Below are 513,216 nucleotides of genomic sequence, written 5' to 3'. Positions count from 1 at the left end.
CACCTGCAGCCCCCGCAAAGCCCTTCCGGTGGCCCTGCTGCTGCTGCTGCCAGAAGAGCCGAGTCCATCCGCTGGGGCTGAAACCTTCGGAGCAGGGGGTGGCCCTGGACCCCTGCTCCCTGCGCCGGAGGCTGGAGGCCCTGGCGATGGACAGGAAGGCTGGAGTGAAGGGTTCAGGTGAGGTGACGCCCAGGGCTCAAGGGGAGTGCTGGGGGAAGGAGGAGGCATGCTGGGAGGCCAAAGGCCTCAGAGGAAGCAGCAGCCTGTCTTTGGAAGACAGAAAGACTCACGTGTTCCTTCTTCTATCACATTCACAGGCACGAAGGATTCCACCACGAGCCTACCTCGGGTCCACGTTGATCAAGACTTTGCCAAACTGCTGGACGCCATCACGGCGTTGAATAAATTGCAAAATGCCTTCTTGAATTAGCTCATTCAAGACCCTGAATAAAACATCTGTGCCCAAAATAGGAGGCTGGGAGCAAAGTTTTGGGTTCTGAGTGCAAACTCTGCCCAGCAACAGCGACGTGGCGTTTCAACGTGTGACTCTGAAGTAACCTCACATGAGTGTGACTCATCTCCATCGTTTGTATGCTAATATAAGGAAATCCCTTTAGATTGTTCGGGGCCAGACCCTGCAGGGCGTTCACTTGCTGGTTTCTGGTCTTTCTCAAGAAATAAAGCTGAGTTGTATCCGCCGAAGGTCTGCGCGTCTGATTCCACTCTGAAGGATAAATTGGCACAGTCCTCCAGGGGAACGAACCTCTTTCTGCCATTTGGGCAACAACGGGGTTCACCCAGCAACTGAGAACTGGAGAACAGGTACATGTAGCTTAGTAGGGTGACCATATTTTGGAAACCAAAAAGGAGGACAACATGGTTGCCCCCCAAGGGGGCGTGTCCAGTACCAAGGGGGCGTGCCCACCCGAACATAGCCTTGGTCACATGTCTGATTTTACAGCACACATTTAAGACAAATCTGTTCTACGTAACATCTTAATATTAAAATCACTGAAATAAAGAACAAGTGAGAGATTCAATGTATCTGAAATTAACTTCACTCACTCCTACTTTTGTAGCTTTTGCTGTACTTTGAAGCTTTTGCTATACTCTGTGTGTTACATTCTCCCTTTCCCTCAAATATCTTTTCTGACTGTATCTTCACTCATTGCAAGCTGCTGTTGTTGTTAACAGGGTTTGCTACTGGCCGGCCGGATGGCTGGCTTTTTTTAATTTCAATTTTTTAAAAAAGCTTGTGTATGATTGTCACAAGTTTCTCTACTCTAACATTAGGGTGGGTGTTGTGGCAGTGAACACCGCTTGGCCCATTCACTCTTCTCCCTTATATACATTAGCTTGTCAAGGCTTGTGCGTTGGCACCACTTCGCACATCCAGACTTTGAACTCCTGTCTACTTCCTGCACAAACATGCGACTCTGAGACCCTCTTCCTAATGCCCCGTGTTTCATGCCAGCACCATGGGGCTAAGTTACAAGAGATGTCTTTGGGTTGTCTGTGCAGCCTCTGTTGTCTCTCACTCTAAGTCATTGCAGACAAACCAAAGCCTCCAGCCTCAAACAATCTCTCTCCCTCTCTCTCCCCCAAAGTCTCCCAATGGTCCAGCTAGGCTGCACACTTGTGGCTCGGGATATTGCTTATTGCAGGTTATTGCTTGGTCATGTCTGGTGACTCTTACATTATTATTATTATTATTATTATTATTATTATTATTATTATTATATCCCACCTTTTGCCCAATACTTTAAAAACCTCTGCCACCAGCCGCCTCCACCTCCTCTCCTTTTGCACAAATTTGATGCACTCTTAAAACACTCTGTGTGGCAAGCCAGCCTCAGGGCCAAGCTACAGGTGCATCTGGGTTGCCTTCAGCCTCTCTCTGCCTTATGCCAGCCTGCCAACATTTCCAGCCTCAAATAATTCCCCAACCCCTCTCTCTCTGCCAAAGTCTCCCAACGGTCCAGCCAGGCTGTGCACTTGTACCCTGTGGCTGGGGGTAGGGCAACAGCTTATGGCTTGGTGCATCCGGTGACACTTGTTTTTATTAAAAACTCCACCGCCAGCCGCCTCTGCCTGCACCAAAACTAGGCTCTGAGACACTCTTTAAAAGGCTCTGTGTGGTACAGCAGCCTCTCAGGGCTCAACTACAGCCATCTCTGAGTTGTGGCTTCAGTCTAACTCTGTCTCTAAGAGATATGCCAGCCAGCCAAAGCCACAAATCTATCTATTTTTCTCTGGTATGCATTTCAAATGTTCTGCATTGCATCCCAGCAGTGCAGTCAGAGCCTAGCTCACAAGTGTACAAAGTGAAGTGGAATAGAAGTGGTAGCGAAGCAAAGCAATGATATGCCAGATGTCAACATTTGCAGCAACAGGGCACCCACAAAGAAGAGAGCCTCTCTCTCGACTGGCACCCTACTGTTGGTCGTGAGAGTTTTTCTCTAAAGATGACCCTTCATCGCTCATAATGTGGAAATTTGAGGGAAAAGGCCTCTGGCCCATTCTGTTTTGCCCTGTGGGTGGCTTTGACTGACCTCTCCTTTCCCACATTTTTATTTGTGGATGCCTTGCCTCTGCTGAGCTCCAGGTACCCGACTGCACACCAAATCTGCAACAAGAAAGGTGCCCTGCTTGCCCAGCACTTCTTACCTAAAGACTGGAGATCCCCTTAATGCCAAGGGCTGAAACTGCTCAATATGCAATACCCCAAAGAGGAGGCTTGACAACCTGAGTTTGAAGGATATGGCTCCAGCAGTTTTAAAACACAATAATTTTAAAACTTTGAACTTTTAAAAAAATCCTTAAAAAACAATGAACAGATTTGATTCAAACTTGGCATGGCTAAATCTCTCCTTAAGAGCTATCATGGTGCCAACTTTCAGCCCTTTACCTTTAAAAATGTCATTTAAAAAAAATAGTTTTAAAACCTCAAACTTTAAAAAAAATCCTAAAACTCAATGGATGGGCAGATCTGTTTCAAACTTGGCATAGCTAACGTCCTTGTTAAGAGCAATCAAGGTGCCAAGTTTCATCTCTTTATCTTTAAAAATAACATTTTTTAAAAAATCCTCAATTTTTTTTAAAAAATCCTAAAAATCAATGAACAGATCTGTTTCAAATTTGGTATGGCTAAAGCTCTATCTAAAAGCTATCATGGTGCCAACTTTCAGCTCTTTATCTTTAAAAATGAAAGTTTAAAAATAATAATTTTAAAACCTCAATTTTTTAAAAATTCCTAAAAAATCAATGGATGAACGGATCTGTTTCAAATTTGACATGTCTAAAGCCCTTCCTGAGAGCTACCATTGTGCCAAGTGTCATGTCTTTATCTTTAAAAATGATGGAGTTATAAACATTTTTGTTAATTCCTATTAGAGCTCTTTGGAAAAATCCGGATTTCCTCTCCCCCTCGTGGATTTGCCATCAAAAACCCGGACAAATCTGGGCAAATCCGGTCATATGGTCACCCTAACAGCAAACATGCCTGAGCTAGCTAGCATACAGATACTGGCCTACAGAGGCTGATGCTGTTCGACAGGACACCCTTTCTTATTTTAAAACCATGCTGTATATAGTCAGAGGGCAGGCAGCCATGCATATACATTAGAACATAAAACATGTCACTGCAACTTAGGGTGCAATCCTATGGCAATGCCTGTGCGCCTCCAAACCTGTTTGGAGGCTTATGGGCATCCTATGCAGCAAACTTCACCCCCACGCTCCTCTTGCTCTGCATTTTGCTGCACATAATTGGTTTGGTAAGAGAATATAAAAGCAAGTAAACAGTTAATGAAAGTAATCAGAAGGGCTAAGAACATCGCAACAAATGAAGTAACTCTAATTCAATCTTGTGGAGAGTATAAATGCATGCTTAGGGAGAGACAGCTTTTTTTGGTATTAATTGGAAGGCTTCAGGGCCTAAGCTGTCATTGAGAGGAATGCGCACAAACCCTGAAGCATGAGACATGGGCAGGAGGCAGAGGTGTTAAGTTAATGATAGTTCTTATGTGCAACTCCAATCATGCCTGAGGTGTAGATTTCAGTGAGAACTTTGGAGGAATATGAGTTCACATTTATTGGATAATTTATATCCTCCTAATGACCTTTCCAAGTGGCCACCCCTATCTATAATGGGAGATCCTTCAAAATAATTTTTTGAGGAAGACCTTTAGGACTGTTTCCAGGATCACCAGCTGCCCCTCTTAGAATGAACTTGGGCTGCCATCTATTGTTGCCTCGACTGATTTGCTCTTCCCTCCTTTATTGGCTTACACTGAATAAAATGCAAGATGGTATTATGTCAAAATTGTGTTGGTTGCAGCAACAAAGTAATACCAGTTGGGCAAAGAAATGTCAGAAAAAGTTGAGGAACTATAGCCTAGCCACAAAAGAATATATGAGTATTGGTCACTATGCCTTGAGAAATGACTAAAATGCCAGTGAAGATAGGGTAATTATAAATTAAACACATTTTTTTTCAACTTGGTGTGCCTGAATTAAGAACCACTACTCCAGGGCACATTATTTCCAGATCATGACTTTTCCTCATATCTACAGGGCCTTTACAGAACTCAGGTTTCAGGAGATGCCTTCTGCCTATCTCATGGAGAGATACTTAGGCATCCCTTTGACAGAATGGAAATGTTTTTTACGGCTGTGTTTGGGTTGAAGATCGAGTTTATTCCTTATTGTTCTGTCTTGTATTTAGGCTCAAGGAGAATATTCTATATTCACCTGTGCCACTCAGATAAAACTTCACAGGATATAACGGTGCATTTATTGGAAGATAATGAAACTCTTTATTACCTATATGGTAGTATTATTTGCTGAAGCTGCTAGGAAATTGTGTGTTTTTTATTAGTGGTTTCAATAGTTCTTAATTTCTAATTTCAAAGTATTGTCAATACAACTGTTCAAAAGTGGTTTGCATTTTATATTTTTTGTTATACTATCCATCAAATACTATGCACCAAATAACTCTTGGCTAAATGCAATAAAGATGATTGACACTGAAATTGGATCCCCATTCCCCTGGGGCCTGTAAGCTCCTTCTAGCACATGTCATTGGCATACACCATCTACCGAGGCCAGAGACTGATTCTAATTTGTTAGGATGAAGTCTGCACTTTTCACTGTCATGTAGCCAAAATGCCACAAGGACCGGCATTAACACTTACAAACACCAGTAATTTCCCCTGTAACTCCTCTCTTTGGCTTCATCTTGTTCTTTGCTGAGCCCTGGCAGTAAATGGAAGAGCTATCCCAGGTGCTAGAACCATTGAATTGCATTTATAATATGTTTTACTGCTAGAGTAACTGTAAAACAAAAAGATAATAAATAAAAAATTGCAATTGTAGTACTGGGAATACATTTTATTGTTATGTTCAAAGCAAACAAAAATAATTCAATTAGTAGCTAAAAAAAAATCTACTAGCATGCCAAAAGGTCACAGATAGATTATCCATGGCAAGTAGAGTCGGCAGGAGACAGCACACAGCACACTTGCAGCTGGACATGGGGATTGAGGAGGAATGAATTCTTAGTAATTGTTATGAAAACCCCACATCCCATCTAGACTACTCAGGCATCCCATTGATTGAAAACCGCTGCCTTAGAGAATGCCTCTTTTACAATCCCTCAGGCCAGCTTCAATTATCCTCTCTGACTTGTTTGCACAAAGTGAGAACTATTTTAGTAAAAAGCAGGGCTTTTACAACAACTGCCCCAAGGCTGTGGAACGAATCCCCCACCCCACTAAAATATGTAATACCCTCTTCCTTATATCCTTTTATTATCCCAGGTACCTCTGTATCTCTGTATTTTGTTTTACAAGTTCCATGTAGGAAATTTAACATCATGAAAATATTGTTTTAGAGTGTCATCACACGAGGGGAAATTGCGTTTGCTTACCATCGCTTCTCCACTCGTGCTTTTGTCCTTCATTACTTCCTCTCTTGAAAGAGGAAGTAAACAACTTGTATGTGTGGCCCATTCAGTGGGCTGTTTTGATTGCATTGCTTCTCCTGCACACAGCAGGAGATAGTGGCAAGTTCCGTCTTTAAATATAAGTCAGAAACGTACTGGATCTTTTTTTGTGGCGCGAAGGCTAGAAGGAACAGGAGGCAGACAACATTGTGAGAGGGACCCGCAAAAATCCATGAGTGCCCAGTAATGAGCATGCAATAAGATGGAGCTCAGTGTAAGAGTTGTAATTACAGTTTATATTTTTCCCACTGAAAAACTTCTACTAGTCCTGGCTCTAGTAAGGGCATCTATTTGATTCACATGTTATGTTTCCAAGAGTACACCTGAAAAAACATAATATATGACACTGCCTGAAATCTATGGCAGGATCTCCACTACTGCTTTATAATGGTTTATAACAGTACTGACAACTGTTGAGCCCCATGACACACTTCTTATACCATTTTCAAACCACTTTCAAAGTATTATATCCTGCTTGGTGTAGTTCTAGTCTATATCTGCGCTAAAAGAAATTTGCTAATCTAGGCATTGAAAAATTGACAACCTTTTCCCATAAGCCCATGTCTGCTGTGTTCCACTAAGGAGACATTACAGGGATGTGAATGGGTCATCTTTGAAAAAAGATTGAAGCACTTAATCCCCAATTCTGGCTGCAAAACAGACAGTATCAGTGTTGTGGGGTTGTGCAGTGCACGCTGGAGCGTATCTGAAATGGCACCAACCTGCAGAAAATGGTCCTCAAACCAAGCTAATTTCAATGTGTGTTTCAATGCATCTTTCAGGAACATCATGGTCCTATTGCTTGTGTGCTAGGCATGAACCTGGATTTAGATTCCCCCTTGACTGCAAGCTCACCTTAGGTAAGTCACAGGGGCTATTCACACAACATGCTAACCCACACTTAGTGGTTGAGTGTGGGTTGTTTTAAAATTTGGGTTGTTTGTTGAACTGTATTGTTTGAATGCAGCATGTTTTCAACATGGTGGGTTATCATGTTGTCTGAATGCAGCCACAGTCTCAATAAGCCATCTAAATAGGGAATAATAGGCTGTGAAGCCCTCTGACCATGAAAGACAATCCAAATAAAGGGACAAACGAGCTATTTGCATTGCCTGGATGCTGTGAAGGCCCTGCTCTAACATTAATTCCCTTTGGTTAATGAGACAAACCAACAGGAAAACCTGGAGGAAAAACATGTGTTTTCACCATGATTTACTCAGTGTGGAGCCACAAAGCCACTTTTCCAGCTTGTTAGTGAAGCTGCCTTTTTCTCTCTTGCTTAAAGCCTGCCCTTTTCCATCCTAGATTAGCAGACTTCTGTGGTTCCAATGATGCAAAGCTCGGGGTGCCTTTTTTCACCAAGGCCCTCTGGTCAATTTGTTGCAGCATTCTGTCGTATCTGCTATAGTCCTTCTTCCAGCGGGTCATCTTCTTCTGCTGGTCGTGCACAAACTTCTTTTTCATCTGGTCAAATAGATTGCCCATCTTCCTTTTGCTGTCTTCGATGTGCCTTACCTTTAAGTGATTAATCAGATAGAAAGCAGTTGCATAGATAGAACCCAATGATAATTCAAATGAAAAGGAAAATAAAGTGGCCTCCAGGGCATGTTTGGGTTGTGATGAACGTAACAGGAGCCTTGTTGGAGCAGACTAAGGCCCATCTAGTCTAAATGTCTGTTTCCAACAGCAGCCAGCAGCTTCTTTCAGGTATTCATTCACAAGCATGTCATAGAGATGATGACCTGGCCCTTGATTGCTCCCTGGCTTCCTAGGCAGAGGATTACTGCTTCTGCACATGGAGATTTTGGCTGTCATGGCTAACAGCCATTACCAGACCTGTACCAAAATACTGATTTCTGCCCCAATCTAATAAGGTGTTCCTGATGCAGGAGCTCTGATGCATGCATGGACCTTGTCTCTTCCATATTTCCATGGAGGGAGCTGATGTGCAAGCACATGCCATTATGAACACAGAGTGCCTCTGTCCATTGAAACAAATGGGTCTCCCTACACGTAAAGATAAAGGAAGCCCTTCACACAGTGCAGAGTTAAACTATGGAATTCAGTTCCACAGGATGTGGCCATCATCAACTTAAATGACTTTGAAAGGGGATTAGACAAATTTAGGGAGCATAAATCTATCATGATGGCTGCTGTCTCTGGATACCAATGTCTGGGAAATAAAAGCAGGAGAGGACTATTTCCCTTGTGTCCTACTTGAGGCCTCCCAAAGAACATCTGGTAGGCCAGTGTGGGAAAACTGGATGTTGGAATAGATTTATTTATTTATTACATTTATATCCCGGCTTTTTTCCTCCAAGGAACCCAAGGCGGCATACATAATCCTCCTCTCCATTTTGTCCTCACAACCACCACCCTGTGAAGTTGGTTTAGGGTTGCCATACGTCCCAGAAAACCAGGAATGTCCCGATTTCCAGGAGATTCTGAAATGTTCTGACCAGTTGGGCAAGAATCCCAGATTCCTGTTCCAGCTGGCCGGAGAAATTCTGACCTCCAAAATGGTAACTTGAGCCCAATCAGTGGAGCAGCAGCAACAGAGAAAAAGACGTATCAACCTGGTGCCTTTTCCAAAGCATCACCGCTCCTCCACAGGCTCATCTGAGTCACTCACTGTGACACCTTATTGCGCCTGCGGATGCATAGAAGAGGAACAACAGCGAGGAAAGGCACACGTGCTCCCTTCAGGCTACCTGAGTCCCATGCAATGCAAAGGAGTTTAGTTAGTTGTGGTCAGAGCTTTAGGGTAAGTGCAGGGCGGAGCTGCTGGGTTATTTGTGGAGGACAGGAGGGAGGGAGGGAACGAGTGGGGGACGAGGGGGTGAAGGAGAGGAACGGAGAGAGGGGAGAAAGGAAAGTCACTCCCCCAAAAAACCGCCCTTCAAAAATCCACCTCCTTGGATTTGGGTTGCAAGCCTCAAGCCTGTTACTTGGAAGTAAGTTGCAGTGAATTTAAGATGTCTGGTTTTACAGTTGTTGGTGTTTTAATTGAAAAACTGGGCTTTGCAAAAATTGGGCTTTCCCTAGACCTTTATATATTGCTCATTTAAAAAAAAAAAAAACCACCACTCCCCCACCACCACCACCAAATTGTTCCAGTTTTGTGGATTCAGAATATGGCAACCCTAGGTTGGTTGGGCTGAGAGTCTGTGACTGGCCCAAAGTCACCCAGTGGGTTTCCGTGGCCGAGTGGGGACTACAACCTGGATCTCCGGACTCCCAGTCCAAAACCTTAGCCACTACACCACACTGGCTCCAGCAGGACTCTTCTTATGTCCTTATTTGCAACACTGTGTGGGTAGGACTCATGCAGGGAGGTTCAAATGTAAGCCATACCTTAATCTCCTGCACTCGCTGGACACTGGTGTTATCACGGATGATCACCTTAGAAAGATGACTCTTGGGTAAAAACCTTCTCAAAGCAACATCATTGCCATTGAACAAACTGAAGGGGAGAAAGTCAGCTGGTTAGAATTACAGCTGCTAATCATTCTTCTGATCTTCTATCTGCTATTCTGATTTGTAGGCTGTTTTAGTGTGTTGTATTTAATTTTTTTTACCATTTTCCTCTCTCTTTGTTTTTGTTCTTATATTGTTGTAATCTGCCCTAGAATCAATGTTGATAAAGGGTGATATAGAATATTTTAAATAATTAGAAATAAAAATGCCAATGACAAAGGAAATGGATGAAAGGGCATATTTATCTGTGAATAGGAACACAACCTAGCCAGAGATTTGCTGTCTTGACTAAATTTTTATCCTTGCAGTGGGTTGCTAGCTTTGGAGGATTCCAAAGAGAAAAAATTAGATGTTTTCTTCTTGTCATTAATGCACACACGGGATCTGCTGCAGAGCATGCATAATAACCCGAGGCCTGCATTTAAGAGACTGTGGTGTTGTTTTAGGATAGCACACAGCCATGTGCCGTCAATAGACTGCCGTGTAAATGCAAGCATATCCACCCTGTGTGGTGAACGGAGCATTCCCCTTCTAGGAAGGTATCATGGAGGTGGCTGGTACGGTGCTGTTTTCTGGGGGTGCATTCATTGAGGTAGACTGAATGGGTGTATATTAGTTTCCCACTTGCTGCACAGAGGTGCTAGCCATCCCAAAGCAGAGAACAAACCTCTCTCTACCGCTAATTGAATGCCTGCTGCCAACTCATTCCTGGGCAGTGCCGCACATGTGAAGTCAAGCACCGTTAACCCAGGCAAGCTGAGGGTGAGCCCTAAGACACCTAGGGTTGCCATGTTTTCCCTTTTGTCCCCTTGTCTCTGATCCAGTGCCACTAACAGCAGCCTGGCATGCAGAAATTGAGCAGGTGAAGCTTTTCTTGGCACAAAGAGAAGTCTGCTTCAACTGCTTCATTTGGGTCTGGATGCTATTACGAAGTGACAGGAGCAAACCTGGTGAAAAGGTGGCAACCCTAAGGATACCCAATTCTGCAGCATGCCCACACAATCTTCACAGAGGTAAAGAAGCACTCCCTTCAAAATGGAAAGGCATGCTCCATACGCTCAAAGGCACATTGCCTGTAGGTCATTAAAAAAAACCCTTTCTCCTTGAGAGAAAGGAATTCTACAGATGTTCAGAAGCATTCAGCTCAAAGTTCCAGAATTTTTACAAACAAAGGCTGGCATCACAACACCAAATCTATCTGTGACTCGGAGCCCTACCACCAGGGACTTGTGCCTGGTCCACAATCTCCTTTTGATCGTGTCTGTATGGCTGATATCTCCTCCTGCTTCCTGCCCACTTTCTTACTGATGCCGCCTCATGGCTAAGAGTCTGAGTTGAGCATAAGGAAGCGCCTGGTTCAGATCTTGCATGGTAATTACATTGACCTACCTTGGACAGCCATGTTGTAAAGATTACAAGAAAACAACGTATACGAAGCGCTTTGAACACTCTTTAGGTGTTGGGAAAGCATTGATTTTAAAAGGTAAAAACAACTGTTTTGTGTGTGAGAGAAAGGATTCAGATTGGAACTCTAAACAATTCTAAACATCTAAAAGCCTCTCCCCAAAGTTGCCTTGAGACTTATATGGTGCAGAATTATTTTCTTCACAAAATATAAAATCACCTGCTCAGTCCACTCCACCCACTTTGTATTTTGGGAAGAAGTTGTATTATTTCTTTATTCTTTTTATGAGTTGTTTATTTATTTATTATTGCATTTATATCCCGCCTTTTTTCCTCCAAGGAACCCAAGGCAACTGTTACCCAGAGGACCTTTTCTTCTGCTGCCCCCAGACTGTGGAATGGCCTGCCGGAGGAGATTCGTCAATTTGACAGTCTTTTAGCGTTTAAAAAAGCAATAAAGACTGATCTAGTGAAAGCAGGCCTATCTAGTGAAATTTTAGAATGTTTTAAGGATGTTTTAAAGATGTTTTAATCATGTGTGGTATGTTTTTAATCACTTTTTAACATTTATTTTATATCATGTTTTTATAAAGTTTGTTTTATACTTTGAATGGTTTTAGTTTTTGTAAACCGCCCAGGGAGCTTCTGCTGTTGGGCGGTATAAAAATGTAATAAATAAATAAATATATACATAATCATCCTCCTCTCCATTTTTATCCTCACAACAGCCACCCTGTGGGGTGGGGTGGGCTGAGAGTCTGCGACTGGCCCAAAGTCACCCAGTGGGTTCCCATGGCCAAGTGGGGACTAGAACCTGGATCTCCCGACTCCCAGTCCAACACCTTAGTCACTACTAGGGTGACCATATGAAAAGGAGGACAGGGCTTCTGAATCTTTAACAGTTGCATTGAAAAGGGAATTTCAGCAGTTGTCATTTGTATATATGGAGAACCTGGTAAAATTTCCTCTTCATCACAACAGTTAAAGCTGCAGGTGCTCTGCTGTCTTTTAAATCTGGTCACTCTAGTATAGCTCCTGCACTTTAAACTCTTATTTATTTATTTATTTATTTATTTCACTTATATACCGCCCCCATAGCCAGGGCTCTCTGGGCGGTTTACAGAAATTCTAAAAATTTAGAATTTTTAAACTTGTGATGAAGAGGGAATTCCAACAGGTTCTCCACACATACAAATGACCCCTGCTGAAATTCCCTTTTCTATGCAACTGTTAAAGATACAGGAGCCCTGTCCTCCTTTTCATATGGTCACCCTAGTCACTACACCACACTGGCTGTATAGCTGAAGCTTTCAGGCCAACACATATAATAAAAGCAAACGCCATTTTAAAGCAGCAACAACCTCTGACTCCTTTTTTCAGGGGAAAAAAAGAAGTCTGCACATGCTCAGAAGCACACTTGCTTGTACGGTTTTGCAAGTCCCCAAAACGCGGCAGCCCTTATGTGTGCGTGGAGATATCCAAGAAAGGAGAGAGGGTGCCACACCCAAGAAGCCCCCATCCCATGCACAACCACGTGGATGTGATGTTTTCCCACCAGGTGGTCCCTTCAGCCTTACCTGAAAAGCACCAGCACCTGGCTCACACGGGGCTGGAAGAAGGTGACGGTGGGGTCAGGAGACTCCCGCTCCCTCTCCATTGCACATCCGCCTGGAAGTCGGGCCGGGCCGGGCCAGGCGGGAGGGGAGAGTCACAATGGCCTCGGGCCTTCACGGTTGCCCTGGAAACCGCCGCCGGGCTTGGAAGGTCGCTGCAGCTCCTGAGGCTGCTCGTGGTGGAGAAAGAGCCACCCCCGCAGGAGGCGTCGGGGGGTGGGTGCGGGGTAAGGAGCTCTCCCCCTCGGCTTGGGAGGAGCTAAATTGGGGAGGGGGCACACGCATCTCCAAGGTTTGTGGGGCGGGATGAGAAGGGGGGAAGTATCAGCCACGTTGGCTGAATGGAGCTTCCAGGGACAGATGCAGTCTACCAAACACTTGGAGATGAGGGGCAAAAAACAGAGGAGGACTTATTAACATCATCAGTGCTCAGGGTGCTTGACCAAGTGCAAGCAGAGAAGCCCCTGCCCCAAGAGGCGTACAATTCTTTGTGTTCTTCCAGTTGTGGGCTCTCTGGAGGCATCTGGCCTGCCGCCAGCCAACTAAATCAGACTTCCCCAAACCTGGCGCCTTCCAGGTGTATTGGATTGGCAGGGAATGATGGGAGTTGCAATCCAACACGTCTGGAGAGCACCAGGTTTGAGGAAGCCTGGATAAAATAGACTAGGGTGACCATATAAAAAGGCGGACAGGGCTCCTGTATCTTTAACAGTTGCATAGAAAAGGGAATTTCAGCAGGTGTCATTTGTATATATGGAGAACCTGGTGAAATTCCCTCTTCATCACCAGAGTTAAAGCTGCAGGAGCTATACTAGAGTGACCATTTTAAAAAAGGGCAGGGCACCTGCAGCTTTAACTGTTGTGATGAAGAGGAAATTTCACCAGGTTCTCCATATATACAAATGACACCTGCTGAAATTCCCTTTTCTATGCAACTGTTAAAGATACAGGAGCCCTGTCCGCCTTTCCATAGGGTCACCCTAAAATAGACCCTTGGCCTGAACCAGCCATGTTTGTTTGTTTATTTATTTATTTATTACATTTATATACCACTACGTAGCAGAAGCTCTCTGGGCGATTTACAAAGGTTTGTTCAACATTCTTTACAAATGTTGTTCTTGCTTGCTACTGTGTCTGTTGGCAGGATGGTTGGACAGGCAGGGTTGTGAGGAGCCAGTGTGGGTTGGAGATTGTGATCATGAGGGGCTGTGGGAAAGGGATGCCCTGAATGAGCATAGATGCTCATCACCACCCAAGGAATTCGTATGGAATAAATGGGCAACAGAAGTCTGGATAGCCTTGGAAACAGGAGGGTGGGCGAAAAGGTTCTCCAGACAGATTAAGAAGCGTTCTTCGGCTGTTATCCCATGGTGCCGGTCTTCTCAGGGAAGGGAGCGAACATGAGCAGTGGAAGTCAAGAACAGAGTTCCTCCCCCACTTCTCCAGCTACTAAGCCATTTACTTAATTATTATTTTATTATAGGCTGATTATTATTCTCATTCTTGATTATATAATGCCATTAGAGAGGGCCTTTTCTGTGGTGGCCCCCCAATTGTGGAACAATCTCCCTGACAAGGCCTGCCTGGCGCCAACGTTGTTATCTTTTAGGCGCCAGGACAAGTCTTTTCTCCCAGGCGTTTAGAAATATGTAATTAGCCTGGGTTTTTGTATGTTTTTGTGGTTTAAAATTGTATGTTTTTGTGATTTAAAATTTTTGTATATTGTTTTTAAGTGTTTTTATCCTATGTAAACCGCCCTGAGCGCCTCGGCTATAGGGTGGTATACAAATGTAATAAATGTAATAAATAATAATTCAAGGAGCTGTAAATGGGAAGTGATCCCATTTTATCGTCTTAATAAATTGTGCGGCAGGTTAGACTGAGAGACAGTGACTGAGCCACCCAGTGTGCTTCAGGGCTGAGCAGGGATTTCAGCCCAGATCCAACCCTATATACCACAACAGTGCAGGAAGAATGGGCCTGGGAAACTTTTTGGAGTGGGCTATTTCCTCACCACCGTCCTTTCCCCGGGCGGGCGGGCTTCTGGCTTTTAAAAACGACTTTAGCTGATACACTTTAAAACCCACATCGTTTACATCAGGGATGGGCAAGCCGCAGCCCTAGAGGCCGTATGGCCTAAAATGGTAGCAGCTTCAGCTATCCTAAAAACACTCTTTGGCCGGTTATTCCTGCACCATTTTTTTTCTCACAGCTGACAGCAGGTGTTCTGCTCATTTCCCCCTTCCTGTCTACAAAGTCGTTAGAAACAATACCAAGACTATGCAATTCAAGATGCAACTCAAGTGTGTAGGCGGCGGGGTGTGTGGTAACCCTGGGTTTTCTCTCACAAAGTTATTCTTTTGTTTTCTTTCCTTTTCAGGAACTCCTCACAAACTTCCATTTGGCAAGAAAGTCAGACTTGGAGGCATGTGAAACTCCTGTGGAGGGCGTACCCTAAAAAGGTACCATTCTGCCTCAACTGCTAATCATCCTGCTGAACTTATCATTGTAGAGAAGAACGTGTCAGGAAGCCAGAGATGGTTTATTAGAAGAAGTGATGGGCCCGAAGTGATGCCCATCACTGGTGCAACGAGGTCTTCCTAAGTGTGCTTGAGCCATGATTTGCCCCTATTTTCAGCACTACTGCCAACACTACAGCTTATATCCTATGCCAGCCTTTTTCTGCATAGGATATAATCTGGTGCCATCGCTGTCCGGATATATTGGACTATAACACCCTGCCTGTGTTGGGGGTTGTAGGCCTAACACATTTGAGAGGTACTAAATTAGGGAAGCCTGGTCTATGTAATCTATACCATGTGGGGCAGGATATAGGAAGTTGAACATTGACCGAGTGTCCTTATACAGCTCAGCAGTTCGAAAGGGGCACTGCCTGCTTTCAGATATGCTATCAAAACATGTCCTTCCTGATTTTAAACGTATCAGTTATAAAACTCCCAAGTACTACAAACTGTAATGATGAAAATGCAGCTCCGACTTGTGTTCACTCAAGTTTTAATTATCCATTGGAGGAATGAAATAGTTTTATTCTGGGAGGGGAAGAAATGTACCCACATTTACAGCTTTATTTGGGATGGTTCTAAGTTTTCAATTCCTTTTCTCTTTTTTCTTCCTCTTTTAGACATTATTAAAAGACCACATCTACGATGTCCAAGGAGAGATCTTCCTGAATCGGTGTGACTGAGGGCTACAGTAGATATCAATGCTGTGTGGCCAAGAATTTCTACAGGTTCAGGTAGAGGGGTCTCACTAGACAACACTGTGCTCACAGTGACATTGTATCAGCCTTGTGAAGAACCATTATGACTCTTGCAGGTTTTCTTCAAATCCTTTCCTAATAATTCTCTTTTCCTACTGTCACTGATGAATCATCTGTCCTTTGGTTGAGGAATCAGTCGACAGCCCTAAAGATCCTCAACTGTTAAATCTGAAATTGCAATTTTTCTAGGAAAATAAAGGAGAGAACTGAAATACTTAAGATATTAGAAAAGAGGCGGAGGGAAGCAAAAGCGGTAGAAAATGATTTTTTAGAGAAATTCATTTGATACATCATTTGGGAGGAGTAAGGTCCATAAGAATTTTCCTTTTCTTTTATCTCCCTAAGCATAGCGAGCAAGAATGATGCTTTCCATTGTAGCTGATGTTGAAAGTTCGCCTTAATGAATACAGCGTTTGGAGCCATCCCTATCCTATTCAGGCACCCGTCTGTCTACGGCCTGTCCCGGATCACCAACAGCCTGTTCATCAGCAATGGGGAAGCCGCCAACAATAAGATGTTCCTCTATGCCAACCAAATCACCACTGTCATTAATGTTTCTGTGGAGGTGGTCAACACCTATTTCCCAGACATTTACTACATACACGTCCCCGTAACGGACTCCCCCGCATCTCGTCTTTACGACTTCTTTGACCCTGTAGCCGATAAGATCCACGCCGTGGAATTAAACCAAGGCAGGACGCTGGTGCACTGTGTTGCAGGTGTCAGCCGGTCCGCCGCTCTTTGCATAGCCTTCCTGATGAAGTACCATACCATGTCTCTGGCAAATGCACATGCCTGGGTCAAATCCTGCCGTCCTATCATCCGGCCAAACATTGGCTTCTGGCAGCAGCTCATCCAGTACGAACAAAAACTCTTTGGGAAAACCAGTGTCAGGATGGTCCGCTCTCCGCTGGGGGTGATTCCAGACCTCTATGAAAATGAAGTCAGAGTAATGATCGCCTTGTGACAATCACAGGGCTGGTACTGTCCAGCCGTACCACGCATGTTGAATCAATATGAACATCAACGCTAACATTAGTTTGAAATGTGTCAAACTCTGTGCAGCGCATAGCCTTGCAAGGAAATGGGATTTGTTGATAAGGGGATGGCTCTGTATGGTTTCCCCCCCCCCACCATATAAATAAAAACAACAAAAATTAGAAAAAGATAAAATTAGGTCTGTGCCTCATTTGTGCCCGGCTCCAAAATAAATCCTTAGAAAAGTTGGAAAGCTTAGTTTTGAAAGTATTTTTGTGTGCTGCAACAAAGCAGAGCCATGGAAGGAGCAGTCAGGTGCAGCAGCCCCTTTGAGGGATCTCAGCCTTTCTCTGAATTTTTAGTGTCCATCAAAAACAAAAAAAATCCACCAGCACTTTTTCTTCCAGAGATATCAGGCAAACTGTGCAGGCAGAATTTCTGCCCTCAAATATATTTCCTGCGTAGAAGGAAATAAGACTGGTCTTTCCTTCCAATGTTTGGTTTGCGCATGAAACTAATCCATGGTGTGGTCTGTTTAACTCTGATTTGTCATTGTGTCCATTTATTTATTATTTATTTATTACATTTTTATACCGCCCAATAGCCGAAGCTCTCTGGGCGGTCCATGCCCATCCCCGCACAGAAACCATGGTGTGTTAACCAGCTCCAGGCCATATGTAGAAGCAATGGATCAGTTCGCACAATTGCCACGGATCGTCATGACTTACTTAATCCACAATTCACCACAGCACCCACTGGCACCATCCTGAACATTCAAGCTGCAACTGCAGCTTGTTGTATCGTCTGAATCCAGCAGGGGTAGATTGTGCAAAGGTTAACAACCCTGGCATAACCCTAAAACAGTTCAGATGACACAATAAGCTGCAATCCTAGCTTGAATATTGAAAATGGCTGCCCATGTGCAATGCAGCTCAACATGGTTTAAGCCACAGTGGGCTGTTGGATCATGCAAACAGGCCCATGGTTTCTTGTTGGTTTTGAAATGTGGCTTGTTTAAGCTATAGCTTTTCATGATGTCTGAACCAGGCTTATCTCTGGCTTGTTTGTGCTAAAACAGAAGCGTCTAGCAAAATCAGCCAGAAAATGAAGCCACTCTGAAGGCAGGTAAAATGGCAAAAGAGAGAAACAAACCAGAAATAGGGAAAACGAGCCATAGTTTCTTTGCTCTTCTACAAGACAATTCATGGCTAAAGCAATAAATCATGGGTAACATAAACCATGGCTTAGCGTTACATATGAATGTAGCCAATGAGTGGAGAGGCATTAAGATAATCGATTGACACGGCACTTACTTTTATTAACATCAAACATAGTAGACCCTTGTATTTAGGTTTTTTGCATTGACAAATGATCCCCCAGTATTCTCTTAGCTACCTTACGCCTCTCATATCTCTGGCTATGGGCCTATGGCAAAGGAAGATTCTGGCCAGAATTCAAGTTGCAATCCTATAGACCTGTACCTGGGAATAAGGCCAGTTGAACACAATGGGGCTAGTTTCTGAGTAAACATGCATAGGATTGCACTGTTAATGGAACCCAAACTCTGTCTCTTGAGGTTGATGCTTCTTAACTCAGGGGCGTCAATTCCAGGGGGTGTGCTCAAGCCCCCTCCAGGATTTCCCAGAGGGGGCAATGCCCCACCAGGTGACCTCAGTAATCCCACAGCCTGGCTGGCAACAGTGCATATCCTGAATGTATTTCTCCTTGCTGCTTTGTTTACTTATCTACCCTTCATTGTTCCCTCCAGCTAGCTATAATAAATTTGTTTTAATACATACAAAGAGTTTGTTGATTTTTATCTTGGGCTTCAACCTGGATGGTATATTGTATAGGACTATGGATGGTGGGGTAATGTTATGATTGAAATGTAATTTTTTTGTTTAGTCCTGGTTATTTTAATATGCGGCTTTAAACACTGTAGGATCCATTGAGGAAGGATGGTTTCCAGAAATAGAAATATATACATAAATGTAAACAAATAAGCCTAGTCCATTTCCCAGGTTTAACCCCATGCCCCCACCCCAGAAATTGAGAAGTTGCATTCCTACAATGCACATGTTTTTGCAAAGAAATTCTAAATATAGGGAAGAGTGCTTGGAATACATTTAAACTGTGTTGTATTAGGTACTTCGCTAAGTATCCCGTAAAAATAAGAGTATTTTGATAAACAAAAAGATTAGAGTCTGGTTTCACATAGTTGTCTTTAGTCTCTCCAAAGAGACTTCTCAGCCTCTGTGAAATCTTACAGCTTAAGAGATAATTCTCTGGCATTTCCCAGCCGTGAAGCAATTCTCCAGATGTTCTCACCCCTCCATGAAATAGATGACTGCAGAAACTTGGAGGAGAAAAAAGGATCACGTTTGTCTTGGCAGAGTAGAGTCCACACAGTTCAGCCAGAAATTGGCACAGCTGGCATGATAATAGCTACCCTGGTATCTCACAGGATCAGAGTTTCCAGAATGCACCTGACAAGGGGGAAAAGAAAAGACCATTAATAGTGGAATACATGGACTGGCAGTGCTAAGCAAAAGAATTTGCAGACATTTAGAGGATCATCAGATGGGGCGGGGGGATCGCGTTTCCCTACCGTCACTTTGCCTCTTGCTTCTGTCCCACAACAGCCGCTTCCTCTTTCTTCACACTCCTAGAGCGGCACTTGCTCTTTTCGCTGCTTTGTAGCCAATGTGAAAACTCAACTCAACCAATGGAAAACTCCACAGAGCCCTCCACACAACACGCAACACAACGGTTGTGCAGGGATTCTCTTCTGCACCGTGTGGATATTCTGTGTGAAGTGTTTTCCAAAAAAATCCTCCACCGTTGTGTGGAGTTTTCCCGCCAGACAACACATCTCTCAACAGTCATGTAAAAACTCCACCGTGGAGTTCTAAAACCACCGTGGAGAAATGTGTTAGCTGAGCTGAAGGCTCCTTGTCACAAAACCGAGAAAACTGCTGCTGGCCTTTAAACACACGGAGCCCCTTTACGTGGGGTAATATGGACTTGAACCTGCAGTATTAAACTTAATGGATTTAGACTTGATTTTTAAAATCTGTTCCGCTGAATTTGGCAGTGCCTGACACCCATTTAATTCGGGGGCATTTATAGTTTTAATTGAGTGACTTTTATTGCAAATTTGTTTGTATATTAAAATAGAAAGGCAACATCTAAATATTTTAAGTACTTCAAATAAATCAGATTACCTCAGGCTCCTGCTTCACCTCACTTAGGCAAACTCCACAGACTTGGCTGGGTGCTAGATGAGGAACCGATAAGCAAGGATCGCTTCTAAGAGATCGCTCCGAAAGCTGTAAGTTCTGTTGGCAGAGTCAATGGGAAAAAGCCAAATACTGAACCTGTCCTCTCCTCCACAAGCAAAATCGGTGACTGTAGGCACTTGGCAGGGACCATGCCTCAAAGTTAGAGACCATGCTTCGCACACAGGAGGCCCCGCGTTCAAGTTCTGCAAAGTCTTCCTCAACAAAGCCCTATGAAGAGAGACTGAAAGAACTGGGCATGGTTAGCCTGGAGAAGAGAAGACTGAGGGGAGACATGAGAGCACTCTTCAAATACTTGAAAGGTTGTCACACACAGGAGGGCCAGGATCTCTTCTCAATCCTCCCAGAGTGCAGGACACGGAATAATGGGCTCAAGTTACAGGAAGCCGGATTCCGGCTGGACATCAGGAAAAACTTCCTGACTGTTAGAGCAGTATGACAATGGAACCAGTTACCTAGGGAGGTTGTGGGTTCTCTCACACTAGAAGCATTCAAGAGGCAGCTGGACAACCATCTGTCAGGGATGCTTGAAGGTGGATTCCTGCATTGAGCAGGGGGTTGGACTCAATGGCCTTATAGGCCCCTTCCAATTCTACTATACTATGATTCCATTGGGCCTTCCCAATGCATTGGCCTACACCTCCCATCAACCCCAGCTGGCATAGCCATGTAGACTGTGGGGTGGTTGGAGTTGGAGTCCCACACACCTGGTGGCATGTCTAGGTAAGGCTAGGAAAGACCCCTGGATTGCTACAGGGAAGACAGTACTAGGCTAGATGGACAAATGGTCTTCAAGGAAGCTTCCTATGTGTTTGTGGCAAGTGGATGACAGTTTCTGTTCCATAGTCCATTGGCAATAGTAAAAAAAAAAAAACTCCACCATTGCGTGGAGTTTTCCCTCCAGACACCACATTTCTTAACGGTGGTGTAAAAACTCCACTGCGGAGTTCTAAAACCACCATTGAGAAATGTGTTGTCTGAACTGAGCCAGTGGAGCTGGTGAAAAAGAGGAGCAGGAGACGCCACGGCCTTCTTGCTCGGTGAGGAGCAATGGCAGCTGGTAACCATGGTGTGATTGAGAAGGTCAGCTCACTGAGGGTGCCTTGGCCAAGGGCCCTCCAAAACCTGGAGCTGGCACGGCCTTCCAAGCATAACACTGCCGTATGAGCTGCAAAAACCATCAACCTGTAAAGCATGAAGAGCTACAAATGGTGATTTGCATGAATTCCGAACTCCAGTGATCTCTGCTTTGTCAAGATATTAGCCATTGCGTTGCACCTTCACTCAACCCAAAGTAAAACAGAAGTGAGAGAAGAGCTTTTGATGGCTCAGAGGCTTTACTCTGGAGTAAAGTGTGGATTTTGTTCCTACTCTTTCACCGCACAGTTATATTTATGGAACAGGCATCATTTTGACCCTGGGATCTTGGAGTGATAGAGCTTTATCACACTAGCGTTATACTGTGCAAACACTGCAAATTGCGTGCAAAGGACTCAGAAGTTTTCAACCTTATAATCTGCTTTTATTGTGAAGTACTCTGACGTTTTCCAGTTTATACTCTGCTTTGACTGTGAAGTACTCCCATGCATCCTGCTTTAATTGTGCTATAAAGCCAAAAGACCCGCCCTATTTTGCTACTAGTTTTGGAGCGAATCATTTGTTGTTCTCCAAGCGGCCACTGGGGGCGCAGGAGCAGGATTTGATACTCTTAAGCTTCAAATTAAACAAATGCTTACATCTGCGTAAGTTTTAAAGATAAAGACATCAAAATTGGCACAGTACTAGATATGAAGGAGAGCTTTAAGCATACCAAATTTGAATCCAATTGAGTCATTCATTGATTTTTTATTATTTTTTTACATTTCCCTTCTTCAAACCCTTTTCCTGGTATGCAAAGGATCTTAGGAGCGCTGCCGCCCGGGGTGTGATTTAGCTAATCTGGTGTAAGGATCTGATCTTGAATCTGCCCTCTAGAAATTCTGCTCTTTCCAGATTCATTTGCCACTCTGCCACCAATTATAAGACTATTCACAGACCGGTAAACATCAGCCAATGTCTGCCTGCTTCTATGATAACTTCAGTTCCCATCTTAGCATCCTTCTCACCCCGTTGCAGTCACTTCCTACACAAGTACCATTTGTCTCCTTGTCCCTGATTCTCTCTTCAAACCACGCCTTCCCTTCAGGTCTACTCATTTTGCACACAGAGTTTAGAACCCCTTACCAGCAATTGGAACACAGAATGACCAAGCACGAGAAATGCCAGTAGATTATTCCAAGCTAGGTCCACATCACGCAAAGTCCGCTGCAGCAGTTCGCTTGCTATTTTCCGAGTCTTCATCCCATCTTCCAAGCGCTTGGAGATCCGGTACACCTCCGACAACCCTGCACCCAAGAAGAAACCACGAGAGGCGTTGCATCCAGACGACTTGAAGACAGGAGTGGGCAAACAGGAGTTCTCCAGATGTTTTGGACTTCACCTCCCAGCATTCCTAACCATTGGCCGTGCTGGCAGGGGCTTCTGGGAGCTGTAGTCCAAAACATCTGGAGGGCACACACTTGGGGAAAGCTGCTCTAAGACCTGGCTTTGAGGGATCTGTACACATACAGCAGAATCAGGTGGGAATCGGGGGCCTGAAATGGTAGAACGCACTGTACTGTTTGTAGCAGGTGGGACGCAGGGGAAGGCAGGCTTAATGGTGAAGCGCTGCTTTGCATGCAAATGGCCCCAGCTTCAATCCCCAGTATCTCCAGACAGGGCTTCAGAAGCAGGTGGTGGTGGGGGAACTGTCTGAAACGCTGGAAAGCCATTTTGGGGTAGTGGCTAAGGTGTTGGACTGAGAGTCGGGAGATCTGGGTTCTAGTCCCCACTCGGTCATGGAAACCCACTGGGTGACTTTAGGGCCAGTCACAGACTCTCAGCCCAGCCTACCTTACAGGGTTGTTGTGAAGGTAAAAATGGGGAGGAGGATTATGTACACTGCCTTGGGTTCCTTGGAGGAAAAGGGGTGGGATATAAATGTAATAAATAAATAAAGCTACTGTAGACAATCCTGAGGCCAGGGCCGGTGCCGGTGCTACCATAGAGGCCACTCAGACAGCCGCCTAGAGTGTCGGTAAGGGGGGTGCCAAACGCCGCACCCGGAAGCCGCTCTCCCACAACGGCTCTGAGAGGGCGGCTTCCAGGCACGCCGTTCTGAAGCCACCCGCCCGCCCCAGCGTCCTGGCTTCGCTTCGGCTGGGCGCCCACCCAGCCGAAGCGAAGCCAGAATGCTGGGGTGGGGGGCAGCTTCGGAACAGTGCACCTGGAAGTCGCTCTCCCAGAGCGGCTTCCGGCTGGGCGTGCCGTTCCAAAGCCACCCACCCCACCCCAGTGTCCTAGCTTCACTTTGGGTGGGCGGGCGAGATGGCACCCTGCGCCTAGGTACACTAGGGTGGAGGTGGGGGGTGAAAGCAGTTCACCTGCCTAGGGCACAAAACAGTCTGGCACCGGCCCTGCCTGAGGCAGATGGGGCAATTAATTGGCTCAGGAGAAGGCAGCTTCTGATGTCATGTTCTCATATCTTAAAAGCAAAGCAAACAAACAAAACCTGCAAGCAGAGAACCAGCAAAGAAGGCTGGGCGAGAGCTTCTTCCAAATGCGCTAGTTAACAGATTGTTTTGTTTTAATTAAAGACATCAAAATTAATTGGAGGAAATGTTTAACATAAGCATTCAAAACTGGCACTCCCATCTGTAGCGGAGTCCTGGGTTCAAGTCCTCACTCGGCCGTGTCACTCACTGGATGCTCCTGGGTCAGTCACTGTGTGCCAGCCTAACCTACCTCACAGGGTTGTTGTGAGGATAAAATGCTAGGGGGTGAGGTGGCAAGTATTATGTACTTGAGTCCCATGCCGGAAAGGCAGAATGTAAGTGAAATAAAGGTTTTATCTCTGTAGTTCTCATCTGTTGAGTTCTTTGGTTTGTAGTAACCTCTTGCCACTCTACATAGAAGTTATAATAATTATTAGCATTTATAAATTGGGGGGGGGGGCTTCGAATGTCCAAAGCACTTCACATATATTATCCCAGGAATTCTTATATCTTGGTACTGGAAGCAGAACCCAACATGTTTGGAATCTCAAAGTGTGTGTTGTATGTTTTAAATCATCCTTCTGACACTTTACAGCTGCAAAAATGGGTTTGAAGAAATTGCGTGAGCACACTTGGGGAAATCTAAGGAGACAACCAATAATGCTTCTGTGCTAATCCATTCATTTCAATGGGGCTTCCTTGGGAGAACATGCCTGGTGGATTGGGCCGTGCGTGTCGGAGATGTCCCTCTCTCATTCTGCTGCTACCCTTTGACTGCAAACCTAAATACCTACCTAGGAGTAAGACCCATTGAACTCAATGGAACTTACTTGTGAGTAGATGTCTATGTGATTGTGCTGGCAGCAGACATCTTTTTTCAGGGCTTTTCTATACCTGCCACTTATCCTGGGGTGGTCACAAGGTCATCCCTGTGCATCCAAATGACGCACAGCTGATCCCGGGGTGAACCAGGGGTGAGCACTTAGTTCTCCCAGGATAGCTGGGACTGCTTTTGTCCCGGTTTTTCTCACTGTCTTGGGACCATCCTGAGCTCTGTGGGTGGTGTGGCTCTCCCTCCCGGGGTCCTCCCCCTTCCCCATGAGTAGTGGGGCTCAGGAAAGGGGCACAGAGCTGTGCAGGGGGAGTCCGTGGACATCGAGGGTGAAGGGGAAAGCATTTCTTGCCATCTTTGGGATGGCGCTCGGCGTCTTCCAGTGCCAAGTTTGTTGGTTTGTTTTATCAACAAAATCATTCCTTCATGCAGGATCGCAATTGCGCAAATGTCTCCTCTTTCAAAAAAAAAAAAGTCACCCCAGAACGTCCCTCTTTACTTCCGGGACAACTCGCTGGCGCCTGAGGGATGATCCCAGAAGTGGAAAACTCCGTGATCATTCCTCCCCACCCCACAAAGAGCTGCAAGTATAGATGAGCCCTTAGTGTCTCCTGGTAGGGCTGTTTCTGCTACATCCTTTGCGATTCCATCAGCCGTAAACTTATGATCATCACACTCTTATCGTGGAGTCAGGACTCTCGCCCAAAAAAGCAGCTGGGACATTCATGCTCACAGATCATTTGTAAACATCCCAGGGAAAATAAGAGGAAGAGAGCACATTCCATGTCTACGAGATCCAGGAAAGGGAGACAGAAGAGGCCATGGCACCACCGGGTCTTTATTATAAACATAAATCTGTGCTGTACCCAAGATATACGCAGTCCCTGGAGCAGACAGCAACACTTCACTGCACACAGACGGGTGGCTTACGCCTGCCAGGATTTCATTGGCCTTCCCAATTACCTGCAGAAGAGACAGGCAGAAACCAGTGACCAGAGTCCTGCGGGAAATCAACTGGGCCAGCGTCAAGGGTAATAGGTACATTGTCCTTGGAGACCAGGAAATTCAAAACGCTCCTGAAGAAGGTGGCAATCCCTCCGAAATGCGTAAAGCAAAATAAATTTATCGCTGTTCTGAGCACTGGAGTTTGCCGCCTCCTTTGCCATTGCAACCTGCTTGTTCACCTGCCTCTCACTCTGCCCAAGACAATGGTGGTGGTGAAGAGGCGGAGCAGGGGATGTCACGGCCTATAGGACGAGGAAGAAGATCAGGTGGTGGCAATGGCAGTGAGAAGGTAGGGTCGCTGCGGGAGGGGGCCATTGAGGTTAACTTGCTCAAACGTCCTCCAAAACCTAGAGCGGACAACGGTCATTGCTGCGCCAGACTCACCTCCTGGCCGCAAATATGTCTCTTTCAACAACATATTCTACTCTCTGATGGGCCCAACTAGCACCGCTTGACCTGTTTCATGGGCAAGGGCACAGGGAGTCTCACGCATCACCGCATGCCTGCAGCCGTGTGCAAGGATCTGCGGATTGTGGCACTGATCCAACATTAGCATTAGGAGAACGACGAAGTGAGAAAAAGGGGCTGCAACTCAGTGGCAGAAAGAGCAGCGGCGGCACAAGCAGGAAGTCTTTGTAAACCAGTCAGAGAGTTTTTGGCTATGGGGCGGCAAATAATAATAATAATTCATCCCAAATGTTATTGGCGAGATCTCTAGTTAAAAGGAGCAGGTGAGCAGGTGATGGGGAAAACCTTCCTCTACCATAGACCTGGAGAGCCAATGCCAGTCAGAAGGGGCCAGACTTTATAGATGTACAAAACTACGCATGATATGGAGAATGTGGATAGGGAGACATTTTTCTCCCTCTCCCATAGAACCCAAAGGGGGCATCTCATGAAGCTGATTAGTGGGAGATTCAGGACAGATAAAGGGAAGAACTTCTTCACACAGCACATAAATGATGGAACTCACTACCACAAGATGTGGTGATGGCCACTGTGGCGTTACACCCCACAAGTCAATTCCAAATGTATGTCTGCAGTGTGTAAGTCTGTGGTTTTTAGAATGTTGGCCTGAGTGGGCGGAGTTAGAATGTCTTGGGAGAGGGCAGGAGGGATATATAAGGGATTGTGAGTTCTTGTTCTTGTTCTTGTTCTTTTCAGGAAAGCTTTTCAGGGAGACTTGTTAGGTCCTCTTAGAGTCTGTAGTGCTCTCTGTATTTATGGTACTTAAGTTCTGGGAAATTTGAGAGTCAGTGTAGGGAGTGGTGTCTTTAGAGTGTGGTGTGCACGTAGTGGAAGTATATTAATCAATACTGATAATAAAGAAAGTTCAAGAGTGATTGTGTGAGAAAAAGGAAAGCGCGAATGTGAATGAGTGACCGGATTGTATGGAAGGTTTCAAAAAGGTTTTTAAATGTTGTTATTTGAAACAAAGCTTATGAACTTTTAAAAATAAATTTTGATTGTTTGTTTTAAAACTACCACAAAAATCCCACGTGTCTGTTTGGCGTTTATCATCTTAAGTTTACACATTCAGCACCCACTCTGACAATCATTCACCTAAGCAGATATAACTCACAGCGCATTATTATATAAATTAAAATCCATTCTCCATTTTAAACCCCTTTCTCCACATAGTTTGGAGGAAGGTGGACTTTATCCCTTGCCTCAGGCGTATCAAGCGGTGGTGCTTGGCTTGAGCAGGGAGTAGCCTCGGCCGGGTCTGGTGTTCAGAGCCTGTGTCGCCCCATAAGGAGTGGTGGCAGACGTGAGGTCTGGTGTTCAGAGCCTGTGTCGCCCCATAAGAAGTGGTGGCAGACGTGAGGTCTGGTGTTCAGAGCCTGTGTCATGGCAGCCACCAATTTGGATGGCTTTAAAAGGGGGTTGGATAAATTCCTGGAGGCAAAGGCTATCAATGGTTACTAGCCCTGATGGTTATGTACTACTTCCAGTATCCGAGGCAGTAAGCCTTGCTGGGGAACATGGGTGGGAAGGTGCTGTTGCACCATGGTCCTGCTTTATTGGTCCCTGGCAAACAGCTGGTCAGCCACTGTGTGAACAGAATACTGGACTGGCTGTTACCCTTGGTCTGATCAAGCAGGGCTCTTCTGATGTTCTTATGACTTCCCCAACCTAGCGTCCTTCAAATGTGTTGAACTGCAACTCCCATCCATGCTGGCTGGGAATGATGGGAGTTGTAGTCCAACACATCTGGAGGACACCAGGTGTCCTACTTTTACTACATCAGACTCTCAATGCAGGGCTCATACAAAAGCAATGCAATGAAGCCAGCAAAAATTCCATCTGGCTTCTGTAAAATGAGAAGGAAAGAAGGGCACATTCTTGTCCTCATCAAGCAGCAAAAGGACGTGGGACAGCCCTGGAGGGAGGGTTTTAGAAAGTTTTCTTGGAAACCTTCCTGTCAGGGCCGGCGCTACCATAGAGGCCACTCAGGCGGCCTAGAGCGCCAAGCTAAGAGGGGCACCGGGCACAGCGCAGCACTCACGTGCGTTGGCTGTGAGCCGAGCTGGCCTGAGGATTCAGCTAGGCCTGGGCGGGCGAGATGGCGCCCCACACCTGCCCAGCTGAAGCGAAGCCAGGAATGCTGGGGTGGGGGTGGGGCAGCTCTATGTTCGGACTTCCGGAACGCGCCCGGAAGAGAGAGAGAGACAGAGAATGTATGGGTGAATGGGGTGCATCATGGGGTCTTTGAGTGAATGCATGTGTTCATCCGTGTGTTTGTTTGGAGTAAGTGATGCTGAGTGTGTGTGCGCGCACGCGTGTGTGAGTTGGGGGGATGATTTGGAGGTGATATTCCTATTAAATAATGCATTTTAGACCCATAGACGTTCCTTTCCAATTTGTTTGATATAATTGGCATGACGTATTTCTTGCACTTTAAAATAAATTTAGCAGTTTCAAGTTTTGTGCTTCTTATTTTTTCCAGGAAACATATGTTCTTAAAAATCAAAGTTGGCATTTTTGGGCGGGGTGGTGGTGAAAGTAGCTCACCTTGCCTAGGGCGCAAAATAGTCTGGCACCGGCCCTGCTTCCTGTGCAAGGTACTATTTCTCCTATTGCTTCTCTCTCTCTCTCTCTCTCTCTCTCTCTCTCTCTCTCTCTCTCTCTCCCTCCCTCCCTCCCTCCTTTACTCTAACAACTCTTTGAAGACCCAGATACTGGAAACAGAGAACATTATGCAAGACATAAACAACATTTTCTTGCCGAGTCCAAAAAAGGAGTTGACCCAAATACAACCACAAGCAGTAGGTGCAATTACAAGGCCTAACCAGCAGAGGGAGGAAGATTACAGCCAGACACATCATTACATAGAAAAGAAATTAATAACCCTGCAATCAATGTTAAGGGCTTTATGTCCATGAAAAAAATAAATAAATCATGGCATAGAGAAGACAACAAAGGATATACACAAAGAATGGAAAACAGGACATGAATTGAATTTGAAAAAAAAGTAGAGAAGGGGGGGTCACAACTGCGGAGAAGACACACATTAGGTGGACAGATGTCAACATGCATATTGGTTGTATGCTGTTTTTATTCTGTGATTGTTGTGTTTTAATTGTGTGTGAATGCATTGGTTTTATTATTGCTTTCATGAAGTTGTATTTAGGATTGCAAGCTGCCTTGAGTGCCATTTTTCTTGGTAGAAATGCAGGGCACAAATCAAATCAAATAAATTAATACATTTTGTAAGGAGAAGATAGGAATTGAGTAGTTTAGGACACAACCCTATGCACGTTTAGACAGAAAAAAAGGTCTACAACTCCCAGCATGGCATGCTGAGAACTGTAGGCCTTTTTTTCTGTCTAAATATGCATTGGATCACACCTAAAGGTGGATATATGTGACCTCCTTCAAAAGAGGCAGGCTGTGACTAAATGCCACTTATTTGGGTGGCTGCAACTGCCTGTGGGCTTCCCAGAAACATTGGTTTGGGCACTGTAAGAAACAGATGCTGAACTGGATAGACTGTAGGGTGACCATATGAAAAGGAGGACAGGGCTCCGGTACCTTTAACAGTTGCATAGAAAAGGGAATTTCAGCAGGTGTCGTTTGCACTATTCCGCTATACCACAGGTTAGGGTTATGTAGCGGGGTGTGTGTGTGCGGGGGGAGGAAAGGAACTGCTTTTCATCCTGGGCTCAGATATCAGTTCTGCGATGCAACCAAAAACAGATACAACAGATTAACAGGTTCGTGTAGAAAAGCTCTAAAGCTCTAGAAACTGTCTTCTCTGTACACAGGCACATATTTAAGTTAGCAGAATGGCCGGTGCCCAATCTGGAACCCAGTGACAGAAACAACTGCTTTATGGTTAAGGCACAGCAAACATGATTGATTCGTGCATTTCACAGCACACCTGCAAGAAGCCAAAACGCAGTCAAACCTGAGCTGGAATATGTAGATAACAATCGATTCGTGGAAGAGGGAGAAGAAAATCTCTGAAGCAGTGGCTGGGAGACCAAGGAGCCAGAGAACTGGGTGGCTTGGAGATGAACAGGGAGGCACGTTACCTTATGGATCTGCTGCAGGCATTGCATCAGATGGGCAGTCTCAGAATCCATCAGCCTTGACACCCTGGAAATGAAGAAGTAGTAAGGTAACAGAAATTGCATGGCATTGCTCAGCCAGCATCATCATGTTTTCTTCTGGCTCTGTCTATGGGCAGTTCATATAGGCATGTAGCAGCTGAAGCTTTATTTAGGGTGACCATATGAAAAGGAGATCAGGGCTCCTGGATCTTCAACGGTTGTCTTGAAAGGGGAATTTCAGCAGGTGTCATTGCTATGCATGCAGCACCTGGCAAAATTCCCTCTTCATCACAACAGTTAAAGCTGCCCTCTTTTGTATCTGGTCACTCTAGCTATACTCCTGCAGCTTTAACTGTTGTGATAAAGAGGGAATTTCACCAGGTGTTGCATGCATACCAATGACACCTGCCGAAATCCCCTTTTCTCTACAACTGTTAAAGATACAGGAGCCCTGTCCTCCTTTCCATATGATCACCCTAGCTTTATTGCTATCCCAGGAAATCCTTTGGCTGCTACATTTCTTTGTGAGAGGCATTTATTAAAGGCACAGAAGCAAAGTTCAGAGGAGAGCAGTTCCCCAGAAGGAGAAGATACTTGATCATCCTACAAATTGAAAAGGGTGAAGATTTTTCCAGTGTGCATGCATGGCATAGATTTGTAGTAGAGTCCTGTGGCCCTTTGGAGTGGACTGTGGCCCATGATAGTTTATGCCACAATACCGTGCCAACTCCATGTTTTAGGGGCCCTTGGGAAAGACACCCTCAATAGCCCCCCTCCCTCAGTGAGCCTGTCTTCTCACCACCATTGTCGCCAGTTGCTATTGGTTGGAACAAGCAACTTGCAATGGTAAAGAGGGGAAGCGACTCCAGGAAGGTCTTGTCAGTGGGCCCTGTCGGTTGGGGGCCCTCAGCTGGTGCCCCTCCATGCCTATCCTTGACATCAGCCCTGCTGCAATTGATTTGGAGGTGTGTCAACCAGTTCTGGATGGGGTTACACTCCCCCTGAAAGACTGTGTTTGCAGCTTGGGGGTGCTCCTGGATCCATCGCTCCAATAGATGCGACGGCCAGGAGTGCCTGCTATCAGCTTCGGCTGATACGCCAGCTGCGCCCCTTCCTAGAGGCGGAAGACCTAAAGACGGTAGTGCACGTACTGTTACTTCAAGTCTCAACTTCTGTAATGCACTTTACATAGGGCTACCTTTGTGCCTAGTTTGGAAACTAGTTCAAAATATGGCAGCCAGGTTGGTCGCTGGTACACTTAGGGGTGACTGTGGCGTTACACCCCACAAGTCAATTCCAAATGTATGTCTGCGGTGTGTAAGTCTGTGGTTTTTAGACTGTTGGCCTGAGTGGGCGGAGTTAGACTGCCTTGGGAGGGGGGAGGAGTCATATATAAGGGAAGGACGGAGGGGATTGAGAGGACTTTTCGGGGGGACTTGTTAGGGACTCGTAGAGTCTGTAGTGCTCTCTGTATTTATGGTACATAAGTTCTGGGAAATTTGAGAGTCAGCGTAGGGAGTGGTGTCTTTAGGGTGTGGTGTGCACGTAGTGGAAGTATATTAATCAATACTGATAATAAAGAAAGTTCAAGAGTGATTGTGTGAGAAAAAGGAAAGTGCGAATGTGAGAGTGACAGGATTGTGTGGAAGGTTTCAAAAAGGTTTTTAAATGTTGTTATTTGAAACAAAGCTTATGAACTTTTACAAATAAATTTTGATTGTTTGATTTTAAACTACCACAAAAAGCCCACGTGTCTGTTTGGCATTTATCATCTTAAGTTTACACCTTCAGCACCCACTCTGACAATCATTCACCTAAGCAGATATAACTCACAGCGCATTATTATATATATTAAAATCCTTCCTTCTCCATTTTAAACCCCTTTCTCCACGTAGTTTGGAGGAAGGTGGTTTTTATCCCTTGCCTCAGGTGTATCAAGCGGTGGTGCTTGGCTTGAGCAGGGAGTAGCCTCGGCCAGGCCTGGTGTTCAGAGCCTGTGTCGTGGCAGTGACCATATTACACCAACTCTAAAATCACTTCACTGGCTGCCAATTAGTTTCTGGGCGAAGTATAAAGTGTTGGTTATTACCTTTAAAGCCCTACATGGTTTGGGTCCAGGTTACCTGTGGGATCGCCTTCTCCCCTACAATCCACCCCGCACACTCAGGCCCTCCGGGAAGAATTTACTTCAGCCAGCAAAAACTAGATTAACAACTGTTACACAGAGGACCTTCTCTTCTTCCGCTCCCAGACTGTGGAATGGCCTGCCGGGAGAGATCCGCCAACTCAATAGTCTTTCTGAATATAAAAAAACAATAAAGACTGATCTCTTCCAGAAGGCCTACCCAGTTGAATTTTAAGATGTCTGGCTGTAATTTTAATAATTTATATGTTTTAATCAGTCTTATGTATTTTATAATATTTTGTATTCTATGTTGTTCCCTACCTCGATCCAGAGGGAGAGGCAGGATAATAATAATAATAATAATAATAATAATAATAATAATAATAATAATAATAATAATAAGTGTCACAGGGCTCAATGTTTTTTTCCTCCACAGCTGGAGATAAACATCCATTCCTTTGTGGAAAGAATGCACGCTGTTAGGGACACAGTTACAGACAATAGTTGAAAGTCGGCAACTAAGTGAAGAACTTTCCCCTGACCGTTATGAACCACAATATCAATGCTAACTTCCACAACAAAATATGTGGTTTACAAGTATACCTAAACCCCAACACTTCCTTTTTCTTCTTCCTTTTTCAAAAAGGAATTAACCACAACTTAATATGTATAGCAGTGCCTATATGCCACACCTTCCAGTGATATTATCCTGAATTTCACTCAGCAGTGACACACACACACACACACACATCTACAATTTCACACACAAAACAAGAGGAAAATCCGCAGTTCTGTTAGATTCCTAACAAATCCTCTGCTTACCCAGTGTGATCCAAGCAGCTGCCCACAGCTGGGATACGTGGAAGAGGCAGCTGCTGAAGCCAAACCCTCCTCGGAGGAAAAGGGGCCGACCTGGGAGTCGTCAGATCCTTTACCTTTGCAGAAAGGTTGCTTTGTGCCACTGCAGAGTCACGTGACCAAACCTAGATTCCAAGCAAGCAGGTTTTCCCACTTGAGTTCAGTTTAATCTCTTGGAGTCATCAAGTGCCAAGAGCTCATGATATGTGGGGTTTAACACAACTCAGTACTCTTAGTGGGGCAGCAAAAGCTGTAGCAGCTGCAGAAGTGTTGACACCTTTTTTTTTATTATTGGCCTGGATCAATAATTATTGGCTTTAAAAAACTGCCTGCCATGAATTCAACAGGTGAAGACTTTCCTGGCACAGAGAAGCTGTGATAGGGAATTTCAGTCCCAGGAGAAGACCTTTTATTATTTTTATTTTCCTGGGCGTTTTAGTTTTTCAGTTTCTGTTTTAAATCGGTTACTGTGTTTTAACTCTTTGCTGCTAGATTCTCTTAGGTTATTTTTTTAGTTTTTATGCTGTAGTTTTAAACGTTTGATATTGCCTTTTATCAACTTGTCTTTTATCATTTTAATTGTTGTGAACCATCCAGAGAGCTTTGACTATTGGGCAGTGTGAGAAATGTAATAAATAAAAATAAATTGCTGCACCCAAATTTCTGCTTGCCATAAAACCATCATCAAACTATGGATTTTAGGTTTTATTCTTCCTCATGGACTATTCTTGGGTTCTTTTTTAGCATCTTTCTTTTTCAGAATAATGGCAGCAATGCAATACCAAGCATTTAGAAAGTAGTCTAATTATAATCAGTGAGACTTACTTTTGAGTAAACTTGGGGAAGCCTGAGCTGTAAATGGGCCAGAGTAATCTTTGCATAAAATCCTTTTCAGAGGCTGAGCTCCAACAACATGCTAATCAAGGGTTGTTTCCTTTCTTTTCCTATTACCTACCCCAGTTGATTAGCGTGTCATCCGAACTCAGCCAGAACTGATCACAGACATGACTTTCAGACACAACAGAGTTGCCAACTTTTTATTCTACCTTTGCTCATCTGTCTTTGACAACAACTGTGAAGAAATTAAGCAGGTAAAGGATCTCTCTGATTGTCTATTTAGGGTGCAATCCCATGCATGTTTAGCTACATGTCCCTGTTCTCCAGTTTTCAGTTGCTGGTGAACCCCGTTGTTGCCCTAACGGCAGAAAGAGGTTCGTTCCCCTGGAGGACTGTGCCAATTTATCCTTGAGAGTGGAATCAGACGCGCAGACGTTCAGCAGATATAACTCAACTTTATTTCTTGAGAAAGACCAGAAACCAGCAAGCGAACGCCCTGCAGGGTCTGGCCCCGAACAATCTAAAGAGATTTCCTTATATTAGCATACAAACGATGGAGATGAGTCACACTCATGTGAGGTTACTTCAGAGTCACACGCTGAAACGCCACGTCGCTGTTGCTGGGCAGAGTTTGCACTCAGAACCCAAAACTTTGCTCCCAGCCTCCTATTTTGGGCACAGATGTTTTATTCAGGGTCTTGAATGAGCTAATTCAAGAAGGCATTTTGCAATTTATTCAACGCCGTGATGGCGTCCAGCAGCTTGGAAAAGTCTTGATCAACGTGGACCCGAGGTAGGTTGGTGGTGGAATCCTTGGTGCCTGTGAATGTGATCGAAGAAGGAACACGTGAGTCTTTCTGTCTTCCAAAGACAGGCTGCTGCTTCCTCTGAGGCCTTTGGCCTCCCAGCATGCCTCCTCCTTCCCCCAGCACTCCCCCTGAGCCCTGGGCGTCACCTCACCTGAACCCTTCACTCCAGCCTTCCTGTCCATCGCCAGGGCCTCCAGCCTCCGGCGCAGGGAGCAGGGGTCCAGGGCCACCCCCTGCTCCGAAGGGTTCAGCCCCAGCGGATGGACTCTGCTCTTCCGGCAGCAGCAGCAGCAGGGCCACCGGAAGGGCTTTGCGGGGGCTGCGGGCGTCACAGAGCCTCCAACAGGATGGACCTTGTCCGGCCGGAACAAGCCTCGCAGCTTCCTCAGCCTAAAAGAGAGAAGGGGGAAAGTGAGAAACGGGCCTGGCCATGGGAGAGGAGGGAAAGTCTGATTAGGCTGAGAAGCAGTATATAAAAATCATACTCACATCTTGAAGGATGCAATTTTTCTTCCAACCCCTAACTCTAAAACTAACAAACAACACACTCCAACTCTCTCTAATTCTCAAACTCACTCTGTCTCACTAATAACTCTCTCTCTCTCTCTCTCTCTCTCTCTCTCTCTCTCTCTCTCCTCTCTCTCGCTCTCTGTCTATCTCTCTATCTCTGTGTCTGTCTGTCTATCTCTCTGCCTCTCTCTGTCTCTCCTCTCTCTCTCCTTACTACCCCACAAAGACCAGCTTTCGCCAGAGACCTCTTAAGGCCATCCAGGAGGGGCACCTGTCACAATGGAGGACATGTCCCTGTTGCTTAGCAACCTTCCTCAGCCAGGGGTATTGGTGGGTTTTTTTGTTGTGTGTGTGTGTGTGATGATTTCACAAGGGTGCACAATATTTGGCTGGCCTCCTTAGCCGGGCCTGTTTTGGGGCCATGTGGACTACTGGACATGTTGTCTGCTCAGAGGGAGCTTCTCCAAGTGAAGCTCTCCAACCAGCTGTGGAGCTGACTGGGTGCCTTCCTTGCAGGGCAGGTGGTCATGTGGCTTTTGGGACTCACCTGACTCTCCTGGGATGAATTTGACAACCTCTTCCTTAGAGGTCTGAGGTTCAGAACTTCTTAACAGTATCAGCTGCAGCAAGGCTCTGTCTTCACTCTCCTGCCTCCCAGTTTCTTTCAGTCCTTCCAAGCTGCCATCTAGCACTTTTGAAAACCCCAAATAAATAATAGTTTTCCTGAAGGACAAAGGATTCCTTCCTTGAATTAACTTGCTTCATAGTACATGTTGTCTCTAGTGCTGGTGCCCATGTCCTGCTTAGGAGGTTGCTCGAAAGACTGCCTTCACCCGTATCAACCTGCTCACCTGTTACGATCAGCAAGAGAGGCCTTATCCTTGGCCCACCTGTGGAAGTACTTGAGCGGAAGTGGGAGGCCTGCTCTGCAGTGGCCCCACATCTCTGGAATTCCCCCCTTTTTGTGTTATGAATATCAACAAAACAGAACAAAATACATCATGAAAATGGGGCAGGGGCGGACACCCATTCATTACGTATATAGGATTATCGTCATTTTCCATCATGTGCACCATTCATTAAAAAAGGGGAGGGGGAGTTATGCAAAGGTTTCGAGAAAAGCAGACCAGATATCCACGTATTTATCCACTTGCAAAGTTGTGTCTATTTAACACCCCTTCAAAAATTGATAGTTATTAGGTCCTTGTTCCATTGCATGATGGGAGGTGTGGATTTGTCCTTCCAATGTGATAAGTCTTTTGGCTCTGAAGATCCATCTGTGCTGACTGAGTGTTAACTTCCAAGAAGCCAGTAGGTAATTTAGGAGGACCTGCACATTGTTCCGTATTATAGAGTGTTTCAGTACAAAGTTCATCCTTATTATAACCTCCTCCCAAAAAGGGGCAACTATGGGGCGTTTCCAACCCATATGAGTTATAGAAGCATTAGATGCATTAAATCTCCAACGATTGTGCAAATTAGACAAACCCTTATTGAAAAGGCGTTGTGGAGTCCAATAAACCCGAAACAAAATGTTTTGCTGAATAAGACGTAACCTGAGATCCACAGAAGCTTCAGATATAGATGCTAGGGCAACCGTCCACTGATTAGGCAAGATATGTTGGGAATTTCAGCGTAGCAGAGTTTAGAAAAACTTTGTTTAAAGAAATACTCACACCAGAGTCTCACTTCAGTACAGAATTTTACTGAGATATAAAACAGCGTTTTCCAGTACATTCAGTTTCTTCATACACAACACAGTTTATCATGACATGTACATCTCCAAGTTCAGACATGATTAAAATTACGACTCTTTATATACATTTTCATATCTACATGACTCATGCAATTGTCCAGTTATTCAATTAGCTGAATCTTCACTTCTTATCTGTGACCTTTCCAGATTCTTCATGAGTCACCAGCACCTTTCATGGCTTTATGCCCAAGTCCAAGTCCACCAGGGCTGTAACTAATCTGTGGATAAATTTTGTACCTCAACAAGATAGAGCACTCCAATTCTCTATTCCAATCCAGTCTTAAACAATGGGTATCATATTTACTTATTGCTACTAAATACTTACATATGGGTTGTACATTGATGTGTCAGTTCAGCTGTTATAAGTATTTCTAACAGTGTTGGAGGCTCTGAAGCTGTAAAAGCAACTGGACCAAACCTAGATTCCAGCAGGTGTTGCAATTGCAAGTATTGCTATTGAGCCGTAGCAGGTGAATTATTTCGAACACACAAGTCTGAAAAGGACAAAAGCCCGTCATCTGAGCCTATGAATTGATCCAAAGTAAAAATCATCTTATCCGTCCATGTGCTCCACAGAAATGCTTTCCTTCCAATTCTTAAATCTGGGTTTCCCCATATAGTCAATTTTGCATGAGAGAATTGACCAAACTGTACTTGACATGATATTATATGCCATGTCTCTCTAGGCGCCAAAATTGTAAGGGGTGTGTGTCACTTATTCTGACATGACGAGAAACGAGTGCTATCCATTTGGGAAGAAGTTCTAACCCTCAGGCTTCCAGAACTGGCCATGGTGGTAGTTCTGAGGGAGCAGAAGAATTATACAAGCCAATAGGCACATTATACAAGCTAATAGGGAAGCCCGATGATACAAAGGTAGGTCTGGAAAGCCAAGCCCACTTTCCTTAATTGGAAGCTGCATCCGTTTCAAAGATGTTCGTGGTGGGGAAGAATAAATTGCCATCTGGTGCTCCTCCATGCCCCCCCCCCCCCCCCGGTCACATCAGGCTTTTAGGAAAGCTTTGGAAGCCTCTACCTCAGTGGTTCCCAAACTTTTTCAGGTCACCGCCCCCTTGGTTCCACAAACTCATGCCCAGCGCCCCCCTACCCTACACTATAAAAATCATTATTCAGAATAGTGGTTTTCAACGACCCACCAAGGAAGATAATAACAATAAAATTTAAAACAGTAACAATTAATTGAATACTTTATTCAAAATCCAATTGGTGTGCCCTGCCATGCTGGCTGCAAACAGAGGCGTTTGCTCTCTTTTCCCTCCCTCCCTTGGCAAGCCTGGGGCGGGTGCTTCCCATTTAGAGGGGATTCTAGGAGTTGAAGGACTTTTTTCTGTCTAAACATGCATAAAATTGTGCCTTTAACTTATGTCACACTAGCATGAATACAGGAATCAAATAGGATTTCCTTCTTCAGTGGAACACACTTACTTAGGAGTAAGCACCATTTTGTTATAGGAAAGGATAATGTATTTTAATTAAAAAATTTAAATAATTATCTGCCACCTGGTACAGAGTTTTCCTATGGAAAATCTGGATGGGACTGAAGTAGAGGGGCACTAATTTTACTGTACTTATTGTCTTTAAATATGGTTAAATATCCCACAGTTACCTTGCTATTCTGTTTCTACAATTCATTTTCTCCTGTCTTTTCTTCACCCTCTCTTCATTTTCAGGCTGAATCCCATGCACATTTACCTCAGAGTAAGTTCTATTGATCTCAGTGGGGCTTACTTCTGAGTAGACATACTTAGGATTGTGTTGCAGCTCTGTTTTTATGGTGACACAAGATACACACATACCATGTTTACCAAAAGAACGCTTGAAAAAAGGGGGTTGGACACCCTGAAATAAGCAAGGGCAGATAGGAATGGTTTCAGCAAGCATTCTGGAAAAAGGTGCTGCTGAATCTTCTTTAGCCAGGAAGGACCTGGGGAATTGCAATTCTCTCTCCCTCCCCCTTTTCTTTTCTCTCCCAATCCTGTTGTAGTTCAGATTTTTTGGGGGGTGGGAGCACACACACAGACACACAGCATCTCTCTCTCTCTCTCTCTCTCTCTCCAACCCCCCTCCCTCCAAGCCCCCCCTCTCTCCAACCCCCCCTCCCCCCAAGCATCACAATAGCTGCCGGGCTGATTAGGACAGGAGGGCAGCAGCTCAGAGAGAAGATGGCCCCAATCTGCAACTCCTGACAGGGGAAGGGAGCCTGGTGATAACTTGCAGCAGCACAAGCAGTCCTGCTCCCCACCCAGCCTGCCGGCTGACTGCTGTTCTTGGCAGCTGCACTGCCGCCCGCCGTCCTCCACATGCTCCTTCCTCTCAGCCACATGGCTGCTGCTCCCACCTTGTGCAGCAACTATCGCGAGAGGTCTGCTGGGGCAGCTTGTAGGAGGGAGCATCTCTGGCTGAGGGAACGAGCGAGCTAGCAGGCGGTGGTGGCTCCAGCAGCAAAGAAGCCCCGGGCCCTCCTAGGCAGGAGAAGAGTGGGCAGAGCAGCTGAATTCGCCGCTGTTTCCTGCTCTGCTGCCTCCTGTGGGCGCTTCCCCCACCCCCTACTTCTGGTGGGGCGCTGTGGGCTTGAGATAGGAGGAGAGAGCGGCTGCGGGAGTGAGAAAGTCCTTCCTGAGCAGGAGCGGTGTGGGGAGAGCGGCTGAATTTGCCGCTCTTTCCTGCTCGGTCCCTGGGTTTTAGGACCTTCTAGAGAGACCACCTCGAGCGCCCCCCTGCCGCCCCTTTGCCTGTTAGCGCCCCCTGCCAGCGCCCCCCTGCCGTCCCTTTGCCTCTTAACGCCCCCCTATGCAATCCCACCGCCCCCAAGGGGGCAATACCGCCCACTTTGGGAACCACTGCTCTACCTGGAACCTAATGGCACCCGTTTAGAGAGAGGAACCAGACAAGGAGATTACCAAACTGACCAAGGTGGAAGATCCAGTGTAGGCAGGAAAGACCCAAATGCCCTGGATCCATCCATCAGTCAAGGGAACCTCATGCAAGCAAGAACCCCAGCAGGGGAAATCAGCCGGGCCCAAACTGCACCTGAATGCCCACTTACAGCTAGGATGACCATATGACAGGGAAAACCTGGATTTGTCAGGATTTGAGAAGGCTGGGAAATTAGAAAATTTGAAGAAAAATCCGGATTTTTCCCATCTTCCACAGCCAAAGGGCAGCTCTACTTTAATGGGAATTAACAAAAATACTTATAACTCCATCATTTTTAAAGACAAAGATGTGAAACTTGGCATAATTGTAGCTCTTAGGCAGTGCTTTAGCCATACCAAATTTGAAACAGACCTGTTGATCCGTTGATTTTTTAGGATTCTTTTAAAAATTGAAGTTTTAAAATTATTTTTAAAACCATTTTTAAAGATAAAGAGATGAAACTTGGCACCATGATAGCTTTTAGGAAGGGGTTTAGCTGTACCAAATTTGAAACAGATCCATTGGTTTTTAGATATATTTTTTTAAATTGAGGTTTTAAAATTATTATTTTTAAAACTGTCATTTTTAAAGATAAAGAGATGCAACCGCTTCCCTTCCACTTCACTTTGTACACTTGTGAGCTAGGCTCCGACTGCACTGCTGGGATGCAATGCAGAACATTTGAAGTGCATGTCAGTGAAAAATAGATAGATTGCAGTTTTGGCTGGCTGTCATATCTCTTAGAGACAGAGTTGGACTGAAGACACAACTCAGAGATGGCTGTAGCTGAGCCCTGAGAGGCTGCTGTGCCACACAGAGTCTTTTTAAGAGTGTCTCAGAGTCCAGTGTTGGTGCAGGCAGAGGTGGCTGGCGTTGGAGTTTTTTTAAAAAACAAGAGTCACCAGATGCGACCAAGCTATAAGCTGTCACCCTACCCCCAGCCACAGGGTACAAGTGCACAGCCTGGCTGGACCGTTGGGAGACTTTGGCAGAGAGAGGGGGTGGGGGATTATTTCAAGCTGGAGATGTTGGCTGGTTGGCATAAAGCAGAGAGAGGCTGAAGGCAATCCAGATGCACCTATAGCTTGGCCCTGAGGCTGGCTTGCCACCCAGAGTGTTTTAAGAGTGCATCAGAGTTGAGTGGTTGTGCAAGAGGAGAGGAGGTGCAGGTGGCTGGTGGCTGAAGTTTTTAAGGTATTGGGCAAAAAGTGGGATTATAATAATAATAATAATAATAATAATAATAATAATAACAACAACAACAACAACAACAACAACAACAATGAGAAGGAGAAGGAGAAGGAGAAGTAGTAGTCACCAGACATGACTAAGCAATAACCTGCAATAAGCAATGTCCCAAGCCACAAGTGTGCAGCCTAGCTGGACCATTGGGAGACTTTGGGGGAGAGAGAGAGAGAGATTGTTTGAGGCTGGAGGCTTTGGTTTGTCTGCAATGACTTAGAGTGAGAGACAACACAGGCTGCACAGACAACCCAGAGCCATCTCTTGTAACTTAGCCCCATGGTGCTGGCATGCAACGTAGGGCATTAGGAAGAGGGTCTCAGAGTCGCATGTTTGTGCAGGAAGGAGACAGGAGTTCAAAGTCTGGATGTGCGAAGTGGTGCCGACACACAAGCCCTGAGAAGCTAATGTATATAAGTGAGAAGTGTGAATGGGCAAAGTAGTGTTCACTGCCACAACACCCGCCCTAATGTTAGAGTAGAGAACCTTGTGACAATCATACACAAGTTTTTCTTAAAAAAAATGAAATTTGAAAATAAAAAAGCCAGCTATCCGGCCGGCCAGTAGCAAACCCCATTAACAGCAGCAGCAGCTTGTAACGAGTGAGGATACAGTCAGAAAGGATATTTGAGGGAAGGGGAGAATGTATCACACAGAGTATAGCAAAAGCTTCGAAGTACAGCAAAAGCTACAAACGTAGGAGTGAGTGAAGTTAATTTCAGATACATTAAATGTTTCACCTGTTCTTTAGTTCAGTGATTTTAACATTAAGATGTTATGTAGAACAGATTTGTCTTTAATATGTGCTGTAAAATCAGACATGTGACCAAGGCTATGTTCGGGTGGGCACGCCCCCTTGGGGGCTGACCATGTTGTCCTCCTTTTTGGTTTCCAAAATAGGGTCACCCTGGGAAAAAAGGCCTGTGTGCTGACTAGGGCATGCTGGGAATTGTAGGCCTTTTTTGTCTAAACATGCATAGGATTGCACCTTTAATTGCTTTCTGTCAGTCTGTTTTTAAAAGCACAGAAGCAGGTCCAGAATGAAAAGGTGGCAACCTAAACACCAAAAGCTGGACTAGAGTTTTGGCGTGTTTACACTGCCTTTAATAACTCAGACTTTAGTCCTACAGAAAAGGCACAGAGATAAGCAAGTAAAATTATTTCCAAATTAGGAAACACCTAAGATGGTCAGGTCTGTTATGTTTAGAAAAAATGCAGCCAAGGAGGCTGGTTTTTATTTCTCTCTTTTTGCTGCTATTTTAGTCATACATTCTGTAGTTTTATTGTATCGTTTTAAATGTTCCATTGTAGGGCCGCCTTGGGAGTCCTCGCCCTGAAACACAAGTAATGCAGTAAGTAAATACATGATGCAAGTAAATAAGAACAAAGATATTTGGGCTGGTGCAGCAGTGTCGTATTTGTTTGTTCGTGGTGCCAACTTTTCCCCATGTGTGACTTCCGTTGCTGTGTGAGGCAGAAGTTCAACAGGTTCAGCTTTCAGCTGCAATGAGGATGCCCTGCACTAGTTCATTTGCTAGGGTCCTTGTCCCATGTCCCCGTCCCCCACCGGTAGTGTTCTGGGCCATTACCAGCCACATAGCAGACATGCGTGGTGTTTCTTGACCTAAAATGCAAAGATGAAGGAGACATTTCTAGTGGATTTTGTGCCATAATTATAGCGTTAAAGACACCGGGCCCTTGCTTGAGGTGGGGGGGATGGGGAACCCTAGAACACAATGTTCCCTGTGCAATGAAAAGTGCAGCTCTGGCAGCATCATGCCAGCAGGGTGTAATCTTGTTAATCCAAATTAAGGGGGAAGGGTTAGGGTAAGCAAAACAGATTCCTTCTCTGGGCCTCTTGCTGAGGAATCAGAAAGATGCAGATCTGACTGCATGGAAAAACCTAGTCAATTAAAGAACAAGCCGGTCTGTAATTAACACGGGAAAGGCAGCAGCGCTTTCCTGGATGATCTAGTTGAACATTGGGGTGCAGCCATTAAAGAGCTGGGCTTCAAGCTGGAAAAACAGAGTTCACCACTGCCATAGACTCACCCTGTGGCTTTGGGCAAGTCCCTACTTCTCTGCCTCCTTTAGCTCAAATATATAGCCAGTGGTCAAGTCCTTTAGTCACAAGCCCATGAGAAAACAAGCAAAACCAGTTTAAAAGCAAGAGAAATCTGTTCCTCAAACTTCTTTGCTTATTCCTGCCTTCCTCAATTGGATGCTCCCCAGACTACAACTCTCATCATTCCCAGTTGTTTGCAGGCTGAGGGTGATGGAATTTGTAGTCCAACACATCTGGAGGGCACCATGTTAGGGAAGGCTGTTTTCTTCTATAGAAAACAAGGTCTGCTTGTGCATATGGATGTTTATGCATGAGCTTGTTTCTCATGCACGGCTAGGGTGACCCTATGAAAAGGAGGACCGGGCTCCTGTATCTTTAACAGTTGTATAGAAAAGGGAATTTCAGCAGGTATCATTTGTATATATGGAGAACCTGGTGAAATCTTCATCACAACAGTTAAAGCTGCAGGAGCTATACTAGAGTGACTAGATTTAAAAGAGGGCAGGGCACCTGCAGCTTTAACTGTTGTGCTGAAGAGGGAATTTCACCAGGTTCTCCATATATACAAATGACACCTGCTGAAATTCCCTTTTCTCTGCATCTGTTAAAGATACAGGAGCCCTGGCCTCCTTTTCATATGGTCACCCTATCACGGCTGATATATTAGGTTGCCAGCTGACTCCTCTAAAATAGTCAATGCTGCTTCTGTGCTTTTCACCGCAGCGTGATCTGCAGACATCAGTCAACGGGCAAAACGTTTTCAGAGCGCAGAGAGACTTTTTACCACCAAATAAACATCTGCAGCTCAAAGGGAAGTTAAACAGTACATGAGCCGAGGCATATTAAAGATTGGCAGGCCTACTGAGCGGTATAAAAATGCAATCAATAAATACATATTTATATCCAGCACATATTTGAAATGGTGTGCAGTGAGAAATGAGGAACTTTGGCCAGGGTGGCCCATTTTGTTCTCTTTAACAGCTGCCTGATAGCAAGTGAAGTTTTACCTGACTTTCCATGTCATGCCAAGCTTGTCATCTTAACTTGTACATGTCAGTCTGCTGTTAAAGATAGATGAGTTAGGACCAGTAAAAATGGGCCACCCAGGGTCAAAATTCTTCATTCCTCACAGCACTACAAATGGTGCTGCTAAAGGGGAGGGGAGCAAGGTCAATCTTTTTTTAAAGGAAGCAGCCCGTCCGGGTTGTGGTGTCTTGCTTACTCACTAAGGGATTTTTGTTCCTGTTTCACTGAGCACAGCATCTTGTTTTTGAATTAGTCAGTGTTGTGCTGTCTGCCAAAATTTGATTTTAAAAAGCAAAAACCCAAAAAGAAGCCCCACCACTCTGTGTCCGTTAGACCGGTTTTGTGTTCTTTAATTCCCTACAGCGCATGGCATACATCATTACACCGTTTAGGCCGAAAAGCCTCAACTTGAGTTTGCTCCAGGCTGCTAGAAACCATGGGCAGCTCTGCCAACTAGCGGTTGCCATAGCAACTGGCTGTGATGGGCAGGAATAACAAAGCCAGCTTTTGCCTGCTTTCTTTGGCGGTGTGTGTGTGTGAAGCAAATACCTTTGGGAATTATCCTTCATCAATTTTCTCAATCTTCCCTTGAAACACCGGCTGTTTCTAGATACTTCCCTTCTGTGTGGTTTTTTTTTTTTTGCAAAGGATCAGCGATAGACACAGGGGTGTCCTCCTGCGTCATATATTCCCCCCTTCCTTCCCCTCCCCTCCCACTGAGGTCATTCAAGGACACAACACTCAACTAAGACAAAAATAGAGCTTTATTCGAAGGGCAAATGCAATCGGAGATGCTGGCCCGGCCTCGTTGTGCTCTTGTTACGACAGAGGTTCAGCTGGGCATAGCCACCGGCGTTGCCTGCATCTTGTAGCAAATGGCATGACATGTACAGTTCGCAAAATAAACCGCCAAGCTCTTGGGTTTGTGAGTTTTTGGCTGGCTGAACTATTGTATTACTGCCAGGATTGTGCATGGCTTAAAGAAAGGGGTAGAAGTGGTAACGATGGAAGCATCAATTAAAAAACAGGCTGGATGCAATCCTAGAAAAGTCCAGCCCTGTGCAAGCGAAAAAGCACCAGAACCCACGTGCTACTAGTGATGGTGAAGCCTCTGCTGCCTCGGTTCCCTTTTCCAAGGGAAAAGGGAAATTTTTCCCTTGGAAAAGTTTCCAAGCGGTAATTTTATTTATTTCATTTCTATTACACCTTTCCTCCAAGGAGCGCAAGGTGGGATACATGGTTCTCTGCCCACCTTTATCCTCCCAACAACTCTGTGAGGTTGACAGCTGAAAGAGAGAGTTTAGTTCAGACATAATTATCTCAGCTTCATAAACCAGGGTTAATGAAGGCCTATATGCTCTTCCCCTCTCCGCTTCAGTATTCCAATCCTGGTTAAAGTAAACCACGATTTCTCATTACATCTAAAACAGGAAATTACAGCTTCATGACAGTTCACTAACCAGGATCTGAAACCATGGTTTATGTAGCCATGATCATTATGTCCAACAGAGTGACCTGGTTTAAAGTCAGACAGTGGGCTGATCTCCTTGATCCTAACAACTACATCACAGAACACTTTGTGCTTTATGGACAACTAGGGATAAGGGAACTAGTTACACAGGCCTCAACTCCCACTCTAGAAATCTTGCGGATCCTTAAGATAAGGGAGGCAAATTTTCAGGTAAGGTTTCATACATGGTGATGTTGCTGCCTCCTTTCTAGACACACCCGAGGAGCCTAGAAGCAACAGCGTGTTCCTCATCAGAGCTGAGGTTTTTTAAAAATCTTCTCCTACACCAGTTTCAAGGTCCTGGCAAATCATCGTCCCTTTTTCCAGAAGACAGGGCAGCTGCCTCAGCCAGCACATTTTGGGTGCCATTATAGGCAAGAGAGTAGACAGCAGATGCACCTGATCCTTTGGCTTATCCAAATACTATTGTGAAATTCCTCATCCCATTTCAGCGAGAATTGCACCGAGGAATGTCCTTATGCATTGTATTAATGGACAGAAAGGGGTGCTCTTTGGATGTTCACCTCAGCCATAAAAGTGTCTAGGGCTGACCCCAATTCAAACCCTTCCCCCAATCACCAGCACATTATTGTTAAAAAAAAAAAGACTTACATTCTGGCAAAAAATGTTTGGCCCTGTGTACCCAGTGCTGTTGGAACTGGCAATCTTATTCATCGGTTTACTTCCAAACATGGGCTTAGCTAACAGCCCTTAATTTCAAATGGGACTGATTCTGGCTAAACTGGACTGATTCCAATCTAGACTGATTCAGTCATTAACTTTCCTCCTATGCACTAGTATGGAAATGCATACATCCACAGCGTTTCACCAGTTGGCTCCATCTTCTATAAGCATGAAGAACTGAATGTCAAGTAAACTTCATCATAATGACAGTGAGCTGACACTTGTACTTCTTCCAGACGTTAACCCATGTGGGGAAAAGGTAATGTGTGAAACAGACCAACCAGCACCATTAAAGGGGGGAAATGAGAATAAACTTCGGCAGGAGTGACTGAGAATCAATCTAAACTTGCATATAAATCACAACACAGGATTCCATTTCAAAACTGCAGCACTGAAATCTCTCTCTCCTGATGAAAACATCTCCCTACATGTACAAAACCAGGAGTATTCTTTAATAGGGCGAAGGGAATTCACATGTGCAGCCTCACCCCCACAGTCTGAAATGGTCGGGTTCAAGGAATTCTGTGCCATGAGATTTTATGTGCATGTGCAAATTGGCCCTTACTACTTAAAAATGGGCTGTACACTCTCTGCCTCCAATATTATTTCACTCTGTGGAGGACAATACTGACCACGCACACCCACTATTGTGGGTTTAATGAACGCCATTTTTAAGAGGATGGCTGTAAACACATCTGTGGGGAAAATGCACTTCATAATGCATCACACAGGCCTTAAATATGATTTACTCCATCTATTGAAATAAAATAGCAAATGAGCACCCAAGGCAGGCGCTTTATATATTAACTTCAGGATATGAAAATAATAACGGATGTGGGGGGTGCTTCCAGATGAGGCTTTTATTGTGCAGACTCCCTCCCTCATTCATGGAATTTTAAAGGGTCTTGAGACATTGTGGTCTTCCACTCATAACTGTCCTATGTTTTCCCCAACATTTCTTCCATCTTTTTTTTCCACTGCAGAAAATCCATGAAGGAAGAAAAGACAGAATAACGGCACAGAGCCTTCCAAGGGTTAGCGCGAAGATCCCACTCCCATCTGGAAGCACCCGAGTACTCATAAGCAATTGTGCTCACTCTCTCTCACACGCACACACGCACTCACACAAACACGGTCCATGGGGCTGCTATGCTCTGTCCTGCAGAGCAAAGTAATATCCATCCCAGTGGGTGACCATACACCATCCATCAAAGGACAGCAATGGCTGTGTGCACAACTGCACCACAGATGTGCACGCACATGCAGACGCCTAAGTTACTCCATCCAGCAGAGGGCAATAGCGAAAAAAAAGTAAGATACAATTGCACTACCCTCCGCCACACCGGCTGGCAGTAATGAACAGAAACCGACCCACCCTTTCCCTGGGTGAGCAACCCTTCATCGACCTACTGGGGCTGTTCTACATGCCAAGTACAGTGGGATTGAATGGGATGTGTGCGTGGGAGCTCCGTCTAAGGAAAAGGGGAACTCCATGCCACTTTCCTTTCGTGGTCATCAACACTACAATGCCTTCAGGCTGCCTTACAAGCCGGGGGCCAGGCAGGGACTAACACAAGAATTGGCACAGCCGTGTGGCTTGCAAATGTCAGAGGTAAAATACAACACACCCAATTCCCAAAGTCATTTTTAAAAAGAAAATGCCCCACGCACTAGCTTAGTGCCAGGACCCTTCTATGAAAGAGCAGCAGCAGCCCATGTCAACCCTGCACAGGGTTTAGCTACTGCCACTCCAGGAAGAACAATTTGACTAAGACGTCAAAAGCCTCTTCTTCGCCACTTACTTTTCCATAATCCAAACTAACTTTCCAAATATTTATAGCCCTTAACCTAGGAGCAATGGCAGTTGGTGCCAGAGAGAGCTGCTAGGATACCTTTCCCCAACCTGGTGCTCTCCAGATGTGTTGAACTGCAACTCCTATCATACCCAGCCAACGGCTATGGTGGATGGGAACGACGGGCATTGCAGTCCAACACATCTGGAGAGCACCAGATTGGGAACGGCTGTGCTAGGCATCTCTTCTGCCACTCAGAGGCTGCGTGGTTGGACCGTCTCCTACGCTGGCAGGATTTATTTTAGAAATCTGGGGAAGAATTCAAATATGCAGCTCACCCCATAACCCCCAGCAAGGAGCAGAGATGCTTCCTGGGGCCCTAGGATAGCTCTTCCCCATTTTGCGGAACAACTTGGGGCAACTTGGGGTTTAATTATCTGGGGAGGAGACGCCTTCCCAAAACTTTTCCGCCAGTTGACCTTGATGAGCATCGCTGCGCCTTCACCCAACAGACCAAAAGGCCTGCTGTGATATACAGACGGCAGTGGGAACCGCTCCAACCACCTCTCAGGGCCGACAGAGTCCTGCCTCATTCTTCCTTGGCTCGGCTGGCCCGCGAGCGCCAGTAGGCAGCAATGCGCTCACAGTGATGATACAGGAAGACCCCCGAAAGGGTGAGCGCGACGCCCGCGTAACCCAGCAATGTCAGGTGGCTCCCAAAGAGCAAATGGGAGAGAAGCAGGTTGCCCACGACGTTGAAGTTTCCCAGGACATGGATGGTGAGGGCGGAGGTCAGCGAGATGACGGAGAAACTGGCCAGGTTGTACAGCACCGAGCCGAGGCAGCTCAGCAGCAGACAGGCCCAGAGGCTCCCACCATAGGCCAGGGTGCCGTCCCAGGCGGGACCGACCTCCAGCACCAGCGCCGCCGCAAAGAGGATGCAGAAGCTGGGCAAGGAAGTGAGGCACAGCAGCGTCAGAGGGTCCAGGCGCTCTTCCTGCAGCAGCGTACCTGTGGAGGAGACATGGGTGTCAGAAGAAGTCCAATTGGAACCCAGTGCTGAGGATGTAGAAAGGAGGGGAGGATCTTTGAAAGGGGGTGTTTGAACACTTTCAGGAGCACATGGGTGGGCGGGTGGGGGTTACTGTTTATAGTCAGTTGTCAATGTATAACAGCCCTCACTCTCTTATTCCGTTCATTCCAGAGGTTGCCACAAGATGATAATGGCTCCCAGAAACAATGGAGGCTCACGTACCCCTCCTTTACCTCAGGATAAGGGATGGCACTAATAATATCAGGATCCCCTGGTAGGTGAAATTCTGAACGGAAGGAAGCTCAAGTGACGGCTACACTATGGACCTAAACCATTTAAAGGAATCCTTCCCTTTTCCTCACTGTAGTCCTGTGAGGATATCTAATCAGGGATCTCACTAGGGATCTCGAACAGAGAATGCCTAGGAGCTTCACACTACAATTCCCAGGCTCCTTCAGAGGAGGCCATGACAGTTAAAGTGGCATCTAAGGTTAATATTGGTCTGTACCGTATGGATACTTTCAGCAACTGATGAAGGATTCCCATCACTAGTCTGGCTGAAACAACCAGGTCCATGTGGATAGAGAGATTCTCTCTCTCTCTCTCTCTCTCTCTCTCTCTCTCTCTCTCTCTCTCACACACACACACACACACACGAGAGAGAGAGAGAGAGAGAGAGAAGCTTCTGAATCAAGATTGATTGATGAATTGAGACAGAAAAAATAAAATTAGTTGAGCCTTACCAAAGAAAATGGAGACGTGGGCTGCTAGATCAGCCATGACTTCCTGACGTTATTATTGCTTCCACATTTGGTACGTGGGGGTGTTTCATAAGAGGGGCTGCTCTTTGCCCCATTGGTGAGACCAAGACAGCCAGAACTTGAGTGGATATCAGACATCAAAGGGAGAGTGTGTGTTTTCTCCCCCCCTTTGCTGGCTGGTCCCCATCCCCAATGCTCCTCTGGCCAAGAACTGTACCTCATGAGGACTAGCGCATCAGCAACTTGCAAAAAAACCCAGTGACATCGCTGAGAAAGCTGATGGCTGGAAGCACCCTAAATTTCACCCCCATTTTTTTTGAAGAGGGACAATAACCAGAGGCAGGACTGGATGTCTGTGCCCCAACTCCTGTGAAGGTAGGATGAAAAGGGGCAAAGCAGCCCTCTCTCACCAGGAATATAGCCCTTATGCCTCTATTCACACACCTAGCAATTTCGTGAATGTTTTTGGTAGTTTGATGAGTAAATCGCAGGTAAGATGGAGAGCTCATCTGGATCAGGACTCGGTCGGGCTAAAGTTCCTGCTGCCACCACAGCACTGATCTGGATTGCCTGCGTGCACCCATCTTCTTCTTCTTTAGTTATGCATTTGCTAATTGCATGAATAAGGGCACAGTGAGTTTGGTCCAACCGAAAAGCTTCTTTAAGGGTGTATCCAAGGACCCACTCTGCTTTATTGCTGTTAAGAGGCTTTTTAATTCATCTGGCTGGTCTCTGTGCTGTTCCCTCCTTCTGCCAGAGCGCACTGGAGTGTTGTTGTTGTCTAAGTTTCTCTCTCTCTCTCTCTCTCTCTCTCTCTCTCTCTCTCTCTCTCTCTCCCTCCCAACACACTCAAGTTGAAACAAGGCCTTTCCATTTCCAAGACAATAGTCTGGCTAAAGATGAAACCCTTCCCACTGAAACTCGCCATGCAAAGATCTAGCATTCCGATATACTCTATTCAACGCTTTAACATTTAGCATATGAATGGAACAAATAAATCCAATTGGATTCAATCACTGGAACTGGTGAGATGTAACACTTCTGCTCCCCAAGGAGGAACTACAACTTTATGCAAAATAAAGAGTAATTATGCAGACAGACTTAATTTACATGATTTCTTCACAGTGTAATCAATGGAGAAGGCAGGGATGTAAACAGATCACCCAAGCCTCACCCTTCATCACTGGGAATCTTGTTCCCAAGACATACTTTTCGCCCACACAGTTTTAAGTATATCTCAGCACTCATGAGGCCTAGAAACTTAAAAAAGATAAAATGAAGAGAGCTAAGATGCCTAGGCACATTTCATATTTCTCCAGCAACGTGGCATACATGCAGCCCTGAAAGCGACTTACTTTGCTGTATGGACTTCAGTCCGCGGAGGAAAGTAGCAGCAAAGAGGAAGCAGCAGCCGGCTTGATCGAAATGCACCTCCCCGATGATGCTCAGGGAGGCTCCCAAGCAGATGGGCCCCATCGCCGCGTACTGCAGCGGGTGGTGGCGTTTGCCCAGCAGCACCTTGGAGAGGGTCAGGGTGAAGAGGGGCGTGGTGGTATAGACCATCTGCGCAAAGTCCAGCTGGACGTAGTTCAGGCCCAAGTTCCCAAAGGCCACGCTGGCGCAGAAGGTCATGCTCAGCAGGAAAACCCTCACCTTGGCTTCAGGGCTGAGGGCGGGGTCCCCGGTCTCGCCGTCCCGGAGCCTGGCCAGGGGTCTGCCCACCACCACGGCCGTCAGCATGTGCAGGGAGGAGAGCAGCACCGGGTAGCGGAAATTGTGGATGGCAAAGATCCACTTGTTCAGGCTGGACATGGTGGTGCCCGTGGCCAGCCAGACAAACACCGTGGCCACGAGCGGCAGAGCATGCAGAGACCGGGCGAGCGGCCCCGGCCCCCCGGCCCGGCCAGGATCCAGCTTCTGGGGCGAAGGTGCCCATCCTCCATCGGCAGTGTTCATCCCTGCTTCATTTCTCCTCCGAGAGGGCAGGCACATGGGGGGCAGCAGCCTGGCACAGGCGGGAACAAGGCCCTTTGCAGACAGCTCTGGAGACACCAAAGACAACGCAAGGGTGGCCTTAGATCACCGCACCTCTGATCTGGCTGTAGCCCACTCCCTTCTGGCAGGCCCCGGTGCCCGCAGAAATGTCTCAGCCCACTGAGTTCTCCCCCTGTCTCCTTTCCAATGGATACGCCTAGTGACTCACCGGGATCGGATTTCCAGCTCGAATGGCTTTGTAGGTTTTCTCCAAGGGAGCCTGGCACTGATGGAAAAGAAACCGCAGGGCGTTTGGAACTCGGGGCGGGGGGGGGGGTAACACCTCCCTTTCCGTTGGAAGGGCAGCTGTGATCTCAGCTCCTCTGCATCAGCTCTGACGGGACAGCGATCCAGCAATCCCCTGGGACACACCAGGGGTCCATCTGATCCAGTTCAACAGATGAGACGACCGGCGTCAGCGAACAGGCTGTGGAGGTCTGCTGCTTCAGTCCTCGGCCGCCCTCCCGACATGCTGATCTGAGGGAGGCTGAGCTGCGGCCGGCTGCCGCCTTGTGCGAATGGCCATGTGCAAACAGACCCGGCAGGAGCAGCGGAAACTCTGATGGTTTGCCGGTTGACGCGAGGCTCCTCCCTCCGTGTAGCCAGGGAGTGCACCGACGGCAACAAAACATCAACAATCGATCATGTGGCCGCGTCCTTAAAGTGAACACGGCCGGATAACCGGAATGGTACAGAGGGGCGGTCCCGGGCGACTCATCGGCGGCTTGCTCCCCTGGGATTAAGGAGTGCAGACTGCAGGAAGAAAAAGACAGTACTGGTCAGGAGCATCCTAAACAAACAGTCACCATGGAGACGCCAAAGCACTGTGCCAGCATCCCTCCTAGCAAGGGGCCACCACAGTGGCAAAAAACGTCCCTTTTACAGCAGGCTGGGAAAGGCTTCCCTTGTGCCAACGCTCAGCCTGTTTTCAATGGCGGGGCTCTACGCAGGGCATGCCGAAACAGGAAGCAATGCCTCTGAGCTGGCGCAGAGTGCATTCCCCTTGCTTCTGATTATCAGAAAATCCCCACACGTCCAGGCTTAAGCGGGAACAGACACCCACCCACCCTCAGATCAGCAGATGGGCGTTTCCAAACAGATGCCTGAGCTCCAGTATCTCTTTGTTTAGAAATTCGGCAACAAAACTGAGCCAATCAGCAAAGAGAATTGGTGGGTGGGTGCGTGTCCCCAGGTGGGTGTCCCCCAACAGGAAATGGGTTCCAGAAGGTAGACTGCAAGTACGGAAGGCTGCAGGTATGGAAATCCCTACTTGCTTGCCAACAACAGCGTCCCAAAACCTGATGGCTGATTCACACACATCTTTCATGCTTAAATTTATTTATAAATAAATAAATAAATAAATAAAAGGGTTCCTTTTCTCAGGCAAATATGCAGAAGCCAAAACCACGTCGCTGCTTCTGTTTGAGCGGCTGAGAAAAGTGTCTCATTTAAATCCGAGGTGGGCAACCCACAGCCCTTTGCTGCGGCCCAACGAGTCCCACCTGGTTTTCCAAGCAGCTGAGCTAATAAGCCGGGCTTGCGGGGGAAGAACCATTGTTAAAGCGCTGGGGACGAGACCTGTTTCATCCCACCCGCTCTGTCCTGAGTGATTCTACCACTATGGCTATGAGATTGCTATTTTCCGATTGCTAATAGTGATCTCGGTCGGAATTACTGGGGGGAGATTTTAAAGCCCCCCGCCCCCAGTGACCCCCTCTGTAGAAAGACAAACCTCATCCGGGGATGAGAGAGGTCCCCCCCACCAATAATTCCATCTCAGTAAGCAAAATGGAGAGGTTTAAACCTCCCCATCTTTCCCCTCTGAAATGTGTGTGTGCACGTGTGTGCATTTTATGGTTTTGATTGCGCACTGCCCAGAGAACTTCGGCTGTTGGACAGTATAAAAATTATTATTATTTATTTATTTATATAGCACCATCAATGTACATGGTGCTGTACAGAGTAAAACAATAAAATAGCAAAACCCTGCCGCATAGGCTTACATTCTAATAAAATCACAATAAAACAATAAGAAGGGGAAGAGAATACACCAAACAGACACAGGGTAGAGTAAAACTAGCAGTATAAAAGTCCGATCAAAATCAAGTTTTAATAGCTTTAGAAAAAAGAAAAGCTTTTCGCTGAGCTTTAAAAACTGCAATTGAACTTGTAGTTCACAAATGTTCTGGAAGAGCGTTCCAGGCATAAGGGGCAGCAGAAGAAAATGGACGAAGCTGAGCAAGGGAAGTAGAGACCCTTGGGCAGGTAAGAAACATGGCATCAGAGGAGCAAAGAGCACGAGCGGGGCAATAGTGTAAAATGAGAGAGGAAAGATAGGAAGGAGCTAGACTGTAATAAAATAAAATGTAATAAAATAAATAAATGTGCATTTTGGTGTGCACGCATGTGCATATCCAGCCCATAGCTGCCGCCCTTGCACCAGCAGCAACTCTCGGGGCCAGAAATTGTGTCCGCCCTTGATTTAAAGGCAGGGGCGCCATTCACAACAGATGCAAGGCACCCAAGAATCTGTACCGCAGGACAGGAATGTGTGTGACTCAAATCGGTCTGTTTCTGAGCACATTTCAAAAGGCATATTTCAGACTTTCAAACCCCTAAATGGCTTGGGACCCACATGCCTTTTAGGCCACCTTTTCTTGCATGAATCTGCCCAAGTATTAAGAGAAGCCGCAGAAGCCCATCTCCAGTAACCCCCAGGCACCTGATTTATTTATTTATTTATTACATTTCTATACCGCCCAATAGCCGGAGCTCTCTGGATGTGAGGCATTTGTGGTGAGCAGAGGCAGGGCCTTTCCTGTGGTGGTGCCCAATTATGAAATTCTCTCCCCAGGGAGACTTGCCTGGTGCCCAGCCCAATTTCTTTCCAATAGCATATGACGGTCTTTTTATTTTTCTGGGCGGTTGTTTCAAAGCATGTTTTAATGCTAGAACATGACCTGCTGTGCTGTCCAGCGTCTCGTACCACAACATGACACGCCTATCCTCTTCCACACTTGGCCAAAATAAAAGTTATCTTCCAAATGTCAATCAGAGCCACATCTTAGCTGCAGCGTAGTAAGGCAGCCTTCCCCAACCTGGTGCCCTCCAGATGTGTTGGACTGCAGCACCTATCATCCCCAGCTAACATTGGCATAGGAAGGAAACAGCATAGAAAAAAAACATGATGTTGGAAAAGGATAAGCTGAACCCATTCTCCCTGATATAGTAGTTTTCTACACGCAGGGGGAATATTCCCCGTGGGGATACAGTAAAACACACAACCCGAAAACAATGCAAGAAAGTTTTACAGCACAATCCAATGCATCTTTATTCTAAGAAAAATTCCACTGTGTTCAATAGGGCTTAATCCTGAGTAAGTGCATTTAGGCTTCTAGCCATGCAGTGCAATCAAGCCTCCTATGCATTTTTACTCAGAAGCAGCAGAGGCTGGTGGGTCCAATTTTGGTGGGGCTGTGAATCCATTCTGGGTTTCAATCAGAACCAGCCAGAACTCTAATGGAGCTGTCCAAGGTGCAGAACCCAATAGGTTCAGCATCTTGGATAGCTCCTTTAGAGTTTTGGCTGGTTCTGACTAAAACCCAGAATGGATTCACAGCTCCACCGAAATCAGAGCCACCAGCCTCCAATGCTCAGAAGTACATTCCACTAAATTCAATGGGATTTACTCCCACATGGGATTGCAGCCTTAGTCTTGGGAAGTGTGGAGCAGTGGTTAGAGTGTTGGACTGGGACTGGGGGACCCATGAACTCAGCCATTAACTCCACTGGGTGACTTTGGGCCAGTGACAGACCTGGTTCACATGTAGCACCAATTCCTGGGTTAAACAACCCAGGAATTGGTGTGGCTGTGTGGGAGCAACCACGTGCTTTCTTTCCTGATCCCAAAACACTTCAGGAACGCCTCCTTCCTGAGTTGCTGTTCTGATACGCAAACCTGACACTCTGGGTTATGCAGAGTTAAACAACCCAAACCCTGTTCAGACAACACACTAAGCCATGGTGGTTGTGCATTTTGAGCTAAACATTATTGCTTAGTGTATCGTGTGCACCATTCCTAACCATGGTGGTTACGTAACCGAGGTTTAAACACGCTCGCTAACCATTTGCTGCAAAACATTTAGTGGTCTAATCGTGGCTTAGCGTGTTGTCTGAACAGCCCCCCCCTGGTTTTAACCCAGCAAGCCAGAGTGTCAGGTTTTCACCTCTGGATAACCCAGGGTTGTTTTCTGATCCTGAAAGAACGTGGAAGCCGGTGTGAGTCAGCACGCTCGCTCGTCGCTCGCACTCACAAACAACCCCTGGTTTGTTAACCGTGAGCAGCTTGATCGCGTGAACCGGGCCCGAGACTGGCATCCTAACCTGCTTCACGGGGTTGTTGTGAGGATGGAATGGTGAAGGATCCTGTCCGGCCGCCTTGAGGCACGGGTGGGCGATCAAGGCAAACGAAACACTCCGTCATTCAAACGGCCGAACCGCACACTCGGGCTGTGCCGGCTCTCGACGAGGACTCGCGTCACGTCTGAATCCGCCCTCCTTGCCTCTCCTAACCTTGGAGGGAGGGAGGGAGGCTGCGGCGTGATCAAGGTGACCCTTACCTTCAGCCGCGGGGCTGGTCGGTGCTCCATCGCAGGCAGCAGCAGCAAGCGCCCCCGAAGGAGGCCAGGCGTGGCTCGGTCGTGGCTGTCGCCTGGGCGGGCCGCGCTGCACCCGGCCGGCCTCGGCTGCACGGGCTGGGCACGCGACGTCCACGCGATCCACGGCCCCTACGGCTCCTTTTTCCAACAGGGAAATCGGGGCGGGGGGGGGGCAACCCTGCGGCGGCGGCGGCGGCGGCGGCGGGGAGAAGCGCGACGGCTCTCTTGCCGGCTCCGCTCCTTCTCGATCTGCCTGCCAAGCCGAGCGCCGGGCGAGGAGGATGCCCAGAGCCCGAGCGGAGCGCTGCGCCGGCCAACGCGCTGACGCCCCCTCGTGGCCGCGGAGGAGATTGCGCCCGGCGGAGCGCGGGGGGCTGGCCCGGGCATCCACCAGGCGCAAAAGTGCGCTGGTTGCGCCGCCGCCGCCGCCATCGCCGCCCACCTCCACGCAGGGCCGGTGCCAGACTATTTTGCGCCCTAGGCAAGGCGAGCTACTTGCATCCCCCAACCAAATTGCGCGGAAGTCCGAACGTGTGCGCGGAGTGGAGAGCTGGGACTGGCTCACTTCGATTTGGGACCGAGCCGTCTGGAATTCACCGGGACTTCCGTGCGAACGCAACCTGGCGTCCCGATCCCCTCCGCACGTTCACTGGGGGAATAAGGCTTCCGAGTAAGGAGGCATAGGCGGATCAGGCCGCACTGGTGCCTCCCGGTGCAACGCTTTCTCGGATGCCCACGCGCGCAGGATCAGGAAGCAGGAGAGTTTGCCTTGCGAGGAATCCACAAGTCCCTAGCTTTCCTGGGGGAAGGGAGAGGGAGTCCCGCTTGCCCGCCTGCCTGGACATCGCGGCCTGTTTGAGGAGAAGAGAGGCAACTTGGTGCCCTTTTCTCGGGAGTAAGGCAGAGGCTGGCTTGAGCCAGGGTGAAGTTCACCAGGTGCTTTTTCTTCTTCTTTTGGCGGCGGCCTCCTGGCTCTGGCAGGGCGGCTTCCGGGTGGCTAGAGTGGCTCTGGGAGGGCGGCTTCCGGGTGGAAGTCCGAACGTGGAGCCGCCCCACCCCCACCCCAGTGTCCCTGGCTTCACTTTGGCTGGGTGGGCACGGGGCGCCATCTTGCCCGCCCAGGCCCAGCTGAATCCTCGGGCTGCACCGGGCCGGCTCACAGCTAACAATGTGCGTGAGTGCTGTGCTGCACGGCGCCCCTCTTAGCTTGGTACTCTAGGCGGCCGCCTGAGTGGCCTCTATGGTAGCACCGGCCCTGAATATATGACACTTTGGAAACGGTTTGAAACCTGTATCTGGAGTGTGTCCTGGGCCCCAACAGTTGTCACTAGTGTTATAAACCGTTTTAAAGCAGTCGTGTAGATCCTGGTGTAAGACCCCAATTCAACTTTCACACATCACATCTTCAATCTCCTCGACGTGTTGGAGAGGTGGTTATGAAAAGGGTTTTTATCTACACGTGTGGTGGGATTGCAAGTTCTGGGAAGCTGTGTTTAATAGAATCTCAGAGGTCACAGCTCAGACAATCTTGCCTGCCCCAAGTCTGGCTGTGATGAACCTGGACATTTCAAACCTTTTCTTATTCATAAAGCACTTGTCATTACGCTTTTGGTGGCAGCACGCTTAGAAATAGCCGAACATTGGAAAGACTCAAAGGGGCCCACGGTTACTGGATGGAAAGGGAAAGTGTGGGATTTAGCCCGTTCCGAAAGATTAACTTACTATGTAGAGTTTGGTCGGGCCAACTCATAACGACCCTTTTGTAAATATTTGGTCTCCTTTTATCAATTTTATTAATGGTTCAGCAGGACTATTAAATTCTCGTTTATCTGGCCTCCCCATGACTGTAGATACTTGATAGAAACCTGTTCTGGTCTTGTATTGGTATTTGTATTTTTTCCTCCCCCCTGTAATGCAAAATGATACTTTTTTAAGTTTATTTTTTTTCTAATAAATGAATTTTTAAAAAATGGGACTTCAGTCTCATTCGTTTTAATGTCTCAGTCTCATTCGTTTTAATGAGACGTCCCATTCATTTCCATGGCTCTACTCTTAAGTAGCATTAATAGACTATCTTTAGTCTGCAGCAGCAAAACCAAAGGCGTTTCAAAGACAGAGAACAACGTGCAATGGTAACTTACGATTCATGAAGGAATTGATCATATGATCATCAGCTCACCTTTGCCAGAAATTGAACTCTATTCCTGTGGTTGGAATAAGGGGGTGATAGGGAGTTTATCACATATGATCATCAGCTCACCTTTGCCAGGAGTCAGTGTGATCACCCAGCATTTTGGGAATGGCAAAGGGAGTAATCACGGCCTCTACTTTTCTGCATCTCAGTTTTGCATTTCAATATGTTAATCCACTCACCATTACAACACTTTGTCAATGACAACGGGTTAAGGTAATTATCACTATCTTTCCTCTTTTTTTTTTTGCATTTTAGTTTTCTCTGACAACAATGTCTGCTTCTCCCCTGCAGGCAATGTGTATATAGTTCTACCAATTTGAGGTTGATCCTTCATGCTTCTGATGAAGTGGACAGTGTCCATGAAAGCTCATGCTAGAATAAATAAATAAAGTAGTTCGCCTTTAACGTGCCACAAGACTCTTGTTGTTGTTTTTAGATCTCTATTGGCATGCATTATTTATTTATTTATTTATTTATTTACACAAGCACAGAATCTGCCTCGCTTTGCACCAACCTTTCCCCAACCTGCTGCCCTTCAGGTGTGTTAGACTGCAACTCCCATCACCCCCAGCCAGCAAGTATCCATTCTAGAGTATCCATTCTTAAAGAACTCAAATATGAAATTGCTGATCTTCTAACAAAAATATGTAACATGTCCCTAAAGTCAGCCTCTGTACCACAGGCCTGGGGAATGGGCAATGCAGTACCAATTTTTTTTAAAGGGATCTAGGGAGAATCTGGGAAATTACAGGCCAGTTAGCTTAATGTCTGTTTCTGGTAAATTAGTTGAAAGCTGAAAGCTCTTTTTCACTGCTGAAAAGCAGTAAGCAGAGCTTCCACAATGAATGTTGTGTCTCACTAACCTTTTAGAGTTCTTTGAGAGTGTCAAGAAACATGGATGGGGTGATCCAGTAGACATTATTTATTTGGATTTCCAAAAGCTGTTGATAAACTCCCTCATCAAAGACTCCTGAGCAAATTTAGCAGTCATGGAATAAGAGGAGAGGTCCTCCTATAAATCAGGAACTGGTTTAAAAAATAGAAAGTAGGAACATGTAGTAAATTCTCCCAATGGGACCATTGCTTTTCAACTTGTGTATAAAAGATCTGGAATGAGGAGCGTGCAGTGAAGTGGCCAAGTTTTCTGATGACACCAGATTACTTAGGGTGGTTAAAACAAGAAGGAAATGTGAAGAGCTCCTAAAGGAACTCTCCAGACTGGGAGAATGGGCATCAAAATGGCAAATGTGTTTCAGCGGAAGAAAATGGAAAGTGAAGCATGTCGGAGCAAAAAATCCCAACTTCCAAGTATAACCTGATGGGATCTGAGCTAGCAGTGACTGACCAAGAAAGAGATCTTGGGGTTGTGGTGGACAGATTGATGGAAATGGGGAAAAGGCAAATTCCATGTTAGGTTTAATTCAAAAAGGTATTGAAAATAAAACTGCCTTTATCATACTGCCCTTATATAAATCCACCCTGCGACCACACTTCGAATATTGTGTACCCTTCTGGTCGCCACACCTAAAGAAAAGATATCGTAGACTTGGAAAAAGTGCAGAGAAGGGCAACTAAAATGATCCAGGGGCTGGAGCATCTCCCCTCTGAGGAAAGGTTCCCAGAACTGGGATTGCTCAGCTTGGAAAAAGGGAGGCTAAGGGGAGACCTGATAGAGGTGTACAAGATTAGGCATGGTATGGAGAATGCGGATAGGGAGACATGTTTCTCCCTCTCCCATAATACTAGAACCCAAAGGGGTCATATCCCATGAAGCTGTCTGGTGGGAGATGCAGGACAAATAACAGGAAGCACTTCTTCACACACAGTGCGTAGTTAAATTGTGGAACTCACTACCACAAGATGTGGTGATGGCCACCAATTTGGATGGCTTTAAAAGGGGGTTGGATCAATTCCTAGAGGAGAAGGCTATCCATGGCTACTAGTCCCGATGGCTCTGTGCTATTTCTATATGCTATTGCCTATGCACACCGATTGCTGGGGTCCTGGGTGGGAGGGTGCTGCTGCACTCATGCTCTGCTTGTGGGTTTTCCACAGGCAGAATGTTGGCCGCGGTGTGACCAGAGTGCTGGGCTAGATGGACCTTTGCTCTGATCCACCCAGTTCTTATTCTTCATCATTTCTTGTCCATCCTGACTCCAAGATTACCGACTAACCAAAGAGAGAAGCTGCTCAGGTCACTTCTGTGCCTTTGACGTAGGAGCTGATTCTTGTATGTAATGAGCTGATTTATTTATTCACTGATATTTATGAATCACATAGATTAACAATAGTGTTAAGCGATGTAAAAACAAGACTTTATACGGGCAGTACAGAAATGTAATCAATCAAATATAGAGGACAGTTTTACCTTCCTGGGAACGCTGGTTGGAAAAGTTATGTTTTCATTTGGTGCCGAAAAGTCAGAAAGGTTGGTGCTTTCATAATTTGTAGTGGTAGGAAGTTGCAGGGAGTAGCTGCTACGACACCACTGGCCCTACTCCAAGCCGTGATGGGTCAAAATGTTGGGCAGTACCAAGAAAGAATTTCCTGATGAGTGCAGCAACTGAGCAGGAAAGTAGGGGATCTGGGAATCTCTTAAGTATCCTGGTCCTGAGTTGTTTAAGGCTTTGTAAATACCCAAACCTTAAAACACTCAGATCCTGATCCTACAAACCAGGCTGAAGAGAAGGGACTGCAAGAGTTTTAAATCAGAATCAGCATACAAATCTATTATATTATTATTATTATTATTATTATTATTATTATTATTATTATTATTGAAGATTTAGATTTTTGCTGTCCTCCTCCCATGCAGAGTATCTTTAGGTATTTTAACCTCATGATTTCTAGCAATAGACCTGGCAGGACAACTCCTGGTTGGCCTATAACTTGGTTGAGAAAGTTTAGATTTTCTGCTGGCGGTAGTCGGTAGAGCCGTCTTCCCAATCCCATCGAACCCCAAATTTCACTACGGCGGATCCCTTACTGAAAACTGGAAAAAAGGCAGAATCAGACACAGGGGGGGGGGCCCTCAGAAATGGATGCTCATTGCAATCTTAAGAGATGACAAACTTGAAAGGAAGGAAGGAAGGAAGATGATTCACATGTTTATTGCTAGGTTTTAAAACGTCACACTCTTATTTTGTCGGTCTTGTGACTTTATAGTCTGAAATCCATAATTTTGTTTCATTGGATTTGTCACTAATGACTCAGAGTTCCCGAGCAGCGCAGGGGTTGTTTGAACAGCAGTGTTTTAGAGACACCTGTGAACCAGGGTGCGATTAAAAGGTGTGCCCTGAAGTGCCTTCTGTTATTGGATACATCACAGCAGCACACACAGCACTGCAAAGTCGACCTACTAGAGCTGGCAAAATGTCTTGGGATGGACTTCCAGCGGCGTTTCATTATGAAATCAACATTAACAAAACTGAGGCTCTGTGTCTCTCTGTCCAGTGGTTGCGTTTTTTCCCTTTGAGCCTGGTTTGAGCAAGCAGTTGCATTAGAGGTAAGTGTCCATCGAAGATCAAGATTCTAGTCCTCATTGAAAGACATGAGAAATAGATCACTTTGCAGTCATCCAGTGGCAACACAGTGCATGTTCCTGCAATTGGTGGCGACAGCAGTGTCGGCCAGGGAGGCCGGGGTTTGCCTCTACCATGGAATAAACCTGAAGATGATGTTTTCTCTATTTCGTGGAATGTAGTCAGCAATACCTGCAAAAAGTACAGACAAAACGCAAGTTTCTTTATGCAGTCTGAGTTTTTCTCTAGCTCCTTTCCAGAACTTTGCGCATGCTGCAGCTATGCAGGAGTACAGAAAAAAAAAGGGCAGAATGTGAATCTGGGCATGGAATACAATCCTGGTGAACTCATTCATTTTTATTTTTATTTTTTAAAGTAAGTTTCTAGCCCTTCAAGGTTGCAAAAATATGCTTGGAAATCTCAGAAGCCAGAGAGGTAGCTGAATAAGGTTTTCAGTAGCCGGGGTGGAGCTTCTGTGAAAATATGTAAATATAACTCCATCAGCATAATTTTTGCAGGGCATAGAATTGTTTCATTATTTATTTAATGTTTAAAAGCCAAAAATTGAGCTTTTCTATTATCTCGGTAGTCTCCTTTATACAGGCCTGCATATTTAATATTTTCTCCTTCAAAGGGAAACCAGATTCTGCACCTCTGGTCAGTAATGCAACTTCAGCAAATTTGGACAAGGTTTATTTGACATCCTCACCCTGCTTCTGCTGGGATTCATGAACTCTGTAAGCCCCCCCTGGAGTCCTGTCCAGCCTGCCTGTGGTTTCTGAGATTTTGACAGACATGGCACACTTATCCTTGGAGCCAACATCAGAATCTTGGTCTTTTAAAATAAAAGCCACGGTTTTTAAAATGCCGACTACTGCGCCAGAAGCAAACTCACAGAAGACAGAAAGCCGTTAGGTTTTAAGTATAAATGATAAGGGTGTGTAAAAAGCGGTTCTGGGTCACTGTTCCACAGCTTTGGAGCACAGAGTAGCTTCCAGTGCGATAAGTTGCACCAGCAAGTGGATATAGGAGTACATGCACTTGTCCTTTTGGGACTGGAAATGTACGATGTGCAGGCATTTCTCCTCCCTGCGTCTGCTGAAGATCTCCTCTTGGCATTTCAGTGGAAGCACGAACAAAGGGAGGCATGTGAAGCAGAAATGTGAAACACTCAGCTTCCCTGGTGCTATGTGCAACATTCAAGCCACCTTCAGCTCCCTGAAGGGATTTCGAGTCAGAATACCATCTACAGGCGATGGAAGACCAGCGCCGCCTCTATTCGCCCGCCCTTCTACAACTGCAACATACGAGCACCGAAACTGATAGATGGTCCAGCGCTCACCATCGTGAGAATCTAAGCTTTCCCGTTCAAAAGAAAAACCACAGTTCTTCTACCCCCGAGGCAGGGCTGGGAAAAACGGCAGGCCTCCAGATGTTGCTGAACTGCTGCTCCCATCATCCCTCATACTTGGCCAGGTAGGGATCATGGGAATTGGAGTCCAACAACATCTGGGCGCACACAGATTCTCCACCCACGGCCTAAAGAATAGGGCTGAAGAGGATTTGAAGTGGACGTGGGGGGGGGGGGTTGTTTCGTTTAGTAGTCTTCGGAAGCAGCGTTGCTAATTCAGGCAGTGCCTGCAGACACACAAGAGCCCCGGGGGGAGGCAGGTGGTCCTCAGTGTTGCGTTTCCAATACTCGCCTTCCCGCAGGCTGGTGTTTGGGGCCCGGAGAATCTTCCAGTACTTGCGTTCTCCTTTCTGGGCTTTCAGCCCCATCATGCTGGTGAGTAGCGGGCCGGACAGGGTTTCCTCGGTCTCAAAGCTGTTCAGCAAAAGTGAAAGAGAAGCCGTGTCAGGAAGTGCAGGGCGACAGGTCAGCTTCGAAAGCCACATTGCAGAGAGGGGCATTCAAGGCCCCCCTGTGCAGCGGTGCTGGGTCAGTTATACGACGCAGCCGCCGATTCACAGCCACCGCAGGGCTCGGGAAGTTACCCCGACATTTTTCTTCAAAGCAAGGTCACCACGGCCCTTCTGCCGTGTCACCTTGCTCCGGGGTCAAGCCAGGGGTGGATGGCAACCCCTGATTGGTTGCCGGAAGCCGGGCAGAGGGCAGGGTTGTGTTAATTAACCTCTTGAATGCTACTTTAATTCACCCAAATTTATATCCGAAACTGCGCATTTGCGGAGGGAGCTTTTATCCTTTACTTTGCTGATGCGTGGCTGTGCATCTCCATTTTATAAAAGCAGAGATCTTCTGTGTTCCCTGACAGTTTGCTCTAATGGGGAGGGGGCGCTCTCAAAGGGAGAGTGTGTGTGCGCGCGCACACACCCACACCCACCAGTTTCACCCCCATTCCAGCAAACTGTCAAGGAATGTGCGTCAGCAAAGTAAAGGATAAACGCTTCCTCCACAAATGCACAGTTCCTCCCTTCAGATCCTGCCTTGGGTAACTTGGGAGTTTTGCTTCTTCTCAGCACAGTGGACATAATGGGGGGGGGGAGCTATTGCTGCTCTGCCCCCTCCCGCACCTGGAAGTATGTTTTTCCCAGCACTGAAAATCTGGCTTTTAGGGACAGCCGGCTCTGCCATAAAAGACTGACAGTCAACCCATATTTGCCGAACCCTTCCCAGGAGGTGCAGTTTTATTTACTGTTTATCGCTCGTTTAAATGGTGCCAAAGCACGTTTCTGGTATTAAAACAGCTTAAACCGGAGGTGCGAAAGTCTATCAGGCTGAGGACCGAAGTCAACTTCAGAGAAATTCTCGGGGGCTGCGTTCCAGAGGCCAAAGAGAAAAGTGATGGGGCCAAAATGCAAAAAAAAATAAAAATAAAATTAATGGAAGGGTATTGTAGCTTAAAGCCTTAGGAGAGGCATATTAATGTTTCGGGGTGGGGTGGGGGACAGCAGGGGTGCGTGGCTGTCTGGGACCCCCAGAGGGCTGAATTAGAACCCTAGGAGAACCAATTTGGGCTCTGGGCCTGAGCTTCCCCACCTCAGATGGGGCACAGTGCTGTACCCCGATAATGTGAAATATATAGTTAGGCAGTGCAGGCTGGTGGCTCCGATGCCAGTGGGCCAGTGAATCTGCTCCGGGTTTCAGACAAAAGCAGTCAGAGTTCAAACGGAGATCTCCAAGGTGCGGAAGCGTCATTAGCAGCTCTTTCATAAGGCTTTGTCTAATTTGCCTTATGCTGGTGGAGGTTGCAATGCAGCTCCTGCTTCTTTAAAGCCTGTGCTTTGGCAATGCCCAGTAGTTGCTCCTTCCTAGGAGGAGGTCATGAAGTGGATACATTTTGTACTGGAACAGTCTTTTAATAGGCACTGCTGTGCGCACCCCTTTTAAAGTACTTTACCTGCTTCATGGAGATTAACAAATGGTCAGTGTAAAGAGAGTCTCTGCTACCTTTTAGGAGCTAAAAAGTCTGATATGACAACACTGGAAGGAGAAACACCTGCCTAATGCAATGGATTGAGCACCTTACAATGCTTTCATTATGAGAACAGGAGGCATATAGGTGCCACCTCCAAATGGATACTTATTGGAGTATTTGGTCTACTTTTGTTGACGCCCATGTATAACGGCTAGAAAGCTGTGTGCCTTTCATACAAGTTCATGTACGTATATTTTTTAAAAATGGGGGAAGTGGATTTTTAAAAAAAATGTGGGTGCCTGTTGGAGACCCCTGGCTGAAGGCAAGCTGCCCCCTCTCAGCCTCAGTTGCCTCATCTAATAAGAGGGGAATAATAACACTGCCCTACTTTATAGGGTACTATGTAGTCTGCAATCCTGTGCCTCCTTACCTGAGAGAAAGCCCAAGTGAACTCAATGGGGCTTACTCCTGAGTAGACACTCCCTGTTCAGCCCTCTTCTCTGGACCCCCCTTCCCTTGGCCAGTCCCATTCACACCCAGCCGGAGTCAGGCAAGATGGTGGCCCCACCTGAGTGGCTTGTGGCCCAGCTTCCTGGCAGCCGTCAGTATATCCAACAAGGAGGCGCCAAGGGGGACCTGCAGGAGCTGTTTGTACAGGTGACTCGTGGAGTTCTCCACAATCAGACGGACGCTTATTGGCTGACTTGGCCCCCTCGGTTTGGGAGACGGAGTGCCAACTTCCAAGGAGTCTATGGAGGAGGAAGCAAAAGATCAGCTTCCAAACCAGTTCACGGTGAGGCAGCGTGGTGTAGTGGTTAGGGTGTAGAGCTGGGAGATCTGGGTTCTAGTCCCCACTCGGCCATGGAAGCTGGGTGACCTTGGGCCAGTCACAGTCTCTCAGCCCAATCTACCTCACAGGGTTGTTGTTGTGAGGATAAAAATTGAGAGGAGGAAGATTATTTATGCTGCCTTGAGTTTCTTGGTAGAAAAAAGGTGGGATATAGATGTACTAAATAAATAAAGTAAAAAATAAATTTATGATCATCTTTATATTATTTTTCTTCTCCTTCTTTTGACCTCCTCCACTTCTGTTCCAGGCTGACCTCTCCATGTGAGTCTCTTCTTCATCCTCCAGCCTGATTTTGACCTGGCACCCCTGCCTCTTAATCTCAGCACTCTGCACATGCTCAAAAGCACCCTTTGTTGTCGTTGTTTTACTGCTGCATTTGAACCCATGCCAGAAAGTCCCCAACCCAGATCTACTGGGACCAGTGTTATCAGTTCTGACAGGCGGTGGGTCTCCAGGGTTTGGAGGCAGGGGTCTTTCCCAGCTATACTGGGAGATGTTGTGGATTGAACCCAGAGCATTCACAAAAGCTCCCTCTTCTGATGAAGTTCAGAAACAACCATAAATTCTGGAGTAGTTATCATCATTATTATCTGCTTAATAGTATTACTCTTGAACTAAGTTCTATTATATATGGGTAAATATATAATAGACCACATCACGCCAGTCCTTTTCCAGCTTCATTGGCTGCCAGTCCAGGTCTGGGCCCGATTCAAAGTGCTGGTATTAACATTTAAAGCCCTAAACGGCTTGGGGCCAGGCTATCTGAAGGAACGCCTCCTCCCATATGTACCTGCCTGGACACTAAGGTCATCCTCAGGGGTCCTTCTCTGCGAGCCCCTGCCAAAGGAAGTGAGGCAGGTGGCTACCAGGAGGAGGGCCTTCTCTGCTGTGGCACCCTGTCTGTAGAATGAGCTCCCTAAGGAGGTTCGTTTGGCACCTACATTATATGCCTTTAGACGCCAAGTGAAGACCTTTTATTCTCCCAGCATTTGAACAGTCTATAAATAAATTTTAACTCGGTGTTTTAAATTTGTAATTTTGCATTGCTGCTGTTTTTATCTGGTTGAGCTTTTATATTGTATTTTATATTATGGTTTTATACTGTTGTTTTATACTTTGAATGGTTTTAATTTTTGTGAACCGCCCAGAGCGCTCCGACTATTGGGCGGTATAGAAATGTAATAAATAAATAAATAAATAAATAAATCTCTACTTTTGTATGAGCAATTTTGCTGCTGAGCCATTGTGAATTGTAATCACTTGCAAAGCAACTAACCATGGCTTTGCATCTGTTTAATGGCGTGACTCTTGACTTCATTCATTCTTGCATCTGTATTTGTGCCACTGTCGATACTAAGAGACCTTGGGCATGTCTACCCCAGCCCTATATCCCGTGATCATTCCTGCACATCCAAATGCCATACAGGGGATCCCGGGAGCAGGGAGGGACAATCCCTCTATTTTCTTCAGATAACCCATCAGTGTAGAAAGGGCCCCAGTAAATTGAAATTACTTGCAAGGTACAGTTCTACCTGTTCCACCCAGTTGTTTGTCGTGCACATTTTAAAAATATATTTCAATCATATTCTCATTCGGTCTGGAGCAATATTTTATTACTCTTACTGTGGCTTCTTTAAGAAAATCATTCACAGCTTTGCGACTCCAGAGTCTGTCCTCTGCCTATTTGGATGGGAGGTTTATCAAAATCCCAACTCACCAATGATTCTACATCTGTGAGTCCAGTGAAGTTGAGGATATTGAACGCTATTTACTACGCTGCCCCCTTTACGAGTCCCTAAAGTATAAATTTCTCCATCATACCCTCAGCTCTTTGTCAAATAAACCTTCTTTGGATCAGATTTGTACATTGCCTGCAGGCAAAGGTGTATATGAGCATCATCACATGGGGGGGAAACGACGTCATGAGAAGGACCTGCGAAAATCCGTGAGTGCCCAGTAATGAGTGTGCAAAAAAAACACTTGTCTGATGGAGATCTATATTATGACCCAGGTTTCAAAATTTGCCCTACCGCCGGAAAATTAAGGGCCAGGCGTCATTCTGTACCTTCACATTAATTAATGGGGAAGGATTGTGGTTTTGTTGCCATTGTTCTGGAGGGGAAGTGTGATTTTAACATGTGAATTTATTTATTTATTTATTTATTTCATTTCTATACCGCCCAATAGCCGAAGCTCTCTGGGCGGTTCACAAAAATTAAAACCATGAAGAGCATAACAAAACAACCAACAATTTAAAAACACAAATACACGAATTTAATTATTATTTGTGTATTGTTTTTAAAAGGGTCTGTTTTTTATTGAATTTTATTGTTCCAGTTTATTTGGAATTGTGGTGACCTACAGCTTTGAACAATAAAGATAAATAACAACTTCTACCTGTTCCAGCTGGGGTTTTTTGTACATTTTTAAAAAAATATATTGCCATGGTATTCTCATTTTTGTCATGTTGGCTGCGTTCAGACAACACAATAGTCAACGGCAGAGTAATAATCAACTCGACGGTTGTTTATCTAGGGGGTACTCCCCACACAACATGAGAATAACCAACCATGGTGTGGATTAGGATCAGTGTTGAGTTGACTATTAGTCCATGCTGAGTTGACTCACTCATCCCCCGCCCTCTGCTCCCTTCAGTCCTCCTGCTAGTATCCCATCAGCCATTGCTGCCGAAAATCTATCCTGCTGGCTGGACTAGAGCGGCAGCCGGTACTTTGACCGCTCTTGCCCTGCGACTGTATGGCTGACAAAATAACCAACGGTGGTTCAAATAGCCAACTCTGCCCAGCGCTGGTTATTTGTGTTGGTTATTTCAGCCAAATAACCAATTGTTGGTTAAAAAAAACTCCTGCCACGCAAGACGATAACCCACGGTGGGTTAAATAACCAAACGTAGGCTATTTAAACCATCATGTTGTCTGAACCCAGTCAGTGAGGGACCACTCAATTGCTTGGTGCTCTTCCCAGAGGGCTTTCCTCCTTTTTGCCTTTGGTAGATTGAACCCGGAGCATTTTGCATGCAAAACAGGAGCTCTGCTACTGAGCCAAGGCCCTTCCCTTCCCTGGGCCCAAAACTAAGGTGACCATATGAAAAGGAGGACAGGACTCCTGTATCTTTAACAGTTGTATTGAAAAGGGAATTTCAGCAGGTGATATTTGTATATATGGGGAACCTGGTGAAATTTTCTCTTCATCACCACAGTTAAAGCTGCAGGTGCCCTGCCCTCTTTTAAACCTGGTCACTCTAGTATAGCTCCTGCACCTTTAACTATTGTGATGAAGAGGGAATTTCACCAGGTTCTCCATATATACAAATTACACCTACTGAAATTCTTTTTTCTATGCAACCGTTAAAGATACAGGAGCCCTGTCCTCCTTTTCATACGGTCACCCTACCCAAAACAGAACGCTTGCCTAGCTGGAGCCGATCCACACAACCCAGCCTTGCAACCGCCTCCTCGCTGCCTCCCCAGTACCTCTCCCTGCGTTGCACTGCAAGCCGGCAAGGTCCAGGTAGCTTTTGCCGTGAAGCACAGGCAGCAGCTGAGACATGATGAGGCTGTTCTTGAATCCTCCCTGCTCCAGGCTCCGAAGCAGGGCAGCCACGCCGTTGGCACACTTCGGCTCCCGGCTCGACCGTGTAGCAATCAGAAACTGCATCACCGAGAGATGGAAAGGGCATGAGAGAGGCCGGGGAAGGGAGCTGTTCCCTCACTCTGATATCCATTACGCTGCTAAAGGTGAGGGTCGCAGGACATGGCCTTCCCCCACCCAGGCTTACTCTCAGGTAAGCAGGCACGGGATGGCAGCCTACGTCATGCCCTGTAAACTAGGCCACTGTTATTATCCCTCTCTTGTAGATGGGGCAATGGAGGCTGGGAGCGGAGGGGCAGCTAGCCTTAGGCAAGGGATCCCCAACACGGCACCCATGAGCGCCATAGAACTTGCAGGTAGGCAAAGGGGTTTCCTTCCCCCCTCCTCCTCCTCCCTCCCCATCCCCTTTCCTTTTGTGTCATGTCTTTCAGATTGTAAGCCTGTGGGCAGGGACTGTCAAGAAATACTTTTGTAAGCCGCCGTGAGAGCCTTTTTTGGCTGAATGGCAGCATAAAAATGCTTAAATAAATAAATAAAGGGGTCTCCGACATGGTGCTGGCAGGCGTCCAAATTTTTTAAACCCGCCACGAAATAAGGAAATGTGGCAAAAGCAAAACTGCGCTCTTCACGCACTGGATTATTTATTGCCATTGCGTCTACGGACCATACAGAGGAAACCCCTCTGGATGGACACCAGTCATCTCACCTGCACCGCCAGGGGGCTGCTGTAGATGTTCCCAAAAGCCCCCTCGGAGGTCTGAGCCCGTAGGATCTTCTTCTTCAGTCTGTTGACCACGTGGTCCAGCTTCGGCGCTAGTTCCGGCGTGTACCCGGTGGCCCGTTTCAGGCAGGCAAAGGCCAAACCTGCCATGGCCTCCGTGTCTGGGTGAAGAAGGGCAGTAGAGGGGTGGGGGATGTGGCAACATTTAGAGCTAGAGCCTGGGAACGACCATCCATCCAAAGCGCATGGATAGACCTTGGGGAGGCGGCTCCATCGTCGTGAGAGTCTGCTCTTCGCTTACGGCCGGCATGGCCAGCTCCAGAGGGCAGCAGAGTGGGGCCCTGAAGCCAAGAGCAAAGCCACTGGGGGGGGGGGGGGTCTGAAGAAGGTGGGCAAACCCTTCTACTGAGTCGGGCCCTGGGTCCATCTAGCCCAGCCTTCCTCAACCTGGGGCGCTCCAGGTGTGTCGGACTGCATCTCCCAGAATGCTGGCTGGGGCATTCTGGGAGTTGTAGTCCAACACACCTGGAGCACCCCAGGTTGAGGAAGGCTGATCTAGCCCCATACTGTCAACACTGAGAGGCAAAAGCAAGGAAAGGAGAAATCCTTAACAAACAAGAATACAATGCTCAACAAAAAGTTAAGGAGATAATGAAACCATAATGTTTAATATACTAATTGTTTGTTTGTTTATTTGTTGTTTCAACCGTCATGGTCATATAAACTTCACACATGCATAGGTAAACCCACAAAAACTTTACAATACAAAGGAGTAAAATACAAAAAGATACTAAAAAGGTTTTCATTAAAAGGTGCCCACAAATTTGTAAAAGTTAGTTTTAATACAAATAATTAAAATAAGACATTAAGAATTTACATTAAAAGGGCCATAGATGTATAAAAGTTAATACTACTTCACCATATTGACCTCTATGAATGTTCTTCTCGATTTTTGGGCAGCCACCAGCAGTTTGGAAAGGCTGAAGCCCGACATATTTTCAAAGGGAGTGACACTCTATACCACACAATTGTGGGAATTGTAAAGTTAGCCCCAGTAAATCTTCAGGGGGTACACAGCAGTCCGTATTGGCCACTGACGAAGACCCTTTGTCGAAACGCATTTGGCCTCTTTCTATGTGGTTTTAGCTACACATTGGTCTGTGCAATATGTTATTGCACTTTTAATGCAATATCATTGTTAATTTTAATTTTATATTTTTGTATATTAAACATTATGGTTTCATTGTATATATATCCTTAACTTTTTGTTGAGCATTGACACTGAGTGGCAGCCATGGCTCCACAGGGTTTGAGGAAGGATCCTTTCTTGGCCCTACCGCAGAGATGCCAGGAATCGAACCCAGGCCCTTCTGCATACTCTACTCCTGAGCTACGGCCCCTCCCGTAAAGGCACCAGGTGCATTCACAGTTCAACTGAGCAAAGTCTGGCATTCATTTTAAAACACTCACTTTGAATGCATAGGTGTGGGCGAATTAGGGCCTGGAATCTCTGTTTGGGATTGTTGTGATACAGAGACCCGGTTTGCAAGTAAAAAAAAGCCACAGTTTGTCTTGAAGCCAGAAAGGTCAGCGGTGGCCAGTCCTCAAAACCATGGTGATGGTGTGAGGTTCCACTCACAGCCACCTGCTGTGTACCTGCTCAGGTGGGAGCAGCCTCCGCAACAGACTCAGGCTGTGCCAAGCTGGTTTTAACCCAGAGGAAGACCATAGGCGTACATATGGGGTGTGCCGAGTGTGCCCAGGTGTACCCTGATGTGTCTGGAGTATCCGGAAAGTGTGTATTTCCCCATGCCACTCTACCTTGTGTTAAGAGGGCCTTTAAGACCCCGATTGGAGTGGAGGAGGAGGTGCACTTCCCAGAAGCCCAGGAAAGTGTGATTCCTCCCCGCCAACACTGCTCCAATCAGGGGCTTAAAAATAAAAAATAAAATTCCCTGGCTTCACCCCCTAATGAAATGTGCAGTGCATGCCTATGGGAAGGACCATCAGTTTTAAGCCAAGGAAAGCAAGTCATCGGGGAGTCAGGGGCGCAAAGCCATTCAACAGCCCCCAGACAGCTTCTAAATTGACATTCGCCAAGAGTAGGAACGTTTTTGTAAAACGGATAAAAAAGGCTTCCCTCTACGTCATAATGGGTCACCAGAGAGCAAAGAAAAACAGTCGAGGTCTGGAAGGTTTTGTGGAGAGACTGAAAGAACTGGGCATGTTTAGCCTGGAGAAGAGGAGATTGAGGGGAGACAGGATAGCACTCTTCAAATCCTCGAAAGGTTGTCACACAGAGGAGGGCCAGGATCTCTTCTCGATCCTCCCAGAGTGCAGGACACGGAATGACGGGCTCAAGTTACAGGAAGCCAGATTCCGGCTGGACATCAGGAAAAACGTCCTGACTGTTAGAGCAGTACGACAATGGAACCAGTGACCTAGGGAGGTTGTGGGCTCTCCCACACTGGAGGCATTCCTGCATTGAGCAGTGGGGTGGACTTGATGGCCTTTTTGGCTCCTTCCAACTCTACTATTCTATGGTTCTATGAAATGTGCCAAGCTGGCTCTTACCCACAGAGAGCCCACGGATGTGCCGAAATTTGCTCTGCGCCTCCGCATGCAGGAGCTTGTCAATTACACGCTCGTTGATCTTCTTGCTGTGCACACACAGGGCCAAGACCCCCAAGCTGTACTGGTAGTAGTTGGTGACGGGGTGGGCAATGCTCTTGTTGTCTGAAGGCAGAAGGAGACGGCCAACAGGTAAGCCCTTTCTGTGCACAGGGACTCCCTATCTATTCCTTTCCCCGTTCCAGGCCAATGATCTCTGCTTTGGGATTCAAGAACTTATCCTTTATGTGACCACCAGTGTGGTGTAGTGGTTAGAGTTTGGGGCTAGGACCAGGGAGACCCAGGTTCAAACCCCCACTTTGCTATGAAACTCTCACTGGGCAACTCTCAGTGGGTATCTCTCAGCCTGACCCACCTTACAGGGTTGTTGTGAAGATACATACCCAGGCGACATTTACTATATTCAGAGGAGGCCCTGCTTGTCATTCCGAGACCAAGAGAATGCTGTCATGATTCAGCAGCGGGGCCTTCTCCGTAGTGGCACCCACCCTCTGGAAAACCCTCCCTCGTGTGGTTCAGGAAGCAGAAAATGTAATATCTTTTAAACGCCTCTTAAAAACATATCTCTTTAAACAAGCCTTCCCTGGACCGCAATTTATTCTGACTTTATGTCATTTTAAAGTTTTAAATTGGATTTCATGGTTTTAGTTGTAAACTGCACAGAGAGCCCTGGCTGTTGAGCAGCATAAATATGTAATAAATACATAAATATATCAAGAGTTTGGATGAGAGAACCATGAGGTCCTTCTTTATTTTAAAAGTAAAATAAATAACTAAAAATCAATAAATGTCAGGCTACCATTGCTATGACCCAGCAATAATACAGACAAAGGCAGCCTTGCCATGGTTATCAATGGTCTGCTACACAAGTAATAGAAGGCAGTAGTTATTAAGTAATACTATATAAGGGGCCAGAAGGCACACAACTACTCCAAACACCAATAAAAAGTGATAATTATCAAATAACCCATTTATTTACCATTTATAAAGATATGTAAAACAAACTGATGTGTCTCAAGGTGGTTAACAATCACGATGTTGGATACTATAATAACCAATAATATATACCATACATGAAAGAGTACAGTACCATACTATTGAGAAGAAACCCTGTTTGTGTATATATATTATTCTGATGGTGCTGTCTCAGGTGCTAAGTGTTTTAAAAGTCTGTAATATTGTTGAACTGTATTATAATTGTATTTCATGTATGGTATATATTATTGGTTATTATAGTGTCCAACATCGTGATTGTTAACCACCTTGAGATACATCAGTTTGTTTTACATATCTTTATAAATGGTAAATAAATGGGTTATTTGATAATTATCACTTTTTATTGGCGTTTGGAGTAGTTGTGTGCCTTCTGGCACCTTATATAGTATATCGATGGTCTGCTGACATCCAGGCCTGACTACCACAGTGTGTTGTATGTGGGTCTGCCCTTGAAAATTACTCAGAAAAGCTAAGTTTCATATTCTGAAATGTTAGGTTCATTTTATGGCGGTGAGATTGTTGATGGGCCCTGGCTGCTCGGAACATATATTAATGATATTAAAAGACCTTCAGTGGCTGCCAGGTTCCTACTGGGGATAATTCAAAGTGCTGTTTTTTAACTTATAAATCCATATATGGTTTGGGACCAGGGTACCTGAAGGACGGCTGAGTCCTGCATTAACCTGCCTGTTTGCTAAGATCTGGATCAAAGGCTGCAGGAGCCTCCACCTTCAGAGGGGAGTTGGGTGGTGGCAGAGACAGGACCTTTTCGGTGATAGCACCCCAGTTGCAAAATGTTCTTCCCAAGAACACCTACCAGGGCCAACTTGGTTGTCTTTTCAGCACTGGGTGTAGATGCTTTTATTCTCCTGTCAATTTTATTCTGCTGTTCCTTGTTTTACTACTGTTTTTAACGACAGTCTCTCTTTCCCCTTGCTTTGACTCCCTGACATGGCTGGAATCTCCATTTGGGATTGTTCTGATACAGAGACCCAGTTTGCAAGTCAGAAAAAAAGCCACAGTTTGTCCCAAAGCCAGAAAGGTCAGCAGTCGCTGGTCCTCAAAACCGAGGTGATGGCGTGAGGCTCCACTCACAGCCATCTGCTGCGTACCTGCTCAGGTGGGAGCAGTCTCGGCAACAGACTCAGGCTGTGCCAAGCTAGTTTTATACCAGCATGAAGTCCAACCCTCAGGGTGGTTCAAACCCAGGGGAAGACCATAGGCGTGCATATGGGGTGTGCCCAGTGTGCCCAGGCACACCCTAATGTCTCCAGATCAGCTGCTTGTGGCACAGCCCTGACAGCCCTGTGCTTCCAGGTGACCCCTAAGCACCCTTAGACATCACTGCAAAGCAACTCCACACTGTCACTTTGGCGCCTCCTCCGGTCTTACCTATCTGCTTCATTTCCTCCTCCAAGTGAAGCTTAAGTTGGGTGACCAGCTGCTTCCCCGTGATGGTATTCATGTTCTGGCACGCAGCACGTAGTGCAAGGAGGTTAAGAGCCAGACGGCCTGTCCCAGGATGCTCCTGGTAGTGGACTTCGGAAGGAGGCCTGGACCAAAGCAAGTCACACAACCACACCATTAGCTCTTCCTCTGCTGCCTGACTGGGACGCCCCAGGCCTTGTTTTGGCTACAATTATTATACTCAATGGCTGAGTTCATGCAAAACAACAACCCATCATGGCTGGCAAGCTGCACAGCCTGGTTTGTTTCACAAACGAATCACAGTTGGTTAGTTTGTGTGTCCGACAGACGATCAGGCTTGCCGTGGGTCATTCCCCCTTCCTTTCCCCTTGGTCCTCCATCCAGCTCCAGACTGTGCAGCAGAAACCGTCTTGTCTGCTGCCAAGTCCCCTCTCCCCTCTCTGATCACGAGGCCAGTGGCAGTCGGAACATTTTTTTTAAAAAAATGTGTGCAAAACAGGGCTGAAAAATAATTTTAAAACATTTTTTTGGCCTTGCTAAAGTGTGCAAATGTCCATAATTGTCGTTGGGCTTTTGGAGTTGCGCGAATGCGCAACTCTGACTGTCCAAAACAGACAGGCTTGCCTTGTCCACTAACTTGTATGTTTCAATTGTCAAACATGTGCAGGGTGATAGCACCCCAGAGTTTTATTGCCCTCACCCTTGAGGTTGCCCTGTTTTGAATCCCCACTTGCCTGAGCCCCCAGCATATCATTTTCATAGAAAAGTACAAACCACCCCCTTTTTTGGGAGTTTTTGCCTTAGCTGCTGCTTCATTTGACAGCTTGTCATAGCCATACTTCCAAGAAGAGCCCAAAAATTCCGGCAGATGTCAACCATCTCTGCCCCCTGAGGCCCAGGTGGCCTTGGTGGCACGGAGTGCCTTCGACAAACTTTGTTTGGTGGCCCAGCTACGCCCCTATCTGGACAGGGATAACCTAGCTTCAGTTGTCTATGCTCTAGTAACCTCCAAATTAGATTACTGCAACGCCCTCTACGTGGGGCAGCCTTTGAAGACGGTTCGGAAGCTGCAGCTTGTGCAAAATGCAGCGGCCAGATTGATAACTGGAACAAGGAGGTTTGAACATATAAGACCGATTCTGGCCCGCTTGCATTGGCTGCCTATATGTTTCCGAGCCCAATTCAAGGTGCTGGTTTGGGACCACAATACCTGACGGAACGCCTCTCCCGACATGAACCTACCCGTACACTGCGCTCAACATCTAAGGTCCTCCTCCGAGTGCCTCCTCCGAGGGAAGCTCGCAGGATGGCAACAAGGGAGAGGGCCTTTTCAGTGGTGGCCCTCTCCCTTGTTTTACCTCCCCGATGAGGCTCACCTGGCGCCAACATTGCTATCTTTTCAGCACCAGGTCAAGACCTTTCTCTTCTCCCAGGCATTTAACAGCATTTAACAACATATGATAAGTTTGTTTGTTTTTTAATGGACCCCAGAACTGTTGTTGTTTAAAATGGATACTGTATCCTGTTGTTTTTATATCTTTTTGATAGTTTTAAATTTTATATACTTTTTTATAATGGCCACAGTTTTTTCACTTTTGTAAATCGCCCAGAGAGCTTCAGCTATGGGGCGGTATATAAATTTAATAAATAAATAAATGAACGAAAGAATTTTAGAAATTGAAGCCTCCACCGAGAGCAAGTCTTTGTAGAGTTAATTGGTCTTCATGGCCCATTCAAGGCCAAGGGGGTGTCTATACGACGCGGTTTTGTAGCTGCTTCCCTCAAAATGCCACAGCATCGCTGCTGCAAAGCGGAACTGATAAATATAGGTGGCGGAAGGGAGCATGGGCTATCAGGCCAGAAAACCACAGTGCCAGGGGCCATTCAGTTCATCAAGCCCACCTCCTGCCCGGTGTTCCTGTGCTTAGTCTAAATGGCGGGGGGACGGGACACACACACAATTGGTCTTGGATCTGCCCCCAGCAACGCCCACTGGGTTTAAGCCAAACCAAGGCCACCACCGTCAGATGGAGAAACAACATGGTAACCTTGGAGCAACCACCACCAGAAAAATCGCAGTTAAACCACGATGGCCCCGTTCAGAAGACACCTTAAACCACGGCTTAACCATCATGGTTAAAGCCCTGGTTTAAGGCGTCCTGAACGGGGCCACTGTGAAAAAGTGCAGTTTCGAGGGCAAAAGCTTACGTGGCTGCAAGTTGGGGGCTGCATCATATAAGCCATGCAGCGCCACTGTGCAGCCACTACAAGGTTATAGACACCACCCAAGTCCCTCCCACCCAAATACTTTGCAGGGGCCACATGTCAGCAGTGAGCAGGGCCAAAAGTGATTGGGGGTCACCCCTTCTCCCTTCCTGCCCCACCCCCCGCTTTCCCTCTTCCTCGCCATCCTGTCAGCTTCCAGAGAAGGGGACAGGTTCTTCTTGCCAGAGATGTAAACTGACTGCTTACAGAGGGCTTTTAAAATTAAACCAAAGGTCCAGGTTGCCCACCCCAGATATTTAAAGCTTTTCCTCCCCCCCCCAAGGAAAAAGGGACATTACCAATTTGGCGACCTGTAATACAACCCTGTAAATGTCTACTCTGAAGTAAGTCCCACTGAGTTCAATGGGGCTTACTTCCACGTAAGTGACTATTGGATTGCAGCCTGACAACCAAGGGAGATCAAACAAAATACTTCCCATACATTTCAGCTAATTCCCACTCCAAAAAAACTTTAAACACCCCCTCAGATGTCCCTTTTCTGCTTCTGCCCCAGATCAATTCCTCTGCCAAACTGGGCTCAATTAGTACTTTGTTTCTGTGGGTCGGACCTGCTGGCGTTGGACTGAAAGGCCGCGTGTAGTCTCTGGAGGTACTGGCTCTCCCTCGCGAGGCTGTGGTCATCAGAGAGGCGAAGGCCCAGGTAGATGCTGGGGTTTAGCTCCTCAGAGGTTTCTGCCACCGTCAGCTTCAGGAGCTCTGCGTTCAAAGATCTGATGGCTTGAGAATTTCCCCTGGGGATTTCTTCCATGTGTGTGAGAGAGGTAGAGAGAGATGAATGTAAGGAAGTTGCAGCAGAAAAGGTCAACTGAAATGATCCAGGGGCTGCAGCACCTCCCCTATGAGGGAAGGTTACAACAGCTGGGATGGTTTAGCTTGGAGAGGAGGAGGCTAAAGGGAGACCTGATAGAGGTGTACAAAAGTATACATGGTATGGAGAAGGTAGATAATGAGACATTTTTCTCCCTCTCCCATAATACTAGGGCCCAAATGGGGTCATTGAACAGGGGGTTGGACTCAATGGCCTTTTAGGGACCCTTCCAACTCTACTATTCTATGATTCTACCCCATGAAGCTGACTGGTGGGAGATTCAGGACAAATAAAAGGAAGGGCTTCTTCACATAGAGCATGGTTAAATTATGGAACTCACTACCACAAGATGTAGTGATGGCCGCCAATTTGGATGGCTTTCAAAGGGGGTTGGATAAATTCCTGCAGGAGAAGGCTATCAATGGTTACTAGCCCTGATGCTTATGTGTTACCTCCAGTATTCAAGGCAGTCAGCCTGTGTGCACCAGTTGCTGGGGAACATGGGCGGGAGGGTGCTGTTGCACCATGTCCTGCTTTGTGGGTCCCTGGTCAGCAGCTGGTCAGCCACTGCACGATCAGAGTGCTGGGCTAGATGGACCCTCGGTCTGATCCATCATGGCTCATATGTTCTTATCCTCAACAAATAAGCTCATCCTAGATCTCAAATGACCCAAGCAGCAGAATAAGGTGAAGAAGAGGAAGAGGCACTGACATCCAGAGGTGGTCAAAAGGACCGTTGGAGGGCAAAGCAAATTGTTAATGCTCCTCGATATGGAATGATGAACTGCAAGTAGAAAGCTAGCAGCACAGAAGCTGGTTGGGAAAGGTCCTGACTCCTTAAATGTGCATATATATATATATATATATATATATATATATATATATATATTTGGTCTTTCTGTTTGTTTACTTGCAGGGAACTTTTGTATGTGCTTTGTGAGGGAGCGTTCAAAAAGGCCACCCTTAAAGTCTTTTCAGCTCCAAGTGAGGAGTTTTTTTGTTCACGGGGCCTTTTAAATAACTCAGCCGTCCCCAGCATGTTGCCCTCCATACATGTTGGACTACCATTGGCCATGCTGGCTAGGAATGGTGGGGCTTGTAGGCAGAAGCACCTTGGGGAGCGCCTTGAGACTTCTGACTGGTTCCGGTTGAAACCCGGAGCAGATTCACCACCCCACTGACATTGGAGCCACCAGCCTCCACTGCTTGATCCCTGTATATTAGCTCCAGAGAGAACAGGCCTCTGTGTACCAGCTGCTGGGAAAGATGAGTGGGTGGGGTGGGGTGGGGTGGGGTGCTGTTGCACTCGTATCCTGCTTGTGGGCTTCCCAGGGGCGTCTTGTTGACCTCTGTGGGAGCAAAATGCTGGACTAGAGAAGCCCTTGGTTTGATCCAGTGCCGCTCCTCTTAGGCTCTCATGAATCCAGAGCAGGAAAAAGTAATTTACAGACAGGAGAGCTCTGCCAAACAAAGAGTGTTGCAGTCTTCATCCTTACAACAATCCTGCAAGGTAGACCCACGATGGTCCCATTTTCTGGGTGACAAAGTGAGGCTGTGACCCTGCAGCATCTCTTTATTTATTTGTTGCATTTATATCCTGCCTTTTTTCCTCCAAGGAACCCAAGGCGGCGTACATAATCCTCCTCCTCTCCATTTGATCCTCACAACAACAACCCTGTGAGGTAGGCCGGGCTGAGAGTCTGGGACTGGCCCAAAGTCACCCAGTGGGTTTCCATGGCCGAGTAGGGACTAGAACCTGGATCTCCTGACTCCCAGTCCAACACTTTAGCCACTATGCCACCACATCTCTTTAATCTACTCTGTGTTTCCAGGACCAGGTAGACAACTTTGGCTCAGAACTTTGTGGCTTTAACATCTGTCTACCATTCTGATTCCAAGAGTGGTTAACCAAAATGCCACTGGAAACCCATAAGGAGGGCATGAAAACACCCCCACCCACCCACCCACACCCACCAGCTTCTGGTTTTATTGCCTCTAGTATCTGGTAGTCAAGAGATATACTTCCCTTGTACATTTAGCTGTTGCAGCTAGCAATGTTTGATAGACCAATTCTCTTCTTCCATGTATTTGTCTCAGCCTCTTTAAAAGCCATCTAAGCTAGCAGCCATCGCCACATCTTGTGGCAGTGAGTTCCACAAGTTAATGATGTATAGCCTCCCCCAGCCTTGTGCTCTCCAGATGTATTGGACTACATTTTTCACCATTCTCAGCCAGCAAACTGTGCTGCCAGGGGATGATGGGAGGTGCAGACAAATATATCGGGGAGGACGCCACAGGTTGGGAAACGGTGCCGGAGAGGAAGATAAGCAGACTTACCACACTGCTGGACTGAGCCAAACAGGATATGGAGGAGGAGGAGAAACACCCAGGGCCACCTCGGATCCATGCCTGCAACAAGAGCAAAGACAGACGACAAGGACGCTGACCGGAGCTCTAGGAGGAGTCCAGAGACCGATCCAAACAACCTGGCTTCCACCGAGCTCTGAAGCCCGTCTGGACAAGATCACTGATTAAACTAGAGAAATGTCCCGACTATGGAACTTTCCCGAGGCACATGAGCTGACTTGGCAAAACAGGAAGGACTTTGGCTGGATAAGAAAGAGGCACTGACCGGGAAGACCTAGTTTCCTGCTTGTTGGTGCTACACATTGCATATATCCAACCCCACAGGTTTATCTCACGCACGCATATCTGGTGCTTGCCAGTTGCAAAAGCAGAATCCTCGCCAAAACCTTTCCATCCAAGGGTCGAAAATGCTTCCCCAGTCATCCTAGAACAGCATTCCTGTCCCTTTAACGCCTGTTTGGTAGGTAGAAATTAAACTGGAGAAGCTTTTCCAAGCAGCCATGAGCTCTGATGTTTCTAAATTGAGGAAATTAAGCACAACTTCCTTTGCCAACTGCATTTTGAATTATATTATTTATACAAAAAAAACCCCACACCATTTTGCTTTCTTTCTCCGAAGGAGAAGTTCAAAGTGGCTAACGAAGTGCATGAAAGTAAAAAAAAATAATTTAAAAATCCACTCACTGAAATAACAGAACAAACAACAAATTACCAGATAAAAAACAGCCTGTTGTGATGAGGAAGGAATTTCTCCAGGTGTTGAATGTCACCAGTTGAAATTCCCTTTTCTACGCAACTGTTAAAGATACAGGAGCCCAGTCCTCCTTTCCATAGGGTCACGCTAGTACAGGGGGAACACACCTGGAGAATTGTGGGGGCTTCTGTCACTTTCTTGTGTTGCACTGAAATCATGCTCCTCTTGATAAATGTCATACTATGACCTTCTCTTATGTAAGGCAAGAGATGAGCATTCAGCACATTAATTATCTCTTTGTTAATGAGCTTGAGCTGATGATACCACTAATATAAGATTTTCCAGAAGAAAAGAAAACAGCAACGGGCATGCAAACCAGAGCAGACAAAGGACATTTTAAAAGAATTATTCAGATTCTTGGAGAATAGCTCTTTCAGTTATTCTAAGCAAGAAAGACTCAAAATATAGGAGCACTGTACCTGCAAATCTTGCTTGGGTGCCTGCAAATGCACAAACAAGCTGTTGCCCTCACACCCTCCCTGCAGGTTTCCCAAGAATGAACAAAATGGTACGATCCAGAAAGGCAATTCTTACGTTTGTGGAGACTGAACAGGATTCCTCTGCCTTTAATAAAGAGGTGCACATCCCCAGGCCTTTAGGCCAAATCTTACCCACCTAGGGGTCCCAATCTGACCCCATTCATTTCCCCCCAAATGCATAAAATCATAGAATAGCAGAGTTGGAAGGGGCCTACAAGGCCATCTAGTCCAACCCCCTGCTCAATGCAGGAATCCACCCTAAAGCATCCCTGACAGATGGTTGTCCAGCTGCCTCTTGAAGGCCTCTAGTGTGGGAGAGCCCACAACCTCCCTAGGTAACTGGTTCCATTGTCGTACTGCTCTAACAGTCAGGAAGTTTTTCCTGATGTCTAGCCGGAATCTGGCTTCCTTTAACTTGAGCCCGTTATTCCGTGTCCTGCACTCTGGGAGGATCGAGAAGAGATCCTGGCCCTCCTCTGTGGGACAACCTTTTAAGTATTTGAAGAGTGCTCTCATGTCTCCCCTCAATCTTCTCTTCTCCAGGGTAAACGTGCCCAGTTCTTTCAGTCTCTCTTCATAGGGCTTTGTTTCCTGATCATCCTGGTTGCCCTCCTCTGAACCCGCTCCAGCTTGTCTGCCTCCTTCTTGAATTGTGGAGCCCAGAGCTGGCGCAATACTCTAGATGCGGCCTAACCAGGGCCGAATAGAAAGGACCAGTATCTCACGTGCAGTTGGTGGAGAGTCCAGCCGTACATCAGTGGACCATAAGAAAGAGAGAGAGAGGCTACACACAGGACTGGAACCAGCTGATCCCTGATCTACAAGGCCCCCAAGAGAGAAAGAGGAAGGGAAAGGCAGAACAAAATGTACATCACCCTACGCTTACGCTGCTCAACCACGCAGTTGGTCTCTGGTGCACCTCTTACCAGATGAAGGTGCTTTAGGCTTGCTGGGGGAGTTGTAGGACTTTTTTCCCTGTCTAAACTTGCGTAGGAGTAGGAGAGCACCCTTAGGTTTCAATCCTATGCACGCTTTCCTCGGAATAAGTCCGAAAACACATACGCTTATCTATAAGCTAGCATCCAATCTGACAGAGGAAGGAAAGGAAGGACAAACCCAGCTGCATCGATGCAGCCCTACCTCCTGGCGTTTGCAGTGGCTTCCTGTCCCAGGACCGGGTCTCTTCACTTCCTCTTGTTTCCCCTTTAATTACAAAGGGGGTGATGGGGGGGGGCTAAGACCAGCTTTTAGAAAGACAGTCTTTCTCCCCCTACTCCCCAGAGGCAGAGTGTGGTGGGGGAGAGCCTTTTTCACTCCTGTTTGCTTGGAGTCACGTGATGCCTTTTCCAGCTGCTGAAGTCAGCTGTTCGCAGGCTGTTTTGTTTCGATAAAGTTGAAGAGAGGCCAGGCTAGAGTTCTGGGCCGAGCTGCAGCAGTGAATAAATGGAAGAAGCAAAGGGCAATAGATTGCTTTTTAATCACTCACCGAGAATGCAAAGAAGAAGAAACACTGAACACCAAATAACCTTTGCAGCCTTACTGACATGTTAGGTCTCTTCCCTGATCCACAATGGAGTTTATCTGAAATAAACAGAATTATATCGGAATACTTATCAGCTTATGCACATGCTCGACCACAATTTGCTAGTCTATAAAGATTCGTTCACGGTGTTCACACTCCGTAAGCATCTGTCATTTTGATTCCACATGGTTGCTATTGGCAAGTATCTCCGTTCAAATCACAGCTTCCAGATAAGAGGTACTAAGGTCATGAAAGCAGGGCTGGGCAAAGCTGGTCATAGGCCCAGGCCAGGTGGGAAATGTAGGCCCCATTTCGAACTGCTCATTAAGTATTTTTTAATCAGTTCTAAATACATATGAACTAGAACGATTTATAATTTTGTAATTTTGCATTGCTGCTGTTTTTATCTGGTTGAGCTTTTACATTGTATTTTATATTATGGTTTTATACTGTTGTTTTATACTTTGAATGTTTTTAATTTAATTTAATTTAATTTTAATTTAATCTGAACCACCCAGAGAGCTCCGGCTATTAGGCGGTATAGAAATGTAATAAATAGATAAATAAAAAAGGTAATAGCAAGCGCTTTTATTCAAGATGTATATAAGATATCACTTCTTCACATTCAGAAATGCTTTATGTGCTTTTCTTTGGGCTAATTCATCAACAACAACAGAAAAAAATCAAGCAACTTTGCCTTGTCAGTGTTGCCTTGCTCATTCAGAGGAGAGCTACTTTGTAACAAATCTTTACCAAAAGGTCCCCCTTTGCCTCTACCAGGAGGATTCGGAGTAGGCTTTATTTTATTTTTTTAGAAACAAAGAATCGGATTTCCTCACTGAAACAAACCTCTAATGTGTCTGTTTCCAAAGTGCAGTTTACTCACAATGACTGTGCGACACACATTAGAACATCTGAACATGTGCAAACTGGAGATAACATGTTTAATTATCAATTAGGTCTCTATATAACAAAAACAACAGTCTTGTGTCACCTTAAAAGCTAACACATTTTTATGGCATTTTTTTTTTTACAGCATAAGCTTTTGTGCACTCAAGTCCACACCGTCAGATGTGTGAAACTTTATCCTAAGGTGACAGTTATTTACACGGACACTGCAGTGTCCAGGTAGTTAAAGACGGTGAGTAGAGTCTGCTTTCCGCCATTACAAAGCAGTAATTGTGGGGTGGGTCATTCTAACGTTCATAAAATCGAAAATGTTTCAACAGTCTTGCTGAAATTTATATATACACATGGGCGCAGAGTTAAAATGTAAGATGTGATCTTTATAACATAATCCTAACCAGCTATATAACACATGTGCTAACAACATGTTGCTAACAAAAAGAGTCTGTGGCATCTTAAAGGCTAACGGTGTTTTATTATTAAGGCCTGAGCTTTTGTAGGCTAAACCTACTTCATCAGATGCAGGAATGGATACAAACAAGACAGAAAAGTCAGTTACAGGCAAATAGAAAGCAAAAATTCAATTTGAATTTAAAGAGACAGCTACAATATTTTAAAAAAAGAAATATGAGACTTGGACTCTACAGAATTCTTTTTGTTTTTATACTATGGACTAACACATGTGCCACATCTGAAACAATTTGCTAGAACATAAAGATGTATTCATAATGTTCACCACTGTGTTTGACTACTGCCATGGATTGTAACGACAGAGCTAGGTACATGGCATAATTTCCAGCAGGCTGAAGCAGTGGAAGATAAGAGAAAAAGCAGGGATATTCTACCAGCCCAAAAGAAATAATTTCCCCTCTTCTCCTCCCCCATCCGTTTTTCCTTTTGTGTTGTGATTTTTTAGACTGTAAGCCTGCAAGCACGGATTGTCTTGTTTTTACTGATTGTACATAAGTCACCCCAGGAGATTTCTTGGCCGAGGATAAAAATGTAAATAAATAAATGGACTATGGAACTCAGTATCACTGGGTGATGCAATTGCATCAGGTACAAATGGGCTTAAGGCAGTCTATGCCAACGTGGTGCCCTCCGGAAGTGTTGGACTACAATGGCCCATCATTCCTAGCCAGCAGGACTCCAGCAATTTGCTGGGCTATTTGGGGATGATGTGAGTTGTAGTCTAACACATCTGTGAGGTACCAATGTGGTGTAGTGGCTAAGGTGTTGGACTGGGAGTTGGGAGATCCGGGTTCTAGTCTTCACTCGGCCATGGAAACCCACTGGGTGACTTTGGGCCAGTCCCAGACTCTCAGCCCAACCTACCTCACAGGGTTGTTGTTGTTGTGAGGATCAAATGGAGAGGAGGAGGATTATGTACGTCACCTTGGGTTCCTTGGAGGAAAAAAGGCAGGATATAAATGCAATAAATAAGCTTCATAAACAGTTTGTGCTGTAACTCAGGCCTTATTTCATGTAAAACATTTTTCCAGTTTTTAAAAAAATTACAAAAAAGAATAGCACTGCCAAATACATCAACCCCAACACAACTATAATTCATTATCTCCCTGTTGTTGGCTGGGTGAGAGCTCTGGCTGGCAGAACAGCTCACGACACTCCTGCAATATAGTCCAGCGTTAATATTGCAAATGAGAGACTGAGGCCGGGTTGGATCTCCAGACCCGAAATTCACCGTACAGGACACCTCTCAGGTTGCAGCAAAGGCCAAAGGACTTAAATTGTCCCCTCTGCTCTCTCCTTCCAGGCCAAATCCTACGTGCTATTGGATGCAGATGCTTTCTGATGCGTTGATTTGCATGCAAACCGGTTACGCTTTTATAAGTTCTAAGATTAAAACCAAAAAACCCCAAAAGGATTTTCCCTCGAAGTAAGACCCCACTTAGAAAAAGCAGATAATAATAATAATAATAAATTATTATTATTATTATTATTATTATTATTATTATTATTATTATTATTATTATTATTATTAGGTGGCGCAGGGTGGACATCAGAGCAGAGCTAAAGTGCTAAACTTCTCTATTACTTTCTGTGGGTAGCTCTATGAGGCCGGACCAAAACCAAGCTCTACAAGACCCGGAAGTTAAGCCCTGAGTATCACTCTACTTTTTCTACGTCTAATATAAAGCTTAATGTCTTGCATACGAAGGTCTTTCTATCTCTCCAGCTCTATCACGGTCAGCCAAGCCCCCAGCATGCCCCGCGTTCCTCAGCTTCGCTTCATAGGGTCTTCCTTACAGCTGCCTCCTTCGAGGCGTTTAACACTATGCCTGCTCAGAACAGCCGCCTCTCGTTGTGATGAAGGCAACGAAGCAGCTCCTTCGCCGCACTCGCTCTTTCGGTGCCGCGAAGGCCGGCTAATGTAACTCCCGGCCTTCGGGGCCCGTTCAGGCATCAAGGAGAACACACCGAGGGGGCGGGGCGGGGGCCCTGATGACGCACTTGGGGGCGGAGTCTATTAGGACCGGCCAGCCAGAGGCTCCACGTGGGTGTCGGCAGTGCGGAAGAAGCGGCGGCTGCGGCGGCGTCGACAACCATGGGCGGCCTGGAGAAAAAGAAGGTACCGCGGACCTCAAGAGAGCCCAGCCCGTGCGGGCGTTGCGCTTTGAGAGGGCTTCTTACGTTCCTGTGTACAAATGCACGTGTGAAAGCGGGGACACGCATCTGGCGAGTTTACTAACCACGCTGCGGCCTCCCGCGTGTCTCGTGGCTTCAGACTCGTGTGAGCAGCTGTCCCATTCCGGGGGTCAGCTTCAGAGGTGCCCCCTCCCAGGGAAGCTGGGGAGACCTTTACGGGCCTTTTCCGTGATAGGCTTTCAGGGCGCGAACCTCCGCGTGTTTAGACGGAAAGAAAGTGCTACAACTGCCAGCATTCCCCTGCTGGGGGGGCTTCTGGGAGTTGTCGGACTTTTATTCTCCGTCTAAACTAGGGTGACCCTATGAAAAGGAGGACAGGGCTCCTGTATCTTTAACAGTTGCATAGAAAAGGGAATTTCAGCAGGTGTCATTTGTATATATGAGGAACCTGATGAAAATTCCTCTGCCCTCTTTTAAATCTGGTCACTCTAGTATAGCTCCTGCACTTTAACTGTTGTGATGAAGAGGGAATTTCACCAGGTTTCCCATATATACAAATGACACCTGATGAAATTCCCTTTTCAATACAATTGTTAAAGGTACAGGAGCCCAGTCCTCCTTTTTGTATGGTCACCCTAGTCTAAACAGGTGTAGGATTGCATCCTTAGGCTTTCAGGCTCTGTTCAGACGACATGCTTAAGCCATGGCGGTTAAGCATTTTTAAAAAATTTATTTTTATTATTTATCTATTACATTTCTATATCACCCAATAGCCGGAGCTCTCTGGGCGGTTCACAAAAATGAAAACCATTCAAAATATAAAACAACAGTATAAAACCATAATATAAAATACAATATAAAAGCGCAACCAGATAAAAACAGCAGCAATGCAAAATTAAAAATTTAGAACATTGAGATAAAATTTATCTGTTAAAATGCTGGGAGAATAAAAAGGTTTTCTCCTGGCATCTAAAAGCATATAATGTAGGTGCGAAGCGAACCTCCTTAGGGAGCTCATTCCACAGCCGGGGTGCCACAGCAGAGAAGGCCCTGCTCCTGGTAGCCACCTGCCTCACTTCCTTTAGCAGGGGCTCGCGGAGAAAGACCCCTGAGGATGACCTTAGGGTCCGGTCAGGTACATATGGGAGGAGGCAATCCTTCAGATAGCCTGGCTCCAAGCCATTTTGAGCTAAACATTGTGGTTTATTGTGATGTGTGAACTGTTCCTAACCATGTTGGCTTTATTTATTTATTTATTTATTACATTTTTATATCGCCCAATAACCACGGTTGATACATGCTCACTCACCATTTGCCACAAAAAGGCCAGCTTAGTGTGTTGCCTGAACAGGATCTCAGCTTGTGCTGTTTTAAACCTGTTACTGTATCTTAATCCTTTGCATAGCTGTTAGGTTTTATTTTGTGTTTTTACTTTTATTTTGTACTGTAGTTCTGTATTGTATCTTGCATTGTGTTTTGTGGTCTTAATTCTTGTGAACTGTCCTTGTCCAGAGAGCAGTACAGAAATGTACTAAATAAGTAAATAAACTAATAAAATACATCCATTTATGGGATGTATTTCTTAAAAGACGTTTGCCTGGCACTGCCACTGTTGTCTTTTAAGGGGCAGGCAAAGGAAAATGTTCGTTTCCCAGGCATTTGGGCCCTAGGTATGGCCCAATTGTTGCGGGCTGCTTTTGTGGTGCTCATACTAGGCGCGAGTGGAGAGATGTTGTGTGTTGCCGACGAACACCTTTTGTATTTTTTTTTATTTGTACTTAGTTTCTCCCCTGTTATACTATAAATCTCTGTATTTGTGTAAGTCACTGTGAGATTGCTTTTTGCTGTGGGAAGTGATGTATCAATTTCATTCTTTTTCCATTCTTCCATAATAATAATAATAACTACTTCCAGGAGGTAGCCGTGTTAGTTTATTGCAGCAAAAACAACGGAGTCTTCCAGCCCTTTAAAGACCCGACAGATTTATCCTGCCATGAGTTTTTGTAGAGTAAGGGCCGCAAGTAGAGACTCCTTGTTCAGGGAAAATGTACCTCTGAATATCAGATGCTGGGAATGTGCAATATATGAAATACCTTGGCTGGCCCATAGCTCAAAATATGCACAAAGCAGCCCTCACCTGCGGAATCTCACGCACATCTCTTAATACTTCAGTCGCCTGCTGTGGTCAGGCTATGTGCTCTGTTTGAGTTTAAGTCAAAGAATGGCAGATATTAACCTTTGTGTCCTTGTTCCTCTCCACCCACAAAAAAGTATGAGAGGGGTTCCGCCACTAACTACATCACCAGAAACAAAGCCCGAAAGAAGCTACAGCTGAGCCTCGCAGACTTCAGGTAAGGAAAGCTGCTGGTGTTTACTGGCCTGTTGTGGAAAGTTGATACCTGTTTGGGGAGGGAGAGCTTGAATATCTCAGTGACGCTTGGGATAGATGTAGTGCAGCCTTTTCCAACTGGGTGCCCTCCAGAATTGTTGGACTGCAACTCCCATGATTCCCAGCCAGCATGGGATGATGGGAGTTGTAGTCGAACACATCTGGAGGGCAGCAGGTTGAGGAAGACGGTTGAAGTGGGTCTGTGTGCATGCACATACTTGCACACTGCTGGGTCCCTCTCAACACAGTCATGTATTTATTTATTACATTTCTATACCGCCCCACAGCTGAAGCTCTCTGGGCGGTTTACAACAGTTAAAAATGGTAAACATTAAAAAGTATACAAAATGTAAGAACCATCAAAAACATTAAAAACAACAGTATAAAAACAACAGTATCCATTTAAAAACAACAATTCTGGGGTCCATTAAAAACAAACTTAATGTTGTTAAATGCTGTTAAAATGCCCGGGAGAAGAGAAAAGTCTTGTCCTGGCGCCGAAAAGATAACAATGTTGGCGCCAGGCGAGCCTCATCGAGGAGATCATTCCACAGTCGGGGGGCCACCACCGAAAAGACCCTCTCCCTTGTTGCCATCCTCTGAGCTTCCCTCGGAGTAGGCACTCGGAGGAGGACCTTAGATGTTGAGTGCAGTGTATGGGTAGGTTCATGTCAGGAGAGGCATTCCGTCAGGTATTGCGGTCCCAAGCCATGTAGGGCTTTATAGGTTAAGACCAGCACCTTGAATTGGGCTCAGAAACATATAGGCAGCCAATGCAAGCGGGCCAGAATCGGTGTTATATGCTCAAACCTCCCTGTTCCAGCTATCCGTCTGGCCGCCGCATTTTGCACAAGCTGCAGCTTCCGGACCATCTTCAAAGGCTGCCCCATGTAGAGGGCATTTGAGGGGGGATTCTGAATTAGGCTAATTTGCATACGGTCATTTGCATTGGAAGGTTTTCAGGTTGCACTGGTAAAAATTCTGATGCCCTAGAAAGTGCTATAATTTAGCACGTTTATTTTATTTGTAAACAAACCTTTAAAAGTATCTGGTGTCAATGTTTTGTCCCTTTATACTACAAATCCTTGACCTACAATATTAAAAGGTGGGAAACTGAAGTACACTTCATGTGTTTAAATGTTACATCCTGTAGAATTTTGTATGGAATACTTTTAAAAATTTAAAGTCAGTAGCACGTACTTTTATGCTGTTTGGGTTTAAGAAAAAACAAAACAAAGATACCGAAAACCATTAACGCACCAAGGTTGCAATCCCGTGCATGTTTAGGCCGGAGAAAGTCGTACAGTTGCAGCAAAGCCCAGCCAGCCAGCTGCTGTGTGCCAGGTTAGACCGTTTAGCCCCAGATCATCCCCTCCTGATAACAGTTGTTCTTCAGGGTCTCCGTCAGGGATGGTTTTCCCCATTAGCTGCTACCTGATCCTTTAACTGGAAATGTTGGCATTTGGGCTCCCCCCCCCCGCCCCCCCACGTGCAAAGCCAAGCATGGGCTCAAGCACCCAATGGCAGCAAGTCTTCACTGTACGAATGGAAACTTACATGGGAGGAGCTAGAGCGGTGCACATTGTAAACATCATTAGGGTGGAGGCAAAACCTACCCTCGGTCCCCGCGTGGCAAAAAACCATGGTCGTTCTTGGTCATGCCGCAGGTTGAGAAACATTAATATAATAAAGCAGGGTGGGCTGAGTTCAGGCTTGCGGGATCTGTTTTGTTGAGTTCTGCCAACCAGAGCCAACAAAACGTAGCTCAGAGCAAAGTCAATTATCTACTGCAATCCCTGAACCAAACACCGGCAAATACACACATCTAAACAGAGTTACCAGAAAATAGGGATTCTTCTACCAACACTCTAAAACCGGCCAGCAGAAGGCCTGGTCAAAAGCACCCCATTAGTACTCCTATTTTACAGAGCAGGAACACTGAGGCTGACAGATAAGCAATTAGCACAACATCAGCCAGGCCAGAGATTTTCATAGAAGAGGGAGTTAGAAAACCTTAGAAATCTAATGCAAATCACCCCAAGATCCTGTCAAAGATAAAAAATCCACTTTGGTTTTAAGGCAACTCTTGTTTTATTGAGCTTAATCCAGCTGTATGGATAAAGTCCTACAGACAAAGAACTTCTCTACTGGTAGTGTGAAAAGCAGGTATATTTATACACAGCAGCATCTTAACCAATTAGCATTCAGCAAAATTCTAAAGGAAAACAAAGACAGATCAAAGAAAACTTCTTCATTATACTCACCAGGTGGCCCGTAACCCTTCTGCCAAAGTCAGATTGACCTGGATGGTCAGTCCTCCTTATCAAGCTAGCTTATTTTCTTCTACTATATCAAGAGGTCTTGTCAGTTGGGAATTCCAATTAAGCATTTCTTTGCTGATACAGTAGCTTTAGCAATACAGCACATTCAGGCACATACATTATCCTAATCTCATCGTGCAGTTCACTCGCAAGAACCAAACTACACACAGAGGCCTACATACAGAGCAGGTATTATCAAGGCTTGAGGCCTTATTTTCCCAATCCCCATTTATCTTCTACTTATTATGCAATAAGACATAGCAGATTCTATCTCAGTCCTGGGCTAGATGGACTCTGGGGCGTCTTTTCGGCCCTGGAGGTGTGGCAGCACCTATTGATCTGGGATAGATTAGGAGCGAAGATCTTTCTGCCTCTTCTTCCCTGAACTTGAAGCCACCTGGAACCTCAGCGGCAGGGGAAAGGGCAAGCCCGTCAGCGGTCACGGCTCGTTGTTCTTCTTTTCCAGGCGTCTCTGCATCCTCAAGGGCATCTACCCCCATGAGCCCAAGCACAAGAAGAAAGTGAACAAAGGATCCACTGCCGCTCGGACTTTTTACCTCTTGAAAGACATAAAATTTCTCCTCCACGAGCCCATCGTCAACAAGTTCCGCGAGTACAAGGTATCAGGATCCCGGGGAAACCAACTCCCAGTCTGAAGCAGCAGATTAATCTCTCTGCATGGGAAGTTTAAAGGGGTGGGGGTTTTTTTGGGGGGGGGGGGGAATGGAGGAAAGAGTTATCCAGGTCTTTCAGGAACTGCTGCTTTTCAGCCATCGCCCACCATGTTGGTTGTGACGCTCCCCACCCTCTTGCTTTAATTACTCGATTCTGGGTGCTCTACTGCTCCCGCCTCAAGAGGCACTAGCCGGCAGCCTTCCTCAACCTGGGGCGCTCCAGATGTGTTGGACTGCACCTCCCAGAATGCCCCAGCCAACTGGCTGGGGCATTCTGGGAGTTGTAGTCCAACACATCTGGAGCGCCCCAGGTTGAGGAAGGCTGCGCTAGCGAGACGTATTGCATGCCTGGACCTTAGATCTGTTGAATCGGTCAAGTGAGTTCTATCCAGCGCAGAGTTTGTTAAGCTGTTAGTGTTGCTTGTGCGGAGGCAGGCACCAGTCCAACATCAGCCCCAGTAGGTTAGGCACGGGTCTGTCCTATTGCAGAAGGAGGAGAGGGACCCGTGGAGTATTGGAGGACAGCAGGTTGGGGCATGGAATTAGGGGCTTGCTGGCAGGGAGCTGGCAAGCACAATGGCACTGAACCCTCTCTCTTCCCAAGGTCTTCGTTCGCAAGTTGCGCAAGGCGTACGGGAAGAGCGAGTGGAACACAGTGGAACGGCTGAAAGACAACAAGCCTGGCTATAGATTGGACCACGTTATCAAGGAGAGGTAAGTGGCTACTAGGAGCAGGGCTTTCTCCGCTGTGGCACCCCGGCTGTGGAATGAGCTCCCCAGAGAGGTCTGCCTGGTGCCTACACTGTACTCCTTTCGTCGACAGCTGAAGACCTTTTTATTCTCTCAGTATTTTAACACTGAATTTTAACTTAAATTTAAACGTTACTGTTCTAACTCTGTATTTTACTCTTATATCAATTTTTGCTGCGTGGTTTTATCCTGGTTGTGCTTTTGATACTGTATTTTGTATTTGTGTTTTTAACCTGTTGGTTGTTTTATTATGGTTTTAATTTTTGTGAACCGCCCAGAGAGCTTCAGCTATTGGGCGGTATAAAAATGTAATAAATAAATAAAATAAAATAAGTGATGGAAGGCCCTGGACGAACGTCACAGAGCAGAGATACTGGGGACTTAAGGAGCAGGGCACAGCAGGAAGCTCAGCGGCCTTACTGGACCATAATAATAATAATAATAATAATTAATAATAATAATTTCTTACCTGCCTCGCCCTTTAAATCAAGGCAGGGGACAACATTAGTACAACAATACAGTATAAATCAAATACATAAAATTAATTGAAAGAGCATATAAAACCAATACAATATCAAAATAACAATCAAGACATCTTAAAATTCTTGGTTTAAAATTCATCTGGGTAGGCCTGCCGGAAGAGGCTGGCCTTTAAAGCTGTCTTAAGCTTGGAGAAAGAGTTAAGTTGACGGATCTCCCCCAGCAGGCCGCTCCACAGTCTGGGGGCCACAGAAGAGAAGGTCCTCTGGGTAACAGTTGTCAGCCTAGTTTTGGCTGACTGGTGTAAATTCTCCCCAGAGGACCTGAATGTGCGGGGCGGATTGTACAGGAGAAGGAGATCCTGCAGGTAACCTGGACGCAAACCTTGTAGGGCTTTGAAGATAATAACCAACACTTTATACTTTGCCCCAGAAACTAATTGGTAGCCAGTGGAGTGATTTTAATGTTGGGGTAATATGGTTCCCCCTAGATGTACCGGTGTCCAACCTGGCTGCCATATTTGAACCTGTTGAAGTTTCCGAACTAGATACAAAGGTAGCCCCATGTACAGTGCATTGCAGAAGTTGAGCCTTGAGGTAGAACCTTTAGACGTAGCTCTTCTACCACCCTCCACATATACAAGGATCTGATGTCCTTGACTTTCCCATGGCTCTTTCTTTCATATCATAGAATAGCAGAGTTGAAGGGGCCTACAAGGCCATCGAGTCCAACCCCCTGCTCCATGCAGGAATCCACCCTAAAGCATCCCTGACAGATGGTTGTCCAGCTGCCTCTTGAAGGCCTCTAGTGTGGGAGAGCCCACCACCTCCCTAGGTAACTGATTCCATTGTCGTACTGCTCTAACAGTCAGGAAGTTTCTCCTGATGTCCAGCCGGAATCTGGCTTCCTGTCACTTGAGCCCGTTATTCTGTGTCCTGCACTCTGGCAGGATCAAGAGTGCACCACCCTTCCCTCTAAACTAGCAATGCAAGGGTCAAGGAGCTTTGCAGCTATAGGAGAATGGCTCTTGAGCTGGCAGGGCTCCCCCGCCCTTGAATAGTTGAATGGTGCTGCCGTGGAGTTTGTAATGGACTTTAGGCAGAAGCTACATGAATCGTTTTTCTGCCTTGCTCTTCCTTTGCCTGTGGGGGCTGCAGATACCCGACCTTTGTGGATGCCTTGCGGGATGTGGACGACGCCCTCTCCATGTGCTTCCTCTTCGCCACCTTCCCCCGCACCGGCAAGTGCCACGTTCAGACGATCCAGCTGTGCCGCCGGCTCACCGTGGAGTTCCTCAACTACGTCATTGCCTCGCGCGCTCTGCGCAAGGTGAGCAGGGAAAGCCCCTTGGGAGGTGTGGTTACAGGCGGTGCTGTTTCTTTCAGATTGCTTATTGACTGGGTTGGCACAGCACACTAACCCACACTCAGTGGTTGAGCATGGGTTGTTGTTGAACCGTGGGTTGCTCGTTGGAACTGTGGGTTAGCGTGTTGTCTGAACCCACGACATTTTCCACAGGGTGGCTTGTTACCCATGCAGTATGGCTGATTTTTCTCGAACAAGCCACTTTGAGAACCTCTGGTTTGTTCAGAGTGGTTAACAAGCTACATTGTGTGGTTAACAAGGCACCCTGCGGAAAATGTCATGCGTTCAGACAGCACACTAACGCGCGAGTCAACGAAAAAACCAATGGTTCAATAACAGCTCACAGTTAATGACTCAGTGTGGGTTAGTGTGTTGTGTGGACAGTCCCAATGTATAACAAGAGGATAACAAGGATGTCTAGGGATGCTGGTGGCCATTTCTCACCTGCACACAGTATCCATTCTCTTCCATCCAATCTCTTCACTGGCTTCTGATCCCATATAGAATTCAGTATAAGCTTCTTTTGCTGACATTCAAAGCGTGTCTTGGTCTTGCACCTCCTTATCTTTCCTCTCTCATTTCACTCTACCATCCCCCTCGTACCCTCCGTTCTTCAACTGTTACGTTGCTCTCCCACCCAAGAGTCTCTATCTCTCTTGCCCGGCTTCGCCCGTTCTCTCTGGCCGCCCCGTTTGCTTGGAATGCTCTTCCAGAGCAACTGCGTACCACGAGTTCCATGGTAGGTTTTAAAACGCGTTTGAAAACTCATTTGTTTTCAACAGCTTTTGGTATTTTAGCTTGATTTACTGTTCTCATTGCTATGATTATTCCTTTATTCCTGTTTTGTGTAACACCTTCCCCCCTTCATATGTTTTAATGTGATTTTAGGTTGTAAGCCTCTAGGCAGGGTATCGCTGTTTTATTTGTATATTTTGTACAGCACCAAGTACATCGTTGGTGCTATATATATAAATAAATAATAATAATTAATAATAATAATAATAGGGGGCGGAGCTTGGCAGCCTGAGCGATGGCGGGTTTCTTCTGAGGCTCTGAACGGCGCTTGCCGGAAAAGGCAATTATCTCTCTTTTAACGGGCATAAATCTTTGAGCAACTGACAGAAAATGATTATAAAACCAACAGGAGCCGGGAAAGTGGAGAGAAGGGAGGTGAGATGAACTATGATTAATGCAATGTCTGTCTAAACGGCAACTTTGTCAAAAGTGAAAGTAAAGTAAACGCTGACTCTGACGCAGTTTAAAAAGAAGGAATTTACGCTTGCTGGACATTGATTTGTGTTATAACCTCTCATCTTTATCTCATATGGGAACGATTGAAATGCTGGCTTTCTAAGGTTGAAGTGGTTGACTGGATTTATTGGCGTGGCGAGAAGGGGGGGTGAAGGGGCGAAAAAAGCTGCATTTGGCATTCGGTGAGGGAGATGTGGGATGCTGAGAGACTTTGAATGATTAAATCTGATCCCCTCTAGTGAATGCTGTTGTGAACTGGATCTGTCCCCCCTCCTCGTGAAGAAGGAGCTGTGAGTGCTATATAATAGAGAAGCCAGCATAAGTTGCTAAGGAAGAGAGTTGGACTCTAAGATTTATGCCCTACCCAGAAGGGACCCATGCCCAACGTTAAAAAAAAGATCAAAAGTTGGGAAAAGCTTAATATACAAAAAAAGAAACCTTCAAATCATAATTTGGCTTACCTCTCCTTCCTGGAAAGTACAGCCCCTGGAGTTGAACAGGAAGAGGAAGATATAGACCCAGTCTCTTTGGATACAATACCAAATAAAGAAGAAAACATGGCAGAAGGGGGGAACGAAAGTGGTAGTAACCCTCCCTCTTTAATGGAAATCAAGGCTATTATAGCAGAAAATAACATTATTATTTTTAAAAAAATGGATCAGCATATGAGTGAATTCAGAAAACAAATGCGTACTATTGCGGTTAAAGCGATGGAAAATTCGGATAAGATCAAAAAGATAGAGGCTAAAGCGGATCTGGACCAGAAGAAACAAGAGGCTTCCGAAAAATCAATTAATATACAATTTAAAGAATGGGAATTGCGTTTGATTGCCGTGGAAGATCAATCTCGTAGATCTTCGCTTCGAATAAAGCAGCTGAAGGAGATGCAAGGAGAAGATCTTAGAGAAATTATCGTGAACTGGTTCAAGGAGCTGATACCTGACATACCAATAGATGGATCGGATCTGGACCGAGTCCACCGTGTGGGGGGGCAAAACTACAAAGGGACTAGAGACATACTGGTGAAATTTGGCAACTATTACAAAAAAGAGCAAATTATGAAAGAATTGAGATCTAAGGTTCAGATACAGTGTAAAGGCAAACCAGTGCAAATTTACAATGATCTTTCTCAACGCACATTAAATTGGAGACGTAGTCTTAAACCAATAACGGTAACATTAATGAAGAATAAAATTCCTTATGCATGGGGTTACCCGGTTTTTTTAAGATTTACATATGGGAGGAGGGAACACAGAGTAACCTCATTGGATCAAGGTAAAGATTTGCTGAAGAGGCTGGGTCTGGATGGGGAAGCAGATGGGGCTGGAGTGGGTGGGGGAGGGAATGAGGCTGGGACATCTGGAGAGTAAGAGAATTGTTAATTATGTTTGGAGATAATTGCAAATAAAAATGCTAATATAGAAACCTGCCGGCCAGGCACAGCACTGCCTCCCCCCTCCCCCTTTAAAGTAGATGGCTGGAGTACTAGACTCACGGGGATATGGGGGGGGGATTAGAGTGGGGGGGTGGGGAGGGGGGGAAAGTAGGGGAGGAGGGATCGGGGTAGGAGGGTGGGGGCTTTATGTACGGAGTTTGTGTTTTTATGTAAGCAAGTTTGAATTGCTGAGCACAAGGGATCGGAAGAGATTTCAAAAGGGTGACTATGGATAAAAAGATAAAGGTATCAACACTCAATGTTAAAGGTTTAGGGGCAGTCGTGAAAAGGAAGAGAATAGAACAAATGCTAAATAAAGAGGGATCAGATATTATAATGATCCAAGAGACACACCAAGGCTCCGAGAATTCGAATATGATAAAATTAAAGTGGTTAGCCTATTATGAAAAATCATTAGGGACATCAAAAAAAAATGGAGTGGCCACTTTGATTTCAAAAAAAAGTGGGTTTATATTAGAAGAAGTAAAAAAGGATGATAAGGGTAGATATCTTATGTTAAAAGGTAAAATTGAGGGAAAGGTTTATACTTTGATTAATGTTTATGCCCCAAATGAGAGGCATAGAGAGTTTTTTATAAAGTTGTTTAAAGAAATAGAAGAATTTAAGGAGGGGTATGCTATATTAGCCGGGGATTTTAATATGGTTATGGATAATAAAAGGGACAGGTCAAATCCCACTAATGCTGAAAAGAGGAACAATATGACTATATTGAATAAATTAGTAAAAGAAAATGATTATTTAGATTCGTGGCGCTTACTTAACGGGAATAGGCCTGGATTTTCATACTTTTCCCCAGTTCATCATACATACTCCAGGATAGATTATATATTTGTTTCAAAAGACTTTGCAACGAGGATTTGTAAAATGGAAATGGGGGTAATAAAAGTAACCGATCATGCCTTGTTAAGTTTAGAATTTACAGTTAAGAAAGATTATAAAGAGGCATATAGATGGAAGTTGAACACAAAGATATTGAAATACAATAAAATAGTAGATAAAATTCGGAAAGAACTGTCGGAGTCATGGGAAATTAATGAAAAAGGAGGAACAGCTGGGTCAGTCATTTGGGACACCATGAAGGCTGTAGCAAGAGGAATCTGTATTAGAGAAACATGTAGTTTAAAAAGACAACAACGTGCAGAACAGGAAAAGTTAGAGATAGAAATTAAAAACTTGGAGGAAAGATATTGGCGAAGTAAAGATAAATATAAATTAGTGGAAATACAAGCTAAGAAGAAACAATTAGAAAACTTAAATATAGAAGAGATTCAAAAGAATTTAATGTATATGAAAAGGGAATATTTTGAAAACAGTGATAAGAACTCGAGGTTGCTTGCCAAGCTCACACAAAAAGAAAAAGGGAGGAATGGGATAGAAACGTTGAAAGATAGCCGAGGGAATTATTGTCATGCAATGAAAGCTAAAATAAAAATTTTTCAGGAATTTTATCAGGAATTGTACAAGGGTAAAGAAATTCAACAAGAAAAGGTGGAGGAGTATATTGGAAGGTTTATAAAGAAGGAAATAAAATCAGAATATAAGGAGTTAATGGAGTCAGTAATAACTCAAAGAGAAGTTGAAGAAGTTATTGATAAGTTAAAAGTGGGTAAATCACCAGGAGCAGATGGTTTGGGTCCAGAATATTATAAGGTCTTCAAAGATTGTTTAGTTCCAAAATTAATGGAACTTTATAATAGGATATTATCAGGAGAGAAGATACCTGAATCATGGGAACATTCAGTGATAATTCTGATCCCAAAACCAGATAAAGATTTGACTAATCCTGATTCTTATAGACCTATTTCTTTAATAAATCAGGATGCTAAAATTTTTACATCTATTATGGCCAAACGATTAAATAAATTTTTGGCAGAATATATAGGGGCAGATCAATGTGGGTTTGTGGTAGGAAGACATATGCATAATTTAGTGGGTAGAGTTTTAAATGTAATAAATGTAATAAAAAAAGCAAATATTAAGGCAGGTATTATGGCATTAGATATTTTTAAAGCTTTTGATTGTGTGAGCTGGCAGGCACTAAAGAGTATTATAGATAAATTGGGATTTGGAAATAAATTTAAAAATGTAATAGAACAGCTATATTCCCAAAATACGGCGGTAGTGGTGGTAAATGACGGACTTACTGAAAAGATACGACTAGCCAGAGGAACAAGACAAGGATGTCCGCTCTCGCCGGTCCTTTTTGTAATGGTTATGGAAGTTTTGGCGAAGGCACTAAGGGAGGATAAAGAATTAGAAGGAATTGGAGAGGTAAGGGAGATAAAGCTAAACATGTTTGCGGATGATACTTTATTGACCATTAAGAATCCATTAAGAAAATTAGAAAGAATTAAATATCAGTTGAGGGAGTTTGAGGAAATTACAGGGTTAAAAATAAATTGGTCTAAATCAGAGATGATGTTGTTTAACTATACTAAGAAGGAAGAAAAGGATTGGGAATTTAAGGGAATGGAATTGAAAGTTAAGAATGAGATTAAATACTTGGGAATTAAAATTACAAAAAATCTAGAGAATTTAGAAAGGGAAAATTTAACGAGGTTAAAGAAGGAGGTACTAGAGAAATTGGAGAAATATAAAAGATTAAATTTATCTTGGTTTGGGAGAATAGCTTTGATAAAAATGAAGATATTAGCTAAAATTAATTTTGTATTTAGGATGCTACCTATAAAAATATCAGAAACCGAGATAAAAAGTTGGCAAAATATTATTAATAAATATTGTAATGGAGAAAAGAGAGCAAGAGTGAATAAAAATAATTGGTGCCTAAGCCAAAAAAAGGGGGGAATGGGTCTCCCAAACATAAAATTATACTACGTAGCAAATAGATTAAGACATGTTGTAGAAGCAATTATGGGAGTAGGAGATTTATATTGGATGGAAGAAAAAAACATAAGTAAGGTAGAGATGAATCTGGAGAATGTTTTTTTTAAAGATGGAGGAAGAAAATGGGTTGGAAGTATAGATAATCCACTCCTGAGGACTCAATGGGAAATTTGGAGCAAATTTAAAGGGAAGCTGCTTCCGAGCAACTCTCCCTTAGCACCGATAATAATGTTAAAGAATTTCCCAGAGGATCTAAAGGGTAGATTATGTAAAATACTAAAAGAGAAAAATAAAATAAAATTAAAGGATTGGGTAAGAGATATTAAAACAAGAGAAGATATGGAAAATTTGTTAAAGGAGAAGAAGCTATCTTGGCTAGAATATGGTCAATTAGAACAATGGAATAAAAAGTGGATTAAAGATAATAGAATGTGCAGAATGATGACGAGGTTTGAAGAATTAGTAGTAAGTAAGGAGAAAGGAAAAGGAGGTAGTATAGTTTCAAAAGGATTAATGAGTGAAATATATAAAATATTGTTAGAGAAGGAGTTTAGAGAGAATACAGAGAAAATGATTTGGGAATCAGATTTGAAGATACAAATAGGGCGACAGAGCTGGGAGGGACTATGGAAACAAAGAGTGTTGAGAAGTTTATCAGTAAGAATAAAGGAGAATTATTTTAAAATTTTATGGAGGTGGTACCTAACCCCGGTTAGATTGAACAAGATAAGTGATCAACATTCAGCAAATTGTTGGAGAGGATGTGGGGAAATAGGAACGTATTTACATATGTGGTGGCAATGCAAATATGTACAAAGATTATGGAAGATGGTGTTTTCAGAAATTGAAGAAATAGTGGGAATGAAAATAGAACAAACACCAAAAATAGCATTGCTGTCACTATTTGAAGATATAAAGTGTGGAAAAGGAACTATAGAGCTGATATCGAGTTTGTTGGTTGCAGCACGATTGTTGATAGCTAGGAACTGGAAGATCCAAGGGGAATATTCTATTGAGGAATGGTATAAAGTAGTATGGGACATAGCCATTAATGATAAACTGACATGTAATATTAAGTGGAGAAAAGGCGTAACTAAAATAAATGAGTTCGAAGGAATTTGGAAACAGTTCCTAGTGTTCGTGTTTACTAAGGGAAGTGGGAAACCACCATCAGAAGAAATGATTAGATTTTGGACTCAAGAATGATCCCGAGGTGGGGGGTGCACTTTTATGTTAAGAATGGAAATGTTGTAGTGTGATAAGGCATATGTAATAGTTTTTGATATTTGTACTCAACAATTATTCAATATGTATGAAGCAGATATTTGATGTATTTTTTTTTCTTATTGTGTTGTTTCAAATATATTTTGGAAATGTTCATTTATGTTTATATAGTGTTGGAAATGAATAAAAATTATTAAAATAATAATAATAATAATAATAATAATAATAATAATAATCCAAGCTCTCGGTTACCTTCTGCGTTCCACCTGCTGAGCTGTTCCCTCTGCTCTCTTTTCAGGTGTTCCTGTCCATTAAAGGCATCTACTACCAGGCCGATGTGATGGGGCAGCTTGTCACCTGGATAACGCCGTACGCCTTCTCACACAATGTGAGTACCAGTCATTTACCCTCTTCAGCACAGGCATGACTTCCTGCGCTATGTTTCCCCTGTAATCGTGCCATCTCCCCTTGGAAAACAGGCACATCCAACTCCATTTTACATCAAGGTTGTGTGATGGCCAGTGTTGAACCAGAGAGCTCCTGGTGGAAATATTCACACTCTGCACAGGGATGGTGATAATGATTGTTTGTTTAATTTCTATACGGCCCAATAGCCGAAGGTCACTGGGCTGTTCACAACAACTTGCAAAAAATACAAACCACAACATTACATAATACAGCATTATAATAAAGCATCATTTTAAAAAAATTAACAGGCAAAATTTAAACAGCTAAAATCAATTTCAATGAGCAATTTCAGTAATAAATCTGTTCAAGATAGCCCCATCATATGCCATTAAATGCCTGGGAGTAGAGGGCAGTTTTAACTTGGTGTTGAAAAGGTGGCCATGTTGGCACCAGGCCGGCCTCAGTGGGGAACTCATTTCATAGTTGGAAGGCCACCACCAAAAAGGCCCTCTCCTTTGTTGCCTCCTCCCGAGCCTCCCTTGGAGGGAAGGCCCCATATGTTGATCATAGTGTCCGGGTATGTTCAGGACAGGAGAGGTATTGCAGTCCTGAGTGTAAGGCTTTATAGGTTCAGACAAGGCTGAGGGGAGACATGTTAGCACTCAGAAAAATACTTGAAAGGCTGTCACACAGAGGAGGGCCAGGATCTCTTCTCGATCCTCCCAGAGTGCAGGACACGGAATAATGGGCTCAAGTGACAGGAAGCCAGATTCCAGCTGGACATCAGGAAAAACTTCCTGACTGTTAGAGCAGTACGACAATGGAACCAGTTACCTAGGGAGATTGTGGGCTCTCCCACCTGAGAGGCATTCAAGAGGCAGCTGGAGAGGCATCTGTCAGGTAGGTCTTAAGGTGGTTTCCTGGACACGATGGCCTTAGACGCTCCTTCCAACTCTACTATTCTATGAAAAACAGCACTTTGAATCAGGCTCACCTCGGAAACATACAGGCAGCCAATGCACGTGGGCCAGAATTGGTCTTATACACTCAGACTTTCTGGTCCCAGTTATTAATCTGGCTGCCACATTTTGTAGAAGCTGGAAATGTTTTGCTCAAGCTGTAAATACTGCAAATATATCATATGTGATTGTGACTGCGGGCCAAGTCCGGCCTTTGGGTTTCCCAGAAGGCCATGCACCCACCAACACCCACGCCATGCCTCACCTCCGACTCCCAAACATTTCATGCTTAGCTGGCTTTTGCACCATTTTCCCTTTTCTAAAAAGCTGAAATGCCTTAGTTACTGATCCTGTTCAGACGACACGCTAAGCCACAGTGGTTAAGCGTTTTGAGCTAAACTTTATGGCTTAGCGTGTCGTGTGAACCGTTCCTAACCATGGTGGCTCCACAACCATGGTTTTGCCTTCTGCCCAACCTACTGCTGGAATTTGTCCCCTGAGAACTTCTCCGAAAATGAATTTGGCCCTCAGGTAAAAAGGGCAGCAGCCCTTCTGCGCTATTATTTATTTATTTTATTTATTTATTACACTTATATACCGCTCCCATAGCCAGGGCTCTCTGGGCGGTTTACAGAAATTCTAAAATTAAGATAAAAACAAGTATACAAAACTTAAAATTCTAAAACACAGAAATACTGTGTAATAAAGCATTAAAAACCGTTAAAAAATTAAAAAAACTAAACATGTGGGTGTTTAAGATGTGCCGCCATATGCCTGGGCAAAGAGGAAAGTCTTAACCTGGCGCCGGAAAGATAGCAGCGTTGGCGCCAGGTGAGCCTCGTCAGGGAGATCGTTCCATAGTCTGGGGGCCACCACCGAAAAGGCCCTGTCCCTTGTTGCCGCATCTCTCTCGGAGTAGGCACCCGGAGGAGGACCTTAGATGTTGAACGTAGTGACGTCGCGCTACGTGACGTGAGCCTGGGAAATAGCCAGAGAGCAGGATAGAAATACAATCAATGGATGAAACACTTTTGGCTTCGCCTCACCCCAGTTGTGGCTACGGTCTTGGTCCAGCAAGGTCCCTTCTCCACCTCTCTCTCCCCTCTCACTTGTTTCACTTCTCAACCGGCTCTAGGGGAGGGAGACGCCTTCACCCAGAGGTCCCCGCTGCTGCTGCTGCCATCAGCTTTCTGGAGATTTCCTCATTAAATAATAATAATAATTAATATTTATTTATTTATTATTTATTACCCGCCTCTCCCTCTGGATCGAGGTGGGGAACAACACTAAATAAAATATAATGCATAAAATTAGTTAAAAGAGCATATAAAATCAATACAATATTAAAAGAACAATTTCGAGCATCTTAAAATTCCTAGGTTTAAAATTCATTTGGATAGGCCTGCCGGAAGAGACTAGTCTTTACAGCTGTCTTAAACTCACAAAGAGCATTAAGCTGACGGCTCTCCTCCGGCAGGCCCTTCCACAGTCTGGGGGTGGCAATAAAAAAGGTCCTCTGGGTAACAGTTGTCAGCCTAGTTGTGACTGACTGGAGTAAACCCTTCCCAGAGGACCTGAAAGTGCAGGGCAGATTGTACGGGAGAAGGCGATCCCAGAGGTAACCTGGACCCAAACCATGTAGGACTTTAAAGGTAATAACCAACACTTTATACTTTGCCCGGAAATTAATTGGCAGCCAGTGAAGTGATTTTAAAATCGGTGGAATATGGTCACCCCTAGGGGTACCGGTGACCCACCTGGCTGCCATATTTTGATCTAGTCGAAGTTGAACGGATTAACTCCATGGCTTTCACTTGGGATGCATCCTTCTTTCTGCTGTTTGCCTGGAAAGAATTTGGGCGTCTTGGCCAGGTGCCCGGCTCCCTTTGCATGCTGACCTGCCTTTGTCCTTGGCGTTTGCCTGGATTAGCCCAGATTCCCTTAGGTTGAAAATCATTAACCTCTTTAAAATCAAGGTGAAGGTGACCGAATTAACGATTGACCCCAGGCGTGTTGCTCTATTGCTAGGAGCCGGTATGTGGCCGTTTATATGGACACAGATAGTTCTGTTCGTTTATTTGCATAACTTAACTGTCCTGTCATGCCTCAAAGCAGCTTGTGGTAGTAACACACCCCACCAGGCTTGTTAATAGTTACTTGAATAATAGCCTCCGCTCCAGCTGGGCAGGCAGGGAAGCATCTTTGAATGGGAAGAACGGATTTTTCTTACTTTCGGGCCACTGATGTGCCCTGAAAGAGCCTGTAAGAGTCTGTAGCTTAATGGTGGAGTGTTGGCTTTGCGTGCAGGAAGTCCTGGGTTCAGGCCTCAACATTGCCGCCTAAAAGGATTTTGGGTAGCAGGGCTGAGAAAGACCCCGGCCAGTTGAATTGGGCAGGAACATTTTCCCACTGCTATAACTTCCTGCAGAAGATGTTCAGCTTTGATAAATGCAGGCTTTCATAAAATGAATTAGTAGCATAAGAACTATACACAGTGCAAGTCAAATTTGGCAACTGAAAGGAGAGGAGGTAACATCCAGGCAAATCCAAAATGTAAAGTTTTAAAGGCATGAAATAATAATTTGTTTGAGTATAACATTTTAGCCAGACTAAACGGCCTTTATTGTTCTCTCCTCCCCATCAAATATTTCAATTCAACTACATTTGGCTATTGGAAAAACTTTATGTAAAAGTGAAATGGCATGCTTTTTAAAATTCTGTTTATGAAATGCAAGTCAAATAGTCGTACTAAATCAGTTCCCCAGCAATTTAGAGCAGTGCAAAACTTTCCAGGGGAAGAATCAGATCCAAAACGTTCTGTCAAACTCACATCCACTGACTTTCGCTTTAAGTCATGCTGGCGGGAGTTGCAGTCCCAACACATCTGGAGGGCACCAGGTTGGGGAAGGTTGGCCTACAGCCTTGGCGAACCACAGCCTGTCTGTGCAAGCAGAACAGGGCTAGATGGCCCGGCTGCCTGGCTCCTTATAAGGCGTCTGCTTTTGTGGCACGTTACTTGATGCTGCTTTATTTATTTTATTATTTATTTATTTATTTACAATATTTATATACCGCTTCCCGTTCAAAATTTTGGAGCAGTGTGCAAGATAAAATACAATAAAAAACAGAATAAAACACTTTAAAATAGATTTTGTGAACCGCCCAGAGAGCTTCGGCTATTGGGCGGTATAAAAATGTAATAAATAAATAAATATTTTAAAAGAAGCAAAGTTAAAAGTGAACCGTGACTGATCAATAAGGAAAGGCTCCCTGGAATAATGACGTTTCAGAAGGCGCCGAAAGGAGTACAAAGTTGGCGCCTGCCTGACCTCCAGAGGCAGGGAGTTCCACAGGAGGGGGGGCCACCACGCTGAAGGCTCTTCCCCTGGTGGACTCCAATTGGAGGATGGGTCTGTGTGGAACCGCCAGGAGCAGAGAGCCTCGGATGACCTCAGTGACCGGGCAGGTTGGTAGGGGAGAAGGCGCTTTACATACCAGCCCCATCATTGTCTGTTGCTACCGGATGCTCCCTGTGTGTTTGTGGTGCTGCAAATGATTAACGTCGGTGCGTGCAACCAGCAGGCCACGGGGTTTGCAGGTACATATTTTTAAGACCGTAACACCTTCTTTGTAACAAGGTCTGACTATAATACCTGGCGTCTCCAATCGAAGCGAGGAAATAAAACATGGAAATGAGACCATTTTTTTTCCTTCCTGTGCCATAAACATGAAGATGAGACCTTGTTACCCTTCACCTGGGATGACATTTGTTATCACTGCTACATTTCTAGGCACATGCTTAGGGTAATTATGAACCTGTAAGTATAAAACCCTTTCATTTCATTTCTGTATCACCCAACAGCCAAAGCTTTCTAAGTGGGTGACAGAATTTACAACTCAGAATGCAACATACTAAAAGCATAATGTAAAACCTTGAGCAAACAATTCTTTTTAAAAAAAGAAACACAGTTTAAAACAACTAAGAAAAAATAATAAAAATGTGGGACCTGATCAAACAACTGGCATTAAAAGCTCTGTCATATGAGTAGGAGTAAAGGAAGGTCTTAACCTTCCGGATGGGGTTGCACTCTCTCTGTAGGAGCAGGTTCGTAGCTTGGGGGTTCTCCTAGAACCATCTCTGTCCCTTGAGGCTCAGGTGGCCTCGGTGGCATGGGGAGTGCCTTCTACCAACTTTGGTTGGTGGCCCAGCTACGCCCCTATCTGGACAGGGATAACCTAGTTTCAGTTGTCCATGCTCTGGTAACCTCCAAACTAGATTACTGCAATGCGCTCTACGTGGGGCTTCCTTTGAAGACGGTTCAGAAGCTGCAAATTGTGCAAAATGCAGTGGCCAGATTGATAACCGGAACCAGAAGGTTTGAACATACAAGACCAATTCTGGCCCACTTGCATTGGCTGCCTATACGTTTCCGAGCCTAATTCAAGGTGCTGGTTTTAACCTATAAAGCCTTACACAGCTTGGGACCACAGTACCTGAGGGAACGCCTCTCCGGACATGAACCTACCCGTACACTGCACTCAACATCTAAGGTCCTCCTCTGAGTGCCTACTCCAAGGGAAGCTCGGAGGATGGCAACAAGGGAGAGGGCCTTTTCGGTGGTGGCCCCTCAATTATGGAATGATTTCCCCAATGAGGCTCACCTGGAGCCAACATTGTTATCTTTTCAGCGCCAGGTTAAGATTTTTTCCCCAGGCAGCTAACAACATATGCTGAGTTTTTAACTGTCCCCAGAATACTTGTTTTAAATGATATTGCTGTTTTTCTGCTTTAAAAGTTTGCTTATTTGTTTTTAATGTTCACTGTTTTTAACTTTTGTAAACTGCCCAGAGAGCTTCGGCTATGGGGCGGTATAAAAATGTAATAAATAAATTAACCTGGAGCCAAAAAGATGACAGTGCTGGTGCCAGGTGTGCCCCAGTGAGGAGAGCTTTGCACAGTTGGGGGAGAGGGCAGGGGCTACCACCGAGAAGGCCCTCTCCCTTGTTGCCATCTTCCGAACCTCCCTTGAAAGAGGCACTCAAAGGAGAGCCTCAGATGTTGATCGTAGCAGAAGGGGCAAATTCCTATCTTGTCAGAAGCAATGCAGAGCCTTGGAGGAATTAGTCTTTAAAGCCTAGGACCATAGGAAGCGGCATCATCCCAAGTCAGACAATTGGTCTACCAGTCTCAGTATTGTCTATACCACGGGGTGGGCAGACTTCAGGCTTGTTGGATCTACTTTGTTTGGCTGGGGGTGATGGGAGTTGTGTTCCAACACATACGGAGGGTGCCTGGTTAGGGAGTGTTGTTGTAGGTCTAGCCAGCCAGCACAAGGCCTTTGGGAAGTCCACTCAGGCAAGAGTACTTTTCCTGTGGTTGCACCCCAGCGGCTGGTATCCTGAGGTTCACTGCCTTTGCACATGGAGGTTCCATTTCTGTTCAATGTGTGTGCATGCGCACGCTGTGACAGCGGTGAAGAAGGTATTTAAAATTTCTGCATGGACGTAGAATTGGGAGTTTATAAAAGCGGGGAAGCTTGTGCATGACCCTATTGCCTCGTTGACTTCACTGACTTCTTCCAGCACCCGACTGATGTGGACTACAGGGTGATGGCTACATTCACCGAGTTCTACACCACTCTCCTTGGCTTTGTCAACTTCCGCCTCTACCAGTCCCTCAACTTGCATTACCCCCCAAAGGTGAGTGAAGTAGCCGGGGGCAGGCAAGGGATCCTCACTCCTGGAAGGAACTATGTGCATAGTGTGGTGTAGTGGTTAGAGCGTTGGACTGGGAGTCGGGAGATCCGGGTTCTAGTCCCCACACGGCCATGGAAACCCACTGGGTGACTTTGGGCCAGTCACAAACTCTCAGCCCAGCCTACCTCACAGGGTTGTTGTTGTGACGATAACATGGGGAGGAGGAGGATTATGTATGCCACCTTGGGTTCCTTGGAGGAAAAAAGGCGGGATATAAATGTAATAAATAAAATAAATTAATTAAGAAGACTGGAGGGCGGGGTGGGGATACTAGTAGGCCTCTTGCGTTGGACTCTTCTTTTGCGGCTGCAGGAAAATGCATCACACGGGTCACACCAACCAAGTGTCTTCCAGATGTACTGCAACTCCCATGGCCAGTTCCAATGGCCATGCTGGCTGTGGATGATGGGAATTGTAGCGCAACATCTGGAGGACACCTGGTTGTGGAGGCATGGCATAGAGCAATGCAGAGGAAAGCAGTTGAGCCTGGCAGAACAGTGTAGCCGGAGGCCAGCCAGAAGGGGCGGTAAAGGAGAAACCGAGGCACAGGGCAATGGTGTTGGCAGGGAGAAGGGAGCCAAGGGCCGGCCGAGGCGCCTCTGCATGGGACAGTGGAGGTCAAGTGGGTTGGGGGTTGAAGATGCTGGTGAGACTCCTGGATGCTCTTTCCGAGACCGTCTCTGCTTTCTCCCTGGGTTTGTCCTTCCCACCCGCAGCGGCTGCGAATAAAATGGACGCAGAGGGTGGGGGAGCATGGTCTTGTAGTAGCACCCTGGAATAATGTTTGTCCCAATCAAGAGTTGCTCTGGAAAAAGTTAGCGGAGGAGAGCGGCCCTTCCTTATTCAGCACCCTTGTCCTATTTGTGTCTTAAGATCTTGCCCTGTGCGTGTAAGTCTCAAGTTAAGGAGCACCTGGTGGTGCAGCTAGAATTTCTTTTGTTTATTAATTAATATATTTGTTTTCCATGTTTTGGTCTAGAAGAACACTCCCCCGCCCGGACTCAATTTAAAGCATCCATTTAGGAGCAAAAATCTTTGGCTGTTTCCCCCCCAAAAAATTCCAAGGGTAGTGGTGATGTCTTATTTGGAAGCAGAATTGTGTCTCTGGGTGTGTGTTTCTGCTTGTCAGCCAGGGCGTGCACTTCCCCACATGCCTTTATGGCTGTGATTTTTGCTGCCCTGGCAGGGACAGGGCTCCTCAAAGCTGGCCACGAGGCCTCCAGGTTCCTCAGCCCTCTTCTAAAGTGATGTCGGTAAAAGAAGAGGGATGCCGACAGGCACACAACTGCGTAACAATTCTAACAATGTAATCAAACAGTGGTGATATACAGAGTCAAAATAATGACTTCTATTTTATATAGCGCTCTCAAACAGAACAATTCAAGTATGCAAAATTATAAAGATAACAACACAAGGCAAAACAAAGCAATAATTGCTTCCTGTAAAACCTTGGCAAGAAGATATAACGACAGACTAATATACTGTGTTATTAATTATGACAGGATTCCGGTTATCTATCTTTTCTCGTTTCGTCAGTTCATTTCAGACTTCCTCAGACGTATATTCTTTCACTATTTTTTCATTATATAATAAATAATTTATTAATAACAATTTTTTTTCATTATTTAATAAATAAATAATGTTTATTTATTAACATTACTTAAGTAAATAAACTGGCTGGGTGACAAAATTAACTTTCAGAACAAACATCCAAAAAAGAACGTTCAAAAAGTCACACCCTTTTATGAGGATTTTTTTTTCTTTTTACAAACGTTACATAGATGACATATTTTTGATTTTTTCCAGTGAATCCAGAGTGCAAGAGTTTTTCAGATGGATTAATACCATTCACAATAACATTAAATTCTCTTTCTATATGCATGAATCACAGATTCCTTTTTTGGACACAATGGTATACCGTGAGCTAGACAGGTTATTTATCAAAGCGTATACCAAACCAACAGATAGAAATTCACTTCTACATTTTTCATCTCACCATTCACCTCAGTTACGAACTAGTCTACCCTTTGGACTTAAAAGGAATTCTTAAAAGGAATTCTAAAAAGGAATTCTTCACATCCTGAGGAATATGCGAAGACCAAATTGTTGATGAGACAGCAACTCATGGACCCAGTTCTGTCATCAATAATGCAGAGAGGAGAGCGGTCATGGTTCCATGGGCGATGTTGCTGCAGAATCAGGAGCCCAATCCTGTAAATAGGATTACGTGCTCTCTTACTTATTCGCATTTGGCACATGCAATTATGAAGATACTAAAGAAGCATTGGCACATTGTAAGGCATTTACCAGCGTGTGGTGCTGCACCTCAAATCGGATTAAAACACACTAGTAATTTGCGAGATCTATTGGTTCATTCTGACATTGATCCACCCCATGCTTCAGCCAGTACGGTATATTGTCATTTTAAATGTGGGGGATGCTCAGTCTGCACACTTACGCCTACAAACCAAGATATTTGAACACCCCAGAGACCAACGGCTCTTCAAATTGCATCACTTTTCTAACTGTGCAACCAAATGGGTGATTTACATAATCATAGAATCATAGAATAGCAGAGTTGGAAGGGGCCTACAAGGCCATTGAGTCCAACCCCCTGCTCAATGCAGGAATCCACCCTAAAGAATTCCTGACAGATGGCTGTCCAGGTGCCTCTTGAATGACTGTAGTGTGGGAGAGCCCACAACCTCCCTAGGTAACTGGTTCCATTGTCGTACTGCTCTAACAGTCAGTAAGTTTTTCCTGATGTCCAGCCGGAATCTGGCTTCCTTTAACTTGAGCCTGTTATTCCGTGTCCTGCACTCTGGGAGGATCGAGAAGAGATCCTGGCCCTCCTCTGTGTGACAACCTTTTAAGTATTTGAAGAGTGCTCTCATGTCTCCCCTCAATCTTCTCTTCTCCAGGCTAAACATGCCCAGTTCTTTCAGTCTCTCTTCATAGGGCTTTGTCCTTGTGGGCTTCTTTACACTGGCAAGACCTCACAGAACATTCGAATACGCATCTTGGAGCACCGTTCCAAATTAAAACATAGAGTAGCAGATGCACCAGTGGTTCTACACTTCCTTGAAAAGGCTCACGGATATGATGAATTCCGTTTTTTTGTTATAGAAAGAATATATCCGCACAAAAATAATTGGAATAACCATGACAACATTCTTTTAAGAAAAGAAGCCGAATGGATCTTCAAACTTAACACAGTACATCCTCATGGCTTAAACGTTAGCCTATTATTATAATCTCTTCTTGGAAAGTGAATCCATGATTGAGCATCAACCTGCATTAATTAGGACCAATTTGGCTTGATTGAGCATCAACTTTCATTAACACGACTATGGCAGGGACTGTCAAGAAATACTTTTGTAAGCCGCCATGAGAGCCTTTTTTGGCTGAATGGCGGCATTAAAATCCTTAAATAAAATAAATAAATACTTACTTGCTATGTTATTGTTCCTGTACCTTTAAGCCTCATATATATAATACTAATGAACAAGCCTGAGCGAGATCAGCTGATGGACCGTTTCTTCGCTGCTTGGAAGCTAACGAATTTTCAACCGGGGCATAAGGGTTGATGTTTTTAACTCTCCTCCGTAGTAGGTCTCCATAAATTCACTAGACAGCTAAAGAATTCTTCTTATTATGTAGAAAGTATTTCCCTATCTGGTAGCTGGAAGCAACTTAGGGAGTACTATCTCTTGTCGGCACCCCCCACGGCTCTTGACGGCACGCGGTGGTGAGTGCGTTTGTCCACGTGTAATCCATATGATGGAATCTGTGTGACTTTTTGAACAATCTTTTTTGGATGTTTGTTCTGAAAGTTAATTTTGTCACCCAGCCAGTTTATTTACTTAAGTATTGTTTATTTATTGGCAGACGTGAAAAAATATACGTCTGAGGAAGTCTGAAATGAACTGACGAAACGGGAAAAGATCGACAACCGGAATCCTGTCATAATTAATAACACAGTATATTAGTCTGTCGTTATATCTTCTTGCCAAAGTTTTTTTGTTGTTGTTGTTGATTTGTTCAGTTGCTTCCGACTCTTCGTGACTTCATGGACCAGCCCACGCCAGAGCTTTCTGTCGGCCATCGCCACCCCTAGCTCCCCCAAGGTCAAGTCTGTCACCTCCAGAATCTCATCCATCCATCTTGGCCTTGGTCGGCCCCTCTTCCTTTTGCCTTCCACTTTCCCTAGCATCAGCCTCTTCTCCAGGGTATCCTGTCTTCTCATTATGTGGCCAAAGTACTTCAGTTTTGCCTTTAATACCATTCCCTCAAGTGAGCAGTCTGGCTTTATTTCCTGGAGTATGGACTGGTTGGATCTTCTTGCAGTCCACGGCACTCTCAGGATTTCCCTCCAACACCACAGTTCAAAAGCATCTCTCTTCCTTCGGTCAGCCATCCTTATGGTCCAGCTCTCGCAGCCATAGGTTACTACGGGGAATACCATTGCTTTAACTATGCGGACCTTTGTTGTCAGTGTGGTGTCACAGGAAGCAATTACTGCCTTGTTTTGCCTTGTGTTGTCATCTTTATAATTTTGCATACTTGAATTGTTCTATTTGAAAGCACTATATAAAGTAGAAGTCATTATTTGGACTCTGAATATCACCACTGTTTGATTATATTGTTAAAATTGTTACGCAGTTGTGTGCCTGTTGGCATTCCTGACATTTGATTATTATCAACTGCAGCCCTCGTGTGTTTTGGTAAAAGAAGAGGGCCAGCTGGCCAACCTCAGGACAAGAGTTCTGCAGCCTGGGTGCCCCAGATGGACCCTGCCTCTTATAAAACCCCAAACCCAAGGGCCCCACAATAGAGTAGAGGAAATGAAGATGGAAGCACGTGGGCAGGTTCAGGTGGGGCAAAGGCGGTCCTTGAATTGGTGGGAAGATTGATTTGGAGAGAAGCTTTGACTTGCTTGTGAGGCATAAAAAGGAACAGACTACCCCAACGGAGAATGGGAAAGGGGGGAATTAGACAGATCCTTGAAGATTCCCCCTTGTGCTTGGAGTGTGTGTTAAATTCATGCTGAGGAAACCAGACCATCTCCGTCTGTCTGTTTCTTAGATTGAAGGCCAAGCTTCTATAGAGCTGAAGCCGGAGGATGGCGAGTCCTACGCCTTGGAGTCAGAGAGCTACATGGAGGTGAGCATGCCGGGAGTGGAGGCTGGTGGCTCCGATGTCAGTGGGGTGCTGAATCCACTCTGGGTTTCAATCCGAACCAGCCAGAAGTCTAAAGGAGCTCTCCAAAGTGCACCTCCACTGAGTCCCGGTGTCCTGTGCTGCGTGGATCTTTAGTGTCATGGCTGTACACCTCTGATTCCGCTCCACAGCCTGCCCCCAAACTTGTTTCCCAAGGGAATAAAGCTAACACCTTCCTCTTCTGTTTCACCTGCACACTTGAGTTCAGCCTTCGCCCACCCTGGTGCCCTCCGTATGTTTTGGGCTACAACTCTCAGTATACCTGACACTAGTTAGCCCCAGGATAATGAAGCCTTTGTTAATTGCTGGTCTTCCTTTTCTTTTCAGAAACTGTCAGCTCTCAGCGCCAGCCTGGCCCGAGTGGTAGCATCGAACCCAGAGGATGAAGCAGAAGTGGATGAGTTCCCTGTGGAGGGAGTAAGTGTTCCATGTGGGATCCCAGAGTAGGGGAGGGGAAAGATGCCCCACCTTTAGCACACCTGTGCCTGGGGCCTGCTGCAAAGTGCCTTCCTACTGGCTTTTCTTGGGAATGTGGAGGTGAGTGGTGCGAGTCACTGCTGCAGTCCATGGTAAGGGATTGAGAGGGCAAGTCCAAAAGCAGGCGATTTAACTGGAATGGTTGCTAGTGTTGGGTGATCCCTTTCTAGCTTTGTTGTTGTTTATTCGTTCAGTCGCTTCCGACTCTTCGTGACTTCATGGACCAGCCCACGCCAGAGCTTTCTGTCGGCTGTCGCCACCCCTAGCTCCCCCAAGGTCAAGTCTGTCACCTCCAGAATGTCATCCATCCATCTTGCCCTTGGTCGGCCCCTCTTCCTTTTGCCTTCCACTTTCCCTAGCATCAGCCTCTTCTCCAGGGTATCCTGTCTTCTCATTATGTGGCCAAAGTACTTCAGTTTTGCCTTTAATACCATTCCCTCAAGTGAGCAGTCTGGCTTTATTTCCTGGAGTATGGACTGGTTTGATCTTCTTGCAGTCCACGGCACTCTCAGAATTTCTAGAATTTCTTTCTAGCTTAACTTAGAATAATTTGGAAGATCAGAATAATTTGGAAGATCATGTGATAGCCTCCATTCCTAATGTCAGTTGTCTAGCCAGCAAATAAATAAAAATTCTTCGTAGCTGAACCCATCTTCCCAATGGCTGTAAACTTACATCTCAAAGGACTCAGCCGGTTTGAGCCAGTCAGCCCATTACATATATAAAAAAATAGCTTGAGTTTTTGGGTGCATATTGGAGGACAAAAAAGTGAAACAAGCCTATTCAGCAGGGTGCCAACTTCCTGGATGCTCTAGGTGGCACAGTTCAGCGACATCAGCGTAGTGGTGTCTGTGACAGGTGACAGCCCTATTTCAGCACCACAACCATGGTTGAATTCAGAACTAGACTTTTAAGAGCTAGACAGTCAAAGCCTTGTGCCTGGATGAACAGATCTGTCTGTTTTGATTTCTCTTACATTAGAATGTTTTTAATCTCCAAGTTCTTCCCATCCTGGAAAGAAGAAATTTATGAATTTTGGCAAGTTGTTAATCAGAAAAAACAAAAGTCTCACCCCGCCCCCACATGGGAGATTTAGTTCTCCTGAGGGCTGTGGCCAGTTATAGCACCCTTGGGAGAACTAAATCACCCGTCAGCCTTTGGCTTGGGCTCTGGACTGCTGTTACCAAGGGCAGTGAAGGATATCCCACTTCTCTTCTTCCTGTCATGTCTAGCCCTGCTCCCCCAGTTTGGAAGAAGGTGTTTCAGGTAATCAATCAGAATCAGACTCTGAAGTGGGAGCGAAAGCTCTCACGAACTCTTCACCAGCTGGTGGTGAACTCTCCAGTTTATCTTGTCAAGGGCAAATAATACAGTCAGAGGGAAGCCAACATTCTTCCGAAGGAGAGAGCACCGACAGGTTAGCCGATCTTAGAGTACCACTCAGGCTAAAACGGGCAGAGCTAAAGGAAGGCAAGAGAAACTCAGCCTGGCTCTCGTCCCATCAGAAGCTGCCTCAGAACTAGTCTCTCTGAAATTAATGTGTCTAGGGAAAAGGCTTTCCATTCTTCTTGAACAGACAATTGTCTCGCTTAGTTTGCATAGTTTTGCCTAGGAGAAAGTTCCAAGAAATTAGACTCTCTACAGGCAGGAAGAGATGTTGATTGCTTAAATAAAACTTTGTGGATTGCTTAGCAGGCCTCGTCATTGTCTCCCAAGAAGGCAGGAAGTTTTTTGAGAAACATGACACTTCCTGTGTTTCACTGCTGCTCCCACAAAAAAATGGGCGAGGAAGCTAGGAATTAATTCTTCAGTTTGGATTTTAATCCAAGCTGGGGAAGAACTTTGGGGGTTTCTGAAGCCCACCCCTCCTTTTGACTTCTCTTCACCTCAGCTGTTGATTTCCAAGCTCAGGATTGGGGACTTTCTCAGGTTTCCCTAATTATAGTGTGAAAAAAAGAGTCACCACAGAAACTGGGCCTGCCTCATGGTGCTTCCCTTCCCCCCCCCCCCCCCAGGAAAGCACAGAACAACAGGAGACCCGGCAGAAGGAGCAGGAAGCCCTGGAGAAGCAGAAGAAGCTCTTTGAAGGCTTGCGCTTCTTTCTCAACAGGGAGGTGCCTCGGGAGACTCTGGCTTTCGTTATCCGGTATGTACAGAGCGTTGGGGCTTGGACCTTTTCTCTTGTGGATGGTTCTGGGTAGTATGCAAGGGTTGTACCAAGCCTTGGTAGCTTGGCTGCGTTTTGGTGGCGCGTGTGTGTGTGTGATTCTTGAAGGTAACAGAACAATTTAGCAGGAAGTGGAGAGAGTCTGTTTGCAAGGGCCTTGACTTGGGACAGCAGAACTAACCCTGGTTGTTGGAAGTTAAACTCTTCCGAGATAAGCAGAGTTAGAAGCGTCTCTCAGCAGGAATGCAGCAATAGACTCAAAAGAAGGCTAAGAATACTTTGTTTAAGTTAAAACAAAGCCTTTACTGGCATAGAAGTTCAGTTGGTTAAATCAGTTACAGCTTCACAAGTATACTCACAACGTTCATATCAGTTACACAGCAGCAGCATTACAGATGGGGTAAAGATGGAGGGTAAAACACAAAACACAGTCATATATATAGGGCAAAAACTGTACAGTCATCCCAGCCACTAATTGACTAATTGAAAAATCGTCTCATGCCAATAATTCAATAATTGTCCAGCTGTGGTCTTGACATTTAGAAAGCATTTCTTCATATTTCTTTATGCCATTAGGCACTTTTAAAACAATGGAATAAAGTAAAACCAGATCCATTCCAGGATCCAACACTGGTCTCATTCTTTTATTTTTTTATTTATATAGCACCATCAATACACATGGTGCCGTACATAGTAAAAGAATAAAACAGCAACGCCCTGCCACATAGACTTATATTCGAATAAAATCATAAGAAAACAGTAAGAAAGGGAAGAGAATGCACCAAATAGGCACAGGGGACACTAAAACTAATTGTGTGAAAGTAAGAACAAAGTCAAGTTCTAAAAGCTGGAGAAAAACGAAAAGTTTCCAACTGAGCTTTAAAAACAGTAATTGAACTCGTGGTCCGCAAATGCTCTGGAAGAGAATTCCAGGCATAAGGGGCAGCGAGAGAAAATGGACCAAGCCGAGCAAGAGAAGTAGAGGCCCTTGGGCGGGTGAGAAACATGGCATTCGATGAGCGAAGAGCACGAGCGGGGCAAGAGTGTGAGATGAGGGAAGAAAGGTAGGAAGGAGATAGACTATGACAAGCTTTGTAGGTCAACAGGAGAAGCTTATATTGGATTCTGAGGTGAACTGGGAGCCAATGAAGGGATTTCAGGAGTGGAGTGACATGGTCAAAGCAATGAGCCAAGAAGATGATCTTAGCAGCAGAGTGGTGAACAGAAACCAATGAACTGATGTGAGAAGAAGGAAGGCCAGTCAGGAGAAGGTTGCAGTAGTCCAACCGAGAAATAACCTATGCATGAACAAGAGTCTTGGCAGAAGAGACAGACAAAAATGATCGAATCCTGGCAATATTATACAAGAAAAAACATCAGGACTTAGCTACTGCCTCAACATGAGGAGTAAAGGAGAGTGAGGAGTCGAATATAAAATCAAGAATATGAGCTTCCTCAACTGGAGTAAGTGTAACATTATTAACAGCAATAGAAAATAAAAGATGGGGGGAAGGATTGGGAGGGAAAACGAGCAATTCTGTCTTTGCCGTATTAAGTTTCAAACGACAATGAAGCATCTAAGCCGAGATACGATCCTGAACGTCAGGAGAACGTTCCGGAGATGAAATCTGTATCATCAGCATACAGATGATATTGGAGGCCATGAAATCGAATAAGATTGCCCAAGGACAACAAATATAAAGAAAACAACAACGGGCCAAGCACCGAGCCCTGTGGAACCCCAACTAAAAGGCTCAAAGGTCTTAACTAAGAGCTCAGCTTCCATCTCATGCAGACTTTGCATGGGTAGCTAAGATTGTGTGTATACATTTCTAGCCCATATGAAAGCAAAGCGGTACTTCTTTGTTAACTGCATATGAGTTAGTACAAAATAGTCCATTATTCCACTCTCCTTTACCCTGTGTTCCAAGCCTCCTCCCACTATATAAATAAATAATAATAATAAATAAAATAATAATAGTCATCCTCAGGGGTCCTTCTCTGTGAGGCCCTGCCAAAGGAGGTGAGGCAGGTGGCTACCAGGAGCAGGGCCTTCTCTGCTGTGGCACCCCGGCTGTGGAATGAGCTCCCTAAGGAGGTTCGCTTGGCACCTACATTATATGCTTTTAGACGCCAGGTGAAGACCTTTCTATTCTCCCAGCATTTTAACAGTCTATAAATAAATTTTAACGTGGTGTTTTAAATTTGTAATTTTGCATTGCTGCTGTTTTTACCGTATTTCTTCGATTCTAAGACGCACCCCATTTTTAGAGATGTTTATTTGGGAAAAAAGGGCATCTTAGAATCAAAGAAATACTTCCCTTACTGCCCAGCCAACCTCCTCCCCCCCTCCGCGCTTTCTTCTAACGGTTTTGTCCTTTTCTTTTTTCCCTCTGAGAGAAGAAACTGCCGTTTGCACGGGAAGAAGGGGGGAGGCGTTGAAACAAAGAGTAAACTTAACTCTCCAGTCCCGCTCTTTACTTGTCTGTGCACCAGGGGACGACGACACGCGAGTAAGTCCCATGGAAATCGATGGGACTTACGAATAAATTTGCCTAAAAAAAACCCTGGCGCTTACCCTCCCAGCTCCTCCTCACTCGCATGGCTCGAGGCTGCTGCAGGAGCTTCCTCTTTTCCTCTTACCGTATTGCTTCGATTCTAAGACGCCATCGTTTCTAAGACGCAGTCCATTTTTAGAGCTGTTTATTTAGGGGGAAAAGTGCGTCTTCGAATCGAAGAAATACGGTATCTGGTTGAGCTTTTATATTGTATTTTATAGTATGGTTTTATACTGTTGTTTTATACTTTGAATGTTTTTAAATTTTGTGAACCACCCAGAGAGCTCCGGCTATTGGGCAGTATAGAAATGAAATAAATAAATAATAAAACTAAATAACCAAGGAGACATGTACTTAATGTATATATTTACAATCTCTTATTAGGGGGAGTGAAATAAAGCAAAGAGAAACCTAAACAAAAAACAAACCGTGCTGAAGATAAGAGTTTCTGGAACTAGGGAAGCCGTTCATAGTCTTCCATGACACTAATCTTTAGTTGTTTCCCTCCCCCTGAACTAGCTAAAACGAGATTTCAAAGCAGGGGTGGGTAATGTACAGTCCCTGCTGCCCCCCCAAATTTACCTAATTTTTTTTGGGATGGGGAATGTTGTCTGTATTTATTTATTTATTTCATTTCTATACCGCCCAATAGCCGAAGCTCTCTGGGTGGTTCACAAAAATTAAAACCACGCGGAACATAATAAAACAACCAACAATCTAAAAACCCAAGTACAAAATACAATATAAAAAGCACAACCGGGATAAAACCACACCGCAGAAATTGATATAGGATTAAAATGCAGAATTAAAACAGCAAAATTTAAATTTTAAGTTAAATTAGGTGTTAAAATACTGAGAAAATAAAAAAGGTCTTCAGCTGGCGACGGAAAGAATACAGTGTAGGCGCCAGGCGGACCTCTCTCAGGAGCTCATTCCACAGCCGTGTTGCCACAACAGAGAAAGGCCTCCTCCTAGTAGCCATCTCCTAGTCTGGAGCAGCTACTTAGTGCCGAAAGGATCAAAAATAGCTTCTTTGTAGGCTGTTTTGACCCTTTTGGGTGCTCTGTAGCTGCTACAGGGGCTATTTAAAATGTGTTATTTTTTTTCAGAAGGGTCAGGAGGCAAAAAATGGCCCCTGGAGCTCCCAAAGTTGCCCACCCCTATTTTTAAAGCATTTAATCTTTTTCGTTTGCCCAAATTCTCCAGGTTGACTTTTGTTGGTTTTGCTATTCATTTAGATCAGTTCGGAAGTAGGTAGGCACAGAAAACAGGTAGCCCTTCCCATTACTTCTGTGCCTTTGAACTTTGGTCAGTACTTAGGATGAAGTGTGTGAATGATCCCGGGCAAAAGACTTGAAGCACAGCGTTCCAACAACAGGACAGACTCAGCAGGTTGGGTGGGTGTGATACTGAAATGAGTCAAGGCTTCCTAATTCCGTTCTTATAGCATCTCTCTCAATTCACGCTCTCCTGTATGTATCTCAATCTAAAATGTGTTTCTGGATCCGGTTTTTGGTCACCTGCTTGACCAGTTCAAAAAAGATGTGTCCACTCTGGCAGGTGCTTCGGGGGTGAAGTGTCGTGGGACAAGTCCGTTTGCATTGGTGCTACCTACGACGGGACGGACCCGAAGATCACCCACCAGATCATTGACCGGCCTGGTTTGGAGAAACAAGTGATTGGCAGGTGAGAGCCGCTGTTTGTTTTCAGAACAATAGCTTAGAAGCATGCGGTTTTAGACTTGGAAGGGACCTTGCAGGTTATTTAATTCAACCCCCTGCACAGTACAGGAATCTTCCGTCTCCGGTGTTGCCTAGAGATGGCCAGCGAAAGAGAAGCCACTGCCTCTATTCAGCACTGGTTAGGCCTCATCTAGAGTATTGCGTCCAGTTCTGGGCTCCACAATTCAAGAAGGACGCAGACAAGCTGGAGCGTGTTCAGAGGAGGGCAACCAGGATGATCAGGGGTCTGGAAACAAAGCCCTCTGAGGAGAGACTGAAAGAACTGGGCAGGTTTAGCCTGGAGAAGAGAAGATGGAGGGGAGACATGAGAGCACTCTTCAAATCCTTAAAAGGTTGTCACACAGAGGAGGGCCAGGATCTCTTCTCGATCCTCCCAGAGTGCAGGACACGGAATAACGGGCTCAAGTGACAGGAAGCCACCGAGCTTCGTGTGGCGCAGAGTGGTAAGTGGCAGTTACTGCAGCCGAAAATCTCCCCACGGCCTGAGTTCGATCCCAGCGGAATCTGGTTCTCAGGCAGCCGGCTCAGGCCGACTCAGCCTTCCATACTTCCGAGGTCGGTAAAATGAGTACTCAGCTAGCTGGGGGAAAGGTAACTGCGACTGGGGAAGGCAGTGACAAACCACCCTGCTACAAAGTCTGCCATGAAAACGTCAGCGAAAGCAGGCGTCCCTCTAGGAGTCAGCAATGACTCAAGCTTGCAAGAGAGGTTCCTTTCCCTACAGGAAGCCAGATTCCGGCTGGACATCAGGAAAAACTTACTGACTGTTAGAGAAGTACGACAATGGAACCAGTTACCTAGGGAGGTTGTGGGCTCTCCCACACTAGAGGCCTTCAAGAGGCAGCTGGACAACCATCTGTCTGGGATGCTTTAAGGTAGATTCCTGCAATGGGCAGGGGGTTGGACTCAATGGCCTTGTAGGCCCCTTCCATCTCTGCTATTCTATGATCCCGGCAGACTGTTCTGCTGTCAAACACCTCTCCTCATTGAGAAGTTTCTTCTAATGTGTAGCTGAAATCTGCTTCCTTGCAGTTTCTGGAAGAGTAAAAAATAGCCAAATGCAAGGGTGGAACCAAGTAATCTTCAACAATAATATTAGTAAAAGTTTTATTAAAGTGCCAGGTGCCTACGCGTTTGAAACGTGGTTGCGTTCTTCCTCAGGGCTTTAATTATAACGTTCATGCAGTTGTCTGCAGAAGAATTAGAAAATTCTTACCAGCTTCATGGCTGCCAAGCTCCGCCCCCCACGGTTTGCAGGGTTGTTTTTCTGCACAACGGTTGATTATCATGGTGTGTGGCGGGCTCTGTGGATAATTTTCCCTGCTGCCAGAGTCGCAAGGCAAGACGGCAAAAAACCTGCTGCTCTAGCCCAGCTGGGCTCCATCGGCAGGGGAAATAAACCCGTGCCGGCAAGCACTTGGGGAGCCGCTGGTCGTGCCGTCCCTGGGTAGGGTGCGCCACATGTTCCCGGGGATATGCACAGTCCTTGCCACCACAGTCCGCCCCGTGATCCATCTGGAGGTAGGCTCAAGGGGATAGAACGAGCCTCTTTCATCCCCTCAAGCCAATTCCCAAATGGATCATGGGGCAGGGGTGTGAGGTGTGTGTGGGGTGCAACGGGTGTCTCCCACAACTGGGCATACAACATCCAACCATGGGGGAAATTTGCCCATACCGGGTGGGGAATTGGACACAGGGGAATCAGACGTGCAAGCATCCCTCCTGCCCCTTTTGCTCTGGCGAATGGGGGACGGAGACGCCCAAGAATCTGCCGTCCTCATCACAACAGCAGCACGGATCCTTGCACACACCCCGTCGCCATCATTTCTGCGTACCAAGCTTGTTGTGCAATATTTTTTGCTCATTCATAAGCAAAAGCTTCCAGTACACTTTTGACCTGAAATGATACAGACTTATCTCTACTCAAATAATTTTTTTTGGCCCAAGAATGTGGCTTTAATTCAACGTTTTCTCTTTGGATACCATCTCCCGGTCAACTTGACCATACTTTTTTTTTCTTGCCAATTACCCAGAATTCATTGTGAACCGACTTGTGTGTCTCTGTTGTTTTTCCTTTAATACAGTCACTACTTTTTACTTATTTACATTTTGAAGTTCTTATTTATTCATCATTAGTATTTAACATTTCCATTTAATAATAAAACATTCCATATGTTTTTAAGAGAGGTGGATTGGCAGGTTTTTTAAACGGTCTTCCCGGCAAGTCCAATAAAGCAAAATCAGCAATTTCCTGAAATCCAGGGCAGACCCATCCAACTTGATATACAGCTGCTTTACACATGTGTCTCTTTTGGCAGTGTGAAAGAGGCGGGTGGGAGGAAGTTGCTCTCTCCTGTTATGCTGCAGGCAAATCATATGGATGGTCCCCCCCGTCCCCCCATGTTTTTGGTCTCTGTGCGTTCTGATTCTCAGGTATCAATTTTTTATTTTTTCAAAATGACACCAACTTACAGACACAATACAAGAGGCTAAAAAACACAAAACACATAAAAAACAAAGTTCTGATTTTCCCCACAGCAAAAAAATGTAGCTATATCTTCTCCTACTCCATAATTAGAAAAATAAAATAAAAATTCCCCTCTTTCTTTTATCTTAAAAGTTATCTTCTTAATCCTTGAATCCACAGATAAACAGATGGTTCTTCGTCGTGGTCTCTGCGTATCACACACTATGGGCTTCTGCGCCTGCGCAGAACCAGTGTCGGGAACTTCAATAGCTGAGTAATGTTTTTGGCGGGAGCCCCGCCCACCATCCTACTGCGCATGTCCAGGGGGTCCCGCCATGCTCTTCAGTTCTCTTTCGACCGCGCTACTACCAGCACATCGGGAGCTTCGCTCTTCCTTAGAGAACATTTAGCTGAGTTCTTCCTCGTATTCCCTTATTTCTTCGCCTTCGTCGTCTTCTCTCTCTCTTTTCCTATAAAACAATTTTTTTTTTAGTTTTCTTCTATTTTTCATCTACTTTTGCTTTCCCTTCTCTATGTCTGACTCTAATAGAGCCCCTTTCAAGAGGTGCCTCTCTTGCAACAGAAAGGTTCCACTCTCTGATGGACATTCATTGTGTTTCCTATGCTCGGGCGAGTCGCACGTCGTCGAGACTTGCCCATTTTGTATGAAACTATCCCGGCAATCTCGCCGTAATAGAGCTGACCGACTTAAAGTTCTCCTTTGGAAAAAGGCCCTCGAAGTGGTTCACGATCCCGTACCGCAGGCCTCGACGTCGACCGCCCACCTATCATCTCCTATCATGGAGCAACAGGCATTATCTGTGGGTAACAAATCCCACACCCTCGTAACAGCAAAAAAGCTGTCAAAGAGGGCAAGAGACCATAAGACGGCGGACAAAGGGAAACAGAAAAAGAAACCCTGTCGAGAAAAGGAGGCGCGTCCACCATCTCGCCCTCCGACTCCTCAACCACAACCATTGCTGTCGGTATCGTCTCCTCCGCCGCCACCAACTTTGCCCCCAGTCCCCTCGGTACCGCCACCTACGGCGTCGATCTCAGAGGGCGAGCTCCGGGGCTCACCACTATAATCCAGAGCCATTCCATTGGTCCAAACAGCCCCCCCACACAACAGCCTTATGAGCACCAGACTTCTACGCAATTGGCTATTCGTGCTTCTTCCTATAGATCGCGATCTGTGCGTCGTGAGTGGGATTCCGACTAACTGGTCCATGCCGAGATCTCACACTCCGGACCGCCGCCGAGACCGAGAGTTTATTAACAAGCATTATCGCCCTCCATACCGCGACCGTAGAGCTCCACGCTCCCCTCGCTCGCCACCACCTCCACCAGTGCCTCCTAGATTCATGTCACTGCAGCGCTCTCTGCAAATTGAGCAACGGCACTAAGACCAGCGGAGGTCACCGTCCCCCTCGGATAACGATTATCGATCGGACTCATCTTCCGTCATGTCGGTACCGAGATTGGTTCCATCACCGACCGACGTCAATACAATGGAACATGCTTCTCCTTCTGATGACACCAACCACTTCACCGAACAAATCCTTCGCATGGCTTCGCATTGATGCCCAACAACCTTCTGAAGAAATTTTGGACACCATTTTTGACTCTGCTTATGCAGATAGCACACCTCCAGTATCCATACCTCTTTTTCCGAGACTCCTCCATACCGCCCGCCAGTCCTGGAAGACACCAGCCGCTCTTGGACCCACGTCCAGACGACGTGAAAGTCTCTATAGAGTACAGGAAAAGGATGCTTCCTTCCTTTTCAATCACCCTAAACCAAATTCCGTCATTGTGGAGTCCTCACAAGGCCGCTCTACCAAGGCGCACATGACACCTTCCGACAAAGAATCTCGCCGTCTCGACGTGATTGGCAGACGACTTTACTCCTCAGCTGCCCTCACTATTAGGGTGGCTAACTACACTGCCCTCATGGCACGCTACCAAATCTTTCTTTGGGATAAAATGTCATCCCTTACATCTCATCTTCATGATGACCAAAGGGAGCTCGCCCAGTTGTTCCACACCGAAGCATCCAAGATCTCTCGACTCCAACTCAATGCTTCTCGTCACTTAACAGACTGCGCATCTAAATCCATGATTGGTTCCATCTCCCTCCGCCGCCACACCTGGCTTTGCGCTGTGGGCCTCACTCCTGAAGCACGCTCTCGAATCAAAGACCTCCCATTCGATGGCGATGGCTTATTTAATTCCACCACCGACGAGGCTATGGATACTATCCAGAAAGCACGCCTCACAGCAAGAAAGATGGGAGTCTCCCAACCCTCCTATCATTCCTCCTAACCATCTACTAGAAAAACCTATCGAGCCAAACGCCGCCGATTTGCTTCCTTTGCACAACGTCACGGTTTCGACCCTCAGAATGCCTCCATCAGAGACATTCTCTTCTTCCTCAATCATCTCTTTGACTCTGGTCTCAAAAATTCTTCACTATGGGTACATCTGGCAGCCTTGTCCACCATTCACCCTCCAATCCAAGGACATTCTGTCTTCACTCATCCACTTGTCAAGCAATTCCTGAAGGGAGCCAAAAATTTGCTTCCCCCATCCAGACACATTACCCCGCAATGGAGCTTGTCTGTTGTCCTAAAAGCGCTAACGGGCAAACCTTTCGAGCTCTTAGCATCTACCAGCCTCCTCCTCCTTTCAATGAAAGTAGCCTTCCTCATGGCTGTCACGTCCGCCCATCGTGCCTCGGAACTCACAGCCCTCCGTGTCGACCCACCATACCTCTCCTTCCACCCAGACAAGGTTACACTTCGACCAGATTTGCAATTTCTCCCCAAGGTCGTCACACCTTTTCATCTCAACCTTCATCATCATCCTTCCTACCTTCTTCAAACAGCCTTCCTCTCCACTAGAGACAACACTACACTCTCTCGATGTTCGTCGGGCTCTGGCGTTCTATAAAGCCCGAACCGAACCTTTTCGAACTACTCCTCGCCTATTTGTGTTATATGGCAAACCTAAACAAGGCATGCCTGTATCTTCACAAAGGCTTGCAGTATGGGTCACCCAGACGATTCGTCTTGCATACCAACTCCAGGGCTTGCCCTTACCTAACCCAGTGACAGCGCACTCTACCCATGCCATGGCTACTTCCATAGCCTTTTCCAGAGGAATCCGTATCCAAGAACTTTGTAGAGCAGCCACTTGGTCCCGGCCCTCTACTTTCATCAAACACTACCAACTAGATGTCAGAGCCAGAGCCGATTCCAGTTTTGGTAGAGCCGTCCTATCCTCACTCCTGTGAAGTCACCGCTTCCAACGAGACTACCCTCCTCCGGTAAGTCAGCTTGCTACTCGCCCATAGTGTGTGATGCACAGAGACCACGACGAAGAAATGCAGGTTGCTTACCTGTAACCGTAGTTCTTCGAGTGGTCATCTGTGCATTCACACAACCCACCCACCATCCCCTCCTAGTCTCGTTGAGGCTTGGAGGCGTGCTGCAACTTCATACCTATAGCATGTGTTTGTCTGCACATGTGTATATGCTTCGGATACTAATGTCTGTATGCACATATATATATACATAAGTATACCCTTCGGTTCCAATTAGCTACGGTCTCAAGGAACTGAAGAGCATGGCGGGACCCCCTGGACATGCGCAGTAGGATGGTGGGCGGGGCTCCCGCCGAAAACATTACTCAGCTATTGAAGTTCCCGACACTGGTCCTGCGCAGGCGCAGAAGCCCATAGTGTGTGAATGCACAGATGACCACTCGAAGAACTACGGTTACAGGTAAGCAACCTGCATTTTTTTTTCTAGTCCCTGCAAAAAGTCTGTAAGAGGTGCGTTCTGATTCTCATTGGCTTCCTTTCCACCCCAGGTATTACCTCCAGCCGCAGTGGGTCTTTGACTCCGTCAATGCCAAGCTGTGCCTTCCGGTGGCGGATTATTTCCCTGGCGTGCTGCTGCCTCCACACCTCTCTCCATTTGTTGCTGAGAAGGAGGGGGACTATATCCCGCCAGAGAAGCTGAAGCTGTTAGCCTTGCAGAGGGGCGACAAACCTGGTAACAAGAACGTATTTTCTGTTTACTTGCTTTGTACCCTGCCTGTTTACATAGGCGTGCGCAGCACATTTAATTAGGGTGTGCAGCCAGGATTTTCTTTTTGAAGGCAAACGTTTATTGAATACTTAATCATAAAGGACATTATTTTTATTCATTCATTTATTATACTGCTTGCCTGACTGCAGGAGGGCCATTGCAGTTGCGGAGCTGGGGGGATGAAGAGACACTCCCCAAGTCCTGGAATTGGTGGGGTGTTGTGGTGACCACTGGCCAGAGGAGGGGCTTACGAGGCGATATTAGCCTTCAGGGGCCCTCCTCGTGGCGTCTTTGAAGTGTGGCTCTCGACAAAGAGGCCTGCTGCTGGGGGTAATGGTGCTCTCTTGGAGGTAGCGGTTCTTCGGCACAGTGGTGGAGTGGCTGGAGGGCAGCTGAGCACTATTCTCGTTGCGTACGGATCCGCCTCCGTATCCCTACTCAGACGCCTCCTCAATTGCTTGAGACATTAGGGTGTGCCTGGGCACACCCCGCACAGCCCTTGCGCATGCCTATGCCTTTCTACCAAAAAATGGCACTTCAGGTAGCTTACAGAGACAAGTAAATGACAATCTGTATATTCTGGGCTGGTGTAAAGCCTTAGACTCCTACACTAATGTGGAGGGTGAGAGGTTTTCTCTGGCAACCTGCCTTCTGAATGTGGTGTTCATGAATCACAATGCAGCGTCCTTTGTTTCTGTAGGAGAAGAGAGTGGGTCAGGAGAAGAGGAGGAAGGTGAAGATGCAACAGAAGGCTCCGAGGAAGAGGAGGAGGAGGATTCTGACAGAGAAGACGAGGGAAGGCTGAAGAAAATGGAAACACAGAGGTCCCAGAGCCAGAAGATGGAAGCACAGAGGTCCCAGAGAAAGGTACGTGGGGAAGTTGGAGGATGTGGGCACATTTTTGTGAACCGCCCAGAGAGCTTCGGCTATTGGGCGGTATAAAAATGTAATAAATAAATAAATAAATAAATAAAATTTAATAAAACCTAAATATTAGAGACCCACAATCAAGAGCTTCAGCCGTCTTTGCATCTGCAGGGATGTGGCCTCTCCTCTTTGGCCGTTCTCTCTCCCACTTGTCTTCCCCTGGTTTCTCTGCAGCATCGCCTCTGCCGACCTTCCTTTCTAGGCCCCTGCTTCTTCTTTTCCCTTTCTAGGACCAGAGTAGCTGCCTTCTGCCTGCCCCACTCTTTGGGCTGAAATCAATTTGTTCAAATGTCACAGGGAGGGTTCATCGCCCTCGAAAATCCTGCAGTGCATTTTTTTGAAAACAAAAACTTTAAAACCTAGGGCAGCATCAGGGCCGGCGCCAGACTATTTTGCGCCTTAGGCAGGCGCGCCGTACTAAAGCCGCCCTGCACCCGCTCTGACGTCTGAAGCTGCCACCCCCGCCCCCCAACCCCAGCGTCCTGGCACTGGGGTTGGGGGGCGGGGTAGAGGCTTCGAGGCGGCGCGCCTGGAAGTGGCTTCCGGGCGTGCCTTTCTGAAGCCTCTGCCCCCCAACGCCAGCGTCCTGGCTTCGAAGCCAGGCGCAGCTCCCAGCCGGGCACTGGCTTTGGAGCCAGGATGCTGGAGTTGGGGGGCAGCTGGGGTGGCGGCGGCTTTGGAACAGCGTGCCCGGAAGCCGCTCTAGGAGAGCAACTTCCGGGTGCGCCGTTCAGCGCCCTCCTTTGCTTGGCGCTGTAGGCTGCTGCCTGAGCTGCCTCTATGGCAGTGCCGGCCCTGGGCAGCATGCAGCTTGTGCCGGGTTATTGAAATGATGAAAACGTACTATTGATCTTCGTTTATTCATGATGTCTATTGCCCCTACTGTGCAGAGCGCTTTGCCATGCTTTAACTCTTCTTTGATGTGTCCTCTCCAACCTTGCGTCAATCTCTGGTTGCCCTGAGAGCTTTTTGCGTTGAGATGTAGCACTCTCTTGCGTTCCCCGCAGAGGCGTCCTGGATCTTTTCAGCTGCCTCTGGTTTTTAAAAAAGGTGGAGAATGGAACTCACTGTTTGAGCTCACCACTTCCTCCTTTCCCAGAACCTCCCTGTGAAGGTGACAGCTGGCAAGGTGCTGAAGGAGGACCAGCAGCGGGTTGTGCAAGAGCAGCAGAGCGAGGAGAAACGCTTAGCCATCATGATGATGAAGAAACGGGAGAAATATCTCTACCAGAAGATCATGTTTGGGAAGAAACGCAAGATCCGGGAGGTACTGGAGTGAGGTTGCCCCTTGCCATGCTGGGCTTGTGCCCGTTTTGCTGTGATGGGCCTTGAAAACTTTGCCAATCCAGGGGGCTGCAGGGCAGAATGTCACCCACAGGGTTGCCACTCAGTGGCTCCTGCACCTTAAACAGCAGCCTGATCTACAGATGTTAGCGGGTGGCGATGCTTGTTTATTTGACCAGTAATTGGATGACCCTACGGAAAGGAGGACCGGGCTCCTGTATCTTAACAGTTGTATTGAAAAGGGAATTTCAGCAGGTGTCATTTGTATACATGCAGCACCTAGTGAAATTTCCTCTTCATCCCAACAGTGAAAGCTGCAGGAGCCCTGCCCTCTTGGCCACATACAAAAGAGGGCAGGGCTCCTGCAGCTTTAACTGTTGGGATGAAGAGGGGTTTTTATCAGGTGCTGCATGCATAGACATGACACCTGCTGTAATTCCCTTTTCTACACAACTTAAAGATACAGGAGCCCTGTCTTCCTTTTCATACGGTCACCCAAACCAATAGATAAAACAGATTCCAGGCCAAGTTCCAAACATTAAGATACACCTCCAAATAAAAATGCCAAGCATCAATAGACAAGCAGCAGATAAAAGATGAAACAGTACTTAAAATGCCTGAGTGAACAAAACCCTTTTTGCATCTGGAAACCAGCAATGTTAGTGCTGGGCAAACTTCCTAAGGCAGTGACAGCCTAAAAATCTTTCTCTTCCATTGGCATGAGCCCTACGTAAGATGGAAGAGGGACTTGGTAGATGATGGCTGTGTTCAGAAGACACCTTAAATCACAAAGATGGTCTCTTCTTGATCCTCCCAGAGTGCAGGACACGGAATCAGGGGCTGAAGTTACAGGAAGCCAGATTCCAGCTGGACATCAGGAAAAACTTCCTGACTGTTAGAGCAGTACGACAATGGAATCAGTTGCCTGGTGAGGTTGTGGGCTCTCCAAAGCTGGAGAGAGCTGATAAGACATTTTTCTCCCTCTCCCATAATGCTGGAACTGAGGACCACTCCATGAGGCTGGAGTTTCAGCCTGGATTGACCCCTCCACAACTTTCTTCCTGTGTGTGGAATTACTGTACGGAATCCACAAGTTGGGGAAGTAAGGGTGGGGTGGGATAGATGGCTTATAAACAGAGCTGGACATATTCATGGGGAGAGGACTGATCTCTCCAAAATTGGTAGGCATGTAGCCAGATTAACCACATCTCAGGGGGCCGAAGTCCCTGGCCCAACATCTCAGGGAGCCCACTGGCTAGATTCCCAGCTTTCAAATAATAATAATTAAAAGATCAAGTCTCTAGCCCTTGTAGAGCACTGGTTCCTCTCTATTCGGCCCTGGTTAGGCCTCATCTAGAGTATTGCGTCCAGTTCTGGGCTCCACAATTCAAGATGGACGCAGACAAGCTGGAGCGTGTTCAGAGGAGGGCAACCAGGATGATCAGGGGTCTGGAAACAAAGCCCTATGAAGAGAGACTGAAAGAACTGGGCAGGTTTAGCCTGGAGAAGAGAAGATTGAGGGGAGACATGAGAGCACTCTTCAAATACTTAAAAGGTTGTCACACAGAAGAGGGCCAGGATCTCTTCTCGATCCTCCCAGAGTGCAGGACATGGAATAATGGGCTCAAGTTAAAGGAAGCTGGATTCCAGCTGGACATCAGGAAAAACTTCCTGACTGTTAGAGCAGTACGACAATGGAATCAGTTGCCTGGTGAGGTTGTGGGCTCTCCCACACTAGAGGCCTTCAAGAGGCAGCTGGACAACCATCTGTCAGAGATGCTTTAGGGTGGATTCCTGCATTGAGCAGGGGGTTGGACTCGATGGCCTTGTAGGCCCCTTCCAACTCTGCTATTCTATGATTCTATGACTTTAACCACGGTGAGTAAGGCTTTTTGCCTTATTCATCATGATGAAAGCCGTGGTTTAAGGTGCCTTCTGAACACAGCCAACCTTAGAGTGCAGGCTGGATGATGCAGGAGTACATGTTCCATCAGTTGCTTGGGTTCCAAGTTCAGGGTTTGAAAGGCAGGCACTAGCCGTTTGAAATTCAGCTCTGAAGCAAATAGGCGACCAGTGAAGCTCTTAAGACTGGAGAGATGTGGCCGGAATTTTGTCCAGCTCAGGATTCTGGCAGGTGTATTTTGCACTGACTGAAGCAGGGCTGGCTGGGAAATGCTGCGAGTTGTAGGACTTTTCTGGTTAACATGCATTGGATTGAGCCTTTACTGTTCTTTCTGGTTGCCCAATCACAGAAGTTCTCTGGGCAGGGTAGAATCCATAAAAACCAAATTAAAACAGAACGAAGTCCTAAAAACAGTTATCAAAATGCCTGGAAGAATGAAAAGGCCTTCACCTGGTGCCGAAAAGAAGTAACGCAAGGACTAGGCGAGCCTCTCTGGGGAGAGCATTCCACAGGTGGGGTGTCACCACTGAAAAGATGTTTTAAGCTACATCTCCCCACGTTCCTGGCCTTTGGATGTGTTGGCTAGGGCTGATAGGAGTTGAAGTCCAAAACATCTGGAGGGCACCAGGTTGGGGAAGAAGGATGGGATACAGGGTCGAAATGGGGTTTACTTTGGAGAGCGGATGCATTGGTTAAGCCCCACAGTGCAGTTCCAGTGGGTCGCTGGAGGCTGTACTGTGTCCATGACCCTGAGTGCAGTGTTGCTGCAAAGCTCCCTCGTGTGCTCTGCTCTTCTGTTTTTGGGAAACCGTCTCCTGAATCTTGCAGACTTGGCTTTAAAGTTCCAAAAGCCAAAAAAAAAAAAAAAAAGACGAAGGAATTCCAGGAAGGAACCCAAAAAAGCCAGAGGCCAAGGGGGTGAAAACAGAGATGTGGTTTATTAAAAATGATTACCAACATGTTTCGGACCCTAAAGTCCTTCCTCAGGGTAATTCAAACAAAAGTGAGATATCAATTTTCTTATGGACCCACGGTCTCCTCAGCAAAGAGAATTGATATCTCACATACATCAAATGTATCAGAGTTGATTTGTATGTGTATATATGGGTGGCATCATCTATATAAATATTTTCTCTTCCTCAGGCAAATAAACTGGCGGAGAAACGCAAAGCCCATGATGCAGCAGCGAAACCAGAGAAGAAGAAAAGCAAGAAGGCACGACGGGAATAATGTGGCCCTCACGCCTCAAGATCTACAAGATGGACATTTTGGGCTGCGTGTTGAGCCTCTCAGCTGGACGTGGGAACCACAGAATTCCCCTCTTTCCCTCAGCCATGCTTCTCCGAGGCAGGCAGTAGGCCTAGTACCTTGGCCTTGTCCACTTGGTTTAAAACAAATCTGGATTTTCCTCAGCTCCTTTTAGGGTTTCCTCATTGTATGATGGCTGACAGCTGCCGCCGCCGCAGCCAATCAGGACACGCTTCGTGGACTTTGGGGAGGGCTGCGACCGCTTTTCCCGTCCGGTAATCTGGTGGGGTAACAGAGAAAGAATGAGCCAATAGGAAGGTGGGTTCACTCGCACACGATTCCTGTGAGGACGGCTTTGTGAGAAGACCCCTTCTCTGTCTGCTTTGGCCCAGAGGATATTAACGAAGCCTAACTGCAATTCCACCACAAAGGACAGTCGCCATTTTTTTTACATGTCACTATTTTCCAGTGAATATATGGGAGTTAAAAACAAAACGAAAACCCCTCAGAACTGTTGCTGTGCTTTGTATATAAATCAACTTGTAAGACCAGCACAAAGGCTCAGGCTGGACACCCCAATCTAGGTAATGGGACAGCTTGGGATAGGAGTAACGTATACATGGTTCCTTCTCTTCTTCTCCCTTTGCCTTGTTTGATTCTAAAGCTGTCCACTAGCTCCCCTCTCTAGCTTGGAGAGCTGCAATAATATATCTTCAGCCCTGCTGCTTCTGCCCTTTGGATTTCAGTTGTAAATGGCGGGATAATTATGTTTTCTTTTATTAAACTGAATTTTGAAACAATGACCTTCGACAGAATCTTTTAACTTAAAGGGATGTCGCTGAGACAGTTAAATGACAAAGAAAATGGACTTTCTGGTTTGCCAGTAAAGGCATGGAAAGGAAGGGATCCCTTCTTAGAATCATAGAATCGTAGAGTTGGAAGGGGCCTATAAGGCCATCGAGTCCAACCCCCTGCTCAATGCAGGAATCCACCCTAAAGCATCCCTGACAGATGGCTGTCCAGATGCCTCTTGAATGACTGTAGTGTGGGAGAGCCCATAACCTCCCTAGGTAGCTGGTTCCATTGTTGTACTGCTCTAACAGTCAGGAAGTTTTTCCTGATGTCCAGCTGGAATCTGGCTTCCTGTCACTTTGTTAGATCAATGTTCTTTTCACCCAAGGACGAGATCCAAACAGCCCTTAAGCACGACTCCACCATTCCAGCGACAGAGGGTTCAAAAGCGCTTTATTGATTAGTAATCAAGGCCTGGTCTCTTCAAAGGGAGCAATCAGACAAAAGACATAGGGAATATGGTACAGTATTAAAACTTTCAAGGGGCAGGGCCCAGTAGCAGCATTAACCAATCAGAACATAACACTGAGGCATAGCTAATTATGCTAAACAGTCCTGTAAACAATACCTTTGGCCTGACAGTAAGTTACAGAGAGTTAACTTCGACACAGACAGCTGGAGCCAGGACTCTTGTTTATATTAGTAATCAAGGATGCAAGGACGCACACAAGGAGACATTCTCATACAGGGCATTATGACATTTTGCTTGGTGTGCAATGGATACTATACAGTTTCCTGTTAAAAATGGAGGTGGTTCTGCTAACAACTTGAGCCCGTTATTCCGTGTCCTGCACTCTGGGAGGATCGAGAAGCGATCCTGGCCCTCCTCTGTGTGACAACCTTTCAAGTATTTGAAGAGTGCTATCATGTCTCCCCTCAATAAATAAATAAATAATAAAGGCACAATCCTAGGCTTGTTCAGACAAAAAAAAAGCCTCCTACAACTCCCTATATTCTTTAGTAGGAGAGGGAGGAAAATAGATTTTATAAAGCCAGGAGAATCTGTTTCCATTTTTCAGAGCAACTGCATATAATTTAATGTTACATTTTAACTCTTCTGTTCAGAGAAGGAGCACTGCTGCTTATGCATGCTTTATTATTCTATTTATTTAATTGATTTAATGTGTAATAAAACAGATTGCTCTGGACTTTATACAATAAAAAAATTAAAGCATAGTAAATGCAATAAAATCACAGTAAGAACATAAAACCAGCAGACATGTGACACAGCATAAAATATAATAAGAGTGCAAAAACTAAAATTATACAAGAGTTATAATTGTACTGCAAGAAATGAAATGCTATGTCTACACACAAAAAATCTAAAGTAATTACATTTAAGAGGGATGGTTTTCATGAGCTATCATTTAACATGACAATTTGGTACATTCATGCATTTGGTACATCGCCTTTCATAGCATGCCAGTTCTGTCCTTGGAAGTGCTCTGGAAGTGAACATCTTTCTCCTCATGGAAATATCACCTGAAGAGGACAATGAACTCCTGTTAGGTTGTTGCTAATTACATCTAGGATCAAAACAGGTCCTGCTAAGGATGGAGTGATTTTTAAAATATGGACCAGAAGAGTTCAGATGATCAGTTCAATGAGATAATGAGTTCACATTTTATTTGTCCACATTATATTCGAATAATATTTTCATGAAGAGTCGAGGCAGATGTCAAATAACTTCGCAGATTAATGTATTATTTTATATGACAGCTATTTGCAGGATGAGTCTTCCAATAATTTTAAAGTCAAAGGACCTGTACACTTAAGTAAAAGTTAGGTGTTCTGTACTGTTACCAATCAGTGTTCAATATCTGGGACTGATTTAGATTCCTACTTTTGGGGAACCATCATTTAGCCGCTAACATGTTGAAAGTTTTTTTTATCTTGTGTCAAAACCGTTTAACTGGGAGCCCATACCAAGGTGAATTTTAGTAATATTATATACTTTGTTAACTATACTAAACCAGAAATGCGCTATTGGAGGATGAAGTACACTTTATCTATTCTACAATTACGCATGTTAAATATATGAATGAATACCTTTATTGAATAAGTCTTCTGACCATTTCAAGAAATCACATAATCATTAAAAACAAACAGACGTTACTTAAAATTTATGATTTAAAATTTAAAAACAATATACAGTTTGTAAATGATACATTATATATGACTAACAGTTAATAAGACCCCACGTATATTACAACATTTGATAAAAACTTATTAATTAATCCATTTTTTCTAATTCTTTTTTCCTTATACTGGCTGCTTTAAGAGTGAAGAGAGCAACCATCTGGGTCACAAAATAGTTAGAACCATGTAAGAGAAAGGACAATTTATCCTTGGCTAATGGTAATCTATTAGCAGAATTCTTTAAGGTAATACTTTGAAATGTCAGTGTAGAAGTATGTAAATAAAGGGAGGGGGTGGTTGGAAATACTGCGACAAAAGCTGGGGTGAGACACCCTCCTACCACAAATAAGAAAAGCCAAATAATTATAAAAACTGTTACTGTTCTTATTGGTAAGTTACGTTACACTGCCTCAAACTACCTTTCTTCGATCCTAAGACGCCATCGATTCTAAGGCGCACCCCATTTTTAGAGATGTTAATTTGGGGAAAAAAGGGCATCTTAGAATCAAAGAAATACTTCCCTCACCGCCCAGCCAACCTCCTCCCCCCCCCCGCGCTTTCTTCTAACGGTTGTGTCCTTTTCTTTTTTCCCTCTGTGAGAGAAGAAACTGCCGTTTGCGCGGGAAGAAGTGGGGGCGTTGAAACAAAGAGTAAACTTAACTCTCCAGTTCCGCTCTTTACTTGTCTCTGCACCAGGGGACAACGACACGCGAGTACGTCCCATGGAAATCGATGGGACTTACGAATAAATTTGCCTAACAAAAAACCTGGCGCTTACCCTCCCAGCTCCTCCTCACTCGCATGGCTCGAGGCTGCTGCAGGAGCTTCCTCTTTTCCTCTTACCGTATTGCTTCGATTCTAAGACGCCATCGATTCTAAGACGCAGTCCATTTTTAGAGCTGTTAATTTAGGGAAAAAAGTGCGTCTTAGAATCGAAGAAATACGGTATGTAACCATATTGTTTATAAATCATAACCTATCACATCAATATACAATTGCATGTCCTAGCTCCAATTTAAAGAAAGTACTTCTAGCCAATTGTTCTATTTCAAAAGTATATATATGTGTGTGTGTGTGTATTGGTGGCGTGTAACATATACATTAGTAAAGCTCACACAAAAAAAAGTACATTAATATAATGAAAACAATTATGCAGCATTTGGTAATAACATGATATTCATATAACGAAAGCAATTATGCAGCATGTAATAATTCAGTAACAGGAATCCGAACCTGTTTCGCCAGAAATTAATTTGCTGCATAATTGGGTTCGTGTGTGTGTGTGTGTGTGTGTGTGTGTGAAAAAGTTAAAGCAAGATTTAAGTTCTGAGTTTTCCCAAAGCACACCCGGTCTGAAGGGCCAGCAAAAGACAGAGAGATTTGAGAAGAATTCCAAAGAAAATGTTCCCACTCCGAGAGACTTTTAACTCGGATGGAGAAAAGGCACTGATATATGTCCCCTTTACCACATCTGATTTGTTTAATTAGCGAAACCAGAATCCTTCTCTCACAGAAGATCCTGTAAAAATGCAGGGGATGTTTGCCTCAAACTTCAGAAGCCATCACCCCACCTGGGGAGATGTGCAGTCCATGCTGAATGAACCAGAGCTAAGAACGTGATACCAGTGAAGATCAACGTGAAGGCATGGAGCCACCATATCCTTGCTAAAAGAACTTGGGCCAAAAGATATAAAGTGTCCAAAGAAAAAGCACAGATTTGTCATTTCATTTTCATTTCATTTCTTTATTGTCTGTAGCCAATGGCCATCACAACATCATAAAACATTATAACATTAATCTGATTAAAACCGTTGAAATGGTAGAACTAGTTAACACGTTACGCAAAATAGAGCAGCAATAAAACACGTTATCTTGAATCAATGCCATACTCTTTGTGTTATTGTCTACCTTACGCAAGGTCAGAATCCAGACCTGCCACAAAAGCTCTCCTTAACTTTAATGCTGCTAGGGCAAATAGGACAACCTTAAGCTTCCAAAGCTGTCTGTGTCTGCCAGCAACCACCTGATTGTGAACTCTTCCGTGTGGCCTTCAAGGAAGTTTAGAAAGGGGAGGATGAATGTTTTTGCCAGGTGTTGCTCAGGCATCAGGCAGAGCTTTTTCATATAAAGAATGACAGATTTATGTACGCGAGCTCTCAGGGAGGGGAGGCCTATTTCTGTTCTTAATAGTGCTCCAGGCATATTGTGTGCCACTGCCAAGAGAGAGCGTAGAAAGTTGTTCTGAATAGGTTCTAATTCATTTTTGTAGTAGGCACCCCATATGGGTGCACTGTACAAAAGATGTGCTATTATTTTGGCAACATAGACCTTTACCGTGGGTTTGACCAAGTGGTGTCCCTTCGTATAGTACAGCTTTTTAATAGGGCCTAAGAGGCGACTGCTAGAGCTTGAAATTGCTTTGATGTGGGCATGCCACCGGGTGTTCTCCGAGAAGTGAAGACCCAGGTATTTGACAGAGCGTGTCTGCTCGATAACTTGTCCATCTAAGATCCATCTATGATGAACGTGTCTCTTAGCAAATACCACCACCTTAGTCTTGTCGTAATTGACAGTTAGGCCCTCCTGTTTGCAATACCCTCCAAGTTGTGTAAGCAATCTCCTCATACCCACTTGAGTTAGTGAAACGAGGGCCATGTCATCGGCATAAAGCAAGGCTGGTACCTTCATCTTTCCAATTGTGGGAGGGAAAAAAGTAGGGGCATAGAGTTTTTGAGTTATATCATTAATATAAAGATTAAATAATAGCGGGGCCAGAATGCAGCCTTGCTTGACTCCTTTTGATGTCAAGATGGGATCAGAGAGGGAGCCTGCTATACCATACCGGATTTTAATGTCTGTATTGGAGTATAGGCGCAGTATAAGGGAGAGGAGGCGCTTCTCGATTGATAAAGCCTGCAGTTTATTCCACAGCCTCTGTCGGTCTATGGAATCAAAAGCAGAGGAGAGGTCTACAAAAGCAACATACAACTTCCTTGGTGGATTATTTGCATACTTTTGTATTAGGTAATTCAGAACAAAGCACTGGTCGATTGTACTATGACCCTTACAGAAGCCAGCCTGTAATGGGGAGAGGATATGAAACTCCTCAACCCATTGTTCTAATTTCTCCAATAGGTGCCTAGTGTACAATTTGGCGGGAACATCGAGCAAACTTATCGGGCGGTAATTGTTAGGGTCCTGAGCGTTACCTTTCTTATGTATTGGGACCACCACGCTAGGTGTCCAACCTCTTGGGAGAGCACCTGTTAAGTCGATTGATGTGAAAAGTGCTGCCAAAATTGGGCACTACCAGGATGGTTTAGGCGGAAAATTTCGGGTGGCAACGTGTCCCCTTCCGGGGCCCTTCTGCTAGTTAGTTGGCCGATGAGACTTATAATTTCCCTTTCTGTGACTGTGGGCCAGGTATTCTGTGCATCTAAGGGCAGACCATCCTCCAGTTCGCTTTGAGCCGACTGGGTTGTATCTGAGGATGAGAACAGATTGCCAAAGTGTTCCACCGATCTTTCCATTGGGATTTGTCCTGCTACCGCAGGTTTAAATTTTTTTAGACCCCTGGCCACCATGTGCCAGAATCGTTTTCCATTGTGTTCTGTAGCAGCTTGTCCTAAATCCTTCCAGAAGGTGGTTGCAAAGCGCACTTTTTTCTGGCTCAATAACGTCTTATATTCACTCCTCTGCATCAAATGCCTTCTGGTGTTATCCTCTGATTTGTCTCTCCTCAAGGACCTAGCTGATTTTACCAGAGCTTGTTTGGCTTTCCTGGCTTCTGCATCAAACCATGAATATGCATGTTGGTTCGTTCTTAAATGTCCGGAGCTTACCAAGAAGGGCCACATATTATCCACTAGGGACTGGTATAGGCCCAGGGAGTTATCAGGATTATTAATGATCAAGTCCCTAGCCTCCATCATATTCGTGCTGTCTAATAATTGCTTTATTTCTTCCATCAGCATTGGGGTCCATCTGAGACATCTCTCACCTATACATGTAGCCTGTAGGGGATGTTGAGCAGTAGGCTGTTTCCCACCCCCTGGGCATTCCACCTCGGCTATCAATGTTAGGTGGTCACTATCCACACGATCATCTAGGAGGAGGGCATAAGTTTTCGCATAGAGGCCCGCTGACATAAAAATATAATCCACCACACTGCCCCCCCTCCCAGTTAAATTAGGGTGACTATATGACCGGATTTGCCCGGATTTTTGATGACAAATCCAGGAGGGGGAGAGGAAATCCGGATTTTTCCAAAGAGCAGCTCTAATAGGAATTAACAAACATGTTTATAACTCCATCATTTTTTAAGATAAAGACATGAAACTAGGCACGATGGTAGCTCTTAGGAAGGGCTTTAGTCATGCCAAATTTGAAATAGATCCGTTCATCCATTAATTTTTAAGGATTTTTTTAAAAATTAAGGTTTTAAATTATTATTTTTAAAATTGTCATTTTTAAAGATAAAGAGATGAAACTTTGCACCATGATAGGATTTTGGTAGCGCTTTAGCCACACCAAATTTGAAACAGATCCGTTCATCCATTGATTTTTTAGGGATTTTTTAAAAATTGAGGTTTTAAAATTATTATTTTTAAACTTTCATTTTTAAAGATAAAGAGCTGAAAGTTGGCACCATGATAGCTTTTAGGTAGAGCTTTAGCCAAACCAAATTTGAAATAGATCTGTTCATCCATTGGTTTTGGGGGATTTTTAAAAAATTTGAGGATTTTTTTTTAAAAAAACTTATTTTTAAAGATAAAGAGATGAAGCTTGGCACCTTGATTGCTCTTAACAAGGACTTTAGCTATGCCAAGTTTGAAACAGATCTGCCCATCCATTGAGTTTTAGGATTTTTAAAAAAGTTTGAGGTTTTAAAATTATTTTTTAAAAATGACATTTTTAAAGGTAAAGGGCTGAAAGTTGGCACCATGATAGCTCTTAAGGAGAGATTTAGCCATGCCAAGTTTGAATCAAATCGGTTCATCCATTTTTTTTAAGGATTTTTTTAAAAGTTCAAAGTTTTAAAATTATTGTGTTTTAAAACTGCTGGAGCCATATCCTTCAAACTCAGGTTGTCAAACCTCCTCTTTGGGGTATTGCATACTGAGCAGTTTCAGTCCTTGGCATTAAGGGGATCTCCAGTCTTTAGGTAAGAAGTCCTGGGCAAGCAGGGCACCTTTCCTGTTGCTGATTTGGTGTGCAATCGGGTACCTGGAGCTCAGCAGAGGCAAGGCATCCACAAATCAAAATGTGGGAAAGGAGAGGTCAGTCAAAGCCGCCCACAGGGCAAAACAGAATGGCCTTTTCCTCAAATTTCCACATTATGGGCGATGAAGGGTCATCTTTAGAGAAAAACTCTCATAATCAACAGTAGGGTGCCAGTTGAGAGAGAGGCTCTCTTCTTTGCGGATGCCCTGTTGCTGCAAATGTTGGAACCTGGCATATCATTGCTTTGCTTCGCTACCACTTCCCTTCCAATTCACTTTGTACACTTGTGAGCAATGCGGAACATTTGAAGTGCATACCAGAGAAAAATAGATAGATTTGTGGCTTTGGCTGGCTGGCATATCTCTTAGAGACAGAGAGACTGAAGCCACAACTCAGAGATGGCTGTAGTTGAATCCCTGAGAGGCTGCTGTACCACACAGAGCCTTTTTAAGATTGTCTCAGAGTCTAGTTTTGGTCTAGAGGCGGCTGGCGGTGGAGTTTTTAATAAAAACAAGTGTCACCGGATGCAACCAAGCCATAAGCTGTTGCCCTACCCCCAGCCACAGGGTACAAGTGCACAGCCTGGCTGGACCGTTGGGAGACTTTGGCAGAGAGAGAGGGGTTGGGGAATTATTTGAGGCTGGAAATGTTGGCAGGCTGGCATAAGGCAGAGAGAGGCTGAAGGCAACCCAGATGCACCTGTAGCTTGGCCCTGAGGCTGGCTTGCCACACAGAGTGTTTTAAGAGTGCATCAAAGTTGTGCAAAAGGAGAGGAAGTGGAGGCGGCTGGTGGCAGAGGTTTGTAAAGTATTGGGCAAAAGGCGGGATATAATAATAATAATAATAATAATAATAATAATAATAATAATAATAATGTAAGAGTCACCAGACATGACTAAGCAATAACCTGCAATAAGCAATGTCCCGAGCCACAAGTGTGCAGCCTAGCTGGACCATTGGGAGACTTTGGGGGAGAGAGAGAGAGAGATTGTTTGAGGCTGGAGGCTTTGGTTTGTCTGCAATGACTTAGAGTGAGAGACAACAGAGGCTGCACAGACAACCCAAAGACATCTCTTGTAACTTAGCCCCATGGTGCTGGCATGAAACGCAGGGCATTAGGAAGAGGGTCTCAGAGTTGCATGTTTGTGCAGGAAGTAGACAGGAGTTCAAAGTCTGGATGTGCGAAGTGGTGCCAACGCACAAGCCTTGACAAGCTAATGTATATAAGTGAGAAGTGTGAATGGGCAAAGCGGTGTTCACTGCCACAACACCCACCCTCATGTTAGAGTAGAGAAACTTGTGACAATCATACACAAGCTTTTTAAAAAAATTGAAATTAAAAAAAGCCAGCCATCCGGCCGGCCAGTAGCAAACCCTGTTAACAACAACAGCAGCTTGCAATGAGTGAAGATACAGTCAGAAAAGACATTTGAGGGAAAGGGAGAATGTAACACACAGAGTATAGCAAAAGCTTCAAAGTACAGCAAAAGCTACAAAAGTAGGAGTGAGTGAAGTTAATTTCAGATACATTGAATCTCTCACTTGTTCTTTATTTCAGTGATTTTAACATTAAGATGTTATGTAGAACAGATTTGTCTTAAATGTGTGCTGTAAAATCAGACATGTGACCAAGGCTATGTTCGGGTGGGCACGCCCCCTTGGTGCTGGACACGCCCCCTTGGGGGCCGACCATGTTGTCCTCCTTTTTGGTTTCCCAAATAGCTACATGTCCCTGTTCTCCAGTTCTCAGTTGCTGGATGAACCCCCGTTGTTGCCCTAACGGCAGAAAGAGGTTCGTTCCCCTGGAGGACTGTGCCAATTTATCCTTCAGAGTGGAATCAGACGCGCAGACCTTCGGTGGATACAACTCAGCTTTATTTCTCGAGAAAGACCAGAAACCAGCAAGCGAACGCCCTGCAGGGTCTGGCCCCGAACAATCTAAAGGGATTTCCTTATATTAGCATACAAACGATGGAGATGAGTCACACTCATGTGAGGTTACTTCAGAGTCACACGTTGAAACGCCACGTCGCTGTTGCTGGGCAGAGTTTGCACTCAGAACCCAAAACTTTGCTCCCAGCCTCCTATTTTGGGCACGGATGTTTTATTCAGGGTCTTGAATGAGCTAATTCAAGAAGGCATTTTGCAATTTATTCAACGCCGTGATGGCGTCCAGCAGCTTGGAAAAGTCTTGATCAACGTGGACCCGAGGTAGGCTGGTGGTGGAATCCTTGGTGCCTGTGAATGTGATCGAAGAAGGAACACGTGAGTCTTTCTGTCTTCCAAAGACAGGCTGCTGCTTCCTCTGAGGCCTTTGGCCTCCCAGCATGCCTCCTCCTTCCCCCAGCACTCCCCCTGAGCCCTGGGCGTCACCTCACCTGAACCCTTCACTCCGGCCTTCCTGTCCATCGCCAGGGCCTCCAGCCTCCGGCGCAGGGAGCAGGGGTCCAGGGCCACCCCCTGCTCCGAAGGTTTCAGCCCCAGCGGATGGACTCGGCTCTTCTGGCAGCAGCAGCAGCAGGGCCACCGGAAGGGCTTTGCGGGGGCTGCAGGTGTCACAGAGCCTCCAACAGGATGAACCTTGTCCGGCCGGAAGAAGCCTCGCAGCTTCCTCAGCCTAAAAGAGAGAAGGGGGAAAGTGAGAAACGGGCCTGTGCAGGTCCGTCCCACGCTGTACCATGCACTGAGCTTCAGCCACCAGAAATCTCTGTGACTGGCATGTAGCTGGTGGCATGAGCATCCTGGGGTCCGCGCTTGACCATTCAGAAGGATGGCCGTCCTGCATCTCGGGCTAATGCTCCGAGGGAAAGTCCTCCTTCCCACCCAGCTTGACTATCAAAACACCAAACATGGCTTCTAGTCCTAGATTTATTTATTTATTACATTGATATACCGCCCCATAGCCGAAGCTCTCTGGGCGGTTTACAAAAGTTAAAAACAGTAAACATTTAAAAAGTATACAAAATTTAAAAACTATCAGAAACATAAAAACTACAGTGTAAAAACAATAGTATCCATTTAAAAACAACAGTTCTGGGGTCCGTTAGAAAACAAACTTAGCGTTGTTAAAAGCTGTTAAATGCCTGGGAGAAGAGAAAAGTCTTGACCTGGCGCCTTAAAGATAACAGTGTTGGTGCCAGGCGAGCCTCATCAGGGAGATAATTCCACAGTTGGGGGTCACCACTGATAAGGCCCTCTCTCGTGTTGCCATCCTCTGAGCTTCCCTCAGAGTAGGCACTCAGAGGAGGACCTTAGATGTTGAGCGCAGTGTACATTTGTGCCTCCTGGTTCGTGTCCTGCAATTCGTGCTGCCGTGGAGCAGGCTCCTTCTCAGTCATGTATCGGACGTCTTTTGTTCATCTTTAGTCCTGTTTCCGGGCCCTTGGTTCTTAAGAGCATACTGATATTTTTGCCCCTCCAAAAGGCCCCAAAGGCCCAAGTGGTGGCCAGTCCTAGTTCTCGAGAGAAACGGTTCCACAAGCTGGGAGCAGCCCAGGAGAAAACACCTCTGCACTTGCCTGGCCAAGAGGCCTCTGTGGGAAATGCCACCCCCGAAATGGACTCTTCCCCGGGCAGGTTCATGGTAAAACAGGTAGCCCAGACAGATGGCAGAACTCCAGCTATTTTGGACGTCAGCTCCCAGAAGCCCCTGCCAGCATGGCTAATGGTCAAGAAAGTTGTGAGTTGAAGCCGAAAGATCTGGAGATTATTTTTTTCTACCCCTGCCTGCATTTCCTGATCTAAGAAGCCCTAGGAGAGGAATCAATTCCTCTGGGTGGGAAATGTGGGAAGCCAGGGAGGCTACAGGCTGTCTCATAAGTAAAGGAAGCACATGGGACCCACAGCACCCTCCTGCTGCCGTTTCCCAGCTCCTGCTATTGAGAGATCTACTGCCTCCAGTCCACAAAACAAGGTAGAGCCATCACGCCTAGCAACTCTGCAGCGCTCTACCTTCCAAAACTGGGTTTCAAAAAACATGGCCACGGGCATCATTGGAAGACTGCAGCACTCAGGAGAGCAGATAACTGTCATAGGCTGGGCTAAAAAGGACCATTTCATACCCTTTCGGAAAGTTGGAAGTTTATCCATTGGTTAGCAATGATACTATTTTTTGTTATTTTTCTTCGTTATTGTTGTAGTTTTAAATAACCTTCCCCATCCTGATGCCCTCCAGATATTTTGGCCCAGAACTACTGAATCCTGGGTATTGGCCATGCTGGCAGGGGCTGATGGGAGTTGAAGTCCAAAATATTTGGCGGACACCAGTGTTTAAGATGTCTCTGGCTATATGGCTTGTGTGCTCAAGGCTGGATGGCTGACAGTGGGTACCCGGGGCACTACGGTAGGATTTTTTAAAAAACCCTTTCAGCCCCACCCTGGGTCAGATGCAGGAGTTCTGCAACAGAGCCAGGGGGGACAGCACTTTGATCTCAAGCCCTTATAATTCTAGATATAGATATATAGATATATACATAAATATACACACACATGGAAGTCTAGATCTCAGCCTGGCCATGGGAGAGGAGGGAAAGTCTGATTAGGCTGAGAAGCAGTATATAAAAATCATACTCACATCTTGAAGGATGCAATTTTTCTTCCAACCCCTAACTCTAAAACTGATGTATAACTTTTTTAAAAAAAACAAAAGTCACTAACTCTATAACTAACAAATAACACACTCCAACTCTCTCTAATTCTCAAACTCGCTCTGTCTCACTAATAACTCTCTCTCTTGCTCTCTCTCTCTGTCTCTCCTCTCTCTCGCTCTCTCGCTCTCTATCTCTGTGTCTGTCTGTCTATCTCTCTGCCTCTCTCTGTCTCTCCTCTCTCTCTCCTTACTACCCCACAAAGACCAGCTTTCGCCAGAGACCTCTTAAGGCCATCCAGGAGGGGGACCTGTCACAATGGAGGACATGTCCCTGTTGCTTAGCAACCTTCCTCAGCCAGGGGCATTGGTGGGTTTTTTGTTGTGTGTGTGTGTGTGATGATTTCACAAGGGTGCACAATATTTGGCTGGCCTCCTTAGCCGGGCCTGTTTTGGGGCCACATGGACTACTGGACGTGTTGTCTGTTCAGAGGGAGCTTCTCCAAGTGAAACCCCCCAACCAGCCGTGGAGCTGACTGGGTGCCTTCCTTTCAGGGCAGGTGGTCATGTGGCTTTTGGGACTCACCTGACTCTCCTGGGATGAATTTGACAACCTCTTCCTTAGAGGTCTGAGGTTCAGAACTTCTTAACAGTATCAGCTGCAGCAAGGCTCTGTCTTCACACTCCTGCCTCCCATTATTATTATTATTATTTATTTATATAGCACCATCAATGTACATGGTGCTGTACAGAGTAAAACAATAAAATAGCAAAACCCTGCCGCATCGGCTTACATTCTAATAAAATCATAATAAAACAATAAGAAGGGGAAGAGAATGCACCAAACAGGTGCAGGGTAGAGTAAAACTAACAGTATAAAAGTCAGAACAAAATCAAGTTTTAAAAGCTTTAGAAAAAAGAAAAGTTTTTAGCTGAGCTTTAAAAGCTGCAATTGAACTTGTAGTTCTCAAATGTTCTGGAAAAGCGTTCCAGGCGTAAGGGGCAGCAGAAGAAAATGGACGAAGCCGAGCAAGGGAAGTAGAGACCCTTGGGCAGGTGAGAAACATGACATTAGAGGAGCGAAGAACACGAGCGGGGCAATAGTGTGAGATGAGAGAGGAAAGATAGGAAGGAGCTAGACAGTGAAAAGTAGGGGTGTGATCCGCTCCGATTAGGAGCGTAGAAGCAGTAGCGGATTGGCCTGCTCCGCCTTACCCAGAGGCGGAGTAGGAGCGGACCGCGGACCCCTAGAAGCAAGGCGAAGAGAAGCGACCATTTTTCGGAGCTCCTAGTTCAGGCGGAGCGCTCCGGTCGCCATCTTGAAAACATTTCGCCATAGGATTGCATTGCGGCAAATAATCGCGGATAACTACGTTCTTTTTGAAGCTATCGTTCTGGAAATTCTTGTGCTCAGAGAGTCGTGGATGGGGGTCATTTTGAGACCACTATCACCTCTCTGCGTCGTGCGGGTCGCGTGCTATATTTTTTTGAAAATTGGGTCAACCGCGCGGCTCAAACGGCGTTTTCGGCTTTTCGCCCATAGGATTGCATTGCCGGAAAGACTCGGGCATAACTGGGTTGGTTTTTAAGCTATCGTTCTGAAAATTCTTGTGCACAGAGAGTCGTGGATGGGGGACATTTTGAGACTACTCTCAACTTTCTGCGTCGTGCGGGTCGCGCGCTAGAAGTTTTTAAAAAATCGGCGGGAAAAATACCTTTTTCAAAGGGCTGAGGGGCAGAATCAGCTCCCGGTCATGATCACATGATCCCAAAGTTAGAGGAGGGCATAGGCAAAACGGGTAACTTGGGATTCTGGGAAACTTCTCTTTCTTCATCTGAATGGACTTTTCCCAGTGTTTTTTAAAACAGTAGCCCTACCAAATGCACAAACACAACCTGAAATCATATACATGGAACCCTTAACCATGTATGTGGATCACTTTTTACACTCCTTTGTTGAGGAAACATCAGCATATTTAAGGGACACAAAGGATTTCATTAATAAAAATGAGGGAATGTCTATTCCGGATCAATCCATCCTGGTCACGTTGGATGTAAATTCGTTATACACCAATATTCCACATGAAGAATCACGCATGGTCATAACAACTGTTCTTGATAAAAGATCTAATCCTCATCCACCAACTTATTTTCTGCTTAATCTTGTGGACATTGTATTAGAAAAAAACTACTTTAGGTTTTTGGACTTCCGGAAAAAAATGGCATTGGAGGCTGTAGTGCTGTGTGAGTCTCCGTGACTCATATAATTTAGTTTAGAGTTTTACTGTTTTATTGACCTATTTTAAGCAGTTTTATTGTTTTACTCTTTCACTTTTTATTTTTCATTGTGATTTATTACGGTCACAGACCAGCAAAATCAACACCAAAACATACAAAGGATAGATAAAAAGTGACACAAAAACAAAATAAAGCTTGGTGACTTGCTTCTCTCAGATGGATTGCAATGTTATTTTTCTAATTTGCATTGAGGTCATGAGAAAGTTAGAGACCCTTTCAGTAATATGGGAGGACACATCCCTTAAACAGATTAACACCAACGTTGTGGGGCTATATCCAGAGAGCTTCGGCTATTGGGCGGTATAAAAATGTAATAAATAAATAAATAAATAAATAAGTCAAACTATTCTCAGAGCAATAGGTCCCAAATGCAGAGAGTAATCGTTTTAACCCAATTCTAGAAAGTGATAACAGTACAGCATAATCAGCATATACAGAAGTAAAGACACCTTGGTGTTGGACAATTTGGGAGCATGGGAATCAACACTACAAAGATAAGAAGCCAAATCATTTAAAAATAGATTAAAAAGAAGAGGGGCCAAAATACAGCCCTGTCTTACACCTCTTGTAACCAGGATTGAATTGGAAAGTTGTCCCTGCTGCCCACATCTGACTTTACTAGAGGTCTGATTATACAGACATCTAATGAGAAACAATAGGCGCTTGTCCATAGAACTTTTGTATAATTTGGACCATAGCAGTTCCCTTGAAACTAAGTACACTTGTTTTTATTGCTCTTATTGCCCTCTGCATTTCCAGCTTGCAGTTTTGCAGCTCTTTGATGTGCTGCCTCCTCCTTTGAACTGCAAACTGCAGTGCGCTTTCTATCAAGAATTTAATTAACACGTGGCAGCTCTCGAGTATTAGTTGCCACTCCTTGAAAGGGGTTTTAAACTTTTTATTAGTTTGGACTTTTTTAGTTTGCTTACCTCTAGGTCATTTGGCTGACTATGAGAAGGAAAAGAGTTTTATCGCCTCCACAAAATGCGAGTAATGCACCCCATGCCAAACAGTGCAAGCTTGACAGTTTTATTGTTCGGCAGCCCCCTCATGCCGTCTCTGCTGCTTTTCCCACAGATGAAATCACTTTGTCTAACAGATATGCTCCTCAGGCCGAGGGACGCTGGCGTTTCTCAAACAAACCGTCCAACTGGCAAATCCATGGAAAACTCCCAAAGTGAAGCTTTTCCCCTTGAATTACTGGCTGAGCAATGTTTCCTAACAGCGAGGACACTCCAGTTGCTATATAAATAAATAATAATAATAATAATAATAATAATAATAATAATGATTAGTTCTAACTTAGAAATTGCGCTTAGCTCCTTAAATAAACTGTTGACATGGCTCCCAGAAAAGCTTCTCAGCCAAGGCATCCAGGCTCAACCTCCACCCTGCCCTCCCCGTTTAGACCCAGTAATCAAACCTCACTGCAATAATGGAGGCCGTTTATCTACAGCCCCCAATAGTGGTCCAGGTATTGGAATAATAGAGCGAAAAAATGGTGGCCTAGTTCTTCAGCCTTGCTCTATGGTTATTGATGTACATCCCCATGGAGGCCAACACCCATTCTGGGGATCGGTTCAAAGTGCTAACTTAAACCTCAAATGGCTGCTAAATATTCAGCCAACATATCTGTAGGCTGTGGAACTACTTTTCCCTTCCCCTGTTTATAAGAGGTACCTATTGAAGTTTTCTAAACCTACCATCCCAAATTTACTAATGAAAGAAAAAAAATTCTGCATACTGTGGGGATCTACCCATCACGGCTTTTTAAAGATCTCCAGGTTAAACCATTAATATCCATCAAAAGCTGTTCTAATTCTATCCTCCAGCCAGAGTTTAATGCCCCTAAACTAAGTAGCAGCAAATCCATGGCTTTTTCAACTGTGGCAACTGAAGAAGTAGATCTACCACACAAAAGCTTTATACCTTCTTCCTGTCCACTGTGTGAAGACCAGCCTCAAAGCATCCAGCAATCTCCGAGCAGGCCCTCCGACTCCTTCATGTTGGAACAGGAACTGTCTCCCGATTCACTTATTTATTTTTATTTATTTATTTATTTATTACATTTCTATACCGCCCAATAGCCGGAGCTCTCTGGGCGGTTCACAAAAATTAAAAACATTCGAAGTATAAAACAACAGTATAAAACCATAGTACAAAATACAATATAAAAGCTCAACCAGATAAAAACAGCAGCAATGCAAAATTACAAATTTAAAACACCAAGTTAAAATTTATTTATAGACTGTTAAAATGCTGGGAGAATAAAAAGGTCTTCACCTGGCGTCTAAAATAGGGTGACCATATTTTGGAAACCAAAAAGAAAGACAAAATGGCCACCCTCAGGAGGCGTGGCCACCCCAACATGCCCACCCCCAAGGCGGAGCCAACTCAACATGTCCGGCCCCCAAGGGGTTGTGGCCTCGGTCACATTTATTTATTTATTACATTTTTATATGCATTATTATTATCATCACCATCCATTATCAGCATCACCAAGAGAAGGAGGAGCATTATTAATATTATCATCACCATCCTTTATCATCAAGGTTATTTTTTTTCAGGGACGTCTTGAAAACTTGCAAATAGCCAGTTTTAAAGTGGCTGAAGCAATGAAGCCCCCCCTCTCATGCTCTAGCCTCCCCCCTAGCCCTACGTCCAAGCCTCTCCCCACTCTTCCTCACCACCCCCATGCCAGGTTAAGGAGGATGGTGGCCTTGCCTCGGCCTACCTTTTCCCACGTTGCAGCTGCCTCCTCCGTGCGCACCTCGTGTCCTGCTGCTGCCTGGTCTGTGGCCGTTCGATGTCCTCCTCCTTCCTTCCGCTAGCCTGGTCCCTGTGCTGCTGCCGGCCCTCTCTCCCGGCCTTGCCCCGCCACATTGTCCCTTGCCACCTCTGTCTTGCCTGCCTTGGTCCGCCACCGCTGGGCCCAGCAAAAAGGAGGAAAATATGGCCGCCCTCAAGGAGGCATGACCACCCCAACATGCCCTGCCCCCAAGGCATGCCCATCTTGACATGACCATCCCCAAGGTGGGCACAGCCTTGGTCACATGTCTAATTCTACACTTCACAATTAAGACAAACCTGTTCTATATACTGTAACATGTTAATGTTAAATCACTGAAATAAAGAACAAGTGAGATAGTCAATGTATCAGAAAGTAACATTTATTTTTAGGTTTTTTTTAAAAAAAATATTTAACAACAACACATAATAAAACATATACATACATAACACATTCCTCTTATTTCTTAGCTATACATTCTACTTTTTAATTCTTAACTCACATTAACTCAATTCTTAACTCACATTAACTCAATTCTTAACCCCCACCCTCGGGATCTTATTCTAATTTCCAAAATTGCTTTTAATCTTCTGGAGGTTTTCTGTATGTTGCTGTATACATTTTAAGACTCTTCCTCCCGATGTACCCAGGGATATTTTTCAGTAGATCTTATTTTTCTTAAAAGGGGTCGGGTGTTAACCAAGAATCTGTGGAAGTCCTTACATGACATTTGCTTATAATTATATTTCACCTGTAAAATCCCTTTCAGTGTCTCCACAGACATCTGGTTCCTTTCTTTAGTCCACTGGGCCTGCATCAATGAGAAAATGCGCTCCACATTGGCATTATGGGAAGGAACGGGGGGGAAAAACTGTGCAATTGACAAAAGTTCGGTATAGCAGCCATTGTTTTTAGAACTCTCAAAGAATTTGCTCCATTTCTGGTGCGCAATCAGTGTTTTGAATTCGTCATCATCACACATGCTTTGTACACATTTTCTCAGTTTTGCACACTGATCGAAGCACTTGACATCATCGATGGGCACTTCCTTCTCTCTTAAGTACTTAATAGTAGGCTCCACATCAGGCCATTTTGGTGCCTCGGTCAGGGCCATCCACCTGAATATCGAGAACTCTTCAAGGGGTCTCATCCACATCTCCAGATATTCAATGCAGGTGGTGTATTGCCATTGGACTTGCTCACAGAAGGAGTCACATCATGCAGCAAGTCCCGCCTTCCGATTTCCCCCCAGGAGTTCCTTAACTTTAAGGGATGTGAAGTTGCTGGCCTCCCGGTCACGCAGGATCTCAATTACAGAGTCCAGGACTTTTATGACTTCCACCATGGAATTGTTTGCACGTTCAATCTCTTCAATGTGTTCTTGGAACATGCTCATTAGTGAATGCATATGCCCAGGGCCGGTGTGTCCATAGAGTGGGGCCACCGCCTAGAGTGCCAAGCTCTGGGGGGCGGCGGCGGCCGGGCGCTGCGCGTGCAGCATTCATCTGCGTGTTGGCTGTGACTGAGGACGGCTGCCTGGCCCAAGGATTCAATTGGGGATGCTGGGGGAGGGGCGGCGCTCCATATTGGGCTTCTGGAATGCGCCTGGAAGCCGCCCTCCGCCCCTGCCCTCTGCTCCCAGAGCCGCTCTGTCCTGAAGAAGCCGGTCTGACACCAGCCACTTTAGCTTATCTTTCTGGGCAGAGTGCCCAGACTGGGAAGCACGCCAAGAAACAGCAAACACAGCAAACTAAAGGAGGTAACTTCTAATGTGTATTGGTCACACAGCTGAAACAAAAATACATAGAGCAATCGTTTGTTGCTTACGCAAAACACACAGGCAGTCCATAAAGCATTCCAGATGTCAGTGAGGGTACGAGAGAGTCACGAAAGTCCATAAAGCCAGTCCAGGTTCCAAAGGGCAGGAGAGAGTCACGAAAGTCCATAAAGCCAGTCCAGGTTCCAAAGGGCAGGAGAGAGTCACGGGGTCCAAGAAGTCCAGAGTCCAAAACAATCCAACAGGAACACGGCACGGTCAAGGGTACACGGTCCAGAGCTTCTCCCAGGCAAACCAGATAAGCTCTGACAATTTTCTGGCCTGCGGACTGCTATCTAAATACACCAGCTCAGCCTCACAGCTGTTCCTTGTTCAGCTGGCGTTTATTAGCAATCCGCTTAGATCGGCGTAACGCCTCCTTCTCTGCCCTTTGCTGTTTGAACGAGGGCACGTGTAACAAGTCTGTTTGCTCCTCTTCTAAGTCTGCACTGGATGAGGCCTCTGCTGGCTGTTGATCAGCCAAGCTGGTACTGGGTCCCGCCTGTGGCTGCTCATCCCCAGAGTCCTCATCCTCAGACAACTCACCATTCCTTACACTACTCCCCTCTCCATAATCCCCTCCTGCCGCCCTAGCTGGGCCTGGCTTGGAAGGGTAGTTAAGGTGAAAGTCCTGCACCAAGAGAGGAGCATGCACATCCCCAGCATTCTCCCAGGAGCGCTCTTCTGGCCCATAACCCAGCCAGTCAATTAAGTACTGCAAACGCCCTTGATGTTTCCGTGAGTCCAAGACTTGTGCCACTTCATACTCCTCCTCCCCATCCACTAACACTGGGACTGGAGGAGCCTTTGACCCAGCATCCGGCCTCACCCCTGCTGCTGGAACCAATAGAGAACGGTGAAACACAGGGTGAATCCGGAAAGTCCGAGGCAGCTGTAAGCGGAACGCCACCGGATTAATCTGTGCTGTTACTAAAAATGGACCCATAAAACGTGCATCCAACTTCCGGCAGGGTCGATGCCGTGGAAGATTCCGTGTTGATAACCACACCCGGTCACCAACCGTGATTGCCGGCCCCTCCTGCCTCCTCCGATCAGCGCCCACCTTGTAGGCCTCTTTGGCCACCTGCAGCTGCTCCTGCACCATGGATTGCACTGCCTGTAATTCCTGCAACCATTGGTCTGCTGCAGGAACCTTGGTAGTGGGCACCACCGCCGGAAACCACCGTGGATGCATACCACTGGTTGCAAAGAACGGTGTCTGCTGCGTTGAGGCGTGCACAGAATTATTATAGGCGAATTCCGCCAAGGGAAGCAACCCCGCCCAATTGTCTTGTTGATAGTTAGAGTAACATCGGAGGTATTGCTCTAACGTGCCATTTGTCCGCTCTGTCTGGCCCTCTGTTTGCGGATGAAAGGCTGATGACATATGCGCTTTGATGTCCAAAACCTGCATCACCGCCTTCCAAAAACGTGCCGTAAATTGCGCTCCCCGATCCGAGACAATCCCCTCCGGCAGTCCATGTAACCTGAACACATTGTCCACGAACAACCGAGCAGTCTCCTGGGCTGTTGGTAACCCTGGACACGGGACAAAATGTGCCATCTTTGAAAAAAGATCGACCACTACAAATATAGTGGTGTGCCCCGCAGACAATGGCAAGTCTGTAATAAAGTCCATTGAAATCACCCGCCATGGACCCACAGGTGTAGGCAACGGATGTAGCAAGCCTGCCGGTCGCCCCCTTATGTCCTTTGCCCGATGGCACACCGGACAGCTCTGGACGTACCGAGCCACATCTGCTTGCACCCTCGGCCACCAAAAGTCTCTAGATAGCAGGTGCAAAGTCTTGTATATGCCAAAATGTCCGGCCGTTCGGCTGTCATGGCACAGCTGTAACACTGAGTCCCTACACACCCCTGCTGGCACATACAAACGACCTCGGTGATATAGGAGCCCGTCTCTTATGTGAAACGGTGCCTTGGCCCCTCCTGCTGCCTGTTCCTGCACCAACGCGTCCTGCCCCTGCACCTGGCGAATCTGTTCCCTCAAAGTCGGGGGCACCTGCGCTGCTGCAAAATGTTCGGGTCGCAGGATCGTTGACCGCACCTCCCTCTCCGTCTGCGCTGCATACTCCGGCTTGCGGGACAAGGCATCAGCCTGGCGATTTTGGGCCCGAGGAATATATTTCAACCGAAAGTTGAAACGCCCAAAAAACAAAGCCCAGCGCTTCTGCCTTTGTGTTAGCTTCCGGGCTGTTTGTAGATACTCCAGATTCCGGTGATCGGTTCGAACCTCTACTGGATACACCGCCCCCTCCAACAGATGACGCCACACCTCGAAGGCCGCCTTTACTGCCAAGAGCTCCTTCTCCCAGATGGTGTAGTTTCTTTCTGGTGGAGTAAGCTGCCTAGAAAAAAACGCACAAGGCAACCACCCCGAGTCTGCTGTACTTGCCTGCAGCAGAACTGCACCTACGGCGACATCTGACGCATCCGTCTCCACCACAAACCGTTTACGTGGATCTGGATGCTGCAAAATTGGGGCTGCTGTAAACCGCTGCTTCAGCTGCTCGAAAGCTACCTGTGCTGCCGGTGTCCACCGAAACCCCGTCTTGCCCCTCAGCAACTGGGTGATGGGTTCCGCCAGAGTCGCGAACTCTGGAATAAAGCGCCGGTAAAAATTCGCGAAACCCAAAAAGCGCTGCACCTCCTTTCGAGTCCTAGGAGACTGCCAGGACAGGACCGCTTCGACCTTGGCGTGATCCATCGCCACTCCTTTTGCAGAGATCTTATAACCTAAAAAGTCCACTTCCGTGAGATCGAACGCACATTTGTCTAATTTTGCGTACAACCTGTGCTCACGAAGTCTCTGCAAGACTGCCTTAACATGAGCATCATGCGCCTCCTGATTGGGGGAAAAAAATCAAAAAATCATCCAGATAAATAATAACAAAGCGATCCAGGTAGTCCCTGAAAATGTCATTAACAAAATGCTGAAATACGGCTGGGGCATTGCATAATCCGAACGACATCACCGTATATTCATAGTGCCCATATCTGGTCTGAAAAGCAGTCTTCCACTCGTCCCCTTCCTTGATTCTCACCAAATTATAGGCCCCGCGAAGATCTAATTTGGTAAAAACCTTCGCATGTCGCAGGCGCTCCAAAAGTTCTGGAATTAATGGTAAGGGGTAGCGGTTACGCACTGTGATGCGGTTCAGACCTCTATAATCATTACAGAGACGCAAATCCCCTGTCTTTTTGCGTACAAAGAATACGGGTGCGCCTGCAGGCGACTTAGAAGGGCGAATAAACCCCTTCTGTATGTTGGTCTCCAAAAATTCCCGTAAAACCGCCAACTCTGGTTCTGAAAGGGAATAAATGCGCCCTGCTGGTATAGAGGCCCCTGGTAACAAATCAATGGTGCAGTCATATGGCCTATGCGGTGGAAGCCTATCCGCCTCCTTTTTGTCAAAAACATCCGCAAATTCAGCGTACTTTGCTGGAAGATCTGCGGCCGCAGATCTTGGAACCACTGCCACGGCTGCCTGCACCTGCTCTGGCCAACAATGTTCTTGACAATAGGGTGAAGCAAAAAGTACTTCCCGCCGACCCCATGAGATATGGGGATCATGCTGCGTGAGCCATGGCATCCCCAAAACCACTGCAAAATGTGGTACCGCTGCCACATAGAAACGTAGGCGCTCCACATGCCCCTGGATCTCCAGCCTCAACAGAGTGGTCTGGTGCGTAACTGGCCCTGATTTTAAAAGTCGCCCATCAATTGTCTCCACCTGCCTCGGCTCTGCCAGCGGCTCTAGTGTGAAATTGTGTTGGGAAGCAAATGCCCAGTCCATAAAATTGCTGGATGCTCCAGAGTCAACCATAACTCCCACTGCACACCCCTGAGCCTGCTCCTCTGACAACGTTGCTGAGACCAGTAGAGGGTCTTTTCTAGGTTCTGCATGAGGCACACCTGCCTCTGCCCCCAAAATTCCCAGGCTAGCGACCCCTCCTAAGCCTGGGAAGTCCCGTTTCCCGACAAAGACCCCTTCTGTCCTTTGGCAGGGCAGACTCGAGCAAAATGCCCCCCATGTCCACAATATAAGCACACGCCAGCCGCTCTCCTTCGCTGCTTCTCCGCCGCAGAGAGACGTGCTCTTACAGCTCCCAGCTGCATGGGCTCTTCCCCAGTACAGGGCGAGACCACGACTGCAGGTGTTGCTGCTGGCTCCACCACTGGCTGTACTCTCCAGCCTGTTGTTCCTTTTCGTGCCAAACGACGAGCTGATAAGCGAGCATCCATCCGGGTGGCCTGTTCGATGAGCAGAGCCAATGATGTAGGTGGTGCTGAGCGTGCCAATTCGTCCAACAGCTCCTCTGCCAGGCCATAACGAAACTGTGACTGAAGTGCACTGTCATTCCAAGTCAGGTCTTGTGCCAGGAGACGAAACTGAGTAGCATATTCAGCCACTGACCCCTTTCCCTGACGCAACTCCCTTATGCAGTGCTCAGCTGTTTCTGCTTTCACCGGATCTCCCCAGATGGCTGTCATCTCTTTCAGAAACGCATCCAGGTTGTCAAGCAAAGGGCTATCCTGATTGAGATAAGGTGTAACCCATTTGCTTGCAGACCCAGACAACAAGGACACAATAAAAGCTACTTTGTGCCCATCTGTAACAAAATCCTCCGGGCGGACCTTGAAATGCAATCTGCAGTTTGCAAGAAAAGTGTCCAGCATTCCCCTTTCTCCGGAAAACCTCTCTGGCATGGTTGCAAAGCATTTACTCCTACGCGGCAGCGGCGGAGGCTGAGAAGGGGCAGCCGTGGCCTGATTTACTTGCACTTGGAGCGTGATGATTAATTGCGTGAGCTGAGTCACCTGCGCAGCTAACTGATTTTGCTGTTCCACAAAGTTTTCCATCCTTATTCTTTCTTAACAGAAAAAGTGCTGGTTTACGTTGGTCAGAGCTTATTCTGTCCTGAAGAAGCCGGTCTGACACCAGCCACTTTAGCTTATCTTTCTGGGCAGAGTGCCCAGACTGGGAAGCACGCCAAGAAACAGCAAACACAGCAAACTAAAGGAGGTAACTTCTAATGTGTATTGGTCACACAGCTGAAACAAAAATACATAGAGCAATCGTTTGTTGCTTACGCAAAACACACAGGCAGTCCATAAAGCATTCCAGATGTCAGTGAGGGTACGAGAGAGTCACGAAAGTCCATAAAGCCAGTCCAGGTTCCAAAGGGCAGGAGAGAGTCACGAAAGTCCATAAAGCCAGTCCAGGTTCCAAAGGGCAGGAGAGAGTCACGGGGTCCAAGAAGTCCAGAGTCCAAAACAATCCAACAGGAACACGGCACGGTCAAGGGTACATGGTCCAGAGCTTCTCCCAGGCAAACCAGATAAGCTCTGACAATTTTCTGGCCTGCGGACTGCTATCTAAATACACCAGCTCAGCCTCACAGCTGTTCCTTGTTCAGCTGGCGTTTATTAGCAATCCGCTTAGATCGGCGTAACGCCTCCTTCTCTGCCCTTTGCTGTTTGAACGAGGGCACGTGTAACAAGTCTGTTTGCTCCTCTTCTAAGTCTGCACTGGATGAGGCCTCTGCTGGCTGTTGATCAGCCAAGCTGGTACTGGGTCCCGCCTGTGGCTGCTCATCCCCAGAGTCCTCATCCTCAGACAACTCACCATTCCTTACACGCTCTAGCAGCTCTAGAGAGAAACGACTGGGCGGGCGAGAGATCCGCCCCTGCGCCTGCCCAGCCGAGCAAAGCAGGGATGGGTGGGGAGGGGCGGCTCCACTCGACACACGTTCATTCAGGCTTCCGGAACGCGCCCGGAAGCTGCCCGTCCCTCCCACAGCTGCAATAGCTGAGGAACACGAGGCGACAGGCGAGGCTTGGTTTCTTCCTCGTTAGCTTTGCTCTGGGACTGCCAGTCTGCTAATAGTAGCCATTGGTCCCCCTCACTTTGCCAGTTCCTTTCTGGCGGTGCCTGAACTTGCTGCAGAGAGGGGCTCTGTGATGTTTTAGCCAATCCTATTAGCTGTATAGTGTTGTTTTTATGTCTCTGATGTTTTAATTTTTTTATATACTTTTGATGTTTACTGTTTTTGGCTTTTGTGAACCGCCCAGGGGCAGTATATAAATGAAATAAATAAATAAATCCTGAATGGTAAAGATCAATTTAGGCTAATGAAGGCAGAGGAGATGGGTGTCCTTTAAAGGGTCTTTAGTGTTAATCCTCTGCTATGTCCTTTTTTGTGTGTAACTTGGTATTTAATGGTATGGCTAAACAGCAAGTAATTGCATTGTTAATTGCACCAAGTTACAGAAAAGGACACAAGCAGAGCACTCAGTTTATTACAGTAATCACAAAATAAGAGAATTGGGGCACAGTAAAGTCTGATGTTTATTGTGGCTGAAGTTTTCATGGTGCGGGTTGTTGCTCACAAAAACTCTCACTGTAATAAATTCAATTTTAAACATTTCTCTTCCCTCTTCATCTCCTTGTGTGTTGTGGCATTTTGGATTGTTAAGTCTGTAGGCAGGATCTGTCTCGTTCTACTGCTGTTCTAGGAGCCTTTTTGTCTAAGGAGGTGGTTAAAAATACTTTAAAGAAATTCTGTGGATTCTAAGGTGCCACACTATGCTTTGTACTAATACCCTCCTTTGGCACAACAAAGAGCCCTTGTGTCAGCTTTTAGATACGAACAGATTGTGGCATAAATTTAGCCTTACATTTGTTAGCCTTTTAAGGTTTCATAGGTTTTTTAGAGTATGCTCTTATAAACGTCTATTCTGAAGAAAGTCCTATTGAGTGTACTCCCAGATAGTGTGTGTGTCTGTGGGATTGTAGTAAAACTGACAAACATGGTTACACGTGGGGTTGCAGTTCATGTGTGATGTGTCTGACTGATGGGTTTTTTCTTCCTTTTTTAATGACTTTTTCATACTGAGCACTAACATATGTCAGAGTAAATATTGACATGCATGCAGAATTACATTAAGACGTAATATAGCCAATTGTTTGCTAAATATGAGGTGATTTGTCAGTACTATTTTGTGCACATTGACTTGAAAGTAAGTCCATTGTTTTAAGTATGACTGCTTTCTGGATGTTGGCGTGCATGTATTTTGTTACGCCTAATTTCTGAAGGTTTTCTGTAAAAAACCCAATGATGTCATGCTGTTGACTGATGCAACTAACGAATAATTGTTAGTTCTTCCTGTTGCCATAGTTCTTTACCTTCCATAGCCAGTGGTGTATATTTTTCTCTCTTTTCCTTTTCCTTTTCTGTAACATTTTTGTCATTAGGTATTGCAATTTCAATGAAGTAGGTGTGGTTTTCTTGGTTGTTTTTGACTGTTTTGTCTGGTTTATTGATGTTACATTTATATCCAGCCTTTTATGTGCTTGCAAAGAGGCCATTGTGGATGAAAATGAAAACATTGTCTTTTCTTCTTAAAAAACATCTCTTCTTAAAAAACAAAGTTGGCAATTTTTCGGGGTGGAGGGGGTGAAAATAGCTCACCTCGCCTAGGGCGCCAAATAGTCTGGCACCGGCCCTGCATATGCCACAGATAGATCTCACTAAAGTCATCCTCAAAGAACTTCTTGAGCCCAGCAGGTGGTTTGCTTTGAGAGAGAAAGAAGGACTTCAAAGCCGGAAACATCTGCAGCAGCCTTGTGATTCCGGGGAATAACGACAGCCACTGTGTCTTGCTGTGAGAAAGCGTCCACAAACTCACAGTACTCCTTCAGGCTCTCAGTTCTTACAGTATAAATACTAAAGTACTGATATATTTTAAAAATAGCAGACTCCACATCCACATCAAGTGTGTCTGCCCCGTGATGTACACAATTGTTCAAAATGTGTGCTGGGCAACCCACACCAATCAGAGTAGTCTTCTTCAACAGCCTTTTCAATTTTGCGAAAACATTACTCCCTTCCTCATCACGCTGTAGTCCACCAAACATAGTATTGCAGTTGTCACCTGTGAAGGCAATGCACTTCTCCAACAAGCCATTCTTCTCCAGAGTGTCCTTCACATATTGGGCAATTGTATCCGCTGTCTCGTTAGGTGTGTTCCTCAGTTCGATGAGCTTAGACTGCAGACCACCATTCTTCCAGTCAAAATATTGTATCACAACTGGAAAGATTTTCACTGCACCATGGTTGCTTCCATCAGTCGAGACTCCACAGTATAGTATGTTGTCTTCTTTTATTCTTTGCAGAACGCTTTCCACTGACTGCAGTGCAAGTACAGAGTTCACAATTGCTTTGGTCTTTGTGCGAGCACTTGAGAACTTCCGGGCTATCTCTGACTCAGGGAATAGTATCTTGAACAAGCCAGAGGTACAATCCATTATTCTAAAGGAATTGTGATGCATCACAGTGTGGAAGGCCATTGTACCCTCCACTGCAGAGACCGCATCCTCAGTTTTGCTTCCAGGTCTCAGAAAGAAATCGGTCACTCTGGCAGATGAGCTCTCACCTCGAACAGCTTTCCTGTGCTTTTCTGACTCAACATGGTTCTGTAAATCCAAAACACCTTTATGTGGAACAGACACAAATGTTCCAGGCTTGCATATAGTGCACTCAGCCTCACTCTCATCTCGACCATTCCTGAAGCCGGGAAATTTGGCCTTTAACTCAGGTGTGAATTTACACTTTCTTTTGGGCATTCTGAAGGTATTTCCTCAAGGTTTTTTACTGAATTATAGACCAGAACAGAATCTGAAAGACAACAAAGTAAGTTATTATTTAGCATCTCTGAATCCCACAACTAAACCAAACTTATTGTTGTGAAATGCAGTCAGAGTTTGGAAAAACTGGGAAAAGAAGGGGCAGGACTACGACATCACCACTGTCTGTGTTTATTTTCCAAACACACCTCTTAAAAACAAAAGTAAGTTACATCACTATCAAAGAAATACTGAGATTTCAGCAGGCCATTATAACACACTTCCAATGACATCTTTGCAGCCATAAAAGCTAAAATCCTTTTTAAAAAGAAAAGCTAATCTAATCTAAGAGAAGATCAATTATATTGAAGAGGCTAACAAGACTGCCAGAACGCAGAATTATGATTGTTTCAGAAGCAGATTAGATTCAACACTCAAGAACATTTTGCATTACAACTGCATCACATCAAAGGAAACTGACCCATAATTATTCTCTTGTCTGAAAAGCCCAGTAGCTTAAAGTAGTGTGATCCTATGAAAAGGAGGATAGGGCTCCTGTATCTTTAACAGTTGTATAGAAAAGGGAATTTCTGCATGTGTCATTTGTAGGCATACAGCAACAGGTGAAATTCCCTCTTCATCACAACAGTTAAAGCTACACTAGCTATAGTAGAGTGGCCAGATACAAAAGAGGGCAGGGCTTCTGCAGCTTTAACAGTGTTGATGAAGAGAGAATTTCACCCTCTTCAATTGACACCTGCTGCAATTCCCTTTTCTACATTACAGTTAAAGATACAGGAGCCCTGTCCTCCTTTTCATATGGTTACCCTAACTTACAGATTGGTTGTACTTCTTTAATACAAAAGCCCTGGAGAACAAAAAGATGGAATACCATATGCACCCTGGAAACATGGGCCAGATTCCAGGCAAAGAGAGAGCTATGGCACATTCTTTCAATTCAACCATCCTACTTTTCTTCATCTCATTTCAGGTGCCATTTTGCCTGGGAGTCTTCAAACTCCTGCATCTAGCTATAAATAAATACATTCATAAGCAGCCACTCTACTGGTCATGCACACTGACATGGCTGTCTTTCTGGACAGGAGCCCTTCTAAGGCAGCTCTTGTCTCAAGTTGAATAAAATGCAACACAAACGACAAACAGCAGCATATGATTAACAGCCATAAAAATCTAGAATGTGGTCTCTAAAATGCTTGGGAGGAAAGAAAAGTCTTTGTCTGACCCTTAAAAATATAACCTAGGTGGCAGGTGAGCCTCTTCAGGGAGGACATTCCATAACTGAGCAGGCCCTTTCTCTTGTGGCCAGCTGCCTAGCTTCCTTTAGCAGGGGCACCCAGAAGAGGGCCTCTAAGGGTCCTATCAGGTACATATGGGAGGAGGAGATGTCCATTTAGATACTCTTGTCCCAAACTGTTAAGGGCTTTAAAAGACTTTGAATTGGACTCAAAAACGTGCTGCCAATGAAGTACTTGGCGTCACTTGATCATAGGGGCCAGTCCCAGTTAGGACTCATCTAGACCAAGCAGGATAGTCCACTATGAAAGCAGTATACAAAAGGCAGGAGTCACACTACTGCTTTATAGCGGTATCAAAGTGCACTGCAGGATCTACACTACTGCTTTAAGGTGCACTGAGAAATGTTGGGGCCCACGATGCATCTACACCAAACACTTCGGAAGTGGCATGAAAGCGGTATATGGTAGGTGTCAATGGCCCCCAACAGTTGTCAGTGCACTTTGATACCGCTGTAAAGCAGTAGTGTGGCTCCTGCCTTTGACGTACCGCTTTCATAGTGCAATATCCTGCTTGGTGTAGATATAGCCCTTAGTAACCAAACAGCTCTTTTTTGAACTAATTGATGTTTCCAAACCGTCTTCAAATGTACAGCATGTCTTTCTAGATATGGCAAGTAGTCTATAAATTGATTGGTTGATTCAATAAATAAGATAGAGAATAACTATTATTCTTGGTGTTTCTATATTAAATGCAAGCTTTTAATTTAGTTCAGGAAATCCAGGCTGCATGTCACCGTGGCCTTTCCTGATCTCTATGCATGGAGCCACCACCCTGTTGAAGCATTTGATGTAACATGTAAACTGCCCACCACTAATTTATACCACTGACATTTCCTGGAACGAAGGACAACAAAAGATTTGCATCAGCTTCCTTCCCATTTACTACTACTAATAAAAACTTCTGTGGCATAATTAGGATGGCTGTATCAATGCATAAAAAAAAAAAAAATCCAGGGCTGCTCAGAAATAACATTTTTTTAAATGATTAGTACAAAACAAGTGAGACCTTCAACAAAATGTGGCAGTATAGAAATGCTCCTGTTCAGGATTCCAACCAAGCAGCTATGCCCACTTCCATGGTATTTTGTTTCATTCCTTCCTCCACCTGCCTCCTCATTTTTCCATCCCCTCTCCCCCTCCCCCCCCGGGCTCCCAATAGTTAGCATTTCATGCTCATGGAACATGATCAGTCCTCAAAGAGGTGCTTCGGAATTCCCTCACCACCACCACCACCACCACCACTTGTATCTCCCCTTTCTACATAAGTGGTGCACTTTGTGATACATAAGTAATGGCACCCACCTCTCCACTTCAGAAATAGAAGGAATGAGGAGGATGAAAAATGACCAGCGCTTTTAGCAGAAAGAGAAGATATAAATGTAATTAATGAATAGCACTGTTTACAATTTAATTGGATGGGGAGGTGAAAGCCAAAGTTGTTCTTCTCAATTTTATAGTTTGCCGAAACATTTCTTCCAAATAAGTTTCTCTGAATTAGAAAATATCCATCAAATGCTCAAAAATGCAACACTTTAATCCCCTCCCTTTGCAAACATGAAGCCACTCAGCAGGAGAAGCAACAACTCAACTGGGGAAAATGTACAGTAGTACAGAAACTTGTCAGCCACTAGACCACCAGGCCCCTCACCCACCTCCGTGGCTGCCAGACCGTGTCCCTCCTCACCGCCTCAGATGCTGCTCCTGCCCAGCCGATGAGCCGCGTGTGTTTCCCAAACAAACACAGAGAAACCCCCGTCTTAAGACCCGCCTTCCTATCTCATCCAATCGGGTCTCTCCTATGATGGAGAGACAAAGGCAGGTCTTAAGCCAGGGGTTTCCTTGTTTGGGAAACGCGCCACTCTTGGGCTTCTATTGGAGTGTCTCGTCCATGGAGACCCCCTCATAGAAGCCCCGAGACCGGCGCATTTCCCAAACAAGGAAATCCCCGGCTTTAAGACCTGCCCACCTCTTTCATCCGGGTCTCTCCTATGACGTTGGCGTCATAGGAGAGACCCGATTGGATGAGGTGGGTGGGTCTTAAGGCTGGGTGCTTCCGCATTTGGGAAACACCCGGCTCTCGGGGCTCGAGAGCCGCGTGTTTCCTTAAACGCGGAAACACACGGCTTTAAAAACGGGTGCTTCCACGTTTGGGAAACACTCGGCTCTCAGGGCTTCTAAGCCCCGAGAGCTGGGTGTTTCCCAAACACGGAAGCACCTGGCTTTAAGACCCGCCCACCTCTTTCATCCGGGTCTCTCCTATGATGTCGACGTCATAGGAGAGACCCTATTGGATGAGGTGGGCGGGTCTTAAGCCGGGTGTTTCCGCGTTTGGGAAACACACGGTTTAAGGCTCCCCCGGCTTCTATTGGGGCCTCTCATTGGTTGCGATGGTGACGACGACCAAGGAGAGGCCCCGATAGAAGCCGGGGGAGCCTTTTTTCCCGGGCAAAGGGGGGGGGGAAGGCCATTTCTGGCCGGATGGGGATTTCCCTCCCCCATTTCCGGTCATGTCCGGGCAGATCCGGACGCTTGGTCACCCTAGTCTAAAAGCATATAATGTAGGTGCCAAGCGAACCTCCTTAGGGAGCTCATTCCACAGCCAGGGGTGCCACAGCAGAGAAGGCCCTCCTCCTGGTAGCCACCTGCCTCACTTCCTTTGGCAGGGGCTCGCGGAGAAGGACCCCTGAGGATGACCTTAGGGTCCAGGCAGGTACATATGGGAGGAGGCATTCCTTCAGATAACCTGGCCCCAAGCCGTTTAGGGCTTTAAATGTCAATACTAGCACTTTGAATCGGGCCCGGACCTGGACTGGCAGCCAATGAAGCTGGAGAAGGACTGGCGTAATGTGGTATCGTCGGCCAGTACCTGTTAGTAAACGTGCTGCCCTGTTTTGTACCAGTTGAAGTTTCCGGACCGTTTTCAAAGGCAGCCCCACGTATAACGAATTGCAGTAATCCAAACGAGAGGTTATCAGAGCATGGATAACTGTAGCTAGGCTATCTCTGTCCAGATAAGGGCGCAGCTGGTATATCAGCCTAAGCTGATAAAAGGTGCTCTTTGCCACTGAGTTCACCTGTGCTTCAAGTGACAGTTCTGGATCCAACAGCACCCCCAAACTATGGACCCGATCCTTCAGGGGAAGTGCAACCCCGTCCAGGACAGGGCAAACATCACCTCACCGGACAGATGAACCACCCGCTAACAGTACCTCCGTCTTGTCTGGATTAAGTTTCAGTTTATTAGCCCTCATCCAGTCCATTACCGTGCCCAAGCACTGGTTCAGAACAGTCAGTGCCTCACCTTGGTTAGATGAAAAGGAAAGGTAGAGCTGGGTATCATCCGCATATTGATGACACCTCAGTCCACATCTCTGGATAACCTCCCCCAGCGGCTTCATGTATATATTAAACAGCATAGCGGATAGGATAGAGCCCTGTGGAACCCCATGGCTTAGGAGCCACGGCACAGAGCAATAATCCCCCAGCACCACCTTCTGGAATCGGCCATCCAAGTAGGAGTGGAACCACTGCAACGCAGTACCTCCAAGTCCCAGCTCAGACAACCTATCCAGAAGGATACCATGGTCGATGGTATCGAAGGCCGCTGAGAGGTCCAGGAGAACCAACAGGGTCGCACTCCCCCTGTCTCCCTCCCGGCAGAGGTCATCCCACAGGGCGACCAAGGCAGTTTTCGTTCCAAAACCAGGCCTGAAACCCGATTGAAATGGATCTAGATAATCCATTTCATTCAAGAGTGCCTGTAGTTGTCCTGCAACCACCCGCTCAAGCACCTTGCCCTGGAAGGGGATATTAGCCACCGGCCTGTAGTTGTTAACATCCTCCGGGTCCAGGTTAGGCTTCTTCAGGAGTGGTCTAATTACTGCCTTTTTTAAAGAGGCCGGCACCACTCCCTCTCTCAAGGAGGCATTTACAACCTCCTGGACCCAGCCGGCGATCCTCTCCTTATTTGATGTAATGAGCCACAAGGAGCAAGGGTCAAGCACACAGGTGGTCGACCGGACTTGGCGAAGCACCTTGTCCACATCCTCGAGCCTCAATAACTGAAACTCATCCAATAAAACTGAGCCGGACGGCGCTCTGAACGCCTCTACTAGTGGTGCTGCATTAAGTGTGGTGTCCAATTCATGACGAATCTGAGCGACTTTATCTTCAAAGTGCCGTGCAAACTCGTCACAGCGTGCTACCGAGGGTTCAACTATCTCACGCCCTGGCCCAGAGTGTAACAGGCCACGAACCACTCAGAAAAGCTCCGCCGGACGACCCTGAGAAGATGCAATACTGGTGGAAAAAACTGCCTCTTTGCCACCCTCACCGCCACAGAGTAGGCTCGATAGTGAGCTCTAGCCCGTGTTCGATCAGACCCAGCACGAGTTTTCCTCTACCTGCGTTCTAGCCGTCTCCCCTCTTGCTTCATTGCCCTCAGCTCAGGTGTATACCAAGGAGCTGACCGGGCTCTGCTCAGAGGGAGAGGACGCTTGGGTTTTTTTAAAAAATTAAATCCTCAAATTTAAAAAAAAATCCTAAAAATCAATGGATGAACAGATCTGTTTCAAATTTGGTATGGCTAAAACTCTACCTAAAAGCTATCATGGTGCCAACTTTCAGCTCTTTATCTTTAAAAATGATGGTTTAAAAATAATTTTAAAATGTCAATTTTTAAAAAATTCCTAAAAAATCAATGGATGAACGGATCTGTTTCAAATTTGGTGTGGCTAAAGCTCTACCTAAATCCTATCATGGTGCAAAGTTTCATCTCTTTATCTTTAAAAATGACAATTTTAATAATAATTTTAAAACCTCAATTTTTTAAAAAATCCTTAAAAATCAATGGATGAACAGATCTGTTTCAAATTTGGTATGGCTAAAGCCTTCCTAAGAGCTACCATCGTGCCAAGTTTCATGTCTATCTTAAAAAATGATGGAGTTATAAACATTTTTGTTAATTCCCATTAGAGCTGCTCTTTGGAAAAATCCAGATTTCCCCTCCCCCTCCCAGATTTGTCATCAAAACCCCGGACAAATCCAGGCAAATCCGGTCATATAGTCACCCTAATCTAATAGACTAATTGACATCCTCGAGGCCAATAATGTTGTCACAGAGGCCCAAGCTGCCTTTAGAAAGAATCACTCCACCTCTGATCATGGTCTGATTCTTTTTCACTTAGCGGAGAAACAACTTAAATTTCTATGTAGCAAACTGTTTGTCGCCTTCATGGATCTGAAGTCCGCTTTCGACTCCATTCCTAAAACTAAACTATGGGAGAAATTAGATATGATCCTGGTGGAGAAAAGACTTCTCAATCTTATAATCTATACAGCGACAGCAGGATGCAAGTCAGATGTGGCACACAGGGACAGCTTTCAAATGAAATTCTTATGTCTAGAGGAGTAAGACAGGGCTGTATCCTCGCACCTACGCTATTTAACTTATACATAAACGATATTGAGGAGGCCCTGTCTGACCATGAAGGACACTTGCCCAAACTTGGCACAAGGAAAATTCCTATTTTACTTTATGCAGATGATGCTGTTATTCTCTCCCGCTCTAGACCTGGTTTGAAACACCTTTTAATGAAATTCTCCAACTTTTGTTTGACCAACGATCTGAAAATTAATTTTGAGAAATCTAAAGTCATGGTCTTTGAAAATAGCTTTTCTCAACGTCAGTGGTCCCTTGATGGGCATATCCTGGAACAGGTGAAAAAATTCTCTTACCTGGGGCTGTTATTCCATCATACCCTGTCCTGGAGTGTCCATAGATCGGCCACCCTTAATAAAGCTTCAGTCAGTTCAGCCACAATAACACGCTTTTTCTTTACTAAAGGGGGAATGTTTATACCGTCTGCCATCAAAGTGTTTAATGCCAAGTCTGCAGCCCAGCTTTTATATGCCTCCAACATCTGGATAGAGGGATTAACATCTGAGATAGATAGGCTACAGACAAGGTTTTTGAGGACCCTTCTTCAACTCCCAAAGTGTGTCCCTAATTCTGTACTTTTGTTGGAAACTGGGGAAAGCTCTCTTTCGCTTAGGGCTTGGTGGCCTGCCTTAAAATTTTGGATGGAAGTTAGTCTTTTTGGGAGGGGCTCAGGTCTGCTTCCATGTCTGGCCCAGGACAACTATGTGAACAGATGGTCCAAGCTTCTTGCCAGGAAGGCAGCTTCAATAGGTCTCTCCTCTTCCCTCCTCCTTAATCTGGGCTTGAATTTTGCTTTTAAATTTGTTAAACAAAGACTGTGGGATATAGCCTTCTGCGACTTATGCACTCGCTCTTATGTTTCTTGCTCTCCCAGTGCATTGCACATTCATTACGTTGGGCCTCTTCAGCTGGCTGACTATCTAAAGAACCTGTTGGTGGCTAAACATCGTATTGCTTTCTCCAAGGCCAGATGCAATGTTTATTCTATTGAATTACTTCAGGGCAGATATGCTGGTGTCCCTTATCAGGAACGACGGTGCCCCTGTAGGAATATGGAAGTGGAGACGATGGAGCATATCCTTCTGTCCTGTAGCTTTTATAATCAGGCCCACCATCTTATGATCACCCCATTGTTGAGTAAACTGTCAAGAAGTTCAGACACATTTTATGTTAAGTTTCTGCCGGAAGATAAGTCCTCAAGAGTAACTTTGGCTGTTGCTAAATTTCTTACAGTGGCGGCCAGGATTAGAGCTCCCTGTGTATTAGACGAAAGTTGATAATAGCTCTAACTGTATGATTTCATGTTTGATTCTTGTTTTTTCATGAATCTATGGATCACAATAAAGAAGTATGTATGTATGTACTTTAGGTTTTCGGATCAATTTTATTTTCAGATAAAAGGAGTGGCTATGGGCAGTCCATTTGCCCCGAGTGTAGCCAATCTGTTTATGGCGCATTTGGAGGATTCTGTTATTTGTAATCCTAATACCAATCCATTTTACCAGGAAATGTTTTTCTATAAACACTTTATTGAAGATATTATTTATTTATTTATTTATTTAGAATATTTATATACCGCTCCCCATTGAAAAATTTCAGAGCGGTGTACAAGGTAAGATGAAAATAAAAACACAATAAAAACAGTTAAAACAAAATTTAAAAGAAGCAATAACAGTAATCCAAGGCTGCATATTAAGGAAAGGCTTTTTGGAATAAAGATGTTTTCAGGAGGCGCCGAAAGGAGTACAAGGTTGGCGCCTGCCTGACCTCCAGAGGCAGGGTATTCCACAGGAGGGGCGCCACCACGCTGAAGGCTCTTCCCCTGGTGGATTCCAATCGGAGGATGGATCTATGTGGAACCACCAGGAGCAGGCCCTCGGATGACCTCAGTGACCGGGGCAGGTTGGTAAGGGAGAAGGCGCTCTCTCAGGTATCCTTATTTTTCTTATTTACAAGGATGAATGCACAATACAGGAATTCTGTAACTGGCTGAATACCATTCACGTGAGTATAAAGTTTTCATCGCATATGGATAAATGGGAATTATCCTACCTGGATACAGTGGTTTATCGAGAACAAAATACATTATATATTAAGTTTTATACAAAACCCACCGATAGAAATTCTTTGTTGCATTTTTCATCATACCACTCACCACGTCTACGGAGAAATTTACCCTATGGACAGTATTTGCGTTTGAAAAGAAATTCCTCAAATCCACGAGATTACATGAGAAGCAGACTGGATTTAAGACATCAACTTGATCACAGGGGTTACCCTATCACAGTAGTCTATTCAGCAGAAAGAAAAGCAGCATTGGTACCATGGGCATCCCTAATATCACATCGGGTTGCTCCTTCTGTCAATAGATTAACATGTTTATTCACTTATTCTCGATTGGTGTATCCCATTATTAACATTATTAAAAGACATTGGCACATTGTCAAGGAACTTCCAGGATGCAGTGATTTTCCTTACTTTGATTTGAAACGTTCCAGGAATCTAAAGGATTTACTGATACATACTGATGTTGACCAGCCCATAATATGAGCGGACGCTACTTTTGGGCATTTTAATTGTGGAAAATGCTCTGCGTGTGCATTGACTCTGGAAACGAAAACTTTCATACATCCTGTGGATCATCGGTGCTTTGATTTGGGCGATTTTTCGAACTGTGCGACTAAAAGAGTCATTTATTTGATTATTTGTCCATGTGGCCTTATTTACATTAGGAAGACGACACGTTCGGTTCGGATGAGGATCTTGGAACACAGATCCAAGATTAAACATCAGATCATGGAGGCACCTCTTGTGCAACATTTTATGGAGATGGGACATGGATGTAATGATTTTAAGTTTCTGGTAATTGAACGAGTTTATGCACACAAATACAACTGGCAGTGTTATGATAATGTCTTGCTTAGAAAGGACGCTCCACAGTGGCCCCACAGGGTCTAAATTCCAGTCTGGAATTTTCTTCTTTCTTGGGAACTTGAGTCTGAGTGGTAGATATCACTTTAAGGACAGAAGTTTCAGTTGGGAGATCTATGCTGTGGTTCATTATTTAATCAACTGAGCAGACACTGGGATAGAAATGTTTTAAATAAATAATAAATAAATAAGGAAATGGTTTTCCTCAACCTATATAATCTTAAGTACTGTATAAAGGCACCGCCTAGACCAGTGGTTCCCAATTGGTGGTCCGTGAACCCCAGGGGGTCTGCGTAACCCACCCAGGTGGTCCGCAGAACCATTCACATATTCACCATTCATTTCTGGAGTCCACTGACAACGAATTCCTACCAGAAGTAAAATATAACACCTGTGACTAGCTTCAGAGATTACTTCCCTGCACCTAATCGTGAAAACTCATGGTTTAGTAGCTGCTAGACTTGCCATAATTTTTTCAATTGTAAACTAGACATTAGTAAAATTAAATTAGTCTTTATATTCCTAACTAAATCATTGTCATTTTTGCATGATAATATCACAATTTTTATGGTCTGCTTTTTAGTATACCTAAAATCCTTTGCTTATTAGGGGCTACCCCTTATTATCTCCATAATTTTTTTTGCTTTGCACAGGTAACTACCATAGAGATAACATTTTTTTCAAAAGTTAGGGGGTCCATGGCTTGGCATTTGAAAAACAAGGGGTCCGCAGTGCTTAGCTAATTGGGAACCACTGGCCTAGACTAACAAGGTGTTGCTCTGTCTTGCAATAAAGGCTTTTGAAGCCAAGCCATCGTGTCAGGAGTCTTGACTAATCCAGTTCCACGACAGTGTGCATCCAAAAATAAAGGGTGCATTCCTATTATTATTATTATTATTATTATTATTATTATTATTATTTTATATAGCACCATCAATGTACATGGTGCTGTACAGAGTAAAACAGTAAATAGCAAGACCCTGCCGCATAGGCTTACATTCTAATAAAACCATAGTAGAACAATAAGGAGGGGAAGAGAATGCAAACAGGCACAGGGTAGGGTAAACAGGCACTGGGTAGGGTAAAACTAACAGTAGAAAGTCAGAACAAAATCAAGTTTTAAAAGCTTTAGGAAAAAGATAACTAGTATTTGTCTGTAACTGTGATGGTTCTATTGTATTTTAAAGTATTGTTTTAATCTATTTTAATTGTGCTGATAAGCTACTTTGAGTGCCATTTTTGGGTAGAAATGCGGGGTACAAATGAAATAAATAAGACAATCCTGATAAAGTTAGTGCCCTTGCATTTCACAGGGGACTAAGCCTGAACGCAGGAAAATTGTAGCCCTTGCAGATCTCAACTATGGCAGAAACCAAAGTAGTTTCCAAGATGCCACCACAGCCTTGTCCTTCTGCTGCTATAGAGCAGACAGCTACTTTTTGTTAGCTATTACTCACCATCACCTTCATACTAACTGAGGAATGGCATACAGATTGGATTCTCACTAGCCTTCATTTCGAATCTCTTTATGGCATTTTAAATGTCCTCAATGAAAAACAGTTTGGGAACTTCCAATTCTCAGATTCTACTATGAAGCTTGAAGCAGGGCATTTTACAAATTATGCAAAAGGTTGTGCTAGAATTCTGAATTTACCACTTCAGATTGCAGGTTATGTAGGGGAATCACTTATTTAATCCCCTCTGGGTAAAACAAAACTTCCCTTCCTGTAATGAACTACCAAATCAAGGAGTAGATTTAGGATAGCCCCATCCCTGATAGGCTAGCTTACTATATGCAGGGAGCTTTTTAGTTGGGGAGGAGCATGATTAAAGGACTCCCTTAATACACACCTCTGCAGTCATTATGGTCTAGAACCAAAGCAAAAGAGCCTGATGCAATGCAGTAGTGGCCACATGCACAAGGTTCTCAGACAACACAAAAGAATACCACAAAAACCCATTCTCCTTCCTCTCTGCTTCTTTGAAACAGCAGTAGTATGCAAACACCACACATATCAAGCAACTGGCACAGTATGTTTCTGAAAAGCCAGCCCTGAGTTCATTGTACTGTCTAAAAGGGTTAAACCAGCTTTCCCTAATCTAGTGACCTCCAGATGTGTTGGAATACAATTTCCATCGTCCCCACATAGTTTGCAGTTGGAAGGCACAAGTTTGGGGACGGTTGCAAAAGCTCCAAGGCTATAAAGGTCATGTTGAGGAGATCCAGAATGCAAAAATGACAACTGCTAATTTCTGGATAAGGACTGTTAACTAGGAATCCTGCGAACAAGCAAAACACGGACTTGTTGAGGTTCTCTGAATTCCACTTCAAAGCTCATTCTGACTTGTGCCTGTACCCGCTGCTTTTGAGTTTTTTAGCATGAAAATCTGAGCACATTTTTATGTACATTTTTCAAATGCACGCATTTTTCTCCTACTGATTTAAGCAGGTTTGCATGCATTTTTCAAGCATCTAAGTATTTTCATGCACTTTTTAAAACACTTGTTTTGTTCCACATGAATTGCATCACAAGCTTAAAAATGTACAGACTTCCAACACCAGATTGCGTTTGATTCCAGGAGGTGCAAACTAGGTAAACTGTGGATGAACTGCAATGAATTTCTCATATTTTCCTACTTCAAATAGTGATGCATCCCATGTGAAGTAGAGGTGCAGAACTGCAGGCCCCGGGGACCAAAACCGGCCCTCCCAAGTTCCCCGGATGGCCCCACCCCCAACTACCAATCATGGTGGTTTCTTGGCTTCTGTGTATTTTATTTCTCTATTCTTTCTGAATGGTGGAAATTCCTCTCTCAAGGCTCAGTTCCTGACAATTGGATGCTTAAACTAAAATATGCTTATATTTTTGGCCCAACCCTATTTGCCTTCAGCCTCACCTATTACTGGAATGTGGTTCTCAAGAGTTTTTTCAAAATGTAATCTGGCTCTTAGGCTGAAAGAAGTCCTGCATCCCTGATGTAAACTATAACAACACCTACATTTTGAAATGCCTTCCTGAATTAATTGCACAGGAAATCTAAATAAACATGATATACTTTTAGTCTCACCCACAAACTCCAACCACTATATGCAGAGATCTTAGAATATTTGAAAGATTTACAAGACAAGTCATGACTTGTATCAAATAAGGCCAATAAATGTATGAAATTGTTGGAAAAACAAATTTTGGGAAAAACTGAAATACACAATCATTGCTCCCTCAAATCCCAACTTTTTTGTTTTTTTACTATTTTAGGAATATGAAATGTGCAACTTAGCACATGAAACAGTAGTACTGTTTGGTATTTATCAAATATAAAACTGTAGGTTCTTTACTCAATGAATAATAATCATAAATACACTCAAGTATTAGAAACGCGGCCACAAGCGGCTGCACTTTAACCATATATTTTGCAACTTTTTAACGTGTATTTTATACTGTTTGTTTTATACTTTGAATGGTTTTAGTTTTTGTGAACTGCCCAGGGAGCTTCAACTATTGGGCAGTATAAAAATACAATAAATACAATAAAAATGAATAAATATATAAAATAAATTGGGCATATAAAAGCTGGAGAAATGGAAATGTTGATAAATACTGAGGAAAACAAAAAATGAAGCTTACAAATAGCCATCATGATCTGGAGAACTCATATTAAGAGGTTGTTCCACTTTCAGAAAAACAGTAGCAGCAAGGCTAAGGTTTTTATATCAGCCCTGGGGTCCCCAACATTGTGCCCAATGTGCCTGCAGACATATCCTGTGATGCCCACCAGGCTCCCTGCCCTCCTCTGGATTTTTTATTATTATTTATATTATTATTATTATTATTATTATTATTATTATTATTATTATTATTATTATTATTATACCCAACAACTTAAAAACAGCAAAGCGCTGACCTCCAGCACCATCTTCATATTCAAGAATGTTTCTAGGCCACACAACAGGTCCCAGAGGCATTCTCAGAAAAGGGTGAGTGGCTGAAGTCCAGCAGTTCAGCCCAGAGAAAGGCAAGCTGGGGGTGGTAGGCGGCACCTGGGAGGAGAGGGTGACATTTTGTTCGCCCAGTTGTTTATCTAGGCGGTACTCCCCACACAACATGGTAATAATCAACAGTGATGTGGATTAGGATTAGTGTTTAGTTACTATTCGTCCACGCCGAGTTGACTCACTCATCCCCCTCTGCACAGCGTTGGTTATTTCAGCCAAATAACTAACCGTTGGTTAAAAAATTCCCTCCACACAACACGATAACCCATAGTGGGTTAAATAACCAACCACCGACTATTTAAGCCACCACTGGTTATTGTGTTGTCTGAACCCAGTTAGGGTTTCTTTGTCAGCAGTTTGCTTTCTGTAAAATGGGTATTTCTGTGCTTTGTGAGGGTGGATTTGCTGGGCCCTACCTCTGCCTTGCACTCAGTTTTTTGGCCATGTTACTTGTCTCTGCATCTCAAAAGTTTGCCATCTGTGAAATGAGAACAGGAGTGTGGGTTCAAAGGAGTTATTTTGAGTTTTGAAGATCAGATCTCACTTCAGCTTTGTACTTAGGTAATTGGGAAGTTACTTTTATTTTAGCCTCACCAATTTGCTTCTGGGAAATTATGGGTCATGCCTACCATTTATTTATTTATTTATTGCATTTGTATACCGCCCCATAGATGAAGCTCTCTGGGCGGTTCACCTAAGATAATGGCAGCCATTATGTGAATGCGCAACCCCCATGGTACCCATTATGTGAGAGCAACCCATGACATATATGGAAAGCTTCAAATGTGCCAACCAGTCAAAAAAGATTGAGGACCCCTGTATTAAAAACTAAGCAGCTATCACTTTTGTTAATATATCATACTGCTTAAACCTATATCCCAAACTGGCTCACCACTCTTCTTTAAAAACACGAATCTCCTACAGAGTATTATTAGTTTTATGCACAAGGGAAAAACATGCTGTTTAAAATTATAGCTAGGATGGTTTCAGCAGAGTGTGTTTTTGCATGCACCCATTGCTGTACATCCTTCAAAGATAGTTATTTTTGATACATCGAAATAAAGCATTAGGATGAACAGAACTCCAGTTTTAACAGCACAAGCAAAATAATCTACACAGCATTTACGACGACAGTGAAGTAGATGTCTGAAAGAAGAACCAATAACATGGAACATGCAGAGATGGTGGCTGCAACAGTTGAAATGTGTCTATAATCATGCTGTTTACCCTTTAGGAAACTGGAAAGACAGCTGAGTTAGATTAACTAGAATCATCTTGGTCCATAGCTGTCATTGTAATACACAAGTTTTATCCATACAACACAGTAGTTACAAAGAGCTCACGAATGGTATCTCAGTAACATGAGTAGCAAACCCTAAATGGCCTTGTTCAGACCACACTGCGAGTTTTGCTGCTGAAATAACAAAACCTAAAGGGTTAACACCATAAATGTAGACAAAATGAACAGCATTTCCCATGCAAAATTGAGCAGGATATCCAAACCTGTACTGGTCCCTTCTACTGTGGAAAGCACAAGACAAGAAGTAGAGGGCATACCATCAGAACAGGCAAGCAGTCTCATGAACTACTCATCCTCAAGCAATAGAAAGGTTTAGAGCTTCTCAGTACTGGTACAAAAGGGAGAAGTAATCCATCTCCCAGGAGCAATGGTACAATTAGCATCTTGCAAGCAGTATTCTTCAGCAATGTCTCAATTGTCATGTGAACCAGTGCCCAAAGTGATTCTTAACATTCAAGTGAAATTTTATTTATGCCATAAATTCCCACCCTCACATTACCTCCAAGGGGTAACAGAAGATCTATTAAAATCATGCCTTCAGCTATTGGGCGGTATAAAAATGTAATAAATAAATAAATAAATAAATAAATGCCTTAAAATTTATTTAATTGATGACAGCCTCCAAAAACATCCTGCAAGTGTATGGGCTGCATAGACTCTCACAAAATGAATTCTTGATGCATTTTGAACCCAAGCATTTTTCAAGGGGAAATGGCTTCTTAATTGTCTTTTATATTTCTATCTATTTCTGCACACACACACACACACACACACACAATATCAATTAGCATAGAAGGTTTGAAACAAGCCAGAATAGTCACAATGTCTTCCTTCACGCACAGCCCAGTCCCAAATCCCCTTTCTAAGGAGAATACCAAATATAAGACAAAATAACTTTTCTTGAATGAGTGAGCAGATCACCCCACTTAATTCTACTTATGAATCCATTTTCCGTTGAGAGAAATACCAGGAATTTCAAGAAGTTTTTTGTCTATGCATTTCATGGTGCTACTGCAGCGTGTGTTTTTTTTGTACCTTTCGCCTAGGGCATGTTGAGGGGTATGTAATATGTGGCGTGTGTGTGAAGAGGGGATCCTAATCTGCATGAGGGTTAATACTTCCAGATTAATCAGGAATAAAAAGTGCAGGTGTACGAATGAGACGGCCTGAGGATGGAAGTGGCTCTGCCGGGGCCCTGCTCGGAGTAGGCCGAGGGGATGGAAGGCAGAGAGGCCTAACTGGCGACTTTGCAAACACAGCTTCCTTTGGGCCTTAGAGCAGGTTTTTCTGGGCAGGGGAAAAGAGCTATTACGGTTGTGATCGAACTCTGTGAGGGATTTTTCTCTCTCTTTCTCCCCCACCCCCTTCTTTTGGGTCTCCAAATCACAATTTGACACAAACTCCCAGTCTGGTTTATGGGGCTCCTGGTGTTCTCTTCTTTTGTTTTTGTCCCTTAATCCACAAGGCGTGAGTGAGGCCTAGTGCAGGGAAAGGTAAACATTGGCGTGGCAACGGGTACCAGCCTTGGGGACGGCATGGTTGGGGAAGCTCAAGTGCACCAAGACGTGGATTTTTGAATGATGGGTGAGTGTCAAAGAGACTAGGTTTTTTTAAAATTATTATTATTTTAAAATTCTACCTCACGGGACCCCAAATGCCCGCACGTGTGAAGCGACATAAGAAGCAGAACAAGTTGGCAGGCCTAGCTCCACATTCCCATACGGCTCCATTTCTGTTTTGTTTTTTAAAACGCTCCATGATCCTGGACATGGTCAACCATAGGGTGACCATATTTGGGAAACCAAAAAAGAGGACACCTAGTGTGTGTGTGGGGAAGCAGCTTTCTGAGTCCTGCAGAAAGTACGTTATTCCCCCGCCACCTTAAAGAACCCGATTGGAGTAGAGGAGTGGAAAGGATTTCATTCTGCACCACCACCATCCACTCCAATTGGGGCCTTTTCTATAATGTCCATGAATGACCCACTTTCCCCTTTAAGACCTCAATTGGAGCTCGGGGTGGGGGAATGATGTGCCTCAAGAAAGCATGTCACTCCCTCCTGCCATGTTAATGGCAGCCTTAAAGAGGAAGGTGTGTCATTCCAGGACATTATTGAAAATTATAGAAAATCCCCCCTGACACCATGGAAAGAACAAAAACCAGGACAAATCCGGGGAAATCCTGACAGTTGGTCACCCTAGTCAACCACCCTCACTAGGGAAGGCACTTCGACTTGTGAGGCCTTTATTTTAAACTAAAGCTGTTTTCAGTCATGGGGCAGCCATCATGAGTGGTCCTGCAAAACAAGTGCAGGTGACCATACCTTGGCTGAAGGGTACAACTCTATCGTGTAACATTAAACAGTGGGAAACAGGTTAAGTGAATAAGGGTGCAATCCAATGATCACCAAAGATCACCAATGATCTTCTTACTGCCAAGTCTAAAGGCCTTTATTCCATTCTTATTCTCCTTGATCTAACTGCAGCCTTTGACACGGTTGATCATGATCTTCTCTTAGACTCCCTTCATGACCTTGGACTTCGTGGCTCTGTCTATAACTGGTTTGCCTCCTATCTAGCGGGTCGCTCTTTCAGCGTGTCGGCTAATGGCAGCTCGTCTTCCTCCTTTCCCCTTTCAGTAGGGGTTCCGCAAGGCTCGGTGCTTGGCCCGTTGTTGTTTTCTTTATACATGCTGCCCTTGGGTAAGCTTATTCAATCTCATGGCCTCCAATATCATCTGTATGCCGATGATACACAATTATATCTTTCATCTCCGGAACTTTCTCCTGATGTTCACGATCGTATCTCGGCATGTCTCTCAGATATCTCAGCCTGGCTGCTTCATCGTCGTCTGAAACTAAATATGGCAAACACTGAATTGCTTGTTTTTCCGCCTAAACCTTCTCCTCATCTTTCATTCTCTCTCACTGTCAATGATGTTACGCTTACTCCAGTCAAGGAAGCTCGCAGTCTTCGCTTCATATTTGACTCATCGCTCTCCTTTATTCCTCATATTGAGGCAGTAGCTAAATCCTGTCGTTTCTTCCTGTATAATATTGCGAGGATTCGACCATCTCTGTCTGTCTCTTCTGTCAAGACGCTTGTTCATGCACTGGTTATTTCTCAGTTGGACTACTGCAACCTTCTTCTCTCTGGCCTTCCTTCTTCTCACATCAGTCCGTTGGTTTCTGTCCACCACTCTGCCGCTAAGATCATCTTCTTGGCTCGCCGCTCTGACCATGTTACTCCACTTCTGAAATCTCTTCATTGGCTTCCAATTCACTTCAGAATCCAATATAAACTTCTCCTGTCAACCTTCAAAGCTTTTCATGGTCTAGCTCCTTCCTATCTCTCCTCTCTCATCTCACACTATTGCCCCGCTCGTGCTCTTCGCTCCTCTGATGCCATGTTTCTCGCCTGCCCAAGGGCCTCTACTTCCCTTGCTCGGCTTCGTCCATTTTCTTCCGCTGCCCCTTACGCCTGGAACGCTCTTCCAGAACATCTGAGATCCACAAGTTCAATCGCAGCTTTTAAAGCTCAGCTAAAAACTTTTCTTTTTCCTAAAGCCTTTAAAACTTGATGTTGCTTGGACTTTATACTGTTAGTTCTACCCTACCCTATGCCTGTTTACCCTACCCAGTGCTTGTTTGCATTCTCTTCCCCTCCTTATTGCTTTACTATGATTTTATTAGATTGTAAGCCTATGCGGCAGGGTCTTGCGATTTACTGTTTTACTCTGTACAGCACCATGTACATTGATGGTGCTATATAAATAAATAAATAAATAAATAAATAATAATAATAATAATAATAATAATAATCCTATGCAAGGTTCAGACAAAAACAAATCCAACAACTCCCTGCATCCCCCCCCATGGCTGGGAATTGTAGGACTTGCATAGGATTGCGCCTTAAGGGATTTAACTGAACGAGAGTGAGCTGCCTTTCTGTGGTGGCATATACTGCTAAAAAAAAAAGTATAGGAGAATTGGATTAGGGACAGATAATGTTCACAACAGTTGAAAGTGGTTTGAGAGTGGCTTCACTTCCCGTCACGTCTACATATTTTTGTTGTTGCTGTCCAGCGCTTGCCTTGGGTTAAATAGGGTTGTGGTCGTAATTCAAATAGATCTTAAAGGTTTTTAAATTTTATTTGCTAAAGGCAGAAATAGGATGCCTTTCTCAAAGCACTTTCAGTTCTCTGGATTTTTTCCCCTCTGTATTTTCGTACAGAATATACGTTTATGAGTAAATGTCATAAGACATTTTAAAGATATTATTATGTTATTGTGTTGTACTGTTGTTTTAATTATTATTACACATCCAAAGCCCCAACTACAATAACTAGAAGTCAAATTCTCAAAGTCAAATATTATAGTTTAAGCCCAAAACAAGCATAGCACTGTTTTGTTAGTTTCATTCCACAACAATATATTGCAGAGCCAGTAAGATGGGCCTTTAGTATAATAAAGTTTTGTAAACGATATAATAAACCATTAGCACTTATGGCATTAGATTTGTATAAAGCATTTGATTGTGTTAACTGGACCTTTTTATTACAATCTTTAGTTTTCGATTTGTCCCTAAATTTATAAATGTGCTACAAGAGATTTATTCTCCTACAAAGGTGCAGGTTCGCATTAATAATTTAGATTCACGGACCTTTCAAGTACAGAGTGGTACTAAGCAGGGGTGTCCAATTTCTCCTTTGTTATTTGTAATGGTAGTTGAGTTCTTAGCTAACTCATGATTGATGGAATAAAGGTTGGTGGATCCGAACTTCTTATCAGCGTCTACGTGGATGACATGCTCTTAATGTAGGAGACCCATTACGAGCTGCCCCAGCACTACAGTTAGAATTGAATAGATCTGAAGTCTCAGGGCTAAGGGTTAATTGGGCCAAATTGGATTTAATATAGAATCACAGAATAGTAGAGTTGGAAGGGGCCTATAAGGCCATCGAGTCCAACCCCCTGTATGTTTAAATATACCTCCAAATTTTCAACTTAAGATATCTAAAGAGCTTGGCATTCCCTTAACAAACAAGAAGTTCAGATATCCTGGTTTATCCTGGTTGTGCTTTTTATATTGTATTTTGTATTTGTGTTTTTAGATTGTTGGTTGTTTTTATGCTCTTCATGATTTTAATTTTTTTGAACTGCCCAGAGAGCTTCAGCTATTGAGTGGTATAAAAATGTAATAAATAAAATAAAATAAATCTGGGTGTGTTTCTGACTAAGAATCTGGGTAAGGCACTGGGAGTTAATTATGGAGTTGTTTGGAAGAAAACTTTAAAAGAAAGCATGGTTTAAACTAACACTATCCTTAACTAGTCGCATAGCATTGGTTAAAATGTCAATACTACCTAAGCTGTCATATCTATTCTCCGTGCTTCCTATCGAGGTCTCTAATCAGATACTTAACTCATGGCAGAGGAAGGTGGAATATTTTATATTTAAGAGTAAGCATCCCAGGACTATTAAGGTGCATCAGTACAGACCTATGTCTGGGGGGGGGGGGGATGGGGTATCACATATTATGAAGCACACCAGCTCCAACATCTGACATCTTTTCTTTTACAAGATGGCCATTTCATTGGGCACAGATACACTTCTTTTAGATATAGAACCTTCTGAAAGCATCCCATTTATAAAACAACTACTACAACAAGTGGCTAAGAGCCCAATATCTACTTTTATGGGACCATTTAATGTTTGTAGACAATGGTTGAATAAGTTAATGCCAAATCTTTGTCCACTACTCGCATTATATTGTCATCCAGAATTTATTAGCAATGCAAGGCAAATCAGGGTAGAAGCATTCAAGAGAGCAGGGCTGTATAGAATGCAGGATTTTTTATTATGATAACGCTAATCTCCCTAGGGATTTGTGGAGAACCCATCTGAAGGCCTTCATTGTTACATGGTTGGAGTGGTGCCAGGTGGGCACATTTATATGACAATTACACGTTAAGGAATGCACCACCCATCCTCTTAAACAGTTTGAACTTTTAATCAAGTCTGCTACAGACACTAACAACAGGTTTGGTGTCTCAACTATACTCCATCCTTAATATATTCCTATACTTCAGATAGGCGGTTGTGAAGGTCTGAAGAAAATATGGGAGTTGGACAGGTCTATCAAGGTAGAGGGTGCAAATTGGTCAAATTTGCTGAGCAAATTCCCATTCAAATCAGTTTCAATGTCAACAAAGGAAACAATGTTAAAGAGTTTGCAAAAATGGAATTTAACTCCAGTAAGAGTGGCACGATTTAATAAATCTAATTCGCAATACTGTTGGAGGGGATGTGGAGAGGTAAGCTCTTTTCAGCATATGTGGTGACATGCTAAAATAAAAGTTTTTTGGGACTTAATTTTTAAAGATATTGAAAAGATAACGGAGCAAAAAGTTATTAAATCACCAGAATCAGCATTGCTAGGATTATTTCAGGAGGAGAATAAAAAAGTTGAATCTAAACAATTAATAGGATTTCTTTTAGTTGCTGCCAGATTGGTTATAGTCAGATATTGGAAAGATTTGGTTGGCGCTACGCTAACAAATTAGTATAGTAAGATTTGGCATGTAGCCTTAATGGAGAGACTGACAAATAAATTGAGATTAGTAAAAGGAACAAGATTCAAAGATACATTTAATAAAGATTGGTATTGTTTCATAGTATACTGTTAGGATTGCACCCGAGGAAGCCTCCTCAGATGAAGAGGAGGCAAACTTACAAGTAGTAGAGGGTGTCTCCTCCCCCACAGCCAGACCAGAGACCGGTGCACAGTTGGAAGGGAGTCGTGCAATGGAGGAGGATGCAGGCCCCGTGGAGGAGCCACGGGTCAGTCAGTCAATCCCTCTGCCTGCCTCTCCTGAGGCTGAGTCAGAGACGGAGGTGGTTCGACCACCCAGCCCCCGCGAAAGGAGACGTAGGAAAAGGGCAGAACAAAGGCAGGGGATCAGGCGAAGTACGCGCCTGCAGAACAGGCACGGAGAAAACGCTGAGCTGTAGTAAGGGGAATGAGGAACAGCTGGAAGCTGGGTGGGGTCATGCTGACAGGGCTTGAAAAGGGGAAATCTGACCGCTGGTCCACTGTAGCAAACACCTTTCGTTCCTCCGGTTGCTACTGTGCCCCACGCCTTACCGTTTGTCTGTGACTTTGGTTTCCTGACCTGGACTGGCTTGATTGACTCTGCTTGAACGTTTATCCCTGGCATTTTGGACGACTGACTTGGCTCTTGATATCGGACTGGACTTGACCTTCGCTTGCTCTTGGCTCCTTGACCCCAGCACCCTCTGTTTGGTTCTTCGACCCGGATCGGTAGGCTTGCACTTCAGAACTTGTCTCTGGCTAGAACTATTGGACTTTACTTAAAGGACTGTGTTTTTCTTAAACTGCAGCAGTTCCCTCCTGCATTCTTGGCCAGAGATTTATGGCTGGGTAATTGGCAATAAAACACTAAAGCAATAAAGCATTCAGCAGAACGCCTTGACTCGTGGCTGGTCATTGAAATATACACAACCTCATCGGAATGGGAGAATAATCCTTTTGTTGACATAATGAAAGATACATCTTTTGTGATGGGTTAACTTATCTTTTTGTTTTTTCTGACTTACAAAAAAAGAAGAAAATGTTTGAGATGAAGAATGATACAATATATATATATATATATATATATATATATATATATATATTGTAATAGATATAATAGTATCATTGGTTTCCTACGAGAGGAGGAGGGGTGGGATGATTATGATTGTATTTTTATTTCTATTTCTGTTTATTATTTCTGTATGTTATAAAAATAAAACAGAGGGGGGGCAGTGTTGATCAACTCAACACTGGTCCTAATCCACACTACAGTTGATTTTTATCATGTTGTGTGGAGAGTACACCCTAGATAAACAAGTGCCACATTGATTATTACTCCACTGTTGACTATCATTTTGTTGTCCAAACGCACATTCTTTGCACAACACACATTTGCAGTGGCCAAATATTATTGTTTCACACCTGCATTGTCATCAGAGTCAAAATATATTGAATTTGACTGAATCCTTTGTACTTTTTTCTTTACTTTTCCCAGGTTACCTTCTCCAAGACAACAGAAGCGGCCATTCTGACGATTCAGTGTCTTCTTTCAAGGTAATTGCTTCAACACATACTTTTAGGTTCAGTGTTTGATTAGGCCTCAGCTGTTAAAGATAGGGTGACCATATGGAAAGGAGGACAGGGCTCCTGCATCTTTAACAATCGTATAGAAAAGGGAATTTTAGCAGGTGTCATTTGCAAGCATGCAGCACCTTGTGAAATTTTCTCTTCAACACAACAGTTAAAACTGCAGGAACCCTGCCCTCTTTTGTATCTGGTCACCAGGTGCTGCATGCATACAAAAGATACCTGCTGAAATTCCCTTTTCTATACAACTGTTAAAGATACCGGAGCCCTGTCTTCCTTTTCATATGGTTGCCCTAGTTAAGTTCTCAACCTAGAATGGAGATGACAGCTTGGTAAATCAGGTACTGGAGCATGAAAGTGATCTCTTTTCTGTTTATTTAGACTCCCTTAATCAGACCTCTTTGCATTCTGAGTAGAAAAATCCAATATTTGTTCCCAAAAATTACAAATGCCTAATATGCATTATGTGAAACTTCCTAATCGACATTACCTTGCTTATCATGTATGTCCAAGTAGAGACCTGAATAAATTTGCTGATGTTTGTGTGTGTGAGATACCGTGTGTGTGTGTGTGTGTGTGTGTGTGTGTGTTTTACATATTTCCTTGTTCATACACAGCCAAACGCACTCTCGCTACTCACTACAGTTCTCATGTACACACACTACATGCACACATCGTTTCCTGTTGTACATAAACAACACGCAAGCTAATAGATGACTCACACTCTGATAATGCTGCCTGCTTTTTTCTATTATTATGAATAGAGTTTCCTTCATTAAATTGCTTCTCAGTTGCACGCAAGCTGATCTGATCCCTAGACCTGCATGCTGTCTTTTTAAAACTTCTGAGCAGTTGGAATGTTCATAAACATAACACAATACCAGAGCACCTAAACCACGGAGTATAGAGGATTGATTGAACCCAGAGTTCTCATAGCCAATAGTTATGGAGGTTTCAAAAATTCCACTTTGAGTTTATGTCCACCACCACTACCCTCACATACCCCTTCTGCCTTTATTTGATTTGGGGGATGCATTGGCAAAACAACTATTTTTCTGCTACTCTCTGTTCTGCACTTAATGTGACCTTCATCTTACTACATTTACTATGTCACAACATATCAGGTTGGATCGAGACCAGGAGCGTCTCCACACGGGTGATTTATTGCATGCTCATGATTGGTCATGCATGGATGTTTGCCGGTCCTTTTCATGACATCGTCTACTTCCGATGCCTTGCCTGCATTTTCAAGCAGGAATCAATCATTTCATTAAACCTCAAAAATGCTGTAATAAGTCAAAATCGTGTAATAAAACAGCATCATCTACTGGCAATAGAATTGAGACATATGGAAAGAAACTGGCAAATACAAGGATGGGGGAAGTGTGTGTATTGTGCCTATTGTTAAACCTGTGAAGACAAAGCCCTGGTAAAGGTGCAGGATTTTTGCTAAATGTGGAGAAGCCCTAAATTAGTTATGCTTAAGCCCCATTAAAATCAATGGGACAAGTTAATGATGACAAACTTAAGTCCCACTGATTTCAGTGGGGCTAAAGTGGGATTCACATCTGGATCCAGCCCATGATCCAAAGCTAGCTTTGATTTGGCAAATGTATAAAGATGTTCTGATCCCAATATATTCCTTTGGCAGAATTTGGAAATTGGTCAGGTGCTGTCAGGCTTTGATGGCTGAGCAAAGTGGAATTGGGAGGCTGGCCATAAATTCCTTGCAGATAAGCTAGCTGATAAAATTGTCAAGGCTAGGAAAGGAAGGAGGGCGAGGCAAGACTGTGTACCGATCTGGGAAGTTTACCGGTTCAACAAAGTAAATTCAATGAGACAGAGAAGAGTCCTTTTCCATTCCAGAGTCCCAAAATCTAAGGAATTCAAGGCGTAAAGGTAAGGGCAAGGCTGAAGGTCTAAGACAGTGGTTCTCAACCTTCCTAATGCTGCGACCCTTTAATACAGTTCCTCATGTTGTGGTGACCCCCAACCATAAAATTATTTTCGTTGCTACTTCGTAACTGTAATTTTGCTACTGTTATGAATCGTAATGTAAATATCAGATATGCAGGATGTATTTTCATTGTTACAAATTGAACATAATTAAAGCATAGTGATTAATCACAAAAACAATATGTAATTATATGTGTTTTCCGATGGTCTTAGGCGACCCCTGTGAAAAGTTGACCCCCAAAGTGGTCGCGACCCACAGGTTGAGAACCACTGGTCTAAGATAAGGCTGGTGAGATCCAGCTTATAGATACGATGTTGTATCTTCAGTGATTATCCTGTAAATTCTGGCTGCTTTTAAGTTCAGCATCCTGGAGCAGCTGCTGGTAATTATTCCCCTGTCTTCTGGAAGCCTTTCTGTCTTAAATGGACCGACACTCACCTCCGTTGCTCTTTTCCATGAAGCCTCCTTCGCTCTGCTGGGTTCAGCAGGGCATTGATCACTATCAGGTAATGAGGACACTGGAGCTGTTTCTGAGCTAGTCCCTTCAACCAGGTCTGCAACCTCTCATTCCCCTTCATCCTTGGAAGAATCTGAGGGAGGCATGACAGGTGCAGTAGAGGAACACAGGGAGGAGAATGTAATTGGAGGCTGTGATGGGTGTTCAGATAGCCCCTCTAGGCTACTTTCCGAAGCTTCTGCTCCTTGAAATCTGGAGGCTTTCACAGATACTTCCAAGCATATTGCCATCACCATCAGGGCTTGAAAATGAATAGTGAAAACTGACAAACTCACATGGATACAAAATTAGACAGTAGAAAACAGTGCAGAATCACAAATGCCAGCAATGCTCTGTCTGTGGTGTTTCTTGCCCCAGCACCCACATTCTCAAGTTTGACTGGATTCTTAGCAGTCCACAAACTGGCTCCTTTCAGTGCAGCTGAACTCTTGACTAGCAGCGGGTTGGAGCTGATGTCTGGTCAATCTGATCAGGAATGCAAAGGCTAAGATGACAAACAAAACTCCTTGGGCCCTTCCTTTCAAATAAAAGATTGCGTGGGCACCCAGCCTGTACATAGAATTTTCCCCATTCCTACCGTATTTCTTCGATTCTAAGACGCCATCGATTGTAAGATGCACACTAATTTCAGTACCACCAACAATTAGTTCTTCTTCATGGTCTCTATGCATCACACATATGGGCTTTGCGCCTGCGCAGAGACCAGACCGGAACCTTCTATAGCTGAGTGGAACGTTTTTGGCGGGAACCCCTCCCCCACGCTACCGTGCATGTCCATGGGGTTCCCGCCCTTACCTCAGTTCTTCTTCGTCCGCCATTGTGCACAGACCTGTTTAACCGAACCTCTAGCGTTTTTCTTATTAACTTTATTCTCTCTTTTACGATCTTCTTCGTTTTTCGATCTTTTTCTAAGACTCTTCTTACTACTTTTCTTGTATTAAAAAAAAAAATATTGTAGATAGTTTTCCTCAGCGACTTCGGTCGCGTGAGGCCTGTATGGCAGTTGAAGCCCCGTTTACGATGTGTGTGAAGTGTGGGGTCAAGCTTCCACCTATTGACGGACACTCCCTCTGTGTCCTTTGTTTGTGCTAAGGCCATATCGTTGAGGCCTGCCATCATTGCATGTCGTTTACAAAACAAACGAGGAAAAGCAGAGCTGACGACCTCCCTCCATCTTGGGGGGAAAAAGCTCTCAGAGCCACGGAGGCTCCTACTATGGATAAAACGGCAGTCAGTAAGTCCGTTACCGACAAAACGGCAGCGAGTAAGTCCGTTACCGACAAAACGGCAGCCAGTAAGACCGTTGATGACCGTTGCACTGAGGTGCCTGAGAATTCCAGAGCGGCTAATAGGGCTCAGATACCCCTAACGCCTGGACGGTCACTGGTGAGTTCCGCGGCCAGGAAAATCTCCAAAAAAGGCCCGGGCTCCCAAATCTTCGACGATCGACAAAACAGCAGTCAGTAAGTCCGTTGATGACCGTTGCACTGAGGTGCCTGAGAATTCCAGAGCGGCTAATAGGGCTCAGATACCCCTAACGCCTGGACGGTCACTGGCGAGTTCCGCGGCCAGGAAAATCTCCAAAAAAGGCCCGGGCTCCCAAATCTTCGATGATGGACAAAACGGCAGCCAGTAAGTCCGTTGATGACCGTTGCACTGAGGTGCCTGAATATTCCAGAGCGGCTAATAGGGCTCAGATACCCCTAACGCCTGGACGGTCACTGGCGAGTTCCGCGGCCAGGAAAATCTCCAAAAAAGGCCCGGGCTCCCAAATCTTCGACGATCGACAAAACGGCAGCCAGTAAGTCCGTTGATGACCGTTGCACTGAGGTGCCTGAATATTCCAGAGCGGCTAATAGGGCTCAGATACCCCTAACGCCTGGACGGTCACTGGCGAGTCCCGCGGCCAGGAAAATCTCCAAAAAAGGCCCGGACTCCCAAATCTTCTTCGGAAATGGAGCGGCGGAACCGGCTAGGAGTCACTCTACTCCTCCTGCCATACCGACCGCTTCGATACCGAGGCCTCCCTCGGTATCGAGATTCCAGCCGCTACCGATGGCTACGGTACCGACGCACCCTCCCAGTCTATCGGAGGGCGAGTTGCGGGATTCGGTTTCAGCGGCCTCTTTCCGAGAGCCTACCAGGCCGTGAGAGGTTCAGGGACTAATCCCTCTACCGCCTTCGGAATGGGATCGATATCGCCCACTTCCAGGGTGACCACCAGTACCCTCAAGAAGAGTATTATGCGCACCCTTCGCTTACATCGAGGGTGTGTCATCTACCGCTGCCTCCACCGCCCGCCCACCAATGTCCACGGTGTCGACGCCTCGACACCGTACCCAGCCATCGGCATCGACTGCCGCGGTTACCACGATACCGACGGAGCATGTGTCATCTACCGCTGCCTCCACCGCCCGCCCACCAATGTCCACGGTGTCGACGCCTCGACACCGTACACAGCCATCGGCATCGACTGCCGCGGTTACCACGATACCGACGGAGCATGTATACCTCCAGGTGGTTACAGTATCCTTGCCTGAAGAAAATTATTCATCGGATTCTGAATTGGGGTTGTCGGCTACTCCATCAATGCCTTCACCATAAGATGAGGTTCATGACAACGACCCTTCTTCCCCTTCCGATGATATGGTCAGATCTTCTGACCATATGCTTAGAATGGCTCAGGCATTAGGACTGGTGATCCAGCACCACATGCTTTAAAGCAAATGGCTCAATTATTCTGGAAAACACCGGCTATGTCTCAAGCCACATCGTAAAGGCTAGAGACCCTCTATCGAGTCTAACAAGAAAATGTAGTTTCTGGTCCAACATCCCAAACCTAATTCGATCGTAGGGAGTCGGCTTAAGGCCGCTCACAGAAGGCACATTCTGCACCCGTGGACAGAGAGGGCAGAAAGTTGGACCTTACGGGCCGGAGGATTTACTCCTCTGCTTCTTTGGGCATCAGCCTACGAGGCTACCATGGCACGATACCAGCTCTTCCTCTGGGAGAAAATAGGATCACTAGGTGAACATCTCCCAGAGGACAAAAAAGAGCGGGCATGAGTCTTCCAAAGTGAAGCTTCAGCCATAGCCAGGCAACAAGTGTCGACAGCGCGACACCAAGTTGACTGCCATTCCAAGTCGATGATGGGACCCGTGTCCTTGAGGAGACATGCTTGGTTCCACTCCGCTAATCTGGCTCATGACACCAAAGCCAGGATTGAGAACATGCCTTACGATGGCGAGGGCTTGTTTAATAGCAAGACGGACAAGACCTTGGACTCTATATACAAGGCTTGCACATCAGCCAAGAAAATAAGTTTCTCTGCTCAGCCTGCCCAATACAAGCTGAGACGGTGAACAAGACCGCCTGCTCAACAACAACAGCAGCGGCCCTACTATCAAAGCCAACAGAGGCAGCAACAACAACAACAACTCCAGAGTAAGCGGCCATATCAGTCTACATTTCAACAAGACAAGCGTCAGCCTGACTTCACCAAGAAGCAGCGACTTTGACTTCTTTGTCCCACGTCCACCTCTCTTTGCGAACCGCCTAGCACCCCATTACCATCAATGGGAGTCAATGACATCAGACTCCTGCGTGCTCACTATCATCAACTCGGGGTATGCCATCGAGCTCAATGTCCTTCCTCCTTCTTCGGGGGTGAAAGTAACGGCGCCATCCTTTCCTCTGCTTCTGGAGGTACAGACCTCTGCTATCGAAGAGAGCCATCTCTCCCGTACCCGCAGAGGAACTCAACCAGGGTTTTTTCTCGCGCTACTTCACGGTCCCGAAGAAATATGAGGTCTTCGGCCGATCATGGACTTAAAGCAGTTAAACAAATTCATCATTCCAAGGAAGTTCCGTATGACAACGGTTACTTTTATTCTGCAGCTCCTACACTTGGACGATTGGCTTCTGGTAGCGGACAGCAGTTGCACGCTCCAGAAGGACATTTCAATCACCCTCAACCTGTTGGACTTGTTGGGTTTGTGGGTCAACGAGGAGAAATCCATCTTGACCCTACATCAGAAGCTCGACTTTATAGGGGTAACTCTGTCGTCTCGAGATGTGAGAGCATACTTACCGTCGACCAGAGCGAACACCTTACAGCAGTTAGCCATCGATACCGAGAGCCGCCGAAAAGTTTCGGCATGGACAACTCAGAGACTATTAGGCTTGATGCAGTCATCAGGTTTGCAAGACTCAGAATGAGAATATTGTAAGCCTGGGTTTTAAGAACTTTCGATCTTCGAAACACTCCTTCGGTAACGATCACGACGGATGCATCGTTGATCGGATGGGGAGCACACTGCGACTCCCTCACAACTCAGGGCCGTTGGCCTCTTTCCCAGAGGGAACATCATATCTACCACCTAGAACTGCTAGCGGTGGAGAATGCAATAAGAACTTTTTCACAATTGATCGAGGGCTGAATCGTCCTGATCGCAACGGACAACACCACAGTAGTGGCGTACATCAACAGACAAGGTGGGACAAGGTCTCATCCTCTGTATCGATCGGCACTCAGGATTTGGAACTGGTGCATAAAGAGAAATACTCACCTGACGGTGACCCATGTAGCGGGCAATGAAAACATCATCGTGGACGCCCTCAGCAGGTCTTTCCACGTCGACCACGAATGGGAGCTCGATACCGAAGTAAGAGATGTTCTCTTTCGGTACTGGAGCCTCCCTGCTGTCGATGTCTTCGCTACCGAAGAAAACGCAGCTTGTTCCAGGTTCTGCAGCAGAGCAGGAAGAGGAAAGCACTCGCTAGGAGATGCTTTCACCAGAACCTGGAAAGGAAATCTTCTTTACATCTTTCCTCTGCTTCCACTGTTGACGAAGGTGCTGGTCAAAATCCAGTCGGACAGGTCGGACTGCATCCTTATCACACCGTGGTGGCCTCGACAGACGTGGTTCTCCACGCCCTTCGACTGTCGGACGGGAATTACATCAGACTCCCGCCGATACCGACACTGTTGTCTTGACACCAGGGCAGGGTTCGACACGCAAACCCGTCGACCCTCAAGATGATGGCATGGAGGATATCATCCACTCCTCCTCTCGTATCAAAGATTTATCTGTAGACCATATATTTTTGGCATCACTAAAGCCTTCAACAAGAAAATCTTATGCGGCAAAGTGGCAAAGATTTCAAACTTTTGCCTTGGAAAACGATCAAGCACCTGAATCTTGCCCTTTAGCGTTAATCCTCAAATACCTACTGACACTTTATCAGCAGGGACTCGAACTCACTTCCATCAGAGTTCACTTAGCAGCTATTACGTCTTTCATCAAGGCATGATTGGTTTTACACCTTTTGTGCATTCAACATCGAGGAGATTTTTAAAAGGGCTTAAAAATATGATACCGACAGTAAAGAGTATCGTTCCACCATGGAGCCTATCAGTGGTGTTACAGGCATTGACAAAGAAGCCCTTCGAGCCCATGGCCTTATCTGACCTTAGGCTTCTAACATTCAAGACTGTCTTTTTAGTAGCCATCACTTTTGCTAGACGTGCAAGTGAGCTTAGAGCTCTCAAGATAGTTGCTCCTTACACTATCTTTCACAAAGATAAGGTTGTGTTACGCACAGACCCTGCCTTCTTGCCTAAGGTAGTGTCAACTTTTCATCTGTCCCAATATATCACTCTACCAGCTTTCTTTCCGAATCCTACATCACCTGTAGAGTCTGCTTTACATACACTTGATGTAAGGAGAACTCTTGCCTTTTACAAGGCTAGGACAGGGAATTTTAGAAAAACAAAGCAATTGTTTATTTGTTATGGGGAGCCTTATAAGGGACTCCCTGTTTCATACCGGCGTCTGTCACGCTGGATTGTAGAGACAATTGAACTTGCCTACTCTATCTCTAAACTAGAACTGGTGAAACCTGTGACAGCTCATTCTACCAGAGCCGTCACAACATCTGTGGTTTTCGGCAAAGGTGTTCCTTTGACAGAAGTCTGTAGAGCTGCAACGTGGTCCACTCCATCCACGTTTGTTAGGCACTACAGTTTGGGCACCCGTGCGAGGCAGGACTGCTCATTTGAAGGACAGTGCTCTCGGAGATCTTCAGATGATGCACCAACCCACCTCCAAATATATGTCAGCTTGCTACTCGCCCATATGTGTGATGCATAGAGACCACGAAGAAGAAATGCAGGTTGCTTACCTGTAACTGTAGTTCTTCGAGTGGTCATCTATGCATTCACACAACCCACCCACCATCCCCACTTGGTGGTGTGAGACTTATAAATGACACAGTTATATGTGGAATGTACTTGTATTTTATTTACACTCATGTTTATGGGGGCACAATGTCGGACTCCTGTAAACTGAGGTAAGGGCGGGAACCCCATGGACATGCACGGTAGCGTGGGGGAGGGGTTCCCGCCAAAAACGTTCCACTCAGCTATAGAAGGTTCCGGTCTGGTCTCTGCGCAGGCGCAAAGCCCATATGTGTGAATGCATAGATGACCACTCGAAGAACTACAGTTACAGGTAAGCAACCTGCATTTCTTTGATTCTAAGAACTAATAAACGCACCCGCGATTCTAAGACGCACCCCGTTTTTAGAGATGTTTATATGGTGGGGAAAGTGTGTCTTAGAATCGAAGAAATACGGTAAGTTAGTCAGGAGGATGGTGGGTGGATTCTTCCTAGGCTCGAATATTTGTGCCTTTTCAGCAGTCCCTGGCTTTTGTACATCCAGCCTTTCTAACTATGTATGTTAAGGGAACAAGAAAAGCAGAGACTGGAAGATTGCAATGGATGAGATCCAGAGACCTCCAAGACTTAATTACATTAGAGGTCCTTTGCTGCATGATGCTTCCTCTATAGAGATCACACAGAAATATTTGTAGCATCACCCATAGGGTTGCCATATTCTGAATCCACAAAACCGGGACAATTTTGTGTGTGTGTGTGTGTGTGTGTGTGTGTGTGTGAATAAGATTTTTTTAAAAACTGAGCAATATGTAAAGGTTTAGGGAAAGCAAGCTATCTAAGCTTTAGTTATCTAACAGCGCAATCCTATGTGTGTCTACACAGAAACAAATCCTATTAAGTTAAATAGGACTTATTCCCAGGTAAGTATGCATAGGATTGCAGCCTAAAGTACTTAAGTGCCTGCAAATAAATAATAGGCAAAGAACAGTTTAAGCAATCAAACAGAAAAAAGACACTAAATTACATTTCTCCACTAGTTCTCAAAAGCTAGAGAAGACTTCATTATGGAGACTTACCACCACCACCCACACACAAACCACCATAGGATATTAAGGATATCAATATTAAAAGATATTTTTTAACCCCGAAGTAGCCATCTACTTCGTGTTCAAGTGGTGGCTCTAGCAGAATATGTAGTGTTCAGTGCCACTAGCTGAAGAGATCAAAATGAATTGTAAATAACAACAACAACAACAACAATGTTGATTTTCTTAGACATATTTAAAAGGCAACACACACCCCTCTCTCTCACACACACCAAATTAAAATTAAGGCATGATCCAAACAAAGTTAAGCACTTTTAAGGCTGCAATTCCATGAATGCTTACCTGGGAATAAGACTCATTGAACACAGTGGGATTTAAGTCTGAGCAAACATGCATGGGGTTCTGCGATCTCATTGGTTTCCATGGGAGAATGTTAAATGCCTGCTTTTCCCTGCACATTTACCTGGAAGCAAGCCCCACTGCAGACAATGGGACTTACTGTGTGTCTACTCAGAAGTAAGTCCCAGTGAGTTCTGTGGAAATTGCCTCTAATTAAACATGCATAAATTTAGGTAGCTAAAAGTGTTTGATAGTAGGTGGATCGTACTGTTATGTGTATATATATAAAATCCAGATGAAAATCTACTTTACTGTATTTTATTCAGTTAAAATGGAAGCTTGCTTTTGTGCTTTGTTGCAAAGTAATGTTTTTGTTGTTTTCTTTTTTAAATTGAGAAATATTTTCCTACACACGTGACACAAGTGTTTACAAGGAAAGCTACTTCACGTTTTGCAAAGTGCAATTTTTAAATTAAAACATCAACAAGTGTAAAAGCAGACATCTTAAATTCGCTGCAACTGACTTCCAAGTAACAGATTTGAGGCTTGCAACCCAAATCCAAGGAGGTATATTTTTGAAGGGTGTTTTTTGGGAAGAGGGACTTTTCTTTCTCCCCTTTCCTTCACCCCTCCCACTCATCCCCCACAAAGCTCTCTTCCCCCACAAATAACCCAGCAGCAAAGCCCTGAGCTTACCCTCAAGCTGTGACCACAACCAGCCAAGCTCACCAAACTCCTTTGTGTTGTATGGGACTCAGGCAGCCTGAGGAGAGCATGTGTGCCTTTCCTCGCTGTTGTTACTCTTCTACACAGCTGCAGGTGCAGTAAAGTGAGTCACGCTGAGTAATTCAGCCTGTGGAGGAGTGGCAGTACTCTGGAAAAGGTGCCAGATTGATGAGTCTTTTTCTCTGCTTCTGCCACTCCGCTGAGCAGGCTCAAGGCACTATTTTGGAGGTTGTCATTTCTCCAGCTGGCTGGACCAGGAATGTGGGATTCTTGACAGACCGTCAGGACATTTTGGAAATGCTTGGAAACCGTGACATTCCCTGTTTTCTGGGATGTATGGCAACCCTAACCCAACAGTCCTTTTAAAGGAGAAAAGCCACTTCCAGAAGGTCAAGTTGAATTTGAAAAGTGAGGGCGGGCAGAATGAGTAAACCCTTTCTCACCCACTTTCCCCCCATTTCAAATCTCTCTCTCTCTCTTTCTCTCTTTCTCTCTCTCTCTTTCTCTCTCTCTCTCTCTCTCTCTCTCTCTCTCTCTCACACACACACACACACACACACACACACCAACCACTTTGCAGGACTCCTCTTTTACAGATGTAAAATGCATCCTTGCCTCTACTTGAAGTTTTAAAGAGTTAAGGTAATGTTTCACACATAATAATAATCTTATAATAATAATGGGGTAACGATATGAAAAGGAGTACAGGGCTCCTGTATCATTAACAGTTGTATTGAAAAGGGAATTTCAGCAGGTGTCATTTGTATATATGGCGAACCTGGTGAAAACCCCTCTTCATCACAACAGTTAAAGCTGTAGGTGCTATACTGGAGTGACCAGATATATTCTGCTGTCGGGGCAAATTCCATGCAAAGTAGGGCTGTGCACAGACCCCCTGATCCACTTCAGAGCCCGATCTTGACCTTCCGAACCAGGCCCCATCTGCCTCGGACTGATCCGGACCTCCCCCGATCCACCTCAGAGCCAGATCCAAGGCAAGATTCGGACCTCCGAATCGCAATTCGGATGCGTTTCGCCATAGAGTTCCATTGGGAGAAATAAACACCTATAAACATTTTCACTTTTCAAGATAGCAACATGAGGTTTTCTGAACTTACAGATGGATTCATGGTTGTCATCTGTGGAAATTTTGAGAATGATCTGTTCACAGGTTTTGTCATAATTAATTTTTAAAGACCGGATTTTTCAAAGGAACAGTTCAAGCAGTCTCCCTTAGCAAAGAGAGAAGGTCTGTGTATTCAAGAGAAGATCAGACACTATCGGTTGAAGTGCAAATCAATCTCCCCTTCATTGTTCTTTAGTGTTGTAAAAGCTGGGCTAGCAGAGCCTGAGGGTTTCAGTCTCCAATTAGCAGTGAACGACTGTAAGTTAGGGACTATTATTATTATTATTATTATTATTATTATTATTATTATTATTATTATTTATTTATTTATATAGCACCTTCAATGTACATGGTGCTGTACAGATTACACAGTAAATAGCAAGACCCTGCCGCATAGGCTTACAATCTAATAAAGTTGTAGTAAACAATAAGGAGGGAAAGAGAATGCAAACAGGCACAGGGAAGTGTAAACAGGCACCGGGTAGGGTGAAGCTGACAGTATAGGGTCAGAACAAACTCAATATTTAAAAGCTATAGGGAAAAGAAAAGTTTTTAGCTGAGTTTTAAAAGCTGTGATTGAGTTTGTAGTTCTCAAGTGTTCTGGAAGAGCTTTCCAGGCGTAAGGGGCAGCAGAAGAAAAAGGACGAAGCCGAGTAAGGGAAGTAGAGGCCCTTGGGCAGGCGAGAAGCATGGCATCAGAGGAGTGGAGAGCACGAGCGGGACAATAGTGTGAGATGAGAGAGGAGAGATAGGCAGGAGCTAGACTGTGAAAAGCTTTGAAGGTCAACAGGAGAAGTTTATATTGGATTCTGGAGTGAATTGGAAGCCAATGAAGAGATTTCAGAAGTGGAGTGACCTGGTCAGAGCGGCGGGCCAAGAAGATGATCTTGGCGGCAGAGTGGTGGACAGAGACCAGCTGACTGATGTGAGATGAAGCAGCACAGAGAATGTGGCTAGTGACCACTAGGGCTGTGCAGGGACCCCCTGATCCACTCTGGATCCTAAGCTGGACCTTACAGATTATAGGCGTTTTTCTTTTCCAATGCATGTCAATGGGGAAAAAAGGGGGTTGACCCAAAATGGCATCCGGAGCTCCGGATCAGCCTGAACCGATCCGGACCTCCCCCGACCTGATTTGGGTCCGAATGTAGGGAGTCCAGATTGGCCTGATCCGCTCCGGATTCTGGGATCCAGAACGGAGCAGAGCACAGCCCTAGTGGCTACGCAAAGCGGAAGAACATAATGCTGGACACCTGTGCAAGCGCTTTTCTTGCGGCGCAAGGAAGACCAGGAGGGGCGGAAGGCATGTGAGAGGCAGACGATGTCATGTGAGCTACCTCTGAGGAATCCATGTAATGCCCAGTAATGAGCATTGAATAAAATGCTCGTCGGACGGAGCTTTCAGATACAAGGCACTTTCAAAATAAAGGATGGTCCTCCGGCAGTTCTTCAAACTGGCCACCCTAGCTCTGCTGAATGGCACCACATTGCTGCAATCATGGCAGAAAAGTAATCTTTCTTTGCCATCATCACTTGTGCCAAGTATTGATGCTTGAGTTTTGCAGGAAGCCAAACTGGAACAGAATCCAGGATCTGCTCCTTGCTAAGAAGCACATTGATCCATGGTCGCAGCGAACTGTGGTGTCGTCCCTTTAAAATGATCTTCCTCGATTACAGGCTGATGGGCCAAAGCCCAGGCCGGTGCCAGCTGCACAATGCCCCTCATTCTATATCGCAGGAGGTGGGGTGATGCATTATGTAGTCCCAGAGGATGGGAACAGGGTTCCGCTGCCGCCACGTGGCCGGAAAGAGCACCCGTGTGAGCCTGGTCTTTCAGCTCCCTTTATGCTGCTTGCTGGAAACAAAGGAGCCAGTGGGCTACCTCTCCAGCAATCCCCGTCTCTCGACTGATGGCGAAAGGGACAATTTGTTTCCGCTGAACAAAACCCCAGTCTTCGTAGATCGAAGATCTGGGAGTGGAGCTTCTCCTTGGCCCCCCTAGGGCACAACATCAGGGTCTGTTAAAAACAAACCCACCCTCTGCTTCCAATGCTTTACATTCCTATGGATTCCTACGAGAGAAAGTTAAGCATGTGCCGGATCCTCTCCTGCTGAAAACCATAGTAGCTAAAAGATTTCAGTGTACGTAGGTTCCACTGTGAGGGCCACTCTGGTGTAAGTCCCTACAGTAATCAAATCCCTACTCAACCTTAGAGCTCAGTGGGTAACCTTTGCAAAACTCTGGCTGAGTTCGGACGACACACTAATCAACGGGGTGTGTGTGTACTGTAATAGAAACAGAATGGGAAACAACTGTTGATTAACGTGTCTTCCGAACTCAGCCTCTATCTCTCTGGGCCCAGCTACGCATGACGTTAAATGTGTCTTTGCAGGTAAGGTGCAGGGTTTTAACAATGGAAATAGCTTCAGCTGGGACCATGAAAGTCATTAGGTTTGCTGCAGGTGGGAAGGGGTGGGATTTAACCCTTTCCTAGGGTGACCAAATGGAAAGGAGGACAGGGCTCCTGTATCTTTAACAGTTGTATAGAAAAGGGAATTTTAGCAGGTGTCACTTGGATGCATGCGGCACCTGGTGAACCCCCCCCTTCATCACAACAGTTAAAGCTGCAGGAGTTATACTAGAGTGACCAGATACAAAAGGGAGCAGGGCTCCTGCAGCTTTAACTGTTGTGATGAAGAGGGAATTTCACCAGGTGCTGCATGCATACAAAAGAACTTGCTAAAATTCCCTTTTCTATGCAACTGTTAAAGATACAGGAGCCCTGTCCTCCTTTCCATATGGTCAGACTACCTTTCCTTTCCTGCTGCAGTCCTGGAGAAAATCCCTCTTCTGAAACGGATATTTGTGTGTTTTTTGGGTGTGTGTGTGAATCCCCCCCCTTGGGGCCAGCAGAGAACGAAAGCTTTAAAGTCTCCCCCTGCACTTGCTGTGACCCCAATCATGAACAGTCTCCACCCACCCCAGCTGAAGCTATTTGCATTTTAAAAACCTATATGTTAAATGCAAAGATGCCTTTAACAGCCCTCAGTCTAACTACCTCATAAGATTGCTCTGAAGATAAGGTGTTAATAATAGCACCAACACCAGGTGTCAAATGGTATTGACATCCCTGTGTGGTGGAGTAAAGATGCATCCTCCCTTTCAGGGATTCATCTTCTAGAGACCATGAGGTCGGAGTGGGCGAAGTAGGCTAAAACCTCCAGAATAGCAATTATATTGCCACTGTAGCACACACAAATAAAATTTGAAAAGGCATCACTCAAATCTTAAAAGGCAAGAAAAGATGGTCATTTCAAAGAGAACAGCACCAGAAACAAGGACAATGACATAGGGACTGTTGGAGTGTCTGAATTTAAGTGGTCATGGGCAAAACCTGGTAGGGTTGTGAGTGGCAGATCCCGGCAGAAAGGGGCATTTCCAGGGGGTATCTTCACGGGGCTGAGTTGGCACCGCATTAACCCAAAACTCCGCGCTTCTGCTCCTGTGGGGTTGTGCTCCATTATCCCCATACAAAGGAGCGAGCGCAGAATTTATATGGATCTAGGAGAGGGAGTAGTAGCCACTACCGTCCTTCTCTGGCTTCTTCCCCTTACTTCCAGGGGGTTGAAGCCAGGGAAAGGGAGACTCTTTTCCCCACTGCGGCAGCACAGGGATGTTCCAGTGGCCATTTGGCTCGCCCCCTCCTCCTGCCCAGGCGGACGGCAACCAATTGGGTCGCCATCCACCCATCCACGCCTCTGATGCAATCCCAGAGCAGTGGCGATAAGACCACGATGTGCCATCCACCCTACACTCCAGACAAAAATGTTGGGGTAAATCCCCAACTTTTTTGCTTCAGAGCTTTTGGGGAAAGCCCCAGGATGCCTGCATAATGGCTTCTGCATCCTATAATTGACCCCACGCCACTGCACACTCATCCCAGGGCTTTTGTCATGTATAGACAGCCCCCTGGCTTTCCAGACCATAGTATTAGTTTCTACCACTGGGAGTGGTCGTTGCTCAATGGTAGTGCCTAAGTTGTCGCACCCCAGAGATCACAGTTTAAAGGATCTCAGGTAGTGAGGTTAGGAAAAACCTTTGTCATGGGGAGCTGCAGCCAGACAGAGAAGTAGCCCTGGGGCTGGGTGGACCAACGACCTGATTCAGTGTAACACAGCTTCAGATGTTTACCGGGCAGAATTCTTTCTTGCCCAAGTAGCAAATGCCTTGGGGTGTTTAGAATCGTGTTGTTGTTTTAAGTAATAAAATAAGTAAAGACAAAATACAAATATGAATCTATCGAAGTAATACTATACTAAAACCATTTAGAGATTAAATATTAAAACATTTAAAACTTTTAAAAGCTATCAGTAAAATTAATAAACAGAACAATTTGTGTGACGGCCACCAATGTGGATGGCTTTAAAAGGGGATTTGACACATTTCTGGAGGAGAAGGCTATCAGTGGCTACTAGTCCTGATGGCTCTATGCTGCCTCCTGGATCAGAGCCAGTATGCCTATGTGCACCAGTTGCTGAGGAACATGGATGGGAGGGTGCTGCTTGTGGGTTTCCCTTGGGCAAACAGTTTGACTACTGTGTGAACAGAATGCTGAACTAGATAGTGGCAAAACCTATGGTGGTTTGTCAGTTATGGTGTAACTGAACACACAAAGGGCTTCTTATTTATTTATTTGTTTATTTATTGCATTTCTATACCGCCCAATAGCCAAAGCTCTCTGGGCAGTTTACAAAACTAAGACAATTCAAAGTATAAAACCATAATATAAAATACAGTATAAAAGCACACCAAAGATAAAAACAGCTGCAATGCAAAAATACAAATTTAAAATACAAATTTAAAACAGCAAAGTTAAAATTAATTTATAGACAGTTAAAATACTGGGGAAATAAAAAGATTAAAGGGAAATTGCATTTACTTGCTCAAGCTTTCCTTCCTGCTTCCTTGCACAATTTTAATGAGTTGAATTAGGTGGTGGATTCACAGTTGGCTACAGAATCAGACTCAAAGAGTACTTATTATTATTATTATTATTTATTTATTTATTTATTTATATAGCACCATCAATGTACATGGTGCTGTACAGAGTAAAACAGTAAATAGCAAGACCCTGCCGCATAGGCTTACATTCTAATAAAATCATAATAAAACAATAAGGAGGGGAAGAGAATGCACCAAACAGGCACAGGGTAGGGTAAAACTAACAGTATAAAGTCAGAGCAAAATGGAACCTTCTCAAACTGGGGAGAGGCAACGAGTGGGGTACCGCAGGGCTCAGTCCTGGGCCCAGTGCTCTTCAACATTTTTATTAATGATTTGGATGAGGAGGTGCAGGGAACGCTGATCAAATTTGCAGATGACACAAAATTGGGTGGGATAGCTAATACCCTGGAAGACAGAAACAAACTTCAAAGTGATCTTGATAGGCTGGAGTGCTGGGCTGAAAATAACAGTATGAAATTTAATAGGGATAAATGCCAAGTTCTACATTTAGGAAATAGAAACAAAAGGCACAGTTACAAGATGGGGGATACTTGGCTCAGCAGTACTACAAAGGAGAAGGATCTTGGAATTGTTGTAGATTGCAAGCTGAATATGAGCCAACAGTGCGATATGGTTGCAAGAAAGGCAAATGCTATTTTGGGCTGCATTAATAGAAGTATAGCTTCCAAATCATGTGAGGTACTGGTTCCTCTCTATTCGGCCCTGGTTAGGCCTCATCTAGATTATTGCGTCCAGTTCTAGGCTCCACAATTCAAGAAAGACGCAGACAAGCTGGAGCGTGTTCAGAGGAGGGCAACCAGGATGATCAGGGGTCTGGAAACAAAGCCCTATGAGGAGAGACTGAAAGAACTGGGCATGTTTAGCCTGGAGAAGAGAAGATTGAGGGGAGACATGAGAGCACTCTTCAAATACTTAAAAGGTTGTCACACAGAGGAGGGCCAGGATCTCTTCTCGATCCTCCCAGAGTGCAGGACACGGAATAATGGACTCAAGTTAAAGGAAGCTGGATTCCAGCTGGACATCAGGAAAAACTTCCTGACTGTTAGAGCAGTACGACAATGGAATCAGTTACCTAGGGAGGTTGTGGGCTCTCCCACACTAGAGGCCTTCAAGAGGCAGCTGGACAAGCATCTGTCGGGGATGCTTTAGGGTGGATTCCTGCATTGAGCAGGGGGTTGGACTTGATGTCCTTGTAGGCCCCTTCCAACTCTGCTATTCTATGATTCTATGATTCTACACGCATGGCGAGAGGCGACTACGTGCTCTGTAATTGAAAACTTCCCCTCCTCTCAATTCTCATAGCTTTGAACGGGACAGCACCCTCTAGTGGGTGTTTTGTAGTGCAACTTCAGCTGCCCACAGTAGGAAATCTCGAAATATTTCAGAAGAATCGAGATATCCAAGTTTTAAATGGAATAACCAGGGGAAGGAGCAGGAGATGTGCAGGAGATTCATGTTACCATCAAAGTGACCCGCAAACTTCCTTCAGTTGACAGTCACCAGTTGCTTGTTTAGAGAAGCCCCAAAGCACCAGTTAATGCAGGCCTGGAGTAATAGGTTCAATATAGCCAGTCCCAGTAAGCAGCCTTGCTGCTCTATCTTGCACTAAGTTTCTGGGCCATCTTCAGAGGTAGCCCTGCATATAATGCATTGCATTAATCCAGGAGGGAGGCTACAGTGTATGGATAACTGTAGCCAGGCTATATCTGTCTAGCTGATAAAAGGCGTTTTGTGTCACTTAGGCCACTTGAGCCTCAAGTGATGGAGCTGAATCTTTAAAGCCCTCTAAGCTAGTGGCTGTTGCCACATAATATCAGTCCGAGTTCCATACATTAATTATGTGTTTCTCAAGGCAGTTAATCTGCTGCATTTACTTTTGGTTCCTTGCAGAATGGAGAGTGGAGCGTTTCCTTTCTTGCTTCCTTTTCTACATGAGGAGCATTTCCTTTCTTGCTTTCCCCACTACATAACTTCTAGGGGGCACTGTGGAATAGTGGAATAGTGCAAATACACACATGGAAATTGCGCTTTCTTTTGCTTTCACAATTAAATGCCTCATTTTCTCTGCTCTCAAAAAATATTGATGGAAGTGCTGGTTAGACACACAAACAAAACTGGAGAATCATGTCGTCTAAAGAACCCCTACACAACTATGAGTAGAGAATGACAAGCGCATGATAAATGACTCCTGTAGAAAAGCCCAGTATTTGTGAAATCCTCTCCTTTTTCACAATGCCTTGCTGATCTGGTGGCATAGAAGTATTTATGGAAGTCTCAAGAAACCCAGCCCGTGCCAATCCCAATGGCTGCCATAGGAACTGCCCCACCTCCCTTTGCTCTTGCCTCCAGTTGGACTGAGGGTACTGCTGCCTCCTGTGAGCCTTGTGCCCGCCTCCTGTAGCCTGCCATTGCCCAGTCCAAGGGCCGCCATTTTTTCCTTTCCATGCTTTGAGCTCCCACAGCGGTAGGCTGGGCTGAAGACCTGCTGGACTTTGCTGCATTTAGCAGGAGAAACAGGGACAGGAAAATCAACAATGCCAGAGACAATGTCCTCATTAATGCGAGTGCTGCAAATTAGCTACAAACGTTGTGTTGTTCTCCAAGCTGAACTTGAGACCCTTGTGAATGAATTCTCTGTTACCTAAAGTGGGAGGAGAGACAAAGCCAGAGAGTCAGTCTGGGTAGCAGTAGCTGCAGTTCAGTCACTGAACACTTTCCTTTGGGGAGATGGTTGGAGCATCCCACAAGCTTCCTGACAGAGAAAGCTCTGCGGTTGGGTGGAGAAATCCTGGCTCTGAGCCTTGGTGAGGGTCCTCAGAGCTGGCAAAGGCTTTCTCAGCTCAAGGTGAGGCTGTTCCACGTTGGAGACGCATCCTGGCGTTTTCCTGGCATACTCTGCTTTGGTGCGGACAGGGCAAAAGAAGGTTTGCCAAAAGGCACTTAAGCCAAGGGAAAGTTGAAGAACAAAGCTGGGGGTTTTATTAGGGGTGTGTGGGGTGGGCTGGGCTGGGCTGAGGCAAAGGGAGTAGGAGGAGTAGGTGGAATGTGGGGAGAGAACTGGGCTGCAGGTGAAGTATAGCGATAGTGAGATTATGTGTAGTGCACCAAAAAGAGCTGGAGAGTGTGTGTATTCACATCTGTGTGCAGGATGGTAAGCAGAATGCAGGGTTTACCTGCACTCAGAGGTATTCTCTCCTCTGTGGTTACTTTACATATTCCAGGCTAGGAGCTGGCATTGCTGGTGTGGGGCTTAGCCCTAGTGAAACTGGGGTCAAACTGAGTCCACTGTGCACATATCTGTGTATTCATTTATTCCTTCATTTGCATTTTCATGCAAATTAGTACTAAATTCCTGAATGTTACTTTTTTTTTAAAGCTTAAAATGAATGCCTGAAAGATATAAACCTATAAATGCAAGCAAGAAGCAGCATGATGGAGTTAGGCAAGGTTTGGGTATGGAATACGTGAGTTGGCTTCAAATCCGCACTCAACCATAAAACACTACTATGCAATTAGCTATCTCTTGGTTTCCCATATCTCCAAGAGCTAATGTGCAAACGAGAAAAGTTGTACAAACTGCATTTCCTCTGGGAAATGTGGTTAAAACTGGCAGCCACTTTAATATAGCTCAAATATTCTTATCTTTCTGGAAGATGCTTTTATAAGGTAACTGGTTTTTCTGGGATTGTAATGTAACTAAGACTGTGTGTGTGGTGTTTGTGTGTGTATGAAACAAGGAGGGCACAGGGTAGATCTTTCAGTGCCTCTTGGAGAGCTATTCTCTGCCCAAGAGTACTGCAGTGTGGTTGGGAGTGTGGATTGCTTTTTTCTTGAGCAGAAATTGGAAAATTACAAGCTCCATGCTAAAAAAGAAAGAAAAGGAGAAATCCCCGGACACCTGACTAGCTGGGGTGCTGCAGGTGCTCTGGCTTCTCTCCCTGCTATGAGAGCCTATTAATGAATAACTCACTAACTGAATGTAAAGTCAATACAAAGGATGGGCAGTGCAAAAGGGCGGGGGAGAGAGAGAGAGAGAGAGAGAGAGAGAGAGAGAGAGAGAGAGAGAGAGAGAGAGAGAGAGAGAGAGAGAGAGAGATCCAACAGTGGAGCCCAGACCTGACACTCCAGATTTGGATGTAGAAAGCGATGCCCTACCTTGTACAATTCAGATGATGATGATGGTAGAAAGCTCCATCTGATGAGTGTTTTATTGCACGCTCATTATTGGGCACTCACGGAGTTTGCTCAGGTCCTTCACGTGACGTCATCTGCCTCCTGCCCCTTTTGGCCTTCCTTTCGCAACAAAAAAAACCCTGGTTAAGTCCGATGTATTTTTAAACACGGAATTCCTGCTCTCTCCTGCTGTGTGCAGGAGAAGCAGTGCCATTAGAACAGTGGACTCAATGGGCCTCATGCTCCTTGTGTACTTCTTCTTTTGAAAGAAATACTTTTGTAAGCCGCCATGAGAGCCTTTTTTGGCTGAATGGCGGCATAAAAATCCTTAAATAAATAAATAAATAAATAACTGAGGAATGAAAACACGGGCGGAGAAGCGACGGTAGGGAGTATGTTTCCCCCGGTGTGATGGAGCTCTAAATCAATTTATACCCCACCTATCTACAAAATAGGCAGCATAATATGGGCCTGGAGTGTTCTGTGTAGTCAGCTGCTAATTTCATGTCCCACTTCTATGCAACTAAGCTTCCTTCCCTCCTGTTGTAACCATAGTATTTGGGAGCAGAGATCAGTGTTGTCTCCACCTTGCAATGACCTTGCTGACTGCAGCCAGTCCCAGAGAAGTAAATGTAAGCCAGTGGCTTCAGGTACGGAGATTTTCAACAATAACAGCCCCACATAGGTTTCTAGGTGAGGTCCCAACCGTAGCCAACAGGATTCCCAGGTCAAATCAAGTGGCCCCTTCCAGACCTGCAGTAGACCATCACTTCTGCATCAGGCCTCGGGATGCAGAGCTACTCTGAAGCCCACACTTTATCCTTTGTGATGGATAAAGAGGGGGCTTGGATTAGGGAGGGCAATGTGTGTTACAGATGGCTGTCAAGGCTACAGTAAGCAAAGCACCAGAGCAAGAGGCTCTTCGAAACTCCAGGTGGTCTCAATTGGGCTAGACAACAAGTCAGAGAGTGGATACTAGCCCTGACCCCAACCTGTCCTCCTTCATCCCTCCCCCCAGTTTGTATCAGGTTCCCAGTTCTTTCTTGTGGGTCATGCCTTCCAGGGGAAGGTCAATGTGAGACACTAGCAGGCAGTGTTGAATGTCAAGCAGGAATAAGGGAGTCTTGTTCCCCAGTTGAGGATCTATTTACAATTTCCATTCATTATTCATCGAGATGAGAATCTCAGCTGCATAATGCAGCCGGCCTGCAGCCCGCATTCCCCCACCCCCGGCCTTCCACTGATGTGGAGAGGGTACTGTTGGGAGGAAGCTCAGTCTAGGACCTTGTATATTCTCTGTACTCCAGAAAAACTCAGAAAACACCGATTTTGGATGCCATTTGATAAGCTTGCAGAGCTTGGATGCTAAATCCGATAGGGCATTTCTGATATTTATGCAACAATTTTGTCAGAAAGCTCAGTGTGTTTCCTGGTCCCCACAAATACCAGCTGCACCAAGAATCTTCTGAGCCATAAATCAAACCAATTAGAAGGTTTCTTCTAATGCTTTAGTGTCTCTAAACAAGCAGGTTACAATAAGCCCAGCAAATTAAATAAGCAACTACAGAATAATAGCGAAGGAATCCTATGCATAAATTAAATCCTATGGTAATGAGCAAGAGGTGTTCATGCAACAATACACTGGGGATGAATATGAAATTCATATTCACACAGACAAGCTGGAGTGTGTTCAGAGGATGGCAACCAGGATGATCAGGGGTCTGGAAAGGAAGCCAGATTCCAGCTGGACATCAGGAAAAACTTCCTGACTGTTAGAGCAGTGCGACAATGGAATCAGTTACCTAGGGAGGTTGTGGGCTCTCCCACACTAGAGGCCTTCAAGAGGCAGCTGGACAAGCATCTGTCGGGGATGCTTTAGGGTGGATTCCTGCATTGAGCAGGGGGTTGGACTCGATGGCCTTGTAGGCCCCTTCCAACTCTGCTATTCTATGATTCTATGAAATCCTAACAGGCCATCTAGTCTTATCAATATGTTGGTTTCCTGTCAGTTCTTCTCAGCCTAGCCAGGGTTGTCCAAAGTTACACACTGCGCTGCTGGTGACAATGGCCTCCTACGGTGGTCATCTTTTGGTTGGTTCCGGAGTGGCTGCTTGAGCGTTGCCATCAAAACACACACATACAGATTCAAGATTTTGAATATGAATAAACCCAATTTTGAATGCGGAATTCTCCTACAGGTACGTTTGGCAAGAATAGCCAACACAAACCACACAAAATGTTGGAGGAATTGCAACCAGCAAGGGTTATATATTCATATGTGGTTTGTTGTTGTTTATTCGTTCAGTTGTTTCCGACTCTTCGTGACTTCATGGACCAGCCCACGCCAGAGCTTTCTGTCGCCACCCCCAGCTTCCCCAAGGTCAAGTCTGTCACCTCCAGAATATCATCCATCCATCTTGCCCTTGGTCGGCCCCTCTTCCTTTTGCCTTCCACTTTCCCTAGCATCAGCCTCTTCTCCAGGGTATCCTGTCTTCTCATTATGTGGCCAAAGTACTTCAGTTTTGCCTTTAATACCATTCCCTCAAGTGAGCAGTCTGGCTTTATTTCCTGGAGTATGGACTGGTTTGATCTTCTTGCAGTCCAAGGCACTCTCAGAATTTTCCTCCAACACCACAGTTCAAAAGCATCTATCTTCCTTCGTTCAGCTTTCCTTATGGTCCAGCTCTCGCAGCCATAGGTTACTACGGGGAATACCATTGCTTTAACTATGTGGACCTTTGTTGTCAGTGTGGTGTCTCTGCTCTTAACTATTTTATCAAGATTTGTCATTGCTCTCATCCCAAGAAGTAAACGTCTTCTGATTTCCCGGCTGCAGTCAGCGTCTGCAGTAATCTTTGCGCCCAGAAATACAAAGTCTGTCACTGCCTCCACGTTTTCTCCCTCTATTTGCCAGTTATCAATCAAGCTAGTTGCCATAATCTTGGTTTTTTTGAGGTTTAACTGCAACCCGGCTTTTGCACTTTCTTCTTTCACCTTTGTCATAAGGCTCCTCAGCTCCTCCTCGCTTTCAGCCATCAAAGTGGTGTCATCTGCATATCTGAGGTTGTTAATGTTACTTCCTGCAATTTTAACTCCAGCCTTGGATTCGTCAAGCCCAGCACGTCGCATGATGTGTTCTGCTTACAAGTTAAATAGATAAGGTGAAAGTATACAACCCTGCCGTACTCCTTTCCCAATCTTAAACCAGTCTGTTGTTCCGTGGTCTGTTCTTACCGTTGCTACTTGTTCGTTATACAGATTCCTCAGGAGGCAGACAAGATGACTTGGTATCCCCATACCACCAAGAACTTGCCACAGTTTGTTATGATCCACACAGTCAAAGGCTTTAGAATAGTCGATAAAACAGAAATAGATGTTTTTCTGGAACTCCCTGGCTTTCTCCATTATCCAGCGGATATTGGCAATTTGGTCTCTAGTTCCTCTGCCTTTTCTAAACCCAGCTTGTACATCTGGCAATTCTCGCTCCATGAATTGCTGGAGTCTACCTTGCAGGATCTTGAGCATTACCTTGCTGGCATGTGAAATAAGTGCCACTGTCCGATAGTTTGAACATTCTTTAGTGTTTCCCTTTTTTGGTATGGGGATATAAATTGATTTTTTCCAGTCTGATGGCCATTCTTGTGTTTTCCAGATTTGCTGGCATATGGCATGCATCACCTTGACAGCATCATCTTGCAATATTTTAAACAGTTCAGCTGGGATACCGTCGTCTCCTGCTGCCTTGTTATTAGCAATGCTTCTTAAGGCCCATTCGACCTCACTCTTCAGGATGTCTGGCTCTAACTCACTGACCACACCGTCTGAGCTATCCCTGATATTATTATCCTTCCTATACAGATCTTCCGTATATTCTTGCCACCTTTTCTTGATCTCTTCTGTTTCTGTTAGGTCCTTGCCATCTTTGTTTTTGATCATACCCATTTTTGCCTGGAATTTACCTCCGATGTTTCTAATTTTCTGGAAGAGGTCTCTTGTCCTTCCTATTCTATTGTCTTCTTCCACTTCCGCACATTGCTTGTTTAAAAATAATTCCTTATCTCTTCTGGCTAACCTCTGGAATTTTGCATTTAATTGGGCATATCTCCCCCTATCACTGTTGCCTTTTGCTTTCCTTCTTTCTTGGGCTACTTCCAGTGTCTCAGCAGACAGCCATCTTGCCTTCTTGGTTTTCTTTTTCTTTGGGACGTTTTTTGTTGCCACCTCTTGGACAATGTTGCGAACTTCTGTCTATAGTTCGTCCGGGACCCTATCTACTAAATCTAGTTCCTTAAATCTGTTCTTCACTTCCACTGCATATTCATTAGGAATATTAGTGAGCTCATATCTAACTGATCTGTGGGTCTTCCCTATTCTCTTTAGTTTGATTCTAAATTGTGCAATAAGAAGTTCGTGATCTGAACTACAGTCAGCTCCAGGTCTTGTTTTTACTGTCTGTATAGATGTCCGCCACCTTTGGCTGCAAAGGATGTCAATCTGATTTCGGTGTCGGCCATCTGGTGAAGTCCATGTATAAAGCCATCTTTTTGGTTGTTGGAAGAGAGTGTTTGTTATGCACAGTGAGTTGTCCTGGCAGAATTCTATCAGCCTATGTCCCGCTTCATTTTGTTCTCCTAGACCATGCTTACCTGTAATTCCAGATGTCATTTGACTGCCCACCTTAGCGTTCCAATCTCCTGTAACGAAAATAATATCTCTTTTTGGTGTATTATCCAGTAGGTGCTGCAGATCCTCATAGAACTGATCTACTTCTACTTCTTCAGCATCTGTGGTTGGGGCATATATTTGGATCACTGTGATGTTAAATGGCTTACCCTGAATTCGAATTGAGATCATTCTATCGTTTTTTGGATTGTATCCAAGCACTGCTTTTGCCACTTTATTATTAATTATGAAGACTACTCCGTTTCTTCTGTGATCCTCTTGTCCACAGTAGTAGATCTGGTGCTGATCTGATGTGAAGTGGCCCATTCCGGTCCATTTCAGTTCGCTGACACCCAATATATCTATATTTAATCTTGACATCTCGCCAATAACCACGTCCAATTTGCCCTGGCTCATAGATCTTACATTCCAGGTTCCTATGGTGTGTTGACCTTTAGAACATCGGATTCGTCGTTCACCACCAGCACCGTTGGCCGCTAGCCGTCCTTAACTAGCCGAAATTAGTTTTGTGGATTTGGTGACAGTTTCATGGGATAAGAGGTTGGGTCTTCTTTGGATTAGGGTGTCCCAACTTAAGGAAAAAATCCTGCATCCTTACCGGAGTTTCTTCTTCTGGAGTCAGTGATGGGGTTCAGTCAACGGTTGGTTATTTAAGACCCCATCTGTTAATCATGTTGTGTGGAGGGATTTTTTTAAATCAATGTTTTGGTTAATTGGCCAAAGAACCAATGCTGTGCAGAGTTGGCTATTTGAACCACCATTTGTTATCGTGTTGTGCGGAGGGCACCGTTGGTTATTTCGTCAGGCACAGAGTCACAAGGCAAGAGCGGTCAAAGCGGCGGCTGCCGCTCTAGTCCAGCCAGCAGGATAGTTTTTTGGCAGCAATGGCTGATGGGATACTAGCAGGAAGACTGAGGGGGGGAGCGAAGGTGGGGAATGAGTGAGTCAACTCAGTGTGGACTAATAGTTTACTCACTGCTGATCCTAATCCTCTCCATGATTGATTGTTATCATGTCATGTAGGGCGTACCCCTTAGATAAACACCTGTTGAGTTTATCATTACACCGTTGACTATTGTGCAGCCTTTCTGTGTTTACTCTGGGCGTGCTACACCATCTTTACACACTGAAAAATGCTGGCGTTCTTGCAAAATGGTTTACTAATGGAGCACCTGGACTGTTGTTTTTTACATTGCTCAGGTGCTCTCCTTTGTGTCTTTTTAGGGATCTGATTGTTTCCCCTATATAAATCTTAGGGCATTTACACTGGATAGCATAAATTAGGGTGACCATATGATCGGATTTGCCCGGATTTGTCTGGGTTTTGATGGCAAATCCGGGAGGGGGAGGGGAAATCCGGAATTTTTTTAAAGGGCAGTTCTAATGGGAATTAACAAAAATGCTTATAACTCTGTCATTTTTTTAAGATAAAGATATGAAACTTGGCACAATGGTAGCTCTTAGGAAGGGCTTTAGTCATACCAAATTTGAAACAGATCCGTTCATCCATTGATTTTTTAGGAATTTTTTAGAAATTGAGGTTTTAAAATTATTATTTTTAAAATTGTCATTTTTAAAGATAAAGAGATGAAACTTTGTACCATGATAGGATTTAGGTAGAGCTTTAGCCACACCAAATTTGAAACAGATCCGTTCATCCATTGATTTTTTTAGGAATTTTTTTTAAAATGAGGTTTTAAAATTATTATTTTTAAACTGTCATTTTTAAAGATAAAGAGCTGAAAGTTGCGCCATGATAGCTTTTAGGTAGAGCTTTAGCCATACCAAATTTGAAACAGATCTGGGGCCAGTAGCAAACCCTGTTAACAACAGCAGCTTGCAATGAATGAAGATACAGTCAGAAAAGATATTTGTGTGTTACATTCTCCCCTTCCCTCAAATATAGAGTATAGAGTATAGCAAAAGCTTCAAAGTACAGCAAAACCTACAAAAATAGGAGTGAGTGAAGTTAATTTCAGATACATTGAATCTCTCACTTGTTCTTTATTTCAGTGATTTTAACATTAAGATGTTATGTAGAACAGATTTGTCTTAAATGTGTGCTGTAAAATCAGACATGTGACCAAGGCTATGTTCGGGTGGGCACGCCCCCTTGGTACTGGACACGCCCCCTTGGGGGCGACCATGTTGTCCTCCTTTTTGGTTTCCAAAATATGGTCACCCTAGCATAAATGACAGAAGCACTGCGACAGGTGGTGAAATATCTATGTACCTGCTAGTCGGAGATTTGTGAATTCTGTGACTTTGCAGGTGTATTTGCAATAGCAGCAGTGGCCACATGGATGGTGGCCCTTGGGCATGTTGACACCAGGTAAAATGCTGGGTAAACCTCTGTCATGTTCTTTAAATTCATTCTTTATCAGTAAATTTCTTATATTCCTGGTTCTTTTAAAGAAGGCAATTGGTTTATTTTGGCACCCAGGGATCTGCTGGAATATATGCCAGTGTCTCCTTATGCTTCCTTGCAGGTGGTTGGTTACATAATCAAATGATAAGCTGCAGTTGATTTGGTCTGAATGTGTTGTGTTCTTTTGTGCTAAAACCTCTGCCTGTGGCTTTTTTTACTGCTTTTTTGAGGCCTTGTATGATTACAGCATAGGGGATACCCTCTTTCTCTTAATTGCAAAGACAGCATCTGGGACTCCTATCTGAAATCAGATGTCTTGGAACAGTTACGTTTTAGTCTTAAGAACTGTCCATATGGGAGGTTATTTCTTAGGGAGCAGAGATGGGAGCTGTTGTATCCCAGATCTCTGGGATCATCAGTGGGTTTTCTATAAATGGAGGTAATAAAATCTTCTCTCCCCTTCTTCACTTTTAAGTCTAAGAAATGAATTTCTAGGGTGTTAAACTGAATACCAAATTTAATGTTTTCATCCTTAGAATTTACCCACATTATGAATGGTTGTAAATCCTCCCCATTTCCTCTCCAAATGGTCAATACATCATTACTATATCTCAGCCATACCACAAGATGTTTCACATATTGGCCCTCTTCATATTCTGCTATGTGCAAATTGTGCTGCAGGCATACAAACGACACCTGCTGAAATTCCCTTTTCTATGCAGCTGTTAAAGATACAGGATATACATTTTAAATATTTTATTTTTAATTGTCCATATATGTTCTTTGCCTTTTCCAATTATGTGATTTCTTTAAAAAAAGTCTTTTTATAAACGGAAGGTTAAAAGATAAGAAGGAGCCTCTTGATTGCTGAGCAAGAGACTGAATCTCCAGCATCCTGCCCTGACTCTTAAGAGTTCTTGGGTAGCAAGGCTAGAAAAGGCTATGCAATCCTTGTAAGCTGGTTTCAAAGGATATTCTAAGGGTGTCATCAGACGGAGGGGGGGATTTTCTTTTTTCCCTACCCTCGCTGTGGCCTCCTGCTGCTGTCCCACAATAGCGATGATCTCTTTACCCGGGGAGAGAAAGAGGAAGCAGCAACGACCACATAGCCCATTCGGTGGGTGTTTTTATTGCGATACTTTCCCAGCACACAGCAGGAAATGGCGGCAAGTTTCGTTTAAAAAAAAGAAGTCGGATTTTCTGGGTCATTTTTTGCAACGGAAAAAGGAGCGGGAGGCGCGTGGGAGGTGGACGTCGCCGTCTAAGGGACACGTGAAAAACCGTGAGTGGGCAGTAACGACCATGCAATAAAACAGTCGTCTGATGATGCTCTTAGTTGACAAGGTGGATGCGGGCTCCTTACAGAAAGTGCTTGTGTGCTGAAGTTTCTTCCTCTAGCCTTAGCTAGCCTGATGGCCAAAATCAGGAGAGCTCCAATCAGAGCCTCCAAACTGCCAGCCGGGCCATTCATTTGTGGCCTCCCAGGCTTCTGCTTGCCTGCTGTGACCACCCCCAACCCTGCTCCTCCTGCCACTGCACAGCCCCAGGACGCCTGTCTCCTTGGCCTGACACAGAGGACAGCGCTGCTGCAATGCAGTCACTCACATCCGCTCAGCACGCTCAGAAAGTAGCAGGCATTTGTTCTGTCCAGCCACTGAGCTTCTGGGGGAAAACTCAGAGGTCTGATTCCTGTGGACTCTTGCTGGCAGTAGGCAGGTGCTGTAGCCTTTTAATGTCTCTTCTTTGCTCCCTGCTAGTGAGGAGGTTGCTAAGCAGATTGTGGGGATGGAGGATAGGAGGCAGAGTATGTGCGGGAGGTATTGTTTGCAAGCAAAGGTCATGTATTGAGCCCTCTAAGCTGGAGGGAAGGAGGGGGAGGGGGGTGAGAATGAAATGAGGAATACCTCAAAAGGAGAGTCTTCAAAGAGGTGAGGATAGGTGGGTTGCATTCTAGAGAGTTGATGAGGGAAATATAACTCAGCTAGATGACTGTAGCAAGGATCTTGACTGGTGTAAGCAAACGCACTGTTGTCTACCAAAGCTATGAACCTGGACATTTAAATTTCCTTCCACTATGAGCTCACGCAGTCACCTTAGGGCAGCATCTCTCAGCATCCCCCTAACTCCCATCAGCAAGACGACAGATAATGGGAGCATAGGTGCAAATACCTTTAAATCCTACAAAAGCCTGGAGAGAAGATGGCAATCTCTTTGCAATGTGGCACAAGAGCGTCCATGCAGCTACTCTTTCCCAGACCATTCCTTATGTTACGTACCTCTGGCTCCTTGCTGATGAGCTGATGGGTCTTTGAAGATTCGTTTAGATGTTTGAGTGGTAGAACCGGCCCTTTATCCCTTCCATATCCCTTTTCTCTCTGTAGTGCCTTGCATGGAAAAGTTTCCAAGTTCAAAACCGGGCGTCTCTAGGGACGAAAGAGCCCTGACTGAAACCCCGGAGAACTGCGGCCAGCCAGTATAGACAGCGCTGATTTAGATGGGATTAATGGGAAAAGGCAATTCCATAGGTCCATTATCTGTCTCTGCTAGGAATCTGGATTGTGTATTCCATTTCAGTGCCAGTCTTCTTCAGTTGTAAATCACTGTTCATCACTTCAAACAGTCCCCGGGGGACGCGGCACTGTAACAATAATATACAGGCTAACCATCACATAAATCACAACAACATAGTGCATACATGCCATTAAAACACAGTAATTCCCTTATCACAACTAAGTGGAGAACCAAATCATTTGAAATTGCCTAATCACCGTGCTATCTTCTTTGCACTGAAAGACAAAATTCTAAATGTTCTATGTTGTTGCTACTGATATCATTCTAAACCTTGACCTACGGAGCTAGCTTCAAAACCATATATTTTACCTTTCATTCGGGCTGAGTTTTGAAAATATGTGCCAAAAGTCCTTCCCCGTGAATAATAAGGTTGGACACAGAGGTATATATTTCTCCTATGAGGGACATTGGACATTTTAAATGTGGCCACCAGCGAGGGAGGAAACAGCAGCCAGGCACCTCTCCAATGTGCGTGGGTCCAGCTCCAGCTGGGAGCCCCCTCCCTCCTACCAACTATCAAGTATTTCTTGACAGTCCCTGCCCACAGGCTTACAATCTAAAAGACATGACACAAAAGGAAAGGGGATTGGGAGGGAGGAGGAGGAGGGGGGAAAGGAAAGCAAATTCAGGCACTACAATCTTAGTTGCAAAGTTCAGTAGTTAAAGCTGACAGTTGGCAGCAGGAGGGAGGGGGCTCTCAGCTGGAGCTGGACCCAGGCACGATGGAGAGGTGTCTGGCTGCTGCTTCCTCCCTCACTGGTGGCCCCTCCAGGGACAGTTGGTGAGAGCCTTTTTTGGCTGAATGGCGGCATAAAAATGCTTAAATAAATAAATAAATAAATAATGTGGGCACTGCAACCATTGCCCTCAATCACTACAGCTGAAGGCTTTCATTAATCTCTTGGATGGACTGGAATATACTCTCAGGTTTTTGCCGACCTGCACGACTGCAAATGTCATACACGTCATTTTGTGCCCATGTCCTAAAATGTATGTAGGACAAACTTCCAGACCGCTAAGGATGAGGATCACGGAACATAAGAATAAGATTCGTAATCGACACATGGAAGCTCCTTTGACTTCACATTTCTTGGATCATAATCATTCTCCAGAGTCAATGCTGTTTTTTGCTGTGGAACACATTAAACAACATCCCCATAAACATGTATGCATTTCAGAACTCCTGTTAAAAAGGGAAGCATACTGGATCTTTAAGCTGGGTTCGATGTTACCCCATGGTCTTGACATCACTAGAAAGAAAAAGATTTCACATTGTTCTCTCTGTTTCCAAAAGAGTCAAATACTTGCATCTGTGGGAAGAATATGATGTACCAAGTAAAAGGCAACAGACACACATAGTTCTAGTTTAAGGTCACTCGCATTGCTTGCTATGCATTCCTTAATAATGAGAACACTAGCGACAATGCACCCACTATTACCCAATGAGACAACGAATGTAAAGGTGACTTATGATTGTATGCACTAACACTTTCTCTTATAACCGAACATGCTACTAAAAAGACCAATAGGGTGCTATAAATGTAATGACGTTGATCAATGACAAATTGAATGCACTTTTTTGATCAAGAGACTATAAATGTTTCAAGTATTTTTTTGATCAGGGTGCTCTGGTTTGATTTGATGCTAGAGTGCCCAATACTGCAGTATTGTTCTAATAAAACTTGGCTAAGTTGGATTCTCGACCCCTTGTGTGTTTATTTATTTATTTATTACATTTTTATACCGCCCAATAGCCGAAGCTCTCTGGGCGGTTCACAAAAATTAAAACCATAATAAAACAACCAACAGGTTAAAAGCACAAGTACAAAATACAGTATAAAAAATGTTTGATTGGGATATACTCGCCAGGGCCAGGACCTGCAAACCCTAATTGAGGGACATCAGTTTTGGTGACCATCGGCAGGAATGCTGAGAAGCCTTGCCTCGGTTTCTCCTCATCGGCTCTGTGTTGTTTTGGGTAGACTAAGGGATCAGCGCGCACCGGAGGATTAAACTGGAGATTGTTTCCTCTGACCATTATTTGCTAGAGCTGGTGAGAGTTTCAAAGGCGTTATGCAGAGAATCAGCTTAGCCAGACGGGGACAAGGAGAGGAAGGAATCTACGGAGACTGGGTTAAAGGGAAGGGGGCAGCTGAAAAAGGTCCACTTGCAACAGGCATCGAGAACAGGTTCCAATCCTGTGAATTGCCTTGGAAAGCATTGGATCAAGGGAAAATAAAAGCAAAAGGAGGTTTGCTTTAAGAGTTGTAAGCTGTCACCCAGAGGTCAAAATGGGAACTGCCCAGTCAAAAGAATGGAACATTTGCAAAAAAATCGCCCAAGAGCTAGGGGAAAAGCTTTCACTTTCTCCCCCAATAGCTGCCAGGGTGAGAAGCAAAGACAAAGAAGCCGTACTAGCTCCATCAAGGCAAGCAGTGGGGCCAGAAGGGATGCCAGTTTTTATACACGTGCCCTTCACCACCCCAGACTTGCTTAACTGGAAGCAGTCTGTAAGTTCAGACCGACAGAACCCCCAAGGCATGGAACAGATTGTTGGCAACAATCTTCCTTACTCATGAGCCCACATGGACAAGGCCTGCTAAGTACCTTGTTAACTCCTGAAGAAAAAAGATTGGTTTTGGATAAAGCTCGAGCCGTAAGCCAACATCGCAATCCTGACAAAGACGTGGACATGTTGTGTCCTAAAGTAAACCCAGGGTGGCAGGCAAATGTAAGCACTGAGCGCCAACATTTAGAACATTATAGAGGTTCGGTGCTGGCTGAGCTCAAAGAAGCTGTTCCAAAACAGAAGAATCTTTCCAAACTCTGTGAGGTTCGTCAAGGTCCAGAGGAAAACCCCTTGTCTTTCTATGAGCGCTTGTGTGATACAGCTAGGAAATGGACAGATTTGGACCCAGAAAAGCAGGAGAATGCAAAAATGTTTAACACGCTGTTTACTGGACAGCTCCGGATATAAGGAGCTGAAAGATTTTCAGCTAGTGAAGTTTCCGAAGCTGGCCCTGCACAGGCGCAGAGCCCATATGTGTGACTGCACAGATGACCACTCGAAGAACTGCAGTTACAGGTAAGCAACCTGTCTTTCTCGACCCCTTGTGTGTTTGTTTGGGATATACACGCCGGGGCCAGGACCTGCAAACCCTAATTGAGGGACATCAGTCTGAATGATAAATGGGACCTGTCCCCCTTTTTTATAACAAGTCACAACCAAGTTGTTACAGGATTACACCCGCCATGTTTCAGCACAGGAAGATGCCACATAAGAATGTTTCTTTAATTTTCAGCTGACAACAAAATTGGCCTTCACTTAGACCTGAGTGAAGATAATTTATGGTTTCATTCCAATTAGATTACTTTTCTACACATTTATTTATTATTTATTATTTAAAGCATTTTTACAGTGCTGCCTCACCATTTCTGGCATCGAGGTGCTTTACAATAACATATATTATTTTCTCAGTATTTTAACACCTAATTTAACTTAAATTTAAACTTTGCTGTTTTAATCTCATGTTTTAACCTATATTAATTTTTCCTGTGCGGTTTTATTCTGGTTGTGCTTTTGATATTGTATTTTGTATTTTAAATTTGTTGGTAGTTTTTATGCTCTTCATGGTTTTAATTTTTGTGAGCCGCACAGAGAGCTTTAGCTATTGGGCGGTATAAAAATGTAATAAATAAATAAATAATAATAAAAAAAACAATTCCATTAAAACCGTCAACCCACATGTGATATATAGCTCTCTGTCCAACCATTATTCATGGGGAAGGACTTTTGGCACACATTTTTGAAACTCAGCCCTAATGAAAGGTACAATATATGGTTTTGAAGCTAGCTCCTTAGGTCAAGGTTTTGAATGATATCAGTAGCAACAACATAAAACATTTACAATTTTGTCTTTCAGTGCAAAGAAGAAAGAATGGTGATTAGGCAATTTCAAATGATTTGGTTCTCTACTTAGTTGTGATAAGGGAATTATTGTGTTTTAATGGCATGTCTGCACTATGCTGTTGCGATTTATGTGATGGTTAGCCTGTATATTATTGTTACAGCGCTGCATCCCCCGTGGACTGTTTGAAATGACAAACAGTGATTTACAACCGAAGAAGACTGGCATTGAAACAGAATACACAATCCGGAATGTCCGTTTTGATTTGATTGATGTTGTTGTGTCACTACTATGTATATTTAGCCCGCATTATCATTTATTTGTTATCACTATTGAGATTTTAATTGTATATTCAGATTTGTAATCTTGACTGTTTACTGTTGTCTGTAAATTGGACTATGGTTGAGAGTTATTACATTCACTGATTAATGTGTAAATACACAATACTGAATAACAGTTTTTGGGTACTCCTTGTTAATGTCCATATAGGAAATTGAACCATATTTCTTAGGTCCTCTTTCTTACCTTCTCTACGTGAGGGCAACTCCCTTTTCTTTTTGGTGTCTGCCAGGAATCTGCCACAAGAATTAACTGCCCCTTTTTGTCCCCCCACCCCACCCCGCAGGTGATCGTAATGATGCACCAGAAGAAGAACTGGAAGTCCATGTGCAAGGGCCTCGTCTTGGGGACTCTCCTAACCATCTTCATGCTGCTTCTCTACTCCTACGCCATGCCACCCTTACAAGTCAGCATGACAGAGTGAGTGAAGCTGGCATCATGGGAAGACTCATGTGCAAGCATAGGCGTGCGCAGCACATTTCATTTGGGCGTGCACCCAGGGATTTTTTTTTTAAAGGCGACCATGTCTTGAATACTCAATCATAAAGGACATTATTTTTATTCATTTATTTATTAAACCCTGTAGACACTGATGCCTTACTCTGTGTTCGGCTTGCCTGACCATGGGAAGGCCGTTGCAAGTGAAGCGGGGGTGGTGGGGATGGGCAGACATTCCTCAGGCCCCAGCACTGGTGGGGCTTTGTGGTGACACTGTCCAGAGGAGAGGCTTATGAGACGACATTCGTCTTCGGGGGCCCTCCTCCTCCTGGCCTCTTTAAAGCACGGCTCCCAGCAGAGCGATACCTTTTCACCCCTGCTGCCAGGAGGGGTGGCGGCAGCAGAGCAGCTGGAGGGCTGTTCCTGCCACGTGGACCACATTTTGGCACAACATGCGCTCGGTATCATTTACATGCACCTCTGTTGATGCGAGGTCAGTCGGCGCAGCTGCTCCAGCAGTGGCCGAGGGGGTGGAGCTCCTGGCAGAGAGGCTCCCAGCAGGGCGATTCCTTGTCATTCCTGCTGCTTGGGCAACAGTGCTCTCTCAGAGGCAGAAGTTCTTCGGCATGATGGCAGAGCATCTGGATCCTCTCCGGATCCGTACTCAATGCCGCCCTCAATCAGGTGCTTATTGCTTGAGGCACATCCGGCACATCCCTTGCGCCCGCCTATGTGTACACCAAACTACAGGCTGTTTACCTGTGTCAACAAGAAAAATCTGAAAAAAATAGAAAAGCACTTCAGCAGATCAAAATTGAGAGGACCTCAGATATCATTAAAGGAACTAGGGAATGGGGTAGATTTTGCCTGACGCTTAAGGAAGGAAAGGAACCTCTCGTGCAAGCACTGAGTCATTACTGACTCTTGGAGGGACGCCAGCTTTCGCTGACGTTTTCTTGGCAGGCCTTATAGCGGGGTGGTTTGCCGTTGCCTTCCCTGGCCGTTATTACCTTTCACCCAGCTAACTGGGTACTCATTTTACCAACCTCAGGAGGATGGAAGGCTGAGTCGACCCGAGCTGGCTGCCTGAAACCAGCTTCCGCTGGGATCGAACTCAGGCCATGGGGAGAGTTTCGGCTGCAAAAACTGCTGCTTTACCACTCTGCACCACACGAGGCTTTCTGGCGCTTAAAGGATAGCCAAGAAAGTGTCAGGCAAAGACATCCATGGAGGGAGTTTCATCATTTGTGTGCCACCAAAAAAAAAAAAAAAAAAGGTTGTCTCTGTAGTAGCCATCAGCCTGTCCTCAGAACATAATGGCATAAGAAAAGGCCTGCTGAATCAGACCACAGAGTTATCTAGATCAGCCTTTCCCAATCCGGTGCCCTCTAGATGTGTTGGACTTCAACTCCCATAATTCCTAACCAGCATGGCCCAGGAGAGTATAACTTGATGTGACCTGAGCTGGCAGTGACCGACCAAGAAAGAGATCTTGAGGTTGTGGTGGACAGCTCGATGAAAATGTCGACCCTGCGTGCGGTTGCTGTAAAGAAGGCAAACTCCATGTTAGGCATTATAAGAAAAGGAAGTGAGAATAAAATGGCCAGTATCGTACTACCCTTATACAAATCTATGGTGCCACCACACTTCAAATACTGTGTACAGTTCTGGTCACCACACCTAGAAAAGGATATCATAGAGCTGGAAAAAGTGCAGAAAAGGGCAACTAAAATGATCCAGGGGGCTGGAGCATCTCTCCTATGAGGGAAGGTTACAACTGCTGGGATTGTTCAGCTTGGAAAAGAGGAGGCTAAGGAGAAACATTAGAGGGGTACAAAATGATGCATGGTGTGAAGAATGTGGATAGGGTGATATTTTTCTCCCTCTCCTATAATAGTAGAACCCAGGGTCGTCCCATGAAGCCGATTCAGGACAGATAAAAGGAAGTACTTCTTCACACAGGACATCGTTAAACTATGGAATTCACTGCCACAAGATGTGGTGATGGCCACCAATTTGGATGGCTTTAAAAGGGGGTTGGACAAATTGTCTATGCAATACCTGCCCGTTGTATTCCAAGGCCTGTTAATGTCCTCCAGTATCAAAGGCAGTAAGCCTGTATTTATTTATTTATTTATTTATTACATTTTTATACCGCCCAATAGCTGAAGCTCTCTGGGCGGTTTACAAAAATTAAAAGCATGAAAAGCATAAAAACAATCAACAATTTAAAAACATGAATACAAAATACAACATAAAAAGCACAACCAGGATTAAAACCACACAGCAAAAATTGATATAGGTTAAAATATGGAATTAAACAGCAAAGTTTAAATTTATAAATAAATAAATAAAATGCTGAGAAAATAAAAAGGTCTTCAACTGGCGATGAAAGGAGTACAGTGTAGGTGCCAGGTGGACCTCTCTGGGGAGCTCATTCCACAACCGGGGTGCCACAGTGGAGAAAGCCCTCCTCCTAGTAGCCACCTGCCTCACTTCCTTTGGCAGGGGCTCGCGGAGAAGGACCCCTGAGGATGACCTTAGGGTCCAGGCAGGTACGTATGGGAGGAGGCGTTCCTTCAGATAGCCTGGCCCCAAGCTGTTTAGGGCTTTGAATGTTAGTATATACTAGTTGGCGGGGAACATGGGTGTGAGGGTACTCTTGCACCGTGTCAGGCTTGTGGGTCCCTGGTCGACAGCTGGTTGGCCACTGTGTGAACCGAGCGCTAGACTAGATGGAGTCTTGTTCCTAATCCAGCCTCAGGGCTCTTCTGATGCTCTTCAGAGAGTTTGCCCAGATGAAGGAAATAGCTTTCTCCTTTGTTGCTCCTCAGCAACTGGTACTGAAAAGTGCTGCATAGCTTTCATGAGTAATAGCGGTTAATAGAGAATTTGCCTAATACCCTTTTAAAGCAACCTAATCTAGGCCATCACCTCGTGGCAGCAAATTCCATAAATTATCTATATATATAAAAGCCCAGACTGCTCCTCCAAGCCAGTTATAGTTTTTGCCCTCTGGCGCCATCTAGGGATGTTCCTCGGAGCTGCAGCCTTCTATGGACTTTCCAAGTTCCGAGAAATAGTTTTTCCCTCTGGCGCCATCTAGTGACGTTTCTCAGAACTGCGGCCTTCTATGGAAGTTCCAAGTTCCGAAGAAAGATAACTGCCAGGAGCTTCCGGGCTAGCAGAGGGGCCAAAACCCACTAACCTCCTCACTAGACTGCTTCTCTACACCAGGGCCGGTGCCAGACTATTTTGCACCCTAGGCAGGTGAGGGGCTTCCAGCCGGGCGCACCATTCCGAAGCCAGAATGCTGGGGTTGGGGGGCAGGGCGCTGCTTCCGGGCGCGCCGTTCCAAAGCCACCGCCCCGCCCCCAACCCCAGTGTGGGACGCTGGGGTTGGGGGGCAGGGCGGTGGCTTCCGAACGGCGCACCCGGAAGCCGCTCTAGGAGACCGGCTTACAGCGCTCCGTTCGGCGTCCTCCTTTGCTTGGTGCTCTAGGCTGCCGCCTGAGCTGCCTCTATGGCAGCGCCAGCCCTGCTCTACACTTGTCATATGACGGGCTTTTTTGCTAGTGCCTTGTTTAAAAGGAATGACTTCCTCTTGTTTGTCCTGACATCCACTGCCCATCCATTTTACTGGGAGACCCCAAGTTTTATTTATATATTTATTTATTGCATTTCTATACCACCCAATAGCCGAAGCTCTCTGGGCCGTTTACAAAATTAATGGGTGGCATAGAAATGCAATAAATAAATAAATAAATTACTAGAACTTGGAGTCTCCCAGTAAAATGGATGGGCAGCAAAAAGTGCCCCCTATCCCCTTTCTCTACACCGTGCATGCTTTTATAAAGACCTCCCATATTAATTAGTCATGTTTCCCGCCCCCCACTAAACTCACCAGCCTCCAAAACTTCAGTCTTTTCTCATTGGGAAGGGGCTCCTGCCCCTGGATCATTTGAGTTGCCCTCTTTAGCATCTATTCCAAATCTTGATTGACAGCTCAGTTGATGTGGATGGAGTTGCCCTCTAGATCCCTTCTTTATCATACTATATTCAACTCCTAAAAACCCCAACGTCTGCCTCCAGCACAACGGGTGGGGATCAGTCCTGAATTATATGAATTATAGTCAAGAAAGGGAGCAGGAGAGGTTCTTCACATATCCCAGGAAAGATCCTCATGATTCACATTTCTTTTCCCAGGGTCCCGATCCCCTACTCGTGCTCTTCCTACCCTACTCAGGTCTGGCTCTCCGCCAATAGCAGCCACAATCCCCTGGGACACAAGTGCCTCCCAAAGCTGGACATCATGTTCATGAAGACCCACAAGACAGCAAGCAGCACCATCCTCAACATCCTCTTCCGCGTCGGGGAGAAACACCGCCTCAAGTTTGCCTTTCCTAACGGACGCAATGACTTTTACTATCCGTCGTTCTTCGAACGCAGCCAGGTGCAGGATTACCAGCCCGGCATGTGCTTCAACGTCATTTGTAACCACATGCGCTTTCAGTATGCAGAAGTGCGCAAGCTGCTGCCAGCCGACACCATCTTTGTGACCGTGCTGCGGGACCCCGCCTACCTCTTTGAGTCCTCCTTCCACTACTTCGGGCACATCGTTCCCTTGACTTGGAAGGTGTCGGGTGAGGATAAGCTGGCTGAATTCCTGCGTGACCCGTGGCATTACTACGATCCCGGTGGGTTCAATGCTCACTACCTCCAGAACCTCCTCTTCTTTGACCTGGGCTACGACAATAACCTCGACCCTCACAGCCCTCTGGTTGAGGAGTATATCCGTGAGATTGATGACCGCTTCCATCTGGTCATGCTGCTGGAGTACTTTGATGAATCTTTGGTGCTTCTAAAGGACTTGCTGTGCTGGGAGCTGGAAGACATCCTCTACTTCAAACTCAATGCCCGGAAAGACTCCACCATCTCCAAACTGACCGAGGAACTGTACCAGAAGGCCACAGCCTGGAACCTCATCGATGCCAAACTCTACCGGTACTTCAACGCTACCTTCTGGCGCAGAGTGGACGCCTACGGGAGAGAGAGGATGGCCCAGGACGTGGCCAGGCTTTCTGAAGAGAATGAGAAGATGAGGAGCATCTGCATTGACGGGGGCCGCCCTGTGGATGCCAGTGCCATCCAGGAGTCCGGCATGCAGCCGTGGCAGCCGATTGGCCAGAAGTCCATCCTGGGCTACAACCTGAAGAAAAGGATCAACAAGAAGTACCGGAAACTTTGCCGCAAGATGCTGACGCCCGAGATCCAGTACCTGACAGACCTGGGGGCCAACATCTGGCTCACCAAGCTATGGAGCTGGGTGCGGAAGTTCCTCAAGTGGTAGAAGGGCCACGCTCCTTGTTCCTGCCCAGCACGTCTCCCATCTGAAAGAACCACCAGGCGCTTCTGTTTTGCTTCCCTCCTTCTTTACGTTAATTGGTTGGACACAACTCATCTTGTGCCACCAGCAAATGTGGGTGCTGGCTTGAGAACAACAAGGAACCAGTGACCTTGACAGCTGAAAAAGAAGGAGAGGAATGACCAGAGCTTCCGGCTGGCATGGGAAGGACCTACTTGCCCCCCCTCCCCCATTTTAGCCAGGGCTTTGGCAGGAGGGAAGTTGAGGTGCTGAAGCATAAGCAGCGTCACCGGTGGTGCAGTGCAGATCCCAAAGAGCTGAGCTAGCCCCGCTGCTTTAGCTAAGAGCCGAGCGAACAAGGACAGGCAGCAGCCCCAAGAAACAGTTGCCATTTTCAGTATTTTGCTTGTTATTTAGGACTTCATTATTGCTTTTTCCCTTCTCAAATTCTGTTTCACACTGTTGGGGACAGCAACCGTGGCAGGTGACCTGCCACCCTGTTTTCTTAATCCACAGATTTGTTAGGAGCATGAGGGAAGGAACTGCGTGGAGGTGTGCGTTTGTGTGCTGATGCATAAGTGTGTGCATGGACGGATGTTCCTTCCTAAAGAAGCAAATCAGCACATGTGCCATGTGGTTAGAACTACCGGGCTGGACAGAGGATGGCCTGGCCGGGCAGCACATTTCTTAATGAGAGTGTGTGTGAGACTTAGACTGTTGTTTCTATGGGCAAATATCAACACCACAGACTTAAAGGCGTTTAAGGGTCATTCCATCTCCTCTAGGAAGGCTGTGTGGAGAGCCTGGGACTTTTAACAAAATTATCAGCATCCTCACCGGATCACATTTTCCAGGATGCTTTGCAGGAAAGACACAACAGTTGAATCCATCTTAGACTGCAGAGATGCCCACAGAGATGCGACGAATAGATGAGCTGTGAAGGTGTGTTGGTCTGTGTGTTTGCACACACAAGCGAAGCTCCTGCACAGGGTGCTCCCTTGTTTGCCTGTGCTGTTGAAATCCACCCCTCAGACGGAATCAATGCAGTGGGTTTTGCTTTGTGGTTGAGAAGGAAGGAAGTGGGTTCCCCACCAGGTATTCACGTCTGCCTCTCTTCAAAACTGCACAAGCCGCAGTGTGTGAGAGACAACAAGGAACTGGAATTTGCACTGACTCGCACAGCACCCCTGTGGACGATCCGTTTCACAATGGCTGCATGCAGTAGATGAATGACATGGTTAACGTTCAGTCATTTCCCTTTCTTTCAAGGAGGGCTGCCCGTAGCAGGCGAGGTCTGCAGCCTCCGCAGCCTCAGAATTCTCTCTAGGGGGAAAAGACGGGCCATGTGATCAGTTCTCAGCAGGCCTGCTTCTTAATCACACTCCGGTGCTTACAAATAACTGACCTGGAGCAGCCCATATGTATGATACATACCACCAAGTCTGGGTGGGACGAATCTGCGCCAGCTGCTCTTAGCAACTGTGTACGTGTGGTTTCATCTGCTTATGCTTCTGTTTCATCTCCTTTGCTCACAAAAGTGCAACGTGTTTATTTTTATTTAGTAGTTAGAAAGTGGCTTTTTAAAAATATATTTGTAAGCAGCATCAGCATTTGAGTTGTTTGCAGATGACAGATGACATGACTAAGTATGTAGCCCAGTGATCGACCCTCAGACACACAGCCCTTCGCTGACAGCCCAGTAAAGTCAAGCTATGCTATGCAAAGGAACGAAAACAACCCAAACCCTCAGAATTGCTGATTTATGTATTCTAAACTCAGCCTCTTGTGACCAAGGCCCTACTGAGATGAACAGTGGTGGACGCTGTTGACATTTTGCTGGAAGATCTCAGGTTAGCATTCTGTGCCCACAATCTGTGTGTGTCTGGGTGTACATATCATCATCCAACTTGAACCCTGAGCCATGTCCTATATCTTTGTGGGCTGGTCCAGGTGCTACAGAATGTAGCCTGTTTGCTTTCGCCAACTCTTGTTTCTCTTGACATCGCCCGAACGAACGTCCTCACTGGTTTGAGGATCCCAAAGTTTCCCTCTTCGAAGAGGAGATGTCAGCCACACACAGCGGGATCTGGTGAAGACTACTGTACTGATAGGGAAGGCGGGTGCAAGTCAGAAAGGAGTGGATTTGTGTGTGTTTCAGTTGCTGCTGCTCATTGAGGAGGGATTTCAGGATGGTTACGATCCATGCAAGAGTTCCTTGAGGATTGGGCAGTGCTAAAGGGACCCAGGTGATCACAGGAAGTCTGTAAGTCAAGAGAGATCCTTATGGGAATCTCTTTGTCAATGAGGCAGCCAGTGAAACAGCAGGAGAAGAGGGAATGGTGAACATCACTCAGGCCAGAATCCCAGAGCTCCTCGCTGGGGGGCGGGGAGGGGGGAATGGACTTTTCCCTTGACACGGAGCTGGAGCAGGTAAACCACCTTTCCTGGTGAGGGTGATCATTTGCCAATCCTCCCTCCCAATTATCTTCCATTCACTTGCTGTTGGGAGAAAGGGATAGGAGGCCCTGGATATGAGTGCCTCCATTAACACCTGATGAAAGGTGGATGTGGTGTCCACTTCAGAGGAGGGTCTGTGGAACCAAGAGATGGAAGAACCCAGAGGCGGATTTGGCTCTTTTAAGGGAAGGTGGCAGCATCTAGGTTCAGAAAGAGCCCATAAAGACTGATGATTTTGACACACGGGTTTCGGAAGGAATCATGCAAGAGATGTATATGGAAGTATGGAAGACTCATGGTCTTAAGGGCGCCCTGAGGATGGGTGTGCTTGTTAGTGGCTCTCGTCCCATTCTCCGTATCTTACTGCAGTTGACTACAGTAGTGTAAAAGGGCACAACACCTGCCTGCTCTGTCCCATGTGTGCCTCTTTAACGTTCTCCATTTGTAAAGATAAGCAATAAAAATGCTATAGTTTTGTAAAATAAGTATAATGTATATTGGACTGTTTTTAATACAAAGATCTTCCAGCTGTTCCCGGTCTTGCCTCTCTCTTTTGTTTTCTTTAACTATTTCAAGTTGGCAGTGGGTGGCAGGGGGGTGGGTGGCAAGACTATAAAGGGCGTTGGGCAAAGGGCGGGGGGGCAGAAGCACAGGGCAGGACGCTGCTCCCTGCCAGAGGAACCGCTGGGAGGTTGCATCCTGCCCTCCTAGGAAGCCGCCATAGCAAGGGTGAGACCAGAATGGCCCCGGGCTTCAACCAGGAAATGATCAGCTACACAGAGCTTCCTGCCCCCCCTCTTTCCCCTTCATCTACCCCCCACCCCACCCACCCCGGGAGCCCTCCTTCGACTCTCAATAGACCTGGGAGCGCAGAAGCAAGAGGAATGATGCTCCCTGGTCTCCGTCACCAAACAGAGAGCCATGGGCCACCAGCCAGGACGCCAGCAACCTGCTCCTTTCCAAGCAAGAGCATCAGCAAGAGCAGATCACCCCAATATTAAAATATTTAAAACATTTAAAATACATAACAATTAAAATACATAATGGAGGTCCAGACTATTCGCCAAAGGCCTGCCAGAACAAAAAGGGTTTTGCCTGCTTCCAGAAACACATCACAGAGGGAGCCAGTCTAGCATCCCCGGGAAGGGAATTCACAGAGCCCTGGAGCAGCCACTGAGAAGGCCCTCTCCCACGTTCCCACCCAGTGTGCCTGTTATGGTGGTGGGACCAAGAGAAAGGCTTCCCCAGAAGATCTCAAAGCACGGGCAGGCTTTGAGATCTTTTGGGAGAATACAGTCTTTCTGATAACCTGGATCCAAGCCGTATAAAGTTTTATAGGTGATAACCAGCACTTTGAATTGTGCCCAGAAACAGACTGGAAGCCGGTGGAGCTGTTTCAACAGGGGAGTTGTATGGCCACCTGTCAACACTCTGGCTGCAGTTCTTTGAACCAGCTGAAGCTTCCAAACACTCTTCAAAGGCAGCACCACGTAGAGCGCGTTACAGTAATCCATTCGGGATGTAACTAAGGCATGTGTCACCGTGGCCAGGTCCGACATCTCTAGGGACGGGCGCAGCTGGCGCACTAGCTTTAACTGTGCAAATGCACTCCTGGCCACCGCCGAAACTTGGGCATCCAGGCTCAGGGCTGAATCCAGAAGTACACCCAAGCTGCGGACCTGTGTCTTCAGGGGGAGTGTAACCCCATCCAGCAAGCTGAACCCCTATTCCCTGATCTGCCTTTCGACTGACCAGGAGCACCTCTGTCTTGTCTAGATTAAGTGTCAATTTATTTGCCCTCATCCAATCCATTACTGCCAACAAACACCGGTTTAGCATAGAAACAGCTTCCTTGGAATTGGGTGGATAGGAGTAGTAGAGTTGGATGTCATTGGCACACCGCACCCCAAAACTCCAGCTAACCTCTCCCAACCGTTTCATGTATATGTATGGGGGACAAATCAGAACCCTGAGGGACTCCACAAGCCAACGGCCAAGGAGTTGAACAGAAGTACCCCAGCACTACCGTCTGGGTCCGCCCCTCCAGGAAGGAATGGAGCCACTGTAAAACAGTGCCTCCAAGACCCATCCCAGCAAGGTGGCTCAGAAGGATACCATGGTAGGTGGTATTGAACGCTGCTGAGAGGTTTAGCAGCAGCAACAAGGACACACTCCCCTTGTCTAGTTCCTGGCGTAGGTCATCCACCGAGGTGACCAAAGCTGTTTCTGTCCCATAACCAAGTCTGAAGCCAGATTTATTTATTTATTTTATTGCATTTTTATACCGCCCAATAGCTGAAGCTCTCTGGGTGGTTTGAAATGGATCTAGATAATCTGTCTCATCCAGGAATACCTGGAGTTGGGAGGCCACTAGGTGTTCCAATACCTTGCCCAAAAACGGAATATTGGCAGCTGGACAGTAGTTATCCAAAAAGATGGGATTCAGGGAGGGCTTTTTCAATGTGGGTCTTGCGAAGGGAGGCATTGACCACGCCAGTTACCCACTCAGCAAAGATCTAATACACATGTGGTGGCTCTCACCTCTCCAAGGAGCCTGTCCACATCATCAGGCTGTACAAATTGAAAGGTATCCAATAATACTGGACAAGTAGGTACCAGAGAGCCTCGTGTGGCGCAGAGTGGTAAGCAGCAGTTACTGCAGCCGAAACTCTCCCCACAGCCTGAGTTCGATCCCAGCAGAAGTTGGTTCTCAGGCAGCCGGCTCAGGTCGACTCAGCCTTCCAAGGTCGGTAAAATGAGTGCCCAGCTAGCTGGGGGAAAGGTAACTGCAACTGGGGAAGGCAATGGCAAACCACCCCACATCAAAGTCTGCCAAGAAAATGTCAGTGAAAGCAAGCATCCCTCTAGGAGTCAGTAATGACTCAAGTGCTTTGCATGAGAGCTTCCTTTCCTTTCCTAGGTACCAGAGTTACATCCACTGGATCTGTAACCAACTCAGAGCGGATCTGAGTGATTTTGTCTGCAAAGTGCTGGGCAAATTGGTCACAGAGGGCTGTTGAAAGGTCTGAATTCTTCATGGACAGATCACTACCTGGTGGGGTTTAGACTTGCTGGCACTCAAAGCCTCTGCAGGGGTGGAGGACTGATTAAGATGGTCTGCCCCAGGAGGCTGATGGATCTTAATGGTTTTCTGATGGCTCTTGGGGATTGTCTTGTTACCTTGGCAGATAATTCTGTTGAAGCCCTGGTCAATCTCTGGAATGGAGAGATGACCAGGGACGTGGACACTCTTCTATCCCAAGCACCTGCCTTCAGATACACACATTTGAACCCCGCTGACTGCAGGACAGGGCACCTGGTCGGGGGAAGAGAACCCAAATACACCACTGCCACTCCATCTCCCTGCCCCCACCTGCCCCCACCCCCAGTACTTGCCAACTGCTGGACAGAGAACCCTGGTGAGCAAAGCTGAGAGAGCTTAACTCCCACATCTTCATCCAACCAGGTCTCTGTGACACAGGGCAGGGCAACATGCTCACCCAGGATAGCAGCGGTTTTCCCATTCACCGACCTGGCATTCGCCAGCAGCAATTTCAACCCAGGGGGGTCTGTTGCCAAGGCCACCCAGGTTATTTGAGTTGGGGGATAGTTTGGGACAGCCAGCACCCCGTTGTTGCACCCTCTCTTAGTAAGCTGCAACTGTCTCCGCCCCCCCCCCCTCTGTATTTCCCTCTGTCCTATATAACTCATTGACTTCCATCACCTCCCTCCTGCTTTGGAAAGCACATATTTATTATGGCAGGCTGGCAATACCCTCACAGAATATTACGTGGAGGCAGTCCTGCAGGCCAAAAGTGGAAACAAGCAGCCCCTCTGGCTCCTTTCGGGCAGGGGGACAGGCCCTCGCCCTCGTGTGCTCCCCTGAAGGGCCACCCCCAAAGGGGCAACCCTCTTTGGTCTCGCCCCTTCGGAGGCGACCCCGTCGGCATCAATCCTGCCCCCACAGGAGTCTGTTTTTTTCTCCCCCCTCCCCAGTCCCCAAACGTTGTTGCAGCTGGGGGTGGGGTGGCTCTTTGCTGGGCCTGAGTCTGTAAGGATTGTAGCGGAGAAGTTCCACAGTCCAGGTAAACCCCCACAAGGCACCACAAGTGGTGTGGTTTTCACAACATGGAGATAAATATGATCAGCTGCTAAGGGCTGCACATTGAGCTGTTGTTAAAGGCACAGCAGCAATGGCGGGTTGAAAAGTTGGCAGTCCTCCCGGCTCTAACAGCAGCTCTGTAGTCACTGGACCACAACTGCTCCGTCCCCCAGCCCTTTTCTCTTCAGCATCCTTGGGAAACTCCTGTAATGATTGACTCTGGGGCTGAGTTCGGACGACAAACTAATCAATGGTTGTTTTCCATTTTGTTCCTATTACTGCCCCCCCCTCCCATTGATTAGCATGTTGCCTGGGTGAGATAAGCTTTCCTCCCCACCCACCCACCCACCCAGCTCAGTTCAGAGCTGTGCTCCATCCTGATGAGATCCAAGCTGCTCAGGAAGAATCCCCGGCACCTGCAGATGTGGGCAGGGCCAGGGGAGTATAAAAAGATGGCCCACAGGTGTGCAAAGATGGCTCCTGCCTTCGGCATAGCCAGCTAAGGGTCCCAAGATGATGCGGCTGTGCAGGAGTTTTTTTGTGGTCCTGGCCTGGAGTTTGGCGGTTGCTGCTGCTCAAAGGGGTAACTTGCACACTTTGTCTGGGTTGAAGGTTGAAGCTGGAAGGAAAGGTTGGTCTTTACCTGGTCCTGATTGCTTCTGTTGGAAATGAGGCTTCCTTATCAACTGGGAGAAGATGTGGGCTGTAAATAAGATGCCGTCCTCCCCCTGCCCCTTTGAAAGCTCTGGAAATAGAGGGAGGCGGAGCCCTTTAGGAATCACGGCATTGGAAGGGGACTCTGAGATCCTCAAGACCAGCCTGCCCCAATGGGGTGTCCTCCAGAGAGGTTGGACTGCAACTCCCATAATTCCCAGTCAGAATAGTAAATGGGAGTTGCAGTCTGACACATCTTGAGGGGGCTCCCCATTGGCGAAGGCTGAGCTAGTTCAAATCCTTGCTGATGCAGGAAATTAGCTGCTGGTGGAGGGAGATTGTATATGGTGTTGAAATAGGCAGAAGAAAGGCCATTGTATGGTACTGCGGAGGCATCTGTGATATTTTTTTTTAGGGCTGTGTGTGTGCCCTTCTCTAGAGCAGCCACAAGGAGGCGTTTATAAGCTTTTGCTTCTGTGTTTAACTGAATTATTATTATTATTATTTATTTATTTTATTACATTTATATACCAGCCCACAGCCAAAGCTCTCTGGGCGGTTTACAACAATTAAAAATAGTAAACATTAAAAGTATACAAATTTTTTAAAAAACATAAAAACAGTATAAAAACAACAGTATCCATTTAAAAACAACAATTCTGGGGTCCATTAAAAACAAACGTAACGTTGTTAAATGCTGTTAAAATGCCTGGGAGAAGAGAAAAGTCTTGACCTGGCGCCGAAAAGATAACAACGTTGGTACGTTGATAACCTTGTTGTTATGTCTCAACCAGGACAAACTGTGATCCGTTCTTAACGAGGGTTTGTTGAAACAAGCCACCGTACCAAGGTGGAAGGCAATGTCTGTCTTGCTGCTGTGCCCCAAACAATCCTTGTCCACCCCTTCCTAGTGGGAATGGGTGGGCTGTTGCATGAGGAAATAGCAGTTTTCCTTCAGCAACGGGCTGGAATGGAAGACCTCGGAGGTCCCTTCCAACGCCCTGATTTTGTTCCATAAAGTAAGTGGGCTTGCCTCTTCTCTCCTGTGGGTCTTGCTTCTGTTGTGTTTGCTTTGCAAAGAGCCTTGTGCAGGGGCCATGTTTCTTACTGCCTTCAACTATGTGTGATAGACTAGAGCAGCCTTCCTCAACCTGGGGCGCTCCAGATGTATTGGACTACAACTCCCAGAATGCCCCAGCCAGCTGGCTGGCGCATTCTGGGAGTTGTAGTCCAACACATCTGGAGCGCCCCAGGTTGAGGAAGGCTGGACTAGAGTAAAGACGGTGGGTCTGAAATTGCCCTGAAATCTTCACGGGCTGAGTAAGAGACTTGAACGCAGGTCTTGAACCCATATTCTGCTGCACCGCAATAATGCTAATGCTGCTTCTTGAAGTTGTTTTGCCTCCTGTCGACAATCTCACTATTGCAGTCCCTTTGGGTTTGCATCAGCCTACGCTAGGGGTATTCGCTGCTGGGAAATCTGATTCTTTTCTGGCTCTGCGAAGTTCTGTGGCGCGTGTGATTTGCTTTGCATCCGTGGGCTGGTTCCCTAAACTCTGGGAACTTTTTTTTAGGGGAAGGTTCTGCAATTTGTGCAAATTTCCAGGCATTTTGCGTAAATTGCAGCCGGCCATAGTTTGAGCATATTGCTCAAAAAATTGTGCAAATTGCTGAACTTCCCCCTCCCACCACCCAAATGTATAAAGTTCCCAGAAAATCCATGAACTGGCTCAACTCGCTGCAGATGGGGTCAGGCGCCACAATTGGAAACGAATCGAAGTCTATGGGGCCGAGCTTAGGAAAACCCACTGAACCCGCCTTGTTGTTGTTTATTCGTTCAGTCGCTTCTGACTCTTTGTGACTTCATGGACCAGCCCACGCCAGAGCTTTCTGTCGGCCGTCGCCACCCCTAGCTCCCCCAAGGTCAAGTCTGTCACCTCCAGAATATCATCCATCCATCTTGGCCTTGGTCAGCCCCTCTTCCTTTTGCCTTCCACTTTCCCTAGCATCAGCCTCTTCTCCAGGGTATCCTGTCTTCTCATTATGTGGCCAAAGTACTTCAGTTTTGCCTTTAATACCATTCCCTCAAGTGAGCAGTCTGGCTTTATTTCCTGGAGTATGGACTGGTTTGATCTAAGGCACTCTCAGAATTTTCCTCCAACACCCCAGTTCAAAAGCATCTATCTTCCTTCGCTCAGCTTTCCTTATGGTCCAGCTCTCGCAGCCATAGGTTACTACGGGCCTATCGCCTACCCAAATGGATTTCTCTGACCTCCCCGGACACGTCTCTCCTTCCTCCTTCAGTGCCTGCCACCTCGGTGCTCTATGAATGCAACCGCACCAGCATCCACCTGGCTGTCAAGATGGACCCTTGGGGCACCGGTCTCAGGCTGGATCCGTTGTACCTGTACCTGGGCAGCTGCCCCCCATCCTTCCAGAGCAACGTCCAGGGCCTCTTCCACTTCCAGTACGACTTGAAAGACTGTGGCTTTGCCCGGCTGGTGAGTGTCCCGGGAAGCCGGCGGCCACGCTGGGTTCGAGGCAGGCTGGAGCTGAAAAGCTTGGGCCCGTTGGGGGCGGGCAGAAAATGCACAAAGCAGGAGGCTGCCGAGTTGGCTCTGCTCTGCTAATGCAGGCTGGCGGAGTCCTCGATTCCCAAACAGCGCCTGCGTAGGCAAGACGGTGCCCTCCAGATGTTTTGGACTACAGCTCCAGCCGGTAGGGATCATGGGAGTTGTCAAACAGAACATCTGGACTGCATTGGATTGCTTGCCCCTGCCCTACGACACATGTATGAGAAGTTGCTTGAGTCATGGAGAAATGCAAAGAAGTCTAAATGCATTTGAAAATGGAATTGCTGCTGGGTGTGAGTTTTCCGTCCGAGGGGATGCGGAGAGCCCAGAAAAGCCTATAGTCTCGCAGGGGGCTAAGGGGAGGGGTTCACTGCCAGCTCCGGGTTTTTGAGGACCCTTGGGGTGGACCCCCTCCCTAGCCCTCCTCCCTCAGTGAGTCGACCTTTGTCTCTGGCTGTCCTTGCTCCTCTTCCTTCTCCCTCCTCGTGGCTGCCGCTTGCTTGACAGGCAGAGAAGCAGGGAGCAAGTAGCAATGGCCTCTCCCGCCCTTTCTCACCACCACTATTTTCTGGTCCAGAGCGAAAGCTCGGCGGAGTTCTGCGGTGTGTACAAATTGCTCTGTGTCTGTGAGCTGAGCTGTGGGCTGTTCCCCAAACTCCGGGAACGTTTTTAGGGGAAGCAAATTTTCCAGGCATTTTGCACAAATTACATACAGCCGGGTGAACAAGCAGGCTGCAATGGTGAAAAGGGAGGGCGATACCAGGGGGCCCTTGCCAGGGGCCCCCCTCCTGGAATGTGGACCCTCGGCCACTGCCCAACCATGCCTGTCCTTGACGCAGACCCTGGGGAGGAGGATGTAAGGCTTTTGGCTTCTGACACAGGCAGGTGGTGTGGGAGCACATCCTAGACCCTGGAAGGGACGGCTGTTCTGTGGGGGTTAATCGGGATCTTATTGTTTGCTCTGGAGCAGCAGGCCATACAAAGGCTCGGAGGGGCTTTTTGAATAACGCGCAAGAGCAGACCTGTAGCAATATCCTCAGTACAGCATTGGTGGCCAGGGGCTCTTGTGGCCTGTAAAACATGCTAGTTGGCATGGAGAGATGTTGAGTGTGGAGCACTGAGTGGGTTTGCCTCTTGGTGCTCGTTCCAGACCAGCCTCCTTCAACCTGGTGCCCTCCAGATGGATTTGACTACAGCTCCCATTGTCTCCAGCCATGGGAGCTGTAGCCAAATGCATCTGGTTGAAGAAGATGGACCTGTAGATGGAGTTATCGGTCCACACAGAAGGCAGCCCTGGGTACGATTATTGTAGGAAGGTAGTTAGTGTTGCAGTCACAAATTGAGGAATACGTTAAGGACCCTGAAGTTCCTCTGATTAAGCATTGGCATCTTGAGGTTAACACCCAGATCTGATTCTGACAGACGTCGGGCAGAATGGTTGAGTGCTCCACTCACTTGGTCTACCAGCCTCCAGCTAGCCAAGGCAGACACTACAGCAGCCCCTTCACGGAGAGGATCAACTGTACAGATTCCAAGTAAGCATTGAGTGGGGGCACTGAGAAAGACACTCTGGTGAAGAGGACTGATGGTGGTGGTTGTTTATTTTAAATTTTATTATACAACCCCCGAAAAAGACAAAGACACCATCAGATGGACAGTGAAAAAGTTACCCAACTGTACACACAAAATACTTCCGAAAATTAGAGAACCTTCCCTGTATAAAGCTCAAACCCTTATTCTTCTCAACCTTCTATGAAAGAATTATGTATAGATGGAGATCATTGTTAATACACCAGATCTTTCCGTAAGTTTACATGAGATGTTGGTATACTGAATTCATCAGTAGTCCTATTAGCGCGAGAAATAAACCGATCCTTACACATAACTTACATTTTCCCCAAAAGTGCAACTGACCATAGTTTGTCCCTCCAACGTATAACAGAAAAAGCACTTTGATTTCTCCAGTTTTGTCTGATAATTAATCTTGCTGCTAAACAACAAAAACTGATCAGGTCTTTATGCAATAGCAATTTGTTAGCAGCTGTAAGTAAGGACAAAAGGCCCAGAGAAGGAGAGAGTTCTAGTGATTGAGTGAGTGTTTCAGCGAAAACTTTGCACCAAAACTAGAAGCCTTGAGGGCAGTGCCACCACATATGACTATATGAACCTCTGCTTTCACAGCAGCAACATTTATCTGGGGGCGTTCTTATCAATATTGCTTACTTTGGCAGGAGTTAAATAACGATTCACAAGTTTGAGATTGTGCTCCCTTAATTTAGCAGGCAGAGAATATAGGGGGGGGTGTCTCTTCAACATTCTCTTAAAAACATTGGCTTCTAGAGTAGCACCCAAATCTTTTCCCCAGTCGTCTTTTATACCAAAAGAGAGGAGATACATCCCAGAAATCAAGGTATGATAAATATTTGCAGCTAAACCTTTTAAGCTGGTTTCTGTAATTAGTATCAATTCCTCAAAAGGAAAAGTCTCCCTGATAATAAGATTGATGTTGACAGTATTAGAGCTGTGTGAGAGATCTAGAAGTACTTTAATCTTTTGGAAAACAAGTAGACCTTTTCCTGAAATGTTGCTGTAAGTTTCAATTTCATTGACTAAGGGTGCACTCTTATGTGTGTCCTGCAACTCCCAGCATTCCCTAGGGAATGCTGGGAGTTGCAGGACTTTTTCTGTCTAAACATGCATGGGTTAGCACCCAAAATGTATTGGTCTATTCAAGAAATATTCTCTGGGCAGCTTACAGAGCAAGCCAAGTGACATGCCGGAACTGGAATACACAAACAATACAAATGCAGAAAAATGACTTCCCTCTAATAGAATAATTGCAATAAGAGAATCAGCTGCTCAGATTAGTGTGTGTGTGTGTGTATTCTAAAATGGCAAGAGCCCACGGAGTTGGCTATGGGCAGTCTGTGATGGTTGCTGTGATGTTGCCAAAGGTATCTTTATGCAACCTGTCTAGAACACCCATCATTTGGGGAAAGCTGTCTTAAGAGCGATTGTGAACCTGAAAGTAATATTCTTAAAGCACGATCCCTGTGCATATTGAGTGTTGCAACTCCCAGCATGCCCCAGCCACTGTCCCAAAATGGTTGTGGACCCTAGTCCAGATCAAGATGATTTGCTGCTGCTAATGTCCACGGTTGAGCTTCTATTCTCCAAGGTCTGACTGCCTTCTCCTGTCTTCTAGGGCAGATCACTTGATTCCTGCACGGGTGTCGTCGGTGACTGGCCAGCTGTCTGCTTCCAGTGTGCTGATGTTCTCTGGGAAGCTCATGAATGGTAAGCCGCATCCAGCTGTTGCGTGAAATTGCAGGACACGGAATAACGGGCTCAAGTGACAGGAGGCCAGATTCCAGCTGGGCATCAGGAAAAACTTCCTCACTGTTAGAGCAGTACGACAATGGAACCAATGACCTAGGGAGGTGGTGGGCTCTCCCACCCTAGAGGCATTCCAGATGCATCTGGACAGCCATCCATCAGGGATGCTTTAAGGTGGATTCCTACATTGAGTAGGGGATTGGACTCAATGGCCTTATGAGTCCCTTCCAACTCTACTATTCTATGATTCCCTGCCTGATCCCTTAAGACTTAGGGACGATTAAAACTCTTATTTCCTAAAGACCTGTAAAGAGCGGGGGCTGATGTAAGGTGACTGCAGAGGTGCGGAGCCACCATTGAGAAGGCCCTCTCTCTTGTCCTCACCAGCCTAATTGCTCTTGAGAAGGGCTTCTGCTGATGACCTCAGGGTGAGGGCAGGCTGGTAGGAGAGAAGGCAGTCTTCCAAATAACTTGGCCTGAAACCATTTAAGGCTCTAAAGGTTAAAACCAGCTCTTTAAATTGTGCTCAGAAATGCACTGGCAGCCAGTGCAGCTGGTGCAGCATTGATGTCACATGAGAAGACCTCAGTGTTGAACAGCAGCCTCCACGCCCACTGCAGGCGTGTTGCATTGATGGAACGTGGGCGGCTCCCTTGATGATGTCCTCAAGGAACAGACGTGTCTGTACACGGGGAGGTAACCTTCAGGTACCTCGTTCCAAAACATAAAGGGAATCCAAGTATGCTTAAAACACATTGGACTCCTGACGACTGAAAGGGGTCCATCTCTGAGTGTGTTGCTGAGACTTCTGGGAAAGGCCAGCCCAAGGAAGGATGCTATCTGGCCGGGCTCCCACACCCCATCCGCGCGTGCTCTTATGTGCTGCCTTTTGTGTCTTTGCAGAGGACTTCAGCGCTCCATCTGACTCAAAGGTCTTTCTCCTGGGCTCCCAGATCCACATTGAGTTTGCAGTGCAGAGTTTCTCCCACCAGCCTCTGCGGGTTTTTGTGGATGAATGCACAGCCGCTGCCACCCCGGAGCTGAGCAAATCTCCCAGGAATTACAGCATTATTGCAAACCATGGGTGAATGTGCGCTGGCGGCCGGCGCTTTGTCCTTTGGAGCACAGAACTGGAAGCGTTGCAGCCCATCCAATAGGAACCATTCTTGACTTCTTCTTTTTTCTTTTTTTAAAGATATATCCCAACAGTCTTCCCCAACCTGGTGCCCTCCAGATGTTTCAGACTACAACTTCCAGCAGTCCTGACCATTGGCCATGCTGTCTGAGGTTGGAGGGAGTTAAAAGTACAAGACGTCTTGAAGGCACCGGGTTGAGGAAGGCTGGATTCTAGATGGCCTGTGGGCCACCCTGCCACTTGCATCAAAGAATTCACTCAGTAGTAAAGCTTTTTCCAGGACGTACTCTTGATTTGTTTTTAAATAGAATCTATTCTAAAAGAGTCCAGAGTTTGAATAAAGTGGGCCCTGGGAGGGATGGTGTTGAACATAAGTTACAGGAAGACAGATTCCGGCTGGGCATCAGGAAAAACTTCCTGACTGTTAGAGCAGTATGACAATGGAACCAGTTACCTAGGGAGGTCGTGGGCTCTCCCACACTAGAGGCATTCAAGGGGCAGCTGGACAGTCATCTTTCAGGGATCCTTAAAGGTGGATTTCTGCATTGAGCAGGGGGTTGGACTCGATGGCCTTGTAGGCCCCTTCCAACTCTGCTATTCTATGATTCTATGCACCGTCCAGGTCTCTCTCTGCATGCGGAAATAAAATGTGGGTGGGTAGACCAGGGAAGAACAGCGGAGAGGCAGGCCCTGAGAACATCCGGCTCACTGGAATGATTTGAGGAGGGCGATCCAGTTCCCAGACACGGAATAACGGGCTCAAGTTAAAGGAAGCCAGATTCCAGCTGGACATCAGGAAAAACTTCCTGACTGTTAGAGCAGTACGACAATGGAATCTGTTACCTAGGGAGATTGTGGGCTCTCCCACACTAGAGGCATTCAAGAGGCAGCTGGACAACCATCTGTCGGGGATGCTTTAGGGTGGATTCCTGCATTGAGCAGGGGGTTGGACTCGATGGCCTTGTAGGCCCCTTCCAACTCTGCTCTTCTATGATTCTATGTTCACTGTTTTTAACTTTTGTAAATCACCCAGGGAGCTTCGGCTATGGGGCGGTATATAAATGTAATAAATAAATTAATTAATAAAGTAAGACTGATCTTGAACTGGAACAAGAAGTCCACCCACATTGTGAAAAGGATGAGTATTTTCCTTTTCCTTCAAGGAGCTTCGGCTGCATCTGTGGCAGAATTAGGATGGGCAGGAAGCAGATGCCAAGGCAGCCAATTGTGTGGGGTGAGGAGGATGTCAGGGTGTGGCTAGCCTCCCTCCCCCACCCTCCACCCCCATCATATAGGAGGAGGGCAATCCTGCTTTGCACCCTGTGCCAGGATCAAGTTCTTCGCCTTTGCACAAACTATGGATTAAATGCCTGCAAGGTTGTGCCATCTCTCATGTGCTCTAGTAGATGCATTTTATCCTTTGGCTCTGATGTGCTTTTATTCCTTGGATTTGGGGATAGGTGTATTGTGGACGGCAAGGTTGCAAATTCCCGGTTCCTCCATAGAAAGTCTCCTGAAGTGATCCATCTCTCTCTGCAGGCTTTTGAATTCGTGGGGGGAGACACTGATGTAAGTAACTGAACTAATAGGAATTGCGTCATCTTTTCCTATGTTGAAATAGCTTTACATCTTACATAACTATATAATTCTCTGATGTACTTTATTTGACCACCTTCCTAGCTTCTGAGACTCTTTAGCAGGCAGGCAGTTAAAACTTGAGGACATAAGAGCCATGCTGGATCAGACCAAGGGTCCATCTAGTCCAGCACTCTGTTCACACAGTGGTCAACTAGCTGTCGATCAGGGACCAACAGCACCCTCACACCCATGTTCCCCAGCAACTGGTGCATACAGGCTTCCTGCCTCAGATTACTGGAGGTAGTACATAACCATCAGGGCTAGTAGCCATTGATACTCTTCTCCAGGAATTTATCCAACCAACCCCCTTTTAAAGCCATCCATCCAAATTGGTGGCCATCACTACATCATGTGGTAGTGAATTCCATAATTCAACTAGGCGCTGTGTGAAGAAGTCCTTCCTTTTATTTGTCCTGCATCTCCACCAATCAACTTCATGGGATGATCCCAGGTTCTAGTATTTTGAGAGAGGGAGAAAAATGTCTCCCTATCCACATCCTCTACACCAGCTTTCCTCAACCTGGGGCACTCCAGATGTGATGGACTGCATCTCCCAGAATGCCCCAGCCAGCTGGGGCATTCTGGGAGTTGTAGTCCAACACATCTGGAGCATCCCAGGTTGAAGAAGGCTGCTCTACACCATGCATAATTTTGTACACCTCTATCATGTCTCCCCTTAGCCTCCTCCTTTCCAAACTAAACAATCCCAGCTGTTGTAACCTTCCCTCTTAGGGGAGATGCTCCAGCCCCTTAATCATTTTTAGTTTCCCTTTTCTGTCCTTTCCCCAGCTCTATAATATCCTTTTCTAGGTATGGTGACCAGAACTGTACACAGTATTCTAAGTGTGGTCACACCATAGAGTTGTATAAAGACAAGTACGATAGTGGCAGTTTTATTCTCAATTCCTTTTCTTATAATGTCTAACATGGAGTTTGCCTTCTTTACAGCACCCACACGCTGGGTAGACATTTTCAGCGAGCTGTCCACCACAATCCTAAGATCTCTTTCTTGTTAGTCACTGCCAGTTCAGATCCCATTGGGTTATACTTGAAGCTGGGTTTCTTTGCCCCAACGTGCATCACCTTACACTTGCTTACATTGAACTGCATCTGCCATTTGGATGCCTGCTCTCCCACCTTGGAGAGATCCCTTTGGAGCTCTTCACAATCCCTTTGTGTTTTAACAACCTTAAATAATTTGGTGTCATCGGCAAACTTGGCCACTTCACTGCTCACTCCTAATTCCAGATCATTTAACAAGTTGAAAAGAATTGGTCCCAATCCCAATTGGACCCCACTATTTACTCCCCTCCATCGGGAGAATTGACCATTTATTCCTACACTCTGTTTTCTGTTCTCTAACCAGTTACTGATCCGTAAGAGGACCTCTCCACTTATTCCATGACTGCTAAGTTTGTTCAGGAGTCTTTGGTGGGAGACTTTATCAAAAGCCTTTTGGAACTCCAAGTAAACCATATCCACCGGATCACCCCTGTCTACATGTCTGTTGACACTCTCAAAGAATTCTAGAAGATTAGTGAGACAGGACTTGCCTTTGTGGAAGCTGTGTTGAGTCTTCTTCAGCAGGACCTGCCCTTCTATACGCTTACGAATTTTGTCTTTAATAATGCTTTCAACCAAAATACCTGGAACGGATGTCAAGCTAACCGGCCTGTAATTTCCTGGATCTCACCTGGATCCCTTTTTTAAAAATTGGTGTAACGTTGGCCCTCTTCCAGCCCTCTGGTACAGAGGCTGAGGTTAGGGACATGTTGCATAATTCGTTAGAAGATCTGCAATTTGAGTTCTTTGAGAACTCTAAGATGGATATCATCTGGGCCTGGTGATTTATTTGCTTTATTGTCAATAAGGTTGAGAACTTCATCTTTTGTCACCACTATTTGCTTCAGTTCCTCAGACTCCCTTCCTGTAAACATCAGTTCAGGCACAGGCAGCTGTCCTGTATCCTCTGCAGTGAAGACCGATGCAAAGAATTCATTCAGCTTCTCTGCAATCTCCCTATCCTCCTTTAGTACTCCCTTAACTCCATTGTCATGCAACTGTCCAACTGTTTTCCTATCTGGTTTCCTGCTTCTGATATATTTAAAGTATTATTTATTGTTGGCCTTGCTTAATCCATGATGGGAGTTATAGGCCAAAACATCTGGAGGGTCACAAATTGCCCACCCTAGTGTATAGGTGTATTGCCCAATCAGGGCAGCTATACTGTTAATGGGCTCTGGTGAATAGGATCATATTATGCCAGTACTTTGCCATCCACAGTGGCTACCAGTCTGCTTCTAGGCTCTCCCATACTTACCTGCACTTCTCTAGGAGACCCTGTCAGGTGGTGCTCCATCTGTGGAATGCCCTTACCAGAGACTCTCACCTGGCATATATATATTCAAGCAGATCCCGCAGGTTTGAAGTCCTCCCACCCATACAAAAGCACATGACTTCAGTAGTGATGCATGCATCCAAAATGTAGCACTCCAAATTAAAAAAAAGGGGGAGGGAGAAAAAACACACAAAAGCTCCTGTAATAGCTAATTTTGGCTTTGCTGTGGTCTCCCTGTTCCAGGTCTACCTTCACTGCCGACTTCTAGCCTGGGATCCAAAACTCCTCACTGACCCTATGAGGAAGGCCTGTTCCTTCCGCAGAGACTCCAACAGGTAAGGGATTGTGGGGAATCACTTTTTCGCACGAGGGATCAAATGAGCAACGGCTCCTGGCTAGCAGGATGTAAAGGACCAATATGGAGAGGCTCGATCTGTGAGACCTGGGGCCAATGACAGAATTGACATAGGTATCCTCAAATGAGGAGGCTTTTAAAAAGGCTCAGTGATGTGCCCCTGTCTGGGCTGCAAGTAGTAGAGGATTTCCTATGTCATTTGGACAAGATGAACTTTTGAGACCCTTCTACACCTGCTCCATCTATTTTCATTCCATATTCCGCAATCCTTCCAGTCGTGCACAGGGCAGCTAACTTAAAATACCCCAAAAAAACCTTGAAACTACAAACATCCTTAAAATTATAATACATTAAAATACAATAGAGGAGTGGAAACTCCTGCTAGGCCTGCACCTGAACTGCTTCCTGCTTCTCTTCTGCATTTGAAATGAGCTGAATTACATGACCACGTGGCCTGTAATTTAAATCCTCCCCACTCATATAGTTGAATGGAAGCAGCGCCCTCTGGTGGTTGTTTTATAGCGCAACTTTCAGAAGAATCAGGTTTTCCTACGTTTATTTTTAAACGGATTAAATGGGGAAAGGAGTGGGAGATGCACAGGAGGGTCACGTCATCATCAAAATGACCTGTGAACTTCCGTTGAGTGGCCAGTCAGGAGCGTGCTGTACATCGCTCATTTTGAAGAAGCCCATGGACGTTTTGTTGTTGTTTGTGAGGACAAATGTGTAATTAAGCATTTGGGCGCATATTTTGGTACTTGGCTTCATGGTCAAATCATCTCCTAGTTGAAAACTGTAGATTTAAAAGAGCGGTTTTGTGTTTGAGAGTTCAGAACCCTTCTCTGTCATGTACAAGTTACTTGTCTTTTAGCCTCACCACTTTGCTTTCTGTGAAATGGGTGATTTGTGACTGGCCACAGCCACCACGGGAAGCCATTTTGTGAACTGGCAAGTCCCTCTCATGGCAGCCATTTTGTGAGAGCATCCACAATGCTCTCAATATTCCAAATGCACCCACCGGCCCCAAAAGTTGGGGACTCACACTATCACCTTTCACTGTAGCGTCGCATGAATGATTCCCAAAATGCACTTGAACACTTGATGGTGTACCTAGATTTCAAAGCTGATAGCCTTTTACTCCTACAGATGGGAGCTCGTAGATGATTCCTCCAGTTCTGTGTGCAGCTGCTGTGATTCCGTGTGCCAAGCACCTGGGTCTCGTCACAAGAGAGAATCCGAAGGTAGTTATCTCTTTGATTCAGGAACAGATCCCTGGAAATGGTCATGACAGAAATGGAATTGGTCTTTCCCTGACCTGTATCTATTTTGTACCAAAAGCCCCCAGGTCCTCATTCCCAGCAAAGCCCAATTCTTCACTTGGAGTAAGCGATGTGAGCTTGGGTAGGTCTGCATCATTCCGCTTCTGAAACTAGAAATTGTCTCGTAGAAGGAGAAGACTGCAGGGCCATTGTAGGTGCAGAGTTTATTTTTATTTTTTTTAATTTATATTTATATACTGCTCCCCACTGAACATTTCGGAGCAGTGTGCAAGATAAAATGAAAATAAAAACAGAATAAAACAGTTAAAACAAATTTTAAAAGAAGCAAATACAGAGATTCAAGGCTGCATATTAAGGGAAGGCTTCCTGGAATAAAGATGTCTTCAGGAGGCGCCGAAAGGAGTACAAGGTTGGAGCCTGCCTGACCTCCAGAGGCAGGGAGTTCCACAGGAGGGGAGCCATCACGCTGAAGGCTCTTCCCCTGGTGGGCTCCAATCGGAGGATGGGTCTAGGTGGAACCACCAGGAGCAGACCCTTGAATGACCCCAGTGACTGGGCAGGTTGGTAGGGGAGAAGGCGCTCTCTCAGGTATCCTGGTCCCACGTGGTTTAGGGCTTTGTACACAAGTACAAGAACCTTCAACCTGGCCCGGTAGCGAATAGGCAGCCAGTGCAGTTCCCTCAGCAGAGGAGTTCCATGCTGGAAAGGGGCAGCTCCAGACAACAGCCGAGCTGCAGCGTTCTGCACTAGCTCCTGTTTCCGGAACAGCTTCAAAGGCAGCCCCACGTAGAGCGTGTTGCAGCAATCCAATCTTGAGGTTACCAATGCCTGTACCACCGTGGCCAAGCTATCCCTGTCCAGGAGAGGCCGTAGTTGGCAAACCAACCGAAGATGGTAAAAGGCACTCCGAGCCGTGGCGGCCACTTGAGCCTCCAGCGACAGAGATGGGTCTAAGAGTACCCCCAAACTACGAACCTGATCTTTCAGAGTTATACTGGGTCAGGCTATTTATCCGTCTAGCCAGGGCCGGCCCTACCATTAAGCAGGGTGAGGCAGTGACCTCAGGTGGCAGATGCTGGGAGGCAGCAGCAAGGGGTTCAAGGCGAAAGCTGAGTCTCCTGCAGCCTACTCTGGCAGTTAGTCTGCTGCCTTCAGGGTCAGTGAAGAACGTTGTCCCATCATTAGTGTTGAAAGCAAATTCATCTGCCAGTCCAGTCAGCTTTTGTACATGGAGTGGGAGGGGGCACCATCTTGTCCTTTGCCTCAGGCAGCAAAATATCTCGTGCTGGCCCTGCACCTAGCCCAGTATTGTATCTGGCTGCTAGCGGCTTGCCAAGGCTTCAAGCAGAGAAGGGACTTTCTCACTTGCTACCAGATTCTTCTGACCTGGAGGCACTGGGGATTCAATCTGGCCACTTTTGCAGGCATTGCAAGGGCTCTACCACTGTGATATAGCCCCTCCCTAGAGCGTTTCTTTCTAATTAATAAGGTCCAGTAAGGTTATTTTCATAAAACAAGTCTCAAGGTGGACCGAAGGTTCCCCACTCGCTTAGCAAAATCCTACAAATGTCCATGGAAGTGCGTGTATCCTGTACCTCTCCTAAAAATAAATGTCACGAGTCCTGTGACTGGGATGCAGTACGATGGAGGCAGGTGGGCGCTCTTCTTTTTTTAAAAAAAATAAAAAATCTGAGGAAATGATCCTCTTGCTCCATTCCAGGTTCTTCAATGGAAGTTGGTCCACTGCAGTCTAATGTGATAGTTAATCGCCTGACGATTCAGAGGTCGGCTCAAAATGCCGGCCGCTACGAGTGGGACGCGAAAAGTTCCTTTGCTGTCAGAAGCCACACAGGTAAGATCAGTAAAGGCCAAGCGACGCTGGCTGGGAAGTCTTTGCATCTAAGGTGCCAGTTTTAAAATGCAATTGCACCAGCTGGTGTGTGAGTGTGTGTGTGTGTGTGTGTGTGTGTGTGTGTGCGTGTGTGTGTGTGCGCTGACAACCAATGGGATCAAAGGTGTGTGCAGCGGGGGTGGGGGGGAGCCAAGCTTTCATCCCCTGGGGGAAAGACCCTCTTAACATGGTATTTGCTGGTGTGTGTTTGTGCATGGGGGAGATTTGCCAATGGCAAAAACCAGCCTGTTTGGTTGCTGTGCTTGTCAGGGGAAACCCTCCTGGTGTTATCCAAGAGTTCAAGGATCTGATCCATCACGTTTTGGAACAGAGCTTTTAGTGTCACAGCACTAGGAGGACCATATGGAAAGGACAGGGGTTCCTGTATCTTTAACAGTTGCATAGAAAAGAGAATTTCAGCAGGGGTCATTGCATGCATGCAGCACCTGGTGAAATCCCCTCTTCATCACAACAGTTAAAGCTGCAGGTGCTATACTGGAGTGACCAGATACAAAAGGGGACAGTTTTCTATACTGATGCACAGCTAATACGAAGATGTATTTACATTTAATGGATTGTTGAACCAGCTCAAAGGCCGATAGTTATCAAGCTACCTTAAAAAAAAAAACCAAACCAGCAAAAACTGGTAGACAGCTTTTAAAAAGAAGGGGATTGTACATACTTGCTTCAGAGTAAACATGGTTAGAATTGGAAGGGGGGCAGGATGCTGGAGGGTCACTGAGTCAGTATTTGGGAATTGGTATCCCACAGAATCCAAAACTATGGGCCAAAACAGACATTACTTTATCTGCACCTAGCAGCTCTGTCTTTTTCTTTTCTTTTTCATTTTCAATCAAGAGTAGGTGCATTGCGTCCAATCCAGGTCTTAAAAGCCCCCCGCCGCCAGCCATGCTAAATTTGTAATCTCATTCTGTTTTGGAGTTATGAAATATGTTAAAAATAAAGCAACTCCAATTTTGCAGTATTTATTTGTTCTATGGAAGCCTCATGTGGCGTAGAGCGGTAAAGCAGCAGTTTCTGCAGCTGAAACTCTCCCCGCGGCCTGTGTTCGATCCCAGCGGAAGCTGGTTTCAGGCAGCCGGCTTAGGTCAACTCAGCCTTCCATCCTCCCGAGGTCGGTAAAATGAGTACCCAGCTAGCTGGGGGAAAGGGAATCACGGCCGGGGAAGGCAACGGCAAACCACCCCGCTATAAGGCTTGCCAAGAAAACGTCAGCGAAAGCTGGCGTCCCTCCAAGAGTCAGTAATGACTCCGTGCTTGCACGAGAGGTTCCTTTCCTTTTTCCATTTGTTCTATATTTGATTTTTCATGCTGGCTGTTCTGATGGGAACTGTAGTCCCAACCCATCTGGAGGTTGCCGGGTAGAGGAAGGCTGCCTTAAAGACTCAAACATCTATCTGTCATGCCTGGAATTGTACTAATTTCCAGAAAGGAGCCCTGTTAAGTCTATTGCAGCAAAATCAGCCAAGAGTCTTGTGACATCTCTTACCTAGGCTACTACTAAATTAGACTGACATCAGCCCTTCTGGGGTTTGGGCACCTATTGAAAACATACCTTTTCCCAGGAAGGTAATCGCGTCCTCTTTATGAAGATTTGTTTTTGTAAGGCACTTAGAAATGGGGATAGTCGATTGAGCGATTTTAGTCACCGACGAGAATCTCCAAACACCACACTGAAGTTTGGATAGCTTTCCCCCCCCCCCCCCTCGTGCTCAATCGTGCCCCATTTCCATTTCATTGGAAGGGAAAACTACGCTGTTCAAACAGGGAAATGCACATTTATTTTTAAAAAGTGCACTCAAGAGTAAAGCATGAAAATGCAAGTATTTTGGGTGCGGAAATGTGCATTTTTAAAAACATGAATGCAAGTTCAGAAAGTTGTGATATTTTCCTGGAAAAGATGTTCTTCCTTGCGTTCGCATTTGGGACTGCGAACGGAATGTGTTCACATCATTTGCGACTATGAATGAATGTTTTGTTTAATTCTAGTTTTAATTAATGAATTAAATACTAGCTCCAGAAGAGGGATTTTACTCAGCAAAGGATTGAGTGCCCCCTCCTCACCTTCTTTGATTCCACTCATAAATTTGTCCATTCCCACCCCAGCTGATGCATGTTAGTACTTGCATTTGAGATGCAAAGACTCATTCGTGTGTACTTTTGGCTCTAATAGTTTTGGGCTCAGGGGAGGGCTTCTTGAGCTCCGCCTTCCCCAATCTGCTGCCCTCCACATGTCTTGGACTACAACTCCCAGAATCCATCAGCTATGTTGGATGGGTGGTTCTGAGAGTTGTAGGCCAACCCACTTGGAGAGCACCAGGTTGGGGAAGGCTGTTTGAGGTCCTCAACTCCACAACAAGGAGACGGGCACTGGGGATGGTCTACAAATGGCTTATACTTGTGGGTCGGAGGCCCACAGCCTCTCTCCCTCCCTCTGCAGTCCCCCCACCAAGGCCCGTGCTCTCCTCCTGCCCATCAGCACAACTGATTAATGCTGCAGGATTGGTGGATGCTGTAGCATCCTTAAGGGATGTGAAGCAGAGTGCATTGGGCATCCATTGGGCCCAGCCAGGCTCCTGATGGTAAGAACGTAAGAAGTGCCATGCTGGATCAGACCAAGAGTCCATCTAGTCCAGCACTCCGTTCACACAGTGGCCAAGCAGCCATTGGCCAGGGATGAACAAGCAGGATATGGTACAACAGCACCCTCCTGCCCATGTTCCCCAGCAACTGGTGCACACAGGCTTACTGCCTTGAATACTGGAAATAGCACCCAACCATCAGGGCTAGCACCCATGGAAAGCCTTCGGGTCGAGGAATTTATCCAACCTCCTTTTAAAGCCATCCTGTGGTAGTGAGCTCCATAGTTTAACTACGCACTGTGTGAAGAAGTCGTTCCTTTTATATGTCCTGGATCTCCCACCAAACAGCTTCATGGAATGTGACCCCATTGGGTTCTAGTACTTTGAGAGAGGGCGTTTGCTTTGGGAGACTGCCCATGCTTCAGTTTCGCTCTAGAGCTCAGGCATTTTGCAATCAGCGTGATCTCGGGCAAATCCGAGGGACACCTTGTTTCGCAGCACCTGCCCTCCCATTGGCGCTGTAGGATCTGAAGCCCTTGGGGGAAAGACAGATGCCCACAAGTGGCCTGAAGCAGGAAGGACGGTGGGCAAGGCAGGGAGGGAAGCCACTCAGCAGCTGAGCTCTGCCCCTCCTATTCCAGCCTTGTGCATAGCGTGGTTCCAGGCAAGGCTTTTATGGCAGCATCACCTTTCCTCATTCGCAGTGTTCTATGGGGGTCCAGAGGTTGCCTTCCGCTTGGAATCAGGGGTGCACCTGGGGCTGGAGGTTGGAAACCCACCCACCCCAATATGGCCACCCAGAGGGTGGCAGACGCTGAGGCTGAGCGCTTCTCTCTCTCTCTCTTCTGGCAGGCAGGAAGCAAAACATGATGCCGCCGGCCGTGGGCGCACTGCTGCTGGAAGTGTTGGTGATTGCCGCGCTGTCGTTTGGCTTCTGCTTCTACAACGGCTATCAGAAGCGGCTCTGCTGCCGCAGCAGGGAGACTGAGGACCCAGTGGCCCGGGGGCTGGTGAAGGCGGAGCACGATTGTGGATGTATTGATGCTGAGATGGACTAAGCTGAATAAAAACGATCCGTAATGGATGTGTGCGTGGCGTCTTTGGGGGTGGCGGGGGCTGGAGTAGCTGGCTATAGGAAGGCAAAGAGCCTTATTGGGCTCAAAGCTTGGCCGGACCCTGCAACCCGGGGCTGACGTCACAGGTTGGCATTGGCCAGGTGTGCCATAACAGACTTTTACACTAGGCTTGTCGTATATCCTCTTCTCAGGCCAAGCCCCACCACTGGAAAACCCGAAGGAGGGTTAATAAAGACTTTTCTTCTAGCTATGAGGGAAACAGGTTTAATTCAGGATCTGCTCTAAATATACTGTGGGTATAATCTGGGGTGGGTGTTAAGGCAGGTAAATAATGCCAAGCTGACACGTGTAATAAATAAATAAATAAATAAATATTTGGTAGCTAACAAAGTAAGTTTGTTATTGAAAAACTTTAAGCAGGATTGAAAGTATTTTTTATTTAATCTAAACTCTCTACACCAGTGGTTCCCAATTAGCTAAGTACTGCGGACCCCTTGTTTTTCAAATGCCATTCATGGACCCCCTACTTCTGAAAATTTTGTTATCTCTACGGTAGTTACCTGTGTGAAGCAATTTTTGGGAGAAAATAAGAGGTAGCCCCTAATAAGCAAAGGATTTTAGGTATAATTAACAGACCATAAAATTTGTGGTATTTGTGATATTATCACACACAAAATGACAATGATTTAGTTAGGAATATAAAGACAAATTTAATTTTACTAATGTCTAGTTTACAATTGAACAAATTATGGCATGTCTAGCAGTTACTAAACCTAAATGTGATGGGAGAAATCATGCCTCTTTTTGTCTCAAACAATCCCTTCCACATCCGGTTCAATGTTTCCTACTTTTACTCTCAAATCTGGATCAACATCAAGCCGATTTCTAGGCTTGATCTTCACATAACAAAATGTCGCAAATGTTTGTTCACAAAGATATGTGGAACAAAAGGGAACTAGATGTTTCAAACCTTCTTCACCTAACTCCTTATAATCAGGAAAAACCGTCACCCAGAATTGGTCCAGTCTATATTCTTTGAAAAATGATTTCAATGAACCATCACAAGTCACGTCAACAAGTGTATCTTGCTCTTCCGCCGACAGAGTTGTTAGTTGTACATCACGACGTTCAAAAGGATTCCTTCTCTGTGAGTTTTCAGGATCAGGTGCGGGGAAGTAATCTCTGAAGCTAGTCGCTAAATCACGCAGGTGCTTTCGCGCATGACGTCACCGTCGAAGCAAACGGAGCGTGGGAGACGGCGTATTTTCTTTTATTAAAATGTGGACCTCACAGAGCTAATATGTGAATGGTGCCGAGGACTCTCTGGGTGGGTTACGTGGACCCTCTGGGGTCTGCGGACCTCCAGTTGGGAACCACTGCTCTACACACTATCCACCTCACTCTCTTTACACCAGTCCTAAATCCCTAGAATCTACTCTTCTTATACAAATAAACAACTCCCCTCACACGCACCCCTCACAAACTCCCGACACTCTCCTTATATACTCCTCTTTCCCCCACACCTATTACATCACAATCCACACCCACTCCGTTCTAACCTTCCCTGCTTTCCAGACATAGTAAGCCAGACATATACAACATAATCAATTGTGGGGTAACGGCACACCAGGCACCTGCCGAGGGTCCACTGCCCATTGGGGGGGACCCATTGACCCGAGAGCCCCATGGAGTTGCTCGACCTCTGCTCTGTGGCACGCTGCTCGTTCGCCCACCTTGCACAAGCAACGGCGGAGACAAGAGGGAAATAAGAGCAGGAGATGATGCTGATGCTGACTTGCTCCCTGGCGCTCTCTCTGCCAAACCAGCAAGACGGGGCAATGAGGAGGCATGAGAACGGCTGCTGACCATAGCTGTGAGGAGGGAGACTCACTGAGGGAGGGGCGCAAGAGAGGCGGCCTTGCCCAAGGGCCCTCAAAATCCTGGAGCTGGCACTGGGGGACCAGGGGCAGAGCCTAAACGGACTCTTTGCCCTGTGGCAGCTGCGAATCGGCGCTGCGACACTCCTGTTCCCTCAGCCCGGCTGGAAGGCGACTTGAATTGGGATTTTCTGTTTCCAGCTGAGCTTAAAAGCTCAGGGCCGGGCCTAGGATGAGGGCCTCCAGTGCTCCCCGTTAGCCAAAAATGCCAGGAACTTTTCCCTAGGAGACAGCCAAACTCTCCTAAAGAACCACAGAGTCTTCTGGTCAGGTACAACACTCCTTTATTCTGAGTTACGTTCAGCTAATCGGGTGTCTCCTTCTAGCTATGCGCCAGGAAAGGAGATCGCACCATTGGTTATTTTGTAGCTCCTTATATAGTAGGGCACAAACAACTTACATACGTTGTGGGTTTGTGTCAGTACATTTCAGCAAAAGCGGGATATAGAACCACTTTGAGCTGCCTTTATGCTTAGCTCATGGGTGGGGGGTGGGGGCGGTAAATGTCAGCTTAGCACCTGCTAGCCAAAGGTTACAGAACAGGAACTTGCTTTCCAAACAAAAAGTTACACAGCACGGGGACTTTCCAGCCGAAAGGTTACAGTACAAAGACAGAGGCCAGACCTACACGTCATTGCGAAGGCACTTCCGTGCGCCTTTTTTAAAGACGTACCTAAAAGAAGCGACTCTTCCTTTACTGTGTGTACTGTGAACTAGGCAGCGCCGCCTGCGGAAGAATCTCTACCCCATTCAAAGATGCCGCTTGGGCCGCTTCCCCCTCACGTGTTCTTCCATTCGAATAATCCCCCCTCCCACCCAGTGGCTCTTCTGGCACGTCCCGCCGCCGCCGGCTCCTCCTGCAAAACACTTTTCTCCCTCGGTGTGTTTGTATTTGCGTTTGAGTGCGCGCGGCGGATGAGTTCAGCTCCTGCCTCTCGCTCTCCCCCACGGTGTCATCTCCCCGGGACTCTCTTTGGTGTGTGCTCGCACACGCGCACGCAAATACAAACACACCGAGGGAGAAAAGTGTTTGGCAGGAGGAGCCGCCGCCGCCGGGACAAGCCAGAAGAGCCGCCGGGTGGGAGGGGGGATTATTCGAATGGAAGAACACGCGAGGGGGAAGCGGCCCGAGCAGCGTCTTTGAATGGGGTAGAGATTCTTCCACAGGCAGCGCTGCCTAGCTCACAGTACACACAGTAAAGAAAGAGGCGCTTCTTTTAGGTTGCGTCTTTAGAAAAGGCGCACAGAAGCGCCTTCGCAACGATGTGTAGATCTGGCCTGAGTGTCGTCGTCCCCACTAGGCTTGCGCCCCAAGTAATGACTCTGAAGGTTCCACAACAGTATTCTTTATTCATACACGCATGAGAGAATACTGAGGAGCCACGCAGGTTCCAAGGCCTACACATGCAGAATAGAAAAGGTGCCCCACCTTTGGGAATATGCTGTTAAAGTACAATATATATATATTTTTACTAGCAAGGCCACCTGATGATTATGAAATGCATTTGTATAAGAAGAAGCCTATGGTGCCACAGCGAGTCACCTCAGCAGCAGCATGTACTGAGGGGCTGTGAGCCAGGGCCTGCCTGCCTCCTTGTAATGGGATAAATGCTCAACGGGTTTGCATAAAGGATTTCCACCTTAACTGCACTGGTACTCTGACGTGCCCCTATAGTCGGTTGAATGTTGAAGTATCTGTCCAACCCTGCTGCAAAAACTCTCAGGGGAATGTACAATAAAAGGGAGAACGAGATCAAATGCTAGCCTACTAGCCCTTGGTAGTAGCATCTCGTGGATCCACAGTGCTCGGGATCCAGAGGCCTGGCTGTCCTGGCGCTAGCGTGGCTGTGCCTGCCCGTCTGCCACGCCCAGGGCGTGCTGATGCTTAGGTGGGGAAGCAACAGCAAGAGCGCAGGGCAGACAGAGCCCCCTGGCCCACCACCAACAAAGCTCCTGCCCCGTGAGATGGGCCCACACGCCCTCTGCCCTCGTGGGGTCCTGGTCGAGAGACGGGGGCACGGTCTGGATGACTTCCACTAGGCAGGTCTCTTGGAAGAGAAAGCGTTGGGGGTTGGCAAATCCCTCCCTCTGACCTTCCTGACCTCCATGCCTCTGAACTAGCAAGGAAAGCCCTCTTCTTCTGCTCCCCATGGATTTTGCCATCTCTGGGTCAGGCTTTTAGCCGCCGAGCTTCCCCAGAGCAATTCAGCAGGGTCGCCTGTTCTCCAACGTTTTCTCTCTGGGCCAGGAAAAGATTCACACTGCTGCATTTCTGTGAGTGTCCATATGGGGCACAGAGTGATGTCAGAATGGCCAGGGTCTGGCTTCCATGACGATGGAGATTTCCCAAAGATGCTCCAGGAGACCTTTGAGCTGGCAGCGGCATCTCCCCTTGCTGGGTGTGCTGCTGGAAGACGGCACACCAAGGATGGCACCGGCCAGGGTCAGCTTGTGGATGGCCCCACAGGGAGAGGACAGGGGAAGTGCAGTGAGAGAGAGGCAGAGGAGTCCCCAAAGATGCTCCAGGAGACCTTTGAGCTGGCAGCGGCATCTCCCCATGCGCAGTATGCAGCTATGGTGTGGTGGAGGATGGGACAACAAAGATGGCTGCAGCCATGGCCGGTAAGAAGGGGCACATGTCCCGTGAGGGTGGAGGGAGGAGGCCAGAGGGAGGAGATCAGGGACTGAAGAGGAGGTCCCCAAGCTTGGATGGCTGAGGGGAACAGGAAGAAGGCAGGGTGTGACTTCATTGGATGATGATGGGAGAGTTTGGGCCTGGCCCACGGCATTGTCACAGTGGCCGCCTTCTAGCTTCTATGACAAGGGAGAGTCCCAAAGATGCTTCAGGAGACCGTTGGCCTCCACATTGATAGCAGGCAACGATGGCGTGGCGGCTGCAGTCCTGGCCGGGAAGGAGGGGCCCATGTCCAGTGAGGGTGGAGGGAGGAGGCCAGAGCGAGCAATGGGAGGAGATCAGGGACTGAAGAGGAGGTCCCTGAGCTTGGATGGCTGAAGGGAAGACGAAGAAGGCAGGGTGTGTCTTCCCGGATGATGATGGGAGAGTTTGGGCCTGGCCCACAGCATTGTCACAATGGCCGCCTTCTAGCTTCTGTGTCAAGGGAGAGTCCCAAAGATGCTTCAGGAGACCGTTGGCCTGGCACGGAATCTCCACGTTCATAGCAAGGAACAATGGCATGGAGGAAGCAAGCCTGGCCGGTAAGGAGGGGCCCATGCCCAGTGAGGGTGGAGGGAGGAGGCCAGAGCGAGGAGAGGGGGGAGATCACCTGGTGCCCTCCCATTAATTGCACACCTCTCTCCTTGTCTTCTTCGGAACCCATGGGTACCACCCCTGCTCCCTCCCTCCTCACCCTGCAACAGTCCCCATATTTCCTTCCCCCAACCGACCCGCCACCATTTTTCCTCCTCCTTTCTCTTCCCTCCGGTCTTTCCCCTAACAGGGAAGGAAACATTTAACCTGCCTCAGATCTCCCTTGACAGGCAGGGCTGCATCTCCTTACGGCAGGTGGGGTTGTGGGGAACTGAGATCACCTGGGTCCCTCTGTTGAACGCAGCCCTGTCTCCTTGTCATCCTAGGAGCCCCTGGACAAATTCCCCATCCCTGCCTTTCCTCTTCCGGCTTCTCCCACTCTCATCATCCAGGGAAGAAAAGGCTTGTCCTTCACAGGCAGGGCTGCACCCCTCCTTGAGGCAGGTGGGACGGTGGGGCGCAGAGAACTTCCTTCCGGTGTTCTCCCACGGATGGCCCCCTTCTCTGCTTTTCCTCCTAGGAGCCCCCCCACGCCCATTCCACCTCCCCAACCTCAGCCGCCCCTGTCATTCCTCCGCCCAAGCAGTCACCCGGCAGTGAGCTGACCAAGCAGCCCTGGAACTGGATCAAATCCTCGTTCCCACTGCCGCTGGCTTCTCGGCCATCCCAGAATGCAGGCAATTATAACAGGAGTCCTAAAACTGGGGTGGCAAGCTCCTTGTTTGGGGGGGTGCTTGCCCCCCTCCACTCTCACCCCCTGGAGCCGCCACTGCCGTTCCCCCCCCCCCCCAGCCCCCATTTCCCCTTCTTCTGTCCCAACCCATCTGGAGGCTGCCGGGTAGGGGAAAGCTGCCTTAAAGTCTCAAACATCTATCTGTCTCGGCCGGCAATTGTATCGATTTCCAGCGAGGAGCCCTGTTAAGTCCATTGCAGCAAAATCAGCCAAGAGTCTTGTGACCCTTGAAAAGCGGACACATTCGTTGGGGCATCCGGTTCCATGGACTGTGGTCCACTTGGCCGCATGCAGGGAGTACAGTTGATCCCCGAACTCGGCATCAAGCTCCGGCTTCCCCTGCCAGCTTCGACCCCAAGGGACGCGCGGTGCTCTTTCAGGCGCCACAGGATTCTTGGTCGCTTGTGATGCAAGCGATGCACGCGGCTCCCAGCCCTTCCTTTCTCGGGCTGCTGGTGATGGAATCTGCGGGATTCCCAGCAACGGAGCCCTGGTCGCTTTCGCTTTCGTTTTCCCCTCTTGCTTTCGCTTTCCACGGCTGGGAAATGGAAAGTGGCCGCGGGCTCCTGGGTCGCTTCTGCTTCCTCGGCAGCTCCTCCCCGCGGGGACATCTCGAAAGCGGCGCGGGGATAAAAGGGAGCGGAGCGGGCAGGGACAGTGCGGAGCCCCCTAAGCGGAAGATCGGGCGGCTGTGTGTGGAAGCGGAGCCCGAGGCGAGAGAGGCCGGACCTGCGAGATGGTAAGGAGGGAGGGGGCGGCGGGGGGGGGAGCTGCCCGGCCGGGGAAAGGCGGTAGGAGGCAGCTTGGCAGCTGGCTGGAAGGAGGCGCGACGCGGCGGGCCGGCTGTCTGGCGGGGGCACAGACCGGCAGCCTTTCCCGGCACAGACCGGCAGCCTTCCCCCCTGCTTCCTCCGGAAGGGAGACGCTGCCTGGCCTGACCTGGGGCCCTGCAAGGGGGGGGGCTGCTGGTGGGAAGAAACTGGCCGCCCTGGGGCGGAATGGGGGTGGGGGTGGGGGTTCCCTTTACGCCGCCTCGGTGCCGAGATCTTTGGGGCGGAGCCGTGAGAGGCCTCCCCACGGGCTCCGTTGTCTCTTGATCTCGCGCGCTCTCTCCCTGCGTGGGTCAAACGTTTCAAAGATGCCCGTCTGGAGTCTTGCGAGGGAGGCAACATTGCTGTCAGGTGGGCGAGTGAGAGTGCTGGGGGTGTTGGGGCGGGGGGGGGGGCGGGGAGAAGGCTTTGAGGAACCTCTTGCCCAAAGAGGTGTTTTGCAGGGGAGGCTGGTGGTTCCGATGCCAGTGGGGCGATGAATCCGCTCCGGGCTTCAGCCAGAGCTCGAAGGGAGCAGAGCAAAGCGCCGTGGGCAGCTCTTGCCGAGTTCTGACTGATCCCCGGTGTACATCCACCACCCCACTGGCATCGGAGCCACCGGCCTCCCCTGGCCTCTTGCCCTTCCACCCCACGGGGCCCCTCCTTGCCAGTGGGCTGCCCGGCGTCAGGAGTGGTGGGTGGGCTTCGCCCCCCCCGTCACGTTGTCCCCCAACGCCACGTTTCCTTCTCTCCCCCGGGGTGAATCGCAGCCAGTATAGGAGAAAGGAAAGGGGGTGCTGGGGGACCCCACTGAAGGGGCACCTCATGACAGAGGGGTTTAGCTCCCCTGGACAAGTATGCCGGAGGCGCACTGCCCCATGGGAAAGACTAGCGCTTGCAACATGGGGCTGGGGGGGTTACTTGTGAGTAAACCCACTCACAGGAACTCTCCCAGTCAGCCCTTAGTAGTAGGAAACTGAGTAGCCGTGGTCTAGTTAATTTCAACACTTCTCCAAAGTTTTTCAATCTCCTCTGAGCAGCGAAACTGACCTGCTCCGTGTTTGCTGAGCTGTGACAAAGGGCAGCCCAGGCAGTTCCCAGGACAGGAAGGGGGGGGGGGGCTGATAGAAGACCCAGCCCGGATCTGTTCTTCTCCCTGACCTGCTAGCTGACAGCCTTCCCCAACTGGGTAACCTTCCAATGTATTGGACTACAATCCCCATCACCCCCAGGATAGGGGGAGTCGTAGTCCAGGTTGGGGAAGGCTGTTGGCTGCCTTCAGACAGATCAAGACGCTAACGTGGGAGCTTTAAAGTTGTGGTATGCAGGCTTGGACTGGAAAAGAGTCCTACAATTCCCAGCATGGCTGGCAGGGAAAAGCTGGGGATTGTGGGGCTGTTTTCTCTGTAAGCCTGCGTGGGGGATTGCACCCTTAGAGACCTGTCAATCCCGTCTCCAGCCCCCACCCACATGGGATTATCTGATATGGTACAGTCCAACCTACTTCAAAGTACAGACCTCTTTTATATGGGCTTCTTGCCGCAAGTAAGAAAGTATCTATATTACAGGCGTAAATTGATAACCTGCGTTCTGACCCCAGGGAGGCCTGGATTTAAAATGTGGAACTATTTGCCTGTGCGCAAGGATTCCTCAGCAACCCTCCCTCAACTACAATTCCCAGGATTCTTTGAGTCAAGCAGCCATGCCAATGAAAGCCTGTGGAAAGCAATTCAAGCTTGTAGTACGGCTGGCCTAGAAGTGGAACATCTTGAATTGTTGCCGCTACATCAGCCTTCCTCAATTAACAGATGTGTTGGACTACAACTCTCATCATGCTGGCTGGGGTAATAGGCATTGCAGTCCAACAGAACTGGAGGGCGTCAGGTGGGGGAAGGCTGTGGTGTGGTAAGCGGAGGCCCCAGCTCCAGCTGTGCTCACAGGAGAAGACAATGTATCAGTGGAGGCTGGTGGCTCTGCTGGAGCTACCCAAGGTGACTGGTTCTGGCTGAAACCTGGAACGGATTCACCACCCCACTGACATGGGACCCACCCCACCCCACCCACCCCAGCACCACTGCAATGTATTCAGTCGAAGCATCCAGTCTGTAAGCCTTAGAGCGATTAATCCAGGGGTAAGGAACCGATGGACCTCCGGATATGGTTGCTGCATCTCCCATCATCCCTGACCATTGGCCATGTTGGCTGGGGCTCATGGGAGTTGAAGTTCAACAACATCTGGAGGGCCACAGGCTTTCTGGATTAATCCACATGAAGAGAACGTGCTACTAATTGTGAAGTTCTGCTCCTGATCAACTTCTCTGGAGAAATACAACGGTGTGATCTTGTTAGAAGCAGACATTCTTTTTCCTCTTCTTCTTCTTCTTCTTCTTCTTCTTCTTCTTCTTCTTCTTCTTCTTCTTCTCTCTCTCTCTCTCTCTCTCTCCCCCCCTTCTCCCAAGACCTGCCTGTGGACTCACAATTCTTTTGCTGTCCTCGTCCCCCCCCTAGGCGCTGCGTTTGAATGTGAAGCTCCTGACGGGAGCCCAGCACTCCCTGGACACCTCCGACCAAAAGACCGTCTGGGATTTCAAAGTCCACGTGGGGCGGAAGACAGGGGTGCCGCCTTATCAGCAGAAGCTGGCCTGCCAGAACAACACCCACATTGACCTGCGGGACGGTGCCCAGCTCTCGGAATATGGGCTGAGATCGGGGGACACCCTCCTGCTAATGGTCAAGAACGAGGAACCCATTTCCGTTCTCCTGAACACTCCCCGGGGCAGAACCAGCACTTATGAGGTCCTGCCTTCAGACCCGGTGGCCCAGTTCAGAGCCCAGGTTCAGCGCCAGGAGAACATGCAGCCGGAACAGTTCTGGCTCCTGTACGAGGGGAAACCTTTGGAGGACGGCCACAAGCTGTCGGACTACAACATTGCTCCCTACAGCACCATCTTCCTGAACGGGCGGCTCCGGGGCGGCTGAGATCTGGTGGATGGCTCAGCCCAGCCGCCCTCCTGGCCTCTTGGACCAGGGTTCCCCAGACTTCCCGAACTTGACCCTCTCCCCACTTCTCACTTAGGCTGCCCCCTGCCTCCTCCCCAACCCGACACCCGTCTTCTGGTATACAACCTTAGCAGTATTTAAATCTAGCACCAGCCGTTCCGCCTTGCCTGAGAGACAGCCGAGAGACTGCCTGCCTTTGGCTCGCCCTCTCCCTGAACTGCTTCCACTCTTGCTGGCCATGAGAAGAACCTTGGAACTCTACCAAGTGCCTTGAGTTTGCTTGCTCTCCTCTTCCCTCCTCACCCCCTTTTCCTCTTGTGTTGACTCTTAGATTGTAAACCTGAGTACAGGGACTGTCATTACAGCGTGCACTTTTCAGCTGAAGGGAGGAGCAGAAATATTCTGAAATTGTAAACGCGAGTTCTCTACTGATGCTTTTATCTGAGTTTGGCTCTGCTTTGACGTTTTGTGTGGATGCTTTTTAGCAGCTGTAAAACACATCACTAAATAAAGGAAAGACAAAATGAGTGGTGCGCTTTTTATTGACAAATATTTCTGTGGGTTCTGCTACTCTCCGCATCATTCAGTCACCCAGTGAGTCACCTTAGGGCCTTTGAGCAGTTGCAGTGGTGGGGTGCCCAGTATCGCAGCTGGCGTGGTTGGTCGACCCGCTAGAATTCCTTGTGCTGCAGGGTTTGGACTAGAACTCCTGAGACGGGGGCTCAAATCCTCATTCAGTCACAAAGTTTAACAATCATTCTCCCTCAGCCTATCCCACCTCACAGGGTTGTTGTGAGGATGAGTGGGAGTAACCCATCCATGCGCTCCAAAGGGTGAGAGGAGTAAAGTTATTTAAAAAACACAAAAACCCAATATCCTGCATCAGAATAGTTCAATTCATGCAACAAGAAAAGTGGGATTTTGTCACTTGTGGAAACGTATTCTGCAGTTTTGGTTAGTTTGCAGGATTGATCTTGCTTTTTTGCTAGTCTTTAGTGGCAGAGGGACCTGGCCTTTCTGGACCTGTGGAGATCTACCCAGCACAGACTCACGGAGGGTCTGGGGAGTTTTGCTGCGGTACTTCGTAAAGGCAAGCAGGGGATGGGCCCTTCCAGTAGAATGGAAGCCATGACCTCCATTCCCAGTGTCACACCAGACCCCTTTCACTCTACCAGGGGTGCAGAACTGGTTTGGGGTGGGGCCCTGCATCTCGCAGGCTGCATTATTATTATTATTATTATTATTATTATTATTATTATTATTTATTTATATAGCACCATCAATGTACATGGTGCTGTACAGAGTAAAACAGTAAATAGCAAGGCCCTGCCGCATAGGCTTACAATCTAATAAAATCATAGTAAAACAATAAGGAGGGGAAGAGAATGCCAACAGGCACAGGGTAGGGTAAGCAGGCACAGGGTAGGGTAAAACTAACAGTGTAAAGTCCGCACAACATCAAGTTTTAAAAGCTTTAGGAAAAAGAAAAGTTTTTAGTTGAGCTTTAAAAGCTGCGATTGAACTTGTAGTTCTCAAATGTTCTGGAAGAGCGTTCCAGGCGTAAGGGGCAGCAGAAGAGAATGGACGAAGCCGAGCAAGGGAAGTAGAGGCCCTTGGGCAGGCGAGAAACATGGCATCAGAGGAGCGAAGAGCACGAGCAGGGCAATAGTGTGAGATGAGAGAGGAGAGTTTTGTGTGTTCAACCATAACTCAAACCACCGTAGGTCTTGCCACTGATACACAGAAATAGTCTACAAATGTTCTATAGGCTTCTGTAGATTCTCTAGATTTCCACACATCTCTTCAGGAGTGTCGATTATGAAATCTTCATTTTCATCAGAAAAACCAAGGCAGAAAAACCTCACAGCAGAAAAACCTCCACATGTGGCAACCTGCAATCCCATTCTAGACACATTTACTTGAAAGAAAATTCTACTGACTAGAAAGCCGGTAACTCAGTGATAAGAGCACGCACAGAAGGCTCTAGATTCAATCCCATGAGTCTCCAACTAAAAAGGACCTCAGCTAACAACTTAAATATTGAACCCAAAAGCAGTTATCCATAACATTAGTGTCTTCTCCAGGAAGCGCATGGAGCTCCAGTGTGGCTCAGAATTAAAAAGCAAGAAGACGCTTAGAAAACAACATACAAGTGACACACACACACCCAAAAAATCACTGTGTGGCATGTTCCTGTTCAGAGTTCTTGCCAGATATACCCTTTACCTGGATACTCCATCCCACTCCCACCCAGCCCTACCCCAGTTTTTCATTCCCCCATCGCAAGAGGCACACAAAATTATGTGCACACTGAGCATGAAAAGTCCTCAATTTGCTGTCATGGGGTCTGATCCCCTTAAGTGGCCAAGCGAGGAGGCCACATTTGCTGATAATACCAAATTAGTTAGGGTGATAAAAACAAAAATGTTATTGCAAAGAGCTGCAAAACTGAGAGCATGGACATTAAAATGGCAGCTGAGGTTCAATATAAGCAAGTGTAAAGTGACGCATGTTGGGTCAAAAATTCCCAACTTCACACACACACTGATGGGATCTGAGCTACCTGTGACTGAGCAAGAAAGAGATCTTGCGGTTGTGGCCAATGAAGATGTCAACTCAGTATGTGTCACCATGAAAAGAATTGAAAATAAAACTGTAAATATCACATTGCCCTTATGTAAATCTATTGTATGATCACACTTGGAATGCTGTGTACCATTCTGGTCACCTCACACACACAAAAAGGATACTGAAAAGTCAGAAAGAGTGTAGAAAAAGGCAACCAAAAGGGTCAAGGGGCTGGAGCAACTTCCCTACAAGGAAAGGTTACAACATCAGTGATTGTTTAGCTTAGAAAAAAGGGGAGTAAGGTGAGACATGTTGGAGAAAGTGATAAGGAGACATTTTTCTCCCTCTCTCACAGTACTAGAACCCAATGGACTCCTCCCATGAAGCTGATTGGTGAGAGATTCAGGACAGATAAAAGGAAGTCCTTCACACAGCATAGTTAAATTATAGGATTCACTTCCACAAGATGAAGTGACGGCCACTTGTTTGGGCCTGGCCCACGGCATTGTCACAGTGGCCGCCTTCTAGCTTCTATGACAAGGGAGAGTCCCAAAGACGCTTCAGGAGACCGTTGGCCTCCACATTGATAGCAGGCAATGATGGCATGGCGGCTGCAGTCCTGGCCGGTAAGGAGGGGCCCATGTCCAGTGAGGGTGGAGGGAGGAGGCCAGAGTGAGGAGAGGGGGGAGATCAGGGACTGGAGTGGTGGGCCCTGGGTTTGGAGGGCTGAGGGGAACGGGAGGAAGGCAGGGCCAAGGGGGAGGACGCCCCCTTGCTAAGAGTGCCCCCTGCTGAGGCCCCCCAGGCCAAAGCCTGCCCCCCCTCCCTAAGGCAGGCGGGAGGGTGGGGTGCAGAGGACGCCTGGGGCCCTCCCATTAATGGCACACCTTTCTCTTTCTCATCCTAGGAGCTGATGGATACTTCGCCCGCTCCCACGCTCACTCCTTGTACCTCGACAGTGCCCAAATTGCCTTCCCCCATCAGACCCGCCACCTTTTCCCTTCCATCATCTTCCGTCCAGTCTTTCCCTCTTCTGTAAGGGAAACATTTACCTTGTCTCAGCTCTCCCTAAACAGGCTGGGCAGCCGGATCTGTAAGGCATGTGGGATTGTGGGGGTGCAGAGATCATCTGGGGCCCTCCCATGAATTGCATCACCCTCTCGTTGTCATCTGAAGACTGTGCAATCATGGCGTGGTGGAGAATGACGCCACAAAGATGGCTGCAGCCATGGCCGGTAAGAAGGGGCACATGTCCCGTGAGGGTGGAGGGAGGAGGCCAGAGGGAGGAGAGGGGGGAGATCAGCGACTGGAGGGGTGGTCCCTGGGTTTGGAGGGCTAAGGGGAACGGGAGGAAGGCATGGCCAAGGGGGAGGATGCCCCCTTGCTAAGAGTGCCCCTTGCTGAGGCCCTCCAGGCCAAAGTCTGCCCCCCTCCCTAAGGCAGGCAGGAGGGTGGGGTGCAGGGGACAGCTGGGGCCCTCCCATTAATGGCACACATTTCTCTTTCTCGTCCTAGGAGCCCATGGATACTTCCCCTGCTCCCTCCCTCTGTCCTTCACCCATCCAACCCGCCACCTTCTTCCCTCCATCGTCTCCCTCCCCTCAGGTAAGGAAATGTTGAACCTGCCTCAGCTCTTCCTGGACAGGCAGGGCCGCACCCTCCTTAAGGGGTGCAGGATTGAGGGGTGCTGAGATCACCTACTGCCCTCCCATTAATTGCACATTTTTTTCTTTTTCATCCTAGGTCCCCATGGATACCTCGCCCGTGCCCTTCCTTCGACCTTCACCCATCCGACCTGCAACCTTTCTCCTTCCGTCTTCCCCCCTCAGGTAAGGAAGAATTTAACCTGGCTCAGCTCTGCCTCGACAGGCAGGGCTGCAGCTCCGTAGGGCATGTGGGGTTATGGGGGGTACAGGGATCGTCTGTGTCCCTGCCATTAATTGTACGTTTCTCTCCTTGTCATCCTAGGAACCCATGAACACCTCTCCAGCCCCCTCCTTTCCTCTCCCAGCCTATCCTGCCAACATCTAGGTAAGTAAAGGTTTGGCCTTTCTCAGCCCTCCCCCCTTCACAGGCAGGGCTGCACCCCTCCTTGAGGCAGCTGGGACGGCAGGGCACACAGAACTTCCGGTGCTCTGCCACTGACACCCCCTTTTCTCTGCTTTTCCCCCTAGGAGCCCATGGTGTTCTGAGGAGCGCGAGAAGGTAAGGAGCAAAGGGTGGAGTGCAGAGATCAGCTGCTGACCTCCCATTACTTGCACACCTTTTTCTTTCTCATCCTAGGAGCCAATGGATACTTTGCCGCCACCCTCCCTCCGTCCTTTGCCCATCCGACCTGCCCACTTCTTCCCTCCATCGTATTTCCCCCCTCAGGTAACGAAATGTTGAACCTGCCTCCGCTCTTCCTGGACAGGCAGGGCCTTAAGGGGTGCGGGATTGAGGGCTGCAGAGGTCACCTGCTGCCCTCCTATTAATTGCATTTTTCTTTTTCGTCCTAGGTCCCCATGGATACCTCCCCTGCACCCTCCCTCCGACCTTCCCTGATCCGACCCGCCACCTTTGTCCTTTCGTCTTCCCTCCCTCAGGTAAGGAAGAATTTAACTTGGCTCAACTCTGCCTCGACAGGCAGGGCTGGAGCTCCGTAGGGCATGTGGGGCTGTGGGGGGTACAGGGATTGTCTGGGTCCCTGTCATTAACTGTGCATTTCTCTCCTTGTCATCCTAGGAACCCATGGACATGTCTCCAGCCCCCTCCTTTCCCCTCCCTGCTTATCCTGGCCCCATCATCCCGGTAAGTAAAGGTTTGGCCTCTCTCAGCCCTCCCCCCTTCACAGGCAGGGTTGCACCCCTCCTTGAAGCAGGTGGGACGGTGGGGCACAGAGAACTTCCTTCCGGTGCTCTCCCATTAATGGCACACCTTTCTCTCTCTCGTCCTAGGAGCCGATGGATACCTCGCCCGCTCCCTCAGTCCCTCCTCGTACCCCGACAGTGCCCAAATTGCCTTCCCCCATCAGACTCGCCACCTTTTCCCTTCCGCCATCTTTCCTCCAGTCTTTCCCTCTTCAGTTGGGCAGCAGGATGCGTAAGGCAAGCAGGATTGTGGGGGGGCAAAGATCATCTGGTGCCCTCCCATGAATTGCATCACTCTCCCATTGTCATGTGAGGAGGGGCACATGTCCAGTGAGGGTGGAGGGAGCAGGAAAGAGGGGGGAGATCAGGGACTGAAGAGGAGGTCCCCGAGCTTGGATGGCTATGGGGAAGTCGAAGAAGGCAGGGTGTGTCTTCCCGGATGATGATGGGAGAGTTTGGGCCTGGCCCACGGCATTGTCACAGTGGCCGCCTTCTAGCTTCTATGACAAGGGAGAGTCCCAAAGATGCTTCAGGAGACCATTGGCCTGGCGCGGAATCTCCACGTTCATAGCAAGGAACAATGGCATGGAGGAAGCAAGCCTGGCCGGTAAGGAGGGGCCCATGCCCAGTGAGGGTGGAGGGAGGAGGCCAGAGGGAGGAGAGGGGGGAGATCAGGGACTGGAGCGGTGGACCCTGGGTTTGGAGGGCTGAGGGGAACGGGAGGAAGGCAGGGCCAAGGGGGAGGATGCCCCCTTGCTAAGAGTGCCCCCTGCTGAGACCCCCAGGCCAAAGCCTGCCCCCACTCCCTAAGGCAGGCAGGAGGGTGGGGTGCAAAGGATGCCTGGGGCCCGCCCATTAATGGCACACCTTTCTCTTTCTCATCCTAGGAGCTGATGGATACTTTGCCCGCTCCCTTCCGCTGTCCTTTGCCCATCCGACCTGCCAACTTCTTCCCGCCATCGTCCCCCCTCCCAGGTAAGTAAATGTTGAACCTGCCTCAGCTCCTCCTGGACAGGCAGGGCCTTAAAGGGTGCGGGATTGAGGGGTGCAGAGGTCACCTGCTGCCCTCCCATTAATTGCACGTTTTTTTCTTTTTCATCCTAGGTCCCCATGGATACCTCGCCCGCGCCTTCCCTCCGATCTTCACTCATCCGATCCGCCAACTTCTTCCCTCCATTGTCTTCTGACCCTCAGGTAAGGAAGAATTTAACTTGGCCCAGCTCTGCCTTGACAGCCAGGGCTGCAGCTCTATAGGGCATGTGGGGTTGTGGAGGGTACAGGGATCGTCTGTGTCCCTGCCGTTAATTGTACATTTCTCTCCTTGTCATCCTAGGAACCCTTCGACCTTCACCCATCCGACCTGCAGCCTTTCTCCTTCCGTCTTCCCCCCTCAGGTAAGGAAGAATTTAACCTGGCTCAGCTCTGCCTCGACAGGCAGGGCTGCAGCTCCGTAGGGCATGTGGGGTTATGGGGGGTACAGGGATCGTCTGTGTCCCTGCCATTAATTGTACGTTTCTCTCCTTGTCATCCTAGGAACCCATGGACACCTCACCAGCCCCCTCCTTTCCTCTCCCTGCTTATCCTTCCCCCATCGTCCCGGTAAGTAAAGGTTTGGCCTCTCTCAGCCCTCCCTCCTTCACAGGCAGGGCTGCACCCCTCCGTGAGGCAGGTGGGACGGTGGGGTACAGAGAACTTCCGGTGCTCTCCCACTGACACCCCCTTTTCTCTGCTTTTCCCCCTAGGAGCCCATGGTGTTCTAGGGTCCAACTATCTTCACCTCTCCTCACCCCGATGTCCAAGAGGTCCTGCGGAAATGAGCTCGATCACCTTGCTACAGGAAAGCAGGAGACTCACCTGAGCCCAACTCACCTTGCTGTACAGTAAGGGTCCCTGTCATTAACTGTACATTTCTCTCCTTGTCATCCTAGGAACCAATGGACACGTCTCCAGCCCCCTCCTCTCCTTTCCCAGCTCATCCTGCACCCATCGTCCCGGTAAGTAAAGGTTTGGCCTCTCTCAGCCCTCCCCCCTTCACAGGCAGGGCTGCACCCCTCCTTGAGGCAGGTGGGACGGCGGGGCACACAGAACTTCCAGTGCTCTGCCACTGACACCCCCTTTTCTCTGCTTTTCCCCCTAGGAGCCCATGGTTTTCTGAAAGGAAGGCGAGAAGGTGAGGAGCACCTCTGCATTGACCTGGGGTCAAGTGGGAACGGCCCAGCGTCAGGCCTTAGAGTCCTGAGATTTAGCTCTTGGGAGGGGGTATCCCTGAGAGTATTTTCTTTCTCCAGTTGATGCATTCCCTGGTTACGTTTCATTTCTTCAAAGTCTGTTTTGGGGGAGGAGGCGATAAAAGAGTGAGAGAGCCAGAGAAAGTCCAGGCCAAACGCCAATCCCCACCCCCGTGGACTCTCGCAATATCCCTAGTGGTTTCCTTTTCATGGCCTCCTTTGGAGGAGTCCGGAGTTCCAGCCTGGAAGCTGAGGCTCTGCAGGGACCCCTGTTCAGGCCGGGAGGCCCCTTTGGCTTTGACCCCAGCCTGGAGCAGAACAGCTGCCTGCTGAATCCTTGCAGAACAGGGTGAACTCCAGCCAAGAACGCACAGCAGAGCCAGAGTTCCCCGAACGCCGTGAGAGTTGCTAAACCGGAGCAAGCCTCTGTCACTACCACAGGCATCTCCCAGAGATGCAGAGCCCCAGATGCTGAACGCAAATGCGGGCAGCCCCGCCACATACCCGAAAGCCTCTGAGCCCACTGCTGACGTGAGCCATGCACAGACTCACCTCTTCATCCTTCTCCCATTTTCTGCTTTGGGTCTCTTTATTTGGGGTCCTTTTTGGTAGGTCCTGCTTTGGACTGTGTTCAACAGAAGATGTGGAAGCAAGTCAGGTGGTGATATGGGGAAAGTGGGCTTTGCACAATGACTAGCGATAGAATTGTGAACTTCTGTGAACTTCTGGCAAAGGGAACGCTGATCAAATTTGCAGATGACACAAAATTGGGTGGGATAGCTAATACCCTGGAAGACAGAAACAAACTTCAAAGTGATCTTGATAGGCTGGAGTGCTGGGCTGAAAACAACAGGATGACATTTAATAGGGATAAATGCCAAGTTCTACATTTAGGAAATAGAAACCAAAGGCACAGTTACAAGATGGGGGACACTTGGCTCAGCAATACTACAAACGAGAAAGATCTTGGAATTGTTGTAGATCACAAGCTGAATATGAGCCAACAGTGCGATATGGCTGCAAGAAAGGCAAATGCTGTTTTGGGCTGCATTAATAGAAGTTTAGCTTCCAAATCACGTGAGGTCCTGGTTCCTCTCTATTCGCCCCTGGTTAGGCCTCATCTAGAGTATTGCGTCCAGTTCTGGGCTCCACAATTCAAGAAGGACACAGACAAGCTGGAGCGTGCTCAGAAGAGGGCAACCAGGATGATCAGGGGTCTGGAAACAAAGCCCTATGAAGAGAGACTGAAAGAACTGGTCATGTTTAGCCTGAAGAAGGGAAGATTGAGGGGAGACATGATAGCACTCTTCAAATACTTAAAAGGTTGTCACACAGAGGAGGGCCAGGATCTCTTCTCGATCCTCCCAGAGTGCAGGACATGGAATAACGGGCTCAAGTTAAAGGAAGCCAGATTCCGGCTGGACATCAGGAAAAACTTCCTGACTGTTAGAGCAGTGCGACGGTGGAATCAGTTACCTAGGGAGGTGGTGGGCTCTCCCACACTAGAGGCCTTCAAGAGGCAGCTGGACAACCCTCTGATCTGTCAGGATTCCTGCATTGAGCAGGGGGGTTGGACTCGATGGCCTTGTAGGCCCCTTCCAACTCTGCTATTTTATGATTCTATGCTTCTTAACCACAAAATGGTTAATGGAATGCATTTACCTTCATGCATTCCATTTACCATTTTGTGGTTAAGTAGCATGGTTTAGAGTGTTGTCTGAACCAGGCCAATATGGTTTCCTTTGCTTGCTTCTTTTTGCTCCTCCCCTTCCTTTCCCCTCGCCTCTCTCTGTCTGACCTTCTCCATTGCTGGGAGCATGTGTATTTGCTCTCTCCCTCCTGCCTGTGTAATGCAACACAAAATGGATTAAACAAGCTCTTTTTGAAACTCTACACCATACCTGCATTGTAGATGCAAGAATATCTTGTGAGCAAAGCTGTTTTCTTTTGTTCCCTGAAGACGGGTATGGTCCCTTTCATTGGGCTAAGATAGGCTGTGTGCATGTGAAACTGGGAAATGCTCATTCTGTTTTGCCTTTTTGTTTTTTGTTTTTCTCTGCTAATTGCCTTTCTAACAGGAGGCATCGATACGCAATAATTCCCTTCACCTGTCCCTTAGACATCCCTGAAATTCTTACTTGGAGAAGCGGAAACGAGGGAAATGGATGTTGTTCTTGATCAGAATGGTGAACTCTGGTGCCATCTTTGCCAAATTCTCGCTAGCAAGCAAAGACAACCAATATTAAAGGACAAGCCAAGCTGGAAAGGACCACACGCACACACAGTTCTCCCACAATTACAGGACTGGCTGAAGTAGACATGTTCTTTTTCCCCAGCTCGCTTCCCTTCTTCAGACCTGGTCCTAGATGGATGGCCGGGAAGCAGTGAGTGACCAGCTAAGCAACCAACTGCATGGTGTTCTCTGTTAACGTGAACAGGCAGCGCTGCCCCTTCAGGTGTGTGTCTCTGCAAAGGAGTCCCTTCCTCAACCAGCTTGCAAAGTCATGCGCAAGACCTGTCCAAATGAGTGGGAGCAGCACAAGGCACAGCTGTCAATGAAACTGGGAAGACAGACGCCCCAAATATCCGTGCCAGCTTAAAGTCCTGCAAAGGTGGTGGAGAGGTGGAGACTGCTTGGCCTGCATCCCCTCCCACTCATTTCTCCCAGTTGGGTTCCATTCCTGGAGGTCAGCCCAGCTGGAGAGGACAAGATGTTGGAGGAGCCACAGTGGGGGTGCCACAGCTCGTTGAGGGGTTCGCTTTGTGTCTTCCTGGGAGGAAGAGTCAGAGTCACATCCGAATCTGGAAGATGCTTCCTTCCGTTTGTCCCTGCGCCCCTCATACCTGAGAGCTGCTCCATCCTCCACCGGACACCAGGCCCTGATCTCACAGGTCTTCTTGGTGTGGTTGTAGGGGATGCAGCGCCCCGTCTTCTCTCCTGTCGGAAGGGAAAGACTGGTGCTCAGGCAGGTGCCGGCTAGGCCTTGGGCCTATTTGAGCCCAATGGGGTATTCCTACCTCCGACTACAGAGAGAAGATGAGAGAAACGGGGGACATCTGTGGTTGACCACCCACCCTCATGGCCACTGGGCGTAAGGAGACTGGGGGCTGCCCTGTCCGTGGGGCTGGCAACCTGGTCTGGCTCCCCGTTACCACTCCAAAGGAGCTCTCCAAGGTGCTGGACCTATAGCTGCTCCCCTGCAGTGGACGAAGCCGACTCCTGAGGTGGCTACGCAGTGACTCACCATTCCCCAGCATGTCCATCTCACCCACGGCACAGTCATCATGGGAGTGGCACAAGGCCCGCATGTTCTGCAGAAGCAAGCATGAAACGGTGGTGGAAGGACGCCAAAGATGTGAGGTTTCAGCGGCATTCAGTGGACCCGGAGCAGGTGAAAAAAATGTCCTTGGTTTTGGTTTGCTTGCTTGCTTATTTTACTCGGTCTGTTTGTCTGGTCTACTAGATCCCCTTTCTTTCGCTACTTTTTCGTGGGGGTTTCTGAGGGTTGGGGGAGGGGTGAAACTTGTCTGCTGGGTCACCTGACCCAGTCTCAGGTTATAAAAGCCTACGACATCAACTTATTCCATGCGCCAGAGCATTAAAACTATTTTTATACAACATACTGTCTTCGCAATTTATGAGACTTAAGTTGCTTTTTGCAAGTATGGTTCCTCTGGCAAAGAAATCAGGTGCGTGAAAGAAGAGACAGGGGCCAAGCTCACGCCAGCCTCATGTGGACTGACTAGTCCTGCACTGGCATCTGCACACACAAGGGGAATGTCTGCAGAGAGGCCGACTTCCTATAACGATATGCGTGAAGGCTCTGGCGGGATCTGGAACTTTGATTGGGCAGAGTTCCGGACTGCAGGGAAGTCTTGACACGTTTGGCTGTCGCCAATAGAGGCTGGTAGCTCTGATGTCACTGGAGTGGTGAATGCAGTCAGAACCAGTTAGAACTCTAAAGGGGCTGTCCAAAGTGCTGAAACCATAGATTGAGCACCTTGGATCACTCCTTTAGAGTTCTGATTGAAACCCAGAGGGAATCCACTGCCCTACTGACATCAGAGGCACCAGTCTCCACTGGCTGTCCCCCTGCAGATGATGGTGCTAAACATGCCGACGCCACGGGGCAGGGCATGTCAACGTCGTGACACCACGATGGATGAGACCACCATGGTCCTGTTCTCCATCACGCCTTCGCCCAACACGTGACCAAAACGTCTGAAGAGGGCTCTGGCAGGCAGCCAATCAGAGAGGGAAACACAACTCTAAGGCTTTCCTACCCCCAGGCCAAAGTCTGCACCCCTTCCCTAAGGCAGGCGGGAGGGTGGGGTGCAGAGAATGCCTGGGGCCCTCCCATTAATGGCACACCTTTCTCTTTCTCATTCTAGGAGCCAATGGATACTTCGCCCCCACCCTCCCTCCGTCCTTCCCCCATCCAACCCGCCACCTTCTTCCCTCCATCATCTCCCCCCCCCCCAGCTAAGGAAACGTTGAACCTGCCTCATCTCTTCCTGGGCAGAGATCACCTACTGCCCTCCCATTAATTGCACTTTTCTTTTTCGTCCTAGGTCCCCATGGATACCTCGCCTGCGCCCTCCCTCCGACCTTCACCCATCCGACCTGCAACCTTTCTCCTTCCGTCTTCCCTCCCTCAGGTAAGGAAGAATTTAACTTGGCTCAACTTTGCCTAAACAGGCAGGGTGCAGCTCCGTAGGGCATGTGGGGTTGTGGGGGGTACAGGGATGTTCTGGGTCCCTGTTGTTAATTGTACATTTCTCTCCTTGTCATCCTAGGAACCCATGGACACGTCTCCAGCCCCCTCTTTTCCTCTCCCAGCCTATCCTGCCCCCATCATCCCGGTAAGTAAAGGTTTGGCCTCTCTCAACCCTCCCCCCTTCACAGGCAGGGCTGCACCCCTCCTTGAGGCAGGTGGGATGGTGGGGCACAGAGAACTTCCTACCGGTGCTCTCCCATTGATGGCCCCCTCTCTGCTTTTCCTCCTAGGAGCGCATGGATACCACACACCTGCTACCCGCTGCCTCGTCGTACCCCGACAGTGCCCAAATTGCCCTCTGCCATCAGACCCACCACCTTTTTCCCTCCACCATCTTCCTTCCAGCCTTCCCCCCCTCAGGTAAGGAAACGTTTAACCTGTCTCAGCTCCCCCTTGACAGGCAGGGCTGCACCCTCCTCTTTAAGGTGTGCGGGATGGAGGGGTGCAGAGAACGCCTGGGGCCCTCCCATTACTTGCACACCTTTCTCTTTCTCGTCCTAGGACCCCCCATGGATACCACGCCAAGCGCAGGAGGAGGTGAGGGAGGAGGAGCAGATCGAGGGACGGAAGACTGAAGAGGAGGTCCCTGACATTGGATGGCTGAGGGGAAGACTAAGAAGAAGGTGAACCAGACGTTAACGTCCAAGACTCTGACAACTGCTTCTGCTGCAGCAAAGATTCCCCCAGATGTTAGAACGCCCCTGCGCAAGTCATGCCCCGCCTTCTTCCTGTTCCCCTAAGCCCCCGTTGGGCCTGATCCTGACACTGCTGGCTGCCAGCAGAATCAGTCTACAGTGGAGAAGGGAAAGAGCCGTGAGAGAGGCAAAGGGGAACACCAGCCTTGGCCGCCTCCTGCCATTCCCTTACTCTTGAGCCTGGTTTTCCCAGGAGAGGGAAGGGCTCTTGCTCCTCTCGGCCTTCTGCTGTTCAGGGAGCAAAAGCCAGGATAGGAGCAGGGCAGAGCAACAGTGCACTGGGTGGGCTGTGGGCACCAAGGGAGAGGACGCCCCCTTGCTAAGAGTGCCCCTTGCTGAGGCCCCCCAGGCCAAAGTCTGCCCCCCTCCCTAAGGCAGGCGGGAGGGTGGGGTGCAGAGGACGCCTGGGGCCCTCCCATTAATGGCACACCTTTCTCTTTCTCATGCTAGGAGCCAATGGATACTTCGCTCCCTCCCTCCCTCCGTCCTTCACGCATCCAACCCGCCATCTTCTTCCCTCCATCGTCCCCCTCCCCAGGTAAAGAAATGTTGAACCTGCCTCATCTCTTCCTGGGCGGAGATCACCTACTGCCCTCCCATTAATTGCACATTTTTTTCTTTTTCATCCTAGGTCCCCATGGATACGTCTTGTTCGCGCCCTGCCTCCGACCATCACCCATCCGACCTGCAACCTTTCTCCTTCCATCTTCCCCACCCCCTCAGATAAGGAGGAATTTAACTTGGTTCAGCTCTTTTTTTTTAATTTGTTATTACTTTTCCACATTAATTAGACATACAACCTTACAATAAAAGAAAACATTAAAACAACTACTACGTACATGTTGAATAAATGTTGAGTACATATGTATTGAATAGATATTAACTATAAAATATCATACCATAACATAATCCTTCTTAACATAAAAGTGCACACACCACCTCGGGATCTATTCCTGATTCCAAAATCTTATCGTTTCTTCTGCTGGCGGTTTCCCACTTCCCTTAGTAAACACAAATATTAGGAACTGTTTCCAGATTCCTTCGAACTCATTTATTTTAGTTATACCTTTTCTCCACTTAATATTACAAGTCAGTTTATCGTTAATAGCTATATCCCATACTTCTTTATACCATTCTTCAATAGAGTATTCCCCTTGAATCTTCCAGGCAGGGCTGCAGCTCCGTAGGGCATGTGGGGCTGTGGGGGGTTCAGGGATCGTCTGTATTCACCAAGAAGAAACACGCCCCCTTGCTAAGAGTGCCCCTTGCTGAGGCCCCCCAGGCCAAAGTCTGCACCCCTTCCCTAAGGCAGGCGGGAGGGTGGGGTGCAGAGAATGCCTGGGGCCCTCCCATTAATGGCACACCTTTCTCTTTCTCATCCTAGGAGCCGATGGACACCTCGCCTGCTCCCTCCCTCTGCCCATCCGACCCGCCAACTTCTTCCCTCCATGGTCTTCCCCCCCCCAGGTAAGAAAATTTTGAACCTGCCTCAGCTCTTCCTGGACAGGCAGGGCCGCACCCTCCTTAAGGGGTGTGGGTTTGAGGGGTGCAGAGGTCACCTGCTGCCCTCCCATTGATTGCACATTTTTTCCTTTTTCATCCTAGGTGCCCATGGATACCTCGCTCGCACCCTCCAAACAGTTCCCCATCCGACCCGCCACCTTTCTCCTTCTGTCTTCCCCCACTTAGGAAAGAAAGAATTTAACTTGGCTCAGCTCTGCCTCGACAGGCAGGGCTGCACCTCCATAGGGCATGTGGGGTTGTGGGGGGTACAGCGATCGTCAAACCCCACTAATGTTGAAAAGAGGAATGATATCACTATATTGAATAAATTAGTAAAAGGAAATGATTATGTGGATCGTCTGGACACCTCTCCAGCCCCCTCTTTTCCTCTCCCAGCCTATCCTGCCCCCATCGTCCCGGTAAGTAAAGGTTTGGCCTTTCTCAGCCCTCCCCCCTTCACAGGCAGGGCTGCACCCCTCCTTGAGGCAGGTGGGACGGTGGGGTACAGAGAACTTCCAGTGCTCTGCCACTGACACCCCCTTTTCTCTGCTTTTCCCCCTAGGAGCCCATGGTGTTCTGAGGAGCGCGAGAAGGTAAGGAGCAAAGGGTGGAGTGCAGAGATCAGCTGCTGCCCTCCCATTACTTGCACACCTTTCTCTTTCTCATCCTAGGAGCCAATGGATACTTTGCCGCCACCCTCCCTCCGTCCTTTGCCCATCCTACCCGCCAACTTCTTCCCTCCATCGTCTCCCTCCCCTCAGGTAAGGAAATGTTGAACCCGCCTCCGCTCTTCCTGGACAGGCAGGGCCTTAAGGGGTGTGGGATTGAGGGGTGCAGAGGTCACCTGCTGCCCTCCTATTAATTGCATTTTTCTTTTTCGTCCTAGGTCCCCATGGATACCTCACCCGCACCCTCCCTCCGACCTTCCCTGATCCGACCAGCCACCTTTGTCCTTTTGTCTTCCCCACCCTCAGGTAAGGAAGAATTCAACCTGGCTCAGCTCTGCCTCGACAGGCAGGGCTGCAGCTCCGTAGGGCATGTGGGGCTGTGGGGGGTACAGGGATCGTCTGGGTCCCTGTCATTAACTGTACATTTCTCTCCTTGTCATCCTAGGAACCAATGGACACGTCTCCAGCCCCCTCCTTTCCTTTCTCTGCTTATCCTGCACCCATCGTCCCGGTAAGTAAAGGTTTGGCCTCTCTCAGCCTTCCCCCTTCACAGGCAGGGCTGCACCCCTCCTTGAGGCAGGTGGGACGGTGGGGCACAGAGAACTTCCTTCCGGTGCTCTCCCATTGATGGCCCCCCTCTCTGCTTTTCCTCCTAGGAGCCCATGGTGTTCTGAAGCAAGTGTGAGAAGGTGAGGAGCAAGGGGTGGGGTGCAAGCTTGGATGGCTATGGGGAAGTCGAAGAAGGCAGGGTGTGTCTTCCCGGATGATGATGGGAGAGTTTGGGCCTGGCCCACGGCATTGTCACAACAGCCGCCTTCTTGCTTCTATGACGAGGGAAAGTCCCAAAGATGCTTCAGGAGACCATTGGCATGGCGGGGAATCTCCACGTTCATAGCAAGCAACGATGGCGTGGCGGAAGCAATCCTGGCCGGTAAGGAGGGGCCCATGCCCAGTGAGGGTGGAGGAAGGAGGCCAGAGCGAGGAGAGGGGGGAGATCAGGGACTGGAGTGGTGGTCCCTGGGTTTGGATGGCTGAGGGGAACGGGAGGAAGGCATGGCCAAGGGGGAGGACGCCCCCTTGCTAAGAGTGCCTCTTGCTGAGGCCCCCCAGGCCACAGTCTGCACCCCCTCCCTAAGGCAGGCAGGAGGGTGGGGTGCAGGGGACGCTTGGGCTCCCCCCTCCCATTACTTGCACACCTTTCTCTTTCTCGTCCTAGGAGCCAATGGATACTTTGCCGCCACCCTCCCTCCGTCCTTCCCCCATCCGACCTGCAACCTTTCTCCTTCCATCTTCCCCACCCCCTCAGATAAGGAGGAATTTAACATGGCTCAGCTGTGCCTTGACAGGCAGGGCTGCAGCTCCGTAGGGCATGTGGGGCTGTGGGGGGTACAGGGATCGTCTGGGTTCCTGCCCTTAATTGTACATTTCTCTCCTTGTCATCCTAGGAACCCATGGACACGACTCCAGCCGCCTCCTTTCCTCTCCCAGCCTATCTTGGCCCCATCATCCCGGGAAGTAAAGGTTTGGCCTCTCTCAGCCCTCCCCCCTTCACAGGCAGGGCTGCACCCCTCCTTGAGGCAGGTGGGACGGTGGGGCACAGAGAACTTCCTTCCGGTGCTCTCCCACTGACACCCCCTTTTCTCTGCTTTTCTTCCTAGGAGCCAATGGTGTTCTGATGCTGAGTCAAAGCGAAAGACACACAAACCGTCCCTGTGAGGCGGGCACAGAAGGGGAGAGGCGGCAGCAGGTGCTGGCTATGCCTGGCCTGAAGCACTGGGAGCAACTGACGCCCCCTTTTCTCTGCTTTTCCTCCTAGGAGCGCATGGATACCACACACCTGCTACCCGCTGCCTCTTCGTACCCCGACAGTGCCCAAATTGCCCTCCGCCATCAGACCCGCCATGTTTTTCCCTCCACCTTCTTCCCTCCAGGCTTCCCCCCCTCAGGTAAGGAAACGTTTAACCTGTCTCAGCTCCCCCTTGACGGGCAGGGCTGCACCCTCCTCTTTAAGGTGTGCGGGATGGAGGGGTGCAGAGAACGCCTGGGGCCCTCCCATTACTTGCACACCTTTCCCTTTCTCGTCCTAGGACCCCCCATGGATACCACGCCAAGCGCAGGAGGAGGTGAGGGAGGAGGAGCAGATCGAGGGACGGAAGACTGAAGAGGAGGTCCCTGACATTGGATGGCTGAGGGGAAGACTAAGAAGAAGGTGAGCCAGACGTTAACTTCCAAGACTCTGACAACTGCTTCTGCTGCAGCAAAGATTCCCCCAGATGTTAGAACGCCCCTGCGCAAGCCATGCCCCGCCTTCTTCCTGTTCCCCTAAGCCCCCGTTGGGCCTGATCCTGACACTGCTGGCTGCCAGCAGAATCAGTCTACAGTGGAGAAGGGAAAGAGCCGTGAGAGAGGCAAAGGGGAACACCAGCCTTGGCCGCCTCCTGCCATTCCCTTACTCTTGAGCCTGGTTTTCCCAGGAGAGGGAAGGGCTCTTGCTCCTCTCGGCCTTCTGCTGTTCAGGGAGCAAAAGCCGGGATAGGAGCAGGGCAGAGCAACAGTACGCTGGGTGGGCTGTGGGCACCAAGGGGGAGGACGCCCCCTTGCTAAGCGTGCCCCTTGCTGAGGCCCCCCAGGCCAAAGGCTGCCCCCCTCCCTAAGGCAGGCAGGAGGGTGGGGTGCAGAGGACGCCTGGGGCCCTCCCATTAATGGCACACCTTTCTCTTTCTCATCCTAGGAGCCCATGGATACTTCTCCCCCACCCTCCCTCTGTCCTTCGCCCATCCGACCCGCCATCTTCTTCCCTCCGTGGTCTTCCCTCCCTCAGGTAAGGAAATGTTAAACCTGCCTCAGCTCCGCGTGGACAGACAGTGCCTTAAGGGGTGCGGGATTGAGGGGTGTAGAGATCACCAGCCATGGCTGGTAAGGAGGGGCCCATGCCCAGTGAGGGTGGAGGGAGGAGGCCAGAGCGAGGAGATCAGAGACTGAAGGGGACGTCCCCGAGCTTGGATGGCTATGGGAAAGACGAAGAAGGCAGGGTGTGTCCTCCTGGATCATGATGGAAGAGTTTGGGCCTGACCCAAGGCACTGTCACAGTGGCCGCCTTCTAGCTTCCATGATGACGGAGAGTTCCAAAAGACGCTTCAGGAGACCGTTGGCCTGGCGCGGAATCTCCACGTTCATAGCAAGCAAGGATGTCCAGGCAGCAGCAATCCTGGCCGGTAAGGAGGGGCCCATGCCCAGTGAGGGAGGAGGGAGGAGGCCAGAGCGAGGAGAGGGGGAGATCAGGGACTGAAGGGGTGGTCCCTGGGTTTGGAGGGCTGAGGGGAACAGGAGGAGGACAGGGCCAGGGGAGAGGACACCCCCTTGCTAAGAGTGCCCCTTGCTGAGGCCCCCCAGGCCAAAGGCTGCCCCCCTCCCTAAGGCAGGCGGGAGGGTGGGGTGCAGAGGACGGCTTGGGCCCTCCCATTAATGGCACACCTTTCTCTTTCTCATCCTAGGAGCCCATGGATACTTCTCCCCCACCCTCCCTCCGTCCTTCGCCCATCCGACCCGCCATCTTCTTCCCTCCGTGGTCTTCCCTCCCTCAGGTAAGGAAATGTTAAACCTGCCTCAGCTCCTCGTGGACAGACAGTGCCTTAAGGGGTGCGGGATTGAGGGGTGTAGAGATCACCAGCCATGGCTGGTAAGGAGGGGCCCATGCCCAGTGAGGGTGGAGGGAGGAGGCCAGAGCGAGGAGATCAGAGACTGAAGGGGACGTCCCCGAGCTTGGATGGCTATGGGAAAGACGAAGAAGGCAGGGTGTGTCCTCCTGGATCAGGATGGAAGAGTTTGGGCCTGACCCAAGGCACTGTCACAGTGGCCGCCTTCTAGCTTCCATGATGACGGAGAGTTCCAAAAGACGCTTCAGGAGACCGTTGGCCTGGCGCGGAATCTCCACGTTCATAGCAAGCAAGGATGTCCAGGCAGCAGCAATCCTGGCCGGTAAGGAGGGGCCCATGCCCAGTGAGGGAGGAGGGAGGAGGCCAGAGCGAGGAGAGGGGGAGATCAGGGACTGAAGGGGTGGTCCCTGGGTTTGGAGGGCTGAGGGGAACAGGAGGAGGACAGGGCCAGGGGAGAGGACACCCCCTTGCTAAGAGTGCCCCTTGCTGAGGCCCCCCAGGCCAAAGGCTGCCCCCCTCCCTAAGGCAGGCGGGAGGGTGGGGTGCAGAGGACAGCTTGGGCCCTCCCATTAATGGCACACCTTTCTCTTTCTCATCCTAGAAGCCAATGGATACCTCGCCCCCACCCTCCCTCCGTCCTTCCCTCATCCTACCCGCTACCTTCTTCCCATCCGACACGCCATCTTTTGACCCTGCCTCAGCTCTTACTGGACAGGTAGGGCATTAAGGGGTGCGGGATTGAGGGGTGCAGATGTCACCTGCTGCCCTCCCATTAATTGCACATTTTTTTCTTTTTCATCCTAGGTCCTTCACCCATCCGACCTGCAACCTTTCTCCTTCCATCTCCCCCGCCCCCCAGATGAGGAATTTAACTTGGCTCAGCTCTGCCTTGACCAGCAGGCCTGCATCTCTATAGGGCATGTGGGGCTGTGGGGGGTTCAGGGATCATCTGGGTCCCTGCCATGAATTGTACGTTTCTCTCCTTGTCATCCTAGGAACCCATGGACACCTCTCCAGCCCCCTCCTTTCCTCTCCCAGCCTATCCTGCCCCCATCGTCCTGGTAAGTAAAGGTTTGGCCTCGCTCAGCCCTCCCCCTTCACAGGCAGGGCTGCACCCCTCCTTGAGGCAGGTGGGACGGCGGGGTACAGAGAACTTCCGGTGCTCTGCCACTGACACCCCCTTTTCTCTGCTTTTCCCCCTAGGAGCCCATGGTGTTCTGAGGAGCGCGAGAAGGTAAGGAGCAAAGGGTGGAGTGCAGAGATCAGCTGCTGCCCTCCCATTACTTGCACACCTTTCTCTTTCTCATCCTAGGAGCCAATGGATACTTTGCCCCCACCCTCCCTCCGTCCTTTGCCCATCCTACCCGCCAACTTCTTCCCTCCATCGTCTCCCTCCCCTCAGGTAAGGAAATGTTGAACCTGCCTCCGCTCTTCCTGGACAGGCAGGGCCTTAAGGGGTGCGGGATTGAGGGGTGCAGAGGTCACCTGCTGCCCTCCTATTAATTGCATTTTTCTTTTTCGTCCTAGGTCCCCATGGATACCTCACCCGCACCCTCCCTCCGACCTTCCCTGATCCGACCTGCCACCTTTGTCCTTTTGTCTTCCCCCCCTCAGGTAAGGAAGAATTCAACCTGGCTCAGCTCTGCCTCGACAGGCAGAGCTGCAGCTCCGTAGGGCATGTTGGGCTGTGGGGGGTACAGGGATCGTCTGGGTCCCTGTCATTAACTGTACATTTCTCTCCTTGTCATCCTAGGAACCCATGGACACGACTCCAGCCCCCTCCTTTCCTTTCTCTGCTTATCCTGCCCCCATCATCCCGGTAAGTAAAGGTTTGGCCTCTCTCAGCCTTCCCCCTTCACAGGCAGGGCTGCACCCCTCCTTGAGGCAGGTGGGACGGTGGGGCACAGAGAACTTCCTTCCGGTGATCTCCCATTGATGGCCCCCCTCTCTGCTTTTCCTCCTAGGAGCCCTTGGTGTTCTGAAGCAAGTGTGAGAAGGTGAGGAGCAAGGGGTGGGGTGCAGAGGACGCCTGGGGCCCTCCCATTAATGGCACACCTTTCTCTTTCTCGTCCTAGGAGCCCATGGATACTTCCCCTGCTCCCTCCCTCCATCTTTCACCCATCCAACCCGCCACCTTCTTCCCTCCATCGTCTCCCTCCCCTCAGGTAAGGAAATGTTGAACCTGCCTCTGCTCTTCCTGGAGAGGCAGGGCTTTAAGGGGTGTGGGATTGAGGGGTGCAGAGATCACCACCGATGGCCGGTAAGGAGGGGCACATCTCCAGTGAGGGTGGAGGGAGCAGGCCAGAGGGGGGACATCAGGAACTGAAGAGGAGGTCCCCAAGCTTGGATGGCTATGGGGAAGTCGAAGAAGGCAGGGTGTGTCTTCGCGGATGATGATGGGAGAGTTTGGGCCTGGCCCACGGCATTGTCACAACAGCCGCCTTCTTGCTTCTATGACGAGGGAGAGTCCCAAAGATGCTTCAGGAGACCATTGGCATGGCGGGGAATCTCCACGTTCATAGCAAGCAACGATGGCGTGGCGGAAGCAATCCTGGCCGGTAAGGAGGGGCCCATGCCCAGTGAGGGTGGAGGAAGGAGGCCAGAGCGAGGAGAGGGGGGAGATCAGGGACCGGAGGGATGGTCCCTGGGTTTGGATGGCTGAGGGGAACGGGAGGAAGGCATGGCCAAGGGGGAGGACGCCCCCTTGCTAAGAGTGTCTCTTGCTGAGGCCCCCCAGGCCACAGTCTGCACCCCCTCCCTAAGGCAGGCAGGAGGGTGGGGTGCAGAGGACGCTTGGGCTCCCCCCTCCCATTAATGGCACACCTTTCTCTTTCTCGTCCTAGGAGCCCATGGATACTTCCCCTGCTCCCTCCCTCTGTCCTTCACCCATCCAACCCACCACCTTCTTCCCTCCATCGTCTCCCTCCCCTCAGGTAAGGAAATGTTGAACCTGCCTCCGCTCTTCCTGGACAGGCAGGGCCTTAAGGGGTGTGGGATTGAGGGGTGCAGAGGTCATCTGCTGCCCTCCTATTAATTGCATTTTTCTTTTTCATCCTAGGTCCCCATGGATACCTCACCCGCACCCTCCCTCCGACCTTCCCTGATCCGACCCGCCACCTTTGTCCTTTCGTCTTCCCCCCCTCAGGTAAGGAAGAATTCAACCTGGCTCAGCTCTGCCTCGACAGGCAAGGCTGCAGCTCCGTAGGGCATGTGGGGCTGTGGGGGGTACAGGGATCGTCTGGGTCCCTGTCATTAACTGTACATTTCTCTCCTTGTCATCCTAGGAACCAATGGACACGTCTCCAGCCCCCTCCTTTCCTTTCTCTGCTTATCCTGCCCCCATCGTCCCGGTAAGTAAAGGTTTGGCCTCTCTCAGCCTTCCCCCTTCACAGGCAGGGCTGCACCCCTCCTTGAGGCAGGTGGGACGGTGGGGCACAGAGAACTTCCTTCCGGTGCTCTCCCATTGATGGCCCCCCTCTCTGCTTTTCCTCCTAGGAGCCCTTGGTGTTCTGAAGCAAGTGTGAGAAGGTGAGGAGCAAGGGGTGGGGTGCAGAGGACGCCTGGGGCCCTCCCATTAATGGCACACCTTTCTCTTTCTCGTCCTAGGAGCCCATGGATACTTCCCCTGCTCCCTCCCTCTGTCCTTCACCCATCCAACCCGCCACCTTCTTCCCTCCATCGTCTCCCTCCCCTCAGGTAAGGAAATGTTGAACCTGCCTCTGCTCTTCCTGGAGAGGCAGGGCCTTAAGGGGTGTGGGATTGAGGGGTGCAGAGATCACCACCCATGGCCGGTAAGGAGGGGCACATCTCCAGTGAGGGTGGAGGGAGCAGGCCAGAGGGGGGACATCAGGGACTGAAGAGGAGGTCCCCAAGCTTGGATGGCTATGGGGAAGTCGAAGAAGGCAGGGTGTGTCTTCCCGGATGATGATGGGAGAGTTTGGGCCTGGCCCACGGCATTGTCACAACAGCCGCCTTCTTGCTTCTATGACGAGGGAGAGTCCCAAAGATGCTTCAGGAGACCATTGGCATGGCGGGGAATCTCCACGTTCATAGCAAGCAACGATGGCGTGGCGGAAGCAATCCTGGCCGGCAAGGAGGGGCCCATGCCCAGTGAGGGTGGAGGAAGGAGGCCAGAGCGAGGAGAGGGGGGAGATCAGGGACCGGAGGGATGGTCCCTGGGTTTGGATGGCTGAGGGGAACGGGAGGAAGGCATGGCCAAGGGGGAGGACGCCCCCTTGCTAAGAGTGCCTCTTGCTGAGGCCCCCCAGGCCACAGTCTGCACCCCCTCCCTAAGGCAGGCAGGAGGGTGGGGTGCAGGGGACGCTTGGGCTCCCCCCTCCCATTACTTGCACACCTTTCTCTTTCTCGTCCTAGGAGCCAATGGATACTTTGCCGCCACCCTCCCTCCGTCCTTCCCCCATCCGACCTGCAACCTTTCTCCTTCCATCTTCCCCACCCCCTCAGATAAGGAGGAATTTAACATGGCTCAGCTGTGCCTTGACAGGCAGGGCTGCAGCTCCGTAGGGCATGTGGGGCTGTGGGGGGTACAGGGATTGTCTGGGTTCCTGCCCTTAATTGTACATTTCTCTCCTTGTCATCCTAGGAACCCATGGACACGACTCCAGCCGCCTCCTTTCCTCTCCCAGCCTATCTTGGCCCCATCATCCCGGGAAGTAAAGGTTTGGCCTCTCTCAGCCCTCCCCCCTTCACAGGCAGGGCTGCACCCCTCCTTGAGGCAGGTGGGACGGTGGGGCACAGAGAACTTCCTTCCGGTGCTCTCCCACTGACACCCCCTTTTCTCTGCTTTTCTTCCTAGGAGCCAATGGTGTTCTGATGCCGAGTCAAAGCGAAAGACACACAAACCGTCCCTGTGAGGCGGGCACAGAAGGGGAGAGGTGGCAGCAGGTGCTGGCTGTGCCTGGCCTGAAGCACTGGGAGCAACTGACGCCCCCTTTTCTCTGCTTTTCCTCCTAGGAGCGCATGGATACCACACACCTGCTACCCGCTGCCTCTTCGTACCCCGACAGTGCCCAAATTGCCCTCCGCCATCAGACCCGCCATGTTTTTCCCTCCACCTTCTTCCCTCCAGGCTTCCCCCCCTCAGGTAAGGAAACGTTTAACCTGTCTCAGCTCCCCCTTGACGGGCAGGGCTGCACCCTCCTCTTTAAGGTGTGCGGGATGGAGGGGTGCAGAGAACACCTGGGGCCCTCCCATTACTTGCACACCTTTCCCTTTCTCGTCCTAGGACCCCCCATGGATACCACGCCAAGCGCAGGAGGAGGTGAGGGAGGAGGAGCAGATCGAGGGACGGAAGACTGAAGAGGAGGTCCCTGACATTGGATGGCTGAGGGGAAGACTAAGAAGAAGGTGAGCCAGACGTTAACTTCCAAGACTCTGACAACTGCTTCTGCTGCAGCAAAGATTCCCCCAGATGTTAGAACGCCCCTGCGCAAGCCATGCCCCGCCTTCTTCCTGTTCCCCTAAGCCCCCGTTGGGCCTGATCCTGACACTGCTGGCTGCCAGCAGAATCAGTCTACAGTGGAGAAGGGAAAGAGCCGTGAGAGAGGCAAAGGGGAACACCAGCCTTGGCCGCCTCCTGCCATTCCCTTACTCTTGAGCCTGGTTTTCCCAGGAGAGGGAAGGGCTCTTGCTCCTCTCGGCCTTCTGCTGTTCAGGGAGCAAAAGCCAGGATAGGAGCAGGGCAGAGCAACAGTGCACTGGGTGGGCTGTGGGCACCAAGGAGGAGGACGCCCCCTTGCTAAGCGTGCCCCTTGCTGAGGCCCTCCAGGCCAAAGGCTGCCCCCCTCCCTAAGGCAGGCGGGAGGGTGGGGTGCAGAGGACACCTTGGGCCCTCCCATTAATGGCACACCTTTCTCTTTCTCATCCTAGGAGCCCATGGATACTTCTCCCCCACCCTCCCTCCGTCCTTCGCCCATCCGACCCGCCATCTTCTTCCCTCCGTGGTCTTCCCTCCCTCAGGTAAGGAAATGTTAAACCTGCCTCAGCTCCTCGTGGACAGACAGTGCCTGAAGGGGTGCGGGATTGAGGGGTGTAGAGATCACCAGCCATGGCTGGTAAGGAGGGGCCCATGCCCAGTGAGGGTGGAGGGAGGAGGCCAGAGCGAGGAGATCAGAGACTGAAGGGGACGTCCCCGAGCTTGGATGGCTATGGGAAAGACGAAGAAGGCAGGGTGTGTCCTCCTGGATCATGATGGAAGAGTTTGGGCCTGACCCAAGGCACTGTCACAGTGGCCGCCTTCTAGCTTCCATGATGACGGAGAGTTCCAAAAGACGCTTCAGGAGACCGTTGGCCTGGCGCGGAATCTCCACGTTCATAGCAAGCAAGGATGTCCAGGCAGCAGCAATCCTGGCCGGTAAGGAGGGGCCCATGCCCAGTGAGGGAGGAGGGAGGAGGCCAGAGCGAGGAGAGGGGGAGATCAGGGACTGAAGGGGTGGTCCCTGGGTTTGGAGGGCTGAGGGGAACAGGAGGAGGACAGGGCCAGGGGAGAGGACACCCCCTTGCTAAGAGTGCCCCTTGCTGAGGCCCCCCAGGCCAAAGGCTGCCCCCCTCCCTAAGGCAGGCGGGAGGGTGGGGTGCAGAGGACGGCTTGGGCCCTCCCATTAATGGCACACCTTTCTCTTTCTCATCCTAGGAGCCCATGGATACTTCTCCCCCACCCTCCCTCCGTCCTTCGCCCATCCGACCCGCCATCTTCTTCCCTCCGTGGTCTTCCCTCCCTCAGGTAAGGAAATGTTAAACCTGCCTCAGCTCCTCGTGGACAGACAGTGCCTTAAGGGGTGCGGGATTGAGGGGTGTAGAGATCACCAGCCATGGCTGGTAAGGAGGGGCCCATGCCCAGTGAGGGTGGAGGGAGGAGGCCAGAGCGAGGAGATCAGAGACTGAAGGGGACGTCCCCGAGCTTGGATGGCTATGGGAAAGACGAAGAAGGCAGGGTGTGTCCTCCTGGATCATGATGGAAGAGTTTGGGCCTGACCCAAGGCACTGTCACAGTGGCCGCCTTCTAGCTTCCATGATGACGGAGAGTTCCAAAAGACGCTTCAGGAGACCCTTGGCCTGGCGCGGAATCTCCACGTTCATAGCAAGCAAGGATGTCCAGGCAGCAGCAATCCTGGCCGGTAAGGAGGGGCCCATGCCCAGTGAGGGAGGAGGGAGGAGGCCAGAGCGAGGAGAGGGGGAGGATCAGGGACTGAAGGGGTGGTCCCTGGGTTTGGAGGGCTGAGGGGAACAGGAGGAGGACAGGGCCAGGGGAGAGGACACCCCCTTGCTAAGAGTGCCCCTTGCTGAGGCCCTCCAGGCCAAAGGCTGCCCCCCTCCCTAAGGCAGGCGGGAGGGTGGGGTGCAGAGGATGGCTTGGGCCCTCCCATTAATGGCACACCTTTTCTTTCTCATCCTAGAAGCCAATGGATACCTCGCCCCCACCCTCCCTCCGTCCTTCCCTCATCCTACCCGCTACCTGCTTCCCATCCGACACGCCATCTTTTGACCCTGCCTCAGCTCTTCCTGGACAGGTAGGGCATTAAGGGGTGCGGGATTGAGGGGTGCAGATGTCACCTGCTGCCCTCCCATTAATTGCACATTTTTTTCTTTTTCATCCTAGGTCCTTCACCCATCCGACCTGCAACCTTTCTCCTTCCATCTCCCCCCGCCCCCCAGATGAGGAATTTAACTTGGCTCAGCTCTGCCTTGACCAGCAGGCCTGCACCTCTATAGGGCATGTGGGGCTGTGGGGGGTTCAGGGATCATCTGGGTCCCTGCCATGAATTGTACGTTTCTCTCCTTGTCATCCTAGGAACCCATGGACACCTCTCCAGCCCCCTCCTTTCCTCTCCCAGCCTATCCTGCCCCCATCGTCCTGGTAAGTAAAGGTTTGGCCTCGCTCAGCCCTCCCCCTTCACAGGCAGGGCTGCACCCCTCCTTGAGGCAGGTGGGACGGCGGGGTACAGAGAACTTCCGGTGCTCTGCCACTGACACCCCCTTTTCTCTGCTTTTCCCCCTAGGAGCCCATGGTGTTCTGAGGAGCGCGAGAAGGTAAGGAGCAAAGGGTGGAGTGCAGAGATCAGCTGCTGCCCTCCCATTACTTGCACACCTTTCTCTTTCTCATCCTAGGAGCCAATGGATACTTTGCCCCCACCCTCCCTCCGTCCTTTGCCCATCCTACCCGCCAACTTCTTCCCTCCATCGTCTCCCTCCCCTCAGGTAAGGAAATGTTGAACCTGCCTCCGCTCTTCCTGGACAGGCAGGGCCTTAAGGGGTGCGGGATTGAGGGCTGCAGAGGTCACCTGCTGCCCTCCTATTAATTGCATTTTTCTTTTTCGTCCTAGGTCCCCATGGATACCTCACCTGCACCCTCCCTCCGACCTTCCCTGATCCGACCTGCCACCTTTGTCCTTTTGTCTTCCCCCCTTCAGGTAAGGAAGAATTCAACCTGGCTCAGCTCTGCCTCGACAGGCAGGGCTGGAGCTCCATAGGGCATGTGGGGCTGTGGGGGGTACAGGGATCGTCTGGGTCCCTGTCATTAACTGTACATTTCTCTCCTTGTCATCCTAGGAACCGATGGACACGAGTCCAGCCCCCTCCTTTCCTCTCCCTGCTTATCCTTCCCCCATCGTCCCGGTAAGTAAAGGTTTGGCCTCTCTCAGCCCTCCGCCCTTCACAGGCAGGGCTGCACCCCTCCTTGAGGGAGGTGGGACGGTGGGGCACAGAGAAATTCCAGTGCTCTGCCACTGATGCCCCCTTTTCTCTGCTTTTCCCCCTAGGAGCCTATGGTCTTCTGAAGGCTAGACGGTAAGGAGCACCTTCATTGACGCTGCTTTTAAATTATATATTGTTTTAACTTGGATCATGGTTTAATTTGTTTTTAACTGTGCATATTTATTGTTTAATTGTACTGAGATCTTAATGATATAAGGCTGGATATAAATGTTTTAAATAAATAAATAGACATGTACAGGATTGCACCGTTGGACCATAAAGTCCTTTGGGCAGAAAACTCTCTATAACTGCATTTGCATCGTTGGTGTTGTCATCGTGCAAGAAATAAACAGTGCCCAGCACCTGTAATCTTTGCCCTTTACTCCTGTTCTTCCAGGTGAAGGCCTTTATCACAGAAGATCTCCCTCTGTAGTATCCTAGGAACCGATGGACACGAGTCCAGCCCCCTCCTTTCCTCTCCCTGCTTATCCTTCCCCCATCGTCCCGGTAAGTAAAGGTTTGGCCTCTCTCAGCCCTCCCTCCTTCACAGGCAGGGCTGCACCCCTCCGTGAGGCAGGTGGGATGGTGGGGCACAGAGAACTTCCTTCCGGTGCTCTGCCACTGACACCCCCTTTTCTCTGCTTTTCCCCCTAGGAGCCCATGGTCTTCTGAACGTGAGAAGGTAGGGAGCACCTCTCCATTGATGGGGGCCACGCTGCGGATACCAGCGGCATCCAGGAGTCCACCCTGCAGCCATGGCAGCCGCTTGGCCAGTAGAGCTTGGGTGGGGGGTGAAGAGGTGGGAAGAACGGCGCAGCCTTCCGAATCCTGGTCAAACATTCTGCATGGGCTTGGCTGTGGTCAGCTGGAGGGGAGAGGGTGGGGGTTTGCTTTGTTTTGCCATGCAGATTTCAGCGGACCAGTGTCCCTGCTGCTAGTACAGAACAGACCTGCTAAATTTTTGTTTGGTGGTTGAGCATGTACAGTTTCTTGCCCACAGTGGCATGCATGTTCCCGCTGCACAGAAGAGTTTGTGGGCCAGGCTGAATGAAGTGGGATTCCTTCCCTTCTCCCCCCACCCACCCCGTCCCCCCTTGCCTGTAAACAGAGCCTGCCGACGCCGACGAGGAGAGCTCGGCAAAAGAAGGCGGGATTTTGCCGAGCTCTCCTCGCTGGGGGAGAGCTCTCCCCCTCCTCGTCGGCAGCAGCGGCATGGACGGCTCTTCCTCGTTTCTCTTACAGGGAAGTCAGACTATCGTTTCGGGGTGCACTGGGGTCGGATAGAAGCGCTCTGGGAGCGACGTGCGGATCCCCCCCTGGACAAGCAGGGCCTTAAGGGGTGCGGGATTGAGGGGTGCAGTTGTCACCTGCTGCCCTCCCATTAATTGCACTTTTCTTTTTCATCCTAGGAGCCGATGGACACCTCGCGCACTCCCTCCCTCCCTCCGTCCTTCGCCCATCCAATCCGCCACCTTCTTCCCTCCATCGTCTTCCCCAACCCTCAGATAAGGAAGAATTTAACCTGGCTCAGCTCTGCCTCGACAGGCAGGGCTGCAGCTCCGTAGGGCCTGTGGGGTTATGGGGGTACAGGGATCGTCTGGGTCCCTGCCATTAATTGTACATTTCTCTCCTTGTCATCCTAGGAACCCATGGACACCTCTCCAGCCCTCTCCTTTCCTCTCCCTGCCTATCCTGCCCCCATCGTCCCAGTAAGTAAAGGTTTGGCCTCTCTCAGCCCTCCGCCCTTCACAGGCAGGGCTGCACCCCACCTTGAGGCAGGTGGGACGGTGGGGCACAGAGAACTTCCTTCCGGTGCTCTGCCATTGACGCCCCCTTTTCTCTGCTTTTCCCCCTAGGAGCCCATGGTGTTCTTCCCTCCATCGTATTCCCCCCCCCCTCAGGTAAGGAAATGTTGAACCTGCCTCAGCAGGATTGAGGGGTGCAGAGATCACCTGCTGCCCTCCCATTGATTGCACATTTTTTTCTTTTTCATCCTAGGTGCCCATGGATACCTCGCTCGCACCGTCCAAAGAGTTCCCCATTCGACCCGCCACCTTTCTCCTTCTGTCTTCCCCTCCTTAGGAAAGAAAGAATTTAACTTGGCTCAGCTCTGCCTTGACAGACAGGGCTGCACCTCCATATGGCATGTGGGGTTGTGGGGGGGGGGGTACAGGGATCGTCTGGGTCCCTGCCTTAATTATACATTTCTCTCCTTGTCATCCTAGGAGCCCATGGTGTTCTGAAAATAATTAGCAGATGGGGGGCATGGCTTGGCTCTGCTCAAGATGGAGGCCTAATCTCTTGCTGCTCTGAACCATGGGCACAGTAAGCATTTGGAAACTGGCTTTAAGCACTAGTTTTTTCTTAAAAGTGAGGGGAATAGTGAGGGGATGCAACAGAGACTGCAGCCAAAGAGAGAAGTTGCAAAAAAAACAAGTCTCAGAGGCCTTGACACTGACTGCCTATTTGACAGTGCAGATAAAACCGAGAAGGCCGCAATGGCAGCAACAAACCCTAAGGCCGGAAAAAATAGCAGGGAATTAGAGGAGACTGTTAGCAATCATGATCTCCTTCAATACATCAAGCAATTAAAACATGATTTAACAGAAATCTGGACTGTAGCCTTTAAAGCGCTAGAAGTCACGGTAAAAGAATTAGCCAACAAACAAGCTGCTGAAACGGCCGTATCTGCAAATACAGCCCTGGAAATGGGAATGAAATCACAATCCCAAATTAAGAAAATGACAGATGCAGTGAGAGATTTGCACATTCAGCTGGAGGAGCATCAAGATCACAGCAGACGTCGAAATTTTAGGGTACGTGGGATCCCAGAAAAAGAAGAGGGGGGAGACATGATCAAGTTCATAACAACCTGGCTTTCTGGCTTAAACTTAGGAACCCAGATTTCAGGAGAAGACATAGAGAGGGCACATCGATCCTTGGGAAGGACAAACAACAATGGCGGTCCCCCGAGAGACATTATTATATGCTTTGAACGGTATACAAAGAAAGAGCAAATATACAAAGCTTTGCGCAATCTCCGTACAATCAAATATGAGGGCGTAGATCTTCAGATTTATCAGGACTTGTGCCCAGACACCCTAGCACGTCGTAAGCGTTTTAAACCTTTCACAGATGTTCTCCGTATGGCCAACATTCGTTACCGGTGGGGCTTCCCCTTTAAACTAGTGGTTCAGCAAGATGGTCGTTTCTACACAGCCTCATCTGGAACCCAGGCGATTGCCTTATTGAAAAGCCTGCACTTGGATCCTCCAGACTTTGCTACAGATGACACCCCCATGGGCTCACGTGGCCACTCTCCAGATTGGTCAACTGCTCGAGGGCACAATAGAAGGGCTGGAATTCAACGACGTCTAACAAGGGCAGATGGTTCTCCAGACCACAGTCGCTCCCCTCACCCAGATTGAATATGGATACTCATTGATTTGTACGGCTTACTAGGGAGGCTTGGCTTTCACCCAATCCCCTGTACTGCACCTCCTACACACATATTTAACAGGCTTTCCTTGAATACCTAGAACCCTGTCTATGTGGGCTTTCAGCAATGCCCACGGTTCGAAAGAACTTTATGATTTTCATATCAGATGTTTAGAATTATTTCCCCTCCTGTTGCCCCCTGGAAACGCCCACAGGTGACGATCACTTCTAGTGATTTCGTGGAGGTCTCGCTTGTTCAGACCTCAGCCAGTTCGGGGGCGCTTGTTTGTTACGTTGTTTTGTTATATTAATGTTGTTCAACATGGCAGTTCCCTCCACGCGCATGCTTTCACTGGGTGTCCTATATCCTCTACTTTGCTTTCTACGCAGTGGTTCATGTCATCTAAGCACTGCTTACCAATAGCTTTGTTTTTTCTGATGGCTGACAAACTGAAAATTCTATCGTTTAATGTAAAGGGTCTGGGTTCCATAATAAAACGTGCCAAAGTGGAACTGCTGCTCAGGAAAGAGCGACCCGACATCGTTCTGCTACAAGAGACCCATCAGAAATCTCAATTGAAAAACAAAATTAAGGCCAGGTGGATTAAACACTACGTATGCTCCCCTGGTTCTTCCAAATCAAGAGTAGCAGCCATAATTGTGGCTAACCAATGCCCATTTCAGATCTTGGACACATACTGTGATACACAAGGCCGTTACATTTTCATTTCGGGACTCTTGGGCTCTGAGCAACTCACAATTGGATCTATCTACGCCCCTAATGTTAATCAATGCTCATTCCTTCAGGGGATGTTTTCTACCCTAGACACTTTTAAAAAGGGTCAGGTAATCCTTGGAGGTGACTTCAACACTGTACCCAATGATGAGATGGATCGCTCTAAGGCTAAGTCTGGTCGACCCCAATCCTCAACTTTTCTCATGGACCTTCTTCAGGAACAGGGCTTGTGTGATATTTGGAGAGTTCTACATCCGCAGGATAGAGACTTTTCCTGTTTTTCTGCAAGATATCGCTCCTACTCCCGTATAGATCTCCTCCTCTTATCTGAGCCCTTAAAGGACAAAGTGACTACAGCTGACATAGGCAACATCACAATGTCAGATCATGCCCCAATTTGGATTGACTTGACACTTTCAGAAGATCGCACCAACTCTTATTTCTGGCGCTTGGACCCTCATCTTTTAACTAAACAATCAGTTCGAGAACAACTGCAAAAAGATCTCTCTGAATACTTCCAATTCAATGACCTGCCAGAAATCTCAACTGATATCTTATGGGATTCTATGAAAGCGGTTCTTCGAGGATCGTGCATCAAAGAGGCTTCACAGATAAAGAAGAAGAGAGAGGCAGCACGCACCAGGCTACTGTACGACATTTCTCATCTCGAAGCGCTTCATAAACGCACCGGCAGTCAAAGGACATACAGACAACTAATGGGCAAACGTGGTGAACTTACTGCTTTAGACACACGTACTGTACATAGATCCTTGGCATTTCTTAATCGTTATTATCACGAATTTGGCAACAAAAGCTCTAGGCTTTTAGCCAAAGCCTTATGCAGAAAAATGGCTAAATCTCGGGTCTCACATATCAAGTCACCTCAGGGGGACCTTCTCTATAAGAATGAGGAAATTTGTAAGGCATTTGAAAATTTCTACCAAAAATTATATACTACAGACAGCCCTGATGTGACTAAGATAGACACATTCTTAGACAGGCTGATTATCCCTAAATTAAAAGTAGAACATAGAACTCTTCTTAATAGTCCCATAAGAGCTGAGGAGATAGAAGAGACCATAAAACGTTTAAAAAATGGGAAATCACCAGGCATAGATGGTCTTGGGGGGGAATTTTATAAAGCTTTTAAAGTCACCCTTACTCAATTTAGTGAGATTATTTAATTTTATTTTAGAAGGTGGGGAGATTCCAGAATCCTGGAAACGCACGCACTTGATAACCATTCCTAAGCCAGGACGAGATCCCCACCTAGTGAACTCTTATCGCCCAATAGTGCTTCTTAATCAGGATGCTAAACTCTTCACATCCTTGCTTGCTCATCGTCTGAACCAGTTTATGACAGAATATGTCGATGAAGATCAAACAGGTTTTATGCCAGGTCGACACTTAGCAGATTCAGTGCGCAGGATACTTAACTTAATTCACCACAGCGAAAGCCAAAAGTCTCCTTTAGCACTGTTTTCTCTTGATGTTTTCAAGGCATTTGACCGCTTGGAATGGCCTTTTATTTTCCGCTTATTTCATAAAATGGCGTTTGGTAATCAATTTCTTAAGGTATTGAAGCAATTGTACTCTGATGCTAAGGCAACAGTATGTGTTAACTCTTGGGAATCAAAAAGGTTTCAAATAACTAGAGGCACACGTCAGGGCTGCCCACTCTCCCCACTTATCTTTGCCATTGCAATAGAAGCCCTAGCAACCTCAATTCGTGCAGACCCAGCTATATTGGGGCCTAGAATAAATGGGAGACATCATTGCATCAACCTTTTTGCTGATGATATATTGCTTATGTTAACAGAACCTAAGGTTGCTCTTCCTGCTCTTCGCACACATCTGGATACCTTCAAGGAAGTTACTGGTCTGGAGGTCAATTATGACAAATCTGATTTGCTCTGTGTTAATATCCCTTTGGCTGAACAGAAAAATATTCAACGAATTTTTAAAGTCACTTTAAGATTTGGCAGTTTAAAATACTTAGGCATTCAGATCACTAAGGAAATCAAACAACTGCGTATACGCAATTTTGATCCTTTATGGAATGCGCTAAGAAAAAATATGACACTGTGGAAGAAACTTAAATTAGCTTGGCTAGGGAGGAATGCAGCCCTGAAAATGACTTTGTTGCCTAAACTGTCTTTTTTATTTCATACCCTGCCAGTAGAGATTCCTGGAAATGAGTTCAAACGTTGGCAACAAGCTCTATCCACATTCAGTGGAGGGGGCAAACGCATCCGGGTCAATCAGGCGACACTATTCCGACCAACTAAACTAGGGGGGTTTGGTGTCCCAAATCTTAGGCTGTACCATGATGCTTTTCAATTGAGGCAACTACTCAAAATAATTAGAAATGAGACAGCAATCCCGTGGGTGTCAATTGAAAGCGCCCCATGCATCCCTACGATCAGGGCGATCCCATTCCTTCCAACACTGAAAAAACATATTCAAACAATTAATATTTCATTGAACTGAGTGTCAGTCAGTCCTGTAAAACTAACCCTTCCTATAATTCTTTCACGCCATTTTATTTATCTCTACCAAGTTATCTGGTGGATATACCCAACATTAAATTGAGGATAATCTTTACACAGGCAAGACTAAATGTTCTCCCTTTAGCAGTTCAGCTAGGACGATATAAGAGATTACCAATTAAAGATAGAGTATGTGGATGTAACGCAGTCTCTATCGAAGACTTCATTCATGTTTCGCTTGAATATCCTTTGTATAATGGTCTTAGAAATATACACATTTCTCCTTTGCTAAAATCGCTGAAGGGCTCCTCATCACATGCTAAAGTTTGTCATTTGTTATCAGATGCAAAAAGAATTGTTTCTTTTAGAGTCAAATTTTTTAGTTACGTCTATGCAGATACGTTCTACACAACGCATGAAGGGTTTGGGTAGTGACCCCCCTTTTATGATGCTCAATTATTTTTATTGTAAACTGTTCTCTTTTATAACTTGTGTATAATGGCTAACTGCTTGTAACACAATAAATTGACTGACTGAACTGCAGCATTTTTCACTGTTATTCGGTCAGACAAGTGGCTCGGATAAAGACAGGCAGCTCAGAGTAGAAGGGATCTCCAGCCACAGCCAGGCTGTTGTTAGGCCCTCAAGTCACACGGCCCTGGCTGGACTGAGCGTTGTTCTGCATCTGGCCTCTGGCTGTGGGGCAGCGCTGCAAAATTACAGGGCGTGGGTCTGAGAGCGGTCACAGTGGTGTGGGGAGAGTCAGGCATCTGGGCTCTCCTCTCTCTCCTTTTTAAAAAGATTGTATGAGGCAGGATCTAGACTGCAGCGTTCTAACAGTTTATAACGGTATTGACGACCGTTGGAGCTCGAAAATTCCAAATACCATTTTCAAACCGCTTTCAAAGTGTTGTGTCCTGCTTGGGATAGATCTGGCCTTAGTTTCCAAAACAAAATCAACAGAGAGAGAATAAATAAATAAATAAATAAATAAATAAATAGGAATACATTGAAGTATGTCTGGCTGGGGATGCTGGGAGCTGTAGGCCTTGTTTTCCTGTCTAAACGTGCATAGGATTGCGCTCTTAATTTTGTTCTTTTTGATAGTAAGTGGACAAGGAGGGCTTCTCAAGAGATCCCCCCCACCCGCCCCATAGCATTCTGTGAGTGTGGGAGGGCAATTGCACAATAAAAGTTTAGAAGCACCCAGTGCTTGAGCTCTCCCCACTCAAAACTGCCAGTTTCTTTCCAGGCTTGATAAATTCATCCCCAAAGAAAGCAGGGGGGTGGGGGAGAAGGTGGAAGGAGAAAGACGTGGCACCTTCAGGAAGGCTGGGGGATGCTGGGAGTTGTAGTTAATACATCTGGAGGGCACCAGGTTGGGGAAGGCTGCTCTACTTTTCCCTTAGTCTATGGTGAAAGCTACTCTCTATAACAAAGGGAAGGCCTGGAGCAATTGTGAAGGCCCACCTTAGATAGAAAACCCACTCATAGAACACCACCAAAATCCATATTAGTGCAATATCCAAACGATCACAGAAATCTGCAAACTTTCTTTTTAAGGGTGCTTAGGATTGTAGCTCTGAAAGCCAGGGCCTAGATTGTAAGTCTATCTCAGGTGTGACTGTAGAGGTCCTGAGCTTGAGGTAGCAGCAGGTGTGTCGAATTTTCACTCTCCCCCAGTGCCTAGTAGGAAGCCCATTTAAGGAGGTGAGTGGGGAGGAGGAGCAGGTTATTATGCTTCTGTGTCATTCCCCTCCTGCCTCCTTCTCTTGGGGATAAAATGGCTTTTTGTAGAAGGGTGATGGTTAGCTTTTGGAGTGCTGTGTTGGTTGAATTGCTGCTGGGTAAGTCCAAGGAAGGGTTGTTGATGATCTCATCTACTCTAAACAGAAGATGAACTTTTGTTACTTCTCAATATGTTCTGAGCAGGGTTAGCTTAAAATAGAGGTGGATCCCTGTGATAAAAGGTTATGTGGTGTGCATTGCACTCCACTGTAACCCATTTCTTTGTACTCCTGTGCGTACCAAGCATTTCCAGGCCTAGTCATTTGGCAGGTCAGGCTGAGTTTATGTTGGGGAACCAACACAGCCTGGAGCAGATTGAAAAGTCTTTAACCAACTGAAATCAGCCTGTATCCTGGGATGTGACTTTCTGAACACAAGGGAATGGTTATAAGAGTGGGACGGCACTCCCTGTGTTATAGAGAGATGGTTCTCTGACAAATTGTTGCCGTGTGCTGCCATAGAGGATAGTGGATCATGTGGGTGGGGGCAATGGGCCTGCCCAGTGCTCTGTGCAATTTGACAGTCTCCTCTAGACTATGCTTCAGACTCTTCAATGTAACTGAGAGTCCCTCAGTGTGATGGGTAAAAGCTCTTCTGAAGGTAGACACCTTCAAAGCAGCCATCTTCCCCCACAACCTGGTGCCTGCCCTCCAGGTGTTTTGGAGTACAACTCCCATTAGCTAATGGTCAGTGATGATGAGAGGTGTAGTCCCACACATCTGGAGGGCCTTGGATGGGGGAAAGGCTTCCTCAGCTGATACAAGAAATGCAGCCATCTTTTCCTTCTGTAACATCCTGGAATGTCTTGGCTGTGTAAACAGAGGTGTTGCCAGCAGCCAATACTCCAGTTGCATGTGTGGACTGATCTGGGCCTTTGTGGTTTTTTGTGAGGAACCCAACTACCAGAGTCTGGCTGGTTCCCTCTATCCTATAGTTGTCGGGAATTGAAGATGTAGCTCAGCTGCTTGGTGGTGGATGCTGAGTCTGGGGTCCAGGTCTCTAGGTCTGTCAAATCTATCCTCTGAACTACAACCTTCCTCAACCTGGTGCCCCTCCAGATGTGTTGGGTTAGAAAGGGATGCTTGGAATATAGTTCAGCCCGTCTGGTGGGAACCAAGTGGACTAGAACTTCTTTATTTATTTATTGCACTTATATACCGCCCCATAGTTGAAGCTCTCTGGGCAGTTTACAAAAGTTAAAAACAGTAAACATTAAAAACAAATATACAAAGTTTAAAAACATAAAAAGCATAAAAACAACAGTATCCTTATAAAAACAGCTATTCTGGGGTCTGTTAAAAACAAACGAACTCAGCTCATGTTGTTAAATTCTGTTAAATGCCTGGGAGAAGGCAATGGATTCCTCCCATTGCAAACTGGAGAGGAGCCAACACACTTGCTACTGGTGTGAATGGCTGCTGTTCTGGCCTTCTTTACCACCTGTCCACTAAGCTCAGATGTACGAGCCTAATGGTTTTGCATTTTGAGCTGGGCATGATGGGAGTTGTAGTCTAATCTTTTGGAGGGCAGCAGGTTTGGGAAGGAGGAGGAAATGACCCTATTGTATCAGCTGGTCTTAGATGACAACTCCCATCATGCACAACACAGGCCACGCTGGTTGGATGATGGGAGCTATAGTCCACATATTTCAAGAGTACCTTGCTCAGGAAGGCTGCTACAATAGCTTGGTTTTCACGTGTGAGAAAACTTGAACTCCTGGCCTCACAGGGTACTTGATGCTAGGTGCAAATCATAAATTATGAACCACCCAGAAATCTTCAGATACAGTATTGGGCGGTATAGAAATAGATAAATTGCTCTACTCGCAAACTGTGTTCCATAAGTGCTAGAATGGTTGCGATCCTCATCTGTAATGTATCAAATGTTGTACGGCCCCGATGCTGAGCATACTAGCTTCTTCTCTTAGCTTTGGTCAGAGGCTGGGGATGCTTAAAACGGAGTAAGGATGAGGGACGGATCAGAACGATCCAGGGTTATGCTGACCCTTGCTTGTCTCTTTCTCTGGCTTCCTGTTTCCAAACCTGGCGCCTTATATGCCTTCAACTTATGCTTATTATGAGGGCTTGTGTGGAGGGCGGCTGAAGGGGCTTAGACTCCTTTCCTCACAAAGCAGTTCAATCATTCCTCAACTTGAATAGTGTAATGGGGGACGGGGAGGAAACGGTTCTCTCTCCACTCCGAGTGTATCGTGCTCCACTGGGGTTGCGTTGCGTGGAGAAATGTTCTGTCCCTCTGAGGAGATCCCAGAGCATTTCCAATGCATTAATCCATCTTGTAATGGTGGGTGTTCTTCTAATGGCCATACTAGCTACCATGAGGTGGGCCAAGCTTTGGGAAGAAGTAAAGGGGAAATTAATACTAAGTGGAGGAGGGGGAGGCTCGTGTTTGGACTTCCTGCTTCGCTGCGAGTCTTCCTAGCTGACCCTAAGCTAGTCTCCCCTTTCTCCGGGTCAGGAGGATAAAATGGGGTTTGCCCAAGTGTGCTGCCTTCAGGGCTTCTGAGAGAGGTGTAATTCGTTACGTTGCCGGGGTCTCCAACTTTTTGGAGCTGGTGGCACTGGGATTTTGAGAGAGCGTTACACAAAATGGCTGCCCTGTGGGGAGGTGCCTGTTCACTTAATGGCTGCCATGAGCAGGGAGTGTGTGCCCATTCACAAAATGGCTGCCATTGGAGTCACAACAAGTCACAAGCACCCTTGTTGGTCACTTTGAATCCATGAAAAAGAGGGCATGCATCACCATAAAAGAGGTCAACCATTTGCATGAAGTGTGCAAATGCAAATTTATATGTATATAAGCAAATTTATAATTATAATCTTAAATATTGAACATCACATCGATATTTTGCCTTGCTCAGCTTGTTGACCAGGTACTATGGGTGGGCAACTTCAAGGCCCAGCTCTCTCTTCTGATGGGTTTTGATCTTTAAACCAAATTGTGATTGGACAGTCCTTCAAAGAAAGGATTCCAGGCCAAAGGAAATGTTTGAGTATCTTCTGGTACCTTTAGATGCCATGTTGCTGACCTTTGTCTTAATATACTCCCTAAGTGTGAGAGGTTCCAGGAATTGAGCTTAATTCAGGTTTCCTTCTTTTAAGTAGAGGCATTTCTGGAATGTTTGAATTTATTTTCAAAGGTGAAAGTTGGGCATAACTCCTGCAAACAGCAAATTCCACTGTCTGGCATCAGTTCTTCAGAACAGCAACCCCCAAATAAGGCTCTCTTATTGAAATATTGAAAACTTCTTTTAATAAAGAAACACATGTATTAATATAACAAAGTGTTAAAATAAATGTACCTCCCCCTCCACCTCCCAGGGAAAACTAACCCACCCCCACCAAATCTATAGCCCAGAATCACAGTTTATTACAGTTATTCTCTTCCAACTGAACATGAAACAGCCAATCAGAGCTCAACATTCTAACTCCCCCCCCCCCAACTTATCATTGCCTGTAATAAAAAGGATTTGTTTAAGGAAATCAAGCCCGCAACCAAGCATTCAGATATATATATAGGAACAAAAAATAAAATACCATTTTGTCACAGTGACCCAGCCAGCTGTGGTCTGTAATACAGAATGCGCAGTTTTGTTTAAATTTTATCATTGTTTTGATGGTATGACACTGTATGTTTGCCGCTTTGAAACTTTGTGCAAAGCGGTATATAAATCTGATAGATAAATAACCCCTGATCTCCACTATGTTCCTTTGTCTTTTAGCTCCTCAGGCTTTGGCACAAGGAAACTCTTTCTTCTCCCCAACAGCAAATTCTGACTCTCAGCCCAGCTCAACCACACAAATGAGCTTTTTCAGGAAAATGTTCTATGGTAAGGTGACATGGTTCATGTCTACAGACCACACGTTTGGCTGAGTGGGGGTGGGTGGGGTGGCTACTGATTCTAGGTATGTGTTGGAGGTAGGGAAAGACAGCCGAGCTCAGGCGATTGGAGCCCATCAGCACAAATCATCAGAATCACGTGGTAAAGCTTTCCCTGGGCTGCACCACGTCTGGCTTTAGGGGGCTGCATGTATGAATGCCCTTCAAGTCCTTGCATGTAGAAAGCTAGTATGTTGGGTCAAAGGGCTTAGCATGGCCTTCAGGATCCATATGTACCCTCACCTGCCATCTGAGGTGGTACAGCCCTGGAGTGAATGTAGTAATTTGAACGTGGAATTATTATTTCACTAGAGCATTTATGCTATAGCCCAGTGAGAGAAAGCGGGAAAACGTGGGGTATAGTTCTAAGTGGAAACGACTGTTAACAAACATTCAAGCTAGATTCAAGTGATGCCAGCTACTGTGGAGTCACTGGCAGGAGGAGGAAGCTTTAGCTACCTACTTCCTCCTCTCTGTGACCCCCCAACCAGCATCACTGTTTCCCTGCCACTGTTATCCAAATGCACGCCAAAGGTTGTGCACCCCCGAGCTAGAACTGTGCATATATTTTAAAAATTAGAACTCCCTTTTCTAAAATGCATTAATGGAAATATGACACTGCTTTACACCACGTTTTGTGGCCTCCGTTGGCCCATCCATAAATATACGGGTGGAGAGGGTGATTGAGAACAGTGGGGCCAATGGGCCATGAATTGCAAGAGGTGCAGTCTATGACTGATTTGAGTCTTTGATCCGTCTAGCCCAGTACTACTGACCTTGGCTGGTAATATCTCTCCAGGGGAAGGTCTCTGCCTAGCCCTGGTGCTCGAGGTGATCTTAACTGGAGATGCTGGGAGCTACTGCCCTGCTAAACAGCTGCCCTGCTAATGAGTGACGGGACCCCTCCCATCAATTTATGAATGCAGCTTTAAGCAAGTCCAATGTGTTACAATTTAAAACTCTGGGTTTGGGATGTTAATCAAATATGAAATTGGAACTGAGGTCAAATACTTAAATATACTTCCGTGGTGGCTGACAAATCAATAATGAAATAGGATGTCAACTATAGATGCCCGCAAATAGCTGAGAATATTAAAATCCATCAAGGAGGATTCTTGGGAGCAAATGAATCTTGGCTCTGGTTCAGCCTTCCCTCCACATGTGACTCCATGCTGGTTAGGAATTATGGGAGTTGCAGTCCAACACGTGTAGGGCACACACCAGCTCGGGGCAGGTTGCTGTAATTTAAGCTCTAATTTGCTATGGGTGTTGTTATGAAAATGTGATCCAAATGACTTTCTCTCCCCTCCCTTCCAGGGGCAAAGGGTCTGGTGTGGAAAGATGTGTCTAATGGCGCAGCAACCAGTTCACCGACACTTCCTAGCCCCACAGCAGCGAACGTGGCAGCTCATGACCTCTCTGTGAAAGCTGCTCAGCTCAGAGAGGTTGCCAAGGTGAACTTCTCTTTGGAGATCCTGAATGGTAAGACTGTGGTTTTTTTCCCTTTTGCTTTCCAGTGCCAGAGCTAAGTCTCTCCATCCTACCATCCTGATCAGCATGTAATTGTGTTGTAGCAAAGATCCTCCACTCTGCTACTTACTCACAATATTATACAGGTTGCAACAGCTCTTGGATGATGACCTGGGATGGTATTTTGAGGAGAAAGGGCAGGTGGGGCCAGTTGGAAACGGATCCAAACATAGTTTGTTTTGAGCTTTTCTGTTGTGCGTTTGGCATTCCTGACAGTTGTTTACGGGTGCTTTATTAGATGACGTTGTCACCGTTAAGTTTTCCTTCTGTTTTTTTTAAAAGCAGGGTTGGGGTTGGAGCAGGAAAATCCAGGAGTTTTTTGCATCCTGCAAGTCCCCCCACCAGTGTAGTTGTGTTCCATCATCATCTAGAAGTTATGTAAGTGGAAAATATGGAAAGGCAGGAAAGGAAAAGAATGTCACAAAGAGCTCTGATCTTAATTCTGCAACAAAACCAGAGTAGAAATAGTGGATTAAGCAGCCTCCTCCAAAAAAACCCTCTCACTGTTACACATGTGCAGTGAGAAGTTTTATGGTTCCAGTATTAACTCAGGATACAATTTCCTTAGAATTATTTATTTTTATTTATTACGTTTCTATACCGCCCCATAGCTAAAGCTGTCTGGGCAGTTTACATAGAAGGGAATAACTGGAGATTTATGGCGTTTCTTTGATAAGGTTTATAAAAGACATTTGAGTTGAGAGGGTTCCACCCTTAAAGGTGGCCTGAAAATACTTTAAAATACATTTATATGATTATATGCAAGTTGAGCATAAGATGAGGGTTAGGTTTCCTGCAGAATTTAGTCAGCCTGCTGCCTCTTTTGATCCCAGTTCCCACTCTAACTTCCTTCTATACACACACTTTCCTGCTCCCATTGTTTGAATGGGGCAGGAGTTGGGGGAGAAGAAAGATGGCCCTGTAGCCTTTGCTTATGCTACCTTGGGCCATCTTCACTTATGCTACCTTGGGCCATCCCATTGAAACAAATCACCAAAATGTTACTGGCGATCAGATGTCCTTTCTCAGGGCTAAGAGGAGGAATCGCCTTGGGGCACCCACGTTGAAAGCTCTACTTAACAAACATCACATGAGTCCAGAAATAGAATTAGAAGGGATCCTGAATCTCTTTGCAATGTGCAATTGGAGGCACTGAGCTGTGTAAGAGCCCTGAAAGGTTATTCAGCTCAACCCATAACAATATACTGATCTAATGTCTGGTTTCAAAGAGCAGTTCAGAGATCATAGTAACAGAAAAATGAACTTGTGAGGGAATATCAAAATGTTGGATCAATGCCACTGAGAGGCGGCGGTCTCAAACTGTGTGAAGGACGGAGTTTGAACCTCCTTGGTCTAACCTTGACATTTTCTATGTACCCCCCTCCCTTAGGGATCCCTTCCCCTGAGGCTATGGGTACATTTGCGGTGTACTAGAGGAGGATTTATCCTTTCTCTTCAAACCTGGCCCCTTATACACCTTCTACAAGCCCCAATCAAGGAAATACAGCTTTTCCTTCCAGACTTTGGCCTCTCTCAATGCCACTGCTGCCACATATTCACACGGACTGTCTTGAATGATAAACGCTGCTCTGTATGTTGATGTTGATGAAAATAAATGATAATTTATTAAGAACACTTCAGAACAACAGTAGATAAGGTGTATTTGCGTGTGTTCAATAAAGCACTGAAGTTATTGTTTCTATATTATACCTATCCTAGTCTCAACTCCTCCCTCAACCTCTAGCCCCCAAAGAACAAACCACTCGTCCCTGCGCCCTCTTAGCACTAAACCTCCCGCTGACTGACGCTAACTGATTCTAACTGACGCTAACTGACTACGGACACTCCTATTTAAACCCTATTACCTCATGCTCTCCACCAATCAGGCACCAGCACACCAACGTTCCATTCACTCACTCCCCCCCCACACACCTTAACTCACTTACCGTACTTACTCTGTATAATTGCCACTGACAATATTACCGTATATTATTATTATTATTATTAGTAGTAGTAGTAGTAGTAGTAGTATCCCGCCTTCTGCCCAATGCTGGGCCTCAAGGTGGCCTTACAAAGTTTAAAACATACAGTGGTGGTGGTGGTGGTGGGGAACAAAACCATAAACGTTTAAAATACACAACAAAATTATAAGACATTAACATAGATGGAGGGCCAGATTATTCTCCAAAGACCTGCTGGAACAAACAAGTTTTAGCCTGCTTCCGAAAGCCCATCAAGGAGGGAGCCAGGCTAGCTTCCCCGGGAAGAGCGTTCCAGAGCACTGGAGCAGCCACCAAGAAGGCCCTCTCCCATGTTCCCACCAAGCGTGCCTGTGAAGATGGCGGGACTGAAAGAAGGGCTTCTCCAGAAGATCTCAAAGCACGGGCAGGCTCATAAGGGAGAATACGTTCTTTCAAATAACCTGGACCCAAGCCATATAGGGCTTTATAGGTCATAACCAGCACTTTGAATTGTGCCCGGAAACAGACGGGAAGCCAGTGGAGCTGTTTTAACAGGGGAGTTATATGCTCCCTGTAACCAGCCCCGGTCAACAATCTGGCTGCAGCTCTTTGAACCAGCTGGAGTTTCCGAACACTCTTCAAAGGCAGCCCCACGTAGAGCGCAAACCTGTACAATTCATCGCATGAGCAGGCATCACAGCCACCTTGGCTGCTGTACTACTCAAGCTCCTTCTCCAGCCCCCATTTCAACGAAGCCCTTCCTGGACCTGGGTTTAGGATGCCTCTTTCCTTTCCCACTTTGCAAGAACCTCCCCCCCCCCCCCCCCAGTATGGTTATGGAGCTCAGTTCTGTGTCAGGCTGACCTGAATCTGAATCACTGAGCTCTACAGAACACCCAAGTGGGGAAGTTTCAGGAAGGTGGGATAGGAAAGCAATGTTCCTTGGCTCCACCCACCCGCAGCACTACCAGGTACTCATTTCATGCCTGATGGAACCTTTAACCAGGAGCACTCCTATTAAACACTCCTGTCTCATAAGGTTGATGTGGCTTACAACCCTAGCCTCTTCCCTCTGGCGCTACCACTGGTATTCTACTACGTCTATTACTAACTTGTGAATAGCTTGATATATATTGATATCTATGCTCTCTCGAAATACTTGAGGTGCTGAAAGAATGGCGTGTCAGAGACAGCAAGCCTCTAGCACCATTCACTTGAGAAGTGGGGTCCTCTGTCTATGGTGCCACATGTCCTCTTTTACAAAAGACGGTGCTCAGAGGGTGGCAACAAGGGGAAGGGCCTTTTCAGTGGTGTCCCATCCCCTGCAACTTTGGAATGAGCTCGCTTGGTGGCAACACGGTCATCTTTTTGGTGGCAAGTCAAGACAGTCCTCTACTCCCAGGCATTTAATGGCATGTGATGGGGCATTTATGCCAGCCGTCTAAACAAGTCTAATTTTCCATTAAAACTGTATTTAGCTGCCTATTTTTTTTTAAAAAAATGTATATTTATATTTTATGCTGTATTTTATTATCTTATGAAGTGTTGTAAACCACCCAGAGAGCTTCAGCAGTATAGAGATGACGACGACGATATAACTATTGTCCATCAAGAATACGCACCTGAACAGGCAAGCACACGGGTTGTCTGCTCACAGACTTTCTCACTAGAAAGCCATAAAGACTGACCTCTTCTGGCAGGCCTGCCCAGTTCAATTTTAAGATGCCTCTTAATAATGTGCTGCTTTTTAATAACGTATTAGTTTTATACGTTTTAATTAATTATATGTATTTTATGGCGTTTTGCATCTCCCAGAGGGAGAGGTGGGTAATAAACAAAAAACTATTTCTAAAATACATATAAATGAACACATGCAGATTTTATGCAAATCACTGCCCTCTTTATTTTAGTGATGCCGTTCCTCTTTTTTGGCAATTGATAAGTGCCAACCCCATCTCCATCTTCTCCTCCACCCCTTCAGAGGATCTCAGTATTCCTGTAGAACCTGGTGAATACGTTGAAGGCTCTGCGATCCGCATCGAGGCAAGAGTCCAGGCTCGCCCAGGCCTGTTTCCCACGCTCTTCATTGATGAATGCTACGGGACTGATACAGCACACCGAAGCCATGCGAGGCAGGTCTACATAATTGTGGACAACCATGGGTGAGTGACCGACCTGCTGTTCTGTGGGCTGAGAGAGGTGAGCTGGTGAAGGCCTTTTGTCTCCCCTTGAGGCTGCTTCAACAGGATATCTCCATCAGGTGCTTCTAACCCTCCTTGCTAATCCAGAAATTGGCCCAAGGGAGAAGCGACTCCTGTTCAGTACACTCATGGCCCCTCCTATTGTGTACACTCATGGCCCCTCCTATTGCGTACACTCATGGCCCTTCCTGTTGTATATACTCAATTATCTTGTCCAATTCAGAAGTGCTGGTTATGAGTATATAGCCCTCCGCTGGCATAGGACTAAGGTAACCTGAAGAACCCCCTCTGCCTATGCCAGTCTTGCCCATGTCCTGCCTTCTTCCACACTGTCTGGGGATGATGGAAGCTATAGTCCTATGCCTTTGAGGGCATCAGAATGGGGAAGGCTGTGTTTGGTTGAAATACAGAACACTGTACTTGGTTTGGGATACTGTGATGCAGGAGACCGTATTTGGTTGTGCAACACACCCCTGTGTAGCTCAACAGTGCCTTCTAGAGTGTCTGGTAAGTTGCCCCCCTTGGCTGGGATGCCTGAATAGGCGTATCGCATCTCTTTCCCAATATGCAGACAGAGCTTAAGTTGTTTTGCACAATGGTTTGTCCCAATAAAACTGGCCAGCTTCTTTGTAATTAAAGCTTAGGGTCATTAGGAAGGTGGATCCAGCCACTAAGTAATTGCTTTAGCCAGCAAATCAGAAAATTACTTCGTGTCTGGATCCACCTTCCTAATGACCCTAAGCTTTAATAATAAAGAAGCTGGCCATTTGCTGGCTAAACCACTGAGCTCAGAAACGGAGGATATCACCTTATCACCAAATATCACCATTTTGGATATCACCAAAACTGGGCTTTTACTGAACTCACATTCCCATAAAAATAATAGTTTTCTCAATCCTCCAGGCCTTCCATACAGTTTTTATATTGGTTTTGGTGTTTAATGTTGTACGCATTGCACTGTAGGATCTCTTGTGGATGAAGGGCAGGTTCTAAATTTTATAAACAGATCAATAAAATCTATGTATGTACTTAGTCCATCCATCAGTCCCATGGGCAAGGTGAACGTTGATGGGAGTTGAAGTCCATCAGCATCTGTAGGGGCCACAGGGTCCCTGCCCCTGCTGTAAAGGATTTACGTCCCTGTTCATCCTTGCTGGTTCTCATTTACTTGGCAGATGCCTGTATGCCGGGGACTCGGATGCCACTTGGTTCCGTAAAGAAGACGCTGTGATTGTGCTCACGCTGCCTGCCTTCTTGCTGTCCGGTGAATCGGACGAGGTAGGAATCTGCCTTGTTGTGTTCTCAAATGCAATTGAGGAAAGAGCTCAAAGGAAGAAAATCTTGAATCCACTCTCAAGGGTGCCCTGTTGCGGCAGGACTAGAGTGTGTGACTTCCACAAATGCATTCTTTGACTGAATTTCGTGTACAATTCAGCATCCTGAAAATCTTGGTTTTGTTTGAGAGAAGCAGAACAAGTTATGCAAAACAATTAGATGACTTTATATATAGCTAATAAGGTGGTTTTCAGTTTTAAAATAGTGGCTTACAATCAAAGGCATACAAAAGGAAGTGCTCGGGTGCTGATTCTTACCAGCCTTCTCTGCGGTCGTCGTCCCCACAATCTGGAACACACGCCCAAGAGAAATGCTTATGGCCCCCCTCTTTCTCTTTCAGAAGAGCCCTACACTTCTGAATTCCAGTTTGCTTTGGGGGGTGATTATATTGTACTGTGTCAATTATTTTAGCTGCTGTTTTAAATGTTGCTTTCTGTCACTGTTTTTTAATAGCTTGCAGCTTCATTTTACTTTACCAATTGGTTTGTAAGCTTCCTTGGGTGGGGGCTGAGTACCCTAAAAAGTAGGCTGTAAACCTCTTCAATCCCAAATGAAGCTGTATTATCACCAGATGAAATTATCACAGCAGGGGACAGTTCTGGAAAGAGAGAAGGCAAATGCCAGCCAAGTGCGATATGGCTGCAAGAAAGGCAAATGCTATTTTGGGCTGCATTAATAGAAGTATAGCTTCCAAATCACGTGAAATACTGGTTCCTCTCTATTCGGCCCTGGTTAGGCCTCATCTAGAATATTGCGTCCAGTTCTGGGCTCCACAATTCAAGAAGGACGCAGACAAGCTGGAGCGTGTTCAGAGGAGGGCAACCAGGATGATCAGGGGTCTGGAAACAAAGCCCTATGAAGAGAGACTGAAAGAACTGGGCATGTTTAGCCTGGAGAAGAGAAGATTGAGGGGAGACATGAGAGCACTCTTCAAATACTTAAAAGGTTGTCACACAGAGGAGGGCCACAATCTCTTCTCGGTCCTCCCAGAGTGCAGGACACAGAATAACGGGCTCAAGTTAAAGGAAGCCAGATTCCATCTGGACATCAGGAAAAACTTCCTGACTGTTAGAGCAGTACAACAATGGAATCAGTTACCTAGGGAGGTTGTGGGCTCTCCTACACTAGAGGCCTTCAAGAGGCAGTTGGACAACCATCTATCAGGGATGCTTTAGGGTGGATCCCTGCATTGATCAGGGGGTTGGATTCGATGGCCTTGTAGGCCCCTTCCAACTCTGCTATTCTATGATGCTATGAAGTCGGGTTTGCATGTACTTGCCTCTCCCGTGGCTGCAGTCAGGTGGAATTTGGCTGATGGGAGACAGTTTTGGGAAGGAAGGAGTCAAATGGTAAACTAGCACCAACGACGGGTCAGGAATTCTGACTGGAAAAGTGGAATGGCCATCCCAGAGAGGGTTGCCTGGTGCCTACGTTGTGGTATTTTCAGTGCCAGGTGAAGAACTTTATTTAGTTACTTCATTTCTATACTGCCCAAAAGCTGAAGCTCTATGGGTGGTTCACAGAGATTAAAAGCACAGCATTAAATACAAAATCTGGAAGCTTAAAACCACAATATAAAAGTACATCCGGAGTAAAACTGAGCAGCAACGTAGAGATTTTAAATAACGGATTTAAAACAGCAGAGTTAAAACATTAGGATGCTAAAATACTGGGAAAATAAAAAGGTCTTCTGGCACTGTAAGGACAATGTAGCTGCCAGGCAAGCCTCTCTAGGGAGCGCATTGAAAAGGCCCTAAAATAGTTTAGGAGTCATTTCCTTTCTCCGGGGAGCCTTGGGAACTCTAGCTCCATTGGCTATCCCCAGTCCCCTACACAGAATGAATGGACTACAATTCCTAGTATTCTTGGTGGAACCATTACAGCTAAAACTAGTGTAAAAAAAAATGTGGCTTGATGGTTGTGCAGTCAAGTCCTAACGAGGATGAAATTAGTCAAGCACAGTAGTGTTGCAAACTTTCCTTGTAACTGTCTTAACTATACTGCAAACATACTCTTCTTTCTTCTGCTTCCCTCCAGATTTATATTCACTGCTTCCTCACAGCATGGAGTCAAAAGATTCCCACAAGCCCCAGCAAGAAAGCTTGTCACTTCGATAGCAGCTCCTCCAGGTTAGCTCCTTTAACTTACAAGTCCTTTTTATTCCACTTTCAAATACCCGTAGTATCTTACTACTGTTTTAATGCAATGCAAAGTAGTTGGCATATACATGGCAAAGAAGTTCTGGAAAGTGTTTGGGGTGGGTTCTTGGGGCTCTACACAGATTAGGCGCCACTTAGACCACGCGAATTTTAATTGTGCAAATTTTAACTAAGTGTTTTTTATGATGATGATGATTAAAAAATAAAGTCAGCCATGTTGGCCATAAGGGAAAAAAAACCATATAATGCAATACCTTTATTAGGCCAATTCAAAGATCACCACAAATGTGCAAGCTTTTGAGATCTCCAGATCTCTTCATCAGACAAGATGTTACAAAAAGCAGGTGGGGTGGGGCCTGTTTTATTCAGGCTGTTTGCACAGTTAGTCTTAAAAAGATATTGCTTGGGACTTTATGGTGTGCCTGGACATACCCAGTACACCCCTTGCGCACGCCTATTCATGACACAAGCAATTGGAATTGTGGGGGGCGGGAGTGTGGCTGTAGCAATGGGAAATGTTAGGTCGGTAAAAAGTTGAGCACCTCTTCTCTAAAGAGTGTCCCCTTTTTGCAAAGCTGCTGTCCCAAAATTGGGCAGTTTGGGCTTCATGGCACAGGTGTCTGCAAAGGGCAGCTTCCTCTGCCATTGTTCAACAACAACAGATTATTGCAGTCAATAGACCATTCCAACAAAAATTACATACAAAAGGACTGAGCATACAATTAGCTATTAAAAAGACAAGTAATCATAAAGGATCTAATAGAAATGGCCAAGTTCAAAAACTTGGCCACCTGCTCGGTGATTGATTTGTCCGAGTTCCGAAGTAAAAGGGACGTTAAGAATTCAGTTGGGTGACCAGGAAAAGATTGTAAAATGGGGTTCAGAAGATCACTCCTAGCCCCTTGGTAAAATCTACAGAACAGTAACACGTGTGATACGGTTTCCACCTCAGTATTGTTACAGGGACAGCATCTGTTGAGCAATGGGGTTTTGTTGTATCTGCCATCTAAAAGTTTAGAGAGAAGGACGTTAAGTCTGGCTAGTGAGAATGCTCTCCTGTATCTGGGGATTGTTAACCAGTGCAGGTAAGGCATCCCATCTTTGCCAAAGGAGACTGGTAGACCTAGGGATTGTGGGGAGCATGGACCCTGAGCAGTACTCTGGAGGTCTTGCATGTCTATTTCAAGCAGCCTCTGTTTCACTAGTGATTTGGCACTAGCTAGATCCCTTGATAGTAACATAGGGGATGACAGGCCTACTGAGTTGATTTTACTTGTCATGGCCTTTGACCAGGGAGATTTAAAATGGTCTGACAGGATCTTGGATACCAGGAAATTTGTTGGAGTTGCCAACTTGCAGTGAAGCTAGGAATGGATCGCATGGATCAAAGCCAGACAGTTAACAGAATTCAGACCAGCCTCTAACTTAAGGACAGCTCCAGAGACACACTTGGGAACACCAAATAACACCCTAAGGAAAGAGGACTGAATGCCCTCGTAGGAGCATTTAGAACACGGGAACCAGATTGGTGCCCCATAGAGAATCTGAGGGATGATTTTGGCCTTAAAGACCTGGACAGGTGCCGGGAGAAATTTCCCAGCCCTTGTGAAAAAAGAAGCGGGTAATTGCACCTGCATGTTGTTCAGCTTTAATCTTGGAATGCTTTCCCGGCTCTCTCCATGAAATGGTTTCATGAAACCATATGCCCAGATATTTATAGGAGCCCACTTGCTCAATTACCTCTCATGGGTTTTTAAATATATATGTGTTAAATTTACATACCGCCCAACTGACAAACGTCCTCGGGGTGGTGTACAATCATTACCTCCTCCAAAAAATAAAATAACACACATATATATATATATTCTCAAAAAGATAGAATATTATGAACGTTTAACATTTTAAAAACCATCTCTTCCAGGTGGAAGAATGTCGATGAACCATCCAAGGCGTCTGTCTGCCACTGTTGTGACAGCTCCTGTCCCTCGGAATTCCCTCTTCACGGAAGCCCTAAAGGTGCCTGCTAGCAATCTCTGAAGCGCATGTGGAGGGCTTGGGGAGGTGGCGGCAGTGCCAGCTCAGGTTTTGGGGAGCCCTTGGGCAGGACACCCACAATGGGCCCCCTCCGCCGTTGAGTCGCCCTTCCCACCGCCATTGTCACCATCTGCTCTTGCTCCTCCTCTTCCTCATCATGGGTACCGCAGTGAGCTCTCAAGCAAACAGGCCGGGCATTGCTCATCCTCGCCACCACTGTTGTCTGCGCCAGAGTGAAAGGCTGGTGAACAATGAAGAGGGTGAGGAGCAAGTCCAGGGGGCTCTTGACAGTGGGCCCCTGCTGGGGTGAGGGCCTTGGACAGGTGCCCAACCAGGTCTACCCTTGACTAGGGTGACGATATGGAAAGGAGGACAGGGCTCCCATATCTTTAACAGTTGTATTGAAAAGGGGATTTCAGGTATCATTTGTATGCATGCAGCACCTGGTGAAATTCATCGCAACAGTTAAAGTTGCAGGAGCCCTGCCTTCTTTTGGATCTGGCCACTAGAGGGCACGGCTCCTGCAGCTTTAACAGTTGCACTGAGGAGGGAATTTCACCAGGTGCTGCAGGCATAACAATGACAACTGCTGAATTTCCCTTTTCATAGATTCATAGAATAGCAGAGTTGGAAGGGACATACAAGGCCATCGAGTCCAACCCCCTGCTCAACGCAGGAATCCACCCTAAAGCATCCCTGACAGATGGCTGTCCAGCTGCCTCTTGAAGGCCTCCAGTGTGGGAGAGCCCACAACCTCCCTAGGTAACTGGTTTCATTGTCGTACTGCTCTAACAGTCAGAAACATTTTCCTGACGTCCAGCTGGAATCTGGCTTCCTTTAACTTGAGCCCGTTATTCCGTGTCCTGCACTCTGGGAGGATCAAGAAGAGATCCTGGCCCTCCTCTGTGTGACAACCTTTCAAGTATTTGAAGAGTGCTATCATGTCTCCCCTCCATTTTCTCTTCTCCAGGCTAAACATGCCCAGTTCTTTCAGTCTCTCTTCATAGGGCTTTGTTTCCAGACCCCTGATCATCCCAGTTGCCCTCCTCTGAACACACTCCACATTGTCTGTGTCCTTCTTGAAGTGTGGAGCCCAGAACTGGACGCAATACTCTAGATGAGGCCTAACCAGGGCCGAATAGAGACGAACCAGTACCTCACGTGATTTGGAAGCTATACTTCTATTAATGCAGCCCAAAACAGCATTTGCCTTTCTTGCAGCCATATCGCACTGTTGGCTCATATTCAGCTTGCGATCTACAACAATTCCAAGATCCTTCTCGTTTGTAGTATTGCTTAGCCAAGTATCCCCCATCTTGTAACTGTACAACTGTTAAAGATATGGGAGCCCTGCCCTCCTTTCCATAGGGTCACCCTACTCTTGATGCCTGCTCCAGGTGATGGTAATGATTTGCTTTTTTTTAATGGTCTAACAACTAGCACATTGCTGGAGCCGGGGTTTCTTTGCTTGCCCTGCTGTGTTGGAGAGACCGCTCCTAAGAAAGGGAGATTTTGGGTTATCAACCTGGCAAGTCGTGAACACGCCACTGCACATGGGACCAAACAGGGAGGACGTTGAGGGGCTTACTGTGAACACATCATGGGTATACGTGGTTTTAATTTAGAAGCTGGAGAGGGGCAAATGCATTCAGTCACTAGAGCCCCTCTGAACTTGCTGGATAAGATAGTGGTATGACACCTAGGCACTGCACCAAATCTCTTATCACGCCATTACTTTATGTGGGCAGAATGTACATTGGAATCCACCGGGAGATCTCTGGGCGATTTGCAGTCGTTCGGCAAAGGCTGATGACACCGAATTGTTTAACGATAGCCTCAGCAATAAGGGTTCCCCTCCCATCCTATGTTAGGGTGTGAAAACGAAGCAAACCAAATGGAAATCAAAATACAGAAGCACTCATTTTCTTAATTCGAAGAATTTTTTAGATTTCTTTCTCCATCTAACCCTGTTATGGTGGATTCTGAGGTTCAAGTAGAAAACAAAGTAGATTCTGGAAGCTTGAAGTCTCCCCAAGGATGTCATAAGTGGTGGACAGATCCCTGCCTGCCTGCTTATTAAAATCTAACTTTTACAGTGCCGGGAGAAGCAAAGGAGACAAAATTGCCTTAAAATACTTGCTATTCTTGGCTGCCTTCCTAGGCACCCCCTCACTCCTAAACACACCTTGCTTGTCCCAAACAGCATTTTTCGGTGAAGGACGATTGCACAGCGCAGTGGTTGGCCCTCTGACAGTACGCAAGGAAGTTCTCCCCTGGTTTGAAGGTTGGTCCGTTTTCCTACTTCCTTAGTCTCTTATGGGGCTCAACCAATTCCAGCACAGCATCTGAAATGTGGGTGGTCCTGGAAGGATGAGACCCACCTTGCTGTCATCAAAGATGAACTTCAGGCCTGAGTCTGCAGCTGGGGATGGCTGTTGCAGGCATACTAAGTTTACCACAAATGGGCTAGCTCACCCTTCCCCAGCCTGGTGCCGTCCAGGTGTGTTGGGAGATGTAGTCCAACCCATCTGGATGGCACTAGGTTGGGGAAGGCTGCTAGGTCTTAAATGAAAGACAGGGATCCCTGTCTACTGAGAAGCCATGACACTTGCTACTGTGTGATGGTTTTGGCCTGGTTTAACATCTCTGTGCAAAGCTCAGGTGTGTGAGCCTTCCTGCCCTTGCAACTTCTGGCATTCCTGTCTTGCGCCTTAAATACGGATTCATGCATCTTTGTGTGCACCACTGAATGGACTCTAGTCTGTGGAAGCTTACGCTACAATAAATCTAGCTGTTAAGATGCCCCCAAGAGTTGCTATTCAAACAGAAGAAGGACCAAACGCTGTGTCTTGGAGCAATTTGATGCAGTGTAGTGAATACTAATTGGGGTACGGCCTTTCTGCTCTCCCCACCCCAAATATTTGCTCCTGAAGTCCCTCCTGGTCAGCGCAAGGCACAATATATTACCAGGTATCAACGGGTGTTCTTGCCACTGCTTTATATAATGCAGGAATGCGGGATCCCCAGGCTCCGGAGATTGTGCATTCAGCCTGTAGAACCTCATAGAATAGTACAGTTGGAAGGGGCCTATAAGGCCATCAAGTCCAACTCCCTGCTTAATTTGGAGGCCAAGCCCCACCCACAGAACCTTCTGTGGGCGGGGCTTGGCCTTCAGATTAGCACCCCCCAGCCTGAGGAATCCCTGCTGTTACGTCTGATCTTTCACAGTAAGCGCTGCATGAGACACACAATAGCTTAAAACGCAGTCTTAAGTCAGAGTGTTGTTGGACTGCATCAGCAGTTCATTTTCTCAGTATCTGTCTGCTTTTCCCAACTTTTAGTCCCCACGTTGTTGAGCTATAATTCCCATACTCCAGTGGTAAGGGATAATGGGAATTATAGTCTTATTTAATTAGTTTTGTTACTGGGCAGATAAAAATGCTAGAAATGTTCTCTGGTTGGTTAAAAGAATAAAATGCAATGTAAATGGTTAAAAGATATAGGACAGATTAGATACAGCCATACAGTCTGAACAACCAAGTTTCTAAAATGCCTGGGTGAAAAGAAAAGTCTTTACTCGGCGCAAAAATTACAACTGCGTAGGCACCGGGCGAGCCTGCTTAGGGAATGCATTCCTTAAATGACGCACAACAATTAGTCCTATAACATTGGGGGGCACGCGTGTGCATGCACACACGCACACACACTCAGCAATTCTAAATATTGCTATGATTAAATTTCCTTGTAACTTAAGGAACCATAATGAAATGCATGTAGGTCAATAGGGAAATAGACTTAATCTGTGGCTTTTTGTAGTAATAATAAGAGCTGAAGATTCCATACGATCTTCCTGAATAGAAAGAACTTTATTCTTTGATATATTGGTTTATATATATTTGAATTTGTTTGTGGCTATTGCGTTAAGTTTTTTTAAACTGCAAATACTTCTAACTAGAGGTACTTCCAGATGGAAGCCTCCTAGAACTACTGATAGCATCATACAGCTGTTCTCTTAATGGATTTTCTGCAATACGAAAGAGAGAAAAAGCAATCATGATTCCTTACAGTTGTTTATGGGTTCTTTAGCTGATGTTGTGGTGCAGATTTAGCTGATGTTGTGCGCCTCGTGTGGCGCAGAGCAGTAAAGCAGCAGTTTCTGCAGCCGAAACTCTCCCCACGGCCTGAGTTCGATCCCAGCGGAAGCTGGCTTCAGGCAGCCGGCTCGGGTTGACTCAGCCTTCCATCCTCCCGAGGTCAGTAAAATGAGTACCCAGCTAGCTGGGGGGAAGGTAATAACGGCCGGGGAAGGCAACGGCAAACCACCCTGCTATAAGGCCTGCCAAGAAAACGTCAGCAAAAGCTGGTGTCCCTCCAAGAGTCAGTAATGACTCAGTGCTTGCACGAGAGGTTCCTTTCCTTTCCTTAGCTGATGTTTTAACCTTCCAGTTCTGTTTCTGTTTTTTAAGAGCATTTTCCTGGGGATTTTTAGAGCTGACAAAACAAAGTAAGTTTTTCTGAAAGTGAAACAAAAGCTATTTTCCTATTTGTGTAGTTGTGCTATTCTGCTATAACACAGCACCACCTAGAGGTTACGTAGTGGGAAAGCACGAAAGGGGGGAAAACTCCTTTTGAAGAGCTCAGAGCTCAATTCTGCGACGAAACCAAAATACAGTGATTAATGACTTCACGTAGAAAAGCTCGTGGTGGGGGAAAATGGGAGGGTTACAAACTGAAGACGTCATCCGGACGCCTGATAAAATTCCGTGCATGAGGTACAGGGAAGGTCCCATACCACCCTCGCCTGTCTACTGAGACCCCCAAATTATTGCTGTTCACAGGGCGATGCCACACCATGAAGAAGCTGCTGTTAGTGAGTATTTCCTTCGTGGGTAGCTGTGTGTTGTCCGCCCTGTTCGTGGGAACCCTCATCGCTCTGATCCTGGCCTTCTTGCGTTATTCGCGAACCAGTAAAGGGCACCAGCTCTTGAAGAACCAGAAGGAGCAGCCTTACCACACAGAGCTGCAGACGGTGATGGGGGCCCTTGCAGCGGCTGAAGACCTGGAGAAGGAGACGAGCCTGGACTACTGCAAGCTCAAGAGTGACACCCCAGAGAAGCCCTAAGAAAAAATAAAAGAGAAGCCCTAAGAGAAAACCAAAGAGTATTAAACCTTTCCTAAACTTAGTTGAGTATCCATCTTTGCTTCCTAACTTTCTGCTAGTTTACTGCTCTGGCAAACCTTTTATCTTCTACTTGGCTGGCTTCATTCCATGGGGCTATTCACAACTATGAACTGCTCAGATGCCTTGGACTCCAATTCCCAGGATTCCCCAGCCCTGCTGGCCAGGCAGTAGTCTGACACAACTTGGAGGGGCACCAGGTTGGGAAGGGCGATATTACAAAGTGTGTGAATGGACAACGGCTATTAAACGACATAAATGCCAACCTCTCGATCCGGAGTGTTGCATCTCTTTCAGCCAGAGGGTGATGATCATGTCTGCAGAAGCTCTTAGGGGGGCGTTTTGGCAGAATCTCCATTGGAGGGTGGGGTTAAATGCAAAAGATTTAAAGATTTTAATTTCACGCTGTTATTGTCAGTAACTTAAGGCTTAGAGTGTGGTAGCTGGGGGTTGCACAAAAGCTGTAAATTCTCCAGTTAGTCGTCAGGGAAAGGGGGATGTGACCATCTGCGGAACCTGGGAGGGCCAGATTTGAGGTTCTACATTTCTGCTCTAGACACATGGTGCGTTTAAGAAAAAAACACTGGAGCACTCTTGAGCGAAAACGTTCAAATAACAATCAGTAGTGAAATCCATCATGTTCAACGCAGACTGACCAGGGGGCTGTCTTCACGACACTGCGTTGGCACTGCTCCACCTCCAAACTCTGCAGTATTGCTGGTGCAGGGTGGCAGCGAGTAATTTAGATTAAGGGAGGCAATGCGGGCTTTCTGGCGGCCCGGGTGGATGCCGACCAATCGAGGTAGCCATCTGCCCAGCCACACCTCCGCCATGACTCTGGAGCAAGGATAAACGGCAGACACGCTGCCTCGTTCCGGAGAAAAAAGTTGGGTTAAGTCCCTGACTTTTTTTTTTCTCTCTGCAGCTTCGCCGGAAAGCCCCGGGATGGGTGCGCAGTGGCTGCTGCATCATATAACCAATGCAGCACCACCGTGCATCCACCCTGGGGTTTTCCATGCGTTTAGACAGCCCCCAGGTTGGTTTGCTAAGGCAGAGTCATGGCATAACCTGCTCCATCAGCTAGTGGTTGATTCACATAAGCAGGTAATTACAGAAGTGTAGCTTCCATGTCTCCTTAGCACCACTTAACGTGCCTAGGTACCTGTTTCTCGTTACTCACTCTGGTGCTTGAGTAGCAGCTAAATGGGCAAAGTGTGCCATTGGAAACAGCTTGGGGGTGATTGCTGTCTGTGGGGCCTCATCTGAGAGAGGCCATTCATACATGCAAGTCATTGCTTGGTTTTATTTTTTACAATACAGTCAGTGTGTAAAATGTCTCCTGGGCCCGGCGTGCCTAAGTCTATATCGGATGTGAGATTTAAAATGGACATGGTGCAGGCTGGTCAGTGTAGTTACCCCCAGCTGTCATTACCAGAGGCTTATGCTGAATAGAGTCGTCTCTAGGGCTGGGTGAAACTTTTCTTAAATTTGCATTTCAATGGGAATTTGCCAAATCCACACTTCCTGATCCTAAACCTGAACCAGAACACACTTAGACCTGAAAACTGTACTTTTCTGAAGTTTATGATGCCATTTGCAAAAAAAAGTGCAACTGAAAGTGTATATATTTTGCAAAATATACATGAAAATACATTTGAATTTTCATACACACCCTGCGTAGCGTGACCAGATCCAGAAGAGGGCAGGGCTCCTGCGGCTTTAACTGTTGAGATGAAGAGGGAATTTCACCAGGTGCTGCATGCATACAAAGGACACCTGAAATTCCTTTTTCAATGCAACTGTTAAAAGATACAGGAGCTCTGTTCTCCTTTTCATAGGGTCATCCTAGGTATTGCTGCCTCCTGTTAAAAAGGCAATTAGCAGAGAAAAAACAAAATGAGTGTTTACCAGTTCAACATATGCACAGAGGGCTAAAAGAGAGAAAGACCACACCCTTCTTTAGAGAAGGAAAGGTAAAAATTATTTACTCACACAATTCTTGCATACTGTGAAATAGTTTACTTTATAATACTCTTGCATACTGTGCAATGATTTGCAATATTCCTACATATTGTACCATAGTTTACTCACAATATTTTTATATGATGGGCAATAACTCACAATATTCTTGCATATTGTGCAATAGTTTACTGACAATTTTCTTGCATATTGAGTATTCTTGCAGGTACAAAGTTTGTTCAGTGCACTTCTTTCTGTTCTATAACACTGAAAGAAGAGAGAGTGCAAGCACAACTGTTCCCAACAATGGAGGAAGCAAGAGAGAGCAGGGAGTGGAGCTGGAAAACACACTGTAGGCTATAGAGATCCTAAGGCTAGAAGTTCCCATGTATTAACTAAGTGCAACACTGCCTCCTTCCTGTTACATGCAGACCAGGATGATCAGAGGTCTGGAAACAAAGTCCTATGAAGAGAAGCTGAAAGAACTGGACATGTTTAGCCTGGAGAACAGAAGACTGAGGGGAGACATGAGAACAGGGCCGGCGCTTCCATAGAGGCCAGTTAGGCAGCCGCCTAGAGCGCCAAGGTAAGGGGGCGCCGCCGAACGGCACTCCCAGAAGTCGCCCTCCCACTCCCACAGCCGCTCTGGCTGAGTGAGGGCAGCTTCCGCCGGCGCGCCATTCCGAAGCCTTCCACCCTGCCCCCCAGTGTCCCTGGCTTGGCTTCAGCTGGGCGCCCCAACCAGCAGCCGAAGCCAACCCGGGACACTGGGGGGGCGGGGGCGGGGGCGAGTGGCTCCACGTTCTGACGTCCAGCGCGCGCCGGACATCAGAACGTGGAGCCGTCTGACCGCCCTCCCCCCGTTTCCCTCCCAGCCAAAGCCAAGCCGGGACGCTGGGCGGGGGGAGGGGCTAACGGACGGAATTGGAGCTGCCGCCCACCCCACCACAGCATCTCGCCAAGCCAGGAGGACTTCAGGCAAGGGACAGGTAACATGTCTCCGCCTACCTGGGGGGGGATACGGGGTGTGTGTGTGTGTGTGTGTAAGCAGCTCACCTTGCATAGGGCGCAAAAATGCCTGGCACCAGCCCTGCATAAGAGCACTCTTCAAATACTTGAAAGATTGCCACACAGAGGAGAGCCAGGATCTCTTCTCGATCCTCCCAGAGTGCAGGACATGGAGTAATGGACTCAAGTTACAGGAAGCCAGATTCCGGCTGGACAGCAGGAAAAACTTCCTGACTGTTAGAGCAGTACGACAATGGAACCAGTTACCTAGGGAGGTGGTGGGCTCTCCCACACTAGAGGCATTCAAGAGGCAGCTGGACAACCATCTGTCAGGGATGCTTTAGGGTGGATTCCTGCATTGAACAGGGGGTTGGACTCGATGGCCTTATAGGCCCCTTCCAACTCCGTTATTCTATGATTCGATTCCCAACAAAGGGGACCCTCCTTCTTCCTCTCCATCTGGAATGTAGGGGTTAACCACCACCCCCAAAATGATATTTTACAGTGCTAGATGAGAAATAGAGGCTTTCTTCATTCCCTTACACCAAGGCCATTCTCACTTGCTTACAGCTCACTCGTGTCCCAGCCAATGGGAGCAATACAATAGTGCGAATTTTGTTCCTCAGAGACATCACAGCTTCTGATCATTATTAATTCCCAGGAAATGGTAATAAAACACATCTGCTGCAGCTTAATTAGTGCGGTAATAGTGTCGTCGTACCAGGAGTGGTTTTCTCAAAGATGAAGGTGGCAAGAAGGTGACTAATTTGGGGGCTTTTTTTGTTACTTCCCCTATCTCTTCTGCTTTTTGTACCCCCTAGTCCAGCCTTCCCCAACCTGATGCTCTCCAGATGTGTTGGAGGGCAATTCCCATAATTCCCCAAGTTGCAGCCCAAAACTTCTGGAGGGCACCAGCTTGGAGAAAGCTAACTTTATGAACAGCTCTGGAGAACCCGGAAATGTGCACGTTCTCTTCTTACATTTCGGATTGTCCTAATAAAGGGATTGCCCACCTGTGAATGCTGATAACTTGCATCATTTCCATCCATAGAACTCTGCCTGTTTTCTAGGAGCTCTTTCAAAAGTTCTTTGCAGAACTCTCAAGAAGAAAGTTACCTCTGGTGACTGGCTCTGGGTTCAGACATCAGTATTACAGAGTAAGAATTAATGCATATTTCTGGGGAATATCCAGGGTTATATTATATTCTACTCCTGCAAAATATCGAAAAGCTTTGAGCTGGAACTGACTTTTTTTTAAAAAATAAAATAAAATAGCAGTTTTAGGGTGGCATCACTTCTCACACGCCACTCTTCATCAACCTGATGATTTAGACTACAACTTCCATCTCCTATGACTATTGGCCATTATGGCTGGGGCTGATGGGAGATGTAGTCCAAAACACCTGGGCGACACCAGGTTGAGGAAGACTGCCGCACACCATTTCGTTTGCCATAGTTTGCTTCTGGCCAAACAGGTTAGCTAGGTTTTTTAAAAATAGAAAACCCTACAATACCTTTTACCATAGGTGAAAGTGAGATGTTTACACACAAGCACCCCTTCTTCCTCCCTGAAAAGCACTACAATCTGCATTTGTCTCAGCCTGAGATTCCTTTTACTCACACCTTTCCACCTTTGTACTCACCAGTGTGTCAGACTGCAAGTTATTTTTCCTCAACCACAAAAGAATCTTTTGATAGCTCACTGATTTGACACCCAGAAACAGCAGACGAGCTATTACATTTGTGCCTCATCTACCACTTCAGACGGCAGTGGGGTGGGCATGTGTGTGTCAAAATTTAATGTTTCCCTCTACAAAATAAAAAAAAATCTCCCTGTGCAAGCACATTAGCAAAAAGGTTAGGAAACTTACCCTTCATGTGCTAGATTTATGTATGCAGGGAGTTTTGTGTTCCAGCAAGGGTTAGCTCCTTCGGACCTCTTTATTCCATGTGGACATTTGCTTGATTCTGTTTTCACAATGCAGTAACCATTTCTACAACTCGCTAAATTCAGGAACTTCCTTTCAAATGCCATAATGTGCCAGTTTGCATTTTCTACTTTTAATCATTTTCAGACATTTTCTGCCTTTTTAAAAATTTCAAAGCTATGCAAATTCCAACGCCTTAAATTCAGTTTCCTTTTCAATTGTGGCCCTGTGTTTTGGGTTCACTTACACTTGGCCCACTCATATCTACTCTGATACACTACTAGAATTTTATTCCCATTAAATATGGAAGTTCTTCAGGGCTTTTAATTAGTTGTCCAATTAGTTGCTGATTTAAAATTCAAAAATCCACAGGTTGGGATCTAGATTTAGTGCTACTAAGATGGGACTTCAAACTAGTCATAAGTAACTTATGTCCTACTGATTTCAATGGTTCTACTCTAAGTATGATTAAATCTGGATCCAATCCATAGTCAGGCAATGCCTTTATTAGGAAAGGAAAGGAAAGGAACCTCTCGTGCAAGCACTGAGTCATTACTGACTCTTGGAGGGACACCAGCTTTCGCTGATGTTTTCTTGGCAGGCCTTATAGCGGGGTGGTTTGCCATTGCCTTCCCCGGCCGTTATTATCTTTCCCCCCAGCTAACTGGATACTCATTTTACCGACCTTGGGAGTTGACCCGAGCTGGCTGCCTGAAACCAGCTTCCGCTGGGATCGAACTCAGGCCGTGGGGAGAGTTTCGGCTGCAGAAACTGCTGCTTTACCACTCTGCGCCACACGAGGCTCTTCTGCCTTTATTAAGCCCATCCAAATATGCACAAAACTGTGGGCAAGCTTTTGAGATCTTCAGGTCTCTTCATCAGGTGGGATGTTATACAAAGTGGTGGGTCGGGGAAGGCCGCTATGTTGAAGTCATGAAATCTGCATGGCCAGAGTTTTAAAGTGGGAGTGGAAGAAGAAATGCTGACTTAAATGCATTAAGTTCTATTAGGTATTATGTAGGTTCCTGGTTATACCTAGGAGTGTTGAGACAAACAGACACGTAATGACTGCTTTCTCTCATTTTTTAACATATATAATCCAGTCAAAACACAGCTGGTTCCTTGGTAGGCAGAGAGCAAAAGTGAAGAGCAGCTTAGCTGTTTTTATAACAAAGCTAGAGATTAATTTCAACTTGTGTGCTGGGTTAAAATAAAAAGAAAATAGACACCCAATTGGGTGCTGGTACCTAGTGGTTAGAAAGGGGGGGACCTCAAAAAGTAACTTTGTAAAGGTTAACTGCATGGTGTTGCTAACATTTCTATAGTTATTTTTGGGTATAAAATAGTACCTGTGACAAATGCTCTTAAAATTCCATTTTTTGCATTTTAGTCCTGAATATATCCAAAGGGGCCCCTGAAGCCTTGCTGAGAATAGCTCAGGTCCCCTGTCCAAAATTTGCATAATTTAATAAGAAGATAATTTAAAGTAGAAGATAAGCAAATTCATCGCCTGCTCCTCTTGTGGATGCTTTTCTTAGGGTCTTTTCTTACAGCCCCGTGCAGCATTGCGCTGTTGTGGCCAGGGGTGACCATCCACGCGACTTTGCGATGGATCTGTGTGAAAACTCCGAAGTGACCGCTTTTCTTCAAAGGAGAAAATCCACTCCAGTCCCTCCATTCGGTTTGGCTGCTAGCACGGCGTCCTGTTGCTCCAATTCCATCCCATCATCCACCGCTCCAAGTTTCACAGCAGAGAAGACAAAAGCACAGCAATATTAGCCTTAGGTACCTTTCACAATGTAATGTGGAAGTCCCACTGACTTTGGTGGGTTTACTCTGTGGCCCCATTCAGACAACACACTAAACCATGCTGCTTAACCACATGAACCTTAATGCGTTCCATTAACCATTTTGTGGTTAAGCAGTGTGGTTTAGTGTGTTGTCTGAACGGGGCCTGTGTGTGTGTGTGTGTGTGTGTGTGTGTGTGTGTGTGTGTGTGTGTCAAAGACTGCAGCCTTAGAAGCAAACTTGTTCTGTAGAATATATTTTGGACAACATCTTTGAATTGATGTTGTCAGTTCACAGATGATTGACCTTCCCATTGTCCTTGGAATAAAAAAACGTTGATAGGGCGGAAGGTTCTTAAGGTCAAATGAGTGGAGCAAAATAACCCTCATTTTGTCACGCTAGTTCTACAGGGCAAGGAAGATGAAATGAATTAGTGCAGAATTGAATTTTCTATTTTCAAGGTCTCACGGGAAAATGTAACTTCTTCTAAGAGTGGAATTTGATTTGGGGGAGGAAAGTGTCCCAGAAAACTGTGGAAGTAAGGGGAGGATTTATTTATCCCCCCCCCCCCAAATAAGCATGTTCAAGCTACCTAAATTTTAGAACTTTCCTGTTGAAATGGTTGGGATATTGGTTAAGAAGCATCTACAGCTAAGATATCTTGGACGATCCAGGTGAGAGTCAGTGAAGAGCACATTCTTATGCATGTTTAGATTTTTTTTAAAAAGTCCTACAATTCGCAGCATCCACCAGCCAACAGGTCTGGCTGGGGCATGCTGGTTGTAGGACTATTTCGTCTAAATATGCATAGGATTGCCCCCAAAAGCATGCAGATACAGATGAAAAAAATGCAATCAATAAACTATTTGGGGGTGTGTGTAACCTTTCAAGTTACCAGTTACACTGATTTCCCAGAGACATCTCTGACTTTTCTAAGAAATGAGGTGAATTTGGTTTATTTTTGGCTGTTCTGCTAGCTTTAGCATTTTGTCCCATGAATGAAATTTAATAGGGATAAATGCCAAGTTCTACATGTAGGAAATAGAAACCAAATGCACAGTTACAAGATGGGGGGATACTTGGCTCAGCAATACTACAAACGAGAAGGATCTTGGAATGATTATAGATCACAAGCTGAATATGAGCCAACAGTACGATATGGCTGCGAGAAAGGCAAATGCTATTTTGGGCTGCATTAATGGTCGTATAGCTTCCAAATCACGTGAGGTACTGGTTCCTCTCTATTCAGCCCTGGTTTGGCCTCATCTAGAGTATTGCGTCCAGTTCTGGGCTCCACAATTCAAGATGGACGCAGACAAGCTGGAGCGTGTTCAGAGGAGGGCAACCAGGATGATCAGGGGTCTGGAAACAAAGCCCTATGAGGAGGGACTGAAAGAACTGGGCATGTTTAGCCTGGAGAAGAGAAGACTGAGGGGAGACATGAGAGCACTCTTCAAATACTTAAAAGGTTGTCCCACAGAGGAGGGCCAGAATCTCTTCTCGATCCTCCCAGAGTGCAGGACACGGAATAACGGGCTCAAGTTAAAGGAAGCCAGATTCCAGCTGGACATCAGGAAAAACGTCCTGACTGTTAGAGCAGTACGACAATGGAACCAGTTACCTAGGGAGGTTGTGGTCTCTCCCACACTAGAGGCCTTCAAGAGGCAGCTGGACAACCATCTGTCAGGGATGCTTTAGGGTGGATTCCTGCATTGAGCAGGGAGTTGGACTCGATGGCCTTGTATGTCCCTTCCAACTCTGCTATTCTATGATTCTATGATCAGTGCCACATTCAATCAGTGGCTCTCTTGAGTAAAACTACAGCTGTCCGTGATTTTAATGCAAAGTCCTCATAGCTTTGGTCAAGCTAGACAAAATCTTTCTTCTCTGAACCATAAAAAAGAGCACCGTCATGGCTGATATAACACCTGAATTATTAATTAAATCTCTTGACTGCTAATTTAGCTTTCTAATCCAATGGCATCCTTTTTTTCTTAATTTGAGTCTCTAACTTTAAAACAACAACAACAACAACAACAACAGTATTTTCCATCCATCGCTTCATTTTGTAACCATTATCCTTGTAAATAACTGATGTACAATTTAATCTAATAAATGTGCTAACTTTTAAACTGAGCTGGGTTATAACCTCCTTAGATAGCCGCTTCAAAGCCTAAAAACTGGATTCTAGTGCACACGTAGCACATGAAACCTATATTCAGATTCTCACAGAAAACAGCCACCAGCTATATTTAACTCTCTTGCCCAAGTAACGGAACTTAAATATTGGTTAGATTAGTGCTTACAGTACTTACACACCACACAGACAACGTCCCTGTGGTGTTCTTGACCCTGGTAGAGTTGCCAGTTCTTTCTTTTATCCATCAATGATATATAAGGTTTGACTACCTAGTTGTCAATGTTTCTAATTTAATTAAATGCTATCACTGGGTAGGTTTGACACGCTGGTATGTCAGATAAGAAATATACCAGTATTTAAGAATGGACTGTGAAGTTCTTTGAACACTCAAAGCTGCCATGTCAATTGCTGAGAGGTATCATTAGCTGTGCAAACGATCACGCGAACTGCTCAGGCAGAAATTCAGATTTAAAGTGACGCTTTTTAAATTACTGTCATTCTTATTAAGCCAGGTAGTAGAGAAGTACAGTAGCTCTAAGCAGCTACCACCAGGGAAGGGCTGGTGAGGTTTCCAGCTGAACAGCAGTAACAGCAGCTACCCAGAATCAACGCTTAAGTTGCAGTAGTTAGTGCAATTAGCAACCCAGACATTGGGATTTCACAGTGCAGAAAAAATGATCACTCTTTCAGTACTCTTGTCCACATTGCTGCTGGGAACCGCTGTCATTAGATCTACATTTGTCACAGGAGCAATTCTGAATTTACTACTATTGAGTAAGGATCCATTCTTTGAAATAAAGGACAATTGCTATGCCTAAGGAAATCTCAGACCCACTGTCTGGTAGCCAGTACAGGAATGAAATCTAAAGGGATTTCTTGACATCGCACACAGTCCCATTGACCCATTAGAAGATTCCCCACCCACCCAAGTTCCCCCATTCTCCACTTAGGATTTTAGCACAGGTCCTGAGGTGCCCAGAAGACGAATCCCTGCTTTGACGCCCACACCCTCCCAGCGATAAGCAGGACGGGTGAGGCAGGGGCCTTTTCCAGGTCCCACGACGTTGGATTTCAAAGTCCAGCCTGAAGAGAGAGGTAGAGGCCACCATGTGTGGATGACTCCAGGACTGTGAAGGGTGCGGGGGCCAACTCAGAAGGAAGAGGGGGGATTCTCGTCTGTCTTGTAGAGTTTGCGAAGACTGGAGTCCATCAGGAAATCCACTGACCTGCAGAATATGCAAGGAGGAGTTAAGAGAGAGGACAGGCAAAATGGTATTTCTGTTTCCCTGAAATTTCTCCACCGGTATGGCTTTCTCTCTAGAAAATATCCATACTCAACCACAAATTCTAGGGCATGGGAGCACAATTGTCATCTACAAGGTGCTTTCATGTAACTTTCAAATCAGGGCTGGGCAATATTTGGCCCCTGCTGCCTGCCCCCCCCCCTCAATGTGGCCCCTGCTGCCTGTCCCCATCAAAAGTTTTTTTTTTTAAAGGGTTTTACTGGGGGGGGGGAAATACACCTGGAGCATTAGGGAGGACCAAAAAAGGTGAAACTGAGCTTGTTTACAAGCTAGATTCCCGTCTTCAGGTCTGCTTAAACACCTGTACTGTAGGAGCAAGGCATACATCAATCAGGACGGAGTTACACAGCGCTGGGACCACCACTGAAAAGGCCTTTTCTTTTTCGTGTTCACATGCCTGGTACACAAGCAGCACCTTTAATGTAGATCTTAATGCACAGGCAAGAGCGTACAAGTGGAGGCAATCCTTTAGGTAACTTCATCCCAAACTAGTTAGATAACTTGATCCATTAGAATAGACAATCTTCAACCCCAGAACTTTGAATTGGGTCCAGAAATGTACTGGCAAGTGGTGCAAAAAGCGTTGTTACATGTTCAAACTTTCCGGCCCCTACCAGCATCAAAGCAGTTCCTTTTTAAAAAAATTTTTTTAATGTTATTATTGCATTTATATCCTGCTTTTTTTCCTCCAAAGAACCCAAAGCGGTGTACATAATCCTCCTCCTCTCCATTTTATCCTCACAACAACAACCCTGTGAGGTAGGTTGGGCTGAGTCTGTGACTGGCCCAAAGTCACCCAGTGGGTTTCCATGGCTGGGTGAGGACTAGAACCCGGATCTCCCGACTCCCAGTCCTATACTTTAGCCACTACACCACACTGCCATGTTCCAGGGCAGCCCCAGACAAAGCGCATTAAAGTAGCCAAGTTTGGAGGGATCTAAAACAAGGGTAAATGTGGTTCAGGGCATTTTATTTTCCCAAGCTTTTACTCTTTGATGGGTGTTAATTTTTCCTGTGAATGTTTTGCAGTGCTGTTTTTAACTTCATTTACTATTTGTTTTATTTATTTATTTATTTATTTTTTTAGAATATTTATATACCGCTCCCCATTGAAAAATTTCGGAGCGGTGTACAAGATAAAATGAAAATAAAAACAGAATAAAAACAGTTAAAACAAAATTTAAAAGAAGCAATAACAGTAATCCAAGGCTGCATGTTAAAGAAAGGCTTCTTGGAATAAAAATGTTTTCAGGAGGCGCCGAAAGGAGTACAAGGTTGGCGCCTGCCTGACCTCCAGAGGCAGGGAGTTCCACAGGAGGGGGGCCACCACGCTGAAGGCGCTTCCCCTGGTGGATTCCAATCAGAGGGTGGATCTAGGTGGAACCACCAGGAGCAGGCCCTCGGATGACCTCAGTGACTGGGCAGGTTGGTAAGGGAGAAGGCGCTCTCTCAGGTATCCTGGTCCCAAGTTGTTTAGGGCTTTGTACACAAGTACAAGAACCTTCAACCTGGCCCGGTAGCGAATAGGCAGCCAGTGCAGTTCCCTCAGCAGAGGAGTTACATGCTGGAAAGGGGCAGTTCCAGACAACAGCCGAGCTGCAGCATTCTGCACTAACTCCAGCTTCCGGAGCAGCTTCAAGGGCAGCCCCACGTAGAGCACGTTGCAGTAATCCAATCTTGAGGTTACCAATGCCTGTACCACCGTGATCAAGCTATCCCTGTCCAGGAGAGGCCGTAGTTGGCGAACCAACCGAAGATGGTAAAAGGCACTCCGAGCCGTGGCGGCCACTTGAGCCTCCAACGACAGAAATGGGTCTAAGAGTACCCCCAAACTACGAACCTGTTCTTTCAGAGGCAGTGCAACCCCATCCAGAACAGGCCATGAGCCTGTCTCCCGGACTCGGGAACCACTCACCCACAGGGCCTCCGTATTGTTTTACTATTTGTCTGAGGGCCAAATTCCATTTTGAAGCAGCTCCAGGGGGCCACATCCTGGCGTTGGATGGGACTGAAGGCAAAGGAAGTGGCGCTAAAGACAAAAGGATTGGGGCCAAAATAACAAAAATGGGCCTGTTCAGGCGACACACTACGCCATAGTTAGGCTACTAATGCTTTGGCAGCAAAATGTTAGTGAGCGTGCTTAAACCATGGTTATGTAGCCATCATGGTTGGGAATGGTTCCCACGACACGCCAAGCCATAACGTTTAGCTCAAAATGCTTAACCACTGTGGCTTAATGTGTTGTCTGAACAGGGTTATATTTTAGTTTAAAGCTCTTGGTGCCAGTAACTAAGGCTTAGGAGAGGCATTTTTAACCTTTGTAAACTGCCCAGACAGCTTCGGGCAGTATATAATAATAATAATAATAATAATAATAATAATAATAATAATAATAATATCATCATCATAGAAGAGCAGAGTTGGAAGGGGCCTACAAGGCCATCGAGTCCAACCCCCTGCTCAATGCAGGAATCCACCCTACAGCATCCCTGACAGATGCTTGTCCATTATTATTATTACTAGCATGATACCCGTTGAAAAATCAACGGCTTTATTTATGGCTGTTTAATGTGTCCCATTGGCATTTGTAGGATGATGATAGAAAAGGTGGTCATTTTCGCGGGTCTTTTGCAATTTCAGATTTTTTCGGAAAACCCCCATTTTGGGACCCCCATGGGAATTTTCAGTCACCGTGTGGGTCAGGGGCTAGCTGCATGCAAACTTTCAGCCTTCTAGTCTTTGAGAAATTTTTGTTCATTTTTTTTGGCACCGCCCCATTCCGCCCCCCCCCCCCCAGTGAATTCTTGATTCCAAACTGCCCAGATAGGTTTTCTTAAAAGGGAGTCAATGAATACAAAGTATGAACTCTTTACAACAATGGAAAAGACTCCTTTTGCAATTTCAGATTTTTTCGGAACCCCCCCCCCTTTTTGGGGACCCCCGTGGGAATTTTCGGTCACCAAGTATTCCTGCATCCTTGCGGGTCAGGGGCTACCTGCATGCAAACTTTCAGCCTCCTAAGCCTTCTAGTCTTTGAGATATTTTTGTCTGGACAGAGGACAGAGGAACTGGCTATTATATATAGGAATAATAATAATAATAATAATAATAATAATAATAATAATAATAATAATAATAATAATAATAATTTCAATCTTTTAGAATTTGGGAAAAATGCAAAAACGAAACAAAAAACCAAGCAAACCACTCCTGATTTATTATGTCTTTACGATTCGTTGCAAACTGCTCTAGAAATGTTTAATTGAAGGATGGCATAAAACGTTTTAAATAAAATGACATCACTTAGGAGATAATTCCTTCTTGGTCCCATATACTGTGATTACTCAGAGCTTGAGCATGAACGAAACACAAAGTGAAGAAAGATGCACAGGCAGGCAAACACGGGTAGGTTCTGTGAAGAAGGGCTGAATTCCTTCAGAGTGGAAATAATTTGAGGGTTATTGGCGGAACTGGAGCAAAACCGGATTTGCCGGAGTCGAACAGCAGGGGGCATCCACGAGTTCGGAAAAACAGCAAAGGTGGATCAATAAGTCATGACATTCCAGATCAAATGGAAGAAAACATGATGCTGCTATGCGGAAAAGCTTATTTATAGCTGGACTAGATTCTTGGCTAAGGAATTTTTTTTGTAGTCATATATTTTATTGAAGGGAATGCAGACATACAGTTTCAATTAGAAACGTGACACCGAGTTTCGGTCCTATTGTGAAAATTAGGGTTCCAGTGTGATGTAAGCCATTTTTGGAGAAACTTTTCCTTGGTTCCTCTAGAAGGTGGGTATGGAACCTCAGGCCTGGGGGGTTCCCCAAATGGCCACCCCCCTCCTCTTCACCCCCCGCCCTCTTCAAACTACTGATCGTTTGTGGTTTTCTGACTTTTGTGCAGTGTTCCAGCCTCTAAAAGGTTGAAACGACTCACCTTAATTTACTGGCAGTGAGAGCTTTAAGCTAAAATATGCTGGGATTTTGGATTTTGGGGCACGGGGTTTTGCCCTGCCCCAGCCACCACTAGAGTGTGGAATTTGGCCCCTGCTCCAGAATATGTTTCTGCATCCTTGCTCTAGAACAGCCTTCCTCAACCTGGGGCGCTCCAGATGTGTTGGACTGCATCTCCCAGAATGCCCCAGCTGGCTGGGGCATTCTGGGAGATGCAGTCCAACACATCTAGAGCGCCCCAGGTTGAGGAAGGCTGTTCTAGAGCATGCTTACTTAAAAAGGAGCAGTCCAAGCAAGCTTATATCAAATTGTTATAAACAGGGTATTTGGTGACTTCTAATAAGAGGCATATTATGTTTCAATTTTGTATATGAGCCAGTGTGGTGTAGTGGCTAAAGTGTTGGACCGAGAGTCGGGAGATCCGGATTCTAGTCCTCACTCGGCCATGGAAACCCACTGGGTGACTTTGGGCCAGTCACAGACTCTCAGCCCAACCCACCTCACAGGGTTGTTGTTGTTGTGAGGATAAAGTGGAGAGGAGGATTATGTACGCCGCCTTGGGTTCCTTGGAGGAAAAAAGGTGGGATATAAATGTAATAAATAAATAAATAAATATTATTCGCATTTGCTATTATTCAATATATTACCCTTTACTGATTTGATGTTCACAAGTAAGTAACCATTTCTAGGTCATTATCCTAACCAATAACACACGCACACACACACATATATATTCCAAAAGTACTACTATGGGATGAGAAGAATATTGTTGCTTGTTCGTTCTTGAACTTTCTCAAGACCTAGTTCACAACAGACGTACAGGATCAGAAGATGTGAAAGTGATCCCATCTGGTAGAACACATGGTTAAAATACAAGCCAAGCGTTTCAAGGTCTCTGGACCCGGGAGGTCTCAGACTTGGTTACAATCCCCTCAGAAGCTCAGACTGTAAAGTTCAGACTTGCCACTGGCCATACTGACTGGGAATGATGGGATTTGTAGTCCAATACATCTAGGGGTGTTTTTTTTTCTAGTGTTCAATATGGGGGTGAAGATTCAGGCTTCTCTTATAGGACTTATTTATTTTAATCTCGCTTCCTAAATGTATAGTTCGTTTCCTAATCAAAGCTCTTGGGCTCCTGTAAAGAATTTGAGATTGTAACCTCAACTCTAAAGAGCCAGGGACTCTCATGGGATGATGATGATGATGATGATGACGACGACGACGACGACGACAGCAACTACAACCACGGAAAGGGATGTGAAGAGCTTTGAACACCACTCTAAAGCACTAACGTAATTATTAGATGCCTTTTCTGTTTTGTGATTTATATAAGATTTGAAATGCTTGCAATTATTATTATTATTATTATTATTATTATTATTATTATTATTATTATTATTATCCACCTTTTCCCCAATACTGGGACTCAAGGCGGCTTTACAAAATTGAAACATATACAATTAAGACTTATAAATAGAAATATACAAACATTAAAATAGAAATAAACCAACAGTAATATTAAAACATTTTTAAAAAATTAAAAGGCAAATAAAAAAACCCCAACACATTAACAGAAGTCCATTTAAGGTCAAACTCCATAGTTCAGTTGATGCCAATCATGAAACGCCAACGTACTGCGTAGTTTAGCTTCAGCATGAAATCGTAAGGCTGCGTTCCCCACCCTGGTACAGTACGGATGCGTTGCACTACAACTCCCACAATCCCCAGCCAACATGGCCATTGTCCATCCTTGCTGAGGATTGTGGGAACTGCAGTCCAACACGATCTGGATGGTACCAGGATGGGGAAGGCTGCTATAAGCGGCATATTTTATTTAGTTATTTAGTTATTACATTTATATCCCGCCTTTTTTCCTCCAAGGAGGCGTACATAATCCTCCTCCTCTCCGTGTTATCCTCACAACAACGACCCTGTGAGGTGGGTTGTGCTGAGAGTCTGTGACTGGCCCAAAGTCACCCAGTGGGTTTCCATGGCTGAGCGGGGACTAGAACCCAGATCTTCCGACTCCCAGCCTGACCCTTTAGCCACTACACCACATATGACTCAGATCCACACCATACCCTGGTTTGAACCTCAAGCAGCTGCAACGGCTCGTACCTGTCGATGGGTTTGATGATGAAGGGAATTGCCGAGAGACCGACGGCTGTGGTTGCCCACTTCCTGACTGAGACGGGCCAGCGGGTCATACTGCCCATGAGGTAGAGGGAGGCTGCACAGACGCGGTTAATGGTGAAACCGGGAATGACCACGGAAGCCAGAGCCTGCCATACGAATGTGTCCACAACGGCCACCGCTGCCCGTGTGGTCCGCCCTTCCTCCTGCGGCGTTGTCTGTCAATCATTGAAAAATACCGTGAACGACCCTGGCCTTCACGGTGGCGAGCCATTTTTACAACACAGCAAAACCGAATGCTCTTATGGTTTACGAAAACAAAACATTCCCCTCCAAATCTATAGAGGGGTTCTTTCCCTGTTTTTCTGTCGTAAATCCTCTGGAAGCTACTTTTATACCACAATGGAATATTTGTCCAGCTAGACTGGTATTGTTTCATCTGATCAGCAGTGGTTTTCCAGGATAGTTTGGATGGCTTTAAAAGGGGGTTGGATAAATTCCCGCAGGAGAAGGCTATCCATGGCTTGATAGCTGTGTGCTATCTTCAGTATTCGAGGCAGAAAGCCTGTGTGCACCAGTTGCTGGGGAACATGGGTGGGAGGGTGCTGTGGCACCACGTCCTGCCTTGCTGGTCCCCGGCCGATGGCTGTTTGGCCACTGTGTGAACAGAGTGCTGGACTAGATGGACCCTTGGTCTGATCCAGCACGGCACTTCTGATGCTCTTATGATATTCACCAACAGATCTTTTCAACCCAGAGGTGGGGAATCTCTTTTAGCCCAAGCGCCAAATTTAATTTTGAAGAAACTCTCAGAGGCCACTTCCTGTTGATGGGCCAAAGGGAGTATGGTCAAAACACACACAAAAACCAGCATATTGTGACATCATGTTTTCAAAAAAACCTGAATAAAATAAAACTCAGTGGAGGTGGGCTCCAAGAGACGTGTCCATGGGTACACTGGTGCTCATGAGCACCATGCTGGAGGCCCCAGAGGTGTCATGTCTAACCCTACTGCCCCTGTTTTGGGAGAAGATGTTTCAGGTAATCAATCAGAATCTGATTCAGAACTAGAAGACGCAGCGCCAGACACCAGCCAGGCTGTACCAGTGGGGGAGGAAGCTCTCACGGGCGATTCCCCAGGACACGGAATAACGGGCTCAAGTTAAAGGAAGCCAGATTCCAGCTGGACATCAGGAAAAACTTCCTGACTGTTAGAGCAGTACGACAACGGAACCAGTTACCTAGGGAGGTTGTGGGCTCTCCCACACTAGAGGCCTTCAAGAGGCAGCTGGACAACCATCTGTCAGGGATGCTTTAGGGTGGATTCCTGCATTGAGCAGGGGGTTGGACTCGATGGCCTTGTAGGCCCCTTCCAACTCTGCTATTCTATGATTCTATGAGTCAGCCCTCTCCAGAGCTCATCTCCTCAAGGCCAAATCCTACACACTCGGTGGGAAGTGAGCCTTCTTCCGGAAGTGAGGGTCCCGACAAGCTAGCTGATGCTAGGGTCCGCCAGAAGCTCAAACACACGAGGCAGAAGGAAGGTGTGAGAAAGTCGGTTCAATTACGCCAGAACCTGCCTCCGCACCAAGCGCTCTGAAGTTACGGGCATTTGGGAAGTGGCTTCCTGTTCTTCTTGAACGGACAATTGTCTTGCTTAGTTTGCATAGTTTTGCCTAGGGGGACGTTTCTAAGAGGTTAGACTCTATACAAGTAGAAGAGACGTTTGTTGCTTAATAAAATCTTTGTGGATTACTTCGCAAGCCTCATCATTTGCCTCCCATCAAAAGCAGGAGCGTTCTGAGAAACTCGACAAGAGGGTACATCCAATATACTCACAGCAGCTGCCTTCTTGCCTTTATCCACAGCATCTGCTGTCACGTAGGCAGTTGCCAGTCCATAGCTCGCCCAGACCAACGAGACCGGCACGATAGCCCTGAAGGACTCCCCGACCTCATTAGCGTAACCTGCAACACCAAAGGTCAAAGGTCAGCAGGGGCATCACTCCTCCTCCGACAATATCAAGCTCCACCCCTTGGCTGTTTCTGCAAAAAGGACCAACAGATGTGTCCCCAACCAGCCAGGGCAAAACCAGCCTGCTCTGTCATGCCGCCATTTTGTCTTCGTATTCCAATGCTTGATCAAACTGAACAATGGCCATTTGGGCTCATTTAGCCCCTACGAATCCTAAACCACAAGATCTTGCATGTAAAAATAAATAAATAAAAACAAAGAAACTTGACTATGCCTTTTTATAAAAAAAAACACCCCCGTGATTGGCTGAGCTGCTGTGAGGTCACAGGACGCTTGTAAACATCTTAGGTGCTGAGGGATAATGCCAAGGAATGTTTAATTAAAGCTGCTGCGAGGGAAGGGTGAGATGGGCAGGTGGGCAGACAACCTGGTGCCCTCCAGATGTTTTAGACTACAATTCCAATAAATCCCAGATAGCATGGCCAATAGTCAGGGATTGTGGGAGCTGTAGTTCAAAACATCTGGAGGACACTTGGTTACCTACCCCTGTGTCCTATTCATGGGGAAAGTATTGGAGCTGAATTTGATTTTGTAAAGTTTTTAGTATCAGCCAAACTGGATCATGTTTAACAGGGTTGAGGCACCACCTCTCAGACTAAGCACATCCTTAAAAATTACCAGGCTGAACGAAGCCCATGATCCATCTATTTCCCTTATTTATTTAGTACATTTATACCTCCGTCTTTCTTCCCAGGCACTGCAAGGACAAGGTTGTTGCAAGGACAACATGAAGAACAGGAGCAGGGAGAGGAACTTTATACACTACCGTGAGCGCCTTCAGAGGAAGGAAGAGATAAAAATATAATGATTACGTTAAATTAACCTGCTGTCTCTAACCTCCAAAGTTTCACCTCCATCGTCAGTTTCGCTCCCATGTGCTTTTACTGAAGCAGCTGTTCCCACTGGATTATATTTAGCTGCGCGGCACAAGGGGTGGTAACGCAACCTCTTTGTGCTGCTCGATACCCTTCAGGGAGCAGCCGCCACCTCCTGTCCTAGCACAGACCTTCCCAGGATCCAGAGGGAGTCACCTTGGGGTCAGCCTTCCAACCAACGTAGCAGGAACGTCCCAATGAGTGCAGTTTTCCCATGGGCTCCTGCTTCTCAAATTTCCCTGATCAGAATAAAATGTTTAAGCTGTCCCATTTCATTCTTGCAACCCCACCCCCAATTCCCCTGGCTTTTTACTGCAAGTTCCATGGTCTTCTGGAGCTGCCTGGGGCTCTGCCCATTATGTTCCATGCCAAAGCCGGTTAAGTCTCTTCTCGATCATCCCAGAATACAGAATAATGGGCTCAAGTGACAGGAAGCCAGATTCCGGCTGGACATCAGGAAAAACGTCCTGACTGTTAGAGCAGTACGACAATGGAACCAATGACCTAGGGAGGCCATGGGCTCTCCCACCCTAGAGGTCTTCAAGAGGCAGCTAGACAGCCATCGGTCAGGGATGCTTTAAGGTGGATTCCTGCATTCAGCAGCGGGTTGGACGTGATGGCCTTGTAGGCCCCTTCCAACTCTACTATTCTATGATTCTATGATAAGTTCGATGCCAAAGCTTCCTACCACATTCAGTTGTCTGAAGCCTTCACCTAAGGCTTTCTTTAAAAACAAAGAGCGAACACCAAATAGAGATACAGAGCTTTCTCACACCAGGGTTATACTGTGCAATCACTGCGCATTGCATGCAAAGGACTCAGAAGTTTTCCACCTTATAATCTGCTTTGACTGTGAAGTACTCCCATGCATCCTGCTTTAATTGTGCTATAAAGCCAAAAGACCTGACCTATTTTGGTACTACTTTTGGAGCATATCATTTGTTGTTTTCCGAGCGGCCACTGGTGCGCAGGAGCAGGTTTAAAGAAAAATTAAACAAATGCTTACATCTGCGTAAGCTTTAAAGCTAAAGACATCAAAATTGGCACAGTAATAGATATTAAGGAGAGCTTTAAGCATACCAAATTTGAATCCGATTGGGTCATGCATTGATTTTTTAATGATTTTTTTACATTTCCCCCCCTTCAAACCCTTTGCAAAGCGCTGCCTCCCGGGGTGTGATTAAGCAACAACAGATAATTCGAGGGAAACAGGTACGTGGGATGAAGCTAACAGAGGCCCATGTCTCCAGTGGAAGACTATCATGAAGTGAGAGGGAAGGGGTGTCTTCTTTTTTAGGAAAAAAACCAAACTCTTTAAGAATATATTATTCTTAAAGAGCAAGGATGCGGAGCAATTCAGCGCCCAAAGGGGCTTTTTAACTCATGCCCCACCTGAGGATTTTAACAAGGAAATTGCTGGACGAGGGAGAAGTAAGAAGCCTCCTTCCTGCTCACTCCAGGCTTTACTGGAGATTGCTGGCCTCTGCAACTATATTGTCTGAAAACACATACTGGAGTGGGGTAAGGGAGATTTCACATGCTAAGACTATCACATGTAGCTTGGCTTGCACCATGGGTCTCTTCCCTCTGCCCCACTGCAGCACGGATTGAGGGGGAAGCTTTGGAGGTAGGCGCTCCCAGCTGATGGGCCTGTGGCCGCAGGCTCACCTGGTAGCCGCAGCTGCGTCTTGGTAGCCGCCACCGATTTCAATTTCCCACAAGGGCCTAGCAATATATGGGAGAGTCTGTTGTGACTTCTCCCTGCCTGTGTGCTTCTATCAGGGGATGCGCAGGGAATGCTCAGACTGGCTCTTGCCACTGCTCAAAGGACAAGAACCACTGGAACAAGTTGCACAAAACTAGGGTGACCCTATGAAAAGGAGGACAGGGCTCCTGTATCTTTAACAGTTGTATTGAAAAGGGAATTTCAGCAGGTGTCATTTGTATATATGGAGAACCTGGTGAAATTCCCTCTTCATCACAAAAGTTAAAGCTGCAGGTGCCCTGCCCTCTTTTAAATCTGGTCACTCTAGTATAGCTCCTGCACTTTAACTGTTGTGATGAAGAGGGAATTTCACCAGGTTCTCCATATATATAAATGACACCTGCTGAAATTCCCTTTTCTATGCAACTGTTAAAGATACAGGAGCCCAGTCCTCCTTTTCATAGGGTCACCCTACACAAAACCAATCTAGGCCAAATCCTGCGCATGGTAGCAGATGCTCAGAGGTCAGACATGCCACCATGTGAGAAAAGATATTTACATATCTATTTCAGTGGGAACCCACCTTTCCTTAAGGGAACTCAAGGTTGCATACCGGCTTATCTCCCTTCACCCAAGACCATTTATTTATTATTAATATTTATATCACAGCTTTTATCCTCTTCCAAGGAACCCAAGGCTTCCATAATCTCCCCTCTCCATTTTATCCTCACAACAACCCTGTGAGGCAGGTTAGGCTGAGAGCTGGTAAACGGCCCAAGGTCACCCAGCAACCTTCATGTCTGAACAGGGATTTGGACCTGGGTCTCTCCAGTCCTAGCTCAATGCTCTTAAGCACTACACCACATTGGCTCTTATATGAATAAGCTGAATGTAAACCCCCTTCAAACTAGGGTGACCATACGGAAAAGAGGACAGGGCTCCTGTAGCTTTAACAGTTGTAGTTTAAAATAATAAAAAAAGAAAATGGAAAAAAAAAGAGTTGTAGAGAAAAGGTAATTTCAGCAGGTGTCCTTTGTATGCCGCACGTGGTGAAATTCCCTCTTCATCACAACAGTTAAAACTGCAGGAGCCCTGCCCTCTTTTGTATCTGGTCACTCTAGTACAGCTCCTGCAGCTTTAACTGTTGCGATGAAGAGGGAATTTCACCACGTGCGGCATGCATACAAATGCCACCTGATGAAATTCCCTTTTCAATACAACTGCTAAGGACATAAGAGCCCTGTCCTCCTTTCTATATGGCCACCCTAACTTTACTGTATGTAATATGTCATTTGGCCTTCAAACTCAAGCCCCCTGCCTCAATACCTCCACTTGCTTAGGGAATGTAGCCTTCCCATACCGTTCTTTCAGAATCTCAGGCTTCCTGAAGTTTCTCAGGACACTCGGATACCTACGAGAACACTTACCGTATGTCAATTTTGAGCCAACAACCCTGGGTTGTTGTTGTTTTTAAACCCTAGGTTATTTGAACATGGCAGCCTGATCATTCCTGGATTGTTTATCACAATGTGCAAACCAGAAACTCTGGCTTGTCCCTCCTGGGACTCTGGATTCCTGGTTTGCACATTATGCAAACAGCCCAGGGATGAAGCATCCCTGGGTTGTTTAGCTGCTCTTGTTCACAATGGGAGACTCGCTGGTTCACAAGGACCCAAGATATTAAAAAAGATATTTTTAAAAAATGTGTAAACTGGGCCATCATGCATAAGCTTTAGGGAAATTGAGTGCCGACTCCAGTCCACGAAAAAGTTGGTGCCATAATAACTATGTCAGCTTTAAGGTACTACAAGACTCCTTGTTGTTTCTGCAGCCAAACAGACTAATCCAACTTCCCTCTGGAAGCTCTTGTACAGGGAACTCAGACAATTCCAAGTGTGGGAATGCAACCCACACATAATTCCTTCCTCCTACCCTCAGCCTCGCGGTGTCTGCGGCATGTAAGGAGGAAGCTTGCCAACTTCCTTCCTTGTCAGAGCTGCCCTGCCTTGAGGAGCAGCGCGCGCCAGCTGTCACCGGGAGAAGCTTCACCTGCGGGACGGATGCCTGCCGTGTAACGGTTAAAGGCGCAGGAGCCCTTGCCGGGAGGAAGCTGGCGAAGCAAGTGCAGCTGGAGGCCGCGGGGCTGACTCCGGAGTAAGCGCGTTCCGCGGGAGGGATCGCACGGGAGTCAGTCCCGCTGGAGGCGGCTGATGCTGCCCCGGCGCAGCTTGCGGAGGAGCCTTGCCCCGGCGCAGCTTGCGGAGGAGCCTTGCCCCGCGCAGCTCACTCACCCAGGTAGCGCACCCACGTGTCCCGGTAAAGGTCGGCCGGGGGCGGCGGGGGCTCCTCCTTGGCTCGCGCGGCCATGGCGGGCTGCTCGGCGCCGAGGGCAGGAGCGGGAGGAAGCGTCCCAGGCCGGCTAGCCGAGGCCCGGAGCCCTCCTCGAGGCGCACCGCCGCATGGCACCGCTGGGCGGCCCACGGCCAATGGCGGCCCGCGAACCGGAGCCCGGCCGGGGGAGCCGCCTTCCTACTGGCCGCCTGCCGGGGGAGAGGGCGGGGAGAGGCGGCCCAGGCGGCGGAGGCGGAGGCGGAGGGGAGCGGGAGGAGGCCGCCCGGCCCGGCCTGCCTGCCAAACCTCCTCGCTCTCCGTGCCAGCAGCGCGCAGCCGAGGCTGCCGGGTGCCTCCTGGGTGGCTTTGCCTCCCCCGGCCTCCCATCCGGGCCCAAACGCTCTCTGAGGGTCTTCCCAGCATCCCGACAGGCAGAAATTCAGCAGGTGACCTGCTGAATTTCTGCCTGTCGGGATGCTGGGAAGACCCTCAGAGAGCGATTGGGCCCGGATGGGCAGGGCCGGTGCCAGACTATTTTGCACCCTAGGCAAGGTGAGCTACTTGCGTGCGCGCGCGCACACACACACACACACACCAAAATTGCTAACTTCGATTCAGCTGTTCAAGAAGCGTTTCTGAACTATTATACTTTCCTTTTATTATGTTTTTTCTAATTTGTATAAAACCGTGACCCTTAAAGGGCAATACTGCGCCCCTCTGAAGTCTGCGCCCTAGGCGGCTGCCTAGTTGGGCTAATGGTAGCGCCGGCCCTGCCCGTCACAGCTCCAAACTTGAACTTCTCATTCTTCACTCCAATTTTTCTGGAGCAGAACTGGTACCAGGAACTGGCGAACCGGGGCTTCGAGCCACTGACACAACGGGTGCAGAAATCCAGCAGACGAAGTGTCCCGTCCCTCGACCCAGTTCTTTATCTCCAAGTGTCAACTTCTTATTGATTTTCTGCAGGCATGCAGGCTCAGTGCTAAAACATGGCCAGCCGAGGCTGCGTGCCAAACGACAGACAGAAATTCAATTCAATTGTTATTTAGTATGGTCGCAGACCAGCAAAATCAATATATAACATGCAAAGGATAGATAAAAAGTGACATAGCAACCAAATACAGCTTGGTGAAGTTCCTTCTCTCAGGAGGATGGCAATGTTATTTTTCTAATTTGCATTGAGGGGATAATCATAGAATAGCAGAGTTGGAAAGTGCCTACAAGGCCATCTAGTCCAACCCCCTGCTCCATGCAGGAATCCACCCTAAAGCATCCCTGACAGATGGTTGTCCAGCTGCCTCTTGAAGGCCTCTAGTGTGGGAGAGCTGACGGCCTCCCGAGGTCATTGGTTCCATTGTCGTACTGCCTGATATCCAGCCGGAACTTCCTGATGTCCAGCCGGAATCTGGCTTCCTTTAACTTGAGCCCGTTATTCCGTGTCCTGCACTCAGGGAGGATCGAGAAGAGATCCTGGCCCTCCTCTGTGTGACAACCTTTTAAGTATTTGAAGAGTGCTCTCATGTCTCCCCTCAATCGTCTCTTCTCCAGGCTAAACATGCCCAGTTCTTTCAGTCTCTCTTCATAGGGCTTTATTTCCAGACCCCTGATCATCCTGGTTGCCCTCCTCTGAACACGCTCCAGCTTGTCTGCCTCCTTCTTGAATTGTGGAGCCCAGAACTGTACGCAATAACTTAGAGACCCTTTCAGTAATATGGGAGGACACATCCCTTAAACAAATCAAGACCAAAGTTAGGAGGTTGCATCAAGAAAAGGCTGTTAATAATGGGAAGATTAACTTCTTTCTGCATTCCTCATACATGTCACAATGCAAAACGACACATTCGACAGATTCTATTGCTCCGGAGCCACAGGGACAGATCCGTTCATTAACCGGGATTTTACTAAATCATCCTTCTAGACAGAAATTCAACAGGCGAGATCCCCCCTCCTCCAGTTTTTTTATTTCCAAGTTTCAACTTCTTACTAATTTTCTGCACAGCAGGTTCGGTGCCAAGGCTCCATGCCACACACTAGGCAGAAATTCAACAGGTGGTGATTACTGGCAGGAACATCCAGCAATAGAGACATCTGTGCCTGTTGAACATCTGCCTGTCTTTATTGAAAACATTCCTGCAGCCCATGCTTAAGGCAGTTGACATGCAGGTAATGGTCTGGACGCACCATAAGCCATTTTGGGGGTGCACCTTAATTCCCCAGTTTTGAGGGCGAGATATACAGAGGGCTTCATTAATTCACCCAGTAATTGGGGTGTCAAAGTGACTTAAGTTGAACATGTACAAAATATTCATTAAACAAAAAACCTACGGTTTACAAAACAACGTTAAGGCTCTACAGTTTTCAACCAAGCACCAAAAAGCAGGGAAATTGGGAGTTCAGGCTCACAAACCTTAACGCCACGTCCTCCCTAAGGAGGCAGAAAGTGCCAGTGAAATTCTCATTCTCCCAAAGCAGATATAAACCAAGAGGACAGGATGGAGAATAGGATATGCAGAGGTGACTGTGGGGTTGTGGAAAACTGATGACAAACAACTTAGGGCTACCTACTTCTCTTTTTTTGTTTAGAGCAGCCCTTCCCCAACCTGGTGCCCTCCAAAGGTGTTGTACTACAAGTCCCATCATTGCAAGTCAGTATGTCCCACGGTCAGGAATGCTGGGACTTGTAATCTCAAACATCTGGAGGGCAGCAGGTTGAGGAATGCTTGCGTATATATTTTTTACAAAACATAGGGTCTCATTTGTACAATCAAGCAGTTACTAAGTTACGTCTCAAACCCTAATTGGAACAAACAAGTCTCTTGGGACCTGCTGGGGAATGCTGGGAGTTATAGGGCTTTTTTCAATCTAAACATGCATAGGATTATGCCCCAAGTCATATTTAGAGTAAGGACATCAAAACCAGTAGAGCTTAAGTTCATTTAGGCATTTAATTTATTTCAATGAGTCTACTCTAAGTATGACCCAGGGGCTACCTAGATGCTCTGAAAGCCACGGGGTGGATGCACAGTGGCGCTGCATCAGTTATATGACGCGACAGCCACCTTTCCCATGAAGCTGTGAGTAAAAAATATCAGGGACTTTCACTGTCTAACCTTGCGGCATTGCGGCAGAGGTGTTCCTGAGCATATGGCGACCCCTGGTTAGTTGCCGTCCGCCCAGGCAGGGGGAGGGCCCGGTGACCCAAAAGGCCACCAGAAAGCCAATGCCCTCCCTCTGTGTCAGGATTAGCTGCTTCCCCCACAGTGCAGAAAGCAAAGGGTTTCCCTAAAGGCAGGGGCAACTCAGTGCCATCAAGACAACCCCCCAGTTTGGAGCCAGGCTTCTCCTTTGTCCGCACAAAACACTTGCTTTTAGAACGCCACATCATATTCACCTCACTTCAAACCCAACACTTTTTCAGTGGGCTCAGTTCACACATTCGACTGTACAGTAAGCTGAGTGCAGAAAAATGAACGTGGCACACGGCCTTGATCTGTTTGGTGGCTGAGCTCGCTCCCACTAAAAATCCTATCAAGTGATGGCGGTGGAGTTAGGTTTGTTTCCATGTGCTGAATGCTGCATCAAAGGGTCGACGTAGCCATTCCATCCCTTTTCTTTGGCCTGCTGCACCCAATTTACTGGGATATGTGCGGTGCAGGAAATTAATAGTTAAGAAAGCCCAAGCCTGCAATTCGGGGAGCCAGAAGGATGTTTGGAAGGGAACCAACTGAAATGAAATTGGACAAGGATGCTCAGGGAGCCGTCTGCTTGTTCTAGAGAAAAGTCACCTCAGACCATTAGATGGCAGCCATGCAACGGTTTAAAAAGGTGACCTACTTTTTGGGCACAACAGCCGTGTAAAATCTGAGTGGCCACGTGAGTATAAATTGAGCTATTGCACAGACTTTAATCAGAATTAACAGAGCCAAGCAGAAATCCAGGGAGTTTGATATAGTATCCGAGGCAGTGAGCCTGTGTGCACCAGTTGCTGGGGAATATGGGTGAGAGGGTGCTGTTGCACCATGTCCTACTTTGTTGGTCCCGGGTCGACAGCTGGTTGGTCACCGTGTGAACAGAGTGCTGGACTAGATGGACCCTTGGTGTGATCCAGCAGGGCTCTTCTGATGTTCTTAAGCCAAAATTACACACCAAGGCCAAAGTCAGGAATATCCGTATCCAGTACAAAGTCCAGAACGTGGCCGGGAGGGTGCTGTTGCATTCTGGACAGAACGATGCACAGCAGGGCTCTTCTTGTGGTGTAGTGGCTAAGATGTTGGACTGGGAGTTGGGAGATCTGGGTTCTAGTCCCCACTCTGCCATGGAAACCCACTGGGTGACTTTGGGCCAGTCACAGACTCTCAGCCCAACCTACCCCACAGGGTTATTGTTTTGAGGATAACATGGAGAGGAGGATTATGTACACCGCCTTGGGTTCCTTGGAGGAAAAAAGGCGAGATATAAATGCAACCAATAAATTACAATAAATGTTCTTAATTGGCAAATGATCCCTAAGTTAGCCCTTCCCCCTTTCTTTCACAGAACGAACTTCTGCCCTTGACAAAGATGACTATAAAAAACTATTTAGGTCATCCTGTAAAAGCACCCGCTGGTGGTCATGTGGTCTTGAGTGACAGAAAGCCAGCAGCCACAGGGAGACCAAAGTCCGTTCACTTGCACAGTCCGAGGAGTACGCTTATATAATAAAACCGGGGATGGATAATTAATGAGGTCTTTCCTATCACCTTCTACCCAAGATCCTTTTTCAACTGGAAGTGTACGGAGATGCGTAACAGTGCAGCCCTATACATTTTGCAGCGGGTGGCTATACAAGTGTGTTGCAGCAAAAACAGCAGTCTTGTGGCATCATAATGGCTAAACAGATTTATTATGGCGCAATTATTTTGTGAGAGTAAATAATAGCCAAAGGCAAGGGAGGAACCAAGGAATCTTCTACTATAATATTATTAGTAAAAGCTTTATTAAAGTGCCAGGTGCCTACTATGCGTTTCGAACGTGCTTGCGTTCTTCCTCAGGGCTTTATCTAAAAAACAAATCCTTTGAATCGTAATATTTACAATTAGAGGCATTTTCCAAGTAACTGTACCTTCAAAAATTTATAACAACTACTTAGAAAAACTTTAAAACAGTATGTATAATGAGACATACAAATTGCAAACAAAAATTTGTATGTCTCGTTATACATATTGTTTTAAACCTTTTCTAAGTAGATATTATAAATTTTTGAAGGTACAGTTACTTGGAAAATGCCTCTAATTGTAAATATTATGATACAAAGTATTTCGTTTTTTAGATAAATCCCTGAGGAAGAACGCAACCGTGTTCGAAACGCGTAGGCACCTGGCACTTTAATAAAGCTTTTACTAATAATATTATTGTAGAAGATTACTTGGTTCCGCCCTTGCCTTTGGCTATTTTTTACTCCCTTACGGGGTTTTCCTTGCTTTCACACAATGATTTTGCGCACTGCAGCCCACTTGATCAGATGCAGGAAGTGTTATGCTGAGTTACAAGTGGATATGCACATGGGTTTGACTGCAAATAGTGATTTGCAAAGCAAGAAGGTCGCTTCTCATCCCGGCAGAAGCATACGATCAGTCGCTCATGTAGAGAAGCTCAGAATCCCCATTTCATGCCCTGCTGTTGGACAGCTGTGTGTAAGCAGTTTGATCCTCCCAGAGTGCAGGACACGGAATAACGGGCTCAAGTTAAAGGAAACCAGATTCCAGCTGGACATCAGGAAAAACTTCCTGACTGTTAGAGCAGTACGACAATGGAATCAGTTACCTAGGGAGGTTGTGGCCTCTCCCACACTAGAGGCCTTCAAGAGGCAGCTGGACAACCCTCTGCCAGGGATGCTTTAGGGTGGATTCCTGCATTGAGCAGGGGGTTGGACTCGATGGCCTTGTAGGCCCCTTCCAACTCTGCTATTCTATGATTCTATGACTCTATGCTCAGAAGTAAGTCCCATTGAGTTCAATAGGCTCATCCACCCCTGCATAAAGTAGGTATAGGATTGCAACCTGAATCTCTCCCATTGAAAGAGGCTTTAATTTGGCTGGATTGCACTCGTGGATTTAGCTTTTGTGTTATTAATTACATTTCTGTCTAATAACTCTGGATGGATTTGTTCTCTCCAGACCCCCTTTGAGACCAATTCGATTTTAGAGTGAGATACCAAGGCGTCATGCCCGCCCGCAGCTCCATCTGATCCAGGGACAACCAGTTCTAAGCCCCCAAACCTGCTATGTGTATGTAAATCAATGAAGGACAAAGTGCTGAAGGGTGGGCTAGAGAGAGAGAGAGAGCATTTGTGTCAAATGATCTAATTGCAAACTGGGGGGCAGAGAAGTTCTTCGTGCGTTTTGGAAGATGCTCCATATTCTTTCTCTCCCAAGCCTGGACCTTGCTCTTTCAGAGCAGGGTTCTCTCAGGAAACCTGAACCTGAACCAGGAAGGGGAGAGGAATGTGTCGTGGTGTGATTCTATATAGCTCCTGCTGTGACACTTTTGATTGTAAGCCCATTGGGGCAAGGACTGTTTTTTCTTCCTCGCTCATAAAAGTCTGAAAAGCACCTTTGTACAGTAGTTTCACATGAATGAAGACAGCTGGGCTTGTCTTTATATGAAAGAGTCCAGTTTCGCTTTTAAGACTTCCTGGAACATGACATTACGAAAGAAGTCAAGCTAATCTCCGACAAAAGGGGCCTGCTCTTTCGAGAACATATTTTCAACAAAAGGTAATTCATCTTCAATTCCAATTAGCCCTAAAGTGGACTCTTCCAGTAAGACGTTTTTTGTATATTTGATAGCACACTGTATAAATAGCCAAGCCCTCCTGCGCTGCAGATGGGGAAAGTGCAAATCGAGAACGGAAACCGCATTGACCAATTGACATATTTTGAACCTGCCTAACAGGTTGTTCCAGCTTTTGGGTTGGCTAAGTTTCCACTTGTCAGTTGTTGTTTTTTACGTCTCCAGTGTCAATGCTAGCCAATTTAAACTTTTTTTAAAAAATGCATCTGTTCAGCTTCCCCCTTGGGAAAACAACCAGCCAGGCTCAGGGGGTGTAAAACCTCCAGTCCAGCGGCCAAATCCATTCCTCTGAAATCCTTCAAAGTTCCACAGCTTCCCCCCTCAACCATCAGGGTGGTTTCCTGGCTTTTGGGTAGTTTTCCCCCCAATTCTCAAAGGTTGAAACTCCTCTAGCTACTGACGGCAAGAGCTTTAAGCCAAACTAGGCTGGTATTTGGGGGCCCACCGGCCCCTGGGAACCAAGGGCGAGGGGTCTTCAGCCTTTCCAGACACCGCCCCCACCCCAACTTGTGCCAGACAATTCACAAGTTAGTTATATACATCTGTCTCTCATTGTCTGCATTCCTCCTCCCCCCCCCCAACCCTAACCCCCACACCAGCTCCAAACAAGAATCAGGAAATGGCATTGCACAATGGGGCAGCAGAATTCTGGATTACCACTGCAAGCTGGTTTGGGGAGGAGCCCGTGGGGCCAAAAGGCAGGATAAATTGAACTTTTCGAAATAAGTTAACCCGGAGGGGGTGAGCACAATCCATCTGGAAGCATCCAAGCCCCACTCAATTGAAGGGAAGCTGCAGATGAGCAGAACTGGGGCCTGGCTCACCTGGTTTCCTCCTCATCCCTTTTATCTTTTTGTGTTGTGTCTCTGACAGTGAACCTGGGGGCAATTGATCGTACCTAAGCTGCTCTGGGGGCTTGTTTGGCAGAAGAGCAGGGATGATAAGGACTAAAACCACCAATATACGAGTGAGGCGTGTGCAAACGTGAATGAGGCACGTGCAAACTTTCCAGTGGCCTGGATCAGGTCTGCCTGTTCCCAGCCCTTAACGGCACTCACATGCGGCTGCCTCAAACCACAGACTGAAAACCATACCTCATACCGGGGTGCATAACATTTTTGGCCCCGTGGGTTGCATCAGGCATCTTCTGGGGGGGCGGAGACAGCACATGTTGTGCAAGCGCATACAACTCACATGCACTGCTCGAATCCAACTCCTGCCCAAGAGCGTTTCAAGAGTGTTTCACCTGCTTTGATCAAATCAAAGCAACACTCCTCCCAGAAACCTGAGTTCTCAACACACACACCCGGCCATCCAGGAATTCTGGTTCTTCGCCATTCTCCCTCTTCTAATCCACTCTCTTGCTGAAGGATCCCGACACCCCACATTCTGTTATCTGGAACATTTGCAGAACAAAACAAAGGCAGAGAAGGGAAAACCATAGTTTTAGGAACAGGAGCTATGGGTCTTGTCATAGTTCCTAGAGTGTCCTAGGAAGCGAGCATGAGCCTTGGAGCACTGTGTCCTAGGATACTCTAGAACCATAGAGCCCATTCCTAGAGTGTTTCCCTTGTTTTGGGGGTGGATCTGGGGGGCTACCAGACAGGCTTAGGAGGGGTTGCCTGTGGGCCAGACTTTTTGCACACCTGCAAATGGCAACATATAAATGCACTCAGTGGCAGCTCCAGCTTTGGCCCCTACAGACAAGGCAGCTCAGTCTCAAAACCAACTCAGATATTTTATTACAATTTCTCATCTTCAAGATCACTGAAAAACCAAGGATGAAAGGGAATCCAAAGTGCTATTTATTTTCTGGATAGTCCAGCACGACTCAGGTTTCGCTGCAAGCCAGGGGTGAACACGTCCATCCGGAAGACGTTTTGCAGGCCTCCGGCTTCCGCTATCGACAGAGCACTCAAACTTTGGACAGCGAAGTCCTAAAAAAAGGGGGGCTGGACCGGGTGGGCAGCCTTCCTCCAAGCTCCCTCTCCGTTTCTGGAACAAGGTGCAGGTGGCGCAACGGAGACCACCCTGCTGTACAGGATCAGACATAAGAAATGGGAGCGGCGAACCTGTTACGTAAACTGCTTATAAATCTTGTGCAGGATTTTCATACATTCAGAACTAGAGCCGGGGCAGCGGCTGGCAGTCCTTCACCTGTCACAGGCACCTGTGCTGGCAAAGACAACGAGGCGGGGGAGATTAACTGTTTAAGGCAATCCATTAGCAGCAAACCCTGGGGTGGAGAAAGCCTGTTGGGAGGCCTGATGTGTAGACGACTCTTTTCCCCCTCTGCAATTTATTCCGGTTTGTTGCGAGTGCGATCGTAGAATCATAGAATAGCAGAGTTGGAAGTGGCCTACAAGGCAGGAGGTTTTTCCTGATGTCCAGCCGGAATCTGGCTTCCTTTAACTTGAGCCCGTTATTCCGTGTCCTGCACTCTGGGAGGATCGAGAAGAGATCCTGGCCCTCCTCTGTGTGACAACCTTTCAAGTCTTTGAAGAGTGCTGTCATGTCTCCCCTCCATCTTCTCCTCTCCAGGCTAATTCTCCAGGCGATTAAGATACCGTTCTCGGAGTTGCAAAACAAAACACCTCCAGGGATGTTGCCCTGGCTGATGGGCTGCATTGTGCTTGACGGGAGGCAGGCTAGGTCTGCAAGGAGGTGGGGAGGGTCAGTAAGCCTGGGTGGCTTTAAAGAAAGTGGAAGGGGGCTAGAGATAGCCACTGGCTCCGTAGTGTGTGTTAGCCATCATAGCTGAGTGGAGCCTCCATGGTATCGCTCTGCACGTCAGGAACTTGGAATCAAAACTGGGGCAGGGCCGTTGCCTTCAGCCGCTGCTGGCCACAGGCGGAAGCAACAACGCTGGACTAGGTGAGCCTGGGTTTGATCCAGCAAAGGAATGCTCAAACCAGCCTTCCCCAAACTGACGCCTGCCAGATGTGTTGGGATTACGGGTTCGATCAGAGCCTTGTTCAGCCTGGTTCCTGATCCCCAGGACCCCTTGTGCCCACTGGGGCCAATGGAAGGTTTTTTTGCTTAGTTTAATTGCTGTGTGTATAAGTGCGTGTGTGTGAGGGGGGGGACTTTTCGGGGGGTTGCTGCTGCAGAGGAAAGGGTTAACCACTCCAACATCCTGCAACACCCCCAACACAGAATGCTTTTGCAGTTACACTCTACAGAATTTTTTGAAAGTCCATTTTGGTAGAGACACTGCCGTGTGTGTGTGTGTGTGTGTGTGTGTGTGTGTGTGTGTGCGAAAACTGTTCATAAACACACACACACTTTTTTTCACACCACTACAAATTCATTTGCCATTAAAGAACTACTAATCTGGGATGATCTGGATGTAAGGTGCAAATGAACCGAAGGATTTATTTGATTTGAAGTGACTTGGGTGAGAAATTAATCGATTTCAGAGAAATTTAAATAAATCCTAAAGGAAAAGGACTTCTAAATTGACATAGATGGAAATAAATATATGCAGATTTAGCCCCAGTCTTCCAAGTGCCTAGCAATGCTCCCGATTCCCATGATCCTCCAGTCAGCTATGCTTCCTGGGGGCTTATGGGAGTTGTCACCCAACACACCTAGAGGACACCAGGTGAGGGAAGGTTTAAACTCTTCCCCCTCCCTGCCACCCACCTGCTCCACTTCTACCGTAGGGTCTAAAGCATCATGTAAACAAAGAGACAGGCTGCTCCAACCATCTCCCCTGCCAAGGCTAGCAATCTAAACTGGCACAAAACAGACACTAGACAGAAGGCAGCTGATCCCAAATAATGGCCATATAAAATGGCAACTCTCCACCACCATAAACTTTGCTGTATCAATCCCACATGCTGGTCAGGAAGGGCGAATACGGCATGAAGGCCAAAATCATCCAGATGCTCACCCCACCCCACCCCACCGAACTCCCCAAACCTTACATATCCTATCCTTGGAAGAGTTCGTTTTGCTGTCTCGCCTGAGGAAATTCCGCTCCCAGGGGCTTGTGGGGAGGTCCTGGGTCTTCTGGTTACGAGGAACGAACTCCATCAGGCGTGATTAATTTTGAGCTCCTTTGTGTTGTCTTCCAACTGCTGGATTTCCTCTTCCGATTTCTTGTCCGGAAGTAGTACCTCCACAGTGTAACTGACTTTCTTAGCATGGATGTAGCTGTACGTGTTGTCAAACCGCAGGACGTCTACATGGGGGCAGAGGAGAGAGACAGAGCAAGTCACACACCAGGATGGCCGCCTCTTCTTCACAAACGGTTGGGAAGGCCGGAGTGGCACTGGGCATCCACTTTCCCACGGGGAAGGAAATCTTTGAAAGCTAAGACTTCGGGCTCCGTCACAGTGATGTGGGGTGAGGGGGGCATTTCCCCCTTACTGTATTTTTCCACAGGGTAGATACGTAAGTTTAGAGTTGGGCCGGTTTGCTGTTTTAGCACTAATCGTAGGCACCACTTTGTAGAGCCGGTGTGGTGTAGTGGCTAAAATGTCGGACTGGGAGTCGAGAGACCCGGGTTCTAATCCCCACTCGGCCATGGAAACCCACTGGGTGACTTTGGGCCAGTCACAGACTCTCAGCCCAGCCTACCTCACAGGGTGGTTGTTGTGAGGATCAAACAGAGAGGAGGAGGATTATGTGTGCCGCCTTGGGTTCCATAGAGGAAAAAAGGCAGGATGTAAATGCAATAATAAATAATAAAATACAGCAGGGATGGCGAAACTTCCTGATGTTGTGGTACTACAGCGGCAAGTCTCCCGACGTGAATATACCCGGTCACTACGTTCAACATCTAAGGTCCTCCTCCGGGTGCCTACTCCGAGAGAGGCTCGGAGTGTGGCAACGAGGGATAGGGCCTTTCGGTGGTGGCCCCCAGACTATGGAATGATCTCCCTGATGAGGCTCACCTGGCGCCAACGCTGCTATCCTTTCGGCGCCAGGTTAAGACTTTCCTCTTTGCCTAGGCATATGGCGGCACATCTTAATCACCCACATGTTTAGTATTTTTTTAAAAAATGTTTTTTAATGCTTTATGTGTGTATGTTCTGTGTTTTAGAATTTTAAATTTTGTATACTTGCTTTTATCTCAATTTTAGAATTTCTGTAAACCGCCCAGAGAGCCCTGGCTATGGGAGTGGTATATAAATGCAATAAATAAAATAAAATAAATAAATTATCCCTGACCACTGGCCGTGCTCTTCGGGGTTAATGGATGTTGAGGTCCAAGAACATCTGGACAGCTACAGGTTTTCCAACTCTAGTACAGAAGATCTAGCAGACTGAAGGGGGGAGCAGTCAGATTTTCTGTCTATGTTCTGGGGGGCAGTTTGCTGCTAATCTCATTACTGACTATTATGTATATTTTATAAGTTTTATGTGTTACATTGTGAAGGTTGATTATGTACTACCATCAAGTTATTTTTTCCGTGGAAAAAGTCCCATCTCTAAAACCCCTTCATTTTACAAAATCAATCAGTCACCTAATTAATGAATATGTATGATTCCCAGTCAGATTGGGTAGACTGAAAGTTTTCAAGGTTTCCGGCCTCGATCACTGGATTGTTTCTAGTCACCCGAGCGCATGACTGAAGTTTAGCTAGCAAGTCAATGGCTCCAGTCAATACAAGCAACTGAAAACCAAGATGCGCTTGAAAAGGTATTACCCAAAAGTGATATCCTGAGGGCTACATTACAATTATTATTTTTAAAGTGTTGTTAGGACACATGAAAGATGCAACGAAAAGTTTCCCAGGAAACGCTAGGCAGAGTAAGCGACATCTCCGAAGGTGAACCATCCAGCATGGCTTGGATGATGCGTGGAGATGAGGGCACACTTACAGACACCAGCATCTGCGCAGGTAAGCATGCCGTCTTCAGGCACCATGTGGGCATTGTAGCGCTGGTTCTGACGCACTTCGGTCATCTCGCCGGCATGCTGACGCGCCCCAACTTTGGTCTTCAGGTAGATGCCAAAGCCTATATCCGCACCATCCGACATGAACTGCCATCTATAAGAAGGGAAATTGGAAGGAGAGGGTGAAAATGTGGGGAGCTGCCTTCTACTGAGTCAGACCACTGGTCCATCTTGGCCAGTATTGTCGACACTGACTGGCAGCCGTGGCTCTCCAGGGTTTCAGGCAGGAGATTTACCTGCCCTACCTGGAGATGCCGGAGACCGAACCCGGGACCTTCTGTATGCAAAGCAGATGCTCTTCCACCAAGCCCACTCCCTGAAGGCTTAAAAAAAATAGGGAGAATCATAGAACCATTCATCATGCTTAGAGACACACATTTCGAAGTGGTACGGTCCAGAACAATTGCCTCTTTTTAAAAAACAACAACAACATTGTTAACTGATATATGTGTAACCTACAACTGGGCAGGTTCAGCCTGGAGAAGAGCAGATTGAGGGGAGACATGAGAGCACTCTTCAAATACTTAAAAGGTTGTCACAAAGAGGAGGGCCAGGATCTCTTCTCGATCCTCCCAGAGTGCAGGACACAGAATAACGGGCTCAAGTTAAAGGAAGCCAGATTCCAGCTGGACATCAGGAAAAACTTCCTGACTGTTAGAGCAGTACGACAATGGAACCAGGTACCTAGGGAGGTTGTGGGCTCTCCCACACTAGAGGCCTTCAAGAGGCAGCTGGGCAGTCATCTGTCACGGATGCTTTAGGGTGGGTTCCTGCATTGAACAGGGGGTTGGACTCGATGGCCTTAGAGGCCCCTTCCATCTCTACTATTCTATGATTCTAGGATTCTATACATCTCACTGCAGACCCAAAAGGGAGGAAAAGGAAAGGTCTGCAGACCCACTGGTAGGGGGAGGGGTGGGGGAAGAGGAGAAAAAAACACATTGCTTACCTGTAACTGTGGTTCTTCGAGGGGATATCTGTGCAGTCACACACATGGGCTCTACACCTTAGATTTGGGAACCTTCCATAGCTGAGAACTTTGGCAGGAACACTCCCCCACCATCCTACTGTGCATGCCTAGGATGGTTCCCTCCCAATCCCTCAGCTCACCAGAGACCCCACTGCGGCCTCGGTACCAAGGGACCAACGTCCTAAACTCAGCATCAATACAGAGTGTACCGACACTGAAGTGGGGATGGTGGGTGGGTCGTGTGACTGCACAGATGACCACTAGAAGACCTACAGTTACAGGCAAGCAACCTGTTTTTTCTTCTTCGTGGTCTCTGTGCATCACACACATGGGTGACTAACAAGCTCCCTGTCGTGTTTCTCAGAACGCTCCTGCTTTTGATGGGAGGCAAATGACGAGGCTTGCTAAGTAATCAACAAAGCTTTTATTAAGCAACAAACGTCTCTTCTACTTGTATAGAGTCTAACCTCTTGGAAACGTCCCCCTAGGCAAAACTATGCAAACTAAGCAAGGCAATTATCGGTTCAAGACAAATAAGAAGCTACTTCTCAAACACCCGTAACTTCAGAGCACCTCGTGCAGTGGCAGGTTCTGGCATAATCTCTCTGACTTTCTCACGCCTTCCTTACGCGCCGTGCATTTCAGCTTCCGGCGGACCCTAGCATCAGCTAGCTTGTCGAGACACTCACACCCAGAAGAAGGCTCACTTCCCACCGAGTGTGTAGGATTTGGCCTTGAGGAGATAAGCTCTAGAGAGGGCTGACTCCCAGCTGGGGAATCGCCCATGAGAGCTTCCTCTCCCACTGGTCCAGGCTGGCTGGTGTCTGGCGCTGCGTCTTCTAGTTCTGAATAGGATTCTGATTGATGAAACATCTTCTCCCAAAACAGGGGCAGTAGACAGTAGACATGACACTCCCTTCCCGGAGGTGGGCAGGTGTCTTTCATGCAAAACAGAAGACAGGACCGCTCTCCCAAAGGAGTAATCCGCTCAGGATTGAACATCCAGTTTATAATGTCGAACAAACGTTGTTGGGTCTCGACCACATCGCTGCTCAACAGAGTTCCAGGACGGGGACTTCCCGCTCTAAGGCCAATGACATCACCACTGCTCTTGTAGAATGCAGCTTAATCGAAGCAGGCGGGTCCAATTTTGCCAACTGATATGCTAGTGTTATAGTGCACATAATCCATGAAGAGAATCTCTGTGCAGATACAGGAGACCCCCTTTTCTTCTTTCCATGGAAAGGAAAGGAACCTCTCGTGCAAGCACTGAGTCATTACTGACTGGGATGCCAGCTTTCGCTGACGTTTTCTTGGCAGGCCTTACAGCGGGGTGGTTTGCCATTGCCTTCCCTGGCCATTATTACCTTTCCCCCAGCTAACTGGGTACTCATTTTACCGACCTCAGGAGGATGGGAGGCTGAGTCGACCCGAGCCGGCTGCCTGAAACCAGCTTCCACTGGGATTGAACTCAGGCCATGGGGAGAGTTTCAGCTGCAGAAACTGCTGCTTTACCGCTCTGCGCCACACGAGGCTCTTCTTTCCATAGCATACAAATAAATGTTGTGACCGTCAAAAAGGCTCCATACAGGTCTTATAGAATGCGAGAGCTCGTCGAACGTCTAACATCTGCAAAGTGGTCTCCAGAGGTGATGATGGAGACGGAACAAAGGCAGGCAAGACAATGTCCTGGTTAACATGGAAATTAGAGACAACATTTGGTAAAAAAAATTGTATGTCTGGCCGAAGAACAACCTTATCCTTGTGAAAAACCAAGTAAGGTTCATCGACCGATAGCTCACTTGCTCTCCTGGCCGATGTGATTGGCTACCAGAAAGACCACTTTTCAAGTAAGTAGGCGTATGTCCAATGTAGCTAAAGGTTCAAATGGTTTAGCTATCAAGGCGTGAAGAACCACTGAAAGGCTCCATGAGGGTAGAGGAACTTTCGTAGGTGGATTGAGATTCAGCAAACCCTTCCAAAAAACGTTTAACAAGGGGATGAGCAAAGACTGAAAATCCTTCTACTGAAGCATAAAAGATCGAAATTGCTGCTTAGTAAACTCATATGGATGATAACTTTAGACCCTTATGAAATAGAATAAAAAGGACAGGATCTGGTGAACAGAACATTGAACAGGATGAAACTTTTTAAGGAGAGCGAAATCAGTAAATGCTTTCCACTTTTGGTTGTGTCGCAGTTTTCAAGGGTGCGTCTGATATCTTCTGAATCTGTGGTCAAGATGGTCCTTCGTTTACAGAGACTTCAGCCTCCAAACTGTCAAGCGTGGAGTATCAAGGTCTGGGGGTTGAACCTGGCCTTGATGGAAGACGGTAAAAATGATCCTGAGATTTGTTGGGGGGGGGGGGAACCACCCTGGTTTGGGCCACCATGGAGTCCGAATTATCCAGACCGTATTGTCTGCCATGATCTTCGCTAAGACCTTTGTCAGCAGAGGAAACGGAGGAAGGAAAAAGAAGAGTTTGTTGCTCAACTTCAGGAGAAAATCATCTCACAATCCTGGCCCAAGTCCTGTTCTCCTGCAAAACTATCTGCAGACCGAATTGTTTGCTGTTGCGAAGAGGTCTGTGGCTGGCGTGCCCCATATGTTGAATACGTCATGAACGACCTGTGGATGTATCTGCTGTTTGTGAGACAAGGTGATTTCTCTGCTCAGGCGGTCCGCTATCTCGTTGTCTTGCCCTAAAATGTGTATAGCCATCACTGTAATATTTTGACGAATGCACCATTCAAGAGTTTGAACGGTTCACTTGGTCAATGACGTTGATTTCGTTCCTCCTTGTTTGTTGAGATAAAAAACTATGGTTGTGTTGTTTGGTGTCATTTGAACATGATGACCTTGTAGTTCTGTATCAAATGGCCTTATAGGCCCCTTCCAACTCTACTATTCTATGATTCCATTTGAAAAAATCACAGCCTGGAGACGAACACGCTCCTGAAGATGCAGCCGCAATGGCGGTCAAAGAACACTCCTAGCCATGTGGAGTAGTGGGGGGGGGGGGAGGTTCCCGCCCAAAATCCTCAATGGAAGGTTCCCGAATCAAAGCTCTGCTTGTGTGATGCACATGTGTGTGGTGCACAGAGACCACGGAAAAGAATAGTACAAGCACGGAACTGTTCTGTCATCCCTTGTGACAGGCAAGCATACAGCGACCTTGGTTTAAAGCCCTGGTCCTTATATGTGAAAGAGGGAGCATGGGGTAGTGGTTAGAGCGTCAGAGTAGGACTGGAAAGACTTGGGGTCAGGTCCCCCGTCACTGGGTGACCTTGGCCAGTTACTCCCTCTCAGCCTCATCCACCTCACAGGGTTGTTGTGGGGACAAAGAGATGGAGAGAGAGAGAGAAAGAGAGGGACCTTACCCCGAGCTCCTTGAAGCATCGGATAAAAAAGTAATCAGTTAAAATAGGTGTTCACCCTCAATATTTAGTCCCACCTTGGCTTACCTAAGGACACAGCCTGGAAAGAGGATCTCGTATTCCACCTGCTGAGAGGACCCCCGGTTCACCATCACCGAATGTTCATACTGTTGCTTCAGCTGGTCTCGCACATAGTACTTCTTCGGGACTTCACCCCCGTAATTGAGCTGCATACAAAACCACATCAGCGTGAGCTCAGAGGCGGGAGGTGTCTCTTCTCCCATATCCAAAGAAGGGCTGCAGCCTGGCCATTGGTACTTAGGTGCTCCGGGACGAAACCCTTCCACGATCCCTAAAGAAACAGCTGTGGCATCTGTCAAGGATTGGTCCTGGATCGAGAGAGCAAAGCCTCCACCACTGGAAAGTCTGAAGGGAGGGAGGGGGGGCCTGTGGCGTTACCCACATTTCTATTCCCTTAGGTATGTCTGCATGAGGATGTCTAGAGAGTGCGGAATGTTGGACTGAGTGGGTGTGGCTGGTGATGCGGTGGAAAGGGGGAGGAGTCTATATTTGGGGGAGCTGAGTGGTTGGAGGGGTTCGGTTGGTGATGGGGTTTGGAGGATAGATGTGTTTAACTGTGGGATTCCTTGTCAGGAGTTGTGTGAGGAGTGAGTGAAAATAAGATCATAGGGACTAAGGATTGTTATTATTAGATTGGTTACTACCAGTATTCTTAAGAAGAGGCAGGATTTGAATAGAATTCGAAGGAACTAAGAACTGTAAAACAACAATAAACATTTTATTTTTATTTTGCTACTATAAAACCACGTGTCAGTTTGGCTGTGTCTCCTGCTCTATTGGTTCATAAATAAACACATTACATTAAACGTTCAGCCTGCTATATTCACAAAAAAGCCCTTTCCAAATCTCCCTACCTTTTCCCTCTGCTATAAGGGAAAGGTTATACTTTTCTTTTTACCCCTTCCTCAGGTATTTAAGTGGTGGTGCTTAGCCTGAGGGAGGTGTGCGTGTCAGAGCCTTGTGTGTGAGGTGGCGTCGTCGCAGAGGGCTTTCAGAGCAGCTAGGAATCATTGGGCTGCAGTGGAGGCACACAAGGAAAATAGGACCACTGTCAGCCTACCTGAGAAGTTGGCTGCACTCCAGCTCTATCTCGCCTTACCCTCTGACCTATGAACTGCGATCTCGGCTTTGGTTCGCCGTCTGGACTACAGGTCTATCTCGCCTTACCCTCTGACCTATGAACTGCGATCTCGGCTTTGGTTCGCCGTCTGGACTCCAACTCTATCTCGCCTTACCCTCTGACCTATGAACTGCGATCTCGGCTTTGGTTCGCCGTCTGGACTCCAACTCTCTCGCCTTACCCTCTGACCTATGAACTGCGATCTCGGCTTTGGTTCGCCGTCTGGACTCCAGCTCTATCTCGCCTTACCCTCTTGACCTATGAACTGCGATCTCGGCTTTGGTTCGCCGTCTGGACTCCAGCTCTATCTCGCCTTACCCTCTGACCTATGAACTGCGATCTCAGCTTTGGTTCGCCGTCTGGACTCCAGCTCTATCTCGCCTTACCCTCTGACCTATGAACTGCGATCTCGGCTTTGGTTCGCCGTCTGGACTACAGGTCTATCTCGCCTTACCCTCTGACCTATGAACTGCGATCTCGGCTTTGGTTCGCCGTCTGGACTCCAACTCTATCTCGCCTTACCCTCTGACCTATGAACTGCGATCTCGGCTTTGGTTCGCCGTCTGGACTACAGGTCTATCTCGCCTTACCCTCTGACCTATGAACTGCGATCTCGGCTTTGGTTTGCCGTCTGGACTCCAGCTCTATCTCGCCTTACCCTCTGACCTATGAACTGCGATCTCGGCTTTGGTTCGCCGTCTGGACTCCAGCTCTATCTCGCCTTACCCTCTGACCTATGAACTGCGATCTCGGCTTTGGTTCGCCGTCTGGACTCCAGCTCTATCTCGCCTTACCCTCTGACCTATGAACTGCGATCTCGGCTTTGGTTCGCCGTCTGGACTCCAACTCTATCTCGCCTTACCCTCTGACCTATGAACTGCGATCTCGGCTTTGGTTCGCCATCTGGACTCCAACTCTATCTCGCCTTACCCTCTGACCTATGAACTGCGATCTCGGCTTTGGTTCGCCGTCTGGACTCCAACTCTATCTTGCCTTACCCTCTGACCTATGAACTGCGATCTCGGCTTTAGTTCGCTGTCTGGACTACAGGTGTATCTCGCCTTACCCTCTGACCTATGAACTGCGATCTCGGCTTTGGTTCGCCGTCTGGACTCCAGCTCTATCTCGCCTTACCCTCTGACCTATGAACTGCGATCTCGGCTTTGGTTCGCCGTCTGGACTCCAGCTCTATCTCGCCTTACCCTCTGACCTATGAACTGCGATCTCGGCTTTAGTTCGCTGTCTGGACTCCAGCTCTATCTCGCCTTACCCTATGACCTATTAACTGCGATCTCGGCTTTGGTTCGCCGTCTGGACTCCAGCCCTCTCTGTTTCCCCCAGTTCAGGCAACCTGACTTTCCGGCTGCCAGGAACCAACCCTGCAGCCAGGGCTCAGGAACTCAGCAATCCATGAATGTCCGTACCTTGGTCTTACATTTGGGGTCCCCATCTGGGTCCGTGAGAGTCCCCCCATATTCCACAGGGATCTCCTTGGGGTCAATGTACTTTTGCAAGATCTCCTTCCAGTTAGCTAAGGGAAAGGGGGGGAAATGGGTTACTGTTTTGTAACAGAATTGTTTTCCCAGCACCCAAGTTGACTGGCCAAGTGAAACCCTTGTTAACACAAGGATATAGGAATACCCTTGCAGTAACAGTTGTTTTTCTTCTGAGTGATACCAACAGTTATGTGACACATAAAGTGGCTTTGTTTGCAGTGGCAGCAGAAAAGTTACGGAAGAGAGAACTAGACAACATTGCCATAAACTAGGGTGACCGTATGAAAAGGAGGACAGGGCTCCTGTAGCTTTAACAGTTGCATAGAAAAAGGAATTTCAGCAGGTGTCTTTTGTATGCATGCAGCACCTGGTGAAATTCCCTCTTCATCACAACAGTTAAAGCTGCAGGAGCGATACTAGACTGACCAGATTTAAAAGAGGGCAGGGCTCCTGCAGCTTTCACTGTTGTGATGAAGAAGAAACCTCACCAGGTTCTCCATATATACAAAGGACACCTGCTGAAATTTCCTTTTCAATACAACTGTTAAAGACACAGGAGCCATTTCCTCCTTTTCATAGGGTCATCCTACATAAACTGCCATGGAGATTCAGACTGCTGAGTGAAAGCTGAGTTTTAGTTATGGTAGGGTAACCATACGAAAAGGAGGACAGGGCTCCTGTATCTTCAACAGTTGCATAGAAAAGGGAATTTCAGCAGGGGTCATTTGTATGCATGTTGCACTTGGTGAAATTTCCTTTTCATCACAACAGTTAAAGCTGCAGGAGCTATACTGCAGCTATACTGTGACCAGATTTAAAAGAGGGCAGGGCACCTGCAGCTTTAACTGTTGTATTGAAAAGAGAATTTCAGCAGGTGTCATTATGGAGAATCTGGTGAAATTCCCTCTTCATCACAACAGTTAAAGGTGCAGGAGCTACACTAGAGTGACCAGATTTAAAAGAGGGCAGGGCAACTGCAGCTTTAACTGTTGTGATGAAGAGGGAATTTCACCAGGTTCTCCATATATACCACCTCCCTAGGTAACTGGTTCCATTGTCGGACTGCTCTAACAGTCAGGAAGATTTTCCTGATGTCCAGCCGGAATCTGGCTTCCTGTCACTTGAGCCCGTTATTCCGTGTCCTGCACTCTGGGAGGATCGAGAAGAGATCCTGGCCCTGCTCTGTGTGACAACCTTTTAAGGATTTGAAGAGTGCTATCATGTCTCCCCTCAGTCTTCTCTTCTCCAGGCTAAACATGCCTGATTCTTTCAGTCTCACCTCATAGGGCTTTGTTTCCAGGATCCATCTTGTGCCCTGCAGGGTTCCCTTGGCAACCATCTCCCTTTCCCATGCCTCACTCATGGGCAAAACCGTTGAAGAGGTCAGTGGCCTTGCAGTTGAGTAACGCTGTTGGGTCACTGACACAGGGAGGCCTCTGGAGGCAAACATTCTTCATGCCAACCAGGTGAGCCCAAAGCAGCAGGGATTTCCAGAAGGCCACAGTGTAGAAGAGCAATGCTCCCTCCGCCTAAGAACAGCGTGCCTGGTCTGAATTCAGGCCAGGGTCCCACAGCCAAGCCATGGCAAGGATTGGATGCTTAAGAGAGTGTACCATACTTGGGTGCCAACAGAGTAGATCTGTGTTCCCTTTCTTAACAAAACTGAATATGTAGGAGACAAACAGGTTTATATTTATTTATTGCATTTTTTCCTCCAAGGAACCCAAGGCGGCGTACATAATCCTCCTCCTCCTCTCCATGTTATCCTCACAACAACAACCCTGTGAGATGGGTTGGGCTGAGAGTGTGTGACTGGCCCAAAGTCACCCAGTGGGTTTCCATGACCGAGTTGGGACTAGAACCCAGGATCTCCTGACTCCCAGCCCAACTACACCACACTGGCTCTCAAATACAAACCACAAATACAAATTTGTGATTTGTATTTATGAATCTTTGTACTGACCAGTCAGAACTATTCATTATTATTTTTTACAAAATCCTCCCAAGGTTGCATATAAAACTTAAAGCAATGATTTATTTTTTTTAAAAAATGTAATATATGGCTTGCATATATTTTCCCTTATACCTCAATTTCGTAAAAGGGTTAATACTCGGTTTTAAAGAACAGCAAGCTAAACATTTAGGGAAGGGCCCTAGAATATCAGGGGAGGGGTCGAAACCATTTTTGTGTCTCAGTTGGGGACTGAACTCTGGATTAGAGTTAGAAATAACTGAGTGCTGGTTTCCTGAATGGATCCATTCATGTTGCCCAGAATAAAGAGAGCCCTTTTGTCGGCCACTGCAGAGTCTAAACAAGCACGTGGAAAGAGGATAAGGGAGCTTCCCTCTAGCACAAGATGCAGGGAGAGATTCGAGAGGAAGACGGAGCCAACAGCCCGATTCAGATATCACACAGTAAACCACAACTGCTGAAACTTCGGGCTTACTGTGAATGGGAAAAATTACTGGTTCACACCATTCAACTACTCCTGCCTGGATCCTCCATCCGTGCTTCGTTTCACGTAACATCCAAACCGAGATTTCTGGGTTGTTTCTCTCCAACAAGCCAGAATCATAAGCCAAAGAAAGGATTTCAGATTCCCAATTGTTTAACAATGCCCGTAACACAATGACACCCATACCCTAGGCCAGCCTTCCTCAACCTGGGGCGCTCCAGATGTGTTGGACTACAACTCCCAGAATGCCCCAGCCAGCTTTTGTGCAGTGTTCCAGCCTCTAAAAGGTTGAAACGACTCACCTTAATTTACGGGCAGTGAGAGCTTTAAGCTAAAATATGCTGGGATTTTGGATTTTGGGGCATGGGGTTTTGCCCTGCCCCAGCCACCACTAGAGTGTGGAATTTGGCCCCTGCTCCAGAATATGTTTCTGCATCCTTGCTCTAGAACAGCCTTCCTCAACCTGGGGCGCTCCAGATGTGTTGGACTGCATCTCCCAGAATGCCCCAGCTGGCTGGGGCATTCTGGGAGATGCAGTCCAACACATCTGGAGCGCCCCAGGTTGAGGAAGGCTGCCCTAGGCCTAGGGGATGGGCAACCCCTGGACATTTTGGCCTAAAACTCCCATCAGCTGACACCAAGGGCTACACTGGTTAGGAATGATGGGAGTTGCAAGCCAAAAGATCCGGAGGGCCAGTAGTTGCCCAATTATCCTGCTGAAATGAAGGGGAGAATCGAGGGGTAGGATGACAGTGAGCTGCACTCCCCAGAAGGAATCCCGGGGACTCAGAATTCTATCATTCCAAGTCGTTCGAACCAGAAGGTTCAAACATGTAACACTGATTCTGGTCCACTTGCATTGGCTGCCTATACATTTCCAAGCCCAATTCAAGGTGCTGGTTTTAACCTACAAAGTCTTACACAACTTGGGACCACAATGCCTGATGGAACGCCTCTCCCAACATGAACCTACCCGTACCCTACACTCCGCATCTAAGGTCCTCCTCCGAGTGCCTACTCCGAGGGAAGCTCGGAGGACGGCAACAAGGGAGAGGGCCTTTTCGGTGGTGGCCCCCTGACTGTGGAATGATCTCCTCGACGAGGCTCATCTGGCGCCAACATTGTTATCTTTTCAGCACCAGATCAAGACTTTTCTCTTCTCCCAGGCATTTAACAACATATGCCAAGTTTTTTTTTTTTTTAATGGACCCCAGAACTGTTGTTGTTAAATGGATACTGTGGTTTTTATATTTTGGATGGTTTTAAATGTTGTATACTTTTTAATGTTCACTGTTTTAAACTTTTGTAAACCGCCCAGAGAGCTTCGGCTATGGGGCAGTATATAAATGTAATAAATAAATAAATAAATAAATTTCGCACCGGCTCCGTTTGGTGGGTTGCAGTTCTAATAAAAAGCCAGGCAGCTGCTCTCCTCTTCCAGGAGATGCTTCATTAGGCTCCAATTCTGTTCACGGAGTGTGCACGCGCATGCAACGCCGAGAAGAAAAAGCGTGTCCCTCAGGTGAAAGCTCTGCCCCACAGATATTACATCTTATTCCCATCTCACAGGTATATAGGGGGAACTGCTCTTCCGAACGGAATGTTGGGAATTCTTATTTATGGTGCAGTCCTACGCATGTTTTTGTGAACCGCCCGGAGAGCTTCAGCTATTGGGCAATATAGAAATGCAATAAATAAATAAATAAAATGATTCGACAGAAAAAAGTGCTGGCTGGGGAACGCTGGAAATTGTAGGGCTTTTCCCTGTCTAAACATGCATAGGATTGTGCCTTTAATTGGCGTTACTTGCCACATTCCTTTTTCGTGCAACCCTCTTTTTCTTCCCGGCTGCAGCAAGAAATGATGGGACCGCCGAAACGAGGCGCTACTCACCTCCCAAGACAACTAACTTCTTGCGAGTGTCTTCGCTCAGAAAGTGTTTCACCAGGTTGTAAGCCACGGGGAATAGCCTGGGAGCTGTAGCGGGGGGGGGGGGGAAAGGGGGGGAGTGAATGCATGGCATTATTATTATTATTATTATTATTATTATTATTATTTTTATTTGTATCCCACCTTTTGCCCAATACTGGGCCTCAAGGCGGTCTTACAAAGTTTAAAACATACATTGTAAAACCTACAAAAAGAAAATGTAAAAAAAAAATGTTTAAAATACACAACAAAATTGTAAGACATTAACATAGATGGAGGGCCAGATTATTCTCCAAAAGCCTGCTGGAACAAAACAATTTTAGCCTGCTTCTGAAAGCCCATCAAGGAGGGAGCCAGCCTAGCTTCCCCGGGAAGTGAGTTCCAACGCACTGGAGCAGCCACCGAGAAGGCCCTCTCCCAACAGTAGGGAGATCCAGATTTTCTATGCCCATGTGCCCGGCCCAGGGAAGGGTTTACCTTTAATAACAAAGAGGCGCTTAAGGGATTCTGGATAGTTGTCTTCATACATGCCAAGAAGCTGAAAGCATAGAGAAGCAAAATCAAGAAAGAACATTGGGTGGTGGTCCTTGGTCAGTCTAGCCCACATCTACCATCGAACAGCAATATAAGGTTTAGAAATGCAACACACAATACTTTCCATGATCCTGCAAAAATACAGAATGCAGCTGCCAGCATGAGTTCAGCGCACAAAAGGTTGGTTTTAGACTGGCCCACCTCTAACAAGACCTAAACAGCTTGGGGACAGTGTTTCCACATACCTATTAAAAGTGTAGCCGGTTGTTTATAGATATTCCTTCTGTTCGTTTATTTTTTAAAACACCCCCGTCACTTGGAGGAGCCCGGCAGTTCTTCCTGAATGCCTACTGGAGACCATGTGACCTTGCCCTCTCCGCTAGGCATTCAGGAAGAACTGTAGGGCTGGATCTACACTACTGCTTTAAAACGCTTTATAACAGTTATAAAGCGCTTTAACTGCTTTAAAGCACTATAAAACTGTTATAAAGCGCTTTAAAGCAATAGTGTAGATCCAGCCCTGGGCTCCTGCAATTTATTTTATTTTACATTGAAAGAAGACCACTCAAAACTTCCTACACTTAAAAAGGTATGTAGAAACCCTGTCCCCCTCCCCAAAGAGAAATTTCTCCAAAATTCTCACCTCTCCCAGCCTCTTTTCCCAGCGTTTTTGTGTCCCCCACCCACGAAATACTAAAAATAGAATAATCGAATTTTTCGCCACAGCTCTCCTGAGACCATGCGAATTTGCAGAATGCAAACAGAACACCACACTATTTGCTCATGTTTAACACACCGAAAATGATCCCTTACCTCAGGTTGCAGAACCTCTTTTAGCCCGAAGGCAGAATTCCATTTCGGAGAGGTTCTCGGGGGCCACATTTCAGGGGAGGGTGGGTGGGTAGATGAGGCTACACTACAAAATATACCACCATGTTGTAGCTTAAAGCTCTGACTCCCAGTAGCAAACCTTAGGAGAAGCGTTTCCACCTCTTAGAATGGGGAGACGTTAAAAATCCACGCAACTATTGATGGTTGGGGAAGGGTTGGGCCCTTGTGGGGGGCCACACTTGGCCCCAGGGCCTAAGGTTCCACACCCCTGCCCTACCTGCATTTTTAAGCGGTACCATCCACTCTCAGGAGGGTTGAACCCCCTTGCTCTTTGCAAAGCTCCAGCTTTCAAGTTGGTTGGGCGCCCCAAGCTTAAAGCGATGAACCCAGCGGGGTTCGTCCACAGATCCAGGAGAGCCCACTCAACCTGCAGACCAACCAAACTGGGGGGCCAGATTTCTCGCCCCGGAACACAGCGGCCTCCGCGGTGGCCTCACCTCTCCGTAGGCCTCAACGGCCGGCTTCCAGAGATGCCTCAGGCCCAGCCCTTCAAAATCGTAGATCATCATGATGGTTTCAACCTTCTTCCCAAGCTGGATAAAGGAACAAAGGGGGAGATGAGGGAGACGAGAAGGAGAAAATTTAGAACGTGTTTTAAATAGAAACATTGGCAGCCATTTCCTACGTCAGGCTTCCCCAACCTGGCGCCTTCCAGAGAGATGGGACTACAACTCCCAGAATAGCTAGGCTGGCTGAGGGATTCTGGGAGTTGCAGTCCCATCTCTCTGGAAGACGTCAAGTTGGGAAGCCGGACCACCACATTTCACAGAATCATAGAATAGCAGAGTTGGAAGGGGCCTACAAGGCCATCGAGTCCAACCCCCTGCTCAATGCAGGAATCCACCCTAAAGCATCCCTGACAGATGGTTGTCCAGCTGCCTCTTGAAGGCCTCTAGGGTGGGAGAGCCCACCACCTCCCTAGGTAACTGGTTCCATTGTCGTACTGCTCCAACAGTCAGGAAGTTTTTCCTGACGTCTAGCTGGAATCTGGCTTCCTTAAACTTGAGCCCGTTATTCTGTGTCCTGCACTCTGGGAGGATCGAGAAGAGATCCTGGTCCTTAGCAATGAAGAATTCTACCCAATGCCTTTTGCCTTCGGCCTCACCCACCATGCGGCCCCCGAGAGCGTCTCCAAAATGGAATGCGGCCTACTCGGCCATGGAAATCCACTGGGTGAATTTGGGCCAGTCACAAACTCTCAGCCCAACCCACCTCACAGGGTTGTTGTTTTGAGGATAAAAATGAAGAGGAGGATTATGTACGCCGCCTTGGGTTCCTTGGAGGAAGACAGGCGAGATATAAATGCAAAAATAAATAAATAAAATCACCTTCCATTTGTAGCCGTCTGTGCTTCCTCACTCATGGTTCCATCTTGTTTCTTACCACACACACACAAAAAGCTATTCAAGGAGAAAGCGAAACTTGCCGCGGTCTCCTGCTGTGTGCAGGAAAAGCAGCACAATAAAAACGCCCACGTGGTCGTTGCTGCTTCCTCTTTCTTTCCCTATGTAAATAAATTGTTGCCGTTGTGGGACAGCAGCAAGAGGCCATCGCAACAGTAGGGAAATGTGAAAATCCACCCCTCTGATGACACTCCTAGGCAGACTCTGCCTAAACTGACGGCAGCAGTCCAAAGTTTGAGCGTCCAGATAAACATTTTGTGCCGCCTTGTCAGTCAGCCCACGGCTAGGGAGTGTTTGTTCCTCCCGGATGAAGGCAGAGCTCTTCCAGAGATTTTGAAGACTGGATTTTTAAGAGGCTTTTCTCTTGTCAAGTCATCTGATTTTGGAGATTGCAGTGTGGGTGGGAAAAGAGAATATAGTGGGCGGATTGTTCTTGAGGCTTTCAATCCTGTGCTAGTTTCTTTCCTAATGTTTCACACATTAGTAAAGTTTTGAAATTGACTGCAACTTGGGAGTTGTAGCTTCTGTTTATAAACTGCCCAGTGCCTTCAGGCTGGGTAATGCCAGTATGGTGGATAGTTTGTCTGACTTAGGCTAGAGAGATCTGGGTTCGAATCCTTTCTTGGAATGAATTGTGCTCAATAACCCTGTTACGTCATGTTCCAGTAAAGCAAATTGCCTCTCCACTTTTCATCTCTTTTGGCAGCCGTTGAAAGACCTTTAACTGACAGTAGCCAAGGGAGGGTCTATATTTATTTTGTTAATAATTGTTGAGCGTTGTAATTTTTATAACGCATCTTAATTTTACTGCTGTACTCAGATTAAAAATAAAGGCTGACCCTGCCTGCAGGCTTACAGTCTGAAAGCAGGGATGCATGAGCACCCCTCTGTGTGCCCCGAAATCTAATAATAATAATAATAATAATAATAATAATAATAATAATAATAATAATTCCATTTTTCCGTTTATGTAACCTGAGAATGTGGACAAACTGCATGGAGGACTGAGGTCTACTATTCGCCCTTTAGATCCTCGTCCACCCTGGCTTCTGAAATCTGCCAGAGCTGGGCTGGATATCTGGACTTCCGGTGTAGTCAATGCCTCCTTGAGGTCCAGTGAGATCTCCACAGCTTTGAAAGAAGCTATGATGAGGCCCTCATTGAAAAGATCAAATGGTTTTAGCGTTTCTTTCTTTCTTAAAGCGTTTGTGTACAGATAAAATCAATTCAAAATATAAAACCGTAAATAACATACACAGCAAAAAAAATCTTCAACCACTCATCAAGTTTAAAAAACAGTATAAAATTTAAAAGCTACGAAAACAACTGAAACAATTACGACTACGTGCAATTTCGGTGGATTTGGCCCTCAGAGCCTTCAATAAAAAGCCACGTTTTAACTTGGCGCCGAAACGAAGCCGGCGTTGGCGCCAGTCGGGCCTCCAAGGGGAGGGCGTTCCACAACTGGGGTGCCATCACAGAGGAAGCCCTCTCCCAAGTCCCACCATAACATTATGTTTTGCGTTGGTGGGACGCAGAGGAGGGCTCCTCCAACAGATCTCAAATCTTGGGCAGGCGTATAAATGTTGGGAGCAGCCCAGGGAAGACGCTGGGAACATGCCACCCCCCAGCTTTCGGCCCTTGAAGCCCTCTGCATGTTTCGACTCCCTGGTGAACTGAGACCCCTTGGACTGCGACCCCAACTCCGCCTGCATCTGAAGCCCTACTCTGTGACTTCGTTATTCAAATCTGCCAGCATCCCAGCTGCGGTTTCGCATGCTTGGCCTCCTCACGTCATAAGGCCAGCCAAAAATGTCCATTCTTAGCCAGCAAACACTGACACAGGATGCCGGCATGGTTAAAAACCTCAACTGGAAGCCTCCTAAGCTGTTTCCACGTTGCAGGCTTAAAAGTGTGGTTGAAAGGCTGCTGAGGCATTCTTCACAACAACAGAGCAAAACACAGATACAGATACAAGCTCTCTGGGCGAAGCTACAGTGGCCTTACTTTCAGAGTCTGCTCGTTGCACAGTTCTCGCATCACCTCACAGTCCTTGAACTTTTTTTTGAGCAAATCCTGTTTGGAAGCCGAAAAGAGGATCCCTTTGGCATCCAGAGGTCCAATGATCTCATACCAGACGGGGCAGCCATCCAGGTCAAAGCCGCACAGTCCCCCAGACATGTACTTCTCGATAACCTGTGAGGAGAAGACGTGCAGGTGTGTTCAGGTACAGGAGACAGCTGGCCCTGGGTTGCAGCAATGCGGAAAAATCCAGAGTGGGATCAGACACATGGGTGATGCAAAGTAATGAAGGACTCACCTCTGGGGCCTGCCATTCAAAAATGTGCTCAGAATCCATATTTTTCCGTAACTCAACATGCTGTTTGAAAAGAAGCCGAAAAAGAAGAACTTTAGCGTGAGAGAAGTAACGTCAGTTTTTGTAACAGAGTAGACCATTAAGTACATTGTGGGGCTGTTCACACAACAGACTAAACCACACTAGTGCTTGAGTGTAGGTTGTTTTGAACCGTGGGTTGTTTGCTGAACTGTGGGTTAGCATGTTATCTGAACGCAGCCAGGGTGGCATGTTAACCACACAGTGTGGCTTATTTTTCTTGAATAAGCCGCCTTGAGAACCCATGGTTTGTTGTTGGGTTGTTTAGGGTGGTTAACAAGCCACATACCGTATTTCTTCGATTCTAAGATGCACTTTTTTCCCCATATAAACATCTCTAAAAACGGGGTGCGTCTTAGAATCGCGGGTGCGTTTATTATTTCTTAGAATCAAAGCTTTTTTTCTGTTGGTGGTACTGAAATTAGTGTGCGTCTTACTAATCGATGGTGTTTTAGAATCGAAGAAATATGGTAGCATGGTTTTAACAAGCCACCCTAGCTGCATTCACACAGCACACTAACCCATGGTTCTTCAACAAACAACCCACGATTCAAAAACAATCCACATTCTACCACTGAGGGTATGGTATCATGTTGTGTCAACAGCCTCTGTCAAAAGCAGCATTTGCAAAATGATATTAAGCGGAAAAGGAATTAAGAGCAGCTAAAGCAAAATCTTAGAATGCTGAGACTTCTCTCCAGAGCAGGTATGTTGGACTACAACTCTCATAATCCCATCTGGAGGGCAACAGGTTGAGAACGGCTGCCATTCTGTCTGCCAATGATGAGAAATGTAGGTCGGGGAAGGCTGGACTAGACATACTGTGTTTAGACAGCTACCAACTGTCTCTGGAGAGGCCACCAGTGAGGGAGGAAGCAGCAGCCAGGCACCTCTCCACCGTGCCTGGGTCCAGCTCCAGCTGAGAGCCCCCTCCCTCCTGCTACCAACTGTCTCTGCAGAGGCCCCCAGTGAGGGAGGAAGCAGCAGCCAGGCACCTCTCCACCGTGCCTGGGTCCAGCTCCAGCTGAGAGCCCCCTCCCTCCTGCTACCAACTGACTCTGCAGAGGCCCCCAGTGAGGGAGGAAGCAGCAGCCAGGCACCTCTCCACCGTGCCTGGGTCCAGCTCCAGCTGAGAGCCCCCTCCCTCCTGCTACCAACTGTCTCTGCAGAGGCCCCCAGTGAGGGAGGAAGCAGCAGCCAGGCACCTCTCCACCGTGCCTGGGTCCAGCTCCAGCTGAGAGCCCCCTCCCTCCTGCTACCAACTGACTCTGCAGAGGCCACCAGTGAGGGAGGAAGCAGCAGCCAGGCACCTCTCCACCGTGCCTGGGTCCAGCTCCAGCTGAGAGCCCCCTCCCTCCTGCTACCAACTGTCTCTGCAGAGGCCACCAGTGAGGGAGGAAGCAGCAGCCAGGCACCTCTCCACCGTGCCTGGGTCCAGCTCCAGCTGAGAGCCCCCTCCCTCCTGCTACCAACTGACTCTGCAGAGGCCACCAGTGAGGGAGGAAGCAGCAGCCAGGCACCTCTCCATCGGGCCTGGGTCCAGCTCCAGCTGAGAGCCCCCTCCCTCCTGCTGTCACCTGTAACTGCTGAACTTTCCAACTAAGATTGTAGTGCCTGAATTTGCTTTCCTTTTCCCCCTCCTCCTCCTCCCTCCCAATCCCCTTTCCTTTTGTGTCATGTCTTTAGATTGTAAGCCTGTGGGCAGGGACTGTCAAGAAATACTTTTGTAAGCCGCCATGAGAGCCTTTTTTGGCTGAATGGCGGCATAAAAATCCTTAAATAAAATAAAATAATAAAAATACTGGTCAGGCCACAGAGGCTTCCAACTTTTTTGGGCCAGTGGGCACACTTGGAACTTTGACAGTGCCCTGCACACACCCTCGCAAAGGGCCTGACACAGGGTGCTTTAGTCATTCAAAAAAAAGAAAAAAAGGCCGCCACAGTGGGCATGGTCAGTCACAGAGCACACATTTCCCAGAAGACCGCTGGTGAGACCAAAAGAAAAGTCACTTGGTGCCCAAGTACAAGGCAGAGGTCAGATCTGAGCTCTAAAACACAAAAAACACTCTTTCGAACCCAAATAATGTTGGTGTTGGGGGGCAAAACTTCACTTTACGGCACGACAGACTCCCAGGAGGGATATACAGCCTGGCAGGAGCCAAAAGAAGTGTCTGTGGGCCCAGTGGGTCCCACGGGCACCAATCTGAAAAGCCCAGAGCTAGAACATGTGGCTGAAGGCGCACGCTGGAAGAGGGCACCTTGTGGGAAGGCAGGGCACAATTGATTGATTGATTGATTGATTGATTGATTTTATTACATTTATATACCGCCCCATAGCCGAAGCTCTCTGGGCGGTTTACACAAGCTATCGCAGGTTGCCAAAAATCGATTACTTTCCAAGAGCCCGTGAGAGTTCTAAATTATTTAGAAAGGTGCATAGATAAGGCTGATGTAAACATAATTACTAATAATTAAACAGTTGCCAATTTTCCAGTAACTGCATATTGGAAAACAAAGATCGTCCCTTCTTCAGCCATCTTTTCTTTTTAAGGGTTTGGAACATGGCTGTCATGATAAAAGCTACATAATCCATACAAGCCAAGGAGAATCTTATGCGCTATTCTCAGTTCGTAGAAAACTGGCTGGCTTTCGTTACATTATTCACGGTGTATAATGAATGGCCTGCTGAAATCCTTTCACAATCCAATGCATTATACGATCTATAGGGACCATTGTGATATAACAGGCAATTTGTACATAATTTATAGTTTACATGAATAACTTTAAATATATGTGTATATATATACGTGGGACAGAAACAGAGAAATAAATCTCTTACCTTCCGGAGCATGGCTTCGGATTTCTGCAAATCGAAACACCTGGCTGCAACAAGATCACAGATGTTAGAGACCAACCCTAACAATTAACCTGTTTAAAAAGGTACAGTGCCTAGATGCAGCAATTTTTGGTAAGCAACATCTTTGTACCCATTTCCAGACGTGTATAAATCTGCAAAGCCAGCCCTTCTGTCCATCAAGCAAGGTAGCCAAATTTTGAACCCATTTTTAAGAGGGCAGCAAAGAATCACATTAATTGGTTATCAAATTATTTAGTTATCTTACTGCTAGGGAAGGAGGAACTCCATTTTTCTTTGCATGCACATCCCTTCCAAAGTGGTTGCAGAAGTAGTCAGAATTTTACGGCTTGCACTACGGTTTCATTCATGGGCTTTTTATATTGCCATAACACCTGGTTACTATATATTTATTTATTTATTACATTTTTATACCACCCAATAGCCGAAGCTCTCTGAGCGGTTCACAAAAATTAAAACCACGAAGAGCATAAAAGCAACCAACAAATTAAAACCACAAATACAAAATACAATATAAAAAGCACAACCAGGATTAAAACCACACAGCAAAAATTGATATAGGTTAAAATATGGAATTAAAACAGCAAAGTTTAAATTTAAGTTAAATTAAGTGTTAAAATACTGAGAAAATAAAAAGGTCTTCAGCTGTAGGCGCCAAGCGAACCTCTCTGGGGAGCACTTTGGCCCTGTTCAGAAGACACCTTAAACCATGGCTTTAACTACAGTGAATAAGACAAAAAGCCGTATTCACCATGGTGAAAGCCGTGGTTTAAGGTGTCTTCTGAACAGGGCCTTTAGCAGTCAGTTCAACCTGCTTAGCCTCCAGATTTCAGGCATTCACAGGCTGCCAAGGCTGTAGCAACCTTTGTCTGTTGCAGGGCAAGGGGGCGGGGGGAAAGCAGATAAGGCTGTGATAACATCCAGATAATTTCAGTCCTCTCTCCCCTCCATGACCTGTGATCTTTTTCTAATAGCTGAAAAAGCCCTCTCACTTGTGCCTTATCTTTCAGGCAGAGAAATTCCAGGGCAGAGTCTCAACTTGCAGAGCTGGTCCTGACGTGAGTCTGTAGAACCTGAAGGAGAGACCCTGAATGAGGGCGGCACACTTTGCAACCTGGCCTGGCCCGGCCCTTGGATACAACTGGATCAAGGGGATGGAGCGCGTGTGCAGAAAGTCAGGTTTACGTCCTCCTGCAGTCAGTGATTTCTGCAGTTGCAGACTTCTTCCCCTCCATCCAGGTCAGAGGAAAGAATCACTTCACTGACCTATAATGGAGAAACCAGCGGGGTCTGCAAGGGAGAGCCAAAGACCCTAAGAAATTTCCTGATGATGGAGCAGACCAAGGGTCTATCTAGTCCGCACAGTGGCCAACCAGCTGTCGACCAGGGATGAACAAGCAGGACATGGTGCAACAGCACCCTCCCACCCATGTTCCCCAGCAACTGGTGCACATAGGCTTACTGCCTCGAATATTGGAGATACCACACAACCATCAGGGCTAGTAGCCATGGATAGCCTTTGCCTCCAGGAATTTATCCAAACTCTTTTTAAAGCCATCCAAATTGGTGGCCATCACTACATCTTGTGGTAGTGAGTTCCATAATTTAACTATGCGGTGTGGAGAAGTACTTTTCTTTGTCCTGGATCTCCCACCAATCAGCTTCATCGGATGAGAGAGGGAGAAAAATGTCTCCCTATCCACATCCTCTACACCAGGCATAATTCTGTACACCTCTATCATGTCTCCCCTTAGCCTCCTCCTTTCCAAGCTAAACAATCCCAGCTGTTGTAACCTTCCCTCCTAGGGGAGATGCTCCAGCCCCTGGATCATTTTAGTTGCACTTTTCTGCACTTTTTTTCAGCTCTATAATATCCTTTTTTAGTTGTGGTGACCAGAACTGTACTGTTGGGTACAAACCAGACTGTTGGGTTTATTAAAAATGGTCTTCATGAGCACATGAACACAATGGGCCTGTTCAGACAACACACTAAGCCATGGTTAGGCTGCTAATCCTTTTGCAGCAAACGGTCAGTGAGCGCGTTTAAACCGTGGTTATGTAGCCACCATGGTTAGGAATGGTTCACACGACACGCTAAGCCATAACATTAAGCTCAAAATGCTTGACCACCATGGCTTAGTGGCCATTCTCTTTTTGCATTCTGTCTTGCAAGGAGGTGAGCCATTGCGGTGGCAGAAAGGGGATAAATAAATAGCAAAATAAAGAGTACTGAAATGCGCATAACGTTACTGAGCATTTATACAGTACATGCAGTGCTTCCTGTATATGTTTTCTCTGCAACCGGTGTGGGGTTTAGAATCTTAAAACTAGGACTGGAGAGAGACAAGTTCAATTTCATTGAGCTATGAAGTTCTCACTAGATTTTTAATTTTTTTAGAGTCTTGTATTTCATAGTCTGCTTGGTGTGCCCCGTCACGCTGGCTGCAAAACAGAGGCGTTTGCTCTCTTTTTCCTCCCTCCCTCGGCAAGCCTGTGGCGGGGGCTTCACATTTTGAATAAATATTCAATTAATTGTTAATGTTTTGAATGTTATTGTTATTATCTTCCTTAGTGGGTCATTGAAAACCGCTATTCTGAATAATGATTTTTACAGTGTAGGGTAGGGGGCACTGGGCATGAGTTTGTGGAACCAAGGGGGCGGTGACCTGAAAAAGTTTGGGAACCACTGCTCTAAGCCACCCTCTGTGAGTTGTTGTTGTTGAACTATGGGTTATCGTGTTGTCCCTTTGCACTTTATTTATTTTAAAATGCATTGAGTTGACACAGCCTTGGCTATTTCTGCACGTCTTTTACATCAACACAATTTCTGTGAATTGAATCAATCGAGCATTCAGCAACCTTAGCTCAGCCTTGGAATTTTGCAATAGATCTGTATCTATATGGACCCGTTGTCTTTAAAGTGCCTGGCACTGGAGTCACCGGCAGGCCGTGCTGCAGTTTTTGGACTTTTAACAGATGAAGAGGAGAAAGTGCAATTGATAAAAGTGCAAGTGATAAAAAAAACAGCTCTCAGTCCATCCCAGTTAGGGAAGGTAAACCCATCTCCTCCTCCTCCTCGTGATTTCAGCAATATCCAGCTACTCGCTCTATATCAATCTCCAGCACTTGGCCGTGATCCTGAGACTGCCACCATGCAGGTCTTTGCTCAAGAGGAGGCACCGTTAAAGAGCTCTGTGCAGGGCTGATTGTGCACCTTTCCTGGAGGAGAGCCACAAAATGTGGTGTAGTGGCTAAAGTGTCAGGCTGGGAGTCGGGAGATCCAGGTTCTAGTCCCCACTCAGCCAAGGAAACCGACTGGGTGATTTTGGGCCAGTCACACACACTCAGCCCAACCCACCTCACAGGGCTGTGGTTGTGAGGATAACATGGGAAAGGAGGAAAATTAGGTACGACGACGCCTTGGGTTCCTTGGAGGAAAAAAAGGTGGGATATAAATGAAACAAATAAAATCTGGTAGCTGCTGCAGAGGCCTTTCCATTTGCGGAGGGGGGCGGGGAAACGTTCTAGCTTGAGAGGGCCTGGCAAAGTTCCCCACGGGCCAGAGGAGCAGCTGAATAAGACTCCCCGTGGCTGCAGGGGGAAGGTTGAAGAAGGCACTTTGCAATAGGTGAGGGGTGGGGTTCGTGGGAGTGCTTTAAGCCTTCCCCAGCCGGTCGCTTTTTTACTTTAGCTCTCCCTCCCCAGTTCATTTTGCATATATCAGGGGTCCAGACCAGCGTTGACCAAATGCAAATCTGAACCTACGGGGCGAGGGGAGAATTTCAAGAAAAAGACGGCCGCCGAGGAAAGAGTTGGGCATGGGGCCTTCTCTGCTGCAAACTACTCCGGCCGCCCCCTCACACACCGCTGCACGATCTTTGCACCGGAAGGCAGAAACATGCGATTTGACCCCTGAAGTTCCTCAGGGCTCAACTACATCAAGCAGGCTATTCCGCTATGAAAGCTGTATATAAAAGGCAGGAGCCACACTACTGGTTAACAGTGGTATTGAAGTGCACTCACAACTGTTGGGGCCCACTGACACATGCTATATACCGCTATATGCTGCTTGATGTGGCTCCTGCCTTTTATATGCCGCTTTCATAGCGGAATATCCTGCTTGGTGTAGATGAGCCCTCACTCTGCTGCAGGAAAGAAAACCAGAGTAGCCGTCATTCATTGGCACGTTATACGTAGGCGTGCGCCGCATGTTTCATTCCGGTGTGCACCCAGGGAATTTTTTTTAAAAAAAAGGCGAAGATTTATTGAATACTCAAATCATCAAGGACATTATTTTTATTCATTTAATTATCAGACGTTGTAGACGCTGATGCCCTGGCTCCACGTTTGGCTTGCCTGACCCTGGGAGGGCTGTTGTGGGGTGGGGGATGAGAAGACGCTCGTCAAGCCACAGCGTTGGTGGGGCTTTGCAGTGACACTGGCCAGAGGAGGGGCTTACAAGGCGATATCAGCCTTTGGGGTCCCTCCTCCTGGCCTCCTTGAAGTGTGGCTCCCGGCAGAGAGGCACCTAGCAGTGCGATTCCTTTTCACTGCTGCTGCCAGGAGCAATGGTGCGCTGTCAGGGGCAGCAGCAGCAACGGAACGGCCAGAGAACCCCTGGATCCCTACTCAATGCCCCCCTTAATTTGGCGGTTATTGCTTGAGACATTACGGTGTGCCTGGACACACCTGGCACACCCCTTGTGCAGACCTATGTTATACATATTAAAATCTACACAACCTCAGAACGTCCTGCCTAACACAGAAGCTATGCTAAAAAGAGAAAGAGAGCCTGATTGGAAGACCCCAAAATTTAGTGATGTAAGGAAGAATTGCTTTCGGTAGTAAGATGCTGTGTAGAAAAGCGCGCTGGCATACAGGCAACACTTGTACACGGACACTTTTTCTTGAGCTATGTGAATATGAGTGATGATCTATCAAATTTACTGTTTTGGTTGACTCACAGACCTCCCTTTTACAGAATTTATTTTTATTTGAGTGTTTGTTCCATAAAAGGTCTAGGGGCCATGGGGGGGAGGGGAGTCAGAAATTTAAGACGTGTTGCTTCCCTCTAACCCATCACAGCATCATTACGTTAAGAAAAGCTACATCCATCGAATTCCTGTCTGGCATGCAGCTGGTAAAGACAAGAGCCCTACTGAAAAAGAAATTGATTCTAAGTAAATGTGCCTAACAAGGGGCCATAGACAATAGAATTTGCTTATGCATTGTCTGCTTCAATTTATTATCCTGTCTTTGTGAAATTCCCTTTAGGGTTGTGCACGGCCCCCCTGATCCGCTTCGCGCCGCTCCGTCCATCCCCTGCTCCACTCCGCGGAGCGAGATCCGGCTTCGCCGCCAGCGCCACATGAACGGTGGCGCCGGCACCAGGTAAGCCACCCCCCCACCCCCCACCCCCACCCCTTACCTGCATCCATCGTCGCAGACTTCGATTGAGGCCCCAGCTTGAAGCCGGAAAAGGCCTCGGCCTTCACTTCCAGCTTCAACCGGGGCCTCAATTGAAGCCCGCGACGGATGCAGGTAAGCCTCCCTCCTCCCTGCCCCCTTACCTGGCTCCGCCACCGCCGTCGCTGTATGGATGGCGACGCCAGCGGCGCCAGGTAGGTCAACTCCCTCACCCCCTTACCTGTGTCCGTTGTGGGCTTCAGTTGAGGCCCCAGCTTGAAGTCGGAAGAGGCCTCAGCCTTCACTTCCGGCTTCAATCAGGGCCTCAAATAAAGCCCACGACGGACGCAGGTAAGCCTCCCTCCTCCCTGCCCCCTTACCTGGCTCCATTGCTGTGGCCGCAGGGACTGTGGCGGCGCCAGATGAGTCCCCCCCTCACTTATCTGCGTCCGGAGTTCCGGATTGAGGCGATCCTCTTCGCCTCAATCCACAGCCCCCCCAACTCTCTTCACCTCTACCTTTTCCAGAGGCGAATCAGGCCGTTTCACTCTTGCTTCTCCAAACCGAAGAGAAGCGGAGCACAGCCCTAGTTCCCTTCCCATTTTTGCTCATATAGGGATGCTGGGCTGTATGCTTCTATCCTGGTCCAAAAGAAACGCCCTCTGGACGCTGTCCAAAGTAGGCCAGAACAACATGTTTACTCCAGTTACATTGCCATCTGATCCCTTCCTCAGATGGTAAAACATGTAAACCCAACAAGGGAAGATGAGAGACCCTAGCTATCATGGGCCACAGCAAAACCTTACATGCAGGCCCAAACTGTGTTGCCCTAGGCAACCACCTAAGAGTGGCTACCAGCCAGGCCATCCTCATACAGCACAAAGAATCCCCAACCTTTCCACTCACCTCGGAGCCATTTCAAGATGTAGTAGTCGTCCTGGGCAGGGAGCCCTGGGAGGATATCTTGAATGTTCTCACGGAACTAAGAAAAAAGAAATATGATGATAGAAGTTAGGAACCTTTATTGGGTTCGATTCTCATACCTTTGCTTCAATCCTACCTATGCTTTTCTGGGAGTATGCCCAAACGAACACGGCAAAACTTACTTCCAAGTAAACAGGCAGAAGTGTGCTGTTAGGGCTAGTTCACACATGCCTGAATATCGTTTCATTTCTCTTTGCAATGAGCAGCAGCCAAATTCGTGGAGCGAGTCCACGCAAAAAACCCAACACATTTCCACTTTTACTCCACAACCCACGATTAGCTTGTTCGCAGGTTGTGGAGCACGACATCTGAACCTGCACCACTGGGTTGTTTGGAGGTTAAACAACCCACCAGTTTACTCAACAACAAACCATGAGTTAACTGCTGGGTTGTTTAGCCTCTAGACAACCCAGCAATCTGGGTTCGGATGTCATGGAGCCAATCATGGGTTATGGAGTAAAAGTGGAAAGGACTTTCTCTTGTGCACAACAAACCATGGTTTATTTAACCAATCGGTTGTCATTCCATAAGAACCAGGTCATCAACTAACAAACATGCATGTGTGAACCAGTCCTTAACGACCTCAATCTCAATGCAGTGCAATGGGATCAGCAGAGACAGAATATCACATGATAGGGTGGAAAAACTAACTGATCTAACAAATGCACTTAAATCCAAAAAAATTGCTTAAGCCTATTTCCTTCTATACAAAACATCCCCATTGTCTCTTTCTCATATAAATAAGGCTATTCAGACTCCGCAGCCTCTTCAGTAAGATGAAACTTTCTGGTTTCACCTTCTTACTATATAATTTCTAGGGGTGTGCATGGACGCCCCGATCCGCCACGCGGGCCGATCCGAAAATTTCGGATCGGCCCGCTCCGCTCCGCCCATAGTCTGCTCCTCTTCGCCGCGGAGCTCCAGCTCCGAATCGGAGCTCCGCAGTGGAGGGGAGTGGCACCAGGGAGAGGAGGGGGGGTTTACCGGGTCCTGCCGCTGTCGCCGCCCTTGCGGCGACGGCGGCAGAGCCCGGTAAGGGACCAAGGGGGAGGGGGGCCTTACCTGTGTCCGTCCGCGGTCCCTCGGCTTCTTCAATTGAGCCCGTGTCTCAACCAGGACTTCCTGGTTGAGCCGCGGGCTCAATTGAAGAAGCCGAGGGACCGCGGACGGATGCAGGTAAGGGAGAGGAGGGAGGGGGGGCTTACCGGGCCCTGCCACTGTCGCATGGGCGACAGCGGCAGGGCCCGGTAAACCCCACTTACCTTTCTTGCGGAGCTCCGGATCAAGGCGAAGGATCGGCCTTCACCTCGATCCTCTTCGCAACGCTGCGCCAGCCCCCCAATCCTCTTCGCCTCCGCCTTAAGGGTAGGCGAAGCCCCCCGCTCCGCTCCTGCTTCTCCAGTTCGAGGAGAAGCGGAGCACATCCCTAATAATTTCCTATTTGCAGAACCACATCACGATTGCAATCTCTGATGTACATTCATTCGGAACATTATTACACTTTGTTCCTGTAATTCGTTTAATTGTTGTGCACTTCTTCCTTCAATGCTGTCTAAATGAAAACTGTTAACACACACACACACACACCTAAAACATTGAATACTTATGCTGCAGCAGGAAGGAACCAATTGTAAATTCAAACACAGCGTGGCACAGTGGTTAGTTCTTTGCATGAGGCAGCCCAAATTAAACTCACAGCCAGCCATGAAGCTCACTAAGTGACCCTGGGTCTCTCTCCCCCTTCCCCCAAACTACCTTACAGGGTAGTTGTGAGGGAGGAACTTTAAGCTACTTGGAAGAAACAAGAGATTACAGCTGATATATATATATGCAAACAGGCAAATACAAAATAGATCAAATGCTTGGATGGGTGCCGGCTATTTTTAAGAAGGCTGCACACCAAAGTGTGACGAACAGAGATCCCAAAGCTTGACAAGCAGAGATCCCAAGAGATACAGATTGCTCAAGGCCCTTCCCTCCTTAATGAAGCGATTAAGTTGCCACAGTCTGAAATTAGGTGCAATTAACCCTAGCATTAGGCCGCTGTGTTGTTGAGAACAGTTACCATGGAGGTGTTGCACAGTGAGGAAGGGCAGGAGGGATCCAGGCTCAGCACCTGAGCGGGGAGCGTTCTGCAGAGGTGATAACCCCTCTCTCGTACATGCACACCTAAAGCCACACCAAGGTGAAATGAGGCCCCTAATCTGCAAAGTATTCAAGCTTAGAAACATCTTCCTTTCTAATCCACCTGGCAGTGTGGAAAAGCCAATAACCTGTCCTAGATTCTTTACAGTCAACAAGGTCTTCCACCTAAAGGCAAAATTCACAGTGTTCAAGTTGGAATGGAAACTTTAAACACGCACACACACACACACCAAAACTTAATACTCTAGGGAATTCTAGGGTTTTTTTTTTCCAAAGGCGAGCAAGGATTCCTGGGAGGAACTATCAGTAACAGCCAACAGGTTCGTCTGAAAAAGAGCTTTCCCATTGCTAGGGATCTTTCCCTTCAATGCACATCCAAATCATAGAATCATAGAATCAGAGTTGGAAGGGGTCTACAAGGCCATCAAGTCCAACCCCCTGCTCAATGCAGGAATCCACCTTAAAGCATCCCTGACAGATGGCTGTCTAGCTGCCTCTTGAATGACTCTAGGGTGGGAGAGCCCACCACCTCCCTAGGTAACTGATTCCATTGTCATACTGCTCTAACACTCGAGAAGTTTTTCCTGATGTCCAGCTGGAATCTGGCTTCCTTTAACTTGAGCCCGTTATTCCGTATCCTGCACTCTGGGGATGTCCAAATGGGGATGTTCTAGATTAGAAAACAACAACGAAGAATCTACTGGCACCTTAAAGACTAACATATTAATCCAGGCATGCACGTTCATTCGAGGACTACATCCCCACTTCATTATAGCCGTCTTTCCCCCTGTATAATGGCCCTGGGAACAACGTACTGCTGTTCCCAGGAGCATTTGGGACCACAATACGTGACGGAACGCCTCTCCCGACGTGAATATACCCAGTCACTATGTTCAACATCTAAGGTCCTCCTCAGGGTGCCTACTCCGAGAGAGGCTCGGAGTGTGGCAACGAGGGATAGGGCCTTTTCAGTGGTGGCCTCCAGACTATGGAATGATCTCCCTGACGAGGCTCACTTGGCGCCAACGCTGCTATCTTTCCAGCGCCAGGTTAAGACTTTCCTCTTTGCCCAGGCATACACACATAAAGCATTAAAAACCGTTAAAAAAAACTAAACGTGTGGGTGATTGAGTTGTGCCGCCAGCACAACTCAATCACCCACACGTTTAGTTTTTTTTAACGGTTTTTAATGCTTTATGTGTGTATGTTCTGTGTTCTAGAATTTTAAATTTTGTATACTCGTTTTTATCTTAATTTTAGAACTTCTGTAAACCGCCCAGAGAGCCCTGGCTATGGGAGCGGTATATAAGTGAGATAAATAAATAAATAAATAAATTTGGGGGTCCTATTTTAATACGTGCAGCAGCCAAGTTGGAGTCAAGCTGGAGAAGGCGTAAAGTGCGGCTTCTTTCCGACAAGCAAGCTACACCCTTGCTGAAAGAACCGCACAGGCTGCCAATAAACTACTGGGCCAAATTCAAAGTGCTGTTAACCTACAGAGCCCGAAACAACTCGGCATCAGGTCACTTTAGGAAGCGCCTCACCACTGTATGTCCCCGCCTGCTCTCTGCGATCACCTGAGGGAGCACGGCTGAGGCTGCTCCACGCGCCTGAGTTTCTTCTCAGGAGCCCTTTCAATAGAGCATTTCGCGTTGCAGGACCCACCCTCTGAAACACTTTGCCGGCTGAGATTAGACAGACCTCCTCTTAAAACGCCTGTCTTTGCACAGGCTTTCCTTGAAGGGTGACCCAGACAAAAGAGCGTGCTGTTTTATTGCTAATTTGTATTGTTCCGTTTATGGCTGGTTTTATGCCGTTGTATTTTATGTTCACCACTCTGACGGCTTTGTGGAAAGAGACATATGCATTTAAATAATAAATAAAACAAATTTGGTGTCTAGGTCAGCTTCCTTTTCCCACTCGGCCTTTCGCCTGTGCTTTCCTCCTGTTTCTATAGGACTCCCCCATAACCGGCTTGTCCAAGCTGAGTGCTTTTACCTAACCGACAAGTCTATTCTGGTCCAGAGTTCCACACTGATCAGTCTTATTCTAATTTGTGGTAAAGCCTATGCCCTACAATCTAAGCTTGGGTTGTGTCTATTGCTATTTTCCCCTTGGTGCAAGAGGCCTAATCTACACCAAGCAGAATATTGCACTGAGAAAGCAGTATATAAAAGCCAGGAGCCACACCAAGCAGGATATAGCAGCATGAAAGTGGTATATGGTATGCGTCCATGGGCCCCAACGGTTGTCAGTGCACTTCAATACCGCTACAAAACAGTCATGTGGCTCCTGCCTTTTATATACCGCTTTCATAGTGCAATCTCCTGCTTGGTGTAGATGAGGCCAGAGTGTATAGCGTAACCTCTCCAAAGCATGTCGTCACTACGAACAAAGACAAACAGTCGAATACATGCGTACATATGTGTATATATGCGCATGCATGGCTGATGCCAATCCAAAATTAGCCACAACTACCACGAGGAGGTTTTTTATGTAGTGCACTTCATACAGTGCAATAGTGTCCAGGAGGACTTATAGAATCATAGAATAGCAGAGTTGGAAGGGGCCTACAAGGCCATCGAGTTCAACCCCCTGCTCAATGCAGGAATCCACCCTAAAGCATCCCTGACAGATGCTTGTCCAGCTGCCTCTTGAAGGCCTCTAGTGTGGGAGATCCCACAACCTCCCTAGGTAACTGATTCCATTGCCATACTGCTCTAACAGTCAGGAAGTTTTTCCTGATGTCCAGCTGGAATCTGGCTTCTTTTAACTTGAGCCCTTTATTCCGTGTCCTGCACTCTGGGAGGATCGAGAAGAGATCCTGGCCCTCCTCTGTGTGAAAACCTTTCAAGTTTTTGAAGAGTGCTATCATGTCTCCCCTCAATCTTCTCTTCTCCAGGCTAAACATGCCCAGTTCTTTCAGTCTCTCTTCATAGGGCTTTGTTTCCAGACCCCTGATCATCCTGGTTGCCCTCCTCTGAACACGCTCCAGCTTGTCTGCATCTTTCTTGAATTGTGGAGCCCAGAACTGGACGCAATACTTGTCTAAACAGATAGCTCAATTCCTAGCCTTACCACACCAGGTCAAACCCTCCTGGTTAAGAAGACTTGGCAAGGTGAGCACAGAAAAGCAAAAGGTTCCTCCTCCTCCTCCTCCTCCTCCTCCTCCTCCTCCTCCTCCTCCTCCTCCTTTTCTTCCTCTAAATCCACTCGAATCACAAATGCTCTCAAGCGCCCAAGACCCATGAATGCTCTGCTTTGTACGCCTTCCCTTTCACCAGTCTCCAAGCAACCACATTCCCTGGGCAGAGATGCCAGCTCTTCGGCGTCAGACTCCCCAAGAGACACCCTGCAAAGTGGAGCACGGTGATCATGGGTAATAAAAGGCAGGTACTTTGACTGCTTCCGTTTGCAAGATGCCGATGTCCCAGAGCGGCAGTCAGGTTAGCCTGTCACTACAAATCTGCTAGGGCAGCAGTCCCCAACCTTTTTGGCACCAGGGACCGGTTTCGTGGAAGACAATTTTTCCACGGACCGGGGGGGGGGGGGCGGTTGAGGGGATGGTTTTGGGAAGCTCCCCCCCGCCCACTCCAGCATCCTGGCAGTTTTGGAATGGCGTGTCTGGAAGTCGCTCTCGCAGAGTGGCTTCCAGCCGAGTGCACCATTCCTAAGTCGCCCACCCCCCCACCCCAGCGTCCTGGCTTCGCTTCAGCTGGGCAGGCAAGATGGCACCCCGCGCCCAGGTATGCTGGGGTGGGGGGTGAAAGCAGCTCACCTGCGTGGTCCGGTTCCTAACAGGCCACGGACCGGTACTGGTCCGTGGCCCAGGGGTTGGGGACCCCTGGGCTAGGGCACAATCCTATGGTCCTAAACAATCCTAAACATACTTCCTAGGGCATAAGCGCCACTGATCACAATGGAACTTACTTCTGCGTAAGCAATCATTGGATTGCACTATTATTGCCTTTATCGTGCTCTCTCTCTCTCTCTCTCTCTCTCTCTCTCTCTCTCTCACACACACACACACACACACACACACACACACACTTTTTTTGAAGAGGTTCTGTACAAGAAAAGACGTCTTTCTCCTCAAAAAGATCTGAATGGCTTTCCCACTTCAGCCTTTTCACTCAGGCCAGACACATTTCAGCTTTTGCTAAGAATTACACAGATGACCTTGCTACCTAATGCACTGATACAAGTTATGCAATGCTTAAAATAAATAAATGAGGCTTCACCTATACATTGATGGATGTGGCTACCCAGGAAAGAGATCTTAGGGTTGTGATCGATGACTCAATGAGAACATTAGTTTAGCATGAAGCAATGCAGGAACACTGGAAAGGGTATTTATTAGGAAGGGGATTAAAAAATTAAATAGTAAATAAGATTGATGGGATTGACTACCAGACGATGTGGTAATGGGCATTAGGTTAGACGGCTTAAAAAAAAAAATCACATAGGATTAGATCACCCTCACTTTCCAAGGGATTGCTCAAGTAGCTAAATGGAAGCACCACGTTCAAAGGTGGTGTCATGCCCTCTAACAGCAAGCTCAGATGGTGAGCGCTGACAGAGATGGAGCCAAAATGAGGAAATATCAGCATGCTTGAGGGAAAACTCAAGGTTTGCCGGAGTACAGAGAAATACCTTTTAGAAACCCACTGAGGACTGCGCACTCTTCGTAGCCACAGAACGTTAAATAGGCGGTTGAGCGCCTATCGGTTTGGAAGAAAAACAGGGTCAACCAAAAAGAAGGCGGTGGGTTCGAAATACTTGAGAGTGCAAATGTCCATTCGCTTGTGGATTAAAAGGGGGGGAAATGCAATATTTGAAATCCAAAAATGACCCGGTAAGAATCTCTGAGCAAAAGTATAAAGGAACCAGGAGTTGGGCCTCTTCTGAAACCATCGTGTCACCTGGCACAGCACAATTTGAATGTCTGCAAACCCTGCTTTTCCATATCTTCTTAAGACTCTGACAACGCAGACCTGCTTCCTACGACATCCAGTCAGCTGCCTTCCCCACTCCGCGACCCCCAACTTGCTTTAAGTAACGTCTTGCCTGCAGAAGGGATCTTGAAAACTTGCACACTTTGGGGGCGACCTTTGAAATACCCTATACTGTATTGGCTGTACTGTACTGGCTGTACTGTACTGTATTGGCTGTACTGTACAGTGGCTGTACTGAATCCGTGCCTGAGCACGGTAATGGACTGGATGAGACTCAATCTAGACAAGATGGAGGTCCTGTTAGCGGGTGGTTCATCTGTCCGGCGAGGTGATGGTCAACCTATTGTGGACGGGGTTGCACTCCCCCTAAAGGATCGGGTCCGTAGTTTGGGGGTGCTCTTGGATCCAGAACTGTCACTTGAGGCACAGGTGAACTCAGTGGCAAAGAGCACCTTTTATCAGCTTAGGCAGATATACCAACTACGCCCTTATCTGGACAGAGATAGCCTAGCTACAGTTATCCATGCTCTGATAACCTCTCATTTGGATTACTGCATTGCGTTATACGTGGGGCTGCCTTTGAAAACGGTCCAGAAACTTCAACTGGGACAAAACAGGGCAGCCTGTTTACTAACAGGGACTGGCCGGCAAGACCACATCACACCAGTCCTTTTCCAGCTTCACTGGCTGCCAGTCCAGGTCCGGGCCCAATTCAAAGTACTGGTATTAACAATTAACACCTTAAGTAAAAGGATTGTTGGTTCAACACACAGTGACAGCGGCAAGACTATATGCCCAATATTGGAAGAAAATGCAAGTACCAACAACGGAAGAATGGCTACTTAAGGTGTTGGACTTGGCGGAGATGGCGAAATTAACAGCGTTAGTAAATGAAAAAACAATAGATTCATATGTAATGGACTGGAAACCTTTTATTGAATATATACAAGAGCTGCAAAAGGATGATTTATTTGTTTGTGGGTTTTATATGTAATTTGTAATTTTGCCTATGATATATATACTAGCTTGTGGTAATGAAATTCGTTTCTGGTAAATTGGAGATAATTGATGTCTGCCGTCCAGCTTGATGATCGCTTCAAATGATTTATAGCCTTATGTAACTGTGTTTATTTTAGTAGATGTTCGTGTTGTGTTGTAAATCGTATAGTGTATATTGTGGGGGGTTTCCCTCCTTTCCTTGTGTATCTGTTTTTTTGTTCTTGTTTTGGTTGTTTTGTGGCAAATAAATAAACAGCATATATATATATATATATATAATTATTTAGAATATTTATATACCGCTCCCCATTGAAAAATTTCAGAGCGGTGTACAAGGTAAAATGAAAATAAAAACAGAATAAAACAGTTGAAACAAAATTTAAAAAGAAGCAAAAATCAGAAATCCAAGGCTGCATGTTAAAGAAAGGCTTCTTGGAATAAAGATGTTTTCAGGAGGCGCCGAAAGGAGTACAAGGTTGGCGCCTGCCTGACCTCCAGAGGCAGGGAATTCCACAGGAGGGGGGCCACCACGCTGAAGGCTCTTCCCCTGGTGGATTCCAATCGGAGGGTGGATCTAGGTGGAACCACCAGGAGCAGGCCCTCGGATGACCTCAGTGACCGGGCAGATTGGTAAGGGAGAAGGCGCTCTCTCAGGTATCCTGGTCCCACGTGGTTTAGGGCTTTGTACACAAGTACCAGAACCTTCAACCTGGCCCGGTAGCGAATAGGCAGCCAGTGCCATTCCCTCAGCAGAGGAGTTACATGCTGGAAAGGGGCAGCTCCAGACAACAGCCGAGCTGCAGCATTCTGCACTAGCTCCAGCTTCCGGAGCAGTTAATATATATATTAACACCCTAAATGGCTTGGGGCCAGGTTATCTGAAGGAACGCTTCCTCCCATATGTACCTGCCCTGACCCTAAGGTCATCCTCAGAGGTCTTTCTTCACGAGCCCCTGCCAAAGGAAGTGAGGCAAGTGGCTACTAGGAGGAGGGCCTTTTCTGCTGTGGCACCTCAGCTGTGGAATAAGCTCCCTAAGGAGGTTCGCCTGGCATCTACACTATATTCTTTCAGATACCAGGTGAAGACCTTTTTATTCTCTCAGCATTTTAACAGTCTATAAATTTAATTTTAACTTGGCTGTTTTAAATTTGTATCTTAAATTTGTATTTCTGCACCGCTGCTGATTTTATCCTGGTTCTGCTTTTATATTGTATTTTATATCATGTTTGTACACTGTTTGTTTTATACTTTGAATGGTTTTAATTTTTGTGAACCGCCCAAGGAGCTTCAGCTATTGGGCGGTATAAAAATGCAATAAATAAATAAATAAATTACATGGAATTTTGGGGTCTAGGATGTCTGAACAGGTTCCTTTTCTAGGGTGGCTGGAAGGGCCCCCGGTACGGGAGGAGACGCTGGAACACCTTTCGCAGATCCCATTTGCACCCCAAAGTCCCAGATGCTCATGGGTGCCCAGGGAAAGCTGTCACTTGCCCACCCACCCTTACATAAATTCCCTAGCAATGTCTACATCCGGGGCCCTGTTTGAAGCAGAGTGCTGGATTAGAAAGACCTTTGCTCTGACCCTGCAGGGAAATCCTTATGTAAGTTAAATGACACAAGAGAGAAACCACACAAGACAGACCGCACCGGCATTAACCCGGAGGGATTCTCCGTCGCTATAGCTGGGCAGGGAACAGGAAAGATCTCATCTTCTCCATCACCTAACCCAATTGCCTCTCCGCCTAATTAAGCCTTCCCCCATCCCCACAATAAAGGTGGGGATGGGGAACGGTGAATTACTACAACAGTTAATTACTACAACAATAAAGGTGAATTACTACAACAACCCTGTAAAGCAGGCTTGGGGAGATTACGAGAATGACACAAAGGGGGTGTGTGGCTTGAGCCTGGGCATGCTTACCTTTGAAGCCAATTGAAGGAGAAGGGTCCTGATTCTGAGTACACAGGCACAGACAGGAGTTTGTGGGAGGGAGTTGCGATGTCTGCTTCTCTGTGGGTTGCACAGAGGAGCAGACATCGCAGGGCATCTTGGATAGCAAAGGGGTGTGCGCATGAAATGAGCCCCTTAAGGCCAACCCTATGCATGCTTAGACTAATAATAATAATAATAATAATAATTAAAAAAAATACAATAATCCTATGCTGGCTGCGAGATGCTGGGAATTGGACTTTTCCCCCTCCTATCTAAACATGCACAGGGTTGCGCTCCCACCTTTCTGGTGGGCTAGCAGTATGCAGAAGGCCATCAGGTGTTAAATTTGGGGAAATCGAGGTCTCGATTGAGGATCTCAATAAGGGGCCCCTTCCTCTTCTTCTTCTTCTTCTTCTTCTCTCCCCCCCACCCCCATAATTCATCCATGGGGCGGGGGGGACGAGGCTGAACGCCCCCGCCACTCTCCCCACGGCGCGGCACCTTCCTCACCTTGGCCAGCGCCTCCTCCTGCCGGGCGCTCAGGTCCCCGACGTGCCCGCTCATCCCTGCCCGCGTAACGAGCGCCGCGCCGACTGACTTCCACCCGCCCGGCTCCCGATGCTTTCATGGCCCCAGCCGGGCTCTCTCTCCGGCTCACGAGCCCCGCCTCCCGCCCACTCCCTTAAAGGGGAAACGCCGCGCTGCGGACAGCCCGGCCAAGCGCACGCGCTGGCGCAGCTTTTACGCACAGGTGGAGGAAGAGGGAAGGGGGGGCAACCGGGCGCCCTCCAGAGGGGTGGGGGTGGGGGTTATTATTATTATTATTATTATATTAATTTGTAACCCGCCTTTTGCCAATGCTGGGCCTCAAGGAGGCCTTACAAAGTTTAAAACATACATGGGGGGGGGGAGGAAACAAATTATAAGACATTAACATAGATGGAAGGCCAGATTATTCTCCAAAGGCTAGGGTGACCGTATGAAAAGGAGGACCAGGCTCCTGTATCTTTAACAATTGTAATGAAAAGGGATTTTCTGCAGGTTGTCATTTGTATATATGGAGAACCTGGTGAAATTCCCTCCTCATCACAACAGTTAAAGTGCAGGAGCTATACTAGAGTGACCAGATTTAAAAAAGGGCAGGGCACCTGCAGCTTTAACTGTTGTGATGAAGAGGAAATTTCACCAGGTTCTCCATATATACAAATGACAACCTGCAGAAATTCCCTTTTCATTACAAGATACAGGAGCCTGGTCCTCCTTTTCATATGGTCACCCTAATCATGTCTCCCCTCAATCTTCTCTTCTCCAGGCTAAACATGCCCAGTTCTTTCAGTCTCTCTTCATAGGGCTTTGTTTCCAGACCCCTGATCAACCTGGTTGCCCTCCTCTGAACAGGCTCCAGCTTGTCTGTGTCCTTCTTGAATTGTGGAGCCCAGAACTGGACACAATACACTAGATGAGACCTAACCAGGCCTGAATAGAGAGGAACCAGTACCTCACGTGATTTGGAAGCTATACTTCTATTAATGCAGCCCAAAACAGCATTTGCCTTTCTTGCAACCATATCGCACTGTTGGCTCATATTCAGCTTGTGATCTACAATAATTCCAAGATCCTTCTCATTTGTAGTATTGCTGAGCCAAGTATCCCCCATCTTGTAACTGTGCATTTGGTTTCTATTTCCTAAATGTAGAACTTGGCATTTATCCCTATTAAATTTCATCCTGTTGTTTTCAGCCCAGCACTCCAGCCTATCAAGATTACTTTGAAGTTTGTTTCTGTCTTCCAGGGTATTAGCTATCCCACCCAATTTTGTGTCATCTGCAAATTTGATAAGCGTTTCCTGCACCTCCTTGTCCAAATCATTAATAAAAATGTTGAAGAGCACTGGGCCCAGGACTGAGCCCTGCGGTACCCCACTCGTTGCCTCTCCATAACTATGTAAAGATTTCTAATCGTTTAGGGTGACCCTGTGAAAAGGAGGACAGGGCTCCTGTATCTTTAACAGTTGCATAGAAAAGGGAACTTCAGCCTTGGTCATTTGTATGCATGCAGCATCTGGTGAAATTCCCTCTTCATCACAACAGTTAAAGGTACAGGAGCTATACTAGAGTGACCAGATTTAAAAGCGGGCAGGGCACCTGCAGCTTTAACTGTTGTGATGAAGAGGAAATTTCACCAGGTTTCCCATATATACCAATGACACCTGCTGAAATTTCCTTTTCAACACAACTGTTAAAGATACAGGAGCCCTGTCCTCCTTTTCATAGGGTCACCCTATTAATCTATCCTGTCCTTCAAACACTTTTATAATGTAAAATAATGTAATATGAAAGAGAAAAGTTCTCCCCCCTAGGGATTTGGTTGATGTCTCATTCCAACGGTTACATCACTGTATCAAAAAACACGCGCTTGACAGTAGCACTTGGTAGAACAGCCAACTAAAAAATAAAACAGCCTTACTGGCTTTCATACATTTATTTATTTACAAGATTCATATACAGCTATACATCCAATAAAAGTTCCTGTGCAATTGACAATAAAAAGGAAGGAAAATAATCAAAATAAAGTGTTAAAATCGTCAAAAAATCTTGTTAATAAAAGTGTGGCTGCTTTAAAGCTAGTTTAAATAAAATCGTCTTCAGCATCTTCCCCTGTGCCGCTGCTCTGATCATTTGAGTGAGAAAAGCCTGCTCTTCACGGATTTTTTCTCGCCTTCAAAATACCTTCCGGGTTGCAGCCATTTTACTAAACTTGTCTTCGGTGTTTAGGAAACAACTGATTTAGCTTTATTGGACTTTCTGGGAAGAGTGTTGTTGTTTTTTTAATGCTAACCTACCTCTCCTAAAACAATATAAGATGTCTTATTATGAAATACAAATTCCAAATGTTTAATGATAAATAAAGAAGTAGTAATTGCATTAAAGTGGAGATACAGGCTCACCAGCAGGCTCACCACGAATTCTGAATAATTGGCATATAAAATAAATGTCAAGTTGACCTGGATGGTATCTAAAAACAAAAATGCTAAATTAAACCCTATTGCTTGAGGTAAATGTTATTTGTTATTCCAAATGCTATGTGATGAAGTATTACACACAGGCCTGGAGCGCTACGTTGACAGAAGACTGTCCGAGGGAAACAGGCCTTTGCCGTTATCTTCCTCCCAGTTAATTGACCATTGTTCAACTCTAAGCATGTCCTGCTAGACTTCCAGGCTAAGCACGGAATCAACAACCAAGGCAGACTAACTCAGCAAACAGAGGGGATTAGAGGTGTGGATTCAGGATACAAGCAGGGTGATCAAAGGGGTTTCAGCTGAGAGGGAGGGGGAAGAAAGAGCAGGGATTTGGCTACTTAAACTTTGTGTATGCTCAATAAACTTCACTTGGGTGGCTTCGGTCACTTCGGTCACCTCAACCCTCAGAGTGCGTGAGTATTCGTACAATGTTATTCTAATAACATAAATGCTATGTTATTAATAACATAAATTATTAGTAATGTTATTACTAACATTATGTTAGTAATAACAAATTATATTATTATTATATAAATGCTATGTTATTCCAAGTCAAAAGTGTATCTAAAGTTTTCATTCATCAGTTAATGACAAAAACTATTGTATAGGGCTTACAGATCAAAAAGCTTGCTATATTGGTGTCTAGAAAACTGCACAGACTTAAGGTGCAATCCAATGCACATTTAGACAGGAGGAAAAAATGATACAACTCCCAGCATCTCACAACCACCTATGTTGGTAAGGAAAGGCAAGAGAGATATTTGGAATCTGTCCCAACTTTCGGACCTTCCCGCATATCTCAAGATCCAGTTTGCCCTGTCAGCCCACCCTCTGATCTGTTGGTGCTGCTACTGAATGCCATGTAAGTCCACGCTATCCATGACTTCATCGGGGATGAAAGGGCTGACCTGGTGTGTGTTACAGAGACCTGGGTGGATGAGCTAGGCGGAGTGGATCTGTCTCAGCTGGTTCCTGATAGGCTGGAGTGCTGGGATGAAAACAACAGAATGAAATTGAATAGGGATAAATGCCAAGTTCTACATTTAGGAAATAGAAACCAAATGCACAGTTACAAGATGGGGGATACATGGCTCAGCAATACTACAAACGAGAAGGATCTTGGAATGGTTGTAGATCGCAAGCTGAGTATGAGGCAACAGCGCAATATGGCTGCAAGAAAGGCAAATGCTGTTTTGGGCTGCATTAATAGAAGTATAGCTTCCAAATCACGTCAGGTACTGGTTCCTCTCTATTCGGCCCTGGTTACGCAATACTCTATACTCATCTAGAGTATTGCGTCCAGTTCTGGGCTCCACAATTCAAGATGGACGCAGACAAGCTGGAGTGTGTTCAGAGGAGGGCAACCAGGATGATCAGGGGTCTGGAAACAAAGCCCTATGAAGAGAGACTGAAAGAACTGGGCATGTTTAGCCTGGAGAAGAGAAGATTGAGGGGAGACATGATAGCACTCTTCAAATACTTAAAAGGTTGTCACACAGAGGAGGGCCAGGATCTCTTCTCGATCCTCCCAGAGTGCAGGACACGAAATAACGGGCTCAAGTTAAAGGAAGCCAGATTCCGGCTGGACATCAGGAAAAACTTCCTGACTGTTAGAGCCGTATGACAATGGAATCAGTTACCTAGGAGGTTGTGGGCTCTCCCACACTAGAGTCATTCAAGAGGCAGCTGGACAAGCATCTGTCAGAGATGCTTTAGGGTGGATTCCTGCATTGAGCAGAGGGGTTGGACTTGATGGCCTTGTAGGCCCCTTCCAACTCTGCTATTCTATGAATCTATGGTTCAGTGTAGTAGCACCTGATATGAAGTTGGAGCAAACCATTCAAAGATCCCAGATAAGTTCAAAAGGTATTGTCAAGCCTTGATGTCTTAAGACATGGTTCAGACCTGTATCAGCACCTCAGGCAGGAGAGATTTAAATCAAAACCTAAAAAGCTGTCAGACACAGTCTCTAAAATAAAGCTACCATCTTACGCTACAAAAAAGGCATCACAGAGCTTACCACACCCAAACTGAAAACTCAGAAAGTAATTGCTCAAACACAGAGTGTTATGGAAATTGCGAAAGAAAGGGGAGAATCGATAGAGAACAATATGGAGCATGATGTATTGCCAACAGACATGATGTTTGATGTTGATGCAACTACGAAACCAGCAAAAAACATTCTCCTAGCACAGCTTGAGAAGCATCTCTCCCCTGAAGATTTTGAATTCAATGCATATTCGCCATTGAAAACCACTGTTGTAGCTGACTTTATGTCCCAAGTACGAATGGTTCAGATGTCACCAATGAAGAACTTTGGAGAGGTTATTATTATTATTATTATTATTATTATTATTGTTATTATTATTATATTTATTTGTATCCCACCTTTTGCCCAATGCTGGCCCTCAAGGCGGCCTTACAAAGTTTAAAACATACAAAGTTACACCACAGTTAAAGCTGCAGGGGCTGAAAACAACAGAATGAAATTTAATAGGGATAAATGCCAAGTTCTACATTTAGGGAATAGAAACCAAAGGCACAGTTACAAGATGGGGGATACTTGGCTCAGAAATACTACGAACGAGAAGGACCTTGGAATTGTTGTAGATCGCAAGCTGAATATGAGCCAACAGTGCGATATGGCTGCAAGAAAGGCAAATGCTGTTTTGGGCTGCATTAATAGAAGTATAGCTTCCAAATCACGTCAGGTACTGGTTCCTCTCTATTCGGCCCTGGTTAGGCCTCATCTAGAGTATTGCGTCCAGTTCTGGGCTCCACAATTCAAGAAGGACGCAGACAAGCTGGAGCGTGTTCAGAAGAGGGCAACCAGGATGATCAGAGGTCTAGAAACAAAGCCCTATGAAGAGAGATTGAAAGAACTGGGCATGTTTAGCCTGGAGAAGAGAAGATTGAGGGGAGACATGATAGCACTCTTCAAATACTTAAAAGGTTGTCACACAGAGGAGGGCCAGGATCTCTTCTCGATCCTCCCAGAGTGCAGGACACGGAATAACGGGCTCAAGTTAAAGGAAGCCAGATTCCGGCTGGACATCAGGAAAAACATCCTGACTGTTAGAGCAGTACGACAATGGAATCAGCTACCTAGGGAGGTTGTGGGCTCTCCCACACTAGAGGCCTTCAAGAGGCAGCTGGACAAGCATCTGTCAGGGATGCTTTAGGGTGGATTCCTGCATTGAGCAGGGGGTTGGACTCGATGGCCTTGTAGGCCCCTTCCAACTCTGCTATTCTATGATTCTATGATTCTATACTAGAGTGACCGGATTTAAAAGAGGGCAGGGCACCTGCAGCTTTCACTGTTGTGATGAAGAGGAAATTTCACCAAGTTCCCCATATATACAAATGACACCTGCTGAAATTCCCTTTTCAATACAACTGTTAAAGATACAAGAGCCCTGTCCTCTTTTTCATGTGGTCACCCTGTTGGAAGTACTCCTCAAGAGCAAGCAGAGTTTTTAGAAGCTTCCCGGTAGAAACAGTAGAAACCAAGAAAGCTCACAAACTTAAGTTTCAAACAGAGCTTTACTGAAATATAGGTTGGTTTAATTAAATATATAATTACAGCACACACGTAGCATCTAATATTATACAGCACATACACATACATTGGTCACAGGAGAGAGAGACAAGACACACATAATCATGAGCATTATATACATGACAAACTGTACAAACAGTCCAGCCAATAATTGGCAAATAGACCCACCCCACTAGTAACTAATTATTTCAGTGTCCAGATGGTGGCCTTGACATTTCCAGTATGTCTTCAGTCAGAGGGCATACTAAAGCTGAGGAATAAAGAAAAACTGATCCATTCCAGGATCCAACACCCCTTCTTTTACTTTATGTAACAGCTTTTGTATATATAGTTGCTGTACATTTCAATCCCAGTTCTAAAATGCCTTGGGTCATCTTCTGAGAAAGTCATCTAATAAACGTTAATCATCATCATCATCATCATCATATTGTGGGAGCAGAGGACTTTGGCTCTCTGTTGGAGCATTTAAATTCTGCCTATGCTCAACCTATATATTTGTAAACAAATGCAAACATTACAAAATGCCAATAAGACTCCAGTGGCCTCCTTCCAGAGAACACCCAAGCGCTGCAACCCTGAAACTTCTCATCACTTGGAGAGGTGGGAGGTGAACACAACATCATTTGCATTGCTAATACAGTTGAAACCCTAGAACCAAAAGAGGCTTTAAAAAAAAGAAAATAAAGAAAGACCAGTGTTATGTTAGCTCCCAACTCTGTGGTTAAAAATCAACCCTCCCAGATTAAGCTTGGGCTCCTGTTGATTAATCAATTAAATCATTGGTTAACTAACCTTCGTATGAAACTCATTAGAGTTTATGTAGCCCCAACTGGAAGTTAATTTAGAAGCTGACTTCAACGCCTGCCCACATAAAAGCGTACAGGGTGTGCGTGGGCCACTAGCCCAGACTGAAAGACTGTAGAGGGACGGGCAGTTCTAGTGAAATGGACAAGTAGCATCCAAATAAGGTGGCTCTCAAACTTTCCCACGTCCTCCGGATTGGGCTCCATTTCAGCAACCATTTTTCTGCAAAGTCTTTCTTCACTAAGACTGCAATCCTACACCCACGTACTGGAGCGTAAACCCTGTTTATTAAAATAAGACTTACCTTTAATTAAACATGCATAGGATTGTGCTGTATGTTAGCTAGGGTGACCATACAGAAAGGAGGACCGGGCTCCTGTATCTTTAACTGTTGTATAGAATAGGGGATTTCAGCAGGTGTGATGTGTATGCATGTGTATGGTGAAATTCCCTCTTCCTCACAACAGTTAAAGCTGCAGGAGCCCTGTCCTCTTTTGTAGAATGACCAGATACAAATGAGGGCAGGGCTCCTGCAGCTTTAACTGTTGTGAAGAGGGATATCACCAGGTGCTGCATGCATACACATCACACCTGCAGCTTTAACTTATTATTATTATTATTTATCCTGCCTTTTTCCCAGTACTGGGACTCAACGTGGGAATGATCAATAAAGACAAAATATACCTCCTCCACTGATATATTTATATTCTGCCTTTCTTCCATCTTTAAACAATGTTCCCAGACTGTCTCCCACCCTGAGCAGGATCCAGATCTGTTCAGCTTTAGCAAGGTAGCTGGATCAGGTGTTTTCAGGAGACTATGAAAGCTCCATCACACCTATACATTTGTCCTGGTTTGCCCTCGAATGATCCCACTTCGTTTCCACAGCGTATGAGAGCTTGCAAACTTACACCTGTGCGCTTGTAAGTCCCAAGGCTCTTCACACCTCTCCTGTAGCACGTTCCTATTATCCCGCTGAGGTTCACTCACACCTTGGTGTTTTTGCCATCACCTCCGCCCATTGATCTCCTTTGTACATGCTCTACACACAGATGGATTGGGTGGCCACTTACGCATCACTCAAAAAGAGGATGTCACCAAATCAAGAGGACAAAAGAGGACATAAATTTGCATATGGTACTTTATATGTTGATGCAGAAGTTAGAAATAATTACTGTAATTTAAATAATAATTTAAATAATAAACTTTAAATTTATTATTTAAACTTATAATTTAAATAATAATTTAAATAATAAACCGCCCAGAGAGCCCTAGTTATGGGGCCGTATACAAATGTAATAAATAAAATAAATAATATTTAATTCTTATCCGCCTCTCCCTCTGGGTCGAGGCGGGGAACAACATCGAATAAATACATAAAACTGATTAAAAACATGAACACGATTAAAATCCTAAAATCTTTTAAGCCATTTTAAAATTTGACTGGGTAGGCCTGCCGGAAGAGATCCATCTTTATAGCTTTTTTAAAAATTCAGAAAGACTGTTGAGTTGGCGGATCTCTCCCAGCAGGCCATTCCACAGTCTGGGAGCGGCAGAAGAGAAGGTCCTCTGGGTAACAGTTGTCAATCTAGTTTTGGCAGGCTGAAGTAAATTCTTCCCAGAGGACCTGAGTGTGCGGGGCGGATTGTACAGGAGAAGGCGATCCCGCAGGTAACCTGGACCCAAACCATGTAGGGCTTTAAAGGTAATAACCAACACTTTATACTTCACCCAGAAACTAATTGGCAGCCAGTGAAGTGATTTCAAAATTGGTGTAATATGTTCACCCCTAGGTGTACTGGTGACCAACCTGGCTGCCATATTTTGAACTAGTTGAAGTTTCCGGACTAGGCACAAAGGTAGCCCTATGTAGAGCGCATTGCAGAAGTCGAGCCTCGAAGTTACCAGCGTGTGCATGACCGTCTTTAGGTCTTCTGACTCTAGGAAGGGACGCAGCTGGCGTATCACCAGAAGCTGATAGTAGGCACTCCTGGCCGTCGCATTTATGTTTCTGATGGTTTTTAAATTTTGTATACTTTTTAATGTTTACTGTTTTTAACTTTTGTAATCCGCCCAGAGAGCTTTGGCTATGGGGCGATATATAAATGTAATAAATAAATAGGTAGGTAGCTTCTAGGCCCTGCTCTGTGGTTCTCTAAACAAGACCTGGTCTGAACAGAACTTCAAATAGACGACACCTCGCCCGAGTGGTACAGTGGTGAGAGTATTGGACCGGGACTCAGGAGATATGGGTTCAAGTCTCCACTTGTTCATGAAGCTTGCTGGGTGACTTTGGGCCAGTCACTGACTCTCAGCCTAACCTACCTCACAAGGTTGTTGTAGTTGTGAGGATAAAATGGAGAGGAGGAGGACCATGTAAGCCACCCTGGGTTCCTTGCAAGTGGGGGGAAATTGCGGTATATAAATATTTTAAAAAGAAAGAATTATAAATATATAAAGTAGAGGACAGTCCTCTGACAGTCTTTTAAATAGAGGACCTTCCTCTGTAAAAGAAAACACGCAGCTACCCTACATGGTTCCCAAACTGTGTGGAAATACCAGCCCCTGTTGTGATTCCAGTTCTTGTTTTCACCTTGGAAGATTTTGTGCCAAAAGGTGGGAAAGACATTTAAATAAAACACACACACAACATTTCCATAAAAAGTTTATGTGCAACAAGTTGACAAGGGACGAGTTTTGTTTTAAAGAAAGCATGGCCCGTGCAATCCTATGCCTGATTACTGAGAAGTAAGTCCCACTGTGTTCACAGAATCCTAGCAGTGAATCCCATAGGTCATCTAGTCTGACCCACTCCTCATTGCAGGAAATCTAGGACTACAGCATCCCTGAATGACCACTTTTAGCCACTGCTTGAAGACTTCCAGCAAGGAAGAGCACCCTACCAATCCCCATTGATTCTATTCTTCAACTGCTCCCTTATTATTAAGACATTTCTCCTAATGCTCAATCAAAATCTATCCTCCCGGAACATAAACACCCAACTCTACTACTCCTTTCCACCCAATTCCAAGGAAGCAGTATCTGTGCTAAACCGGTGTTTGTTGGCAGTAATGGATTGGATGAGGGCGAACAAATTGAAGCTTAATCCAGATAAGACAGAGGTGCTCCTGGTCAGTTGAAAGGCAGATCAGGGAATAGGGATTCAGCTTGTGTTGGATGGGGTTACACTCCCTCTGAAGACGCAGGTCCGCAGCTTGGGTGTGCTTCTGGATTCAGCCCTGAGCCTGGATACCCAGGTTTCGGCGGTGGCCAGGAGTTCATTTGCACAGTTAAAGCTAGTGGGCCAGCTGCGCCCGTTCCTAGAGATGTCGGACCTGGCCACGGTGACACATGCCTTAGTTACATCCCGATTGGATTACTGTAACGCGCTCTACATGGGGCTGCCTTTGAAGAGTGTTCGGAAACTCCAGCTGGTTCAAAGAGCTGCAGCCAGATTGTTGACCGGGGCTGGTTACAGGGAGCAGACAACTCCCCTGTTAAAACAGCTCCACTGGCTTCCAGTCTGTTTCCGGGCACAATTCAAAGTGCTGGTTATGACCTATAAAGCTCTATATGGTTCGGGTCCAGGTTATTTGAAAGAACGTATTCTCCCTTATGAGCCTGCCCGTGCTTTGAGATCTTCTGGAGAAGCCCTTCTTTCAGTCCCACCTTCTTCACAGGCGCGCTTGGTGGGAACATGGGAGAGGGCCTTCTCGGTGGCTGCTCCGGTGCTCTGGAACTCTCTTCCAGGGGAAGCTAGGCTGGCTCCCTCCTTGATGGGCTTTCGGAAGCAGGCTAAAACTTTTTTGTTCAAGCAGGCCTTTGGAGAAGAATCCAGCCCTCCATCTATGTTAATGTCTTATAATTTCGTTGTGTATTTTTTAATTGTTTATGGTTTTGTTTCACTCTCCCCCCATGTATATTTTAAACTTTGTAAGGCCGCCTTGAGGCCCAGCATTGGGCAAAAGGCGGGATAATAATAATAATAATAATAATAATAATAATAATAATAATAATAATAATCCCATTAAATCTAATCCTGCCTCCTGGGGCAGCAGATGACATCTTTGTCTTCTTCTGAGTGACGACAGCCCTTCAGGGGTTTGAAGAGCGCTACCACATTCCCAGTGGAGGCCCCAATGTCAGTGGGGTTGTGAATCCACTCTTGGTTTCAAACAGAACCAATCAGAACTCTAAAGGAGCTCTCCAAGGACTGCGCCCTCCAATACACTATTAAAAATACTGGGACTGCAGTAACAAGCCAAATCACATTTAAAATGCACTATTAAAAACAGCTCCAACAACAATACAACATTACAAGGAATAGTAAGATGGAGCAGCGTTGATTAATTGTAATTAATTAAAAGCCAGAGGAAGTATACCAGTGTACAAAAGGCAACCCTAAAGGGTGCCAAGTTGTTCTTTCATCCTAAAGGGTGCCAAGTTGTTCTTTCATCTGTTAGGACACACCCCAAGCTCAGTTGTTTCCCAACAAGGTTTTTAATGTGCAATTGCCCTGTCTAATTTATAGAATTCAACAGCAGTCTGTGCAACATTTTCCATTTCTAACTTGCTTCTTCCATCTTCTTTTTCTCACCATAGAAAACCCATTAATTTTATTTATTTATTTCATTTCTATACCGCCCAATAGCCAAAGTTCTCTGGGCGGTTCACAAAAATTAAAACCATGAGGAGCATAATAAAATAACCAACAATTTAAAATTGTTAAATTCTCATTAAGGAGGGAATAACTGCACAATGCCTTTTGATGGGTAATGCTAGGAGCCCTGTGTCTGGGAGCACCCCCGAAGTCTCCTGTATTTGTCGCATCATCACCATTTTCTTTCTCTCCCCCCCTTTCCCCCCCCCCAAGGTTGCTTGTTTTTGTTTTTGAAGAATAAGAGGGAAGGAAGAGAAGGATGCAGAGTAACAGGAGCTGGGAAAAGTGCAGAAAAGAGCGACTAAAACCATCAAGGGGCTGGAACATCTCCCCTATGAGCTGGGATTGTTTAGCTTGGGAAAAAGGAGGCTAAGGCGAGACATGCTAGAAGTGTACAAAATTATGCATCGTGGGAAGAACATGGATAGGGAGACATTTTTCTCCATCTCTCATAATACTAGAAACCGGGGTCATTCCATGAAGCTGATTCGTGGGAGATTCAGGACAGATCAAATGGAGGATGACTTCACCCAGCGCAGAATTAAACTATGGAATATGCTACCGCAAGGGGTTGGATCAATTCCTGGAGGAGAAAGCTATCAGTGGCTAATAGTCCTGATGGCTATGTGCTATCTCTAGTATCAGAGGCAGTAAGTCTATGTACACCAGTTGCTGGGGAACATGGGCGGGAGGATGCTGGTGCACTCTGTCCTGCTTGCGAGTCCCTGGTCGATAGCTGGTTGGACACTGTGTGAACAGAGTGCTGGACTAGATGGACCTGTGGTCTGATGTAGCAGGGCTCTTCTTATGTTCTTAAGGGAGAGGAACAGATTTTTTGGGGGGGGGGGGGCAGGACCAGAAGACGTAAGGCAGCAGGGCCACACCCCAACATAACTTAGTAGAGGAAAGGTAGACAGATGGAGGAAGACAGATAAGTACAATTAAGGGTGTACTCCTATGCATGTTTAGACAGAAAAGAGTTCCATAACTCCCAGCATTCTCTGGCCACCATGGGAGCATGCTGGGAGTTGTAGGACATTTTTTTCTGTCTAAACATGCATGGGATTACACTCTAAAAGTGGATTCCATGCCACTGGCTGAAACAACTGTCAGAAACTCTCTCCTAAATCAGTAAGAAAATGTTTATTGCTCATAGCCATAGGCAAATAATGCAGAAGTAAAATAAATAAATAAATAAATAACAAAACATAAACGTGAGAAATGGAGCTTCCCAGTTCTCATTGAACATAAAAGCATAACTAAAATATATCCTTCATTTAAAAAAAAACACATTCCAGTAATTACTTTGATAACTCAGTTTGCTCAAATTAGGGCAGGGGTAGGCAACTTTTGGCAATTTGCTCTCCTCCAGTCACCTTTGGCAATTTGAGAAAATGTCCTAGGCGCTACCACAAAATGGCTGCCATGAGAGGCGTGGCCAAGGACAAGTAACCTGCCCAAAAAATGAAGTCTAAAGCAGAGGTGGGTCTGAGCCTCAGCAACTAAATAACTCCTGTGAACCCAGTTTTCAGCACTACGAGAAATATATTTCATAGCAAAACACGTTAATCAAAAAAATGATGCCCACGGGCACCACGTGGCATAATCCTGAATTAGGGGGTCCTCTTGATGATCCACAGACCCTTCCTTCACCAAACTTGCTTGAATTTTCTTAGCTCTTGGTTGCAAATAATGCAACGTGATGCGATAGATGTTTGTACCCGTCTCAAGGTAAGGAAGCCACTGTGTCATTCGCTCCTAGAGCAAACGATATTATCGTGCAGTCTCTCGGCCATAAGCAATGCGTTATGAAAGCTTTTTTATTCCGCCTCTGTTGCAACAGAGATAAGATGCTCTTACGAGCCCGGAGATGAGGCAGGTCACATCGAAAAACGCTGAGCAAAGAGGTGACTGAGCCAACTCCTGCCTCTCGTAAACTGCCAGCGGAGAATGATGACAATGTGAGGCAAGGTGGCTCAATCATCACTTGAACTGAAGAGCTAGGGTGACCATATTTTGGAAACTAAAAAGGAGGACAACATGGCCGCCATCAGGAGGCGTGGCCACCCCAACATGCTCACCCCAAGGGGGCGTGGCCTCGGTCACATTTATTTATTTATTTATTATTGCATTTATATCCCGGCTTTTTTTTTCCTGCAAGGAACCCAAGGCAGCGTACATAATCCTCCTCTCCACTTTATCCTCACAACAACAACCCTGTGAGGTGGGTTCAGCTGAGAGTCTGTGTCTGGCCCAAAGGCACCCAGTGGGTTTCAATGGCCGAGTGGGGACTAGAACCCGGATCTCCCGACTCCCAGTCTGATATTCTAGCCACTACACCACACTGGCTCTCACACATGTCTAATTCTACACCTTACAATTCAGAGAAAAATGTAAATATTCCCCACTCTAATATAATCCCTTGTGCCATGGAGATAATAGATTACTTATAGGGTGACCATATGGAAAGGAGGACAGGGCTCATGCATCTGTAGGAGCAGTGTAGAAAAGGGAATTTCAGCAGGTGTTGTTTTGTATGCATGCAGCAGCTGGTGATAGCCCCTGTTCATCACAACAGTTCAAGCTGCAGGGGCTGTGACCAGATTCAAAAGAGGGCAGGACTCCTGTCCTGCAGCTTTAACTGCGGAAATCCCTTTTCAGTACTACTATTAATGATACAGGAGCCCTGTCCTCCTTTTCATATGCTGATCCTATCAACAACAGCTGTCCCCAACCTGGTGTTCCCCAGATGTTTCACTCTTCAACTCCTATCAAATCTATAAAACAAGGCTTAAATGTGTGTGTGTGTACGCACACACACGCACACGCACAAACAAGATTAAATAAAGCACCTTTAAAATTTGCCTGAAGAAGAGTCCTAGTGAATTTGTACATATGGAGAACCTGGTGAAATTCCCTCTTCATCATAGCAGTTAAAGCTGCAGGAGCTATACTAGAGTGACCAGATTTAAAAGAGGGCGGGGCACCTGCAGCTTTAACTGCTCTGATGAAGAGGGAATTTCACCAGGTCCTCCATATATACAAATGACACCTGCTGAAATTCCCTTTTCCGTACAACTGTTAAAGATACAGGAGCCCTGGCCTCCTTTTCATATGGTCACCCTATTATAGGCCCAGGCCCAGCCCAGGCATGCCCAAAAATTTAGCTGCATGTGCCACGCCGGCTGAGTTAAAAAGGAGGATGGCTGCCAGCACATACCTTCCCGCGTTGCATTGGTGGTGGGGCTGGCCTAGTCTTCCACCGCTCCAGCTGATCCCGTCCTCCTCTTCGCATCTCCGGTCCTGGCGCCTGGTCCGCCACCACAGGTTCTCCCACCAGTCGCCGCTGTTCTCGCCGCCTGCTCCGCCACCGCCACTTCTCCTGCTGGCCATTGCTGTCCTTCAATGCCTCCGTTGAACGGTGCCTCCTCTGGTCCCTCCACGCCACCGTTGTTTTCCTCCTCCTCCTGCTCCCTCTCCCACCGCCGCCAGTCCCGCCGCCTGGTCCTCCTCTGCCGCCACCTCTCCTGCCGGTCGCCGCAGCTGTCCCTCGGTGCCTCTGTCTGGTGCCTCCTCCATCCGTCATCTTCCTCTTCTTCTTCCTCCTTCTTCTGCTGCTGCTGAGAGTGAAGAGCCGCCCTATTGCTGCTGCTGTTGCTGCGCTTCTGCGCAGAATGAGCTAGTCGGGCCTTTTTGGCCGCTTGCGCGAGATTTGAAATGGAAAATCACACCGGCAGTCTCACGCGAGTTCTAGCTTCCAGTGGGGGGGAAACAAAAAGGCCTACCGTTCTTACGGTACCGGGCGCCCTTTTCCCCAGTAAGTTGGGTCTAAAGTCTGGTTCCTCCGGTTGTCTCTTTTTACCCCGGAGGTCTCCGGACTTTTCCGGTGCAAATGGTCACCCTAGAAGAGCTGGATATTTTTAAAGGGTGAAACTTCAGGAATGTCTGCAGAGGAATCTAGAGCACCTTCCCCCAACGTGTTGCGTTCTCTTATTATTATATTTATTTATATCCCACCTTTTCCCCAGTATTGGGCAAAAGGCGGGATACAAATGAAAATAATAATAATAATAATAATAATAATAATAATAATAATGGGACTCAAGGCAGTTTACAAGATTAGAACACATACAATTAAAACATACAAATATAAATTACAAAAGTTGAAATAGAATTAAATCTACAGTTAAATTAAAAACATGTTGTTGTTTTAAAAAGAACAGTAACAAATTAAAAGGGGTGTGTGTGTTGGAGTGCAGCAAGTTGTGTTCTATTATTAATTTTCTTTCTTTATTTATTTATTACATTTATATCCCGCCTTTTTTCCTGCAAGGAACCCAAGGCAGCGTACATAATCCTCCTCCTCTCCATTTTATCCTCACAACAACCCTGTGAGGTGGATTGGGCCGAGAGTCTGTGACTGGCTCAAAGTCACCCAGTGGGTTTCCATGGTTGAGAAGGGGACTAGAACCCGGATCTCCCAACTCCCAGTCTGATACTTTAGCCACTATGCCACACTGGCTTTAGTTGTGTTGGAGTGTAGCAAGGAACTTTTTTCTGTCTAAACATGCATCAGATTATGTGTTTAGTATAGCAACATTTACAGCCCATTTTAAGACCACAGAAGAATCCACAGGTGTGTTGAAACCACCTGGGCATAAGTGTTGGGGGGGGGGGTATACTTCAGATATCCCAGTTATGTTAATTAGTGACAATCTGCATTGTTTCAAGAGTGAACATGATGTATTTAATTAAAACAACCACGACCGCAGTTTTGAAAGTGCTGACCTTTTCACTCTTGCACCCAAGAACTAAAGGAGATTAGCATGAACCCAGAAGATCAAAACACACCCGGTTCTAGCTTGAGTAGGTGGGGATTAAAGGGTTTTGGGATGGCCCTTCCCTGAATTTTCATCAATCTGGTTTCAGGAGAAACATTAGATTTTATCTCTGCCCCATGTGAGTTTTATGTCAATCCCTATGTGACCTGGTGGCAATTGCAAAGCTTAATTTACAAAATGAAAGATGCTGAGGACCAAACCTCCAAGGTTGTTATACCTTTGGACCTGGAAATGCTATCCCCTGTAGCAGACAAATGAGACATCGGGCCTGTTCACACATAACGCTAAGCATAGTGGTTAGAACCAGGGAGGCCTAGCGCGTCGTGTGAGAGGGAGAAAAAACAATGGAGGCTAATAAACCACCTCAGTAAAAACAACAACCCTGTAGTACACCACCCCTGGGGTGGTTTACCGTGTTGTCTGTCAGGTTCCCCATGGTTAAAAACAGCCATTCCATGCAAAAATGAAGGGACCATAGAGTCAGCTGCCTAGAGTGTCCTCCAGTTCCTCCATGCTCTAGGCCAGCCTTCCTCAACCTGGGGCCCTCCAGATGTGTTGGACTACAACTCCCAGAATGCCCCAGCCAGGCTGGGGCATTCTGGGAGATGCAGTCCAACACATCTGGAGCGCCCCAGGTTGAGGAAGGCTGCTCTAGGCACTGCAGTTGGACTCTATGATCACATTTTCTCGACGCAACGGTCATTGGGATAACCTACAACAATGGGGAACGTACATCAAGGTGTGCCACGCATTTTCCTGTCATGTGACGGGCACCCACATCATGGCTTTCCTAACCCCCCTATCTCATAGTTCCCCTAACCACCCTTCCCCAAGTCGCGTTTGAATAGGCCCATCGTACCTTCCACAAGGCTATTTTATTGCTTAGTCGACAAGTCAATTTATAGGTTGAATGAATCAATTAAAAAAATCATTTTGATTGACCACAAAGGTCCCCTTGATTAATTGGTCAGCAGGATTAAACGCGTATCTTCATTATCTTTTAATAAACGTTGATGCGCTGTGGAAAAGCAATCAGGTGGAGGTAGAATTTAAACTGGTTTTTAAACCTGTCACTTAATATAGCACTATTTTATCCCGTGATGCCACCTCCAAGGCCAACAGCCTCCTATAATGCTTATTCAGAATAAGTCCTGTTCTGCAGGTTCCCAAAGAGAGGCAAACAGGAGGGCAGGGCAGAAAACACGGTTGCCTAATCGGTGCTTTCTAATGTTCTCTGCGTTCTCTGTAAAAGGTGGGTGAGATGACAATTCCAGACGGAACTCTTTAACCCTGTTCAGATTACACACTAAGCCACGGTTAGGACACTAACCCTTGGACAGCAAACGGTTAGTGAGCATGTTTAAACTGTGGTTATGTAGCCACCGTGGTTAGGAATGGTTTACACGACACACTAAGCCATCATGTTTAATTCAAAATGCTTAAGCACAGTGGCTTAGCGCGTCGTCTGAACAGGGTCTTTGTGTGCTCCTGCACAGAGGGTTCTGGCCCCCAGCCAGGGCCGGCACAAGACTATATTGCGCCCTAGGCAGGCGCGTTCTGAAGCCTCCGCCCCGCCCGCCCCACTCACTCACTCACTGCCCCCCTCGCTCGCCCGCCTGCCCGCTTGCCCGCCTGCTAGCTCACCGCTCGCCCCCCGCCTTCCCGCTCGCTCGCCCGCTGCCCCCACCCGCTCGCCCGCTCACTGCTCTGGCTCCCTCCTCACTCACCCGATCACCGCCCGCTCCCTCCTGCTCCCGGCTTTGAAGCCAGGACGCTGGGGTTGGGGGACGGAGCAGAGGCTTTGAAGCGGCGCGCCCGGAAGTGGCTTCCTGGCCCGCTGTACTGAAGCCTCCGTCCCGACCCCTCCACGCCCGCTTCTGACTTTGAAGCCAGGACGCTGGGGTTGGGGGGGCAGGGCGGAGGCTTTGAAGCAGCGCGCCTGGAAGTGGCTTCCTGGCGCGCCGTACTGACGCCTCCGCCTCCAACCCCAGCATCCTGGCTTCGAAGGAGCCAGGATGCTGGGGTTGGGTGAAGGCTGGGGCAGCGGCTTTGGAACAGCGCGCCCGGAAGCCTCTCTAGGAAAGCAGCTTCCAGGTACGCTGTTCGGCGCCCTCATTTGCTTGGTGCTCTAGGCTGCCGCCTGAGTTGCCTCTATGGCAGCACCGGGCCTGACCCCAGCAATAATTAGGCAGGCTCTATCCAGCACTACCTGGGAGAGCTTACCTACTTTCAAGAATTCCCAAGCCGTGTGACAAGGGGAAAGAAAAGACCTTTCACACACACACACACACACACACACACACACACACACACACACACACTTCTGGACCACTTGCTTTCCCTGTGTGTAGCCAGAATTTTAAGCTAGCTGCCAGCATTTATTTATTTTTAGTCCATCCAGAATTGTTGTAGTAAAAATTGACAGCACCCTTTCCACTTAGTACACACGCTTTCACCGACACCAAAGAACAGTGAAGGCTGGTGGCTCTGATTTCGGTGGGGCTGTGAAACCATTTCAGCCAGAAGCGCCCTAGAGGGCTCCTTCAGTGTTCTGGTGCTTCTGAGTGAAGCGCAGGAGGGAATCACAGCTCCCAACGAAATCGGACCCACCAATCTCCGCTGCCAAGGAGCTGTGCTGTTGGGATCACTGTTTTCATACGCTATTGCATGTGAAACTTCAGCATACGGGGGGGGGGGGGGCGAGCATACGAATTCTGTAGCCACCCGCCACAGGCTCTGCTAAGCACGGCGGGCTTCATGGGTGGAGTAAAGCAGAGTGCAGTAGTGACTCTGCAGTTCATAGCAGTTGCTTTGCTATACTAGTGCCAGCCACCCAGGGCCGGGGCCAGACTATTTTGCGCCCTAGGCAAGGTGAGCTACTTTCACCACCACCCACCCACCCCAAAAATGCCAACTTTGATTTTTAAGAACATATGTTTCCTGGAAAAAATAAGCACAAAACTTGAAACTGCTAAATTTATTTTAAAGTGCAAGAAATACGTCATGCCAGTTATAGCAAACAAATTGGAAAGGAACGTCTATGGGTCTAAAATGCATTATTTAATAGGAATATCACCTCCAAATCATCCCAACTCACACGTGTGCGCGCACACACACACTCAGCATCACTCACTCCAAACAAACACACACATGAACACATGCATTCACTCAAAGACCCCATGCACCCCATTCCCATACATTCTCCCTCTCTCTCTCTTTTCCGGGCGTGTTCTGGAAGTCCGAATGTGGAGCTGCCCCACCCCCACCCCAGTGTCCCTGGTTTCACTTCGGCTGGGCGGGCGCGGGGCGCCATCTCGCCCGCCCAGGCCCAGCTGAATCCTTGGGCCGGGCCGGGCCGGTTCACAGCCAACATGCGTGAATGCTGCGCTGCGCCTGGTGCCCCTCTTAGCTTGGCGCTCTAGGCAGCCGCCTGAGTGGCCTCTATGGTAGCACCAGCCCTGCAGCCACCGGACACAGCCCTTCTGCGTACTCCAGGTTCCATCTCCTGGCCTTGCCGATGTATTAGAATGTTTCACACCAAGAGTTGATAAGTGACTTCTCCCAAGGTGAAGCACCAAGCGCTCATTACTAGCAGCGTAAACAAGTTATGTCATTTGCTATGTTTATGTCACACCCCCAAACCTGCACTCATGACTCATAAGGAAATCCTAAAATTGGTAAAGCCAACTGACTGTCGGTTTTATATCAGCCTTCGCTAAACTGCAGTTCCCATCATTCCCAGCCAGACTCAGTTTCAACATTTCAGATTTCTAACGAGGTGTATCCAGAACCAGCCAGACCTTTTGGGCTTGTGTTAGATCACTCGGATGATTTGGAGATCAACTACTACATGAGCTGGAGAACTTCCCATTTAAAATCGTATCTCGGCTGTGAACTCTTTAGATTTTTATTTTTAAAAGAGGTAAGGTAACATAGGTTTGAGTATGCATATCTATTGGTAAGGAATTCCAGAGATATGATGGAACCCCCAAAAGGTAAATAAAATAAAGGCTGGAGTTGAGAAGTAGAAAAATAAATGCTGATCCCGATGGCTCAGCTGCTAGAACTCTTGCTTTCATTGTCCCAAATATTGTTGAAGAGTTACTTATTTAGTTAGAAGGGTTTTTTAAGCGTGGGTCAAAGGAGTGTACAACGAATGCTGCAAGCAAAATGTTCCTGCTGTCTAAACAAACACTCTGAAACTCATCGTATCCCCTTTATGTAATACTAGCAAACAGACCTGTCTTTGCACATGGAGGGGAGTAGCCCTCACGTTGATAAAGGCTGTAAGCAGAGCTACGCAGATGTCAGAGTTGAACAAATTGCGATGTAGCGGCTAAGGTGTTGGTCTGGGAATCGGAAGATCCAGGTTCTAGTCCCCACTTGGCCATGGAAACCCGCTGGGTGACTTTGGGCCAGTCACAGACTCTCAGCCCAACCTACCTCACAGGGTTGTTGTTGTGAGGATGACATGGAGAGGAGGAGGATTGTGTACACTGCCTTAGGTTCTTTGGAGGAAAAAAGACGGGATATAAATGTAATAAATAATAAATAATACCTGTTGGCACTCATAACCCCTGCCATGGTGCACCTTTCCTGAGGGAAGGGTCTGTCTGCTTCATTTCCTTGAAAGGGGCTGGTCCACAGCAGGGCAAAAATGGTGTCACTGGGGGTTAAACAAGCCACCATGGATTGTTTAACCATTCGTGTGTGCGGGGTACAATTTGCCTAATTAGCACCCCCCCCCCAAATGTGGCTTGTCATATTGTCGTATTTAGTATATTTTTGAATATTGTTGTAGCATATTGCTGAATACTTTTGCGATATTCGTGCTTTAAACTTGCATTTAGTAGAGTCAAATGGATTGATTGTGTTGTAAACTGCTGGCCGACTTTATTTTATGTACAGCGCTTTGTAATAAAGCGCTACATAATTATTATTATTATTATTATTATATTAATCCTCACAGTAGCTGGGGGGGGGGGGGAATGCATTTTACCAGTAACAGTCTATTGTAATGCAAAGTATTTTAGGGTGGCGTGATCTTGGATGGGCAGTTATGACCCCTTTGCTTTACTAAAGACTGGCTCCTAGCAGATGAAGCCGCTTAAAAATGGTTTGCTGATATAGATCGACACAGCTGCCTGCAATTTTGGACCCTCCTTGAGGACATGGCTTTGGGGATTGTTGTGATGACTGCCTGGACTTCAACATTTACCACTTCCCTGCTGAATCCACTGGAGGGGCAGGACACCTTTGGAATATTTGTCCTGTCTTTCTCCTTGGGTGATGCTGATTCCAGCTTCATTGGCCACTGCCTGAATGTGTGTGCATGTCAAACCTGTGACAGCCAAGGAGCGTGGTGGCACTCTCTTCCCTTCCTTAAGTCACTGGGCCTGCTATTAGTGGAGTATTGGTAAATGTTAAAGTTACCCGCAGCCTCAAGGACAGGCAAAAAATCCAGGCCACTGTGACATAAACCTTCGGGAGACTCAAATGCCTAGATTCAGGTGCAATTGTCTGCCCAGGGAACATTAGTTTTGAGTGCATTAGAAATTGGATCAGAAATTTAATAAATAAATAAAGGGGCGTTGAGCGGATTAGTTGTAACTGAGAATTGCCCAAAGCTGCAGGTGTTTCGACACAGCAGCTCTGCCCAAAGAAACTGCCTCAATCGGTCCATCTTTTGGGCTGACTGAAGAACAGTTCCGTGGGTGTTGCTAAGCGTGCTGGAGACTGTGCAGAAGGCGCTTGGGATCCGCCACGCCCAGTGACAAAATAGCACACAGGGCGTAGTGCAACCCGTTTTTTTTAATAGGATCTCAAGAAGCTTTAAACGGATGGAGAAATTTCCAAGTGAAAGGCAGGTTCTTTCTCTTGCTTGATGCGAAACGGCAGCTTCTCAGAAGGAGGGCGACATTTTGGTTTGTAAGCAGAGGACATTTCTGCTTGGTAATTTGAGAAACGCAAGACTGGGTGAATGCAGACAACCAACTTATCATGTGGTTCCCGTGAAGAAGCTTGCCTGCTTCTTAAATGTTGACTCAACTTATTTATTTATTTATTTATTACATTTCTATACCACCCAATAGCCGGAGCTCTCTGGGTGGTTCACAAAAATTAAAACCATTCAAAGTATAAAACAACAGTATAAAACCATAATATAAAATACAATATAAAAAACTCAACCAGATAAAAACAGCAGCAATGCAAAATTACAAATTTAAAACACCAAGTTAAAAGTTATTTTTAGACTGTTAAAATGCTGGGAGAATAAAAAGGTCTTCACCTGGCGTCTAAAAGCATATAATGTAGGTGCTGAGCGAACCTCCTTTGGGAGCTCATTTCACAGCTGGGGTGCCACAGCAGAGAAGGCTTCTCAAAACCAAACTGCGTCCAGTTTCTCAAAACCAAAAGAAGAGGCACTCTGGATCAGACCAAAGGTCTAGCTCAGCCTTTGGTCCGATCCAAAGGCTGAACTAGACCTTTAGATCAGAAGTCCAAAGGTCTGGGATTTGGACCTCTGGGATTTGGACCTGGGGTTGCAACTCCTGATACCTTCCAGCTAGTAACACGTCTGGAGGGTACCAGGCTGGAGAAGGCTCGCCAATCTAATCCACCATTCTGTGCGCACACTGGCCAACCAGATGCTTATGGCTAGCATCTTGGCCATCAGCTGGTCCACTGAGTCCACCTGGTGCCAACATGGTTATCTTTCCAATGTCTAGTTAAGGCCTTCTTCTCTCAGGCATTTCGCAGCATATGATAAGCTTTTAAATAGGTTCCTTATTGTTGAGTGTTTGAAATTGTTTTAGATAGATGCATGCCCTGATGGCTAAGTGCTACCTTCAGTATCAGAGGCAGTAAGCCTGTATACACCAGCTGCTGGGGGAGCATGGGTGGGAGAGTGCTGTTGCACCATGTCCTGCTTGTGAGTCCCTGGTCAACCGCTGGTTGGCCCCTGTGTGAACAGAGTGCTGGATTAGGTGGAGCCTTGGTCTGATCCAGCAGGGCTCTTCTGATGTTTATGTACCTGTGTGTCCTCTTTGCTTATATGTTTGTATGTAAATGGTTTTACAATGCATTTTTAATGTTTTTAATCTTTGTAGAACACTCAAAGAGTGGTGCAGAAATGTAATGAATAAATGAATGATTATTTCATTGATATAAATTCCTGGCTCAGCCTATGGGAGCAGGGCCTTCCCACCAGCCTAAGCAGTCTCCTTAATTTCTTTTTATTTTCTCCCTCTTCCCTCCCCATCCACTTTTCCTTGTGTGTCCTGTCTTTTTTTTTAGAATGTAAGCCTGAGGGTAGGGACTGTCTTCTTTATTGATACATTGTAAGCCGCTCCGAGAGCCTTTTGGCTGAGGTGCGGGATAAAAATACTCTAAATAAATAAATAAATAAATAAATATGTTTCAGCATGCTGCTGATTTGTTGTTGTTGTTGTTGTTGTTGTTGTTGTTATTCCAAAATGCAAATATATGTCTTCTAAGGTCACATGCCCTGCCACAATACACCACCTAAATCAATGAAATTATGCTTTTTTCTTCAAAGATGACTGTTGTAGTCATTTGCAAATGTATATAGATTTGATTCATTAAAACTCATTTGATTAATTAGCCCATTTTTTAAAGTTGACAGCCCTTTCATTCATTTATTTCATTTTTATACTGTCCAATAGCCAGCTAAAGCTCTCTGGGCAGTTTACAAAAATTAAAATGACAGCAATATTTAACAATATACTAATCAACAGTATCACAATAATATTTTAAAATATACTAAATACAAGTTTACAGCAAAATAGAGCAGATAAGGGGGGGGGGGGGAAACTTGGTTGGAGCAGGATTTCTCCCCCTGAAGCAGAGCTAAACAATGATAATAATCCACAGCATTTATAAAGTGCTTTTGAGTGTTCACAATGCTTCACATACATTCTTGGTAATGTAATATTAATCCCCACATCTCGCAGGTGTGAGGGTTTAGTCTGAGAGAGATGGGAGAAGCTGTAACCTCATGGCTGAGGTGAGATTTGAACTTTCCCCTTCCCAAATCATACATTTAACTGCACCATGACACCAATTCTCAATATTGCACTCTTTCGGGCATGCATGTTTACTCAGAAAGTCGTTCCAGTGCATTTGACGGCACGTACTCCTATTGCAGGTATTAGTCCTATACACACTTGCTTGAGAGTAAGTCCCATTGAACCTGACGGGATTAAGTTCTGAGTAAATATGTATAGGGTTGAGTTATTCATTTTCTAGTGCTCTGCTAAATTTTCTGTATTCTAGAACTTTAAGACCCCGTCAGGGTCAAGAACCATGTCTTCGACCCAAGATGAAGACCAACAACAAAGGGATCTTTCCTAGGGTGACCATATGGAAAGGAGGACAGGGCTCCTGCATCTTTAACAGTTGTATAGACAAGGGAATTCCAGCAGGTGTCCTTTGTATGCATGCAGCACCTGGTGGAATCCCCTCTTCATCACCACAGTGAAAGCTGCAGGAGCCCTGCCCTCTTTTGGATCTGGTCACAAGGGCAGGGCTGCTGCACTTGCTAAAATTCCCTTTTCTATCCAACTGTTAAAGATACAGGAGCCCTGTCCTCCTTTCCATAGGGTCACCCTATTCCTATTATCAGTCCGGTTTCAGAGACCAATTTTGGAACTTAAATTAACTTCTTGTTCTGCTTTCACCAAGAGATAAACAGGATCTTGCTATTCCCTCTTGGGCCTCTCAGCGGCTTTGGATGTCAACAGTTGTGATATTCTAGAGTTAGATTTTGGCTAAACATGAGGAGAAACTTCCTGATGGTAATAGCGGTACGACAGCGGTCCAGATTCCCTTGGGGAGATTGTGGGTTCTCCTTTGCTGAAGGAATTTAGGCAATTTAATGCTGTAGCTGGAACATATTGCGCATGTATTGCACATGCCGCACTGAGCAAGGGGCAGGTCTAGATGACCTCAAACACTTCTGCTTCTGTGATATAATTGCATGGGGCTTTCAGACACCTGGTTGCAATGGCTCCATTCCTGCTTCTTGGTCAGGTCCCAGAAGGGGGCACTAGGGGACTCGTCTCCTGCCCCATGGCATTCCAGAAGGCTCCAAAACAGCCTTCCCCAACCTGGTGCTACAACTCCCAGCATCCCTGATGATTGGCCATGCTAGATGGGACTTGATGGCGGCCGAAGCCCAAAACATCTGGACGTCACCACATCTGGGAAGTCTGCTCAAAGCCATGCTCCCCACCTCTGTAAACATCTACGTGAAACCACTGGGAGAGGTGGTTGGAAGATTTGCTCTGATCAATTGACCAGCCTTCTTGCTCCTCGGTTCGGTAGTAATCAAAGGCCTTTGCAATCCTGATCTTGTTTTGCCGGGTAATAACTTTCAGAGCCAGGACGTTATTATCCCCATTACAGAGATAGGAAACAGAAACTCAAAACCCAACCCTTGAGCTCCTCAGTCTGCAACGCTACGCAAATTACAAGCCAGTAGGTTTTATGTTTCCAAGTTCTGCCTGCAGCGGAACGATGTGTCTAGCTGCAAGGCTGGAAGACAGTTCCCCGTTCACGCTTTCGTCTTCATTCCCAGCTTCTGCCTATTGGGTTACTTGCACATCCTCTCCTGGATCTCTGGTTTTCCATGCCTTTCATCTCTTTCTCACCCTTCTCAAAATTCTCTCTACAATGAGGGATTATGTCAGCATGAGCCCCGTTTACAGCCATGGGCCAGGGGAATCTCCGATTCAACATATTCAGCCTTCACTGATTTTCTCCCCAGCGGGCCTGGCCCCACTGACATTAATTGATACATTCCAGACAAAATGGAAAACTACACTATATGAAAAACTGAGAGTTCTAGGCTTCTCGCCAAATGCCCTAGTTGCTCTTGGTTATGAAAAAGCTAAAATGACAATTCAACAACGTATTTGGGATATGGAATTGCAAAATCATTTGAGTTTGGCTTCAAGGTATCCTGAATTTAGAGATAATGGGAGGATATTTGCTTATGCAAAATATCTGGCGGACTTGAATATTCCTAAATTCAGGAAAGCTTTCACTCTGGCCAGGTTTAACGTTCTACCTTCAGCCCTTTTGGATTGAAGGTTTGGAAATGTACCCTACCAAGAACAGGAATGTCCTTGTGAGATGGGTAAAGTGGAAACAGTAGGCCATGTTCTGCTGTATTGTTCCTTTTATCAAGATTTGCGCCAAACATTTATAACCTCTATCTTGCAGCGAACTCCCAGTAGATCAGATGAATATTACATAAAACATCTTCTATCGGATCAGAATCCTCAGGTTACTCTAAAAGTGGCCAGTTTTTGTGCGGCTGCCATAAGCCGACGGAAATTGATGTTGAAGAATTTTATTGCACCTTTGACTTAGGCTGAGACTGCCGCGTTTTATGTATTTTATGTATGTATGTTATTGTATATTGGGGTTTTTAATATTATTGTGATGTTTTCTGTTGTGCTGGTCTATGACAGAAATAAACAAACATTCCATTCCATTCCACCGCTACTCCGTCTGCAATACAGATCGAGTATTACTGACCTATCTCACAAAGCTGTTTTTTTTTTTTAAAAAGAACTCCTGCGTGTGAAATGCTTTAAGCATTCCTAAGGCAGCCCTCCCCAACCTGGTGCCCTCCAGATGTGCTGGACTACAACTCCCATCATTCCAAGCTGGCATGAAGGGTGCCAGGCTGCTGGCTAACATTTCAGCTGGGGGAATACCAAAACAGCGACATGCAATTTAAACCGGTTGAAATGCCAAGTTGTCCAAGTTTAAAATAACAGCCTTGTTTTCCTGAAATTGCCGTGGTGGGAAAGAACGGGCTTGTGACCCCTGGGACACACGCAGATCTGGTTCTTCATGCTACCGGGCCTCACGTGGAAGGGTTGCAGCTTTATAAATATGAAGTATTATTAGTAAGTAGGGAAGATTAGTTAAAACTCTTCAATTGATTTTGCAATGTGCATCTAAGAAAATTGCCCTAGATAATATTGCCCCAGGGAAGTGTTGCGTAGTTCTGCTTTCTATATATCTCAGCTGTGATTACCTTCCTTTGTTTACCAGGGCACCCAATTCCACTGTCTTCACACCTTCGAAATGGATTATGAAAACCAGGGGCTCCTGTTATGAAACTGACCTGGTTATAAGAATCCATGCGGCTGATTTGAAGATATCCTGCATCTTTACCAGGGCTTCTGTTTCTGGATTCTTTGTGGGAATAAGATTTACTTCTTTACGTGGGCAGTCATGGGCTTTGATTCAGGGAATACCTGTTTCATTTTACAACTAGATGGCACTGAGGTTATAATGTGATTCCAGAATTTCACCAGAAAGAATTGCACTTTGAAGTCTTCTTATTGGGTCCCCCCGGTCATTCCGAAAGCAAGATTAAGCTCAAAAAGTGCAGGAGTCACCCTGGAGGTTGACAACATCAAGTAACAGACCTGCAAACTTCCATGAGTGACCAATCATAAAAGCCTCATGTAATTAAGCACTATGTTATAAAGTCAGACTATGGGCCCATTTCCCCCAGTAATGTGTAATCATAGAATACTATTGGAAGGGGCCTACAAGGACATCGAGTCCAACCTCCTCTGACCTGCAGCAGCTGTTCTCCAGAGATTTTCCCTACCAGAGATACTTTTAGCTGGAGAAACTGGAGTTGAACCTAAGCTGAAGAAACCTGTATGGCTTTTGGCCTAATGCCATGCCTTCCCAGAGTGATTGGTCCCTGCCTTTTCCTATACATTTAATTTCTGGTCAGCTGGGTTTTGTCTGTGCAACAGAGCATCATCTGGGTGCATTTTATAGATTCTGGTCCTTGCTCTGTTTTCTTGATGCTTCCTGCTCCTCTCTCCATACCTGCCTTTCTAATCCAGAAAGTTTACAGCAGGGATGGACAGCAAGTAGATCTCCAGATGTTTCGGACATCCTCAACAATCTTTAGCTATGTTGGCAGGGGTGTCTGGGAGTTGCAGTTCAAAACATCTGGAGAGCTACCTTCTGCCTACTCCTGGCTTCAGCAGCCTTCCCCAACCTGGGCCCCTCCAAATGTGTGGGACCGTACCGCCTATAATTCCCAGCCAGCATCACCACTGGCCATGTTGGGCAGGAATTATGGGAGTTACAGGCCGTAGCTAGACCTAAGGTTTATCTCAGGATCATCCCAGGTTTGTCCCTGCCTGAATGCTGGATGCCCTGTGTGGCACTTAGATGAACAGGTTTGACCCCAGGACAATCCTGGGATAAACCTTAGGTCTAGCTATGGCCACAGTCTCACACACCTGGAGGGAAACAGGTTGGGGAAAGCTGGGCTAGAGATTTTGCCAGCTGAGCTAATCTGCTTTCATTCCTACTATAACTCTGCTGAGCATACAGTACAGCTCTTGATCTGATGGTACACGCCCAAGATCAACCTTGGATTTAATCCATTCCAATCCCCTGCTAATCCCTCAAATGACCTGCCACTACCTGTCACACTGATGCTTCCTTACATCTAAAAGATGGTGTGAAAGGTCACAAACAGTTGAATAAACATGGCAGGAGAGAAAGGGATGACTTGGCTGACCGTCTGACATTCTCCTCTTTGGCCACTGCACCACGAGCCATGATGGAAACCAAGGAATTTCTCCTGAAATTTGAAGCAACTTCTGAATATCCACATGCAAATATATTATAGTTTTAATCAAATTCGAATGCTACACGTTTCCTAGTAGCTCCTCGGAACATCCAAGCTTCATAGTCATCATGACTGTGCCTAATAGTCAGGGTGGTGCTACGGAACCTCCATGTTCAGTTGCAGTCTATTGCAAATACTAATTGTCAGGAAGTAATAGCGACACACTATTTCAGTGTAACTCCTTGAGTGTTTATGTGGGTTGCTTCCTTCTCGATTCATGGTGATCCCATCTGTCTAGTCTTTCCCTCCCTCCTTCTCTTTCACATACACACAGAGTATATTATTAGAGATATTATATTTATTTAAAACATTTATATCCCGCCCTATATCATTAAGATCTCAGGGCGGCGTACAGATAAAAGCATACAGTATAAAACAGTAAATATACACAGCTAAAAACAAATTAAACCATGAACCAAGTTAAAACAATATATAATTTAAAAGCAGTAAAACAATCAAAACAGTTAAAACAAAGTGCCATCCTAGTGAATTTAACCATTAAAGGCTTTATTAAAAAGCCATGTTTTCACTTGGCACCAGAATAAAGTCAGCATTGGCGCCAGTCGGGCCTCCAAGGGGAGGGCATTCCACAGTCGGGGTGCCACCACAGGGAAGGCCCTCTCCCATGTCCCACCATAGCGTATGTGTTGTGCTGGTGGGATGCGGAGAAGGGCTCCTCCAACAGATCTCACGTCTCGGGCAGGCATACATAAGGAGAGGCGCTCCCTCAAGTATCGCGGTCCCAAGCCGTTTAGGGCTTTAAACGTCATTACCAGCACCTTGAATTCCGACCGGAAGCGTATAGGCAGCCAGTGCAATTCCTTTAAGACCGGTGTTATATGGTCTCTGTAAGATGTACCCGCCAGCAGTCTGGCTGCTGCATTTTGCACTAGCTGCAACTTCCGAGTCGTTTTCAAGGGCAGCCCCATGTAGAGTGCATTGCAGTAGTCTAATCAGGAAGTTACCAGTGCATGCACTACTATGGCTAGGTTGTCCCTGTCCTGGAAAGGCTGTAGCTGGCGGATCAGCCGAAGCTGACCCCAAGTACTCCATGCCACAGAGTCTACCTGGGCCTCCAGTGACAAAGATGGATCTAGGAGTACTCCCAAGCTACGTACCTGCTCCTTCAGAGGGAGTGCCACATCATCCAGAACAGGTCGCTTACCCAATTCCCAGACTCGGGAACCACCAATCCACAGAGCTTCCGTCTTACCAGGATTCAGCTTCAGTTTATTGGCCCTCATCTGATGGCACCCAACCCCAAAACCCCTAATGACCTCACCCAAGGGCTTCATATAGATGTTGAACAGCATGGGGGATAGAATAGAACCCTGTGGCAACCAACAGCTTAATTGCCACAGGGTGGAACAGGAATCCCCCAATACTACTCTCTGGGATTGGTCCTGTAAGTAGGAGCAGAACCACTGTAACAAAGTGCCTCCTACTCCCATCTTGCAGAGCCGGTCCAGTAAGATACCATGATCGATGGTATCAAAAGCCGCTGAGAGATCCAGGAAGATCAACAGGGTAGCACTCCCCCTGTCTTTCACCCAGAGTAGGTCGTCAGTCAGAGCCACCAAGGCTGTTTCAGTGCCGTGCCCTGGCCTGGACCCAGACTGAAATGGGTCCAGATAATCTGTTTCTTCCAAGAACGTCTGAAGTTGCCCGAATTATTATTATTATTATTATTATTATTATTATTATTATTATTATTTATTTATTTATATAGCACCATCAATGTACATGGTGCTGTACAGAGTAAAACAGTAAATAGCAAGACCCTGCCGCATAGGCTTACAATCTAATAAAATCATAGTAAAACAATAAGGAGGGGAAGAGAATGCAAACAGGCACAGGGTAGGGTAAGCAGGCACAGGGTAGGGTAAAACTAACAGTAGAAAGTAACAGTAGAAGTCTGCACAACATCAAGTTTTAAAAGCTTTAGGAAAAAGAAAAGTTTTTAGTTGAGCTTTAAAAGCTGCGGTTGAACTTGTAGTTCTCAAATGTTCTGGAAGAGCGTTCCAGGCGTAAGGGGCAGCAGAAGAAAATGGACGAAGCCGAGCAAGGGAAGTAGAGGCCCTTGGGCAGGCGAGAAACATGGCATCAGAGGAGCGAAGAGCACGAGCGGGGCAATAGTGTGAGATGAGAGAGGAGAGATAGGAAGGAGCTAGACCGTGAAAAGCTTTGAAGGTTAACAGGAGAAGTTTATATTGGATTCTGAAGTGAATTGGAAGCCAATGAAGAGATTTCAGAAGCGGAGTAACATGGTCGGAGCGGCGAGCCAAGAAGATGATCTTTGCGGCAGAGTGGTGAACAGAAACCAACGGACTGATGTGAGAAGAAGGAAGGCCAGAGAGAAGAAGGTTGCAGTAGTCCAACCGTGAAATAACCAGTGCATGAACAAGCGTCTTGGCAGAAGAGACAGACAAAAATGATCGAATCCTGGCAATATTATACAGGAAAAATCGACAAGATTTAGCTACTGCTTCAATATGAGGAGTAAAGGAGAGCGAGGAGTCGAAGATAAAGCCAAGGCTACGAGCTTCCTTGACCGGAGTAAGCGTAACATCATTGACAGTAAGAGAGAATGAGAGATGAGGAGAAGGTTTAGGAGGAAAAACAAGCAATTCAGTCTTTGCCATGTTAAGTTTCAAGTGACGATGAAGCAGCCAAGCTGAGATATCTGAAAGACATGCCAAGATACGATCGTGAACATCAGGAGAAAGTTCCGGAGATGACAGATATAGTTGTGTATCATCGGCATACAGATGATATTGGAGGCCATGAGATTGAATAAGCTTGCCCAAGAGCAACATGTATAAGGAAAACAACAACGGGCCAAGCACCGAGCCTTGTGGAACCCCTACTGAAAGGGGAAAGGAGGAAGACAAGCTGCCATTAGCCGACACGCTGAAAGAGCGACCTGCTAGATAGGAGGCAAACCAGTTATAGACAGAGCCACAAAATCCAAGGTCATGAAGGGAATCTAAGAGAAGATCACGATCAACCGTGTCAAAGGCTGCAGTTAGATCAAGGAGAATAAGAACGGAATAATGGCCTTTAGACTTGGCAGTAAGGAGATCATTGGTGATCTTAGTAAGGGCTGTTTCGGTGGAATGCAGAGGACGGAATCCAGATTGAAATGGATCCAAAGCAGAGTTACTAGAAAGAAAGTCAAGACAGCGAGAGTAGACCGCCCGCTCCAGGATCTTTGAAACAAAGGGCAACAAAGAGACAGGTCGGTAGTTAGACAGAGATAGCCTATCAAGAGTAGGTTTCTTGAGAATGGGAGAGACTGTAGCATGTTTAAAAGCAGAAGGGAATGAACCAGATTGGCAGATTCAAATCAATACAGCATGAAGGTTGTGCTAGTTGGGAAAACCGATGGGTTGTTTTGGGCGCAGTGGATGGGAGAAAGAGGCATTGAACACGAACCTGTTACAGTGAGTGTCAACGTTCACACATGGACAGTGATGACCAGAGACATATTTTGTAAATGATCAAAAGCTCAGAGCAACATTTATTATCTGAATAGGAAATTATGGGGTGATAGTAGAGGAAAGGAAGACAGCCTGCAAAACTATATCCAATTTTAGGTTGCATCACTGTCTAAATCACAGGAAGTTCCACTTTAATCTGTGCTGGCAAGACTTCACCTTGAATCCGTGCCCAGTTCTGGACATCACACTTTAAGAGGGATTCAGACAAAATGGAAAAACTTTAGGGAAGGGCAACAAAGATGATCAGCAGATTAGAAACTAAGGTCGCAATTCTATGGTTGTTTAGACAGAAAAAGTCCTTCAACTCCCAGCATCCCCCAGCGAGCCTGCTGGGAGTTGTAGGACTTTTTCTGTCTAAGAGCGTCATCAGATGAGTGTTTTATCACATGATCGTTACTGGCCACTCACAGGTTTTTGCAGGTGCTTTTGACAATGCCGCCCACCTCCTGCAAGTCTCCCGTTCCTTCTGGTCTTCTTTCCTTGACAAAATAAGATCCCAGTAACTCTGATATTTTTTTTGGAAGAGAAACATGCCGCCATTTCTTGCTGTAAGCAGGAAAAGCAGCGCAATAAAAACACCCACTGAATGGGCAACATGATCATTGTTTACTTCCTCTTTTTTCTCCACGTGAAGAGGAAGTATTGTGGGACAGAAGCAGGGTTGGGGGGTAGGGAACCGACGGTAGGGAGACGCGATTTCCCCCCATCTGATGACACTTGTCATATACATAAGATCACAGCCCACGTCCTATGAGGAAAGATTGAAGGAACTGGGTACGAAAGAGAAGACTGAGGGGGGAACTTTTCAAGATCCTAAGGGGTTGCCACACAGAAGAGGGCCACAACTGTATTCAGGACAGATAAAAGGAAGGACGTCTTCACGCAGGACACAGTTAATCTATGGGATTTGCTATCGCAAGATGTAGCCATGGTCACCAATTTGGATGGCTTTAAAAGGGGGTTGCAGGAGGCCCTGCTCTCTTTTGCATCTGGTCGCTCCAGCTAAAGAGGGCAGGGCTCCTGCAGCTTTCACTGTTGTGATGAAGAGTGCATTTCACCAGGTGCTGCATGCATACAAATGATGCCTGCTGAAATGCCCTTTTCTATACAACTGTTAATAATGCAAGAGCCAAGTCCTCCTCTTCATATGGTCACCCTATTTATAAAGAAAAGCCGGGAAGAAGAGTTTAAAATGAAAGAAAGAAAGAAAGAAAGAAAGAAAGAAAGAAAGAAAGAAAGCCCGGTTCGATCCAGCGGGACCTAGCAATGCAACCCTGGTCACGTTAGTCCAGAGTAACTTCCATTGTGGCTAATGGCTTTTTCTTTTCTTTTTAAGAACATCAGAAGTGCCCTGATGCTGGATCAGACCAAGGGTCCATCTAGTCCAGCACTCTGTTCACACAGTGGCCCACCAGCCACGGGCCAGGGACCAACAAAGCAGGACATGGTGCCACAGCACCCTCCTGCCCATGTTCCCCAGCAACTGGTGCACCCAGACTCACTGCCTCTGATCCTGGAGGTAGCACATAGCCATGCGGGCTAGTAGCCATGGACTACTAATTCCTCCTCCTGCAGGAATTTATCCAACTCCCTTTTAAAGCCTTCCAAACTGTTGGCCATCACCACATCCCATGGTGGTGAGTTCTTTTTTCTTTTTACTATGGGGTAAATTCGTTTCCTTAGGTAGGGTGACCATATGAAAAGGAGGACCAGGCTCCCGTATCTTTAACAGTTGCATAGAAAAGGGAATTTCAGCAGGTGTCATTTGTATATATGGGGAAATTCCCTCTTCATCACCACAGTTAAAGCTGCAGGAGCCCTGACCTCTTTTGTATTTGGTCACTCTAGGGTAGCTCCTGCAGCTTTAACTGTGGTGATGAAGAGGGAATTTCACCAGGTTCTCCATATATACAAATGACACCTGCTGAAACTCTCTTTATGCAACTGTTAACGATACAGGAGCCCTGTCCGCCTTTTCATAGGGTCACCCTACCTTAGGACACCCCACCACCACCACCACCACCACTACCTCCCTGCTACTGAACTCAGTGGGGTTTACTCCCCCGAGTAAACGTGCCATGGAGGGCGCCGAGGCGGCAAACCCCAACCCGCATAGCAGTAAACTGAGGGATTCAGGAACCCCATTGGACCCTATGGGGGCTTACTCCCGAGTAGGCTCCCTCTGCCGCGCCTCCCGAGCAAGCCCGCGTCGGGGGAGCGGCCTACTCGCGCTCTCGGGAAGGCGGATCATTCCCCCTCCGCCTCCTCCTCGGCGGCGGCGGCGGCGGCGGCGGCCCTGGGGCTGATCCTCCTCCGGGCGAGGCCGGGCGCTGGAGCGGCGGAGGAGGCGGGCCTGCATTGCCATGATGGCGGCCGCCGCTGCTGCCGCCGCCGCCGCCGCTGCTTCGGGCTCGGCCGCCGCGGCCGGGCGGGCGCCGGTGCTGCTCTCCTGCCTGCTGGGCCACTTGGGCGGCCTGCTGGTGACGGTGGCAGCCGGGCAGGCCCAGGTGGAGGTGCTGCTCCTGCCGCCCCCACCGCCCCCACCGCCGCCGCCGCCCGAGGAGCCGCCGCGGCCCGACTGTGAAGGCAGCGGCGGCCGCTACACCTTGCAGGGCGCGCTGCTGGGCAGGCCCGGGCTGGAGAGGGAGCCGCCGCAGCGGCAGGCCCGGGCGGAGGAGGCCGGCGAGGCGATCCGGGGCAGCCTGGTGCTGGTGAGCGGCCCTCCCCGACGACGACCACCCCCGGGGTCAAATGGCGGACCCCGCCCCAGGTCCGCTTAGACACCCCCCCGGGTGTGGGACGCCCCCCAAATATGAAAATGCGACCCCGGAGACCCACCCCGCCCCCGCATGCTCCATCAACCGCATGAAGACCCCCCCCAAGGTCCGTTTGGATGCTCCTTTTCCCAAGGTTGTGGGATCTCGCTTTGCTCCCTCTCCCCCCCCACCCAAATTAAATGGCAACCCTGGAGAGTCTCCCCCGCCCCCCGAAGATCCCCCCTCTAAAGTTTGGTTGAACTCCCCCCTCTTATCCACCCCCAGTCCTCCTCCCCAAAGTGTGGGACCCTGCTTTGCCCCCCCCCCCATCAAATGGCTACCCCGGAGTCTCCCCCCTTCTCAGTCAGAGGTCTTAACCCTCCCCAGGAGATCCCCCCATCAAAGAATGAGCCCCTGCCTCCCCCCTTTATCTAGGGGGCCCATATGGAAAGGAGAACAAGGCTCCTGTATCCTTAACAGTTGTATTTCAGCAGGTGTCCTTGGTATGCATGCAGCACCTAGTGAAATTACCACTTCATCACAACAGTGAAAGCTGCAGGAGCCTTGCCCTCTTTTGTATCTGGTCACGCTACTATAGCTCCTGCAGCTTTCGCTGTTGTGATGAAGAGCTGCTGCATGCTGCTGAAATTCCTCTTTCAATGCAACTAGTGTCCTCTTTTCCATAGGGCCACCCTACTTATCCAGCCCCAATCCTACTCCTCAGAATGTTGTGGACCCCCCTTCCCAGGGTTCCTCCCCCCAGCTCTGTGCCATCATCAATGAACTGATATCCGCCCCCCTCCAGGACTCCAGGAATCCTCTTCCCTAGGAGGCCCCCCTCTTACACTCCATCAATCAGGTGAAGACCCCTTCGAGGTCTGTATGGACACACACACACACACACACACACACACACACACACACCCGTATCCACTCCCAATCTTTCTCTCCGGGGTGTGGGATCCCGCTTTGCCCTCTCCCCTACCAAAAATCAAATGCCTACCAAGGGGTCTCCTCTCCATGTCAATGTGGGGGGGGGGGAGCTTCCCCAAGAAATCTCCTCTTGACCCCCAGAATCAAGTAACAACGGGACATAATAAAGCAAATGACAGCACTTGCCCACTGGGAAACCTCTGGGCAAGTGACTCCTCTCTCAAGGTCTACTTGGATCTGTTCCCCTTATAGAGGGGACCCCTTTTACCTCTCCCACCGAAAATCACACCACTGCCCCTTCCCTGGGGGTCCCCCTCTGTGCCTGCATCAGTCAAAGGATGACCCGTTCTGTTTGGACCCCTGTTATCCAGCCCCAAACCTCCTCCCAGCGGGGCGGGATTCTTCCTTGCTTCCCCTGCGAAAAATCAAATGGCCACTTCCTCCCTCCCCCCCAGGTCTGCCTCCCCTTTCATTCAAAGGGGTCCCACCCCCAGGAAATTCTCATCTTGGTCCTCCATCAATCAACGGCTCGTCTCATCCGAGCTCTATTTGCCCTTACCAGAGTGTGCCTGGGGCTTCTGTGTACCCCCAAACAATGACCCCCCCCACAGGCTGCTGCTGGACCCCCTCTCCACCCCATCTCACTCCCCAAATCAAAGAGCTCTATGAGGGTGTGGGGCACCCCTCTTCCTTTCCCCCAGAAATTAAACAGCTTCTCCTGCCCGCCCCCCGCCTTTCCTTCCTGCAGATCAAATACCTACCTTGTGATGTGAGACACCACATTACTGGTTAGGGTGTTGGATTTGGGACTGGGAAGACCCGGGTTCTAATCCCCACTTTGCCACAAAGCCCACTGGGAGAGCTTGGGCCCGTCACTGACTCTTACCCTAACCTACCTCGCAGGGTTGCTACAAGGATAAAATGGAGACCAGGGTCATGTATGCTGCACGTTGGGCGCCTTGGAGGAAAGGTGGGGTATAAATGCAATTAACTAAGGGTGCAATCCTGTGCATGTTTAGACGGAAAAAAGCCCTAAAACTCCCAGCATTCCCCAGCCAACATGGCCAGCTGGGGAATGCTGGGAGTTGTAGGATGTTTTTGGCTGGCTGGGGAATGCTGGGAGTTGTAGGACTTTGGGGCTTGTTGGGGAATGCTGGGAGTTGTAGGACTTTTTGGCTGGCTGGGGAATGCTGGGAGTTGTAGGACTTTTGGGCTTGTTGGGGAATGCTGGGAGTTGTAAGACTTTTGGGCTGGCTGGGGAATGCTGGGAGATGTAGGACTTTTGGGCTGGCTGGGGAATGCTGGGAGTTGTAGGACTTTTGGGCTGGCTGGGGAATGCTGGGAGATGTAGGACTTTTTTATGTCTAAACATGTATAGGATTGTGCCCTAATAGACATTAAATCATACTTACGAGTAGCTGTACCTTACCTTTTAGCCAAGATTGCCTCCCAAAGCAGCTCAGCAATGATTAGGAGCCGATTGCAAGTTCCCTTCGAAGCCCAGCATAATGTGAGGGCCCGTGTAGCACTTTTTTCTAGGCCTCAGTCAGGCAGCGTGTGTCCGGGTTCCAGGCTCTGGAGCGGGGTGGGTAGAAGAAGCTGTAGGTGGGTGAAGATAAAGATGCCCCCCTCCTCCAGGTGGGGGATACTGACCCCAAGCTGGAAGACGATGACAGTTGGATTGGCGTTGTCCCGGTGGGCGAGGAACAGGCCGAGGTCCAGAAAGGCAGCAAAGAAGAGTCCTTCACTACCGCTGTGGTCAACAAGGTGCGTCGGCCGTCTTTCCTGATCCACACATGCTTATCTTGTCACTCGATGGTTGCAACGTCAAGTAATGACCTGCATGTGTGACGGGACCATCGCGAGATGATATCCCACAAACGGGTCTTGTATCTCCTTGTAGCGCCTCAAACGCAATGCTTTTCGAAACCAGTTTGGTCGTCGCAGGTAGCGTTCCCTTTGTTTCTGATGTCCCGGTTGTGAGTGCCATCGCTTACGCAGCCAAAGGGAGGTGTGGGGAGGCCACAGCAGGCTGGGAGGAACCGCAAGGTTTGCAGAGGCACCAAAAAAATCCAGCCCCAAACAAGCCCAATGAGGACAGGGGGTTGGACTGGATGGCCTTGTAGGCCCCTTCCAACTCTGTGATTCTGTGACCCAGCAACCTCAGTAGCCATGGAATGTAGATTGATTGTTGGGGAAGGAGAATAATAAACTGGGTGGGGGGAATATAATGGAGTATGGTGGAGGAGGACACGGCTGGCAGGAGTGGTGGCAATCTACTGCTGTGCATGCCTGATAAAGGCACGTGATGGCTCCATTTTGCAGGAGAAATGCTTGGCTGCTGGTGTTCTTTCAGAGAACAAGGGATTGGTCATCCTTGGCAAAATTGTGAAGTCGTTTGTGGTTTCTGCTGCTGCTGCCGCTGCAGACTCTTGTCTAGGGCAACCCAGATCCTCTGCTAAGAATGGACAAAATAATCACATAAGCCAGTGGATGACTGAGTCTACAATCCAATGTGCACTCACTTGGGAGTCCTATTGAACTTAGTGTCTCTGACGTCTGTGTTTTATTTATTTATTTATTTATTACTTTTATATACCGCCCCATAGCCAAAGTTCTCTGGGCGGTTTACAAAAGCATAAAAACAACAATATCCATTTAAAACAACTATTCTGGGGTCAGTTAAAACCTCAGCATATGTTGTTAACTGCCTGGGAGAAGAGAAAAGTCTCGACCTGACGCCGAAAAGACAACAACGTTGGCGCCAGGCGAGCCTCGTCGGGGAGATCATTCCAGAATTGGGGGGCCACCACAGAAAAGGCCCTCTCCCTTGTTGCCATCCTCCAAGCTTCTGTGTAAGCATGCTTGGGGTCTGTGTGCGTGTGCGAGCCATGGGGGAAGGCGCAGTAATCCATGCCAGGCTCTAGCGCTTAATGCCGGAAGTTGGGAGGGAGCAGCGGAGGACGGCTGTGGGAAGCCCCGGAAGGAAAACGAAAGGAGCACATTTCTTCCCCCTCTGGAGAAGTTGTGAACATGATGGGTAAAATCCAACATAAGTCCTACTTAAGAGTAGACCCATTGAAATGAATGGGACTGGCTTAGTCATGATATACCCAAGTCCCATTCATTTCAGAGAGCTTCGGCTATTGGGCAGTATAAAAATGTAATAAATAAATAAATAAATTTCAACAGGTCTGCTTTAAGTAGGTTGGATTTTCCCCGATACCACCATCCACCTGAGCCTGATGCAGCCTTCCCCCATCGAGGGACTACAACTCCCATCATACCCAGCCAGCACGGCCATTGTTTGGGCAGCACCGGCTGGGGAAGGTTGCCTAACGCCTTTTCTCTGCGGTTTCTCCCCTTGCAGATGAAGCGGGCCCTGGTCCTGGGCGCCTCTGCCCTGCTCATCCTTGCGCTGAATCAGAACGCGATCCGAGAGGTAAACCCCAGCGCCTTGGCTCTCCTTTGATACATTCCTGGGGGAGACGGCTACAAAAGGCTACTAGCCCTGATGGTTATGTGCTACCCCCAGGATCCGAGGCTGGAAGCCTGTGTGCACCAGCTGCTGGGGAACATGGGTGGGAGAGTGCTGTTGCACCGTGTCCTGCATGTTGGTCCCCGGCTGACGGCTGGTCGGCCACTGTGCGAACAGAGTGCTGGACTAGATGGACCCTTGGTCTGATCCAACAGGGCTCTTCTGTATTATGTTATTGGTCCCTCTGGACTGGGATGAAGGTTTGGGGGAGACGGGAGCTGTTGTGGGCTGGGACAGCCTGAAAGAGTAGCCTTCCTTCAGCCCCACTGACGGACCCCTGCTTTCCTCCCCACTACAGCTGGACGTCTCCCAGGTTCTGTCGAAGCCTGTAATCATTGTTCAGACTTCGGAAAACGTCACCAAGCTTCTCGGAGCGCTGCTGCGGTGAGATTGGCTGGGATTTGGGGGTGAGGGCAGGAGAGCATAAAATCAAATACATAAATTCATATTTCCACCTGTTGTGGCCTGTCCTCCTGCTGCCCCTAATTACCGTGAGATAATTAAAGAGAGTTACCCTTTTATATCCTGTTGTGCTCGTTTAACGGAAGCCATTCGTTCTCCACATTCAGAAAACCACCCAATTTGCGTAAATCGTTAGTTAAAGCTGCACTTAAACAAGACATTTGCAACCCAGGATCATGGCCTTGTCAATCAACACGTTGCATTACCTGCAATTACTTCCCCCCAAAAACAATTCTTCCAAGAACACAGTTACCAAGGAAACCTATTGCATTAGATAATTGCTAATCTGGTTTATTTAATTGAATTTTTTTTTTTAAAAAAAATGGATGCCATATGCAACATGTAAGGAAAAATACAGTGGATCCAAGAACAAGATAACTGCAAATCTGCGATTCTTACCAAAAAACTAGAACAGCCCTGTTGCAAGACATTTCAACTTTCCTGAAGGTAGTCTCAAGGTAGAATCAAGAAAAAAATGCTGTTATGCTTGACAGAGGGGAACATTTCTGGATCTATAGACTCAGAACTCTGAGTCCAAATCTGAAGGATGATTTGTAAGCATTCCTCCTAAGGAACTTTCACTTGCAAGCATCCAACCTGGGGCGCTCCAGATGTGTTGGACTACAACTCCCAGAATGCCCCAGCCAGCTGGCTGGGGCATTCTGGGAGATGCAGTCCAACACATCTGGAGCGCCCCCCCCCCCCCGGTTGAGGAAGGCTGCATTAGAAACTGGTGTTCTTGAGGCTCATTGAGCAGCACATAGCTGAAACGTTTAGCTTCAAAAATAGATTTAAATACTCTGTTAGTCTTTCTGCCTTTCGTGTGTGTGTGTGTGACACATCTTCGAAGTTGGAAGGTTTTAGATTCCTTAGATTTTGCAATTTCTGAGTTTTGGGATTTCTAACCCACCCCATCTCATGGTTAGCAGACTTAACAAGCAAGGCCTGGCCCTTTCAGATTCAGGTTAGTTGCCACAGAAAGGGACATTGGAACTGCCTGAGACCCAGCCTGGCTCTTAGCCCACCCAGCACGGCATTGTCTGCTCTGATTGGAAGGGGCTTTCGGGCTGAGAAGGGTCTCTTCCCATCACCTGCGTCTTCATTATTCTCTTTTTAATTGAAGATGCCAGGAACCTCCTGCGTGCAACGCTTGTGGCCTGCTCCTGAGCTGTTGTCCGGGAGCAAGACACACCTGTCCATTTCATGGTTTTAATCCACTCATGGGGCTGCGGTGGGGGAGGCCCCCTTTCTGTGGGAGCATCTCCATGGGACTCAGGCCCTGCCTCCCTCACTGTCGGATCTAACTGTTCTCCATTTCCTTTTCCTGGCAGAGGTCTCCGGGCTACAGCCAAGGTCACGTATCAAGCAGTTCTGCTGGAGAACGTGGTATGTCGGAGCAGAGGGGAGGAGCAAGGGCTGAATTCAGTGGTGGGCGGGGCTGAAGCCAAAGGGGCGGGGCCAAAATACCAGCTTTAAGTTAAAAGATCTCCCTGCCAACCACAAAGTCTTAAGAGGGGCATTTCAGCCTTTTACAGAGGGGGAACCCTGTGCAAAATCCAGGGGCGAGGTTCAGGCTCAGTGCCTCTTGTTGGTTGTTATAATTGGGGTGTGCAAAACTGCCTTACAGCCACCGTATTATCCACTCTCTCACTCTCGGACGCATGCATGCATTGCCTGGGTTCGCACAACACGCTAAACCACACCCCATGGTTGAGTGTGGGTTGTTGTTGAACCATGGCTTGTTTTTTGAACTGTGAGTTAACGTGTTGTCCGAACCCAGGACGTTTTCCGCAGGGTGGCCTGTTAACCATGCAGTGTGGCTTATTTTCCTTGAACGTGCCACCTTGAGAACCCATGGTTGGTTGTATTTATTTATTTATTTATTTATTTATTTATTTATTTATTACATTTCTATACCGCCCAATAGCCGGAGCTCTCTGGGCGGTTCACAAAAATTAAAGGTTGTTGGGTTGTTCAGGGCGGTTAACAAGCCACGCTGCATGGTTAGCAAGACGCCCTGTGGAAAGTGACCTGGGTTTGTACAATATGCTAACTTACGGTTCAGCAAACAACCCACACCCAAGCACCGAGTGTGGGTTAGTGTGATGTGTGAACACAACCATTCTCTCTCTCGCATGTAGAGCCCTGGGCTACTCCAGGCCTGGTAGGGAGGCTAAACACTGCCTCTGCCCTTGTTCTCAGAAATGGAGGGGTGCGGGTTCACAAGCACCCTTTTCCTCCTGCTCAGCCTGTCTTCCCAGCAGTTGGCAAAGGCCTGGCTTGCCTCCTCAGCCTGCCACTTGCACCCGCCACCAGCCCCATCTTGCAAGAGTTCCCTGGCTTCTTGCAAGATTTCTTGTGGGCGGGCTTGGATCCCCACCACCATGGCAACGGGACTGCAGCGGTATCCCCGTCAATCACTTGTGGCTCTGGAGGACAGCAGGGCTCCTTAAAAGGGCCACGTGTGCCTTCTTGACCCAATGTAGGTGTTTTCTTGCTGCCTGAGATGGAGGGTAAACGAGATGGGGAGGAGGCATCCGGGTCGGCCCCACACAGAAGAGAAGGTGCAAAGCCAGACAACGCCCAATACATTTTTGATGAGGCAATGGGAAGTCCTTTGAATGCAGGAGCTGCCCAGCCAGATCAGATGAAAGGTTCCAGGGTGCCCCTAATGCCCTCTCCTGTAGTAACTGTCTCTGTTAACTTGCTAATCGCCTTGGAGGACCCTCTGCTCCTCCATAAATATGTCTGAACCCCCATGTAAAGCCATCTAAGCCAGTGGCTCTCCATACACCTTGCAGCAGTGAGTGGTGGACCTTAACGATGCGTCATAGGAAGACGTCCTTCCTTTTATCTGTCCTAAATATACTAGCAATCAGATTCCCAAGGTCTACTGCTGGGAGAGAAAAAATGGCTTCTCTCTCTCTCTCCAGGCCATGTGTCATTTTTATAAACCTCTTTTACGTTCTCCAAGGTCTCCCAGCGAGTCGCTGAGCTAGGACCTGAACCCATATCCCAGGGGCGGGGAGCCTCTTTCAGCCTCATTGGGCGGCGTTCCAGTGGTGGGCAGAAAAGACAAAGGGGTGAAGATGAAGACAAAAGAGGGGATGAAAAATTACAAAAAAAAATTGAGCCTGTTGTAGCTTAAAGCTCTTCCTGCCAGTCGCTGAGCCTTAGGGGGGGCATTTCAACCACTCAGAATGTGGGGGGGAAACGGCGCAAAACTTTGGAATCTGGAATCCGTCATACAGTCAGTGGCTGGGGGAAAGGGGGCGGGGCAGGGGCGGAGCCAAATGGGAAAACTCCGGAGCGCCAGAGGCACCCCTCCCTTGTCTGGGGTCTATGAACAATGCAGTATTAGGGTGATCGTATGAAAAGGAGGACAGGGCTCCTGTATCTTTAACAGTTGTATTGAAAGGGAAATCTCAGCAGGTGCCTGCAGCACCTGGTGAAATTCCCTCTTGATCACAACAGTGAAAGCTGCAGGAGCCCTGCCCTCTTTTGTATCTGTTCAAGAGGACAGGGCTCCTGCAGCTTTCACTGTTGTGATCAAGGGAATTTCTCCAGGTGCTGCAGGCGTACAAAGGACACCTGCTGAAATTCCCTTTTCTATACAATCCAGAGGGAGAGGCAGGTAAGAGAGGCATCATCATCATCATATTATTATTATTATTGTTTATACAACTGTTAAAGATACAGGAGCCCAGTCCTCCTTTCCATAGGGTCACCTACGCAGTATTCAGTGGGACCACACTACAAGTGCACGTATGCTGAATGGCTCTGGTGTGTTGGCTGCTTATACATTTTACCTAAGGTGCTTTCAGCCACCAGGGAAGCTGGTAGCCTTTGGCCCCGACCAGATGTCATAGCTGTCGGGTGCTCCAAGAGGTTTCACTGCTCTGTGGCAAGTTCATGAATCGATGTGTGAAACCATCCCTTGATATGGATGGATGTGTGTAAACGGAGATCTGACCTCTTGCTTGTGGATCGTTCTGTTTATCTGTTTCCATTGCCCGGCTTCAGCCTGATTGCTCTTTCTCCGTGTGTTTTCTCTTTAAGGGGGTGACACTGACCCTGTGGTCCACGTGTGGTCTCTCGCGCGGTGGCCTGTATGGAGAGTGGCAGGGCGTCATTTGTACGGGAGAGAATAGCTCGAGAGTCCAGGTTTGTGAGGGCGCCGGGCGTTCTGTCTGAAAAGCCAGTGTGGTGTAGTGGCGAAGGTGTTGGACTGGGAGTCCGGAGATCCGGGTTCTAGTCCCCACTCGGCCAATGAAACCCACTGGGTGTCTCTGGGCCAGTCACAGACTCTCAGCCCAACCCACCTCACAGGGTTGTTGTGAGGATAAAATGGAGAGGAGGGGGATTATGTACACCGCCTTGGGTTCCTTGGAGGAAAAAAGCCGGGCTATAAATGCAATCAATCAATCAATGCTTTGGCCCGTTAGCCGAGTTGGTAGGGGGTTGTGGGCCAGGAGTTCTGGTGGCCTGCGAGGGTCTGACACCCCCTTCACACTTGCAGTACATCTCACAATAATATTGTGCCTACATAACATGGGATGGTTGTTGTGATTAAAATAATCACACCACACTCATTTAGTCTGCTGAGGCATCGCAGGGCCTGTGTGCTTGCCCGGTTTTTAATTTTTGTGAACCGCCCAGAGAGCTTTGGCTATTGGGTGGTATGAAAATGTAATAAATAAATACTGCAAATGCGAATGGGGTTTGAAACCCCTTTCAGCATCCCGCCTTTCCTCAAAAGATCCCCGCGAACTCTTTAACTTTGTGAAGGTGCTAAAATTCTGCTGGAAGTCTCATTTCATCAAACTACGAATTCCAGGGCCCTTCCCTCGGGGAACCAGTTTAAACTGTCGCGTACACGGTGCCCTGTGTTAGCAGCAATGTAAAGTTCCTTTGCAGGCATTTTACGTATTTATTTATTGCATTTTTATTCCGTCCAATAGCCGAAGCTCTCCAGGCGGTTCATACAATTTAAAACCATTCAGAAATATAAAACAAACATTTTCTGCTCTTCGGAGTCAGATTAACACCTCATTGCTCTGCCACCCAGGGAACTGAAGTAACTGAAAAGCCTTGAAGCGTCTAAGACACACTTTTTTTCCCATATAAACATCTCTAAAAATGGGGTGCGTCTTAGAATCGTGGGTGTGTCTTAGGTTTTTTTTTCTGTTGGTGGTACTGAAATTAGTGTGCGTCTTACAATCGATGGCGTCTTACAGTCGAAGAAATAGGTAACTGTAAAGCAATTCGGTAAGCGGCAGTTACTGCAGCCGAAACTCTCCCCACGGCCTGAGTTCGATCCCAGCAGAAGCTGGTTCTCAGGCAGCCGGCTCAGGTCGACTCAGCCTCCCATCCTTCCGAGGTCGGTAAAATGAGTACCCAGCTAGCTGGGGGAAAGGTAACCGCGACTGAGGAAGGCCATGGCAAACCACCCCGCTACAAAGTCTGCCAAGAAAACGTCAGCGGAAGCAGGCGCCCCTCTAGGAGTCCGCAATGACTCAAGTGCTTTGCACGAGAGGTTCCTTTCCTTTCCTTTCCTTTCCTTTGACAGCTCCCCTTTTCAAATGGGAGGGTTGGAGGATTTCACCCTGCCCCCCCCCCCCCCCGGGGCTCACTTCCAGGTGGTCTTCAGCTGTAGTGATGACTAGGATCCATCCGTCAGCCTACCTGAGAAACCATACACCCACGGCTGGCTGGGCGGCTTCCTCATGGCCTAGAAAACGCTCCTGTCTAAACTCTGTTGCGTGTGATGCAACCCACCTCTTATATGCCAGGGCTTCTCCTTGCAGAAGTACCTCCAGCAGCTGTGGAACGCCATCCTGCTCATCGCACTCATCCTGTGCACGGGGGTCATCATGCAGGCGCAACGGCAGTCCCGGCACAGTCGGCCGGACCAAGAATCCGAGGTGGGCCCAATCCCTACCCCCCCCCAACACACACTCTTCTTCCTCGCTCCCCTCTAGCAAAAGGATCTGCTTCGGTCGCAGGGTAGGGAAGCTAATCCTGGACTTTCCCCCTTGCAGCCGGATCTCAAACAACACATCGCGCAGAGGCTGTCGACATTGAAAACCCGCCGTTACCACCCCGGCAAGCCGCCCCGGAGTTGGGCTCACGAGATCGACAGCTGCGCCGTCTGCTTGGACCGGTTTCACAAGAATCAGGTAGGATTTGCCGCAGCGGCAGTGGGTGCGTGTGTCTCACACAGAGGGGTGGGATCGATATTGGGCCATGTCTGCTTTGCGTTAGTAGAGACCTGTAAACTGTATCGATGGGGCGATCCAGTTAGACCTGGCGTGTTCACGTGTGCTCACTCACACATACACACGCACGCACGGTGGGCGTGCCTTAATAGTAGGGCTGCAGCTTTTAGTGCGGGGCGGTGCAACCTGCAGCCCCCAAGGGCTTTCCTTTGCCCCCCTCCCCCATGGGTGCCCCTGGCCCCTGCCAAATGCCCCCCTCCCCACTGCCAATTTCTTTGCTGCCTGTAATCCACACTCTTTCCCCAGACATCCTCATAGCAATCGCTCTTTTCCCACCGCCAGTAGCAGCAAAGAGCATCTGTACCCCGAACGCTGGTGTGTGGTCTGTGTGCAGCCCCCGAGCCAGCATTCCATGTGGCCCTCCGGGCTGAAAAGATTGTGCACTCCTGCTTTAATGAACTAATTAATTAAGGGTGCAATCCTGTGCATATTTAAACAGAAAAAAGTCCTACAGTTCCCAACGCGCTCCAGGCTGGGAGTTATAGAACTTTTTTCTACCTAAATATGCATAGGATTGCGCCTTAGAAGTTGTTTATCGACTAAATTAATGCTCCCAATGAATCAGGTAGCAGAGTAACCCTCCTCCCATTTTAATACATGCATTTATAAAAGCTGCAGGTGGTAAGGGCCAGTTCAAAAGAGGCATTCTCCCCTTTCCCTCTCGCAAAAGCGGGATTGCCTCTTCCACAGTGGAAGAGGCATTCTTCATAGGGCAGAATATACCAACAAAGAAAAGCACGCTGCTTGCTTCAGACGGCTGTTTTGACCCCTGGGCAAATTTGATAGGGTGGAATGTAGGACGAGGTACGGCTCGGGGCCTTAGGTCCGTTTTGCTCAGGATTATCTACTCTGCCTGTCAGGGGCTCTCCAAGGTCTCAGACAGGGAAACATCTGGGCAAGTTTAGCCTGGAGAAGAGAAGACTGAAGGGAGACATGATAGCACTCTTCAAGGACTTAAACAGTTGTCACACAGAGGAGGGCCAGGATCTCTTCTCGATCCTCCCAGAGTGCAGGACACGGAATAACAGGCTCAAGTTAAAGGAAGCCAGATTCCAGCTGGACATCAGGAAAAACTTCCTGACTGTTAGAGCAGTACAACAATGGAACCAGTTACCTAGGGAGGTTGTGGGCTCTCCCACCCTAGAGACCTTCAAGAGGCAGCTGGACAGCCATCTGTCAGGGATGCTTTAGGGTGGATCCCTGCATTGAGCAGGGGGTTGGACTTGATGGCCTTAGAGGCCCCTTCCAGCTCAACTATTCCATGATTTCAAGTTCTCTCCCATCACCTGATCCTTTTAGTGGAAGGAGATGCAAAGGTTTGAATCTGGAGCTTTCTGAGCTGTGGCCCTTCCCCAAAATTATTCAGCGCATGCCATGATTCGGTGGAGGTTTCTCAGTTGGGCAACAGCCCTACATAATATGCACTGTGCTCCCCATGGAACCACAAGTAAGAAGTTGTGTAAGAGTTTGTCCCCCCCCACTCCCACCAAAGTCTATGGAGCTGTTTGGAGCAGGGAGGGGATGCGGAGGCCCTGCCCCCTAGAAAGGGGGTCAGACCAGGCGACAGCCCGATTCCTGGCCCTGCGGTGAGCCGACAGGCCGCCTGCCAGGCCCTGCGCCGGCTCGCCTCTCCATGCTGATCGAGTCTGTCTCCACCCAACAGTGTCTCCGAGTGCTGCCGTGCCTGCACGAATTTCACCGGGACTGCGTGGACCCGTGGCTGCTGCTCCAGCAGACCTGCCCCCTCTGCAAACACAACATTCTAGGTAAGTTCCTCATCCACCAAACTCCTTCCTGCTGCTGCTGTGAAGGGTCACCCTGTTTTTCGGGGGGGCCAGCTCTGCGTTGGCAGAATATTATTTATTTATTTAAAACATTTGTATCCCGCCCTATATCACTAGGATCTCAGGTCGGTGTACAGATGAAATCATACAATATCAAACAATAAATATACACAGCTAAAAACAAATTAAACCATGAATCAAGTTAAAACCAGTATATAATTTAAAAGCAGTAAAAACAATTAAAACAGTTAAAACCATGTGCAAGCCAGGTGAATGTAACCATCAAAGGCTTTGTTAAAAAGCCATGTTTTTACTTGGTGCCGGAATAAAGTCAGCGTTGGCGCCAGTCGGGCCTCCAAGGGGAGGGCATTCCACAGTCAGGGTGCCACCACAGGGAAGGCCCTCTCCCATGTCCCACCATAGCGTATGTGTTGTGCTGATGGGATGCGGAGAAGGGCTCCTCCAACAGATCTCACGTCTCGGGCAGGCATATATAAGGAGAGGCGCTCCCTCAGGTATCGAGGTCCCAAGCCGTTTAGAGCTTTAAACGTAGAGAGCCCCCCCTCCCCTCTTCCTAGTTTTTCTTTTCGCAGCGGGGCCGCAAAAGCTTCGCGGGCAGCAGGAGAACATTCCAGCCTCAAGTCCGCCTGGAAGTCGAGCCTTCTAAGGCCGGAGATGTGGGGGGCTGGGAACGGCACTCTGTGTATGCTTGAAGGCACTCTTGCTCACTTTCACACATTGCATCCCAAATGGCTTTCGAAGTTTGGGTCTAGCCACAAACATGAACGCCCTTTTATGTTGGTCCGTTTAGGTTCTCTGCAAGTTCAGGACGCCAAGAGCAGCCCCCCCCCCTCCAACCCTGGTGTCCTCCAGACATTTGGGACTAGAACTTCCTGCGTTCCTAACCCTTAGCTATGCTGGCTGGGGCTGATGGGATTTGATGTCCAGAGAGCCCCAGGTTGGGCAGGCTGAGGAGCGTCCGATGTCTATACCATCCGCCCCAGTTGCTACCGAACCGGAATGTCATTTTGCCAGGACAGGAGGGCGGAAGGCCCGCACTGTTTTCCACGTTCAATATTTTTGATGTCATTTTTCTTTTAAAAAGAATGTTTCTTTTTCCTGGCACTGCAGTTCACCGACACTCCTCCCTTACGTTTTATTTTATTTATTTATTTTAGTACTTTTATCCCGCCCTTTAGCCAAAAAGGCGCTCAAGGCGGCTTACAAAAACATTTCTTAAGACAGTCCCTGCCCACAGGCTTACAATCTACAAAAAACATGACACGAAAGGAAAGGGGATTGGGAGGGAGGAGGAAAAAAGCAGCAGCAAATTCAGGCATTTGATTCTTACTTTGGCTTTCTTCTCCTTTGAAATGCTGCTCCCCCTTGGAAGGGCAGGGCGCTGCATTCCTTCAGAAGCCCTTCTCTCTTTAAAGATTTTTTTTTTTAAAGCGGCAAACACGTTCATCCCCCAGCAAAAGGGAACTCTGCACACTCTCAGAGGCACTCGCCCTTAGATCTGAATCTCCCCATACTTCCATGAGCTGGCCAGGCCAGCCGCTCATCTCTTCCCCCCGCCAGGGATCCAGGCTGCCCGGGCCTCTTTGTAATCCTCCCGTAGCACCATCACCACACAGGAGAAGCAGTTCCATTGGCCCAAGAGCCTGCCCCCCATCTTTCTAGTAAAATGCCCCCTCCCCTTCCGCTTTCGCCTCCAGGAACCTGTTGTCAAGACAGCTAGCGAGACGGCGGGCTGTCCTTGAGGATGGATGGAGAGCGGGCCACGGAGAACCTGCTTCCCTGGCGTCTTTCGTGACCTCGGTGGCTGCTTGGTGCAGAAGGGGAGTGACATACTTGGGCCCTTTGGGCTCCCTCTAGATGGGAAATGTGTGTGTGTGTGTGTGTGTGTAAAACAACGTGTTTCCTCTGTTCTTGGGCCTGCTCGTGCGTCTCCACACTGGACCGAATCCATCATTACCCTTTTGGCATGTCTACCAGACCATCCAGGCAGTGTGAGTTTAGGCTGGGGGGGAGGCTCACCCGCCCGCTGATCTGGCTGCAATGGGGCTGGCCTCGGATCCCCTCCTTGCGAGGGGAAAGGGGGCCAGGGGTGGCTGCTGTTGCTGCTTGTACCTTCACAACAGTCACTTATTTTGACATCTTGAACAGGGGAGTTCTCGGGGGGGGGGTTTCACTTGCTAGCAAGGGGTGGGTGGGTGGGAGGGATTCAGGATGCTTGCTTATTTATACTAACTTATTAGAGAGAAGGGCTGAACAGGACTGCAGGGGCTGAGCGATGGCTGTGAAGGGGCCATGGCCCTAAAAGCCACCTGTACTAATAAAAATAAATAAAAGTAAAGCAAAGAGAAATGTGTGTGGGTGTTTCCTCATTGTTCTGCTCTTTCCCTGTCTAGAATGCTAAATTGCCTCCTTGTTAGATCAATGTTCTTTTCACCCAAGGACGAGATCCAAACAGCCCTTAAGCACGACTCCACCATTCCAGCGACAGATCTAACATCCCCCTCCAACCCTCCCCCCCCAAGGACTGGCAGAGCCTCAGGCGGGGCTGCTGCTGCTGAACTGGGAGAGGCAGCAGGAATCCAAACGGCACAGAGGAGGTTCGCAGGCACTGAATGGAGTCCTGCGCTACGGCTTCTCCTGCAAATCGAGGCTTTTTAACCTTGGAAGCCTCAGCGACCCGGCTCACCACCTCTCCCTGGGGCAGGGATTGGGAATGTCACGCCTTCTTCGGATCCTAAACTGGCCCTTTGGGCCGCCGGACAAAGCCCTTCGTCCTGAAGGATTGTTTGGTGATTTCCCAGTTTTCGCCGTTTAAAAAGGTTGAAAGGCCTTCCTTAAGGGCTTTGTTAGTGATTCTAAGAGCTTTAAGCTAAAATAGCTCGTGATTTTGGTTCCTTTGGCCTGGTTCACTACTGGAACCTGATCAGGGAGCTTCTTCAAAATTGAATCCATCCCGCCGGGCTGAAAGAGTTTCCTTACGCTTGCCCTACCGGAAGTCCCAGCCACCCATACTTCAGTTAAATTCATTAGAGTCCCTGCTCCAGATTACCAGTTTCCTTGCAAAACATGCCAGCTAGCATAAACCAAACCCCAACAGCTGAAATGTTGCCACCCCTGAAATATTTATTTCTATATTCTTTAAGCCTTAAAGAATTACCCACCTCAGAGGACCCTGCTCCCATCTCTCTGCATGAGTTCCGGCCCTGAGTGCCTCCTGCCAGGGATGCCAGCCCAGGTCAGTGACTCACACATAGACTCAACGTGCAGCTCCCTCGGTGGACAGACTGTCCTGCCACAGCCTTGTAGCAGGTGTGATTGGATGAACCAGTAGACCCCAGCAGAGGCTGACTGGAAGAAAACTTGGCCAGATCAGGGTTTCCTACAGAGCCACAGCACGATCCCTCCTCTGAAGAGCTACTTTGAGAGCTTTTGATAAGATCAACCAATCACAGCACACTCACAGTCCTATACAGGAATTACTGATGTAGGGTCTTCACAGTGGTGGCTCCAGTTCTCGGGAATCCCTGGACAACGGAGACTCAGCCCTGCTTGGTTTTAAGAAGCAGGCAATGGCAGTTCTGTTTAGAAAACCATCTCAGCTCAAGTTATCTCAGGTTTATTGATCAATGTTCAAAAGTTTCTTTTCACACTATGTGTTGTTTTCATTTACATATAAAATTTCAATTATTACAAGCCACCCTTCTTTCACAAAGCAGGGCATATAACATCCTGAAATACAGACGTCTCCCAGGCGATGCATCCGGTAAGAGCTAGAAACTTGGCTTTTAACAAATATTGAAGCTGAGATTTTCTGAACGCTCCACTCCAAGGGGTTTCTGACTTTATCACCCAAGACGAGAAGTATTGAATTCTCCACAGGGTCAATGAATAATACAATGACCAGCAGCACAGCCTATGGCTTCGTCACTCTTCTCCCTTTGGAAGGTGTGGAAGTAAAAAAGGACCTAAGAAAAAAAGAGAGAGCCCTGGACCCTATCAAGCCCTGGGGCACGTCTACACCATGCCTATATCCCGGGGTCATCCCTGTGCGTCCAAATGACACGCAGGGGATCCCAGGGGGCAACCTGGAACGACCAGGGATTTTCCCCAGGATATCTGGGACCGTGGAAAACTTGATTTTTCCGGGATCTTGGGACCATCCTGAGGAATGTGGGCCGTGTGGCCACTGCTCCTGGGTCGTCCCTTCCTCCCTGCAAGTAGCGGGGCTCTTAAAATGGGCACGGAGCTGTGCGGGGGCAGCCTGTGCTGGTGGGGAGCGGGTTCGGGGGATTCTTTAATTTTTTCCCCCTTCCTTTTGCGGAGGAGTGCAATTGTGCTTCTTCTCCTGATGCAGGGGGGAAAAAGGCCCTTTTTCCTTCCGGGACATTGTACGGTTATCTAGACGCTGGGGGAGGATTGCGGAAGCAGGTAAGTCCGTGATCCTCCCCCCTCCCTCCCTCCCTCCCTCTGCACCCTTAAAGTGTAGACATACCCCTGGGCTCTGTGTGCTATTAAGATGTGGGGCGGAGAGCATGCAGAAAGTATGTGAAGCGGGGGGCAGCGGGGCAGAAGGCGTCCCACAGGCCACCAGCCCTCCCAGTCCATGCTACGCGATGCTCAGCTCCCTCAGCCATGACACACATTGCTGAGAAGCACACACACACACGCACCCCTTCCCCATCTGCCTTATGTGGTCCGATCTCACTCAGCCCCTTGACTCTCCTGCCCCCCCAGATCTCACTCAGCCCCCCAAGGATGCAGGCGCTGGTGAGCATCTACGGGGGTGCAGAGCTGACTGGATATGAGGGGGGAAGAGTTCCTCCCGCGTCCCTCCGGCCTCTTTTTCTCTGGCAGTGACACAAAGAGAAAAAGCGGCCACCTTTCGCTGAAGCCCAACTCCAAACATGGTGGAGGAGGAGGAGGAGTCCTTCTCTTGGAGCCCCACTCTGTCCAGAGCAAGGCAGAAGATGCGAGGGGACCTTCGTAGAACCACCAAGGCCCTGGCAAATTCCTCCCTGCGCAAGATCCAGCCTCCGGCCCTCCGTACCTACCCTGCATCCCAGCGAAGTCTTCGTGGCTCAGGCAGAGGGCGAGCAGTCAGAAAGACAACTCTGCCAGCTGACCACAGCAACTGTATTAAAGCAATGATGGTGGGAAGGGTGGAAATGGGAGCCTGTTGCTCTCCCGTGGTCCATCTCCTGGGTTACCACCAAAGGCGCTCCTACGTTGCAGGGCCCCGGCGACGGCCTCAGCAACCTTCTGAACCCGTTGTTCGTGTCAAGGGCTTTTATTTCTGGTGGTTCCGGGTGCAATGGGCAGTGTGGCCCGGGGCCTTGTCCCTGCCTTTCACCCTGGCATAGGCGCTGGCAGCCGTGTCCTCGCAGGCAAAGGTGAATGCCACCTTCTGGGCAGCCTCCCTCGTGGGCGGCTTTGGCCGCTGGCCGCTAGGAGTCCTTTGGGAAGTGGGGCTGCCTCTGCCGGTGGCGTGGCTACTCGGAGCTCTGTTTCGGGATGCGCTTCCTGTCCCGGCACGACTGGGGGGAGGCCTCAGCGCTGCGCCCTGGGAACTAGCGATCACGGGATGCCTGTAAAAGGAACAAGACTCAGCGGAACTGAGCAATGGCCCGTCTCTGTTCCTAGAGATGGAGGAGGAAGCAAATCCCGGTGCTCAAAGGAAGGAAGAAAATGTGCTCTATGCATTTTGCAGAAGAAGTCTCCTTTTTCAGGAGCTGTTTCTAGTTCTTTTGAAATCCCTTAGCTACAAGAATGACAACATTTTTTTGAGCATTCATAGAATAGTAGAGTTGAAAAGGGCCTATAAGGCCATCAAGTCCAACCCCCTGCTCAATGCAGGAATCCACCTTAAAGGATACCTGACCGATGGCTGTCCAGCTGCCTCTTGAATGCCTCTAGTGTGGGAGAGCCCACCACCTCCCTAGGCCATTGATTCCATTGTCGTACCGCTCTAACAGTCAGGAAGTTTTTCCTGATGTCCAGCTGGAATCTGGCTTCCTGTCACTTGAGCCCATTATTCTGTGTCCTGCACTCTGGGAGGATCGAGAAGAGATCCTGGCCCTCCCCTGTGTGACAACCTTTCAAGTATTTGAAGAGTGCTACCATGTCTCCCCTCAGCCTTCTCTTCTCCAGGCTAAACATGCCCAGTTCTTTCAGTCTCATAGAATAGTAGAATTGGAAGGCGCCTATAAGGCCATGGAGTCCAACCCCCCGCTCAGTGCAGGAATCCACCTTAAAGCACCCCTGACTGATGGCTGGCTAGCTGCCTCTTGAAGGCCTCTAGTGTGGGAGAGCTCACCATCTTCCTAGGCCATTCATTCCATTGTCTTACTGCTCTAACACGACGTTTTTCCTGATGTCCAGCTGGAATCTGGCTTCCTGTAACTTGAGCCCGTTATTCCGTGTCCTGCACTCTGGGATGAGTTAAGTTTGAGTTATTTATGAGTTAAGTTTGCCGCCTCCTCCTCTGTCATTCGTTCACAGTGCCTTTCCCTTCACTTCCCAGCCTTCTCCGTTCCTATTATATCATTCCTTCATGGTGGTTTCGACAAACTGGCCCACTCACCCAGGATGCCTCTCGCTGTCTTCGTAACTGAGTTTTGCGGTAGTCCGGATCCACAGCTGGGTAGGAGATACAAGCTGTGGGAAGAGGGATCCCCAATTAGACCCCAGGATCCCAGAGGGGGAATGGCACCAGCTCTGCTGACACGGCTAAGGCCTACAGATGTTAAAGTACAAAATTTAATACAGAGCAAATGAATTAAAACCGGCATTGTTTTCACATAAGAGCACTTGTATTTCTAAATTGTACATCCAGTGATTTGATAAAAAATTATCTTTTTCTAATAGCCAGACGCGTTTTGACCAGGAGGTCCTCTTCAGTGCCCCCAAATCTAGGCTTGTAGGTGTAAAGAAAAAGTTTATCAAGTGGGGCTGACTGTTTTTTATCATTTCCAAATAGAATCAATAGTGCGCACAAGTAAAACGTTTCAGTTTCTGTCAAGGCTCAACTTGTGGTATGATGTGCTACAGTTGAGGCTTGACTGAAAAAGAGCATTTTTTAATCCAATCAATTATTATTATTATTAATAATAATATTATTAATATTTATATAGCGCCATCAATTTTCATGGTGCTGTACAGAACAAAATAAAACAAAATACAAAACACTCTGCCATATGGCTTACATTCTAAAATGTTCAATTTAAAAATGAATGTTCAGTTTAGAAATACAAGTGTTCTTATGTGAAAATATTGTCAATTTTAATTCATTTGCTCTATTATTATTATTATTATTATTATTATTATTATTATTATTATTATTATACATTTGTATACCGCCCCATAGCTGAGGCTCTCTGGGCGGTTAACATAGGATAAAACACTTGAAAACAATATACAAAAATTTAAAATCACAAAAAACATACAATTTAAGATACAAAAACAAACCCAGGCTCATTACATATTGCTAAATGCCTGGAAGAAGAGAAAAGTCTTGACCTGGCGCTGAAAAGATAACAATGTCGGAGCCAGGTGGGCCTCGTTGGGGAGATTGTTCCACAATTGCGGGGCCATCACAGAAAAGGCCCTCTCTCTCTCTCGTTGCCATCCTTTCGTACTTTTTATGGTCCTTAACTTCGTTTTTAGCCACCGTTTGTATTCCATTAAGGCTAGTCCCTTTATTGCTAGTTTTACTCTACCCTGTGCCTGCTTGGTGCATTCTCTTCCCCTTCTTATTGTTTTATTATGATTTTATTAGAATGTAAGCCAAGGCAGGGTTTTGCTATTTTATTGTTTTACTCTGTACAGCACCATGTACATTGATGGTGCTATATTATTATTATTATTAATAATAATATTATTAATAATAATAATAATAATAATTGCTCGTGTCTATAGATAGCAATGACATTTTTTTCCTTCCAGGCCATCTACTGGGGGAGGCTTCCAAGACTCAGAAAGAGAGGCAAAAGTTGCACTGCGCACGCATTCTGCTCGCAGGAGTTTGGCTGTCTTGGAGGATGGTTTTCCCTACCTAGCAATTAACGGGTGATCAGCGTCTCCTTAAAAGGAACCTGACGGTCATTAATCAACTGGAATCTCTCTCCAGCTTATGGGATGTCAGGCACATCAGAGGGGAGGGGTGCAGAGACAGCTTGAAGCAGGTTAAATTTGGATGGAAAGGCAGAATGCAGGGCGTTTGTAGCCTGAGTGGCTAAAACCAGCAGCTGGGTTTGTGTGCAGTTGACCTTTGGGTTAATCTAATGCAGGTTTAGCAGTTCTGCTACCTGCTGTAAGAGTCTGATTGCGCCTACTGCATGTGTATTTGCAGATAAATAGACCTCACAAAGAAGTCACCAGTGGCAGCTACTCGTGGGCAGACCTTTTCTGTGGTGATCCCCAAATTGTAGAATGCGCTCCATAGAAAGGCCCACCAGGCCCACCTGCATTGTTGACTTTTTTAACTCCTGCATTGAGCAGGGGGTTGGACTTGATGGCCTTGTAGGCCCCTTCCAACTCTGCTATTCTATGATTCTGTGATTCTTTTATTCTCCCAGGCCTTTAATTTTTATTTTTTAAAAAACTGCTGCTCGTTTTATCGTGAGTGATACATTTAAAGCTGCATTTTAAATCATCCCCTCCCATGTTTTAGCGACTTGATACTTCTCTCCTTTTCGAGCACTGAATTGTTTTAATGGGTTTTATCATTTGCTTTGATCGCATTTGCTTTTATTATGTACGTCGCCCTGAGAGCTTCGGCTCTAGGGTGACCTATATATTGAATGAACGAAAGACGAGTGAGCTGATGAATGAACTAAGTAAACTGTCCTGCAAAAGAAACCCCAGACCCTGTGATGCTGCCTTGGACTTCTCACTGCTCAGCGAACAATCCTTCCCCGCCCCTCTGGGCTGTGCCTGCTGTTTTCGTGTTTGATCTGAGCCAAGTGATTTCCCGTTGCTCCAGGACACTGGCTTGTGGAGCCCCCAGCTCCTCTTTCAGGGTTCCCTGGGAACTCCATGTAAGGGAAAGGCACGGGTTAACTGGGCTAGGGGCGCATGGGAGTTGGAATCTGGGAACAAGGTTGTTTTAATTGCGTTTTATGGTTTCATAGGAAGATAAGGGTGCCAAAGGGGAGGATGCCATCTGTCCAGGGGAGAAGAGACCGGAGCCAGCCTGGCCATATCTGTCAACTGGCCTTGAGCGATCAGGCATCCCGGCCGAAAAGGTGTGAGGACGGCTGGAAGAACAAAGCACGAGGGAGGGAGGAAGGAGTGAAAAGAAAAGCATAAAACATTTATTTATTTATTTAAGGATTTTTATGCCGCCATTCCGCCAAAAAAGGCTCTCATGGCGGCTTACAAAAGTATTTCTTGACAGTCCCTGCCCACAGGCTTACAATCTAAAAGACATGACACAAAAGGAAAGGGGATTGGGAGGGAGGAGGAGGAGGGGGGAAAGGAAAGCAAACTCAGGCACTACAATCTTAGTTGGAAAGTTCAGCAGTTACAGGTGACAGCAGGAGGGAGGGGGCTCTCAGCTGGAGCTGGACCCAGGCACGGTGGAGAGGTGCCTGGCTGCTGCTTCCTCCCTCACTAGTGGCCTCTGCAGAGACAGTAGGTAGCAGGAGGGAAGGGGCTCTCAGCTGGAGCTGGACCCAGGCACGGTGGAGAGGTGCCTGGCTGCTGCTTCCTCCCTCACTGGTGGCCTCTGCAGAGACAGTTGGTAGTAGGAGGGACATGTAGTATCCCTCAGGCATAGGGACCATACGGGTGAGCTTACCTCCTCAGCCTGCCACTTGCCCCTAGACTACCAGGCAATAACTTCAGAGTCTTTTCCTTGCTGGATTCCTTTATTACTAAAACCTCCTAGAACAGTGACACTCCAAATATCCTCTGCCGGGGGCAACAGGGCGCTTGTCGGCTGGTGAGCAGAGCGTGGGTTGACGTAAGAATTATTAGAGTTTAGTTTTATTATTGCTTGTACTGGGTTCTTATATTATGCATGCTTTTTATGATATTTTATTTAGTCTGTCCCATGTATCCCTACCCTTAGTCTGAATGAAAGGTCTTAAACCTCACGTTGTGAGCTTGTGAGTGTCTGTGCCTGGGATCCGTGCTAAATCCAGTAGGGGACCAGCTGGAGCGCTGGGGTCTCTTCCTTTACACTCCACACATACCTTTGTGGCTTCCTGTTGCGCTGCCTCCTTCATTTTGGCCACAGCAGCCCGGAGCCGCGAGTTCTCTTCCTCCAGGATGCTGATGCGGATGTTGTTGGCCTGGAGCTGCTTCCCCATGTCCTCCATGATGTCGCCGGTGGCTGCAGAGAAGCGCAGCAGAGGTCAGGCCTGGAGGGGACGGGCCGGCCGGCGCGCAGGATCGGAGCGCTCTGAGCGCAGGAGGACGCAGGTTCCATCCCTGGCAGCATCTCCAGGTAGGGAAGAAAAAACTCCTGCCTGAAACCCTGGGGAACCGCTGCGGCTGCCAGTGTCAACAACACTGGGCTAGATGGACTAAGGGCCTGACTCAGTAAAGGGCAAGCGTCCTGGAGAAGGGAAGATTGAGGGGAGACATGATGGCACTCTTCAGGTCCTTGAAAGGACTGCTTCTTGAATGCCTCTAATGTGGGAGAGCCCACAACCTCCCTAGGTCATTGGCTCTATTGTCGTACTGCTCTAACAGTCAGGAAGTTTTTCCTGATGTCCAGCCAGAATCTGGCTTCCTGTAACTTCAGCCCGTTATTCCGTGTCCTGCACGCTGGAGCATGTTCAGAGGAGGGCAACCAGGATGATCAGTGGTCTGGAAACAAAGCCCTATGAAGAGAGACTGAAACCAGTGGGCATGTTTAGCCTGGAGAAGAGAAGATTGAGGGGAGACATGAGAGCACTCTTCAAATACTTAAAAGGTTGTCACACAGAGGAGGGCCAGGATCTCTTCTCGATCACCCCAGAGTGCAGGACACGGAATAACGGGCTCAGGTTACAGGAAGCCAGATTCCAGCTGGACATCAGGAAAAACTTCCTGACTGTTAGAGCAGTACGACAATGGAATCAGTTACCTAGGGAGGTGGTGGGCTCTCCCACACTAGAGGCCTTCAAGAGGCAGCTGGACTACCATCTGTCAGGGAAGCTTTAGGGTGGATTCCTGCATTGAGCAGGGGGTTGGACTCGATGGCCTTGTAGGCCCCTTCCAACTCTGCTATTCTATGATTTTATGATCGAGAAGAGATCCTGGCCCTCCTCTGTGTGACATCCTTTCAAGTATTGGAAGAGTGCTCCCATGTCTCCCCTCAATCTTCTCTTCTCCAGGCTAAACGTGCCCAGTTCTTTCAGTCTCTCCTCACAGGGCTTTGTTTCCAGACCCCTGATCATCCTGGTTGCCCTCCTCTGAACCCGCTCCAGCTTGTCTGCCTCCTTCTTGAAGCGTGGTGCCCAGAACTGGACGCAATACTCAAGACGATGCCTAACCAGGGCCGAATAGAGGGGAACCGGCCCCTCGCACGATTTGGAAGCTCTACTTCTATTAACGCCCAGGTGCTTGCTCCTTCCTTCAACCCCTCGAGTCGCAGACCTTACTTTCAAACTGGGTCTCAACGGGGATGTGGAGGTCTGGGAAGGACACCAAGAGCGTCTCCCGCTCCTTCATCTCGTGGATTAGGTCTCCCAGGTCGGAGACGGTCCTCTGCAGCTGAGACGCCGACTGCTCTAAGCTCAGCTTTTCCTGCTGGGCCCTCTCGGTGAGCTTCTGTGAGGAGACAGGAGTGCAGTTCTGTCTCTCAGGCTGTTATTATTTATTTATTTAGAGTATTTATATACCGCTCCCCATTGAAAAATTTCGGAGCGGTGTACAATGTAAAAAAAAAAAACAAACAGAATAAAAACAGTTAAAACAACATTTTAAAGAAGCAATAACAGAAATCCGAGGCTGCATGTTAAAGAAAGGCTTCTTGGAATAAATATGTTTTCAGGAGGCGCCGAAAGGAGTACAGGGTTGGCGCCTGCCTGACCTCCAGAGGCAGGGAGTTCCACAGGAGGGGGGCCACCACGCTGAAGGCTCTTCCCCTGGTGGATTCCAATCGGAGGATGGATCTACGTGGAACCACCAGGAGCAGGCCCTCGGATGACCTCAGTGACCGGGCAGGTTGGTAAGGGAGAAGGCAGAGCTCTCTCAGGTATCCTGGTCCCACGTGGTTTAGGGCTTTGTACACAAGTACAAGAACCTTAAACTTGGCCCGGTAGCGAATAGGCCGCCAGTGCCGTTCCCTCAGCAGAGGAGCTACATGCTGGAAAGGGGCAGCTCCAGATAACAGCCGAGCTGCAGCATTCTGCACTAGCTCCAGCTTCCAGAGCAGCTTCAAGGGCAGCCCCACGTAGAGCGCGTGCAGTGCCGTTCCCTCAGCAGAGGAGCTACATGCTGGAAAGGGGCATGTTATACCAGAGACGAGCCCTTGCTTATCCTCAATGCAATCCAGCACAGTTCATTCTCCTCCGCTGGAAAGGTATTGCCCGGACCTCACCCCCGACACCGCCGCAAAGGGGCCGCTTGTTCTCGCCGCGGCTGGAGCTGCTGCCCCCCCCTTTCCACCGACCTGCTGGGCCTCCAGTTGGCGCTGGGTCTCCCGCGTCTCTTCCTGCATCTCCTTCAGCCGCTTCTTCGCCCTGTAGTGCTTGTCTTCCTCGTCGGCCAGGCTGCTCTTCAGCTGCTCACATTCCTGGTCCAGATTATCCAACCGCTGCATGAGACCTCTTTGCTTGGCCTGGAGGGACTACAGGAAGTGAAAGAGAGGTTCCTTATTTGGGTGAAATCGAAGGAAGGCTGGACGCTTTCATGGGCCGATACAGCAAACACGAGGACAGAAGTGGTGGATTTGCAAGGCACCCTGGTTTGTAATTTGAGGGCTGTTTTGCTTTCGGTGTGTTACTGTGACGGGGAATGGAAGCTTTCCTCTCCTTCCTCTGTTTCCTTGCATTGTTTTCTAGACTGGAACCCCCCTGGGGAAAGGACCTATCCTCTTCTTTGTATGTGGATGGTGTGATGTCATTATTGATTAAATCTAGCCTTTGCTTCTTGTAATGAATGGCACCTTTTGTTCAGGAAATACCAAGCTGCCTCTTACTTCTTTCAACGGGCACGTCTACACAGGGCGATATCCTGGGGATCGCCCCGGGATTGTCCACATGACACACAGGGGATCCTGGGAGCAGGGAGGGATGATCCCTCCATTTCCCCAGAATATCGCCCTACCCTTTAATCGTGTTTTTTCCAGTGGTCTCAGGATTCCTAGCAGGCTGCCTTTCCTTATACATACCCAGGCGACCTTTTAAGATCAGCAGAGGAGGAGGCCTTGCAGGTCATTCCAAAATTAACGGAATGTCGCCACACAAAACCTCGACAACGGGGCCTTCTCGGTAGCGGCACCCACCCTTTGGAAAACCCTCCCCCGGGCAGTTTGGGAGACGGAAAATGTGGTATCCTTCAAACGCCTTCTGAAAAAGCACTTGTTCAACCATGTGCTTCTCTTGCTGCTTCATCTTACCGCTGTTATTGTAAATGGGGTTGTTTTAAACGTTGCATTTTTAATAACGTATTCTAAATGTTTATTTGTGAACCATTTAGGAATGTTATTAACAAAATATGCCTATCACAAATAAATCATATAATCATGGAATAGTTGAGCCATCGAGTCCAACCCCCTTGCTCACTGCAGCAATCCACCTTAAAGCATCCCTGACAGACGGCTGTCCAGCTGCCTCTTGCGAACTCTAGGGTGGGAGAGCCCACGGACTGCCTAGGTCATTGGTTCAACTGTCGTACTGCTCTAACAGTCAGGATGTTTTTCCTGATGTCCAGCCAGAATCTGGCTTCCTGTCACTTGAGCCCATTATTCTGTGTCCTGCATTCTGGGATGATGGAGAAGAGATCCTGGCCCTCCTCTGTGTGACAAATAAAGACTGGGCTAGTGGCTTCAGTGGATGCACCACTGCTACTACTATGCCAGATATTCCACCGCCATGATAGCTACGCCAGCAGAACAGCGTTGTGGACTAGGCACAGGGAAGGGGCACACTTACGCTTCATCCCACCCTCCTTCAATCCACAGCCACGATCCAGTCGACAGCAGCGTCAGAACTGGAGCAGGAACTTTACCCACCCACCCCAGTGACTTTAACGGGAAGGAAAACCGCTCAAAAACAGTTACCCTCATGTTGACAACTGTCCGCTCCACATCAGCGCAACACAGCCTTGGATTGGGTGGAACTCAGCACCAGGAAAGCATAACTTAAACACAGGCCAAGGTGACTCTTCTTAGGAGAGCTTTGGGCACGCTCGGACGGTTCTTTAAGGGTGACCAAATGTGGCTCAGTCTTGCCTTTTATTCTTCTTATTAGTTTACTCTCACGATTTTTTTTTAAAAGGGTCTCGTAAACTGCCTTGGAGATTTCAATCTAAAGGTGGGACATAAATGTTTTGGGTTTTTTTTTTAAATCGGAGGAAGAGAACAGCAACTCTGCCGAAGGCAAGAGGGCCGCTGCCTGGCCGTACCTCTTTGTGCCGGAGCATGCTCTCCACCGTGGCCTTCTCCTTGTCGAGCTCAGTGTTGGCCCAGTTCAGCTGCTGCTTGGCGCTCTCCAGCTGGCTAGCCAGGACCTCCAGCTGGTCGTTCAGTTTGCTCACTTCGCCCTTGTCCACCATCTTCACCCTCATCTCCTGCAGCAGATCGTTTTTGGCCTGCTCTGTGGAATGGATAACAGTTCAAGCGCTTGGGCCGGACGCAGGAGGAGGCCTGTTTCAGATTTCCGGCAGCGAAGAGAAGAGGTTCAGCAATGTCCCTTAGCCCCACTCGCCGCTTAGACACAAGCAAAAATCATTGGCAAAGATTGACAGCTGCACTCCAACATGGTTATAGCCCAAGCCTTACTCTTAAGTATAAGCGCACAGGTCTGCAAGCTTAAACCCACTGATGTTTGGTGGATTTAACAGTGCAAGCCTGTGCGTGTCTAGACAGATGTACACCCCAGTGTGGCGTAGTGGCTAAAGTGTTGGACTGGGAGTCGGGAGATCCGGGTTCTAGCCCCCACTCGGCCATGGAGACCCACTGGGTAACTTTGGGCCAGTCACAGACTCTCAGCCCAACCCACCTCACAGGGTTGTTGTTGCGAGGATAAAATGGAGAGGAGGAGGATTGTTGTAAGCCACCTTGTGAGAGCCTCTGCCCTGAAAGGCAGTCAAGAAATGTTTTAAATGAATAAAATAAAATAAATACACCACCTTGGGTTCCCTTGGAGGAAAAAAGGCAGGATATAAATGCAACAATAATAAATTGTGGTTTTCGTATTTGTTAACCATGCCCTCAAAACAGGGCAGTCTCCTTTTTAATTTTTTAGAAACAAAGGGATTTGTGCCTTTGGCAGGCACACCTAATACACAAGCCCATTTGGGGCACAATCTTACACACATTTGGACAGAGAAACATCCTATGCTGGCTGGGGAATGCTGTGAGCTGTAGGACTTTTTTCTGTCTGGACATGCACAGGGCTGCCCCTTTCATTGCTTATATTAACAATGTGTAGATTGCATGAGTCGGCTACAGATTCTGATGCTACTATGAAGTACCGTGAAATGGAGGGGGCGGTGAGGGGAATGGACCTTTCTCAATGGCGTCCCTGCCAGTCAGACCTAACACAGACCATGTAGCTAAGCCCAACCTCTCTTGCTCCTTCTAAGGTCATCCTCAAGAGTCCTTCTCTGTGAGCCCCTGCCAAAGGAAGTGAGGCAGGTGGCTACCAGGAGGAGGGCCTTCTCTGCTGTGGCACCCCGGCTGTGGAATGAGCTCCCTAAGGAGGTTCGCTTGGCACCTACATTATATGCCTTTAGACGCCAGGTGAAGACTTTTTTATTTTATTCTATTTTATTTATTTATTTCATTATATACCGCTCCCATAGCCAGGGCTCTCTGGGTGTTTTACAGAAATTCTAAAATTAAGATAAAAACGAGTATACGAAATTTAAAATTCTAAAACACAGAACATACACACAAAAAGCATTAAAAACCGTTAAAAAAAAACTAAACATGTGGGTGATTAAGATGTGCCGCCATATGCCTGGGCAAAGGGGAAAGTCTTAACCTGGCGCTGGAAAGATAGCAGCGTTGGCGCCAGGCGAGCCTTGTCAGGGAGATCGGTCCATAGTCTGGGGGCCACTACCAAAAAGGCCCTGTCCCTCGTTGCCACACACCGAACCTCTCTCGGAGTAGGCACTTGGAGAAGGACCTTAGATGTTGAATGTAGTGACCGGGTATATTCACGTCGGGAGAGGCGTTCCATCAGGTATTGTGGTCCCAAGCCATTTCCTAGCGTTTTACCAACTCTGCTGTTTTGAAAGGAAGGAAAGGAACCTCTCATGCAAGCACTTGAGTCATTGCTGACTCCCAGAGGGACACCTGCTTTCGCTGACGTTTTCTTGGCAGACTTTGTAGTGGGGTGGTTTGTCATGGCCTTCCCCAGTCGCAGTTACCTTTCCCCCAACCAGCTGGGTACTCATTTTACCGACCTCGGAAGGATGGGAGGCTGAGTCGACCTGAGCCGGCTGCCTGAGAACCAGCTTCCGCTGGGATCGAACTCAGGCCGTGGGGAGAGTTTCGGCTGCAGTAACTGCCGCTTACCGCTCTGCGCCACACGAGGCTATTTTGAATCCTCATTTTAAATCTGTATTTTAAATCTCTGCATTGCTGAATGTACCTTTGCATTGTGGTTTTATCCAATGGGTTTTATATTGTGGTTTTAAGCTTGCATATTATATTTTATGCTGTACTCCTGGTTTTAATCTTAAATCTGCATTAATCCCTGCACTGCTGCTCAGGTTTATCCCCGTCATACTTTTATGTTGTACTTTTATACTGTGTTTTTATACCGTTGTTTTAGACTTTGAATCGTCTTCATGGTTTTAATTTTTGTGAACCGCCCAGAGAGCTTCGGCTATTGGGCGGTATAGAAATGCAATACATAAATAAATATTAAATGGGGGAAGGCGAAGGAACTATTTCTATGCCAGAAAGCAGTGATTGGCAGTTCCAGAACCAAATGCAAGCTCCCTTTGTTGCTGATTAGAGATCTGGATGGGATTGCATTCGCCCTGAAGGAGCAGGTTCGTAGCCTGGGGGTTCTTTTAGATCTATCATTGTCACTTGAGGCTCAGGTGACCTCGGTGGCACGGAGTGCCTTCCACAAACTCTGTTTGGTGGCCCAGCTACGCCCCTATCTAGACAGGGATAACCTGGGTTCAGTTGTCCATGCTCTGGTAACCTCCAAGTTAGATTACTGCAATGCGCTCTACGTAGGGCTGCCTTTGAAGACGGTTCAGAAGCTGCAGCTCGTGCAAAATGCAGCGGCCAGATTGATTTCGGGAACCAGAAGTTTCGACCATGTAACACCTGCTCTGGTCCGCTTGCACTGGCTGCCTGTATGTTTCCGAGCCCAATTCAAGGTGCTGGTTTTGACCTATAAAGCCTTACATGGCTTAGGACCACAATACCTGACGGAACGCCTCTCCCGACGTGAATATACCCGGTCACTGCGTTCAACGTCTAAGGTCCTCCTCCGGGTGCCTACTCTGAGAGAGACTCGGTGTGAGAGGCTCGGTGTGTGGCAATGAGGGACAGGGCCTTTTCGGTGGTGGCCCCCAAACTATGGAATGATCTCCCTGACGAGGCTCGCCTGGTGCCAACGTTGCTATCTTTCCGGCGCTAGGTTAAGACTTTCCTCTTTGCCCAGGCATATGGCAGCACATCTTAATCACCCACATGTTTAGTTTTTTAACGGTTTTTAATGCTTTATGTGTGTATATTCTATGTTTTAGAATTTTAAATTTTGTATACTTGTTTTTATCTCAATTTTAGAATTTCTGTAAACCACCCAGAGAGCCCTGGCTATGGGAGCGGTATATAAGTGCAATAAATAAATAAATAAATATCTGCACAGGCTTTTCAGCAGCAAGAGCAGCGAGAATAAGGCCTACGGGATCGAGTAGAATGGACAGAGGGATGGCCTCGAAGCACAGCGTCTACGAGACAGAGGCACAAATCAGGAAGCTCCCGCTTCAAATCTCACCTCTGCCATCTTACGGACATAGGAGGCTGCCTTATACTGGCCTATTTAGAACTTCACTGTAAACGTATTTCTATGCCCCCTTTTAGTCAAAGGCTGCCTTCATTTCATTTCATTTTCATTCGTTACATTTCTATCCTGCCCAATAGCCAAAGCACAATAATCAAAAAGCCGTAAAAGACAATATGATAAATACAAAACCTTTAACATGCAAACACTTAAAACAGTTTGAAACAGCTAAAAAGAGTCAATGATAAAATACTAGGACCTGATAAAGCAACAGACATGAAAATGTGCCATCATATGCCATCAAATGCCTGGGAGTAGAGGAAAGTCTTAACCTGGGACCTAAAAGTGGATCTGGGAAGAGCATTCCACAATCACGGGGCCACCACAAAGAAGTCCCTCTCCCTTGTCTCTTCTTTTATTCTTACCCAGCTCTTGGATGGTGTCTTTTTGCATCTGGAGCCTCTCTTTCAAGGTGGAGACTTCCTTCTCCAAGGAAACAGCTCCTAGAAGAAGTCAAACAACACACTGCTTCACATAAACGGTATAGTCCTGCCCAAACAGCCAACAGAAGAGTGGAAAAGGCCAGGCTGCCTTGAAGAGGGAGAGCAGCCTGTGGACTGGAGCCTTTGTGGGGAATGCAAAGAGTAGCAGATTCACGTCGCGAAAGGGGAAAATAGTGGCGAATGAAGCCATTCTGAGGAAATTCTTTTGTATCTGGTGAAGAAGGCAGGGCTCCTGCAGCTTTCACGGTTGTGATGAAGAGGGGATTTCATCAGCTTGCTGCATGCATACAAATGACACCTGACGAAATGCCCTTTTCCACGCAACTGTTAATGATACAGGAGCCCTGTCCTCCTTTCCATAGCGTCACCCTACCCAGGGAACCCCCAAAGGGCCAGATTGGGACCTTGGGCCTGAGCCTCCCCACCCTTGAAGTAGGCAGTATGAACTGGCCAACCCCCATTGTTCTGCAAACCAAGCCAGAATACAGAGACGCGTCTTTTTTTTTGCGTGCATTCAAATGGGCCACTGGGCATCAAACTCTTGCCGAAACCGGGCTTAAAGGAGGTGACAGGAGAGGATATTCACTGGTTTGGAGGCCCTCCGTGTCCTTCTCCAGCGTGGCCACCCGCTGCAGGGCCTCCGCGTTCCTCCTTTCAAACAGCGCCTCCGCCTCCCTCCTCCGCTGCTCCTGGGCTTCCTTCTCCTCCTGAAGGCGGCTCTCGAAGGCCTCCAGCTGCTTCTTCAGATCCTCCTCCTGCTTCTGGGACTCTTCCAGCTCCTCCTTCAAGGGGTTGATGAGCTCCATCAGCGTCTGGAGATGTTTGTTGATCCGGGAGAGGTCCTTCCTCTGCTCGGAGGCCCAGTAGTGGATGTCCATGGCCGTGAGGGGCTTGCGACCCAGGGTCTCCTCAACCATCTTGAGGAACCTGCTCAGGGATGATGGGAGGTTCTGGCCCTTGCAGATGCCGATAACGGCGTCGCCCACCTCCTGGAGGCTGGCCTGGGCTCTCTCGCACGCATCGCAAGGCACCAGGGAGGACTCGATGGTCTGGGAGTGGATGCTCCGGGCATGCTTGCTGGGGCCATGGGCGGACTTTGCTGCAGGGCGGACGGAAGGACCACTGTCTGGCAACCCACTGCTGGCCGATAAGGTTAAGGGGGAAGACCGGAAGCTGGGTAAAGTCACGTCCAAGTCTGAATGCTCCGGGGAGCAGCTTTTTAAGCGTTCGTTTTCAGCTTTTGCTGCCTGCAAGCAATATTTCAGGCCAGAAGCATCCTCTTTATTGTGTTTTTTCTAGACGTGAAAGAGAAAGGAAGGATTAGTGGTTCAGTTTAAACTCTTTATTCTGGAGGTGGATGTCCTATGCAGGGTAGGGGCTTACGTGCATTCCGTAATTATGCTACACCAGCCTTCCCCAACCTGGTGCCCTCCAGATGTGTTGGATTCCCATGGGCCATGATGCTGGGAGTGACGGCAGCTGCAGCCCAAAACATCTGGAGGGCCCCAGGTTGGGGAAGGCTGAGCTTTATGCGTGTATGTTCTGTGTTTTAGAGTTTTAAATTTTGTATACTTGTTTTTACCTCAATTTTAGAATTTCTGTAAACCGCCCAGGGAGCCCTGGCTACGGGAGCGGTATATAAGTGTAATAAATAAATAAATAAATAAATAAATAGCACAGAATTCAGCATCTTCAGAATTTGCAGCTTTCGCTGACAACGTACAAAACGGAGTTCTTGGCCTCAGCTTGTCTGCCTCAAAAAGTGATGTTTTGCAGATCAAAAGGCTGCTGGAAGCGGAGCCAGGAAACACCGAAACTTTCCACGTTGGTATGGCTTAATGAGGGAAGCCCCAAACGATCCCGGCTCTTTCCAAAACTGTTATCCGCAGTGACATTGCTCCCGACAGCCTACCTCAGCCACCAGTTGCTGGTAGATGGCCCCCAGTCTCAGCATGCTGTTCCAGTACTTCTTCACAGCCAGCCCAATAGACGTGCCAGGTCCCGGGGCCCTGGACGGGGGCACGACCTGTTCGCTGATTAGGTTTTCTGTGTATCCTGTGAAGCTCTGAAGCAGCAACAGCAGCCTTTGCAGGACAGAAAGGAAAAACCGTTTTCATTTCAAAGGTTGTGTCCTGCTTTTCTGTGCCAAAGGAAGCCCAAAGCACAGCCTTCCTCAACCTGGGGCGCTCCAGATGTGTTGGACTACAACTCCCAGAATGCCCCAGCCAGATGGCTGGGGCATTCTGGGAGATGCAGTCCAACACATCTGGAGCACCCCAGGTTGAGGAAGGCTGCCAAAGCAGCTAAGAAGAACATACTGAAACAAATACAACCATATCAAAAACAACAGGCAATTTAATGAAAAAAACATTTAACAATACGTATCCTCAAAATTTCTATTATTTTTTTTATTTATTACATTTATATCCCGCCTTTTTTCCTCCAAGGAACCCAAGGTGGCATACATAATCCTCCTCCTCTCCACTTTATCCTCACAACAACAACCCTGTGAGGTTGCTGGCCCAAAATCACCCATTGGGTTTCCATGGGCAAGTGGGGACTAGAACCCAGATCTCCCGACTCTCAGTCCTACACTTTAGCCACTACACCACACTGGCTCTTAAATGCTCTAAGGGGAAATAAAAACACATTTAATAAACAATACACAATTCATAAACATCCCATCAATACATTGCTAAAGTACAAAGGTTTCAGCAAATAACAAACATTGGAGCGGTTCACACACCACGCTAACTTACACTCAGTGGTTGAGAGTGGGTTCTTTATTGAACCGTGGGTTCTTTGTTGAACTCCGGGTTAGCGTGTTGTCTGAACCCAGGATGTTTTCCACAGGGAGGCTTGTTAACCACCCTGAACAAACCAACAACAAACCAAGGGTTCTCAGGATGACTTGCTCAAGAAAAATAAGCCACGCCGCATGGTTAACAAGCCACTTTGAAGAAAATCTCCTGGGTTCAACAAACATACCCACAGTCCAACAAACAACCCATACTCAGCCACTGAGTTAGGTTAGCATGTTGTGCAAACCCAGTCAATGTTTTGCAACATGTAAGCCAACGTGGCAGAATAGTCAGACCACGGAGACCCAGGTTCTAATGCAACATGACCGGCCGTGCAATTTGCCACAAACAGCAAGTCTCTCCTGCCAAACTGCTCCCACCAGTGAGAAACGATCAAACCAGTATGGCCCACATAACAATTTAGCTGCTGTCTCCTGAACCAGCTGAAGTTTCCAAATAGCCTTCAAAGATAGCCCCATATATACTGTATTTCTTCGATTCCAAGATGCACCTTTTCCCCATATAAACATCTCTAAAAACGGGGTGCGTCTTAGAATCGCGGGTGCGATTGTTATTCTTAGAATCAAAGCTTTTTTTCTGTTGGTGGTACTGAAATTAGTGTGCGTCTTACAATCGAAGAAATACGGTAATTGACTTCAGAAACCTAACCTACAATGTGATCCTATGCATGTTTACATCCCAATGACTTCAAAAGGACGTACTCTCAAGTAATAGAATCATAGAATCATAGAATAGCAGAGTTGGAAGGGGCCTACAAGGCCATCGAGTCCAATGCCCTGCTCAATGCAGGAATCCACCCTAAAGCATCCCCGACAGATGCTTGTCCAGCTGCCTCTTGAAGGCCTCTAGTGTGGGAGAGACCACAACCTCCCTAGGTAACTGATTCCATTGTCGTACTGCTCTAACAGTCAGGAAGTTTTTCCTGATGTCCAGCTGGAATCTGGCTTCCTTTAACTTGAGCCTGTTATTCCGTGTCCTGCGCTCTGGGAGGATCGAAAAGAGATCCTGGCCCTCCTGTGTGTGAAAACCTTTCAAGTATTTGAAGAGTGCTCTCATGTCTCCCCTCAATCTCCTCTTCTCCAGGCTAAACATGCCCAGTTCTTTCAGTCTCTCTTCATAGGGCTTTGTTTCCAGACCCCTGATCATCCTGGTTGCCCTCCTCTGAACACACTCCAGCTTGTCTGTGTCCTTCTTGAATTGTGGAGCCCAGAACTGGATGCAATAAATGAATTATGATTTATAAATACTTATATTCCCCTTAATATAACAAAATCTCTACACGTACACAGGATTGTCGCTCTAGACGGGTAACAAGCAGCTCAGAAGTAGGATCAGTCCATGCCCCTCACCTGTCAATCACCAGTTCCAGAAGAACCACATGGGAATGCTGGGTAAATTCCGGGTCATTCTCTGCAAAGTCGTAATGCTCCAGCAAAGCCACCAAGTCCAGGTCACAGGACAGCTTGTCAGGAAACTTCCAGGAAGGATAGCGCACGGCTCCAGCTCGGGAGAACACGCCGATGACGGTCCCTTGCAGGTCAGTGATGTCTTTCCGCAAACTTTCCATGCAGTTTTGATTAACCAGCAAACTCGCCATGTCGCCACCCTGAGTGTCATTCCATCAAGAGGCAAAGCACACCCAGGTCTTAGAACAGGTGTTCCTGGGGTGGGGGAAAGACACAGGCGTGATAACCAGCATGCATCCACCTAGTCAAGGCAGGGGAAAAGCAATTGGGGGAGTGGGGTTGCAGGAGGAAAGCAGCAGGTGAAGGGAGAGTTCAGCGTCCATCTTGTGTCCCCTGTATATCATCCTCTCACACGCACACACACTGCTTTGAGTATGATATGACTATGATATGACTATGGCCCTGTTCAGAGGACACCTAAAACCATGGCTTTAACCACAGTGGTTAAGCCAGAAAGCCGAGCCGTGTTCAGAAGACACCTTAAACCACGGCTCTAACCATGGTGAATAAAGCAAAAAGCCTTATTCACCGTGGTTAAAGCCATGGTTTAAGGTGTCTTCTGAATGGGGCCTAGACAGTATGCATTATCCTTCCCCAACCTGGTACTCTCCAGATGTGTCTAACTACAGCTTCCAGCATTCTTGATCATTGGCCATGTTGGCTGGGGCTGCTGGGAGTTAAAGTCCAAAACAACTGGAGAACACCAGGTTGGGGAAGGCAGAGCTAGGATTACACTACCTGCAATTATGTTTTTGCTATTTTATTATTATTATTATTATTATTATTATTATTATTATTAATAATAATTTATAAAGTGCCATCAATTTTCATGGTGCTGTACAGAATAAAACAAAACAAGACAATCTGCCATATAGCTTACAATCTAAAATCACCGTAACTGACAGGAGAGGGAGGGGGGAAAGTAATAGGGGTAGGGGACATTAAAACTAAATATAGACTAGTATGACCACGCTATGGTTAAAAAGCTTTCGAGAAAAGAAATGTTTTCAAGCAAGATTTAAAAACAGAAATGGACATCGTGGTCCACAAATGCACTGGAAGAGAATTCCAGGCGTAGAGGGGGCAGCGAGCGAGAACGGGCGAAGACGAGCGAGAGATGTGGAAACCCTTGGGCAGGTAAGAGACGTGGTGTTATTGGAGAGGAGGGCAGGAGCAGGGCGATGAAGTGAAATAAGGGACGAAAGGTAGGGAGGAGCCAGATCATGACAGGAAGGAAGAAGAAGCTTGTATTGGATCCTATAAGAGATAGGAAGCCAGCAGAGGGATTTTAGAAGTGGGGTGACGTGATCAAAACGCTGAGTCACGAAAATAATCCTAGCCGCCGAGTGATGAATGGAGACCAGTGGAGACAAATGAGAAGAAGGAAGACCGGTCAACAAAAGATTACAATAATCCAGGCGAGAAATAACCAAAGCATGAACAAGAGTCTTGGCGGAAGAGACCGATAGGAACGGTCGAATTCCAGTAATGTATACAAGAAAAAACGACAAGACTTAGCTACAGCCTCAATATGTGATGAAAAGGAAAGTGAAGAATTAAAAATAAAACCAAGGCTACAAGCTTCCTCAACAGGATGGACCGTAACGTTATTAATGGTGATAGAGAAAGAAGAGATTTAGGAGGAAAAACTAGCAATTCTGTTTTTGCCATGTTCAGTTTCAGTCGGCGCTGCATTATCTCATAACAGACTTCCCCCACCAGCGCCCCCCACCCCCAAACCCCTGCACATAATTTCGGGCTACAGAACTCCTCCATTTGTGCCGTATTATACAAACGCATCTGGAGGGGACCAGGTTGGGGAAGGCTAGCATAAGCCATAGACATTGCATGATGTAAAGGTCGCAGTGGCATAAAGGGAGGCATTTCGCCTGCCTTACAGGGCAGTTGTGTTGGGATTACCAACAAGACATCGACGTGGTTCGCTCATTAGCCATGGTGAGTTGCGGTGCCCACGGGCGGCAGATTGGGAACCCAAGTGCCCATCGCCGCAGCTTCTCATTACATGTGAACCCAGCAAAGGTGGATTGTTCGGGTGCTTGACAAACCACCCAGAACCCACGGGCTGTCTTAGGGTTTCAGGTGGGCTGTCAGCCCGCCCTCACTTAGCTTGAGTGTAATAAGATGCTAAGGCATGCCCCAAATATCCATTCAAATATACAGCAAACCCTCAAAATGGCAGCTGTCCCCATAACCAAAAGGCCCACATGGAAATTCACCCACAGCGGCTTCTTGTAACATGTGAACTGGGCCAATGTACATGTGAAGTGTTATTCTGGTTGTACTCTTATATTGTAGTTTTAATCTGTTACGTTCTGTGCCTACATTTGAGGTTTTATTTTTTGTGAACTGCTCAGAGAGCTTTGGCTATTGGGCAGGATATATAATCTTGAATACTTTTAAACACAAAGTATTATGAGGCCATTTTATTAAAAATTCCAAATGTTATTTGTTAGGATTATAACAGCAGCCCTAGTTTATTTTATTTATTTATGTATTGATTTTATTTTATACTTATGGCTGTGTATGATGTTTTACTATTTTATAGTTTTAAGCTTTGTCTTGTAAATTGCTCAGAGAGTTTTGGCTAATGGACGGTATAGAAATGTAATAAGCAAAATAAATAAATATTATTCATATTTATTATTACATTTATATCCCCCTATTGCAACAAGCCAAAGGCAGCTTAAATAATCCTCCACCATTTTATCCTCACAACAACAACCCTGTGAGGTAGGTTGGGCTGAGAGTCAGTAACTGGCCCAAAGTCGCCCAGTGAGGTTCCATGGCCAAGTGGGGACTAGAACCTGGATCTCCCGAGTCCCAATCCAACGCTCTAAGCACTATGCCATACTGCCTCCCTAACCCAGCACTGCCTCCGTATTTCGTGGGCAGGGTAGGGGAACAAGTACATTGTTGGTACTATATTTTATTTATTTATTTATTACATTTTTATACCGCCCAATAGCTGAAGCTCTCTGGGCGGTTCACAAAAATTAAAACCATAATAAAACAACCAACATGTTAAAAGCACAATTACAATTACAAAATACAGCATAAAAAGCACAACCAGGATAAATAAATAAATAAATGTTAATAAATATTAATAAAGAGAAGGAAGACACTCTGCATATGCTCAGAGGCACTCTGCCTGAAGGGCCCGAAAAGGGGCCACGCTGAGGCTCAGAACATTGAGCAGCAGCTTAGATTGACGTGGGTCTCCACTAATGGGGGCCGGTGGGTGGGGCAGGAAGGAGGGTCCAGGTCGGGGGGGGGCATAAAGGGGCGGTGCCAGGCTGACAGACAAAGGCAGACCCGGGCTGCTGAGGACTCTTAGCGGGGAGGAATCTGTAGTTCCAAGAGCCCCACCCCCCACCCCCCCAAATAGAGTGGGGGGAGGCAAGGTGAGAAAGACCCACCTGCCGGGTAGCCACGATCACCGCTCGCCCCGCCAGGCTCCTCCGCGCTTTGCAGGCCTCCGCTGCCATGGCAACCCCGAAAGCTTTCCAGGCCACACAGGCCAAGGCTCCGCCCCCTCGAACTCTCGGATTCGCCCCACCCACCGACCCACCGACTTCCATAGAGATAAGGAAAGAAACTCGTCGCACGCGGCCTTTAGATCTCCGGGCTCCCGTTTGACTCGCCGAGCAATTTTGGAGAAGGACTGGAAGAGAGAAACAAATTGACGCGCATGGCTTACGTGACACACACGTAACGACCGAGTCTTTTGGCACTTTAAAGACTAATACAAAAACAACGATAGGCAAGCAATCCAAAATCCATAGTTGGGCGGTTTCCTTTTTTAGGACCAAGTAAAATGCCGCAAGAGGTGCGCAAGCTTTCGAGTTCTACAGATCTCTTCATCAGGCTCGGTGGTGGGAATTCTTGAGAACTCGAAAGCTTGCACACCCTCTTGTTCCTAAACATAATATCTCTCAATTTCGGGTTTTGAAGACTAACAGTGTACACTATGCCGGTTTATCTGGGAAGTATGCTCCACTGAACTCAATTGGGATTACTGCTGAGTAGAACATGGGTAAGATTACACAGTAAAAGTGCAACCCTATGCATGTTTAGGGAGAAGAACGCCCTACAACTCCCAGGATGCCCCAGCCAGGTATGCTGGGAGTTGTAGTCATAGAATCATAGAATAGCAGAGTTGGAAGGGGCCCACAAGGCCATCGAGTCCAACCCCCTGCTCAATGCAGGAATCCACCCTAAAGCATCTCTGACAGATGGTTGTCCAGCTGCCTCTTGAAGGCCTCTAGTGTGGGAGAGCCCACAACCTCACCAGGCAACTGATTCCATTGTCGTACTGCTCTAACAGTCAGGAAGTTTTTCCTGATGTCCAGCTGGAATCTGGCTTCCTTTAACTTGAGCTCGTTATTCCGTGTCCTGCACTCTTGGAGGATCGAGAAGAGATCCTGGCCCTCCTCTTTAAATACTTAAAATACCTTTTAAGTATTTGAAGAGTGCTATCATGTCTCCCCTCAATCTTCTCTTCTCCAGGCTAAACAGGCCCAGTTCTTTCAGTCTCTCTTCATAGGGCTTTGTTTCCAGACCCCTGATCATCCTGGTTGCCCTCCTCTGAACCCGCTCCAGCTTGTCTGTGTCCAACACATCTGGAGGGCACTAGGTTGGGAAAAGTTGCCTTACTTATCTGGCACTAAGTTTCATTGAATTCAGTGGGGTTTATTTCTTAGTAGACATGTTTAAGGTTACGCTGCTTATATTTATAGTTTGGGGACCGGAAGTGCTTACAAGGGCTCTGAGGTTATTTGACTTAACTCTATGTGAAGAATCCGGGGAACCGCCCCACCCTAGATTTCCCCTCCTTTAGGGAACCTGTGTGGCGTGCGCGCGCATTCCCTCGAACGCCGCCATTTTGTCTTCGAGCTCGGTGTTTTGTTTAGCGCTGCGTGTCGCTAACTCCGGAGCGAAAGAGGCACGATGCCGGCGGGGCCGGTGCAGGCGATGGCGCCTGCCCAGCCAGCGCCCCCTGAAGCGAAGCAGGTACTTCTGAGCCTTATTCCTTCGAGAACACACACACACACACCCCTTCGCCGGGGCCGCTTTTCCCGCTCCTCTCCCCCTCCCCCTCCCTGATTGACGTCCGAGGCCTGCTGAGGAGGGAGGTTCTCCTCCCAGGATGCTTTGCGGGGCGAGCAGTGTATGTTGGGAACTGTAGTTTTTAGCGGCCTCGTGTGTAATGCTGGCGAAGTTCCCCTGGCCAGACGCTAGCTCGCCAGTGGGCAACTTGTGGATTGAAGATGGTAGTCTCTGGAGGGCGCCAGGTTGTGGAAGGCTGGTTTAACTTAAAGATTGGCAACTGGAAGCCCCATCCAGCAGGCCCGATGCATTTTCAAGCACCCACCTTTGAGCCGGGGCCTCCAGATGTTTTGGCCCCCAACTCCCACGATCTTTCACCACTGGCTGTGCTGGTTAGGGCTGCTGGGAGTTGTTCAGGCCTAAACTTCTGGAGGGCCACAAGTTGCCCCCCCCCTTTGCTGGAGGGGAGGAGAGGTTTAGGTTTGGGCCAGGGGTGGGGGACTGGTGGCCTTCCAGATGTGGTTGTGCTATGACTGGCACCATCCCTGATCGTTGGCCATGCTTTGTGGAGATGACGGGAGTTGGAGTTCCACCCCTCTGATAATAATAATAATAATAATAATAATAATGATTTAACCCATCTCTCCAGTCTTCCAGTGAACCTTTCAAGCTGTCGTTTGCCTCTGGATTGGTATCTGGGAGGCGGCAGCCTCTAGTATCCCTTAAAGGCAAGGGTGGGCAACATGTGGCCCTCCAGATATTTTGCTCTATTGACTCCCACTGGCCCAACCCAGCACAACCAGTAGTGAGGGCTGATGGGCCAGTAAATATGGAGAGCCACAAGCTTTGACCTCTGCTCAAAGGCGTCTGCTTGAATGTATTTGGACCTGCTGGATGGTGCTTCTAGTTGCCAGTCTTTCACCTAAACCAGCCTTCCCCAACCTGATGCCCTCCAGGGACCACAACTCCCATCATCCCCAGCAGTTGTATTCCAACACATCTGGCCCAAACAAATGGTCACTAAATAGGATATGTGCAAAAATCCTATATGGAAGGCAATTGCATGAGCGACTCCTGCGCGTAGGTCATCCCGTGTACATAATATGAACACCCAGCACGTGACATATGTGTTGGATCACTAAGAATGTGCTGTGTATTAATAATTCTTAACATTTCTGTAGCGCTTTAGAGTGTTCTAAGTGCTTTGCGTACATTGTTCTGTTGCGGACTTTGCAACCGGTCTATATATGATAGGTTGGATTGTTATTCCCTGAGGATGAGAAACTGTAGTTTACCTAAATACTGAGGCTTAAACTGGGGTAAGATTTTCTGGCCCATCGCTCAGTTCCTTATCCAGTATATGGTATGCTGGATCTGACAATTGATATTATGGTAGATTGATATTATTATCCCTGCATTATAGGTGTGGGGGGGATTGAAGCTAAGGTAGTGATGAGATTTGAAGGAAAGATCTTTGATCTGTAAGCTACCACGCTACACCATCTCTCACACAACAAAACGAAGTGTTTGCACAACTGAGGCTCAACTTTGGTACACTTATTCATGTCTTGCTATGTTAATTCTTGTTGCAGCCAGAAGATGAACCCAAAGAAGAAGCAACGCCCGCCAAGCCCGTTGTGGGGATTATTTACCCTCCGCCAGAGGTTCGAAATATTGTGGACAAGACAGCCAGTTTCGTGGCCAGGTGAGAGCAACTGGGTTCCGGGGCATATCCTCTCCTTGCAGAGATTCAGGAGGGTTCTGGCAGCTTCAGTGTGTGTATCTGGTCAGATGTGCAAAACAGCATTCACAATGCTGTTTTGTGTAATTATGGCTCTTGATGACTTGCCTTGGTGCTGATGTTTGCTGTATAACTTTCCAGGAATGGTCCTGAATTTGAAGCCCGTATCCGCCAAAATGAAATAAATAACCCCAAATTCAACTTCTTGAACCCCAACGATCCTTACCATGCCTACTACCGACACAAAGTCAATGAGTTCAAGGAAGGGAAGGCTCAGGAGCCCTCGGCTGCCATTCCGAAGGTCATGCAGGCTCAGCAGAGTGCACAGCAGCAGCTTCCCCAGAAGGTAAGCAGCTCATCTCTCTCCTGTGTCTTCTTTTCACCCCTGTTTTTATTTGAACCTCTTTCTGTCCTTTGCGGTGCCGCAGGAAGGCCGAGCGCTTGCCATTTCTCTTGGCTTTTCCTTGCCATCCAAACCGTGCTGTGGAGGCATTCTTGCGCATGCGCATTCGACTCCTCGCTCTCCTTTATTCCTCATATTGAGGCAGTAGCTAAATCTTGTCGATTTTTCCTGTATAATATTGCCAGGATTCGATCATTTTTGTCTGTCTCTTCTGCCAAGACGCTTGTTCATGCACTGGTTATTTCACGGTTGGACTACTGCAACCTTCTTCTCTCTGGCCTTCCTTCTTCTCACATCAGCCCGTTGGTTTCTGTTCACCACTCTGCCGCAAAGATCATCTTCTTAGCACGCCGCTCCGACCATGTTACTCCGCTTCTGAAATCTCTTCATTGGCTTCCAATTCACTTCAGAATCCAATATAAACTTCTCCTGTTAACCTTCAAAGCTTTTCACGGTCTAGCTCCTTCCTATCTCTCCTCTCTCATCTCACACTATTGCCCCGCTCGTGCTCTTCGCTCCTCTGATGCCATGTTTCTCGCCTGCCCAAGGGCCTCTACTTCCCTTGCTCGGCTTCGTCCATTTTCGTCTGCTGCCCCTTACGCCTGGAACGCTCTTCCAGAACATTTGAGAACTACAAGTTCAACCACAGCTTTTAAAGCTCAACTAAAAACTTTTCTTTTTCCTAAAGCTTTTAAAACTTGATGTTGTGCAGACTTCTACTGTTACTTTCTACTGTTAGTTTTTCCCTACCCTGTGCCTGCTTACCCTTCCCTGTACCTGTTGGCATTCTCTTCCCCTCCTTATTGTTTTACTATGATTTTATTAGATTGTAAGCCTATGCGGCAGAGTCTTGCTATTTACTGTTTTACTCTGTACAGCACCATGTACATTGATGGTGCTATATAAATAAATAATAATAATAATAATAATAATAATGCCATTTTCCAAACCATAGACGTGTGAAGTCACTTCTTTTTCTTCCGACGATACGTTAGTAGTAGTTGTCGCATTGCAGAGTTGCCAATGCAGGCTCTGTGTGACCCATGCAGTTAAGACTCTTGTTCATGCATTGGTTATTTCTCGGTTGGACTACTGCAACCTTCTTCTCACTGGCCTTCCTTCTTCTCACATCAGTCCATTGGTTTCTGTTCACCACTCTGCTGCTAAGATCATCTTCTTGGCTCGCCGCTCTGACCATGTTACTCCACTTCTGAAATCTCTTCATTGGCTTCCAATTCACTTCAGAATCCAATATAAACTTCTCCTGTTGACCTACAAAGCTTTTCACTGTCTAGCTCCTTCCTATCTCTCCTCTCTCATCTCACACTATTGCCCCGCTCGTGCTCTTCGCTCCTCTGATGCCATGTTTCTCACCTGCCCAAGGGCCTCTACTTCCCTTGCTCGGCTTCATCCATTTTCTTCTGCTGCCCCTTACGCCTGGAACGCTCTTCCAGAACATTTGAGAACTACAAGTTCAATCGCAGCTTTTAAAGCTCAGCTAAAAACTTTTCTTTTTCCTAAAGCTTTTAAAACTTGATTTTGTTCTGACTTTATACTGCTAGTTTTACCCTACCCTGTGCCTGTTTGGTGCATTCTCTTCCCCTTCTTATTGTTTTATTATGATTTTATTAGATTGTAAGCTTATGCGGCAGGGTCTTGCTATTTACTGTTTTACTCTGTACAGCACCATGTACATTGATGGTGCTATATAAATAAATAATAATAATAAGTGAAGCAGAGCGGTGATCTTTCTGTCTCTTCCTTCTCTAGGTTCAGGCCCAGGTGATTCAGGAAACGGTTGTTCCAAAGGAGCCCCCTCCGGAGTTTGAGTTCATTGCAGACCCCCCCTCGATCTCTGCTTTTGACTTGGACGTGGTAAAGCTGACAGCCCAGTTCGTTGCTCGGAATGGCAGGCAGTTCCTCACGCAGCTGATGCAGAAAGAGCAGAGGAACTACCAGTTTGACTTTCTGCGCCCACAGCACAGCCTCTTCAACTACTTCACCAAACTGGTGGAGCAGTACACAAAGGTAATGAAGCTCAGATGCCGGTTGCGTTTGGTTCGACAAGCTTGAGGACAGATTTCTGCTTTAGGAGGGCAATGCAAGTCATACACTTCGGAGCGCCTTCTTCCTGCCTGCGACTTAAAAAGACATGCTGTGAGGAAAGTAGGCAAACCCCAAGCATAAAAATACTCTTGCTTTGATGGCACATTTTCCACAAAGTTCATAGAATCATAGAATAGTAGAGTTGGAAGGTACCTAAAAGGCCATCGAGTCCAACCCCCTGCTCCATGCAGGAATCCACCTTAAAGCATCCCTGACAGATGGTTGTCCAGCTGCCTCTTGAAGGCCTCTAGTGTGGGAGAGCCCACAACCTCCCTAGGTAACTGGTTCCATTGTCGTACTGCTCTAACAGTCAGGAAGTTTTTCCTGATGTCCAGCCAGAATGTGGCTTCCTTTAACTTGAGCCCGTTATTCCGTGTCCTGCACTCTGGGAGGATCGAGAAGAGATCCTGGCCCTCCTCTGTGTGACAACCTTTTAAGTGTTTGAAGAGTGCTCTCATGTCTCCCTTCAATCTTCTCTTCTCCAGGCAAAACATGCCCAGTTGTTTCAGTCTCTCCTCATAGGGCTTTGTTTCCAGACCCCTGATCATCCTGGCTGCCCTGAGTTAAAAAATCTGTTTTGTAGCATAAAGCAGGTGGAGGGGAAGAGTTTTGGCCTTCCGGATGTTTTTAAACTACAACTCCCATCATCTTTGAAGATTGACCAAACTGGAGCTCAGGGCTTCAGGTTCTCCACTCCTCATATAAAGAGAATTATTATTTATTTATTTATTTATTTATTTATATAGCACCATCAATGTACATGGTGCTGTACAGAGTAAAACAATAAATAGTAAGACCCTGCCACGTAGGCTTACATTCTAATAAAATCATAATAAAACAATAAGGAGGGGAAGAGAATGCACCAAACAGGCAGTATAAAAGTCAGAACAATTCAAGTTTTAAAAGCTTTAGGAAAAAGAAAAGTTTTTAGCTGTTGAGATGGTGACGGGATAGTTCTGTTTCCGTTCAGGCTTAGTAGAGATATGGCTGCATGCCTGTCTGATAGGCCCCGTCCTGCCAAACGGGTTGCTGTATCTATTGGCATTATTTTTATTATTATTACAGCACTTGGATCCTGCCTCTTTAGCTAAAAAGGCTCCCAAGGCAGCTTACAAAAATATTACTTAAGACAGTAATATACTTACTTAAGACTGCAGGCTTACAATCTAGAAAACATGACATAAAAAAGGGGATTGGGAGGGAGGAGGGGGGGAAAGAAGCAGCAGATTTAGACACTAGATTCTTAGCGGCCCTCTTCTCTTCTTCCTGTACATGGGTACTGTTCCTAGTTTCAGGCAGAGGTTGGATTCTGAGAACGGAGAAAACACACTTTCTGATCTTGGCTTTCATTTAAAATATGTGTTGTCTCTGTAGTGTGTTTCTTGGGTTTTTAAATTTTGCGTATTGTTTTAATGTTTTAATCTTTGTAAACAGCCCAGAGAGCTTCAGCTATGGGGTGGTATAAAATGCAATAGATGGTGGTGGTGGTGGTGATGATGATGATGATGATGATGATGATGATGTTTGCAATAGCCGCTTTGGCTGTGAAATATGCTGGAAAGTGTATGGGCATTGCCTGCTGAAAACTGAAGCTCAAAGGGCGGCTGAACAAGAGACCCAGAGCTTCTGCATCCAGTGCCATGCATATTTCTTTTCCCCTTCCTGTGACTTGCAAAACCAGAATAAATTTTACGAAGTAACTGATGTAAGGGAATCTTGTTCAGTTTGTATAATTTTTACAAGTTGCAAGATTTTCTTGGCACAGCGTTTCTTTTTAAAAGCATGGGGTACATAGAGCTCTCTGTTAAGGGGAACGGCTTCTGTAGAAATAGGAAGAAAGCCCTAATCAGACCTGATTTCTCAGTGACATTTTGAAAAATGTGTTCTTCAGATCTTGATTCCACCGAAAGGCCTAATTATAAAACTGAAGAAGGAGGCAGAAAACCCCAAAGAAGTCTTGGATCAGGTAACTAACCAATAGTTATATAACACTTATTTTTACTAGGTTTCTGAAATCACCATTTTATATTCTTACGAATTTCTGTCCCACACAGGGACTTCAGTAGTAATACAAAAATGTAAGTGCTAAAAATGCTAACAGCCCAATTCTATACATATCTGTTCAGAAGTAAACCCCACTGAGTTCAATAAGATTGCAGACTAAATATATTTTACCTCAATGGCAGTGTTTGTAAAAGATGGACTTTTGATGCTTCTGTGTGCATATCTCTTCGCACTTGTGATACATGGGTTCCCAAAGGCCTTTGAACATCTCACAGTTTGTCATTTTCAAAGAAGCCTTTAACTGTCAAACTCTGAGCAGGTATTCACAAATTTGCTCTGGCTTTGGTAGCCAGCTGAAATCTGTGATTACTACCAATCACCAAAGGGAATATAGCCTTTTCCTCACCTTCAAGCTCTTTGGAGACACTCGAAAGCAATCGTAGCATTTTAGAGCTGGAAGGGTCCTTGAAGGTCATCTAGTCCAACCCCTGCTCAGTGCAGGATCTGCAGTGCAGGACGCAACTATGACACCTCTGTCACATGGTCATTCAGCCTCTGCTTAGATACCTGCCAAGGAAGGAGAGCATGCCACCTCCCGAGGCGGTCTGTCACACTATCAAACGTCTCTTTCCGTCAGGAGGTTTCTCCTAATCCTTCACTGAAATCCCCTTCCTTGCCATTCCTGCCCGTTAGTTCTAGTCCTGCGCCCTGGCGCAACAGAGAATAAGTCTGCTCCATCTTCTGGGTGGCAGCCCTCAAGATCTAACCCCTGGCTGTCTACTCCGACAGGTAGCCACTCTCTAGGGTCTTCCTCAGCCCAACTACCAGATCTTTTTCACTGAAAATGCCAGGGGTGGATCCTGGGACCTTTTCGATTCCAAGCATAGTACCAAGTACCAAGTACCTCTGAGCTGCGGCCCTTCCCATAAATATGAATGTAAGACGACAGCCCTTTACATCTTTGAAGACTGCTATCATGTCTCTCCTTAGTTTGCTCCTGGCTAAATCTTCCTTTCTCCAGTCCTGGGGCTCCTTCTGCCTTCACAACAGGCTTCAGGGGCACCTGGAGGGCAGCAAGACTCCTCTTTAGTTTGAGTGCTTCCAAAATCCAGCATGCGCTCTCAGGACCCTTCACTCACATCTGGGCTATAAGAAAAGAAAAGATGTACTTGCTAGGACTACTACTGCTGTGAATGGTCTTCACTGAGTGAATTGTTCCTATTTCCTATCCTGGTGCCTGCAAGGGTGTTTGGCGCAGTTTACCAAAGTTTTTCCACTGGGTAACCCAGATTAAATCTTGTCAAGACGTTCTGGGGAAAGAAACGGTCCCTTGAGACTATTGGTCTGACTCTCTCGAAGGGGGTTCTGTGAATTTTGATCTAGGTTTGTAACTAAGTGGATGCTATAAAGATAAGATAGAATAGAGCCTTATAGGGCCAGTTGTTGAATTCTAGCTAATAGGTTTAAAGTGCAGTGTGATATAATCTTCCAGATTTCTGCGATATAATCTTCCAAACGCATGCTATACTAAGGCTCCTGCTTTTTTGTTGTTGTTGCTTGATGCCTTCCGCAGGCATGCTACAGAGTGGAGTGGGCCAAGTTTCAGGAGCGAGAGCGGAAGAAGGAAGAGGAGGAAAAGGAGCGGGAGCGGGTGGCTTATGCCCAGATTGATTGGCACGATTTTGTGGTGGTGGAAACTGTGGACTTCCAGCCCTCTGAGCAAGGTCGAATCGCTTATTCTATTTAAATACATGGCTTGACGAATGCAAAGTTAAAACACTGTGTGTGTGTGTGTGTGTGTGTGTGTGTGTGTGTGTGTAGGGGAGGGGGGAAGCAAATATCTGAAAGTATGGAATAGTTAGTGTGATGCCCTCCAAGGAAACAACACCATGTGGTGTCTTCTGTGACCTGTGGACCTCAGCCATAGTTAGCTTTTGAACGACTGTGTGTGCGTGTGCTCGCAGTGTAAATTCCGCTGCAACCCAAGTTCCTAGTTTTCTTCAGAAATAGATGCAAATAAAAGGGAAATGGGGAAGCTTGTAAACAGGGTTGAAACCAGATTTATGTTGGGTCAACCGTGTTGACGGAAGTGGACTCCCCGACCCTTCCTTCCTTTCCATTGCAGCTCCTCCAGGCCCCTGAAAATGGCACAGAGAGAGCCAGGGGCCCCTGTTGAATGGGGTTGTCCATAGCTCTGAAGTGGGGTAGTGGTGGAACCTGATTTCCCCCCTCTCTCTCCTGCTGTAGGGAACTTCCCCCCTCCAACCACTCCTGAGGAGCTGGGTGCTCGAATTCTGATCCAGGAGCGCTATGAGAAGTTTGGCGAAAGTGAAGAAGTAGAAATGGAGGTGGAGTCAGACGATGAAGACGAGAAGCAGGAAAAGACGGAGGAAACCCCCTCCCAGTTAGACCAGGATACCCAAGTGCAGGACATGGATGAAGTGAGTAGCTGGCCTGAGTGAAAGTTTCCATTGCAGCAAAGCTTGAAGGTTGTTCTTCCAAACCCCAGTACTCCGCATGGGAATTTCTGTCTGAATTTGGTTCTTAAGCGGAGTAACTAGTGTCCTTGGACCTTTCTGTGCTGCTGCTGCTGCTATTGAGGGCTGAGTCCACAAGATAATTCCAAGAGGGCTGCTGTGTGGAGAAAGTTGAGAAACAACTTGGAGCATCTTCCTGCTTTGCTATAAATTCCAAGGGGATGAGAGACGGATCTGAAAACCATTTAGTTCAAAGAACTGTTTACATAACAGCCCACATCCTCACTGCACATCCGCATTTCGGTTCGTTATCCACATTGGTCAAAGTTCCACCTTTCGCAAGTGAGCACTTTGAGCAAGCGATAGCAAAGGTGCCAGCATACACTGAGGAACGGTTAACCCTGCTCGAGCCAGATTTCTCTGTTATCAAGCAAGTTGAATCAACCTCTTCAGGAGGAGAAGAAAACCTCTCTCTTTCCTTCAGCATTATGCTGCTAGCCTGACTTGATAATTCTCCCGGGGGTGGGGTGGGGATTTCCTTCTGAACTCCACAGAAAGCAGCCTGTTGATCTCTGATCGCAAACCCAATCCTATCTACCAGCCTTCCCCAAAATAAAGTCTATATTTCTTGCACAAAACCAGCTGGCCCAGCATCTCTAGTTACACCATATTGGGGTTGGTATGGCCGTGACATTTCCCTTGATTTGGGGGGCTGTGGGGTCGCATGTTTCCCTTTCCCTACTTGAAGCATGGCATGCCAGTGTTGATCATGGTTAGTGTTAACCAGGCTGTGTGTATAATCTAAGATTTTAATTGGGCTTGGGAGAAGGTCCATTCCAGTCCCTTAGCTGTTAAGTGAAGGAAGCTCATGGCTGATTCACCAGTATTTGCTCAAGGCGCATGTGGAGAATAGCAGGGCTGCAACGGTATGGAAGGAGCAAAACTGCTAAGTGTCGTTGGGAGCTGCAGGAATTCGGGGGGGGGGGGGAAGGGGGGCATTTGGCTGATGGTCTGGCCCTTGGTTCGCTGTTAATTACAGCACTGATTCTCGAACTGTTCGTTATCTGTTGATCACTGCAACTTCATGACCATCTCACTTCTTAATTTGAAGGGCTCTGATGATGAAGATGAGAGCCAAAAAGTTCCACCTCCTCCAGAAACTCCAATGCCACCCCCTCTTCCTCCTACTCCGGATCAGGTCATTGTCAGGAAAGATTACGATCCCAAAGGTAAGCTTGGCGTTAAGAGCAGGTGGGTGTTTTTTAAATTTGTGCGTGCTGACGCTCAGCATCCTGTGGCCAGGTAGAGCATTTCTAACCATGTGGTTTCCTCCCCTGCCTCCAGCTTCTAAGCCTTTGCCACCAACCCCAGCCCCAGATGAATATCTTGTTTCCCCCATCACTGGGGAGAAAATCCCTGCCAGCAAAATGCAAGAGCACATGCGAATTGGCCTTCTGGATCCCCGCTGGCTAGAGCAAAGGGATCGCTCTCTCCGGGAGAAGCAGACGGATGATGAAGTTTATGCCCCAGGTCAGTCAAACGCGGCTCCTCCTAGTGGTGGTTATTGGCAATGCCGTCTTCTTGTGGCAACCTTGATCGAATTAAGTATTTTATATTTGCCTGAATTAATGAGGGAGGCTAACCAAATACTTTTAAAGTGCTGTCCTTCAGTAGTTGGAAACATATTCATTACATGTGTAATTAATAGATGGACACGTGATTACATCAGATTAACTTTTAATATTTAAAAGGAGAGCTATCAGTGAGGTGCAGTCAGATAATTTCAAAGGAGGGCAGGTGTATGTTGAGCTGCAGGTCGTATGACTGTATTTATTTATATGCGCATTTTCCTCTCCATTCTGAGCAGCTATCAAAGGCGTACAAAAGAGAAAATGATCCTCCAGTAATTAAGAATGCCTTAAATGTAACAAAATAACTCACCAAGACTAAAAAAAAAAACCAGCATAAAATGCCAAGGGAGTGAGAATTAAGAACGTCATAGTCTAAACAGTAGTAAAATCAAATGCCTGTTGGGAAGGAGACGTTTTTACATGTCAGCACACCACAGGCGAAGAGAAAGATAGCCTTACTGTAACATGCAGGGCCTTGCCACAGAGAAGGCTACCTTGTGTGTTGCTACCCGGGGCATGTGCAAGAGACCCTCATGTTAAAAGGGGGCAGATTCAGCAAACACATTTTGTATATAAAGTGGGTCAGCGGCGAGATTGTAAAGGCAGTGTACTTTGTGACATAAACCCAGAAAGTGGCCCAAAGGTGGGGGACACTGATCAGTGGGTCTTGCCCTGTAAGCTGCCCTAGATGAGAAACCCTCAGGGCACATTATGTATAAGCTCTCCAAGTTCTCTGGCAGAAAAGCAGGGTGTGAAAGTGGAACAAAAATATGTCTCCGATTTGGGTCATCCAGAATCCTGGCCAGGTGATGAACAGAGAAGCAGAACAAACCTAGGGGCTGGACTTTTCAGCGTCTCCATTTCAATTTGGTCATATATACGAGAGTGGTGACCGCAGGTGACTTAGCACCTTTGAACAGGACTGCCACCTTGAAGGATAAAACGTGGCAAATCCATTTTTCCCCCATTTTCTTTCTGCCCGTTTAGGCTTGGATATCGAAAGCAGCTTGAAACAGCTGGCTGAGCGCCGTACTGATATCTTCGGTGTGGAAGAGACGGCCATCGGCAAGAAAATCGGGGAAGAGGAGATCCAGAAGCCGGAGGAAAAGGTACGGCCAGAGCCAAACTAACAATGCTCTGTACCGCTGCAGGTGTGAAGGAATGGCAGTCTCCTCTGAGAGCTTGTTTATTGTTGCTATGAAAGCAGAGGCACTGAGATCGCCTGTTCTGTGTTTGATTAGGTGACCTGGGACGGCCACTCGGGCAGCATGGCCCGCACCCAGCAGGCGGCTCAGGCCAACATCACCCTGCAAGAGCAAATTGAGGCTATCCATAAGGCCAAGGGGCTGGTGCCAGAGGACGACAGCAAGGAGAAGATTGGTCCGAGCAAACCCAACGAGATGCCCCAGCCGCCGCCTCCTTCGTCAGCCCCGAACATGCTGACCAACGCGCCACCCATCGCGTCTGTGCCCCGGCCTCCCTCGGTAAGCGTCCTCTTCTTCCCGTGAAACGTTTCTGCTTGATAGCAAACGACTTCCCCTGCCCCAAATGTTCAAGCTGCTCTCTCACGGCCCCGATTCTCTGTCTCCTAGATGCCCCCTCCCGTTCGTACAACCGTTGTCAGTGCTGTCCCTGTCATGCCTCGTCCCCCCATGACTTCTGTGGTCCGTCTGCCGCCGGGCTCCGTCATCGCAGCTCCCATGCCGCCAATCATACACGCCCCTCGGATCAACGTCGTTCCAATGCCGCCCTCGGCTCCGCCAATGATGGCTCCACGGCCCCCTCCCATGATTGTGCCGACAGGTCAGTGCCGAATGAAACCTTTTTTGCTTGACAGTAATTCTAGGAAGCCAGGAAGCCCGTCAGAGTCGCTGCTAGTCTCTCTGGTGGCACATTTTCCTGGGTCCCATAGCCAGTCCTGACTACAGCACTAAAAATCAAGAGATGTGACATTTGACGTGCAAGTCTCCTACGGGGTTCATCAGGACTCTTCATACAAAGAAATCATTTCTGCAATGGAATTAATTCCCTGCATTCTGTCTGTCTTAACCTAAAATTTAATCACTGCATTTGCTGAGTGAATTATGCTGAGTGAATTATTGTATCAAATTACCGTATTTCTTCGATTGTAAGACGCCATCGATTGTAAGACGCACACTAATTTCAGTACCACCAACAGAAAAAAAAAAACTAAGGCACACCCGCGATTCTAAGATGCACCCCATTTCTAGAGATATCTATGTGGGGAAAAAAGTGCGTCTTAGAATCGAAGAAATAGGGTAGTAATACCATTGTGTTTGATGAGATGCGGTCGTGGGTCTTAGTACTTCTACCCCTGCGGGTGAGACTTTTGTCCCAAAGAGGAGAGAATGGTGGGTGGGAGATTGAACTCTTCCTGCTTCTCCCAGTTTAGTCGTCCTCCCCACCCTACGAACTTGTAATTTCATCCTCATCCAGTTCATAAGAACATCAGAAGTGCCCTGCTGGATCAGACCATGGGTCCATCTAGTCCAGCACTCTGTCCGCACAGTGGCCAACCAGCCGTCGGCCAGGGACCAACAAGCAGGACATGGTGCAACAGCACCCTCTCACCCATGTTCCCCAGCAACTGGTGCACACAGGCTTGGTGCCTCGAATACTGGCGCTAGCACACAACTATCAGGGCTAGTAGCCATTGATAGCCTTTGCCTCAACTCCCTTTTAAAGCCATCCAAATTGGTGGCCATCACTACATCTTGTGGTAGTGAGTTCCATAATTTAACCCTGCGCTGTGTGAAGAAGTACTTTTCTTTGTCCTGTATCTCCCACCAATCAGCTTCATAGGAACCCAGCCATTAGGTTCTAGTGTTGTTGGGAAGGGAGAAAAATGTCTCCCCGTCCACATTCTCCATGCATAATTTTGTACACCTCTGTCCTGTCTCCCCTCACCCTCCTTTTTTCCAAGCTAAACAATCCCAGTTGATGTAACCTTCCCTCATAAGGGAGATGCTCCAGCCCCCTGGATCGTTTCAGTGGCCCTTTTCTGCACCTTTCCCAGCTCCATAATATCCTTTTTTAGGTGTGGTGACCAGCTCCCTAGTTTGCCTCTTTATTCCCCTTCTTGCCCAGAAGGTAAAAAGTTGTCCCATAATCCAACCTTGACCCTCTCTGACCCTCACACCCACCCGCCCTGCAGCCCTTTTCCCCCCACAGAGGCTTGAGGCAGAGTGGTTCCGTTCCTTCCCTTCCCTGGCCCAGCGTCCTTCGTCCCGTAGTAGCTAATCACCCCGTCCATTGAGAGGAGCATAGGGTTAGACTAAAAGAGATTTCCCATTATGTGGCAGCTCTGTAGGATCCTTGTTGACCATGCAAAGACCAAGAGCGTTTTGGCCAAGACCAGAGCATCAGATTTTCAAGTATTTGCAGTGGTGCAAAGTTGTGTGTACACACGAGAGTCGAATTGTAAGGTGGATTTTTTTTTTCTGTTTCACAAATAAATCCTTCCAAATAGGTATGGAAAAGCAAATGCTGCCAGACTGACCACTTGAACTCGATTAAATCAAAGTTATACTGTGTTCTTCAGCGTTACAACATGTACTCAAATATTGTGTGGGACCAATGAATGACCTGGGACCTGCGTGCTATAGCCCATATAGTTTGACTTTTAAATATGAAATCTAAATAGGCTCTATTTGATGATCATAGGTTTCAGTTGAGCTCAGCCATTGACTAATTTCATTTAATTGTTACAATATAGGATACAGACAGGGACCAGTCAGCAATCCAGGTAACTTCTTAAGTGTCATGGTGACCTCGGAGGTAAACTCGGCTAATCACTAACCTTCAAGTCAAGTTCTAATTTGCATGCATTCACTTCTCTTGTCTGTCCGGAGTGGTGCCAGGGGGACCCTGGCTGTGGTGTTTGTCTGTGTGTAAATAGTTCTGACCTTGTAGACTTCTTGGCCTGATCGTTGCCGCTCTTCAAAGACTTTGTGGCTGCATGCTAGCTTGGGTGCCGGGTTTCCAGACACAGCCCCCGTGGCCAGAGAAACATAAGGCAGAAACGCAAGAAGAGCTGTGAGAGAGCCCTGGCAAAGAGCGAGAGTCCTTTGTTTGCTTTCCAGCTGCGTTGCTCCACCATGACTGTTGTGATGCACCTGTAAACCCAGCTTCTCTGGCCAGCGAGGTCCATCCGCTATGTGTATGGTAGTGATTCCACTTTCCACCATTTAGATGAAAGGCTCAGGATTGCTACCAAGTTGGTTCAGTTCCCTGGCTGCCACGTGCCTGTGCTCTCGTCTACAGTTCTTGCGCCGCTCTTTCTTCTAAACAGTAATGACCCCAGTAATTCCAAGCCAAAGAATTTCCAGTGGAGTTGACTATCTGTAATTTTAAAGAAGGGGGGTAAACGGCGTTATGCCATCTCCAAGCCAAGCATTTGAAACCCAGGAAATATAAAGCAGAAGATCCACACGCGACATGTTTAGGTGTATAGTAAAATGTAATCTGTGAATGGAAAAAAACACGTTTGTAAATTCTTCCATAAAATGGCCCCCTTGAATAAATCAGGATGTCTTGGCGATGTGGATATGTGCGTCACAAGCACATGGCTAGCATTTGATTTCTCTAATGGTGGTGACTACGGAGCTGGAGAGAAGCCTAGGAGAACATTTCAGCCTAGTCTGGGATAGCAGACCCTTCACTTGTCTATCGACACATTCATTTCCCCCCATGTATTTAACCTTTGTGTCACTGCCACAAAGCAGTGTTTCCCACATGTTCAAATTCTTCCTTTAGAAGCACTGAAGTTTAGACTTCTAGCAGATGTGGTATCCTGGCTTCTGCACTACTTGGGGAGGAGAGGATTCCAGCTTTCTAGGCTTTTAGCGCAACTAATCACATTTTTAACTCAGCTGTTTTGCCTTGGAGTTATCACTGATTACTTCTCCTTTCTTGTGTCTTTCTCTCCTTAAAGGCAGGGGTGTCAAACGTAGCTCCTTTTGAAGAGAGCTGTGTCCACCTTGTTGTGCCCTGTGTCTAGGAAATGCATTTAAGTTCCAGCAGCTCTGATCAGTGGGAGGCTGCAAATGAACACTGGTCCCTCCCAGCATAATTGCACTCTGGTTGCCTTTGGCATAAGGCTATGGAAGCGACTTTCCCTTTTCCTGCACTATATTTTTTCCCCTTCATGCTTAAATTCTGCCCATCTCCTGAGGAGGTGCTCCTTCCAGTGTCCTCCTCGGCCCTGGCGTCTGACAGAGGCTAGGCAGAGGTAATGAGATGGCTGAGCAGGAGCGTGAAGCTGGGTCCTCTGAGCACCCTGATCCGCTAAAGCCCGCTGGCTCATCTCCTCTGCTGCTTTTGCCTGTAGTTCCCCACCTTCTAAAACATGCAAGAGCACATTAGTCGGTGCATAATTCTTAGGGCTAAGGCAATTCCCAGCCCTCTTGGCTGCTGTAGCATCTCTGCCAGCTTACACGTCAACACAGCATTGGGAACACCCCCTCAGGTAGGGCTGTGCACGGACCCCCCAATCCGCAACTTCCTGATCGGGTCCGCTCTGCCCCGTGTTGATCCCTCCGATCCGCTGCGGGGCTCCGGATCGGAGCTCTGTGTTCCCCCCCCCAATAGACTTGCATTGAAAATCAAATGCCTATAACTTTTTTTTCTTTTAACGTTAGAAACCCCAAAATCAGCACCATGAGAGCTTATACATGTATCCACATTCATGCCCAGTTAAAAGCAAGTCCGAGCATTCGGAGCCAGGTAAGGCCCCCCTCACCCCTTACCTGCTTCCGTCGCAGTCTGGCGGCGGAGACAGGTAAGCCCTCCTGCCCACTTACCTGGCTCTGCCACCGTCGCCGCACGGACTGCGCCGCCGCCAGGTAAGCCCCCCTCTCACCACACTTAACTTTTTTTCGGCACTCCGGATCGAGGCGAAGGATCCGCTTCGTCTTGATCCGCTTCGTCTCGATCTGCAGCTCCCCTGACCTGATCTGTGTCCGCCTTTGTCGGAGGCGAATCAGGCCACTCCGCTGTCGGTTCTAAGAACCGAAGCGAAGTGGCGCACAGCCCTACTCTCAGGTGCTGCAAACAAGGTTTCAGGCAGAAAGGGTGATGCTGCACCACTTGGGCATTTTCTACATTTGACACCTGCTGCTTTTGGGTCTGTGCTGAGCCTGCTCCCTAAAAATGCCATTCGTGTTTTTCTTGCAAGACTAATATTTTCCATTGCTTCAGCATTTGTTCCAGCTCCTCCTGTAGCCCAAGTCAGTGCTCCAGCCCCTATGCCTCCTGTTCACCCTCCACCTCCCATGGACGACGAGCCAGCCTCTAAGAAATTGAAGTCGGAAGACAGCCTCATGCCAGAGGAAGAGTTCCTGCGCAGAAACAAGGTGCACAGTTACAAACTAGCCTGGGATTTCAGACTGTCTCAGGAGAAACTTTCAGGGTTTGCTGTACGTCGAAGGTATCTTTCCGTTTCACAGAAGCTGGTGATGTTCGGTGTCCCTTTGCATTCAGATTCAGTTCTGTTGCAAACCGTAAATTCCCTGCATGCGATTTGAATAGGCAGGTTTACAGGGAAAGGGCCTTTGAAGGATGGAAGCCAATAAAATACTCTTCTAGGGAAAAGCAAAGGGCTCTTGTTGCATTTAGGCTTCCTTGTGTGTTTCTCATTAATTTGCTTTCCCCCCCCCCCTGTGTGCACCCCCACCACTGTGTTGATTCCCTTAGGGTCCAGTCACAGTCAAAGTCCAAGTTCCCAACATGCAGGACAAGACGGAATGGAAGTTGAATGGCCAGGTGCTGGTGTTCACCCTCCCACTCCCTGACCAGGTATGTGCCCCAGGCTTACCTTAAGCAACAGGTGGCCAATTTCTAGATTCTCAAGGGCTGTTCTCGTCTTCAGACAGCTATCTCGAGGCCAGAAGAGTAACTCAGCCCCATCTCGAGAGGCCAGGCTTCATTAATAAAGCCAGGACCATCTATCAATAAGGTCTTCTTAGTTAGGCAGCACTTGAAATGCATGTAATTTTGTAAAGATGCAAATGGATATGTTCAATAAAAGAGGTGCCATTAAAGCATGGTTTTATGTCTCACACAGCATTTTTCTGTCAAACCGGCAGACCTTTTTCCATGCCGTGATGTAAAATATCTGGCCACAAGGCGGATGTAACTGGCTGGCTATTCCTGCCCGTTGCTGTAGTGCTAATAAACTGCGCACCTGAAGCTCTTTGCTAGGCTTTCCCTATGTGGTAGCTAGAAACAGTGTAAAGCACTTTGGAATGCTCTTTTAATTGGGGAAACATCTGGCTGCTGTTTGGTCCATGGATTTTTGTTCTCTTAAGAAAAGCAGAATTGGAATGGTTTGCCTTCCTCTTTTTTTTTTTTTAAATGGTATTCTGACAAAATACAGTTGAATTCATGGTTTTAATTTTTGTGAACTGCCCAGAGAGCTTCAGCTATTGGGTGGTATATAAATGAAATAAATAAATAAATAAATTCCCCAAGTTCACTTGCATGAACTTTGCTTAACTGGCCATTGCATTAAAACAGCCTTCTCCAAGCTGGTGCCTTCCAGATGTGTTGGACTGCAACTTACAGTATCCCCCAGCAATATCTTGGGGAAGGCTGTATTATCATAGAATCATAGAGTAGCAGAGTTGGAAGGGGCCTATAAGGCCACCGAGTCCAACCCCCTGCTCAATGCAGGAATCCACCCTAAAGCATTCCTGACAGATGGTTGTCCAGCTGCCTCTTGAAGGCCTCTAGGGTGGGAGAGCCCACATCATCTCTAGGTAACTGGCTCCATTGTCGTGCTGTTCTAACAGGAAATTTTTCCTGATATCCAGCTGGAATCCGGCTTCCTTTAACTTGAGCCCGTTATTCCATGTCCTGCGCTCTGGGAGGATCGAGAAGAGATCCTGACCCTTCTCTGTGTGACAACCTTTTAAGTATTGGAAGAGTGCTCTCATGTCTCCCCTCAATCTTCTCTTCTCCAGGCTAAACCTGCCCAGTTCTTTCAGTCTCTCTTCATAGGGCTTTGTTTCCAGACCCCTGATCATCCTTGTTCAAATACCATTTCCCCCCTTTTTTACTCTGTGGTGCAACGTTTCCCCAGCATAATGTTGCTTCTGTCCCTTGTGCAGTGGCCCTTTTTCTGAAGGTGTGTGTGTGTGTTTCTTCTGGTTCTTAGGTGTCTGTTATTAAGGTGAAGATTCATGAGGCCACCGGAATGCCTGCCGGGAAACAAAAGCTCCAGTATGAGGTGAGTGAGTGGTCCTGTTGATCCTTCAAATGCTGCCTTTCCACTTGCTGAAATGCCGCAGTGCACTTGTGGAATTGTCACGTCACTCTTCCTCCTGTGTGCCTGTGGGAATAGCCTTCCATCTCTTCACTGTGGTGGGGCTAATATCCCTGAACTGTACCTTTTCTCTTGGCTTTTCCAAGCCTCATAGCAAATTCCTTGACTTGCCTGTCTGCCTTAGATCTTGAAACCCGAGGCCCAGATTTTCTTCCGAAGCAGCGCGCTTCTGCTTCTGCGCATGTCCTTTTCCTTGCTAAGTTAGCTTTGCGATGGGAACTATTGAGACGCTGTCGTTGTGTTACAGGGCATCTTCATCAAGGATTCCAACTCTCTGGCTTACTACAATATGACAAGCGGGTCAGTGATCCACTTGGCGCTCAAAGAAAGAGGAGGCCGGAAGAAGTGAAAGCCCTTTGGCTGTCATGCGCAGTGATGCAAGACCCGCTGCAAGAACCCACCAGCTCCTGAGCAGCTTCAGCACGGGGTTTTCACTGGTGCTGCTCTTTGGACGTTTGCTCGTATCCCGTAGTCTCAGAAAGTTGCCCTTGCAGTCGCTGTAGAAACTTTGAACTGATTGCATGTTGATTTCAGCAGCTCGTGTTATACTCATAACGCCACTAGCGCGATGCCTTTGCTAGCCTTCTTTTCAGCGCTCCCCTGTTTAATTTCCTGTAGCAGCGTTTTTTCCTTCGCGGCTGAGTTCCTGTCTCACTTGGATCTCGCTCAGCCGTGTTCCAGCTGTTGGAGAAGCTCGCTGGCATACGAAGAATTTTACCTGTTGAATGGAACATTTCAGTTAACTTCCTTGTCACAAATAACTTTCACTAGTGTAATAAAATCATTCATGATTTTTCCATGTGAATTGTCTGAACTAACTTCTTGTTCATGACCTGGATTTCCTCAGAAGGGCCTGGCTGCGGTGAGGATGGGGAATAGGGGGTTGTAGGTGATGCAATTATTTATGGGCCTTCCAACTTGGCCGAGCTTTTCTCTAGAATATAGTGAAATAACTCCTCTTTGGCCAGAATTCACAAAAAGGGCTTGTACCTGTGGAATTCTCAGCTATTCCCTTCCCACAACTGACCTTCATACTACATCGCACACTGCTTTTGTGACTCCTGTGTTTCAAAAACAGTTAGCTATGGGGCGCTGGGGTCCTGCAAGTTGAGGAAAAAGAAGTTCCGTTGTTACTTGGCTCATGACCTTCATTCTTAAGTATTTGCCCAAGCTAAACAATATATGAGCTCCAAAATTCTCAGAAATCTGGCTTCCTTTTTAAAAGAAATGTGACGTTCCTGTCTGGCCTTCCAATTTTTAATGATTGATCAGATAAATGCGAATGTGACAAAAGTGTAGCATGTTTGTAATTCAGAATATGGACATAACTTGAAATCAACATTTGCATTTCACCGGGGAGTATTTCAAATTTAGACAAAAGATTAAAGGAAGCCAACCACCTTGAGAGGACAGTGGGTTAAGGCTGCAGTCCTATACACATTTACCTGGGAGTAAGCCTTCTCAGTAGACAAATATGGGACTGCGCTGTCAGACGTAGTGCTTTAAGCCTGCATCTTGACTCCCTCTGTATTGCACCCTCACTTGTTTGAGTACACTGATGCAACTTTCCAGGTATAAAAAAAGCAGTATCCGATCAGACCTTTGCAATTTTGAAAATCAAGCATTGCTCATAAAGTTTTGATGGTGGAAGTTTGGAGCGTCCGCTTAAACTCTTGAGTCCAGGTCACACAGTAGCTTCTAAAATAATTGATTTTCAACTGGTGGCTCAAGGCTTCCTTTAAGGGATTGAGCCACAGCAGCAACACTACCATCATAAAGGTACGTGGGGGTGGATTTCGCCTAAGTCATGTTTCGGTTAAAAGTGGGTCCTGGGTCTAAAAGACTGAAGATAACTGCTCTAAAGGATGTACTACATACAACCTCTTCTCTGTTTATGGGTGTCCAGCCCTTCTTCCGGACTTTCCCTCCCCTCCTCCTGAGAAGAGAGTTGCTGCTGTCTTGGTAGTGGCTGCGTTCAGACAACACAATAGCCAACAGTGGGGTAATAACTTGACAGTTCTTTACCTAAGGGGTACTCCCCACACGACGTGATAATAACCAACCACGGTGTGGATCAGGATCAGCGTTGAGTTGACTATTAGTCCACGCTGAGTTGACTCATTCATCCACCGCCTTTTCTCACTGAGTCCTCCCACCAGTATCCCATCAGCCATTGCTGCTGACAATCTATCCTGCCAGCTGGACTAGAGCAACAGCTGCCACTTTGAGTGCTCTTGTCTTGTGACTGGCTGGTGAAATAACCCACGGTGCCCTCCACACAACACAATAACCAATGGTGGTCCAAATAGCCAACTCTGCACAGCGCTGGTTATTTGCGTTCGTTATTTTGGTCAAATAACCAACCGTTGGTTAAAAAAACTCCCTCCACAACACGATAACCAATGGTGGGTTTAAAACATTGGTTATCGTGTTGTCTGGACCCAGTCTTTTTCTTTATTTCTGTCTCCACTTCTCGCTTGCCAAACTCCAGCAGTTCTCTGATCTCACCTTGTTCTGCTGCCGAGGGATGGTTCTCTGGCCTGTGCATTTCCTTGTGGTGGCTATTGGGAGTCCCAGACCCCTGGCATACTGCCTTGGGCTACTGCCCATCAAAGATTAACGAATGACTATGGGAAAGAAAATGGTAGAAGCTCAGCGGGTCTAATGTGGCCTGCCTTCCAGGCCCGAAAGAGTGAGGGCAGCCCAGTTCATGGGGGCCGGTAGGCTCTGTAGTCACATTTTGAGCTGGCTCTTCGGAACAGACTTTGCCTGCACGCACAGGGCTGTGCTCTGCCGACGCAATGGAACACACCCCAAAGGGAGGAGGGAGTTGCTGAGTGGCAGCTGGCTGGTTTTAGCCGAAGCCACCCAGAATCTTTTTATTTGGAAAGTTTGGCAGTGGATTCCAGCCTTTCCCAAAGCTGTCTTGTAACCACGTTTTGTTTCATCTGTCAGACTGCAGTCTGACATCTTAATTACTTGCAGTTCTTTGCTCTCCCAGGATGTTAGCAAAATCAAACATTTCTGTGCTGGCTGGGGCATAGGAAGCAGCCTTATGGCGAGCCACACTGCTGGTCTGTCTTCCTTGGTCAAGTCTTCGTCTTGGAGACCTCATCAGAAACAACATAGATGAATATGCTGGGAACTGACTGCATACAAAGCCCGTGTTCTAACCACTGTGCTGGGTTCTCGGCATTTGTCAAACAAATTTGATGGGCCACTAAGAAATCATTGACAAGTGTGGATGTTTAAGGATGTAAGAACTGCCCAGCTGGATTTATCTACTCCAGGGGTGGGCAACTTTGGAGGGCATTTTTGTGCTCCTGTCTACTGCACTCCTGTAACCCTGCGGTATTTCGTGGGGTGGCAGCAAAAATTATTGGCTGGTTTGCCGCCCAAAAAACCCCCACTACAATGGCGATACGAGGAAGGCATGTGAAAGGGACCAGCGCTTGACGCGCTTTTTATATTGTATTTTGTATTTGTGTTTTTAGACTGTTGGGTTGTTTTATTATGCTTTTCATGGTTTTAATTTTTGTGAACCGCCCAGAGAGCTTCGGCTATTGGACGGTATAGAAATGTAATGAATGAATAAATAAATAAATAAATAAATAAATAAATGGAGGTGAAAACTGCGGATCGTACCTGGGGGAAAAGTAGGTATGATGGACCCCTTAAGCCCGCATTTAATTGCATTGCTGTATTATTTCAGTTGTGAAGCAGGCAAGTCACATTTCTCTTGTTCCCTCCCTCCACTGCCATCCATGTTTACAACTACTGGTACTTTCCTGATACAGCAACAACAAAAAGCAAAAAATACCGCTTGTCTACCCTGATTAAAGCAAAAAATACCCCGAACATAAAGTAGTTTCACATTTTATATTCCCAGATCATAGCACCATCCTGTCAACAGGGAGGAAATGGAGCTTTGCTTCTGTTGCTCTGATACTATTACTTGGGAATAAGCAAAAGATATTAAATATTTTTGAGGGAGAGGGGGAGAGAGAGGATGCTACAGCAGGCAGCATGAGCGTCAGTGGGCCTCCACATGCTCATGAAACTGGACGTGTTTTCTGCTGCCCACATCCCCTGGCCCTCTGGCCGGCAATTTGGTGGTCCTCTGGCCTGTAGGGCCCTGGACTTTGGCCTTTAGGTCCAACCCTAACTTCACTGCTGATGAGTTCCAGTCCTCGTATTTCTAGATCCGCCTTGTCTCCTGCCTGAACCTGAACTCTCAGGCCTCTAATCATACAGCTCTTTAGCCTTCACACAAAGGTGAGTTTGTCTCCTTCTACCCTGCACGTTCTAGCGCCTTGCAGGGCCGGTGCCAGACTATTTTGCGCCCTAGGCAAGGTGAGCTACTTTCACACACACACACACACACACACACACACACACACACACACACACCCCAAAAAATGCCAACTTTGATTTTTAAGAACGTATGTTTCCTGGAAAAAATAAGAAGCACAAAACTTGAAACTGCTAAATTTATTTTAAAGTGCAAAAAATACGTCATGCCAATTATAGCAAACAAATTGGAAAGGAACGTCTGTGGGTCTAAAATGCATTATTTAATAGGAATATCACCTCCAAATCATCCCCCCCCAACTCACACGCACACACACACACACTCAGCATCACTCACTCCAAACAAACACACGCATGAACACATGCATTCACTCGAAAGACCTCATGCACCTCATTCACCCATACGTTCTCTCTCTCTCTCTCTCTTCTGGGTGCGTTCCGGAAGTCCGAACATGGAGCCACCCCACCCCCACCCCAGCGTCCCGGGCTTTGTTTCAGCTGGGCGGGCGCGGGGCGCCATCTTGCCCACCCAGGCCCAGCTGAATCTTCGGGCCGGCAAAGCTCACAGCCAACGCAGGTGAGTGCTGCGCCCGGCGCCCCTCTTAGCTTTGGCTCCCTAGGCAGTCGCCTGAGCCGCCTCTATGGTAGCATCGGCCCTGGCGCCTTGCTGCATTTTAGATTGTTCACGGAAGACCAGCCAACGGAGCCTAGAAGCCGGTGATCTTTAGCCTCCATGTTTCATCTGATTTTAGGGAAATAATTTTTGGCCTCCGGTGCAAGGGAGAACAGATGGGTGTGAACAAGAACTGTGAAGGTTCCCAGTCAACCCCAAAGGGCTGGGTGCTCTCTGGCTGGTTACACTTTTGGATGGGAGCCCACAGTCTCAGGACTGCGAGTTGTGGGCGTCTATCTCCACCCATTAGAAGATACAAATCTGAACCAGATGCCTATCTATGCACCAACATGCTGTGTGTGGGAGGCCCCTGCGTTTAAGAGGTATGCATCATGAACACCGTACAACTGCAAAATGACGTTTTGAGTAGGATGAAAACTGTAGACACATCCCTCAAACAGAACCCCAAAATGTCTGTGCTGCGATGGGGCTTGGAGAATCAGAGCCCCTTGTCGCCCCACCAAACCTGTATCCCTTCTTTACACACGCATTTTGCACATGCTCATAGGAACGTAAAGTAGCCTCGTGTGGCGCAGAGCGGTAAAGCAGCAGTTTCTGCAGCTGAAACTCTCCCCACGGCCTGAGTTCGATCCCAGCGGAAGCTGGTTTCAGGCAGCCGGCTCAGGTCGACTCAGCCTTCCATCCTCCTGAGGTCGGTAAAATGAGTACCCAGTTAGCTGGGGGAAAGGTAATAACGGCTGGGGAAGGCAACGGCAAACCACCCCGCTATAAGGCCTGCCAAGAAAACGTCAGCGAAAGCTGGCGTCCCTCCAAGAGTCAGTAATGACTCAGTGCTTGCACGAGAGGTTCCTTTCCTTTCCCTTTCCATAGGAACGTAAGCTGCCTTAAACCGAGTCCGTTTCTTCGTCCGTTCAGCTCAGTATTGTCGACACTGGCTGGCAGCCGCTCTCCAGGGTTTCTGGCAGGAGGGGTTTTTCCTGCCCTTTCCGGAGATGTGGGAGAATGAATCTGGACCTGGGCTACTTGGCTCAGCAATACTACAAACGAGAAGGATCTTGGAATTGTTGTAGATCACAAGCTGAATATGAGCCAACAGTGCGATATGGCTGCGAGAAAGGCAAATGCTGTTTTGGGCTGCATTAATAGAAGTTTAGCTTCCAAATCACGGGAGGTACTGGTTCCTCTCTATTAGGCCCTGGTTAGGCCTCATCTAGAGTATTGCGTCCAGTTCTGGGCTCCACAATTCAAGAAGGATGCAGACAAGCTGTAGCGTGTTCAGAGGAGGGCAACCAGGATGATCAGGGGTCTGGAAACAAAGCCCTACGAAGAGAGACTGAAAGAATTGGGCATGTTTAGCCTGGAGAAGAGAAGATTGAGGGGAGACATGATAGCACTCTTCAAATACTTAAAAGGTTGTCACACAGAGGAGGGCCAGGATCTCTTCTCGATCCCCCCAGAGTGCAGGACATGGAATAACGGGCTCAAGTTAAAGGAAGCCAGATTCCAGCTGGACATCAGGAAAAACTTCCTGACTGTTAGAGCAGTGCGACAATTGAATCAGTTACCTAGGGAGGTTGTGGCCTCTCCCACACTAGACACATTCAAGAGGCAGCTGGACAACCATCTGTCAGGGATGCTTTAGGGTGGATTCCTGCCTTGAGCAGGGGGTTGGACTTGATGGCCTTGTAGGCCCCTTCCAACTCTGCTATTCTATGGTTCCATGATTCTATGACCCTTTTGGATGCAAAGCAGGGGCTCTGTCACTGAGCTACTCCCCCTCCCCAAATACAGCACTCCATGCTCCCTATTTGCTTATGCCTGCCTTAATTTTCTGGCCTCCGGTAAATTACTGTGCATCCCAGAGGCCCCCGGGGGTCATGGAGCATCTGGGCTTGCATAGGAATGCCCCAGGCCCACCTGGGGTAATGCTGCTCACTGCAGCATCTCCTCCTCCTCCTGCTGCTCCTCCTCCTCCTCTCTCCTTCCTCCTCCTCCTCCTCCTCCTCCTCCTCCTCATATTCCTTATTCTTCTTCCTCCTCCTCCTCCTCTCTCCTCATCTTCCTTTTTCTTCCTCCTCCTCTCTCCTTATCTTCCCTCCTTCTCCTTCCTCCTCCTCCTCCTCCTCCTCGAATATATATACACTTGAGAGGCAGCCAGCTGGGCGTTTACATGGTTACAGATGCTTTTTTTATTTGTTGGGTTGTGATTTCTTTTACTTTAAATATATATTATCCATTTCTACAAGAAAATGGGGCTTATTCCCAAGTCAGTGCATTTAGCATCAGGGCAGAAGAAGAAAGCATACCTGGCAGATGGCTGCCAGCTGCCTCTTGAAGGCCTCTAGGTGTGGGAGAGCCCACAACCTCCCTAGGTAACTAGTTCCATTGTCGTACTGCTCTAACAGTCAGGAGGTTTTTCCTGATGTCCAGCCAGAATCTGGCTTCCTGTAAGTTGAGCCCATTATTCCATGTCCTGCACTTTGGGAGGAATGAGAAGAGTTCCTGGCCCTCCTCTGTGTGACAACCTTTCCAGTATTTGAAGCGTGCTATCATGTCTCCCCTCATATTAGGGCAGCTTGTCCTAAGGTGGCCGCCGCACATTGCCTCTGGAAGACCCTCCCTCATGCAGTTCAAGAGGCAGAAAATGTTACATCTTTTAAATACCTCCTGAAAACACACGGGTTCACGCAGGGCTGTAAGAAAATGAATTATGCCGCTGTGTTTTACTACATAATAATGGTTTAAACACGCTCACTAACCACTTGCTGCAACTGCTAAGAGATTTTATTATATTCAGCAGTAGACAAATGTCCCTAATAAATAATAAATAAAATGAGAGGAAATGTATAACACAAAAAAAAGGTATTGTAAATGTCCAGCACTCTGTTCACACAGACCCTGTCCAGATGACATGCTAAGCTACAGTGGTTAAGCATTTTGAGGGAAACGTTATGGCTCAGCGTGTTGTGTGAACCATTCCTAACTATGGTGGCCACATAACCACGGTTCAAATACGCTCATCTGAACAGGCCACAGTGGCCAACCAGCTGCCAACCAGGAACCCACAACCAGGACCCGGTGCAACACCACCCTCCCACCCATGTCCCCCAGCAACTGGTGCATATAGGTTTCATAGAATCATAGAATAGCAGAGTTGGAAGGGGCCTACAAGGCCATCGAGTCCAACCCCCTGCTCAATGCAGGAATCCACCCTAAAGCATTCCTGACAGATGGTTGTCCAGCTGCCTCTTGAAGGCCTCTAGTGTGGGAGAGACCACAAACTCCCTAGGGAACTGGTTCCATTGTCATACTGCTCTAACAGTCAGGAAGTTTTTCCTAAGTCCAGCCGCAATCTGGCTTCCTGTAACTTCAGCCCGTTATTCCGTGTCCTGCACTCTGGGAGGATCGAGAAGAGATCCTGGCCCTCCTCTGTGTGACAACCTTTTAAGGATTTGAAGAGTGCTATCATGTCTCCCCTCAATCTCCTCTTCTCCAGGCTAAACATGCCCAGTTCTTTCAGTCTCTCTTCATAGGGCTTTGTTTCCAGACCCCTGATCATCCTGGTTGCCCTCCTCTGAACACACTCCAGCTTGTCTGCATCCTTCTTGAATTGTGGAGCCCAGAATTGGAAGCAATACTCTAGATGAGGCCTAACCAGGGCTGAATGGAGAGGAACCAGTACCTCACGCAATTTGGAAGCTATACTTCTATTAATGCAGCCCAAAATGGCATTTGCCTTTCTTGCAGCCATGTCACACTGTTGGCTCATATTCAGCACTAGTAGGAAACACCAGAAGGCTGAAGTCTCCCTAGCATCCTAGAAGTGATGGACACATGACCCTTACTCCATCTGTTGCAGAGGCGGAGAGCCAGTGTGGTCTGTAGCAGTTAGTCTTGGACTGGGACTCAGGAGATCAGGGTTCTAGTCCCCACTGGGCCATGACATTCACTGCTTCAAAACCAGAGGATTACCAATCACAGAACATAGAGTTAGACGGGTCCACTGAGTCTATTGAGTCCAATCCCCTGCCCAGTGCAGGAATCTAGTTTGAACATCCCTGACAGATGGCTGCTCAGTCTTTGCTGGAATACCTGTAGCAATGGAAAGCCCACCACCTCCCAAGGCAGTTGGTTACATTGTCTGACTGCTCTGAGCGTTACGGTGTTTTCCTGATGTTCAACCAAAATCTGCATTCCTGTAACTTAAGCCCGTTATTTCATGTCTTACTCAATGACAGAGATCAGGTTACAGCCCTCTTCTGAGAACCACCCACCCTGTACTTGAAAAACACTATCATATCCCCTCTCAGTCTTCTCAAAGCTCCTTCAATCTTCCCTAAAAGGACTTAGTTTCTAGTCACCTGATCATCTTTGTTGTCCTTTTCTGAACTCGCTCCAATTAATTTTAAAGTGTGGTGTCCAGAACTGGACAAAGTCTTTGAAGTGACATTTGACCAGTTCAGAGTGGAGTGGAGCTGTTACTTCTTGCGTATTTCTATTGAAAAATATATCAGTATCTTTTCTAATCAAAAGGCATTGTGCAGTTATTCTGCCTTTTCCTCTTATGGTAGGGGGAAAAAGATGGAAAAAGCAGTGGAAGAACATGGGAGGGTTATAACTGGAAGAGAATGACCCTGTTCAGACAACACACTAAGCCAGGGTGGTTAAGCATTTTGAGGTAAACATCACGGTTTAGCGTGTTGTGTGAACCATGAATTAGCATGTTGTGTGAACCATTCCTAACCATGGTGGCTGCATAATCATGTTTTAAATATGCTCACTAATCCTTTGCTGCAAAAGGATTAGCAGCCTAGCCATGGCTTTGCGTGTTGTCTGAACAGGCCTAATGTCTCCCCCACCGCCAACCAATTCTAGAGGCATCGTAAGGTATTTTCCACATCATGGGACAATCCAGCATTCAGTCCTGAATTAGATCTCAAACGGGGATCCATTCTAGCAACAGTCTAGATCTAGTGCTGTCTAGATCTGAAGACATGAGTTCAAATCCTTCATCACTTGTGGAGGCATATGATGTCAGCATGTCCCAGGGTGGCATCATTTTGCTTGGAAGTTATTGCTGGTATAAATTACGCTCTTGAAAAATCTGTGAAAATAGTGGATGTACACACGCTTTTGAATGACATCCCTCTGATGTGGGGATTTAGAGATGGAGAGCAAACATGGACACTGAGAGTCCTTGCAGCTGCAAAGAGACTTATACTCCAAGCTTGGGACGGGAACACACCCACCACCAGTCACTCCAAGGACTGCTTTTGCTAGATTTGAGTGTATCTGCTACAACCATCAATATCGTATGGATGCTTATTTAGATATATGGACCACTTATATTAATATATATATTTGCAATGGAAGCGTTAAATCTCCTCTCCCCCCCACTTTATGTTTCTCTCTCTCTCTCCCCGCCCCCGTCCCCCATATGAAGGGAGATGTTAATGATTACTGTATATTGATACATTTTATGACATCATTTCTCCATTCCTTCCCCCCCTTTTTTTTTTTTTTTTGCTTTTTTGTTGCTGAAGTTCTTGTTGTCGTTGTTATTGTTCCGTTGCAAATAAAATGATTAATTTTTTTTTTTAAAAAAAAACAGTTCCACAACAGCCATGGGTGCAAGTGAATGGGACACGCAAAGAGGAGCCCTGTCAAGTTCAGAACACCTGAACATATACAGTAAAGAACATATACAGTAGCCTGTCTGGCAGCTCACCTTCCACTACCTTCCACTAGGGAATGTCAGAGAAATCTGGGGTGGGGTTTTTTTGCGGGGGGTTTGAGTTTTATTAGACATGCCCCCCTGGATGTCATTTGGGTTCCTGCTGCGTTTTGTGGATTTTCCAGGAATTCTACGTATTTGAGGGTGGGGAGCTCTGGAAATTTGTGCAAATTTCTGAGCAGTTTGCACAAATTATGCCCCAATTTGCACAAACAGTGGCCAAATTTGTGCAAGTTGCTCAGAAATTTGCACAACTTCAAGGAAACCCCCTCTAAATGTATATGAAAAAATAGTTTCTAGAGTTTGGGGAACTGCCCCCAGCTCGGCTCACAGATGCAAAGTGAGTCGTACACACCACGGAACTGTCGAGCCAAAACAGAACCGGATTTTCCAGCGACGGACATCTCTACCCTTCACCAAGAGAGGGCCGCCTCCCACCATCCTTTAATGTACCCCTACCTAGGGTGACCCTATGAAAGGAGGAGAGGGCTCCTGTCTCTTTATTTATTTATTTATTTAAAACATTTATATCCCGCCCTGTATCATTACGACCTCAGGGCGGCATAAAGAGTTGTATAGGAAAGGGAATTTCAGCAGCTGTCATTGTTATGCAATGCAGCACCTGGTGACATTCCCGCTTCATCACAACAGTTAAAGCTGCAAGAGCCCTGCCCTCTTTTTGTATCTGGTCACTCTAGTATAGCGCCTGCAACTTTAACTGTTATGATGAAAGGGGGAATTTCACCAGGTGCTGCATGCAAAGGAACTGACACCTGCTGAAATTCCCTTTCCTATGCAACTGTTCAAGATCCAGGAGCCGTGTCCTCCTTTCCATAGGGTCACCCTAATTAACCCCTTCCGGACTGGAAATTTAAATCCCTCCGTTCTCTTCCGCCCTCCCCCCCCCGCCCCAACATGTCATCCCACCAAACTTCCTCTTAGCGGGGATCTACACTACTGCTTTTAAAGCGCTTTAAAGCACTTTGAAAACGTTTTGAAACCTGTATATGCAGTGTGTCCTGGGCCCCAACAGTTGTCAAAACTGTTATAAAGCGCTTTAAAGCAGTACAGCATATTTGGAGGGAAGGAGCAGAGAAAACCAAGGCCATAGCTAGACCTACGGTTTATCCCTGGATCGTCCAGGGGTCAAACCTGTTCATCTAGGTGACACACAGGGGATCCAGTGCTCAGGCAGGGGCGAACCCTGGAAGATCCCAGGATAAACCTTAGGTCTAGCTGTGGCCTCAGAAGATTGCAGCCCAGTCGTCGTCCCCCACCAAACACTAAAGCGGGGGAAACCAAGCTGGTTCGGGAGGGGGAGGAAGAGGGGGGGGGTTCGAGGCTGGGTTGCTATGGAAAGCCCGCGCCGCTGGCGGACCGCTTTCTGCGCTGCCCTCCTCCTCCTCCTCCCTCCCACCGCCACCCCTCCGCAATTCCAGGTCGACGGCCCAGATTCCCAACACCGAGGGAGAGGGAGGCGGCGGAGGATGGATGGACGGACGCGAATGGGGGGGGTGCAACCCGACCGACCGACCGACCGCGCACCTCCTCCTCCTCCTCCCCCCTCTTGGCGAGAGGCGCACGTGCTATATTTGGAAAGGCAACAGGCGACGCGGGCTTCGGCGCTTCGTTTTCGACGCCGTCGGTGGTGCGGACGGGAGCTTCTCTTCCGTGCCCCAGAGCAGCTGAGAGGAGAGCTAAACACCCGCCCCCCCCAAAACCAAACACCCAAGGGGCTTTTCCTGCAACGTTGAGTTCGGCTCCAAGGCAGCTTTCTCCAACCTGGTGCCCGCCAGATGGGCTGAACAAGTCCCAGAATCCCCTCGCCAGCTGCGAAACACCCCACCCCACCCCAGGAAGCCAAGAGCTGTGTTTAAGTCAATGTGCAGTGTGGGCAGAAGGCAGTACCTGGTGCCTGACAGATGTGTTAGCTGGGGGGGGGGTTTCTGGGAGTTGTAGTCCAACACAGTGTTGGACCACAACTACACTACAGCCAGTGTGGTGTAGCGGCTAAAGTGTTGGACTGGGAGTCGGGAGAACCGGGTTCTAGTACCCATTTGGCCGTGGAAACCCAATGGGTGACTTTGGGCCAGTCACAGACTCTCAGCCCAATCCACCTCACAGGGTTGTTGTTGTGAGGATGAACTGGAAAGGAGGAGGGTTATGTACACCACCTTGGATTCCTTGGAGGGAAAAAAGGTGGGATATAAATGCAATAATAAATAAATAAAATAAAATAAACACATCTGGCTGGGGTTTGGGGGGGGGGAGTTGTAGTCCAACACATCCGCAAAGCCCACAAGTCTCCTTCATTGATCCCAGCACTTGGTGTTGAGAGAGAGAGAATAGTCTTGGACATGGATGATCTGATCTTAGGGTTCAGCTTCCTTCTCTACAAGGCCTCCTACCCTCCACATGGCATCCAGCCCCCCTGAAATTAAAGAGAGCTCTTCCACACGCATGCAGAAACACTCATATCGAACGGCCACTGGTGCAGTTAGGTCTTTGCCACTCTTGTGTATTTGTGATAATGTGTTTTACTTTGCTTGTTTCAAAATGCAGTGATCCAGCTGTGCTGTTTTTGGGGACCCTCTAAATTCTCTTGAATGGAGCCCTGGACGTTGACCCAAAGTCCTACCCTAATGGCACCATTGTCTACTGGCTACAGAGCTGTTACAAGTGCAATCTATCTATTAAAAAAAACCCTGACCACTTTCCTATCACATAGGGTGACCATGTGAAAAGGAGGACAGGGTTCTTCTATCTTTAACAGTTGTATTGAAAAGGAAATTTCAGCAGGTGTCATTTGGAATCTGGTGAAATTCCCTCTTCATCACCACAGTTAAAGCTGCAGGGGCCCTGCCCTCTTTTAAATCTGGTCACTCTAGGATAGCTCCTGCAGCTTTAACTGTGGTGATGAAGAGGGGATTTCACCAGGTTCTCCATATATACAAATGACACCTGCTGAAATTCCCTTTTCTATGCAACTGTTAAAGATCCAGGAGCCCTGTCCTCCTTTCCATAGGGTCACCCTGCTATCACATTATGCCTTATTTGACTCTCACACCCATCACGCCTGCCAGGAAGTTAGACTGCAATCCTATGCTCCTTCCATCCCAGGGGGAAACTCTCAGCTGCAGCCAATGTCCTTTCTGGCTGGGAGAGAGGGAGGGAGGAGAAACGAGCCCGTTTCAAGTGCTCCTTCTCTGGCTGATGGATGGGCCATGTTGGCCTCCCCCTTGGCACTGCTGCCTGCTGAGAGCCTGAGAGCTCACTCAGGAGGTGTTGTTCCCCTTCTGGTTGTTGAAAAGGACTTTGAACAGCAATAAAATGGGCTCTAGGGCCCAGTCGTCACATTTTCCAACCAGAAGAGGAAAAACAAGGAAGAGAGAAAAAGCCACTCTGTGGTCTGTGCTCTTGGGCTTTGATCTCTGGATGCTACCTGTGGACCATGGACTATAACACATGATACGGAGCTCAGAGGACCATGGTGAGATGTCACTTTGTTGGCTTTGAGAATTTATGAAGCTATTATTTACTGAGTTAGAATTCAAAATGTACGTTGAAGCCAGCCTCATGCTCACTGACATCCTCCAAATTCCACAATAAGGCAACAAAAAGAGCAAAAAGAACCAACAAAAGAAACAGCAATAATAATAATAATAATAATAAAAACAGCAGACACAATCATCATATCAGGCGAAGGCTAGAGCAAAAGCATCCGTTTCCAAAGACTTCTGAAAAGCCTGTGATGATGGAACATGGAGCACTGCAGATGGCAACTCATTCCAGAGATGTGGGGCCACTGCAGAGATGGCCCTCTCACATGTGGTCACCCAACTAAGTCCTCTTCCAGGTGGGCAAAGGAGAAGGCCTCTCTTGCTGATCAAAACATGTGAGCAGCTTGATAAGAATGAAGGCAGTGTTTTAAGTAATCTCATAAGCATGACATGGGCACCAGCCCTAGAGACAACAGGAACGATAAAGCAAGTGAATTCACTAAAGAAAGATTATGTACGGAACGGAATAGTGATATTTATTTTCGGCTTGATGCTTGATGATAGTTTGGAAGGACTGAAAGAAACTAGGAGGCAGGAGTACAAAGACAGAGTCTTGTTGCAGCCAATAATATTATTAAGAGGTCCTAAATGTAAAACCTCTAAGGAAGCAGTTATACATTTAATCCCATAATAGTCAGGTTAGTGCCATCAGCCACATGGCCATCTCCCCTGCAAGGAAGGCACCCAGGCTGCTCCTTGGCTGGTTGGACGGTTTCACTTGGTGAAGCTCCCTCAGAGCCCATGCATTCAGCAGTCTGCAGGGCAACCCATCTTCTTGGAAGAGAGGGACAGGACTTGGGTGGCCAAAAAACAGACCTGGCTAAGGAGGCTGACCAAATACGGGGCACACTTGTGAAATCATAGGCCATACCCTCAAAAAACCCAGTACTGAGAGGACCAATGCCCATGGCTGAGCAAGGTTGCTAAGTAACCATGGCATGTCTTCCATTGTGACACGGCCCCCAGCTGGAAGGCCTTCAGGAGGCCTCTGGGGGAAGCGGTCTTTGTGGGTTGTGAGGAGATAGAGAGAGAGAGGGAGTTAGTGAGTTAGAGGGAGTTGGAGAATTGGAGAGAGCTAGTGGAGAGTTTTGTTATTATTTTCATTATTTATTTATTTATATTTATTTATATTTATTCATAGTTATTTATTTATTTATATTTATTTATATTATATATATATTTATTGTTTATTATATATTTATTTATATTATTACATTTAATATTATATTTTTTCATATTTATTTATTTATTTATTCATATTTATTTATTTATATTATTTATTTATTATTTATTTATATTATTTATATATTTATTGTTTATTATATATTTATTTATATTATTACATTTAATATTATATTTATTCATATTTATTTATTTATTTATTCATATTTATTTATTTATATTATTTATTTATTATTTATTTATATTATTTATATATTTATTGTTTATTATATATTTATCTATATTATTACATTTAATATTATATTTATTCATATTTATTTATTTATTTATTCATATTTATTTATTATTTATTTATATTATTAGAGTTAGTTAGTGGGAGGGACAGCGAGGGTGTCCAAAGAAACATTGAATCCATAAAGATGTGAGTAACATTTTTTATATTCTGCTTCTCGTACTAAATGTGATGGTTCAGAAACCTAGGGGGACTCTCACTTTTCTTTCATTGCCAGGTTAAGATTATAGAGATAGATAGATAGATAGATAGATAGATAGATAGATAGAGGGGCTTTCCTTGGCTCTGTTTCAGGACTCCTGCGGCTGATGCAGGATGGTGCTGGGATTCTATTTATGACTAACCAGTACGATGTAATGATTGGAGTGTTGGACTGGGTTCAAGTCCCCACTCAGATATGAAACACATTGGGTGACTTTGGCCAGTCACTGACTCAAAACCAATCATGTTAAAGAAATCTTTATTTCCAGGAAGCAATAGAGATTGCTTCTTACATGGTCATAGAATCATAGAGTAGTAGAGTTGGAAGGGGCCTATAAGGCTATCGAGTCCAACCCCCTGCTCAATGCAGGAATCTTCCCTAAAGCATCCCTGAGAGATAGCTGTCCTGCTGCCTCTTGAAAGCCTCTAGGGTGGGAGAGGCCACGACCTCCCTAGGGAACTGGATGCATTGTCGTACTGCTCTAACGGTCAGGACGTTTTTCCTGATGACCAGCCGGAATCCGGCTTCCTGTAAATTGAGCCCATTCGTCTGTGTCCTGCACTCTGGGGTGATTGAGAAGAGATCCTAGCTTTCAGGTATTCGAAGAGTGCTCCTAACCCCCCTAAAAAGCCCAGGCAAGGAGCTTGGAAGAGGCAGAAACTAGCTGCAAAGCTCAGGGGGCATGCCCTCAAGGGACCTCTGCCCCCTCCATACTGTAGACTGAAACCAAAAAGCTATTTGAAAAGGTTTTCTAGTAAGAGGTGCCCAGATGTCAGAAACCTCCTTCCCCAAACACACACAGCTGTTTGCTCAGGTTTTAGCACGCTACTTGCCCGCTGTTTAAGCTTGCAGTCAACACTGGCCCAAAGTCACCCAGTGCATTTCTTGGCTGAGTGGAGACTCGAACCCAGATCTCCTGAGTCCCAGTCCAACACTCTAACCATTACATCACACTGATTTGTCATAACTAGTCAAATTGATTTCAATGGGTATACACTAAGTATGACAGAGTCTGGCTCCAGCCAATAATGAACCTCAAATAAAACTTTTTTGAAAGAAGTCTTAGAAACCTCATGAAAGAGAGAAAATATAATGGAAAATTCTTTCTGAAGTAGTTATACATGTTGAGCTCCCCTCCCGTATTCATGGCCCTTGGTGGGCTAACTTGGCTGTGGTGGTAGCAGTGGGCGGCTGAGACTATCCACCCTTTCAACGTCCCACAATTCCTCCGAGGAACATGAGCTCGCAAAGGATTTGGATTAGGGATTTGAGGCAGGGGTAGGAAAAAAGAACTCCAGATATTTGGGACTTCAACTCTAAGCATTCTTGACCATTAGCTGTGCTGGCAGGGGCTTCTGGGAGTTAAAGTTCAAAATACCTGGACTTCTGCCATCTGTCTGGGCCACTTGTCTTACAGTGAAGCTGCTTGGGGAATACGGTCTGCAGGAGAGGCCCTTTCGGAGGGTGGCATTAACCACAGAGGCCCGTGTGCCGGCCACATGTGGAAATGTTTTCTCCTGCACTGTTCCCGCCTCAAGGAATGGGTTCTCTCAAGAACTCTATTGGCCCCTGCTCCCTGGGCCTTGGTAAGGGCAAAAATACTGGCATACTTCTAAGAATCAACAGCTTGGAAACAGGACAAAAGATGGACAAAAGACACCCAACACATGAAAGAGAATGAGCAGCATTACTTGCAGGGAAGAATCAACGTTTAGTTATGGGACTAGAAACCTACACCAAGCAGGATATAACAATTTGAAAACGTTTTGAAAACAGGATATGTAGTGTGTCCTGGGCCCGAACAGCTGTCAAACCCATTATAAACTGTTTTAAAGCTGTAGTGTAGATACGGCTCTGGTTTAGTGTTTTGTGAGTCAAGCTGGGTGGGAGGAAGAACTTCCCCTGGGAGAGAGGGAGCCCTAGATGCAAAACGGCCATCATTCTAAACGGTCAAAACCTCTCTCCCCAAGATGCTTGTGCCACCAAATACAGGTCAGTCACGGAGATTTTCAGTGGCCTCAGCTGACTGCATTGTATGGAGCGAGAAGGAACTGCATGCCCCCTTCCTCACTTTCCCCCTTCTCTCTTTTAGGCTGCGGAAGCTGCGAGCTGCCTTCTGGCCTGCCAAGGTCCAGCCAGCCAAGGCAGAGGGGAGCAGGTCCGCCAGGGGGTGTGCATCACCTGCAGCACCCCCAAGGCCCTGCTGGTGGCGCTGCTGCCGGAAGTCCAGCGTCCATCCGCTGGGGCTGAAACCTCTGGAGCAGAGGAAGGCCCTGGACCTGAGCTCCCTGCTCCGGAGGCTGGAGGCCCTGGCGGTGGACCAGAAGGCCGCATCAGAGGGTTCAGGTGAGGTGACGCCCACAGCTCAGGGGAAGGGCTGGTGGAAGGAGGAGGCAGGTCTGTGCTCCAAAGGCCTGAGCGGGAGGCAGCAGCCTGCCTTTTGAAGAGGGAAGGACTCACTCATTCCTCCTGCCATCTGCCCTGACTTCTCCCTCTATTATATCCACAGTCGCAATGGATTCAACCACCTGTTTGCCTGCTGCCGTAACAGACGAAGAACTGGCCAAACGGCACGATATCGTAAAACGTTTCGTAGAAGATGTTCAGGCTGGAGAAAAGGTACAGCTACCCCCTTCCTCGCCACCCTTAACACAAAACCCTGGGTTTCCAGATCCTTCTGCACAGGTGCCGCCCACCTCGAGCCTAGGACCAGGCCCACTACTCTTTGCTGCAGGGGGAATCCAGAAAGGCAGTTCCTGGGTTCTCGGAGAGCTTCTCCTACACATGGCAGCATGGAGGAGCTGCTTTTCCCCAAGGTCCAAGAAAGGGCTCTTTGTTGCAGGGATCTGGGCGGTTTCTGTAAACCGCCCAGAGAGCCCTGGCTATGGGAGCGGTAGATAAGTGTAATAAATAAATAAATAATAAATCTCCGCTCAACAGCTTTCGGAGCTAATTGGGGGATTTCCGACTCTCCTTCTGTTTCTCTATAAACCGATTTCAGCACAACTGAGCAAATACCTATCACCAAAACCTGAATTGGGGCTTTTGTTTTCTGCCCTGACATGAAGGCCCAGAATTGTCTTTCCATAATTAACAGCCTGATTCTTCCAATTTTCTAGAAGTTTGATAGCCTGGAGAAGGTGACCTTTCTCCAGGCCTTCATCGCCACTTCATTGGCCACCTGGAGGAGCAGGGGCTGGGAGCTGGAGCTGCCCTGCTCCAAAGACGACTTAACAAAGGCAATAGCGGTGAGTGAGATGCAGCCCCTGCAATCCAGTGTGAAGGGTGGGTGAGGAGCCCTGAATCTCCAACCTGGGGCTTGAGAAGGCTTTGACTGTCATCTTTTCCCCTTTTCCCTTTTCTCTGTTGCCCTCTCCCAGGTGGCCATGGAGACCCAGCCTGGGGTAACTCTCCCATCCAACATCCTTGTTAGCGCCCTGAAGGCGATCTACTGTCTGAGGTATTACAGTGGCTTACAGGATCTGTTCTGGCTGGGGAATGGTGGGAGGTTTAGGCCTTTTCTCTTCCCCACCTTCCCTATTCTCTTTCGAGGTTGCTCTTGCTTACAAACTGGAGCCAAGGCAGAGATTTCCAGGTTGGATCGCTGGGAAAGTCCCGTGATCCAATCTCCTCCTTCCAGAGGAGGAAATCCACATTGCATGGTGACCAGATATGGCCCTGAACACCTGCCCTTTCCTCCCTCACTAGAACTGATTACTTTCCCTTTTCTCCTACCAGCCAAACTGGACCTGCGTTTGCCAGGGACCTGGAGTCCGAGATCTTACGGTTGGCTCTCCACGAGCTCTTCAGCAACTCCAGGAGTGGAGCAGCCCCTCAGCATCAGGTAAATCCTGGCCAGATGCATTGGTCTTGGAGCAAAGACCATGTTCTGGGCCTGTGGTGCGTGATCCCTTCTCGCACTGCCGTTGCAGAGATCAGCTTTGTGATCTGGGGGGGCAGATGTCTGTGCCTCAGGGAAGGAGGGAAAGGGCTGAGTCTTTCCTCCCTTGCCCCTTCTTTGACCTAAATAAAGAGGGGGAGAGGGGTGGATGGCCAAAACATGGTTGGGCTGGAGGGAGGCGACCTTCTTGCTCCAGGGATCTTTTATGTGGGCACCTGTGCATCCATGGGTGCACATTGCTGACTCCTGCCAGAGCCTAATTTGCTACCTTGGCAGGGGAGAGCCTACAGTGACTACACCCTGGTCTAATGCTCTCTTTCTCTCTTTCCTTTCAGCACCTCTGCTTGCGATATTGCTACGAGACCGCAGAATTTATGCTGAGGGGTTTGCTCAGTGGAGAGCCAACCATGGGCCATGTAATATTTTTATTGGAGGTGAGTGGGGATGCAGGAGAATTTTAGTTTTGCTCACATGTGAGGACACCCAATCGGGAGCCCCAAGTGTGAGTGGGAAGATCCTGCATGGATTCTGAGCTGCTGCTTCCCTCCACAGAACATGCACTACTGGATAAGGTCCAGGGACGTTTTGGAGAGGTGGAGGGCCCTCATTGCAGTGACGGACCTCCTCGGGTTTGCCCTCCACCTCCGTGAATTGGCCGTGAGTATCCCCACCTGCTGAAATGGCAGCAGCCCTGAACTGGGACTGTAGAAGATTCCACAGAAGTGGACCCAAGCTGCTCTTGGAGGGAAAGGGAGCTCTTTTCTCCACATAATGAGCAGGGGTGGGGAAGAACCTGAATCAGGGCCACCGTCAGGGGGGCAAAGGGTTACAGCCCTTCCCTCCCAATGCCAGGGTCCCATGGGAGTCCCCCTGAGGGCCTGTCGTACATGCAGTTTTCCAGGATGGAGGCCCATTGAGGGATGAGAGAGAGATCTATCTTGTTTTCTTTCCCTCTAGATGCCTGGAGAGCACCCAGTCCTTCTCCGGCTTGTGGAGGAAGTGAAGGAGCTCCTCCTTGATGGCAGGGAGGAGCTCCGGAAGCAAGCTGAAGAGGCCCTTCCCCTGTATGAGGAGCTGCTCCGTCTCCAGAGGGGTAAGTTGGCTGGAAAGAGTGAAGATGGGGAAGAATGCAGAGGAAGCACAGCCTTCCCTGCCCCAAGAGAATTCAGGAATGTCTGCCCCAGCACCCTGAATCCTTCAGTTTTGGGGTCAGATATTCCCCAATAAGACCAAACGACCTCTTTCACTAATCCCACTAGTACATCATTACTAAAAACACCCCCAATTAGTGCAGCTTTTAAATGTGACCTCTACAGTGGCCCCTGCCTTCATGTTTTAAAGCTACTCTCACTTTTCTGCTTTTCCATCCAGATGCCGTTATAATTGAGGACCTGGACTAAGATCTCTTTCCAGGTCCTCAATTACACTGATACCACGAAGAAAGCCAACACTACGGCCAGGCAAGACAGAAAGGAGAAGGGGGAATGCACTTCCGGGTGAACGGGTAGCAGCGGAATCTGTAAGCTCCGGTCTCAAATAAACTTTGGAAAGCTATTAATCTCACCCAAAGCAAGATAAAGTGAGTATAAAGAGGGATTCTTGTATTGGAAAGCCTACAGCAGCTGAAAGTGGAGAAAAAACTGACTGTTGATAAACAATTTAGCTATAATAAGCTACTTTCACTTTCCAAGCTTCGGGAGTTGTTGGGTGAATAAGGGCGGAAAAAAACAACAAACTCTCCCTGCATGGATAAGAGGCAAACCACAAGATAAACCCTCGGATTGTATAACAGCCAGACTTGGCAGGATTGACTTGGAGTTGGAAAGTGGAAACGCTAAAAATAATAATAATACCGAGGACTCACAAACAGCTGGGAAGGGGAAAGAAGGTGGGGCCAGCCTGCCTGGAACAGCAAATAGATCTAAAAAGCAAGAGGAGGAAATGCAGATGGAGCAGATGCTGGTGAGCATCAAAGAAATGATGCAAGATAATAATGAGATTCTCAAAAAACAAATTGTGTCTGAGATATCGATTAAAATGAAAAGAACCATCTCTGAATTTCAAAAACAGTTGAAAGAAGTGAGTGGTAAAGTGGGAGAGATGGAGAAAAGTATATCAGCAAATGAAAAATCTATACAGGAACAAAATCTTAAGTTCCAGCAATGGGAAGTAAAGCTGATGGATTTGGAAAACCGAGGTAGACGATCAAATCTACGACTTCGTGCCTTTGCAGAAACTTCCGGCGAGAATCCCAAAATATTGAGAGACCAAATTATGCAATGGATTGTAGTTATAGCACCAGATGTCACATGGGAGGATTCGGATATAGAAAGACTGCATAGGAGTGGCCCTAAAAGGGGAGAGATGCCCAGAGACATTATTATTAAATTTGCAAATTATTATAAAAAAGAACTCTTGATGAAGGCAGCTAGACAAAGTTCGGGTCAACTGATGTACCAATCCAACCCAGTACAAATATATAATGATTTGTGTCCTGAGACAATTAACTGGAGGAAAAGTGTGAAACCATGTGTGGTGGTTTTGATGGAAAATGGAGTGAAATATACTTGGGGATACCCAGTTTTTCTAAAATTTCAATGGAAAAGACAACAACACAGAATTACGTCGCTGGAACAAGGAATACAACTACTATGGAAGCTGGGATTACTGGAACCGGAGGAAGAAACACAGGGAGCAGATAGAGGAAATAAGGAGTAGAAGGCACATATTAAAGACAATAACTTTAGGGGATGAGAGACATATTGACCGGGAGAAGAAGATGGCTGCTGCTGGGGAATTCGGAGAAGCTTCTCCCCCCCCCCCCCCCGTGGATCTGATTGATCTATGAACGAGGCTAACCACCTCGGGGAGGAGAGAGGGGGAGAGGAGTATGGATGGTGTGGGGGGGAGGGGGGGAGGGGGGTCAGGAAGTTACATCACTGAATGTTAAAGGGCTAGGGACAACAATTAAACGGAAAAGAATAGAAACACTACTGAATAGAGACAAGGCTGATATTGTATTCCTGCAAGAAACACTTCAAATTAAAGAAGGGATTAATGAGCTTAAGTTAAGGTGGGCGAATATTTATGAGAAAGCATATGGAACGTCAAAGTCTAGAGGGGTAGCTGTTATAATATCAAAGAAATGTGGTCTTCATGATATAGAGATAAAAAAAGATGAAAAGGGAAGATTTATAATCATACGGGGGAAGATAGCAGATGAATATTATACACTGGTGAATGTTTACGCCCCAAATGAAAACCAAGCAACCTTTTATTGTAGAGTGTTTAAAGAAATGGAAAATATACAAAAGGGTCATATAATAATGGCGGGGGATTTCAACATGGTAATGGATAAAAATAAGGATAAATCGAACCCCACCATAGAAGAAAGGGGTAAAAATATAACAAGTTTGAATAAATGGATGAAAAGGAAAGAAATGGTAGATGTTTGGAGAGAGATTAAGGGGGAGGAGAGAAGATACACATTTTACTCATCGGTACATAAGACCTACTCTAGGATAGACTACCTTTTTATATCAAAGAGCTTATTATCAAAAGTAATAGATACAGTGATAGGGGTCATTAAAGTGACGGACCATGCACTGATTAATATGGATATAAAAATTAAAAAAGAGTATAAAGTAGTTAAAAGATGGAGATTAGACACTAGGATTTTTAAATCTCAGCAAACAATAAGGAAAATTGAGAAAGAAATGCAAGATATATGGGAAATTAATATTAAAGGGCAATCGACCCATGCAATAGTTTGGGACACTATGAAGGCGGTGATGAGAGGGATCGGTATCAGGGAGTCATCTAAATTAAAAAGACAACAGGAAGAGGCTAGGAAAAATTTAGAGGCGAATATTATAGAGTTAGAAGGAAAATATATAAAAAAGAAGGATAAATACATTGGAGCACAGTTACAGGCAAAAAAGAAGGAATTGGAGAGTTTAGAAATAGGGAAAGTGCAGAGGAATCTGATTTATTTAAAAAGAGAATCTTTTGAATGCAGTAATAAAAATTCTAAAATGTTGGCCAGATCCACACAATCAAAAAAAATTAAGAACCAAATTGGGGCAATAAAAGACAATACAGGTAAAATGCATAATTTAATGAGAGAGAAATTGCAAGTCTTCCAAAATTTTTACCAAAAGTTATATACATCAAATAAGAGGCCTTTAAAGGAGATCAAAGATTATATTGAGAAAAATTGGAAAATAAAGATACAGGATACAGATACAGAGGTTATGGAACAGCCGGTTACAGAAAACGAAATAGAGGGAATAATTGATGATTTAAAAGTAGGGAAATCACCTGGAACGGATGGATTGGGTCCAGAATATTATAAAATATTTAAAAAAATGTTGATACCAAAATTGAAGATGTTCTATAATCAAATAATAAACGGAGAAAAGGCCCCACCATCATGGGAACAGTCTATAATCATTTTAATTCCAAAACCGGATAAAGATTTAACAGACCCGGGATCTTATAGACCTATATCCTTATTAAATCCAGATGCTAAAATATTGACAGCAATAATGGCAAGAAGGTTGAATAAATTTATGTTTAAATATATTAAAAAGGATCAATGTGGATTTGTATCAGGAAGACAGATGTCAGATTTAAGTGGTAGAGTATTGAATACAATAAATAACATAAAGAAAAATAATTTGCAGGCGGGTATAATAGCCTTGGATAGTTTTAAGGCCTTTGATTGCGTGGAATGGCCAGCACTAAAAATGTTAATAGATACTATAGGATTTGGAGAGAAATTTAAGGGATTAAGGGATTATGTTAAGAATGATTATGTTGTAGTATGATAATGTATAGGTAATACTTATTCAACATATATGTACTCAACATTTATTCAATATGTATGTAGCAGTTGTTTGATGTCTCTTTTTTATTATTATTATTATTATTGTAATGTTGTATGTTTATATAGTGTAGAAAACAAATAAAAATTATTAAAAAAAAAAGAAATTTAAGGGATTGATAAATCAGTTATATTCGCAAAATATAGCAGAAGTAATAGTGAATGATGGTATTACAGAACAAATTTCCTTAGCCCGAGGCACTAGACAGGGGTGTCCCCTTTCCCCAATATTATTCGCAATGGTTATAGAAGTACTAGCAAATGCAATAAGAGAGGATGAAAGTATAAAAGGGATAGGGATAAGAGAAGAAATTAAGATCAGTTTGTTTGCAGACGATACCTTATTAACGATTCAAAAGCCGCTGGAGAAAATGGAGAAAGTACAAAAGCATTTGAAGGAGTTTGGGGAACTGACAGGGTTACAAATAAATTGGTCCAAATCAGAGCTGATGTTGTTTAATTATAAAGAGGAGGGAGAACAGGAATTAGTTAGGAAGAAATGGAATATGAAAGTTAAAAATAAAATAAAATACCTAGGGATATATATAACGGGATGCAGGAAAGTTAGAAGAAGAAAACTATAATAGATTAAGGCAGGATATTAAAATAAAATTAGAGGAGTATCGGAAAATAAGACCGTCATGGTTTGGTAGGATAGCATTAATTAAAATGAAGATATTACCTAAAATTAATTTTTTATTTAGAATGTTGCCAATTAGAATATCGGATACAGAGTTAAAGAAGTGGCAAATAATGTTGAATAGGGTGACCATATTTTGGAAACCAAAAAGGAGGACAACATGGCCGCCCCATGGGGGTGTGCCCACCAACATGTCCAGCCCCCAAGGGGGCGTGCCCACCAACATGTCCAGCCCCCAAGGGGGCGTGCCCACCAACATGCCCAGCCCCCAAGGGGGCGTGCCCACCAACATGCCCAGCCCCCAAGGGGGCGTGCCCACCCAAACATGGCCTTGGTCACAGGTCTAATTTCACAGCACACAATTAAGACAGACCTGTTCTACATTACATCTTAATGTTAAAATCATAGAATAGCAGAGTTGGAAGGGGCCTACAAGGCCATCGAATCCAACCCCCTGCTCAATGCAGGAATCCACCCTAAAGCATCCCTGACAGATGGTTGTGCAGCTGCCTCTTGAAGGCCTCTAGTGTGAGAGAGCCCACAACCTCACCAGGCAACTGATTCCATTGTCGTACTGCTCTAACAGTCAGAAAGTTTTTCCTGATGTCCAGATGGAATCTAGCTTCCTTTAACTTGAGCCCATTATTCTGTGTCCTGCACTCTGGGAGGATCGAGAAGAGATCCTGGCCCTCCTCTGTGTGACAACCTTTTAAGGATTTGAAGAGTGCTATCATGTCTCCCCTCAATCTTCTCTTCTCCAGGTTAAACATGCCCAGTTCTTTCAGTCTCTCTTCATAGGGCTTTGTTTCCAGACCCCTGATCATCCTAGTTGCCCTCCTCTGAACACGCTCCAGCTTGTCTGCATCCTTCTTGAATTGTGGAGCCCAGAACTGGACACAATACTCTAGATGAGGCCTAACCAGGGCTGAATGGAGAGGAACCAGTACCTCACGTGATTTGGAAGCTAGACTTCTATTAATGCAGCCAAAAATAGTATTTGCCTTTCTTGCAGCCATATCGCACTGTTGGCTCATATTCAGCTTGTGATCTACAACAATTCCAAGATCTTTCTCGTTTGTAGTATTGCTGAGCCAAGTATCCCCCATTTTGTAACTGTGCCTGGAATAAATCACTGGAATAAAGTATAAGTGAGACATTCAATGTATCTGAAATTAAGTTCACTCATTCCTACTTCTGTAGCTTTTGCTGTACGTTGAAGCTTTTGCTATACTGTGTGCTCAGCTACACCAAGAAGGGTATTCCACTATGAAAGCGGTATATAAAAGTCAGGAGCCACACTGTTACTTTATAGAGGTATTCAACTGCACTGCACGAGCTACACTACTGCTTTATAGTGGTGCTGAAGAGCACTGACAACTGTTGGGGCCCATGACACATCTACACCAAGCAGGATATAACACTATGAAAGTGTTATGAAAGTGGTATATGGTATGTGTCATGGGCCCCAACAGTTGTCAGTACACTTCAATACTGCTATAAAGCAGTAGTGTGACGCCTGGATTTTCTATACCGCTTTCAGAGTGGAATATCCTGCTTGGTGTAGATGAGCCCTCTGTGTGATACAGTCTCCCCTTCCCTCAAATATCTTTTCTGACTGCAAATCCTTCACTGGATGACCATAGTCTAACCTTTCCTAACATTGAACACTGTTTCTCCATCACCTTACTGCATACTGCTACCACTGAACAAATGAAGCAGTTGACAAGTATACAACAACCAAACATTCTTGATAGTCTGGAGTGCTGGGCTGAAAACAACAGAATGAAATTTAATAGGGATAAATGCCAAGTTCTACATTTAGGGAATAGAAACCAAATGCACAGTTACAAGATGGGGGACACTTGGCTCAGCAATACTACAAACGAGAAGGATCTTGGAATTGTTGTAGATCACAAGCTGAATATGAGCCAACAGTGCGATATGGCTGCAAGAAAGGCAAATGCTATTTTGGGCTGCATTAATAGAAGTATAGCTTCCAAATCACGTGAGGTACTGGTTCCTCTCTATTCGGCCCTGGTTAGGCCTCATCTAGAGTATTGCGTCCAGTTCTGGGCTTCACAATTCAAGAAGGACGCAGACAAGCTGGAGCGTGTTCAGAAGAGGGCAACCAGGATGATCAGAGGTCTAGAAACAAAGCCCTATGAAGAGAGACTGAAAGAACTGGGCATGTTTAGCCTGGAGAAGAGAAGATGGAGGGGAGACATGATAGCGCTCTTCAAATCCTTAAAAGGTTGTCACACAGAGGAGGGCTAGGATCTCTTCTCGATCCTCCCAGAGTGCAGGACACGGAATAACGGGCTCAAGTTAAAGGAAGCCACATTCCGGCTGGACTGCAGGAAAAACTTCCTGACAGTTAGACCAGTGTGACGGTGGAATCCGCTACCTAGGGAGGTTGTGGGCTCTCCCACACTAGAGGCATTCAAGAGGCAGCTGGACAACCATCTGTCAGGGATGCTTTAGGGTGGATTCCTGCATTGAGCAGGGGGTTGGACTCAATGGCCTTGTAGGCCCCTTCCAACTCTGCTATTCTATGATTCTATGATTCAGAAAGAGCATAAACTACAATTAGCCTTGTTACAAGGTAGCTTCTGTGAGCAGTACTGACTCCATTTTGAAGTGACCCAAAACCCCACCTATAGACTGCGAGCAGTAACCATTTCCTGATAGACATCTTCAAATGCCTTCCCCAGAGACAAAGCTGGGGGGAAACCAAGCAGAATATGACTGCTGGATGGCAAGAGTTTTACCTGGTCATACACATGCTAATGTAGCCCTGTTGCTGAACTCTAGGCTGCATCAAGTACAGCCATCATCCCAAATCACCCTCTTTTGTTCCCATAGCAAGTAGATCTTTAAACAAGATAATACCAAGACCCCCTAAAGGGGGAGGGGAAGAGAGGCTA

At 47.0% G+C, this 513,216-nt stretch overlaps 13 protein-coding genes across 19 annotated transcripts; 7 read left to right on the top strand and 6 right to left on the bottom strand.

Moving 5' to 3' along the window:
• Positions 1-7,215: 7,215 nt before the first annotated feature.
• Positions 7,216-12,542, bottom strand: C18H5orf52 (chromosome 18 C5orf52 homolog). The gene is made up of 3 exons (XM_063143860.1): positions 12,463-12,542; positions 9,359-9,467; positions 7,216-7,519 (listed from the first exon to the last, which is right to left on the bottom strand). Exons 1-3 carry the CDS (start codon positions 12,540-12,542, stop codon positions 7,256-7,258), a joined length of 453 nt encoding a protein of 150 aa, XP_062999930.1. The 3' UTR covers positions 7,216-7,255.
• A 3,636-nt stretch (positions 12,543-16,178) lies between these two features.
• DUSP18 (dual specificity phosphatase 18) lies at positions 16,179-16,816 on the top strand. Its single transcript, XM_063143859.1, has one exon. The coding sequence runs from the start codon at positions 16,179-16,181 to the stop codon at positions 16,743-16,745; it is 567 nt and encodes a 188-aa protein (XP_062999929.1). The 3' UTR covers positions 16,746-16,816.
• Positions 16,817-48,742: 31,926 nt separating this feature from the next.
• On the bottom strand, positions 48,743-52,042 carry SLC35E4 (solute carrier family 35 member E4). Its single transcript, XM_063143892.1, has 2 exons — positions 51,322-52,042; positions 48,743-49,183 (listed from the first exon to the last, which is right to left on the bottom strand). The coding sequence occupies exons 1-2, from the start codon at positions 51,956-51,958 to the stop codon at positions 48,762-48,764; spliced, it is 1,059 nt and encodes a 352-aa protein (XP_062999962.1). The 5' UTR covers positions 51,959-52,042; the 3' UTR covers positions 48,743-48,761.
• A 9,901-nt stretch (positions 52,043-61,943) lies between these two features.
• On the bottom strand, positions 61,944-84,325 carry TCN2 (transcobalamin 2). 5 transcript variants are annotated; one of them, XM_063144276.1, is made up of 10 exons: positions 84,169-84,325; positions 81,420-81,491; positions 78,823-79,015; positions 75,953-76,113; positions 73,508-73,669; positions 70,919-71,094; positions 70,095-70,272; positions 66,319-66,499; positions 64,077-64,198; positions 61,944-62,565 (listed from the first exon to the last, which is right to left on the bottom strand). In XM_063144276.1, exons 2-10 carry the CDS (start codon positions 81,487-81,489, stop codon positions 62,504-62,506), a joined length of 1,305 nt encoding a protein of 434 aa, XP_063000346.1. In that variant the 5' UTR covers positions 81,490-81,491; positions 84,169-84,325; the 3' UTR covers positions 61,944-62,503. The 5 variants fall into 5 exon arrangements, with proteins under 5 accessions (XP_063000346.1, XP_063000345.1, XP_063000348.1 ...); XM_063144275.1 differs by lacking the exon at positions 84,169-84,325 and adding an exon at positions 83,823-84,011; XM_063144278.1 differs by lacking the exon at positions 84,169-84,325 and adding an exon at positions 83,609-83,740.
• On the top strand, positions 67,616-485,752 carry SF3A1 (splicing factor 3a subunit 1). The gene is made up of 18 exons (XM_063144268.1): positions 67,616-67,626; positions 466,116-466,209; positions 467,838-467,950; positions 468,128-468,332; positions 470,160-470,417; positions 472,387-472,461; positions 474,073-474,223; positions 474,747-474,940; positions 476,088-476,205; positions 476,321-476,506; positions 477,595-477,716; positions 477,849-478,091; positions 478,200-478,410; positions 480,344-480,373; positions 482,827-482,981; positions 483,322-483,423; positions 484,784-484,855; positions 485,199-485,752. The coding sequence occupies exons 2-18, from the start codon at positions 466,147-466,149 to the stop codon at positions 485,298-485,300; spliced, it is 2,400 nt and encodes a 799-aa protein (XP_063000338.1). The 5' UTR covers positions 67,616-67,626; positions 466,116-466,146; the 3' UTR covers positions 485,301-485,752.
• PES1 (pescadillo ribosomal biogenesis factor 1) lies at positions 87,613-133,937 on the top strand. Of its 2 annotated transcripts, XM_063144273.1 has the most exons (16): positions 87,613-87,700; positions 89,989-90,068; positions 92,894-93,047; positions 93,706-93,815; positions 95,489-95,660; positions 102,770-102,859; positions 109,422-109,538; positions 114,681-114,758; positions 115,143-115,232; positions 117,308-117,438; positions 121,578-121,703; positions 128,100-128,284; positions 129,021-129,042; positions 129,076-129,187; positions 130,347-130,514; positions 133,578-133,937. In XM_063144273.1, the coding sequence occupies exons 1-16, from the start codon at positions 87,677-87,679 to the stop codon at positions 133,662-133,664; spliced, it is 1,746 nt and encodes a 581-aa protein (XP_063000343.1). In that variant the 5' UTR covers positions 87,613-87,676; the 3' UTR covers positions 133,665-133,937. The 2 variants fall into 2 exon arrangements, with proteins under 2 accessions (XP_063000343.1, XP_063000342.1); XM_063144272.1 differs by having other exon boundaries at positions 129,021-129,187.
• Positions 220,444-226,463, top strand: GAL3ST1 (galactose-3-O-sulfotransferase 1). The gene is made up of 2 exons (XM_063143833.1): positions 220,444-220,572; positions 224,797-226,463. The coding sequence occupies exons 1-2, from the start codon at positions 220,448-220,450 to the stop codon at positions 225,938-225,940; spliced, it is 1,269 nt and encodes a 422-aa protein (XP_062999903.1). The 5' UTR covers positions 220,444-220,447; the 3' UTR covers positions 225,941-226,463.
• On the top strand, positions 233,028-251,375 carry LOC134410859 (zona pellucida sperm-binding protein 3-like). Its single transcript, XM_063144369.1, has 10 exons — positions 233,028-233,097; positions 235,473-235,669; positions 237,164-237,276; positions 238,947-239,038; positions 239,981-240,161; positions 241,673-241,781; positions 244,432-244,523; positions 245,690-245,784; positions 247,544-247,675; positions 251,170-251,375. The coding sequence occupies exons 1-10, from the start codon at positions 233,028-233,030 to the stop codon at positions 251,373-251,375; spliced, it is 1,287 nt and encodes a 428-aa protein (XP_063000439.1).
• Positions 257,935-261,667, top strand: LOC134410480 (ubiquitin-like protein ISG15). The gene is made up of 2 exons (XM_063143763.1): positions 257,935-258,070; positions 260,649-261,667. The coding sequence occupies exons 1-2, from the start codon at positions 258,068-258,070 to the stop codon at positions 261,117-261,119; spliced, it is 474 nt and encodes a 157-aa protein (XP_062999833.1). The 5' UTR covers positions 257,935-258,067; the 3' UTR covers positions 261,120-261,667.
• MTFP1 (mitochondrial fission process 1) lies at positions 326,012-340,744 on the bottom strand. The gene is made up of 4 exons (XM_063143771.1): positions 340,669-340,744; positions 335,603-335,730; positions 333,749-333,981; positions 326,012-327,593 (listed from the first exon to the last, which is right to left on the bottom strand). The coding sequence occupies exons 1-4, from the start codon at positions 340,742-340,744 to the stop codon at positions 327,518-327,520; spliced, it is 513 nt and encodes a 170-aa protein (XP_062999841.1). The 3' UTR covers positions 326,012-327,517.
• SEC14L2 (SEC14 like lipid binding 2) lies at positions 351,564-390,007 on the bottom strand. Its single transcript, XM_063143730.1, has 12 exons — positions 389,912-390,007; positions 379,288-379,363; positions 372,940-372,983; positions 370,026-370,085; positions 369,713-369,901; positions 366,740-366,835; positions 365,355-365,415; positions 364,842-364,925; positions 360,421-360,527; positions 357,883-358,022; positions 353,372-353,541; positions 351,564-351,725 (listed from the first exon to the last, which is right to left on the bottom strand). Exons 1-12 carry the CDS (start codon positions 389,963-389,965, stop codon positions 351,577-351,579), a joined length of 1,230 nt encoding a protein of 409 aa, XP_062999800.1. The 5' UTR covers positions 389,966-390,007; the 3' UTR covers positions 351,564-351,576.
• Positions 424,855-440,140, top strand: RNF215 (ring finger protein 215). The gene is made up of 10 exons (XM_063143689.1): positions 424,855-425,201; positions 427,818-427,946; positions 429,550-429,621; positions 430,016-430,101; positions 431,511-431,565; positions 434,239-434,343; positions 435,987-436,103; positions 436,221-436,358; positions 438,121-438,223; positions 439,960-440,140. The coding sequence occupies exons 1-10, from the start codon at positions 424,857-424,859 to the stop codon at positions 439,980-439,982; spliced, it is 1,173 nt and encodes a 390-aa protein (XP_062999759.1). The 5' UTR covers positions 424,855-424,856; the 3' UTR covers positions 439,983-440,140.
• Positions 442,952-464,699, bottom strand: CCDC157 (coiled-coil domain containing 157). 2 transcript variants are annotated; one of them, XM_063144270.1, is made up of 11 exons: positions 464,616-464,699; positions 461,062-461,373; positions 458,803-458,974; positions 457,477-458,185; positions 456,813-456,890; positions 452,819-453,009; positions 450,864-451,040; positions 449,851-450,019; positions 448,456-448,595; positions 444,843-444,916; positions 442,952-443,847 (listed from the first exon to the last, which is right to left on the bottom strand). In XM_063144270.1, exons 2-11 carry the CDS (start codon positions 461,307-461,309, stop codon positions 443,550-443,552), a joined length of 2,256 nt encoding a protein of 751 aa, XP_063000340.1. In that variant the 5' UTR covers positions 461,310-461,373; positions 464,616-464,699; the 3' UTR covers positions 442,952-443,549. The 2 variants fall into 2 exon arrangements, 1 of the variants encoding a protein (XP_063000340.1); XR_010026289.1 differs by lacking the exons at positions 442,952-443,847; positions 444,843-444,916; positions 448,456-448,595; ... (3 more) ...; positions 456,813-456,890; positions 457,477-458,185 and having other exon boundaries at positions 458,909-458,974; positions 460,998-461,373.
• Positions 485,753-513,216: the final 27,464 nt, after the last annotated feature.

This window comes from Elgaria multicarinata, chromosome 18 (genome assembly GCF_023053635.1).
Source record: "Elgaria multicarinata webbii isolate HBS135686 ecotype San Diego chromosome 18, rElgMul1.1.pri, whole genome shotgun sequence".
Classification (NCBI taxonomy): Eukaryota; Metazoa; Chordata; class Lepidosauria; order Squamata; family Anguidae; genus Elgaria; species Elgaria multicarinata.
This window is presented reverse-complemented; position numbering and strand designations above follow the sequence as displayed.

What these genes read in the sequence shown, in the direction of transcription:
- PES1 (XM_063144272.1), top strand. Translation starts at nt 87,677, where the DNA reads ATGGGCGGCCTGGAGAAAAAGAAG. An exon ending in GAGAAACAAGTGATTGGCAG is followed by an intron (nt 121,704 to 128,099) that starts GTGAGAGCCGCT and finishes TTTCCACCCCAG; the next exon opens with GTATTACCTCCAGCCGCAGT. An exon ending in AGAAACGCAAGATCCGGGAG is followed by an intron (nt 130,515 to 133,577) that starts GTACTGGAGTGA and finishes TCTCTTCCTCAG; the next exon opens with GCAAATAAACTGGCGGAGAA.
- C18H5orf52 (XM_063143860.1), bottom strand. Translation starts at nt 12,542, where the DNA reads ATGGAGAGGGAGCGGGAGTCTCCTGACCCCACCGTCACCTTCTTCCAG. An exon ending in CAGGTGCTGGTGCTTTTCAG is followed by an intron (nt 9,468 to 12,462) that starts GTAAGGCTGAAG and finishes TCTCCCCTTCAG; the next exon opens with TTTGTTCAATGGCAATGATG. An exon ending in AGCGAGTGCAGGAGATTAAG is followed by an intron (nt 7,520 to 9,358) that starts GTATGGCTTACA and finishes AATCACTTAAAG; the next exon opens with GTAAGGCACATCGAAGACAG.
- RNF215 (XM_063143689.1), top strand. Translation starts at nt 424,857, where the DNA reads ATGGCGGCCGCCGCTGCTGCCGCCGCCGCCGCCGCTGCTTCGGGCTCG. An exon ending in ATCAGAACGCGATCCGAGAG is followed by an intron (nt 429,622 to 430,015) that starts GTAAACCCCAGC and finishes TCCCCACTACAG; the next exon opens with CTGGACGTCTCCCAGGTTCT. An exon ending in CTTCTCGGAGCGCTGCTGCG is followed by an intron (nt 430,102 to 431,510) that starts GTGAGATTGGCT and finishes TTTTCCTGGCAG; the next exon opens with AGGTCTCCGGGCTACAGCCA.
- DUSP18 (XM_063143859.1), top strand. Translation starts at nt 16,179, where the DNA reads ATGAATACAGCGTTTGGAGCCATCCCTATCCTATTCAGGCACCCGTCT.
- TCN2 (XM_063144274.1), bottom strand. Translation starts at nt 81,757, where the DNA reads ATGCAATGTGTAGCACCAACAAGCAGGAAACTAGGTCTTCCCG. An exon ending in GGAGGAAATGAAGCAGATAG is followed by an intron (nt 73,670 to 75,952) that starts GTAAGACCGGAG and finishes TTCTGCCTTCAG; the next exon opens with ACAACAAGAGCATTGCCCAC. An exon ending in GCAGTGCAACGCAGGGAGAG is followed by an intron (nt 66,500 to 70,094) that starts GTACTGGGGAGG and finishes CCTCCTCCATAG; the next exon opens with ACTCCTTGGAAGTTGGCACT.
- MTFP1 (XM_063143771.1), bottom strand. Translation starts at nt 340,744, where the DNA reads ATGGCCGCGCGAGCCAAGGAGGAGCCCCCGCCGCCCCCGGCCGACCTT. An exon ending in CACGTGGGTGCGCTACCTGG is followed by an intron (nt 335,731 to 340,668) that starts GTGAGTGAGCTG and finishes TTGGTGTTGCAG; the next exon opens with GTTACGCTAATGAGGTCGGG. An exon ending in AAGGCAAGAAGGCAGCTGCT is followed by an intron (nt 333,982 to 335,602) that starts GTGAGTATATTG and finishes AATGATTGACAG; the next exon opens with ACAACGCCGCAGGAGGAAGG.
- SF3A1 (XM_063144268.1), top strand. Translation starts at nt 466,147, where the DNA reads ATGCCGGCGGGGCCGGTGCAGGCGATGGCGCCTGCCCAGCCAGCGCCC. An exon ending in GAAAGATTACGATCCCAAAG is followed by an intron (nt 476,206 to 476,320) that starts GTAAGCTTGGCG and finishes CCCTGCCTCCAG; the next exon opens with CTTCTAAGCCTTTGCCACCA. An exon ending in AACAAAAGCTCCAGTATGAG is followed by an intron (nt 484,856 to 485,198) that starts GTGAGTGAGTGG and finishes GTTGTGTTACAG; the next exon opens with GGCATCTTCATCAAGGATTC.
- LOC134410859 (XM_063144369.1), top strand. Translation starts at nt 233,028, where the DNA reads ATGATGCGGCTGTGCAGGAGTTTTTTTGTGGTCCTGGCCTGGAGTTTG. An exon ending in ACTGTGGCTTTGCCCGGCTG is followed by an intron (nt 235,670 to 237,163) that starts GTGAGTGTCCCG and finishes TGATTCTGACAG; the next exon opens with ACGTCGGGCAGAATGGTTGA. An exon ending in TGCTGTCAGAAGCCACACAG is followed by an intron (nt 247,676 to 251,169) that starts GTAAGATCAGTA and finishes CTCTTCTGGCAG; the next exon opens with GCAGGAAGCAAAACATGATG.
- SLC35E4 (XM_063143892.1), bottom strand. Translation starts at nt 51,958, where the DNA reads ATGTGCCTGCCCTCTCGGAGGAGAAATGAAGCAGGGATGAACACTGCC. An exon ending in ACTGAAGTCCATACAGCAAA is followed by an intron (nt 49,184 to 51,321) that starts GTAAGTCGCTTT and finishes TCTCCTCCACAG; the next exon opens with GTACGCTGCTGCAGGAAGAG.
- GAL3ST1 (XM_063143833.1), top strand. Translation starts at nt 220,448, where the DNA reads ATGATGCACCAGAAGAAGAACTGGAAGTCCATGTGCAAGGGCCTCGTC. An exon ending in TTACAAGTCAGCATGACAGA is followed by an intron (nt 220,573 to 224,796) that starts GTGAGTGAAGCT and finishes TTCTTTTCCCAG; the next exon opens with GGTCCCGATCCCCTACTCGT.
- SEC14L2 (XM_063143730.1), bottom strand. Translation starts at nt 389,965, where the DNA reads ATGAGCGGGCACGTCGGGGACCTGAGCGCCCGGCAGGAGGAGGCGCTG. An exon ending in CCGTTGAGGCCTACGGAGAG is followed by an intron (nt 365,416 to 366,739) that starts GTGAGGCCACCG and finishes CTATGCTTTCAG; the next exon opens with CTTCTTGGCATGTATGAAGA. An exon ending in ACCCCAAATGTAAGACCAAG is followed by an intron (nt 358,023 to 360,420) that starts GTACGGACATTC and finishes TTTTGTATGCAG; the next exon opens with CTCAATTACGGGGGTGAAGT.
- CCDC157 (XM_063144270.1), bottom strand. Translation starts at nt 461,309, where the DNA reads ATGGCGAGTTTGCTGGTTAATCAAAACTGCATGGAAAGTTTGCGGAAA. An exon ending in ACCAGCAACTGGTGGCTGAG is followed by an intron (nt 458,186 to 458,802) that starts GTAGGCTGTCGG and finishes TTTCACGTCTAG; the next exon opens with AAAAAACACAATAAAGAGGA. An exon ending in CGCAACAGGAAGCCACAAAG is followed by an intron (nt 444,917 to 448,455) that starts GTATGTGTGGAG and finishes CTCTTCCCACAG; the next exon opens with CTTGTATCTCCTACCCAGCT.